General features: G+C 39.0%; 4 protein-coding genes across 4 annotated transcripts; all 4 read left to right on the top strand.

Moving 5' to 3' along the window:
* Positions 1 to 73,818: 73,818 nt before the first annotated feature.
* LOC309604064 (transcription factor SOX-17-like) lies at positions 73,819 to 76,438 on the top strand. Its single transcript, XM_082337728.1, has 2 exons — positions 73,819 to 74,166; positions 74,488 to 76,438. Exons 1-2 carry the CDS (start codon positions 73,869 to 73,871, stop codon positions 75,423 to 75,425), a joined length of 1,236 nt encoding a protein of 411 aa, XP_082193854.1. The 5' UTR covers positions 73,819 to 73,868; the 3' UTR covers positions 75,426 to 76,438.
* Positions 76,439 to 82,644: 6,206 nt separating this feature from the next.
* SOX17 (SRY-box transcription factor 17) lies at positions 82,645 to 84,571 on the top strand. The gene is made up of 2 exons (XM_082337709.1): positions 82,645 to 82,991; positions 83,313 to 84,571. The coding sequence occupies exons 1-2, from the start codon at positions 82,694 to 82,696 to the stop codon at positions 84,248 to 84,250; spliced, it is 1,236 nt and encodes a 411-aa protein (XP_082193835.1). The 5' UTR covers positions 82,645 to 82,693; the 3' UTR covers positions 84,251 to 84,571.
* A 58,792-nt stretch (positions 84,572 to 143,363) lies between these two features.
* On the top strand, positions 143,364 to 328,235 carry RP1 (RP1 axonemal microtubule associated; the record flags this gene model as incomplete). The annotated part of the gene is made up of 58 exons (XM_082316016.1): positions 143,364 to 144,002; positions 145,372 to 145,543; positions 161,489 to 161,652; positions 163,659 to 163,745; positions 166,759 to 166,891; positions 171,819 to 171,970; positions 172,555 to 172,633; positions 173,507 to 173,582; positions 175,151 to 175,227; positions 175,343 to 175,374; positions 175,515 to 175,644; positions 179,298 to 179,401; positions 182,361 to 182,534; positions 183,177 to 183,389; positions 184,494 to 184,671; positions 186,419 to 186,550; positions 192,556 to 192,758; positions 196,479 to 196,568; positions 198,684 to 198,816; positions 199,075 to 199,226; positions 202,090 to 202,244; positions 204,774 to 204,832; positions 205,151 to 205,195; positions 209,528 to 209,691; positions 223,749 to 223,974; positions 234,490 to 234,644; positions 235,542 to 235,620; positions 238,799 to 238,880; positions 241,028 to 241,083; positions 241,238 to 241,270; positions 247,217 to 247,386; positions 254,517 to 254,736; positions 256,076 to 256,230; positions 258,228 to 258,441; positions 259,810 to 260,000; positions 262,381 to 262,591; positions 270,759 to 270,910; positions 273,715 to 273,793; positions 275,390 to 275,521; positions 276,014 to 276,195; positions 277,225 to 277,311; positions 281,115 to 281,247; positions 282,601 to 282,740; positions 287,924 to 288,176; positions 293,034 to 293,275; positions 295,832 to 295,958; positions 297,606 to 297,754; positions 308,880 to 309,087; positions 310,742 to 310,801; positions 311,121 to 311,299; positions 311,839 to 312,061; positions 316,833 to 316,987; positions 317,120 to 317,195; positions 319,438 to 319,516; positions 319,732 to 320,017; positions 322,512 to 322,590; positions 325,423 to 325,498; positions 328,181 to 328,235. The coding sequence occupies 58 exons, from the start codon at positions 143,364 to 143,366 to the stop codon at positions 328,233 to 328,235; spliced, it is 8,487 nt and encodes a 2,828-aa protein (XP_082172142.1).
* A 9,351-nt stretch (positions 328,236 to 337,586) lies between these two features.
* Positions 337,587 to 568,436, top strand: XKR4 (XK related 4; the record flags this gene model as incomplete). The annotated part of the gene is made up of 3 exons (XM_082315728.1): positions 337,587 to 338,434; positions 481,575 to 481,774; positions 567,490 to 568,436. The coding sequence occupies 3 exons, from the start codon at positions 337,587 to 337,589 to the stop codon at positions 568,434 to 568,436; spliced, it is 1,995 nt and encodes a 664-aa protein (XP_082171854.1).
* Between the last annotated feature and the right edge of the window lie 8,280 nt (positions 568,437 to 576,716).

The following is a 576,716-nucleotide window of genomic DNA, read 5'->3' as shown; positions in this document are numbered from 1 at the left end:
CCTTTGGACTTCAGTACATCTTGGAGGGTCATTCTCCTGATTCATTAGGCATGTTTACAAACTGGAAAATTACACAGCTGACCATGGCATTAATTGGTCAAAACTGCACTTTGACTGGTCACTTCATCATGGTCACCTGGCATAATTCTAAGTGTAGTTGCCTCCCCTGGCAGAGCACTCAGTCAGGTCACAAAGTCGCTTTCATTGCAACTCTTCAAAGTCCTATTTTAGCAAGACAGCTCTCCAATGTGAATATGGAAACCTTCTGGTCCACCTCAGATTATCTTGAGAGATTCACTGGGACCTCTGCAAGTGAAAACTCGGATGTCTTCCTCTTGTCTATCATTTTCCTGAAAGTTTCCGAGAAGTATGGGTTCTAGAGACAGGGGACTTAGCTGTATCTGAATTAGTAAAACCAATTTCCATTGAAACCCCCTGTTTCTCTACAGGTTTTGTTCAAATAAGTAGAAAGTCAAAGCCATCTCCTTTATATACTTTGGAAAAAGCTGTATACCTAGAGCAAGCTTTAGGTAAAGACAAGGCAGGCAACTGCTAAGGCAGAAAAGTGATCATATATGCAATGTTTTCATTGATTGTACTGGCCCTGTAAAAGACCAAACTGGAAGCAGTTGCTGCTCCTCTACCCAAGAGATGCTTTCATGCCCACAGGGCAATGGCATCAAAGAGGGCCCCTTGCAGAAGCAGAATGGCTAGCCAAAATCTTCAGGACTCCTCTTGCCTGTTCTAGATGTGATCCTTCCCCCTTTCCTGCTTCCTATAACAGGAATGGTCGTGGCTTTGCCTTCTATTTCAGAGCAGCAAAATTCAGTGATTCTGAGAAATATTAAGTTGGCTCTGTATACCTACGCCTAGTATGAGAGATGCTACTTTTTACTGCTGTTTGCGGATGACAGTGCTTACAAACGTGCTTCATGAGTCATGGGATGTGTGGAAGATGATCCCAGCCCCACTGACCACATGCATCTCTCATAAATGATGAACTTGACAGGCAAAGCTAGAGAAAATCAGCAAGTTCCTACCGAGGATTATTACATTACATCCACTCACAGCAGCGGGGGCTCTGGGCCCACTGGCTTCAATTAAGTTATTGCCAGTGTACAGTGGTACAAATGGCAGACGAAACAGCCTCGGGAGAAGGAGACTCAAGCAGTGGGAATGAGGGTGTGCTATGGGAATAGGATTAGGTTTGGCCATCCTAGTGTTCGGGTTGTTTGATGAGTTTCTGTCCTCAGTATACACAGAACTTTAATGAAGCAATGTTGTAAAAAAGTTCCTTTGGCCAGGGTTTGTGTCAGGTAAGGGTGAAACTGGACAAATACATTGTGGAAGGTCATTCCTATCTGCTAGAAAGAGCAGCATGGAAGAAGGTGCGGATATGTTTGTGAGATAAGAGCGAGAAAGGAGTATTATGTGAAGGACGATTGATGTCACAATGAAAACATTTGCAGTGATGTTGTTAACAGATGTAGGAAAATGTGAATAATTTTTTTTATTGTTCTTTAATTTAAATTCCTGTTGTTTTCTTTACAGTGCCAATAATTTCTTAGCCTTCCTTGTCCTTACACTACGTGGGATTCTCACAGAAGAGGTGCTTTGTGCTACATCTCACATTTATGCTGTGGTACCTATGTTTGTTGTGTTTCTGGCAGCTTGCCAGGCATTGATAGAAAGAGGCAAGGAAACCCTTTTTGGAGGGGTGAGGGTTGGGACAAGGACTGGGGTTGGTAAGCATAGGCATGGAACATTCTTTGCTACGATTTTTTGAGAGTTTGTAAACAAAATGGGGTTCCTAATTAAAGTAACCACTAAACCGTTTAACTTGCATAACTAGAACTGACTCAATAGATTAGCCCAGGTCTCACTGACCCTGGCAGAGTGACAGGGCTTGTATTTTGTGTGGATGAAATGTTCAATAATTTCTCCAGAGCATTATGTGCAAACAGGCTTTTCTTTAACAGCAGGCATGCATGTCTTCTCCTTCCACCTTCCTGCTTATGTTATCAGTCAGCAGATCTTAGCTAGACAATGTGAGAAATCATTACTTTCTCTTCATCTTTTTGTTCCTAGATGTCAAAAAAAGGATCGGACATTTATGAAAAAAATATGATCACGTTTCTCTACAAGGGATGTAAACCTTGACATATACTACCTCTAATTTAAGGGTTTAAGTGGAAACTGTTTCTGGTGTATACGCTGGGAGCAACTGGGGTTTCTTTCACTATTATTCAAAGCATTTGGTACTCACTCCCTTTCAGCAGCAGGATTCTGGGTAGCTCCATGCCCACATCCTATGTGGCATGTTTGACATTTCAGCCACTAGTAGTCTGAATTAAACATCAGTAACTTTAAAACCTAGAAAGGGCAAGCAAAAAGTGACAGCAAATATCCACCGTGTTGCTGCTGAGCTTGGCAACCCATCTTTATCCTCTATGTTTTCTGGACTTTAGTAACAGTACATGGAGCTTGCTTTGCATTTCCATGCAAGCACCTCAAAAGCACATTGCAAGCACCTCAATGAGCACCTTTAGAACAGGAAGAATTTCTCTGTACTTTCTTCATTGATGGAGATCCAGAGACGCTATAGAAGTTCTCCAAAGCACTACATGTTCCGTTTAAGGTCTTAATTCGCTTAGCCCTGTGACTGTGCTGGTATGAGTAGGACGAATGAAAGGTCAGAAAGAAAAGGAGAGAAAGAGGACAGAAACATAAGGGCAAGCTTTTACTTCACTAACAAGTGAAGATAAAAGATGGAAGAAAAGGACAGAGACATCAATTAAGGGAAGTGATGGACTACTTGTAATAGGAAGCAATTAATGATATTTTGGGTTGTTCATTCATTGTGGTTTTATCTGTTATCTTTCTAATGTGAATTCCTAGGTTCTTTCTGTTTCACAGAAGAATTGAATGCCAGGTACTTCAGGTGCACGTGTGCTAAACTTCAAGCCTGTGAGACTGGTCTCACTGAAATCAACAGAATTCCTTGTGGTGTTTAAGATTAAGCATGAGTGCATCCTCTTTTGCAGGTAATGTAGAAGGGAAAGCTGGATGATGGATATCACACTTTTCCTATATGTCTAAGGCTTGTGGTTTAAATTGAGAGGAGGAAGATTCACTGACTGAAGAATCTTCTACTCAGTCCTCATGACATAACATGAGAAATGCCCTACAGGGTCACAGCACGGTCTGCGTCCACAGTCTGTCTTCAATGGGACAACAGGAGATGCTGTTTGGAGAAAGGCCTGCAAGCCCAGCCACATTCTGTGGTGCTCCCCTTACACTTCCCAACATCCACAGTTGTTGCAAGAAGGATGTCCGGGGGCGTGACCCTGTTGCCTTCAGAACCTGTTTATGGAGCTGTTTCTTGTGAATTTGTCTAACTCCTTTTCGAACCTGCTGCCACTGCCTGCCTCCACTGCCTCCTATGGCAGCAAATCCCCCAAGTTTACTACCTGCTGTGCAAAGAAGTATTTTACCTCCTTTAAATCCATTTTCTATTAGTTTCAATAAGTTTCCTCTCATTCTGCTGCTGCAGAACTGGTGATTAACAATTTCACCTTAGTCATATGCACCTTATCCACCATCTTCATGAAGATCTCGATCGCATCTCCCTCAGCCTTCTCCTTTTCAGCCTGAAGAGATGCAATCTATTAGGCCTAGTCTCCAGATGAATTTCATAACAGTATAGTAAGTGGATATTAATAATTATTATGGCAATGAAGGTACTGCTTAAATGTCTGTGACCCAAGCCTGCAGTCCCTCTTCTTCCAAAGGTAATATCCGGAGGTAAGAGGACTGTCTGGGCCCATTGGTTTCTGCTAGGGTTCACAGTAGCTACCAGTTCCTAAAGAGGAATTATTTTCATAGTGGTTCTCTGCTGATTTTTGCAGGTAGAGCACAGTCAGTGCAAAGACAGTGCTTTTCTGTGCTTCAAGCATGGCTTCACATTAAAAAAAATCACTTTGAAATTCTAGGTAAGGAAGTAGGCAGTTCAAAAGGAGGTGACAAAGATTTCATGCCAAATCCATAGCTGATATCACTGAGCACAGGAAACAGTCCTAGTTTCTCCAGTTTACAATAGTTGAAGGCCTTCAATATATTTGTCAGGTAGCACTGTGCTTATATGGAGTTATAAGGCTATCATTACATAGCTTATGCTCTCAGCTAGGCTAAACTACAGATCAACCAGAGAATAATTTACTGACATTAAGGTTAGTGTTGCCTTGTGTTTTGATCACACATTAAAATTCTATTAGGTCTCAACTTAAGAAACAGATTTCTCTGCCCTCTCTCTCTCTCTTCAACTGCAGGCCCCTCAAATGGTCCTGTTTTCTGCAAACAAGACAAAACAAGGAAATGAGCTATCATCCCTGCCCTTCAATGAAGCACGTCCGCTGTCCTCTTGACAGGTAAATCTTGTGAATGTGTTCACCAGGGCTGTGATGTTATTGTTCCACATTCCTCTTGTAACAGCATGTGATCACAAGTGAATCTGAGATACTTCGGAGCAGTACAATAAAGACCCTGTTTGTTTGCTGCTGTACTGTCAGAGAGAATATTTTAGCACCTGATAGTACTGCATAGATTAGGCTTGAGAGGATGTCCATTCCTAACTAAAACAATAGTAATCTACATCTTTTCTATTGATGGCTTCTCCTTGCACTCCGTACCTGATTCACTTCTAATCAAGGCGGCATTGTATTGGTGCTGCATGTATAACCAGGAAGGTGAGTGGAGTGTGGATTAGCTTTGCTTTCATCTCCTACACTTTTTAGAGGACTAGCAAGATAAATTAGGGTTAGGATGCATACTAAAGGCTTTGAAGTACTTGTTAGTAAACAGAATTTTGATGTATCGGTCCCTCACCAGAAAATGTTATGCCTTTCATTAATGTGTCTCCTGAACTAAATCTGTTGCTTCTTATTAACTAGGTATTTCTTGAGATACGGCAAAAAGTAATTTATTTCAAAGAAAGAAGAATTATCAATGTTGTTATATGCATGCAGAGACAAATGAGTTCTCTGAAATGTCACCTGGAAAATGTTTTTCAACTGTGAAATGTGTCTAGTGGCTTTTTTTTTTTTTAATGAAACTATCTATGGTTTATTTCTTAAAAACATACATAAATATGTCCATAATAGCAGCTGTTCTAGGTCAGACCAAGGTCTGCTTTAGCACAGTATCTATCCCGTTTCTGGCAGTGGCCAAGAGCAGATGGCTAAGGGGAACTATAAGAACAGGGCAAGCATCTATCTTATTTCCCTGAATGCTCTCCCAGCCTTCAAACATCTGAAGCTCTGGGATTTCCTGAGCTAGACATTGTTTCTATGTAGGTAGTAACCCTTTATGAATTTCTCTTCTTCTGGCTTTCTCAGGCTCCCCTTAAACTTGTGTAAGTGGCTTCCATCCAGAAAATCTTTGCAATTTCAACATATTTGAAGAGTTCATTGGCTCAAAAATTTGTCTGCCTTTCCCCCAGTTATATCAGATGGCTTAATAATATAAGGTCATTAAATCTCTGTGCAAACCTTGTCTGCCCCATAGCTTTACTGCTGTGATGACAGCATTGCCACTACAAATTAGACTATGTACTGAAATATCTTTCCTAATCGTATTTAAAGAAGTTGTTCATACTATCTATTTAATAGCTGGAAGAACATTCACACTATCCAGTTTTAGGCATCTAATTAAGGTGTCTTACTGGCTAGCTAATCTCCTTAGACTTGCTTTATATTCAGGGAGAGAGGTTCTGATACAGAATTATGTAAATCAGAAATGTAATGCAGTGCTCTGAATTGTCCTCTGGAGAAGCCAGCCTACTTCTGCAAAAGCAATTTATGGAGACTAGCTGAAGGACTTCAGGTTGCTTGGTGTGAATACATCCACACATGACAAGAAGATACAATGGATTGACTAAAAATGAACTATGTACTTCCCAACTGTAAATGGAGAGACAATTTTAGATAAGCAGAGGGGTCTAAACAGGAGTACGCCAAGATTGATATTATTGTGCTTATAAAACTGAAAAAGAAATTTCTGCAGAACGCAAGAGATCAAAATCTTGTCTTGATAATTGTTATGTTTAAAGCTATCACATAAAATAACACAGGGAAAAGTAAAAAAAAAAAAAAAGGATTTATAAAGAATGATCTATTTTCACTGTCTTCCCTACAGCATTCACAGATTAAGGAGGTAAGAGGAAAAGTTTACAGAGGGAATATTTTTTATTAGGACAACTAAAGAAGTTGAAAAAAACAGGCAATCTTTCAGACACACAAAACTTCCAAGAGAAATCCCTTATATGCCTCATATCTTGTTTGTTTTCTGGCTATATTAATTGGTCTGTTTATTGGCTTATTTTTAGTAGGGACACTATTTATCCCTACGGAGTTGTATGCTACTCTTTCCTTTTCTCCAGTTCATTTCTCTCTCACCTGCCTGTTTTCTAATTACCATGCCATCTCCCTAAAGCCTAGCTTTTGGCATGGGCTGGACCATGAGAAAAACCCTAAGACTGTGTTGTAAAGGAAAAAGGAAATCTACTTCATTGGAAACTTCTGAAGCTTAATAGTCCTTCTATGTCCAGAGATAATTTGTGTCTCAGGCTGAAACTGAGGTAGGTGTCTAAATTGGGGGAGTGAATCTCTTCTTTGCTACAAGGAAACTTGGAGTAGATAACTATCTGTAGATGACTAAATTTTGAAGAGATGAATCTCACCCTTGAAGAGCAGGCACCTGTCCTCAGGGACCCGAGGGGTCTATATTAGTCCTATATTTCCTTGTACCTTAGTAAAAAATTATGAAGCTAAATGCCTATTTAGCCCAAGCAGAATTAGGTATCCAAACCTGAACTTTGAAGTTTTATGGTAAATGTTGAAAATTCATCCATTAAGAAAAGTAAGTAATTTTTCTTTAGATAAAATTGGCTATTTGATAAATAGAAGTGAGGAGTACTTGACAAAACTGTCTAGCCCTTTTACAGCATATTTGAATACAGTTTTACAACTACTGGTTGTATCAAAAAGATAAATGAATTCAGTGCTGTTAAAACTGTGTCCTTTAGGGGCAGTCATATACCAACATTCCGTTTCAACAGAAATAATAGGAAATATCTGCATATGGTAGCAAGGCTTTTTGAGAAAACAGCTGCATGGAATAGATGCCAATGAATCTTGTTCAAAATAGCGTGGAGATTTCTAATTGTTATTTAGATTCTCTTCTTAGTTCATCTCTGATTAACTGATGAAATTAAACATCTATGCAGTGGGGACCAGCCTTTCTTCTTAATTTATAAAGACTACAGTTTTGAAATTAAAAACCTGAAAGTTTGGCAATTAGATAATCTTTTAGAAGTTGACATCTGCTCTTCAGAGGTAATATTGGTACATCTTTTTAAACAGAAGTAGTGTCTGTATAAGTATTTTAAGTACAATTTGAAACTCTAGGGTTTGAAAAAGCAACCAAAGTCACGGATATATTACTAAAAATTATATTCCATTTTCAGTTCATCTTGGGGGAGAGTTTTTGGTGCCACTTCTTCCTTAGTCGTTCATCCTCTTTCTCTAAATGCACTAATGATTTGAGTTCAGGGATGGTGAAGGATAATACTTTTGTACGACAGACCTGCTGGCCCGGGACAGGTATTATTAATCCCAAATTTCAAAAGATAGGAACTGCTGGTGGTGATGAATAAACAGTGAATTTAATACCAAATGTCCAGTCACACTTGCATTCAAATGAATGTGTTGCTCTAAGTTTGGACCATGGAACATTTTTCCTCAAAAGACTTAAATTCCATTAGTAACTTTTGATATATTCCGATAGTCACGTTAATTTTTACTCAAAGGAAGCTGTATACTGATCAGTATTGCTATCACTGCTAACACAGGAAGGAGACCTCAGGAAGTTAAATATATAATTTTGTATAAAGACAGTAAACTTGATTGGGCACCTTCTGAGCCTTTTGATTTTAAAACTGAAGTGCAGAACTCCACACTTCAAGTCAGACTTCTTGCTGAAGCGTGAATGTCACAAGTTTTATTCTCTTTTGGAAGCACAAGTTCATTCTGCTGTTATCCTGTGGCTGAATTGCCACCTGAGTCAGGAAAGAAATTATTTCTAGGATGGAAATATAGCTGAAGTTGTTGATAATCAAAATGTTCAGCTATTTTACCGTGGCTGGCAGCCAAGGACTAAAAGACCTCCGCAGAAAAAAAAGGAAAAAGGTAGCAAACTTACATAGCTAGAGATAAGGAGGAAGAAAGTTTCCAAAGACCTTGTAATATGCTAAGATTTGACTGTTTTCACAGAATATACTGCCCAGAATTTCCTTCCATAGACTGTAAGGCTTTTTGTCAGGTGGGGGCCAGAACCCATTTCTTTAGGAGATATTCACACAATTTACATTCAAGCACCTGCTCCAAATGGCCCTTGGAAGGAATCTATTATATAGGGAGCCTAGGGAAGCTGTCATCAACAACCTAATTCAACATCTGAAGTAGGTTACATATACATCTATAGGTCCCTGTAAACTGGGGCTGGCCTGTAGGCCTCACTATAAGATATATAATAGCAAAAAACATATCTGACCTGGAGCAAAAATTCTGATTTTGTGCAAGAGAGGAAATTCGGACATTTATTATTAAATTTTGAAAAACAAAACAAGTATTAGTCAAGTCCTTATTTTTATTTGTATTGTATAATATTGTTAAAATAAAATATAAAACTACTTGATGAAGTATCTGAACAGAAAGGCATAAAAGTTCTCATGGATCAAAGTACTTCAGTTTTTAAGAATACATTATTGACATTCTTGTTAAATGCTTCAGTATCCATAAATCTGTATATTCTGTCACAAGTGATAGAAAACTTCTAAACAACTGGTGATAAAAGTTACTGGCACATATCATTGTTATTGAACCAAAGAACACAGCATAATTCATTAAAGTTTCAGTCATTCTTCATAGAGAAATTAAATAATGCAGATAGAGTGATAATTAAATGAACAGCAAATCTCAGGGGCTTGAAAGATATCTGAACTCTGCTGCCTCCAAACAGAAGGCAACTTTAAGCTGAAAGCAATTAGGAAGGGACTTTCCCTTGGATGTGTTATTCTATAACCGGATCTTTCGGGGTTTCTTAAACTGTCTGCTCAAAATGTAATACCTGCCTTTTATGAGTACTACCATACTGGCTTAGGTAAACTATTGATTTGATTCAGTATGTCCCTACTGCAAATTAACAAATGCATTCTGTGATGCATTATCCCAATTGCTTTTGTTATACTTTGCTTTGTAGGAAAATATGGAGGAGCTAGTTGTTTTACTTTCATTAATGAAATCCTCTTACACCAGACTAAGAGCCATTGAAATACAACCTGCTCATCTTATCAACTGTTCATGTAGCATTTTGAAATGGTATTGTCAATCTTACACCTTCATATTTTTAGTGAGGTGACCTTCCTTCATACAGCAAAACCCCACATACATGGGTGTTAAGACACTGTAAAGTAAGATCCGTCAGAATAAAGAAATCCTTGTCAATCTTGTCTGAGATTCATCTAAAATAAGTTGTAGGAGGCCAGGTATTTATTGTCTTCATGACTTGCAGTCAAACATACTGAAGTGATTTTATCACATTCTTATGATTTTAATGTTTGATCTTGAATTTTTTTAAGCAAAGTTTCTAGTATGCTCCTTAGTTTTGTCTGATAGAGAATAGCGTGACTGGACTCTTTCATTGCACTACTCTTAACAGTTTCACAACTTCTGTGATGAAACAATTTCACGCAGAAAAACTAAGCCAGAACTAAAGCTTGGCTGACTAAGACATTGACATAGATATTCCAGTGAATCAAGCTGAAGAATTCATGGCCCTACATTACCCATTCTGACTCTGCGGCAGGTTACCGCTTCCCCAGTGTTAAATGGGTTATATACGTGTATCATACCTACTCCAGTACAAAATCAGCCAATTTTGTTTAAAACCATATTTGCCAACAGTTTAGGCTGGATCCTCTACTGAAATATCTGAGGCATCTGCATATATTCTGTTTCACTGGTCCTATAGCACCACTCTGGCACAAAGGCACAGCCAAACAGCAATAATATCTTGTATCAACAGTTTACTTTTGTTAAGTGCCAATGTGTTAGTGCTATGCAAGCTGCAGAACTGGTTGCTGATGTTTGAAATGCAGCCTTCGAGTATCAAGTAATAGCATCCATCTGATTACAACTGCTCCTGTAACAGAGTTTGTCTAATGAAAGTCATACAATTTAGTCACCCTGGTTGCAGTTTCTGGACTGAGATTTTTCTGTTGTTCTAACAGCTGGTGATGATATCCAGAAAAAGTAGGTAAAGATATCCTGTCTGGGAGCACTGCTAGGAGAGAGGAAATAAGACAGTCCTATGATATTTGTGTGTTTTAGTGGTATATTCACAAAATTCCTGATTTTGAACAGTTCAACTCATAAGTAGGACCTTAAAAATTATATACATTTTAGCAGAGGAAAAACTGAAGAAGTTCCAGGAAAGGCTTCCCAGAAGAGCCATGGGGGCTGGAGCCCTCACCCCCATTAGCACCGCTTACTGCAGCATGTGTCGCTGGTCGTGTGAGTTGGGAGTGGCTGCAGGACTGGGCAAACCCATCACCACTGCAGCCTCTGCCACGCCTGAAGAACCTCACAGCTTCCTAAACGTAGCTTATCTGCTCTTAATGATGTGAAAGCATTAGCTTTCAGTTATCTTTTTTTTTTTAGATAGAGCATATAGTGCTCTATTAAAATGTGCTTTTTAATGTGCCTTTTAAGAAGGAACTGTTTTTCTCCATCTATTTTAGCTCAAACTTCTATATAATGTTTCTATTCAGTGCTTTCAAATGAATAAAAATGTGTTAGTAGAAGAAACCTTTATGTTTAATTGCAGGGGGTAAGAAAAGGAGAGGGTGGAAGTCAATCTTTCCTGAAAACATAATACAGCAATAAAGGATACCCACTCTCGAGCACTGTTGGCTGCTTTATGATTTTTTTCTCAGTTCAAACAAAGCTGTATTCAAAACAAGGATAAACATATCAATGCTAATTTTATATAAGACTCTTCCTTGTATAGTAATTTCACCTATTCTATTCATATAGCAAAGAAAGAGCAGGATTTCTTTGATCTCTTCCTGCCATCTATGTTTTGCCATTTAGGCTACTACTTAATGTCTTTTGTTCTGGTATATATTTGCTAAAAGTGATAGATCATTCTGTTTATAATCTACATAACTGTCTATATTTCTGCCAGATGTCAGCTACTGTTCTTTCCTGTTAAAGTTCTCAGGAATATATCACAGTAAATAACTCAGTACCAAACAACAAAAAAAGGGATGATGTCTTGGGTTCCCATGTGAAAATCTCAGTATGAATGGGCAATATTTAAGCTTCATTCATAATTATGTACTAAGAAAATAACAAAAAGAAGGTGACTTCCATGGGGTAGGATTTCTCCCAAGATAGTCACACTGGTATCATTAGGTAGACTAGTTGGTTTTTTATACTCAGGATCCTGAGACGTGGTCCACACACCTGTCTGTTATTGCTGGTTGGAATGAAGGATGGTACTTCCATGGCTGGCTTGCTTACTTGCTTACTTACCTACTTGCTTAGACATCCCAGGAGGGTGTGACTGACAGCTGCTTTTCTGCCAAGAGATTTCAGCTGCAGCATTCATCAGCCTTCTATACTCAGTGCCATCTTATGGTACCCAAATCTCTATTTTTGTCTTATCAAACATAGAAAAGGCAGTAAACTGCCTTTCTTTTACTTAGGGTGAAACTAGGGGACGAATGACAAACAGATATTTGTGACTTCATCAAAAGGATCAAAGGAACTTTTCCAAATTAAACCATCTTCTGCTCATTTACTCTAACATTTGTTACTGTTTATCACAATATCATTCATTTCTTTTCAGCTTTTTATAAAAAAAAAAAAAAAAACAAACAAACAGGAAAAATAATCCCTTTTTCTATTACCTGTCCACCCAAGTCACAGAAATGGTGGCCCATTTCAGATGGACAGTGATTCTGTGTATCATACCCACTGATGGACATTGGACCATCAAACACGGTTCGTGTTCAACATCTGACTAAAATTAAGTCTGCTTAGAACATTAATCTCATGCAGAATGTTATGGCCTGTTTTTCCAAGTGTTTGTGACTTTCTGTGATCTGCACCAGCTGTTTACTGACTCTTAATTGAAATTTTAAGGTGTTAAGTTCAACAGCCTCACATGGCCTACCTGCCTGAAAGTCCTCCGGTGTTATATTACCACAGGTTAGTTCAACGGGGGATCCTGTACTATCAGAAAGGGAGAAGTTACCATGGCCTTTTCTGTAAGAACCTCTCAACTCAATGTGTCTTTTTCTTACCTCCATGGTTTGCAATATTCAAACATGATGGTCTTTCATATGTTGTGACAACAGTGTTTTTGAAGAGGTGTCAGAAATGTGAGTTCAGGCTGCAGACAGGAGGAGTAGTTCACGGGGTGTGTAAGAGGCTGAGAGAATTTGGTGACTCTGCTGGTGTACAGTTTCTTGTCCTCTTTTCAAAAAGTAAGGTAGTCCGAGCATCCTTGCAGAATGTTAGAGTGGTTTCTCATTGGGCATCTCACACTCCACAGTGCAGCCTTTGTCTTCGTTTGAGCGGGGAGGACAGGTAACATAGCTGACGCTATAATGATTCGTAGCGACTTCGTTTTCACTTCCTCATGGAAAGTTTGTGAATGCTGTTATTTACTTTGTTACTACAGTTAGTTTTCAGTATATCAACACCCTTGCACTTTTCTCAAGCACTGAATTTCACTTCACTTCAAAACACAAAGCAATTTGATGACAAAAGCATTCAAGTACAGATTAAGGAGCCGTTTGGCTTAGAAGTAACCAGCAGGCACAGGAGACCGGTGATACTGCCTCAGGTAGTGCACAGTGGGATGAAGAAATGCCTGGAGGAATTTTGTGGCTTCAGATCATTATCTGCTAAGTCTCCTGAAAGCTCCTTAAAATTCCAAACGAAATTCTGATGGCAAACAACATAGCCACTAAATCTTTCACCATACAGTTTTATACCCCTCATTCAGCCAACTCCAGTCTTCGAGTAGCAGGAAAGGGGATTTAATCTTCTGCAGTAAAATAGAGGAGAGTAGAAGCCACCCTGGGAATGGAAGATCATTCAGCACTTCATACTTTTTGGAAAGGCTCAGATTTATGGTCTGTGGTAGACTTAGCTTTGGTGGATTAACACCTACAGAGGTCAGCACCTGTGGCAGGGTAGCAGGAAGGAGGTGTGCCTGCACCTCGGCCTTTCTAATTCATAGTACAATACAGTGGTGCACATCAGCCTTCTCAGCAGTTTCAGATAAGATTCTATGAACTGGAATTGCTAAAGGGTGGGTACATGGTCTGGGGACAGTAATCTCTAGCGGATAGACAGGAGAGGTAAAGTGTTGTCATATCTTACATTGCCACCACTGCATCCACTACAGCACCTCTGACAGAGTCTTTAACAGGGGAATTACAATGCTTAATCCAGCTGTTCAGATTTTTAAAAATTACATTTTTTGCTGAGATTTCTTCTGGTTCTGTAAGTGAAATAAGGCATATTTTTCAAACTATTTCTGTAACAGCACACAAGAGGGAGCAGGTAAATAGTTGTATCTGGTCTGAAAATGTTTTTTACAAAAGAATTCCAATAGTTATGATTCAAAACATGAAAATCAGCTTTTGTTTGACTTTTAGGAAGGCAACAGACAAGAATGAGAACATCAGGGAAGAACCCATAGTGTTTAGTCATTGGACTAAAGAATTTATGCAATGAAACCTATTTCGCACATTTCCATTTGCATAAACTTCTTTATTAAGATATTTCTAAAGTATCCACCAAATAATTAGCATAGTATCTTTCATTTTTTACAAGAAGGTCACCTCATTTGTCTTCCAGCTTGGTCACTTGAACTTCATTTCAATGTACCATTTAAGCAGGTATACTCTGTATTATGGCACATGTTCTAGAGTACCTGTTGCTGGATGTAATCTTATGAAAAACGTCTTTCAGCTGCTACTTGGAAAGGAAAAAGGATGTGTTTGTGGACAAGACTGAGAAGAACTGTCTCTTCTTGGCAAATCAGACATAGACTAGATTTGTACAGAGTATGTCTCTGTCTGTAGCCTAGGACTCTGCTACCAGTACACAGAGAAAAGTACCTGCAGAGGGCAGGTAAAGCAGTCAGATTTAATTAAAGGAAAGAAAAATTAGGCTAAACTTGATGCCTTTGAACCTATCACTGTAAACAAAATGCCATTATTTTCATGCTATAGTAGCATTCACTTTATATAGCTGCTATGTACATGGAGAGAGTTGTATGTATCACAAATGATAGCTGGCAGAGCTTTTTAAAAGCCTTGTTAGCTCTGACTTGCAGGATTTGTGGATACACTTTCAGTTAATTTATTTTGGCCTGCTCTTAAACCGTACTTTGATGTTCAAGCAAGTGTAAAAATTCATTTTGAGCTTTAGGTGGACCAACCCAATTTTGCATTAGTTCCGATTTAATAAAAATCTCTAGATTGTGCCAGAAATTGTCCTAGATTTGCTCAAAACCTGATGTAAAATTGGGCCAGATTTTGTCAGGCTCCACTAACTCTCCCATTATGGAAATGCCACACAATAATGTTGCACAAGTTTGTTGCGAACACCAGTGACAAAGAATTACTTTTAGACAAGTGTCATGCCATGAACCAAATTCTTCTCTCTATTACTTCTGTACAAACACGGTTAAGGTAATGGAATCAGATGATTATGAAACATGTAGAACTTAGCTCTACACGTTCTCCTCCCTAGTGTGTTTAGCAACCTAAAAAGTAGTTTATAAGTTAAAGGTACCTCCCAGTCTGGTTCTTTTGCCCCAGCGGTACTTATTCAACCCAAGAGAGGTCTCACTGACCTTGGCAGCTCAGGTAGGTAATATATTTTTACAAAAGTGAACTTCTTTTCACCTTTCTCCAGCAGGAATAAGCTTTGACTCTTAAAAGGGACAAAACTATACAGTATTTGAGATGCATTTTCAGTCTTCTTGAGTACTGAATTTTTCTTTATGTTCCTATTGAACTGGTCAAGACTTTTTCTGATGAAACACATTTTTGCTTTCTAACTGAACAGAGGATGCATTCAAAGGCAAAGTGTTTCAGCCTGAGAAGGGGCTCAGAAAGGAATTTATCTTCCATGTTTTGACCAGGCATGTAGAAAAACACATTCATTCTCATTAAGAAATGCCCAGGCCTCTTCCTCCACAGGAAAGTTCAAGTTTTGCCAGAGTTTTAGTTTTATCATAAGTTCAGTTTTTGCACAGACCAAACCCATTATTTAGGGTGCTATCACAGTATTCGTAGTTCTTGCTGAATGGAGGTCTATTCACTTCACATTTCTTTTTCAGATATCAGTTTTCCCATGTTGGGTACCTCCTTCATAATATAACTATTATTTGGAGGAAAATCTCTTCATCCAAACCTTCTTGAATTTTTAGGTTTCTGATCTGGGTTCACCTTCTGAAAGTGAGATACTGCTTCAAAAAAAGCAGTTATTAGTCTGGTGTGTGCAAAACACAAGTCAGGATCTCCCACCTCCGAGGTCAAGAAAAAGGATTTGAATTAGTGAAACTTCAGAAATAACAAATTGTTGAGTTTCTTTTATTAAGGCTTCTGAGCTGTTCACATTCATATTTTTGTTCTACTCAGCAACTATGAGTTTTGAAATATTTTAAAAAATAATGATGTCTGAGATTTGGGAGCTGGGGCTTTAAAAATGCATCAAATATTGAATGTTGGCTACACTTCTGAAATAAAAAAGTCATTTAAATTCCCTCTAATCTCTTTCTGATAACTCAAAAAATAATAACTAAAATTGTTTTCCTTGTCCACCTCTTGGATCTTTTTGCTGTTCCAGTTTAATATTTCAACAATAGATATGAATTATAAAAGCAGTCTTCATATACCTCCGTTTTTTTAATATTTGCTTATTTATATTGCTGAGTGGCTCTAAGGTACTAAGATCTACATAAACATAACAAAAGAGAGCCTCTCTCTTAAAGAACGCAGTATCAAAGTATGGGAGACAAGGCAAATAAGCACTTATGTTTTATATGAACATGAGCCAGCAGTGTGCTAATGTGGCCAAGAAGGCCAATGGCGTCCTGGCCTGTATCAGAAATAGTGTGGCCAGCAGGACCAGGGAGGTGATAGTGCCCCTGTACTTGGCACTGGTGAGGCTGCACCTCGAGTACTGTGTTCAGTTTTGGGCCCCTCACTACAAGAAGGACATTGAGGTGCTAGAGCGTGTCCAGAGAAGGGCAACGAAGTTGGTGAAGGGTCTAGAGAACAAGTCCTGTGAGGAGCGGCTGAGGGAGCTGGGGTTGTTTAGCCTGGAGAAGAACGAGGCTGAGGGGAGACCTTATTGCCCTCTACAACTACCTGAAAGGAGGTTATAGCGAGGTGGGGGTCGGTCTCTTCTCCCAAGTAACAAGTGATAGGACGAGAGGAAACGGCCTTAAGCTGCGCCAGGGGAGGTTTAGACTGGATATTAGGAAAAACTTCTTCACTGAAAGGGTAGTCAGGCATTGGAACAGGCTGCCCAGGGAAGTGGTTGAGTCTCCATCCCTGGAGGTATTTAAAAGGTGGGTAGATGTGGTGCTTAGGGACATGGTTTAGCGGTGGACTTGGCAGTGCTAGGTTAATGGTTGGACTTGATGATCTTAAGGGTCTTTTCCAACCTTAACAATTCTATGATTCTATGATTCTATATGGTCAGTCATAGTTTTGGTACATCACCAATAGCCATTGTTGGCTGGCCACACTTCACAGGCATCACAGCAGGGATGATACCTCCTTTACCTTCACCACTGCATTCCAGCTTCACACTTCCCACCTCTCTATTACTTGTCTCAATGATACCTTCTATCCGTTATTTTGCTCCAATCCTTAGAACACTCTTTATTTTCAAATTAAATTTCTTTTTTAAACCCAAATACTTCTCCAAATCATTTCTCAAATTCAATGCTATCAGTGAAAATGCCAATAAGCAGCTGCTATCAAAAAAATTACCAAAACCTACCAAAATGAAGCATATGCAAGAAAATCTTCCTCTCCTATATGCTATCTGACTTGTGTTCTCGCTTTACTCAGTTGTAACCTCCTCAGAAAAAGCTATTTCCCTTCTCCTGCATTGCACTGCTTTAAAAAATAGATTGTCAGTGAACAAACAATCCAGCAGTCTATGATAATACTGCTGGATTTAATGGAAGAAGCAAATTGTCCAAAGTGTGTAGCCTCCTCAAGAAGGTTGGGACTCTGCATGGTCTTACTGAAAAGTTCAAATATTTCCATTATTTACTTTTAATGAATCTCTTACTCATGGAAAGGCTTCATTTGAGTTGCTCTAAAAGAGGCCCCAGAAAACAGGAAACTAATTACAGTCCTATAGTTGGAAAAAAAAATTTTAAAAATTACAAAAATGAAGGAGTCAGGTTGGATTTATGTTCTTTGCTTTTCTCTTCACTGCTGATGCTGCTTTTCCTGTAAAAAAAGAATTGTAATAACCAGTTTACAGCTCTTACTTTTGCTGTAGATTGGATATTGGTTGTTATTCCATAACTTACAGGAGTGCAGTTGAGCAATCCCACCAGTTAATTGGGAATGAGTTCCTCTGCACCTAGTTGGGCCCAGATCCCAAAGCATGTGCCCAAGTTTACTATTGTGAGTCATTGTATTTTTGGACAGTTTTTTGGAGCTGGTACTATTTTTGATATCCTGCTTTCATTAAAGTCAGTGGGCACCGGATTACACCTTTTATATTTTTAGACAGCCTTGTACAATAATAAATTTTTTGGCTTCCATTTAACTATATATAAAAAATAGTAGCAACAAAATTGAAGTCTCTCTATGCCTGAAAGTCATAGCACTGCTGGGATGTGGTCATATATTTTTACATTAACTGACTTTAAGGTTGCATAATTAAGTCTAGAGCTAGTGGGGAATATTTGGACAGAAAACCTTTAAAAAAAAAAATACTGATTTTTAGAATCAGAGGAACATGCAAAATCCTATGAAATTCACAGTGGGACCAAGAAAGACACTAGCCCACTCTGGGGTACTTGGTAACCCCTGAACAAGACAGTAAGAAGAATAAATGAGATCTAGGACAAATCTTAGCACTGTCTGATTCAGCATCATGATTACTGGCTCTGGTCTGGATCTATCTTCTCCTTCATAGCTGTCCTACCAGGTATCAGCTATTCTAAGATGGTCTCTTTCAGCATCAGTTGTTTTTTAGAGATAACATCTCAAAACTACCAAAGGTCAGATTGCTAGGTTCCCTCCAACCCGCCTCCCCTCCCCAATACAGGTGAACAGCAGAGTAGGAACTTCAACCTCAGTAGGTAAAATAGTGAGTGAATGAACACCCTAGCAGGCAAATGGCTCTTCTGCTGTTTGTCTTTCTCATTTTCAAAGGAAAAATGTAAAATGTCTTTATTTCATCACAGAATGGAACAGGAATAAAATGTAAATCCCCTCATTTCACAGGACAGGAAAAACACTTGTCAGCCCACTTTAGCTGGACACCCTAACCTACTTTGAAAACCTTTGGCGGTGCAATACAGAGCAACAACCCTGGTCTTTTCACTGTACGTGGCTCTTTTACAAGCCAAACTTTGTAAGAGCTTTCCCTTTCTCCTTAATGTGCTCTCTGACCTTTTTCCCATGGGGCAGTATATTGGGAAACAGGTGATGTTTGGAAACATACCAGTGCAAACTAAACCACTCGGATTCAGCTCTGGCATGATGGATCAAAACCAGTATTAAAGCCATTTCCTTTGGTGTGCCCAGGGTCAAACTGAATTGCTATAAACAAACTGGTCTGCATCCCAGAAGAAATGTTTATGCGAAATAGTACTTTCCCTGTTGCCTTCCCCTCCTTCCCTCTTCCCCTTACCAAGCTGCTAGAAGCAAAAGGCAAACACAGCAAACAAAGATTTATTTTTTTTTTTTTTCCAGTAAGTTTAAAGGGACAGTAGCTGGGATTTTGCACTTGCAGCTGTTTATCTTTGGAAAATAGCGCAGTTGTTACATAGCCTAAATACAAGAGGCTCTGCTGCTCCCTTTGCTGTTCGGTCCTCTCTCAGGCCTGATAGTGCTTCCTTCCTGACCTTTCATGGCTTCCTGCCTCCAGCCTTATCGCGGCAAAAAACTTGACACTGTACTGGCTGTGCCACTTGGAATGTATTTAAATTCTGTAAATGGAAATATCCTTACTTTTACATTTACAAACAACTATCATCTGCAGATCACTCAGTAATTTCCTACTGATTCTTATTTTTTCTTTTAGATATGTTATTTGAAATAGATAAAAGAAGAAAAAAAAGGAAAAGGGGAAAGGAAAACTCTCCTGTTTCTTTTACGCTCGCTTTTCTGCAGTTTGAGAATCCATCTCTCAGGATGCTGAAATCAACATTGCAACTTGAATAACTTTAAATTTAGCAACTTTAACAGCCTTGTGTCAGTTTAGATCAGTTGAGGAATATGTCTCCTTGACCTAAACACTTTAAAAGGAGAATACTGCAGCAGTTCAGTAGGTAAAAGAAATGAAGGTGGCGCATCAAAATCCAGTGTAATTGCACCCCCAGTGCAGCAACAGAATTCTTCACTTACAGTACTGTTTTTCCCTGATGCTTTCATAGGAACTAAAAAGTGCAATACCACAAGCCTTTACACTTCTTATGACTGTAGGGATGTCAAAAGAATGATTCTGCTGACTTAAGTTGACCAGACCCAGCTGTGCAGACTTGAATAATTATTTTAAATTAAAACACTGGATTTGTTAAAAAGAGTGTAGTCCACCTCATACTCTGCCGAATTAGCCTCAAAGCCATGTAGAACAAGTTAGCAACACCTAAGTGTAAGAATAATACATTGTTCATATATTCTTAAGGTGAAAAATGTTTTTTACAGACCTTCTCATGCATATAAAGACCATTTTATTATCATAATTTAGGGTTAGAGGAGACTATTAATTATCACTAATCCAAACTCTGGCATTCACAAGCCTTAAACATCATCAGCTTTCCATTTGATCACAATCATAAAGGATTCAGCATATCACCATGACACGTACTCCAATGGGTAAATTAGGGAAGCATTCCAACTATGTTGAGTTCCATTAGTTTCCAATCATTGGAACATCTTGTGGTTCTCCTGGTACACTAAAGCACTGTCTGCTATTGAAAGCGTGTTCCTTTTGTACATATTTGTAGCCAAAATACTTCACTGTCCCTTGGAAAAATTCAGTAGATTCCTTTTTTAGTCCCTTTCTCTGAGGCCTAGTTTCCAACCTCAAATTATTCCTGGACTTTTAAAAATTATGTCCAAATCGTGAATGTATTTTTCTGAAGTGTAATCATCAGAACTGGACATCATATTTGAATAATGATTTCCTTAATACCATACACAGAGGTGATATTACCACTTTATTCTTACATAACACTCCCTGCTTATTTGTGGATTTCTGTGTTGTCTTGGAAGCTTATATTTCAGATAAAGTAGGCTCAATTTTAAGATCCTAAATGCGGAATTAATATTCAATAAAAATTAGATCTGCAGTATTATTTTGTTAATTTAATCCAGGATTTGCAATGTTAAAGGACTAATTTCTATGTTTATCTGTATTAGGAAAAAACTGGATTGACTCCACTAAAATCAAATGTGTTAGTCTATACATGTGTTGGTTAGGTATAAATGAAAGAAGAATTTGTTCAATTAAAACTCTCCATCAACTCCTCTATGATCATCTAATTAAATGAGTGTAAATTTTAGGGGCATCTTAGAATATATCAGCATTATTTTGAATTTAAAAAATAATTAGATCTAATTGGTTTTAGAAAATTGATTGTCTTGACATCAGTCAGGCAAAAGAATCAGAAAATACTTAAAGGATGGTAGCAAGGTTAATTAAATAATTGCTTTAGACTTAACTGAATTCTTAAAAATAATTTTTATTAAATCAGTTTAATTATTTGGAAAATAAGTCTCATCAGATATTGATAACTTTTTCTTGAGCTATAGATTTGCTGAACAAAAATACCTATTATTATATTATATGTACCTCATATCATCCCACATGGAATTTTGATTTTTTTTTTTAATTATCCTTATACAAATTCTCTATAGCTCATATTCAGCTGAATAATTTTAGTTCATTAAGAGTTTTCAGTAAATTATTCTACATGGGAATCCTCCTCCTATCACGTAATTTTTTGGTCTTGGTAATTTTGAACGCTTAAGTTTGGTTACGTTGATTTTAATAAGAACTGTATGTCTGCATACACACACATATACATGTGTATGAGTGTGATTATATCCCTCTCTGCCTTCTTTTTCCATATCACTTTTTGATAGTCTTAGCTAACAAATATCTCTAGGGAAGAACTGTATTTTCCCACATTTGTAAAGGTGCTATGAGACTTGTGGATGCTATTGAAATACAAATATTATATGGTAATAAGAGACAATGAGTGGATTTATTTAACAGCCTAAGGACGGGTGCAATCTACCAGTGTGTGTGATAAAGCAGATTGAACTGGCATCTCAACCTCCCTTCAGTTGGCAAAAGAAAGAATTCCTGAGTGGGAGTTCCCCAACAAATCTTTCCTTAGCAGAAAAAGATAACAATACTTCAGAGTCATAACCTCATCCAGTTTAGGCATAGCCTCCTTCCTGATTAGTCAGTTGGAATATTGTAATCACTGACGTCATGATAATGATGAGAGAAGAGTATCTGCATTAAAATACCTAGACGAATGGTCAATCCAGAGACTGGATTCTCTAAAATCAAACCCTTCTCTAAACAATATTGATTCTTTTCACCCAATTTTGCAAATAAACTACTGACATCTTTAAAAAAAGGAACGTGCCTCTCATATCAAAGAAAAATGGTATTGAGTGGCTTAAAACCTTCCATGCGCTCTTAAGTAAGCCTATCTCTAAAGTGTCAAAGCTTGAAGTTTTCCAGGAACTCTTGCAACAGCTTGGGGGATAAGGTTAGAAAGAACAAGCACCATTTAAATGGAATCCCATTTATTTCCACACTTGGTAAGCATAATTCCTAAGTGATCCTTATTAATGCCACACACACTTTTTGACGAAAGTTTCTGGATTTTGATTTTGGTAATATAACATGAATGTGTTGCAAGGTTTGATCCAAAAAAAAAGAGGGGGAGATAACACGATAATCTTTTAAAACAATCTAAAGAGTAATATAAACTATAAAATGTATGCACTGTCTGCTCAGACTAGGTATTGAACATATCTGTCCCATCACTGTGCCCTGCTCTAGTTTCCAGTTGTCACTTTTAGCTGTGTAGTTGCATTGTGACCTCTGAATCCCAAGACTGGATATAGTATGAGAAGAGAGACTGTATGCTTGGTCCTCCTCTGGATCTGTGGCAGATGAATGGATAGAAAGGGATGAAAAATGAGGAATTTAAGTCTACCCATGCACTGGCCAAGGAAGATGAACTTGCATGTGGGCAAATATATTGTTCTTCACAGAAAAGCATTTCAATACAAGCTTAAATTAGAATGTTATGGCCTTTGTATTTTGCATGCTATGCCCCTGAAAAAGTCATGCACGGCTTTTAATGAATAGTATAAATGAGTCTTTTTGATACAGGCAATTTGTTTAATTAACAAAAAGTCACCATACTCTTCAGAGGTTATGCTGACAAAAGAACCATGTAGTTAGATTCTCTGTTCCTATCCATCCAGCTGGTTATATAGTACCCATCGCTAAAGTATCTGATAGCTGCATAGCCATTCCTGAATTTTATTTTCATTATATTCTCATGAGGCAGGGGAATAATCCCCATTTTAGAATAAACATACAATGATTCACTGACTTTCTATTGAAGGTTAGTACAATGAAGTGTCATTTTTGATAAGGCAGTATTATGAGAGACCGTGAAGCTAAACCACATTACGAGCCATGGCAGTTGCTGGTAGCTGCTGAAATTAGACTACTTTACATATCTTGCTATATGGGAGTGCTTTTAAAAAATCTGGGTCCTGTTACAGGTACTGAAGAATTCTGGAATTTGATAAACTTATCCTGTGATGTATGCTAGTATTGTATCTGCTAAAGGAGGAGTCTTTCTTGTAAGACTTTTCTTCCAAAGCAAGAATAATGGTTACAACTAAATGAGTGGTTTTGTACAAACGTCTGTGTATTAACTCATTAGACACAATAGAGTCCTATAAACCAAGGTAATTATCACATTTGCAAAAGCTAGGTAAGGCAAAAGGATTTTGAACTGCTCTAAAGAGAGCATTTCAGGTGACAGTAGCTATTTAGGACAGTTCATGTCATAGGGAATAGGACTGGAATTAATGTGGACTTTTTTCATGTCTTACTGTACTTCCCTCCAAATACTTATTAGTAGTCTTACTCTGTGCCAGAATTCCTTGAGTTTATTAATATTTCCTACACATTGTGTTTGTTTCTGTTTTTTAAAGTTATTGCCAGATTATAGCCTGTCTGTGCCTGATAGTGGTTGTGTTTGTATATGAGCACAGGGTCATCTGATAACAAATTGTAGCACTGCGCGATAAGCAATGTTTAAAATGGGTACAAGCCAGAAACCTATGGCTCCCAGTATACTTTTAGAAAGTCCCATCAACAAAAGAAAGAGTTCAAGGTATTTCGGAAAAGGTCATTGATTACAACCAACTTCATGATCGTTCTGGATGTGTTCCTTCCTGCAGAGACATAATTACATTTGTTTTACAGTAGAACTTATTTTCAGCTTTGGGCAAGGACAATTGCTTTCAAACATGATTTTGATTCACATGTCCCAGTTTAAGAAAGTTGTTAACTCTGAGTCAGTGGAGTAACAGTAATGGCCATGAGATCGTGTTTGGGCCTCTCAATTTTAAATTTATAGCATAGCTGAAAAGCAGTTACCTTGCAGAATGCTGACCTCGGGTTTTTCCAGGAACTATTTATTATACTTAGAGTATCTTCCAATACAGGGACTTTTCCCTGTCTTTTACTGCAGGCGTTCATGCATCTGCGTAATTTCCCTTTTTCGCTTTCAGCTGAAGTACAGCATTTTCTGCAAAAATCACTACAGTTGTAATCCAAGTCAGTCTGTGATCTCTTTGGGATCCTGGGAGAACTGGGTAGCCTCTTTCCTTTGCCTTCTTTTGAACTGCATTACATGTACTGGTGATAAATATTTTGAACCTAACTCACAAAGGCATATGTTGTCATATTTCCTAGGTATTACAAGTTTATACAAAAGACAAATGTTTTTCCTAAGCATGTCTTTTATCTAAAATGTGCATTTATCTGTAAGGCTGTGGTCTTACCAGCAGGTAGTGGGTGCCTCAGGCTTGTAATATTTGGGGTTACATCCTTGTTTGCGGCTAATCTGGTGTTAGCGTAATATCATGACTGTTGTCCTAGATAGGAGTGGAAGTAGTTTCCAATGTGAACTGGAGCAATATAAACCATATATCAGATGCTTTCAGAGACTTTATGCTCACTGTAAACCTTCTTGACATTAGATAAATCTTCATCTACCCTGTTACAGTGCCCGTGCATAGCCTACAAGGATTGAGGCAAAGGATGTTGACTCAATACTTCATCTGCCCCAGTTCCTCTTCGTTAATTGAAGACCTCAGTATTTTGTATTGTTCCTTCTTTTTTTTTTTTTAATCTTGTACATTAGAAGTCAATCTGTTTATTAGCAAATTTACTACTCCACTCTGAAAGAAGGTGTTGACCTGTGTTTTTGATAGTCAGTGGGGAAACCCTGTCATGCTACGGAAAGTTAGTTCATCCAGAAAGAGGACACGTTATAAGACAGAGTTCTTAGCTTTTCTTTTAAAGCGACAACAGTTTCTGCAGATATAAGTTTTTTCATCTTCCTTTTAGTTAAATTTTACTATGACTGCAGGAAAAAAAGAATTGTGATTTTATTGGGTTTCTGAATTCCCTAAAGCATGTATGAAACCTGGATAGAGGCTTTAATAACATTCTGTTTATTTAAATAACTCACAGCCACCAAATCTTTTTCAGATTTTTTTAGAAAATTATCCTTCTTTCAAGACATTGGGATGGCAAGACTGCCAACAGATTCGTGTCTGACACTGTGCTGTATTTCACGTTTAGAAATAGACCCTGCCCTGTCCCAAGTGCCATACAGTGTCACAAAAAATGTGATGCTTTTTTTTCCTGCTCTAGCTGAGTGATGACCAAAGGAATTGCCCAAATCAGAAGAAATACAGGGAGCACAACAGATGCATTCTTTCAGTAACGCAACTGGAAAGAGGGGAAAAGCCAGTAGAGGCAATGCCTGCACCTACGTCTACAGTGGCGAGCAGCCCTGGCCTCTGGTCTGAAGGGAATATTCTGTTCTCCTAACAAAGCAAAGCAAATTTCATCCTCCCAAAACAACCAGGAAGATCTACAGATATGGCATAATTCAGGGTTTATTAGAGTCAAGGGGAAGACTCACACTACCTGCAGGACAATAATAATACACAATCTACTTTGAAAGTATTAAACCACTAGTATTACACATTCATTTTTTTAACATTTATCTTGTGCATTTTGCTTATATGCTTCAGTGTTAAATTACTCCATATCAGGACCAGTTGCTACAGTTTCCTCTGCAAACTCCTTTTTTTCTTCATTTCTTTCAAAATAACGTGCCATCCTTCCAACATAAACACTGAGGGGAAATAGATGAGTGGGTACGTAATCACAAAACTATCTCAGGCAGCAGGCTTCTGAAATGTGTTAAAATCCCAATCACAAAAAGCTTTTGCTCCTGCCAGTGTCTGATGAATATCCTTGCCATTTATGCTCTCTCCTGGCCACTTCCCTTGAAATACTTGAAATATAATTAGCTTTTTTAAACATAGTTTCCTATAAAACAGCTGCAGTCAATGTGCAATTGTCCAAAAATAAGGTAATACATTACACATAATATCCAAAAGGATTTATGCTATGTTGTGCCTTTGTTAACTGAAAGCCAAGTGTGAAATAAAATAAACGTTATATCCTATCTTTTTTTTTAATTGTAGGGAAAATCTCAGGAATTTCTGTTGTTGTTTTTTCCTCCACTGAAATATTTATGACAAAAAGAAGGGCGCTGGGTGCCAAATTTTTAAGTACCTATCTTAACATGGTATTTTTATAACAAAATCGAATTAGAAACTTCCCACAAGATCAGTTTTGTATTCCAATAGTAAATTTGGAGGAATGTGTACAAAAAAAGAGGTCAAATCCCAGATTTAAGCATAAAAGTCAGGCACCTTTGACCCTTCCTGTGTATTAGTGTTCATTTTACGTCATACAACAGCATCACTTTTAATCAGACTGCACATTTTAAAGCACTGGACAGAGAAGGGAACCGTTCCTGCTCTGCTCGGTGATTTGGCAGCTGCTGCTTGCAAGCGGCAACTGGGCCTCTGGCGATGGATGGCAGCATGCAGCCCCATCCTCCCAGATTTTATTTACTTGCGAAGAGGTGATATGGCCTGGTTTATAATGGCCAAGAGGCCCAGGGTGAGCAAGATCAGTCAGTTAGTCCTGCCTGCTTTCAGTTTGGGTTGTATTTCGGAGCAGGCAGCAGGCGGCCAGGCCCAGTCCATGCCTGGAAGTGCCTCAGCGGTCATGGCTGGTCCCTCCTTCCACCCTCAGCAGCCACTGGTGGCTGGGCCACTGAAGAGCTCCTCTGAGTAGCGGCTCTCTGAAAAGGTCTGCCTTGGGGGAAAAAGAGGCAAAGAAAATGGAGGACGAAGATTGATCCCAAAGGGAAGCAATGGTGGGGTGCTGGGAAGATGAGAGCTCTGACGCTGGCCAGGAGGTGAGAGGAGAGAGTGGCCCTTGGCGCCTGCGTGCTGACAGGAAAGATTCAGTCGCTCTCCCCACGATGGAAGGTTTTTGCACATTTATGTTGTTTTTCTGGATTTGAAAGGAGTTCGCTCAGAAACAACGAGACTCTTAAGCATGATTAAGCCGGTGAGGTGCTGTGGCTGGTGCCTGTGAAGAAGAGCAGGGGAAGACCTCTGCAGAAGCTTCCAGAAGGAGATGCGCCAGGAGGGTGAGTCTGACCCGGCCATTCAGCCGTGCCCCTTTCTGCCCGCCACACCGAAAATGCGATTTCTAGGGAAGCGAGGATTTTGTTTATAGTCTCTTCTGTTGTAGCTGGGGAGAGGGGAAAAATCGTTTCATCTTTCATGTAGCCAGACACTGGCTGTCTTTCCAAGGGCGCCATGAAATTCTCTCATAGCAGCGCATCCAGCTGCTCTCCACAGGGCCTTGGTAACAAGAAAGAAGCAAGGCCAAATCCACTAAAGCCAGCTTCTAAGATGCTGAAAATCGGTGTTAAGTGGCTTCCGTATTGTTTTAGGAATATAAATATGGTTGTAAAAACATTCTTGTATAAACAGTGTGCCATAAGCATTTGGTAAAGAAAGTGGTTATCGGATATGCTCTATTAAGAAACATCTGTTGCCGATGTTTTAAATCCTGTTGGTATGTACGAATTGATGTCAGATCAGCCTCTTTGTGGTGCAGATAAATGCTCTAAAAGACACCAAAATTTTTGGTAACTTCATACATGTTCTGCTGTCAGGAAAACTTGAAGAACAGTTTTTATAATTAAGAGAGTTTCATAGCCTAAATTTTCTCATGGATTATAATGCCAGAAAGTATGATAATCTAGTTTGAACACCTATAAAACACATTGTGGGTTTTGCTGATTTGGGTATTTGTTTTAAATTATGATTTACTTCTAGATAAATATAATCATGAAAAGTTAAATCTGTGTAATTTATGTGCTGACAAGGAATTAAAAGAAATTATCAGGATGTCAAAATCGCACAAAAAAATTTTTAGAAGGTGAAAACTACGCAGGACCATCTGATTTTTTTCCTTCCACTCTCCTCTGTCACATTCTCCTTCCTGTTGCAAACTCCTTCCTCCTCCTGCGCTCTACGTTGTCTTTGCAGTTGACCCATAAAAATACTGAGCCAAGAAAAACCTTTGGATTTCTTTCTTATAAAAGCTGAAACTGTAGTCCCTAGAACAGCTTTCACTTTCTCAAGATAAATATAGATACTCTTTGATTTTTCTTATTATACCCTTTAATTTTTTATAAGGTTTCAAACTACCATTTACCATAGTTTCACTGGTTTGTGACACACGTATATCTCTACTTTTAATGTATATCAAAGGGAGTACTGTAAGGCTACAAGCTAATACGTTCCTTGAATTTCTTCTCGGAAAGGCTTTTATCTCTGTCATTTGTAGCACGTACGCTTTGTAAATAAACTGGAGTTTTCACTTCCCTGCTTTGTTATTGAAAGCTATGATTTGGAACTGGAGCCATTCTGTCCCTCTGTAAAAAGACACTTGTTTATGTGTTGTCTAGAATATTGGGGCCTGCTTGCCAGAGGATGTACAGTTGATGTGTCATCTCAGCACAGCCTATTTTGTCTGCCCTTGCCCTGTTTTAAACAGTTGAGTTGAGAAATATTTTTTTCCCACAGCAGGTTTCTGCTAGCAAAGAAAGATAACATGACTTTATGCTGCTATTCCGATCCACTGTAACTTTTTGGTTTCAGTTCTGGATTTTCTCCATAAAACTGATAGCCTCATTTGACGTTATGTCTTTCAAGACTAAAGTTATTACCTGATTGAAATTTCTGCTTATAAAGTTCATTTGATCCAAATTCTATAATATATGGTGTACTGAAAATGCATAACATCTTACTAGTTACTGGAAGCTAATAATAGCTTGGAAGTACTTTGTTTTGGTGGGAACGTCGGTTGCTTATCGGGTGACCTATAGAAAGGTGGCATTTTAGTCCTGCAGGAATATGATCACTATCTCCTTCCTACTTGAGGCTGCTTATGATTTTGGGTCTATTAATGAAATGCTGTGATAACACAGACCCTTCCTCTGAAATGACATTACTAAAGTAACACAATAAGTGAGAGGGTGCTATTTCAGGTGTAATAACTGTGTTTAATTTACCCTCTTCTGTAGGCCTGACATTCATAGCATAATTAAGGTGAAAATGAAGGTTAGGAATCTTCTTCCACTCAGCTTAGGCCTCATGTGGGCCTCAGTCTGAACCTTTAGAGAACCAGCTGCAGCGAACCATTACACAAGCCTTCAGAAGAAGGGGTCTTAGAAAATGGCATACTACCAGCACGGTAATTGCACTGACACTAATTCTGTATTAGATACCACATGCTCTTCATGGCACATAAGAATCTGAACTTTGAAAACACCTGTATGTTTTCTGTAAGCAGTGAAAAATATGTAGAGGGATTTAAAGTTAAAGATGTATTTTATCTGCCCCAAGTATTCTTCAGTAGAATTTGCAGGACAAGTCAAATCATTTGTGAATCTTCATATCGTTAGAAATGATGAGCAAAACAGCTACATCATAAGGTTCACACGAGAGTCCCAGGTGAAAACAAAAGATGATTAATTTTAAAAGTGTCTTGCTATACAGTGATTATGACCTACTAAACTGTAAACTTTTTAGAATAAAAATTCTTTATTTTGTATTTGTGCTAGTTCTCTCACTTGGCCTCTCCAGAGGTCTACTAAGTGCTGCTACCTTATGACTAGAGATAATTATTTAATAAAATCCCTGTATGATTTCACTGTTTTTCACATTTTTTTCTACCTTACTGGAAAGTGATTTTCACATTAAAGTGTTTGTTTTTCCTTCAGCAGGAGGAAAAGAAAACACCTTATAAGACCTTTGTTTTCTCTTTAAAAATACATATATAAAACCAAAACGTTTTGATGACATTTACAAATAACTATATTTCACTAAAATCACTCATGTTCAGTTGACCTGTCATTTAAAAAGCACTGCTTTCATTTTGACGTAACTTTGAAACTGGGTCTTGTGCCATGAATCAATGTTAAATCAAGAGGAGGCATATTTTAAAGTGACAGGTATAATTTCCAAACACAGCCTCATTGTTCTAAATTAAATAATTATCTGAGGACGTAACCTAGCACTCTCTAATGTGATCTTGCTTGATAAACTCTCTCAAGCTGTAAAGTCAACACCTAAGAAAAGTCCTTTTCTTAGCGCCTTAAAATGTGTTTCACTTGGAATAGGTATTGAGGAACACACTGAAAAACAAAAGACTAATTCTAACATTTCCTTGGAGAGACTGTGCTGGTAGCATTCCAAAACCAGAAGTGAAGGAGGGTTTGCTTTTCTGTAGTTGAGAGGCAAATAGTCATGAGAGAAGTGATAGCTGGCTTTTCGTGGGTCCTCTTGTGAGCACCTTTGGTTAGCTCCTCATATGAGGAGCCTCTGAGATTATTTGTTCAGATAAGTGATTTTCATGGTACAAAATCAGATATTTTACTCAAATCTATTAATCTTTCTATTTTTACAGCTTGAAACAGTAACTGTTGTCCCTGTATTTCTAAATCCATTTACCTGTATTTCTTTTATGAAACACTGATTACTGTGACAACTCCAGTCATGGCGGCTGCTATGATTAGGCAGGACACTGGTGGTCCTTAATCAGTTTTGTAGAGCTAGGAGGGGTTTTCTTTGCAGAAAAGATTTGCTGTCTCCTAAAGTACTCTCATAATTTTGCTTGAAGTTGATTCCAAGGATATCAGTTCAAGTTGCTCTTTATCAAGATTTAACCTGAGAATGCTTAGCAGGAAAAAAAGCCACACAAAAAGAAAGAAATTTGTCATGATCGGAGTTTTTTCTAAATGGGAACAGGTCTAATTGCATTCAAAGAACCTTGGTGTATTTTACAGTTTCCTCATTTGCACTGGGTAGGGCAATGTATCCTGTCCCACAGCAAGTAATTTTGCATACAGCTAGGCTAGGAGATTCTTTAATATTTTTAATTGCCTGACTTCTTTAATTTAACCTGGGAAACCATGTAAAAACTATAGAAATAAGCATCTTGTTCCAGTTGATTACTAAAAGGGATGCTTGCAATGTCAACCCCCACAAAATTCAGTGTGAATTTGTTAAGTCCCTACCTTATCTACTTTGCTTTCTTAACATTCATTATGTTTGTGACTGGTCTGAAAAGGGAGTGTTAATAGCTCAAGTACTACTTGAAGACAGTGTCCAGTGTTGCTAAGTGAGAAGAGAGACTTAGAAGACAAGTGAGAAAAGAGACTTGTCTTCTAATCCTAAAAGTGTGGGTCTGGAAAAGAACAGACTCGTCCTTAGCTAAATGGTATGTGGAACAGAAAGTAGGCATAATTAATTTCCTGTGGTGTGTTAACGTCACAAAAAGGAGTAAATGGTAAGGCTTGTATTTTTTAGCTGTAAAGAATAGACTTATATTACCAGTCTGCAGCAACCAGTATATGAAGTGGAACTGTTGTATTTGCACATATAAGATACCCTCCAAATGGGTGACAGAGTTCTAGTCCAATCTCTTCTCTTCAAACCCATCCAAAGAAGAGGAATAAATCAGTCCCACTTTTTTTTCAGTGCCTAAAGGACTTAATAGCTTATCTATCTAGATCTTTAGCATAGATTCTTGATGGTACATAATACTATACTTCAGCTTGTTACAGTGTTGTGAAAAATGTTATTAAACATTTTGACCCATATCAGTTTTTATTGGTTTAAATCCCTATTTTTTTTGCTGCTTAATTAAATAAGAGGGCTTCCATAGGTCTTGTATAACTCCATGTACAACTGAGAAAAAATATCTATTTACAGTGGAGTTATATGACAAGGAACTAGTTTCAGCAATCATTGATTCTGAGAGACTTAGGTTGAAGCAAGAAAGTCCCCAAGGGAGTATATCTTCACCAAGTACTATCCCATTTACTTCCATCATTGTATCTGCATCAGTACAGAATTTTAGGGTAGGCAGTCTGTGCTATTCAGTTTAGCCTGCTTGAAATGGGAGTAAGCTCCAGTGATGAAAAAAAGAACAAACAAAAAACCACTGGTTTTTTTCCCTGTCAAAACCAAAAAACCTAATGCTGCTCTGCTGATGGCTGAAAGCTACAGCATTAAAAAAAAAATCTGAATAGTATTACATCTTTGCCATTCCAGTTATTGTTCCATTGAGAGCCCAGACTGCTGACAGAAACTTGTGATCATTAGACATAACCTGCCAAAATTGCCTTTTTACTAAAGCAAGGTCAGAAGACTCTAGAAAGTAATTAAATTATATTTAAGTCTGACTAAACAGTACAGCCTGTGGAGCTATTTGTTTAACTGTTTTTTGTTGGTTTTTGGTGTTTTTTAGAGTAATGCTTGTGTTTTTATGTAATATAAACTCTAAGTCCCATTGACTTTCAGTGAAATTTCAATTTCATAGAATAAAATAGAATCACAGACTCATAGACTCATTTAGGTTGGAAAAGACCTTTAAAATCATCGAGTCCAACCGTTAACCTAGCACTGCCAAGTCCACCACTAAACCATGTCCCTAAGCACCACGTTTACCCATCTTTTAAATACCTCCAGGGATGGAGACTCAACCACTTCCCTGGGCAGCCTGGTCCAGTGCCTGACTGCCCTTTCAGTGAAGAAGTTTTTCCTAATATCCAGTCTAAACCTCCCCTGGCGCAGCTTGAGGCCGTTTCCTCTCGTCCTATCGCTTGTTACTTGGGAGAAGAGACCGACCCCCACCTCGCTACAACCTCCTTTCAGGTAGTTGTACAGAGCAATAAGGTCTCCCCTCAGCCTCGTTCTTCTCCAGGCTAAACAACCCCAGCTCCCTCAGCCGCTCCTCATAGGACTTGTGCTCCAGACCCTTCACCAGCTTTGTTGCCCTCCTCTGGACACGCTCCAGCACCTCAATGTCCTTCTTGTAGGGAGGGGCCCAAAGCTGAACACAGTACTCGAGGTGCAGCCTCACCAGTGCCAAGTACAGGGGCACTATCACCTCCCTGGTCCTGCTGGCCACACTATTTCTGATACAGGCCAGGATGCCATTGGCCTTCTTGGCCACCTGAGCACACTGCTGGCTCATGTTCAGGCGGCTGTCAACCAACACCCCCAGGTCCTTTTCCGCCAGACAGCTCTCCAGCCACTCCTCCCCAAGCCTGTAGCGCTGCATGGGGTTGTTGTGACCGAAGTGCAGGACCCGGCACTGAGCCTTGTTGAACCTCATACGGTTGGCCTCGGCCCATCGATCCAGCCTGGCCAGGTCCCTCTGTAGACCCTTCCTACCCTCCAGCACACCAACACTCCCCACCAACTTGGTGTCATCTGCAAACTTACTGAGGTTGCACTGAATCCCCTTCTCAATGCCTAGGACATGGCTGAAAATGGAAGGCAGATAATGAAATAACCTAGCTAGTTTTGAAAGTTAGATCACCCAAAGTTTCAAAAGTGAAATTCCCGTAAGTTTCCCATTGTCAGTGTTGTCTGCAACTCAAGAATTAGGTTCTGACACCAGAGTACCAGTCAGTGTCAAAGTACCTGTAAAGCAATTCAATTATTAGTTGATCATGGAATCACCAAAACCTTTTTCTTCATGTATTGCAGAAAGATAAAACACGGTTGTGTTGCTCTGTTTTTTTGAATGTGTGTTGCTCATGGTTTTTTTGGTATTGGAAAGGGCTTTGTGTGACTTCAGGTTAATTATAAAAATGAAAATATTTTATCACAAATTAAAAAAAGTACAGCATTGTCCTTATTGTTTTATCGTAAATAGGAAGCTAGTGTGGTATGGATCTCTTCATGCCTGCTGCTCCCAAGTGGAAAACCTTACAACCCCTTTTAGGAAGAGTTGTAGTTAAGATGCTTTTCCAAATCACCAGTTACTGAAATTTTTCTGCATTTTGGTTTTTTAAACTGCTATTCTTTTTGCATTTGGCTCAGGACCGAAAGTATTCTAAGTCTTGAAAGTCTTTTAGAAGTTCTGCTTAATTTGAGAGGCTTTTTCTTGATCAAGCAAGCAGAATCAATATATGAGATGTTTCTAAGATCCTGGAATGTAACTTTAAGAAATTACAACAGTTACAAATAGTGAGCCAAATCCCTGCCTTACACAAAATGTACCAGTGATAAATGAAGGTCTTACTGACCTAATAAAATGCTACAGATTGATATTCCTTTTGTTGAGCAGCCTGTAATTTCATTAATTTTATTGACAGTAATTATAACAAGTTGAATTTATGGTAGCCATAAAGAAAAGTTAGTCAACCACATGAAAATGTCAGCATGCTCACTTTGGTATGAGCAGGCTGAAGATTTTTTTTTGGGGTGGTGGTTGCTGATCTGTTGTCTTCTTCCTGCAGCTGTGTTTGATGGCAGTTTATAAAGGCTAGGGAATGGTGCTTTCAGTGTCCCTCTCACAGTTCTGCTTGTAAAATTGAAAATAGGTTCTCGTAGCCTTGTGACTTTGGACCTGTGGTCTTATTTTTTTCATAAAATTGTTGAGACAGTAGCTGATAGAACTGTATGACACATCAAACTATCTATCCAGCTGGATGAAAAAGCTGAGAATATAAGAAAGTAAAGTTTGAATGAGGATTTTCAGTTCTTCTTTCTGTGTGTATTAAATTAAGAATATAATGAAATCATGCATTTTTTTAGCCAGGCAAATTGCCAGTTCACTGATTTGTTGGAGACTTGCCTGTGCTGGGAATACAAGACCAGGCCTGCTTGTACTAAACATGTGCCAAAATTTCTGTATATACCTGTCCAAAAATTAGCACAGGTTGCTACTGTTGGAGGATTGTACAAACAAGTAGGGGTAATGCTACTATAAGTATCCTTGCCTAGACCGAGCAGCACCTCCTTAAAGAATACCTGTGAATATGAAAATAGCATATAGGACCATGTGCCTACTTCTTCAAAATGAGCATCTTTTCTAAATAAACATATGACCTTGTTTAGTGTAAACTGGGAGGGGAGTGTGTGTTCTCTAGGCTGAAATTAAGAAATTAAGAGCTTTGTGCCTCTTAACTAGAAATTAACTGGAGATAACAAATACAAAAATAAAAAAATAAAATTTCATAAATGTTCTGATAGAAGATTGCCTTTATTTTAGAGATGTTACTGGGTAGTAAAATATTTTCAAATTTCACCAGACCTCAGAGACAAAACTGTAATGAGCATGTCCTGAAAAAAATGTAGGCAGATACATGAAAGTTTGAAATAAACTCTGGCAGGTCAATGAAGTCAATAAAACATTATTGGTGAGAAGATTTAAAAATAAAATTTCTATAAGAAAAATACTTTTAAGGAAAAAATATTGACAATGCCATATCTTAAATATAGGAAACAAAAGGACCCACTACAGCTATGTCATGGAGCTGGTTGTGCCAATGCTCAGTTATAGGATAAGAGACATGAAAGTAATAATAAGAGAGTATGAACAGGATATCAAATTTTGGGAAACTTAAAAATCACAAAATCTTTGATCAATTTCCATACTTCCAGTACAAAACAAGCCTTTCTTGCTAATTAAGTTGGATAAATTCAGTCATTTCTTCTGTAATTAAAACTTCCATAGTGTAGCACATCTTGCTATTTCAGTTTAAATATTGGTGAGGCACAAAAAGTCTCTAAGCTTACAGCTGAATTTTAGTGTATGAGATCATTTGCCAGCAAGAGTCTCTTCCCTGGGAAGTCTTTTGGAATTTGATACAATGTAGCATATTCTACCAGTAAAATATTTGTGTTTCAGAAATGCTTTTTAATAGTTTACAGATATGCCATAAAGATATATAAGCCATAAATGAAAATCCAAGGGGGAAATCACCTAAAGAGCACTCTTTGTTATGATGGTGAAAGTCATTATAAATCCCAGAGTCCTGTCTTCCAGGCTGTTACTGATTTTGAAGCCTCAATTGAAATTGCCTGTCCGTGTACTCTTTTTCTGAATGGCAACTGTCCCTAAAGCTCCCTGATCAGCAGCACAGAAGCAGGAGATATGGTTCTTGCCTTCTTAACAGACAACAAAGTGAACCTGGCAGTGGTTGAGCTTGTTTTTCTCTGCCTTATGCTCTTAGCTTGGAGAACTGTGCTCTAGAGGAGAATTTGGGCAAAAGTATGGAGGTTATACTTGGGTCTTTCTGGAAAGACTTTTAATTTCTATTTTAACTTGATGAACAGAAGAAAAAAATTGGTTTAATGTCTCATTTCAGTAGCCGTTCTCTTCCAGCTTCACCTCTCCAGGTAAGTATGTATTAATGGTTCACTTGAAATACACCAGCCTTGCACTTTCCTTGGTGCAGTTGTACAGAGGGCTGCAACAGAGGAAGTAGTAGTATAGGCAAGTGTCAATTTAGTAACTGTTGTTTTCTAAGCTTGGTACTATCAAATCTTAATAATACTTTCCTAAAGCAGACTTCTTCCTGGTGGCCTGTCTTCACTGCTACTGCCGTTTAAGAAAATGAAATGAAATTAATAGTACTAATTGTTATTAAGTAACAGGTTATCTTTAATCCAGAGGTTTAGTGCTACGATGTAGTGCATTTGGAAATGATGAAATGTAAGCAGGAGAGAAAATTGGATTTGTACATGCATTTTTAAATTTTCTGGGAGTCCTGAGATGGCCATATTTATTCAAACATACAGCTGTTACTCCTAATCAAATAGTTATTATTAGCTGAATTTCAAAGATTTTAGAAGATGGGTATGTCACCAGTAAGGTCCATTCTGCACAAGCCTATCCTTTGAACTGTAAAAAACATCTTAAGATGAAAAACTGATTCCTATTACTTGTTTCATAAAATTAAAAAAACACATTATCCATAGCCAAAACATTAAATGTGCTGTGTGTGGTCTCCATGGGCCATTTGTATCTGAAAAATTGCATTTCTAGGCATGAACTGCAGTAAGCTGTGACTTGTTCATATACTGTGTGAAATGTTCATATACTGTGTGAAATGTGAAGTGCTACTTCATATGCATCGGCAATCTATTAGTTTTTTGTTGCCTAAGGAGTTACCCCCAGTGCACCTGAAAACAAGCTTAAAGGATGGTATGCAGTTTGTATCTGGCAAGTTATCTAATGCACATAATTCTAAATGTGAATGTTGTGAAAAAAAGAAATAGTTACCCCTGGAATCTTGTACATTTAATGTGCAAGAAGAGTAAATTGGCACTGCCACATTACAGGTGCTGTTTAGAGCAATAGAAAACTTGTAGTAGGGCCTCTAAAAGATTTCACTTAATCCTGCATTACTTTATTTCCTTACATTGTAATGCTGCAATGTCTATCAGCAAGTATGTGAGTCAGCCTCCCCCTCACCTGATTTCATTGTACAGATAAGGTATTTGAAAACCAGTTACTATTCAGTAGAAAGCAAGTGCATGTAGTATGGCTCCTATAGCTAGATACACAAAGGATATGAAAATATAGAGTGCACATTGAATGAAATCATCATCTGTTAAAAATTTGATATTGTTTATTTCAGTTTACACTAAGCAAGGATATGGTCTGTATACAGAGTTGTCTTGAATCATAGCAATAGTGTTGAAAAGCAGAAAATATGCATCCTCTAAGTGATTATTTTTGGCTTCAGCCATGCAAATATTTTTTTTCCTCACCTAAACCATCATTCAATTTTGCATGCTTGCCATTCTGCTTTATTTCCCTTGTTTCAGTTACCTTGTTATGCTTCTGTGCTATTCTTTTGATTTTTATTAAACAGGACAATTTTCCACTAAAAAATATCATCCTTCCCAAATGTGATAGGGATTATATTTTATATATATATATATATACACACTTTTACAAATTTAGCTTGTCCTTTGTATTAGTGAATCAGCACAATTGCATCTTTCATTGTATTGTGGGTTCCTTTTTCCAGGTACAGACTTCCTGGGAAGCATAGTCACCCTGCAAGCCCCACTCCATGCGCTGGCATTATTAATTCACCTGTTCCTAGAGCAGCAGCATCTTCTCTGGGACTGCTCAGTTCCACATATCTGTCACAGGGGCCCAGAGATGACCAAGTGCAATGCAGAACTGTATGTTTTTCCCCTCTGCCATCATACTACAAACCACCTCTTTTTCAGTTTCTTCCCCTCATCTCCTCTTTTATGTGAGGTCAAAAAACAGGGGAAAGGCAGTGTCATGGTCTGAGTCTCCAGGATGGCTTTTGCCACTATTCAGTCACCTCAAGGCTATGCCTCTTCTTAAGTATCTTTGATCTTTTGCAGCTGTAAGATTGCTAATAACTTGGGTTTTTTTCTGAGGAATAAGCTGTTGAGTTTTGAACAAAGATTTTCAAAAACATCTGCATTTTCAATACGGGCTGCAGTATTAAGAGAAAAAATTACCCTGCAGGTCACATATTTGAATGGGCAGAGAACTTGTAATTTTATTTTCCTGCTGGAATTTCCTTCTGGAATTTCCTTCTTGGATAACATCACAGTGATCATACTGGAATTGATCACACTTTGCACTTTCTCAGGCCACAGCCCAGGTGCCCATGCCTCCCACCTTAAGATCTTCTTAATGTTACCGTACTTAAATAGTTTGGATGGAAATTTTCCTCTGTGTTTCTGGTTCATGGGGGAGGGTGGGGGTGGGAGTGTGTGGGTTTTTTAATTTAATTGGAATATAACAAATCTTCTCAAGATGAGATTTGGAAAAACACATTCTTTAGTCATGTTGTAGTGTTTTGGTGTTTAATTAATAGTAAATTGCAATAATCTAGCAACTATATTATTTGGGACAGGGATTTGAAATTTCAGTTGTTCGGAAGGAGACAGAGAATTACCATGCCTCTATACCACTTATACTTTTCATGAGAAAAAAAAAATGGAATTTTAGATGCTTATAGTTTTCACTAAATTTTAAGCTAACATGTAGTCAGGGTCTCTGCGACTTCTGAGTGTGCCACAAAATACAGTAGCAGAGGTTAAGAAAGGCCTTTTCTGCAACTAGTCTTGAGCTACATAAGTTGGACAGAGACAGTTCTCATGTTTTTCTTCTCCTCCTTCTGGCATCCCGGAAAAAGGAAGGCAACTTAAAATGCAAAGAGCTGGAAAAAGAGATGGCATAGGATGAGGGAGACACTAATGTTGAGGGAGGGACAAAGGAAAGTTATAAAAAAAGGAATAAAATAAGAAATGTATTAAATTCTTTAGGAATAGGAGGGGAATTTGTAGCAATTGTATGCTGTGTAAAGTGAAAAGTCTACAGAATAATCAGAAAAGACTACAGTTGCTATAGCATACCACTTTCCAGAGCCTTGAAATAAATCCAGCACTGTCAAGGTTCTGCATTCTGTCCACATATGTAAGGTCAATCATTTTTCCATTCATCCTGCTCTCCTTGCTCCCATCGTAACAGTCCACAAGAGGGCTTAATAGCTTGGGCTTTCTGCTGGTGTTGCCGAACCTACTAGTGGGCAGATGTGGAAGAGGCAGTAGCACCAGAGAAAGATATGGGGCAGAGATCACTACCGAAGTGTGTGGGGATGGATGAGGAGGCAGCAGAAAGACTGGGGGGATGGAGGAGCAGAGAAGAGTGCTGACAAGAGGAGGCAACCCAGGGAGACCGTGGGAACATGCAAAAAAAGATACAATTGTGACACTGATGTCAAACTACAAACAGTTTGAGAAATATTAAAAAAATTCCTTTGATAAACTGCATCTTCTTTGTAACCACAAAACGTATTGAAGCTTTGGCTCCCTAGCTTTGCTCTGATCCCATTCTGTCATGTGCTCTATGGGGTTTTTTGTTCCTGATGAAGCGCCATGTGATCTTTGTTACTTGCAGATCTGAATATTGATTTCTGTTCAATAGCATGTTGCTTCCTGACAGGCTCGAAGCAACCAACCGCTGCAAGACATTGATCACAAAATTCCTTGCCAACCACTTTGGTCTAAAATTATCACTCAAGCTGTCACACCTGAATGCTGTAATGCTCTGAGACTCATATGGGTGAAAGGGCAGAGATGAAAGAATTCCAAATACTTATTGTTCAAATCCTTCTTGAGCTTATGATAAACATTTATTTTTACACCTGTTCTCTTACTTGACTATGACTTCTTTTTATTAAAGAACCCTCCTTCTTTCAGCATTACAGCCCTCATCTTTTGGAAAACTACCTATTTTGCTGAGTTTATTTGTTGTTGGTTTTGGTTTTTTTTTTCCTTTCTGCATGTTTTGGCAAGCTGCTCTTAACAAATTCTGTAGATGATGATAGAACAGAATCTGGTGCTCACATTCTTTTGAGTTCTATACAAATATAGTCTGCATCCTCATCAGGGCTGTGCAGTGCGTTGTAATAAAATGGCTTTTTGGAGTTGCTCCAGTAGAGATCCAAAATTTGCCAAAAACTACAAGGGTTTCACTGAAGTTTCACAAACCTGGGCTGTCTTTGCACTTAGCCTGGGCTAGGTTGTCTTTTTTGTCAGGCTATGAAAATCTTCATTTTACATAAATGAAATAGAGTGGGCAAGGAAAAGGATAATATTTTCTGACCTCCCTCTGATAGTTCAGTTTCCTTTAACTTTTATTCAAATCAAGACTAATAGTTTTAAAACGTTGATATTAAAATATTTAGCAATGTGGATCCTTGCTGAAAAGCAGTATATGAGTAGATCAATATGAAACTGCAGCCCAAAGTGCTTTCTGCAGGAGGCTGCAGAAAAACAGGCAAATAATAACGGTAATGCATTAAGTCTTAGCTAAGTAATTTGCAAGACCTGGGCTTAATTCTTTTTGATCTCAGATTAGTTAGATAGGTTCTTGACTCTACAAAGCCCATATTTTACTTTAAGTTCTTGTGCAAAGCTACTTCCCTTCAGCAAAGTATTTCTTACTATTTGAGTCACATATAAATTACTGAAACACAAGTTATTCTGCATTTATTCGAAATGGATGGTAGAACTGTAAGGCAGACCAGGAGCCTGAGCTTAGAGAAAACATTGCCACTATTGTTTAAATAGGATTCTTCCTGGACAGAAAATAGGTGCACGTGGTAAAATGCTGTATTCAGGCATTTCATTAAATTTGACTGCATTTTAATCTGTTTGGTGCCTAAGCTTGCTGCCTAATTCCTCTGACTCCTACCACTAATAGTGGTATGTGTGCAAGCCTCATGGTTGCCCTTGGATTGCAGGCTGAATTTTAGAGTTGGCACGTGTTTTTGAGATCAACAATTACATAGATATATCTCATTTTCCATCATGTAGTTTCTATCGTGTCTACATTACGTGGTAAAAGGGATCAGATAGAAACACAGAGAGGAGGACCGATGAGATAGCTTTAGGACCAGAGAGCCCGCAAAGCTACGCTGTGGGCAGCCGCCGCTGTGGTCTCTGCTTTCACAATGCAGATCAAAGTGTGATAAAGTGTGTAGGTCACGGTCATGAGTACCTGAGTGCTGACTGTTGCATGAAAGTTGATGTTCTCCGCTAGCAGCCACTGTTTGTTTTTCACTGTTGACACAGAGCTGAGATGTTGTGTCTTGTTACCAGCTCTACACGGAAAGTGCCACTACCTTACTCTGTGCATGCAAATATTTACTGGATCTTTGGACAACCAGTTGGATCAGTCCAAAGGAGACAATCGGAGAAGTGCATACAGCAGGGTTACTACAGGGTCATGTCTAGGCTGCCAGCAGGTTTTCTATATTGTCACTGCATAGAAACAATAGGTGTGACAAGGAGGAGGTTAACCCTTTGGGACTTCAGCTCTACTACAACTTTTAGAGGAATCAAGAGAAACCTGTATATTAGTTTATTGTTCTCAGTTGTTCAAAAATAGGCAATGGCTTTTTTTTATGAATTGAGCACTCATCTCCAAAAATGAGACTTTTAAGATCTGTCGAATTGACGTCCAGAATTACTCATCACTCTTTCTTTTTATGTTGACACATCACTCTTTAAGTATTTTGAATATGTTGATACGTGCAACGAAATAATTTATTTTAAATTTTTCCTCTCTTATAATGAGTCACTTTTTGATGCCCGTATTGGTTTGGCTGAGAAATGTGAGGTAGTTTCATTGCTATTATATTCTTCTAGGATATATCTAAACTGTTTTAATCAGACCAAGCTTTAAATAAGTTGTTATTTTGTTTTCCTTTGAAGCCTTTCCTTCTGAATGTAGTGTGACTTAAAAAATATGATGTGATACTAAAGTATTCTTCTCACTTTCTTGATTACAGAGCAGCTTGCAAATGTAAATCTTAGAGGTTCAAAATTCAAAAGACAAGTACAAATATTTTTTAAACATTAAATTTAAAGTTAGTGTCATTGTTTATTTTTGAGATTTGTCTCAAAAATGTGAACTGTTATTAAACTCAGCCATAACGGTTTTAATTTAGAGACTTCTGCTACTTCACAATATATGGATTATACCTCTCATGGACAAGGTCTTACTCTACACAGCCCTTCTGTAGATCCAGGTTAAGCATAGTGCCGTAAATATAAGACCACCTTTGCATATGCTGTTCAGGAACTGAAGGCTTGCTGCTGTGGTGATTTTATTTGATAAACACATAAAAATAGTGTTGCAAAAATAAAGTGAACTCCAGTTATGTTGCTAGCCAGAATTATTAGTGTATCAAATATTACTGCTATACCAATTAAATTAGTATTATTTAATAATAATAGGTTCTGTAATATATTTTTATAAAATAAGTACAGGAAGGTAATTCACTTGTTGAAATACTTGATATTTTGTGATAAAATTGTTATGAAGTACTGCATACTGTTTGAGAATGTATTTAATGCTAAGTAATGTAAAAACAAGAATAGATTTATTTAATGCTGATATAGAAACCTCTTCCTAGTGTTACACTAGTTTCCATTGATTTTAATAAATATCTGATATTTTTGAAAAGGCAAATATTGGCATTCTCACTAATTAGCTGTACCTACTGTTGTTCCATTTGCTACCTTTTCAACAGAATACTTAAGGAGATTCTTAAATCCAGCACGATGAACATTTATGTATATGTGTAAATGTATGTTTGGAAGGCATATGAGGGGTGCTCTTGGGGAAGCTGTCTGGACTGTAAAATGTTGCTTCTCTGGAACATAGGTAGCAGACACTGGCTGTGCTATATTATATTTGTTGGTTGGTGGGTTTTTTTCGCATCAGTTTTGTAAAGGGAAAACTTTTATTCAGCTTTGAATATCTTTGATTTACCATTACTGAAACATATAATTTAAAAATATGCTCAGCACAATACTTGCACTGGGACTTGCATGTTTTTTTCAGCGAATCTAACACCATCAGAGCAAATGGTGGGTGGGAACACACTGATGCCACATCCTTGAACTCTTTTGTGTGTTAAGAACAATGTCCCTTTTAAACAGAACATATATCTTAAATAAACCTGGTAGAATTAAAGCAGATAAAAATTAAAAAGATTGGAGAACTTGCCTGTTGAAATGAATCTTTTATTCTGTTTGATGGGTGGCGGTGATTGTAATTTGCCACTGTTTAAAAAGTGAGAGGAATGTAATGTGCGTTTTGGGGTAGCAAAGTATGACTTTTCCCAATAATCCTGTCATCAGCTCATTTATTGCTTGTGACTTTAAATAGTTCCCTGAGAGCCCAGTGTGAATACCACTACCAGAGTGAAGTGGAAAGAAAAAAAAAAAAAAAAAAAAAAAAAGAGGGACTCGTAAAGAAGAAGTCATAAAGTCTGGAGCTCTCGCCAGATTTCCTTTGCAAGGTGAGGTGTGACCCGGGCTGTGCGCGGAGCTGCCGGAGGGCCAGCCGCCCTCCCCGCAGAGCCCAGGGCCCGGCCTGGCTGGGGGCCAGGCAGCCAGACGCCAGGCTCTGGGCTCCCAGCGCTGGGAGAGGCCGCTCAGCCTGCTTATACAATGGTATTATCTCAGGCCAACCACCGCTGCAGAAACTCTCAATGCTTCCTGTTCTTATAGCAGCAGCACAAACTGTCCGCTTTCCAACCGCTTGCTGACACACTCACCAGCACTTGGTCGCCAGACTAGCTGTATAAATGTCTAAAGCTACTTCTTTCCTGGGATTTACAGACACTGCATGCAGTAATGTATTGTATTTTTAGTGTCTTCTGTCATGATCGACAAGATCATGAGTCACGTAGGGAAAGAGAATAAGCTTCTATTTCAGGTTCTATAACACCAGCAGAGTCTTATAGTAAAAAGAATATAAATTCTTTAATAATCTAACACTCCTGTGCAATAAGTGTCAATTTTAATTATGTGTAAAGGGAGCAGGATATTTAAAATAAATTCTTCTGTTCTATGGCTTTATTTTAATTATAGTAAGTATTTGAGAAGTTATGAAGAATCATTTAATGTGAACTGTCTTATGGGTAGGAAGGGTAGGAAACCTACTAGAAAAGAACTTTTATTTTGCACAGCATCTTTTAAAAAAAAAAGAGAACAAGTCTGATATTGTCTGTCATGCATGTTTCTGACTCCATTTTGTCTCTTGCTTTTGAGGCATGTTATGTGCCCACTGGTGATGAGGAATAATTCAGTCTCAGTTCCTGCAAGATGTTAATGAAATATTAACAACTGCCTTATGAATATTTAATAAACATTCCCATTAATTTTAATTTAGGAAATGTAATAGGTGTTTAGTATAGATGTATTTTAAAGACATAGTTGATTTAGAAAATCCAATTTATGATTGAGATAGGTAGATATATATACATATATGTGTATTGTGGTATGATAGGCCAGATTCTCAGCTTCATTTGAACTACATATGAATCTGGTAGAGTATCTTCCTGGTGGAGTGGGGGAATAGGATCTGTCAATAGTAGTTAAAAAGCTTAACTTTTTACTTTGATTTCTGTGCCGTAACGAAATCTCATTGCAGGAAGAAGGAAATATCTTTCATGCTTACTACTGCTTAGACTTAAATATTCCCTCATATAACTAAGTACAGGAATGTCCATTATGTTTAGTGAAGTGTAGAGAGAGGAGATAATTCAGGTCTTATGAAGTGCAAAATTTTTATTAAGACAGTAGCTGTAGTTTTGGTAAGGTCTATAATGCCAATGCTGGGGCTTGTGCAACAGTGAGATGTTAAAAAGATAAAAGCCACAAGTTTTAAAATGTTTGCCTTTTTTTCATAAAAAAGTCCATTATAATCATCATTCATACCAGTCAAGCCGGTGCAATCACCATAACGTGACATGGTTTTGTCTACATAGTTTGACTCAGATGGCATCATTTGGAGGAGGGCAGTTTTGTGTTAACACAGGAATGTTTACCAGATGACAAGCATCTTAATTTGACATACCAGAGAAACGGAAAGAAATTTTTCATGTAGGTGTTTCTCTATACGCTGCGTAATGTCCATTAGATTAAAAAAAAAAACAAACTGTACTTTTCTTTGCATTTTTTATCTTCAAATGAATAAATGACTGACTGACTTATATCTCAGGGAAGTTTTAATAGAATTTCAGGTGTAGAAGGTTTCCTGATAAACAGGAAAACATTGACTATTTGCCATATAGTTGTCATTTGATCACTGTCTAAATCCATAGCTCCCTTTACAGAAAGAAAGGTTGCACTGCTTTTTCTATGATCCATGGGTATGACAACCCCTCCCAGTGCTGATGCTTGTAAATAAAAATAGGATGCGGATGATGAAATCAGCTACATAGATGGGCAGTAAAACCAGTGCACATCAAGTAAAACCTAGAAAATTGAGGTCCTGCTTGCTCCTTCACTATCAGTGAAGATCCTGTGGTGTTTTATCAGAGTTAGTCCAATGTGACCTACCATACATTCCTTGCTCATCACTTTTATGAATGGGATTTTTACTAATTTCTCTACGTGTCCCGTAGTAGTTTATCAGATTTCAATGAAATTTTTTAGATTTTGAAAAGGTAACTTGCCTTTAATTTTCTGCAATCCTGTTGGCTGAATTGCTTAGAATGAATAAAGTACAGAAAAACAGTTTCTTAGCTAGATACATCTTAGTTTTGCAATGCCTTGATATGGAAATAAAGACTGTAATTTAATAACAGGGGTCTTCACATGTGCTGCTAGCTTACTTAAAAATCGTTCCTGCAGTTGGATCTGTACATGTAACCCTCCCACGTGTACAAATCTATCTGTACTTTTAGAATCATGCGCAGGCCAGTAAGATCAGATCATTCAGCTTGCTTTAAGTTAATTTTACTAATAAAAAGAAAAAAAAAAAACACCCTCATGTTCACACAAAAAGTTTATCAGGAACTTGTTTCACACATTATTACTGGTGCAAGTATAGTTTCTGCACTGTTATTTCTCCATCAGACTACTTAGTTCCCCGTTCTGAAGTGGCAATTTGAATGTTAATTTTTCTGTACGTTTCATTACAAAATGGGAAGTGTTTATAACTACCTGTATATTGGATATAAGCAAATATTTTCAGCAAAGAATTTGTCCATACAACAATTCCATGTATTTCTATTTGTTTTCTGGGAAGCGTCTAAAATAAAATTTGAAAGTTGACTGGAAAACCATTCATAAAGTCACATCCATGGCTTCTTCCAGCTCACCAGATAACACGTAACGCTTGTATGATTCTTTCCCTAGTTATAGTCTTTAAAAATGTGTGATATAAAGGATCCTCAGACTACAATATTGATGTCACTTTGAAGTGGAGAAGTAGTTCATGAACATAAGAGCTCTTATGGTTTTGTTTCTGTATTTGTACTTTAAACACGTAAGGGAAGGTAGGTAGTTTAATGACTGTATGTCTATCTGTCTGAAAAGATAATCTCAAGAATGGATGGGTATTTACTATGTTCATAGATTTATAGTTTTCCTGTCACGGTAGGGACCTCACAAGTTGGTCTGTTGGCCAGTTTCACCCAGACATGTCTGTAATGCTCATATGTGCAACACTGGTGATCATGAAATAGCTTAGCTCTTTGCTGAAGCATGCTAACTGCCAAGTCTGCTCAGATGAGTGAGAAACCATGGCGATCACTTTCTAGCTTCACTGTCTAAATGAGAGACAGAGCTTATCTCATGGGAAGCCACGAGCATTTCCCAGGTAACAAGTTACACCTAGACTTTATGACATCAGTAAAGCAGTTTGGCATCATTTTGGTTTGATTTTTTTTGTCAGTCTGAAGACTTATAATGCTTCTTTTTTTAAATGAAGACAAAGAGAGCTTTTTCACTGATCTGTGAGATTCTTCCCTCTTGAATTTCTGTCAGTGTACTTAGTAGTGTTGTGTATGCATAAGCCCAAACTGTAGTTCTCTAGATCTTTCTTGTCTTACTGCTTGATCATACGCATGACATTCTGTAAGAATAAGTACTTATATGACTGACATCCCTATTAGGATGTGTGTCAAAATCAAAACCGTATTTCCAAGGTCTATAGAGGAATATTTGTGCAGCATAAAAGGGAAGTGGTACTTATCATCTGAATAATTAATCTACATTGATCAGATTACAGAAACATGAATTAATTTAATAAAGGGCAAAAAGTTTCCTTTTGTTCCTTCTGTAGAGTCCATTTTAATATATGAATTGTATTTGTGACTATCTCCCTTTCTTCTGCTTATGTATGCCCTTAGTTCTTTCTGAAGATGGCGTGTTTGTTCATTTAAATGTACTGAAGCTTATTTTCCTGTTGCCAGTCTGGGAACTGGTAACACAGGATTAAGCCACTGCTTACCTGGAAGCTTATTTAGACTTAGTAGCTGATGTTGAACTTTGTGGGCTGTATTGACACCTGGCTTAGGCTGTTTTAAACTGATTCTTGTCTGTCAACACAAGCTAGAGTTACATTTTGGATTGTAGTGCAGATATATGTTGTGACCGCCTTTATCCCTGTATAATATTTACATACAATATTTTCTAAATATCAGTGCACTTTTAGCCATTGGTTTAAATATTTAGCTAGAAATAAAGGGGAAGCAGATCCATTAGAACTGACAGCTCCATATGATATACTAGAGCTGACCTGAGGCCTTTCAACGGTGTACGCAAACAGTTTTTGCAGCACTGGATAAACAGACTTGAGGGGGGGAAAGGAAGGGAGAGAAAAGGATTAGGAGGCATCACTGAAGACTTTGAAGCTCTAGAGTGGGAAAATCAGAGTTTCAGATGGGAAGGGTAAGGGATCAGCTAATATTTCAGAGAATGAGGATGAAGCAGTGTGTGGGAAGGTGGGTTTCAGAGGGCCGTGGAAGCTTTGGGAAGACTACAGACGGGTATAGGACTCTCCTGTTCTCATTCTGCTGAGATACAGGATCTTTACTTTTTCTAGCACTTCCTAACCTTTCCTTCCAGTCTTGTATTGGCCCTGACTTCCTAGGCTGCTGGGAAGGAAAGGAGAGAATGAATTCCTACTGTGAGGAAAAAGGAGATTTGGTAACACCAGAGGCAGAAGGATGGGAGAGGTGGAAGCATGGACTGCAGCCAACTGTAAAGCCTGTTTTCTGTCTTGCCTACAGCAGCAGACAGCAAAAAGAGTAAGTGTTTGATTCTGGAAACCATCTCTTTTGGAAGAGGTGAAATATTGCAACTCTGCTGCATAGGCAGCATAAAGTTGTCCCTGGTTCAGACAGTGGCCTCTGTTGTAGCTGTATTTGCAAGTACTTTTTAACCTTCAATCAATTGAGGTCACAGCATTCTGAAATGAGGATTTCTTTTACTCATTGTGGTTCCCAGCTGCTGTACTAATATTTTTGAATTATTACTTATATCTGCATAGTACACACTTTAATAACTATTATAAAAGTGATCAGACTTTATATCCCACCATCACGTTGTCCTTGGTACAACTGCATACAGCGTTGTGCTGCACGTTTTCACAAAGACTTCCACAGATGTGTTGAAATCGTTGCTAATTAGGATCATAACTTCTGGTTTTAAAGGAAAGGCTTGTATTATGCTGCTTAAGATAGAGATCCTCCCTTGGAACAGAATATTTTTCCAAGGGGGAGAGTAATAATTTCTACCAAATTTGTGTGGTTGTCAAAATCTTTATAGACCTGAGTATTACTCACTGCTAAAGTCAAGTCAGGAAGGGAAGTGGTCAGACTAATTACATTACTATTTTCAGTCAGTTAAGAGTTGAAAGATTTTAAGAAGAAATTCTAGGAATGATTTTTTTAAAGTTTTGGGTTAGAATTTTTTTTTTTTTTAGTATAATAATAAAAGAAAAGAATGGTTATACAGTTCTTGGGAGATTTCATAATTACAGACAATTTAGGCTGGCAATTTCATGGATGGTTTGACATTCATTAGTGAGGCCTCCTGCTTTGGTGTTAACTCCCATACCCAGGTCAAGGACAAGTGCAAAAGACACTCTTGATGTGGCTGATGAAGTCACTTTCAGATGGTTCCTGCTGCTTAACCAGTGTCTGTATCACTAAGTTATTATTATAAACACATCACTATAAATTAAGATAAGAAAGAATGAGGGAATAAAAGGAAGAGGAAATGACTGAGACCTCATGTTTCTGAAGAGGCTCCAATAAAACAATTCTCTGTGTATGATGATGGAATACTTGAAACTACTTTAAAATTCCTAGTCCAAATTTATCTCTAGTGAAAATCTGAAGTCACTAGTGTCACGTTATATGTGAATTTGACCACTAGCTTTAAACAAACCCATTCCATACCTCCACCCTTTCCTTTTAAGCATCCCTCCTTAAAATACAGTTCTTGCAAAAGGCTCATAATGTCTAGTTGCCATGAAGACATTTGTTTGCCAGTTTAATAGTTGATCACCTAAATGCAGTACATGATAAGTTTAAAAATAAACCAACATAGCACTTAGACATTGACTATAGTATTTAGTCATTTCCAGTCAACTTCCCAGTAAACCTATGTTGATTTTATGCCTTTCTTCTTTCCCTGTGCATGTAAATACAATGTGTATTGCAAAATTATTCATAGATGAACACTGAGATGATAAGTTTTTGGGGCCAGCAGTCTTGTTTTCATACAGTACAGCTTTATGAAGCACTAAATTGTAATTAGTTAAAATTATTTGAAGAATGGTAAAAAGCTGTTTAAAAACTATACAAAAACTTTAACTACAAATAGGGGATTTTTTTCTTACAAGTTCTGCAATTTTCATTTGTTTGTTAAAGCCTCAGAGCTTTTTGCATAACGTCCCAGATGGGAGTGAAGGAGCAGCTTGAAATCTTAGGCATCTTGAGAGACTCAGCTAAATGTGATACATTTGGGTACAACTTTCCTGTGCCCATGCAAAAGACAAAATCGAGGTCCTTTAGTGAAGGAACAGAGAACTGTTTTATCTGTCTAATGTTGTCCAGATAACATTAAAGCACGGATAGCTGGGTTATATGCATGGGGTTATATTGCTGAAATGCAACATGCTGGAAATTATTCATGTTAAAGGTAGATATATAATGTAGGATATTTGAAGGTCTGGGAGAAGTTGTGGATGCCCCATCCCTGGAAGTGTTCAAGGTCAGGTTGGACAGGACTCTGAGCAACCTGGTCTAGTGAAAGCTGTCCCTGCTTGTCGCAGCGGGGGTTGAACTAGATGACCTTTAAAGGCCCCTTCCAACCCAAACCACTCTATGATTCTATGATGTACAAGGACTTCCAGTACTTCCTAAATATGACTCCAAGCCATTAGTTCCATGGTCTAGATGTTTGACAAACATGTTATTTAACCAGGTACTAAATGAAAATTAATCTCTTTTACTCTGTCTGAATGTATTCTGTCATTTTAAAAATAGCCTTCCAATTGTGATTGTTCAGCATAGATTTTGAATTATTAAAGCTAGATTTTGTCTGTCTAGGTCTATAAACCTGTAGAAGCTCAAGCTACTAGCTGTTGTGATTGCCAGTTGATACGGTTGTCTACATATTGTAGTGACTGCCATTTTTAAAGTGATTGTTTTAGATACTCTTTGTTTTGTGACTGAAAACATGTAACAAAAAATTGCAGAAAGTCAAAAGATAACTCAAAACATGACTGCATATTTGGATAGGAAAATATGTATTTGGGACTATGATGTACAAGTATTAATACCTCAGTCAGAGGTGGAGAAGTGCTACATGATTTAGATTGCAAATCTATGTTTTCGTTGGATGATGAACATAGAATTTTGGTCCAAATTAATACAGAGGTAAGTCTATATAATGCAATTACACTGGGTACGCTCTTCATATCTCCTGTCTCCCAGATATTTTCAGAACTTGAAATGGAGAGCAGATGAGAGAGAAAAGGGAAAAAGTTCAGAGCTGAGGTTTTACATGCGAAATAGAACATCTTAAATATTTTATTCCATTTCTGTGGAAAAATATCTAAAAAGAGGGATGTGTGTCCTATTAGAGAGACATTTTATTCTTCTAGATGTTACCAATTTCCACCTTTGTAAAATTTGTCAGATCTTCTACGCCTTTAGTTGGGTTTTTTAGTCATTATAAGATAGTATTTTTGGATCGGTATCAGTAAGTGTCTCACTTCTGTAGTAGTTTTAATGGAAGTAAACTACAAATGTTTACATTAAAATTCACTCTGTTAGGTACCTTATGAGTTTTAAAAGAACAAAGCCTTAGAAACATGCTCAACTGCAACTTTAAATTAGTAACACCATTTGTATGTTTAACCAAATAGATACATTTTCAGGTTTGTTCTGTAGGTTGTAACTGAAACCCAAAAGCCTGTGTTTGGATAATACCTGTTATGTAATTGGTATCATAGACTTTATTTTTTGAAATCAAGAAATAATCAGAAGTTCAAAAGAATGAGTGTAAAAGAGAACAATCTGGTAGAATTAAATATATTAATCTTTTTTTAAAGATCCAGATGGAAAAATAACATTTACATAGTAATGGGCAATGTCTCTTATTTCATGCACAATATTATGGACACTTGAAATCTGGAGGGAGAACAACATTTTAGTAAAGCTTTTGCTATTAATAGTAAGTTTATCTCTTCTTACATTTCAGCTTTAAATAAGAATGTAGTAATAGGAAGTAATGAAAAACCTAACCAGCCTCTTTGAAGAGCTTGTAGAATTGAGGTGATGATGAGGCTCAGCCAGATAAGAGAATTCAGCACAAGAACGAGACAGAGATGGACAAATGCCAAGATAAAGAAAACAGTAACATTATGCAGAGATAATATATCTTTTTTTTCATAGACCTACTCTTATTCACCTTGGGATACTCCCAATTATTTTTAGGGACCTTACTCATTTCCTAGATGACAGATTAGAGACGTTACATTGTCAAGTCCTTGTGATTAATGAAAGAAAGTTATGGAAAACCCCTGTGTCCTTCTGCTTTCTTTAATCTCCTAGAATATAACTGTGATGTCTCCAGACTTCTAGTCTGAGGCCAAGAATTGTCCAGCATTTGGCATTAAATAGGTTTGTCCATCTGTTGAGTTACAGTTAAATCATTAAAGATCTTGCATTAGAAATAATTTGGAAAAGCTCATGCAGATACTGTTTGCCATTCTTAGTAAGCAAGGTGACTGCATGTTTCAACTTTCAGCTTTAAACCAGAAATTGTAATAGTCGACCTCAGGCAAAAGAATGTCATCACTAAGAATTTGCTACTGTAACAGCACCTTTGTCTTTCATGTTTTTGTTTACAGCTAGATTAAAAGATACAATTTCACTTTGTAATCAGATTACATCATCTGCACCTCAGTTTCTTCACTGGCGCTAAATGATGTTTAACAAAGGAATTGAAATCTCTGTGTTTGGAAAGTAGATTTCTGTGAAAATATGAATAAGAATCCAAAAGTGGAGTATCTTATTTTATTGAATAGATATTCAGTTTGATACAGTGATTTTGGAAGGAGTGTAGTGCTAATTAAGGAACGTCTACTGAAAACATCAGTACATTCTTAAAACAAAATCTCAGTCTGAATAAAAATTTCGCAGTGTAGGCTTTTTATATGGAAACTCCGATGCCTGCAGCATTGAATTGTGTGGCTTACTTTCAGTAGCAGTCATGCAAGCAACTCAATTAGCGTTTCGGAAGGATTTTTCTCAGTATCTCAAAGCCACCTTCAGCACACCTATCCTGCATAGGACAGATGCTGTTATTTTATGTGGTTTGTAAAGTGCTAGGCATTTTACAGAAACTTACAGAGCTGGCAGTCTCACTCACTTCAGATGTGACAAAAAAGAAAGCAGTAAACAAAAGATGTTACAGGGAAGGAAAGACAGAGGATGTGATTATAAACTGTAGTAATGCAGGAAAGCTTGATCTTGGCACTGAAGTAATCAAAATGCAAATCAAAACTCATATCTGCATGAAGATAAACTTATTTTTAAATGAAAAAGCATCTTGAGATTTAGATGAAGTCACAGTGAGTCTTTTTTTTTAAATAAAAATCCTCATTTTGACTTTTTAATTGATTACTCTCCTGTATGCAAAATGGCAGTTTAAAAAAAAAATTAAAAAGCTGCTTGACAAATGGAAGTTACATATGTTCTTCGTGAAATAACAGTCTATTAAGGGTGGTGAGGAACAGAAATGTGTAATTCAAGCAGGAGAAAGTAGCTACTTCTACTTCACCTTCCCAGTAGCCTGCTGTAATTTATCACATATGAAGTAGATCTTGCAGGATCTTTCTGCTCAGGAGTCACATTGCCATTGTGACGGTTATTTTCAATTCCTGGTGGAATTTCTTGTAAGAGCTCTTCTCCACGGAAGGCTTTGGTTCTCCTCTGTGAACGGATAGTTGAAACAGAATTTTGTTCACTCACTATTCAAAACAAAAAAAAATTACCTCCATCAAAAATGATGCAGATAAAAGATATTAACATTTTATTATTTTAATGTTTATAGATGGCCTTTCTTTCATATGAGACAATGAAAACTGACAAATTAATTTCTATTTTTCTGTTCCACATTCCTGTCAAGATATTGCATACTGTCAGAATGCTGCAGGCACTTCAGGGGAATGAGGTTTTTTGAATTATTCCGAAATAGTTTTTCTTGGCTTTGTGAAAACTCACTTTTACAGCATGTGCGTTTTCGACTAGACCTGTGGTCTGTTAAAGGTTAAGAAAAATACAGTTCCTAAAAGTATTATTTTTCCCTTTTATGGATGAGCACCAGGCTTTAAGACATCAGTGTAAATAGAGTTTCCTGTTCCAGGGAAGTTTGGCTACTGCAGGAGCCCAAAGGTCCTTTGGGAAAAGCTTGATAGGAACTATGAGTTGAATGTGACCTGAGGCTCCAGGAACCAAAGAGCCAGAACTGAGGGAAACACATTTCACAGCCCTTTTGTGCAATCTTAAGTCCCATAAGCACTTCTGGGAAAGTAAACCCTTCATCATACACACAGTATTTATTGCTAAAGGAGAAGTCATGCTAATGGCTTTCAGAAATCATTCTGTTATCTGTAGATCTGTGACTTCTTTCCTTGAAGCTTGCTGTAACTTCAAAAAAATCTGCAGATTTGCAGAAATGCTAAGCAGGAATAGGAATGATAAACAATTCTCCATGGCTGGTAGGCGTCGTGCAGGATCCAGTCCAAAATGCAGTTTTGCATTCAACGTATTTCGGAATTTTCTGAACAAAGTATACTTGAATTACTACATGAGTTCTGTCGCATTAACAATGTTAATTTATCAGAACTGTCTGTTTATTTATTCAGAAATCAGTGTTGATTCTTTTCTCCTCCTTTGCTCACCCTCTCCAATTCACAGCTGGGCAAAATTTGTGCATGTGAAGAAGGAAGGAGGAAAGCAAGCTGGGTGGGTGAGATGACTTACTGTGATGCAGAGCAGCCACCACACGTTTATGTTAATGAGGTTGCTTGTGTGAATATCACTTGACTGCATTTTTTTCTTCATCTGACCGAGTTTTAATTGGACCTCTGCCACAGATTTTCCAATGTGACATGAAGTGAATCATCTAACCTCTAACTCTGTTCTATATCATTTGAAAAGGAGTAATAATACTTAGTGTAGCTTTTTTTTTTTTTTTTTTTTTTTTTTTTTTACTGGATGTATTTTGGTAAAGAAAGGCATTATGCCCTGTCTCTGAAAGTACTGCTGTAATGCAAATGATTGAAGAACAATGTTCAGATGTTTATTTAATGTTTCCATTTGCTTTCATATTTCTGCTTGCTTTTTACTTAGCATTAGCAAAAATAACAGTTTAAAAAAATGAATTAACATTGTTGAAAAACTCAAAGGAAGTATTTTTTGAAAAAATAAAGCAGACAGATAAATTACGTTAATTGTAGGGATTGGAATGAAATAATGCATTCCTCCTTTTCTTCCAAACTATTCTTTCTTTGTGCTGCAAGAAGTTGTGCTTTGGAAGTCTGGAGAATAGCTTTCATAACTAGAAATTAATTCTGTTAGATTGCCTCAATCTGATAATGCTGAAATTAAACAAGTATCCTTTTTAATGACTTAAACTTTAAAAAGTGATGTTCTCTCTCATTCTCCAAATTTCGGGTATGCTAGGCAGTTTGTCTATAAGAGTTATTCATGTGAAGCAAAACATTGGGCGTGTGCTTTCTAAAGACCTCTGTAAATCAACAAAGCTATACATAGCACAGTCTGATGTAGTTACCAGCTGATATTTCTGCAAAGACACTCCAAATGAGAGAGGAAATTCCAAACTTCCTTATTATTCCAACATGCTGAGCTTGCTAGTCAATAAAAGTTTTCCAAGTTTTATTTAGTATATTGGTGGCATTTGGCTGGTTCCAGTGGCAGGTATCCTTTGTTTCCTTCTTTTCGTTAGCTATGAACTTTTCATTAGTGTTGCATTTCTGAAACACTCCATTTCTATTATATGAGGTATAGCAATCAAGCTATTTCCATTTAAGCATCCCAACTACATCCCCTTTTGACTAGCTAGTAGTAAAATGCAGTATTACCATTAATAGTTTCACAGAGAGTGTGCCGCTTGTGTGTATGGAATTTGGAGAGCTCTACTTTCAGGATCTTGTTTTATAAAAGAATATTGCATGTAGAAGGGGGAATTGAGCCTAAATATTGCACAGCTTTGGATTTCTCTTTTCAGCCTTTGGTACCATTCATGTCATCGTAAGTCAGTCAGCTTCTGCAAACCCAGGCAATCCAAGCTGAAAAATAATGGGAGAAGAGAAGAGAAGAGAAGAGAAGAGAAGAGAAGAGAAGAGAAGAGAAGAGAAGAGAAGAGAAGAGAAGAGAAGAGAAGAGAAGAGAAGAGAAGAGAAGAGAAGAGAAGAGAAGAGAAGAGAAGAGAAGAGAAGAGAAGAGAAGAGAAGAGACAAAAAAAAAGGAATAAGCCAGGTTGATAGGAAAGAGATGTAGTTAGTAAATAAGCATACTTTACACTATAGTGGAAAATCTGTGATGTTGGAATAACAGTGAATAAAACAAAAGCAAAATCAGAAGAGTCATGTTAGTGACTAGAATGGGCATATGTTTAAATATATGCCCATTGGCTAAAATGGGCATATATTTAAACAAAATCAGAAATATATCATCCTATTTCTAATAATATACATACAAGAAGAACAGAATTGTGGAAAAATGCTAAATAGTCCATATAGACCTGATTAGGATGTCATAGGAAAGCATCAGGCAAAGAGTGATTAATAGATAGTGGAACAGACACCCAGAGAAACATATCTAGTGAAAGGCTGTCTCTTACCTGGAAAGAAGATGCTTGTTCTAATTTTGATATTCAGCTCCCATCTCTGCTCTCTAGGGTGCAATTTTAAGCTCTGTGCTGGGGCAGGTTATCAGCCCACTGCCATAACTGTCAGCCAAGAAGATGTAACTTTTTGCATCCTTTCGTTTTTGGGGTTTTTTTTTCTGCTTAGTAGATGTGGCTTCATTTTAAAAGGTACCTTGTTTTATTTAGTGCATAAAGGGGTTAACATCACCTTGCAGTCAAATTAAGAAGTTGAGATGACAGGGTTAGGATATATGAGAACACGTGGAATGGTATTGACAGAATTTTCCTTTCAAAAGTGCGGAGACAGTTTAATTTTTCAGACATGAAAACATCCTAGAATTGTTGTGGTGGTAAAAATTAGATGTTCTGTAAGTAAGTTAGCTGTTAGATTCTTTTTGTTAAGTTATCATGAGGATCTACATATGACAGTTCATTTTCATTTCCTTTTATTTTATTCCTTCTCAGATTTACAAGCAAAAAATTCCTTTTCAATTTTGCAAGGCAGATGAGCAGTTAGTACCTTTGTGGTATGTTTTGCTGTTATTGGTATAGGTGCTCCAAAATAAACAGCTAATTTCTGAAGTTGGAAGTTTTTCAGGATTCTTTGTATGCATTGCAATCCTGGATAAAGGCATGTTTGGCTAAATCTGCTTATCTTTTACACAGATAATCTGGTTGGAATTGCTATACGGCATTGTTGCCAGGTATTTCTCAAACAAGAATCTACATATATTGTTCATAAACTCTTTGGATTAAAATTCAGTGATCTCTCTCCTAAAGAGCCTTGAAACAAGTTTTTTTATCAGAAAATCATACCAAACAATAAAGCTTGTTAAGAATTCAAGAAGGCAGCTTTTGAACATGGGGGTCCAATTTAAAGGCTGTTTTTCATAATAATGTATGTGTTAGAGTATAATATTTATTGAAGCTGAGCTGAAAGACTTCTGTGAAGAGTCTTGACTTGTCAGGTTTCATGATACTTGCAGAAAATATATACTGTTTGCATAACTATGCAACTTCTGCTACTTAAAAGGAATTTTCAAGGAACTTCTCTTTTATTAATACCCATGAGAAAATAAATCCTATGGATTTTTGCTGTTTCATTTTCACACTATTTTTTATAAGTCTGTTACCAAACATTCTACATTGTCCTTGGTCATAGGCACAACTTCTCAAGGGAAGGGGTGTTTGAGCATGACAGACTACAGAATAACACTCTCTATCTGTACCCTACTCCAGGCCACCATAGTACTCCAAGTCCTACAACTTGAGAAAAATTAGCTGTGCCCTTTAAGAACTCTCACTGTCTATTATTCTTCTACATTTCATCATCTGGGATGCTGAGCTCTCTTCATTCCTTCAAAGATGCAGTATGTGGTTCCTTATTCCCATACTGGTATAAAATAAGCAAAATTCCAGAAAGTTACTGTTTCAATGTCAATTCCATGTCTATCTATCTGTTTCAGTAACAGCTGCTGTGTATTTTGCATATTCTTCCCAGTTAAACTCATCACTGACTTGATTCCAAACACTTGAGGGCAGTAGGCTGAAATAGAATTACAAACATAAAGTCATAGGATCACAAATGTGGGATTTGGCATTAGGTTCTTTAACAAATGGAAAAAGCAGTGATTGATGCTGTGAATGTACATGCCTAAGTATAGCAGTGAGTTACTAAAACTGTGACTATTAACAGAACTTTTTTTAAAAAATCACTGTATTCTCTAGTTCTTGGAATCATTCTTGGTGTGCTCTAGGAGAGAAAAAAAAAACACAAGTCACTTTTTTTTAAGAGAACTAAAAATTCTCACTAGAAATTTCTATAGAGTAAATCAAGTTGATACCATTTCTAAATAGTCAACAACATCATCCTGAATGCCAATATATTCTTCCATTGTATTTATTCCTATGCATCCATCTTCTGAAAAATATCTGACTTTTGCTAATTTACAGTTACGTCTTCATAGGCCACTTTTTTTTCTTTGACTCTTCTAATTATGGGAAGCATGAGAAAGCCGACCTTCCCTTTCCTCACCCTCTTCATTGTACATCAGAAGCCAGTCTGCTGGAGTTCAAACAATGTCAAAGTGGAGGAAAAAAAAAAAAGAAAAAGAAAAACAATAACTGAGGCTGTCTGCCCATCCTTCCACTGTGTGAACAGGGAGGGTTTGAAACTTAGCATTTTTCATGGGATAGGATTGTACCAAGACTTAACAACTTAAAAAATAGTGTTTAGAAACCTCAGTAAAGGGAGTGATTTTGGGGGGAGACTTTTGGAAACACATCTCAGTTATGTATTACTGTACACAGAACTGGTACCAATTAAATAAATCTTTTTGTTTAAAGTACAGATATGAATGCAAACCAAGCTTTAGCTACTAATACTTAGATTCACAAGCACATTTTTAAGTTCCTACTTTAAAAGGTTGGCCAATAAAGCTGGCCATATTGTTGAGTGCTGTGAATTTCTCATGAATAGAGTTTCTGCAATGTAATTTGCTTTATTAGATAAAGTTTATATTTAATGTCTCTTGCTGTTCATCTTGGAAAGAGAGATGCACTACTTGAGTAGAAAACTGGTATTTACTTCCCAAAATTCTTAATAAAATGAAAAATAGTTTTACTGCTATTCTGCCATTTGATGATAATTGGGTTTGGGGGGGGGGAGGTATGTTTGTGGCTCAATATGATTGCATCTTTTCATTACTTTGCTGGGAAATATTTTTAAATGTTTTAAAATGTGTGTCTAAAATGATAGTTATACATTAAAGTATAAGGTAACTTCAAAGATAGCTTTAAGAAAGAAATACAGGTTTAAATTTGCTTTATCTTTGTCACAACGTTTATTTGTTGATTCTGAAGGAATTAAATTGATAAATGCAGTGCTCAGGTAGCACCCTGTGACATTTTAACCTGGGTTCAAAGCTTCTCTTGTAGTTCAGCTCCCTCAGAGAACCTTTGATGTTCTTACATTCATTCACCCCTCATTTGCTATTGTCTTAAGTATTTACCTTCTGGAGTTTATTTAGGGAAGGTATTCTAGGATGTAGCAGAATATCTTAAAACAGAACCATGGTAGGATAGGGATGCTTACAGAGATGTTAATCACCTGTGATCTGTCATGCACTTAGATATAAATTGCAAGGTCAATACTAAACATACATGATTCTGGGTTACTAAAAAGTGAGGAAGAAACTGTATGCTTCCTTGAAAGATATCTCTGTCATTTTCTTCTTGTAATGATTTTCAAACTTGAGTATTGATTTTAATTGTTTTAACTCCAACATTTAAGTTGAGTTAGAAAGAATTCCTTGAAACTGGCTTGAAAAATAAGCTTTTCAACATACACTTACTTTTTTGATCCCTTATAATTTTCAATATTATTTTTTCACAGCTTTGTGTGAGCAATTAGTAATATGTGTATGCAGAAGATTTGTTCTGTCCTGTTCACTGAAAATATTAAATAACTTATGAGGAATTTGATATCTAAAATGACTGGAACACCTGCCTTCTCTTCATCGCAAGGCTGACCCATGGGACTAATGTACTTTATGCATGAGGTTGAAAATTGAACTGTGAAGAATTAGCATAATCTGAGTGTGCAATATGAAATCAGAATTGCATAGTTATAACTTTTTCTCGAGGGGAACACTGCTAAGAGATTATTTGTTTGCACGATTCCTGGTATAAGATCTATTTATTGAATTTTATTTTAGAAATGCTTTTTTTAATTCCATGCAAGAAACATTAAGGTCAGCTTGATGAATTCACTATTTTGTTTTAGGAATCTACAGAGAGGGATTATTAAATATTGTTGAGGGCTGAGTGTTACACGGGACATGATTTGCTTTCTCTGCAGTTTCTGAGTAGCGATTCCTAAATTAACAAAGTTGTACTATGAAATTAAAATGGTAAACCAAGGATTTAAGTATGGAATGAAGAAAACTGAGCAAGTTAGTTTTAAAGTCAAAGCTAACTATTAGCATAATTTTTCATTAAAGTTTAGAACACTAAGGATAGAAGGAGCTTCAGGGGCTGACTAGTCTGCCTCCTCACAGGTTGCCCAGAGAGGTTGTGGAGTCTCCATCCATGGAGATATTAAAAAACCTTTTGGACATGGTCCTGGGCAACTGGCTCTAGGTGGCCCTCCTTGAGCAGGAGGGTTGGACCAGATGGCCTCCAGAGGTCCTGTCCAGCTTCAACTGTTCTGTAATTCTGTGACCCGATGCAGGATTAGCTGTAGGTGTGCCATTCTTAACAGGTGTTTGTCAGCCTGATTTTAAAACATATTTGTTCTCTATTTATAAAAACTGGAGGGTTTTGTATTCTCTATAGGCAAGATATTCCAACACTTCACTGTTTTTACCTTCTTTAGACTATTTTTCTTATCATTAAACTAAATTTTCCATAATGCCGTTAAAGTATGTAATGATTTTCTATCCTATCATCTCTGGATACTAATCCATACTGCACCAACCGTCTAGGAACATGAAGACTGTTATCTTGTCTCCTCTTCCTTGAGGAGAAAGGAAAGGTTGCTTCACAGGCTGCAGAGAACATACATATCTACATAGCCTAGTGTGATGGGTTTTTTCTCTTCTTTTCCTCTTAGCAGCATGACATTGTTGACTGGTGTTTAAACTGGCATCTACAATTACCCCCCAAATCTTTTTCTTTAGTACTGCTTCTTGCTTTTAAGTTCCTCATCTTTAACATAGATTATTACTACCTCACTAAAATACCTTGCATTTGTCCATGTTGAATTTTATCCTGTTGTGTTTAGGCCATTTCTGTAATTTTCAAGATAATTTTCATTACAGTCTTGTTCTTGAAATTCCTTTATGCCCCTCCTCACTTGCTGGAAGTTTGCAAGTTTAATAAATGTATACCCTCTTCTATCAGTCTGCTTGGTTAAAAGTTTATTTTTACTACTGGTCGATCCATATAAAACTCCAGTGTATTTATCCTTCCATTTTGATAGTGAACCATTGATAAGCAATCTCTGATTTTCGTTTTATAAAGAAAATACTTATGAAAAAATTACTGTGGAAATTCTTATCTATATAAGTTTTACTACAAGAAAAAAGGTATCTCTGAAACGTAGTGCAAGCAGCATATCTATCTCTAATGACTACACATATTTATAGAGGACCTTATCCTGAAGGACTCAAAATTTCTATGCAAATTATATATAAGAGAATCCTTATCACAAAAATGTAGTTGTTGTCTGGGGGGGGATGTATAGCTGTAGTTTAATAATTCACAAATGGCACTACCCAGAGTTTAAAAATGCAAAATAAAAAAATTCAGCTTTTTTTCCTGAGGGGCTCTTCCTACTTATTTTTAATAAACTATCTCAAATCCCTAAGCTAAGAGCCTGAAATTAGGCAGTATGAAATCACTATGTAAACAAAGCTATAGAGAGTCAAAAGAAATTATCCGCTTTGGAATTTGACCTATACTTAGTCAGCAGTATCAATACCTTTATTTTTATAAAAAGGGAAAAATGTTTTCTTATCAAATGGCCAGGGTTTTTTGTATTATCCAGATTTGAGTGTTTGCATATATAAATTAATTTTTCAAGATTTCTTAATTCATTTTTCCTAATAGTTTTGTATCTTGTATATTTTAGCATCAAACAATTTATAAAAGAAATAATTATATCTGATTCATTCACTTATTTATTACTAGATTAACTATAAAAACTCATTTAACTATTATTTGCTAGTTTGCTTTTCTTGTAGTCAGAGATGTTGGTACTCATTTAAAATCAAACTTCAGCTTGTCTTTGCGCTTTTTGTAGTGAAAATAATAAAAAAAAAATCAGGTACACTAATATTGGTTATGTAGTCATGTGCACTATACAATAAGTGCTGATTTATATACAGATACAGCCATTTTTGTTCTATCTGTATGATTTCCCACTTTAAAGCTTTCTAGGATCAATATGGAAAAAGGTAGTTAAGCTTAGAAGAAAGGAGAGTTAAACTGCAGTTCCAGAATAGCTCACAGAATGCACAGTAGAAGTTTAAATTTGGCTTGGGTTACTCACTACTGATTTTCTTTTGGACCATTGATTCACCCTTTTCCCAATTGACTGTAATCAGTCTGTTATTGCTAATCCCTGACTGGTCATCCTACCAAAGGCGAATCTGCTAAAGACTCCTAATGATGTTCTGATTCCCCCAGAGTTTGAGCAGGAACGTGGGAGAAAGGGAGTCTGAGACCAGTATCTTTAGGTTCAGCATGGAACTGCACTTAAAACTGGAGAGGGGAAAGGGAAAGGCACATGATCCACGGCCTTTTTCTGCTCTGCTGCAACTTCAGACAGATTAGTTAGAACATCTGTTTGTCCTGAGTTCCCAAAGGTCCAAAACAGTGTTAGTAATATTAACATATCTTTGTAAAGCATTTATTGGATGAAAAATAGCATATAAATGCTGTTTGTAATGAGTGGTATAAAAAAGCTGGGTTTGGAAAAAGTATGAATTCTTTTTTTCAGAATGTACTCAATTGCAAGGTAAGAGCAGTAAGCAGAGGCCTGGTAAACATGACTTTTAATTGATCTAGTGTTGCAGTTACATAGGAACTCTCAAGGAGTGCTATATCCCCTTACTGTCTTGATTTAGTTCTTGATAAAATAGCTGTTCAAAATAATGTCCAGTTTAGCTTGTGATAAAGGGGTGAAGCTGCAGCTACTTCTGTGATCTTGATCGACTTCTCAGTTCTTATCTTCAGAGCCTTCTGAAACAGTAGTTCTCAGCTTCTTCCTTCCTGGAGCACTCCTCTATTTAGACACGCAGTTATTCCATGGAACTGGGGTCTGGTCAGAGCTCCTCCTCTTAGATTGACCCAAAAAGGTGGCTGAACACTTCAGATTGAGAACTTTGTTTTTTTAATAATTTGTTGCTGTGGAATTTATACAATTTATTTTGAATTGTTTGCTTTCTAGAAAATTTTCTTAATGCTATTAACATTGCATCCAGCCCTTCTTCTAAGATTCAAGCTGGTTAACCATTTTTAAATTATTTTTAACAGAGCAGTGGATAATAATTGGTTCTTGAAAGAAAACTTTCCCTAGTGAATGTATCATGCTTGTAAAGTAACTAAGATAGATTTATTGATTCTGGCTAGAAATTTAAAACATAACCTTGAACGCTTTGTGATCTTCCCAGTGATATGTCCAAATTACTTCTGCTGCCATGTATTGTATTTAATTCACATTATTATTTAAATTATTTCTGTAAAAATATATTTAACTAAGTTATTTACTAAGTTATATCACTGAAATTTACAGAGCTGAAAAAGTAATTTATTCACAATATTTGCTATCAAATTCTGTTATACAGATATGTCTTTCTACTTACCTCTTATTTCAGTATTGCAGGATAGATTTTGACCTACACCTATATAAACAGTGACCGTAATGTATGGCTATTCTGTGGATGAAATCACATTAAATATATGTGAACCTATAAACTCTTCTTATGTGGGTAAAGCTGAATAATAATCTGTGCTTTGAAAAAGTGGCCAATAATCAGCACTCCCTAATCTTTATAATAACATTTTTTTAATCCTAAGTATGCATCTTAGGCAACTATATACTTCAGTATTGCATGTTATTTAAAGTTTTCGTAAGCAGTGCCATTGTGGCTGTCTAATCACTCACTGCTGCAACACTATTAATTTTTAGTTGTAGTACTATAAGAAGAGAGGAATGTCATGTACCTCTTCTCATCACTATGGTTTTAATCCAATAAACTCAACCTGTGCAAGTACACATGCAGCAAGGTAGGAAAGTATTTCTGCAACGGCTGTGCAAGTAATCTTCTACTTCTCTTTGGGACAGCATCTGAACACATATCACAATCTACTAATTTTCAAATACAGATTTCTTAAATTTCTATTTTATTGAAAGTCTCTAGCAAAGGAAAAAATATCTTTGAGTATTTTTTTTCTTCAAATAAGAAAATGATAATGCATGTTAACTAACCACTTGCAAATAACTATGAGCAGCAGTGGTTGGTTTTGTTTAAGGAAATTTTGAAATGTGAAATATGAAATTTCAGGCTGAGCCAATGGCATAAAAGGCTGTGGTTTATAAACACATGCATAATATCAGTAAGCATGCTATCAAGTGTTCTGTAACTTAACTAACTGTTTAGTGGAAAAAATACCTATTGAGTATTTCACCAGTTTGTGTGCTTAACAGTAAGAGCTCTCCTGAGACATAAACATACACTCTGTGTGCATCTGGCAAAGGGATTCCCCAGATTCCATACTCAAGCCTATATGTAATTTAGTAACTGAATAACTTTATCTTATCTTCTTGTTTCAATTTCAGATGAATTCTGTGCTCCTGTAAAGTGAAGTTCTGATAGGCTAGTGTCTGGCCAGTGCTGTGTTAAGGTTCAGTATCTGGTTAGGGAAAGTTGATGGACCAGCGAGTCCCCATTAATATAGAACCCTTCCAAAGACATATATCCAGCCTTAGTTCTGTAATCATACATTTAAATAAAAATGAGTTGGCTGTATTTCAGAATGTTTCTGAAGCTACAGACTGCAAATAAAATCCTAAGAATTAGTTTGAAATAATTCGTACAATTATTAATTACCAACTTATGTACAACTGTTACTTACGCAGATCAAATCTTTGTTGCTTGGATTTTGCTATCGAATTCGAATGACAAGTAGCAAAAAATGTGTGACTGCGCTGTTGCAAACCTGAAAAGGAGATTTAAAAATCTGCCCCTTCCAACAAAAACTGATTGCACCAGTAGATTTGCTTTTTATGGAAAGGAGATAATCCATGCGGCTTGATTTTTACTTACCAGTAGTGTAGGTCTGTGCTGTGGCATCTACTGACTGCTGGCTATGAGTATGTGCAAAAAGAAAAATGCTGAGGAAAGGTATTAATTGGTAATTAAGAAACAAGCATGTGAAGAACAAAGACGACACTAAAAGCAAAAGCACTAACTTAATATATTTCATGATATTGATGGAAAAAAAGGACAGATACCAGGAGGTATGCAACTGTAGGTAATCTTTTAGTGCCAGAAACGCATGCTTACTGATGTAACTACATCTTCAACTAGCAAGGTTTTCCTGTTTAGATAGGCAGCAGGGTAGTTTTACTGCTAAATAGATCTTGTGTTTAGCTGACCTAAGATTAAAAAAAAAAAAAAAAACAACACAAAAACCAAACCAAACAAACAAACAAAACCCCCAACTTTTGCAGCTCTGTCGGGTTCTGAAAGCTGCCGAGAAACCTCTATATTACACCCTGTTCCAAACGTTGATCGTGCACACACAGTTTGGCCCTGGAAGGAGCTGCAGGTCCTTCCTGAACTGGACACGTTCTAGTGTTAAGCTATGAGCTCAGACTTTTTTCTGTGCTTAGCTGCAATGCATGTTAGGTTACTAAAGATTTTCAGTTGGACTTTAAAGAATAAATGAGAATTACTAATACATTAGAAGGCTAGTTCTTCCCCTTGAGGCAAGATAAAGTGAGAAGAGTCTTGCTTTTAAAAGTTTTTATTTTGCTATTGAAAAAGTAATCCTTTTCTTTCAAGAACCTGGCTTAAAGTATTCAATGGCAAGATATGACAAATATAGGCTAACAAACAGTAAAGAGAAGGCTACCTAGGACAATATAAAAAGTTTACATCTGTCAGTGAGATGCTGCAGATATATTTCCTTCAGAAATGTTCCATTTGAAAGGCAAATGTAGCTTCTTCTTCATTAGAGTACCTTTTGTGCTGCAGAAAGTATTAATCAAGCAGCTACAGAATCCTTTACAGCTCTGTACTTCCCTGTTCACGGTATGTCGGTGTGGCTCCCTTAGCTGGCAGCGGCTCCTCCCAGCAGCTGCAGAGTTTTTAGACGGGTAGTTGTGAGGTCCCAGCAGGTAGCAGGTTGGTGGTACTACAGATGTTGGCTTTTGGGGAAAATGGGCTCCCTCTGGTGAGCGGTTGAGTGGTTGTCAACTGAACTACCTAGGTGTTTTGGTTTGTCTTAGTTCAGATTTTATTTTTAAATGGACTACCGCAGCACTTGAGCACCCACATGCACTGGCATATAAAGTGTTGCTAGCAACTGTCAACACTCGTTGTCTTTATTTCCTGAAATGGCAGAGGTCTTGCAGTAGTGAATCTTGCAATTTTTCGCTAACTGGGAGGGAAGGCTAGGAGAGTGACTGCTGGAAACATGCCTATGGAAAGTTAGGTGTTACAGTTGTGTAAGATAATGTTGGTGTGCTTCAGTTCTGACTCTGGCCTTAGTAAATCACCAGTGTAGTTGGTTAATATTTCTTAGGCATTTTCCAGTTTATCCTGTGCTGAGCAACTTACCACCTTTACTTTTTGCAGGATGCTGGTCTGAACCAAAAAAGCACGAATATGCTTTGCTTTTGTAGCAAGTATATTTCTACACATGTAAACCTGGAAACTAAAGCTCTGTAGTCACCTTGCTTCATTAATTCAAACCTCTCTGGGCTTTAATGGTAGAAGGCAGTCAACATAGTATATCTAGGTACTACATAAACTGTCTCCTAAAGAAGATTTGGCTGAATTTTTAAAAGCTGAAAATGTCACTAAATTTATCATTGAAGCGAGGTTACTAAATTGAATGTTCTCACAACATTTACATCTAAGCCCCGTTAAACAGGCATCCTATCTTAATGGGACTGGTAAACTGGAGATAGCTGGGTAGAAATTGTCTTAGATCTTGCAGGTTGTTTGCAGTAGGAGTGAGGATCTCTAGTTCTTGATCTAGCTACAGAGTAGGTTTATTGAAATTCCTGGGTCTTTTTTTTTTTTTTTAAGTTTTCAGTTCTGTGTGATAACTGCTCTCTCATCCTTTCAGTAAATACCCTTCAAAGGGTGTTGTGAAGATAAAAAGGTGATGTTAAGGGGACAAAGGAGAAGGAAAGGAGACTTTCGGTTCTTAGGCTTTATTCAAACAGAAATAGGCCACGCAAGTAAAACAGGTGTGAGTGCTGAATTGCAGGCTAGGTAATTCTAAACATATTCAAGCCCAAGTAATAACGGCTGTATCAAAAAAAAAAAAAAACTGTATTGCTCAATTTAGCTTGGAGTTTTTTGCAGCTTAGTTGTATTTTTTTATTTAAAGTTGCTAGCCGTGTCGGGCATGATTCCATGAGGGGATGAGTTCCCTTCTCTCTCACTGCTCAGTGGAAGTCAAACGTGTTCAGAACATTGAATACTAATGGATTCTAGGCAGAGAAATTGTAGACTTCATTGTGCCCTGTAAAGCAAGCAGATGTCTGCCACTGAAAGTGCTGCAAGTTTGGTAAGTAGTGTTAGAAACATGATCAGATTGACTGCTTTGGATCAGGAAGATGTGCAGGTGTCTTTTTCTTATCACCTACGACTTTATATGATGTTTCAATGGAACATTATTGGAATCTTAATATTAAAATAACAAAATGATATTAAAATAATTACTTTGAAAATTAAGATTTTATTTGTGTATTAAGAGTAATCAAGGAACACAAATATCAGAAAACCGAATACTTGCAGCTATCAAGAAATGAAACTAAATTCATTTCCTGAACCTTCTAACTGCCTAATTTTTTTTCTTTTTGGAGTTCATTTATCTGGGTAAATGTCAGATGTCAAAAGTAGTGCACTTAATCACTGAATGTAATTGCAAAGATACAATGAAAATCTAGACCATTTCCCCTGGGCAAATTTTAAAATTACAACCTTAAACAATTTGATACTTTGATTTGCAAAAACAGCATCAAATTTTGTATTTGTATGTCTTGGTTATAAAGAATGCCCTTTTTGGTCATGTAAGAACAGATATTTTTTAACAACATTACCACTGCATCTAATATCAGGGAAGGAAAGGACAGCATTGACTTTTTTCCTGAAAAATAAATGTCTCATATTGTCTACCTTGGAAAAAGGTTTTATTCAGCTTTAGTGTTGTTGAGGGTTTAAATCCATTCTTAATTGCTGTCTGATCTTACTTTTTCATCACTGCTGATTCATCAGAACTGCAGATAGCATGCTGTTGACGTTTGGATTTAGTCATTATCATGTAACAATTTTGTTAGTATCACTAACATACTTCTGCTAAACTACTAGCATGGGATTATTTCCATATGCTAAAATCCCAGATCATCTCTTCTGTGACCATAAGCAATTGGCATGATGGAACAGTAACTGCCCAGGTCCAGGCCCAGCTGCTTTCTCATTTGTATCATGTCATAATTTTATTCTGGCTAAAGACAAAGAACTTTACACTTTGAAATTACTGTGAAATATTGCTGCCTCCTAAAGAAAGCAATATACAAATATACACTGCAAGACTACAGTAGCATAATGTGTGGTAGTATAGCCCACCTTCTAGAGAATATCTTATTACATTCATTTTTCTCGCCTTAATAGGGATAGTATGGGAGCTGAATGATGCCAAAGAAGAAATTTTTTTCACTCCTGTGTAACTGGGATCAGCTTTTTAATCGTACAGTTACATGACTTGCATCGAGCATGTCAGAATAAATCTTACATGAGCACAAGTTTGCAGTAGCTCCGCTGACATAAAACCAGCATAAATACAGAGGCTAGGCCAAATTGTTTAGTTCAGTTCAGATCCCTGATCTTTTGGAGTGGCTCCAGCATTGTACAAAGCATTCTTTTTTTTTTTTTTTTTTTTTTAAAATGGCTCGTATGTACTTAAGTATGAAAACTAACAGGATTTCTGTTCTTGGAAATTCAAGTGTAGGGGAGTTCTGCCTGGCCCCAGCTATTGTACTGCTTCGTGGTCCTGTGCAGCTCAGCCTCAAACCGAGGGGCACCGAAACCATAATGAAGCTGGGAACTCCTTATGTAATCAAGCTGCTCTCAATTTATTTTACAGAGAAAAACGCAGCAGGGCTGTGATCTTAGTCTCATGAATTAGTTTTTATATTAGAGTAGATAAATTTATCAATATAATGGGTGATGAGCCTTGGATCTAGATTACTGTGTTTTTTGAGGGAAGTGCCATTTCTAGGCTTCCTTTCAAGGTCATTTAAACTGAGCAGCATTTGCCATTGACTTTACTGGAATTTGTTTGGGTCCACGTATTATCTGTCTGGAATAGATATTCCAGAAGTACCCAGCACTCGTGTCAGTTAAACATGTCGTTTCCCCTTGATTCCCATACATTTGATTTATGTCTTCAGAGCGGGGTAGGGAAGGCGTTACAGCCGCATGAAAGCCAAGCCCAAGCGGTCCCGTCGGCGGCAGAGTTAACTCCTTCCTGGGGGAAGGCCGGGTGCCGGCTCTCCCCCGCACCTCAGGTCCTCCGCAGAGCGCCGCGGCCGAGCGGGAACGCGAGGGGCAGGGCGCGGGGCGGCGGCGGGCCGCGGGGAGCCCACTCGTGTCCGCCGGCAGGCGAAAGCGCTCTTACCTCGGAGCGGGAGTCGCGCACGTCCCTCTCCCCGCGCCGGACGCCCTTCAGTCCCAAAATGCGGGGACGCCGTTGCTTAACACACGCCGAAGCAGCCGCGCACAGATGCGGGCAGCTCAGTGTGCGGGGCCGTGCCGTTCCCCCGGCCCATTGCCTGCGCCCCGCAGCTGCCGAGCCCCGGGCGATGGTCCGCGTTTCCACTGAGGCGGCTCCGCTCCGGGTGCTGCCTGCAGTCATGAGAAGCGAGATTTCTGCGGGTTTGGGTGTTTGTGCGCGTTTGCTAGAGAGCAATTTCCAGATTAAATTGACGAATTTAGGCAGGAGAACCAGTAACTTTTGAAATGTTGGGGACTATTACTTTGCTGTAAAGTAGTTAACGTTGCTTCGGTAGTTATAGAGTTTCTGAAAGGGACATTTTTAATTTTTCGGGTTTTGATTTTTTTCCTTTCAATAGTGGGTGATACCCGACGAGGGCCGCTCTGATCCACGCGCTTTCCTAATGCAAAGTCCCGAAAAGTCTTCATTCCGGGAGATTTATTGCACTATGCAGCGTTGTCGGGCTGGGCTGCTTTCATTTAGTGGTTTTGAACTGCTTTACAGCGGCAAAGCGTGTTGCCTTTAAATACACGTTAAAAAAAAAAAAAAAAAAAAAAAAAAAAAAAGGCTCTTGTCTTGAGAAACTGCTCGATTCGCAGGAAACCCTCCGGATGTTTGCTGCTTTTCATGTGGCATTTGTGGTCGGCTCTGATAACGCTGGGAGCACCACTTCCAACACCGCATTCTGTAATGGACCTGAAATAGAAACACATCTCTCGCCGGAGGATTCCCGCTCCGCGCCCCCGCGCTGGGTACCGGCGGGTTTAAAAGGTCAATAAATCAGAAGGATGAACTCTCGGCGGCATTGTTAGGTTGGGAAAGTTAACGAATGACCCCAGGAGTCGTGCGACCACGAAGGTTTCAGGAGCGCCAGAAGCAGCTCTTTACTAAGCGCTTCAGGGGAGTGAGGTGTAAGCAGGGAGCGCAACTTGAGTCGGAATCAGTGCTGTGCGCTGTGCTTTAAAGTTACGGTTCAAAAATATCCCAACAATCAAAACAGAAAACGAGAAAAGCGGTGAGATAATCTATTTATAACACCAGGGGTACTGAAAGGGTCACAAACTGCCAGCATTTTCTGTACAAACCGGGGAGCTTTTACTTTCTCGGCTTAGATTCAAAACACACCTTTCTGTCTTTGATCCCAGATCAATGAGCTGTAGAAACAGTTTGCACAAATCTCCCAAACAAAGTCAGCGGCAGTTTGCTTAGTTTATTACCTCATGTTCATTATACAGAAAAACATTTTCTTTTCTGCTGGAAGTGACAGCCCCAAAATTGCCGTAAAGTGTATTTGTACGCGGTCCCTCGCTGAACTTTTTCAGTGCAAGCCCTTGGGGGATCTGTTCCCTTGGCTCACGAAAAAGTTTCTGCTAAATAGAGTAAAAGGGACGGTTTGGCGTTTTAACAAGATCAGCGGGTAAAAAAGGTAACACTCTCCTCTGCGCGTTAAACTCCTAGGCGGTCAGTTTTGTCCGAGCCAGTAATACGGCTTGAGCTGGGAACTGATCTGGAAGTCGCTGGAAAGGCACCGACTTCGTTACGGCAGAGCATTGTTGCCTTCTCGATTTTTGTTTTCCTTGGAAGTTATCTCGCCTTCTCCCCTCAGCTGACTATTCTGTTCTCTGCAGGGAAAAATACGCACTTTCCTCCTGCATGAGTTTGCTTCAGACGCGATTCGGATTCTGTTGAATTCGGGGTTTTCTCTGGGTGTCGGCCACGCTCCGGTGCGTGACCTGTCCTCGGGCGGCTGGCCTAGGATTAAGGGCTCTGAGTCCCAGCACGTCGGGTCGGGAAATGTCACAACCGCAGCCACGAAACTGAAGTCACTGGCACACCAGCCTCAAAACCGTACGCCCTGAGGCAGCGCCCCAAAGGCGTTGGGCTTAAACCGATTGAAAAAGCACTTAATTCCTAACGAGCGCTCCTGGTTATTACCCCCAGCTCTGTGATGACGGTCGGCTTTGCAAGCGGAGTATGTCCCGCTGAACTTCTTTTACACTCAATTTTAAATGCATTATACTTTTGCAAGAATGGTGTTATTATATACTAGTATGAGATCAATTTACACATACATACGTGTAGGAACGTTGTTTTTGCCTCCGCTGCTTTTTGCAGCACCTGATGTAAGGAAGAAAAGCAGAGCTGTTGGAATGGCAGTCTCGTCGTGTTGGACTAGCGCGTCTGTTTGAACGGGGGAAAAAAAGATCTAAAAGCTTCTCTTTGCTTGGTTTTAGGCAGCTACTAGTTTTTTGGCAGTGGTTTCGACTCCTCGCAACGGGGATAAATACAGGATACCATTAGTCTCGCAATATATCGCTTGTTTATAATCTCTAACAACCAGAGGGGAACAGAAAGCAGGAATGCAGCGGTGCCTCGAGAATGATCCTGCGGTGCTCGTCCTGGGCGGCTGCCGCTCGCCGCTGCCTTTCTCTGTTTCTTAGGCTACCTAGTGGCTGCCAGGTGTAAAGGAGCAGCAGGTTTTACATTGCACGACACGGGAAAGTCAATGCTAGAATAAGTTAATGGTGATGCGTCAGTCATTTAATTTCAGCGAGGATTCTTAGGATATTGGTTTATTTGATCGAAGTGGCTACCCAAACAAAGGTGTCCTTAACCAAATAAACCTCTTTGATCTTCAGTTTAAAGCTCAGCCGTTTCTCAAATAAGCATTGATGCATTTAATAGCACCACATAACAATGCAAATATTAATCAGAGCGCCCGTGAAAACGCCGTATTTTACATTAGTTAGTATGCCAAAGAAGAACAGAAATGGTAGCGAGATAGAATTTGTGTTTATTCTGAAGTGACAGACTTTTTACAAACACCTTTTTGTATTTACAGTTAATTTACTCAGGAAAATCAGAGAAATCCTGAACAAGGCAATGCAACAAGCAATGCGTCCTGCAGAGCTCAACTTAAATAATAAGTCGACGTACGCTACATACAATAAGTATTCGTGCTTTTGGATACTGAATAACTTTATTACGCAGCATGAAAAAGTGGGATAGAATATATTTCATAGGCTTCGCTGTGGATGCAGTATCCTGCTGTCCCACGCAGTTGACATCCTTCATGGGCTTACGAGGCAGAACACGCTAGGCCAGCACTAGCAGGTCGGAAGCTGACGTGTGGGATGCAGGTGATGACTTGGCTTATGCTTCCCGAGTGACTTCCCAAGTCTGCCTACAAAAGAAGCACCTTGTCTCTCTCCCCGTGTGCTACGGGGCATCTAGGTACGGATGGAAATAATCCGTCCCTTCCACCTCTTTCGTGCCCCCTCTGGACAGGGTTGCCCGTTTCTGGCCGGGCGGGTGACGGGTGGGTGTTTGCCTGATGGCGGGACGGCAGCGCACGGCCCCGGTGGGCCGGTCTCTGCTGCCGTTGCGGGGAGCGGGGCTGAAGTCCGAGGGTTACGATGCGCTGTGGGTTCCCCCGAACGACCCCCCCGGTCCCTCGGTGGGGGGCGGCAGCGCTGCCCGCGGCGGGCCCCGCGCCCCGCTCAGGTGCCGGGCGGAGCCCCGGGGCCGCCCCGCGCCCCAGCGGGAGCCGCCGCCACCGTCCGGCGGCGCGCCCGCCCCCGCGGCCCCATTGGCCGCGGCGCAGCTCAAATAGGGCCGGGCGGCGGCGGCCGGCAGCGGCGAGCGGGGCCCGAGCGCCGAGCCCGTGGCGCGGCCCCGCCGGAGCCGTCGGCCCGAGATGAGCAGCCCCGATGCGGGCTACGCCAGCAGCGACGACCAGGCGCAGGGGCGGCGCTCGCTGCCCACCATGATGCCGGCCGTGGGCCCCTGCCCGTGGGCAGAGTCGCTGAGCCCGCTGGGCGAGGCGAAGGCGAAGGGCGAGGCGGCGCCGTCGGGGGCGGCGGGCGGCCGGAGCAAGAGCGAGGCGCGGATCCGGCGGCCCATGAACGCCTTCATGGTGTGGGCGAAGGACGAGCGCAAGCGGCTGGCGCAGCAGAACCCGGACCTGCACAACGCCGAGCTCAGCAAGATGCTGGGTGAGCGCGGGGGGGCCCGGTGGGTGGCGGGGGCCCCGGGGCCCCGGCGGGCGGGGGGTCGCAGGGCCCGGGGGGTGCCAGGGTCCCGGCGGGCGGGTCGGCGAGAGCGAGGGGCCCGGGCGGGCCTGGGGGCCCGGGCTGCGGGCGGGGGCCGGGGGGACCCGTGAGCTGGCGGGCCCGGGGTCCCGGCGTGCCCGGGGCGCCGGCGGGCGGGTCCGAGGGCGAGGAGCCCGCGGCCGGGCGGGGCTCGGGGCCGGGCTGCGGGCGGCGGCGTCGGGGCCCGCCGGTGGGCGTGCGGTCTGACGGTGCCGGTGGGCGCAGGTAAATCGTGGAAGGCGCTGTCGCTGGCGGAGAAGCGCCCGTTCGTGGAGGAGGCGGAGCGGCTGCGGGTGCAGCACATGCAGGACCACCCCAACTACAAGTACCGGCCGCGGCGGCGGAAGCAGGTGAAGCGCCTGAAGCGGGTGGAGAGCGGCTTCCTGCAGCACGGCCTGGCGGAGGCGGCGGGGCCCGGGCTGGGCGGCGAGGCCGGCGGCGGCGGCGGCGGCAGGATGTGCGTGGAGGGCCTGGGCCTGCCCTACGGCGAGCAGGGCTACGCGGCGGCGGGCGCGGGCCACTACCGGGACTGTCCGCCGCTGGGCGCCGGCTTCGAGGGCTACGGGCTGCCGACGCCGGACCCGTCGCCGCTGGACGCGGCGGAGAGCGAGGCGCCCTTCTTGGCGGCGGGGCTGCAGGAGGAGTGCGCGCTGGTGCCCTACGGCTACGCCCCGCACCCGGCGGCCGAGTACCCGGCGGCGGCGGCGGCGGGCGAGAGCCCGGCGGGGGCCGCGCTGCGGCGGCACCTGCCGCCCGGCGAGGCGCTGGGGCCGGGCGGCTCGCTGCAGGGGCTGCTGGGCTGCCCGGCGCCGCTGCACGCCTACTACGGGCAGGCGTGCCAGCCGCCGGGCCCGGGGCGCGGCCCGCCGCTGCCGCCGGCGCTGCCGCTGCCGCCGGGGGCGGTGGGGCAGCCGTCGCCGCCGCCCGAGGCGGCGCCGTGCCGGGAGGCGCTGGAGCACTTGCCGCCGGAGGAGCTGCTGGGCGAGGTGGACCGCAGCGAGTTCGAGCAGTACCTGCGCTTCGCCTGCAAGCCCGAGCTGGGGCTGCCCTTCGCGGGCCACGACGCGGCGGGGCTGCCGGCGCCCGAGGGCGCGGGGCCCGTCTCCTCGGCCGTGTCGGACGCCAGCAGCGCCGTCTACTACTGCGGCTACCCCGACGTGTGAGGGACTCGCTCGGGGGCGCGCCACGGACTGGCAGGGAGGCGCCCGGCCCCCCTCCTATTTATGTAATTTATTTGAATCTTGAGAACTGACAGGGTATCCGTGACCTGCTCGAGGTTTAAAAGGCGACGCGCCATCTCGCTGTCCAGGTGGTGCAGGTCTTACCATCGCTGTCCGACAGTGACATGTAAAACTGTTCCTGCTGTGGAATCGTGATATTAGTTACACACGTGGAATACAATTTCTGGGGTCTCGTTAGAGATCCATATGCTTTTGTAATGTTGTACAGAGTGCTGGTTTTTATATGTTGGATTTGTACAGAATAATTTTGCACTTTTACAAATAAAGGGAAAATAATAAAACTGCTCGCTAATATCCCCTCAAAGAGATGTCATCGTCCTGGGTAATTATTACTGCTTTTTAAACTACTTTCACTAATTTCCCTTGCACTAAGCATTGGGTCCTGTCACCCTTTCTGTAGACATAGTCTACTACTCTTCTACTCTTGCTCAAATTAGAAACAAAACTTGAAGCGTTCAGAAACTGTCTACTCCAGCTGTTCTTTATTTTTTTTTTTACTTTATTGGTGGTTGATTAATATGACTGAATTAAAAAAAAACCAAACAAACACAGAACCAAACGCGGGCGACCTATTTTACGTTTGAACTGTAAAAGAAATATAGGAAAGCTCGTACCTTAGTACATCAGGGTTTTGTTGGTGTGTTTTTAATGTAATCGCGGACACCTTGGATGCCATTAAGAATCGCGCCTTGCTGAAATGGGCGGATTAGCGCTGGTGAAAGCACCTCCCCGGGGAAGATGTCTTTGTATCCCAGTAGCTGCCCTTGCTGCGGCAGGGAAGGGGGCGGCAGCGGGGGATAGCAGATCTCCGCTGCGGAGAACGAGAGCAGTGAATCAGCGTTCAAAGTAGGTGAAAAATTTCAACACGAGCCTCTAAAGGGGGAGGCCGGGCAGGAGCAGCCCGGTCCGGCAGCCAGCCGCGGCGGCACCTTCAGCCGCACGGCAAAGGACCGTGCCTTTTCCTTGCTGAAGAGATGCCTTAGACTATGTCATGGCGACTATAGACAGATACATCTTTGTGATTGACAACTATCTGCTCTGCAGTCCAACTTCCTTGGAAAAAAGGCGTTTTCATTTAGATGGTAGGACTGAGTCCAGACGTGGGGTGAGACTGATAAATTCATTATATTTATTACTTAAATCGGGGGGAGGGGGCAACAGTCATCTGGGTCGTTGCTTCCTAAGATAAAGCTGTGGAACTGAGCCCTGGGGAGGAGGGGACAGAGGCCGAAGTGGCAGACTTGCCCACTGATTAACCTGTCTTCCATGAGGACGGGAAATTAAATTGGGTGCATTTTCAAGTTACATTTAAAGAGGCTTACGTTTGTACCAGCAAAAGGTAAAATAGCATACACAGGCCCAGATGCAAGCTGCCTCGGTCAGTGAGTGTCGAGAATAGCCTCGTTGGCAAAAATTGACTATGTAATTGCATACTATTAGTGTGTCTTGAATTAAAATGCATCCAAACCCTGAGTATTCTGCAAAGTAGTCTACCCTCTAGTTTCTTAATCTTCCCATTTTACTTTTCAAACAGTCTTCAATTCTCTGAGGTATACCTAAAATACCCACCCTGCCACTCTCTTCACTCTTCTTCCATGTGTACACAAGAAAAATGAGGTATTCCTGAATGAGGTGGTACCTCGGGACATTAGATGTCTTCTTGATACTTTAATTCGGAAAAATTTATAATGTGTTCCTAAGCACAGATACATAAACCCAGTAAAGAATTGTGCATGAGAAATGATGGTTTTGTACTGGTTGAGTTTTCCTTTCATCATACAGTTTTAACCTACAGGATTTAATTAAATTCATTTTGCCCTTTTCGCACACGTTCATGGCTTTCTGGAGGAAAATCACTGTAGTTGTTTTTGGAAATAAATCATTATTATGCTTTTGATAAGTTTGGCCACCATTTCTTGTCATTTTTCAGTTAGGTGTGGGTTTTGCTCCCCTCCTCTCTCCTTCACTCCAACTTGTCGGACAGCTGAGAGCTGAAGTGAACTGGAAACTGTAAGCGGGTTCATGATGAAGGTTGAAAACCTCTTACTGATTTTTTATAATACCAGAAGTGACTGCCAACAAATTGTATTAAATAAATATATAGGTTTGGGGAAAAGGGTTGGCCAGCATAGCAGTCCTGGGTGCCAAACAGTGTGTGGTGCTAATGTATAGGCAGGTCTTACAACAACCCTTTGCACTGAGCTTTTACAGACTCAAATCTAAGGAGCATTATTTTCCTGTATGTATCCAGATGTGTAGCTTTTTTTTTTCCCCTTCCTGTGAGAAGAACTGTCTGAATCTTCTTTAGCTTGTCTAAAATGTGGCAGGTTCATGCACTGCCAATATACTTGGAGCAAAGTTTTCCGAAGCTCTGTCCAAGCCCTATGTTCCGTAGAGCATGTCTTGACTTGTCCGATTCTGAATGATAGACACCCAAATCTGCCCTACAGGGTAGGGTACTTTCCTCACGGCCCATGAGGGCCCATGACAATCGGGTATTAAAAGAAGGACCCCAAACTGATTAATTATCTTTTGCGAGTGTTTTCCAGGGTACGGTTCTGGCGGTCAGGCGGTGGACGCGGTTGCTCCCTGCCTCGGGAGGCTGTGAGGAGGCTGCAAGCGGTTGCCACAGGCCGAGCTGCCTCGGGGCCTTTTCGCGCTGCCGAGCTCTTCACGCGGCGTCGGGCTCTGCCACTGCCACCCCTGTCCCGGCACTGCACCCAGGGCAGTCCGCTCCCTGGAAACTGCATCTGCTCTTCCCTTAGCCCTTCTGGTTTGCTCCTCGCTTCACCAAAAAAGGCAGGGTGACATCTTTAAACGCCTCTCTAACCTTGCCAAAACATCCGCTCTCTGGTTAACCAACAGCATCAGCTGGGCAGCACCTTCAGGCCCTTTCCCACAGGGAGGTGAGTGCTCTGTGCAGCTCCCTCAGGCCACTTGTGCCCAAGAGGTATTCAGCTCTTCTTTTCTTGTCCCTTTCTTACGAGTTTGTCAGGTTGCAAGAGGTCCATAGTCAGATTTCGATTTTTCCTAACACAGCCAAGCTCCTTAGGTGGCTGTCACACTGCAATAGGAGGAGTTTTCTTCCTTCTTCCTTTTTTTTTTTTTTGTGTGTGCGTGTGTGTGTGTGCTCTCTATTCCTTAGGTAAATCGGTAGAACAGTATGTAGGCCTAGTCTGACAAAAAGAGGCTTCAGACAAAGGTGCTGAATTAAAACCAGCTCAAGGTTTGTCTATACAGGGCAGGTGTCAGGGAGAAGTCAGGAACGGAGAATAAAAACACGCTCGCTAGTGGAGAGTAGCTGGGACTGGAAATGTCAGGAGGCAGTGGTCTTGTGCTCTGAAAAAACAACCTTAACTTAGCGGCTTTCTGTCTGTTTCTGGTAGCTGTATGCTTTTCGCATTAGAAAAAGAGTAATCTGTAGAAGATGTTAGCAGCAATTTCTCCTTGCTGCAGAATTTCTCCTTGTAGACAATTTTTATTTATTTACGTGGCAACTGTACTCTTGTTTTGGAATAAATACCTCTCCCGTCTCCATCACTGTTCACATTGCCCATGAAGGACATAAATAAACCCCTGCTTTTGGCACACACGGGAAGGCATACTGAAAACCGCAGCCAGCCACACCAGAGTGGGCCATGACACCGGTGCAGACAGCACGGGGACACCTAGCACGGGCGACGGCGACAGCGACAGGGCGTTTGCAACCTTGTGACGCGCCTAAACAAAAGCAACACGGGGCCGCAGCGGCTGGGCAGGCCAGAGGGGGCTGCCTCGGGTCCCCGGCGTTAGGACAACCGAGGGATTGCCGTCCTTCCCCTCCCGGGACCCCTCGTCCGTGTCCCCCCTGGCTCTGCCTGCGGCTCGGCGGGCCCCGCTGTCCGAGAGCCCGCTGCGAGGCCGGGGCCCCGCCGCCGTCCTCCGGGCTTTGCTGTGCCTTGCGACCCGCTGCCAAATGCGGCTGCAGTTGCCCAACGATTCAAATAGGACAGAAAACCAGTGCAACTATCTCATCTCCTCGGGTTCTTTACTTAGATATTAGTGTGCATCAGGGCCTGACAGTGGCTAACTCCCTCTGTATTGCTGCACTGAGTAGCTTGTGTTATGGAGAGGTCTGTAAATTCCAGTACTTACATACCCACATAAGCTTAAGTTTAAACAGAGAATTCATGTGTGGACTAATTAAATGCCTGCAAGAGCAGAGCTCGATCGCCCTGCTTCAGCTTCCCGTCTACAAAACGAGGACAGTTTCTTTCACCTTCTGTGTGTTTGCACAGAGGCTCTTAAATACGGCAACTGTCTCTGCATGTAACGCAGGGCATGGACCAGTCGAGGCTTCTCGCAGACTGCTACTTTGATACTTTAAGTGTACGTGTTTCACCCTGAACGATTTACTCGGGAGCTCACTGGAGGTCCGTGGCATAAAGAGATTTCAACTAAGATGTGAATCCCGGCCCGGAGCAAGAGCAGCTATGTAATTTTCCTCGCCCGTCTTGTGGCAGCTGAGTGACTTCTCTCCAGTTTGGATGCTGCTGAATTTATCCTCGGTTTTATTCATTGGGCTGGAGAAAAAACCCAAAGCCCACACCTTCTGAAGGAAAAACCCCAAACTGGTTGTCAGCGGGAATGAGCAGTTTCTACCTTGTAAACCGACAGGTTACGAAGGCGTTGGCACTGGTGTAGGGAAGGGGTGAGTTACTTGTTTCCCCTGCCTGCTCCGAGCGCGGCGCGGAGCCACCCGGGCCCCGCGGCTGTCGGCACCGGGGATCTGTTCTCACTCCGGATTGCCGGGTCCCATCGGCACTTGTGGCATCCCAGGACTGAAGACTGGGTGGAATTCCATGTTTGCAACATATTACTTGTGAAACTCGTTTCAAAGCCACACTTGCTTGGAGGAGTAGGTGATTTATTTGCCGCCTCTCCTAGTGTCCTTTCTTTATGCTGCCGAATCTCTGTTTTTGGCGCTGGGCAATCATTAGTGCTCAGGGGAGCTGCTGATGGCGATGATGATGAGTCGAGCGGCTTTATGCGACGAGCCCTATGAACTCACGCTGCCCAGTTTTTACGTGTTGTGAATGAATTGCGTGACGTGACGCCAGCTCGCCGGCCGCTGCTTTGACCCGCCCGGCTATGGTTTGACCCGGCTGACCCGTTTCGGGTCTGCCGAAGAAAACCCGCAGCATGCCCGTGAGACGGCGTGTCCCCCCCGCAAACAGTCGGCGCCCGCCTCTCCAGCGAGCTGCGGGCCGGGACAGCGGGCGCCAGGTCCCAGGATAACCGGGCCGCGTCGGAAGGCGCAGCCTGCGGGTGGGGGATCCACGGGGCGACCCGCCGCCGCCAGCGCTCGCCCGGCGGCAGGGCCCCGCGGTGGCCCCTCTGTCCCGCCGCCCAGCAGCGCGAACGGCGGGCAGCGGGGCGGGCACGAAGGGGTGAAATCCGAGGACGGGGCCGCCGCGGAGGCGGCCGAGGAGAGCAGCGGTGCGGCTGCGGGCTCGGAAAGAAACGCGGGGTTACAGGACAGGTCCTGCCCGCCCCCCCCCCGCCCCTGTCCTGCAGGATGGCAAATTTTTCCCTAAAAATCGACTCCCAGTTGCAGCAGGGAACGGGGCGTATTTCTATACTGGGGAAATTTAAAATACGTGTCTAAAGAATACAAGTGATGATTTTTATGTGCATGTGTGTGTGTGTGTTAAAAACTGGAGCGGAGAAGCTATTCTTTCCTGCAGTTTAAGGGGTTTTAATGTAAATACATTCACCTCATTTCTGTCCGAACGGATTTCTGTCAAACTTACGTGGACATCATTATCATCATTATCGTTAAATGGCCGCTGGATCGTTCCTCGGCCCCTTCCCAGCCTGCAGGCGTTTATATTCGCTTTCCCGCGCTCCCAGTCCCACAGCGCAGGTGGAAGACGGGGGACTGAGCAACTCCCGTCAGCGCTGCTCCGCGTTAAGAGCTACACCAGAGTATTTGGTCGCGACTTCAAGCGAAACACGAACACAGAGGCACCGGGCAAGAAATCGTAAGATACTTTAAAAACTTGCCGTGTGGGTCGGCGGAGGGAAGGCGGGGGGTTCCCCGGGGGCAGCGAGCCGCGGGGGGTGCTCCCGCCGCCGCCGCCCGCCCGGAGCCGCCGCCCCGCCCCGGCGGCAGCTCCGCCCGCGGCCCCGCCGCGCACCCGGCGGGGGGAAACGCGCCCCATCGGAGGGAAAAAAGGCGTTATCCTTACCGGCCGGCAAGCTTAATTAATGAGGGCACGATTCAGTCAGTATTGCCCCCCCCCGTAACTGCACAGCCTTTTTATTTAAATAAGAAGCTGTAATTTCACGTAGAAAGGCACGGATGACTTGGGCTTGGGCAGTTGCTCTGCATAACAAAATGGTCCGACACATACACTCCAGGCCGTGCCAAGGGTGCAGATCGCTCGGCTGCTCGTTTACGGGCAAACTTGTTACGCATTCGCCCTGCATGAAATATGGAACGAGTACAATACGTTCCGTGGTACGCAATGAAATATAGATGGGCTTATTGGTACGACTGAAAATACGATCAAATACTAGAAAGCTTAAAATGGGAGAATTGTTACAGCTGATGAGCACGTCCCATTTATCAGGACCACGCTCACAGTGACAGCAGTCGGACAGTAATTACAATAAATCGCAAAAAGCCCAAAAGAGCTTTTTAGGAAAAAAACACAGTATTGTCTTCACAGCCTTTCTCAATACTTCGATGAAATTCCGAGGGTCGGCTTCATTTTGAACACGCCGTGACCTAATGCAACCAACTTGCCAAGGCGGCAGCGCGAAGGGCGGAGGGCAGGAGGCTCCCGCGGAGCGGCGGCGGTGGCAGCCAGGTGGGACGGAGGAGCCCCTCCCGGGCGCGGAGCCGCGCCGCGGCGGCTGGGAGCGCGGAGGCACCGAAGCGCCTCCGCGCCCTCACCGCGGGGCACCGGCTGCGGGGGGAGCGGGGGCGGCTCGGGCCCCGCGCCCCGCTCAGGTGCCGGGCGGAGCCCCGGGGCCGCCCCGCGCCCCAGCGGGAGCCGCCGCCACCGTCCGGCGGCGCGCCCGCCCCCGCGGCCCCATTGGCCGCGGCGCAGCTCAAATAGGGCCGGGCGGCGGCGGCCGGCAGCGGCGAGCGGGGCCCGAGCGCCGAGCCCGTGGCGCGGCCCCGCCGGAGCCGTCGGCCCGAGATGAGCAGCCCCGATGCGGGCTACGCCAGCAGCGACGACCAGGCGCAGGGGCGGCGCTCGCTGCCCACCATGATGCCGGCCGTGGGCCCCTGCCCGTGGGCAGAGTCGCTGAGCCCGCTGGGCGAGGCGAAGGCGAAGGGCGAGGCGGCGCCGTCGGGGGCGGCGGGCGGCCGGAGCAAGAGCGAGGCGCGGATCCGGCGGCCCATGAACGCCTTCATGGTGTGGGCGAAGGACGAGCGCAAGCGGCTGGCGCAGCAGAACCCGGACCTGCACAACGCCGAGCTCAGCAAGATGCTGGGTGAGCGCGGGGGGGCCCGGTGGGTGGCGGGGGCCCCGGGGCCCCGGCGGGCGGGGGGTCGCAGGGCCCGGGGGGTGCCAGGGTCCCGGCGGGCGGGTCGGCGAGAGCGAGGGGCCCGGGCGGGCCTGGGGGCCCGGGCTGCGGGCGGGGGCCGGGGGGACCCGTGAGCTGGCGGGCCCGGGGTCCCGGCGTGCCCGGGGCGCCGGCGGGCGGGTCCGAGGGCGAGGAGCCCGCGGCCGGGCGGGGCTCGGGGCCGGGCTGCGGGCGGCGGCGTCGGGGCCCGCCGGTGGGCGTGCGGTCTGACGGTGCCGGTGGGCGCAGGTAAATCGTGGAAGGCGCTGTCGCTGGCGGAGAAGCGCCCGTTCGTGGAGGAGGCGGAGCGGCTGCGGGTGCAGCACATGCAGGACCACCCCAACTACAAGTACCGGCCGCGGCGGCGGAAGCAGGTGAAGCGCCTGAAGCGGGTGGAGAGCGGCTTCCTGCAGCACGGCCTGGCGGAGGCGGCGGGGCCCGGGCTGGGCGGCGAGGCCGGCGGCGGCGGCGGCGGCAGGATGTGCGTGGAGGGCCTGGGCCTGCCCTACGGCGAGCAGGGCTACGCGGCGGCGGGCGCGGGCCACTACCGGGACTGTCCGCCGCTGGGCGCCGGCTTCGAGGGCTACGGGCTGCCGACGCCGGACCCGTCGCCGCTGGACGCGGCGGAGAGCGAGGCGCCCTTCTTGGCGGCGGGGCTGCAGGAGGAGTGCGCGCTGGTGCCCTACGGCTACGCCCCGCACCCGGCGGCCGAGTACCCGGCGGCGGCGGCGGCGGGCGAGAGCCCGGCGGGGGCCGCGCTGCGGCGGCACCTGCCGCCCGGCGAGGCGCTGGGGCCGGGCGGCTCGCTGCAGGGGCTGCTGGGCTGCCCGGCGCCGCTGCACGCCTACTACGGGCAGGCGTGCCAGCCGCCGGGCCCGGGGCGCGGCCCGCCGCTGCCGCCGGCGCTGCCGCTGCCGCCGGGGGCGGTGGGGCAGCCGTCGCCGCCGCCCGAGGCGGCGCCGTGCCGGGAGGCGCTGGAGCACTTGCCGCCGGAGGAGCTGCTGGGCGAGGTGGACCGCAGCGAGTTCGAGCAGTACCTGCGCTTCGCCTGCAAGCCCGAGCTGGGGCTGCCCTTCGCGGGCCACGACGCGGCGGGGCTGCCGGCGCCCGAGGGCGCGGGGCCCGTCTCCTCGGCCGTGTCGGACGCCAGCAGCGCCGTCTACTACTGCGGCTACCCCGACGTGTGAGGGACTCGCTCGGGGGCGCGCCACGGACTGGCAGGGAGGCGCCCGGCCCCCCTCCTATTTATGTAATTTATTTGAATCTTATCGGGAGAGTGTCTCAAACCCAGTCTGGGCGGAATATGCACATTAAAAGCATGGTTCAAACTGGTTTTCGACTGGTGTGCCAGCATGTTTACATCTTTTTTACGTCCATGCCCAAAGTGATCGTTATTCTTGCAACTTGAGCACCGTTATTTGTTTGCCCAGAGCACGTTTTTATTAGCTGTTTTTAACTATATTTATCCTTTTTTTTGTACTTCAGGAAAATAAATTTATGTACAGCTGTTTCTGTCATTCTTCTTGGTCATACGGTCCTTTAGGGAGACCAATCTAAAGTTAAATCAGTCATGCCCTAAGGTGGAGTAAAGCAAATGCAGATACAGTGTGACACCTTCTTTCACCATGACAATGGCTCTGAAAGGGTCTCCAGGACCAAAGAAGTTTGTTCCCAGGTGTGGCTGTTTTTCTGTTACACAGCTGAATGGCTAGGTCAGTGCTGCTGTCTCTTGGAGTACAGAATGTGTGACTGTACTTAACTGTGGTTTTTGTAGATTTTTTTTCTGGTTTGTACATGCCAACTGGAATTTGCAGTTGTCATTAATGCATTGGGAAAAAAGCTCCTCCCTGAAACTATAGTCTCTATAACAAAAGAAGCTAGCTAAGTTTGAGATACTAATTTTACAGTGTGCCTTGAAGCCCATTGGATTTGGATACTTGTAGATGTGAAAGTGATTTTGCTTTACATAGTGATTTCTGTTTGAACGCAATGATTCCCAAATAGCGTTGGTACTGTATTTACAAATTCTTTCTGCCACCTACCTTCAAGTATGTTTAGGCCATTTTGTGTCCTGGGGTTCAGGCTTATATCAGTAAGGAGAAAAAACAAATTAGCCCAAATGCTCATCTCGGTTGCTCTCATTCGACTGCCAGTATCAATTAACCAGTTTTTTTAGCATGTTCAGCTGTACTGCTCTGTGACATTTCTGCCAGTGCAAGAGTACAACTACATCTCATTCTCATCATAACACTGTCAGGTAAACATAAAGCTAACAACTAAATGGAAAATCTGAGATGACTTTAGTTGCAGGCATTTAGTTGCAATCTGTACCACATTCAACATCACCAAATATAATACTCAGGCATTTGGGCTGTTTACCAGAGGTGGGCACTAATTTAGGAACAGGAACATAACTTAATTGCTGTATCGGTTCAAGCATAAGACAAATACTTCTGTACTTTCTCAGTTACGTGTAGTGTGGTTAACAGCTTCCCGTGTGTGCCCTGGGTACCCAGCTGGTTTGTGTGGCTGCCTGGTTCTTTGTTGGGTGGCTGGGGCTTGCCTGTGCAGCACCTACTTTTGACACTGATGTCAAAGTGTGGGTGGTGTGGACTGAAGTATGATTCCTCGCCCTGATTAATTGTTGGTTTCCTGGAGCTGCTGCATGAGGAGTTTATGGGCTGGTAAGTGGTGGACATGTCAATCTCGTGGTTCTGGCTGTCCTGCTCAACTCAGGTTATTGGAGCACGTTTCTGGAACTCTTAACGGGACTGTGTTTTCCTCTGTTGTGATAAATCAAAGGTCATCGTACGTCCAAGGCCACTAGTATGGTAAGTTGGAAATCAGGGTGTGGATGCTCTTAAATATTTTAATCACATATATCAAATAATTTTATTAGATTTTATCACTTATTTTATTCCTGAGACCTGTTCTACAGAGGCCCCATTGCTTTGATTAGTTTCCGTATTAATATAGCGAGAGTGATATTGTTCCCTTTGCAGATATTCTTAAAACCAATGATTTACTTATTGAAAATCTTTCTTAAATGAATATGGATTTTCAGATAAGGGAAATATATTAATTGTCTTAGCAACCAATACATTTATGGCTGTATGCAGAATGATTGCTACATCAATGTATATTGATAAATAGATTTTAAATTCTGGGTTACAGATTGCAGTATAAAGTGAGGAAGTCTAGGATAGTTAGTGGAGTAAAAACAATTTAACTATGGCAGCATAGTCCTAAATAATGGCTAATTTATACTTCTTGTCGGGTAAGTTATGAATAAGCACCTTGGCTTACCCCAATGATTTTAGAACATATTTAATTAAAACGGTACATGATTGTGTAGAGACGGGATTTCTCCTGGGGTGTCTTACGGCCCATGGAAGATCTTGCAACTGAAAAACAGGTAAGTACATTGTAGCATACTCTCATTATTTCTTTTATCTTTTGTATTTTTTGAGATTAAATGTAGTTCTAGGCTGTCTGTCTCAGATTTAATTAAAGCGTGAACATAACATATATATCTCTACAATTTGAAAGTGTCACAGCTGTTAGAATGTTAATGACGTAAGTTTCAGACTTTTCAGAAAAAGAAACTGAAACACCCGAAGGTTATGGTATATGTCACCTGACACAGGTAAAACTGAAGCTCTAATTATGGTCTCATGAGTCCTTTAGTAAAAAGAATCTCAAAATGAAGAGCAGCAGGAAAAATACAGACCACTTTAATGCATGTGTAGAAATGCCATTGGAGACATCAATAAATTTAAAACACCGATTGTCCTGAAACTTGATGCAGTCTCCAGGAATTTCACGATGAAATAAATTTTAAGTTTCTGTTTCCAGCTGTTTTCAGACTATTTCAGAACACTTCTTATAGGAATGTATTTCACCTATAGTGAAATAGTAATGAGCAAAGTAAAAAAGTTTGAGCTGCTGAGGCTCTTTTGTTATGGATATCTCCTCTCATTATTAAATAATTAATTTATATATCATAGCTGTACTGTGATACAAAATAATTCTGTGTACCTGACATTGAAAAATGCTGAAGTAAGGTTTTAGAAACAAAGTTCTTCATTAAAATAAAATCTTACCATGTAGTTGTTTAATGTAGGGTTCTAGCATCATCTGTGTTTTTAATAAGCAACAGTTCCGAGAAAATCAACTTCTATCCTTTTCCTTCAGAGAGAAAACTTGTTTCATGGAGTATTCCGTGGAGCTGTCAGGGGAATATAGTTATTGTTCACCTTGAGGGTGGCTGCTGCATCTACCCATAGAGAATATATTTAGGTACCAGTGAGTCTTGGGTTCTTTCCAAGGCATTGTGGAATTACTTTACAGTGTCTGATTTACTTTAAAGCTTCTTGTTATTGCTGTTCAGAAACAAAATTTGCCCTGCACACATCCTGTTTAAAACAAAAATTTGTCCCCTGTTGAACAAAGATAAAGAATATTAGAATATGTTTTTGTGGCTAAAGGTTGTGTTCAAATTAACTGGAAAGGTAACCCAAAATTTGTGAATTCATGGACTTGGATCAATTGGTACAATACAAATTCTGGTTTCAAATGCACAGATTAGTGTTACTTACTGGAGAACAGTCTAAGGTATAGTCAGGTTATGTAGTCTCGATTTTGTTTTATGCTTTGATTATTTTAATGAAAAGTACCATTTCTGTAAGTTACTGTGAGCTAGACTATGTATATTTCCTTGATTACATGCATATTCTTTCAAGATGTCAGTGTATGATCATTTTTCTCATTTAAAATCAACAGTGAAAACAGTGAGTCGTTTCCGTGGGCGAAGGGAAGCAGATTTGGCATCAGATGAATGCAATATGTATCAATTTTTCATAATTTTGAACTGGGTATGATGTCTGAAAGTGTAGCGTTACAAAAATACTCACTAATATTGATGTAAGAACCTTGATTCACAGTGTCCTGGGCTTGCTTTAAAAAGAATGGGCTTAATTCACCATTGATTAGGAATTACAGGTTAAACCTGTAGAGAGCTATTTAATGCATGGAAAATTTGTTAGAATTTGTCAAGATACAAGTGCTATCGCTTCTATTCTCAGCCAAAATTTCCTATGTTGTTTCACTACAAATATTCTTGGAAAGCAGAAGGAGAAACCCACATGCAAAGCTGAGGCAAAAAAGAGAAGATCTATTCTGCTATTCCTGAATAGTTCACGGCAATGTCTCAGGGAATAACCTGCTGTTTTATACCTGCTCATGTATAGCCTGGAAATCCCCACAGATCATGTGAAAAATAACAAGGCTGTTATTTTATTGCCATAAGTTGAAGTGCCTGAAAAAGATCTTCTACTCCTTCAGCCTTTTCTTAGTGTCCTGCAAGGAGTCTCAGAGAGACAGGTGTGTTTCATCCACGTGAGAGGAGTCTGATTTCCAATTACAGCACCTAAAGCATTCCTTGCGAACTTCCCAGCAAGTGTAGCATCACCTATACTCTGTGTCATTAGTGTGGGGGATAGCTACCTCAATCCAGATGGGTTCGTTGTACTGAGTGGGTGGGCATATTTATGTAAGTAAGCTTATGTAGTAACTTACAGTCTGTCCAGTTTAGTCTGTTCTGTAGTCCTTTACAGTCTGTCCTGGTTGGAAGAGGTAGAGAAATAAGCTTTGTCTTTCATAACTCACAAAAATTTCATCCAGATGAATTTAATCTCAGGACAGAAAATTTTCCAAACAGCCTGTCCCTCAGTGAAACACTGTCTTTAGAAATTTGAGAGCCTTGACGAGATGGAAAGTAAAAGATCTAAAAAAAAAAATCTGCATCAAGGAGATCAAGCTCAGAGCACCACTGCTAAAAGAGGAAAACTCTCAGTTTGAAAATCCTGTGTCAGAGCTGTGTCACCTTAAGTGACAAATCCGAGGTCGTAGTTCCACAAACTTTTTCATGGTGACAAAACCAATAACACCGATCCAAGTTAAATTATTAGTTTCTGGGTTTAGCCCAGTTTTGCTGTGAGAGTAGTGTTCATGGAACCGTAGCTGGAGCAACTTGTCTGCTTTGAGTTTATATCAGCACTGGGAGCTTCGTTTGTGGCTCATGGCAGACGTGCAAGTGCCTAACGCTTCAGGTGGCATCTGAGTTGTAGCTTTCAGCACCTCATTGTTGACTAAACCATCAGAGAAGCAGCTAAGGGCCATTGAGGGTTGGGGTCTATGCAGCACTTCTCTCTGTTTATAATCCCAGTATAGCAAAACTGCAGCACTTTAAAACTTTTTCTAGGACGACAATTGCTAATTTGGCTTCAAAGTTTGCTCCTCTTAAAAACATAGAGCAGCGTTCACAACTCATCTATCGTATCTTTTTCGTAACAAGAAAAATCAAATATGCAAAATGAAGCCTGAGTAAATGCTTTCCCTCAATAAGCTTCACGCTGAGGATGTAGTTAGGTTGATGCAAACAGCCATGCTGCCTGCCGTCGGGGGAAGTCTCGCCAGGGAACATGACCGCTAGATGGCTGAGAAAGGATAAATAACACTTGATAACAATTTGTGGTAGCACAATCTTCATTTCTATACTTCATGAAAAAAATTGCAATGTCTTGTATGTAATCTATGTTTAGAAGCAGCGGGCAAATTGCTTGTATTTATAGATAATTTTCTAGTTTTAGCAGAATTTGAAAAATCCAATGTGACAGACAACTGAAACTCTTTAGGGGTAAATTAGACATGAATATTCTTTCATTCCTAACAACCTCAATGCTTCTGCCAGTCAGGATGAGCTATTTGGATTGACTCAGTATACATAAAGTAATTCAGAATGACTACTTACTGCTATCAAAATATACGTCCTGTTAGTAGTTGAGTCAATATGGGCTTACTGCTGTAGAGAAGCCGCCTCCTGCAGTAACACAACATAGCATGTTCACGCTTGTTCTGTTGCCTGACAACCTTGACATAATTGTGCTATTTCCTCTATTTGTGTAACAGTCCCTGGCTACAACACACATCCTTGGGCAAGAATTTTCATTTTACTGTTCCCAAATGGCCTTCATATAATTTGCTGTGCGTGCATGACCTGGGTATTGCAGAAATAACTACACAAATCCTAAACTTTAGCAGGGCAGCTAGCTGCCCTTCATAATCCAGAATCAATTTGTTTATTGTACTTTAGTTTGGATTTACATAATACCATAGCTTTTCACTTTACATGAAACTATAATACTACTGCTAAGAATTTATTTTACATAGGAAAAGCATTGGCTGCTTTTAGTCTCCTTTGGTTGTGATCTGCTGATGGCAAGTGTGGCTGGCAGTGCATCTAAGATTAGAATTTTCCCTTAAGTGAAATACTAGTAATTCCCAGGATTCCTTCTGCAGTGTGACCTATGCTGTTCCCCACCTCTGCAGCCTGGCAACTAAGCAGTCTCCTCTTCCTTGGGGAAAGATTTGATCCCTTCACTGCTCTGTTTCCTGCATTACTCACTTTTCCATTCAATGCCTTCAGAAAATATTGCCAGTTGCTCTTGGTAGTGACAAGCAATCTGCCTTTCATTTTGGTTTTCAACTATCATAACAAGATTATTGCTCATCTCTGTAACAGTGGTGCTGCCATTAATGACATTCCTTTTTGGGTTAGAGTCTGAAACATGATGTTGATGACCTGTAACCACAATAAATACATTTTCATTAAGTTATTAGAGAACCTTTTTAAATTACCAGATCTTTTTCAGTCAATGTGAACATTTTTGTATTTTACTGAAGTTAGAAATCTGAAAGAAAAGCCAACAGACTTTTCATTATGATCTCCTGTCACATGTAAAATTCTATTCCTGTTTCATAGAGAGAAGCTTAACAAACTGACTTTATAGACAAATACGTATTGTGGTATGTACTAATCTTCTCAGATGCTTTTTCACACTTCTGATCTAATCAAGAATGTTATAATATTCTATTCACTTTTATTCATGGCTTAGAGAATCTTTACTTCTGCTAAGGACAAAGTAACTGAACATTGCAAAAAAAGAACAGAATTTTTAAACATTTTGTAGCTAGGTGACAGTAAGATTGCCTTTAACTTTGTTTTTGAATTTACATCAGCAATAATGCCATAGCATATCCCTGAGTTTTGGAAAAGTTTGTAATCCTTCTTGTGTGCTATGTTCTCATCTGCAGCCTGAGAAATATTCTCTCAAGGTTTTCAATGTATTCTTCGTCAATGGATTTTGTGACCCAAATACCTTCCAAATAATGCTATACTTGCCTAAACTTCAGGGTCTGATGCCATTTGAGATGTCCTAGGGGTATTTAGGACAATAACACAAGACTGGCAGATATGACATAGGACCTGTTGAAGACCTGCATCCTTGTGGAGCAGCACCTTGGCTGAGAGCAGGGTCTTGGTTGGAATGTGTGATTGCTCATACAGTATAAACAGCTCCTTTTGGAGCTGAATTTATCGTAGACCTGAAGTGTTCTTAAGTTGACACCTGGAAGTGAATCTCAGCATCTGAGCTAAGTAAAAACCCATTTCTGATGCTACCTCTTCAGCAGTCTCAAGTGTTATGTGAAATTACTCCAGTTTGTAGATTGTCTGGAAATACTCCAAGCTTCCCTTTGTGCCAAGTGATGAATAACAATAACACTGTTGTGATGTCTCATATAAACAAACCACATTAACTTGACTCTTCATACTTCCTAAATTAGAACTACAGTAATATCCAGGAATTACAGATATTTTCCAATATCTGTAACCTCCATGAGTTCTCATGATTTACTTTAAAGCAAGAGAAACTAACTGATTTCCAAAGTTTACTGCCGTTATCCTTGATAACAGGAAGGTAAACAGTGTCAGTTTTAACTATGACTGTCGCAGCTTGGAAAGATCATTTGTCAAACAAGTTTTCCCTCCTCTTACAGCATGAGCAAGGAGATCATCCTCTGAAACACTGCGCTGTATTTATAGCATCTTAAATACAAACCACTGAGGAAGGACAACTAATGGAAAAAATAACAGTAATCAGGAACTGAGGGGAAAATGATTCAAGTGGGAAGGTAATTGGCTTTTGTCTGTACTAGGCCTTTAAATCAATAGTTTTATACTGCTAGGTGTAGTAAAATTTTCAAAAGTGGTAAATATACAATCTCCAATTTTCTAAAAATAATGATGTTGGAACTGGTGGAAACCGATGGTGGAAAATCTAAAATTCGGAGGTAACTTAGTGAGATTAATCATGAGAGAAACATTCTGTTTCACAATCCTGAGGAAGATTCCCTGGAATGAAAAAGGACAAACAATATTTTTCTTAAGCAAAGCCTGACCTGGAGGGTTGCAAATCATTTGGCCTAACTTTGATAACCGGAAAGATATTAAAACAAACAGTTAACACTATTGCAAGTAGTGAGAGGATAAAGAAACTAAAGAAAGCAAACAGATTTTTCAGGAACAAATGTTGTCAATTCAACGTGATTTCCTACATTAGCAGAGTAAGTAGTTAAGTGTTTTAGGGAAAAGCAGTAGATAAAGCTTGATGATAGTAGAACTTTTGATGTTGTGTCGTGGTTTAACCCGGCAGACAGCTAAACACCACACAGCCATTCGCTCATTCCCCCCCAGTGGGACGGGGGAGAGAATCAGGGAAAAAGGTAAAACTCGTGGGTTGAGATAAAGATGGTTTAGTAGGACAGAAAAGGAAAGAAAAATAATAATGATAAAAGAATATACAAAACAAGTGATGCACAATGCAATTGCTCACCACCCGCTGACCAATGCCCAGCCAGTTCCTGAGCAGCAGCCACGCCACCCCCGCCCTGGCCAACCCCCCCAGTTTTTTTGTTCAGCATGACGCCATACAGTATGGCATAGCCCCTTGGCCAGTCTGGGTCAGCTGTCCTGGCTGTGCTCCTTTCCAGCTTCTTGTGCACCTGGCAGAGTGTGGGAAGCTGAAAAGTCCTTGACTTAGTGCAAGCACTGCTCAGCAACAACTAAAACATCAGTGTGTTATCAACATTATTCTCATCCTAAATCCAAAACACAGCACTACACCAGCTACTAGGAAGAAAATTAACTCTATGCCAGCCAAAACTGGGACACCACCCAATTGTGGTAGCAGTGACGCTGGCCCTTGGTATGATGAGGATGGTGAAGAAATGGGCTACAGTAAAAAAATGCCTATTGTTGAGACGTTAGGTTGTTGCAACGGACAACAGGACTCACTTCCGAAACAAGGTCATAGACACCTGGGTCAAAGAGCATGGCATTGAGTGGGTGTATCATATCCCCTGTCACGCACCAGCCTCTGGGAAAATCAAAGGATACAATCCTCAGACTGTTAAAGACTACATTGAGAGCAAGGAGTGCTGGGACGTTCAAATACTGGGACACACATTTAGCAAAAGCTACCTGGTTAGTCAACACTAGGGGATCTGCCAATCGAGCTGGCCCTGCCCAGCCAAAACTTTTCCGTACTGTAGAAGGGGATAAAGTCTCTGCAGTGCACATAAAAAACATGCTGGGGAAGACAATTACTTTCTCTTAAATTGAGGAGATGTGGTCCAGATTAAATCACAGTTAAGAATAGTTATCAGTGCCATCACATATAAATTGAAAAGTTATTGTAGATGGAATCCTTATACAGGCCCATTTCTTTATTTTGTAGTTCTAATAATGAGTCAGATGAATATAGACTATACTTAACAAAATTTCTGGATTTTATCAACCTGGGAAGGGCTGCAAGCATTATAAAGGAGAAAACTAGAAGTTAAAATTAGCCTGGTAATTTGGAGAAATAGCCTGAGATCAACAAGAAGAAATTCAATTAAGAAAAGCACAAGTAATAAATGCGCAAATATAAAGAAAAAAATAACTGACTTTATGAATGCTGTTAAAAGAGACAAGGGGAGGAATCTTAAGGCAACAGTGGCATGTGAACCAAGCCACTTATCTAACACAATACTGGGTGTAATGAATGATTCAGTTAGAACAGTTTGAGCAGTTGCTGTTCCTTAGTAGGGAGTTACTGCACCTCAGCTGAGACATAATAACTGACTGCAGTTACATTCCTAGTCCCCTGCAGTGTAAAATAAAATATATCACCTTAATCTCTTTCTTTTCTCATCACATTCCTAATGACCTGGGTCAACAAAGCTGCTGTGAAAAAAAACAGAGGTCATCTTGGCAAGCATGAAGAAGAACACGTGTGACACCCTAGAGTTAATTATTTCACTATATGAGGTAGCTATGAGACCTCAGGTGAGTACTGCTTCTATGTTTGCACACCACACTTGAAGAAAGATAGAGGTAAGCTAGGGGTGGGGACAGAGGTTTGAAAGCATGATTTATGAGTAGAGATTGAAGCCTCAATGTCTGCTCACAAATGAAAGGATGGTGATCAGCTGTTCTTGGCCACAAGGCAAAACTATTTATCACAATTTATTTCCCCTCAACATAAATAAAGTACCATTAAAAAGCACTTTAGTAGCATTTTCAATGCAAATGGAATTGTACTAGAGGTAAGAAATTGCTTTCACGATATAAAATATGGTAAGTGTGAACAAACTGTTTCGGAGATTGTCATAACATGCATTTTGGTATTTTCCTTTATGAACAAAACAGCATGAAGTTCTCAAAATGTGTTAACAGGGTGTGACAGAAGAGCTGCCCTCTCGTTTCTTGAGTTGGATCCCAGCAGTGAGGGAACGGTTAGCAACAGACTGTGCAGGAAACAGACAGAACTAGGTGCAGCACCTAACCCCCCAGGGAGATCCTACCCGTTGTCTCCTCACAGGCATTCCCCCTCACCCAGCTGTACTGCAAAGGACTCCACCATCTCCTTTTTCACTTCCTCCTCTAAATTAATCCCAGGTACTCAGCCCTTGCCCCTCCCCCCCCCCCCCAATCTTCCACATTTCATCCATCAGTAACTTTCAGTAACCTCACACACTCTTCCCCATCCTGAGAACATCTATACAGGAGCAGGCACCTACCCTTGGCAGTGGTAGAGAATGTACTGTGTCGTTCATGAGGTGATGTGTAGTTTCATGGATATTAGTTTATTAAATAGTTCACATAGTATTTCACAGGGACCGCCACGTGCTGCTGAATCACCATCATCTGTTACTACAACATATGCTCCATATGACTCCATTTCATAATAATATTGTCATTTTTATTAATATTTTTATATTAATATTTTCATTAATGTGAAGACTGATACATTCAGGGCCACACCTTGTCCTTAGAGCGTACCCGAACACACCAATCTGTGTAACATGCAGTCAGAAAGCTAGGTCAGAAAGCTAGGAAAGTGAAAATTTTTCTAAAGCAAATATCAGACTCTGAATTTACATTTGATCTTGTATAGCCAGTGGGAAATTGTCCGAACAAAATTGGCTTGGATTTTATATTTTACTCATATAACGTGACTAATTGTTTTAAGATTATCATCTGCATTGTGGTAGAGGACAACCAGATCACAGCCCCACACTAGATACTATATAATCAAACACAATATAAATGTTCCGCCACCTCAGAAAGATTGTAGTTAAGAGACCAGCCATAACAGGTAACAAGAATAAGTCTGTAGACGAAAGTCAGAGGTTTAAGTGAAGGGGCAATAATACTCAATTCATACCTAGTTAAGAGGAGTTATGGTATTTGGAAACATTTAGGGAGCAAAACTAAGTATCACAAGAGTCCAGTTTTCTGCATGCATTACAGTGGAAAGGAGTGTGTATGTATGTGTATAAAAATATAAAAAAAAATCACCTTTCATATTTTTTTCCACTGCAGCCTACCTGGAAAATTTATTGGATTTAGTGCGTACTAAACGAAGTACTTGGTACCTCTGTTAGCTGTCAGTCTCTTGTAGAGAGTTCCTTAATAGCAAAGTGCTAGCTGTTGAACAAAGGGCATGTCCTTAGAATTATAGAATTGTTTAGGTTGGAAAAGACCTTTAAAATCATTGAGTCCAACCATTAACCTAGCACTGCCAAGTCCACCGCTAAACCATGTCCCTAAGCACCACATCTACCCGTCTTTTAAATACCTTCGGGGATGGGGACTCAACCACTTCCCTGGGCAGCCTGGTCCAGTGCCTGACTGCCCTTTTGGTGAAGAAGTTTTTCCTAATATCCAACCTAAACCTCCCCTGGTGCAGCTTGAGGCCGTTTCCTCTCATCCTATCACTCGTTACTAGGGAGAAGAGACCAACCCCCACCTCGCTACAACCTCCTTTCAGGTAGTTGTAGAGAGCAATAAGGTCTCCCCTCAGCCTCCTCTTCTCCAGACTAAACAACCCCAGCTCCCTCAGCCGCTCCTCACAGGACTTGTTCTCTAGACCCTTCACCAACTTCGTTGCCCTTTTCTGGACACGCTCCAGCACCTCGATGTCCTTCTTGTAGTGAGGGGCCGAAAACTGAACACAGTATTTGAGGTGTGGCCTCACCAGTGCCGAGTACAGGGGGATGATCACTTCACTCGTCCTGCTGGCCTCACTATTTCTTGTTGTTATAGGACCACTGCCATAGCAGTTCTTTATAAAGAAAAATAATTAGTGAATTGCATAGAAAAATACGATGGTCCTAGAACTGTTTTCCACTGGTGATAAAGCCTGCCCATTGTGGATGTTTTTCTTGATTCTACCCCCATGTCTCTGTGAATTTTTCCATAGTCATGCCTTGTGAATAGATTGAGAAACAGCAATGACTTATGGTAAGTCATTCATTGTAGTATATATTAGAGCCAGAGACACTGACCTTGTCTGATAACTCTAGCCATGAATCATAATTATTGTTGTAGGTGAATGTTCAGGCAGCAGTCAGTGGAAATCAAATGGCTGTGTAGTATTTTGTGACATGAGAAATGGAACATGGAAAAGCTGGACTTGGGCTGTGCAAACTCTTCCCAGTTCCTCAAGGTAATTGTATTGCCATGAACATGGCTAATCCTAAAAGCACACACACACCTGATAACCTACATGCACCTCAGACTAGGAAAGAGGATCTCACTTAATTGGTGAGAAAATAGAAGAAAATGTTGTTGGCTTGCCTCAAGATTTACTGGTTGTTTTCACAAATAAAAGCTTTGTAATTGTTGATTTTAACCTTTCACATGGACAGGTTATCATGTTATGTTCCTATACTAACTTTACTTAAATACATTGCAGTAGGGAGCAAATCTCTAAATCAAACATGGTAGTTGATTCACGTTAGAAAAACCAACAATGTAATCAAGTATCTGACATAGCCAGTCGCAATGGAATATTTAAATCTGGAGGCAGTGTAACTCAGGAGTACATTTTCTTAAGAGTACTCCAAACATTTTAGATTGGATTAATTTAGTTGTTTTCATCGTAAATGCATTTGCAGAAAAGTTGATGATATCACGTAAAGTTTTATTTAATGCAAATTTCTTTAGTTGGAAACCTGACTTTATAATACTTGACTCCTTCTTTCATTTACAAAACAAAGCTATTTTCTGATTTTGTTTCTTGATTGTTTTATTTTTTAAAAAAAAACAGCATTAGGGTATTTTCTGGAAATTACTTTTTTTTTCCACAATTCATGAGTAACAGACTTCTTGATTCTTCCTACTAGACAGATTCACTGAAAACTAACCTTCAAGTTAAAGCTTATTAATAAGAAATCTGAAAATAAAGTTCCTATTAATTTTAAAATACTCTTAGCTGCATTTATGCCATATATATGTGGAAATTATTTTGTCTGATTAATTTTTCTCAAAAATGAACACTTAGTCTCCTGAAAGTAAGGCATTAAATTGATACAAATAGGCTAACAACTGCCAGTGAGTTTTGAAAGCTTTGGTCTATGTATAACTGTTCTCACATAGACACACACACACAATACCTTATCTTTAAAGGGCTTTATAATGCTTATGGGAGTGTAACTCTGAATTTAACAAAATTAATTTTGTATTGTTTGAAATACAGTAAATGCAAATGCTTGTCTTGTAGTATGCCTTCATTTATTTTCTTTTATCTGTACAGCCAACTTTCTGTAATGATTTTCATTTGGAGAGTGGCCACCTATGGTGGCTGTTTATCCTGATGTGTACGCCCATGGGTAGGCAGCTTCAGCCTGTAATCCAAACAGAAATATTCATTTAAACAAACCCAAGTCTGCTGATCCTATCTCAGCAGGTGTAAATTAAGAAACTTGCGGAGCTGATGATAGCTTAGGGGCTCACAAGCTCCAGAGCTAAAATACTTGGCAAGATTGTATTAGGGGACTATTCTAATTAACAAAGGACATGCTAATCCAAAATAAGGGTGTAATTGCTGACAAATTATATTTAACTGGTTTAAAAACATGTTTCAAGATAACCTATATAACATAGAAAATAGGATGCTGACAATGCAGCAAATAGAAAACCTAGGATCACTGCAGAACCTTTTAATTAGTAGAGCTGCTACTTTTACCTTAAAGAAGAGATGAGGAAATTTGTGCAGAAAATGAGTATAGGGCCACTGGGAGGAGGGACAGTCAAAAAGCCTATTAGTTCAGCATGTATGGATCAAGTATCATGATTCTGAAGTTCATAAAGTTTGTCTTCCATCTCTGCCAGACATCCTATTCTTGTATTCAGAAACCTCCCAAGTTAAAAGCAGAAGTCAACTTAGCATTGAAAAACTATTGCTTAAGAAGACGCATTTTCAGAATGCTGCAGCATTTTTTAGATAGACAAAATATTTCATTTGGTGTTATTAGCAGAAGTCCAAAATGAAAAGTTAAATAATGTAATCCTTCTTAAAATAAAAGATACTCCTGTGAGAAACTGCTGACAGGTGGGATAGTGTAGAATAATGCAGTAGGGAAAAGGTTTCTTTGTTTGTTTCATTCTTTATATCTTTTCTCTGTACATGCAGATTTTGGCAGATTTTGGGACTGTGGGCTATAAATCATAAAAAAAATTATGGGCTGAAGTGGGCTGAAGTCAGTCTAGCTATGTTTATTTTACATGTCTGAGAAGACAGAAATTGCCAGGAACAGAAAGCCAGGAATTTTCTCAAAATGTACATACTATCTCCTTTTTCTGTGCTTTGTCTGCAGTGTATATCCTTTTTAGTAGAATAGTTTATGTATTGTAGATAATAAATGGAAACACTGTAATGCAGCTGAACAGTTATTTTGTGTAGCGGCAATTATTTTTACTGACACAGATACTTCCATCCCATTTGCAGACATACACATAAACACAGACATATATATTTTCTTTCTATGCTTTGCAAGCCCTTTCCCCAATACTAGATTGATGTCTGCCTTTAACAGTATTACTGTGTTCAAAATAGAAAGTTTTTCAGTAAGTTAACTACTCTGGATTTTATCTTCAGCGGCATTTCTTCCTTTAGGTTTGAGTTCGGCACGGTTGTTAAGCAAGTTAAAGCCTGCTGCTTGTCTGTAAAGCACTGCCTTCAGGAGGAATTTTTCTGTGAAGACTTGCTAACTGATGCCTTCAAAGTCAAATTGGGCTCCCAAATAAAGACCTTCAATATAATGGACGGCTAATGTGAAAGAGAAGGAGCAAATGTGCAGCTGGAGAATATTTAGGTGTTCCAGACTGTTCTGGTGGGTTGTGGGGAAACCCCACGCTCCTTATTGAACTGGTGTTTGAGGCCATGGATTCAGTAGATTTGCAAGTGTTGAGCTGAGTGGCTCATGCGTCATTGTAAGTCTGAAGTAGGACTTGCTGCTGCTCCACATCTTTTTGTCCAAGTTGGGAGTAAGAGAAGGTTTCCACTGCATAATTTGGCTGATACCTACATTACACATTGTGGGGCTCACTAGAAATCCTGTTGCTGATTAGTGCCTAAATGAACTAGCTCAGGGAGTTAAGTACAGTCTTGGCACAGTATCTCCATGTGGACTAATGTAACCCATTTCTCTCTGCTGCTGCTCTCAACTCAAGATTGCTCCTACAGACTTAGGTCCCATATCTCCACACTATGTTGCCTGCAGAAGGACAAGCTATGCTTTGTTTTCAGAATCACTCTGTCTTATCAGGATATAAGGAGTGTGGTACTACATACAGCATGTCTCCTGGAGACGGCTGATGTGCTATGGAAAGGGAGGAGGCAAAGACCTTCCGTTTATGGCTGCTTTGGTGACAATGCTGCCATGCATTGCATTTACATTGAGTCAGATGGCAATGTACAAAACTAATAGTTAACAAGTTCTTAATGATTAAAAAGTGGTACTTCATAGAAGATAATTTCATTGATTCAATTGTGTTATTAATAATAATAGAATGAGAGGGGATTGACATCACTTGCTGACTTCATGTAAATATGTTTTTTAAAAGCATGTTGAAAACATAGAAGCACAGGTGGGTGTTTGCAGGGCTGGGGTGCGGAGCCTGAACAAACACGGATTCTTCATTTCCTGGCATACCTTCTTGGGAAAAGATCTGTGGGAAATGGGGAATTTGCTGCCCATCTTTATCTGGGGGGAAGAACTGTTCTACAAGAAAGTTTTTCTGGTCAACGCTTGCCTATTCTGTTACAGAGCTGTTTTTTTATAGTGTTAATAAAACAAGGTACAGTGAGAAAATACTCAGATTCCCTGCAATTTAATTTAGCACAAAATGCCAAAAAAGTTTAGGTTTCAGGCTTCTGCTAGGCCACCTGTCTTGGTTTCCTAGCCTTCTGGCCTCTGTCTGCCCTGTAGATGACAGATTAGCTGTGAACATCCTCTATAAAAGGAAATAGTGTTCTATAAAATTCACACCAGGGTTTCCAATTTAGTATCAGAGTCAGGACATCCTAAAATAAAATTTGTTTCAAAAATAGGTCGGGGGGGTGTCAGGGTTAAAAGCAAACAATCTACTGATGTCAGTTTGTTCTGTGAGAAAATATGCATGGAAAAGGGGTTTAGTGTCTTGTTCAGGTGCAGTAGCTTTTTGCTGATGGGGAGTAAAGCAAAGCAAAACAATAATAGCATGTTCCGTGAATCGAGTGTGATAAAGAAGAGTTCCTATATAGCAAAACAGGAAGTTTAAAAAAGGCCAAACAATTGATCTTTGAGGACAGGAATGATATTTTAATTTTAACCTTTTTGTTTTGGCTTTAATTTAGGATTTACAAAGTGATGCAAATCATTGCCAGTAAATAGCATTTTAATGCCTTCAGTGCACATATGTTGATATATTAAGAGATATGAAAATATTTTAGATATTTAATTTTCTTTCTGCAAATGAAATACTGAGAGTTTTAGCTACCTGAGGTGTGTAAATCAGGATGTTTATTTGTTTAAACTACTCATTATCTTCCCAATATGTTTTTCCTTTGAGTCGTACAGCAAAACCTTTACCTAAGTTTTCCCAAGAATTTTATCCCAAGGACTTTTTTCCCTTCCTTTGTTAAAAAATGTGTCTTTCGGAAGTATTATTTTCTAGATCTTGTCTATGGTTGAGGATGGTTTGTTTGGGAAGTGTAAGCAAAACCAATCAACTGTCTGACATTGTCAGTAGTCTTTGGTCAAAAATTGAACTGTACCTCGACAGAGATCTTATCTAGGCATTTGCATCTTGAATCCATTTATTTTTACAAATATCATTACTGTTTGTCTATTTTAATAAAACAGGCCAACATTATGTAATTGATAGTTAGATATAATACAATGTGATATTGTTAATCTAATCATAATTTTAAAACTGTCTTGTAGTGAAAATATTACAGAATTGAATAATACATGATCCAATGTATTAATGTTTTATATAAGTGCACTAATTTTTTGTTCATATTACTGCAATATTCAGAAGAAGCCTACAGTCTTAGATATTTACTATTCAATATTGGAAAAAATGGTTTTAACTAACAGGTAAGTACTGTCATTATTAACAGTTATATTCTACCTCTTCTGAATTTTTGGCTTTGACTTCCAGCCATTGGGTCTTGCTGTATCTTTGCTGCTAGCCTGAAAAATGTTGTGGTGCCAGTGTTTTCCATCTGGGTACTTAAAGAATGTGATCAAATCATTGCTTCAGCTTTTCTCTGTTAAGCTGAAAAGATTGAGTCTCTGGAGTCCTGCACCATCAAGCCTCTGAATCATTCCTGTACTCGTCTTTCATGCCATTGTGGCTGATCAATGTTCTTTTCAACACATTAACTTGAAAACAGGTTATGCTTTTCAAAAGGAGATGCAGCACTGGCAAACACAGAGATAATGGAACTTCTGCAGTCCTATTTTCTGCTCCTGCTTCATATTGCTCTTTTCAAACATCCCAGAATCACAGTAGCCCCTCTGGGCACAAAATTCCCTAAAAATCCATGTCCATTTGATGATCCTTTTCAGTGTTTCTGATTACCAGAGCAGAAGTCATTGTCTTTGTTCCTATGCATGACTTTACATTTGCTTATCTTAAAATGCATTGGGATTGCTTGCATCCAAGTTACCATGTGATCTTGATTGCTCTGTATCAGTGAACTCTACCCTTTCTGTTATTTGCCTTTTCCCTAGCCTTCACATCTTCTGTAATGACTTTGTTTTCTTCCAGAAGTGTTAAGTTGGAGGAGATAAGAACTGATCCTATGGAATCCCATTAAAAACACAGCTTATGTCCAGATACTGTGTGGCTGTGTTAGTCCAGTGCTGAGCAGCATCCTGCTTATAAGCACGTGCCACCGCTTTTGGATGTGAATTACAAAGCCAGCCTGGCCTTTGGCTGGTCAGCACGGAGTATGGGTGGAGCAGGTATGAAAGTGCCTTCATGTGATGATCCAAATATGTTGCACTGACACTATTTGTTATTATCAGCCAGACTTGCAATGCCATCAAAAAATCTATCAAACCAGTTGCCATGATCTAATGTAAACACACACAAATTAACGTGTAACTACCATTCTTAGCATTTTTATTGACTGAGTCCTGCTGCAGGCACTGTTTTATTTTATCCAGGATTTTTAAGAGGTTGGCAGGCCCTATAGTTATCCCAATTATATTTGTTAATAGTGACACAGGCTGTCTTTCTTTCACTGTCCTCAATCTTTCGCAGCATTCTCTGACCTGAAAATTGTGAAGTATTCTTCAGAGTTCCTCTGCTGCTTGTTTTTCTGACTTACGGTCCCGACCTGTTGATCAAAAAATATCCAACTTTAGTAAGCTTTTTATAGAAGCCTCCTTTGTAACCACTGAAATAAAATAGAATTTCATCAACCTTATGGTATGACTGCATCTGATTATCTGTGCATAAAACAGGTTAATGAACTATTCATTGTACGTTTCTGCTGTGTTCACATTATCACTAAGGATTTATAGTAATGCCATTACATTGCCTTTATTCTTAGTTTACTTAAAAATCATTCTCAGTCTTTTCTTATCGCAGTTCATTTATTGCTGGTTTTTATGATTGTCATTAGTTTTCTTCTATGTAATTTTATTTACTTTTAAAATTATTTGTCTCTCAGATTGTGGCTTCTTGAGCAACTGGCTCATTTCCAAATTATTATGCTTTTTAAAAAATATTTTCTTGCAACTAGTTTCACTAAACTATGTTTAGCTTTGTGAAACTGACCCTTTAAAGTAACTGATACATATATGCATCTCTATATGCATGTGCATGCACATGTGTACATATGAATGCAGATGACCACTTTGTGGTGCCTTTGGCAACATAAAATATGAGGTCTCCAACCAGCTTCATCTGTATCTTTTGTTTGGTCTTTAATTTCTGAACATAAATTTCGTAACACTGAGCCCAGTTTATATTATCGCTAAGGGCAGTGTAATGAGTATAATTTTTCTGTGCCAAAAATTCTCAAATTTCTGTCATCAAGACCTAGAAACTACAAAGCCCATATTATGGCTCAGCTCTCATTATTGGTAATGCCTGCTAATCCCATTTAAGATCTCTGAACACTCCCACAAGATTTTGTAACCCATCTTTTCCTAACTTTAGTTGCAATTTCACAACCTTCCCCCCTCTTGATGATGTGTAGGTTTTAGAGAAGACTGGATAACACCAAAGGAGACCTGCAGCCTCTTTGCATCCTTGATTGGCCCAAGGCTTAGGCAATACCTCAGGGAAGAATGCTGCTCCCAAAGGAAGCTACATAATAAAAAAAAACCTAGTCAAGCTTTGAAAGAACCAAGTGAACTTTAGCAAAGATCATGTTCCTGTTTCTTTGCATCAGTAGATAACACCCTGTAGTTTGGTACAGAGCTGTACACTGCTGAAAGGCTTTTTCATGTCTTCTTGAGATCCAGGCTCAGGAACATGTGGTATTGCAGGCACAGCAGTATGGCTCACCTACCCGGGAGCGGCCGCGGAGCCGTCCTCCCTCCAGGCGGACCAGGGAGTAAAAAGCCCTCAGTGCTCAGCCTGGCATCCAGTCTGAATCTTCTTGAGCACGTGGGGATCTGACAGTTGCTCAGCTGGTTTAGGATCGCAGAATACATGATGTTCTGATTTAACCAACCACCTGAGCCAGACAAAGAAGACAAAGAGGGAAATCTCTCTACTTGCTTTATTAGGGCAGTTATCAATTCAGGCCAGCACAAAAGGCAGAAGACCTGTAGTATTTCCATTTCAAGTAATGCAAGTCCTTTGTAAAAGCACAAATAAAGAGACCTTGTAGTAACAGTTTATTAAAAGAGGAATGTTGGGAAAGTACAAGAGGGCCTCCTCGGCGACAAATGCTTGACCTCTTTGTATCCTTTTAATCAGATGGCTGCATTTTCACCTTTATTTATTTACTTAATGCACTTAGGCAAGAACAAGGGAACCTTGATGTTGCCTTTTTTTTTCTTTTTGGTCATTGTGTAGCTCACAGATATTTGTTGCATCTGTTTCCTGCTAAGGAAGCTTAGTGCTGCCTTTTGTCCAGCAGGTGGAAGACTTGCTGCAGTATGTATAGCTCACCAGCAGTCTATATATAAACATTTTTAAAAGAATCCAGGGTTTTTAAGCCATCATGGCAAGCAGATGTTATTAAATAGGCAGTTTTTAATTAATACATTGTTTGCAATGACTTTGTTAGTCAAGGAAATATAACAGTAGAGTAAAAAAAAGGCAATCTCTGCACTAAAAAATTTAAAACCTGAATTCAGTAACTGAACCTGGGAGATGCCACTGGGGTAAAGCCCAGCACTATAAATAGCTGTATGAGGCCTGTTGCGTTTTGTTCTATATTGGTACTATCATCATAGCCGTAGAAAGTAAATCCCCTTGAGTTCAAGGAATACACTTTCCCAACGCACTGCATTTGGGAGATTTAGAAAGACTTTCTTGAAGTTCAGTGGGACAGCAGTATTAGTATTAATGTTTACCTTTTTTCATCAGGGAAAATATATTTGAAAACATTAGAGAGAGCTCAGTCGAGATCAAGTAGAGAAGGCTGTAGGACTTACTGTGACTTACGTGCTACCGAGCAGACAAGACACTGCTTCTGAGCCCATGACTATTACCCAACCTGCTGTGACATGTTGCTCATCTTAGAAATGCTCTAGAATCCATCTAGAGATGTCTGGTACTGGCAGAAAGAGATGTTAGTAGTTGCTTTTAATAAATCATTGATCTGTGTGAAGAAATTTATCTGTATGAAGTGGCTAAGAGTTACTTTAAATAATTTGTAATATATATTGTACATATTAAAGTTAGGGAATGTATGAAGAGGTGAAATAAGATCTGAAGTGATTTTTTTGGCTATGTACCTGTTAAACATCTTTATGTGATTGGTATGAACTAAAGGAAAAGATTGTAAAGGGATGTTTTATGGATATAGTGATGTTAAAACTCTGTTTTAGGTATACAGCTATTTTGACAAATTAAGCCTTAGCAGTTATACAAACAGATTAGTCTTCACCATATGTAACCAGTGAAAAAATGAAATTTAGTACATTTCTGTACTGAGGGAAAGAAAATCTTGTCTGTGTTATTATCCTGTGTCTTTGAAGAGCATGAACAGATCGATGAATGAAATCCTGGGACAGCCACACAGTCGTCTTTTCAACCTTCACACTGCCACTGTAGGACTTAAGAGTTCTTTGTCCTGCTGCCTCCATCAGTCTACTATTTCTAAACAAAGTTGATATTTTTTTTTAATCCCACAGCTCTCAATACCAGCTCACTTCATGCCTCTGCCTGTTGAAAAGCAGAACTTCCTTGCTATCTCTCACTTGCCATTGGAGTGGTCAAGCATTGGGCTTGGTCATCTCAGGAAAGCCCTTGGTGCTGTGCAGAGTACTGGAATGAGAACCAAAAAATAATGAAGTTAATGGACTTAATAATGTATGTATACTTTGGAGTACCAGGAATATGCTAAAAGTTGTGATCTTTGGTTTCAGAGCTCAATAGTATTTCAATGACTCAGTGACTTAGAACAAATAATCGGAGACAGCAACATCTTTTTCATGTGACAGTTAGGATATGATTATTTGGGAGATGAGGATGGTTGGGCTGATTTCAAGTGGGCTAATGAATACTACAGACGAACAGGATTTGGGGTAACAATGACATGGTGAGACTTCTGAAAGGCCCTTTTTGAGAAAGAGGGAGACAAAGATGACTTATTTCCGTTAGAGTGATGAACTTGGCTAAAATTGTAGGACTAGCTCTGGCAAAGGGTAGGGTGTGAAATTCTGTCATGACTCAAGCAAATACACTTGTTTGCCAAGCCTGATTGTTTTTATCAAAGGTCTGCAGACATCACTCCTGAGGAAATTCAGAAGTAAGATTAATGAGTTTCCCTACTGAATGACATGGCTGCAAGCTAGATGGTTTTTCAGCTTACTCTAGTTGTACAAAAGTCTGATGTAACAATTCAGTGGCTGTGTGCCTAAAACTATTATCACTCTTGTGCTACTGTTTGCTTGCCAAAAAAATCAGATTTTGATCCTTTAGATTTTGCTGTCTGGGGTAGCAAAAATGGTGAAACCGTATGTGCAATAGGAAAAGAAGCCTCTTACAAGTAGACTACTAAAGAGATGCTCCTAGCACTTACTACGGTTCATGATGTAAATGTTGGGTCTGTGGTAAATACATAATGTTCTTCATTCAGGTGAATTACTGCTGATTTTTAAACATAGTCTCTGACTTGAAAAGCTTGTTCTTTCTTGGTAGCTGTTTGCAACGTGACGATGTACTAGGGCTGAGCAAGCTGTTGTGCTTGGGCAGGCCCACTGCTAGCAGGGTCTCATGGCTGTGAGACTGAGTGCGCAAGAAGGCTGAATGGCTCTCATAGGATTGAGTAGTGCCTCTGCTAGTTTTGTTGCAAAAAGGGAGAGTTTGAAAGTCCTAACGGAAGGCATTAATGGAAGAAACTTTCTGCTTGCTACCTCTGATGGAAGCTAGTCAGATGTGATTTAGGTGATTTATAACGTTTGTATACAGACAGAAGTGTGCAACTATTGCACATAACTGTACTGAAGTAATATATATGCTTTTTGTCTTTTAATAAACAAAACAATGGGAAACTCTTAGCTATTTCATTTAACTTCATCACAGCTGAACTGTTCTGTGAGGTGGAAGATACTGCATAGGCAAAACCCAAAGCCTTTGTGGTACTTGCTTGTGGAAGTTTTGTGGACTAATCTACAGCTATGGAAGATCTTTGTTTCAGAGAAAAGGTTTCTTTTCAGCAGCAGTGAGCGAGGATCCCAGCTCTGCCCTTTCTTAGATGAATAAGCCTAGTCTTGTGCCAGACTCATGAGAATCACTTAGTAGGATTCTACAGTGGGAACATATTTTTTCATTTACTTGTCTTGGCATAAAGCTCTAAGGATGCATGACTGATATCTGTGATACAGATTTCAGCTGAAGAGGAAGAAGAAAGCATTCAGATGGGCATTTTTGTCCAACTACATATTTTCTCTGAAGGAAAGAGTGATTTATGAAGGAGAAGCACTTATTCTGACAACAGGAAGGTCCCCCCCTTAAAGCAGTAGTAATAGTGTGTTGTTCTGCTAACAATTAAGATGAATGCTTGCTCTGTGCCTGCTCTATGCTCCAGTCATCGGTTGGATTGAAGGGTGGCATCGACAGACCTGTAAGGAATTTTGTGTTGTTTTAAGCGCTGGGTTCCACTGTGGCACTGAGTCAAGTATCCTGATGGAGCTTAGTGTCTTCTGGACTATTTGACCTGTTTTAAAAATTGAGGTGGGAGGATAACCCCCCCCCCCAAGTTAGCGTAGGGAGCAGCAGAGTGTTTGGAAACATTTTTTTCTGAATTCTGTGTCCTGCGTTCTCTCTTTGCTGCTCTTAAACTACTTTTTAGTATACTCTGCTGCTTATATCATCAATATATCATCAATAAAATGAAAGAAAAGGGACATTTTGGATTCATTGTTTCAATATGTGTTGCTTATGCTAGTTTTGCCACTGTACATGCCACTGTATGGCATCTTATTGATCCCACTACTTACTCAAAAAAAGGTGATACGTAGGATCTTTACTACTTAGAGTATAGAACCTCAGCATATTATAGGGGTGATGCTAATATTAATTTTATAGTCTTTATAAATCTGCAAGTAACTTTGTAATGAGAGACATTCTAAAGCCATATAAAACATGTCTGGTCTTATGCAACTTGAAATCATGAATCTAAATATTTTTGATTTGGGTGTAATCCTCTTTTAGAAGCAGATCTCTCTCACAGTTCTGGAAGTCTGTGCCGTATGGGCCTGTCTTAATTTTTCTCTTTATACTTTCATTGTGGTGTAGCAGAACCTTCAAAGCATAATTAACACATTTATTTTTGGCAGCGTACTTTTGCAGGACTGTAGAAACAGTCTGTCTTGTATAGCTGCCTACACTGCAGAGTGAGCCAGAAAACTTTTTAAATAAACAAAAAACAACTGTACAGTTTAACAGAATATACGTAAAGATTAACTACCATTGTAGTCAAATAGCCTTCCTTCTCATGTTACTCTGTCTTCATCTTTCTCACACTTGAAATACCCACAGCGACAGAGATTTGAGATATAGCATCTGCCTGGCGATAATGTTGCTCTGCTTGTGTACTCAGTGTTGGCTTTCATGGCATTTGCACAACTGAGACTATTATGCCATTCATTGATTTTAAGTAGATAAATAGTGCCGTAGCTGTCTCAGTAGATTGAAGAGGTTGTTTAATTGCTTATGAGTGTCAGGGTGTGGCACGGGCTGGTGGCTCTCCAGGGCTGGGGCATCTGGAGCTACAGGGTGTCCCCAGGCTGTCCCCATCCCACCACCCTGGCCAGGAGCGGGGCAGCCAGGGGCACTGGGGCAGCCCCAGCCCCAGGGCATCGGCACCTCCCTGGGGAGGGGATGGGCTGAGGTCCGGCAGGGCAGGGCTATGGGGAACTGGAGACCCTCCCTGCTGCAGCGTCGCTGGGGCGGGGGCTGACGGCCCCAGGGGGCTGAGATGGGGTCCTGGGACCTCGGCAGGGTGGGGGTCCTGGGTGAAGCTGGTCAGGGCCAGTGAGCCCTGTTAGTGCTATCAAAGCCCCAACACTGAATGGCTTGGCAATACTTGCTTCTTCATATTTTTTAAGTTTCTTGCTGTTGTAGTTCTCAGGATAGACCTTGTTAAAAAGACATGGGAAGAATTAGATTTAGAAATCAGCTTCAAAACCATCTGGCAGTTTTGGAATATGGAAAAACACAGAGCAGCTCACTACATTTTTGGTAAAAAACACAGGTTTCTTCTGGAGGAAAACAGCTACTGTATGAGACTTGCACCTTGATTGCAAGAGATAATTTGAAAGGTGTTAAAAGTGCCACTGACTTTGTTATCTTTTGTCATTCTATAATTCACTCCTGCAAACAGGTATGACTTCATATGGTATTTACTAGAGTGCAGGGTATCAACGGGATGACTTGCTACACCAGTTGCTAAATGGGAAGTGCTTGAGGGCTGAAGCCTAGCAGGGGGATGAGAATCTCCATTTATGTACATCCTTGAGCTTTTAACTGCTAAACTGTTGCAACTGTGCTTGAAAATCTTCTCTTTGCTTGAAATTAATAAATACAAAGCCAGTGAATTTATTTCGAATATCAGTTGACTCTAATTTGAGGCAGCAGACATTAATGCTTCAAGAATACCTTTTGCAAGGCCTAACTAGAAGTTCACAGAAAAATATCTGAAGGAATATTTTTGTTAAAGAATTTTGGTTAATTGAAATGGAAGCATTCTCTAAAATAATGGAATTTCATTGGAAGTCTGGCAAAAAGTATTTGTGTCGAGTGCTTGTCCATATGTATGTTCAAACTGGGCACAATCTCTTTATAGATTTTGAGCCCAGTTTCTTGTGCCACCACACTACTCAGGGTTTGCACACACTGACTAAAGGGAAATGTGCACTGTACACTTCCTCTAGATTCTTATTTGTAGGAGTTGTCCCACTCTTAAGTAGGAGTTGTCTCTTGGCATAGTAAATTGACCTGGTGCACCAATAGACTTATCCAAATAACTTATCTTTTACCTTAACACCACATTTTACTTATTTTATTCTATCATTATTTTACTTTCATTCCTATTTTTTCATTGCATTGTGTTGATGTTTACCTCATTGCATCAATAGTGAAGAATAGGGAAAGAGTCATTTGTTTTCTGGCAACATGGGATGTTTTCTTCCTTTTTTCCTTCAATTATTTATGTTTTATTTCTATTTTGTTTTGTTATGACTTTTTCTAAAGATGACTTTAAGATGTGTTTGCTATGTGATAAGCCCATATAGAGAGGCCACAAGAGATATTTCTAGAAACAATTCATGCCACCACACTATGCTATACGACACAGGATGCACTGCAAAGATTGCTGCTGCTTTGAGCTTTTACTGGAAACAAGCTTTGATGGGGTGGTACCTTGTTATAGGTGCTGGATATAAACTTTTCTTTGGAAATGGCGTCCTACATAGGGGTAGACCTCTCCAGACTTCACTTTTGTTAGGGCATGTGTGTTACACTGTTTTAATTGGTTAGTGTCAACAGGTGGAGGAGGACCTCAAGGGGTTCTGCAGTTTCCTCGCATGAATGCAGGGTCATTCCTGGCAGAGTTCATCTGACTTGCAGCTAGAATACTGTGTCCATTTTTGGGACCCCAATACAAGAAAGACAACAATAAACTAGTGTGTGTTCAGTGGAGGGCCACAAAGGTGGCCAGGGGACCAGTTTCACATGACTCCATTGGGGAAGCGTGTTTAAGGAGGAAAGGTCTGAATGCTGAGTTTTCTGTAGCACAGCACAAATGTTCAGCCCTCCGACAGAGCAAAGTGACTTATTTCCTGTGCCGACTACGTGACCCGTGAGATTCTGCCCTTACTGTAGCTCTGGGACTCAGGTACGTGAAACTGCACTTTAAATTTAGGATAGGACTTGGCTCAGTGAAGATTACACTCCTCCCCCTACCCACTGGTAGGACCATTTCCATTACAGGACTCTAAGACCATTAAGGGATTTTTGCATTTATGGTGTCGTTATAGCTGGTGTAAAAGGTAGAAGTTAGAAATATGTGCCTTGATGCCACGGGAGATGAAAAGCTCTCTTTCACCTCCGGGTGGCACTGCTTAAAAACGCTTCTGTTTTTCTTTAAGGCTCTTCGTAGAAACTGTCCATCACGCGTTTCACAACTACAGTAGTTTGCATCGTCGAGCACAACAGATAAACTGGTAAATAAGGAAAGCAGAGCCTTCTTGTGAAAGCTTCTGATCACAAACCATAGATACAGAGCTCCAGGATTTTTTCACTTTGTGTCCATTTTCCATATCCTACAATTTCATCTTGCTGTTTTTCTGAACATGTATTATTAGTATTCTGATTGTTTTTCTGCATGCTACTTGATAAAGGTTTTCCTACAGTTTTTACATGCACTATTTATATGAAGTTATCCTTAGCTGGTGATAAACAGTAGAGGGGGAATCAGAACAGGAGATACAACTTGAATCATTTACCTATCCCAAGGGAGATGCTGTGATATACGTTGTTACATATATCAAGTATTATTCCCTTCCACTAGCAGGGAAAGTCCAGAATTGCCATCTCCAAGCTTCTTTAAAGTCATAATTCAGCATTTGAAAATCATGATATTAAAAAGAAGGATTTCTGGGTTTAAATTTATTTGCATCTGGGTTGTGAGTTGTCAGGGCACTTCCAGACTAGTCTCCTCAGAACTGTCTTCGTGATGAAGATGAGTGGAAATGTAGTTATTCTTAATGAAGCTGCGACTCTCACTTGTCAGATTTTATGGAAGACGCCACAGGCTATGAAAATCACAAGAAAATGGAGACAACTGGTGGTGTTGCCTAGACACAGGCTGTACACACACTGTCTCCTATTACACCTTGCCTTCCATAACCCCATCTCAACAGCAGGTCCTCTCTTTAAACAGAAGAAAAGTTTGGGGCAGATGCAGACTTTTGGTGTTCCCTAGATTCTGCAGTCATTTACTTAGGTTGGGTAGAGGCTACTTTATTCCCGCATTTGAAATAGTCTGTTACTAGTCCATTGATGGAATGCAGAAGTAGGATGTGGGAGGAGATCTGAAGAGGATCAGAAATACAGTGGGGGAAGGAGGAATCCTTGCTCTATTTAAAAATAAAATCTTATGAGCAGAGCCTGCTAGCTATCATCCTACTTATTTATTTTAATGGTAGATCACTGTTAGTTTTGGAACTCTTTTAAAAAAAAATTCATATAGTTTAGATATATTTTCTGCTTCTCTGAATTTTTCCTTGTCTTCTGGTGCTGGGAAGAAGACCCACAAAGAACATTGAAAAGAGAAGCAAAAATACCTCAGGATTTGGCCAGGATATATGCTTTGGTATTTTGCTTTTCAAAACCAGTTTCTATTTCAGACAAGAAGTTGTTCATCTACACACTGAAATATGAATATATTATGTGGTGTATTTTAGGCATTATATTATGCCCTGATTCATCAGAGCATTCCTCCGTTTTCACGTAACTGCAGCAATTTAAATGAAACAATATCCTTAACTACAGTGCTTCTCAGTAAGGTTCTCAATAATACCTTATTGCATCTGTCATGTAATTCAAAATGAGTAATATAACATAGCATTTTATTACATAATTTGATAATTTGCATAGATTGTTTGGCCTGGGTGTAGAATTTGGAACTGTTTCTAAACTCTCCTAAATCTGGTCTTGGATTTCCATGGTTCCTGAACCTTCAGCAAATCATATATTCTTGAAATAGCAAAGTCCTTTACCTGATATCTAACTTAAGCAAATAAATTGGTACCATTGTGGTCAGGGGAATACAACGTTTCTCTCAGTCACTGTACCCTCAAATACTTGGCCTCTCTGGTGCATTAATCTCTGCCTTTTTCTGCATTTAATACATCTAATACAATTTCTCATGAAAATGCTATAAAGGTTCATTAACTAATGTTTGTGCAATGTTTTGCATGCTGTCTTTGCTAGTGTAATTGATCTATCTCATTAAAAATTAACATCAGATTCTAAGAGGTGCCAAACTCTTTATGATACCCATAAGCTGTTCTGTGAGTATTGGAGGTGCAGAATAAGATCTTAAATAAACTATGTTTTTAAAAGCTTAAATCAAATATTTCTCTACAGTGTTGAACTGTATTGCGAAAGAAAATGTTTGTACAAGGGCAAGTTTACAGTACAGAAGACACGTGTTACAGACTATCAGTCATTTACACACCACTCAAAGATTAACAACTGAAACTATGATAACGGAGCAATGAGTCTGTTGCTTAAGTGTTTGATAATGTGTTTGCTGTTGCTATAGGTACTATAGAAAATGATACTAAACTAACATCAACATTTGCTTTCAGCTAGAGCAATAGTGTCTGGAACACACTGTCGCTGGGATATGTGTGAGCGGAAAGAAGCAGTATTCATCACTTAAATACCGTCTATGTAACTTTGATTTTTCTCTCACATATTACAGCACTTCAAAGACCTTGGCAGCTATTAGGTTGCTTTCCAGAGGGTCAGGTAATAACTCTTTCACTTTTTTTCCTGTTGATTCTTTCTATAGAGTAATAATATATCGGGATGAATTTATATTCTGATTACACTGCAGCATATTATATTTGGGGGGGGGGGGTTGGAAGAGTTTGGCCGAAAATATTTGTTTGTAACAGTTTGATAAATGTTAAATTTGTTAGGGTATTCATTGTTCTACCTGACATTTTCTCTGTCAACCAACTCTGTACCAGTATTTTTAAATTTGCCTAGGCACATTAATCACATTACCTCATCTCTTTTTTCTTACTGGTTAATTCCATCTCCACAGGATCAGAGGCTTTGCAGCTTTCTTTGAGTTCAGTGACAGTCTCTTTTTTTTTAAAAAAGACTACTTTTATTTACATGCTTAACCTTGAGTGCCTGTATTTGAAAAATTTTGTGTTAGTGATTATGAATACACCTTCAAAATAGATCAGATTAAGAAATGTCACTTAAAAAAGTTACAGGGCATGCTTGGGAGTAGCACAGTCTGTTAGAGCATAAAATTGAGGAAAATATATAAATGAGAAAGAACAGTTTTATATTTTCCTTTGTAACTGTCAACTGCAGTCCTACCTACTCTTCCTTTGCATTTTTAATCAAGATAAAATACTTTGCCCTTGTGAAAACTATTTTTTCAGAGTTGTCATTTTCAACACTTGCACAGCTCAAATGAAACTAAATTTAAATTGCAGAGACTAAATTGAGTTTAAATTGCAGAGAATTTGATTTAAAATTTTTGAAAAATCCTACAAACCACACTGGGACATAGACAAACCAAAACCATTGGCTGACTTATGTGGCCTATCTTGTAAATTTTCTCCCATGTTTTACTGAGTTAATGAAAAGGATAGTTTCTTATACTTATGGTGCCAGAAGTGAACCTGAGCACATTAATTGTCTATTTTATTCTCTTTTTTCCTGCTACATAATGCTATTGGCTCTTGGCTGAATGTGGGAGGTACATTATCAAGCAGTGGTAGTTATCTGTCAGTGCTGCTATATATTTATAATATTATAAATTCAGGTTCATGGATTTTTCCAGCCTGGCAAAATATATTAAGAGTATTCCGTTCAAAATCCATGAGAACGACACTAGGGTATTGTTGAGTGGCCAGATACATCTTGAAAAACAGACACTAAAGCCGCTTCTTTTTTTCTAGAAAAAAAAACCTGGCTGGAAGATGTGCAGCAAAATGCTCCATCTCTGTGTGTCCTAAACTCTAATTCTGGAAGATTGCACCTGTGGCTGTGCTCCTCCTCTAGGAATAGGAGTGACAAAATACAAAAGCTGTGACTCTGTGTAATTAGTGGAGGAAAAACCTTGAAGCTCTTGAGGTGCCAGATATTTGCTTTAGAAACTTCTCAATTAGGACATTATGATTAGCATGCTGTATTAGCTGGCCTTTACCACTGATTTCCAGTGGTCTGCTTCAGGTGTTCTGTACTAGCCAGCAGCAGTTATATTCTTTCCATTGGAATTTATTCATATAGTTTTTTAAATTACACAATTCTTGCTTTACCAACTGTTCACAGCTTTCTCACAGCACATGCTGATACACCATCCTTGTCTACACAGGAAAACCGTAATGTTATAAACAGTATAAAAAGTAACACTGAACTGCAGTTGTATGTGTCTGTGTACAGCAAAGCCTACATACTACCAATGAAATCAGGGTCTTACTGTGCTGGACACCCTATGAACAACTTGTTGAACATGGTTTCTGTCTCAGCACCCACAGTCTAAATGTAGATAGACAAAGTGTGATGAAGGGATAGAAGCTTTTTATCTGCCATACCCTCTAGATCCCATTTTTCAGTCTAAGTGACATGGTTTAGAAACATTAAACCACACAGAACCATAAGGATTAAGGTAGCAAAGGAGACTAGAAGATCATCTAATTGGGTAGGTGGAAGCTCTTCAGGCAGCTTCTCTGTTTTACAGTGCATGATGTCAGTTTACCTTAAATCAACAAGGTATCAACTTAAGACTAAAACATACAGTGGTTTCATAAGATGACAGACATGTTTGATTGAAGGAGTTGCTCTTGTGTAAAGAAATAAATTTTGTTGATTTTCATATGGCTAAATTGTTGCAATAAGTTCTTGTATACAAGCCTACAAAGTGCTGGGCTGGGAAAACTGTGCTTTTCCTTACATTTGGACTTGTGTTCTGATCATTTTTATGTAGAGATACTTGTGTTTTGTTATCCCTATTGCCAGAGAACAAAGACAAAAGATCATGCTCAGATGAGACGATCACTGAACTCTCCTTTGGCGCCAGTAAATTAAAATGGAAACCAATACACAAATGATCTAAACTTCTTATATTGCTTTTGACTGACAGAGACCTTACTTGAGGTTTGTTTGAGAGTAAAACTCAAATTTCTTTTTTAGAAAATATGAAATTATTTGTGCCAAACAGGACAAAATCCAGCAAGAAAAGCCATGAATCACTCCAGAATAGGCAATAGTGAACATATTTTACTGGGATGTGGGATAGTATGGACCTGCCTTATTGCAGAAGTGAACTCAGCAGTACATTCTTTCTGATTTTGCTCCAGATATGCTACGCAGACATAGATTTGGAGCTGGCATACGTCTCAAAGCTGAGTGTGTAAACACAGCAAGTTTATGTTTACCTTTAAAGACAAACCCAACAAACAATTCTGGAGATGCCAAATTCTCCCATGAGGTTCCTAGATGCCTAACTTGGGACTGCAGAGGCAGTGGCTAAGTGGATTTAACTCTTACTGATATGCTTAAGAGGAAAATATGTTCTTATGTTCTACTTCTGTTGATTGTGCCTAGGGATGATTGCTAATACTAGGGGGAACGACACAGCTCTATCCATGTTTATAGTGCTGAAGTTCTATTAACTAACCTAATGGTAACAAAACACACACTCTCAACTTTTGTTATCTTATTTCCTATGATGTAAACAATTTTATTTGCACATCAAAGAGCAAGTGGCTTGTTTGTACAGTGATAACCCTTTAAAAAATATCTTAATGAGCCCCTCCTTCATGAAGTGAATGTTCAATGCATTTACTGTTTGTGCCATGGCAATACATGTTTTCTGTTTCTTTGTATGTATTCTACTGCCTTGGTATCACTTGTGTCAGGAGAACATGCAAAATAAATAGTATCCTTAGAAACTGTAAACCAAACACGGGAACACAATTGATGCCATATAGCTTGTGACTGCATTTTGTGTTCTGAAATGTGATAAAGATCACCTGGGAACGACTTGTCAAGTCATAGTTGTACAATATTCAGTGACACAAATTGCCATCCATGAGATTTTACCTGAATGAGGAAATAGCACAGAAATTGGTTCCTTGTTGTTGTGCAAGGAACCAAGCATGTTGTAACAATAGAACTATGACTAAAAATAGATCATATAAGAACTGTAAGACTGCGCTCTGTTTTCTTGTTTTCATCATGAAATACTTCAAAGAGTAAATACTTGTAAAATTTCATTCTCTTTCTCTCTAACATGAACCTTTTGTGTGGACAGTTCAAACAGATAAACCAAACTAGGCAAAACTTGAGGACACATGAAAGAAGTACTTTCTGATGGTTTAAAAGCAGTTGGTAAAATAGAACGTATTTCCCAAAAAACTGAAGGTGTGCTCTGCAGCTTTATTGTGGACACTTGAATTAGAGTATAGCTGTCCTGCTTTCAGCTGGAATAGAGTTAATTTTCTTCCTAGTAGCTGGTATAGTGCTGTGTTTTGGATTTAGGATAAGAATAATGTTCCTAACACACTGGTGTTTTAGTTGTTGCTAAGTAGTGCTTACACTAAGTCAAGGACTTTTCAGCTTCTCATGCTCTACTGACTGAGAAGGCTGGAGATGCACAAGAAGCTGGGAGGGGGCACAGCCAGGACAGCTGACCCAAACTGGCCAAAGGGCTATTCTATACCGTATGACATCATGCTCGGTATATAAACTGGGTGAAAGCTGCCAGGAGGCTTGGGAACTGGGTGGGCATTGGTCAGCAGGTGGTGAGCAATTGCATTGTGCATAATTTGCTTTGTCTATTCTATTATTATTATTATTATTATTATTATTATTATTATTATTATTATAGAATCATTAAGATTGGAAAAGACCCTTAAGATCATTGGGTCCAACCATTAACCTAGCACTGCCAAGTCCACCACTAAACCATGTCCTCAAGCACCACATCTATCCGTTCTTTAAATACCTCCAGGGATGGAGACTCAACCTCTTCCCTGGGCAGCCTGTTCCAATGCTTGACCACCCTTTCGGTGAAGAAGTTGTTCCTAATATCCAACCTAAACTTCCCCTGGTGCAGCTTGAGGCCATTCCCTCTCATCCTATCACTTGTTACTAGGGAGAAGAGACCGACCCCCACCTCGCTACAACCTCCTTTCAGGTAGCTGTAGAGAGCAATAAGGTCTCCCCTCAGCCTTCTCTTTTCCAAACTAAACAACCCCAGCTCCCTCAGCCGCTCCTTGTAAGACTTGTTCTCTAGACCCTTCATCAACTTCGTTGCCTTCTTTGGACATGCTCCAGCACCTCGATGTCCTTCTTGTAGTGAGGGGCCCAAAATTGAACACAATACTTGAGGTGTGGCCTCAAATAATATTATTATAATCATTATTAATAATATGATATTATTATTATATCATAACTATAATATTATTATTACAATAATATTATTTGTATATTGTAAAGTAATATTACTACTACTACTACTATTATTTTATTTTATTTCAGTTATTAAACTGTTTTTATCTCAACCGATGAGTTTTCTCACTTTTACTCTTCCAATTCTCTCCCCTATCCCAGTGGGCGGGGAGTGAGTGAGAGGCTGTGTGGTGTTCAGTTGCTGGCTGGGGTTAAACCACAACAGTAGTGTTATTAAAAATTTTATCTTCATAATTCCCTTCTCTGTGTCTGTCCTGCTCTGCTGAATTGTGCCGGCCATAATCCTCCAGATTTCATGAAAGTGACAAATTTAGTGGCATATTTCAAGAGTTATTTTCTGGTCCATTTAATCTGTACATTCTTCACTGTATTGGAGAGTAATAGGTGGTCTGTGCAACACTTTGTGCTGGTTTAGTAGAGGGAAAGGGATGACCAAAAGGAATGAGAGAGAAAAGTCAAATCAAATAAAATAAAGTCAATCAGGAATGATGTTGAGAGTTAATTGTTGTTTGCCGTAACTAGGTGTCCTGGTTTCAGCTGGGATAGAGTTAGTTTTCTTCTTAGTAGCTGGTAGAGAGCTGTGTTTTGGATTTAGGATGAGAATAATGTTGGTAACACACTGATGTTTTGGTTCTTGCTGAGCAGAGTTTACACCAGTCAAGGACTTTTCAGCTTCTCATGCTCTGCCAGGTGCATTAGAAGCTGGGAGGGAGCATAGCTAGGACAGCTGACCCAGACTGGCCCAAGGGCTATTCCATACCATATGACGTCATGCTCAGTATATAAGCTGGGGGAAGAAGAAGGAAGGGGGGGACATTGGGCGTGATAGCGTTTGTCTTCCCAAGTAACCGTTACGCGTGATGGAGCCCTGCTTTCCTGAGGATGGCTGAACGCCTGCCTGCCAACGGGAAGTAGTGAATGAATTCCTTGCTTTGCTTTGCTTGTGCGTGTGGCTTTTGCTGTACCTATTAAACTGTCTTAATCTCAACCCATGAGTTTTCTCACTTTTACTCTTCCAATTCTCTCCCCCATCCCATTGTGGGGGAGCGAGCGAGCGGCTGTGTGGGGCTTAGTTGCTGGCTGGGGTTAAACCACGACACTAGGCCAATGTAGTTTTCAGGCAGTAAATTTGAAAGGAAAAGGTTGTTTTTTCCCACAAAGCTTGAAAATGTGAAAACCTTTGCCATAAGCTGTCATGGATGATCAAAAGTATAAACAGACAAAGGGAGGAATAAGGAAAAGCTAATGGAGAAAACATTCATCAGCAGCTGTTGAACTTTATGTTCTGTAAGCAACCTCAGACGCCAGATGCCACTCAGTCAGGGAATTTGGCAAGTTTGATGGGCCAGAGAAAGTATCTATAGATGGCCTTCCTCCCTAAGACTCTGCTGCTGGCCATGGTCAGAGATTCCCACTAAGCTGATGTTTGGTCTGGCTTAGCCCCAGAGTTCTTAAGTTCAAAGATTTTTTCATCACAAAGATGAAAACCTTGCTTTTGCCATCCTGGTATAAGAGGATAGTAGTGCATAACATGGGTATTGTAGCTGTGAAGATCCAACTCAGTCGTGGTATTTTATCATGCTGACTTAAAGCAACCTCTCTTTCCTCCACCCCCCGGTTTTGTTGCTGACAGATGACCCAACAGGATTGTTTTATTCTTTCCACATACCCGACAACTCTGCTGCTGAAGGATTTCTGAAGACTATATGTCAAGGTAGAGCTGTCTAAGAGATGATACTTTCTACCCAAAATTGTTAGGGTGAGCTCTTTAAGACACAACACTTTAGCAGCAGCTTTTCAGAGTAACACTCTATGAAAGCAGCACTTTCTGCATAATTGCTGTTCTGTCTGTGCCTCCTCTGCCCCTTTGCCAAAGCACACTCTGCTGTGTTTCATGTCATCATCTCTCGTTGGGATACATTTCTTTAGTAGATTGTAGGTACTTCAGTGTTGGGCCTTATCTTTCTAAATGCCACAAAAATGTCGTGAATATCTTCTGTGCTTCAATAACAACATAGTTATCAGGAGTACAAAAATTAACGGGAAACAATCTAACTGAAAAGATTAAAGACAATGCAATAACATAAGAAAATATTTTCCTCCCACAATTTCTTCACCTACCACCTGCAGCTGAAACCAGCAAGTCCCAATGATTTACATTTGCCAATCAGTAAAAATGTTGTACTTTTCCTAACTGTTCGAATATGCAGGCCCACTCATCTTAAAAATAGTTCAGCTTTGAGTTTGTCTTTTTGTTCCTTTGACAGCTTTCCCTTACAAAGCAGTATTCTTCTCAATGCAAGGATGCTTTGGTCCCATTCTAAATGAGTATCTACTGTGTGTCTTTTGTTAGTCTCTTCAGTCAGCAAATGTCCTATTGTTACATAGTGATCTAGGCCCCCAAATTCATAGAGTACATTTTGACAAATTCAGAACAAAACTTGTGTTTTGTTCTAGTAGAAGAGCCAGTGTAATATGTTCAACGTTATATTTGCACTTTATTCTAAAGTATATTTTGACCTCAGGTCTCTGCAGGGAGGTGCTGAGGGCTTTATTCAAACAATATACTTTGCTGTTCAAATCAGGTACCTAAATTTATTTTAAATCTCAAAATTTAGAGGAAGAAAAGGTTGAAGTAAGAACCAAGAGCTAAAAAAAGATAATTTTACAAAGCTTTAGAAATGAAATGTATTTTTTTCATTCTGATCAGCTTAAGTTGCAATTATTTTCTAAATAATAGTTTTATCAGCCTCTCAATCCCCCAAACAGGGGATTCTCTAGTGCATTGTAGACTCGTAGATAAAAGCATTTTATAATTTTTTGCATTGTTTAAGATATTGCACTTCTAGAGCACCACTCCAGGTACTACTTTAGTAAACAGAATATACTGTTTACTAACTGTGTTATTTTCTCCCACTTAACAACTTCACTTGTCTGGTTTAAGAAACTTGCTTAATCAGTTTGTTGTATATAGTTAGGCAGATCAGAAATCTAGATATTTCTCCTTAGTTTTGTGTTTCTGAATGATATTGGCTCTTGCTTACCATTTACATAATTTTGATTTTGAATTTTGAAAATGTTTATGAATTTGCATTTTGGCATTTTTATGAAAATATTTAAGAAAGAAATGGTGTAGAACTTAATTTATTTCTTAAAGTTGTTAAAAATTTTTTAGTTTTTTACTTTTGAATTTTTTCTGCAATTAGAAATCATGCAAATACTGCTATCGATAAACAGACGGAAGGCATGTTTTACAGGAAGCCTGAACAGAGTAACAGCTAGAAAAGTTTGGGCAGAGGAGAAAGAATGTCGTAAGGCCACAGTTGAGAGCTGCTACATAAACAACTCGTGCCAAGTTTGATAGTAGCTGAAGGTGTTCAACATTGCACATGATCTGTCTGCCTAAACTTTAGGCTTTGATCTTGTTAACCACTTAAGCGTTTGCCTCCCTTTAATTTTGACTTCAGACGGGCCAGGCTACAAACATAAAACAACCAGGAATTTAAGTACTTTATTTCACTGAGTCTTTCAGTCAGATATATAATGTATTATAATAGAAGTTGAACTATTCAGATGGTAGGAGTTCTTATATCAACATTGGGCATAATTCTACCTGTTTTGGTAATTTACAGCTCTACATTTATTACCATGTTGGCCCAGAAGATTGAATAGGATTAGTTTGTGGATAAAACCCCAGGTAACTGAAGCTGAAGCAGAGCAAGATGGACATGATACTGGTGAACAGGAGATACTGAGCTCTTGCCCATGATGCAGTCTTCTTTGGGTGAAAGATACACTTTCGTCACCTACCCTTTAAGTTTGTAGTTGAGGACTTCTCCTGTATTCCTTGCTGATTCTAGATGTCTTTTGTTTTGGTGGACTGTGGCCTGAATGTTGGTCTGTCTGTAGGTATGTGATAAACCTAGACATCATTTCTTACGAAAGTGGCATGGAGTCCTTTGGAGACCTCCTCAGCAGCACCTTGTGTTGTGAACATGCCAGCTTGTCTTCTACTGGCTTCCCATAGAATTTTGAATCAGATTATCTAAAAGACACTTGATGGCCTGGACTTAGACCATCTTAAATATAGATTAAAACAGTAACATCCTTCATCTGGAAAAAGGAACCCTCTAAAAAAAGACTGGAATTATGCTGGAAATAACATTTTTTTTAGACCTAGCTCAAATATGTGAATAGAACAGCTTCCACCTTTCTCACTTTCTATCTTCCAAGGAGAACATTTCAGTAGAAAAGGCACAGTTTTTCAGGAGGAGAAAGCTTGTTTTTCCATTCCAGAATTTACTAACAATTTGTAGTGTTGTATATAAAACAAAAGCCTGTTTTAAAGCTTGCCATAAAGCAAGAGCCTGCATCATGCATACTTCTGCCTTTGGGAAGAGGAAAACAACATGTGACATGGGAAAATCAAAGTATTCATTGCAATACTGGGTAATGTACATACACTATAATTACAAATGCAGTTTCACACCTTTGATACAATGGAAAAGTATTCACATAACCATTACATTTTGGACTGAAGGAAATTTAAGGGATTTTGATCAGTCTTGACTATCTTACTCAGACACAGCAAATTCCAGTTTTTGTAATAACTGGGTTAAAACTTAATGGAAAGTTTTTGTCTGTGTAATTTTTTTGCACGTAAAATGACCACTAGTGTTTCACTTCTGTAGAAATCCCAGAACATTAGATTTACTTTATTACATCCTTCTCTTGATGAATGAGAAATGTAAAGTGTATTTCCAGCTTCACTTTTAGGTAGACATAAGGTTTTGCTTGAAGTAAGTCTTACCTACTAATAGGCAAACTTTAGACAAACCAAAATATATTTTGTGGTTTAGGTTGTGACATTAAACTGTTGGCCTCTCCACCATGGCAAAATTTAAAGAAATAAGACTGTGACCATTTCATAACAAGTGAGGGTGCCCACTAAGCCAGATGGTTTACCCGTGTTCAGATAAATCAGTCATCAGGTTTTTTCGAAATGGCATGACATATAGCAGCTTAGATGATGCATACTCTTTGCTTTCCAATTAGTCCTTCCAAAACTAACAGAACCAGGATTTGATTGTTCATTAGCCTTGTTGTGTGAGCTGCTCAGGCATCAGCTTTTAAAGGCTGGGACTGGAGTTATTTCAGTGAGAAATGAGAATCAAATTGTTGTGAGAGTTGCCTGCACACTGTTTAATAATGGCGTGAAAATAACAACAAGGGTAGAGGAAAAATAATTAATTAATTTATTCAGATTCAGACACAGCCTTTGTGGTCACGGCTTTGCTGCTGTTCTCAAATTGAGCTCTGGGGTCCTTAATTTCCAACAGCTGCTATACAAACTCATATCTCATGACAAAGCCTATCCTTGTCTTTCTTTTGCAGGGTTAAAGACTGTGAGTGCGTGCGTGTTAGACATCTAATGCTTTTAATTGGTGATTTTGTGTGCTAAAACCCCCAGGCAATAAAATGTAAAACAAATGCTGCTGCCATTTGTACCTTTGTTTACTTGCTGTGTGATTATGGATTACAAGGAATTTTAGAAAGGATTATTTGGACTTCTGGAAATGGGCTAGTCATTAAACAAGTTTCTTTCTCTGATAGGCCAATGCCTGTGTTAAAAACCTTTGCTTCCAAAACCTCTGTTCAGTGTCAGCCTGTGGAAAGATGTTGTCAATAGGTAACGCCAGCGGCAATGGAGAGGAAGAATCTCTCCTCCTCCTATTCCTAAGGCAGCTCTCGCTCTTTGGCTGTTTCTGTGGCCCCGACACCTTGACCCTCATCTGACACATTTGCACTAGAAAAGGACATATGAAAATGTGATTCCACCTCTAGACTGTTACCTGGATGTGGATGAACAAGTGAATGCCTTAAAGCAGAGCTCTCTGCTGTGCTGGTGTGATTACTTCAATTTTTTTTTTCTCTCCCAGGTACTTTTTGCAATAAAATTATACCAGTTGGCTTGCCAAGAACTTTTCTTTTCTGTAGCCTAAGGGGGTAAAAACCCTGGGAACAAAGTTTACTCTGCTGTAGTAGATATTTTGTATGTGAAATATATGTTTCCAAATCTAAAGGTAGAAGGAAAAAAGTAAAAGAAAAAACAATTCCTGGTACAAGAAAGACATGGATGTCCTGGAGTGAGTCCAGTAAAGGGTCACTAAGATGATTAAGGGATTGGAGCATCTGACATGCAAAGAGAAGCTGAGAGCTGGGATTGTTTAGCCTTGAGAAAAGTCAGGGGGATGTTGTCAGTGCGTATAAATAGCTGATGGGAGGGGGGTGAAGAACACAGAGCCAGACTATTCTCAGTGGTATCTAGTGAAACAAGAGGCAATGGCCACAAATTGAAATACAGGAAATTCCACTGGAACATAAGAAAAATCTTTTTTACTGTGAGGGTAGTGAAACACTGGCACAGGTTGCTCAGAGATTGTTGTGTCCCATCCTTGGGAATATTCAAAAGCCGTCTGGACATGGTTCCAGGCAACCTGCTCTGGCTGACCCTGCTCTGAGCAGTGGGTTGGACTAGGCGATCTCCAGAAGCACTTTCCAACATCAGCTGCTCTGTGATTCCAAGCCAAAACCCTTACAAACTATGTCTTAGTCTGTTTATAATGATCTGAAGGGACAGTAATATCTGCTTGTTCCTATGTCTCAAGAGGCACTCGTTACAAATAAATTAATATTTGATGGACAGACAATTTAGCCTGGATATTAAAGGACTAACTGGCACTTGCTTTCTTTGTTGTAAAAGAGAACAATATTCTTTATTCCATATGTATAATTCAGTGCATTTGACTGTATCCTCTAACCTAATTTTTCATCTATTTTGGAGTAATGAAAGACTATAACTGCCTTTAAAATGCAGGAATTTGAACAGCATTCATCATAGTTGAGAAAGGGGTCTGCACTGGGACCTTGGGTACTAGAGAACTGGAATATTTCCAGAAGCTTGTGGGATCTGTGTTTGTGCTATGATGTTCACATGTAGAATCATAAATATATTTGCAGCTTTACCATATGAGTTTCTAAAGTCATCATCTAAAGTGTAACTATCAACTTAATCTGAACACATGCAAAAAGTGTATATTTCTTCCTTTTTTTGCCTGGCTCAAAAAACACCATGGTCATTCATGTGAAATAAGGAAATAGTTGCTTGCATTTATATGTAGTTAAAGAATAATGTTACCAATTACTTCTGAAAATTGAGCTGCAGTTCTAGGTTTGTATCACACAAGTATTAATTCTCTTGAAGCTAACATTCCTTTACAGACCGAGTCAGAGTGAAAGCCATATGAAAAATGTTGAAGTCTGCAAATGAATGCACTGAGGAGTGATTTATCTCAGCAGGGAGGGAGCTAATGTTTTTCCAGTTTTTGTCTGGAAATTGATGGGTTCATTTCATAGATAAGGCTCTGGCATCAAAGGCAAACTGAAATGAAGTGCTGTGAAAGGCTTATGGGTGGGGACAATATTAGTCAGTACTAGCACAGGAGCAAATTTTGTCATCAGTTATAAATATCTTGATGAAATTAAGTGATATGAACAATTTTATATGACATTTCAAAAGTACCCCTTTACAGCTGTTCTGTCAGCCTGATATTAAAAATACGAGCAAATATAGAATCAGAAATGGCTGTGAAATAAGACTTATCAGATTTATGTGTTTTGAGGTGTGTCTTTGCCAGAGGTGGGGGCTGAGATGATAGAAAATATGCCTGAGCATCGCACAACCTAGAACATTTGGTAATAGAATGTATCCCAAAAATATTACAAATTTTATGTTTTAACAAGCCAGTCTCACTCTTAGATGTTAACAGAGAGGTATTGGAAGCATTACGCCAAATTCACCATTGGTGTAATTTAATTTACTCAAATCTCTCCTTTTTATAAAGAAACAGCAGAAAATTGGAGGAGAAACAAAATGGGCTTCTTGTCTTTATACACATTTTACATCAGCATTTCTTTTTGCTGAAATTAATTCACTTCAGTTTTGCCTCCCTAGAACAGACAGGGTTGCTCCCTCATGTCACAGATCTCTTAGGTATCTTTTCTGTCTATATGAGGCAGCTTGTTTTGATATAACCCTTTCTTTTGTGAATAATTAGTTATGCTATAGGAGTTTCTACTTTAGGATACTAATAATGAGACAAAAGCCCAGGAAATACAATGCTACTACTTCATCAGAAACTTTGGTACAAAGATTTTTTTCTCTGTATTTGACCATTGACCTCACACTAGGATCCTCATCTGAGTAGAATTTATTGTTCTTATTGCACATCTTCTCAAAGAAAATATAGTGGCTGAATTCGATTCTTAGATGGATACATATTTGTTATGCAGTGACTTCATGTGAACTTAAACTCAATTTTCTTTAAAGAGGAAAAGTTGCCTTTTTTAATTGAAATGTATTGGTTAATTACTGACGTTGTGAAGAGGAAAAGATTGAAGCAGTGATTTGACATTTATTTTGTTTGTATAAAAAAGATATTACTGTTTGCCAGCATGAAAATATTAATCTGTCTTTCAGCAATGTGCAGTAAGCATTTCGTAGAAGTATTTTTAATACCGAGTAACGTTTGTTGGCTTTCTTTTGAGCATCTCTATTACTATAAGTATGCACTTTTAAAGTCATGTTTTAGTTTTTTATGCATCAGCAATATTGAATTGCTTGTAAACATTAACTGAATGGCATGGTTATAACATCACAGAAAGATCCACTTGATCTTCTGATGGCGCAATTTGCTACAAGTCCCCGGGCATTAGGAGAGTAACGCTGTTGGCTGGCATGTGGCAGTCTCCCAGTTACTCAATTTTTATTTTCTAGTTTTAGATGTTATGAAAAACAGCATTTTCTTTTTAAGATATGATCATAATGCTGACTGTCCTGTTAAATTCTAAACATGGCCTTTTCCCATCATGCAAGCATTTTTGAGATTTCAGGGTTTTTTTCTCATTTTCAGTGAAGCCATATTTAAAAATGCAAAAGAGGGAAAAAAGGAAATGGGGAACCAACCAAGAAGAAAAAGCTGTGATCAGTTTGAAATATTTCATTTAAATGATTTGATATGTTGTTTTGATTGGGATCTTCTCTTATTTTACCATTTTAAACATATGGTAAGTTTCTAAAAGAAAAGTGACTTCAAACCAAAGAACTGAAATTTCATTTAGAAAATATAAGAATAAGATATTTGACAGCTTTATTTTTTTTTTTTTTTTGAGCATTTCAAGTTCCAAAATGCACTGAACAGTGCATTTCCCCTGAATGGTTTCACTTCAGACAACTTTGAGCTCCAATTTTGTGGCCTAAGGTTATAAACCCTTGGTCACGCTATTAGCTCCATTTACTTGAATGGGATTACTCAGCCGAAGGACACAGTTTATGTCAGTTTGTGGATCGGTTGCCTGAAATCCACTGGTATCAAGGGAAATATCTCTATGACTAAAGACTTACTATCATAAGAGTGAGGATTTTAGCTCTGAATCCTTTGAAGATAACTAAGGCAAAAAGTATTTTCAGCCTCATTTGTCTCTTATCTACATCTGCTGCTACCAGGCATTGTGTTTAAAAAAGGAGTATTTATGAGGCAGTAGTTATCATGAAACACCTTGATTTTCGGCTAGATGAATTGCACAAGCAAGGAGCTGCAGTTTCTGAATTCAGGGATCTGTGTTTCTCCTAGGGAGCTACAGTGGGTTAGCCTCAGCTAAGGGCCAAATGCCCACCCAGCCGCTCACCCACTCCCCTCCTCAGGGGGCAGGAGGAGAAAATAGGATGAGAAAGCTCGTGGGTTGAGATAAAGTCAGAGAAATTGCATACTGATTAGTGTTGTGGGTAAAACAGTCCTGACTTGGGGAAAATGAATTTAATTTATTGCCAATGAAAATAGATTCAGGTAGCAAGAAATAAAGACAAACAGTAAAACAACACCTTTCCTCTCCCAGGCTCAACTTCACTCCTTCACTCCAGACTCCTCCACCCACCCCCGAGCAGTGCAGTGAGGGATGGCGGGGGTACAGCCAGTCCATAACAGATCCTCTCAGCCTCTCCTTCCATCTGATACTTTTCCTCTGCTCCAGTGTGGGTCCTTCCATGAACTGCAGTCCTACAGGAAAAAAAACTGCTCTGGCATGAGGTCTCCCCAGGCCACAGTTCAGATCTCTGCTCCAGTGTGGGCTCTTCCAGTGGCAGCAGGGGAGTCTCTGCTCCAGCACCTGGAGTGTCTCCTCCCACCTGCTTCTCTCACCTTGGTGCTAATACTGCTGTTTCTCACTCTCCTTTTCCTCTTCCTTCTTCCCTTGCCTGTCCAGCATCTGTGCCCTTTCTTAAATACGTGATCACAGATGTGCCACGCATGGCTGATGGGCTCAGCTGTGTCCTGTGGTGAGTCTGTTGGAGCCAGCTGGAATCAGCTGTGTCCTGCATGGGGCAGCCTCAGCCTCCCCCCACTCCTCCCTGTATCCCCCTGCTACCAAAACCTTGACACCAACACCCAATGCATGAGCTTGTCTGTCTGCGACCCTGACAATAGTGCTTTTAAAAATAAATCAGGGAATATACCTTTGTTACATGCCATAATGTAGTCTAAGACTGCTGTGGAAGTAACAAATCTTTGAACTTTAGAGCATATAAAAGCCCTTCCATTATCTAATAACATTTATTTATTTATTTGTTTGTTTGTTTGTTTATAGTATAAATATATATATATATGTATAAAGTTTCATCCCTTTAAAAGATTTTATTATTAACTATTAAACATGCTTTTTGAAAGCAGAAGATTAATTATGAGTCATCATTATCCCTTCCATGATTCCATTCTCCAACTTTGAGGTTTGCACTTCTGTTCTCACTTAAAGTGATCACTAAAACATTTATATCATGATATGTCTTACATATTTGCATAGCGTATGTAATGTGATTGGGAGCACATGCAATACAGAACGAAACTGAATTATTGAAGACAGATAAAAGATAAAATAAATCAGTTCAACTAAGCTCTGATGTATTTAAAATTAAGAAAATGCACAACTGCACTGGGGAAGGGTAAGTAATAGTGGTAAAATTTCAAGCAGAATGATACGAATTAAGGGCCAGAGGGTACTGATAAAAGAGAAAACTAGTAGGAAAGTTTAAAAATTAAACCGTGACTTTATTTGAAAAACGGGGGAAAAAGATCTCCCTTTTTTCTTCCAAAGAAATATAAAAAATTTCTCACTTGATCTTCAAAGTTTATAAATATTAATCCAAAAATAGGCTGACCTGACAGACCTTCAATTTTCAGAAAGCATACGCCAAGTAAGAGGAATAAACCCTGGAATCTGGCTAGCATACGAATATACCATTGCTACAAGTATTTCTGACTATGGCATGTAGCATGCAGATCTATATTTGTGCAGACATTTATGCTAAACCTATGTGTAATTGTTTTTCTGAATAAGGAAGGACTTAACCACATATTTAATTAATTTCCTAAATTGATAGTATGCGTAATGGCATCTTCATTTCCTTAATGTAAGTTTCGTGGTGTTGCAATATGATCTCAATTTAGTTATTGCTAGGATATTCAGCACAAACGAATATACGTTTATCTCTCGGTGAATATACTTCCTTCTTTCAATGGATATACTACTTCTCTCTCTTTCTCGATATGTAAATATATATATTTATTAAAAAAAATTAAAAATATAAAGTCAAATAAACTTATAAAAAATAAATGGTTTATGATACAGCAGGTTGTAAGAATGTGGGGGAATGACTGTGAGTTATTTTAAAACCAGTATATAGGTAATATTTGGAAAGGCAACAAAGAGAAACTTCAGATGACTATGAGAAGGACATTGTAGCTGAGCTGCATTCACAACAGCTTGGTCTCCCAGAGAAAGCGAGGAATCCATCACGAGGTTCACCTGAAAACAGTCTAAACAAAACTATCTATCTGGATTCTGCTGTAAGGAATAATTCTGAAGTGACTAAAATGCGCATCATTCTCAGGAATAACGCTTTTCACTTCTAACTTGCAGGAATATACTTCTCGTCGTACTTTTTTATGCCAGGATGTGTGTGCAGGGGTGTGTGCGTGCACATGTGTGGAGGCGGCTTGGGTACGGTTCTTGTTTAGCACATTAGTTTGCCAAGCTGGTATAAATGTTTCTCACAAATGAAAACCAGCCTATTTTGGATCAGCTCCTTTTATAGAATACAAACATGTTGCTATTAATTAGTACTTCCTCATCTTATCTTCTTGCCTCTGCAGCTATTTTAAGTTACATCTTGATAGGGAGCTTTTTTTCAGTTGCAAACAAGTGTGTTGTTATTTATTGCAGTATAAACAAATCCAAGTATGTTAGAAATTATCACTCAATTTAAATTTTTACTTTGACAAAAGTCTATGAAAACTTGTAATTTAAGGAATATTAACGGCAATAAAAAGAAAGAAATATCTAAATGAAAATTTGTTTTTTAGGCCTGAAATGGGGCCACACAAAAAGTACTTTTCACCCGCATTCCCTACAGTGTTTCTGAAGGATAAAAGTTAAGGATTGGTATCCAGAAAACATTCTGAACAAAGCCTATTACATTGTCTTTTTCTCCGTAGTTCAACAAGGCAAAAGAGTAACTCGGTTCAGTTTGAGATTATATATCTTACAAAAATGATGCAATGACTACAATATCCTCTGATATCATCATAAGTGGATGTACGACGTGGCATAACACATACTGTGTTTTTCAAGGAGGAAGTCTAATTCTCAAAAGCAAAAATAAACCTAAAATAGCATTAAACCAATAAGACAGTCTAATTGCTTAGAGACAGTTTGCGTGACCAGATTATAGTGTGTCACTTCTTTTTAGATCAGTCTCTTCTAAGTAAACAGACATCCTTCAGCATCTGAGTATTTCCCTGTGGCGGTCTGCTAAGAAAAACATGAGAGGAGATCTATCCGACATCACTCTTTCCGCTAGCTGTTCCCCGTGATTTATTTGAAGTCCCAAGGATTGCTTTTCCGCCGAGACAGAGCAGCAGAGCCCGCGCGCCTGCCCGCTTGCTCCGTGCAGTGGGTCTATTGTTCTGTCACAGCTCCTGAGAGATTGCCGTGGGTTGACCTTGGCTGGTGACCTTATCAGAGGTGATTTTGCAAATGCTGGTTCATTTCAGTAACATTCAAATAACTTTTTGCAAGTTGCTTTTTGCTTCACATGTTCAAAGTGAAAGCCACGAGGATTATGATTCCAAGTCGAGGTTGCTCTGGAGGGGGTTTTGTATTTCTGCGTTATTTTTTCATTCTCTAAGGCCTTGTGCTGTCTTTTGCACCTCTGAAGGCAGAGATGGCTGTGCCTGCAAAAAGAGGGAGCCGACTGCTGTTCTTCAGAAGAATAGTGAATGTGCCATTAGGGTCTTATGGAAGCATGGCGAATATTGATTATAAAGCATACCTTCTTTGTCAGTATAACGCAAACCTGTATGTCATCATTGTCACAAGGTTCCAAGGTGTTCATCTGAATAGATCTCTCCAGTTTAACATCCCTTTAGACAATGTTAGATCTACATAAGAATACTACTTTCCTTCATTATGGTCTGAAAATCTGAGCATTTTTTCTTAATCAGTGTTTGAAATTGTCAAGAAGAAGTTAAGGGACAATAACACAAAAAATTAACTCATTAAAAATTGTCATTAGAAAATCACTTGAAAATAGATATTTTTCAATACTCAGTGTAGTGAAGATAAGAGCATGAATGCATTTCACAAAATAGCACAATATAATGCAGCTGTATCCTGAAGGGGAGTGGAGCATCTGAGCATACGTCCTTTCCAGATGCAGTCATGTTCCCCGGGCACTTTACAGCAAGTATGAGCTAGATGCCTGATACAGGCATTGCTGATGCAGTGTAACAGTCCTCCTCATCCGGGAAGTAAAGCAGAAAGAGTAGAAATACATTCGGGTAAAATTCCTGGGTCTGCTCATGCTGTATTACGCAAGAGGAAAAAGGAGCATGGGTGGTTGGCTGCAGAGCTGAAGTGAGATGAATACAATGTGCAAAAGCAGAGACTATATATTTTCAAAATCTAAAATAAGTAAAAATACAAATTGAAACACTTCAATATTATGGAAAACAGTTTTTTGGTTGGTTCAAAATTAATTGTAGATTTTTTTTATTTTCAGTTTATGAATTTTCTGAGATTTTTGACTCCCTGACAACATTTATAAAGGGAAAATGCCAAAACCTAACAGTTGATGGGACAGAAAAGGATTTTTTTGTTTATCTCAAGTGAAAGATAATAGTAGTAAGAGGGAGGAAGCTTAAAAATGCATCAGCTTTCTACTGTAATGGAGCAGCAGGAGCAGAAACATTGTAAAACTGTATTGACAGCCAGGCCTCCTCCATGACACTGTCCTCGCCTTAGTTTTTAATGGTAGGTGATATGTTGCCTATCTTTGGCTGGGGCTGCACGGCTAGAAGGCGCGTCCCCTGGGTGGTGGATAGGGGATCCCTCTCCGGAGGGTGCACCGGATAAAATTGAAGAAGGTGCCGCGAACCAACACAGCCTAAGGGAAGGCCACCCTGACAGAAAAACCACTGGCCCTCCAAGTCATGGGGGTTGGGCAGGAGGCCAACTACCTCCTCCCGGAAAAAAAAAAAAAAAAAGTTGCAGAAACGACGAGCATCAGAAATGATGGAGAAAATCGGTAACGAAGTGAGAAGGAGGAGATGGAGCTGGATCGGTCGTGTCCTGAGGGGGAAACCGACGGAAGACTGCGCTGTGGCCCTTGGCTCCAGAGCACGCAGCCGCGGACCGATCGAAGTGGAAGAACAATGTTTGCGCCTTGTGTGCCTCCTGGCACTGAGAGAATTCAGATTCAGATTCAGATTCACATATGTTGCCTTCTAAGTTAGCTCATCTGCTCTTTGTTGGCTTTGTGATGTTATTTCACTGGAGAATGACCACAAGGATCACTCTGGGGATCAGTCTGATCAAGTGGGGAAATGAACAGATCCTTTCCATTACAAATTGCATGTACTGGATTGTATCTGTGTCAAGCACATAGTAAATGATTTGACTAAAGGAACTTAAGAGATAGAAAAAAAATATTACTGGGTCACTTACACTATAGCTTTGCCAATGTATGCTTTCCTTTTAAAAAAAAAATAAAATTTTAATACTTTATCTAGTCTAATTTCAGTGCCTCACATAATGAAACTTTGAAGTACTCTTCTTATTTTTTTACTGATAGAACTGCTTGAAGACAGTAGTGATAGTTTTTACAATTCTGTCTGTGGTCATGTATTTAACTCACGGACTTCCTACTTACAAATATTTTTATTGCTTTTGGTAATTTAATTATAACTTGATTAAGAATGAATAACATCAATAAAATATTTTTATTAAATAAAAATAAACACATCATCTTACTATCAAAAGTTCAATTAAAATGAAGTAGTACCATTTTGTTTATGTATGATTTTTAATCAGTATTACTGTGTGTAGAAAAATTTGTGTTGACAACATCTGAGACTTCATTTAGGTAGAGGAAAAGACTGATAGATGGAAATTTGGTGGTGACAACCTAATATGGTTTGATTATTTTTGAAGGAGGTGGACATTGCCTTTCTATTTTTTTATTGACTATATGCCCAAAACCCATTATCCATCTAGTGTCACTTTTTAGTACTATTTGAGGTTAGAAACTGGCACTATGCCACAAATACTGTGCAGAAATACAGGCTGGATGTCTTCATAGAAAAAAAAATTCATGAATCTAATTGGCTTAAAATTCAGTGTATGTATAAAGTCAGTCCTTTGGTAAAATACCAGCCCTGCATATGAAGTAGTATGCATTCAGCTCCATTTTTTACGTCTAGTACTGCAAGTATGACAGTCAAATATATTTCAGCAGTACCTGTATTTTCTCAGATCTTCTTGCTTGCACCTACAGTTAACATAACTGAGTAAGCTAGGCTCGTACTGAGGAATCAGGCACAGAGATGCAACACTGGAGGTGGTCAGCTTGTTTCCTCAGGTTTGAGTTGGCTTCAAACTTAGCTCCTGAATCCTGGGCAGATGCAGGCCCTTTAGATCGGGGTCCGTATTTTATACTGTTTCTGTGTCTGTCAAAGAAATGGGTGTCTAAACCCTCAGGGCATCCTCAGGTTTGAGTTGGCTTCAAATCTTGGCCCTGAATCCTGGGCAGATGCAGGCCCTTTAGATCAGGGTCCATATTTGACACTATTTCTGTGTTTGTCAAAGAAATGGGTGTCTAAACCCAGGCTTAAAGTTAAGTATGTCTCACCACTGGGCATTTGTAGCTACGAAGTCTGTTGTGGAATTAGATGTTGTAGGCAGATCAGTCTTTTCTTACACAAAACCTAGATAGGAGGAGGAGGAGTGTTGAGCTAGTTCACTGCCTTGAAAACTAAGATATCTATCTGAGGACTTAATTCGTTGCTCTAAATCAGGCAGTGAACTGGACCTCTGGAGTGGTAAGAGAGCTCTTTAATTACTGGCCAGAGGAATGGAGGACAGCAACAGCTTGCTGCCTGGGCTGTAAGAGAGGATGGTCAGGTTTCTTCAGGCAAGATGGGCAAAGCAGTGGCGAGCTGTGCATTGCACCAAAGCTAAGACATTAAGCAGCTTAGTGTTGTCAGAGCTGGAATGGTTGTACACGTGCCCAGCAGCAAAGCTGTACTGTTAGCAATTTAGGAGCCTCAGGAGTCTGGGCACCTGGAGAGTAGGCAGCAGATCAGAGCAAGTGTTTGAAGATGTAAATTTTGATCAAAGGCTTTAAAGTGTTTGTAGGAGGCAAAGCTGTATAATATGTCTAAGCCTTGTCTTTTTCCCTTCTTGGCCTCAATTTATGAACTCACTGTCTCTAAAAACAGCCTCTGAACTCCATCAAGGAAGACCCCAGCAAAGGATTTTATGATGATGTCCTCCAGGAGGAACCAAAAGATCTGTCCCACAAAGTCACTTATGCTGCTGGATCTTCATGAGGTTTCTTTAGTTTATGCTTCACAATGTCTCTATGAAATAGGAAAGTTGGCAAGGTCATTGCACAGAATTTCAGATAGACAAACTGAGGCACATAGGGTTAAATTTCAAGGTAAACTGATAACAGCTTGGCCAGGGAACTCATGTGCTGCCTGCTTAATCCTTTTCTTTGACTGTGCTCTTTGGGAGATGCAAAGAATTATAGTTATGTATTAACAGATTGGTAAGAAATACAAGGAAGTTTAAAGAGTATAAGAAAAGAATGTGTGACAACCTTAGCTGTCTTAATGAGTGAAATTTTCAGTAAAACATTAAGGTCCACATAGGAGTTTTCTAACCAATACAGGAAGAAGTCAATCTAATAAGCTGACAGCACCAATTAGATCTGCAGTTAGTTGTAACATAACTGTCTTTTACAAATCATTGTGTGTTAAGGTCAGCACAAGTGGGTGCATTATTAATTTCAAGAAAGGGCTGGGAGGGTCATGAAGGCAAATATTCAAGGGAGAAAAGAAGTTTTTGAAATGTTGTCGCAGAAGAAAACTAAGGATAGGGAAAAATTTCTAGTCACTCTTTTTCCAGTTTAAAGAATTCAAGATGTTCTGTAAGCATTCACATATCACTGCAGTGAATTATACAGATGTAACACAAGCAAAGCAAAATGTAGTGGCTCTTTTTCCAGATGCCCATACTCAGAAAAAATGAAAATATGTCTGACTCTTCCCTTCAGCTAGTATATCTTACAGAACGGAGGGTAAGTGTACATGGTTAAATATACCTGAGGCAAGAAAATAAGGAAACCTAAGCTGAGAATGATTATGTATTTAACTCTTAGACAAGCCGTGCACTCTAGAATGAAATTCTAACCCATTTAAAGATGATGGGTCAATTTGCACTTCTGCCAGGCCAGAAATTTCCCATAGGAATCTGTGTTCTGAACACAAACAGGCATTCAGATTTAAGTTAAATTTAGTGGTAGTCAAAAACCAGGACAGCTCAAACAGGAGTTTTGCAGTCCATCTAACCATCCAGGCAGAGCTCTCTTAAAAGCAGGGCTCTGGTTTGGTTTTGTTTTCCTCCCCAGAGGCATACTTTTTCTTTTTTCTCATTCTGCATCCCCAGCTGTTGGTTATCAAATCTATGTTGGAGAATTTAATGCATAAAAGTCTGTGGGGATTAACTTGATAAGAAGTTCATGTATATCAAACACTAAAATGCTGTTGTAATTCAATGGCTCAAAATCTTATCAGTAGTAACATATTAATAGTGGCACATTTTTTGGAAGGCTTTACTGGAAAGGATGTAAACAGGCTGGGCACACCGAAGGGAACTTGACCCAGGTCTCTGCTTCTAATGTGATAATTTCCTTTTTAGCTTGATAGCAGTTTCCTAGTTCCATACTTTACTGAGCAGTTCAATTAAAAAAAAAAAGCAGAGGTATAAGAGGTTGAAGGGACTTGGAAATATAAGGCACATTATCAGCATTTTCTTGGGGCACGAGGTCAACTGTAATAGTTTAACTGATGTAGCAACTGCCTGTTTTAAAGAAGTGACTCACGCTTGAATGATAAAAATACTCAAGTGTTAACTGCTGTTCCATATGGCTCTGACTTAAACAAAGGGTGTCATTCAAGGGCCATAGGATTGCCAGGCAGGGAGGGCCACATCGCACACGATTCTGACCCTGCTCTGACTCAGGATAATGCTGCAGAAAAGGCTGCTTATGCTTCTCAACCTGGGATGCTGGTTATCTGCTAAGGAAAAAAGAATATATCAGCAAACAGGATAATGTAATTGCTAACATATTTTTTCTTTCTTGGGCATCAGTTTCCTGGATATGATGCTGATCTTGAGAAACACTGAAGACTCATAGAATGAGGTGGAAAGCATTGGGTTATATTTAGGTGCTTGTAGCATTTCATCAGTTCAGTTACTAAAGTGAAGTCCATAGAAAAGGAGGAGTGATTAATCAAAACCAGAAAGTGTAATGATAAAAATATTTTTTACAATTATTTTGGTGCTGTACTTTTCTTGGCTGATACAAAGAATTTTGGAGTCCGTTAGAAACTTTCTCTTGACTTTGAGAACTTCCACTTGAGCTTTGGTTCAGCCCAAGGACTTCAGGCCAACTATTTGCTTAGGGTGCTTGACCTAGGCCTTTTGCCATATAGAATGGCGTTGCAGGCTAACTGCAGGCACTGGACCTTCAACTGGCCATCTCTATACCACTGTCTTCCTAGAGGACACCCTTTGGAATTGAAAGGAAAACTGCCACTGGTGCCTGTGGTCATTAGAGTAGATCCTTTGTACTTATCTGTCACTGCCTTCACAAAGAGCCAAATATGCGCTTTTCTCTTTTCTTTTCAGTGAAAGTCAAGAACTGAAGGTAGTGACTGCCTCACAGTGATATGGTCATAATTTCAGTTATTGACCAGTCAATAACACTTACAAAAAAATAAGACCAAGAGGGATATCGAGTACAGGTTAGAAGTAATGTTTAGTATCAGAACTGAGAACTGAAGATGTTCTGGAGATAAACAGGCATGTAATTTAAAAGTGAGAATGACAGCAACCCAGCAAATTGTAATCCTGCTTGCAATTACAATTTTAATCACTGATATGTTTTCTCATGTGGCCTGATTTTGCCTTCATAAATTTTCTGGGCTAATTTTGTATTCTCCAATTTTTCTTTGCAGATAGTTTATATAAAATGAGCAACTGTTCTCCAAATATTAATGCTAAATTCTTATCACATCATTTTAGTAGTTCCATGGATGTCAGTCAAGCTGCCCACATGAATGGATGAGAAGTGGTTTTGTGTCAGTATTGATTGATATAGAACTGAGATAATTTTTTGTGGCTTGTTATCTTTAAGTCTGAATTAAACGTAATTCTTATTGATGCTATTTTTACTATAAAATTGATGATTTCTTCTACCTTTTCAGAATATATGGAGTGTTTGTAGTACAAAAAGGAATGCTGTGAAGCTTTTAAGTTACATATGTCTGGAAAGAAGCTTTGTAAGCCTTTTGAACTCTTAGAGAATTAAGGGGCATTCACACTGTCAAATGATGACACTTGTTTATCATATTCACCAGGTCTCAGAAGTAATATCTCTTGGGTCTCAAATTCTAGTGGTACACAGAAGCTACTGATGGATTAGCTAGTTATCGAAAGTGGCTTTGCATGCACTGGAAAGCTAATGAGGGTAGCAATGATATTTTAAATCCTGAACTTAAAAGAAAACCAACTGTATAAAAATTCCTGTATAAGTGATTAAGTTATAAGACATCAGAATAACACATAGAATTTGCACTTGTTCATCTTCTGAACAAGGGTAAACAACAGAATACTGACTGGAATAGAAGCAGTACATTAGCTAAGATAGATTAAGGACCTAAAGAATTATATTAATATAAAATTCAAGAAAGTAATATTTATAGCAAAATATCCATGTAAGATTATAATATAATGTTTGTGCTTATGCACTTTATGAATGTGGAACTGAAGCGGTATTTTAAAGCTTCCATAAACATTGAATTCTCTGCTAAGGAAAATAGTTAAAAACTCATTATGGCATGCAGTGGTTGGGTCTACTGGGCAGTGTTTTTGTTACTGTTCTACACAGCTAGTTTTGAGAGCTTGCTGTAATCCTGATTAAGCAAAGAAGCTCTAAATCAGATTATACATCTGGTAGCAGTTAAATGGAACAGTTACCATCTGGGGACATAGCATTTCCACTGTAAAAAGAAAAAAAGCACATTCTGTGATATAATTAAGCTACAGTTAGACGTAATCCTCCTGTCTCTTCATAAACTATATTCACACATTTATATTCAAACATTTATAACTGTTGCATTGCCCTTCTTCCAACATGTTGACATGAAGAATGCCTCATGGATGACAAAACTCCTTCAGACTGTCATGTTTTATTAAGCGTTATGAAAGAAACTGTGGAACTATTTTCATTGTGGTATCTGAATAGAGAAAATATGGGAGAATCGTTAGCACAAAGAGCATCATATTGACCAAATGATTGAACAAAAGCAAGAATTAATGCCAGGAGATAGATAATAAATAGCCTCAGAAGGTGAGTGGTAGAAGCTCCATATTAACATACTTAAAATTTATATGACTACAGAATTTAGTTTGGAGGATAACCCTACACTAATAAGAAGACAGATTAGATGACCTATGTTTAACACCCACATTTTTATTTTATGTGGTTCTGTGAGTCTCTTGAGCAATGTAAGTAAACAGAAAATTGTATAAATGCAATATTTAAAAGGTAAATAGAGTTTAAAAATAATATAAGAAGACTTGCTGAATGAGATGTTAGACACTCTGCTCTGAACAATGGCTACCTGAGGTGAACCTGGTCTGGTGATTAACATGAGCTGAGATTAAGCAAATGGATTATAATGTTTTTTCTAGCTGAGTGCACTTGGAATAAGACTAAGGATATTCATGTTGTACGGCATAGACAATCACATGTACAACTTATAAATCTCTGAAAACAAGCTAACTACTATTTTATTTACATAGGATGTGACTGTGGGTAAGTATGATGAAATTATATACAATATTTACCAGCTATATGGCATTAGACATATTCTAATATATTTAGAACAAAGTATTCCACTTAGTGTCTTTATAAAATTTAGCAGCTTTGTGCATAAACTTTGAATGAGTGGTGGCGTTTATGAGAATGCAGGCAAAGGGATTCAATTCTGAATTCTGTTTGGTTTTCTTGCAGAATAAAATTCTTAACATTGGAATTGCCAAAATATCTTACTAGACATTCTGTATCATGTAATAGCAGCTATTTCTTAATTTTAGAATAAAATCATGTAAGTATGAAAATCGCTACTATGTTTAAGATGACATGAAGCTATTACAGTGTGATCACCTATAGTATAAAACAGTAACTTCTACAATATGTTGATTATTCACTTGTTGAAATGTTTATTTGTAAGATGCAATTATAAGGTATCTGAAAGATGCATAAACAATTTCCACTATTAAAATTAATACTAGAAAGTATTCATACATGGTGTGCTATGCAACCATCAGCTCTTTCATACATGATGTACTATGCAACTTTCAGCTCTCTGCCAAAACTGTTTTATCATTCATTTTATGTTTTGCTAAGGAAAACTCCTTTTTTCTTAGTTACTTTTGTGAATTAAAATTATTTCATGTTTATAATGAAAATTGTCTTTTTTTCTTTATATGTGTATTCTCTCTTTGTTTGTTTTGGATTTCGTTACTTCCAGTGTCAAGACTCAGTCTTATAATTATCTTTATGTAAAATATTTCTCTTCCAAATGTTGATGCTTACATAACAATGTTTTACACAAGTACTAATACCCAGAACAACTTCTGAGAGACTAATTCAAAAGCAGTTATTATCAGTAGTCTCATGAGAAAATCCACCTATTTTATCTCTTGTAAGAGTGAATAATCATACAGTTAGATGAAATTCCACTCCATTTTCATGAAGGGTGAGAAGTCATAGTATAGCATAGCTGAGGAGCTGTGTTCATTTCTGTCTCTGGCCATTATTGGTGATGACTTAACAGTTTTCTCCCCTTCCCCAGAGATCCTGGACTGGATTCTATTAGCGAGCTCAAGTCTTCTCGGCCGGTTAAATGGGGTAACACGACATTCAGTTCACTCAAGAACTTTACTACTGTCACTACTGCTTTCATTGGAGTAGAACATTCACTCTGCAAAGAGAGTGGGAAAGTAATGAAAGCAATGAAAATGCCCTCATGGATTTCTTCTAAGAATATCAGTACAAACAGAATTACACATGAAGCATGAAATGGCTGGTTCAAATTGTGTCCCTAGTCTTAACTCACCTGTCAATCTCTCAGTTTAGAAGTGTAATGAAAATTTAGGCAGCTAGTGAACAGATGTGTCAAAAAAGATGAGCAACTACAGCTCTCAGTGATTTCAGTTGGAGTTCCTCCCTACCACAGAAAGTGAGCCATTTCACTAGCCATCATGGACTGAGTTGTATAAGTTGCTGCAGCCAAGCTTGAAAATTTCTTCCTGCATATTCCTTAATTAAATACTTACAGGGTTTTTTTATTTTTTTTTTAATTTTTAAAATTTTTATTTGTTTTTATTTTTTTTAATTTAAAATGGAATTGTGATGACCTAAATCAATTTTCTACATCATTCTAGTGCAGACCTGTTCAGTTATTTTTCAGTTTTAGCACTTAGAATGAGTACAATTTACAACATAAATAATGTATTAAAAGGAGACATTTCTTCCTGTCCTCTGATCATTGTTCAAAATAACAAACATTTAAAAAGTTATTAACCCTTAGTGAAGGCAAATCACCCAAGCTGAAAACAGTGCATTATTTATTGGAAAAGCTGTAAGAACACAGTAAGATAAAATCTTGTCAAATCTGACTTCATTTGAACCTTGACTGTCTTGAAAAATAGCAGCATTTTCTTATCAGTTTCAGAACTGATGTATGTAGTAGTAAAATAGTCAAAATACTGTTTTCTGTAGCTTCATTAACAAAAATATGTAGTAGCAAGAGATTGTTGCATTAGTCAACATTGCAGCTACATCAAGGTGACATTGTCCAAGAATTTAATTTATATTATTTTGATGACAAACATATTCCCTGAGACTGCTATACAGCTTTTCAGTAAAACTCTGCTAATACTGCTTCCTTGAGGCTGATTAGTTGACTAGCCATTTTTACCCTGTGTTCCAGTCAAAGCAAGCCAATCATTAAGATAAAGCAATTTTATTCATTTAAAGGGTTGTCATTACAGTAGCTGTATGTAGATTGGATTCAAATGGAAAGATCGTAGTGAGAGTGCTCTATTTTCATGCATGAAGTCTACTGATATAGCTGCCAGAAATAATCTGTTTTTTAAAAGACCAGTATTTAAATGTTTCAATTTAAAGGCTACTTCTACTGAAGAATACCTGCAATTTTTGTGTCTTTATAAAGGATTTAAAGACTTCTCTTACTAAAAAAAGCCTTATTTGATCAGTAATTTTTCCCACAGTATAAATGCAAATAATGTAGTGGTTTATGTATCATGAACTATAAAAATTATAATAGAAAAGCAAATGATCTGTCAATTTATGATGCAACTGAACTCTAAAACATGTTTTAGATCTTATTCTGGTATAGTTTACAGTGTAGTAAATCAGGAGCCTTTTCTCTGACTCCAGTGGATTTGACCTGGTATAAAACTAGCGTATGAGGTCAGAATGAATTGTATTGTCTTTCAGTTTTATTATTTTGGACTGAATATGGCTCATGCCTAGGCACAAATTGCTCCCTAATAATACGGATTTTGCTAATATCTTAAATATGAAATGTTGTCATTAGCTTCATCCTCAAGAAAGAAAACATCTAATTATCATTCTGGACTGACAAAGTACCTTCTTCTAAGGAAAGGTTTCTTGTACAAAAATGATAAGAGATTTGAAATTACATAGGGGAGTTTGGGGAATATTTGCAAGTAGAGCTATGCTAACTTAATCCACCAGTACTGGAGTCTTTGTGGAATTTGGAGATAGCAGCTTGGATCCATTTAAATCCAATGATTTTTGGCACAGCTTGGTGCTGTTGGTTTCTTATAAATTCTCTTTCTTGCGCCTTTCAAAATGAAGACCACATTATTACCGGTCATAAGAAAAGTTTTACATCATCTCCTCTTTCTTCCAGGTTGCTGTCAAAATGAGTGAAACACCTTCAACTAGTTACTCGGTGAACCACCCAAACTCCTCAGAGAGTGAACAGAGTTTATCCGCGCGCCATTTCAATGTTACTGAACCTGTTGTGGCAAAACGGATCTGTTTCTATAAAAGTGGAGATCCTCAGTTTAATGGGATCAAAATGGTCATTAATAACCGGTCTTACAAAACATTTGATGCCTTGCTGGATAGTTTATCTAAACGGGTCCCATTACCTTTTGGAGTAAGGAATATTAGTACACCAAAAGGGAGACACAACATCACCAATTTGGAGGATCTTGAAGATGGAAAATCTTATATTTGCTCCCATCAGAGGAAAATGAAGCCCATCAACCTGGAACAGGCTAGCAAAAAGCCGCTGCCCTGGCAGATCAGTAGGCCTGTCAGTGCTCGTCGTCGAGCTGTGCAATTAGCAAGGGAGAATGAAGATGGATTTGGCCATCGAGAAAGCAAAATAACAACTCCCAAAAAGATGCTTGTTTTCAAAAATGGGGATGTAAGACTCAGGCGCACCATAGTTCTGGGAAAGAAAAATACACAAACCTTTGAGGCCTTTCTGGATTATATGAGTGAGTTAATGCAGTATCCAGTCGTGAAACTGTATACCACTGATGGCAGAAAGGTGAGAATGAAGATGAGTACAGACAATTTTTCTATGATTGCTTCTAGATTATTTTTAATTACAAAGGTGATTTTATCAATTATAAGCTTGGGACACTGGCCTGGTGTAAGATCTGATGTGCTGAATTTCAGCTGTTTCCTTTCTATGCCTTTTCCCCTTCAGAAAGGCTACTAGCTTGCAGGAAATATACTGGAATCTTGTGATCAGAGAGAAGTAAGTGAGGACATTTTACTTTAAGTCATCATGAAAAAACACTTTTCTTTTTCTTACTCAGGCCTCTTTCAGGCATGCTTTCCATTCTATATTTTTACCTATTTACACAGAAATTTCCTTTCGTCTTAATGCTGTTTACCTGAGTTTTTTAATGTTTTAAAAACACAATAAATAGCATCTAATAGCCACACATATTTTATCATTACACAAATGCAGAGTGGTTTGCCATAAATGACTTAGATCTATGAGACCTGATTGTCTATTACAGTTTTCAAACCATGGACCAGGTTCTGTACCTCTAAACCCAGATGATGCAGCAGTAATAATCCTGATTTGCATCTCACACGTTGTTTTATATAATTTTATCTCTTAGTTTTTTATCCATGTTGTGTTTAACCAGAGAAAAGCACTTGTGATTATACCTAACAGGTATCTAGAAAGAGAATTCCATGGAGAGCTCCAAGAGTTCAAGAGAAATCTTGCATTTACCCTCCATTTGGTGAAATTCTGTATTAGATTGGGAAACTGTCCATATCACTTATAAGTCAGTGAAGTGCAGTTTGTAAGCCTTGTCTTGCAATATATTTTGGAACACAAATTCAAAACTGCTAGACAAGGCTCTGAGCACCTTGATCCAGTCAGACCTGCTTTGAGCAGAGGGTTAGACTACGTGACCTCCAGAGGTCTTTTCCAATGTATATTGTTCTGTGATTCTGTCCTATTCCTCTGTGGCAGTACAGGTCAAGTACTTGTGCTGTATTCTGAATTTCCCCTTTCTTCCTCCAAATATGTGTTCGTATGTATACCTACCACCAAACGCATATTCTTATTTCATGAACAGTAACTGTGCAACAATGAAACAAAATTACATATGCAAACACTTAAATTATAAGAAAATTTTGATCTGGATCCAAGGTGCTTCTTGAAGTCTTTTTTTAATATATTTATATAACAAGACATACCCTTACAGAGATAAGAATTGCCTTATAGGAATTGAAAAATTAATTCCGTGCTGTGATACATATTTAATAGCCTGCTGCAAACTAATGTAGAGACTAAGAAGTGAAGATATTAAAGCATGAAAGGGATAAATCTCTTGCATTATTTTTGTGGTTACTAAGGCAGAGAATTTAATGTTACTTTTTTCTTTTTCCAGGTTCCTAATCTTCAGGCCCTGATATTGTGCTCTGGAGCTGTAGTCGCAGCAGGGAGAGAGCCTTTTAAACGAAGCAATTATGATTCTCTTGGGTATTCACAGCCTGCGAAATTGCTTGGAATTGCAAATCGTGTGTACCCAAAAGCAAATGCCAAGTCAGAAAGTGAAAATAGTAAGTTCTTTGAATTAATTTGTATTTTATTAATTGGTTTATCTCTCTCAGCATAAGACATAAACCATGACAATCTTACTAGGATCAAGGATATTCAAAAAGGCCAGCTGAAATTGTTTATAACTGCTCTGACTCCTCTATAAGCATAAGAAAGATCAAAGTGTTAATGTTCTTTTCAAAATGTAAGTTTCTGCTAAGTACTCAGCTAGTATGCATGTATTCTTTCAAACAAACTTATTTAGAACATGGATGCAAATCTCTAAGTATATTTTATTTTAATGCACTTGATTGTCATTGCTATTAATTTTTTGGTGTCACAGTTAATAATGGCAGTAATAAAAGAGAAACAACAGGCTACTTCAGGCTCTTAACTGACTGAATTTCTTGAGCAAAACGTTTGTGCAGTTTTCAGAACTCACCTTAGCAAGTGAAGGTTTGACTTGCCATTGTCATGACTTTCACTTTTTCCCATGTTCCATGCTCCACATAAACAGGAAAAACATTATAGCACCCATCCACTCACAAATTCACCCTGTTTTTGAAGCTGCTTTTGTCTAAACAGAGTGTCATCCTTTCCTATATCCTCATGGCTGTGATATATGTTTTTTTGCATAAGTTTGGGAAAAGATACAGAAATATGTACTTTCCCTTTGATTACTCATGGAGTTATGCCACTGACAAGGTCAGTAAGAGTGTGAAGTGGCCAGCGGATGATCAAGAACATGAACATTTTCTGTTGGAGAGAAGCCAGGCTGGCTGAATAGCCTGAGGTTGAGGGGAACAAAATGCTGCAGTACCAGAGCTGTAGGTCGTGTGGGAATCCTCGGCATTAGAGCATCCTGTAGGTCAGAGGTACTGTCTAGGGGGAAACTTGTTTAATCCAGAGGTACCTTGCACTCTTGACATGGCTGCATGCTGTACTGGAGAGCCCAGGGAACACTGTAATTGTTTCTGTACTGAGATTTTCCACGGTAATCTTGACTGTGTCATGGAGCATATTAACACATAAGACACTTGGCTCCCATTTACTTCAAGGAGTTTCTTCCACATCCCTCTCAGTTTATTATGTCCCTACCAAACTATTCATTTTAGTTTTTCTCAGCCTTCATGTTCTTTGACTTGCACAGCTTGAGAGCTGTTTGCAGAGCATAACTAATGAGTCAAGAGAGAATGAATAGTAACATTTTGAGAATGAAAGTTCTGCAGAAACAAAAAATCCTACCCAAATTTTTCTTTGAGCCAGAGACTGAGACTTGCAATGGCAGAAAATGTGAGTAGCTGAGAATCTGATAAGCTCCCTCTTCTAATCCTTAGTTAACAGCAATTACAGAAAGAGAGAGAAAAAACAAACCTCTTTTTGTCTTTAACCTGAGAAATTCAAAAGTGTCCTGTGTGGGAGACATCACTGACGATGTGAGAGCCTGAAAAATCAAATTTCAGGCACTTTGTTCCAATTCTATTTCCTGAGACGGAGAAGGTGAGATTTTTACTTTGGGAAGCATAAGGTCTGGTCTGTGTTAGAGGAGTTAGTACAAGCTTTTGCTTCTGATTCAGTTCATGGTAAAGCATATGCCTGGGAAACTTGCAAGACACTCTGCCTGATATAGACACATACCTATAATAGTAATATGTTAACTGTGAAAGTCTTGATATGAGACCATTTGTGACTCACTTGAGCAAAAAAAAATGCTTAAACTCAAGCAATGAAGATAAGTTAATATTACATGTGTTAAAATACCTTTCTGCAAGTGAAACCTTTCTATTAAACGGTAGCTCCTATATATTTAGGTATCAGTAGCAGTTGAGGATGTCTTCATGTGGGTGTACATGCACTGTTTCCCTTGCACATGCAGGACTTCTTGGAAGAGAGCAAAACTTTATTTTTATCTCATGTTCTTTTATCTCTCACCTCTTCAGTGACAACTGTTAGAGAGAGATGAGATTTTTTTTTAAAAGCCAAGTTATTACAGAGTAATCAAAACATATTTTAGGAATATTTAATGTGTATGCAAACACATATTGGGCCATACTCAAAATTCATTGAAGTCTGGAAGTATTCTCATTGGCTTTACTGAGTTTTGTGCCATCGTCTACAGTACTGTAACATAAAATGTATCTTAGAATGTCATGATTTTAATTCAGATTTTATAGGAAGTTCAAGTGCTTCAATGTTTACTTCTCTATAGAAGGTCAGTCCAGGGGACTGGATCTGAACCCTTTATTCACGTGTCAGTGACACTACTCACAGTACTTACTCATATGCTGTAGATTGTTGGATTAAGCCCAGGGAGATATGTGTTCACCTTGCCTGACACATTTTAGCACTAACTGTAAGAACTAATCGGAAATGATATATTAATGATTGTTAAGGCATGAAGAAGAAGTAAAGTTGGTAGCTTGAAGCCCAAACAAGCGAGGGCCTGTGAATCTCTTGAAAGGTTCAAGGCAACCTTAGCTCCTAAGTAAGTATAAAATGGGAACATTTAGTACTTTTTTAGGCTTTGGAGCTTCAAATAAACTATAGCTCTGGCATTAGAAAGAACCTATTGCAAAATAAAATTAAGTGGAAAAGTAGTTAAATGCTTGATTCTTTATTAAAAATTGGTTATATTTCTTTCTCTAACAACTTCTTAAAATGAACAGCAAGATTAGCCATGTTTTTCTCTTTGCTTTCTAATACTCTGGTAAAATAAACACACTTCATTAGCTTCTTTTGTACTAATTTTTCTCCTTTCTTCTCTCTTCCTTTGCTGCCTGTCTGCTGTCTCAACATCTGGATCCTTATGCATGATATTTGTCTGCTCTACTTTCCACCTACTGAATGAATTTGGGTTCTTTCAATGTGTTATTGGTAGCAAGAGCTGAAATGGGCTCTAGCTCAAGATCTCGGATATTCTCAGTTTCTTCTGATAAAGGGTCCAGCAATGAAAACAACTCAAATTATAACAACTCAGGTTCTTCCTATGTTCCTGACAGTCATAATGGTATAGGAGGAAATCAGTCAGTTACCGGTGAAGACTTATCTGTGGCACCATATGAAGATGACATTGAGAAATCTGTTCAGCTTAATCAAGATGGCAGCATCACAGTGGAAATGAAGGTTCGATTCAAAATTAAAGAGGAAGAAACCATTAAATGGACAACCACTGTAAGTCGTGCTGGCCTTTTTGATGACAAAAATAACACCATTTGCAACTCTGCAATGTGTGCAGAAGACTGCTTATCCAATGTAAATGTATCAGAATGTATAAAATCAAAAGATGCTCCATTTTTGAAGAGCTGCAATAAAGAAGAGGGAGACTCATTACAGCAATTCAATGCAGAAGTGTCAGACAAAGAATCAGATTCCGATTTTAAAACTGCTGGTTGTAATATCTGTAAGAAGAATAATTCTGCAGATCTACCTGAGGATGATATCAGGCCTCACTTTTATAGGCCTCCCACCCCTGGGCCAAGGCGTGTTAGACAAAAGAAAGCAGTAGTTGAAAGTGTCACATTGGTATCTGAGAAAGAGGTTCAGGAGAAGACAATAGGACAGTTTTCCTACAGTGAGGAAATACAGAATGGAGAAAATAAATCTGAGTATTGCATGGTAACTCATTCAAGCAGAAAAAAATCAAGTGTCAGTAATCCAAAGTTTAGTGAGATGAGTGACAATGATTTATTGAAGCTTTCTTCAGAGAATATAAAAGAAGAAATGCTTTTTAAAATAAGCCACAAAAATAATAATTCAATAGAAACCACAGATAGGAAGACATTAGAAGTGCCTGGTGAGGATGAATTGGCACAGAATATATTAGAGAAATCAGTTGTGGAACAAGGTACATATAATAGTTTAGTATCAACCTGCAAAGCTAACATCAGTGGTTTCATACCATCACCAAAAATTTACCAGGCAGTTAGGCCAAGTTCAGCAGACCACATCCATGAGTCATGTGATATTAAACAAATAAAAAGATCACTGAGTTCTTTCATTAGATATTCAGAATTATGTCAGTCAAAAAAAGAAACAAAATACAAAGCTGCTGATTTATTGCCGCTTTCTCAAGATTCAGTGCATTCAGCCTGTCCCGGACATAGCCAGATGAAGATGATGGTACCTCCATGTAGTAAAGCTCCTACTGAGAGCCTAAATCCGACAACTGGATTCTTTCCTACTATTAATTCAGGTGAGAATCAAATCACTGTCAGGACTGAATCTGTGATGGCAACACATCTCATTGATGACAGTCAATCTGCGTCTTCCCTCACCAAAAAGAAGAAGAAGAAGAGAAAATCATCTAACGTTCTAGAACAAGGTACATATGATAATCAAAAAGATAAAGAAATTTCAGGGATAATTAAAAGTGAGGGAATGCATATCACAAGCAAAACCACACAAGATTCCACAACAGACGCTATGGATAATTATTCTGAAATGCCTCAGAAAAAAGAAATGGAATTTTTTGTAAAAACCAATGATGGGTCTGTCAATTCAGAAAAAAGCATACGTCCTGAAGATGAGTTCTATCACGAGGATTCAGTGGAACAAAATGGATTATCATCTAATAAAAAAATGAGAAGTAATAATAAGTTGGCCAAGGTAAAATTGAAGTCAGGCAAAAAAAATAGTATTGTTTCATCTGCAAAGAGTGAAGATGGTCTAATGACAGTTGATTCAAACAATCAATCTGAACACAGTCAGGATGCACTGAGTACTGAGAAACAAGGCACACATCTTACAATCAATTCTTTTGAACAGACACCTAACTCATCAGTGGTTTCAAAGCCATTGTCAGAAGTGCCAAAGAATCTTATCTTTGAAAAAGAAAAGGAAAAGAATATTTTGGAAAATTTGTCATCAAAGAAAGAGAAAAAGCAAAAGCGGATGCAGAAAAATCTAAGTAAAGGTGCAAGTAAGTTAAATATGTCAGAGAGAGCCATTACACTAGAGGCTCTAAAACAGGAGGATTTTCAAAAGGAAGCTGTTGAGCATTCACTTGAAAACTATGTCCAAACTTGGCTGAAAAACTTGTTACCAAATTCTGTCTTACCTCCTATAAATAAAAGAGACAGCAATGTAGAGAATAGCAATGTCTGTCATTTTCCTAAAGAAAATACTGATACTTGTATAGATAAAGAAACAATGCTTATCACAAATAAAGTGCATGTGACTGGAAAAAATCATCTGGTTGAACACAATCTAACAAAAAAAACATTAAAGCCTATTTGTGATTTGGGAACTTTAGAAGAATCAGCCAAGGATTCACATGAAAAACAAACTGACTCTTTGATTCATGCTAATACAACTATAGTAGAAGAAGCCAAGTATTCATTACAGTCAGAATTTCATCATGATGGTAAGCTACACTTGTTTCATGAAGCACATGACAATGATAAAAAGATGTCAGAAGTTGATATTCAAGATACCAACCTGTGTCGAAGAAAAAAATCTGAAGTTGCTGTTCAAGTTGATTGTGCAATTGTCAATGAGAAAATGGGAATTGATGTTCAGAATAATTGCATGTCTAGCATGTTGCTGCATGAACTACAATCAACTTTGCTTGGTGTCCAGAAAGAACATAGTGGATGCATAGGAAAAGTTTGCAGCCTTTCAGATCTTTCTCTTTCCACTTTTGGTTCTTCCTCCAATGTCCTCCTAGCTTGGCTGCTTTTACTGAATCTGAGAGAGAGTTTGATTGGGACAATCAAAGACGATATGCAAAAGACTACCTGTAGCTGTTCTGAAATATTTACACAGTTACAATTTCTGAAACAAACTACAGTCATAGAAAAAGTTGATGAACTGAAGGCTGCCTTCTCACATTTTCAGCAATCATCAGAAAATAACTTACTACACTTTGGGAGGGAACTCAAAAAGCAGGACTCCACACATTGCCATGAGAATATGCCCATATCTGAAATTCATAACGGTATACATTTGCATGAAAACGAAAAATCAGTTGAGCCTTGTATTCCAAGGGACAGTGTAAATTCTGAAGAAGTTCTGAAATTGACTGGTGAATTAGAAAGCTGTTTTGATATACAGAAAGGTTTTTGTAGAGAAACACAGACTTTAGACTTGAGTGCTCCCAAAACACAGCTAGATGGTCAATATGCCAATATTCATTCAAATACCCGTAGCCTTGCATCAGCTATAGAGCCACCTGAAAGAACTGAAGAAATGCCTGATAACCTATATAAAAAATCTCAAGATAAAACCACTGATACATCATTCACTCATGAAGAATCAGAAACTTCAGCAGAACCTAACTCGACAGTTCATAGTGTAACTTCTAATGATAAAAATTGTATTTTAGATCAGGATACTTCTGAGTTAGAAGGTGAAAAAGATATTACACATGTTACTACTGATAAAAGTGAAGATGAGAAAGTTGATCGAAAGTCAGCAGGTAATGGCAAAAAAACAAATAACCAAATTAAACTAGCTGCTGAAACCTCTGTAGAATATAATAACGAGGATTATTCTGTACCGGAAGACAAGGAAGATGCAGAAACTTCTGACAAAACCTCTGAGAGGTCATCTACAGTCTCTCCATTATCATTTTGTTATGAATCAAAGCAAATTACAGAATGTGATATGAGTGAAGGAGAACAGAAATTGCAAGTAGAAGAACTGGAGAATAAAATGTGTTCAGACACTTCTCAATTAAAAAAATGCTTAAAAAGTCCTGCTACTTCAGACTGGTCAGATTACAGACCAGACACTGAAGAAAGTGATTATAACTTTAGAGCATCCAGTGATTTGACTAATGAAAGTGGGGAGGAAGCAGTACTTGAAAAACATTATAATACTGGCTATGTAAAAAGAACTATTGAACGACTTTATGGCAAGACGGAAGCTTCATTTAAGCCTGACTTTCACAAAGGATTTCCTTATATGTCGAAAGTATTTCAAAAGGATACTGAAGAATTCCACTCTGCAGTGGTGGAAAAAACCATTTATTTTTCTCAAGAACCTAGGTCTTTTTCTGCAGAGAAATTGTCACATTCTTCACTACCATCACAAGAATTTCCAGTAAACATAAACAAAGATGACACTATATCGAGAAGAGAAAGTACTTCTTTACCAACACCACAACCTACTCTTAACAGAGAAGAGACAAGTTATACTAATGACCGTTCAGGGGAATCTCCAAAGCAACATTGTCAACCTAGCATACGAGCTAATGAAGATGAAGGAATACTGATAGATAAAGGCAAATGGCTTCTCAAAGAGAATCATTTGATAAGAAGATCACCACCTGAACAGACTGGAATGTATGATAATTTAGATACAACATCAACAGACACAGTCCTTGATACCAACAGTGAAGATGTTCCATACTCACACTTTGGCAATCTGAATCAGTACGCAGTCCTCAATGAAATCTCTTCTTCAGAACTTGAGGACATGGCTAAACCCTCTGAAAATTTTTGCAACTACTTCAATATACCTCATAATAGTGATTCAGACCCCTTTCAGGATGACTTAAGTACAAAAAGCAAACCTCACCACAATGTTAAGAGCACTTCCCTTCCTGCAGCAAACAAAGAAAAGATTAAACCATCAGTCATGGTAGGTTCTACGTCCACACATCTTTCCACACAGGCTGATACCAATTTTTCAGCCTTTACATCGGTAGAATTTAGATTGCCTGATAACAAGGTGCATCCATTGGAACAGCCTTTAAATAATGAACCCATACAGTCTCAGCCAACTGATGTTAGCAATGCTAACAGAAGTGCTCTTCAGGAAGAAGATTCTCTGGATAAACTCCACGCTATATGTGGCCAACATTGTCCAATACTGATGGTGACAGTAACACCAATTAATGAGGAACAGAGAGGATATGCCTACCAAAAGGCATCTGATATTGAGAACCAGCTGGGTCCATGTTTGCTGGCAAAAAAGAGCGAACATTTACAATGGTCAGACGATGATTTAATAACAGATGAAAATAATCATGTGACTCTGAAGAATAACTGTATCAATAAGATTGCCAATAATATTTTTAATAGGTTTTATGCTAATAACACCTTAGATTTTATTAGTAACTTTGGAATACTTGCATCTTCAACTCTGAAAGACACAATCAGTGTAGGGAAGTTACATGTTATAGAGGATCTGAATGTAAAACCCGTGGAAGTCAGTAACTGTCAAAATAATGTACCCAAACACATACCCAGTGATCTTGTGATAGACACAAATAGTGAGCTATCCAATAGAAAGCCAAAAATATGCCAAACCCTAAGAATAAGCCTAACTCATATTGTTGGAGAAAAATTTTCTCCCATGTTGGCAGATCCAGCAGAAACCTGTCATTCTGAAACATTTCTGAAGTGTGACACTTCTTTAAATAACATTGAACATAATGGCTCTGAAAATCTGAAAAATGAAAACGCCTTTCCTACAGAAGAAGAAGAAGAAGAGGAAGAAGTTTGTTTTTGTAAAATGGACAATGGAAACAGTAAAGATGAGAAAGACTTGTAATAGAGATCTTGGAATTTCTATAACATTAGATCAGTGAAAACATCTGCAGAAAAAAAAAAATCACAAAATAAACTGCTGAATGCCACACCCATTGAAACTCCCAATGTGAATACAGCCCAGACCTAGATAAATATAAATCACAATTGTATATCATTGCTGAAAAACAGATAATGGCTTAGATTTTTATGGGAACCAACACAGGAAGAAAAGCTGTTCTTCTAAGTCTATGATTTCTTGGTTAAAAAACACTTTTTCCCTGAAATGTTATCTGTTCAGAGATATTCAGTTATATACCAACCATCTCATTTGTAGAGAAACAACTGCTTCTTGTTAGAACAGAGAACTGAAATTTGAAATACCTGCCTGAGTTCTAAGATAAGATTCCTGTATTTCATGACATTTGAGAAAGGGTTTGAGAATTGTCTTTCAGTAGAAATGCTTCTTCCAGAACAAAATCAACTGATATGTTTAATTTGAAATGAAAAGTAGGAAATACTATTCAGATGCTGTAATAGAACGAAAGTAGGAAACAGAAGTCATGTTAATTTTATATAGATTAGCATTACCAAGTTGCTATTTCAATTTTTTAAGGCCAACTTCAGAATATTTATGTGAGTAAAGAGATCTTTCAGTCTGTATATAGGATCATCCACACTCCAAATGACGTTTGCCTCTTCTACCCAGAGGATACTAGAAAAGGAGCGTATTTATTGCCACTGGGATTCCAGAGCAACTGAGAAGGGAGACTGTGTGTCAATGGACTGCAGCACCGCTTACCCTTACAAATTGTTCTACATACACTGCAAGTTTTAGTTGTGTTTTCTTCTTTAACCTCTGTACTTTAAAGATGGCCCATGTCTTTTTTGTTTGTTATTTTTTTTTTGTAAATATGTTGCATTATGAGAATCCAAGGCATATGTAATATGTTTCAGGATCTTTCAATCTGTTATTAGAATTATTTTGGATACTGTTTACAGCATTTTTTAATATTATGTGCATATAGTAAGCAATTATATATGGTTTACAATTTTCAGTAAATGATTTTAAATATAAAATTGGAAAATGTATATTGTGATTAGGCAGAGTATTTCAGTTTTTTTGGTTAGATTTTAATGCCTAACACTGCATAGTACCTTGCTTCAATGTTAATGAAGTCAGAGATATACCTGAAGAAGGAGGGTGCTATTCTTGTGTTAGAGAATGAGAATTTGACCATTCTGTACTCTTGGAGGCTATGTCTAGACTAACTGTCATGTACACATTGCGATAAGCTCTGGATCAGGATCCTTTGCTTATCCAGACTGGGGACCTAATTAAAGGCTGACACAAATCCCTTTTGGGCCAGAGGCTTTGGTTGCCTCCCTGTGGGACAGAAGGCACGTGGAGGGGAAGTAGAAATTAGATCTGGAGCAAAAGGGGTTTGCAGTACAGCTAGGAAACCAAGAAGCACTCTTCAGTTCTTTTTAGGAGTCCAGTGGCAGATATATTTCCCCATAAATAACTGTTAAGTTTCTGTTGTTTGAAGCAGTGTATTCTATGTAATAAACTAACATTACAACTCTAAAGTAACATATATCATCTAATATATTTCACTAAATAGCCGTGTGTTATTTCCTATGCTGGCCTTGTTTCTGGTGTTGTTTCCTCCGTCTCCACATTCTTTGGCGTCCTCCTTCGCATGTGTTAGAACTGCTCCAAGTGAAGAATCTCAATGGTATTTTTTCATCCTTTTACATGTCAATACAGAAATAAAACCTATGTTTGGAAAATGAATCTCAAAATTACTAGAATCCAATTAAATGCCACATAACATTCTGAGTACCAGGCTTCTATGCTGTAAATAATGTCTAAATGTTAGATAGGCAAATTAACAGCTATATATATGTCTCCATCCCTTGCAGTCTTTCTGCTGGATTCACGGCACCCTGTGCTGCTTTCACGGCACCTTAACTTTTTCAGATCAAGGTTCAAGAACCTTTAATCAGATGCTTATTATAGGGTCACTGAGCAAACTAAGCACTCAAAAGGTGAGAGATGAGGTACTGCCTGAGGTTACAATTAGCAGAGACTACAGCAAGTGGTGAAATGATTGTTATATTAACTGGAAGACTTGCTTCTGATTTCAGTATGTTAACTGAAAGAGAAGGAATAAAATGGTCACCTCAGAGCAGGACAAAATGTTGACAGTGAGATGTACCATACCATCATAGGAATTATATATTCATTAATGGTTCAGGGAAGGTATAGAATATTAAGTGGCTGAGGTATGCAGATAAAAGAAAATTGCTTTAATTAGATAAGATTGGAGAAGGCTGAATAAAGAACCTCAAAATGCTGGTGACTAGAGCAACATACTGATTGACAGAAGGAAAAACACCATGAGCAGTGATATGAACTACTTTATATAGGTAGTTTAGTTCTGCAAATTAACTGCAAAAGGCATGGAGTCTTTCTGAATAAGTCAGGATAAAATATGCTTGGAAGTGACAAGTGTATTAAATAATGTGTACAGAACAGGATAGAAAACAATTCAGCAGGCATTCAAGGACTTTACATAGATTATGCCATTCTTCTAGAAAGAATTAAGTTTTTGTCTTGCCATGATTAAAAATGAAACAGCCAACATAACATATAGATCACAGTACCAGGAAGTTTTAGTTTATCTAGTTTAGTCCCCTGCAGAAAGAAACCACACAATTAGGTAAGTAATTCGATTTAATTACTAAATCTCATTTTAAAACTTGTTATCTATAGTCATTACAGCTTCCACTGGAGGGATGTTCTAGAGCTTGAGTCCTTCTTCTGATGTCTGTCTTAACCGTTTTGTAATTTCTATCCTAAGCTTAGTCACGGTTAGTTTATATACATGTGTCCCAAAGCCATCATTGTCATTTACTTAGATATGTCTTCTTAGATATGACATTCTCTCCACTTTTTCTCCTACATAAACATTTTCTCCATTTTCTCTAATCATCATGGTTGTTTTTCTCAGGACTTTTTCTAGTTTCAATAAATCTTTTTTTGAATATGGTTACCAGAACTTTATGCAGTATTTAAAAGATTGTCTCTCTGAACTCTGGAACACTGACAGTAAAACTTCTCTACTTAGAAATCTCTCTCCTGGTGCATCTTACAGTCACATCAATGACTCACTCCTCTGTTTTTTTAAGTGATAAATTCCCTGTTCATTGCATTAAGTTTTGTAGTATTTTTGAAATGCATTTCCTTGCATTTTATGCTGTTATCTATTATCCCTTCTCTAATACTCTGGATTTTCTGATCCTCTTATACTTTGACAATTCTTAGTGACTGTGTTACAGAAATTACTACTTGATGCAGTATATTGATGAAAATATGAAATCCAGATAAATTCCAAAACTGATGCCTGAGAAACTTACTAGTATCCCTATAAATTAATACTTCTAATTTCTGCACTAATGTATAATTTCCCATTTATGTAATTATTTTGTTACTCTACAGTCTTGCACTAATCCACTTCTCCATTTTAGCTACTAATTTCTCATCTAATGCTTGGATAGATTAGAGCTACTGTAATTTCCTTGTCTACAAAGATGAATTCTCCTCATCATGGAGGAGATCGGGTACTTTAACAATGCAAGTCTGGATACCTTGTGCCATGTATCTGCAGTAAACTGATGCTGGTAATCTTTTTTTTCTGTTTAGCTGTATATATCTGGAGATAACTGTCCATTCGTTTAAAAATTGTTCAAACATTACCTATTATTGCTTTGGTGTAAGATACATGGGTTTTAGTCTCCCAGTGCACTCTTCATCCCATTCTGATTTTCCATTTCACATTTGCCATTCTATAGCCCATTCTTGTCAACAGTGCTGACATTTCCCAATCACTGTATGACACCATTCTTAATAAAAAAAAAAGAAAAAAGGGCAGTTTTCACTTTATTGTAAAGGCATACTTAGTTTGTGTTCTCAAATTCAGCACATAGCGTACATAGTCCTTCTTTGTTTATTCTCTTTTAATGTGTATGGTTAAATAACCTTTTTACTAGTTTGTTTTATTTTCCGTTGCTATACCTTGCTCTTCAGTTCAATTGACTTTGTTAATCTCTTCCCTTAGTTTTGAAAATTTGTTATTTTTAAATCAAAGGCATTCTGGACTAATTTTACTGTCAACCGGTGTAAATATTGAGGGATTTAAAAAAAATATTAACCATACAAAAGTCTTATTCAATAACATTCAAGACTAGCATTTCATCTAAATATGGTATTTTATGTTTTTTTTTTTCTTTTTTTTCTTTCAGCAATATCTCATAACTAAATTTGCAAACAGATGTCATTGCCAGCGCATGACAGGCTTATATACAAACCAGTTATATAGTAGAGAATTTATTGGGTATCTTTGCTACCCTTGACCTGAATAAAATAGTCAAACAGGTCTTTTACTGAATTGTAGTGAATATTCACATATGGGTAGAAGTGAAGACTGGAAACTATTCACTGGAAAGGCTCCAAGAGACTGAAAACAGTGTATTGGAGAAGAAGCCATTGCACACAGTGATCTATAGTAATCACTACTATTTCTAGTGTGATATATAGAAAGCTGGATGACATGGTTTTGCATATGTAAAAGTGTATATAACATAAAAACTAATGAGAAATGACTGATTTCTCAGAAGTGTTGGGCTTCTCAATTTGAGTGCATAGAAGCAATACTTTGGAATCATTTATTGGTTTTCATTTCTGAAATGCATAAAGCATATTTCTCTTTACTTCTAAGGATGTCAGAAGAAAGCAAGACCACTTAATTTTTTAATTTATCACTATTAAACAAGTTACTTGACTTTTATAGCACTGATGTTACCAAATATCATTAGTCTAACTACCTTGTTAATCTACTGTGAGAATTAGGGGAACAATTTAATGCAATTTTCTTACTCTAATAAACTAAAGTAAGACAAGAGGTTAGGTACACATACGTAGAGTGATTTAAATGTTGTATATGTATGCTAGTTTCTCAGTTATAAGTGAGCTCAACATGGAGGATTATATGGTCACCTGGCATCAGTCATGGCTCACAGAAAGTTGGAGCAGACACTGCTTTGGATAGTGTAAAGAACCCCCTTTGTAACAGGAACAGCAAGCTAACTTCAGCTGTGGAAAAAGCAGATTACAACAACTTTTGAGAAGGGTCACTCTGCTCTGTTGTTGGAAAATGTGATTCTGCCAGTTACTTCTCCTCCTCAGGTCACACAGTTGTTATTTTTTCCCTGTTCTTTCAGTTTAATGTGTTCAGGCTATGACAATTCTTGTGATGATGAAGTTTAATCTGTGGGTAAGAGTAGCTGTTTGGCAATTTATTATTTAATAATGACAATATAATTAGTTAGGAAGCATTGGTACTATAGCTGCACATTCACAGTAGTTTCAGAAAAGTGCTGCTTTAAGAGTCTCTCTTTAAAATTGAGTAGTGGTGTATACTCCGAATTTCTCATGATAATAATATGTTTTAGATGCCTGCTCTTAAACAATATAACTTCTCTCAGATTCTGTCTTTTAAAATTTTCACACTTTCTACTCAGGTCATGGACCTACAAGCATTTTTCAAACAAATAAGTAAATCTCAGAACACTTCTGTGGAATTTCAAGGTCCTGAGGTTTGTCCTCAAAGATGAACCAAGCATTAAGTTAATGTCTCCCTGTCTCTCCCCTCAAAGTATGGGGGAGAATATATATTTTAATAGATACTTATTCTACAATACTGCATTTCCCAAGGAACGCGTGTTTTACACACAAAGCACAATGGCCACACAGAAGTAAAAATTTCCTCAATAGGTATAGCCCAATGGTTATAGCAAGACACAAACAAGACTTATAGATTCTACCATCAGGTCTCATTAATATGTTAGATTTCATAATGTGCCTTTACTGTACCTTGTTTTCTGCCTTTTATTAAAAGCAGTATTAATTATTCAAACAGAACTGCTAAGTGGTATGGAGGACATGCATTCTCAACTCATTATTTCCTAGATACAAAGACACTGACATACACCATGACTAGGTCAGCCTAATTATCACTTTCTTAAATATCTTTTCTTTTTGGACATGGCTAAACATCAGCAAGTAAAAATATTAATCCTATCTTACTTTTTCCAGAATGCCACAGAAAACTAAATGCAAATTCCTCAAACCATTGGTTTCACTAGTCCTCAAATAATATTCTGCTGCAGCATAATTTTGTGTATGTATCATGATCAACATCCACTGACTCCTTTAAGAAAATGCCCATGGCTAGCACTGAAAATACTGAGTGACACTCAAAACAAAAGTGGTTTCACTGAACCTCACAACAGAACTGCAGGATAGCTTATTGTCTGGGGTTTAAGACGCACAGATCTATTTTAAGTATCTCAAATAGTCAATAAACACAAAATTCATCATATCATGATGAGTTCACTCATCATTGCTATATTATTTCTTAGTGTTTTAGCCAGAGCAGACAGGATCAAAGATACTGTGATGGAGGGAAAAGTCAGTAATACAGGTAAAATGTGTAGCATAGATGAATCATTAGATGATAGGGGACTTCTGTAGTCAGTAAGGCCCTGTATTGCAGCTGCTGTACTTTAAAGAAAGTTTTTAAAGTTTCTTTTAAGAAACAGTGATATTAATCAGTGGTGCAAAACAGTCTTAGCAAGCTTGGGAGGTGCTTAAATGTATACCATTTGAGATGGGTATCAGATAATTAGAAAGATTGGGAGTGAGGGCATTTTCTTAATATTCCTTCCTGTTATCAGCTATCCCTCAGTGATACGATTTCCCTTAATTCCATGCCATTGATACTCAGCTTTCACTAAACCAAAATCCATATACTTGGTCTTGATGATTATGAATTTTAACCATGGAAAGAGTATTGGTGTCTCAGGGTATAATGCCAACACTGCAATGCAAGAATATGTTGGTAATCCTTCAGTGGATTCCAAAGAAGCTGTTACATCTGTGTAGCCCATCACACCTTTGGAGAGATACAGATCCTTTCTTAAAGTGGTCTCTTTCAGCAGAGTTGATTTGCTTTGAGAGACCCTAATGCTTGAAGTGATGAGTTTGTAATTCCAGAGCTAGCTTTCTGAGAGCCTGCATGTCATTACGCAGCACTGCATTGGGCAGAGCTGATATATCCTAAATAAACAGAAAGTCATATTTAATACAATTTAATATAGTATTTCAAAACTGTGTTTGAAAAGTGATCTACATTCATGCAAATTTGACTTTGTCATATGGCACCTTCAGAGTAAAAGATGTGAATGCAACCTGACATTTATTGATTTTCGCGTGCCCAACATAGCAAACTCAATATTTGCCTGCTGTAATTTTGTGAAATATATTTCTGTATTCATTGACATGATATTATTTAGAATTTTGATTACTGAAATGCATTTTGCTTAAGAATTTTGAGTTTAAGTAATTCAGTGAGTCTTTTTATCTTTTGATAGCTAGGAAATGGAAAGTATCAGTCCTCACCAGTGATATGCCATCTGCAGGAACAAGCTCAAAGGTTTATATTACATTGTATGGGGATCACAGCAGTTCAGGGCCTATTTTTCTTGATGGAGAGGAGGGAAAATTATTTCAGAGAGGCAATGAAGACATCTTCACAGTAAGTAATATATATTCATTGTGTTGCCCTCTTGTATCTTGCCAGATTGCATGACACTTCAAAATCTATGTGACGAAAAAGTCAGGTTTTTGTATGGTACACATATCTGGAAACAAGAAATAGGACTTAAATGTAGAACTAAATTTAGTATCCTTTCCCACTCGCCTATCCAAAGCTGATTTGATCCAACATATTTCTTGTCTGTTTAAGAACTACTGGTTAATTTACATAGTGCCTAAGAAAATACCAAGAAATATAGGACAACAGATCCTTGTTTAGTTTTTAAATTTGAAACGGGGCTACAACATTAAATATGAAATGAGGAACTGAAGAATTAGGGTATGGAGTAAATTTTTAACTTTGTTAGATACCTGCTGCTTTATTGGAATAATGGCAAATTTTATACCTGTAATAAAGTCTGTCTATCTGAAGCTCCTTCTGCTCCCAGTTACACCAGCAAATTTCTCCCCCATCAGTCTTGTGGCATGGTTATTTAAGTGAGCCAGAATAGGTCTCTTATCAAGAGCTGAGTGTGTATATGGGATTGTCAGTGGGTGTCTCTAGCAGATGCCAGATATAGGGCCATATAACAAAGAGGTGCTTCCGTTGTTAGTATCCAGCATAACAAGTCCCCTTCTGAGAAAAGGTATTTAATGACGGCACTGATGAAGAGCTCGCCTTTTTCACAATAGTCTTGTAGCTGCTTGGGATGTAGGAAATACAGTTCTTAGCCCTCTTCAGCCTGATGGAATTTCTCAGAAGAGTCCAGCACCTCTGACAGCACCCCACTCTCCTCCTGTGATGTCAAAAGACCCCAGATACAAGCTTGAAAGGAGTGGATAAAATAAGTAACCAGGTGCCTGACAGATAAAAATACCCTCTTCACAATAGACGTTGTTGGCCCTGTTTCCTGCTGCCATTATTGCAATTAATTTCACCTCCAATGACTTTTAAATGCAAAATATGGAGGCAGTCCCTCGTTTGGGACCTAGGACTCCCCTCTTAGGTGAGTATCCATAGCACTGAATACAACTAAGGAGTGCCTACTCTGAAACGTATAGAAAGAGAAAAGCTTCTCTGCTTGTGCTGTGCGCTAGGTCTCAGTTAACTCTGGTCTGTCCTCGCTGCTCTGTCCCTTTATTGCTTATAACACTGAGTTTAGGGAAGTTCATGATATAGGGAACTCATTTCACACTCAGCTCTACACTGTAAATGAAAACAAGAAAATGAATTCTACAGAAAACAGCAGAAGGACACCAAATCCAGCCTACATAATAAGAAAAAAAAGGATAGAGCAAGGAGAGAAGACACTCATGGTGTATTTCCAGTTCCTTGAAGATAAGCTTTCTATTTCTACACTTATGTTCATAACTGGTTGTTTGAATAACCTGCACACAAAGTTATTCCCTCAGCACCCTTTTATCTGTACTGGACACACTCATCCAGCCTGCCCAAGAGCTAATCTTTCAAATACAGCTTTTTAAGTTGATTTAATTGAAATGATTTGTAAAAGGAAACACCAAAGCTGAACACAATTGTTTCCAAAATTGTAAGGCATACCCTCCTGGAGGGGTAGGGAGAAACTCAGAGGTATATGGGAGGTGCTTGGGAGACCAAAATAATTTTGTAGCAGGTCAGTGGTATAGATGCTAAACTAAGCCAGGTTTTAGGGTCAAGACACTTTTGCTTTTTAGTCATACATACAGTCTGTATTCATCTCCCACTGAGGACTATTTTCAGTGGGGAACAAAATAGCTACAGCAGCATCCTGAAACCATTTAAATGGGGTTGGCAGGACAACAGATTTTTTAAGGGTTGTCCTTTAAAAGAGTCAAGCTTCTAATGATTATCCAGAGAAAAATATTTTGGAAATGCTTGTTTAAATATCAGAATATTTCATTCCTCTAAACAAAAATGTCACCTGACAGTTACTAAATGAATTTCTGTTGCATGTTTTTTCCTTTTAAAAAATGTTGTGTGTTTCATCAGTTGTGTTTCTTTTACAGGTTAATACTGGAAACATAGGACATCTCTACAAAATACGCATAGGACATACGAATGCAGGAAATTCCCCTGCCTGGCACTGTGAAGAGGTAACAGCAGTGAGAAAGAATTTTATCTTTCCCAAAGCAGTCACTATGACAGTGGATTCAAAACATGAGTCAAAAAAAAATCCTGGGATAAGTATATTACCCTCATCAAACATTTGCAGCTTCATTTAAGAGATTATTTATAAAGGAGTGTTTTTGTGTGGAATTAAAGGCAGTTTATGATAGTATGTCCTGGCTGTTTGTTTGCAGTTTAGTGAGAGCTGTACGTTATGTTTCTTTTAAAATGTGTGGCTGGGCAGCAAGAAAGACTGCCTCAGTTGACTGCTGTAGTCTGAGTCTTCTGCAGTCTTTGTATGCTACAGAGTGTCTAGAGTTTGCTGAAACCCAGAAAGTCATTGAACTCATCTAGCCAAGTCCTCTTCAAACCTGTGGCTGATGCTGGGTCCTTATGCACAACACCAGAGCTACATTGCAAATTTTTCTAGTTCTGTGTCTCTGAGGAGAAAAAGACAATAACCGGTTATTTTCCCTCCTTATTTAAAAAAGATCTTGATGCACGTAAAGCAAAGATAATAAAGCAAAGAGAATCAGCTAGTTCTGTTTCAAGCTTCAGTCATGAAGCATAGTATATGGGTTTCTGGACTGGGAATGAAAGGATCTGGCTTTTATCCTTAACATCGGTGATGTACCATGTGTGCCAATGATATGCTATGCATGCCTGAAACACTTCCCTCTTTGTACCAGCATTTCTTGTCCTTCAGTTAAGAGACAGCAGTTTATGAAGGGCTTTAGAAACTGCTGGTAAACTTGTTATAATCATACTTCAGGATAAACCTAGATCTATCTAATGCAAAGTGTCAACTGAAATTAAATATTCACTGATCAATGTTCAAACTCTGTGGCTATTTGATGCTTTAACTAGTTGTTTTCATCTGGGACTGAGACTCAGAAAGAAGACTAAGTAAGGTCTGGGCAGTGTTAACTGAAGTTTAGGCAAGATCCTGTGAGTTCATACCTCTAGCCAATGCATGTCTACATTGAAATACTGTATCACAGGTAGTATCACTCTGTTTAAGAGGTTTCACGCTAGAATTATAGGCATTATATCTCTTTCAGGTGAAGATTGCCTGATTATAAAGCCTAGGTATTTGTTTCCCATCTGTGCTGTGTTTTCAGGAATGCTGGAGTCAGAATATCGTTTATGATTTTTTTTTCTTCTGTTCCTTGCTATTTTTCCTTTCATAAATGGGTGTGTAAGCAGTGAAAGGGTAGAAAATACCTCATAGCTTGGTCGTGTGAGACAGAGGGACAGGTTACCAGCAATTTCTAAAGTGTATCTATCTGACTTGAGAAACTAGAAGACAACAGCGGGTTTTCTCTTATAGAAAAGGTTCATTGGTATGCTTAATCTTGGTATTAGAAGTTCAAGTTATCATAAAATCTGACTCAACAAATGGACTTTTGAGGGTTTGTTGTACACCATCCTCTGTGAATAGAGGCTGCGCTGCCTGCTTTGTGTAAGACACCCATTTAAATTGAGAGATTGAAGAAGTCTGACCTAAAAAGGGAAGAAAAAAAGAGAAGTTATTATTTCCTTTGTCACTTCCCAGCTAGGATATATTAATTGAAATCAACAGTAAAATTTATAAGAAGGGTTCAACACTTCAGTGTGTTCCATTGATTATTGGCTTATGAATTTTAATTGTCTCCTTACCAAATTGCGGTCAATCAGGCACAGTTTTTAGGGAGTGTGTCAACAGCCAGGGTTAGGTCATTCCCTCTTTGCAACTTTGGGCAGAAAGTCAAAGAAAAGAAATACATTCAACCAAACACACTCTACAAGTAACCTGGCATTTTGTATGGTAGAGAGCCAAAGAAGTATAGCCACTAATTTCTAGACTTCGTAGAAGAGAAACAACCTACAGCGGGCTCATCAGACCTTAACATCATTGTTCCTTGGGAAACCTACATTTTTCTGGAAGATCTGAAATTAAGAGAGAGTGTTTTACAACTGCACAGCTTTTCTGGTAGTTAGGCATGCTAGTCTGCCATCAATATCCCATGGTTTCTGTGTCTGTCTCTGTACTGAGATGGTATCAGGCCTGAAAATGTCCACAAAGGTGCTGCTTCACTAATCCAAGCTCCTTTTTCAAGATCCATCAGTAGATGTTGACAGGCTGAGATGTGCCAGGTTTTTCATACAAGATGAAACTCTTTCTTTAAAGTTTAGTATTCAAGAAGTAAAAGAGATAAAAATGTTTCCAGTAATTCTGAATTTGTTCAATATTTGAATTAAGGAGATCAGATTCCGCAAAGCACAAAGCAGGAGTGAAACTACAGGTAGAAGTGCCTTTGCTTCTCTTTGATGATCCAAAATCTAGTGTAGCTACTAGTATAAATTAGCATAATCAGGGACTATTCTAATACACAGCAGCCTCTGATGTGCTTGCTTAAGGAATACTTTGAAGTACAAAATAACTAGACCTCCTTCCTTTCTTCAGCTGGTGTGCATATGGACCTTCTGCTGCTATATGCTGGAAGTTGGGCATGGAAGAAAATTGTGTGGGGCAGACTGGTGTCGAGGCTAGCACTTTCATGGTTTATTTATGTCACAAGCAGTGTTGAAGAATCAAAAGCTGTTCCTTTAATGTCTGCTCTGATACGAAAATAAGTTAAAGGAATAGAACTGCAAGCATTGCCAAGCTTGCCGGTGAGAACCTCCGCGTTTGGTAAGCCGTGCCACCTAGTGCCAGCCCACGTGGATATACCAGCTGGAACAACATAGCTGTATTTTGTGGGACTGCGCCTGAGCTGATAGACCCTGTTTCTTGGCTGCACTTGAGTTACTCTGCCCTACACTTTCGAATCTGACTGAGTGAAAAGTCAGATTGGGGACAGTTGTATCCAGGCAGCAGACATGCCCCAAACCCATGGTTTTGCGATTGTGCTACGGTGCTCTACCTGCACAGATTTCAACAGCATCCCACACATTTCATATTCTGTTCTATCTGGACTGAGATCAGCAATTTAAATTGCAATTCTTGGTGCTGTTTAGGTGCAGTTGCTGAACCTTTTCTCAGGGGAGCAGTTTTCTTTCCCTGCACATCGATGGCTGGCCTGGGACCAGGCTGATGGGGAAATATCTGTGGAGCTTCCTGTTTTACAGCAGGGGCAACCTATTCTTCCAGGTAAGCACACCACCACATCAGCTAAGTCAGGCCACAGACTGATGCCGATAGAGGTGAGTTCATTTTTTTTCATCAGGCCCTCTATTAATTTTTGGCTGCTACAACACTTTTTCTGTGTTGTTTTCCTGTGGTTACTGGGCACACTCAGGTAAAAGGTTAAGAATCACTGAAAAGAAGATGGGAGGGTCTTTAATGCTTTGAATTTCACAGGTCCTTCAAAAAGTCTTCTTCTTTGGTAAGATTTTCAGCATTTATATTTGCTTTAAAATAAAGGCAATATAAAGACACCGCACATACGGGTAACTACCATGAAGCCGTCACACATGAATCAGATCACAAACTCTATTTTCAATAACTGAGGATTATAACTCCAGTATGACCATTGTAGCTGCTTTTTTAGCTTTTTTTTTGTAAGTAAGTGGCTGAGACAGGCTTCCAGAATACTTTTAATTTCTGGATGTGGAACAAAACTTTAACAATATTTCAGAAGGCTATAAGCATTAAAAGCTTCATTATTCACATAAAGATTGTATTGTAATTCTAAAGGTGAATGATTCCAAACAGTGCAAAAATTATTGGGTGTTGCTGCTGTTATACTGTTTTAATGTCCTGTTCTACCACACCATCCCTGTCACCCATGCAGGATGTTGTTGCTATACGGTCTCTCTGCTTCAGCAATGGGAAGGGGGTGGAAAGTCTGTGCTTGCTCTTCCCTTCTCTCCAAATGGCACTGTTCTTTTCTGGCCTAAGGAAAGTACAAGGGCATAACAAGATCGTTGTATGCTAGGAGAGATGTGGGTGAGGGAGCAAGAATGCTGGGGCAGACTCCTATCCTGTAGGGTGCGATGGTAGACGGGTAGAAGTCTTAACACCACTGGTATTACTTGTGCTGGAACCTTTACTAGAGTAAGATCCACCTGGAACAGATTTCACACCCTCCTCTCTTCCCTTCCCCAAAAAATCATATGAACTGCAGCAGACAAGATTAATGGGATGAAAGAAACTTCCATTCAAAGTTGTCTGAAAACTACAGAATCCCTTTTTCAGAATGTTTAATACTATGGCAATGCTTCGTGGTATGCTTATAGTACTTTGTGTTGATCTTGCAAAATTGAAATGGTAACAGACATTGCAATGGTAACAGCTGTTGTGGCTGCAGGCTAGAGGAAGAGGATATAAATGAAATTGAGAGGCAGAAGTCCAGAAATGGCCCATGGATGTGGGGAAGCATACCATGGGACAGTCACTCTCATAATAAAGAGCTGGGTGGCCTGGAGCTGTATTTATGCCTAGCTACGATGCCTGAGCATTGAGATTAAGAGCTTGAAAAGAAGAGCAGAAAAACAGGTTTGTGTCTTTAAGAGAAAAAGAATAGCAGGAGAGATTTCCTCCAGTGATGTAGTTAGCAGCTGTAAATGGCTTATAAAATGCTGTAGAGAGAGGTTGGCCAGCCCCAACCACAATGATTTTTGATCTTGAGTGGTTATGATCTTCATACCCTTGAGGGTATGAAAAGCTTCAGAGGCAGTCAGCCTGCTTCCTCATAGGTTTGGTCTCTTTGGTCAGGAGACTTTAAAATTATTAGTGTAGGGGAGCATAAAAGCACATTGGTATAAAAACCAAACACCTTCCCCCCACCCCCCCTTAAATAAATGTTAAACATATTATATTGAATATGCTCTGATCCCCTGCTTGCAGTATCTGTTGTTCCCCAAATGTTCTCTTGCTTAATATTCAGGGACACTGACCTTACCCGCCTTCTAATTTTCAGGCTCTTCTTTCTGAGTAGGTTGTTTCCTTGTTTCTGAGATAAAGATACAATGAAAGATTTTTATTATCAAGTAATCTTGGTACATTGTAAAGTACATCAGCACACTTAAACCATCCTCTCAATCTGCATTTTGTAGTTAACAATTTCTCCCTCACACAAGAGAGGAGGAAAAGAACTTCTGTGCATTTCTGCCAGCCTTGGTATAAGAGAGGTCATGCTGAAGGCTTTGGAGAAGGCAGTTTCATCTCTAACTTAGTAATTGAAAGACAGCTTCTGTGTCTTTTTGCCAATATTATATTTCTGCATGACACAGTGAAAAGAGAACACAGCTTTTAACTTCAGAGAGGATAGTTTGATAACAGAACAGCAAAGAGGTCTGGAATCAATCTGAAAGAGAGATGATGAGAGGCACTTTAAAACCAATTTCTGAATAAAAAGAGGCTGAAACACTTTCTGATTTAACAGCCTTTTTTATTCAAAGGAAAAACATCTGAATTAAACTGTTAAGAAGTATTACATAGAGACTTTGTGGCTCTAATGCTGGGGGACTGAGCACCATTCGTTTGACTTTTTATCCTCAACCATCCTACTTTTGTCCCCTTCTGCTCATATTTTATGATGCAATCTTTAATTATATGATGATGAACTACTTGCTGGGGATAAATCAGAGTTACACAGTGTTTGGTGGCTGGTGGACCTTTGCTTTTCTTCTTGCAGAAACTGGAAAGTAGATAGTTAATGAAGGAGGGAATTGTAGGAATAGAGAGGATTGTTGTAGTCTTAGACATGGGATGGTTGCTCTGGAGAAATCAATTCTCTGCCTCTGCCATGGTCTGTTCATGGGGTACCTGTTCATGTGGGTGCTGTAAAGAAAAATTTGGGGAATAGATCCAGTGGTGATACGATAAATGATGTGGGTAAAATACAGTATTAATTAATGGTTCCTAAATAAAAACTATTTTGAATACTGAGACAGGTGTACTCTGGGAAAAAATAGTACATGACTATGCTGCTAAATAAAGACTGTCAAAAGCTTCTGTGCCTTAATCGTGGCTGGCTTTTGTCCAAATAATAATAGCTGATCTGAAAAAAGATGTGTGTTTTACCTCCTTGTTCAATCTCTCATAATTCATAGGCATAAGAGAAAGAACTAAATTTTGCAAATGATCTTAACCCTTACACTTTCTAATTTCAGAATGATGTGTTTACAAATGTAATGTTCCACACTTATAGACAAAAATAGATGTAAAGAATACCGTTCCTTCTCTTAATGTCTGTTCTGCACACTTTTCCATGGAATATCTAAAGGAAAGAATCACAGAATCATAGAATATTTCAAGTTGGAAGGGACCCATAAGGGTCACCAAGTCCCACTCAGTGCTCCTTGCAGGACTACCTAAAACTAAACCATGAGACTAAGAGCATCATCCAGATGCTCCTTGAACTCTGACAGGCTTGGTGCTGTGAGCGCTGCCCTGAGGAGCCTGTTCCAGTGACTGACCAACCTCTCAGTGCAGAACCTTTTCCTAATGTCCAACCCGAACTTCCCCTGATGCAGCTTCATTCCATTAGGAGAGTCACCATTTCCTAGCATAAAAGCTGTAAGCATTAAAATACTCATAAATACTTATAAAGCTGGGATGATCCCTAGGCTTATGAGAGGTAGAGAGAAGCATAAAAAATTGTGAAAATTGCTTGAATTTTTAAGTTAGCTATTTTAAGACTCTCTGCTGGATTTATTAATAGCATATGTCTATGGTACAATACTTCAGAGGAGTTTAGAGGTACCCAGTCATCATCTCAAAATGGGTTAGGTCTGATGCTAGAAGCAAACTAGCACTAGCATTCTGTGTGGGCACATTAAAATAGCCTGTGCAGAGTGCTTACTGTTTTAGCTAGATTGTTACCATTATTCAAACTAAGTTCTTTAAAGACAGCTTATATAGTAACCTGCACACAAATGCCATTTAAATAAAAGTGAAATAATCATAAAAAAATAAGCATCAAGGGAAAAGTTGTGAACATTGAATGGCCATTTAGCACAATTGCAGATATGGATTGATCGTGAATAAATTTTCACTGCTTATTAAAAGAAGGTGTTTATCCATCAGAAGAGTGAGCTGTGGGAGCAACCTCCTTCAGAGGATTACAGTCAAACTTCATAACGTGTTTCAAGTGGAAACTGATAATTGAATTGTGATAACGTTGGTATTTTTCTGGACCAAATGGTCCAGAAACTCTTTTCTACTTGAAAGACAGAGAATCACAAGGACACCTACCTCTGGAAGAAGAGCTTGTGTGCCAGAAAATTAGGTTTTCTCTCCTCCTTTTGTTTTCTCTGTACCTCACTTGGTCTAACAAAATGTTATTATTCTATGTTGGCATAAACTTTGCCTTTCCCATATTTCTACTGGAGGTTATAATTGTCTGTTTTTATAGGGTTCCTACATCTGGATTTTAATGACCACAGTTTTCTATTGATACATATTTTTATCTATCATAGTATTTATTCCAATTTCATTGGATTTTGACTGAAATTTAATTTTATTTGCATTATCCATTTTGATTAAATAACCGATTTATTGAATTTAAGTCCTAGATTTTTCCTCCCAAATTTACAATCTTTAAAGAATTTCTATATGGAATGTAATAGAGGATGTCTGTCCTATCCTATTGCATGAATCAGTAAAATAATAAAACTATGCAGCATTCCGAGGTCCTAGAAAACCAGTACTATGGTGCTAGATTTTTGCTTGTTTGGTTAACGAGTGCATTCAAAACATTAATGGCTCATGTCACTTTCTATAGTTTTGATCTCACCACTTATGGTGAGGCTAATCTTGGATTTATGTTATTTACTTTTCAGCTTTATGATGATTTCAAACGATGCTGCAGGACAAAGACATACTATTGTGCATTTAGAGTTCAATTCTGTTTGCATTCCCCATAGTGACAGTCTGGGATAAAAAGCATAAATGTAACACCAAAGCAAGTTTGTACATTATTTTATTAATATTGAATAGGAATTTTAAGGTTTTATATTCTAACTCTTCTTGATGCAGATGTATTTGGACTCTACAGGCACATTCACAGCTAGATGTTATTGTAACTATAATAGTGTTTGTGGTATGAAAGGTTGTAATCTTTTATTGTCAGTGACTGTCTATGAAGTGCATGTGACAACAGGAGAACTGTGGAATGCTGGAACTGAGGCTGATGTCTATATTTCTGTCTATGGAGAAAGAGGTGATACAGGATCAAGACAGCTGCTCAGGTCACAGAAACTCAAGAAATTTTTAAAAGGACAAGTAAGTGAAAGCAGGGCATTTTCTGATATGTTTGGCTGGCTTTTCTGTCTCAGGTGGGTGGTTATCCCAGGCCAGGTGCAATTAGAAAAGAGGTAATTACTGCATTCCAATGTTTCCCCAAAATTCCATAATTAAGCCAAAAATACTTTCTAAAGGTATACCAGTGTTTTTGGAAGACAGAAATAGGTAAGCTGTGTACTTTTGTTTTTAATTCTTCCAAAAATTTGATTTTATAAGTGAAGAGAAAATGAAACTTTACATTTTATATCTGCATTTCTAATGTTGAAACCTGCTGTAATTTGTAATTGTTTAGCTAATTAAGCTTTCAGCAGGTTTCTCTTTTCTGACTCTGATTCCATTCATTTGAATGGAACTACTCTCATTAGTAAAGTGATCAGGCTTACTTGCTTCTTTTATTTCAGGAAATGTGTCCCTCTTGGTTTGTTCTCACCTTATCATTAGCTGATATTTTAAAGGATGATCTTGAAAGAAGAGTTCTATGGGTTTAGGTGTATTTGGGATTCCACAGCTGGAGAATGCTCTGCTTTTTTAGATTTTACTGAAATTTTGTTGATTGATTACAGACTGACATCTTTGCTGTTGAAGCTGTGCACCTTGGACATTTGTACAAGATTGTTATAGGACACAATGGTCTTGGATCAGGTCAGAAATCTCTCTATATAGTCACTGAATATTGCCTGCAAAGTTATTAACTTTTTCTTTGAAATACAATAAATTTCTAAAACTGAATGTATGAAAACATTTTAGAAGTGAAAGACAAAGGCTTCTAAGGAAACTGTTCAAGTGACACAGTTACCTTATTGTATCATAACAAATTTCAAATATTTTGTGTTCACTTTCACTATACTCTGAACTATTATGTTAAGGATACCATCTGCTGCTGTTCTGTCATTTTTGGCCAATCCCTATGGAAAAAACTGTGAAGAGAGGGAGTGTCTGCATAATAAGACATTGAATACGTCTTGTGCTGTCTGTCTTATAGATAAAATGGGCTATTATAATTTTAGGTTGATTAGTATTATCGGTTACACTGTAAAGATGCAGTTGGAGATTTTGGCTACACTATCTTGTCATTAGACACCCAATTAATGGTGAAACTCAAACTGCTTGCAGTCACAAGACCTGTTTTTCAAACTCTTGAGCCTAAATATTGTAAAACATAGCAACTTATTTTGAGCCATGATAAGCTGTTCTCTAATCTTGTTGATATTTTGATTGGCAAAACAAATACTTCTCATACAATGAGAGGTTAAAAGAGGCGGAGATGTGCAGCACTAAGGGCCATGACAGCCAGGGAGGGACCTAGCAGCTTGCAGGCCCATGAGCAAGCTCTACAGTACCTAGAGGATGTACTGTCTTCTCTCCAGCCGTCACAGCAGCCGTGACTCTAGCAACCTGCCAGTGGAGCTGCAGATTTTGCAGTTCCAGTGGAAGAGAGAAAGCCATAGGAAGTCAGACTTCATTAAATCTGCGTCTCATGAACTTTTTTTTTTTTTTTTTTTAATTTATTCTAAGGAAATGGCTGGTTTCTGGACAAAGTTGTAATCAAGGATCCTGTAACAGATTTGGATTATACTTTTCTTTGTCACAGGTTGGTGGTGTTTCATTTTGGTTAGATTTTTAATACATTTGTAATTACTTATAGTTTTTCTTCCGAAATGTCCTGTCAAGGGAAATATGTGTTTCCTAAAAAGTGAGCTGAAATGGTCTGATTCTTTTTACAGCTCTCTGAGTTGTACCTGCCCCAAACCTGTGGTGCATTTGAGCTAATGAAAAAGCAATAACAAGTTCTGCCTGGGAACTTGCCATTCTTGCACCTTGCAACCTAGTCAAGACGTACTTTTTTGACACGTTCCCCATATCCAACGCGTTGGATCTGACACAAGCAGGTCCATCCATCCTTCCATGTCATGTGATGCAAGGCTTTTCAGGAGAGTGCGATGCTGTCTCTCTAGCAGACTGATCCTACTTTACTAAAGTTAGTATGGAGATTAACTTGGGGTTCAATGAGCTCAGGATCAGACTTTAAGATCTTGTTAAATGGCTATCACAAACACAGCCACCTGACCACATCTCTTTTTCTCATTTGCCCTGCAGCCTGTCACTGAGCTGCAACGTAATTTGAAGCAAACCTGACTTCCCTGCCTTTTCCTCTGCAGATGCTGCTGCTCTGAATCTTCTGTTCTATAGCTCATTTCTAATTTTATCTACACCTGATTAATTCTCAACACCTTACAGAAAAATTATAATTGATAAAGATCAGTGCAAATATTAGGAATGGTAAAGTCCAGTCACGTATGAATCTAGCTGCAGCTTGCCAGTGGCACCTCAATTCTATTTCCTCCTCTCACTTCTCTGAGTGAATAAATAACTGCCTGAGACAGCTCTGAGTGAGTGATGTGCACACTGAAACTGATTTATGTGTGAGTAAGGGCTTTCTGCCTATCAGATACAGCACCTCGTCTTTGCCTGACCTCATTTTGATTCTATATTCTAGATGAGATGAACTGCTATGAAGAGATCTATAATGCTAGCTTCATACATAATTTAGGGAGAGTTCAAATCCATTTCAGGCAGAAAAATACAGGGTATGTGCTAGTTATTGTTAGAGCCCAACACTGGGCTTGCTGATCTTGCTCCCACAGTGTGTGAATCCTTTTGACTCAAATGGAGTTAGACTTAACTTATGTAAGTAGATGTGAAGCAGGTACAATGGCATTACAAAGGTATAGTTCAGACATGGTAAAATTGTTGCCTGTGTTGGATTTGCCTGCCTGTGTAGAGATTTTTAGGGCATGGAACAATTTGCATCCTGCTGCAGCCTTCTTGCAGACAGCAAGAGCAAACATTATGACCACTGCACCTTTTGTTATTGATCTGGGATCAACATGAGTTCTCTGATTTGTAATAATTGGCTTAGGCCCTTATACCTCAGTCCAGGAAAGCATTTCTTTATAAATTTCATCAAGAACAGACAAACAAAACCATTTTTGCCAAAGTCAATCTCTTTTCACTAAAGCTGGATTTTTGTATTGCTGCTTGCTAGCCTTGAGACTTCAATAAATAGAACAGGAAGTATCAGTATGCAAATGCCATGTATACAGTATTGTGGGAGTTGCCAATCAAGGTTATATCACTGAAATGGGTTCTGGTTTATAGGTGGCTGGACCAGGGGCAGGATGATGGCAATATTGCTAGGGAACTGACTGTGACAGATGCCAGCACGTTTCCAGGAAGTAAGTGAAAATCGGTGGGGAGGAGAACCCAGCCTCACTGCAACTGTGTCAAATGGAATGAGGATGCTCTGTTATTATTTTTTATATATTAATTACATGGGTTTTATCTGTACAGGACAAGAGCTGGAACTCAAGAGAGAAGAAACTGTAAGAATGTACCTTTTTATTTTTATTTAAACCATTCAAATTATGCTTTGAGTGAAATCAGGTCAGTTGTTCTCATGTATGTCAAATTCCTGTGTATCATCTTCTCATAAATCTTTTCTGCTTGTTGTTTACAAAACTAGTGGGCTGCTGAAAAGTGGAAATTTCAGGAAGGCAATACACTTCAGTTTTACAACACGCTCACCCGTGGCTTCATTTGCCTCGGTCCAGATAGCAGAGTTGATGCTCTTGGTGACAAGAAAAACAAATATGGTAAAGTATTTTTCAGGTGAATGTATGCATAAAAGATACGAGAAAGGGCGACTTTATAGTTCACTGCTATCTCATATAGTGATTCCTCTAATAAATATGAGTAGATAATTATAATAAACATTTTCCTTACTTAAAATATTTACATGTATTAATGGCTATAAGAACTCAGAAATTATATGCTTGGTTTACATATAAAGCACAAAAAAAATTCTCATGTTATCTCATCACTGGCTTTCGCTTACCAAATAGAAACTTCATCTGCAGTTTAATGCTGCCATTGAACTGCCATGGCAAGGACAGCTAGTCTTTTGTAACTAGATCCATCTAAGCTAACAAGTTAAATTTCCAGGTATAGTTCATTAATAGGGAGTGTGTGTATGTATATATAAAATTAATTTTGTTCCATCCACCCTTTTGCAATCCATACTTTTGCAAATGAGTCTTTCTGAAGATTGCAAACACACCAGTGTTGATTGTGAGTTAAAAAATAATAATCTATCCAAGGTGAGAATGCGCTGTGACTAATAAGCATGTGTAGTTCCCGTAACACAGTTTGCAATAAAATAAGTGAACAAAATATACCTGGAGTGAACAAGTATTTTGTTAGAGAATTATTACTTCTATCCCTCTGTTTGTTTCAATTTCATAAGCAAAAACAAAGATTAATTACATGCAACTTCCAGTTTTAAACTATAGTAGCAAAAGCTATATCTGGATTGATGCAAATTCAAAGGACAAATCAGTCTTAAAAAACAAACAAACAAACAAACAACAACAACAACAACAACAAAAAAAACCCACAAAAAAAACCCCAGAATTTTCTAATTGGCAAGCAAAGGAACTGAAGAAAATAATTTGAAAGGGTAAGACTTTTTGGGCATACTTTTTTTTCTGTCAACAGGGAAGGAAATTTCCTCTAGCAATCAGAAAGAATTTGAATATTTGTATATTAGGAAAAACTTCTTCACCGAAAGGGCAGTCAGGCACTGGAACAGGCTGCCCAGGGCAGTGGTTGAGTCCCCATCCCTGGAGGTATTTAAAAGTCAGGTAGATGTGGTGCTCAGGGACATGGGTTAGTGATGGACTTGGCAGTGTTGGTTTATAGTTGGACTCGATGATCTTAAAGGTCTTTTCCAACCTAAATGATTCTATGATTCCATGATTCTATCCTTGTCATTGATTTTAATAGCACTCTTTCAGTTCTTCCTCTTTGCCAGCTTCCATCCTGCTGTGTTACTAACACTTAACTACAACATGTATCATATTAGGCACACATATTTTTGTTATCTTTGTAGCAATGGAGCTGCTCAGCCTTTCTGGCATATTCCCAGGGACCTTACACACATCTTTTTCGAAGTGATAGAACAGAATCTTTCAGGACGCACCAAAGAGTGCATGGAGAGCAGTGCAATCAATACACCTAGCATAGCCTATAAAGGCACCTTAGAAAATCTGCACCAGAAGACTCAAATGTATAATATGGGAGATCAGTAATATTATAAACATTGAAAGTGGGTGTTACTCTGTTTTACTAACCTATTCTTATTAGTTAGCAGTCTTGGTCTTTGAGTTCAAAGTATTTGGTGACTCAAACACTGATTAACTCAAATCTCCTACCTGCAGCTTTAGGATTTGCAAGTGTCTTAAATGTCTGAAAACAGTTACACAGCATGGTAGTGTCCTTCCTCCAAGGAGATCCATTTGGGATCACAAACTGTGAATTACTTGGTGACAGACCAAACTACCTGCTTGTAGGAATTTGGTCTTTAATCTGGACTGATGCAGTAAGCACATCTTTGCTGCTTTTGAATGCTCTGTCTTCAGTTGATGGATTGTATGTGATTCGATTTAGACACATCAGATCATTTAGACAACTCAGAGTTCAGAATCTTCTAACATGCAGAATTCAAATTCACACTGCAGACTGTTTCCCGATTTTCATCCAGATGCACTTACTTTTCTATAAATTAGTGCATTTCTAATGGTATTTTTCTGACATAAACCTGTGACATTTTTATTGCATTCTGTACCTTTTTGGCACATTTTTACATGCTAGATGTGAAATTCATGTAAGTGTTACCTCCACAATTTTAAATGAGTATGCGTATAATTGTGAAAGGACCAATTCTGATGCACAGCTACTAAATATCAGTAGTTAAAGATTACAAATATAATTAAATATATTAGAAAGAAAGATCAAAACAAAATTGGTATAAACTGTTAATTTAGATTAGAAGTCAGAAAAATGAGTAATGTGATCTGCAGCCTCCCAAGGATTTAGTAATACTTAGGAATTAAACTGGTAATCAAGGAGTTTGATTTTTCTGAACAATATGATAAAGTTGCCTTGATATCAGAAGAACAGTTAGTGACACAGGAATAACCATGTATTCTTTTTTTGTAGTTCAGAGTACAGAGCAAACACAGGTACAAAATGAATGCAGACACCGATCACGCAACTCTTCTGCCTTCAGAACAATATCTTTCTCCCTTAACTTCTTTCAGATTTGTTTGTTTTACTTATATGTACAGTAATTTACAAAGCATCTAGAATAGTCATGTGCAACAGAAGTCCACAAGTGCTGACTTGGAACTGTTGTTTAAGTTTTCATTTAGAGGCCCCACTTCCTTGCGTGTACTTTGGAATAAAGTCCTCTGACATAAATTATTTACCTATCTTTTCTAATAGAAAACTGCATTTCAGATATTGGTAGAACTGTTTATTTGTCTTCAGCAGATCTAAAGCAATATAATTCAAAGGCCATCAGAGTGGTGATGGCAAACTATATTAGATGATGATTTGGTCTAGGGTTTTTTAATTTCTCAGGAAGCTTTATCTGTATCTGAAAGCAGAGACCCATTGTGACAGTTATGTGTCCTCCCTATCTTGCCCCAAGGAATAGAAGCCCTATCTGTATTTTATTATTTATGGCATCATCCCGAAGGGCACAATGATCCTTGGCTGTATAATTCTCATGGTCCCGATGACACCCTGAAAATCTTACGTTATGGACACCACAGAAGTCCTCCAGAGATAGCTGCACCTTGCAAATGGGCAACATAATGTACTGGTACAACAGTTGTTTAAAAAATCAGCTGTTGTTGCTGGGAACAATAAAAATGGCACTACTTCAGCTTTCACAGGATTTTGTAGCTATAAGAGGTAATTGTTTGGAAAATTGGCCAGATTTAAAATTTTAGAAGCCATGAGCTATGCTGCAAGATTTGCTTTACAAATTCTAATATAGATACAGAAAAAATGAATTATCTTTTCCTACCTGAGAGCTTTATGTTCCCTACACGATCTGTTATTTATCATGTAAATTCACTGCTATAGCCCAGTTCATTATGCTGGAGTCCTCAGCTCCTTTTTATGGATTTTTTTAAAAACATATATGCTGATCAAAAGAAATTTGTTCCTTATCATTAGCTCTCAGGGTTTTTCTTCTCCAGGCAATGAAGTAGACAGTAGTCTCTAGATGCCCTTTCCTGAAGGAATGAGGGGATTCATTGATCAGAGAAGTCAAACTGTTGAGTTAAACACTTGATTAATTCTTTTCCCTTGAAAATGACAAATCATTGATTGTAATTAAATGCAAATATGAATTAATATACTCTCATACATCTAACTTTTTTTTTCATTTAACTCTTAGGTATTTTTAATGTAAATGTCAAAGGGAGAAATATATGTGTATTCAGCAGTCATCAGATGCCACGTCTTGCTCTTGCTCTTGTCAGTGGCCATGTAATTGGAAAGGTAGGAAATGCTGTTACTGATTTCTGCTTCATAATTACATTTCATTGTCTGATTAAAAATAACGCTGGTTTTAATCTGTCTAATAATTGTGCTTCCAGTCAGATAAAGAGCTAAGAATTGCAGAACTGAACCCAGGAAATTGCCAATGAATAGGCAAATTTAGACATAGGGCTTTGTCTGTTTTCTCACAGTTTACTTTTTACACTTTGGTAGGATTTTTTAATAGACTAAATGATTTGATGCAAGAATACTAGGCCATTCCAAGCTGTGATTTGTATTGGCTTGCCACATGCTGACTAGTTGCCCTCATATCTTGTTGACACACCTGAAGGATGGGATGCCATCCAGAGGGACCTGGACAAGCTGGAGAAGTGGTCCCATGTGAACCTCATGAGGTTGAACAAGGCCAAGTGAACAAGTGAGGTTGAACAAGTCCTGCACCTGAGTTGGGGCAACCCCTGTATCAATACAGGCTGGAGGATGAAGGGATTGAGAGCAGCCCTGTGGAGAAGGACTTGGGGGTCCTGGTGGATGAAAAGCTGGACATGAGCTGGCAATGTGCGCTCGCAGCCCAGAAAGCCAACCGTATCCTGGCTGCATCAAAAGAAGTCTGACCAGCAGGTCGAGGGAGGTGATTCTGCCCCTCTGCTCTGCTCTGCTCTGGTGAGACCCCACCTGGAGTACTGCATCCAGCTCTGGGGTCCTCAGCACAGGAAAAACATGGACCTGTTGGATTGGGTCCAGAGGAGGGCCACAAAAATGATCAGAGGGATGGAACACCTCTCCTATGAGGAAGGGCTGAAAGAGCTGGGGTTGTTCAGTCTGGAGAAGAGAAGGCTCTTCTCTGTGGCCTTTCAATACTTAAAGGGGGCTTATAAGAAAGATGGGGACAAACTTTTTAGTAGGGCCTGTGGTGATAGGACAAGGGATAATGGTTTTAAACTAAAAGCTTTAAACTAAAAACTTTTAAACTATTTAGACTAGATAGAAGAAACTTTAAACTTTATAGTTTAGAAGATAGAAGAAGCTTTAAACTAAAAACTTTTAAACTATTTAGACTAGATAGAAGAAAGATAGAAGAAATTTTTTATGATGAAGGTGGTGAAACACTGGAACAGGTTGCCCAGAGAGGTGGTACATGCCCCATCCCTGCAAACATTCAAGAACAGGGTGGATGGGGCTTTGAGCAACCTGCTCTGGTTGAAGATGTCCCTGTTGATTGCAGGGGGGTTGGACTAGATGACCTATAAAGGTCCTTTCCAACCCAAACCTTTCTATGATTCTGTGATTCTGCGATTTCCTTTTTTTGGATAAGTATAAATTCTAAGGATTGATTTTAAATGCCCATTTTTCCTTTGTGTCTGTTTCTAAGTAACATGCCTGTCTTAAGCCAGCTGAAATATTCCAGATTTGTTTTGATTCATTTTGATTTGTTTCATCCCATCTTCAAAGTCTTACTATTGCCTTTCTTTCTCAGCACTTGCAGTATACAAGTAGGCAAATTAGAAATCAGTTCTTTCTGATGAAACTCTTCTACTGATGAGAGAAGATGCTGTTTCCCTTTCACTTTTTTGAGTGCTTCTCCTTATTTATCCAGTGAATAATTTCATAGTAAAAGCTGGTCCCATTCCTCTTTTACATGATGTGCATTGGCATTAGTGGGAGTAACGTACTCTCAGTAAAGTTAGATTTCTCAATGGGGATAGCGTCAGGCTGCCAGGGAAACTGTCAGACCTTGCAGGACTTCCTAGTGTTCATGTTCATTAGTGTAATTCTGATACAGAGAACCCCTTGCAGGCTGTCACATTGCAGTATATTTTACTACAGAGAGGTTATTAACTGAGTACTTAAATTTGAACTTTCTATTTTCTGCTTTGCTCCTGACATGCTTTACGAGTTTGAGCAATCTATAGAAAATCTGGATCTCAATTTTCTTATTTTTAGTTGTGCAAGATGTTCCTTTTCCCAGGGAATGTGAAAAATGCTGTCATTTGATACTTTTGGGGATCTTCGGAATGAAGATAGGTAAATGTAAAACAAAATGGCAATACAAAAATTGCAATTGACCTTACAATACATACTTAATTATACTTTCAGGACATGTCAGCTCACTTGTTTCACAACCACTTCTAAAATCCATACAATTTTTCCTTTACTTCTAGAAGTAGATTGAATTGATAGGCATTTCTTTTTGAGTATGAAGCTTTTTCTTCAGAAGCTAGTGCCTTGGAAATGAAAATTTTCCCTGGAAATATTGATTCTTTGACATCTTAAAAATGCTGAAAAAAAGTTAGAGGATGTAAGCCAAAAGTCTTTTAAATTATTGGGCTGATTATTAGCATTTTACATTTATTAAAATCGTAGTTTTATTTAAATATGAGAATGATGATGGAGTTGATAAAATATTTAAATATGTATTTTGTATATTGTGTCTTTTATACAACAGGATCACACAGTCTGCAAACCTGAACAGGCAAGCATGGATAGTGTGTTGCTGTACTCTTTCATGTAAAACTTTTGACTCCTTAAGTGTTTCCTGTGAGAACAGTATCAGTAAATGAGGAGAAACACTGAGGCAAATGAAGGAGGGCTGGTGGCAAAGAGTTGCTGTAGTTCACCTCCTGTCTATGTCAATTTTATATTCCATCCTTTGCCGCGCTTGTAGGCTGAGGCTCTAACTCTCTCTCTGATTGAGGCACCCAGGTATCTTTCGTGTTATCCTCAGATCTGTGTCATCTTAAGATGAACTCTTTCTGTGCTTTGAAATTCCAGAGTTCACAATTTTAGGACTTTGGTATCAGGACTGCAAATCTGAAAAATACAATGACATTTTCATAGTAGACTGGTAATGTTGTGGAAACTTGAACAACACAGAAACCATATTGTGATACTCTCTGTTCTGGATTTTGCCATATCTGGTAGTTCATATAATTTATCATTCCTACTTTGCTTTTGTTAGAGTAAAGACAAGACTTGCTGTGAGCTCCGTGTTCACCTTCAACCAAATGGTTGTGCCATTCTTGAGTCGGCCAGGAACCCAGGTCACACTGTTATGTTCAATCTTCAAGGCAAAGTAGCTGATGAAACAACAGGATATGCTGGACTTTCCAAAGAATTTGTTGTGCATGTCAAGGTAAGGTGGGCAGAGGAAAAATAAGAAGACTTTTCTGAAATTTACTGTTATAAAGCAGATTGTATCTAATCAAATGCCAGAGGCTTGCAAGCTAAAAGAGTGATCCTCTTCCACCAGGTGGAGCTAAACTACAGCTTAACAGGTAGGCGGCACTTGAGAAGTTTTCCTTTACTGCTCCCCTGGGGCGAGCAATGCGGACACTGCAGCTGGTATATGCAAATAGGGTGGGCTGTTACACAGAAAAGATGCGTCTCTAAACTTTTTAGTCAACCTTCGAAAAGTAGGAAGGTAGGTGCATACAGGAGAGCTGCATGGGAAATTACTTAATTTGAAAAGAGAACAAGTACCTTATCTTGCCATGCTCCTTGTGCTCTGGATGTTGTGCTGCCCTGCTGAACAATAAAAAGCAGGGAAGCTGCGGAGTAGGGAGGGATTCCCGCTATCCAGGCTAGCATCTGCACAGAAAGCAGCAAATATTCAAAGGCTGGATGTATACTTGAATTACTTATTAATTTATATTTTATACATGGAAATGCATGAATAAGTGCTTAAAATAAATCAGTATGAACAATATAAATGTCAAAGTTTAATATGGAGAAAAGCTGTTCTATTCACAGAGGACTTCTTGTCTCTGATCTGAAGGGTGTGTTTCACCATGGTGCCATCATTCTGCTCAACACAAGTCTCTGCCAGGCTCTGTCCCTTAGACCTGATGGGAGCTGCAGCGGAGCAGGTCATCAGCAGCGGGAATCCTACTGGAAGGTGCATAAAATCGGCTCTGGAGTCTGCATGTTTGAAAGCGTGAGAAACCCAAGAATGTATCTGAAGATCAAAGATGATCAGTGTAATGGAACAGTAAGCAGTTCTTTTTTGTATTTCCATCTGCAGATAATTTGAGTAAATCGTCAGTGATAGCAGAGATTATTTTTTTACTTGCTTGGATAAAAATGGGATAAAACATTGTTGAGATTTAAAACTTTTCAGATCTTTTCCTTCATTTGCCCAAGGAAAGACAGAAAAATATAGCAAGAGAAGCTGTCATGTATATTTGGTACTTGATTGAAAGGATCTGATTATATTTTTAAACTGTTGAGAACGTGGACGTAGTTAAAATTTATTTGTTGCTAGATACCTGATGACTCTCTGTCAAGATTCTATTGTGCTAATTTGATTTTTATTAAACGACCACACTTATACTGGTGTGAGTTTGGACGATGTTGAAGTCATGTTGGCATCTGAGCTTTTACAAATGATTCTGTTTTGTCTGGAGCAAAGAACTTGATTTTTTTTCTTCATCAGGCAACCACGTAGAGTTTATTCTTGAAATACCTCACCAGTAGCCTGCATATTTAGTAATAAAACTAGGCTTGGGGGACGGTTGAAAGATTCTGATTTTTGGACCTATAATATTCTCCACCTCCTAGGAGTTTCTGTTGCAGATTTACATTTGAGAGCAAAAAAGAGAATGAGACATTAGTATTTGCTTATTAGACTCAGTGTTTACTAATCCTATGTCTGTTTGCTGATATGAACTCATACAATTGTTTTGAATGTGGCAAAGCACAAACATTCAGGGTTTTAAAGTGGTATTGAGTCTAAATAAATTGATGATAAAACCCGCTAATGGATAATTAAGATGTAAGTTGATTAAGTGGGAAACTCTTTTGAATATATCCTAGACTTTGCCTAAATCCTAACAGAAATCGCAATGCTTTTGTATGCGATCTTTCACTTACTCAAATTATGTGATCAGTCTTCCTGTTCACAAAGGAATAAGCAAGGCCAAGATGTGTGTGTGTGTGTGTGTGTGTGTGTAATAATGTAGGACATTGTGAAGAACCTGAAGTTAATCTGAAATATTATTAGAAGTTAGCAATACTTAAGTATTAAGAAACATCCAACTTGCCTAGCTATGTCAATTTAATTGTTGAATTCACATTTCTGTTTTCAATTTCCTAGGGCACAGGTGATGAATACTGTCACTTTAAAATTGAGAAGAATTTGGAAACTGGGTCTGTAAGTCTAGAATCAGTGCGAAATAAAGGGATATATGTTGGTCTCCTGCCAGATGGCCAGACTAAGCCAGTCATTAACACTGGAGAGAGAAACATTTTTTTCTACCCACAGGTCATCAAATGTATGTAATTTCTTAATATTCTACAGTTTGCTTTAGTGATTACTGTTTCTGAATGACAAATTCAAAGCAAAAGTGTAAAAGCTAGGTTGACACCATTTCCTGTGTTGTGTTTCAGTGATTTTAAAGGTGAAAAGTTCATTGTGCCCACACTTAATTTCTCCTATGTAGCTAGTTAATTTTTCTTCGTTCCTGTCTTTATAACAAAAAATGATGCAGAAGAAATCTATTTTTTTTACTGAACAAATCAATATACTAAATAATAATAAATAATATACTAAACAAAAATAATAAATAATAAACTTTTGAGCATAAGAATTGAAACAGGTGACAAGTTAGAGATGGAGTTGACTTCCTGGGTCTATTCTCTGTTCTGGCCACAGATTATGGAAGCCTGGGAGGAGTTGTCTTGCTGTTAGCTATACCATGCTCTTTCCTGATTTTATAGGGAAAGTAGTAGACTTTAGAGAGGACCTGCTTGGCAGTGTTCAATTTCTTTTTTAATGGTGCAAAATACATTGGACTTCCCCCACTAGTATATTGATTATGTGATTCTTCTGTCCCGTAGTCAGATTTGAGAGCTATTGCAGTCAGAAAGCTCCCTCACTAGGGAGCTGACCTGTTCTAGTCAACTAGCCAGGACTCAGAAATTAGCTCTCCTCAGCACTCTCTGGATCACCGTCACTGGATTGTCTGCTTGTCTCTTCTCCTTCAGGAGAATGAAGTTTTTAGTTTAGTGAACAACTGGTTACCAAACATAGCCAGCTGACTTGGATTATAACTGCAGAAAACAGTGGAATTACAGTACTTGTATTCTTATCTGGTGGACATAGTCACAGAGATCAAGAAATGAAACATCTCATGAAAATACTAAACTGGACATTAGTTCAAAATTGAGAATCCAGTCAGATTTTTGCCAGACACAAGCAGAACAAGGTCATCTTGAATGCTTTGACCAGCAAAGGGAAAATATCAAAACATACAACCAGTCTTATTATTAATTGTTCTATATATGTTGTGACCCAGACATACATAAGCGTTATGAAAGTCACTGTAATGGCATCCCAACCATTCAGTCCCTACTTGCTACAAGGTGACAAGAATATTTCAGTCACTGCATCCTTGTAGAAATAAGGAAAGTATTTTCCTTTTGTTACTTTTTGGAAAAGCAGGGTTTTCAATGGAAATTCTCAACAAAGCAGGGCTTACTGATGCCATTAAAATAAGGCTAAATGTTACTTCGTTATAGGCTTGAGTTCTCCTGAATCCTTGCTACTCAGTGAAAGGAAGATAAAAAAGGAGCTAATATTTTCTATGAGAGCAACCAAGATTGTCTGTTTGCCACTTCATATTACCAGAAATGGCCTCTAGCAGTTTTCATTTCAGCATTCCCACTCTTAAGAAAGAAAACATCAGGGAGGTGGAGAAGCTTATCTTGGGCAAAACTGCATTTTAACAAGTCATTTTATTCATACATCACTGTTAAATTGTTACTTAGATTTTCAAAGTAGTAAATGGACTTTTATTGGTATGCCAGATTTTTTCCACTTTTTGTGGCATGCTGCTAACAATAAAAGCTAATAATAGCTAGTGGCTGTGCAATACACAGAGAAAAGATTTTCGTGTCCACTGTGTTGAACAGTTGTGAGATCTGTTCTTAGTGTTTGTCACTGAACATATGGGAAGCTTCTGAGCAAGAAAAAGCAAATGATTTGTAGCTAATGACAGAATTTACACTTCATTGTTGTAGTTGGCCGGGAAGAGCCTATGGGAACATCTGCAGCACCCAATCAAGAGAAAAAAGATTTCAAAGAATCTCAGCTCCAACCAGCAAAAGCCCAGAAGCCAGTATCTCAAAACCTTTCAACTTTTCTACCCTCAAGTAAGCAACAATTTACAAACTAGTTGTGATATAGCATTGTGTTATGTCTGCCCTCCATGCACCTTTGCAGTGACTTACCTCAGTTGCAACATAAAACATATTACCAGTTATTGTTTTTTAAAATGGCATTGGAATGTGGTTTATTGATAAGGCAACAGTCAGCATGTAACTGTTGAATAATTTCACATTACCTTTTTTTTTTTTTTTTATTGAAAGAACTAGCCATCTATCATAGGGACTATTTCTGTGGAAATTAAGAGATTGATATGATACAGAGCCCCATCCAAAGCTCACTGAAAGTGATGGAATATTTCTCATTTATGCTCCCTTTCACACTAATGTTTTCTGCTTTATGATTCACTGGGGGAAACAGTAAGGTTTTGGTGCACTGCATGCTAGCTTTAGATCTATGTTTAGGCAGGTAGGAATAAATAAACAATGTTCTGGTCATGCTTCTGGAGTGATAGTCTACCAGATGTGTTTTACTAGAATAAACAACCACTACAAAAGTTGCATAAATGGTCTAAGACAATGATTTCCCCAACTCAAAAATTTTACAAGAATATTCAGCATCCTAGTAACCAAAGAAGGTGTGACTAAGGAACTAAACAAAACAAGGAATGATACATCTCTTAAGGAGTGGGGATGATCATGTTTGCTTCCTGTCTCTCTTTTATTTCAATGTACCCAAGGACCCTGTCTGCACAGCCTGAATCTTGTCACATTGCCATGAAAAGCAGATGGGATAAATGGAAACTACTGAGCTCCACACAGCACATTGAGGCACATTCACATGGTGGAAAAATATCTGTTACCTTGAGAGAGCTTTAAAGACAAGATTATATTAGAGCTTCCATTATGGGAGACGTGCTTAGTTAGCTAGAGGTAGTCCCAAAGGCATTCATGTAGCAAATAATTCAGGTGGCTTGCTGATTTGGTTTTGAGCTTGGTCCTCAGACTGCTATTTCAAAGTGTACATGAAAAGTCTGGCAATGTGAACAAGACAGCAAATATGTCATGCTTTTCACAGGGCATAATGTGAAGTATCAGGAAAGATTTAAAATAAATTCAGCTGAACCAAAGTATCCTGGTTAAATTCAAAACAGATTTTTTTCAATGTGGATTATTATTAATTACTGTTAATTTTTTCTGTCAGTGTTGTTTCCATTCTTAGCTCAAAACACCCACTTTCCATTTCTAATCTGTCAGACTTCATGTTGTATCATTGTGTCACAAAGCCTTCCCAAAGTGTTATGGGTTGTCAGCAACTGGTGAGATACGCTGTATTTGAAACCCATGGCAACAATACACAAGCCATCAAACCTGTTTTCAAAAAAGCTGGATGTTTTTAGGGTTGGATACAAAGGATCCTTTTATAGAAGCAATATCTGCTGTGAAATTGGTTACATAGAGTCTATAGCACTTTGTAAGAAGTATTTCTGACATTCATGAATGTGGAGTCTGCTTATACAAAAAGAATAAAAATATCAAAGTTACTCTGCCCTTCAAAGAAAATGCTCATTTTTAGTAAGATATTTTCATTTAGAATACTTTAAAGGTAACTGACTTTTGACATGTAGAGGTGAGTTTTAATTTTTACAATGATATTCATTAAATACTCATTTGCTTTTTTCACTCCCAGTTAACATTTGGAAAAGGGTGATGTTTGTATTGAGTACACAATCCAGCAGTACGCTTAGCATCCAAACTCAGAGCAGATTAACCCTTAGGCTGACCAGGCCATCTTTTTTATGTCTGTGTCTGCTAACTAGTACTTGTGTTTTGGTTGTTGTTTTCATAAATAATAATTAATTTAGCATTAATTAGACTGAAAACTGTGCTACAGCAGTTGGGGCTTCTCCTGTTGCAGTGCGAGTTCTCTGTTCCTCAAGAAACATCTTTCACTGTACAAGGATGGTGGCAGGTCCCAGCTTCTACTTAACAGCTCACAGGATGGAGATATTAAAGTGAGTGTCAAAGACAAGTCAGATAACATGCATGCAAGACACCACGTTACAGACTCAAGACCAATCAAATGTGCTGCCCAAAACAGAAGGGAAATAATATATATATGGTTAGAGGACCACAAAGTCGAGGGATAAAGGAGATGAAGCAGAAGACACTAAAAACTCAAACCAAAAATTGTGAGGTTTTTTTAAACCCCTTGTTACTCTTCCATTACCAGTTGCAAAAGCAAGACAAAATCAACAGTCTTGCTGAAAATATAGACTTGTGTCATATTATGTATCAACTAGAGAGCATGCAAGAACCTTACGGGATTTCCCAAATGACTTGGTACTGGGGATTTCCTCTTTGCTTGTTCCTTGTGTTTCTCAAATCATGTTTAAATTTCAATGGCGAAAACATGCCTCTGTGTACCAGTGAAAGCAAGGGGAGAGATGTCATTAGCTTCCATGACAAAAACCCAGCCTGTGACATTGAGAACATCTTTGTGGTTTGGTATTAACAAACTGTATCTCTGAGAAATTATTTCTATACCCTCCATGTTCCTTTCCTGTATGTCTGGAATACTGTTAGTTACTATTAATTTTTAATATATTTTATTTACAAGAGAAAATAAGATACAAATAAAATCTGATCTAATTTCCATTTGCTTTAAATTGGAAATGATGATACAAAAAGGTGTAATAGAAATGCATCAACTTTATTGTCCAAGCCTCTGCTCTAGGGATTAATTTTTCTGATGGTTCATTTCAAAAGTGTCACTCAATCATATGATCTTCTGGGACAATATAATTTTTTTTTTTGCTTTAGATTTAGGATAAGTAAATTAAAAAACAGAGTTATTTTTATGAACCTGTGCAAAGGATTGTGACTTCATCATTCTTATGCAGGCCCATCAGAATGAATTTTTGTCGCAATAGATTTACAGCATGGTGTCATGAAGTGCGTAAACTCTCATGACTAATGCAGGGTAACCATCAAATCCTCTTTCCAGACTAGAATATTTTTAGCCTGTAGCAAATCAATGCCACTGATTTCCATTTGTAAGAAGAGCCAGTAAATTATGAGGCAAAAAGCATTCCAAGCCTGTGAATTGCTTGTGCATTATAATTGTTTTCAAGAGGTAGTAGTCTGAGGTTGCAGTACCTGCTTTGGGTAGCAATAGCCCGAGTATGGAATTCTTGTGCTGAGCATACAGAGCAGCCTGGGATTCCTTATGCTTCTTGAATACCTTTGCATTTCGTGAAAATTTTCATCTCTTTGCTGTAAGAAAGATGTGGTTTTAGATAACTGGAAGGAACTCTAGCTTTCAGAGTTACAGGAGAGGAGCTAGGTAACTACAGTTACAGAAAGTTCTGTTCTCAAAAGTCAAATTCTCAACAATATTTATTATACCAAAGCAACTATTTGCTATAGTTCTTTCAGTCACTGAAAGACACGTGTAATTAAGTTTTTATTCAGGTAAACAAGATGTTTGCCTTTTGCTTTATTTTTGGTGTGTGGTTTTCTTTTTTCTTTCTGAATAACTTGCTCTCAGTCATGATGAAGAATGCAATAAAACCAGCAATTATTATGGCACTGTTGCCTATTTCTAAGTTACTATAACCATTCCAAAGTCATACTGCTACTGTTAGAAGCACTGCTGTAAAAGTCATACTACTACAGTTCTGAATTTCTTAAAAATTGATTAACCAAATTTTAGAGTCTTTACCAGGGCTGAAATTTCCCCTGATCCCAGAAGTTAGGCCTTATTTATTATAGAACTTTCTACTGGATCCTAATTCCTTTGCAATTTCTTGTGCAATTATTTCACATCGGTTAAGAGTTCAATGCTAGTGGATCATAACTCAGGTTTGGGGCTTTACTTACCATGTTGATTTAACCTATAGGACAATCTGATGATCCAAGCAGCTATATAATTCCTTTTGAGTGCAACTTTTAAGAAGAAAAAACATTTATTTAATATCATAAAAGTGACATTTGAGGAAATTTAAAGGGAAGGTCAGGACCATGTCTCAGTATTGAATGGATCCTTCTTCACTTACACAATTTGCTTCAGTGATGTTTCAGCAGGATGTGGAATTTGTTGCTTATAAAAGTTTATCAAGAAGCAAGTCTCAAGGATTCAGAACTGTTTTTCACTTTGTCCTCAAACTTATATTTTAACGCTAGCAAAAAAGCACAGCCAGATAAATTTTGCAAATTTCTGTCATTGGTATTGTTTTATTTTGTTTGGTATTTGTACTGGGCTTGGCTGGGATGGACTTAATTTTCTTCATAGCAGTCTGTCTGGTGCTGTGTTTTAGCCTGGTGACCAAAGCAGTGTTGATAACACACCAATGTTTCAGCTGTTGCTGAGCAGTGCTTGCGCAGCACCGAGTCCATCTGTTTCTCACTCTTCTCTCCCAGTGAGTAGGTGGGGAGGACAATGGGAAGATGCTGGGAGGGGACACAAGCCGGGACAGCTGACCCCAGCTGACCAAAGAGATACTCCATACCATATATTGTCATGCTCAGCAATAAAATTGGAGAGGAGTTTTTCCAAAGTAGTCATCCCTTGGGGACTAGCTGGGCATCATTCTGCTTGTGGTGAGCGATTGCTTTTGCATCACTTGTTTTTCTGTTTGGTTTGGGCTTTTTTTTCCAGGTTGTGGGTTTTCTTTTTCTTTTTTTCCTTTGAGGTAAAGGCAGTTTAATAAGTGAAGGGAAAAACTCCATCCCAGAGAAACCCAGTACAGTATTAATCAAGCAAATAAAAAAGCAAAGGGCTCTGATAGCAAGGTGTGTAGGGCAGCAGTAACATACATAGTGATGCATTGGGAATTCTTCAACAAATCCATATCAGTGGCTATTTATGAATTCTGCAAAATTGTAAGTGAATTCCATTACATGTTTGGAGACTCTGGCCTCCAAAAGCTTGGTTCATAGAAAGCTACTTAATGGATGAAGAATGAGCTGGGGGATACAAAAGAAAATTAATCTGCAGCACAGATAATATTCGTTATGGTTAGCATATTAAAAAGTCTCTTTGCAGTCGCATGAAGAGGCCTCATGAAGAGCAGTTTGGGAACCCCTGCAGAACACAGTATATAGACAATGTGTTGGTTCATCTTTTCAAATTTAGGGTTTATATCTGCCTCTTGTGTCAGAACTGATTATAAATTCTTGGTCAGTGGTCTCATTATGGAAAAGTAGTGTTCCAGACATCTGATGTTTGTAAACTCCCTTTTGATTAGAATACTCAAAACTAAATTCCTTCGTCCCCAGAGAGTCTATTTGTTCATATCTCATGTGCAGAGGTGCCATTTGACATCTTTGCATATGTATATATTTTTTCTCTTAAGGGTAGATGAAAGATCACTAGGTGCTATTCTAAAGTGAAATATGTTTTCCAAAATTATATTTGCTCAGCCATTAAAGCTGTGGAATTTATTCATAAAGTGGTACTGTGCTGCTATTGTCTCATTCATGCAGAACCTACTTAGCCCAAAAGCTGCACTGTATGCATAAGTATGGTTGAGCAAGGATATATTGTGCTCTTTTTTGAGTATTTTACAGTATTTAATTAATATTTAACTTGAAGAAAGTTAATTTCCTGAATAACTTTTTTCATTTGAAATGAAAATTGTCTCTATTCTCAGATGTGATTCTGCTAATAATGTCCCAACACAAGGCATTAGAGGAGTATTTACAAGTAATTCTACTTATTTCTAAATGTCAGGCTAAGGGACCAGAAATGTCAATTTAATCGCCGTAGTTCTGCCTCGTAGCATCCTTACTCTACAGCAGAAGAATATAAAGAATATATGATGATAGTGCATGTGAGAGATACTTGTTCTTTTCCAGTTGATTCTTGTAGCTCAACTAATCAGTACATTTTGGTCTAGACAAGAAACAAATCAATCTTTTCAGACTATCTCATATGTCATAAAAAAATACAATCCTCTCTCTGATATGGTCTCCTTATGTGCTGAAGTTACAACAGCAACTGGCAGTTTCATGTCGATTTTCATCTCCCACTAATGTTCTGTATTTCACAGAGGAAATGAGAAATCCCCAAGGTGGTGAGTGTCCTCTTCCTTCAGATGATGAATGGAAAGTGTCGATGCTGACAGGAAATGCAGGAACTAAAGAAAATGTCATTCTCTCGATATATGGAGACAGAGGAGTAGCTGGACCAATAACTCTTGGCAAGGACAACAGAAAGCAGCTGTTTCTTCCCAGGCAGGAGGATGAATTTCAGGTAGCTAATGAAGGCTAAGAACATTATTTTAATGTGTACCTTTCCAAAGGTTATTCTGTCATATGAAAACAAAAAATGTTTTTCTCCCATGTTTACTGCATACAATAAATCTCTATCTAATCTTCATGAATTCTGCATTAAATCAGCTTGGTGCATATAGTTAGCAACAGAGGAAATGCTCTTTCTTTTAACACCCTGTCCCTCATATAGTAGCCCAAATGGGACAACTTCAGGAGTAAATTGATTTCTTTAAGGTAATTGATTTGAAACTAGCTTTAGAAACTATCTACTCCTAAACAAACTATGTCTGATGTAAGACTTGTATATAATTTAGGGATCTCTAGTAATGAACTCTTCATGCATACAGTTTTCAAAGCATACTATAAAATGTATACTGTGGATCTGGTTCAGTTAAGGAAGAAAACCCTTTTTTCAGCTGCCATATTATAAATAGCTGAAATGCCAGAAGTTTTACCTATGGAATTACTGAGAGCCCAATAAAACCTATATGCTATCATGTCCTGAAAACAAAAAAGAGTTCTGCTATTATTTAAGAATAACCCCACCTCTATTGTAATAGGGAAATTATGTCTAGGTAGTATGAGAGGAAATTACCAGAGTGGCAAAAACTTCTGTTTTGCTTAAATATTTCTGTCTGAGATGCATGTAACACATTGCTGTCTTCAGCAAAATGAAGAAGTTACATTTTTCACATTTTGTGCAATTTTTTTTCCTGCACTCATCAAAACAAGATTGTTACTGTCGATGATATTAATAATAATACTCTCTATGAATAGGGCACAGGCAGGAAGATAACCAACTGTAATGTTCATTTTCTAAGCATGTAGGCTATATATTATGATCCATGGGGAATCCTGTTCTCCTAACTAGTGAATAATTTATAAGCAATGTTGGGTAATGGCATGTTTGCAATGTTAATCCATACATTCTTAAGAGATGGACCGATTTTTCTTCTCTAAAATAGATATTGCCCATTATGGCTGTGTGCTGTGGATATTGATCTTGTGAGAGAGCAGAATCTTTCTCTCAGCACCTGGGGCTACTACTATGATTCTTTACATCACGCTGACACTATTGCTTTCAGGCATGAAACGGCAAGTGTCACCAAAGTGCTTTTCACTCTTTAGTCTGCAGTAGATAAATCCACAAAGAAAAAGCCTATGAGTAAGAGCTCTTTCTTCTTTTTTTCCCTTTAAACTTTATCCTGTACTTGTTTAACAGGATAAGTCTTGAAATGAGGATAGGAATGCAAGACTTTAAAAAAAAATTACATCGTTTTATCATTTACATTTTTGAGTGTGATATGGTTACACTGATATTTTCTAGAGCAGAAGATAACAAATTTTATTTTTTAAAGTAATCAACTTAATTATAGCTCTGGCCAGGAGTTGTAGGAAGAAAACAACTTCTCAAAGCCTGTAATAATCAGGCAATTTGGAGTCAGTTTTCTTTAACCTTTCACTTTATCAGCAGTATGCACAACTATGAAAAATTCGAGTAGATCTATCTTGAGAAATGAAAACCATTCATATGTGGCCTTCCCTCTCTTACCTTACCCATGTGAGTAGTCATTGTCTGTTTAATCCTTTCTAAGACTGTGCATGAGAAAAATCAAGAAGGATACCAGAGGGTTTCTTCTAGGAGACCCCTGCTTGTTTTAGGCAGAAGTCACTCTTTGCCGTCTGACAAGGTTCTGTACATGTATGTTTTGTATTGATATATGAAATGATCATGTAACTTTTTTTTTTTAACCAAAAGCCTAAACAGCTATTCATTAGAATAAACAGACAACATGACAGCACTGTGTATTCAGTGAACACCAGCTCTGTGAATGAGAAGACGGTATCTCATATTACTTGAGAAGTGGGTTGGTTTGTTTGTGAAATGTGGGAAATGACAATAGTTGTTTTTTCAGTCAAGCTGTGTACATGCCCTTACTTTACTACTGCTTTAATCCTTAAGTCTCCAGGTTACCTCTAGCAAGACTACTTAGAGAGAGAGATATTATGCAACATATGCAAAAATATCAGAATCTGACTCCACAGAACAAAGCTATTTTCTTAAGCCAATGGAAAAGACAGGAACCATATTGTCACATTAGTGTTGCAAGCCTGGAGTTAACATTTATTTTGTTAATGAAATTCAGGTCAATGTAACAACTATACCAATATAAATACAGGTGTGAATTCCTCAGATTCTTTCTTAAACAACCATTGTGATTTACTGAGTGCATTTCAATGTTAGGAAAATCAAGGGTAAAAGTTGTTTGCTTCTAGAAATCTTTGTCTAAACCATGGTAACACCGTGACTATAAGATAGAAGTTTATTATACAAAAGCACAAAGAGACAGCTAAACGCCGATATAGGAACTGAGGCAATTCTGACCTCTGAAAAGAGAAGAGGGCTTTTTATTAATTAAGGCAGAAAATGAGTGGATAATATACTAGTAGGTGTTTCTAAGAGAATGAAAAGAAAATAATTTTTGTACAGTGTAAATAGCTTTTTTGGATGTAAATGATGGAGTGGAATAGGCTGCTATCAACCTTTTATTAATAGAATTATTTGAGAAATAATATAATGCACTTACTTTTCCTTTCCTAGCAGTACATTAGAAATGATCTAAAATTATTTATGCTCGCTTTAAATAATGGTTAAACTTCAAATGAACCCCAGATAAGTGGGATAGGATAGGGCTGCATAGAGTAGATTTCATAAGTAAGAGCACGTATAATGCTTGAAAGTGCAAAGAAAGTGCAAATGAATGCAAATCATAGTCAGAAAGCGAAGACAGTATTGGTGATTTTTAAAGTTTTGCAGATGTTCTGCCATCTTTTGAGAGCTTATTCTTTAACCTTCGCAAAAGATTTATATCCTTCACTTTGACTTAGGGTTTATGATCATGTTGCTGTGCTGCACTATGAAAGATATGTGACCTGTGGTTTAGTGGTTTTAATTTTGTATTCAACATTTCTCTCATGAACATCCCTCACCAACTTTTTTTACTTTTCGAACTTTGAAGAGTTCAAGTATCTGCCAAATCATTTCCCTGGCAAGCATTGTGATTTCACTAGGCTATAATCTGGTCAAACTGGGGCTCAGACAGAAATCTGCTTAGAGAAAACAGAAGCAGTCTCTTCTGGATCCTATAACCCAAAATCTGCCAATCAAATGTTTTGTGTGCTGTTCCTGTATACTCAGATACTACAGTGGTTCAGAGAAATCTGGAACAAATTGCAAAGACAAAGATGCAGGTTTATGTATTTTTTTTTCCACATGTGATGTAGCTATATTTTTTCCAGAAATACAGCCCAAATTGAATGAATGGCAAAATGTAGTGATACAGGGCAAATGGGGTTTGTGCATAAATGAGAACTGGATTTTTGAGTTATTTCACATGTGATGACTGAAAATACAGGAAGGAAAATGTTTAGGGTTCTTTTTTTTGCAAGATGTCCTGAAGGCTGTAACAGTCTTACGCATAGAATTCATAGGCCTGTGCTTGCCATTAGGATGCTGCTTCTTCTGTATGTGCGGGAGACTGGGACTGAAATGTCTTTTAATCATTAATTGGATACAGTGTTAGTTTGCAAGGCATGGCATTGCTTAATCAGCATGCAGCCTCTACTGCACAAGTTTAAAGTGTAGGTTATATATATTTTTGTCTGTAGTTATATGTTGTATTGTTCTGGCTTTATTCAGGTTAAAATAAAAAGCATTGGGAATATCTACAAGATAAGAATTGAACTTGATGAATTACTGAATGAACAATCAGAGTGGAACTTACAAAGGGTGAGATTTTTTTATGGTGATTTTTTTTTTCTGCTTTAATAATTTTTATATGAACTAAAAGCCCATCTTTTCATGAAGCCACAGCTTCATAAATCAAAAAATGCTGATTGTCATATGTTCTTGTTGCTTTGTCTTCTTAGGTTGCTTTAGAGATGACAAAAGCACTGATACAGTCCATCTCCTGAGAGCTGGAAATATGTAGCATTATTTTGCAATTATTCCTAATTCATGTAGGTCATAGATACCAATTTTAGTGTATTGATGGGTTCTACTTAGTTTTGAAAGCTCGCCTGTACTCTTCAGTGCGTGGTAGGGAGATTCTAGCTATAAATTCCAGCTACGAAAAATTGAAAATGATGGAGCAACAGTGAGCCCATGACAAATACATGCGAAGAACAAAAAAAAATTTGCTTAAGATTAGGCTAGTCCTAATTGGCCCAAACATAGCTCACAATTACGACCATTTTCAGGGAAAAAGAAACTGCTGGTTTTTTCAATTTGATGAATGAATTCCTCTTTTCTGCTTCTGTTTTAACTCTGTTTTTCTCATGATATTTAGGGATGTTCACCAGATTAATTTCATACTAAATCTTGCTAACACTGAGTCCCATGTAAGATTTATTTCAGAATTGCACATAAGTGTTTGTCTTTTGTTTCTTATTTTTGAATCTGTAAAAGGCACAAGCTTATCCTTTGGCCTTTAATTTATCTTAAGATAATTTAATTTATCTTCTGATTTAGACAACCAGAATTACACAATAATAACAGCTTTCGACATTAACCCAAAGGCCTTAACTCTAACTGTAGCAAAACTGAATGTAAGTATCCATATTTCAGTTGCTCAAATAGTTGCAGGAATCCTACTTTCCATCCTGGTGGTTACAAAATTTCTTTTTTAACATTTTGGTCCAAATTTCATAGGGTAACCCTGGGATTTCAAATATTTCTTCTCACAGAAACAAATAAATCAGGTTGAAAGCTGTGTTTTTCTGACAAAGCAGTTAATATCTGCGATTGTTATGAATCAGCAGGGGGAGCTCTGCCAATAAACATTAGAGATTAAGAATCACTGCTGCAAAAGTATTTCATGTTAGAATAAATACATTCTTTGGTGTTAAAATAAATGTTTATTTTACTTAAAATAATATTTTATTGGAAAAGTGAGATAAAGGCATATATTGTCCTGATTTCCTAAGTGTTAGAATTTGAACGTGAATACTTGCTTTCATAATTTTGTTTGCAAGGCTTATGCATGCTATATGCACATTCAAAACACAACTGCAGAAAGACAATTTTTTTGGCACTGATTTCCTTTTGCTAGTGAAGGCCTATGGAAAAAAACGGTAGTAAGCGTTGTTATAATTCAAGACCAAGAAAAACTGCTCCCATAAAAGAGAGGGAAGACTGCTTTAATTATAGGAAACAAGTAAGACGGATATAAGGTACAGTGGCTTGAGAATTTGAATTCTAACTATCTTCAGAGGAATAAATAGAGGGTGATGGTACCCAGGTTGTCTTTTGGTCTGCTGTAGAAGAACCAAATATAATGCAAATTGATTTAAAATTTTGACATATCCTCTCCTTGCCAAAGTTCAGAAGGATATAGATGATGAGTTTCATCCTGTTTTCATTTTAATATAAAAATGTGTCAATCTTTCCACATTTTCCAAAAGCTCAGCCTCTCTCATCTAACCTCACTTACCAGAAAATTTTCAGTCTTCAGTACTCCAGACAGTGTTACATGGAGGTGTTTCACTGACAGAAATTAGAATTAGTGATGTTTCTTATGGCAAAAAAGGAAATTTCAGTTACAGATTTGTTTGTTCCAAGAATAAGATAATTTTAAAGTCTGAGGCGTATTCAAAGAATAGAGGCTCGCAGTTTCAGCTGCAATACCACGGGTGCAAATAAAGATCCTCTCTAGTGAGAAGTCAAGTTGTAAAGTAGTGGCCAAAATAAAAATTTTTCATACTGCAATTTCGTATGTCGTATTTACTGATCATGTTATTGTTTTCTGAGATAGAAGAAAAGATATAGAAAAATATGTTTTGCTGTTGAGAAGCAAAGCACTGTAAAGAGTGAACTGAGTCATAGTTGGAATTGCTTCTTCTCTAGGTGACACTGCAACATCTAAAGAGCAAGAAAACACTGAATTTTCCAGCAAACACATGGTTGTCAAAGAATAGCAATGGAAGAGATTTTCTCTGTGAACTTCCAGTAGTGGAAGCTGGAAAACCTATCTATCCAAGTATGTGTGTACTTCAGTTGCACAGTTACGTATATATCAGTTACCCGGTTTTCAGTATTAATGTAATCTGAATTCTATTCCATTTGCTGTATATTCATAAATGTGGTCTTAGCAATCTTAAAAGCAGTTAGACTGATTTCTGGAGAATATGTTCCAGCAAATTAATTGCAAATCAAACTTGCTAGCATTGTTTCCATTAAGCTAGAGTGGTGGGTAAAATGAATTGTGATTACACATGTATTTTCTTCTTTTTGGAAGTTGTTTTATACCATGTTTATGTCTACACTGGTGACATGGAGCAAGCTGATACAGATTCTGCAGTTTATCTGTGTATCTATGGAAAAAGAGGAGACTCTGGTCTGAGACTTCTACATAAATCTGGTATACCAGTGACATTTCAGAGAGGAATGGTAAGTCTGAGAAACAATTTGCTTAGCCATATAAATATAACTAAGTAACTTTTACTGGTCTTAACAGGTTCCTAACAAAAAAGATCACAGAGATTTAGAAAAATCATTTTTAAGAACTAAGGAAAATAATTTTGTACTAATCCAGGAATAACTAGAATGAGTGAAAACACATGTAGGAAAAGGGGAAGAAAAATTATATGAAGAACCCCTCTAGGATGATGAGAAGAGCTGCCTGTGAATATAAAACATATTCTGTCAAGGTTCAATGAGTACAGCTGATTCCAAAGGACTGCACAGAAATCGTTCCATGATTTCACATCTTAGTAGGACTGTTTGTTATGTATTTCTTTTAATGTATAATAGTATAATATTGTGATTAATGCAGGGCAGATTTAAATTCATTTTTCTTTCAATTACCTCTGATCTCCTCCATAAGTAAAATATACATCATCCTGGTTTTCTGCAGTAGTGTATGGTTGAATTTCAGGAACTACTGAATTTAATTTTAGCTCTTCCACTAGCTTTCTTATGACCTTCTATTAAGCCTGTTTCTTCCTTTGTGAGCTATTGAGAATTAACACTTGTATGTCTAAAAAATGGTATCAAGCTGTTAGTGGAATACTTAATTACAAAATAAAAAGCAGTATCTAAAATGCTAAGCATAAAAATAACCCACTGGGAAACTTCAGAGGTATCTATACCATTTTAAAATATATATTTTATACCATTACTGATGTATTAGATATGAAGTTCTATTCCAATTGAAATTCAGAATTTAAGTGGAGTTTTCTAGGGGAATTATTCTAGCCAGACTGACAGTAAATTCAGCGTATTAGTTATACGGGGGCGAAGGTGGGTGGCTCAAAGTGCACTTTGTTATGGAAATGGGTGAACGAGACAGTGGATTGTAAAGAGCGGCAGAGCAGGGCCTGGGATATATCATTTTATGACAGAGGCAGCTGAGTGCTGACTTGAACAAGTTCATTTAATCCCTGCCACAGATATGCTACATGATATTGGGCAAGTCACTTAACGTAAAGCTTCCCTGAGTGACCATTTTTTGTATGCTTCTGTTTTGCTTCCTAACCAATTCAACTTTTCTGAGCAACCATAGCTGTAACTGAGGTTTGTTCAAAGAGAATTCTGCTCTGGACATAGTAAGCTCTTTGAAATGCTAAATATGCCAATAAATTAACCCCTCTGTTTTTCAGTTGAGCACCCAAACTACTTTGCATCTTGATAGCTGTTGTGGCTTAACCCCAGTTGGCAACTGAGCACCACACAGCCGCTTGCTCACCCTCCCCGCACCCCTGTAGTGGGATGGGGGAGAGAATTGGAAAAAAAAGTAAAACCCGTGGATTGAGATAAAGACAGTTTAATAGGACAGCAGAGGAAGAGAAAATAATAATAATAATAGTAATAGTAGTAGTAGTAATAATAATAATAATAATAAAAGAATATACAAAACAAGTGATGCACAATACAAATGCTCACCACCTGCTGACGGATGCCCATCCCATCCCTGAGCAGCGGTCGCCGCCCTGGCCAACTGCCCCCAGTTTATATACTGAGCATGACAGCATAGGGTATGGCATAGCCCTTTGGCCAGTCTGGGTCAGCTGTCCTGGCTGTGCCCCCTCCCAGTTTCTTGTGCCCCTGGCAGGGCATGGGAAGCTGAAAAGTCCTTGACCAGTGTAAGCACTACTCAGCAACAACTAAAACATCAGTGTGTTATCAACGTTATTCTCATCCTAAATCCAAAACATAGCACTACACCAGCTACTAGGAAGAAAATTAACTCTATCCCAGCCAAAACCAGAACAACAGCTTTTGGCAATAATCTCTGTACTTTAACTATATAGATAAAATGAAATATTACACAGGCCTTTTGAAAAATAGATTTCAGCATTTGCAGAAAACTGAGGTACTATGGAAAAAGTGCAAAAGTGAAGTCACTGGGGAAATCAGTTCTGCTTCACTGAACTGTCTCAATGGTTGTGGTAAATAATGCATAGAGTTATCAAGATAATGAAGATAAAAAGAAGTATTAAAAAGCCGTAGTCCTGCCTGTGCACAATTTGAGGCAGGGATCCTTCAGAGAGAATAGCTTGTGATCATATATTACATATACACAAGGGAGAACTGAAGTTGCACAGGCAGTCTCAATTCTGCCATTTGCTAAAGACTGAGAACTTTACAGATATGAATTTTCCAGTGTATTTCTTTCCTTCATTTTCCTTTTACTGAGAAGTGTGACCTAGACCATTGCATTTAGAGAGAGAAAGCTATATGGTTTTTACTGTGACAGAAAATTACCGATCTGAACCTTTCACCTGATCAGCTTCATGCTCCTATGAAAACAAACTTTGCCAACTGAAAACTCAAGCCTAAATGAATAACAAGGGCAAAGTGGCATGTCAGACTTCAGTCTTTTCCAGCAGAATAAAGTGTAGAGGAGGTGAGACCAATAAGAGAAAAGGATGAGAAAGTGTGTATTTTAAATAAATATCAACACAGGAAATAATAACTTTAACTCGCTCTTACTTGGAGAAGAACAATTGTAAATGGTGAGGTGTTGAAACAATAGCGAAGGGTTGCGTGCAGTGTTTTGGATGATGGCTGAAAACCCAGTTTATTTGGGATTATTACTGCAGTCTGCTTTTAGTTGTGTTTTCTCATTTACTCTGACACATAATCAAAAGACATTTAACTTTTCAGATCCAAACACTTTGAATACAGTCCAGCTGCCATTAAAAAAGGGGAATCTTTGTACATTGTGAGAGTTAATCAGGCTTTTAAAATACTTCAACTTTCAGACTGACTTAGTGGTGGCAAATTGAGGAGTGCTGTCTTTGTCTTCTAGGTCAATGCTTTTGAAGTGGAAGCTGTGTCTCTCGGAAAACTGCAGAAGGTGCTGTTGCGCTGTGAGGCTAATGCCAGGTCCCAGTATTGGTACTGTGATAAAATCATTGTCAGAGAAGCTGAGAACAACTCGGAGTATGTTTTCAATTGTGAAAGGTAATTCTTAACAGCAACATTCTTAAATATTCTTAAATATGTATCACTAACAGTATCATGTCAACCAATGTACTAGATATGAATTTTCCAGGGAAAGACAATTTGGGATTATTTTGCAGTTTGATAAAATCCACAAAATGTGTTCTTGTAGAACAGATTGCTTGAGTTAATATGCTGTATGGTCCATAGAAAAGGTTAAATGCTTATGTTGTGGCTGTGTCACTAGATTGCATAGTGCAACCTTATCATACAAGGATCAGTGGTATAAGTGTGACTTACCTATTCAGGAAGGAAAGATAAAGCACACAAAAAGGCTCTAAATTAAGTGTATTTCTAAATGGGGAAGAAAACAGATTTGCCATCCAGAAGTAGCATTCACTCTCTTTATGAACAACTGTATTGCCGGAGAGACAAACATGATGCCCAAAAGTCAGAATTATTTTGTGGCTGTTCCATCTAAGTTATTAAACGAGCATCTTAAAAGTCAATTGATAAATGTTGCAGTTAGCATATTTGGAAAAATATTATGGTAATCCCACATTTGGAGTTTCCAGTTTTGCAGTCTATCCCATGGCTATGTGCATCATTCAAGTAAGATGAAGGAATGTAGAGAAACAATGTGACCATGTGACAAGGCACTAGAATTAATAATGTTTAATTAATAATATATAATTAGTAATATTTAATAAACACAGGATGCCTAGTTATTTTGTCTGTATCTTTATGAATTTGTTACATAACCTTGAACGTCATCTTATAACTCTTGGTGTCACGTCCTCAAAAACAGGGATAAAGATGCTCTGTCACCTTGATAAAACTCTCTAAAATTGAGATCTTTCTTCAATCAGTAACATGTTTTTAAATAGTACTATAAGATTGAGGATTTCTCTGGAATAGATTTGGATGCAGACCAGCTGTTGTCGCTAGCTGCGGTTGCTACCTTTCTAAAAAAATATAGGTAAAATTTCCTAACGGAAGTTCTACAGAGAAATCAGGCCAGCTGCCTACCTCAATCATGAAAAATCAACTCTGTGTCATAGCAGTCCTCCAGTGGGTAACACGGCTTAGGGATGATGCATGTCAGAGCAACACAGCTTAGAAATGGAGCATGTCAGGGCATTTTGCTGTATTAATTCTGTGATAATTAACACCAGATGTTGATCAGCAAAAATTATTCACTGACAGACACTGTCAAGAAGAAACAGAGATTTTTTTTTTTTTTTTTTTTTTTTTTTCCATTCCTAACTTTTCTACAAGGAAACACTGTCACAGAAAAATGGTTAAAATAGGTCAGTGGTGAGGGTCAGCGGTAGTTTCCATGTTGGCCAAAGTGTAGAGCTGAAACACTGTGCTCTATTCAAGGAGGGGGGAAGTTTTTGCTCTTCAGAAATCTCTCTAATTTATTAATCTTCAGCCTCACAGCTTTATTTCGTATTGATATTTTATGATCCAGGGCATGAACAAAATGCTGTATTTTTTCTCATTTAGCCAAGGAAACATCAGCATTTTATCTGACTTAAAAATATGGTATTAGTTTCTGAATATCCAACAGCTCTCACTGGATTTCAATTATACAGTATTTGTTAGTTATAGACTGATACTTTTTAGCATTTTTGCATAAGATACCTGTGTGGTCAGGTTATAGCAGAAGTGATATAAATAAGTAGTTATCTAGTAAGACAAAATTTATTTCTTAGGGACTAGTTCTTATGTGAATTGGCCTGATAATGTTTTCAAGACAGAAAATAAGGAACCCTCAAAAGCTGCTCTGGACTCATCCTGCCCAGCTTATACTGAATTCCCAACAGGCTTCATAGGAGACTGAATGGTTTAGGTCATTCCTGGAGAGTCCATGGAAGTGGACTGAGTAAATAAAAACTAACAGCCCAGAAGCTTGCTGATTTTTTTTTTTGCCTGTATAAAACCAGCTGATTTTTCTACCAAGCAGGAGGAAGTTGGTAATCCATGTTCTGAATGAAAAAGTGTCAAAATTATCCATAGCCTAGAGTAACATGACTAAGAAACCTAACCAATGTTTGCCTTAATTTGTATTTTTTCAGACTCATCTCTCTGTCCTCAATTTAGGAGGAGGAATTCCTCAATGTAGGAGAAATAAGGAAGAGCAGTATTTGGTTCCATCTTTGTTTTTAACACTGAACTTACTTTGATTTTAAGAAATAGTGCAATAGATACACACAAATGATACTTAGCACTCAATCCATAGTACTGAAAAAAATGTCCTGTGCCATATTTTTCTGTTTAGCTATACAAATAAGTACAGTCATGCCACATGGGTCTCTTAATCTGACACAGGTGTATTTTACACTTACACAGCTCTTACGTTTGCACAAATAAAATTCTTTGTTGGGTCAAATAATTTCTACTTTAACATCTATCAAATACTAATATTTTAGTATTTTGCTGTTATACGTATTCAATATGAAAATAAGATGTGGATCATGCAGTTATATGGTAATATGGTGGAGAAAAAATTGATTCCTACCTGCTTGCTTTCTTTCTTATTCTTAGGTGGCTTCCATTTATGTCCCAAGGTATAATTCATTCAGAAATTGAGCTGTACCCTCAAGGTAAGGTTTATTGTAACTTTATGGAAGTAAGATCAGTAATTTGTAACTTTTTCCTCTGAAGAAATCTCAGCTGAATTTACACTTTGAATATCAGAGTTAACCATTTTGCAGCTTCTTTTGTTAGATTTCTGAGAGAATACACTTTGTATTGCATTGTATAATGGGTATAGGTGATAGTGAGAAAGTAATGAGGGAATGAAGAGAAGGAAAGTTTTCTTGTATTGGCTAGAATCACAGAATGTCTTTTTCATTTCTTCTTTCAAACATTTTCTTTAATGTTAAAAGATAGATCCTTTATTAACTGCTTTTTTTTGGCAGAATTTCAAATAAATCAATGGCTGAAAATGCAAGAAGCAGCACATGGTAAATGCTGCTGTAGTCTTCTGTCTTTAATGAAGATTGTTTCTGTTTCAGAACTAATTGCTTTACATATTTGTTGCCATTTGTATTTATTTTAAAACATTAATTACAGCACACTATTTGAACATTTTAATAAACTCTGAACTTCACATTTTAATTTAAACAATAAATCACTTTGTTTATGCTTTCTTTTCATTCTGTCATTTTTCTTTCCATAATGTTAATTTTCTCTCTATTTGTTTGAAAATTCGTATTTTTCTAGTACTTATTGGTGATCTATCTTAATTTCAGTTTTTTATAGTTAACATTTTAAATGATGATTCTTTCTCCTGGGCTATATATAGTTTTGTTCTCACCATTAGTTTTTAATTTTCTGTTTTACCTGTGATTTCATATTTGTTCAGCTTGACTTTTCTGTCCTTGTAACCAGCCCAGATTAAATTACATTCCTTAATAACACATAAGATTTTCTCAGCTGTTAGAAGTGCTTCATGCTGTATGTTGTACAATAATTTAGAATCTGTTGGGAGAAAGTATGAAAATGTTTATTCATAATTTACTATATCAATCAAGATATCCACAAAGACCCGAATACCTTGTCTTAAATAGTGTCCCTATGGCACATAGTTAATGATAAAATTTGTGCCTAGTTATTTTATAAATTATATTCAAATCCCACTCTATTATAAGTTTTATTTTGAATCACAAGTATCTTTGCCCTTCTTCCTTTTTATGCCTTTTTCAGAAGGCATTAATTTTCTATCTATCTGTTCATCACTCTTTGTGCCTTAGCTGTTCTGCACGCCTCGCTTCCACAAGGCCTGCACCTAGAGATCCTCCTTTACATAGTTCAAATCAGTCTGCTTAGTCCTTTCTGCACCTACAGCTGGATCTCTACGCTGTGTCATTTAAGCTGTGCTTGTCTGGTTATACGGTAAAAGTTGCAGCAGATAAAAATTGCCCCATAAGCCTAACAAAAGATGACAAAGAGCAGGAGTAAACTAAGTATATATCCAACTGGCTTATCTTCAGTGGAGATGGGCTTGGTCTTGCAGTGAATATTTTGGTCACAGCACTCCCACCCTGACCCCGTGAGAGAGACATCTTTGTGCTGTCCAGAAGAGCTGGTCAGCTTTGTCACTGACAAAACTTACCCTCTGTCAAAACAGATCTGTTTCACGGAAATGCAAGGTGGATTTGTTGCAAATGTCTCAGAGTTAAGTATCCAAAAACATACTCACCAAGTAACCTCTTGTTTGGGGCACTTGCTGAAATATGTAACAGCAGGAAAGAGACTTGAAGTTGTGTATCCCACCCCTACAGGGACTCCCCCAATTCCTGGTTGAGTAGTTGATCTGAGATTTTTGTTCACTTACTTTTTTCCCACGAGCTTTTTAAAATATCTAATTTTCAATCTATATCATTTTTTTTTTTTTTTGTAAAGCAGAATTCTTTTTCTGGGAAGTAGAACTTTCTAGTCTATTACATTGGTTTTAATATTCTAGAAAACAAAAAAAAAAAAAGAGAGAAATTCTCTAGAAAGTCACCTGTGGTAAGGTACCACTTTCTGTTGTCCCCAGGGATGTACTTGGTGTCAGGTTGTACCTTTCCTCCATGTATGCTAAATGAAAGTCACCTCATTACACATTTTTCTGTATTCTTTGCTCCTCAATGTGTATCCCTCTTCAGTCATTAAGGAACTATTGGTATTCTACCTCATCAGAACAAACCCCAGTTTTTTATGCCAAAGAGAATGAGAATTATGTGTTTGTAATACTTTTCAGTTTCCAGTTTCTATTTGGAAGCTTGCAGGAATGCAATGAGGATTTCTGGCATCAAAGAGATTAGAAATTTTAGGATTCTTCTATACCCACATTGTCCTTCAAACATAAAGTCCCATCTGTTTCCAGAAAAAGAAAAAGCCTCAAAGTCAATATAAAGGAGTGCAAACCAAAGCCCTTTTTTATTATGTTTTTGGGGAAGTTTGATTCCGTTTTTTACCTTGAGAGTTGTACTTGTGTGCAAAACAGTTTACTGGTACTACACTTGTCCTTTGGAGGCAGGAGTTGAGCTAGCTAGAATATAGTCTCAAGAGTACCAGCTGCATTGTTTCGAAACTGCATTGCTTAACAAAAGAGCGACTTGGAGAGAATAATGGAATAGAAAAGGCCACCAAAAACACTTGAGGCACAATAAATCAGACAATGAACAAGTCCAAAAGAAAATACATTTTGCCTGCTTTAAAATGAATATTTGTTTCTGAATGACACTTGAATTCTTAGGAGGAGTAGTGGATCATATTTTACCCTTTGTCTGCACCATTCTTCATAAGCACTTGTAAATTGAATTGTCCTTATTTTCCAGCCAAATGGCCCAAAGGAACTTTGTCTCTAAGGAATTAATATTATATTGTTTGAAAACAGAAAAGGATGACTTTTTTGGTAAATGAGCTCTTCTATGGGGCAGAGACCCCCTGCCTTATGCTCTTTGTTTCCACCTTCAGTGTATAGAGGCTTTCCAACCCTGCTAATTGATGCTGATCCTTTTGTAGTCTGGTGCTATGGCTCTTTTCTCAAGAAAGTGGGTCTATAGAGAAAGCTGTGAAGATGCAAATATTCAAAGGCACAAAAGGGTTTCTTACAAGCTGGAGTCTGACAATTTTTAGTGGAAATTGGATGGTTCACTTCCTTTCTAGAATCATAGAATGGTTTGGGTTGGAAGAGATCTTTAAAGATCATCTAGTCCACCCCCCTGCCATGGACAGGGACATCTTTCACTAGATCAGCTTGCTCAAAGCCCCATCCAGCCTAACCTTGAACACTTCCAGTGGCAGAACATCCACAACATCTCTGGGTAACCTGTTCCACTGTCTTTCCACCCTTATCGTAAAAAATGTCTTCCTTATGTCCTATGTAAATCTACCCTCTTTCAGTTTAAAATCATTTCCCCTTGTCCTGTCAGTACAGGCCTTGGTAAAAAGTCTTTGCCTTTCTTATAAGCCCTCTTATATATTGAAAGGCTGTAATAAGGTCTCCCTGGAACCTTCTTTTCTCCAGGCTGAAAAACAACCTTTCTTCACAGGAGAGATGTTCCAGCCCTCTGATCATTTTCATGGCCCTCCTCTGGACCTGCTCTAAGAGGGCCATGTCTTTCTTGTGTTGGGGTCCCCAGAACTGGGTGCAGTACTCCAGGGGGGATCTCACCAGAGCGGAGTACGGGGGGAGAATTACCTCCCTCAACCTGCTGGCCAGGTTTGATTGATCAGACTAAATGAGCTCTTGTATTTATGTGTATTTAAAAATCTACCACCTTCCAAAAGCAGGTGTCAGGTAGACCTCAAAAATTTGGAAAACAGGAGATCAAACTTCCTGCTCCAGTTTAGTCTTTGTGGGGCAAATTACTGAGGGATAATGGGGCTGGCCCAAGATAAATACTTCTGTCAGACAACAGATTTAATTAATGCAGCCATTACCAGACAGCTTTCTATTAAAAAAAACTGCATTGTACACCGTGGCATTTATTTATAAGATGACTGTGGGCTGGTATTTCGCTTGTTGGTTGCCTTGCACAGAATGAATTTAAGTCACTAAGTGGAACTTGTTTCATACAGGTAAAAGCTGCAGTCAGAAGAGGGGTGGAGAGTGTGCGATCCCAACTTTTCAGATGTAGAAATGCATTTTCCAATTATGAATTGTTCTTTTTTTAAATAAGATTTATATTAAGCTGCTTTTAGATATTTAAATAACTTGTCCCTGCATTGTATGGGAGCAGAGATGACATTTTGTATCAGGGAAGCTTTATATAAAATGATTTTCTAAAGAGTCCCTGTCTAGTGTCAGAATTTTCTCCAAAATCTTTTTTTTCATGTTAATCTCAATGTCACGCCTCCATCCAGGCAGACAGAGCTCTTGTTAATGTGTCACATCAACATAAAATGAGAGGAAATTTTACTTAAGTGGGATGCTTTGATACTTTTTCCTGTTTCATTTCTTGATTATACGTGTTGTCATAATCCAAATTCTGGAGGTTGGGCTTTTTCCATGATGACCCACAGGGTTATCGCTAGAAATCTCACTAGGCTCTGTGTTCGTATTTCCAGCTTTAGTACACTGCAAACCTCCTAAATCTTTAAAGTAGCACAACTTGCCTAAGATGAGTTTGAATGATGTAGTATTTAGCCAATCTTCTGTTGCCTCTCCCAGCATCATTACTTTTTAGGTGCATAGTAGTTACAGTCCCTGGGCTAAACAATGTTTTTATTTATATCTTTCAAGTAACTTGCTACATATCAGTAACAGTTATAAAAGCATTTTGGTTTTATTTTTTACTTTACAGAAGGAGACTGGAAGATTACTGTAGTCACTGGGGATTTTGAAACAGCTGGCACAACAGCAACAGTATCCCTTTACGCTTATGGAGAAAACAAAGCTTCTGGTCCTATTATTTTGGGATCTGGGAAACACCAGCTGTTTAATCCCAATAGTGAAGATACATTTAAGGTATAGTATGGCTGTTATACAAACACTGGAGAATTCAAAGCATATGCAAAATGACTTTTCTCAAAACTGGATAATAGTGGTAATAAAAAGGACTCAAAGCAGTATGTAAGGATCATTAAGTTCTGAGGGAGTGGCTGACTTTTATGATAGTAAGATTTGAATGAGAAAATGTATTCAGAACTGCATCAAGCAGACATGGCTCTCAGAATCTGCTTCATAACTGCATCTGCTTGATGTGCTAGTTTTAACTAGATGTTGGTCATTTGCAGAGGTAGAAAAAACTTTCTTTGCCTGTTCTTTGTGTTGATATACTAAGATAGTCCTGGCTATGGCTTGTGTTACTTATCCATCTCTGGAAGTGTCCACTGTAAATTCTTCCATGGGTTTCCTCAGATTTCCACTGAAGCACACTGTTGTGCAAACCTTTCCTTGGAGAAAGTAAGAAGGAAAGGGGGGGATGGCTAGGGACTAGGGTCAAATCACACTGAGTAGGTTAACTCAGGTGACTTAGACTAGTGATGTCCTACTTCTCCAAGTAAATGGTGAGATTTCTCTCTTCTTCAGAGAAACCTCTGAGAGGTGCTTCAGAAACATGACATTTCCCAGGGCTTCTCCAAGTTCCTATAATTCCTACAATTTCCTCCAGTTCCTATAGTTCTTCAGGACTGTACCTGTTGCAGTTGTTAAATCTGCCATATGTCATTTAGGTTGAAATAATTTATGCATAATAAACAGATGATGGGGAATCAGTGACAGACAGGACAGGAAGTTTCGCTGATTTTTTCAATTTTTGTTTTCCAGTTTGAAGTAGAAATATGTAAGTTCTTGCAGAGGCAAGTCAATGGTGGTGTTTCCCTTACATTTATTTAAGTTGAAAGTAACTTGCTAAAGTTTGCAGATAATGCTGGTTTAAGATTATCTCATATCAATACAGGAAGGTGAAATCAGTGTTTATCTGAAGACTAAATGTAAGTGTTCCTTTTCAAATCATTCTGGCTAGATGATCATCTTGGATATTTATTCAGCTGGTTAATGCTGTCTGACAGCAAGTTCTTACTCATTTATTCAGTTCATTGACCGAAGTACCAAGAACATTTTTTTGTTTTCTTTCTCTTTGGAAGGAACAGTATGTTTCTCAAAGCATCGTTTTTATCCTCCCAGCATCAAAGCAAGACCTGATACCTGGTCTGGGAGCTCTGATGATCTGTTGCTATCCACACTAGCTATCCACACCAGGTTTAGGTCTTCCACTCTGTACGTAGATCTTTGTGCCTGATGTTTTTCTTTGGTGATATACCACTGAAAGCCTGGAAGAGGGTTGGAGGCTAGGCACAGCACTTTGGTGCAGTTTAAGTGTGATGAATCTGGACTGAGGAGTACAACTTAAACCTTTTACAAAATCTAATTGTGTAATCAAACTTTTAAATTTGTGTGTAATGAGACCTTTAAACTTCAGAGGTTCCTGAGGAGGCTTCTCCCTGAATTCCAACCACACCATCAAAGCTTCAAGGCTGACCAGATTACTGTCCATCCATTATTTCTCAAAACCACTTGCTGAACTTTCAGTCAGTGCTGATCAATGGGGAGAGAAAGAAAAGAACAGATAAAGTAATTTTGCTTCATTTTCCCACGTTTTTTTTCCCCTTAATGTCTCAATTTAATAAGGTAGCTGAGTTGTTTGTTAATCCAAAAGAAAGGTGTGTTCTCCAAATATTTCAGTACTTTGTAACTCTGCAGTTTTCCAACATTAAGAGCACCGCGTAATAGCAACAGTATTGCTAAAAACTGTGGACTTGCAGGAAAAATTGGATAGCCCCTATTGCTTTTTATTAGACTAGTTTAATTTGTTAAGTACATTGGAGAAAATCTTGACTAAACGGTCCTTGATTTGCAGCCTTTGTGTAGAAATGTGCTGCATATTTGAAGGCTACTTAAATTCCAGGTAACCCCCTTTTTTTAAGAAAGTGTTAACTGATGCAGGGAGCTGCAAGAGTTCAGGGTAATATAATGGAAAAAATAAAACACAATAATGTCCCACAAAAACAATCACACTACCATCTCATTTCAAAATCCCTTTGGTTACAGGTATAATCATAAGAAATTACAGAGAAGTGGCCCACAAAAAGAGAATGAGACAAAACTGTGCTGTATTATCTTAATAAAAATCAAGAATAGTAGTCTGATAGAAAGTAGTTAACTGCATAGTAACTTGGATACCTAAAAGTAAATGAAGAATATTCAGTAATGTTAAAAATAATAAAAGAAGTTATTAAAACTTGAGTAAATCAAATGGTGCTCCTGTGTATACTCCTGAGATTTTGTTGCTCAGCTAGAACTTGATTTTGATGTTGCTTGCATTGCTGCATACAGCCGATGTAACTTCATTAACTTTGGCTTTCTCTGATTAAGATTTGTGTAAATTAGATTAAAAACTGGTTGACCTCCAATGTAACACAGGTAGAATGTAACCTCGGAGATTTCCATATGATGGTAGCACATGAAATTCACTGAAGGTAATTTACAGTTGTTGTGTGATGGGGAGAGTTCTTGTTTCTGAATGGAGTCTTGGGTTCTAGGTTCTCACAAGATAGTTGTGTGTAAACTGCACTATATTTGCCCTTGTGGCTCAGCAATTTTTCCTACCAGATGGGAAAGTCAGGGATGAACAATATGGGAATGGGAAAGAAAAGGAATTTAAATTTGGTGGATTTCCCTTTCTGCTCTGTAATTGTTCCTGCGTGTTCAAAGAAACTACTTCTAGGCTATGGTTTTCTGCTTCTGTTACTATTCAGGCACAGTGTTTAGAGCATAATTTTTCTGTTGAGAGTCATTCCTCCTCCAATGGAGGGATATCAATCTACCATAAGTTACAGCTTTCATCACAACTGTGATCTGTTTCCTGCGTTTTCCTCTGGTGCCATCACAGTCCCTGAGTATTTCTCAGTATTTCAAAACTACTGATTTTGTCAGTATGTTGAGCTGCTCAAGACACTGAAGCTTTAATTATACTGTAAATTATATTCTCCAGAGCCCTGTATTCTGCATCATCATTCTTTGAAACATAGTGAATTATCTTTTATGAGTGTACACACTGTTTGATAAAGAAATTCTTTTTATAAGTATTCTTTTAATGTTTGGTCATGCCAAATATTCCCTTCTGTGTCAAAGACAACTAAGCAGAAGACTGTAAGCCTATTATCTTCCTTAAGAGCCAGCTACAATCTCTCAATTTTTATTACTTCAATACAGAATAATTCCACACCTTTGGGTACAAGTTCTGCTCTTCTAGTAATAATTAAGTCAGTAAAAGCACTGACTGGTTCAGTAGATCTGCTTTCAAAATATTGTATGCTAGCCTTAGTGAGAGTGGCAGGACCTAGCACCTCCGTAACAAGAATTCTTCCATGCTTTGCTTTGTGAGTTTGCTTCATTATCAGCTCTGCAATCTCTTTAGGGCAGTGTTGGTCTTACTGATCTCAACACGTTGTCAAGTTTATCTTAAATAACACTATATTAAGCTACTAAGAGTGCTGGATTTTTTTCTAAGAAATCTTCAAAATCTTCACTTTAACCTTATGTTAAATTTTGTAGTTGGTGGCTGTCTTTGTAAAGAAGATAGCTCTTCTATGTTTGCAAACATGGGACATGGAGTATGCATAATATTTTAGGAGAATTGGAGACTGGAATGCATCTCCGGTGTGAATTTTGCTGCATGAGTCCATTTCTCTAACTTGTAAAGCTGGTGCCATATCCAGTTACACCATTTAAAGTTTCTTTATCTGTATAAATAGTCCTTTAAACACTGCCATAATCTATCAGGGCAAAATGCCAGAAAGTAATATAGGTAGATGAAAAGCAGGGCTCCTACTAATACTTGCAGAGACACTTGATCATAAAACTTAATAAATAGTGTTCCTGTGATGAAATTGTTACAGTGTTAAAACCAGCCTTTTTCTTCCCAGTTGCATGTACCTTGTTTGTAAAGAACTGTGTTCATTGAGTGTGGCTTATGCTGTATTGCATCACGTGGAGGTGTTAGAAGTTTATGTGATGTTTTTCATTTTGGATTTGTCCTGTTTAAATAAAATTACCAGTCATTTTAAATAATCTATGCATTAATAATTGACACTCCTTACTTTAGAATCAGCCTTACAGACTGTAAGAATCTGTCATTTTTGAATGCATGTCTTTCATTCTTGTACCCTGGATCCATATTCATTCTTTCATCAGTAAAAACTGAGATCTCTAAAGTAAAATGAAAAGCAGTGGGGAGAAACCCAAATGTTATAAAAATAGGTTGAAACAAATCCATTTTCATGCTTTTCCTCCCATTGTTAAAATAAAAGAGCCTGTAATGAGCTCAGTGAGAATTCTTCCCAAGTGGGAAGATTGCAAAAGTGACCGCAAGCACTAATGTAGCTATCCACTCTCTTAACCATGGGACTGCCAATGCCTAAAAGCTAGGCATAGCTTGTGTCCTGCTATTTTCCAGCTCTCCCTGTTTGCCATAACAGCCATTTAGGACCAGAAACAGTTGAATAAAACTTAGAGAGACCCAGGCTTTAGTCAGATATGCTTAAGGCAGCATAAAACAGTCATACTGCTGGCTTTAACTCCACTTGAAACTGTCCGTCTCTCTACGAAATGTATGTGATAACAACATGAACCTCATTCCTTACTGAGATAAAAGGGAGAAGTATGTGAAACAATCTCCATCAGCTACAGGCTGTGCATGAAGCAAAATTTAGCTTGTTCCAAGAAAACAACATAGAAGGATCATAAAGAGCTCACAAACAATCTTGGAGAAAAACACAATTTATCTCATCTTCAAGAAATGAGAGTGAGTGAATATGGTGCTACTTGTTCAGTGATTTTGCAGTATGGAGTACTGCAGCATGGAGTGTATATATATGTATATATTTTTTCCCTTTTAAAGTAGTTTCGTGAGAGAACTTTATGCACACAATTTCAGGTTTAATCTTTCAGCCATATATCTGTAAAACTTCTTTTTTTTTTTTCTACTTGATGGCAACACATCCAAGATAAATACATATTAAACCTCCCTGTCTGTCTTGAGTCACTTCTCTCTCTGGGGTTACATTGTCTGTTTAGCCCCCCGGTAGGCTTCAGGCGGTTGTTTCTGAAATTTTGTGACACTAGTTTCCTTTGTTAAAGGTCTCCCTGTTAAGAGCTCCCCCACCTTCCCATGTCAAGTGCCCAAATCCAGTTTCTGCCTTTACTAATCCATGCTCTTGCCTTGCCTTCCCCTCAGCCTTTTCTAATCTATTCACATTCTTATGCTTCCCATCATCTCAGTATCTTAGCACTTTTCAGAAGTGAGTCATATGACTAATGTGTGACTTATTCTCTCACTCTTGCTCTTTTAAAATATTTTTTTTTTGTTTGGGCTTTGTACAACTCTATAAAGAGAACAGATACTTTATACTGTACAGGCCTTATGCTAAACAAGATGAGATCAATTTATCTTGCATTGAAACAGAAGATGATAAAGTGATAAAGTTTCTGATGGCCCTTACTTTATATGGCCAGGTCTTTGGCAGCCCTTTAATAGTTCTATCTTCTGCAAAAATTATTTTCACTGCTTTACAGGGATTTCTTAATGCTAGTGATGTTGAATCTGGCTCTCACCCTAGAGATAATTATGTCAATAAGGTGATGCCATTGCACTGAGTGCTACAGAATTACAGAGTAGTTGAGGTTAGAAGGGATCACTGAAGATTTCCTAGTCCAGCCCCTTGCTCAAAGCAGGGCCAGGTAGAGTAGGTTGCTTAGGACATTGTCCAGTCAGGTTCTGAATATCTCCCACTCTACCACCTCTCTGGGTAATCTGTTCCAACATTTGACCACCCACCCATTTTTTTTTTGCATATATTTAAGTGGAATTTATGGTATTTCAACTTGTGCCCATTGCCTCTTGACTGGTTATTGGATACCACTGAGATGAGTCTGGCTCTGTCTTCTTTAGCCCCTCTCATCAGGTATTTATACACATTGATAAGATCCTTCCCTGAGCCTTCTCCTCTCCAGACTGAACAGTCCCAGCTCTCTCAGATTTTCTCATGTGAGAGATGTCCAGTCCCTTAATCATATTCATGGACTTTCACTGGATTTTTTTCCAGTATGTCCATGTCTCTCGTATTGGGGAGACCAGAATTGTACACAGCACTCTTGATGTGTCTCATTGGGGCTGAGTAGAGGGAAATAATCACCTCCCTTGATCTGCTGGCAACATTCTTCCTACAGCAGGGCAGAAGGCTGTTGACCTTCTTTATGTCAGGAAGACATTAAGAAAATCCTTTAGTCCCTAGGAAGGCAATGCAGAAAGTCGAAGTCTGATGTGCTCATAGTAACCTACATTGTTGACAGAAGACACTGTTAGATGTAATTTTTTTTTTTCAGAGCTGATGGCTTCATGCCTGAGTGATAAATACTGCTGTAAATCCTCCAGGAGATGACAGACATATATTGTAGAGGCTGGTTCATAGTCTGTCAGAGTATTACAGAATCAACAGTCAAAAGGAGGGTAAATCAGAGATCTAGTCCTACTCCTAGGTTATGAACAGAGGTGACTGCTCTGTAGCTTTTCTTAAATGAATCTTCATGTGTCTTCAGACTCTTTGAAGCACTATTATGTGCCCACCAGCATAATCTTTCTTATCATGCATCACTTCTTCATGCATAAGGTGCACTTGTCCAACCACAGCATCATTCTGTTATCATGATGTGCATTCATGTGATGAAGGTTAAGTAAAGCTTAAGTTTTCTTGCATGGCCTGGCGTTTGTTGAGCTTTCTTACAGCTAATGCTAGGCTGTATTCCAGTTAACATCCTCTCGTAGGCAGTGTTTTAACTCCCCCACCAAAGCACTGTGGAAAGTTTCAAATCCAGTAAAATGCTCCTGGTCTAACTTGGAAAAGTGCAGATCACTCAGAAAAACCTCAGATACGTAAGTGGCTACATTGTCCTAACATGGGAGTTTTGTGCTTACTTTGAAGAACTGACACCCTGATACTGTAAATACTTGGTGTCGGCATAATTTAACTAACCACAGTGAAAGAAAAGTTCTTCCAGAACTTTAATGTTATTCTTAAAACATTTTCCCACTTCTTGTACTTCAGGGTGGAAAAAACAACCTGTCTGTTAGTACCATTAGTTTAGCAGGTAACAACAATGTGACATTTCCTTTCTCTAATTAACCTGACAACACATAATTGGCATCCATTTTAGTGAATAGTAGCACATTGTTAGCCTGTGTAGGAAGGTCAAGTGCGTATTGATATGGGACTAGCTACAGGATGAAAAGAGCTTGAGTGGACTGGAAAATAAAGTGTTTAACTGTCACTGTGCAATGGGCAGTACTTGTTTACCCAGCTTATTTTTGTGACCAAAGCAAGTATGAAGTGGGAAAAAATAGCACTGATTTTTTTGTGGCCTTTCATCCTACTCCTTACATGTCTATATCCACCTTTTTCATAAGACTGTTAAGTTTATGTGTGAGTACCTGTGATATATTCTAGTTCTTGAGTTAGTGTGTAACTGTGCCAAGTTTGTTGGCCACAATTAACAAATTGGCTGAATTCAGACATCTGGAAAATGCAAGTACCATGGGTGGACCCTGGGTACTTTACTGGTACATTAGTTATGATATTTTTGGCAATGTTTACCAGCTGCATCCTCATAATTTAAAAATATCTTCTACGTCCAAAGATTTTTCCATTATATGCAGATGTCGTAGAAGTTAAACTAATGCAGTCAATGATTTCTCTTTCTTTTGGAAAGAGAAATCCAGCCGCTGCACATAACTTCCCTGAAATTCTTTTAATGAGGTGGCCTTACATGAAATTAATAACTGTCTGTCAAGCATAGCCTCTAGTGGTTGTGTTAGACATTGGGATTTTGGTGTAGCTGCTTCTGAAGTGTTGACTTATCCAAATGACTGTCATGCTATCCTGAGTTTATTTCAAAGAGATTGCAGGATACTTTCTCTGCAACAGGAATACAGTGACTTTATTTTGCTTATTCCAGTATATAAAAGAGAAATGGCGTCATTACCTATATTCTTTATGTCCTGAAGTATCTTTCCATTGAACAGTCTTTTGTTAAGCCAAGGAACTCTTACTTCACTTTTCACTTAGTTAAACATCTTAAGTACATGAAAATAGGTCATACTGACTCCACTCAAAATATCATAGGTGTGCTAGGGACTGAAAAGAGTATTTGCATAGCTCCTTTAGAAATGGAATTAAAATTTAGTCCTTTCATCCTCTTTAGGAAGAACTTCTTGCTGATAAACCTGGATTTCAATTTATGCTTAGAAACAAATTGTAAAATATGAGCTTTGTTAAGCTTCAATTTCAAAAAGTAAGGCCAAGTTTTCTAATGCATGGTTTAATGAAAATGTTCCCATTGACTTTGGTAAGAAGAGAATTTAGTCCTATGCTTGTACAAAAAAAATAAATAGTAGTGATGAGCAAAGTATATAGTTGTATTGATTAGGCTAATCTTGTTGAACTGCTTGCAAACATTTAGAATATGAGTGTGGCTGAGGCAAAGCTACCTCTGTTTGAAAGTGGTGGACAGTTTTATCAATAATACGTATTGGTACTGATACTATAAAATATAAGCAGTGTCGATATTATTGCCTGTAACAATGAAGAAAAATACTACAAAGAGAATAGAATTCCTACTATCATTGTAGTCACAATGATATTATTAAGGTTAATAAGTGCTGACAGTCTCTCACATAAGCAGGGTCTGTATGAGGTCCATCCCTTTTAGAGCTTATCACAGAATTTGGCGCAAATTGGTTGATGCATCAGAAGGAGTTTTACAGTCAACCAACAAATGAACTCTAAATGATGATTCAAGTGTTTTGTAGAACTTTTTGCTGGGAAGAGCGTGAGGTTGGCATTTGTCAGAAGACCTCTCTAATAGGCAATCCCTAAGAAGTTCAGTATATCCGATGTTTGTGATATGTAGATTCCTTTACCTCAATGAGATATCTGTGTTTCCATGCCCTTGTTTGTTACCTCTGCAGGAGCTTAGGTCTTATGTTCTATACATGGCAGATGTAACCCACATCAGAAAGGCAGTTTCATACCCCCAAACTGTTTTCTCTTAAATTTTATGACTCTCAATTTCCATCCACATCCAAACTCTACCTTATCACGCTGAAGCATTTACAGGGAGAAAGGAACTTTGCAAACCAATTTTTAATCTTTTTAGTAAACAGACATTTGAACCTTCGCAATGATTTGATCATGTGCTTTGGTTAAGGATTAGATGTCTGCTGATTTTGTCAACGCTCTGTTGCAGAGGCCAGCAAAGATTAGCCTCAAGCTGCTGTTTTTGCTGTGACACTGCTGTTCAGTGCTCAGCAGCAGCAGTGTGCCTTGAGAAGCAGGACTGGCCAGTTTGAGGGACTATTGTGCTAACTCAGGTGTACGGTTGCTCGGACTCCAGCAAGTTTGTTGAGGGCAGTGCAGACCTATCTCAAAATACATCAGTCTTCTATCTCTGTGTGTTCTTGTTGTTTAGGAAGTTTGGGTACCTGCAACATTCAATTATAGTGTAGTGGAGGAATGTCTTCGTTATATTGACCACGTTCTTCAATAGATTTACAACATATTTGTTGAGCAGCTTGTTGCTATTCCTCCCTTATTCTGCCTGCACAACTTCCACTAGTGGCAACAAAAATTGCATGACTATATGAGAAACTAGGTAACTGTAAGTGAGATCACATTATCCTTGAGCAAAAACACTAGTTTTACAAAGTTAGCTAGCAGAATTACAATTGATAATTTTTGATCTGTGAACCAAGTTATGGAAAAATAGCAACTAACCCAAAATCAACAGAAAATTTTTGAAAAAAATACAGAAGTTTGGACTTGTGTCTTCTTCTGAGGATCTCAAAATTTATGAAGAGAGCTTTGCAATGTCCCCATGAGAGACATGTGTTGTCCTTGTTGTATAGTTGAGAAAGTGAAGCAAAGAGGGCTTGTGAGTTATGAAATGTTTCTCAGGAAGCCTAAAGCAGATCCAGGAACAGAATCTAGTTGTCTGATGTCCAGAGTGCTGCTTTAGTCCTGGGACCCATCCTTTCTTCTTTGCATGGCCATTTATTGCAGTTCTGACAGAAACCCCGTTTCCATGTGAAATGGAATGTCACTTTTGCAGCTGTGGTGCCAGAATATAGAACAGTTAGACTAAGGTTTTTGTAAGCATGTTGTTTAGGAGGGCAACAAAGTCAACTTTACAACTTTTTACAGAATGTTGTGTCTGCGAAAGTAGATTTATAAATGCCAGGTTCTGTTCAAGTCATGCAGAAGTTCAAAGCAATTTAGTCAATACTGAAAAATTAAGGAGCAACCTCAAGATACAGTGTTTATGTTGGCAAAAGAATATCGTTAGCTCTACTGTGAGAGTATTTTCATCTGCATTTCACTGCAAGAGCAAAATTTGACATACATTTGACAGGATTCCGATTGGAAAAAAGTAATGTGTTCAATACCACTGAGAGACCAATGTGATGTCTGATCTGACAGCAAGACGAATTGTTCCAAGGCCCAAAACTACAAGAGGAGCTGAAACTAAATTTTTAATTGTATTATATGTCTTCCAGAACATCATATACAGTTGATTTGCTCTCTGCCATTGACATTTTTGCTGTAATTTTCACCCAAGAATAAACATGATTTTTTTTCCCCCAAGAACACCTATAAACAATTAGTCAGAAACAGAAGTATTATTAAGCATGTTATTAGCTTGGCAATGTTCTGTGTTGTTACTTATTTTTGAGACCTTTCAGTCTCAGAAATATGCCATTACTTATATGTCCTGCACAGCTCACCATTCCAAAAAACTCATAATTTGTGAGTCTAGTAGACAGGGACGCTTTATACTCTTCCTCCCTGTAGTCTCTAGCAAGAAAATACATTTGACTTGACACTTTTGACAAATTCCCACTTAGCACATGGGCATAACTTCCTTAATTTTGTTATATTGTGTCCTCTTTTAGAGTGTAAATGTTAGGACTGGATAGGAAGTATAGAATGACAGAAATGCAGGAATGTTTAGAGATGCTAAACAGCACTTTAGTGAATCTAATTGAGCTGCTTGCAACTAGGAGCATCTCCTGGAGAAACCTAATGGTCTGGACAGAGCTTTCTGTTCTGTACTGATTTTTTTTGAAACTCCATTTGGTTAGGTTTGATGGATTGCTGTGCTGCTTATCCAGTAACAGGAAGTCCCTGCATGGTGATATGGTGATGAATGGGTTTCATCATTTCCCTCTCCTTCTTTTTCAAATTGCTTCTTTTTTTTTTTTTTTTTTTAATCCTTTCTTTTTTGGTCAGCTATCCTACCTCTGCTTATTTTTGTGAGCTCTTCTCTCCAGTTGTACCAGTGGTCTGCCAAACATCAGCTACAATGTGGCCAGCAGGTCAAGGGAGGTGATTCTGCCCCTCTGCTCTGCTCTGGTGAGACCCCACCTGGAGTACTGCATCCAGCTCTGGGGTCCTCAGCACAGGAAAGAGATGGACCTGTTGGAGCGGGTCCAGAGGAGGGCCACAAAAATGATCAGAGGGATGGAGCACCTCTCCTATGAAGACAGGCTGAAAGAGTTGGGGTTACACAGCCTGGAGATGAGAAGGGTCCAGGGAGACCTTATTATGGCCTTTCAATACTTAAAGGGGCTTATAAGAAAGATGGGAACAGACTTTTTAGCAGGGCCTATTGCGACAGGACAAGGGGTAGTGGCTTTAAAGTAAAAGAGGGTAGATTCAGACTAGATATAAGGAAGAGATGTTTTATGACGAGGGTGGTGAAACGCTGGAACAGGTTTCCCAGTGAGGTGGTAGATGCCCCATCCCTGCAAACATTCAAGGTCAGGTTGGACAGGGCTCTGAGCAACCTGCTCTAGTTGAAGATGTCCCTGCTCATTGGAGGGGGGATGGACTAGACGCCCTTTAAAGGACCCTTCCAACCCAAACTATTCTATGATTCTATGATACAATGTTGAAACTCTTTGCAGGTTCACCTGGAAACATATCTCCCATCTTAGACTTCCTTCTGAAAAAAATGCACTTTAGCATAATATGATAAATAAAATTAACATAATTAAGAAAGTTATGGCTTCGCTTTTCAGCCAACTCATGTGATACACACTATAGATATGTAGGATTTTTTTTATCAATAATGTTTCAGTTTGCTTCACAGCCAAATGACTGATTAGATGCTTCAGAAGACAAAGGAGGCTCTTCAACAGTTTTCTGGTCCTGACTGAGACTCATGGTAATGAATACTGTATGCAAAGATGGCTGTGACACTCCTCTTTCAATAGGAGTTACGCCAGAATTTAATCATGGGCATGAGGTCACCAGGTTTCAATGTTTTATTTACTAACTTGCCCTTTAGCACTTCTGCACCTCAGATAGCAGCCAGTGCCTAGATCTCAGGGGAACACCACCTTTATTTTTCACCATAAAGGGTGAGAGTTCTCATGTATTGTCATATTTATTTGCAAGGCAACCTTAGCAGTCACTTGCCCACTGCAGAGGTCTCTGCTTTGTAGCTGAGTGACAGGGTTATTATGGCAACTTATCCTGTGTTCTGGCTACATTTGTGGTTAGTTTCAGAGAGGTTTTTATCTGCTACTGCAGTTCTGCTGTGATTATTAACAGCATATTTTTGATGTACATGTTTTTATTGCATTAATGTTATAACTATACCTTCAGTTAGCACCTCTTACTTTAACATACTGTTTTAATATAGGAAAACCTACTATTTTGGCCATGTGTGACTCTATTCAGACTTTATACCACTAGCATATGTTTCATGATACCATCCCAAGAGACTGAGTTGTACCAGGCTTGCCTCAAGGGTGCAAGGAAATGGTGAGGGCTGCAAGACTCTCTTCTATGATGGTCCTCATGACGAAGAAGTGTTTTACACCAGCCTGCGTCATTGCCTAGGAAAACATTTCAACAAAACAGTGAAAGGAATACGTCACTAGTGTCTCTGATATTTCCCAGCTCCACAGAGAAAAGGAGCATTACCTTGTAGTCTTCCTTAGCAAAAAAACGTTGAAGGGGAAACTCTCACTCTGGGGCAGACTTATTAATATTACCTTCCAGAACAGAGGCAATGGACCTTCAAACACAAATCTTAGTTCATTCTTTTTGGTGATTCAGACTACTGGGGCAATCTCGGTATTAATTGTTTGTCAATCCGTTTTTTGTTTGCTTGCTTTTTGTTTTGATGCTAAATTGTACAAAAATGGTATAATGGTAAAAGAAGCAACTATTTTTTGTTCTTTTTTTCTCTATGATTTTTTTTCCCAATAGCTTTCAAACACATCACTGAAGATGAAAGTGGTTAACCCTGCTATTGTGCTTAGGTTCCTGCCGTCAGCATTGCTCAAAAAACTTCTGCAGCCCAAAACAAGGTGGCTCTTATTTCAGGTCTGCAGTATTCAATGTGGCATAGTCATATTTTATTGTTTAAATCTGCTGCAGTGTGTCAGTGTCAGCACAGTTAACCCTGACATCAATGTACGTAAAAATAGAAGACAAAGAGAAAAGTGGCCATAGCAGACTAATAAGTGGTAGGAATAGTTACTAAGGCTCTGCTGATGGTAACTGTATGGACTGCAAAATATATTATTTCATGCAGCAATGATGGAAGGTACTTCTGCTTGTTAAAGTATTTGTCTGGAAACAGAGATTTACATTATAACACTACAAACTGGATTCTGTCAAGAGACCTAAAACCAGATGGAATTGTTTGAGCCCTTTAGTTGCTTTAAATAATACGGTACTGAAGTCAATAAAATTATACTTGCAGACTACTCCATATGCTTTTGCTTGATTGCTCTGGGATTCATTGTATATTAAGGCTTCATTTTCTAAAAATAATACCATTACTCTAGGTTACGTTAGCTGCACATCTAGCTTGCATGCCCAGTACAAAAAAGATTGCTAAAAGACAACATTATAATTTGTTATTAAAATCTGGGATTTTTTTTTTTGTCATTACAGATTAATCTCGGAGGTCTTGGGCAGCTATATAAAATCCGCATTGGCCACGACAATGCTGGGAATGATCCCAGCTGGTACCTGGAGGAAGTCAGACTTGAAAGAGTAGTCCCTCTTTCTGATGGAGAGATTTGTCTCCCCATAGGATGCTGGCTTGCAGAAGACAAGGGTGAAGGTGACACGTGGAGAGAAGTGGCAATAAGAAACCCCACAAAGGAGCTTTTGCCATGTACGTGCTCAGTATTTTAGATCATGTGTTCACTAGCCATATCCTGTGAGTATATGACAGCTTTTCATGTTTCTTCCAGGGCAGACTGCCCAAACACCAGCGTAACCATGAAACAATCCTTTCCAGATACTTTCTAGTTCCACAGAAAAGGGAAGTGATCATTTTACCCCACTCCTTTCCTCCCCAAAATCAGAATAATAGCTGTGGCCAAGGCATCTTACCCCTATAAAATTCTCAATCTCTCAGAGCGCCCCTAAATCACTGGCAAATACTGCTCTTTAGAGCAAGACATCAGGCAGGAAATCAAGGCATATCAAGGTGTGTAATGTCATGTGACATTCAGTTCCTTTTAGCCAGTTCGATATGAGCCTTTCTTGTGCTGCATAAAATATTCTTTACCAGAAATCCATGATCTGAATCATTACACACGTGTTTTCCAAATCAGACTCAAGTCACAGCTATTCACATAGAAATTGTTAGCTGCAGGGTGGCACTTTGGTACTTCAAAGTTTACCACAGCTTTGACGCAATTTGTTCTCTTCAAGTGAAGCGGGAAATAGCCCATCATATAAAGTTAATATTTAAAAAGTCCTGCACCTCTATGAAGGAATAGGGAGCCAGTATAATCATTTAGCACAATGAGGTTTTTTTATAGAATTCTCTTTAAGTTAATAGAATGACAATGATGCAGCTGATGATAGACAATACTGTCTGACAGTGGTAGGTCTCATATAGATAGGTGCTATCATTCAGGCAAACTGTATTCAAAATGAAGGAGTGAATATTGCAATGAAACAGTGATTCAACACACAAAAGGGTCATCATGCACTTACTGACAATCAAATGATTTCAGAAGAAAATATCGAACAAGTGAAAAACCTCAACTCAAAAGAATATAATTCTCTGAAAAAAACATTAAGACTGGTGATGTGTGAATGTTTTTGATGGGTGTTAAGGCCAAGGGACACCACTGATCTCCATTACAGAGGCCAGAAGATGCTGAGAAATACATATGTGCCAGCTCACATTTCCCCTCTGCTCTTTTTTTTTTTTAATTATTCTACAGAGTATTTAGTGACTTCAATAAAAGATTTCAGAAACTGGGACTAATCAGGATGAACCAGGCCCTGTGATCATTAACATATACCACAGTACCATATGCCGCTTCTTACAGTGACATAAGTATCATATACTGGTGCAAGAGAAAAACAGTGCAGAAGCCAATTATGTTGTATGAACAATTAATTCAACATCAATAAGTCAAATCTGCATTATGCAGTCTGAAATACCCATTCATAGAAAAGTACTAATATTCTGGTAGGTGCATTCAATTTATACACTTGTATGTGAAAAAATCAAGTCAGTTCTATCAAAGGCTGGGAATATGTTTAAAACAGCACGTTTATTTACTTTTCAATCATTATATTACTGTGTCTTTCCTTGCTTTTGCAGGAACATTATTAAAATATATGTCTAAGTTTGTAAGAAAAGACACAGAAAGGATTTGGAAATTTCCTGAAATTGTGAGTTTTACAAATTAATTATTGATTTTAGGCACATTTAAATTGAACATCAATATAAACTCAGCAAGGCCTCCCAAGGATTTCCTATTTAGTTTCTCAAGAACAAGCGAATGAAACACTATCCATTTGCATTTCCCATTTAAAAGTTAATTGTTTACAAGTACTGGACAAACCACATCAAGACACTTTCTCCAGCAGAACAAACGATGTACTACTTACTACTTAATGATAATCTGATATGATTTAGTAATTTGTATCCTGTACTTTCAATTCAATCTGGTATCTTTTAGTGGTATTAAATTTGCTTAACTATAAAAGTGATGTGCTGGAAACTTTAAACAAAATGAACAAATATAAACTAATCTCAGAAGGCACTGTTTTTTTAATTGCTGTTCTTTAACACTTACTTTATTGCTCAACTTCTCTCTTAGAAGAAAGGGTATTTTTTTCCTTATCTTTTTTCTCCCTTTCTCCAGCCAAATGCTACTATGCACTGAATAGGGACCCAAAACCTTGGAGCTGATTTTTGATTTCCTGTCTTTCTTTTTTCTAGCTTCTCTTTTTCAAATCCTGTTATTTCCTGATTCTGTCAGTTTTTCTTTACCTTCCTCTCTGAAATTCCTTCTTTTCCATCCAAATTTCTCACCTTGGTAACCCCCCTTAGTTTTTCTGACTGTCCCTCAGCCACTTCAAAAAGCTGACACTAATCTGGTCTCCTACTCCAAGTGATGCTTTCAGTTCTTTCTCAATCTCTCCATCACACCAGTCTCAACTTCCATACATAACTGAGATTTCTTATGCCTCCAATGTATGTCTGCCTTTGTCTTTCCTTCTTTTCTTATTTTTTCCCCATTTCCAAGGCTTCTAGGTCTGTGGCTCCTTTTTCTCTTCCTATTCCATCTTCTCTTTTGCTTTTCCAGCTCTGGAGATTTAAAAACTTCACCTGATCTGTCTTTGAAGTTGTCCCTGAATTGAGCATGCTGTTGAACCTGATGATCCCTGGAGGTCTGCTCCAACCTGTTTTTTCCTGTGGTTCTTCTACCCAGTCTCACTTTTTTCTGGCAGTTCCAGATATTTTTACTTTACCAAACTTTACAAGTATTGGATTGTTTATTTGTTGCTGTTTTGATTTGGTTTCATCCCCTAGTTACGTTGTGATGCACAAAATCAAAGAAAAATTGTTCAACTATTTTCTAAGCGATAGGTATTGGAAATTAGTGATCATGTCCTGAACTGGATAAATCTTAAGTGTCACCCAATGAAAATAAGACAGAAGCTTTATTCTGAATGCTTTTGACTTAGCTTGATAACATCATGACAACACAGGAGTGTTAGGGGAACCAGACCAGATCTGGCAGCTCAATGCAGGGAGGCTGCTGCAGCTTCATGGCCCCAGGTCCAGCCAGCAGCGAGGCTAAGCATGTGTTCCCAGTCAGCACACACAGAGAGGACACATGTATATACCACATATATATACATGTATACATGGCCAGCTGCACAGATAACCCAGACACACAGAGCAGTCGCAGAAACACAGACAGTACCAGCAGCCTCATCCCCTTCCACTCTCTGGCTGAGTAGGATGGAGTTCCACTAGTGGGAATATATATGTGTATGCATATGTACAAGTGTACCCAGCTGTACAGCAGCTGGGCTCACACACTCCATCTGCTTAGCAGCTGCCCCTGGATCCCAGTCTCCCCAGTTGCTGGCACCTGGGCATATGAGCCCCTGAGGCTGCAGCCCCGCTCCAGCTGCTGGTACAGACCATCTCACACACACACACGCATGCACACACAGATCTGTCTCGCCCTTAGAGACACATACACCTCAGCAGGTCTCACCCCCAGAGACACCCATACCCCATGGTGTCTCTGGCATCTGGCCTGGACTCCCCTGGTCCCTCCAACAGTCAAATGCTCATGTGGTCTCCCCCTTAGAGACACAGACCACTGATCCCTGGTCCCACACCAGTCACTGACACTCAACTTCACTCCCTCCAGTCTCTCCAGTTGCTGTCATGCAGGACCCCAACTGGGTCCTAGTCCAGTTGCTGGCACTCAGACCCCATACCCACACATGCATACACACACAGACAACAGAGAGTCCTTCACCCAGGAAAAGTTAGAAAGCAAATTAATAAGAAGCTGTGACAGACTGCACTGATCAAGTACAGGACACAGCCAGACAACCATACTAACCAGCAAACTGTTAATTGTGTCCAGCCCTTTTGATCCCCTGATCCCTCTATTTTCCCACACTTGTTCCTCCCCAGATCACCTAGATTGATCTCTTCCCCTGCCTTTGGTTCCTCCCCTAAACATCCCGTAATAAGTCCTGTGCAATCCGGTAATGCTCTTCCTCTCTGTCCCATATTGTGTTCCACAGCCCTAGGCAGCAAACCCCAGCAGTCCAATAGATACTCTAGAATTGACTCATCGTGATGGGTTTCATGCCTGGACACTGGGACTGAGACTCTCCTGGGACAGCCCTTGCAAGGGCCAGGAAAGGGTGTCCCTTTCTTTGAGTCCTTGATATGCGTTCCCTCCTGTCCTTGTGCCCCTGTGCTTGTGGAGATGCTGATGGCTCCTGTGATGGGTCTGGGAGAAGCCAGAGCAAGGTGTTATTTGGGCTCCCCCTGCCAATGCCTGTCTATGCTCCTTTGCGAGTGCACAAAAGACCTTTCTCACACAAGCTAACATGGATTGTCTTCAGATATGGCTGAAGTTTTGATCTAAAGGGGTACATGATACAAGAAGCGTTGAATTTTCTTACTGTTCTGTTTAGGTGAACATAAACTTCAAATGAGAATATAAATGGTGAATTCTGCCCTGTTCTTGTTCACATAATTGAAGGAATAACTGTACTAATTTGAGATAAAAGACAAATATTGAGGCTGAGGCAGGAAAAATTCCAGCTCAAAAGAATTAGATTTCTTTTCCACTTGGAGTCATGTGCAGGCAAATACAGAAAGGTTAGTATGTGCCCTCTGACAGAAATAGTGCAACAGATGACCAAAGCAAATAGTAATGACTCAAGCATTATCTCTACAAAATTTGCATCCCTGTTTAATCACTCAGGAGGCACCAGCTACTTAGGTAAATAGTCAAGCTTCTTTTTCCTATTGTAAAATTGATTAGTAAGTGTGTTTTTTCAAAGCTGATCATTTTCTTACATGTTATGAAGAATATTCCCATATATTTTTTAGAATATTGCTCCAAATAGCAGGAGTAAATGGAAGTGGAGATTAGAAAGCCTGAAAACTGTAATTCTAATTGAAATGTCTTCACCTGATAGTGTTTTTGTATTTATGTCTTCTAAATAATATATGCACCACTTCTGAGGAAGATAGTACCTCTCAACCACTATCAGCCATTAAGGAATTGTTCCCTTTTAGCTTTAACGCTGCACCAATCTGTATCTTTACCCTTCTGTCATGGCAAAATGCCAAACACTATTTGCGTGAACTGGGTAGTAAATACCAAATGCTAAAACCACGTGACAGAGATTCAGTCTTGCTGTTTTAACAAATCAAGCCAAAATGACCATTTCATTCAAGTGGGCACGTCATGTGGAAAAAAGGCAGAACCTGGAGCAGTACTGTGTAATACTGTTCTAATATTTTGGATCGCTACCATTAAGGGAGGACTGAATAGAAACAGTTTGACAATTTTAATGTTGTATATCATGTCTCTAGGTTTTGTGTTCTTTGGCCAATTTTTCCGTTTACACTACCGGCCTGATGGGAGTGGATTTGCGCAGTGAAGCGGTTGGTGCTAAGGGTCCAATGTCCTCATTATGTGCGTTTAGGGGGAAGTTACTCTGGGCTTGTTCTAGTCTGTTCCTACAGACTGACTGCCAATTTGTGGCAAGATCATCGTTGTGTTCCTGGAACATATCCTCTGGTTTAGTTTCATCCAAAAAGAATTGTGTTTTTTGCCCTAACCGCTCTGTGCTGCAAACCAGAAATAAGTAAGGAGGCCAACCAGGGGATTCATTTTCTTGATTCAAACTAATGCGCTATTGTAGGCACACCAGTGTCATTAGGCTCAGGCAGCTGTAATGCAGAGGAAGCTTATCTAATGTACTTTGAGTAATAAGTGATAAGTATATTTATCTTTAATTCATCTGCTCTTAACTAGAATTCTAAAATAACGACTGCACTTTTCTTTTAGTAGAATTACTTTGAAGACAACTGACAATGGGTCAGCAGTTTATACTAAGTCAGCAGAAAAAGACCAATATTTCTGCAGTGAAAACTTTTATTTTCTTATTCTCACCAATAAATTCTTCTTTAATGCTATTAGGATTATTTTCTTCTTCTCCCAAAACATACCAAAATATTAACTTAGTCTTCAATGCAAAGCAACCTGTGATGCTTGCTTACTGTTTATATTTTCCAAAGGAAAATGTCATAAGTCACTGACTTCTGTACATTAGTCCTTCATAAGGAAATGAGAATTATATACTGTGCTTGCAGATTGGGGCCAAACTAGCCCTTACCATTAGTCAATGATCAGGAATATACCAACCTTCTCTATTGGAAACCCTGATTCAGGTGCCCAGAAGAAGAAGTCTGGAAAAAAGGATTCTCTAACTTGCATTGTGTTGCCCTCAGTACGCCCTTAGGTTACCTTTTCTTCATAACCAGAGAAACAAAACGTCTTTTCTTACTTCCCCTTTATTCCAGGTAGTTCATGTTCTCATGTAATCAATAGATGCCAGAAGCTGGAGCTGTGACTTAAAAAAAAACACCTGAAGTCTCATGATAGCATCTCAAGAGGTAGCAGTAGTAGCATTTTTATGGATGGAGCAAGTATAAATTTGGTACTTGTACACTTGACTGCTCAGTGACTCCTGTAGTATTTGTGATACTTTTCATATGCCATTTTTTTAACATAGTCATTGTACTGCTTTAATGTCTGTCTTTCATGGAGCCTTTTAGAAGCTCCCTACCTCTGCCTGAAAACATTTTACCTCCCTTTTTTCAACTGTTTCGTCCACGCATCCATGTTCCAGAGTTTTCTGTTTGATTATAGAGCTTATCTAAAGTTACTCTGCTAGCAATTTGAAGATTTCAATCACTTATTTTCTGAAAGGTCATTTTCTTTTCTGGTGAGTGCTAGCTGAGATTTTTTTCCTGCTGTTTTGTATTAATTAATCCTCTTATATCCTTTATCAAGGTTATTGTATTTTTCAAGATATTTCTTCTATTACTTTGATGTGCCCCACATTAGATGGATGGCTAGATGCAAGTCAAACAGGTCCCTCATAATGCTGAAACAAGATTCCTTGACTTCTGTTCAATGATTTGTTTTATAAAATCTTTTCAACTTTTTCTTTCTTTTTTTTTTTTTTTGCCTATGTGCCTACCTCTCTGCTTTGTCACCCCAGTTTTCAGCTGGTGTAGTTTCACTAGATCAGTGTATAGTAAAATGAAACTGCTGCTACAGAATAGAGGATCGGGCCATAGAGTTCCAATTCTCAGAGTTTTGGGGTGGCTTTTTCTTACTGCAGTGAAGCAGGTCTCCATTTCAGATATGGCAGCAGTGGGGGCCTTAGAGTAGGTCAGTTTCTCAAAGGAAATTAAACCAGAGCCACAGAGGCTGAACATATTTTCTAGGGTCTTTTTATTTTACTCTATACACAAAAAACTGTGTTTTGTGAACAATAAATAGAAAGCTACAAACCGGCAAATTTCACACATGGTGAGCTTTGCTGTGTCAGCAGTACATTCGTTCTCCAGATTTGGTTGTGTCTGTCCCCTGTGCTTATCAAACTCCTGGTGCACCTTGTCTTATCTGTTACAGAGTGGCACCATCCTTCTTGTCCTTGTGTTTAAGCAATCTCTAGCTCAGGAGCCATTAACACTAGCACCTTTTGTAGCTGTTCTGCAATCTAGAGGAACTGCTTGACAAAGGTTGAAGAAATTGCATCCACTTAAGCTGGTCTGTGCCCAGGTTTCCATTTGTACAGAAAAGGCTTAACCTCCACAATCTATTTAATGAATGTTTATATGAATGTCCAAGCATTTCTCCATAGTGGCATGTTCTAAGTAGGCATGTACAGTGTGTTTTGGAGAATACTTTCGATGGCTAATTTTTTGTATATTTCCTATAAAATGCATTGTACAGTATACTCAAGTTAAGAGAAATGAACATTCCATTTATTATCCTAATATAGCAGCCCATATTGTTAATTTGTACAAAAATTTAAAGCACAAACTGGTCTTTTTGTTAAGAAGGTTCCTTTATAAATAATGCAGATTGTGTAGCCTAAATAAATGCGAGACCTAACATCTTCCAGATGGTGAGAGATGTATAGACACAAGGAGCTATGGAAAATATTTTCCAGTTCTTTACATTTCAACATGTGCATGTTTTCTACTTCAGACTGATTTATTTAGGCTTGTAGCAATAGAAAGCTGTATTTGATTAGATCATTACCATCTCTCTGGTTACCACAGAGATGCACAGTGTTACAAAAGGAACTGTCATTTATTTATCTGGTAATATCTTTGTGTTGTGTTACAATTATCTCTTATTCTGTTCTGGTGTGTCCTGTACTTAATTCATTTGCTTTGGTCTCCCTCCAGAAATGAACTTGTTGGTATTTTCTTCTTGTAATCATTTATTGTTAAAGGGCTTCTTAAAAAAAAAAGGCTTGAATATGCTTTAAAATTGTGCTTATAGTTACTTAAACTTTGTAGTTTTGATCACGGAAATTACTTGTAGGTGTAAGTAATACAGATACCAATCTTTGTATATAAACAGTCATAATATAAACAGTCTATACCTTTCCTTAGCTCCCACAGATGTTTTGCTTTTTCAAAACTGGGAATGTAAGTAAGAATGTAAAAGCGTGGAGAAGATTTCATGTTGATACGTCCCTGCTTTTACTAATCCCCAGTGCACTGCTCCATGGGTAGCCCAGCCCTATTATTCCAATGGTTGGTCACAGATGAATATAGTTGTTAGGTTTTCTTTTGGAAATGTGACCTCTCTCCTTCTACGCTCTGAAAGAATTTGCCTCTTCATGATCAGTGTGGCTCTTCGCTTTGTTGCATGTTTCCTTTTATAGTTTGCTGTCACCCCTTATCCTCTGTCCTTCAAACAGTTTCTTGTTTGTCTTACATTCTCCTGTTGCTAATCTGCACGCAGCTATGATTATACTAAGAGTTATGATATAAAATGTCATTTGGATATATAGCTTAATTATACTAATTATCAGATCCATTTATCTTTGTTACTTGCCATCCATATCTACCATTTGTTTTAACATGACAATTTTATGTTAAAAACCTTGAAAGGAGTTTTTATAAGGGTCTGCCAAATTTTTGAAGGTGTGTGTGTATTACTGAGATTAATTTTATGTCACGGGCTAAGTGTTGGTACACTAACACATGGATGTGAGAGCTGCAGTGAATGCTTGGAGTTACAGAAAACAATAAAATTTCTCAGGGGATGCCACTCCTATTTTGAGCCACAGTTGTAATAGTGATAAAGAGTTGGAGATTGTTTTTGCCAGTTTAGGAGAACTTTATACAGACTAAAAAAATATTCTAATTTGGTTAAGCATACAGTCTATCCATCAACATTTCCTTCCTAACTTTCAATATATGCAGGGCTATTTTTTTCCCTTAAGTATTTGCAGTATTATTTTACTGCTTGTTTAACTTTTCCACTGGGAATCAGAAATAGCTATTCTTCAATGACAGTGGATGATATGAGGTTTGAGTTTTATAAGCTGCCTCGGGGTCCAGTGAATTAAAAATTTAAGTGTATGTCAGGTTCTAGTAGCCACTTAGTGGTATAAGAGTAATAGTATTTTAATTAGCTTTTGTAGAATATTGCCCAGTTTCAAGCATTTTGTTACGATTTTCTGTTTTCATCTTAGTTCCTTCTTAAAAGTAGTGTTTAATTGTGTTTGTTAGGGCTTCTGCTATCTTTCTTCACTCCCAAGAACTATTAAAATTACCCATTAGTGAAACAGTAATCTCCTTTGTCATCTACTACATAGCAGCAGAAATGGCCAGCTGTGATTAGACTAGAAACACTGCATGGAAAAATTGCCATTAAGGTCTAAACATGAAAACTTTTTTTAAAAGTTGTAATAAGAAAAATTGAAATGAAGTCTAATAGTATGTGATTACTGCAAATAGTTTTTTTTAAAAGAAGTTTGCATATCTGGATAATTATAAAGATAATATTAGTGTGGTGCAAAATATTTTAATACAGTAACCTTGAATTATATTCCAGAATTTATTGAAGGTAAGTGTATATTTTTTGTGTATAAGACTTTGGTCTAGACTAGAAGGGGAGGCATTAAAAAGTTGTAAGTATATTTTAACTGAGAGCTGTTTTTAAAAGTGTTACGATCCACTAGTGATAAATGTTGAAACCTTCAAAAACAAGTTGAGTGTACACTTTTTATAGATGAGGGAGCCCATTCATCTGCTTGCCTGCAATTGTCTGTGAGGTGAAAATCTAAAAACCCTAGGATTCATGATTGCTGATCTCCTTTTAAGATGAAATGAAGGTTAGCCACCCAGAAAATTCTGTTTTGCTCAAATCTGGAGGTTGAATATGCCTTCGTACCAGTGAAATATAGCTATTTGAGACTGTGACTAGGCACTGTTAGGTGGTCTCCAGATAACTTGCCAAGAAAGATTTTGCAAGTTAGGTCCTGAAATTGTGAATACTCAACAGGCAGTGAGAGAAGAAAATGGAGCACTAGGAAACACTTGCTTGATGGGCTGCTTTGCTGAGCAATGCATAGCTATACTCAGCATAATGCATTTTTTTAGGCTTGCTATTTTCATACTTTTGTGCAGAGAATTACAAGATTTGAACCTGGAAGTGACAAATGCATGGATAGCTGTTGCTACTTCCAAACTTGAAAGTCAGTACAGTCTTCTGGCAAAATTTTGATGAGAAAGCTTTTGAATCATATGCAAAATACAAGGATAATCTCAAGCTTTTTCTTCTTCTAGTGTTGGTGTATGAGGTCCATGTATACACGGGTGCTAAACTTGGTGCTGAAACAGATTCTAATGTTTATATCAACCTCATTGGGACAAGAGGAGATGCTGGCAAAAGGAAGCTCCATAGATCTAAGAATAATAATGTAAAATTTCGACATGGACAGGTGAAGTAAAAACAATGCTACTTCTGATCAAGAAGAGTAAATTGTGGCTAACAAACGGTTTCTTAAACAAGTGTAAATATCTTTTTATTTACAAGTTTTATTCAAGCAGTTTGCCTTTTTCTCATATATTTCCTTTATTCAAAATTACTTACAGAATTACATCATATGAATAATGTTTATCTGCTGGATCAAACTTTTACTGAGAGCATTGCATAGCAGAATTTAGAATCATAGAATCATAGGGTTGTTAAGGTTGGAAAAGAGCCTTAAGATCATCGAGTCCAACCGTTAACCTAGCACTGCCAAGTCTACCACTAAACCATGTCCTTAAGCACCACATCTACCCGTCTGTTAAATACCTCCAGGGATGGGGGCTCAACCACTTCCCTGGGTAGCCTGTTCCACTGCCTGACTGCCCTTTCGGTGAAGAAGTTTTTCCTAATATCCAACCTAAACCTCCCCTGAATTTGAGTACTCTTCGTTATTTATATTGCACATATAGATAAAATGGTAGCAATAACGTTTTTCTTCTTCTGAACAGATCACTGTGAATTTTAGAATCAAGCTCTAAATCCTTATTCCCAAGTATGTTTTCCAGTCTTGGTGAGGCAGATAGGGCTAGAAAATGTACAGAGATGACCAAATAATTCTTTGCAACTGATCCTTGTGTCACACCAAGGGAATTGAGTGCTGTCTCTGTGGAGTAATTCTAAAGTGTTTACTCACCTTAGAAAGCTTTAAAAGATCTTCATTGACTGACCAGAACCAATATGTCACCTATATTCATTTTGAAAAAAAAAAAAAAAGAGAGAAAAAATAAACTATTCTATACTGTTACAGTCAAAGCAATAGCTTAGTGTTCAAGACCTTTACTATTTTCCTTGTGTGGTTCCACAGATGGATATTTTCTGCATAAAGGCTGTCTCACTGGGAGACTTGGAGAAAGTTCTGATTAGCCATGATGGAGCTGGTCCAGGTAGGATTTAATTTCCTAGAGACCAGTCTGTTTTCAAGTCCTTTTTAAACACAATGCACTTTATTTATATTGCATCCTTCATACAAAATGTGACAGAAGGTCTTGCAGTGATAAAAAGTATTCCTGCAGACTGGCCGCTGCGATGGAATGGTGAAAAACAGTGGTAATGGACAGCAAAAACGACGTAAGTTTAATGTCACATATTGTCATTCCACTCTTTGTTTTCAAGTTTATTTATAAGAAAGCACTATTTATTTGCATATAGAAAACTCATGAAAGGGTTGCTTACACAGATAAAACAATCCTTCATTAGATAAAGAGTGAAGACTGGCCAGAATAGAATTAAAGATATTCAACACCTGCTTTACTACCAAACAATTTTTGAGTAGCTGTAGCATAATGTACTTACTGCTCTGGGCAACGATAGAAGATTTGGTTATTTATTTAATCTGTGCAAGTCGATGTGGCGCTGCTCCAGTAAGTGACATTGCATTCAGCTTGTAGGTTTTTCAGAAAAAAAGAGATAATTTTTGATGAGACAAATTTTTGATACAAGCCCTTGAGGTGTGCATCTCTGGAATGATGTAAATGAAGAGAAAGCTAGCATTTAAAAGCACTGCAGATGTAAATACTGCAGATAGGTTTGCAGATTAGTGGCTATGAAGAAGCCAAATGAAGAGAAGGATTTTTAAAGCAGTTCAGGGCCACACTGATACTAGATGAGAAAAGCACTTTTACCCTACTCTGTTCTGAAATGTCCTCAAGCAACACCCGTGTTGCTGTCTGTACTGTCTAAGGCTCTGAGCAGACTTGTGACTTACAGAAGTAGGCTGCTTAGTGCAGCCTTGGTATGGGAAGTAAACTTGATTCTTGTATCTTTGTAGTTCTCTAGAGTTTCCTGCCTTCAGCGATATGGATGATTGCATATATGAGAGTTTCATATCCTAGTAGGCCAAGACATAACACAGAAGGCAATGTGGTGGAGCCTACCTTTACTCTGTCTCCCAGGACACCATACCATGCTCTCTTCCCTCATTTCGCCTTTAACAGGCAGCATAACCATATCACAGGATCAGCATTACAAATCTGCAACCAGACTCAGCTATCTTCAGCTGCTCTTTGACAATGTAGTTCAAAATCTGTGCTTTTGAAGAATTATCTAAACAGGATAATGGATTGAGTTCTGTGTATAACAAAATTTATGCCTCCATAATTAAGATGATTGTTCATTGTACTCAGCACAGACAGATCTTACAGACCTCTTTTGAAATGTATCCAAAACTATCCCCAGATAAGCCTGGCCTGAGGTGACCAGGGGATTTGAGGGCTGGAAAAGGATGGTGAGTCAGGAGAGAGGCCATCTAGAGACTCAGTCTTTTGGGGGTTGAGAGGAAGGAAAGAGGGTTCCTTTAGAGGTGAGGCTGCCCTTTTTTCTAATCATATAATTTGACTGAGGGATGGGGCAGAAGGTCTGTGGTCTTGATTTGGAGACTGTCTTGAAAGGATCATGGAACATATGCTTTCTTTGGGGCTCCTAGACTGCAGGGCATAGATCTTCTCCCACAGCCACTGTGAATGAGGAAAGAAAAGGAATTTTGTCCTAGTCAGCAGGGTTTTGGCATTGGTCAGGTGTGAGTCACTAGATGATGTGTCTTGTCTGCTGAAAGAACTTTCTTCTTCATAGAAACCTTACATAAATACCTGTACATTTACACAAGCAGCGCCTTTCATCTTTTTTGGCCTGTTTCAAAGTGACCTGCCTGATTGCTGGTGAATCTTGGCCAGGCTAGTAGTCTCCTTCCAATGAAAGAGCATCTGAGGTATAGGAGGGTGACAGAAGCAGCTTGCAAGTGTCCTAATGTGCCCTGGGCCTGAAGTCTTGAAGGGGAAATGCCATCCTGCTCCATGCACTGCCTGGGCAAGCCCTCCCTATTGGGACAGAGACTGCTGCCTTCTAGGGACTTCCAGACTCAAATGTAGCCAGGGAGGCAGAGCATGAGAATAAATAGGGCAGTTGTGTGCTTCTGATCAAAACATCCCTCATGCTGTTTTTGCTACAATGTGCTGATAAATAGTGGTATGAGTCAGGCAAAACCTCGTAAGCAATATGACAAGTTGCGAGTGGTGCAGACACAGTGAGAACAGGATATTTGAAAAGGACTTCGCAGGAGAACTGTAGCAGTCACTAGGATGGTTATTGGAAGTGATCTAAGACATCAGCATGGATGTGGCAGTGGTTACTGCTGTTTGGGAGAGGATGAATTCAGTAGCTTGACAGAAGTGAGGCTGCACAGCTCAGTGCCCACCGGTCCCACTAGGAGCAAGGCTGAGTATGTGTTCCCAGTAGGCACACACACAAACACATTTATAAAACACGTGTATGCACATGGCCAGCCACACAGATCAACACAGACAGGAACTTAGCACTCACACAAACACAAACAGCACCAATGTCCTTATCCTGTTACCCTCTCTAGCTGATCAGAATGACAGTCTATCAATGGCAAATATATACATATATATATATGGATGTATAAGTATATATATACACACATATATATATGGATGTGTAAGTCCTCCAGTAGCTGGCCTTAGGCACTCAGTCTATCCAGTCGCTGGCCCTGTGTCCTTGGATCCTCAGTTTTCCCAGTTACTGGCACCTAGACATACAAAGCCTCTCCAAGGCTGCAGCCCCACTCTATTTGCAAATGAGAACAGTAGTCTTAGTGATTTGTTAATGAATACTCTTATATATGCAATAACAACTTTAATCACAGAGGACCAAAATTTCCAGCTTTCACACAGATCTGTTAACTGCTAAACAGATTTGTCCCAACATACTTGTGCTTTATCACAAGGAATCAGAAGATGTAGGCCAGGATGTGGATGGTGTTGGCAGTTCACAGATGTACTCATATACTTGTCTCCAAGGAAAAAAACCCACCCTGCTTAAAATTAAAACAGAGCAAGGCAGAGAAGAATTAACATTGTACCTCTTGCGAGAGACACAGAATAATAAAGCTTTCATTCTGTTAATGTATCTTATCTATTTAGCTGAGCTCTGTCTTAATATGACCTGTGTTTCTGCTACAAAAAGATAATCTGGGCTTTTTTCTTTAAGTTTATTTAAAAAAAAGTACATTATTTCACATGATAAACTTTTGTCATTTCAATACAGGCAATGGATGGTTCCTGGATAAGATTGTCATCAAACATAAAGAAGGAAAGGAAGCTCAGGAGGTTGTATTTCCTTGTAATAGGTATGCCATTCATGGAGAAAAAGGATTTGTTACACTGCCAGCAACCTAAGGAAAAAATTGCAGAACAGGCATGTGCACATAGCCTAGATATATGAGCAATGCCCAAGTTTTTCAACATACAAGAGACGCAAAATTTTGCCATTGAAGACAAAGAACAAAGTTGCTGTATTGGTATAGGAGGGAGTCACAGCTTAATACCCCAAACTAAATTTTGCATAGGAGAAAAGGTGCATTGATCTTTCTTTTATCTAAATTATACAGAGACCACATGAAAATAAATAAGCTTTCATTTCTCAATCTTTTAAAAAGTACTACGTGTAAAGATCTAGCTGTACTGATTTTGGTCAGTTTCTCTTTCTCAGTCACCAAAAACCTTATATACATCCTGGAGATCTTTGGAAAGATGTTTAACTCTTCTCTTAAAGGAGAGGTACAATATTTCCTTTCATTTAGTACATCTCTACTTGTCTGTCTTACTAGGTCTAGAATTTTGCTGCCATGGGCAAAATTGGAAAATGCTCGACTTTCTCAGTTCTAACAATTACTAAACAGCCTATTTTTCCAAATTTTTTTATTACCTTAGGCAACTGCAACCTGAACTTTCAGCAGTCATTGAGTTGAATCATATGGCTATAACAGAAAAAAACCCATAAAATAAGTCAATAGACGGAAGTAAGGATTTGTGTGTATATTTAATACAATAGAAATAATAGAAATAATTTGAAGAATTGTAATTTAGATCCAGCTAATTATATTCTGTAGTATGTGGTTTCTGGAATTTATGAGCTTGGGTTACATGGCTGAAATAGTTTCCATGTTATTTTGGGAACTGTGCCTTAAAGTCTTGAAATTCTTTAGAGGTGCGGTAAAGACAGCACTCCTCCTATAGGAATCCTACCTGTTTACAAAAAAACAAGGTTTCAGTTTGCAAGATTCCTGGAAATGACTAGCTAAGAACGATTTACTCCTCTCAGAACTACTCTTCCGATGATCAGGTTCTTGGTTTAGTTTTCCTTTTTGGCTATTAGGCTTTTTAATTTCTTTGGTGTGTGTTAAAGATGGTTATTGGAAGAGTAGATGAATGAGACAATTGTTTCTTTAATTACACGATTTTATGAGACTTCTCAAAAGGGAAGGGTACTTAATGAAGACACTTGGGCTCTCTATAAAAATGCCTTGTCAAAAAAAATTATTAAGCTCTGAGAAAAATATTAGATACATTATGTATAGAAGTAGAGGAGTCCTGTCATTGTTTGCCTGCAGTGTAATTGTGCTGCCAATGTGTCAAAGTTTACGTTCTATTTTTAGAAACTGCTAGTGATCTTTTTTTTCTTAGGAGGGAATGAGGAGAAAGCTCACAGAAGTTAATCAAGCTATTTATTGCAACAATAGTTGAAATACAGTGGAGTTTAGACTTCAAGTATATGAGATTTATTCATAGACTTTTGTTATATACAATAAATGAAATATATTATGGACTCTTGAGTTTAAACAAATGCAACATCAACACGGAGCAAATAGAACAGAAGTTGATAGTGAGCACATATTTATTTATTTTTAAATAAGTGAGCTTGTTAAAGGCTGTAAAGTGTTATTATATCAGCAAGGGGGATCAACTGAAGGAGTATAGATATGTGTTTGTAGTGAGATGGTATTGCAGGAAAGATCCTTAAATTCATCAGTACAAAAGAAAAGGAAACTAAAAAGAGAAGTTCAGTTCATTGCTGCAGATCTGCAGAAGCTTTAGAAACTTCCAGACTTGCGGGGGTTATATATAATTTTAAGTACAATGAATGTAACTATCTACTGCAGGTTATATACCCCCCCCCCCCAAATGTACAGTGGAGTCTCTGATTCTGTAAACAGTGTTTCATATAATGTATTTCATATAGTACTGTAGTACTTCATATAGCTACCATGAAAATTCCTATTTGACTGGAGCAGAGTGAGCCAAATTCTTCTAATAAGAATAAGGCCAACTCTGATGAATGTATAAAAGAAAATTTGATCTAGGAAGTAGTTTCAAGGCATAATTTGATAAAAAAGTATAAAAAAAATACTGTAGGAGAGAGAAGGTAACTGTCAGATTACTTGCAATATACTGACAATTGTTATTAATCTTATTATTTTTGTTTTTGCAATGAAAGATGGCTAGATGAATATCAAGGTGATGGGAAAACTGAGTGGGAGCTAACTGCCAATAGTAAGTATTTTGTTAAAGAAAATTTGTGTTATAAAATATAGTATATACTTAATGCCTAGTTATTACTGAAGAATCCTCCTGAATAAGACCATAACTTAAGAAGAAAAGTGATAATAAAGCTTGTTCACATTTTTTTTCCCTCTTCATATTTTAGAGGATGGCAATTCAAAGAAGGCATTCCTTAAAGGTAAGAGTTGTTTTCTACACCATTGTTTTTGCTGTTTGAATTTAATCTGCAAATCAGTGTTAAGTGACAAGTATGTGAGCAAGTGACCTCATCATATATGTAAACTATCAGCTGTGAGAGAAAATGAAGACGAATTGGCTGGCAGAGGTCAACAGAAAGGACTAGGCCTTTATAGGTAATTGAGAAAAACATGCTGCTCATAAACCATTTCTGATTTTCTTCGTATTTCTACTATTCTGTCCTGAAATCAGCCAGGAATTCCTCTGAGAAAAGATTCAAGTGTTATTTTGTTTATCCCAATGTCACTGTCATTTAATACATGGGAACAGGTCCCCTAGCAAACATCATCAAGTTGAAAAATGTGTTGTGAAGTGTCAGTGGAAGCATTTTCAGGTCAAAATCCATCAGGGTATTCCTGAAGTAGCCAGAAATAATGCAGGCTTAAACTCCAAATCTGCTAGTGAAGCTAAATGTAGTATATGCATTCAGTTGACTAAATCTGCTTGAATTAGTAAAAAGATTTTAATAAAAAACTACCCACCCAGCTCTCTATTTTTATACCTACAAAGACAGCCCCATCACTGTAATACACTAGCACCTCCCAACTGTATAAAATTTGAGATACATCTCTGTGTTTCTCCCTAACCAGAAAACAGACTGACAAAGGTATCTTTATGAACACTTAACTGTAAATGTGTATTGTGTGTAACTGTGTCTGGGAACTGTATGGGAGAAACTCAAGTGAAAAAAGTAACATCTACATTTGACTCTGGAAACAGTGACTTGCCTTCTGTAGGATGAGTCCCGATCTCTGGATCTAATTCCAGTTTCAGTGAAAATTAAATAATTTGCATACAATCAAACAGTTTAGCCAACAGCTTTATTGTTCCATGGCATCATAACTTTGACAAGAGGAGACTGATTAACTCAGGCAAGTGAAGGCTTTCCCACAGAGAAATTTGATTTTCACAAGAGTGACTTGGAATTGGATTCTGCATTCTGCTAAGTGCACAGTTCAGAGATGCAGCCATAATATCTATTTCACCTTATGTTCAGAAAATAGACTATATTTTACTACTAATCTAAGTTTTTTTTCCAGTGCAGCTTCATTCTTTATTGTGCTATAATAAGCAGGCACAGATGCACAGACTGCTGAGAGCCTGTGCATGTCAAGAGCGGTTAGACGCCATATATTGATTATGAGGAGAAAGGAGTGGCTTATTCTTAATCAGTTTGTGAAATGTCACACTGTCAAGATGTCCAGGAGGACCCAAAGAGTGTGAGCTGATTTCTTAGGTTGAGATCAGACGTTCTGACTAATGAAGATATAAAGGAAAAGAACATTTTTAGGAACTATTCTGCCAATTAGCTATGCATCAGCTTAGCTTGAATCGTTCTTTAGCCATCTTGTCTTTACCCGAGGGCTCAGTCCAGTGAGGAACTGAGATAGGTGAGAGATCATGCTTTTATACCTTATGTAAAAAAGATGATGAGCAGGACTGATCTCAGGATTGTTCACAGTTTAATTTGTGGTGTTGTACTGGTTATCTCATAGACCTTGCATGTGAAAAGATTGAGCTTTATAGGAGGGTAACAATCACAAGAGGTTTGGAAAGGTGTCTTGTACTCAGTTCTGTGTCAATCCATCATGACACAGTACCAGGGTTAGAGCTGATAAGAGAAAATTCCAGAGATGCAGAGTCTTGGAAGAAAAAGTAATTGCCTTAAATTCTCCCGGCAGCTGTAGCAGTGAAGATTTCACATGGTAGAGCAGATAGTAGCGATAAGCAGTCCCACTCACAGTGGAAGCGAAAACTTTCCATATAAATATTTCCATTTACTGAATAAGAGGAAAGCAGCAGTACTGATGTTAGGGAGCCAATGTTTTATGCATTCCTGTGGTCATATTCTATATGAGCTGCACTCTGCAAGTGGGCTTCAGGGAAAGTCATAAAAAGTTGATTGGCATAATTCAGTGGTGTTTAGTGATTATCAGAATAAGATCAATGTGCCTAGGTAAGGTATATTACAAAGGTTACAAAACCAAGCAGTAAGTCACTCTGAAGGTCAGAAATCTTGTTCTCTTTAGATAAAGCTAGTAAGATGTTCAACCACCTAGCCAGAAAGAGAGTTTAAAAGCCATCATTGCTAAGCAGGTTACTTGAGGGTTCTCAGTCCTTCTTCAGCCAGGTTGGCATTATGCCAGCTTTAATGAAGTGTAAATCCCAGATCCCTGTGAACACTGCTGATGGCTATGGATTCTGCCAAAATGCAGCATGCCCGTATCAAGTTTTCCCAGCAGCTTTTGTACATCTGTAGATTACAGAGAGGCTCTGGCAAATCAAGCATAAGAACAGATTTATTTGTATTCTCTTGATTCCACCTCGTATGTTTGATGCAAGAGAAAAAGACGAAAGGGTTTGCCTTGGTAGGGAAGGTGGATAGCTGCTCTCAGCTCTCAAATGACAAGTTGTTTTGAGGGAGAATGGAACTTTACATCACTCTCTAAATGTTTCCTACATTGCAGGGAAATTTTACTACTTTCTCCTTCTATTTTCTCTTTTCTTTTCCTGCCTCAAAATAGATGAAGTATCGTAATAGCACATAAAATATTTTCTCTCAAAGCAAGGAGACAAGACATAGTGTATTCCAATGTTGTCCACACTGCAGTCAGTTAAAAGGAGCTGGGATCCTGTAACGTGGTTCCTGTAGGGTGCTCTGTGGTACTGTGGACCTTTGTGGGCGGTGCATAAGATACGGTTCAAAATGGATGAACAGAGTTCAGTTAATAGATATTTCTAGGTTGGCTCTCATGTTGTGCAAGGTTGTTGGTATTAAGGCATGCAGAAAATTAATAAGAAAAGAGAAAATATGCAGTAAATTCTCCCATTACTTCCTTTGTTTTTATATTATTCCCTACCTTGCCAGTATTTGCTAATGGGGTAAGAATAATCACAGAATTCTCAAATTGTAAATGGGTTGGTCCTGCTTCTAAAAAGCTATGACAGTATATATTGCCAGGTGGAGGCTGAATTTCCTAAGAAAATAAAATAAGCAGACTGACTGCTCTGCCTCAAGGCAACACAAATTTCTACAATCTCTGGGAAGTAAGCAACCTGCTCCTACAGCTAGCAAAGTGTGAATGCCATTCTAGGTCTTAAGACCAAAAACGAGCAGAGTAAAAAAACTAAAATAATATATTGTAAAAACAATGGTGGCAATCCTCTAAAAACATATAAATTGTTCATATTTTAAAAACAGATAAAAAGCCTTCTTTTTTTCAGTTTTCTGAATTATATTACAAAATGTTGACTTTATGTTTTACCTTGCCCAGTTTGCTATGTGCAGGAGTCATTGCAGGTTTGATTTTCACAGTTTTGCTGCAAGCATCATTCAGGTTCCAAACCAGTGGTTAAAAGACTTTCTGGAAGGAAAAGGGCCCCTGCTTCTAACATATCTCTGGATACATCCCTGTAATGTGAAATCAGATCCTTGGTTGTATTATTTTAGAACAGAAAGAATTCTGAGATTTTTTTTCACAGAAGTCTGTTTCCCCCCCACCATTCATTTTAGCAGTCATCATACTCGTGTCTCAAAAAAAATGGCAATAGCTTTATTAATAAGCTAAAAGTACAATAATGCATGAACACACTAGTCACTCTGAAAGGAAGTTAATGCAGTTCAGTAGTATCAGGGGAAAGGTCTCTTTTTTAAGGTGGCCACGCATATGAAATACAGAAGATGACCTACTCAAGCCCAGCTATCTGATTTTCAGAACTTACTGAGGACTTCAGAATATCTTGAAAAGAGATATAGAAATCACTGAACGCAATAGGTATTTGGCATCAGTCTCCTGTCTGGTGTAGCCATCCTTACCACATAGGCATCTAAGTGAACATAATATTAGACAAAATATTTTTTTCTTATTCTGGCATGAACAGGTTAAATGAATGTGCTGAACTGACAGAAAATGCAGTCAGTCTGGGTTAACTCAGTTACCAAATTGTAGAAGCATTAAAAGTAAATGTAGGAGAACAAACAGGCACAGATGCTGAGGCCTTAAATCTGTTAACCACTGATTTATTTCCTGGAACACTCCCAACCGGTGTCTTAGCCTTTCTTCTGAAATAATAATTAAAAACACAATCATGGATATTAATTAAAATATATCACCTTGCCTGAAATACCTTCTCTAAACATGCTGCCTCTTTGAGCAAGGAACAGGCAGTTATGCATCTGTGCTTTCTCTTAACTTGGGGCTTGCTCTCTCCTGAAGCAGAGGGATATTACAGAGAGAAAAAAAAAACTCACCTGGGAAACACAGTGATGCAAAATTATCTTAATTTCCCCTCTGCTGTGTTCCTGGGACAGCCTTCAAAATGGGGCACTGTTGGAGAGGATAAGAGGTTTAGGGCTATGTTGGGAGTCTTTGTAAAAATTTGAATCTGCTCATAAACCCTCGGAGTGTTCAGGAACAGCAGAAGCTCAAATGATGCTTGATTTCACCAAGTGAAGGTACCCTGAAGGGTACCACATGCCAACCTGGCACAAGGAGATAAAATTCAAGGCTGGCACATATATCAAACAACAAAAGTTCCTCATTAGACAAAGTGTGGATCCTCCACGTACTACATCTGACTCATTTCTGGAAATGACCTCAAAAGAGAGTTCAGATGGAAGGATCCTTTCAGCTCGTGTGTTACTCAGCAGACTGACTGTGAGATGCGTATTTGCCTGCTGTTTTGTAGCTGAGCCCAGAAGAGTGAGGGAACAGTCAGATGTAATGCAGAAAAAGCTTCTATAACAAGGAAGAAACCAGAATTAGCTGAAGAAAACAATGTGAAAAAGAGGGGAAAAATCATAAATCAAGAAAAACAGATCAGGTTTTCACCCAATCTCCATCTCCAAGCAGGTGGAGGAAAACGAAAGGTATGAAAAAAGTGCATAGCACTGTAATAAAAAGAATCACATCCAATTTATTTCTGAATTAAACTATTCTAAATTTGTTTTATCAGCACATTGCATTGTAGGCTTACACAAAATCATGAAATAGTTCTCCTTTATATTAATCCGATTAGCAAATTATATTATCACAGTACTGGTCACGGTCTAAACATAGGCTTTTGATTTCCTTCCACTGTTAAGTTCCCTTTGCCGTGCAGGATCAAGTGTCTTTTCTAGAAATAATTCATTTGAATTCAGGGGAATATTCACATTCAAGCAGTTAAGTAACTTTCTAAGCGATACCGTCCATCTAAAACAGTATTTTTTCCACACCTGGAATGGTTTTCTGTAGCTTCGTGGTTGCATTCTGGACTTCAAATGTTATAAGTACAGGTCACCTACCAAAAAGAATCTCTGAAAGGCCCAAGCCATGAGCTGAGGTCAGTGCAAACACTTATTTGGAATTCCCTAAATTTTGGACTCAACCCTAATGAATATGATCTGAACTGACAAAGGAGCAGACTGAACATGACAAATTAGGTTAGAAAAATCTGAGAAAATAGGTTTAAGTTTCATTGTTTAACTAGTTGTGTATTAGCCAGCAGTTGTTACAAATGGATCACATACAGGTCTTTTAAAATGTTAGTTTTTGTTTTTCATGTTACATATGAACACTTTAAGAACGGAAATTTAATAAATTAATTACTGCAATTAAAGCAACTATTTTGTTATAAAGAATGCAAAAACCTCACCAAATATTCCTTTTCCTGTTTCCTTGGTGTTAATTTCTGCTTGCATATCCACTTCAACAGTTGTCTTATGTTTATCAAGTCTTATTTGTTATAATTATCTTCAAGAGAAGGAATGTCTATTGTTTGTCTATTTTTACAAAATGTGATGTAAGTTCATAGTAATCTTTACATTCTTTGTTGGGATAATTACAAAAACATCCATTACTCTCTGCCATTGATACTAAAAATGTGACATTTTTATTTTGTTTAGCACAACAGTGGAGAGCGCAGGTTAAAACAGATGGAGATTCTCCAGAGCCACAAGAGTGTAAAAGGACTGTTGTGATTTATGGCTCAAAGGGCAAAAGTGATGAGCTTCTGCTTTCTCCACAAACCCCAGGATATGTGTGCTTTCTACCCAGAGCAACAGACGAATTCATTGTAAGTCATAAATATACAGTACTACACAGAGCTTATCATGACATTCCTCTCTAGCCAAAAGATATATATATATAGATATAGATGTAGATATAGATATGGAATATTAGTTTGGTTGGTCCAAATGATGTATGTATTTACAAAGATGGAGTGATACAACTTTAGATCTTGGGTCATCTTTTGCTGGTAGTCCTGTTCTACTACAGACAGCTGCAGTGTTCTCTTTGAATTTTCAGTGCCTTCAACTGTATGTATCATGGAGAAAAATGGTCCCTTTTGTGTAATTTATTGCATTCAACAGCTCGTCTTGCATCTTTTCTAATTCTCTAAAGATTCCTGAGTTGCAGTTTATACAAAAGGCAATATACAACTATTTGAGAATGCAGAAGTTGAAGGATTGGACAATATTCCCAGAAGACATAAGTGGGCTTTTCTTTCCTTTATTTCGGTCTCCGTAAAGCAGTCTCCACTCTCCCCCAAAATAGTTCTGTCTCTCAGGCCAGCAGGCAGAGGATTTTTCTGGATAATCGTAAATCACAGGAGAATGCATTCACTCATATCAGTGTGATGAACCCTGAAGCAATAGCATATACATGGTCAGTATTACAATCAACCCTAACACAGTCATGACTACTTGTACACCTGACACGCATCCTGCTGCTTTGAGAGGATTCATCTGAGGCATCTTTTTAATGTTCAGATTCTGTCCTGACTTTCTAGGCTAAGTCACTGCAAATTCTGTTGATTGGCATGAAGTGCAGCTTCTAGCCAGTGAGATGAGAGAAATAGCTTGCAATTCAAGGCAGTTTTGTAAAGCTCAGAAATACTTTTCAATGGCTGCAATAAACATTCTGAAAACAATGGCAAAACTACATTTAGAAAATGTTGTCAAAGCTTCATCATAATGACATGATCCAGGCTGAATTTTTAATTTAAATAACAAGCTAAAGCAATTTAGGAACTTTACAGGGAGTAAATGAAAAGATAAATGGCACTTGTTAAAGACAAGAAAGCAGCTGCTTTATCAGAAAACAGGCAGGAAACACACTGAGCAACAAAAGGAGCTTCCTAAGCCATCGACATAAACTGAAGAGGTCAACAGAGGCAGAATCTATGCATGGAGCAACCACACCAGCTGGCTGAATTTTGGCAAGCGTCATTCCATAAAGCAGACCTCTGCTACATCCAACTTGTAATTTCCCAAACATCATGTATTCCTGGTTAAGATTGCCTAATTTCAGTGACTGAGCATCATGCTAGGAGAAATTAGTGTTCTCATGTGTCAGTCATGGTTGTCCCTCATAGTCTGCTATCCTAGGTACCATAGTACCATATCCATCATACTGGGCTTCCACTCCAATGGCTTTCTAAATGTTTGTTCATATTTTGGATTGGCTTTGGGTTAGTGCTTATATTTTCCCCTTAGCTATTTGTGTCCCTGTTTTTGTTGCTTCGTATGAAGAAGTTAATACTATTTGAGCATTGCTTACTGTGCATGAAACTTTCTCTTTGCCACATTGCTTACAGCATTTTACAGTTTTAGTGGCATTCTAAGGAAATCAGAATAGTGGGTCTGATATAAAGAGCATGTTGGGATTCACAAATATCTCCATAAATACCTTCATATCTTCTCTAGTTGGTTCAGCTAATAAATCCAGTTTCTTTTTACTCTCCCTTTCTTTGTTCTTACTAAGGCTATTCAGAAGAATGCAGCAGCTTTGCTCATGTTCTCCCACTGTAGCAGCAGGCTGGAGGCATGAGCATGATATCACAAGGAGGACAAGCTGTGAATTCAGCTTTCCAACAAGCAGGAGTAAATGAACTTTTAAACTCGCCCAAGATCCTGGTCCTAGACAAATGTCCTTTGTCATATAGTGCAGTAAAAAGAACAACAGGTTATGTGCTGTAAGCAGTTCGCATATTGTTTTGAAATAGCAAGCTTAATTTTGATCTCAGAGATACATTTATTACACACTGAGGACAGGAAGGCATGTGAATTCCTGATTTTCCAGGTGCTCTCACACAAATATATGCACAGATGTGTATCGTATTCAGAATGATTATTTGACCCAAAATGTTTCTGACCAACTCCTATGAAAGAACAGATGTAGTTTAATTGCATGTAGCAAGTGTAAAGAATAAATTGTTAAAAGAGATAAAATAGCAGTATGCTATCAGGTACAGTTGTTGGGTTTCAGTGGTCTCAGGCATTTGTAGTACAGTGGATGAGCTGTTTAAATAAGAATAAATTTAATTAGAACGCCTTAGTTCTAATAAATAAATTGAGAAATAGATGAATGTGTCAATGTTATTGAATCTGCTTGGAGTCCTGGCATGCTGTCTCCAATGAACAAACACACTGAAAAATAACTGGGAAAACGAAAGCAAACTGACAGTGCAGTAGTAGAATTTTTTTCCTTGATATTCCCATGATGATAGGAATCAATTGTTGATCTCATGTGGAATGAGTAAATTTGTAAATTATATATCTCTTTCTCCCAGTCGTCAATGTTTCTTGGTTACTTACAGAGTAAGCTTGTCAGAGCATGTCTTTGGAGAGTCCTAGTGTATCATGCACATTCTATTATCCAGAGAATCAAAAAATGCAAAGATACATCAACTGACAGATCATGGGATTGGGATCCCTAAAACTGCTCTCCAAAGCGCTAGCACAGGTAGTACGAAATGTGCAACAAAACTCTGCAAGTAGGACTGTTCATAAACACACAACAAATATGGAATGTATTTTGTGTTAAGGACTATGAGGGTGACAGAAAGTTTTAAATCACATAATGCAATACTCCATGTGTTTTCCACAGTCCAAAATGATGCTCCAAACAACAAGCAGCAGGATTTCTGGAGTTCCTGACAGAAAGCTGTTCAGCTGAATTTTAGGATACTTTGAACACACCCTTTTAACTAGAATCATTTATGCACCTTTTTTTTTTTCCCAACAGGGAAGTGATAAAGAATTTAATTTAAATGTGCACCCAAAAAGTAAATTTTACAAAGCTTTAATTACGTTAGGCATGATGTCTTTGGAGAAGCCCTGTGTGAGTCAAAAAGGAAAAGATTTAAAATATTGTGAAATCTCTAATCATCTTCATCAGTTACGTGTCTCTGAGAGCTTCAAAACCCCAGTGGCTTTGCCAGAGCATCCTCTTGATTATAAGAGCTATGCTCCTTCAATCATGTAATGGAAAAAATATTGTGTTGTTTAGTATATGACAAATCACATCTATCTCAGCTCAGATTTCAAGTACTGAATATTGCATAAAACTGTTCAGAAGAAATAAATGTGGAAAATATAATCATGAATAAAAAACAAGGTAAAGCGTCCTCTTGCAAACATTCTGCAAACTTAAAACCTGAATATTCCCTGGATATATACTTTGTGATGGATTATTTGTCTGTCTCTGCTTTGAAGGTCATGTGACATCAATTAATAGGCATTGATGGAGGGAAAAACCAATTATAGGATCAAAGATAGGATATCGTATTGCAAAGGGAAACTGATCGTATTAAATTGCTCAGAAAAGGATTGCAAGAATGATGTAATGGCAATGCTCTGTTAGAATGATGGAGCTGAACAGAAAGGCTAATAATGGTCAGAACTGGGGGGGGGGGGGGGGGAACAAACCCATGAAAAGGAGACAAATATCTAACACACTCAGCTGAAAATGGTGGTGTTCAATTCCACGGATCATAGACAGTATGATTGCTAGTGCTTCCTGGTTCAAAGGCAGTCATGGAATTAATTGAAATTGTGATTCTAGAAACAAAAAGGAAAATAGTGGCTTTTAAATAGTCTGTCCTGTATTCTGAAATTATTTTCCTATATATCTCGTGTGCATTTCCTACAAGGATTATAACACGTCTTTATGACAATTCAGAAGCCCAGAGAATTGCAAATCTGGGTAGCAGAAGACAAAGTAAAATGTGAGGTACAGCTTGCCCTGTCGTATAAAAATAACCAAGTTCTGTAATGTTGCAACTCCAAACCAGGGAGCTTTATGGAATAAGTCGTGCACGGCATTTAGAGTAGCTGTGTGATACAGTCATGAGGTCCATCTACAAGAAAGAAAATCTTCAGGCAGTAATTCTACAAGTCAGTAGTCTGGTTCTGAAAGAGAAGAAGCAATGATTTTTCTGCCTGTGAAGGAACTGTAGTTTAGATGGGTGAGAACCTGTGTGCTCTCCTCTGAATGAACCCAATTAATTCCTGTTAAGTTTAATAAGAGACGAATGCATATTTTAGGAGCATTAGACCACAATCTACCACAGCTAATGATATCCTTTGCAGCATACACAGCTTGAATGATAAAATCTTGACATGAAATTCTGCCCACCTCTTTCCCTTTTCATGGCACAATGGTGGAGACCAAGTCAGGAATCTGTAAGGATGTGGCAGATCCAAGAGGCATAAACCCCCTTACATGTGCGTCATAGTCTGGGACAGCCTTAAGTTCTGTATGCACAGTGGCATACAAACTGGCAGGTCAGGCTAGGCTTAGAGAGAGGACATGTCTGGTGCCCTCTTCTTCATGTGCAAACCTACTGCTGTGTGGCTGTTGTGGGTACTGTGGAGTTACAGTTCAGGAGCTGAGAGATTCCCTGCAACCTCAGGGCTGTTATACAGACAGTGGGAAGGATTTATTTCTTGGTCCTTAAAGAACAATGCCTTGAATCTTGAAATTTTGTAGGAGTGGCATGGCAACCACTTATAACACTTACCTGAAGAAATTCAGACTGGAAGGGATCTTTTAAGTCATCAAGTGCAATTCCTTCCTACCATAGGCCTCTTTTCGTAAGTTCTACATTGTAAGATCTTGCCAAGGGGATAGAGTGCACCCTCAGTAAGTTTGCAGATGACACCAAGTTGGGTGGGAGTGTTGGTGTGCTGGAGGGTAGGAAGGCTCTACAGAGGGATCTGGACAGGCTGGGTCGATGGGCTGAGGCCAACTGTATGAGGTTCAACAAGGCTCAGTGCTGGGTCCTGCGCTTCGGTCACGGCAACCCCAGGCAACGCTACAGGCTTGGGGAGGAGTGGCTGGAGAGCTGCCTGGCAGAAAAGGACCAGGCGGTGCTGGTCAACAGCCTGCTGAATATGAGCTGGCAGTGTGCCCAGGTGGCCAAGAAGGCCAATAGCATTCTGGTTTGTATCAGAAGTGTGGCCAGCAGGACCAGGGAGGTGATCGTCCCCCCGTACTCGGCATTGGTGAGGCCACACCTCGAGTACTGTGTTCAGTTTTGGGCCCCTCGCTACATGAAGGACATTGAGGTGCTGAAGTGTGACCAAAGAAGGGCAGTGAAGCTGTTGAAGGGTCTAGAGCACAAGTCCTACGAGGAGCGGCTGAGGGAGCTGGGGTTGTTTAGCCTGGAGAAGAGGAGGCTGAGGGGAGACCTTATTGCTCTCTACAACTACCTGAAAGGAGGTTGTAGTGAGGTGGGTGTTGGTCTCTTCTGCCAAGTAACAAGCGATAGGACAAAAGGAAATGGCCTCAATTAGTGTCAGGGGAGGTTTAGTTTGGATATTAGGAAAAATTTCTTCACTGAAAGGGTAATCAGGCACTGGAACAGGCTGCCCAGGAAGTGGTTGAGTCCCCATCCCTGGAGGTATTTAAGACATGTATATGTGATGTTTAGGGACATGGTTTAGCGGTGGACTTGGCAGTGCTAGGTTAATGGTTGGACTTGAAAAGGTCTTTTCCAACCTAAACGATTCAATGATTCTATGATAAACACCTCAACCTCCTGCAAAACGATTTTGGCAGGTTGCTTTTTTTTTCAATTAACTGTTCCTCTTCATACTCTGATGTTTTACTATTCCTTGTCTGCATAACAGTTATTAATGAGGGTGGCCAACTCTCTCCCAAAATGACAAAACTGTGCTTTTATATGGTTCCTCCCAAATAAGAAGAATAAGAATAAGAATAAGAGGTAGCTGATACTTCCCTACATGTATGTGTCCACTGTGCAAAGGCACATGAGCTAGCTTTAAGCAAGCTAGGTCAGCAGTGAAGGGCTGTTAAGTGGAGAGCTCTGTTGAGAAGCAGAATAAATTAATCTATTAGGAGCTCTGTACTCTGTCTGAGGAGCCAGTCTGCTGGTGATACTGCTGGTCCCAGAGCATGACCGTGTAAGACTAACTCCAGTTTCTTACTGTGATGCTACTGGGTGCACAAAGGATTTACTTCCTGGCAACAGTCACCAAAGCTTATGTTGCGACTGGTCTGGAAAAAAAAAGGCAATATGAGAGAAGAACAAGGCCGCTGGCAACATTTTCTGTTTTGATCGTTCTTGAAAAGAAAATTGTTACCTTTTCAAAATAATAGTTCTGTCTTGTTTCACTTGAAAATCACTTCCCCACCTGTCTTTCTTGCAGTTGCCCAGTGAAAGGCTGCAGCACTCCACTTCCTGGTGCAGTGGGTAATGTCATGCAGCTCATTAGCACTTGATGCACTTTGATCATCCCAGTTCCCACAGCCCTAGGTTGGATGGTTTAACCAGATCTGACAGAAGCCCACAATCAGCAACCGGATATTGAATTTACCATATGTAGTATGGGAACGAGGCTGTGTTCTACAGAGTTATTTCTTTAACATTCATGATTTACTTTTATGCAGAAATATCCCTTCTCTTTTCCAAAGAATTGTTTATAAAGTAATTTCATGTTCTAAATCCAATCATTTTGCAAGTGAGAATTTAGTTAAAACTTCCTAGGCTTATGGTAATTATCATTAATTTTAATACCTCACTTGACTGCTTGTATCAGAGCCTTGAATTGTAACTTAATGCTCCCTTATCCAATAGGGTTAAAGCTTTACATGTTACCTTTTGTCTAAAGAGCTTAAATGCACAGGTGTTTCTAATTTTAACCTTGACTCACCCTAACAGTAAAGTACCATGCTCACAAAACTAATAAAGGAACAGAGGAAAATAAGGCAGACAATCTCACCCATGATCACACCATGAAAAAGAGAAGGAATGATTCCCTCATCACACTTATCCCAGCCTCCGATTCAGCTTTTGCATTAGTTAATGTTAAGTTTAGGAATTCTACACTCTTTGGGAAAATCTCTGTAAGTGAGGCAGCCCTGACAGTATGCTCTTCCCCATGATATTTCTTGCAGGTTGAGACTGGAGATCTGGGAGATGTATACAAGATTCGGGTCAGCTGTGATGATGTGCCAGGCTTTGAGGGCTGGCATTTGAAGTCTTTTCACTTAGAAGACCTACATACAAAAAAAGAACTGAACTTTGACTGTAAGTGCTGGCTCGCTCTTAACAGAGAAGACAAGGAGCTGGTGAAAGAATTCCCTGCAGTTAATGAGGATGAGAAAACTTTACCAGGTAAAAACAGTGAGAAGATATAAACAATGTAAACTAACTTCTTAGAAAAGAAATCAATGATGTCACAGATATAATACAGCACTTTGTCTGAATTTGGTATCTTCAGCGACTCTATTGCAACTGTCTTCATATATGCACTGTGAAAATGCTGACCACTTAAGAAATTTTAATTTTCCAGTTAAGTCACATATTGGGTTTCACAGTTGCTAAATCTTCTGCATGATTGCAAGTGGGCAAAACTGAACAATGTGATTATAGTTTTTAAAGATAAAGCACATGTTCAAAACCATGGAAATGATTTGTAGGAAACTTACTATTGAATTACATAGAGTATAATAGCTTTAGTTACTAACATGAGTATCAGAAGTAATTCTCATTGCACAAAAAAGTTTATTTGTTTTTCCCTAAGGACTATTTTTTGACATGCTGAGAGTTTTAGAGTATATTCAGAGATGCACTTGGAATGTCAAGACCTATAGAAGTACATTTGTTCAGAAAAGTTCGCAGTTACACATGAGATAAAAGTAATTAGAGACATGACTGCTTTTCAAAACTAAAGTTCCAGAAGTTCTGGTCCCTGAATACCTCAAACCTGTTCACAGCCTTAAAAGAAACTATAGCATTACATTAGTTAAATCTTAGCAGGACTGTACATTAAAAATGACATTTGAAAAATTTTGGTTATTCTTTTTGTATGTATGTATGAGTATGAATACATATGCAATATAATAATCTTTCTCAGAAGAAAATCCAACCTGACTGTGTAGAAGTGCATTTATACAGGAGCACTACAGAGGCAAAAAGTTTGTAGTTCCTGTCATGCACCTTAAACTAATAAGTGCCTTTTGTAAATTTTTATACTTATATGTCATGTCATGCATCCAGATGCTATGCTACATGTCTCTGCTATTCGGATTTGCATAAACTTTACTTAATGTCTTATTCTTTGACCTGTGATAGTTATTATCTACTGCAAAGATAATTCAGTTTCTAACAGTCCCTGAACAAACTCAGATGAGGTTTTATTTTCCAGATCTTGCACAGTATAATAGAATTGGGAAGAATTAGTAGCTCTAGGCTGCATAAGTGTATATTGTCCAAGTCCAATTTCCTTCAAATTTCTATTGAAATTAATGGAAAGTCTTCACTGAGCTTAGCGTGAAGAGATCAGATCCATAAAGAGTATCCTGACTATTTCAGTACTGTGTAGCAGATTTTTTGGTAGCTACAAAAATAAAAACAAGCAGTAGTCTTACTAAATACTCTGTGTTGCTGTTTTCTTTTAAGTACCTCTTGTATTTAATCAGATTTATTTAAACTTTTTTTTTCTTTTTTACAGTCTGTAAGTATGTTGTCTCTGTACATATTGGTGACCGCTGGGGAGCAGAAACTTTTGCAAATGTTTATATCACTCTCTATGGCAAAAGAGGGGACACAGGTGTGAGGAAACTTCATACATCTTTAGCAAAAGGAAGAAAATTTCAAAGGAATAAGGTAATGACATAAAAAATGCTGTCTTACATGTGCAGGGGTTAGTACTGCCTTAAGCATCAATGCCTGCTCAGAATACATCTTGCTACAGATGGGCAAGAATTTGGAAACAGAGTTTATCCTCCAGATATTCACAGTAGACCAGTGCCAGTGTTATTTCCTTACTGTACAAGAACATCCGCGCATGATAATAAAGGCTCGACATGAGCACATAGAGAGCAGGTTGCTGGGGAGAACCTTTGTGATCATGCTTCTTACTCTTTTTGTTCCAAATATAGGACAGCACAGGTAGCAAAGAATTAAAAATTAGTGATTCGAAATAAGTTACAGAAATTGCTGTGAGACTTTTGCAATCAATGATGTTTCTGTAACCACAGTCCCACATGAAACACTAACTCAATGTCTAGTCAGTAAGTTTAGACAAGAGACAAAAATCCCACTTAGAGAAGAGAATGCACACAAGAGCAGTGTTTCTACATGACCAATAACAATAAAATTCTTCTCTTGTGTATTAGGCTTTCCTATGAGAGGTTCACTCACTGAACACTAAAGTTTGAAAAAGCTCACTACCAAGATGTACATGTCAAGAAGAGTCTTAGATTTCTGTGAAATTATTTCATTAGACAATTACCACAGCACTTAGCAGGGTATAAGTGGAATCAGTAACAAACTGAGAGAATTTCTAAATTTCATTTCTGCGTATATCTCAGGGCTATGCCTATATACAGAATGTACTCTACAATAATTATTTTAATTTACCTTCATGCACAAATTTATTTCCTAAAGTGTCTTAATTAAAAAATTTAATGATTTCTGCTTACAGTCTGGTTGTTGGGTCCTGACTATTGTTAGAAAAAAAAAATCAATATTTTTGTCATATGAAAGTACTTTTAATACTAGTAGCAGAAAATCTACTTCTCCAATATTTTTATTTAAAAAGTATCAGGGACAACACATAGGACTTTGGCAAGTACTACATTTTTTAGAGATCGGTTTGCTAATATCTTCTTTTTTAATTGTCCTGACATCTGGTTTAGTAAGATTAATGTTTTATTGGGATCATGGTGTTAATTATAATCCTAGGCATTGCTGTTTAAACTCCAGTTGTTCAGAACCTTGTCGACCTTTATAAGCTACCATCAGGTCCATCTGGCCCTAGGCTGGGCCACATACAGAACACCTGGCTTTCTTACCAAATAAGCAAGAATTTAGTAGGGCATATAATTTCTTTCTTTGCATTTCACGTTTTTCCTTATCTTGTTGTTTTTGTTGTCCCTGTTCTCATCCACTGATGCCTGTGTTTTCTTCTCTTTTTTTCTTACTCAGCCTTCTCCATTCTGCTTCCTTTCCCATCTCTCATCTTTTGCTCAAATTGTTCTCTACCTTCATCTTAACTTCCTCCCTTCTATTGCTTACTCTTTTCTCCATTTGCTGTTCCCATAATAATTTTCATTTTGCAAGAAAAACAAAAAGAGAGGCTTTTCTGATTATTGGAGAAGAATTTAGAAGCTATCTTGGAGTAAACACACTCTTTTTAGATTTCTAACTTTTCTTTAGGACTATTACTATAAATCTAGGTTTGTATGATAAATTTTAGAAACTAGAACTAGACTATTACTATATATCTAGGTTTGTATGATAAATTTTAGAAACTATAAGTACTCCGAAAGATAGAAATTTGATTGGAAGCAAAATCTTGTCATAACTGTTTGACTGTCAGAACGTTGAGGTATATGCATTTTATTGTAATATGAAATGATCCATATTGTCCAGAGGTCAAATGAAGTTACAATGCATCATTAATGATGAATGTGGGATTCAGCGTCAGGTATAATCAGTGTGTGCTTTCTTAGATTCAGAGGGGAGATGTTATGTTAAATATTACAAAAAAACAGACACAAATTTTAAATCCTCAGCTGAATTCAGGACTACATTTTCCCTGAAGTTCAAGCATATTCGGGTCCAAACTCTGTTCTATTAAGTATTTCCCTTTTCTGCAGGTGGATTCATTTTTGGTAGAAGCTGTTTCTCTGAGTCATTTGCAAAAAGTGGTCATAGGACATGATGGAGAAGGCTACGGCGCTGGGATGTACCTCAAGATGGTAACAGTAAAGGAATCACAAAACTCAGACGAAGAATGGGTCTTCCCATGGTGGAACTGGCTTGATACTCATCTAGGGTTATGTGAGACTGTTTGTGAGATTGTGACAGTTGGTAAGCTCTTCTGCAAAACTGGCCTGCCTGTTTTTATATATATATTTCTTTCTTTCTTTCTTTTTTTTTTTTTTTTTTAATTTGGCTACAGCTCTTTCAGATCTCTATAATATCTTTCTTTTATTGAAAATGTGAATTTTCAGATTCATCTTACTATTATAGCAAAACCACATCTGGTAAGGTCAAAGTTAATAAAATTCCATCCTGTCAACATGTTGTGTATGGAACAGTCACCTTCCAAATTAAATTTAGGACATTGCAATGAGAGATTTAAAGCAGTTTGAGATGTGTACCTTATGGGAATAAATAGCTTAAGTTTTATGCACTACGTTCAGGTTGCTTAGGATCTCATTTGAAATCCAGAGAAAAGTTAGTTTAGTGAAATGGGTCTAGTCTTTACCTGTGGTATTATCCACAGGACTAAGCAGCAGTTGTGGTATGCTCAGTTTCTGCTCATTTCAAGCCTACTATGCCACAAGGTGTGCAAATCTAAACCTGGATGTATTTGACAAAAGGACACTTACAGAAGGACCTTTGGTCATTTAGAACGAGTAGAAAAGATTCCTTCCTTCAATCCTGTGAAAACAATTCCATGTAAGGTAAATGAGCTACAAAAATTTGCCCAGAGGGAGTAAGACAGCTTAAAAACATAAGGTGCCCATGACAGATATACAAGTATTCAGTTGCATGTTTTTCTGAGTTGTAGAAAGTACATTTTACTGAGCTGTTCCTTTCCATTAAATCATTTTCATTTCCTACAGAATAGTTAAAACGGAATGAAAATTAAGGATAACAGCAATTAATGAAGAAAAAGAGAGGGAGATAGTAATATTGATCTTCTTCTGAAGATCTGGCAAATATTTTTGTGTGTTTAGTATAGGTTTACCTGTCAGCCTTGCACTATTATAGCACGTTATATTGCTAGGTAAGATCTAGTTACAAGTGGAGTTCATTGGTATTATTCATTTTGCATTAGGTGCCTACTTGCTACAGATGGCTAGTGCTTCTAAATGATAAAGTGTTTTTAGTAACATTGATTGCTTTTTTAAGAACAATTAATTAGACCTCTAAAAGGTGACTGAATGTTCTCTTAGTAATTACTTCTAAACATGACAAGGAAAATACCTTAGCATCAAGAAAATACCTCTGAAACTAAATTTTAAACACAGAAAGAACATTAGGCTGTTAAATTCTTGGCAAAAAATATAATAAAAGTATTGATGTGTTATTCTTGGTGAACTGTTGCTATAGATACAACATAACCTGCAAATAGAGCTTGTTTGTGTACCGTAAAGGCTACGATCCTGTTATATTATGCCATTCTCTCATGCTGTCATCTTTCCTCCTTCTCTTTGATCATTTTTAAAGGTAGAAGATTGATTTCTAGTCCTAAACTGCCTGAAATCAACATGAAGTCATTAGGTCTCTGGATAATGGACATCACTGGATCTGACTTGAGCAACGAAGAGGATCCAATATGCCTTTCTTTTATTTTCTACGGCAACCTGAGTCGCAAAAAGTTGCCACTTCAAGTTACAGGAAAAGCAATTCAGATCAAAGTACTTCAACCTTTCGCTATTGAAAGAAAAGCCTAAGAATCATGTAGCTGATAACCCACTTAATTCTGAGATAAATAGTTTCTTTAAACTAAACTACCAAATTGATTTTTAAGTCCTCTGTGTAGTTTGGCACAGGTCATCATTTTTGTTTGTAGGTATTAACACTGTCACTTGAACAATGGTTTTTGAATGAGCAGATTCTCCCAAAGTCTCATACTGAGAATGCTTAAATGAGCGAATTGGTCCCTTGGTGCACATCACAGTATATACCGCACTGCAGGTACTGATTTACAGGTTTTGTTGATCTCACAAAAGTAAGTAATTTGTAAACATACAATATACCATGGGATACTATAGAGCTTTCAGGGCCGATGATGGAGAAGGAAGAATCATAAATGAGATGAAACTTACAGAAAGTTCATTTTTCTCTTTCATGTAATTTATTCATACCTGCCACCATGTTTCCCTGTGCTAACTGCCCTTTCTTGCATGGTTTCTCTCTTTTTTTTGTTTTTTGCCTGTCATTATCACTTTCTTTTTCCTCTTGATCAGCTCCTTTTTACCCACAAGTTTTCTCCTTTATTCAGTTCTTCTGCCCTTCCATCGTTTGTCTTCACTTCCTCCTATTATCCATTAACTGAAATATTAACAAGCATCGGAGGTCCACTCTCACTGAACTATAGACTGCTTCTTTTCCCAATGCTTTTGCTTCTCTCTTGTAGCTATAATTCCTTCCCAATGCCAACACTGTGTTACTCTTATGCTTTTCTGGTTTTGCTCTCCATGAAAGACCAGTTCAGTAGAATTTGGAACTGACCTGAAGGTAAACGTTGCAGACACCTCCTCTAGCTCAGGAGATCCCTGAGCCACAAAGTGCTGGAAGTTAGGATAATATTCAAAGGAAGTGTGACTACTTCGTCTCCTGTTCTTGTACTGCTTGTTCCATTCTTCTGTTGTCTTTTGTGGGTTTTGAGGAAATGGTTGATCCCTGTGAAAAAACCGGAATGTTTAACCTTGATTGGTTCCTCGGCCTTTGTTTTAACGTTGATCAGTTCATCCTGCAGCTGCAGAAACAAATGTAAGGCAGGACTGAAGGAATGGGAGCAAGTGGGCAGACAGGCAAGTGGGAACTTCACCAGCCAGCTTTCAATCAGAGAAATATGTCCATGAAGCCACATCCTGAAAGATGTTTCTTCAGGATTGACTGCTGGAACTGTGGAAGCAGGTAGCAAGAGAAAATCAGGAATAAAAAAAAGGGGGTGAAGAGAGCCCTGGCAAAAAAGCCCAAAGAGTGAGTGAAAATATGTTACTTTTCATTTTGGGGTTCATCAGAAAGCAGCCTTGGAGTTGTGAATGAAGAAACTGTTTCCTGGTTCTCCTTCCTACTAGTCAGGTAAATTGAAGTTTATGATTGAGCTAAAGAAATAATTGGCTGTTTTTTGATGTTCCTCTTCTCTTTAACGAAAGAGGACCTAAGCAGACTAGCCTAGGCCACAAACATGATCCAAAATGAGGAGTACCCAGAAGGTTTTCCCAAGTTATTTCCAAGAACCTCTGATAAATGTAAAGAAATCATATGAAACTACAAGTGCCCTGTCAGAAGAAAGGCTGAAGTCACATCTCATGCATTTCTACTAGCTAGGCAATATTTGAAATGAAAGAGCAGGGGAAAGAATATGAGGAGTAGAGAATAGGAAGAGGAAAAGACAACTTCTGTTTTCTCCCTTCTTTTTCCCTTACAGGGAAAAATTATTGGTTTAAAAACAATAATTATAGTTATCCAAGGCCTCCTCTACGTTAACTTACTCAAGCAACGGTACATCATAGAGATGCTGTACTATGCCCAGTAAACTAGAAGATTTTTTTCTCAGGCATGAATGCAAGAAAAGGAAGATTTTAATGGACAGCTTCTATATGAAAACATTATGTAGGGTGAAGATGGAGGATCTCTTGGATGTTTCCTCAAAATCGGATTAATTCTCCTTCAAATTTATAGTTAATTGCACCATTTTTATATTACAAGTTGTAAGAAATATTTCTAATAGTGTGCAAAATTTTTAGGATTGACTAAAGCTTCTGTTCTGATTCCTACTGAATCAGTGTAATATATATGAACGCTGTACTTTGTTCTGTGTACAAATTTCAGAAATGACTGCCATCACTGGTTCCCTGATATCAAACCTCAAGCATTCCATCCCGTCATTCACATTACTAAATCAATTTTGTATTGATTAGAAAGGGGAAAAATAGTAGCAGTTATAAATCTGCCCCAATTCTTTAACTACTGAAGTTTGTTCAATTGTTGCATACAGCTGTCAACTACATTTGATCTGGCACAATTAGAATGAGATCCATTAATCTTCTCTTTTTCCTCACACAGGATGAACTGGCAGATATTGGCTCAATATACAAAGTTCAGGTAACTGGCCCACATAGCAAGCTAAAACAGCCGTGGCACTTAGATTTACTGCATATGAAGCACACAGGCACAAAGGAAGAGATGTATTTAGCTTTTGACTGCTGGTTCAACCCTAATGAAGACAAATGTGTAGAACTGCCAGCTCTCTATGCAGATCAGGAGCCTTTGCCTGGTAAGCTAAGTCCTTTTTTGTTACTGGGGTCAGGATCTGTCACTGAAATACCAGTATATCTTTTGGGCCTAAAATACTGTGTGAGGATTTCCACAAGAATTTGATATTAAGAAATATGATAGTTTTGCACATGCATTTATCACAAAAGAAAGCTGAGAAAACAGAAATCATTGGTATCAGGATTATGACAGATGCTATAACTGCTGACACCAAACATAGGATTTGGCTTCTTTCATGTTAGATGATGTTCCAGTTTTAGCTCTTGATTTTTTATTATCTCTTCAAATTAACGCTATGTCAGCTGAAGATGTGTACAAAATATCATCTACTGTGTGATATTACCTGAATGTATTCACTGAGAAATGTATGTGACCTAGAAACATAGTAAATTTTTTAAGAATGAAAGAATTGCAAAGACCCCCCCACAAAACAGAGATAGATTTTTTTAAAATGTGTTACAACTAGCCAACAGAGAGATATCCAAGAATTTCAGTTGCACTAGTGTTTTATTGATGTTGATGAGGAATTTATAGCACAGCAAGTAATGTTCCACAAAAATATATACTCAGTTGCATGTTTCTCTGCTGTTAGTAAGACATGTAAGTTGTATGATGCCAGAGAGAGAATGAAGTGATTTCTCCCAGCCCCCCAGGAATATAGAGAGGAACAACAAATTGCATACAGATAGCTTGATCACTAGCTATTTAAGAACAGACTTCCCATCTGTCCAGCTCATTAGAATAAAGAGGATTGATGGGGATAGTAAAGATCATATATTGAAGCTTTTAGTGACAGTTAAGAGGTTTATTGCTAGAAGCTATAGTACAAAGAATGTTCTGCTTAAACAGAAACTAATAGAAAAAGACGGAAGTGGCCCAGAAAAAGGAATAAAATATTCCATGTGAACTTTTGCACATATTCTCTAAGGAGATTTTCCTAAATATTTCATCCCATTTAAAGTTGAAACTTGAACAAATAAAACGCTGAAAACCTTTTAAATTTCTGGTTTTGTGTGGGTTTGCATAATTTTAAACAATTAGTAGCCTTGTATTCATTTACTGAAAAAAATTTATTGTTTTAGGATTTTGATCTGTCAGATTCAAAATAACATTGGATGTTGGAAGTAATATATGCAGGGTGTACAGTGCTGAATATAGTAAATCTAGAGCTTGTTAAAAAGCCCTATTTCCCCAATTTATCTATGAATGATTGGGGAAAACTGTAAGTATTGGTAATTATTTTCAGAACTCAAAATTTTTAAATGCTTGACTACACATAAAAACTCCAGAAATTCAAACAAAAAAAAATTTCTAGAGTGCACTCCTCAAAGCCTCTATTATGCTAAGAACCAAATGGAGATATTCTCAGACAACATTATCTTGATTTGTAAAGCAATTCAGTTTTGAGGTATATTAGAAAGTTAATGTGTTTTTCTTGGAAAATTTACAGGAAAAAGATGTGTATATACTCTCCCTCAAAAATTATTGCATAGATGGGTAGTATCCACTAACCTAGGAATTTTCTTACAAACCATGTTGCGGTGATCTACAACTGGAAGTGTTAATATCAGTTTTATTCTTCGTAGCTCCAATACTAATTCAGTCTAAAATTTCTGTTAGCTTCTTCCTTGTATTCCAGTTTGATTACTAGAGAAAAAAAAAAATCATTTTTATGTGTTTGCTCTCATTATTTCTTTGAAAGAGACATCCATTTATGGAGATGTCTTTAATGAATGTCTTGATAGAATAAATTACAATAAAGACAAAAGAACAATTTTGAACTATATCAGTCGTTGCTATCCCCAGACAAAGCAAACAACAGATATATAACTTTATAGGAAACAAAGTAAATGCTAACAACTAAGCATCCAAATAAACAATAACCTTTATCAGTAATGTCAGTTGTGTGGTTGTAATGAAGGCTGTACTAATATAATTACTTCTATTCTAAACTAAGTGATTCCATGAGATTTAGCAAGGCAAAAATACATATCTATGCTAATTTGGAATCTTCAGGAAAATTGCAATTCCTTTGTTAAAAGCAGTGGCCACTCACAATTTGTTCCTGCATCTACAAACACATTTGTTCCATGTTTTTTCACCTCTTTCTGAGCTCTAATGTAACCTCTGTCCATGTCTCCTGCATATCCCACCTCATCTGTTGGGGCATGAGGATGATTTTTCATGCCCAAGAAATCCCATCACGTTTATCAGCTATCATTGAATCTATTCATAATAATTAAAAACAAACAAATGAAAAAAAATAAGCAAAATTTAAATGTGAATGTCTGAAATTGCTTTTTCTTCTATCTGTAGAAATATTTCTTCTTAAATGTGAGTGCCAAGTCCGGACTATAGGTAACTCCCCAGATACAATATTATTAAAACAACAAGGTCAAACGATTCTATTGCATAATTTCATTAGGTTCTGTGGGATTATCTCAGAGCTGAATTTGTATTCTGGATATTAGTAGTATCACAAAAGAAAATTTTTTTAATTTCTTTTCTTTAGTCTGTCCATCCTAGTGTTTATATGCACATTATTTTAGTTTATCTGTATCATGGGCCGAATTATTTATCATGCACATTTTTGGACTTCAGATTAAAAGGCATTGATTAAATTTTTTTAATGAATTCTGTGATAATTCTGTGATAATTTTGTGCAGGACATTGATGTGCATATTAACACACTGGGACAAAGGCATTGCACACAATAATGATTAACATTTTAGAAATTCTTGCTGTTAGATTCCATATTTCTTGGTGATTTCTAGACAATTTCTTGATGATTTTTAGAATACCATTATTTGTGGCTGCAGTTGAAGGCATGCACCAGGAGTTATATAGCGATAGGAGCTGTTTGAAGCTACAGTAAGAACTTTGCAATACGTAGCTGCCAAAGTAACTATTGAAGATCAGCATTACCTTCTCTTTACTAAAGGATTTTTAACACCAGTTGTGAACTGGCCTCTTCTGGCTGACATTAGGCTCCAGTGACACAAATAAAGTGTTTTTGTCTGGAGTCTACTGACATCCTGCTCCTCCTCCCTGCCTCAGTCAAGTTGGTTAACATAAGAACTTGAAGGGTTTAAGTGCTTAACGTCTATAGTAAGAAACAACTGTATTAATAAACATATTGATCTTTATTAAAAATCACCCAACTTTATGTTTTTATAGTTAATAGATAAAGTATAACATTTCCACTGCTTTGTTAATCACAAATAAATCATTATTATGTAGTAGTGTACCATGATGTGTTCAAGCATGGAGAAGTAGTTGCTCACTACATGATAGTTAACCCTTCCAGATATAATTCAGTTCAGAAGTTCATATTTAACAAATAATTCCTTTTTCATTAAAGTTAATGGTAAGTATCATGTTATCTTCCAAATGAAAGTAGTTTAGAGATGCTTCAGCTAATGTAGTCTTTTGACTTATTAGGGTTATTAGCTGAGGCATGGAATCAAACTGGCATGAAACAGACTGGCTTAGGCGCAGAGTTGGTGAAGTGAATCATGCTGTTCTGCTTACATTTACTGATTCAAATTTGTGCTCACTCAGGCATCTTTCTACCACACTCTGTTGTGTAGGTTAGGTGAACTCTGTACTTTTGACTAGATTAATAAAATCAGATATTCAACTGGCATAAACTGATTTGCTCCACTGTCTTGAGCATATCAGCTGTGTGGCTGTATCAACTGAGGATCTTGTCCCGAACCTTTAATTTCACAGAAAGGGGGATTTTAATTTTTTGGGACTTATGTGATAAGTTAGCAAGGTTAGGCATCAAATTTAGTTTTCCACATGTTTTTGCCATAGAACCAAATGAACATTTAAAAAATATCCCTGCCTACTCTACTCATCTTTGATTCTTAGTTGCCTAACATTCATTTAAAAACAGAACTGATTCAATGGGGAATTATGACAATAATCTCTGGAATATCCATTCCCCCTATTGCCTTTTTCTATTTATTTTACTATTTTGTAGAGTAGAAATTTTGCAGAAGCCTATGAAAAAAGCAGTCCCTGTCAGCTATATTCAACAGCTCTGAAATAGAGCAACCTACCCTACTCCATTTGCATTCTCATCCCTACCATCTTATCTTTCCATGGAGAACCTGACAATCTACAGAGGAAAGCAGTAACAGAAAAGGTCTTGAGAGCTCCAACAGGAGAAGAGGAGTTCATTTGATAGTTCATTTCCTCCCTGACAGCTTTTCTTACTGTTTCCCCCGCCGCTGGAAAAATTACCTGCATTGCCTGATTTCATTACAAAGCTAAAATCACAATGGTGTAAAAGTTTTAACTATACCTCTGACAGTCAGAAAGAATGTGATTGTATCATGTAAACTGTTCGCCCTTGAAAGGCTATTGAGAGTTCTGTCGGCAAATGTTACTGAATTATCATAATAAATTATATCTGTATACATAGTACATAGTAAATTCAATAACAAGAAAAAAAAGGCAAATTCAAAGCAACACCTTCTGGCTTATCTTTAATTCATGGGTTATTTTCCCCTTTTTTAATGAGCATTAGGTGATCACTTTCAGTTTCACACTATATTAGCTTATATCTAAACCAGAGCTTTTATAAATAGGATTGAGAAGAGACAAAGAATGGCAAGGTTGAATAGAACATCTTATTTTAGTAGATTTTTGTTGTTGGGGTATGTTTTTCATCTGGTAGTGAGAATGGTCCCAAACTCACCCTAAGAACTTTTACCCTATTTCCCAGCATCTCTTTTGTGTTATGCCTGCCTTCGTAGGGGTTACTTTGTATATTTTTGTTTCACTTCTATAGTGGAAGTCCTTTCTCTGATCCAAAACCTTTAAAAAGTAATGGGAAATACTTGCTGTGACTACACTAAGCTTTAAATTATGCATCGATAGATTCAGCAGATTCAGCTGAAAATACTGACTCAGCAAAAACATTAGATATGTTTCTAATTTTCAGTGTGTATCTCATTTGAATACTACTTGTGTGATTAGAGCTAAGCTCGTGATTAAGTATATCAATGATTCTGGACAAAAGCAGTAAAGATAATTGTGAGTGCTGTGATTTCTAATCCATCCTACATGAGTGATCAAATCTGTGGACCAAACTCTTCTGATCTTATTCACACAAGTAGCCTTTTGATGTCAATGAATCTGCTTATATGACCCAGGTATACAGACAAGGCAACACTCTAGATGAATGACACACAGTCTTACCTTCATATCCTAACTCCTCTAAAAGCAAAAATGTCGTTGGCTAAATGCCAAAGAGCCACCTGGACAGCTCATCTACTTTCGACTATCTGGATCTGCAGCAAGAGCAAGTCTGTGTCGCTACACTGACTTTAATGCAGCTATGTTGTCTTTCACCTGGCAGTGTATATTTGACTGCCTCGAAAAAATGAATGAGATACTTTAGGGCCCCAGTCTAGGGAAACTCTTGGTTTACTTCTTATCATCAAACTTGAGCAATGCTGTCAATTACAAGTACTTTCCCAGCTCTTGGTTTAAATGATTTAAAAAAAAAAAAAATCCCAGGGGAAGTCCCTGAAGTAAAGTAAATAGTGCTGCAGTGAAATAAAGTTACTTTTCAGAAAACAAGTTTTCTCAGATGTCATCCCTCTGTAGTAGAAGATGAAGAGAAACAAAGACATTCCAGAAGTTTATTGCAATGAGCACACCTTTATTAGCAGCCTGATATAGCCCTTCTTATTTAATGAATCCCTTTCGGTATTAATTTTTAAATCAGTATGCAAACCCTCCCTTTAGGACCCTTGTTCCAGTGATGTGACCTTTTTATTTTAGACATATAAAGAAATAGCTATATAAGATGTCAAAATATTTGAATTCAGGCCTCTTATTATAACACTTAATATGAATAGCATCAATTTGTGAAAAGAGCTGTAAGAAAAATTTAAAAATAAATATCCTCAGAACACTTTTTTTTTTCCTCCCTGTTTTCCTATCACCTACGCATGAAAATAAATGACAGCCTTAGCTTCTGGATTCTAGCAATCATTCTCAAACCTACCAGAAATTTCTCATAATTATATCTTTTTAAAGGATGTACAGTTTGGCTAAATTGGGCCGTTTCTATGTTGGAATAAATTTGATTCAAGAAGCAAACTGTACTGAAAATATCAGATGTTTCCAAGATCTATACTCAGATATTTGTGTATGCTGTGATGTATTTTAGACTGAAATATGTATTTCAGACTTGAATAACGTGTATTTCAGTGCTGTCTGGCTGTATCGTTAATTGTGAGACTGAAAGTGCTTCTTAGTTGCTCTAAATGGTTTAAAGCACCATTTCTCTTCTTTGCACACACGTGTTTCCTGGGAAAGTGGACATTGTACAGCCAGCCAGGTCCCTGGTAGGAATAAGTGGCAGAGTGAGGCTGGAAGACTTTCTCCAGCACATAACTGTCACGTAGTCTAGATGTTGTCTATATCTGCTTCACTGCGCCAGTGATGAAGGCTGTGGGAGCTGGGGCTGAATAGTTTGAAGTAGTCAAAGATAGCTCAGTACCTGTAAAATGTTGGATTTTAAGGGTGCTCATTCCTTAAAAAAAAAATTAGTCTTGAAGCTTCTGACAAAAAACTTCAAGATATAATACATGCATTCTTGAATATATTCTTGGTACGTGTGCATTGTTATTACTCACATCCCAAATATGACTTTGCATTTTACAGTGGATAAAAATGGTTTCCTCCTTCTGAAAAATATTAGAAAGCTGCGTTTTACAAACCTGTGTTGCTACAAGATAATAGCTTTTTTTCTTAGGCCGAAGTAATGATGCTTGTGGTTGGAAGCAGGGGAACAGTAAGACCATCTAAGTTTAGACTCCTAACTTTTAGTGTCTATCCCCAGAATATATGGGAACCCATCGTAAATGTTTGCTACTGCACTTGCCTTTCCCTGCTGACTACGTAAGGATCATATTCCTAATATAGCTACCAAAGTTAGATTCGTGAAGTGACAGCACCAGCATTATACAAATGAGCACAGATTTATTATTGTAATCTGAGTAAGAGCAGACTTACAACACTAGGGGGGGAAAAAACAACCCCTCAAAAAACCTCCTTCTTTTTCATGGGCTCCTTGTTAAATTGATGCAAATAACTGTGAATGTTGACATTGTAACCTGCTTCTGTTTAAGTGTTTCCTTGTTTCCATGATAAACTCCGGGGCTGAAATAGGTAATTTAAAAAATGAACATAGGAGTTTTCCATGAAGTTTCTTCAGAATTAATGCAATCTGGTCTCATCTGCATCACTCCCCTGTATATTGTGTCACAAAGAGGCAAGGAAGCAGAAGCTCCACATAGTGGCCACAGGTGTCTCTTCTAATCACTGTACTATGACCACAGCTGAGAAAATCAGGAATGTTTTCCTTTAAACTCGAATTTCACTTAGCTGATCTGTATTTCTGCGTTATTATAGAGTACATGAGAGGTTCTTTAGAGACTGATACAAAATATGAAGAGGTTTTTCTATTTGTGTATTAAAGCTGATGAAAGAATTTTTAATTCATTATTTCTGTTTCACATTAACATGTTTTAACTTCAAGAACATTGTAATAGTATTATGGTCTGACTAGTGAGAAAGCTTGATAGTCCTGATGTGTTCATTCATTGGGAGATAATTATATGAGTTTAAAGCTTGAGACAATCAGGTCCCAGCTTTCTTCTAAGCCACTTTATAAGTGTAAGCTCCCATTTCATTTCAAGGAGAAAATGATACACACAGAGGGAAGGAAGGAACAAAGAAATATGAGTAAATAGTCTTAGAGGACAGAATTTAGACTTTCCAAAGAGCATGTGAACATGAAGTACTTAGAAAGGGATTCCATACCTTAGGGGGAGGGGCAGTACATAGGAGATCCTGTGCCCCAAGCAGCGGCCAGTAGGGCTGATTTTCTGGGATTGGTGTCAGAGCAGAACAAATCTGTATTTTGCAGGTTGCTAAACAGGGAGTTACGCAGCAAGAATGTGTTTTGGTTACGTATGCCACCAGGACTGAAGAGACCTGTGCTCCCTGTTGTGTGGCACAGTATGGGATTCAGATGCAATTTGCAATGGTTTCTACCAGGGTACATAATGCAGATTTTGTGCAAGAAGACAATGAGCATTTTCTCCTGCTTTTTGTTTTGTATGTGTGTTTTTTTTCTGCAGTTGTGGAATATGCAATCCATTTACACACGGGAGACTTGAAGAAAGCAGACGCCACTGGTGAGGCCTATCTTTGTATACAAGGAGAAAAGAGTGACTCAGGGAAACGATGGCTTAACTCAAGAAACAGCCTGATCACTTTTGCTAGAGGGCAGGTAAAACAAGGAGGAAAAATGTAACTGAATCTTTGAATGTCTTTTTGTTAAAACCTGTGTTTACATAAAACCTTTCATGGACAGAATATCAAAAATACCAGTGTTTAATATTCCATATAGACATAATTTTCTCTTATAACTAAGAGGTGATTGTCTCCATAGGTAATGTTGCTTTTAAGCATCATCAGCATTGCGCAATAGTGATACAGTTAAGTTGATGAAGTAATTTTGAGTTGGACTAAATATACTCTAAAAGTTCTATTTTAATATTCCAGAATTTTAAGGCCAGGGAGGTATCAGTGCCTTGTTAAAATATGCCTGATGATTGATAGAACTGCTAACTTTTCTGTATGATATCTTGCCTTTGTACCTACTTTAGACCATGACCTTTTCTTGTTAACTTTCCTGAACACTAATGTCAGTGTTCCAAACAGAGTTTTATTTTTTCACGTTTCCAATTCTTCCACCCACTTATTGCTTTTAAACATGGTAAACATATTCTTGCTTTTTGAGGCTTAAATGGCTTTTCCTAGAAGAGTAATTCCTGGAGTAGTTATTGGCATAAGAACAAAGTAACTAAAACAAATCTCAGATCAAAAGGAAATATCTATTTCTGATCAAAAGGAAATGTCCAGCTGATACTTCATGAGACCCTGCTGTTTGCTCTGAGTTTAGGTTTGGAAGATTTTTTAATTTTTATTTTAAGGAAATCATAAAATTATTGCAAAGTACATAAGAATCTTCTTTTTGGGAGGGCAGGAAGGAGTATTTCAGTGTTGTCAGCCAACCCAGATTAGTTTGTTCTCTGGTGTAGAAATCTAGAGAAATCTGCTTGCAGTACTTATCATTTATTCTTTAAACATGCCTCTGTTTATTTTATCTGCTTTTCTTTTCAATTCTAAAGATTCTAGAAGACATAATGTTTTTTGTAAGAAAATCAAACTAAATCTTTGTTAGTCATTATGTCCTCTGTATTCCTGTGTTTTCTTTCTTCATTGTGGAAGAGAATATGTGTGCCCAATGCCATGTTCATCAAGAACTGATCAAACTGCTAGCTCAGACTTCACAAACTAAGTCTGAAAATAATAATGACAGGATAGTAGGGCTCATCTGGCTTTAAAAAGTAATGTAGGAAATTTTATAGATTAATTTTTTTGGTGATATAGATAATAGTTATTTATAATATGTCTTAAAGATAATACCTTAGAGAAATCTGAACAGCAAGACTGCTTGCTACAATGGATAAGGTATCAGTACAGACTGAAAGAGGGACTGATTCCTGTTCCTTTCAAAAAACTGAACTGTCCTGAGCTTTTTTTTTTTATTCTTCATTTTTTAAGAATGTATGTTAAATTTTCTTTAAGCATAAAACTCGTAGAGAAAAATATGTGAACAATAAAATTGACTTCTGTGAATACTCACTCCAGTGGAAATATAACTCATCTGCAAATTCACAAGGATTTTTTCTGCATAGTCCAGATTCTGTGTCACCTTTTGAATGAATCTGCTCAGGAGGCTAAATCCTTCATCTGAAACTCTAGATGGCTTTTCTATATCCTGGGCAATAGCACCCCAATCTTCTTTTTATAGAAAAGATTTTGAGTAACAACTGGTTGAGAATTCATTCTCTCACAGTTTTCTTTACTCCAACGTGCCCTCAAATGCCTAATTCTCTGTTCTTAGTCTTTGCTCTTTTTTTCTAGATGACTCTTGTGATCAGTGTGTTTCTCACAGGTAGCATGAATTTTTGTATGTCATTGTACCTGGCAGCAATGGAAACAATACAGGGTTTTTATTGTTTGTTTTCAATCCCCCAAATTGGTCCCCAACTTTTGTCTTCAAATTGCATTTTTCAACCCAGCCTTTCCAAGAAAACTGCTTCTGTCTACAACAGGATAGCTCATGAAGTCACAAGAAATAAGAGAGTCTTACTCGTGGAGATTTTATTCCATGGCTGGTTTCCCAAAAGAGTAGACAAATCCATTCATGAATAGTATGTTTCCAAACCTCCTTTCTTCAAGCCCAGTTCAAAAAAAACGACAAGTACACACTTTAAGCAATGTGTGTCACCAGTGCCAGTGTGCATACTTATGTGAGCTTTGCCACAAAGAAGGACAAAATTCTGCACAAAGAAGGAGACAAACATGTATATGCACGCAGGTGAATATACTACGGAGATTTACAGCAGGGAAAAAAGGGAAGATTCTGTGAGGTCTATTCATCATGCAAGTCTGTTGTATGTGGAAAATTTGACCTCTTATAGAAATGGCTTCCATGAAAATTCCTTATCCCAATAGCACAGTGGTTGAAGCCTTCCCAGATACTATTCACTTCATTCCCATTTACCTGCCTAATTCCCACTAAATTGATTGTGAATTTTAATGAAAATGAAATTGCTCCACATTTTCAGAATTATTAGACACTTATTGTTTATCAGTTTCATCGGGAGTTAGGTTCTGGATCGAAGTAACTTTCAATACAAGTTTGGTTATTTCAGTCCCTGAAGGTACTAGAAATGAGCACTTTATTGCTAGTGTGTGTATCTGATGTTTCCAAAATTACTTCTTATTAAATACATCAGCATTTTGAAATTCATAATATTAACTGGATCAGAAAATATCAGTTATAGCATGTGATGTTTAATTATGAACTTAAAGACAATGGAATGGAAGAAACAAGATAAATTTGCTTCCATTGAGATACAAAACAATGACCAGACATGCAAGGCTAAACTGATAAATATTCAAAAGCACATTCATATTAACTTTAACTAAAACATAATTTTGATTATTTTCATATTGCAGGTGGATGTTTTTAAAATCAAAGCAGTATACCTTGGCAAGTTGGATCAAGTTCTTGTTGGATTTAAGAGTCTAAAAAAAGGTCAGCAATTTTTTCAGTTAATGTGTTATAATAATAATGTAGATTATCGGATTTAGGAGATCCTAGAACTTCAGAAATATCTTAAATTTAAGATTAAAAATCACAAGTGATTTTAGAAAAGTTCTAGAAAATTTGAAATTGCTCTCCATTTTCTGCTGTTCATTATTTCTGTTGGACTATACACATCAAGTATCCAGTTTGGTTTTACTAAAATGTGCAAAGGATTCCTAGGAAATATCATGACAATGTAAAATTATATGTGAAACTTTTCTCCGTAAAAGTTACTATGTATTTATGAGTACAGTCAACAAAGCTTTTGTTTTTCAGGAAATAATATGACATCATGCTTTTGCAATTTTTGACATTTTTTTTCTTCCTCTCTATTTTTAGATGATGGACATTTTCATTTTAAAAGAGGGGTTTTTTTAGGACTAAATGCTTCTAGGTAAAGATAAGAACAGAAAATAAGTTCATCAGATTCAGAGGTGGAACATGGAAGAAAGGCTATTCTGGCCTCATAGCTTTTTTTCCTTCAAACCCATGAGAAATATATTCTTTTTTAAGGGATTCTGCATACATGAGGTTGAGTAGCAGATAAAAAGGCTGCACTTCCTGCAGCATTTTTTCTTGTCCTCCTTCTGACTTCACAGCAGGTGTTGGAGTTAAAGAAAGTTCCTTGCGTCTTAAAAAAAAAATAGCAACAGCAAGGAGCATCATGAATTAATATTTTCTTCAATACTTTGGCTACAATTTTGGCGCATTGTTTTTTAGAGGCAACAGAACAGAGATTCTAGAGATATCCTACATCTGCAGATAATACTGATAATGGAGATAAGATTGTTCCAAAGCATGATAAGTGGAGTCTCTTGTTCTTTTATCTTTATGAAAAAAACAAGACTATAAGATGACTTTGTAGATTAAATTCAGACTCAGAAAACTGTTTTGGGGACTGTTTCCCATATATTTCCTAGACGGTAACGTTAAAATGAATGATCCAACTTTCACTGACATCACCAAGACTTGGAGTATAACAAAGTTTACCAAGACTCAGAGGTCTGAGTCTTCAAACACTTTGTTTCCAGAGAATCAACATGATGGTGTCAATCAAGAAAAAACCTTCAGCTGAAGTTTGTGCCTTATTAGATAGCGCAGAATCTCACCAGAAAGAAAGTTGTGTGTTAAGTGGATTTTGTGATGGCTAATGTGGTAGAAATCCTGATCCTTTTTGCTTTAAGACATTGATAATATAATTTCCTATGGGGGACTTCTTGTGTCTAGAGATATTATACAGAAGCCTTTCCATCCTTTGTGACACTGATAGATCATTAAATCAAACCTATCCCTATGCTAAATTTCACAGAAGCTGTAAAAACTTTAATACTTCTTCACTTCGTTGAATATTTTAGAGTGTAGGGGAACGGACAGAAACACGTATACACACAGCCAATATATTTTCAGAAGCCTTATCTCCTTAAGAAGTTCAGCAAAAGAAAACATTTTATTGATTTTCTAAAACAGAAACTGATGACTGCATACACAGAACATTTTGTTGCTTAAAAAGTATAGTTTAATAATGTTCTGTTTATTTTCAATCAGATGAGTGGTTCTTGGAAAAAATTGTTATAAAAGAAGTCCTCTACCCTTTTTCTGCACATGTTTTTATTCACAATGACTGGATCAATAAATGCTCCAAGAAAGATTTTGTAGAAGTGGCAATTCCGCTCAAAGGTAATACAGCAGAAATGTCCTTCATTTGCATGAATCACTACTGCATGGCAGTGCAGAACAGAGCCAGTACAAGGCTACTTCACAATGTGGGCAGAACCGAGCATTGGTACCCCAATGGTGAGGGACAGGAGCCTGGACCAAGGTGAATCATGCCTTTTGTAAACAAGGAGGAAGAAATTATGCCTGGGATGGAGAAGATGGAAATGGCAGCATTAAAAGAGTCTCCTCTGGCAGCATGTATCCTGGCCTTGGAACAATACAGAGAAGATAGGCATGGCCCCTGCACAAGTGTGACATGGGTTGATGAAGCAGCTGGCCTGGTTTTCTACACCTCCACAGGGCTAAAATGAGTAATGGGGGTTTTGTGGCTTTGTTGCCTGAGTTGCCTGTGCTATATCCAGCACTACCAGGCAATGTAAACTTGTATCTTTTGGCTTATACTGCCTTATAACTTAGTCACAGGCTCTGAATATATGTTTGTTTTCATTGCAGAAACATCTGTGACACCTCTTCTCACAAAAAATTTTGATACTAAAAGCAGAGGACGATGGCAAACATGGGTGCACTGTACACAAGTACCAGAAGATGTTCCTGACATTCAAGTTGTTGTATTTGGAAGAAAAGGGAAATCCCCTGCACAGAAAGTTCAGAATCTGAATGATAATCCATTTTTGGTCGGTTTCTTTTTTATTTCACACAAATCTTACCAAATAGTTTCAGTAAAGTAAGAGTTGTGGCCAACATATGTGAAGTTGTGTGGAATAATTTTTTGTTTGTCAGAGTTAATGTTTATACCTCCATGTCTTAAATAAACAGCACTTGGAGAACTTCTCACATGTGGGCTAATACATATCACTTATGAAAGCTCTCTTGAGCAAATGCCAACTTTGACATGAAAAGCCTCATTAACTTTGAATTAAGACTAGTAGGCCTTAACAGTAAGGCAACAAATAATGAAGTTATTCCATACTTCCTTTACGTTCTATTTCTCAAACCTCAACTAATCTGTTTTCACTACTTAGAAGCTGTGTCTGTCTACAATGAACTTGGGCCTGGACAAATATCAATTCTGTAGTTTGCACATGAAGTTAATGGCAACTTCTGAACAGGTGTGTGAACCTGGGTCACCTGCTTCAAAAGGTTTTTATTCTTAAACATGGAAAAAAAAGTCATGCCTTTGGAAAAAGGCAATATAAACATCATTGCTTAACTGCTGCAAGATGAAAAGCTACAAGCAGCAGTGTATGATATGACATGGAAACCAGCCATCCTTTCTTTTGAGCAGTAGAATAACTGAGAACAGAACCGATAGCCAGGGCTAAAAATCATCTTGAGGTCAAAATTTCAGTTCAAGTTTGAGAATAAAGATGTGATGGAGAGGAGGTAAATAAGAAAGTGAAGAGAAAAGAAGAGTAATATGAATTTGGCTTGGAAATACAGAATCAGTCATGCATTTCCTTGCTTTTCATATGTTGGCCTAGGCTCTGCAGTTCTCCCAGTTAAAAATAAACATAAATTATGATACAAATGTGAGTACAAATTAACTTGCAATCTCAATGGGACTTCCTCACCCTAACATCAATGTCCTTGACTAGTATTTTTACCTATTTTATTTATCTTTTTACCTGGGCTTAAAGTACGTAATCCAAATTGTTACATACAACGTATAGTTAATTTTTTTTCTTTATTTTTCTAACAAACAGTTGACTGTTGGTGATATTGGAGATATAACAAAAGTTTCTTTTGTGTTATCTGGTCCATGCTTGGGAAGAGGAATTAAACTTCATAAGGTATTCCAAATATACTACGTACAAACTTGTAATATTCTTCATAATATCAGTAAATATCTTTTGTTGAGAGACAGATTTTAGCTTCGCTTTGCACCACACTAGCAAGGCCAGGCCTCTTTTGGCTCAGTTACCAAGTATCTACAGATGATTGCCTACAGCTTCCAGATCTCTCTGTGGGCAGATCTACCTTGTTTGTGCCTGCTGAAATGCATATAGGTATTCACTGATGTGCATACCCATTCTGCATAGCTCATCATGACATGGAAGGAAGTGTTTTCTGCTGATGTTAGGAAATGTTAATCTCTGCATGGAAATACTGACAGTCTCCTGACACAGAACAACCTACTTGTGGAAACCAATTAAGCTGATACTTTAGTATTTATTCATTGCAACATGGTCATCAGTGAGCCTTAAACGTCTAATTGTAGTTTAATATGTACTTAAGATCTCTCATAAAAAGGGATGGAGAAATGATTTAATGTTGTCAACCTTATGATTCAACCAGATTTTAAATGTATACCTTTCCCCAGGGTGAGTAGGAAGATGATTGAATAGAAAGGTGTTGGGCCTGATAATACTTGGGCTTTGGGGAAATACTTAAGCTTGAAGGTTAATGCAAAGAAAAATTGTGTCAATGAGCTCTGCCTGTAGGCAAGGGCCCAAAAAGCATTGTGGACATAGCATTGAATTATTCTGAAGTTAGTAAAAGAACGTTTTTCTGAACTGGACCGCACAGTACCTTAACCCTACTATCGATTTAAAAGGTCAAAGGGTGATTCCCTAGATGAATAAACAGTCCAGAAACTGTTCTAATGGGCAATGCTAGAGACAGCTTTATTCCGGGCTAAAATCTGAATGGTTTTATGGTACTCAAAGGAATATTAAGTCTGAGTTTATGAGCTCCTCTGAGGATAGAGGAGTTTATCCTGTTCATATTTTCTCCCCAAATTTGTTCTTTGTCAGCTAATTTTGTAGTCTCAGTTTAGGCTACAAGAATGGAAAGAATAGGTAAGCAAAACTAATTTCTCATTTTAAATATGCATTTCCAGGCCATTGATAAAACATTTCAAAAATATGTTGGCGTTACCCTCACTATATCCATTGTGTCATCATGCAATATACAATTTTAGCCTCCAGAACTGGTGGCTCAAAACGTGGCAGGAAATTCATAAATGTAGTCATTTGCTTTCTGCTTTCTTTTCAAAGACAACTCTCAGCAAATGCCTAAGTGATTTTTGTTCAAACTTTTAAATTATTAAAATTAAGTTATTTGATAATTGGTTTATTGGTAGCTATAAATTGTTACAATCTACAAGAAGTCAACAGGTTGCTATAGACCTGTGTACTCTCTTCTACTGGTACACTTACAACCCACAACATAAGCCACAATAACATATACTGCTTGTGCCAGTAATATGCTTATAACATCCGTTACTCATTTATTAGTCTGTTTATAAATTATTTATACATGGAAGCATAATCTAAAATGTAACAAGTCGGTTTCACTTTAATAGGACTCTTACAGTGCTGTAAAAAATAGAGATGCTGTTTAGAAATAGAAAGACTACAGGAGGCAGTCAGTATGTGTAAGCTCCCTATGAATCAGTGGTCAAACCCAGCCTCAATGGAAAAGAATTCCCTTCCTTGCTTTCTCCTTAAGTAAAAGCAGTAATAGCCAAAGTTTCAGAAATTTCACAAAAACACAGATTACAGATAAAACTGCAAAGGCTAAAAAGAAGATAAAATCCCTACATTCCTTCTGCTACTCTCTGTTTTCTGTATTCTGGTGTTTACAGCAACTTCAGAGCACCAGAGCTTTTCCTGTAATCTCCTACGTTTTTCTGCACACTTCTGTAGAAAAAGATACAACCTTAGCTAAAATTAATGTCTTTTTTTGTAACATTTGAAGATTTATTTACTCTAGAATGAATAGCCTTTTCTTGCTCAAAAGTAGAGTTTCTGACTCTTTCCAAAATAAAATGCAAAATCATTTTTACTTTCATACAGAATATAAAAACGTTAAATGATTTGGAGGTAAAGTTCACACTTTGATGTAATCTTACAACTAACAGGAATTTGCCAGGTACATTTTATTTTAAGGCCAAAGTCTGCATAAATTTACACATCTCATTTTTATGAGTCCAGTTTCTGCAGGTCATCTGCCTGCATATGCAGGTAACCCTTAGTCCAATTTTAATAAGGATAGAAGTTTGTGATGCTTATTGATATTTAGTTAGGGATGTTTATATTGATAGAAGTTAGGGAGGATATTTTTGTATCAGAAGAAGTTAGACAGTTAGTGTGAGAAAATTTAGTTATTGCAAGTGCAAAAAATGGGTACACAACTGGCTTCAATTTTATATATATAAAGAAAATTTTACATATATATAATTTTAAAATTTTTATATATATATATAATTTATATATATATAAAATTTTATATATATAAAGAAAAACACTGTTTAGTCACGTAATTAATGGTTTACTTCTGGAAATGGTCATGGGGAATTGTTTAATTTCATCTGGCAGCTTTGTGCCTGATCTTGTGAAGCACTGGGCACAAAGCATAAGCAGTAATGGAAAATGTTCAGTAATTACATTTCTGGGAACTCAAGGGCAAGATAGTCTGACAAAATTTTTAACAGTGGAACTGTCAAATTCCTAATAATTTCAATTATATAATTCAATTATACAAATATTTATGCATTTCAAAGCTTGCACTTGAAGTCTATGTAAGGAAATCTGTACTCAGGATTTCCAAACAGTGGTATGTGCATCCTGTACAATGAGCCACAAAATTCTGTTGCTGCTGCTGGTGTCAGTAGTGGTAATAAGTCACCACAGTAACTTTGGGAATCCCTGCTTGAGAATTTCAATTACTTAATATCTTGATGAAATTAAGTTTTTGTTTCATTTTGGTTTGTTTTTAATGTCTTGGATATAATATTTCTATACAAAGAGATTCTAAAGGCTGAAGAAACCATTTCTGCAAACTTGTAGTCCTTAGCTAGGTATCAAGTTCAATCCTGCATATAATAGTTACCAGAAATGTTTCTGCATATGCTTGATAGTTTGTCATTCTGTATTTTATAATCTGACCTAGGATAAAGTTCACAATATCTGAGTTGCCCTCCTGTAAATCTGATCTCCGTATTGACTGTCTCAGTAGCTAGGATAGGTGAGCTCCCAAGGCTGTGCTTCCTCAGTTGGTTTGGAGGTTCTAAGTTCACAAATTTGGAACTTAATTTGTTCAGTCTCCACTGAGTATTTAAAGTCAGGTAGAATGAAGCTAGACCTAAGCTTGCATCTTCTATTGGAATTAATTCTTCAAATAACATTTCCACAGGGAGTCCCAAAGTCCACTGGACACCTAATTTCTGCCAATTTTGAAAATCCTAGCTGAGATATAGCAAGTCGTATTTAAACAAATAAAAAGCAGCAAAACAAATGTTTTTGCAAAATGAGCATATGCTATTAAGATTGATGTAACTGCATTCATTTGACATTCTGAAATTGCAAGTATATACAGGTCAATTTAATCTGTATCCTTCATTGGCTTCCTACAAACGGGTCCTGTGCCTGTGTTGATATGCAATGAAGAATACACCTATGAACATCAGGCTGCAGAATCAGCGACTTGCAGTAACTACTGTAGCTCTTGTTATGCAGAATCAGGTAAAAATAACTTTTATAAAGTGTGTGCAGGTGTCAACAATAAGAAGAAATGTCAGTTTCTGTTGGGATGGAAATAAGAAATGAAATAATTCGGATAAATGAATTTCTTCTTCTGATTCTTCCTGCAGCTTCGGCTAAAAGACCTGGACACTAAACAAGAGTTAGGCTTTCACACTGAAGTCCAATGTCTGTTTGGAGAAGATGGATCTGAGACTGTGACAGAGCTAGCAGTGGTCAGGCCAGACAAGCCACCACTCAGGGGTATGCTGCTGAACTAAAAAATAAATACATGAGCAAATGCACACATACCCACACACAAAATTGTGAACTGCCTAATGGGATGAACACATCAAGCAAGATTTCAAAGCTTTTTGTATATATTAAAAAACACTCAAAATTATTTTTAAAGATTCTTTCAATATACCTGTGTAAACCATGCAAAGTCTTTAATAATGTGTATTCAATCATTTTTTCTGTTTTAAAACAACTGACATGTATTGTTTTCACTAGGCTAATTACAAATTTGCAAGTCTGAAAAATGTGCAAAGCCCAATTAGTATATTTCTGTTGAAATTTTCAAAAACCAACTGATTTACACTCAGTGAGGAACTAAATCACAGATTTAAAAAGGCATGTGCAAAGTCATAATGGCATGAAGAAAAGGAAATACAATCTTTTTTGAGCTTTTCTTCAAGTTCCATTTCTACCCCAGAAGCTCTTTTTCATTTCACCATTGTATTTAAAATATAACATATTCCTTTGTTCTGATTACATTTTATAAAATATTTAGAAAAGAATTCTCATTCATTATACTCTGTGAACAAAAGTCTTAGTTAAAATATTTAAAACTTTTTGCATTTAATATCTAACTGAAGGCTAGACTGCAAATGGAAATATATCTTAACAGTCTGTTATAACATTTAATTCTTGACAGAGCTTACAGAACCCATAAAAAAAATCCTCTGTCATGCTACCTCAAGGAATATGTACTATATAACTCATCAGCCAAAAGTCATGGCAAGCCATCCTTTGTGGTGAAGAATAACAACAACAATGCATATCTGTATAAATAGCTGAGTGATTTCTCCCGAACATATTAATTGATATCGGCCATAATTATTAAAATGCCAGACTAAAACAGAATTCAGCTGATCCAGAACAAAAAGTGGATTTCATCTGTTATATCTGTGTTTTTTCTTTGGTAAAATTTGTTAGCGTTGATAAACCCCAGCTCAATTTAAGACCTTTAATTCCTACAAGAATTCAAGGCTTTTTACAAAGCCTGATAAAATCAGTGTGATTCTTTCAGCTGATTTCAGTGACCACTGGATAAGACTCCAGAACTACAACATTTTCTTTTTCTGTAATGTAAGCATGGATTGTTGCATTAATTCATAAAGGACATTTCATCTCTAATGCTGTACTGTGCTGTTGTGAGGTAGTGAGCAATCTATATGAAACTCAGACAGAACATTAATGTCAATTACTATAACTTCATTCCTTGGTCTTGAAATTAATCTTTTACCTAAAATAAATTCGTTTATAATGTTTGGTAATTACATTGCTAAATAGTCTGATTTGGTAATGTCTTGTGTCACTGATTTTTCATGACAGAAGTTCTTTACTCAATCAGTGTTCATACGGGAACATTGCCTGCATCAGGGACTGATGCAGATGTATTTATCACAGTATTTGGAGAGCAAGGAGATTCCTGCAAAAGGAGACTAAGACATTCAAATTTTGAAAGAGGACAGGTTAGTACTGAGTTATTTTCTTTACATATTTGCTTAATGATGTGTTTTATTTTATTACTTTCTTCCAATACCATAATTCTTTTCAATTATCAAATACAAGCATTGATATTACACCGTGGTAACCTGTGGAAAAGATGTGTTGCTTACTAAGTATAGACATTTTACCTGAATTGGGATTACGGTTTAAGAATATTTCAAGTACCAATAAATTTAAAACCAACAAACCATCAGTAACTGTTCTTAGAAACTGGAATTGAACCCAACAACATATAAAATGCCATGGCCTACTTTTCAGTTATTTGTGAAGCTGATATAGAAATATCAGGGCTATTTCCTGTGACTGCTCCTTTAAAATCTCCTTTTTTAAAAAAATCTGTCCAGATATAGTTTAACGAGAGGTTTTAAATGTGTTAGCTACTATATGTTAATTAATCCGTTTATATATAGAACTACAAACAGGTAAAGCTGCTTGTAAACATACTGTGACTGCTCAAGATAAATTCCTAGGAGACATTTTCTGGTCAGCCTTTGCTGATTACTGTATTAATGATTATATCTACACAACTTGTTCACACATACCCTGGACTCAGCCCAGGTATGACTAGATAGGATTTAAAGAGACTTTTCAATTGATCACTGTATAATAAAGCAGGATCCTCTATACTTATTTCATACAATTTCTTAAGACCTCTCATGGCTGAGATGCCATAACTTTCCTAGGCAACCTGTTCCACGGCTTTGCTAGCCTTGTCCTTAGACAATTCTTCCTTCATTTCCTTCATAATGTCAAAATATTTTCTCGAGCATAGAAACATAGAAACCAGCCATGTCATCCTTGTATTCCATAGTCATAGATAATTTTTCTTCTATGAATTTGTGTAAACTCTTTTTATTTATGTGAAGAGTATCCACAGCCTCCTGTGGTAGTATGGACGGCACTTCAGCTGCAACCTGTGTAAAACTTCCACATACTAGTTTCACCTGATTTCCCTTCTTTTACCGGAAGATACAGTGAATTTTTTTTTCTGTGTCACCCACTCTTTGGTATTCTTGATTTTATAGACCTCTATCCTCTGCACACTTGTTTTGTCACTGGATTGTTCATTGTTCCTTGTGTAGAAGAACATCTCTTTAATCATCCTGCTTACACTTTCCTATATCTTTTTCTGACTCTTTGGTAATACATTTTCAGCCTCTTTAAAAATTTGCCATCATCTCCTCTGCTTCTCTTTTTTTCTTCTTTGTCAGAGTTCTGTTGGCTCAGCTCTAGGTACCATCTTCAGACAACTGTTGCTCTAAATGGAGTGTGTGATATAGTGTATAGAACACTCACAGGCAGGAGGCCTACATTCATTTCTAAGCTCAGCCACTGGTTTACTTGATCTGAATATATCTTTTTACCTTCCTTGTGTCCATTTCCCACTGTAAAATGAAGATAACCAACAGTTTAGGCAAGAATGAAAAGAGGTAAACATATATGTTTCAATGAAGTTTAATTCCCTTTTTATTTACTACTGAGGAAAATTAAATACATCTTTTAAAAATATGCTTAACCTCTCCTTTTCATAACAATAACCTAGTTCTAGATTCATAACAGTATTTAGTGTCCTGGTATCTAGTGAAATTGCTATACATTGGGAGATATTTAGTAATTTGGCTGCAGTCTTCACACCCAAAGTATTTAGGCATGTTTTTCTTTCCTTTTCTTATAGTGTCTTGCAACCTATTTTTTTTTTTTTAAAAAAAGATGTCATTGTTTGCAGAATCCTGCTGCCTTAGTCCAAACTGTGCTGTTAAAATATAGGAAGAGGTTTGTGATGTTGATTGACTGGATGATATTATTAAAAATACAGGTTAATTCTTGGCATTTTTGAGGGCAAATGTTTATAGGCAATTAGAAGAGTTAATAAAAGACATAAAGGTACAAAGTTTGTGACATAACCCGGAGAAGAGGTCTAAAAAGAAATAATTTACATGGCACTTTCAAGCTAGATGTTAATATAGGGTCAGTGACACAGCTCTTAGCGTTAAAGAAATCAGAGCCACTATACTGAGCAATAGAGAAGAGTGCTGAGTGTCTTCCCAAGCAGATCTTTTGGTTTAGGTGAGCTATTTTTGTACTGTGGACAGTGAAAGTTTTCTTTGGCTCAGCTATTTTGTGTATTCATGTTCTTCATTGTGCAATAGGTTCTTGGGAAAGGGTTGAGCAGGGAGATGGCAAAGTGTTCTGATGATACTAAGTTATTTAAGGTAATAAATATGAAAGTTGGTGGCAGAGATTGCAGAAGGACCTCACGCAGAGTGACTGGGTAATAAAATGGCAGATGAAATTCATTGTAGCTAAATGAAAAGCAGTGGCTGTGAGGGGGGGGAAACCCCTTAAAATTGCATGCAAAATGATGGGCTCTGAATAGCTTTTACCCATAGGTAAGTGACCTTGGCATTAGGATAGCTCTGTAATGATGTCAGCCCAGTGCTCAGTAGAGGCAAAGCCAAATGAAAACAGAACAGATCAAATGTTTAGGAATTATTAGAAAAAGGAAAAAACCCAGCCACCCCAAAGTAGAAAATACAGTCATACCTCCAGGTAAGTTCTCTAGTGCAGATGCATAATAGATGCTGTGTTTTGTTCTGATTCACTTGTCTTAAGAAGTGCAAGAAGAATGTCAAGTGATATGAAATATCTTCTGTACAAGGAACAACTAAGCAAACAAGTACTGTTTGGCCTGGAAAAGGGATGACGAAAGGAAGGGAGAGGGAGATAAATATAAAATGGCATAGAGAAAATGAGTAATTTGACTTTCTCAGGAAATACAAGGGCTGAAGAGCATTAAATGAAACCTGCAGGTGGCAGATTCAAAACAAAAGGAGGTGGCTTTTTACACAGTGCATAATTAATCCATTTTACTTTCTTGCACAAGATGTTGCAGATGGTACGATGCATGTTGGTGCAAAAAGCCGTTGCACATTGTCATGGAAGGCAACTTTCCACGGAGGGCTGTTAACTGCAAAGACACAATCTCTGGCTCAGGAAATCTCTGAACCACAAATTGCTAAAGCCTGAGAGACTTTATATTCAAGAAGCATCTCTATATATTTGCCCCATTTTTCAACTCTTCCCTAGAAATCTGTTATTGGTAGCTCTTGGCAACAGGATATTGGACTAGATGGATCTGTGGTCTGACATACTGCTACCAGTCTTACATTCTTGTTACATAGAGGTAGATTAATAAAAAAGTTGGAATGAGGTTTTAGTGAGAGTATCTAAGAATAGAAGGTGAAAAGAAGGGATGTAAAGGGCAAGCTGTCTTGAGAGACAAGATTACGTCAGCAATATCCCTGGAAAATATGGAATGGACAGGCAAAGAAAACAAAGTTAAGGAAACTCGAGATATGAAAAAAAGGATCTCTCTTGACTGATAAAGGACTGGAATATAAGGAAAAGCTAGGAAGACAGAAAATTGCAGCAAAGCATAAGAAAAGAGAATGCAGTTGATTTAATTACCGCAGATAGTAAGGCTGGTTTATATTTATTTGAGTAATTGTATGTCTAACTTTTTCACCAGTTTAATGGGTTACATAAGTGGGGAATGCAATTTTGCCTAGCTAACACTTTATGTAAAGCAAGACAATTTAAATAAAATCCTTTTGGCTTTCATTAATTACACTTCCAGTAGTGTGTTTAATGCAGTTCCGAATGTCTTTATACTGAGGGGGAAAAAAGAAATGTAGTGACATCAACCAAAAGTACATTCTTGCTAATGCTGAGGGAGTAGGCAATTTAATGTATTATTATGAGAATTCATTGGTAACAATGGGTGATTATGACCACTGTTGTCTAATGACTGTTAATTATTATCACAAAGAATGAGACTAATGATAGGTCCCTTTTTCAGATGGAGTTAGCTGTGAAGGAACATGAATATTAGCAATACAGGCTATTTCCTCTAAGTCAAGGGTCATGTAGACTGACAAGAAAATTATATTTGGCTCAGAACTACAAAGAATAAAATTAAAAAGCAATGAGTGCTCCCAAAAAGTTATTTACAAGATGTTCCTCACAGATAGATCTTATTTTGGGCTACATATGCATTACACAAAGGGGTATAACTTGCCATGGTAACTGTTTGGGGACATTGTGGATATAACAAGGTAAGAACCCTGGAAGTCCTAAGGCTGTGACAGGAATAATAACTCTGATGTTTTCTTTTTCTGAGCACATTGTAGAGAATAGTCCAACACAGACAGGAGAATGGACCAGATGACATAATTCTTTCTAAAAATCATCTCTCCCTTTGTTGCTTTCTGGTCCCCATGCTTTTTCCTGCCTGGTGGCAAATTGGTTGGCAACAAATAAAAATTATAGCGTCTGTTTCTACTATCCATCTGGGTTTTTTTTAATGTCACCCACACACATGCCCATGTATCTACCCACCCACTCATATTATCTCTTGCATGGAACACATTCATTCTCTTGCTCACATAATTTATTCATCCCAACATGCACTAGTGCAGTTGCCATTTAGCTTTTGTTTACTGGTAGCCGTAGCAATATTTAAACAGATGTCTATTTACATCCGAAGAGCACATCAATTCTTGCCTGTATGCGTGCACAGCCTTAGTTATAGTTTCTAATGTCAGTATCTTCCTTTGTTTGCATAGTCATCAACAGTGTCAGTATTTCTCTTCAGAGTTGAATAATACGACGTTTCCCATTTGAAAAATAGGATGTCCTATCATATAAAAGACTTTGAAATGTTTAAAAATAAAATGCCTTATCTAAACCAAAGTTCAATTTACTAGGCCTATCCTGATATTGGAAGCACTCCCTTTGTTTCAGTTATGAGGGATTTGTTGAACTTCAATTTTCAAGAGACTTCTGTAAGTAAATTAATGATCAGAGGTTTCTTTCTACCCAAAATAGCAGAATGTTTTTCATAATAAAGCCTGGGATGCAGTGATCATGAACAGGGAAAAATGTGCATATTCAAGGATCCACATATTTTCTGAACAGGATCTCCAGATATGACTGTCAGCCTATAATATCTTTCTTTACTATCAGAAAGGGAAAGATACTTCAGCATTGACAGGAATCTGTCTTTCCAAATGTAATCTTCTTAAAGACGGATGATAAAATACATGGTTTAATCAGTTTGCTATTCATTTTGTCTTTACCTTCTCAGGTTTGTATCTCTGAAATGAGAGCAGTAGACCTTGGACAGTTAAACAAAGTTCTTGTTGAGCACCATAATGTGGGTTACGGAGCTGGATGGTACCTGGACAAAATTGTCATCCATGAATCGGGCAAGACTGACAGCCAATATGCATTTCTTTGCCAGCAATGGTTAGACAGTGGAGTTGGTGATGCACAGATGGAACGAATGCTGAAACTTCTTGGAAAAGTCAGGAATGGGATGTTAACAGGAAAGATTTATGGTAAGGTCCAAAATCATCAAAGCTTCTTCCAGCTTTTGTTTTAATTGTAATTAATTTAATTTTGGGGGTTATTTTTAAGACTAAAATCAAAATACAGAAATAATATAGCTTAAATGTGAGTTACATCTCTCACACAAGTTGTCTCTCCGAACACTTTCCAGAGCTGGTAAATACAATTATAATGTTCAGGGAAGAAAGACAAGAGCAGAAGGGAGATATTAAGTGATGGAGGCAATGAAGGAACTATGTTTTTAGTTGAGGCTAGAAAAAAGCTGAAGCAGAAAGAGGTAGGTTGTTCCATATGGCAGTCAATGCAGAGCAGAAGGCTCCTGCAACAGTAATGAAATCACAAGAAGAGATACAAAAACTCTTTTAGCAGAATGAGATTTTCCCGTATGTTCATATATTTGCAGAAAGCATTTGCTTTTATTTGCAGTTTTCTTTTTTACTTACATCAATGGCACAAGTTCTTGCAAACAGTTAGTTGACCTGAACCAAGTATCTTATTCAACTTGTTTAATGAAAAAAAGACCAAAATTCAGACACAGCTTAGACACTGGAAACATTATAAGTCTTTTATGCTTTGCCAGGGTACCGGATTTCTTAGCTCTCTCACATGTCTTTTTTGAAGAGGTGTAAAATGTTGGTTTGGGTCCATTTATGAAATCTGAATCAGAACTGGTAGACCAAACTATGTAAATTTTAACTAATCTGAAGGTGTGAATTTGCATTCTATATCAGCAGTTTTGTAAACTGATCTTTATTAATTTCTATGCTCATGGATATTTCATTTTACGGTCAGAGGGGTTTATATTGTACATAGTTGCAGACACAGTTAGTAGTGTGTATCTTCATATTTAGCTTCCTGTACTTAGTCCACTAGTGAATATCTTATATTATCTAAAGAAACAGAAAAATAATGTCGCTGAGACAACAGAAGGACAGAATACCATGGAAATATAAGCATAAGATGAGCAGCTAGAGTAGTGACAATTTCAGAATAAGAAATAGCTGTATTGAACCACTGCAAGTATTCCAGGTCTCTAAAGAAGTCGATTCCATAGGTGCCCTACATAGTCCACAGAGCGAGGCAGGTGTCTCCTGAGGGTAATTCAGAGCAGAAGTCCAAGGCTGGTCAGTCTGTCGCATCTTTCTTCACTGATAATAGGAAAAGTGAGAGAAATCTTGCATCCTTGTTTATGCACCTTAATTTGTGTCTGAACGTAGCTATGTAAAAACATTTTCCTTCCTCTGTTTCACGCACACACACATTCTCAAAAATCTAAGTGCAGACTTGCTAATATTTTCCAGTCTATGATTATTAATACTCAGCTTTGTATCTATTGAAAATCAGTTCTGGTCTGAGTGAGCAAAGAACCTATAAGGAATGGAGAAATAAAAGACTGATCAGCAAAGAGTGCTATACTTTAGAGGTCAGAAAGTATATGGATACAATGGGACTTACTAAATGTCAAGTTGAGCCAGATTTTATAAAAGAATTAAAACAAATAGTAAAGGTTCTTCAACCATTTACTTATAAAAAGAACCTGGAAAGATGTGTAACTATGCAGGAACAATAGAGTGTAGACTGAAAGTGATGTAGGTAAAATCCCCAAACAAATAGAATACTTTATCTCTGTTTTCATTAAGGAACCATGATGTTGGCAAGGGAAGCAAAAACAAAATTGCTAATGGGAATGAAGTTATTGGAAATCACCAAATCTGAAACGCAAACAGAATTTCGAGTTTCATGTAGTCAGTGACAACCAAAGGAGTTGTTAGCCCCAAATATTGAAGGCATTGGGAAATGAAATGACACATCTAGTAGCAAGGATTTCAAATAATTTTATGAAGACAAAAGGTATGACTTGAAAATAGCAAAGGTAATACCTCCATCTAAAAAACAGAAAGCATATTGTAGGTGACTATAGACCTAGTAATCAATCATATGCAAACATTTATAACACACTTTGAAGAAAAGGATAGTTAAGATAATAGAGGTAAATAGGAAGTGAAAAGGAATGCATCATGACTTTACTAAAGACAGGTTGTAAAACAAAGTTGATACTCTTTAGAAATATTTTCCAGTAAGAGAAATGTAATGGCATCTAATCTGTCTAAATTTCAGTACTGAATTTTATTTACTTTATGGGAAATTATTAGGTAATAATAAGAGAGTGGAAAGTAGTAGTAAAAAGAAGAATTGTAAAGAGCTGGAGAAAAGAGAATGAATATGCTGATGGAATCTGTTGGTGCTACAAAGCTGAGAGTACTATCAGGAGATGAAGAGGTTGTGTGATAAACTTTGAGAACTAGAGGAAAGCAATGGAACTGAACTCTGTAGCACAAAGCTTGAATACAATTAGGCATAAACCCAACTAAATATTTGAGCTCTTAATTCTGGTACAGGTTCCTAATTTCCGATGATTTTTTGGGGAAATCAGGAACTAAGTAGTAGCTAAGAGTAAAAAACTGTATTGGATCTGTATCCCCATGTCTTGTAATGAGTTCTGTCTGCTACAAGAATGCATCAGCAGGATATGACTAGGAGAAATACCTGGGTTTGCTATATGATTGCAGGATAAATTTTTAGACAGTAATCTGACATGGTGGTGAGTAAAGTAATTGTGACCCCACAATATATGTAGGCATTATCAGTGCAGATAGAAAAGAATTAATGCCACTACAGAGAAACCGTGATATTTCACTGGGAATGAGGTGTGCAATTGTGGTCACCTCTGTCCAGAAGAACTGGTTCAAGCTGGAATAGCTGTAAAGAAGACATGATGACTGGGAATATGGCAAATCTTTGTTGGGAAAGGGTATTGAAAAAACTTGACATATTCAGACTAGCAAATTAAATGCTCAAAATGAACACTGTTGTGATCTATCAAATTAATGGTGGCTTAGACATCAAGGAGGGAAAAAGAGTTATTTAAGCTAACGAACAAAGTTGTCATAAAAATAAATGGGTTTCAGCAGTCCATTAATGCCATTCTGTGAAAATTAGAAGATTTCTGAGAAAGAAAGAATGAATTTTTATCATAGCTCTCTTTTAGACTTAACTAAAGAGAAGGAAAGAAGCTTAATGTAGCTGCTTTTAAATTAGATCTTGAAAAATTTATCAGAGATTATACAATATAGTTAGCATGTAATAGCAGTGTATGGTACTGTATGATCCAACAGAGAGAGTCTTTCTGTTCAGTCTTCCTAAGCAGCTATACATTGATAGTTTAAAGGCTTAATATTTCAGTACTAAAGGGCTAAAAAATCTTGGATTATGTCACAGGGGATATGCTAAATTTTCATTTGACTTCCATTTTTTCTTGGATGTCATTGGTTTCATTTATATTTAATGTTCATAGACATGAAAATGGTAGCTATTTATGATTATCCATAAAGTTATAACATCTGAAGTTATTTTAGTTGATTTTAAAGACGGTGAGTACTAACGTTTTACCTTCACCAAGTCCTGAATTTATGACACGGATCCTCACCTGATCTAAAGTAATAAAGCTTTATTTGCATTGGTTTATAGTAGGAGATAAAGATTTGCCTGCTGTGGTTAGGAAGCTGGACTTTACAGGACTATGGACATAAACTCAGAAAGTCACTGTTTCCATTACTTAAAGTAAAATACTCTGTTTTACAAAATAGCTATTTGAAATTATTAAACCCCTACTTTGCCTCACTTTGCTTAAACAGAGCTAAGTTATCTTAATGAAAAAATGGTCATGCTCAATTCTGCACCAGCCTAGGCGACCAAAGCCTCTCTGTAGGAGTCATGATTTTTTAAAATGGAAAACATGGATTTGAGAGCCCTGAATTTTCCATATGTTCTATTAACATGAATTAAAATGTTAACGCTAGCTAAATCAGTAGGATTTTTTTTGATGGATACAAGTTTCTGATCCTGAAAACTGTCTTGTTGATTGGAGGTTTAACTTAATATCTGTTAAGTATAGAGTTACAGAAGTTACTTAGGAGCTTACCTGGTATCAGTCTGCAGTCCTTATCAGCCTTCAGGTGATGGCCAATTCATCTAGAATGTTTAAGAGACTAAGTGCTTCAAACCAGACCTTTAGTTTGAACATGAGCTACTATTGTTTTTTGGTATAATTTTGCAATTTTTTTTTTGAAGTAAAACTGCTGGTTTTGAGTGTTTTCTTTGTCCTTAAAGTAGGCAAATCTATGTGCTGTTATATAGAACTATTTTTAATCTCTCAGCAAACATCACTTCTTCACAGAAGAAATGGATAAGGTTTTGTACTTTGCTGGCATGATAATTGTGGTGATCTGTAATAAAAATATCACATTTCAAGCTCTGAACCAGTTTATCTCATCATCATCTTGTTATAGAATATATGTAGCAAATTTTAGCATTCTAGTTTAAGTAGCTCCTCAAAAAGTTAAAGTGAAAAAATACCCTCCCCTGACCAAAGGCAAACCTGGTAACCAGTACTATCTAGCAGAAAATATACTGCTTTTGAGTGGTGATTAGTAAGAAAAAAAAATTAAAATCATCAGAGGAAACATTTATGAGGGGAAAAAATCAACATATCAACATGGCTCTTCATAAGTTTCTAATATGGAATTGGCAGTCTTATCTGCATAGTGCTACTGGACTGGCCCATCTCCAAAGGGTCAGCTATCACTACAGAAGGGCTGGTGTCCAAATCTGCTTCTCACTAAATCAATGATAATGAGTGAACCTGTTACATGCCAATATTTTAGCTCAGTGCAAGGGTGGGAATGGGTTGCTACTCACTCACTAACTCAGCACATTACAAATTGCTGTATTATTTTGGATATTCAGCAAACCCATTAATTTTTTTTTCTACTGTTTTATTTCAACAGGGACTTGGGATGTCCTTGTCACAACTAGTGATATTTCTCCTAGTTCCATGAATCCTAAAATGTCTCTAACTGTATGTGGTGAAAAAGGTACCTGTACTTCAGTCATATTCCCCAAAGGATCCCTTAAAAAAAAACAGATTTATGAGACTTCAATTGAACTAAATAAGAAATTCAATACTATATTCAAAGTTCGCCTAGAAACTGAAGAAGCTGGAGAAGGAGAGACTTGGCATTGCCGTGAGGTAAAAAAAAAACACCTAAAGTAATTACTTATTGTGTCTTTATTGTAAAATTAATCTTTTTTTCATATTCTATGGTTATTGCTTCCAGTTTCCAGTTCTGTCTAAAATAACATAATTTTTAATTTACAAAAATAAGTGCATCTGATAACAACACTTGTATAGTGATAACTTCAGAGACTGCTCAAAACAGTTACTAGGATAGCTATGGATAACAAAAATCTTGTAAACTTAGATGGATTTCTGGAGGGCATATATACAGATGTGCCATCATCTATAGCATATCCAGTAGTGTCTTTTCAGAACTGTGCTCACTGGCATACATTGCAGTATTTACATAACTCCAAATTGGCTGTTACATGTTGTAGACCCAGTGATCCAAGGCAAATAATTAAGCCAGACACTAGAAATGCCTTTTGATGAAAATATCTGCCTTTTAAGTTGGCATGTGAAAAAAAGAAGTGAATAGCAAAAGTGACAATCTTTCTTCTGATGCCCAAGATGCTGAAGCTAAAATCTGACATTTCACTGAAATTGCTGTGGCACTTCACTATACAAAAAATTTCTTCATCCTCTTATGCTGCCAAAATAAAAAGAAGTCTAAGGGAAAGAATCATCTTGTTTCAAATTGCAGACACATTTTTGTCCATTAATGTTTGTATTTTATTCTCATTAAAAACTGGAGAAAAAAAATAATTTTCCTGTCCAATACGTGATGTTAGTGAGCTGAACCCCCTCACATTTAAATGGTAGGCAGGTTGTTAATTTCATCTTTGTAGCCAGAGGAAATAGTCATCGAACAAATCTATTGATAAAATTAAGACTGCTTCTTGGATATTGTAGGAAACAGTGGATCACAGTAAAAATTTCAGAACGGAAACTTGGCAGTTGAAAATAGTGACATCTATTAGCCTGTTTTACTTCATTAGCTCAGAACAATGACTCAAAGCTGAGTTAGAAAAAAGTCAACATCATTTATATAAGTAAGGAAAAGATGCACATTTACATTAGGTAGGATTAGAAAGAGAAAGAAAATATAAATCTCCCTGCTTTGGGGTATATGTATAATATTGGGGTTTTAGGAAGACATTCCCTCTGTTATTCCATGGATTCCATAGCAGGACTGACTGAATCCTTGTATGGAATAACTAGGTTGGTGTAAGAGGTTGTAGATAATATCTGTTATTAAAGACAAGTTAGCAATTTATTTACACCGCTGGTTAGAATCAAGATGGTAATTTCTATGCTATTTTATTTTGATTTTACAAGATTGTACCTCATAGAGAGTCTGAGATTTTCCCCCTTCTATCACAAGTAAATGCAGGTGCAGTTGGTTGAATTACATATTTAGATTCAGAATTCACTTTTATAACCATAACTGCAAAATAATTCTCTTGATGTTTTTGAGGAAATTGGAATCATTATAAAATAATGTCCAGAACAAAATTAATTAAGGTATGCTTTATTTCTGAAGCATGTAATAGCTAACATCTTTAATCTTGTTTCTTTCACTTCTTGAAGAAATAAAGCACAGTAAATGAAATCTGATTTTCAGGAAACTGTTCAGGAATGTAGATGTTAGTATGAAAGGGAAATTGTATTAACATCATACATTATACTGCATTTTAAAAAATCTTTTCAATGTGTCTGTCATAATGAAAAATAATAGGAGTCTTTTGAAGACAAAATAATGCTACCATCTCCCAGTGACAACTGCTAACCAAAGACAGTTGAGCTTACAGGGTTAAGGGTTTGGTCATTTTAGTGAGTTAGGTCATGAGGAAATGTGTGAGTGAATTCTCTGTGCCCTTTGCAAAGCAGGGTTACTTCCTGCAACATATTTTCATATATGTTGTCTGATCTAGCTTTAAATAGTTTAGAAAATGGCACTTTATCTCTTAGTGTAGCTGGTAGTACCATAGACTAAGGCACCTCATTATTAAAATAAGAAGTTTTCTTATAGTAAGACTAAGCTACTTAGCTCAGGATCACCCTTTTATTACTTTATATACAGAATTTCATACAGATTAAAAATATTTAGTAACATACTCTATATACTTATATGAAATGTATGTACAGATACATAGATACATATGCCATGAAACATTCTTAATTTCTATTTTTCAGTTTTTCCCAGAAACACTTCATTTTCTTTCTCCCATTACTTAGAATGAGAAAACATTCTGCACTGAAGAATGTTGTGGCATATTGACATTTCTCACAAGCTGAAATGGGCATATCAACATTTCTTTTTCTTCCATATGCTGGATGAATAGGTTACATAAAGGAACCTTTTTGAACCATTCCAAATATTTTTTTCCCTTACAGCAGTCTCTACAGCAATAATGTTGACAACATTTTGATTATTTTTAATTGGGAAAGATATCTATTCCTTCTTTTCTAAAAGCCTGCTTTCAAAAACATTTTAGAAAAATTTATTTCCTCTTCTTTTTTAATATTGAGATGATGTGTCATAGATGTTTAATAGCATGTCTTTTGCTATAGTTTCCATTAGAGTACAACAGATGCTGAAGGGATTTCTTTTTGCTCTTTGCTAAGGTAAAGCTTCAACACAGAGAAAGTAAAAATGTTCTAGAATTTCCATTTTGTCGCAACTTTGCAGATGAAGAGGGAGGAAGAGTGGCTGAGCTTCCAGTTCTCACAGCTGGCTCTCCTTTTCCAGAAGGTTTGTCACAAATGAGAAACACTGGAAAAGATTCGGTCAGTGATGATGGCTAAGATTTTCAGAGCAGTCCAAAGGATTTAGCAGATACTTTCTACTCATTTTAGCTAGTGATGCATGGCTAGGTCAAATCCACTCCAGTGTTTTAAAAAAAAAAATCTCAGTCCCTGTAACTGAGCACTGTGCATTCAAGTCTGATTGGTACCAGTTTGTGACACATAAAAGAGCAAGCATACAGCACTGAAAATATTAAAAATGTTTTGAACAGTTTTCAGAGTTCAGCTTTTTCTCAGTAATATGATTTTGGTTCTCTCCCAGAGGAAACAAAGGCAATTCAGAGGAAATAACTCTCGTACTGTCATTTCAGATAAGAAGGAGATCCATGGCCCCTCACAACAGAAGCTCATCTGTTTGTGTTCCTAGAATTTCAGCCATTCTTCTTCTGTGACCCAGCAGTTATATCTCATGAAACTCCATGCGAGTTGTGCCTTGATTACCTCAAGACTAGATTTTTTTAGTTTGTTTTGTGTTTCTTAGGAGTTTTTATAACCAAAGTTGGTGAAGAATGGAAGAGCTCTTGTCTTAAATGGATGTTCTACCATGAGAATATCCCAGTCTCCTCTAAGTGTTTCTGAGGAGTTAAGGGTTTAGATCAATAGACCAAGTAATCTGTGTATTCCTTGTCTTTTCCACTGTGCTTTCAAAGCTAGTCTCAAAAAAAGCAATTGGGCAGAAGCTTCTTGAATATGAATTTGAGAAGAGTACCACTGGGGTATTCCCTGGGAAGGCTCTTTGTCTTTTAAATACTTTTTTTTTTTTTTTCCTGGAAGAGCACAGACATTTAAATCTTTAAAAATGCTGCTCGTCTTTCTGAGGAGCATTTAACATGAGGGCAGATACTGTTTTCTTTACCTTCTCCCCATATTTTTTTCTCTTTTGCAATTGAAAGTTTTGGGGATGTGGCTTCTTTCTTATTTTGGGGGCCAGATCACCAGCCTGTTATGCATTTCTCTGGGAGTACAAACAGGTACTTAACATAAACAGTCATCCAAGAAATGCTCAGCTGAAGAGTTGAAAGTAAGATGACATGTCAGAGAACACACAACGTTCCTGGAAATCCTCTGTTGAGACCAATAACTGCAACTGGTAGAGTGCAGAGCAGCCAGCCACTGACTGGACCATGATCCAGAGGAAATATAAAAGTTGTTGTCTTTCTGACAAAGTTCAGGTTCATTTGAACTCCACGAGGCTCAGAGCAGAGATATGCTTTTCAAGTAATTCAGTATGACCCATAGCCTAGGAACTGTTTCATAGGAGTGTTACATATTTAAATGCATGCAAGTGTGTGGTAGAGTATTATTTACACGTTTTTATAACAATTTGTGATGTGTTTATTTTTCTTTCATTTTGTCTTCTGCCTGTGTTTCAAGCCCACTCACAAACTATTCAGCTTATTATTCCTTATAATAGTGGTTCTTAAATTTTAATTACAATGCTTCTATGTGCTTTTCTAAGCATTATAATATAGTTTGGCCTTTTGATCACTCTGGGCAGGACCGAAAATGAAAATATAATAGTAGTAATTTATTAAATAACATATTTTCTAACTGATTAAGCTTTGGTAAACATTTGATCTCTTTTTCTCAACAGTGAAAAGCTATGTTCTCTATATCACTACGGGAGCATCCCCTGGGTCAGGAACAGATGCAGATGTGTATGTCATGCTGCAAGGGCTTTGGGGAGATACTGGCAGAAGAAAATTAATCAGAAAAGGAGATGATAATTTCACTAAAGGAAAGGTATAATTTCTGCATGATATTTTGCACTTTTATAATCCAGTCCAATTCATGTGGACTTAATGAGAGTAGGATGGAGTCTATGAAGTCCAGTTTGCAATGCTCCGTGATTCTAAGTGCATGTGTATGTGAATATCTAGATCCATCTTATGTGGAAAATACTGATGCTTATGCAGCTGATGGTAACAATACTGATAAAGTAATAAAGTGACTATATCAAGTGCTTTTAGCTTCAATTCTGCAAATATTGAAGGTCTTCAGTGACATGCCAGTGGTTTTCTTGTATGTTTGCTTAACCACAGAGTTATAAACATACTCTGTGTCCTTTAATACCTCTTTTCTTCCCATGCCATTCTTCAGGCTAAGGCTCCTTTCCCTGGCTTTTGCCTTTCCACTGGCAGTCTACCCCTCAGTCTGGCTCTTGGTCTCTCTCCAGACAGTCAGCCGCTACCCTCCATAGTTTTCTTAGGTCTAGCAAGAGAGTCATTCATTCACTGTGCAGGAGTGAGTCTCGCAGCTCATAAATGTAGACCAGTCAAAGACCAGCATAGCTGCCAGAGATGCATTTGCCTGTAGCATTGTCAGTATGAACAGAAATTAGAGGGAATTTAGTTACTGAATGTGCTGCAGAAACCTGGGCAGATTTACAGCAAAATGCATGTCTTTGACGTAAAACTTAGTCCCTGTTGGAAGCTCTGGATAGAGGGAGTGAAATTTTCAGCTAAAAAGGTCACTAGAAGTTTTAAACATGGAATAAACAAAGTGTTTGTATTTTCTGCAGATCTTTATATGAAAACAAATTTGAAGATTAAAACAATTTAATAAAGATTCTGAAACAAAAATCTGTTACAGAAAATTTGAGTTGGAATAGTTAAAGTTTAGGAAAAGAAACACCAGTGTCTCACAACCAGAAATGCTGAGCATATTTTACATTAGGCAGTGCTACCTGTCAATCTTATAGTGTGCGCACTCTTCTACCTTTCTGAAATCCCAGTGAATACTGTGATTATCGTGTTCTAACCTGTTTCTCTTTTGGAAATATCATGCAGTAAATGATTTCCTTCTGCTGGTGTTGGCTGCCCAATGATTGAGAGTTTCTCTAAGGAAGGAAGCTTGCAAATCAGCTTGGATTGATAACCAAAGCAGAGGCATGATATGCGGGATTAGGAGGAGCTCAGCTCCTAACTACCCCTAGCCTCATTATTTCAGTGGGAGTTCAAGACTGTCATTATCTTACTGGATTTTACCTACTTGAAATGCTTATTCATAAGAAAAATTAGAGTGTTTAAATCTTTATTTTTAAGGGACTAAATACTTGTGGATGAGGGTACTCAGTTTTGATAAAGGCACATTTGTTTTCCCTAATGTTGAAATTCAGATTATGGTTTATTGATAAGCTGATTTAATTAGATTTTAGAGCTGCAGTTCTTTTGTCCTCATGGAGTAAAGGCAGTTTAATGTAAATTTTACTGGATTTCTTCTTAAATCATAATAACACAAGTGAGCAATCTGATTTCTAGACTGGTAGTTTTTAATGAAGAAGTACCAGGGGTATCCAGAAATGTTGCCTAAGAGAACAGAAATGAACTACAACAATTCATAACCTGAAGGGTGTTTTCATAGTATTTGCGTCTATTTCATTGTGGCACAGAATTTTTCTGTTTTACAGAGTAAAAGGCAGAGCTGGCATGTATCCATCTCTTCATTACTTATTTGACATTTTATAGCAGCAGTGTGTGAATGTAACACAGTATCCATATATTTCTAAAAGCAGATATCAGCATAGGAATATTTTAGGGCCCTAAAAAGAAACTGCTTGTAGGTAAGTAATAGAGAAACACAGAAAAGTCTTGATTTGCTCCTTGTTCAGTGAAAATAAACTAAAGGTATTTGGTTAATTGACAAAGTGTAAATTGATTTTGCAAGCAAGACTCCTTCCTTTGCAGCAACATTTTGTTCATGACATGTTTTGGAAATTTCCCAATGTTTTCTTCCCTTTATAAGTAATCTCCAAAAAGGCTCTCAAGTGTAGAATGTCTCTTTCTATATCAGCCCAATCACATATTGTGCCGAGCACCCCTGCAGTCAGAGAGTCTGGACTTGGTGGTTTAGAGGATTTTGGAGTATAACAGACAGAATTTGCATTCTGAATCTTAACAGTTGTTCTGACATTTTAAAATGTGCTTTTCCTTGCAATAATTTTTCCCCTGACTATACAGTAACAGCTAGTGAACTGGAACGGTGTTTCTGTTAGAAATCACATCAAAATGTGATGTTAGTCTCACGGAATGTCAGGGCTGCTACAAACAACAGTTTAGCAATGCAGAAATACATAGAAATGTTTAAATATTCAGGGGGTTTTGCGGTGGAGTGGAGATATGGTTCTCTCATTTAGCAGGTCTTCTACTTACATGAGCTGAATTACAACATAGTAAAAGACTGAACTAGCTTCTTATATCTGAAAAGTTGCTTTGTGTCTTTCAAAAGTCCTCACACCTGTGAAACCATCAGAGAACTGGTAGAAAAAATAATGTGCATGATATTATTAATTCATCAGTGAGATCCCTGTAGCTCACCCCATGTCTGAGAGAGCAGCACTCTCAGCTGAGTTTCTGGTGCTCTACTCAGACAAATGAGTGTGAGGACTAGTGCTGCAAGAACCGTATTCTTTCCAATTGCTATGACATCGATGCCTTATTTGATGTTCTCCTAAAAACTGTAAGAATAGACAAAGCAATCTCAGCGTGCTTCTTCATGCAGTTCATCTTTCATGAAATCCTAATAGTATTTATTCATACTTAATGAGTAAGTCAGTTTCAATCTGATAAATGTTACCTGCCACAAAAACTTTTTTGAACCAAGTATATTCAGTGCAGACATTCTGTAAAAAGCAGGGCCCAGTTGTGTGAAATCCTTACGGTACCTCCATATTGCTTCTGGCACCCAACATTTTTCAGCGAATTAAATTCTTTGTGCTTCTTCATATGGTCGTTGATAGACTTGCTGTATGCTCTGTCATACGGCTGTGAGTTACCCATAAATTTCCTCTTTGCGAATGTGGGTTTTTTCAGATCCGTTCCATCAAAGCCAGTAAACTACACTGAATATGTTATGACGGATATTTAAGTATTTTAATTTCTGTATGACGAAAGTGGCCAGTATTTTAAGTACTCTAAGTTACTGAAGCAGTAAAATCTCATTGAATTTTTACTTCATTCTATTAGTTGTTGAAAAGCTATATCCTTTATCCTGCCCTATATTTAGACATCAACGGTTCAGGTTGGTACCATGGTAACTGCAGCACATACAAAAATTGTCAGTGAGAGGTGACTGTTGGTGTTTGGTTTCAGTGCTCGCTTGCAGATTAAGCATTGGCAATTTTAAAAATTACTTCACATGTGCCAAAATACACTAAAAAGGGCCAGAATGTAGGACAGGGTACTGTGCCCACTAGTAGGAAGTCAGTATTTTTCTGCAGCATCCACATCACATCACGTCTAGAACACTACTATTTTGTAACTGCAGAAAAACCGTCTCTTATGGAAAGCATATCTGACATAATGATTAAATAATTGCAAAATGCCATTGATCCAAATGTATTAATCACAGTGGTAGGCTGCTAGCCAAGTTATTGTAGTACAGAAGTGAACAGTAAAGTGGTCTGCTCATTGAGCAGAAGGATTATTCAGATGGAAACTAGGAAAATATGGAATACGATCATAGTGAAGGAAAGACTGGTGGAGGTTGTCAGAAACTCTGAGGAGAAAAAAGGAATGAAAGAATATAACTACAGCTTTATATAACCCTAGAAGACAGTGGCAAATTTCTGAGACGTGCAGTTCTCAGTGATTTTTGTTGCCAAAAATTAAAAATTGGACAAAATCAATTAACACTAAAATTAAGTACTTGAGGGGGCTTTCTGTCTATATAGAGCTCAAAAACAACTTACATCAATTACATTTCTAAAGCTAAAATACATCTCACTTAGCTTTAGTTGCCTGTAATGTACACATTTGTTCTAACGTGATAGTTTGAGCTTCTTCTGCAGAAAGGGAGTGAACTAGATGCTTCCAGGAGGTGGTTACCTTCTCTCTTTATTTGGACATTTATCTTAAAAGGAAATTAATTATCCTCAGAGAGTGCCTGCGGCTTTCTCAAGATTTTACAGGGAAAGTAACCAATTGTCTGACTATAGACTTCTTTTAGACAGGCAGAGTTGGGTGAATGAATTCTATGTCACATTTATATCAGTTTTTTAATAAACAAGATAATTTTAAACTAAAATATAGCTGACTTTATTAGCTCGATTTATCAAAAATTTTAAAATAGTTATGGCAATCCAAGTCTGCATTTTTCAGTAAATAAAATATTCAACCATTTTCCTCAGTGCAGCAAGAACTCAATTAGCTTCAATTCAAGTTAAATAGTTTAGAAAATACATCTAACTCAGAATGAATGGCTTCCAGTGATGAAGTGCTCATCTAGTTGGAAAGTTGTTTCAAATCTTAAATATCCTTCTTTTTTAAAAAATAATTCACACTGTTTTCTGTCTAAGTTTGTCAAACTTTAACTTCTAGGAACTGGATTTTGTCACGCTTTTGACTGTTAGCCTAGATAGTGCTCTCACACCAAATTTCTGCTGCCTTTGACAGTATTTATGACAATAAGCAATTCGGTATGCCTTTGACACGTTAAAGAGATTAGGCTGCTTGATTCACTGGAAGGCAGGCTTTCCAGTGATTTATTAACTCTCACATATCTTTTCAGAGTCCCATAACTAGCAATTGTTTGTTCGTCATCTCTAAAATCTGGTTTTCTTCCAATTAACTCATGAAAACATTAAAGTGCATAAGTTTATTAACTGGCGTCACTACCATGAAATGTGCTTGAAAATCTTCTCCATTTACAGCTGAACTTGGAGACTTACCAGTTAGACATTTCATTGTCCCATCATCAGCCAGGTTGACCCCACTGAAGAATCATTTGAATATTGGATTATGGTGTCTTTATCAAAATATCATACAATCATATGCATTCTAAAGTTGAAGAAAATTACATCCATCGTATTTTCTTTGCCTATTAAACCAGATCTCAAACTTGGACTGTTATTAAACCAGTCCAACAATCAGGCTGCATCAGATGGGTTTGAATTTGTCCAAATTGATGTCTGTCTTTGGGTTTGTTTGGTTTGGTGTTTGCTTGTTTTTTTTTTAATTTCTATTGTGTAATATAATGTGTTTTTATAGATTTGGATGTGGCAGATGATATTGGTCGCTGTAGCAGTCCTTCTGCATTTTATTAAATGCATTTTACTTGAAGTCTGATTGAAATGTCTTTTACGAGTGAGTTGAATGGTCATAGCTGCTGATTATTATAATGTACCACTATTCTTTCTTATTCCTGTTGCTGTTCTATGCATACAAATCCTGTTTCAAAAAGATTCTGTTCCAGTTATACTAAGCAAATTAACATAAGGTCAGTTCAGGGCAAATATTATTTGTTTTTTTTTTACTGCCCCTATTCTTTCATTTATTTTTCACTAATCTTGTTGAAGATGGATGAACCATGATAATTGTAGGTTATCAGAAACCTCTAATTATGCATTCACTGTAATTTAAATTAATTTAATTTTTTTCACGTAAAGATAAAGTTTTTCAATGAATTTCTGTATGAGAAGTTAACATAAAACAAAAACATGCTTGCAAAAATATGTGAATTTAGGATGAAGTTCGGGGTTGGCTTTTTCAGATGCATGGAAAATCCTATTTTTAAAGAAACATTTGCACAGAACACAGATTACAAGATGCTGAGGTCACAGGCAGATGCACTGAGCTGGGCGAAGACAGTACTGCTACCAGCGCTTGTCATCGCTGCTGCTTGCCACCCAATATTTCCACCCCTTAAGTCTGCTGGCACAGTGACATTCACTCTGTCCAAATGTTTATTTAGTTTAAGCAATTAATATTGTTAATAATTTGGGCTTTTCCACTTGGTCTATCTTGATAATATTTGGCTGGAGAGAAGCTGATTGTGTGGTTATGCTGGCACAGCTAAAAAGGTGATAATCTCCATCTAAGAGAAGGTAGTGATGTGACAAGCATTTGGACAGGGTGGGGGACTTCAGTTCAGCACAACTGGAAGAGCCCATGGGATCACAGTCTGAAGGGTGATGTCTCAGCAAAAGTTATTTTTCTCATTTGTCTCCTTCTACAGGAATGTTCAGACACTGTTTCTGATTTGGGCTCAGTGTTAGAGGGGCCTTTATTTTGCCTCCCAGTGCTAGCTAAAACTCTTTTGTCTTCAGCGGAGTTTCTCCAGATTAACAAGTGAGATCAAAATAATCAGGCAGCAAATCAATAAGTTTGCTAAGCTTAATAGAAAAGGTCCTTTATCTAGACACTCTAACTGCTTTTCCAATAAAAGCCTATTAAAATGATAGCAACATTAGCAGTATGGGAAATCATTTGTGCATACAGGTTGATGAAATTAAGCATATGGTGTGTCTTGACTTGCCATTTTCAGTTCTGCTGGGAATACCGTCATTAACCAACCATCAAGTCTCAATACTGAACCTATAAAATGATTGGCATTTATAAAGGTAAATATTGCATAGCGACTGTTCAAATACTTCTTCTGTTACAAGAGCTATTGCAACTGCTACAGACAGTGATATGTTGCCAGCGCTGCAACTGAAGAGTACTGAAATAAAGTCAAACTGGGTTGTAGATTCAAAGGAAATGCTCAGAACATGGGTCCCAGAGTAAAAAGAAGCATTTGAAGAAAATCTGAAAAGGAGTTAACAAAAATTAAACTTTAAATAGTCTGAAAGGGTCGCTGGAATGATTGTTTTTAAGGAATGTTGACGTGCTTGTTTTCTTAGCCAAGAAAAATGAAAAGTAGCAATTCTGGTTTTGCTAGGGAAGCTCTTCTGGGTCACAGAGGATGTACGGCTCTCACATTGTCAGTCGCAGCTGCTCGGTCTTGGAGTATATCTTTCTTTCTCCAGATAGTGTTAGTTAAGAAAATTTAGTGGGCTGTACATACACACAAATTGTTTTAATACTATTCTGAGAAAATTCAATATAAGTTCTGCTGAATTAGACAAAATGTATTATTATCAATATGGCTTTTCTCCATTCAAACCTAATTTACTTGTAGTAACTAAAAAACAATTAACATTTTTCCCTAAGGGAAAATGAAAAAGAAAAGTTTTCTATTCTGTAGGTTTACCTATCTTGTGTATGTTTTCTCCCTCTCTCTTTCTCTTTATGCAGAAGAATTAAGCCCCCAGTAACTTTAAAAGGTCCTCATTTGTAAATCAGATAAGAGGTAGAGTATCATGTGGCATACAAGACCTGTCAATAACTCAAATATTCCTATGTTTAATGACTAATCCATGGTCTGAAATGAATCCACAAAAATATTAGCTAAATTATTAATAATGATTCAATTTCTTAAAATTATAATGAAATACATGTCATAATCTGTGTGTTTGCAGACAGCTTGCAGGGAGAAAAGTGGATTAAATTTGGTAAATAGTCTCCAGCAAATTGTTCATCTAGCTCTAACAATTATAGTTGCTGCTCTTTCTCTGTTCTTTTTTGTCCTCTTGACTACAATAAAGCTCATTACACCACATCATAGATTTTCAAATGTACACATAAAGAGAAAATGTAATCTTCTCTGTGAAGTGAGTTGTGCTGGTTTTGGCTGGGAGAGAGTTAATTTTCTTCATAGCAGCTAGTATGGGGCTATGTTTTGGATTTGTGCTGAAAACAGTGTTGATAATACAGGGATGTTTTAGTTACTGCTGAGCAGTGCTTACACAGAGTCAAGGCCTTTTCTGCTTCTCACCCCACCCCACCAGTGAGCTGGCTGGGGGTGCACAAGAAGCTGGGAGGGGACACAGCCAGGACCTCTGACCCCAACTGACCACAGGACTATTCCATACCATATGACATCATGCTCAGTATATAAACTGGGGGAGAAGAAGGAAGGGGAGGACATTAGCAGCGATGGTGTTTGTCTTCCCAAGTAACCATTATGTATGATGGAGCCCTGCTTTCCTGGAGATGGCTGAACACCCGCCTGCCGATGGGAAGTAGTGAATGAATTCCTTGTTTTGCTTTGCTTGCGTGCAAGGCTTTTGCTTTACCTATTAAACTGTCTTTATCACAGCCCATGAGTTTTCTCACTTTTACCCTTCCAATTCTCTCCCCCCTCCCACCAGGGGGAAAGTGAGCGAGCAGCTGTGTGGTGCTTAGTTGCCAGCTGGGGTTAAACCATGACATGAGTTTACCCCAGTTATCACAATTCCCAGTCAATAGTTTTTCAGCTTGCAGTTTATTAGATGGTTGAACCGTCTGCAAATGTGACCACAGATTTCTGAGATTTTACATGGACTAAAATGGGCTTGTTAAAATTGCACATCCACAAATGATGTAGTGTGTCTAAGGCAAACGAAACATCAAAGTTTTCACAAATTTTTATTCAGCCAAAAGGTACCTATTTTCAGAGGAAAAAGAATTTGGAAAACCTTTCGTGCATTGCCTATACATACAAACTTGCTGTTACCTGTGGCTGGATTATCCAGATTATCAGTAACCCATAGTATGTTCTGCACCTGAGTTATTAATTGCTTTCAGAAACATTGCCACTAGGAAGAATGATGTACAAATACTTCTGCTGATGTTGTGTGAAGTTTTTCTAGTTTAATAAAGTTTATTAACTGTCAGGCTTAGTGGAAGTCAAACCCAGCTATCCTTCTTCTGGAGACAGCACAATTCTAGAAGTCTGCAGAACGTTGTCTGTATTTTTCCTTTATTCCTAACTCTCTCTCCTTTCCAAAAGTGCTTCACTGACAACAGATTTTTTGGAGATGCTGATGATAGTGTCACTAAATTAGTCATCCTCTGGAAAACTCTTTTCTCTTAAAAAGAAATCTATTCTAACCAGTATTCTAATCTGACAAAAGCTTCCTTATATGTTTGCAATAAAATAAATCATACATTAATATAAACATAACCATTTGCAAGAACAAGCAGTAGTTTTTAAGATAAATTTTCATGTTTTGGGAACTTAAAATATTTATTTGCCAACAGAGACAGGGGTCTGTATGTTTCTTACTTGAATTTATCTGTGTTTTTCACCCATCTTCTTGCCCTGTGTGTTTTTAATACATTTTATTTAATAGGTGTAACAAGTCATTCTATTTTATTCAAGCATGATGCTATAACTTTACCAATCCAATCAAAGATAGAATAAAGCAGTGATCAAACTCATATCCCAATTAAGGTAAATTAAGAGTTCAGATTAATGGTATTCAGTCTCAAATTAGTCCAATAGATAATAAAATATAATTGTGGTGTTGACATTAAACATTACTTTTTTGACTTAACTATGGAAAATGTGAAGAGGAGCCTCTTTCCCTGCAGTCCTGCACTCCATCTAGAATTTCGGCCCTTCCAATGTACTTGCTCTGCTGCCAAAGGACATCATTATCCTGAGAACCTTCATTTCCATCTTTTGCTTTTGCCAGTCTAAATTCACTAAGCAGCTGATAACCTTGACTCATCATAACGAAGTATAGCTATTCAAGTGCCTCTTTAACATTTTTTCCTTAAAATCATTGTCAGCTTGCTGTTCATGTTTTCCCCTTTCACACGATAACATAGGGGTGACAGTGCAGGTGTGATGGTTAGATGATGCACTATAGTAGTTTTTGAATAACACTACCTTTCAGTCTAGAAGAAGTCATGCAGTAATTCAATGACAGGTTGGTGGTTATGTTTAGGAAACTGTTAAAGGTGTAGTTCACAAACACACACATTCATATGTACATATATCAATGAAAAATGAGAAAGAAAAGTTAAAGGTAACCCACCAAGACCAGAGCTGAAAAAAAAAGTTTGAAATTTTTCTGTTCCCGGAGATTCTTTTTTTTAAAAGTAGGTGGTCATATATTATCTGCAATTTCGACCTCAATATGTTAATTCACGGTGGGTTTCGTTAAATTGCAAGCTGGTTAGGCTGGTCTTGTTGGTGACACAAATCTTTCATCAGTTCTCCACTTGGACATCCTGCCCAGGGAAGACACAGACCTGTGGCTGATGGAGCAAGAGAACGGCTTTTCTGTTTCATCTCTGCATAATCCTTTGAATCAGGATTGTTGGCCTCTTGCTCTGGCTAAGCAACTTCAGGGTGGGTTAGGTTGAGAAGACTTCTCAGGACTCAAGTGTTCTTGATCATTATTGCAATCCAGTCTGCTCAAAAAAGTTTTTATATCTCTAAATCATACCAGAAATTCCATCACAAATAACACTAGATTTTACCAGTTATCAACCCTAACAGAAATGAGATGATAATTCATAAACCTATAAAGCAAAACAGGTGGCAGGTCTCTATGCCAAGAAATTAATCTCTGTTTTCCAGCTGAGGAAGTAGGTGTAAGACCCACAAAAAGCCAAAATCACATATTGTGAAAATGTTTAGTGTCTGACAACTCACCATTTTCTTTAGGGATCTTACTTCAGTGTTCTCAACATTTTAAAAATATTGTGGACTTTTTAACTGACAGAGAATAGTTGAACTAATTTAAACTTATAACTTTATCTAATATTTTCCCTTAAATTCAATTAATCTTATTAAAACTAATCCTGCAAGTATTAATTCAAATCTGGGACCAAGTTTGTTATTCTTTCCTAAGAGAATAAAACACCATTCTGTGATGTTCAGTGCTACCCTTCTCATTCCCTGGATTTTGTCCCTCAAAAGGGAGCCCTGGGGGTCTATTGTGTTGAGAGTAAGAGATATGTAAAATGATATCCCTGTAAATCATTAAATGTGAAATTTGGGAAGGAAAATCTCTCAGGAAGTTAGCATGAACAACTGATTGATCTGTGTGGGGGAACTGAAGTGTTTTAGCAGTAAATTGCAGAACCACAAGGGAATCATTCTTAATGCAGGACTTTAGCATCTTTAAACTTGTCATCTCTGGTTCTGTTGATATTTATTGAATTAGTGAAAAAAAAAATCCTGATTTTCCTCTCACTTTCATATTTCAAAATACACTATTAATTTAGTTTGATTATTCTGTTTCCATATATCTTTTCATTTCTGAATTTTTCAGGTGGATGTTTTTCAAGTGGAAGCAGTAGATGTTGGGACTCTGCAAGGGATGGTGGTTGAAAAAGGGAAAGGCTCTGACTGGTTTCTGGAGAAGATTATTGTGAAAGAGTCAGCAGCTGCAGGGACAGAAACATTGTTTATGGCTCAAACATGGCTAAAAGACAGGCGCGATGGAAAAAGATCTGCCTCAGTAACTCTGAATGCCACAGGTCAATATTATCTTCAAACTATCATTTGCTAAGAAATTAGTTCCAAACTGCAGAATGCAGCTATGTGATTTGTTTCTACAAACAAGTTATGGTTTAAAATATTCCAGTAGACCATTGTCATTACATAGGGAATTAGTGTGTCTGAACACTGTTGGGTTTTAGTGCTATTTAATGACCACTATTTGCCAGAGGATAATTTCTGCTTTGTTACTCCAGATTTACAGTGGCATAAATGGCAACAAATTTGGCCTATTCTCTTTACAAATTGCTGCCTTTCCAAGTCTTACTTCTACTTTGCCACTTGCAAACAATTTTTTAAGCTTCGAATACTTCTGCCAGCTACTTGACAGGCAGAGTAAAAGTGAGGTATATAGTAGGGCAAACTATGTTTAAGCAGTAGAGAAAATGGCTCCATCGTATTCAAGAAGCCTGTTTTACGTTATCTATGCCACACAGTTTGGATAGCTTTTGCCAGAAACTGGACATACTTTTGGCTGACACTGTGTGGGTAATCAGTCCACAGAGGGGCAGTTTTGACCCCACTGCCTGTGACTGCACTGTTTGTCAAGAAGGGAATGTGCATCCTCCCTCCCTGTGCCTTGGTTTCACTACAAACACAATCTGGTGTGCAAGCCACGAGGGAGCCACAGCACAGCCCAACCAGATCACTAGGCAACCAAAGCCCAGTATGTACCTTTAAGACTGATATATTTCTTATGATTCTGCCCCTAAAAGAACTAAATAGACTGTATAGATGAGTCCTTAGATTACAGAAGATATCCTAGTTCTTTTCCTCCTAACTGCCAGGGCATCTCTGCTGGCCATAGCAGCATTGGCATGATGGTGCTTGTCCAGCAATAGCCTATTGAGACTGAGTAGAATTCCAGTGCAATCCATTTCCTCTGCTTTATCATCTCTAACTTTTGATCATTTGAAACCCGGAAAGAAAAGGAGGAAGCTGTTCTTGTGCAAAAGCAAATAATTTCAGCTTTGTTTTAGAGTGTTTGTTGGGAGTTTTCTGAATAAAATATAGGGATATTTAGTGTATTTAAGGTTACATAACATGGTTTTATTCAATTTAAAAAAAAAAAAAGTTTCTGTTTCTACCAGAATGCATTGATTTGGTAGAAGGAGAAAGTGTTCTTGTGAGTTTTTTATACAATAATTGGTAAATCCAAACTTGGTTGTGATCTCAAAAGAAGGCTTTCCATCTTTGGTTCAGCCCTCTATCTAATGTTTACAAGTAGTTTTGGTCTATATCAAATCCCACTGAAATCAATGGGAGCTGATATCAGTGGGAGGAACATCAGCCCCTAAAATGGGCATTAAAAACATCCAATTAGTCCTGATTCATCTAGAGTATAAATGGTATAAATGAAACAGAAATGCTTTAAAATGAAAAATACTTGAATCTTCATGTTACAACCATTTCATAGTAAAGAGCTAGCTCTAAAGTCAGTTCATTAAATAGGATGATATGTAGGAGATGACGCCTAAGTAGAAAATCACATTGTACACTTCCTAGTTAAATCTTTAATCTAAATGATATAATACTTAGTCAATTGCCTCACTAAAGATGAATACAGGCATTTATTATCATTTAGACACTGTTCTACAAAAGTATTAATTTGTTCTTCAATCTTTTTTTAATTAGAAATTCAGGAGAGGAGGAGCACTTCTGCCTGGCCTTTAGGAAAAGAGCAAATGAATTCAGGTACAGGTTCTGCCGTTACATCGACTGTTTTATTCATCAATTCTGAAATAATAATGTGAGAATATTTTCATCACAATACATCATTTCACTTACTAGTACTGACAATATTTTCCCCTTTGTAATAGGAAGAAATGGTAATATACTTAGGGAGCTGATCAGCACCCAAATGAAGTGCTTATATATTAATGCTCCCCATGTAAACTAAGACATGTCTTAGGAATTTTATCTATCATCTCAGCTACCTTGGTTAACATATGAAAACAGAAACAGCTTTAATCTGTTTTTTTTTCTTTTTATTTTCCTTACTCTATTTGTTCAGAAGGCAGATGGAGGATTTATTTCACAAAACATCAAGAAGAAACAAAAACAGACTTTGAAAAGTTGTCAGAAAATATATCCAAGTTGGTTATGGTTTTTTATGGAAGCAATGGCAAGTCAAATCCGGTTTCCATGGAAAACAAAGTGGAACATCAGGCTGAGAACCAAATAACATATGATGTAAAATAATATATAGATTTGTCTATACTTAAATTTTCTTTGAGTTTCCTTTTAAAGAGAAATAATCATGTAGTGCTGTAAATATTGCAGATATTATTGTTCAAATATTCAAGAAAAGCAGAACTGAAATTTTCACAGATTTCAATTTTAATTTTTGTCTTTCTCAAGTTCTTGATGATCAAGCATATTCCCTTTTTTTTGTCAACAAATAGGCATAGTTAATAATGCATATCAATTTAAATGGCATTAACATTAAGTATTCACATTTAGAACTCAGTGCAGTATGTAATTTCAGTTTGATAGAATAATTACAATGAATGCCCTTAGAGCATAAAGCTAATATTTCCGTAAGTGCTTGCAGTCAACCTGGTCCTGCTGCCTTTGAACTGAATGGGACTTCTAGCACCAAAACTGATGTAAATGGGGCTAGGTCTGTTCTGACCTTTTTAGAGAAAACTTCCTCTCTTCCTGTAGATTAGCTACACATATATCTATATATCTCTGTTTGGATGCTAACTCATTGCTTTGTTGCTTCCTAGATACATTTGCCATCTGATTTGGGAATGCTTTATAAAGTGAGACTTGGTCTCCAGAGTTTGGAAAACAGCATATCCCAGTTGTATCTTCGTCACTTTAAAGTGCAGAACACATCAACCCTGGATACCTTTAGTCTCACCATAAATAAAACACTTCCTCTTTCTCTTAATGGAGACAGATGGATTGAATTCCCTGTAGAGTGGCCATTAAAAGAAGCACTTTCTGGTAGGTATAAATCTACTTTGAAGCAGTAGAGTGGTCCAGGAGGTTAACATGTCCTAATATTACAATTGAAACCTTTATCAAAACAGAAAATGTTATTGTCTTTATTTAATGATTCATAAAGTCTGGATAAGAATTTAAAATGTATGAAAGAAAATACTATTCACTCAGTTTAATTTCTGTACCATAAAGTGGCAAATGCAATATTCATTTGATTGCATAGAACCATTATTATATGCTACAAAGAACAGTTTATAAGAAATATCCCTTTCTTGCAATATTGTAATATTTCTGCTCTCCTTTGTTTAGTCCTCAGCTGCTCATATTACTGACATTAACAACATGATTTTTTTATAGCTCATTTACTATTAAGAGATTTTTTTTGTTTGCACATTCCAAAGATTCTCAGTAAATAACAGCTCAAAACTACATATAAGCATCAGCTTTATTACCTTTATACACTCCAAATATTTATGCCTGTTAAAATTAGCTCAACAATTGTCTTACATGTCACCTTTGTTAAGCAAAACAAAAGAAACCCTTTCACCTAAAATCCACCCTATCTTCCATATTCTTCTAATGTGATGCTTACTGAATGCCACCACATGACAGAACAATTCTAAAATTTAACAAACAGACAAAATAATGATACTTAATATTCAAATTGTTTGTTCCTGAGGTTTATGCAGAAAACAAATGAATTACCTGTGTAAAGAATAAGTCAGTTCATCCAAAGTCAGCTGAAGTAGGTGTTAAATGAACTACCCCAATACACTTTGGATTGGAAATTTTGGCCCAGTTTCAGTGAGGTGTTTGCATGTGTCTAAATGTAAGCATGCAAGTAATCTCAGTAGAATTAACAGGGGTTGAGGTTTTCTTTTGCATATTTTGGCTCTGTCACTTACCTCTTGGCTGAAAAAATCACTTCCCCACTCTTTTTTCTTTTTTTTTTTTTTTTGTAATATTTCCTTCTTTGTAAAATATTTTGACATCAAGAGACAAAAAAATCACAAAAAAAAAAAAAGAATATGTATTTTATTACCTATGTGTTTAGGTAAAAGAACAAACAAACAAAATAGCTCATCTCTGTTGCATTTATTTCTTTCTACATCACTTCAGAAGTCTTCAAGGAGGGATTTGTAACCACAGTGAAGGAAAAACCTAGGACAGTGAAAAAACATATTCCCCCCCAAAGCTTGGCCATTTTATGTCCAAGAGACCTTTAAGCAGCTCCACAGCAGGTGGCACACGTGGAGTTCAAAGTGATCCTTTACACACAAACTTACTTGCAATCTATTGTGCAAAACAGATCTGCTTTTCTGTCAGCTTTCTAAATCTAATTTATTTTCTCCTTGCTTTTCTTTTTTCTCAGCTAAAAGCAAACCCAGTATTGTGTTAATTGGAATGGAAAGCAGCTGATCATAATCACCTTAACCAGAAGCTGTGTTCTGTTAAATTTCAGATATAGCTCTGTTGTTCATAAAGTGCCTTAGTATTTAATCTCTTAGTTATCTTTTCCTTTTTTTATTTTGTACTTGGGATTGTGATGAAGCATATGCTAATGGCTAATTGAAACCATCAAAACACAGTTGATAAAATACAGCGCAGACCCTTGAGATCTGGCTGTGCACACATGTGCCTTTGGGTATATTAATGGGGAGAGGCCTCCAGCTGAGTATATACATAAATAGTTTCTCTTCACTGTACCTTCCTTTGAGATGCTTACACCTCAGGGATCCCCAGGGATGAAACGGTGCTCGCTCTCTCACATACAGGGCTGTACAGATGGTGAATTTTGCACTACTGTAGCTTTTAAGTGAAAGGTGAAATAAAAATGTATTTGCTACCTTCAAATAGCTGATTATTTCCACAAAGTTAACATAGAATCATAATTCACACTGAGACTATGAAATCATTAGAATTTTGTAAAATTAATGGAGCTGTGACATTCATATATGTTATCCTTATTGTACGTAACTTCTTTTCAGAGATTTCTTTCATCTTTCCCCTCTCCAATCTATTCAGTACACTACAGAGATAAAAGCTTACTTGCCCACCTTTGCCCTGTGATGGCCTGATCCCACTACCTGGACAAAGATCACCGTTTAAGCATTTTAGCTCTCTTCCCTTGCCTACATTACTCTCCTTCAATTGCCCTTCTTTGTACAATGTACTCTGCCAGTTCTATCCACTGTATAATCTGATCCAAAGTTCATTCAACTCAGTCTCTAGTTGACTACAGTGTGTCAGGGCCATGATAAGAAAATAGATCTTACTTGCCTTGGCCAGACTCACCTGGAACCTCTGGCCACAATGGGCATAGGATGTCCATATGACCACGCATGAGCTATGTCAGATGTACATCTGTCTCTAGTCCTCTCTCTGACCCTGTTTTCTGGATGGCCTTTGGACCTATGTTGTAGCCTTATTTTCAGTCCTGTCTCTGGCCCTTTCTCCTGCTGCTCCTGTCCGAACCACCCAGATGGATTCCAGATCTTTTTCATTGTTTGCTGCATCTGGGACTGTTGGCAGCTCTGCCTGCCACATGCAGATGCTGCAGGACAGCTACCTGGGCAGTGAGGGCATTGCCTGCACTGGCGTCATGCTCAGCTCCTGTCTTGTCCACCCTCATGGGGCAAGCCCACTCTTGCTCTCTGACACAGTGATCCAAGAAATAAGCCTTCCAAGTGCAATCCTTTCACACTTGCTTTGGGCTGGTCCAGCCTTACTTCTCGAGTTTCAGATCCGGGAGACTGTGGCAAAACAGAAGTCAAGTAAAATAAAAAGAGAACACTTAGAAAATCAGAGTTATATACAAAAATAGCACTGCACAGGTTTCTTTGTTCTGTGTTGTAACCCACTGTTGTGGTTTAACCCCAGCTAGCAGCTAAGCACCACACAGCCACTCGCTCACTCCGTCCCCCCCCAGTGGAATGGGGGAGAGAATCGGAAAGTTGAAAGTCAGAAAACTCATGCGTTGAGATAAGAACAGTTTAATAATTGAAGTAAAATAAAATAGTAGTAGTAGTAGTAGTAATAATATAATAATACAATAATAATATACAAAGCAAGTGATACACAATACAATTGCTCACCACCCGCCAACTGATGCCCAGCTCGTTCCCAAGCAGCGATTGCTGCCCCCCAGCCAACTCCCCCCAGCTTATATACTGAGCATGACGCCATACGGTATGGAATAGCCCTTTGGCCAGTCTGGGGCAGCTGTTCTGGCTGTGCCCCCTCCCAGCTTCTTGTGCACTGGGCAGAGCATGGGAAGCTAAAAAGTCCTTGACTGGTGTAAGCACTACTTAGCAACAACTAAAACATCAGTGTATTATCAACATTATTCTCATATTAAATCCAAGACACAGCACTATACCAGCTACTAGGAAGAAAAAATCAACTCTATCCCAGCTGAAACCAGGGCACCCACTCACTACATTGCATCCCTAACCAAATATGTTGTTTCCTCTCCTGATTCTTCATCTTGGTTGTAACATCACCCACCATATTCCATACAGTCCTTGTATTTAATCTTTTTCTTCCCATGTTGACTTTTTGTTCCTTAGGCAGCATCAATTTTTGATTTCCATTTTAAATTTAGCTGTATCCTCTACGGCTTAGGCTTTTAGTAAGTTTTACCTTTCTAAGTAAAACTAAATACCTTTTGGCACTATGGATTTCTTTCCATGCACCTGCTCAACCACAGTAGGCATGCAACAAGGGGCTGTTCTCTCTCTCCTGTTGCTAATGCTGGGGAAACAGGCAAGGCCCACAGAACAGAGCTGGTTCTTGTACTGATCTCAGTATTTTCGATGATCATTAGATCTGAAAGCTGATAATAATAGCTTGTTATCTGCTTTACCTGGACTTTGTCTTCTTAACTTCCAAAGGATGCAGGTAGTCTGTTTACACATGCAGTCTTGTATGGGATAAGTGTCTGACTGATCTAAGCTCTGAGCCACATTCTACAGAAGTCTGCTGCAAGGTCAGGATTCTTCCCCTTCTACTAGAGTGTCTACAGGAATAAAAAGGAGATGATAGGTAGATGATTAAAAGAGGTAAATATTCAGAACTGTCACATCATTTGGTTTTATGAGTAAAATGTAAATGAATATAAATAGATGCTCTGTGTATGCGTTTACTTTTAAAGGTGTTCAGGTGTTGTCATCCTGTCTTCAATTAAATAACTATAACCATTGCATAAATCACAAACAGCACAAATTCATAGGTGACAACTTCAGCTGAGATAGACTTGTCTTCCTGAGCTCCCTCTGTAGTCAGTGGATGTGCTTCATCGTAGTGAAGTTCAAAGCAGCAACTTATGTGCTCTGAATAACATGCAAGGAGTTCTCTCTCCATCTCTTAAATGATGAAGGCTGAAGGACTTGTCTCCCTAGCTAAAGTTGGTCTTTGTAAAGATCCCAAAAGTGATTTATGAGTCTGAGACTTATTAGGATTTTATCTGTTAGGCATTCGCCATTAAAAAGAAAAAGGCAACTGACTGTGGTAATTTTTCCATAATATGCTAGTTACAAACAGCATAAAGTATAGGCATGTTTTTCTCTAATTTAAAGTAAAGTTGTCAGCATCACCAGTGTTTATAGTTACAGGACAAAATTAAGGGAAAATTGAAAAAAAAAAAAGAATTTTACTATCATTTTCAAGTGTTTGAATATTTAATTACATCTGACTGCACATTGCTATGTTGTCAAATACCTGTGCAAGGTTGTGGCACAGTCCTAACAAGATTTCTTTCTGCTTGATATTGCAGTGGTTACATATCATCTAACAGTATTTTCTAGCAATATTTTGAGTGAAAGAAATTTAGTGCATATGACTGCGTGTATATATGGTACTCATGGTGACACAGGGGACAGATCCCTTCTCCGGTCATTGCAGAATGTCCAGCAGGGAGAGGACAACGAGGTACTCTGTCTTAAAGTACTTTAAATTTTATCCTTTAATCCATTCTTGTACTTCTTATATATTATTTTCCGATCTTGCTATATAATTAAGTAATATGGTTTAAGATTTTAATACTGAATAATTTTATTTTAGTCATTTCTAGTTATCGTGGATGCTGTTGAATTGGGAGAACTGGACAAAGTTGTTCTTTTGATCAGCAGTAAAACAGGTAAAGTACTTTTACTGCTCTCTAAAAGTGATGTGAATCACACAGCTAGCCTCCTGTTAAAGGCAAAGAAATCACTGCCAGATTTAAATCCTGATTAATTTCTTTGGCTATTTTTGCTATCAGGTCATATTTTATAAAGCAAAATCCTACATTTTGACGCATTAAAATCCTTGGATCTAAAGGCTATATCATTATTGCATCAAGAAAGTAAAATATTCCTTCCATATGAGAAAGAAAAACAGAAAATTAAGATGAATAATTATATTCTGCTATTAGTACGTGATCTATTAATAAGTGATCTAGGAGAATAATTATAACTCATGTAAGAAACCAGTATTGTTTAATTGTCCTTCTGTGATTCAGTTATTTTCACTGTTTTCCCCACCTGTTCTGTTTTCTCCCTGTGACACTCGGAAGGGGATTTTATCCCTATTAGGCAATCAGTTCTGTCACTGAATTTCATCAAAATTGTCATAACTTTAACATCTCTTTGCCTCATCTGTAGGATGCTATCACACTACTAAGGAATATTCAAAGAATTAGTTGTAAAGTTTTTTGAAGTCCTTTAATGAAATTTGCTATGTAATTGCAAATCGTTACTTACTATGTGTTACATAGTAAACAGCTGACCATTTTCAGACAGTTTTCCAGGAAAACAAGGGTTCTGTGTTTGCACTTTATCTCTGTCTTTTTTGTTTGCCCATCTGTTGGCTCCTCATAAGAACCTTTTAGACTCACCACCCAATTTCAACCAAATCTGTAAAATGTGTATAGACATCAAAGACATTTGGGCAGTAAGCATGTACGTACCAGTTAGCTGGTCAACACATCGTGTGCCACAGCACGGGCTGCCTCGGCTGCTGGGGGCTTCAGAGGGGCACAGCGTGGAGCTGCAGTTACTACCGAGGGGAAGGGAAGGAGAGAGACAGCCCTGCCATGCTGCTGTTGGGAGCAAGGCGTATAGCTCACTACTTTGTTTCCCATGGCTTCAGTTGTGCAAGTTAACTATAGCTATCTGTCTGACTGTCAGTCCCTGAATACGGCAACTGCGTGTTGTCAAAGGGCACCACAGAGAGCACGACAGGCAAGATTTTTCCAGTCAGGTTTGAAAGCACAAGTCACAAAGCAGGGACTTCGGGGCTTATTGCCTCCGTGTGTGTTATGAAGAGAGGATTGGGCAGATGTATAATACGTTTCTTCCAAAGGAGTTACTTAGGTGATAAAGCACTTTAGATGAGTAAGGGTGTCCATTTGTATCTAGACTTGTTTGGACTGAGAGTAGTTTGGACCAAGACTTTGAACCGAAAATCGCCGAACACAAAAGCTCTTTAGTGTATAAAGTCAGATGTACCTTGCAGGACTGGTCAGCCCAGGCAGAGTGTTACTCCAATGCATTTATGCTTCTTCCAGTATCAGAGCAGGTTTTTAAGATCAGGTGGTTTGAAATCCCTTCCTGAATCTTCTGACTCTCTCATGCACTGTCAAGGCAGGTCATGAGTGCAACACAATGTCCTGGATTCTTCCCCAGGAGCCTGAGCCTATTAACTTAGACTCCTATTGACATAATTAAAGGGACTTGGACAGTAGTAGAAGACATTGGGATGCAGTTTGCTGAACAGGGATGAAGGGACAAATAATAGAAGAGAAGGGAAAATGAGTAGTCTTCATGACTAACTAGTGGCAAGAGATCCAGGGCAGTGTTATAGACAGTATGTAGCTGAAGCCCCCAGCAGAAAATTCAGAAGGAAGTGTAAGTCAGAGAGCAATATTTCTCAAACAGCAGAGGTATACAGTAAGTTGCTGAACTTCCTTCACACCTGCCATCTCATGAGATCATCTTTGTGCTGCATGTGGAATGGAGCTCTAACCCTCTTGTCAACCAGTCACTGAGGAGGAAGCACCTGATACGTATTTCTGCTCTTCCTCCTCAAACGTGCCTGCCTGAGTCACACTGAATCTTTGCATGCCTGTCCAAGGACAGTGAGGACAACACTCCTTTGCTTCATTAAGACAAAGGAAATGCTTACTCCTAAATTTCTAAGTTGAGGTTTCAAATAGGAACAAAATAAGCAATGTTATGATGATTCCAGGATTTTCAAGTCAATTGTTGGTATTCATAAATGAATTAATAAATGATGTTTTAATACAGTAGGAATGACACCACTATATCAACAACAGACTCTACCTAATTCCTTGACATGCAGTACAACATTTTCACTATAATTTATTTCCTTCTTTGTAGACTGCAAACTGGACATTAAAAAATTGCATTTGAAAGAAGCTGTAAAGGAGCATCCTATCTATGTATTTGAAGTGAATGAGTAAGTACATTATGTAAAGCTAGTCATTTTTTAGTCATTTTACAGTATAATAGTTGAAAGCACTGAGCAGGCATTGAATTAAAATTACTGTCACAGAGTGGTTCAGTCAATGGGTATTTTTAAAATAAGTCCATCTTTAACTGTCCCACATAAATTCATAGGATTTTTTTGATTTAACATATGATTTACTTACCATATGTGGTTTTGTTTTTCAGAGCATTTTCTGTGGATGCAAATAAGTCAGAAATACAAAGAGAAATCCCAGTATCTTTTGTTATTAGAGGAGACAAACAAAAGAATGACATAGATAACAACTTACATAAAGAAGGAAGTCAAGCAAGAAATCTGACAGAGTATACTATTAAAGTGTACACAGGTGACAAAAGGGGAGCAGGGACTGACGCCAATGTGCATATTATTTTATTTGGGAATGAGGACAAATCTGAGATATTTCAACTCTCTCAGTCACTGGAGCACCAAAATCCCTTTGAAAGAGGAAAGGTCAGTACATAGATTTTATAAGATGTGTCTATTTCTGGACTGGGAAAGCAAACTTTAAATCTATGCAAGATCTTTATGAAACTTCAGGCATTTATCCTGTTTTCCACATCACTAGATGAGATATAGTCTCAGCTGTATCTGTGTTTCACCTTTTCACCACAGTCACCAAGGGACATTGTGCTTCTATTATATCTAGCTGACTCTGTTGCTCTTCTGTCTCTTAGTTCCAAACACATCATCATATTGCATCCACTCATCTGCCCAGGCATGCATTTCCTTGATCTGAAATGCACAACATGCATTGCCTGTACATGTGCATGTACGTGCAATATCCCTTGCTGTTGCACAAACTTTTGACTATTGTGCTTGAGAATACATCAGTCTCTTACATCCCATCATTTTACTTTGCCATGGAAACTGATGCTGTGAGCCTCACTGAATGTATAAGCCTATAACCAGATAAAATGGAACCATGCACATCAACCTGATTCTGATATCCATCATGCTTTAGGCTATTCAGAGACCCCTAGTTCAGATACAGATATTTGCATAAGAATGCTGATTCTCTGCATGATGTCCTAGTACCTCAGCAGAATGCTCTCCTATTTTAATAAACATATTACTCTGGCAAAGGAATTGCTCCATTTGCTCACCACCTGTGCAATGGAATATAATGATGGTTACCCTTATGTAGCAAGAAATAAATATATTTTCCATATCTTTCTCCTGTGGATTTCTTGAAAGGTAATGACTGAATAATTAAAACTTCAGTTAAAATATCTTCCTTATGAGATCTACCTCATTATCTCCAGCAGTACTAAACATCTTGTTACTTGCAGTTGGTCCGAGTTTCTTCAGCCAGGATGCCTATGAATATCTTCTAAAAAGATCTTTACCCCGTATTGTCTTCCATACTGAGGAGGTTAATAAACCTAGTCACCTACAGGGACAGGGAGCAAGTAACACTTTTGCCTAGTGTTACACAAGAGGTACCATCGCTCTTCAAAAAAGAAGAGTAGATATATAGAAATCCTGGTAGCAATCCAGCTAAGTCAATGGGTAGTCAGTGATGCCAAATGTCTGATGAAAATAGGATCTCATTTTTAAAAAAATCTGTAACATGAAACAAGCTTCAATATCTTCATTGATGATCTGGATGCACCCTCAGTAAGTTTGCAGATGACACCAAGTTGGGTGGAAGTGTCGATCTGCTGGAGGATAGGAAGGCCCTGCAGAGGGACCTGGACAGGCTGGATCAATGAGCCGGGGCCAACTGTATGAGATTCAACAAGGCTCAGTGCCGGGTCCTGCACTTGGGTCACAACAACCCCATGCAATGCTACAGGCTTGGGGAGGAGTGGCTGAGACCTGCCCAGCGGAAAAGGACCTGGGGGTATTGGTTGACAGTCGCCTGAACATGAGCCAGCAGTGTGCTCAGGTGGCCAAGAGGGCCAATGGCATCCTGGCTTGTATCAGGAATAGTGTGGCCAGCAGGACCAGGGAGGTGATAGTGCCCCTGCACTCAGCACTGGTGAGGCTGCACGTCGAGTACTGTGTTCAGTTTTGGGCCCCTCCCTACAAGAAGGACATGGAGGTGCTGGAGCGTGTCCAAAGAAGGGCAACAAAGTTGGTGAACGGTCTAGAGAACAAGTCCTACGAGGAGCAGCTGAGGGAACTGGGGTTGTTTAGTTTGGAGAAGAGAAGGCTGAGAGGTGACCTTAGTGCTCTGTACAACTACCTAAAAGGAGGTTGTAGCGAGGTGGGGGTCAGTCTCTTCTCCCAAGTAACAAGCGATAGGACAAGAGGAAATGGCCTCAAGTTGCACCAGAGGAAGTTTACACTGGATATTAGGAAAAATTTCTTCCCTGAAAGGGCAGTCAGGCACTGGAACAGGCTGCCCATGGAAGTGGTTGAGTCCCCATCCCTGGAGGTATTTAAAAGATGGGTAGACGTGGTGCTTGAGAACATGGTTTAGTGGTGGACTTTGAAGTGATAGGTTAACAGTTGGACTCGATGATCTTAAGGGTCTTTTCTAACCTTAACGATTCTATGATTCTATGATTCTAAGGTAATATTTTAAATTAAAATATATAATATTTGAGAGAGATAATGGTACATGTAGTAAAAGCCTTAATCTTTTATGTTCTTGAACGTATATTTATGTATCATATACTGAAAACATTTTAGAAGTCTATATCAGTTGAGAACTCATAAGAGAGCAAAAATATTTTTCTGGTATATGAAAGTCAGGAAAGAGGTAGGGATTGTCCTACTGTAAGTTGAAAAGTGAATCTTTCATGTTTAAACTGAGACCTATTAGGAGAGGACCTATACCACAGATCTTTAGTAAGGAAAATAAACCACATCGGGTGTCAGCCACCTATTTTGAATTGGTATTATTACATTTGAATTAGTCTCAGAAGTGACCTAAACAAATGTATAAGTTTCCAGACATTGGTACATTATTTTTAATAACTGTATTTTAATATTAAAGGTTGACACATTCAAGATTAAGACAAAAAAATTAGGAAGCCTACATTCAATTGAAATTGGTCACGATGGGAAAGGATTTGGTGAGTATACGGCATGTGTTCAATAGCCTTGTAAAAATCTGCTTAAAGATCTGCCTGACATTTGCAAAGGTTTTTGAAGTCATGCTACCGCTACAGCTAGCTAATACAAATCTGTATACAAATGAGGTCAGTTTGACTGCTCTTGCTTACAGCCCCTCTGTGTCTGTCACATTTCCCTTGACTTTACCTCGATTTTTTTTTCTAACAACAGAGATCTAGTTAGCATAAACCTCTGAAGATTTTATCCTTCAAACATTGCTCAGCCAAAACTCCTATTAGATGTCTTAAATAACATAGGATTGAATTTTCAAACTGCAGGCTAAACTTTCCATGCTTTGAACATTATCTAGGAAATGCTTGGGCAAGTTTGGGACTCTGGTCAAAGCATGCTGTAGCTCCCTCTGACACACATACGGTTTTTCTTCTTGTGAAAGCTAAACTATGAGGAGAACACTAGTGTGCACCAGGTCTTGCCCTGATTTAAGTTAGGATGTGGCTGCAGTACATACTCACCATGACGATGGAAACTATTTCTATGTACAGTGTATTACACATAATCTCCAAAACCTGAATTTTACAAAAAAATAAGATGGGAGACTAGGGCATATAATATTTTGAGCTTACATTTACTGTTGCTAAAAAAACCTAGAGATATACAAATATATAAACGGAATTTGCAGGCAATGTACAGCTTGAGTCAGAAAGGTCTGACTGTATTGAGATATTCTAGTGAGGTGAATTTTGCTTAACCTATCTGAAAGAAATAGATTTCAGTTTAATAAAACCTGATTTATCTAAATGTGTGAGCCACTATAAGGTGGCAAGGGTTTATAATATCTAGGATGAGCCAAGCAAAATTCTGCAAATAGGAATTCCTATTTAGGCAAAAGTTGAACAGTTTTTTTTCTAACTATTCAGTCATGTTGTACGTATGATAGTATTGAAAACTCAAAAAGAAAAAACACCAAACCTATTGAAATACCTATAATAAATAAAATCCTCCTGCTGACTTTCATCTCATTCGTGTTAGCTGCTGTAGATGCACACAATTCAACTTAGAACCGATCTGGGAAGGGAACTCCACACCGGCCGACTTTTAGCACTCTGAGTGTTGCACAGAAGTCTGCAGGGAAAATACAGACTGAACTTGTATTTCCTTGGTTGCAAACTGTCAACAACATGATTATTTTTCCTCTCTGTGTCCTGATCAACATCACATAGCTGTTAATACTGCCTTCCTAGCACAGCTGGTGTGTGTGTTAATTCGTCTTACATCCATGACTACCTTCCCCTAAATTTTTCTCTGAAATTATCTACAAGTGTCTTTTGTCACATCAGCTGTAATCCTCACAAGCATCCTCAAATGTAACACCTCTTTGAAATGTTTCATCTGTTTGCTAATCTTTCCTAGCTGCCTCTAGATTTCTCCATACCTGGAGATTTCAGTGAGGTCTGTTGGAGTTTTGTCAATAAAGGATAAAGCATTAGATTTTAAACTTTTCAAGAGAGCAAATGTGCCTTTATATTCGTTTGTAAAGTGCCGTGTAAATTTGAGAGACTGTAAATTTTTATTGCTGATAAGCTTGACTCTGAATTACAAAGATTTCATGAAAGGTCATATATTCCAAGTAGAGTCTATGATATATTAAACCATTCACAAGATTTCATTAAAGGAGTTCCAAAAGTACTTCACAATATCAATAAATGACTCTTGTGAATTGAAGATGAAAAATGTAGACACCTTTATGGCCTAGTTATACTAGCTAATTGTTTGAAAATGTCCATGAAAAGTGAGAAACATCACTATGCCTTTACGTTTTATCTAAATTGTTACAATTTGCAAATATTTTTATATTATATTTTTATCCTACTTACAAATACTTTTATTGGTTTTAGCCTACTTAGTACTTTGTCCAAATATTTGAAAACCAAAATAATTTGTTAGAATATAGTATTTTATCTCTAGGACATGCAAAGAATACGAAAAGGTTTTCAGCAGCTAGCAGTATGATCCTAATTAGTTTTTAAATGTTGTCATTAAGTATTTGCATTGGCAAACACAACGAAAGATGCCAGCGCAAACGTTATATTTCTATAATAAAGTTTTATTTTAAAAATCTTCATATTTTAATATTATATGAAATAAAATTCTGTAGCACAATAATGAAGGTATTTTTCACACAGCAAAATAGGAGATTATAGCAGATATTAAATACATTCTTAAGTCTAAAACAGATATGAACGTTGGCCTAAACAGAAATGCTATTCTGAATCACTACTGCTGAAGACATATGGATAGGAGCAGCATTCAGATTCACCACTCGGTTTATAGAAATATAAATATATTAATTAGAAAGCAGTAATAGAATTTCTCTTTTCCTATTGTTTAAGGGCTTGGGTTATCATTAAAGAAATTACATATATTGATGAAGTCTATCTGTTTTTATTGTTTGGTGGACACTGAAAATCAAAGCCCACCAGGGTGTACTTCAGAGTACCAAAAAGGGCAAAATGGGATTTCAAGAATTTATTCAATATTACCATGCACTCTGTTTCATTTGTCTTACTGCCTGTTCTGTTCAATGTGGAAAAATGAGTTAAGTTGTAATAGAAGTCTTCCTTTATATTTTCTGTCAAAACATCAAAGACCTTCTCTGTGAAACTGAGAGAAGTTGGTAGTAATTTGAATTATCTACATTCAGTTTTATTATTGATATTGAACACATTTGGAAGTACTGAACCACACAGGGTTTGGAAATGAAATCAGAAACCTTTCTTATGCTTTATTTGTGTTTTGGCTATATTAAATTTGCTCTTTTTTTCCTTCTACAGCAAGTGGCTGGTTTCTGGAAAAAGTAGAAATCACAGATGCATCTAGGAATTCAGTGTATTGCTTCAATTGTAACAGGTCAGTAGAACAGTTCGTCATCACCCTGTAGGTGCTGTTTTCTTTTTAACAAGAATTAGTAGTAGTCTTTTTAGTCTCTCAGTTGTTTCTCTTCTGGTTTCCTAAAACAGTAACAATTTTTTAACCATGCTGTGTTCCTATCAGTCCATCCCCAGCAACATTTGAACCCTTTGGCCAATTTCAAACTAATTTGTCAGAAGAATATTTAGAGGAAGACACTATATTTTCCAAGTTATTAAACATGGATGGCTGTAGGAGGGAGAGTCACAGTTTAGTGCCTTTTCCAAAAGAAGATATCATACGCCATTTTCAAGAGATAGAAGCTGTCTGGTGAACCATTACACAAGTATTAGTGCATATGTAGCTCTGACAAACATATGGGCATGCAAACAGGCATGGGAGGGAATCAGAAATATGGGATGGTGGGAGGATGGTAGAATATGGCAGTATAGATACAAATCTGGAGAAAAAGTAGTGGTTTTTATTTTATTGTGCAAAAGCAACATTAAAATCCTTCTGTTTCAACGTCTGCTTGGTATGGGTCTAAGATATATTCAGCAAATGGGGTAAAGGTAAAAGAAACTTTTTTACAATGTAATATAAGAGGATAATGATCTAAACTCAGACATTTATTTGGATAAAGAGGTGCTGGAGTAAAGGGCTTCTAATGTACAAAACGAAGATCCACTTCCGTCTGTATCAAACTTAAGCAAACCACCTTCAGAAGTTGGAAATGAAATTGAAAGGTATATTTGGAGTGACTGTTCACTACAGTAGACAGTTTACAGCTTAAAGCATTTCAGAGTAAACAACGGAAGGAAACACATTCATGTCTTTCTAAGTGTAAAATAGGTTTTTAATGCATCTGGAGAACAGACAAGTGTGAAAACTTGCAAGTTCCCTATATCTAGAAAGAGGAATATTGCCTGGTGGTCTGAAAACAGAAATGGTAGCCAAGAATATTTAATTTTATCCTTCCCTTAAATGTTCCTGTAAGCTTGACAATTCATGGAAGACAAATCCCAATCTTGAATGCAAAAAAGCAATATTTTTTTAGTTCTTGGATAGTCAGTTGGACTCTACAGTCTAAGGCATGAGAATGTGTAGCTGTTACCAAACTCAACAACATTAAACTTCTTCCAACAACATTAAACTTCCCTTCATTAAACTTCTTCCAAACACATGCTCAGGTGCTATCTAATCTTCTAGATACCTAAATTTAGGTTAGTGGCCATGAGCAAAAGTCCTTAGACCACAATATCACTCACGTGCGCAACACAATCCATGATGGGATTTTCAGTTGATGTCACTCCATCTCTTTTGCTTGTAAGAGTTCTCAGACGACACCAGTCAGAGGAAGATTCTTGAAAAAGATAGCTTGCAACAAACATTTTTCCCAGAATTTTTTTTTTCCATTTTTATTTAAAGTCTTATGGTAAAAACACAAAGGTATGTAAGGGACCCATTTGGAGCAAGAACTTGAATCACATCATTGATGTCAGGGAGTGACTGACACAGATTGATTCTACAGGCTGCTGACTAGGACATTTAACTGGGACCCTGGTGGGTTAGACTCATGTCCTTACCTTAATATATACCTACTTAGTCAAAATAGAAAAATTTCAGTAGAAGAGATTAGGAGGGCCATCCCAGAGTACTCAGTGACCCAGAGGCTATGTAAGTTCACGTCCCTGTTCCAGCTCAGACATGGAGCTTCTCACCTCATAGCCTACTGCATAAATGGGGAATGGGTTCATTCTCTCACGAAGACAAGACTCCTCTGATACAAATGCTGTCTCTAAAAGGTACTAATTACTGAGAAACCTGAAAGGAGGTGGGCATCCTTTAATAACTAATTTAAAAGCCTGTTGTCTAGCTTACACGTGACACCTTTCCTTGGCTCTGGGACTTCCATGAGCAATTTTATCTGCCAAGATTAGGTGTGTTTCAGCCTGGAATTGTTTAGCTTCAGCCATATCTCCCAGCTGTTCAATGGTGCAACTTCAGATGTGAGCTACATTAATGCTATACTGGCTGTGAATCCCTCCCATACTAGCTCCTTAGTAGACATCACAGTAGTCTGTCATAAGCCTTGCAAAAGTGTTAAAAGCTTTTTAACTCTCTTTGGAAATTAATATCATTGCCTCCATGGTTCCAGTTAACATCAATCTACCTAAGCTTTGGACTCAGGCCTATTTCCCATAGAGTTAATAGTAAAACCTCCATAGGCTCTTACAGAGCAGGGATCAGGCCCACCATACAACTCAGTATTTTGTTAGCCAACAAGGAGATATGAGAAATAAACAGTCCCTTGAATGGAATACATGGACAATAACTTGCTATCGCAGAACAGGTTTCCTTACTCCAAATTATCCTGATTTTATGCCGCTCAATGAAACAATCTACTTGCCACCTATATGACCAGCAAATAAAATGAATGTATATTTCATAAATATATTTATAAAGTTAATTATACTTCTAAATTACACATATATGGATACTAAAAAAAAAAAAAAAAAAAAAAATCACTATTTTCTTCAGGTTGGTTACTGCTTCTGTATAAACCAATGTAAAAACTCTCCTAGACATCCAAAAGTGCAGAAGCAGGCTCTCATGATTTGTCTGTTTGTTCAGCTTTATATGTACTGTAACCCTGACAGGTTTTTATGTTTTTCCCTTAAGGTGGCTTGCTGAGGATGAAAGTGATGGCCACACTGTAGTGCAACTTTATCCATAGCTACTTGCTTTCTGATTCTTTCTGAGTGTGTTGCTTCTCCAAAGTCATGCTGATTTGATTTACTTGTATTTTATAGTTCTGAAGGTATTGTAATTACTGTGAAGGAATGTCAAAACAATGCATTAAAAACATCACAGTAAATTAAACATGTCTAATGTGAACACTGCATTCCAATCCTATTAGAGATGCTTGAAAACTTTGCATGACTGAAATTTAGAAAACAGAAATGTAAATCTGTAACATGGCTCTGTGGACTTGATCTGAAGATTCATAATGGCAGACGTATGTAGTAACATACTCAAAACATTTTTGTTTCAGTAATAATTTGTGAGTAAGTTAAATTTAGCTCTTTGGTCAAATCTGTCAATATTTATTAATTTGATAAATCTGTTTCAATTTAAATGTTTATTAAAATTTAGATTTTCTCAGAATCATTTTCCAAACAAGCTGCACAACTCTTCAGCCATATATATATTGCATCTTTTTTCTATAAGACCATAACAGAGGGTAATAAAGAATTTGTTATTCAGGAGTTCACCCTGTGTCAGTAGGCCTCCCACTGACATTTGATTGTAAAATCTTGTAGCTGAGCCAGAACCTCAGCTGAGAACCTTTAGATTCAAAGAGTCTCTTAAGAGAGGCTGTTATCAGTAACATTGCAATAGCCTACTGGCAGGCTTAGGCAGCTCCCTGCTCAGCTTGATGACTTTTGCAGTGCCCATTCTTAGCCACCTAACTGACTTTCCAGTGCTATATGTGTGAATGCCTTTACTTCAAAAAAAAAAAAAAAAAAAAAAAAAACAATTCTTTTTGAAAATGCACAATAAATAGAAACGTATTTAGCTATAAATGCACAAATTAATATTTGATTTGGTAAGCTTTGACATTGCCAGAATTGACTCAGAAAGGGTTTAGGATACAGATGAGTCTGAAATGAAATAATGGGTTGCACACCACCTGAAGTTTCATGTGTGTGATCAGAATACAAATATGGTATACAAGCTACATAGGTCATCCCTCTGTTTAATGAAAGGCTCCACCTTTAATATCTCCAAAGTTTAAAATCTATATGAAGATCTGAATTTTAGACCTGTTTCACCCTCAAGGAGCTACTATATTCTGTAGCAGCAATGTACTTTCTATAATTATAAGAATTAAATGAGTTTCTAATCTGTGCTGATGAAACATTGTCTGGCTGCCTTTTTCATATGTTTAATGCTTATTTACTCACATTATTCTGTGAAATAAGGAATATTGCCCAATATCTGCATGGGTGATGAGATTTCAGTTGCTACTTTGACACAAAAAAATAATAAACACATCCAATGGGTCTTGGCAGGTAATTTCATTTTTATCTACCTTATACCTCATCAAAGGGAGGGCTAATGTAAGGTGTGGATGTGATCAGAGTGAGCAATGGAACAGAGTCAGTTCCTCTAAAAGTGCTCTTTTTGCTCACACTGCTGCCACGCACACTGGAATGGATTTGAAATTGTATCCCCAGAGCGCACAGTTCACTTACTTAGTATCAGTATTCATTACACTGAATCACTTCGTTGTGATCTATTATGTGATTTGTTTCATTATTATGTCTTTCATTAATAGTTTGTAATACTAGCTCTCTTTGATGCCATTTCTGATTTATCAAGTGTAAATAATGCCTTCCTAATCTGTTTTTCATTACTAACAGTGAACACCCTCCTCCAGCAGCTGCCTTCCGTATTTGAAAACTATTTTCTCTACTTATACAGTGTACAAATCAGGTTTTGGATTCGCTTCCCTGGATCCAGAGCCATGGAAACACCTCAACCCTTTCACTAACAGGACCACCACAGCAGAGGGCTTCATTTCAAGTGCATCATGGTGCTTGCAGCACATATTACCAGGGGATTACACTTTGATAAGAAAACCTGAAATACCTTAAGAACCCCCTCCTCAGGTCTTGCTTGGAAGACGTGCCAGTTAGCATATTTAGCTTGTGACTGGTGCCAAACCCTAACTTGCCTCTTCCACATGGTATACAGTGATGTCTGCTGTGTTTGGCACAGAAGTCACTTAATCTCTGTCCCTTGCAAGTGGGACAATTTTTGCCAAAATTGCTAGCCAAAGACAGAGAGATTACAGAGGTGCCACCTCGCATGCACTCTGCTGGTGCTGCACAGCAAGGTTGCTGCCTTGCTTTTTTGTTCCCAGCACCCTGCCCTGCCTATGGAGAGCCTGGGCAGATATTGGCACCACTGATGCCTCCACAGGGAACAGAGATACAGCATAGAAAAGAGACTGCCTGCGTCAACAAGAAACCCAGGCATTTGGCATTCGTGGGAGCGTTGGAAGGAGCAGTGAGATAACTCAATCAGCTGGAGGAGGCAAGGCTGTAGTGGAGAGAAGGGTTTGACTTCTGCTGCCTCTCCCTGCTGCATCCTGTCCTTGAAGATCTGTGTGGGAGGACAGTGGCTAGAGGATTTTGCCATTATTATTATGATTATTATTATTATTGTTATTGTCATTATATTATACTGAAGCAAGAGCATTTAATTTTGCACTGCAGAGAAAGCCTCGAGCTGGAGCTGGGTGCTAAAATATAGACCCTGAAGACCATAACATAGACTCTTAGATATAACAGAGTCTGAAAATGTCCATTAAGGGTCCAGTATTACTTAACTCTCTCTTTTTTCCTTATCGACTTCTCCTGATGTGCTTCTATATATATTATTAGGTTGATCTAGGTGACTTGTTTCTGTCCATTTAAGCCCTCAAGTGTCTCCGTTTCTTTTGCTGATGATGTTAAGGGTTTGAAAAAATATAACCATGTTCTGACTGGCTCATTGGACCCTTTAACATTCTCCCAGCAACTCCAAGTACTGCCTTGCTGAAACTTATCATAGAAAGGAAAAGATTCCCTCCTCTTCAGTACATACGAGCAGTTATATTGCATCTATCCATCGTGTAGTTTGTCAGTTGTGAAAACAGAATGAGAATAAGAAAAAAGAAAGTACCAAGTGCTCCTTTGAGTTCCTTTAGAAGTCTTGGATGAATACCATCTAGTCCTGCGGGGTTTTAGTATTTATAAATGTGTTTGCAAATATAAACATCCTCTGTTCACACATCAATTTAAAATGCTCCCTTGGACTTCTTCTCCATGAAGAAAAGCAGTAGTCTGGAAAAGTCCATAAACACCTCTGTACTGAGCAGTGCAAAGCAGTGCCATAACTTTCTGTGCTGTGGCTGAATCTTTGTTCCACAATTCTTCTGCTCGGCTTGAAATAATTTTAAGTAGGTGAAGCAAAAAGGGGAAAGAAAATGGGACTTTTCATTTTCTTCTTCAAACTTTTGAAAAGTCTTAATTACATCTTAAATACAGTGTCATGGGGCATGTGAACGTCCCCTCAGGCATTCCATAAAAGCTTTCCCCATTTATCATAAAATGTGATGTGCTTGGTTGTTGGTTGGCTTCTGCATGCACAATGGCAGTGAAAGGGTTGTCAGCACTGTACGAAGCCTGGCTGCAAGCTCGCTTCCTGTGACGTCTTCCCGTATGTCTATGTCTTCTGCTGTCATTCGTTATGTATTTATGTCTATCTTTGATTATATTTTTAAATACATACTCTGAAGCAACATGAAAGGTAACTGACATCTGTTTCTAAATAATAAATGTAAATTTAAGAAATCCTGATTTAAATCTTTCAAAAATTCTAAGAAATCATTTCTTCTTTCATACATAATATTAAAGTCAGTATGCTGTCATTAAGGTGGGGCTGTTCTCAATCATTCTGGCTGCATAAATCTGGATTTTTTTTTATTTATTTATCTATTTATTTATTTAAAGTGTACTGTTGAATGTGTCTACATATTTCTAATGTTTAGACATTCTGGAAATACAATACAAGAAGCTACAGCCCCAATTCAGCATGAAATACAAGTATGTGCCTAAAATGTAAGTATATGCCTAAAACATAAATATATGCCTAAACCATAAATATATGCCTAAACCATAAATATATAAACAGTCCCACTAGGTTTGATCTATAGGCTACTTAAAGTTAGGTGTGCACCTAAGAGCCCTGCTACATTGAATCTCTTCCTTTCCAGATCTCACCTGGTGGGTGCGCACGTGTTGGCATTTTCACACGAACCTTCACATGCTACAGAAAAGAGATTAGGCGTACAAAACACACATATCAGTATCAGGATGTTATAAAGTAATTTCTGAAGCTAGGGAACATTCCAGAGTATTCTTTGTAATTGTAAAAGTAGGCTAACATATGGAGATACTTGATTCATGCTTCTTTTCTCAATTTTAAAGGCAAGTTTATAGTTCCAAAATGTTTCTGTGTGAATCTACGTGTAGATTTATAAATAAAATAATCTCAACCTGAAGCAAGCAAGCAATAGCTGTTTATACTTGATATGTTTTAAAATATATAGTATTTTAATATTAATTTTCTAAATAGTTTAGCAATTTACCAATGTATTTCTGATTTGTGCTTATGTTAATTTGCTGAAATAGTGGCTTCATTGAAAGGACATGCCTTTCGGAGCATACAGCAGCATGTGCCTGCTGTGAAGGAAGGTATTTGGGCAAAAACGCAATTAAGTACATTAGTGCATAAACATTAAAAATTCTATATTACAATGTCCACTGACACCTGTGTGTGTGTAACTTAAACACGAATCTATTGAAAACATCTAAAACTTGTGAACATTTTGTAGAATAATTCTCCCTTGCTGCTTCTAAAGAAATTGATTGCACGCGCATGTGTGTCTGATGGCACTGTTCTAACATGGAACACTAGAGTGTCAGATGTATGGAAGACACAGTAGTGAGACTATGTCAGAGTGAATGAGAAAACAGATATTCTTCAGACTCTCCATCAGGTCACCCCAGCATGCACAGCAAGACAGAGGGAAGCACAGTGCAGGAAAAGGCATTGGGTGCCTTCGAGAGAGAAATAAAACGTGTATCAGAAGGCAGTTAGAAAAAAAGGGGAAGGAAAGAAGGAGGAAAGGAAGCAAATCTGCTAGCAGATTCACCAGATCTTCTGGAAGAAGTCACCAGAGAACTTATGGCTTAGGACTTCATTTATTTCTAAGGGGGGCTGCCCAGGAGCTCTGCTTGGCAGAAGGGACCAGCCTGTGGCAAGTCCTGCCAGGACAGCAGGGTTCTGCACAGCACCTTCGTGATGCAGAACTGCTCCCCAGAGGACTGAGCATGGTAAGAAAGGCAGGCTTTTGTGCCAAAATACTGCCATAGGGTGTCAAATCCAGGTACAGTGAACTCAATATAATGCTGTTACTCTTAACTGTATTAACTTAACTGTATTTTGATAGGGCTGTCTATAATACATAGCTAAAGAAGACTGGGAAAAACATCATGGTTAGGAACCTGAAGAAATAAAAGATGCTTTAGAGGAAAGATAAGAGGATTGGAACCCAGAAGCATATTTCCTGGACATTTAGGTTTGAGTTGATAACAGTCTGCAATGACAAAACAGAAAGACACACACAAAAAAGTATCCCTAAAGTAGACAAAGGTGGTTTGATTTGTAAGGGGGGAAAAAGGAAACAACAGTTGCAATTCAGAACAAAGCAAAAGCAGTACTTGTGATACCCATAAAAATATTTTCTTTAAAGAAAGGTGGAGAAAAAGGAAGGCAAGAATAAAATCTCCTTCAGAGAAAAAGTAGCTTTACATGAGAAATGAATGTGTCTGCACTTGGTTTATGAAATATGTATTGATATCTGTGATCACATTTTTGCCCTTCAATTATATTTTGTAATTAATAATTTCTGAGGTTTAGTAACAACATTGGCTTGCTGAATGCATGCTGGTGTGTACACCGTGTGTATACAAACTCTTCTGGCCCTGATACAGCTCCACAGAAGCTATGCCAGTGTAACAAAGAGGAAATTCGGTTCTGTTTCTTGGAAGCAATTTCTTCAGCACTTACATATTATTTGGGATGCTTTCCATTTATTATCTTTTAAGTGAGAAAACAAAACAGAAGACATTCCCCTGGAAGTATCAAACAGCCTTAAATTTAAGTTTAAATGTTCATCTACTGCACTGCCTTCATTTAACAGACAGCTATTGTTAACATGAAAAGCAGTGGGAAAAAGTATTATTCCCCTCATAAATGCAACAGCAGCTGAATCCAAGAAGAAAAAACCAAACCAACCAAACAAAAGAAACAAAAAAGGAGAGAAGAGATGAGAGGAGACAAAACAGAAAAATATAGGGAAGAAAGTGTAAAACTTTCCCCATCACAACAAAATATCTGGCAAACTGAACGCTTTTCAGATTTACAGGTCTGATCTAAAGCCCGCTGTGGTGAGCTGGAGTCTTCGTGGGCAATGGATCAATCCCTTTGGTCAAATTCTGCCTCCAAGTGAAGTGGCTGAGGGTAAATATACCAGAATATTTGTCCCACATCTGGGGCAGGGAGGGGGGGATGTAGGGACACTTGGCTCCAGCAGTTCCCTCCTCCAAGCTGGCTAGCGGTGGGGTAGCCCTAAGCAGGCTGCCATGACCTCTGAAGACAATGTACAGCTAGACTCACACCATTTCTGTTCTTAAATATCTACTGCATTGCTCAGAGGCACCTTCTGCGCTTTTAGTATGTTGGATCTTGATCTCCTCCATTTTATTCCCTACATCCTGAATCTGATGCCTTCGAGTTACTCTCTTACCCCAGCTCAAGCAGTTTAGGTTACGATTTCGACTCCAGGAGCACGGTTGTTCCCCCCACCACCACTTGCGTATCACACTATAACCTCTATTATCAATTTGTAGCATCATTTAGACCTGTATATGTCAAACAGATTCAATTAAAGTAACTCAAAGTGCACACTGAACCATTTTATTAAAGATGTAACTATAAATAGAATAACACTAGAAACTTGTTGGTATATATAAACCACCAACTTGCAGCTAAATTAGCTTTATTATTAAGCACCTTTTCTGCTGACAAGGTAATCTTAAGTGAATATATTGTATTATATATAGGTGCTGACTGAATTATTAAAAGATACCTTGAGAAAGAAGCAATTTGCATTAAAAGTCTAAGGCAATAAAGATCATATGGGTTGTAATGAGAACAAAATTAATACGGGGTTACAAAAGGAATAGAAATAAAAGTACAGCTATAGCACTGTAACAGAGATTGCAGAGCAAATGTGTATTATTTAAGAACCATTATGTGATGATGTAATTAAAGACTCTTGTAATGTGTGGTAACATGCAAAATAACAAGCCAAATTAGTTTTATGTGCGCTCTTCACCTTTCGAAGTTTGATTTTTGTGTGCTTAGCACTCTTTGAATAACACAGTAATGCACGCTCTAGTCTTTTCTTGAAATCTGGGGTATATATCAGTAAAAGTTAATTTCCAAAAGGCAACTTTATACTTACCATGTACATATAAGAGTTAAAAGGCAGATTTTTCAGCTGTCCATATGACTTCTTCTCTTTAATTAATGAAGTTGAAGGGGCTATATTTAGTCACGTATCTTAACGTAACAGTGCCCTATCACAGTCTCACTGGCATTCCTATTAAGATATTCCAGCAACGTGGTTGAACCATCTCGCTGCTCTATTTTAAGGAGGGAGAGGGCATGCTTATAAAATATTCCAGAGGTAAAAAAAAAAAAAAAAAAAGGTCGAAGAGGTCAATCAGTTGCTCATCCTGTAGGTTTTGGAGATGGAGGAGGACAGAGCGGGCAGAAGGGCCAAGGGTGGGTGGCGAACGGCCCTCGCCACCCGCACCCCGAGCCCTGCGCCCGGCAGCTGGGCTTCCCGGCCCGGGTAACTCCCGGGTGACTCCCGGGGGCAGGAGGCTGGTGGCCCTGGGGGACCGGGGAGCCACCCTACACCTGCGTCCCCCGCCGGGCTCCGAGGGCGGCGGCTCCTGGCCGGGGCTCCTCGCCGGGGAGCGGCCGCCGGCTCCGCCCGGGAGGGCTCCCCCCGGCCTCGGCCGCTCGCCGCCGGGGTGGACACCCGCAGGCGGGGCCACCTCTGCCACCGAAATACCCGGGTGGGCTTGGAGGAGCGGCCGCGCTCCGGGGGCAGCCGGAGCCGCGGGGAAAGGGGCGGTGAGAGGCATCGTGAGTTCGCCCCGTGAATTTTATGCATAAAATGCGATTTCTCCGGGTGGCGGAGTAAAACGGTGTCTCCTCGCCTTCCCCCAGACGCCTCTAACAGCGCGTGAGTCACGGCGCAATTCGAGCACGGCACCTCTCAGCCGCCTGTCACAAAGTTTGGGGAACTACGGGCAGGGTTCCGGGCGGGACGGCCGGGGCGGTGTCCGCCCGCCCCGAGGGGGCCGGGCCGGGCCGGAGGGTTCAGCGCAGCTACGGGGGTGCCGGCCCGGCGGCTCCTACCCTGCATCCTACCGGCATCACCACCGGTCCCGGCCCCCCCTCACCGCGCTGGGGCGGCGGCGGCTCCCTCCGGCCCGAGGATCCCCGCTCGCAGCGAGAAGCCCGTCCGCACCCGCCCGCGTCCCGCCGCTCCACGCCCCCGCCGGCGGGGCAGGCTCACCCCCAGCGGCGCCGAGGACACCGGGGCGGGGGGCGGCAGCGGAGCCGGCGGCAGCGCCGCGCCCCTCCCGCTCCCTTAGCCCCGGCCCCGGGGGGCGCCGGCCGCACCCCGCCTCTCCCCGCCGCCCCGCTCCCTCGCCCCGCGGAGCGGCCGCCGCCTCCCCGCCGCCGCCGCGCCCACCCCCCCAGCCCGGGCAGCCGAGCCACCGCCTCCCCCCGCCGCCGCAGGGCCGCGCTCCCGCACCCCCGGGGCCGCGCCGGGCCCTTCCCTCCCGGCGGCCGAGCGCCCCCTTCCCCGCCCCTGCGCCAGTGCCGGTGCCGGTGCCGGGCGGGGGGCGGCGGCAGCGAGGGAAGAGGGATGAGGTCATCCTCTTTCCCGGCGTCAGTCAGCTGGGTGGTGGCGGCGGCGGGTGCGGGCGGAGGCGGGCGGGGAGGCGGGGGCGGGATGCGCTGCTCCGGGCAGCGCTGCCCTGCCTGCTCCCGGCTCGGGCAGAGAGCGGCGGCGGCGGCCCCGGCACCGCCGGCCCCCGCGGAGGCGGCGGAGGCGGCGGCGGCGGCGGGGCGGGCGGGCTGAGCGCGGCTCCCCGCAGGCAGGCGGCGCTGCGGGCGCGGCCGCCGCGGAGGAGCCGCCCGCGGGCGCGCAGCCCGGCGCGGAGCGGGGAGAGGGGACGAGGGGAGCGGCGGGTCCGCGGCGGCTGCGGCGGCGGAGGGCGGGAGGCAGGAGGCAGGAGGCGGAGGAGGAGGAGCAGGGGGAGGCGCGGGATAAAGGAGCGCTCGCTGCTCCCGCTTGCTCTCCGGCGGGGCTGAGGGAGGCATCATGGCCGCGAAGTCGGACGGGCGGCGGAAGATGAAGAAGGGCGGCGAGGTGGCTTTCACGCCGCTGCAGAACTCCGAGCACTCGGGCTCCGTGCAGGCGCTGGCCCCGGGGCTGCCCGCCGGCGCCGGGCCGGGCGGCGGCAGCGACGACGACGAGGCGCCCGGGGGCGGGTGCTGCAGCGGCGGCGGGGACGGCTCGGGCGGCGGCTCCCGCTGCTGCTGCTGCTGCTGCTGCGGCGGCGGCAGAGGAGGAGACGGCGGCGGGGGCGGCGGCGGGGGCTCCCGGGGCTCGGGCGGGGGCTCGTCCTCCTTGTGCCTGCGGCTGGGCAGGGAGCAGCGGCGCTACTCGCTGTGGGACTGCCTCTGGATCCTGGCCGCCCTGGCCGTGTACTTCGCGGACGTGGGCACCGACATCTGGCTGGCGGTCGACTACTACCTGCGGGGCCAGCGCTGGTGGTTCGGGCTCACCCTCTTCTTCGTCCTGCTGGGCTCCCTCTCCGTGCAGGTCTTCAGCTTCCGCTGGTTCGCGCACGACTTCAGCACCGAGGACGGCGCCGCCGCCGCCGCCGCCGCCGGGCACTGCCCCGCCGCCGAGAGCAAGCTGCTGGTGAGCAGCGGCTCGGCGGCCGCGGACATCGACGCCGCTCGCCCCTGCACTCCGCAGCGGCAGGCGTCCACCGCCAGCAAGAGCAACGCCACCAACAGCAGCAGCAACAGCAGCAGCAACGCCGCCGGCAGCGGCGGCCCCGCCGGTCCCCGCGCCGGGGGCGGCAGGTCGGCGTCCTGCGCCTTCTGCATCTGGCTCCTGCAGTCGCTCGTCCACATCCTGCAGCTCGGGCAGGTCTGGAGGTGAGGAGCCGGGTGGGGGCGGCGCGGGGGACGGGGAGGGCTCCCCTCGCCGCGGGGGAGGGAGCCCGGCCGCCGGCGGGACGGCGAGCGGCCGCCCGTCCCCCTCGGGGTCCCGCCTCGGGACAGCGCGCCCCGGCCCGCCGGGCCGTGAGGGGGCTCGGGGGCGGCCGGGGCCCCGCGGGGCCGGGGGTGGCCGCGGGCGCGGGGTGTCCCGCCCCGTCGAGGGGAGCCCCGCCGGGTCCCGGAGCGCCCGGTGCCGCTCGGGCGGCCGCCGCCCCGGGAGGCGCCCGGCTGGCGGCAGGTGCCCGAAGCGCCCTGGGAAACCCGCGCCGGGGGCTAAGCAGAAAAAGGGAACAGGCGGGGGAAACGGGGAATATCCCGGTAATGTGGTGCGTCTCCCGCTCTCCGCACATGTGGCCGGGACAGCGTTGCCGCCAGCAGGGAACTTCGCAGGCGGCGAAGAGTTTCTTTCCAGAAACGGTTCATGCGCACCCCGTTGCTCTGTTTTGATATTTATACGTAAATATGCCGCGTGCAGTCCGCTGGTGCTATGCTGTGCGTTTTCCATACGCGTGCTTAGTAAAGGAATGTCTTTTCTAAATCAAACTTTGAGTAGCTGCTCTCAGAAACACTCGCAAGCGACGTAATGTGCATTACGGAAAGGGTGTGCTGAAGTAGGTTGTGGAAGGCACTCACTGCAAAGGCAGATGACATCATAGTTTGCAAAAGTAATGTTTTCCTTTATTTTAAGCACATTTCCAGGAAAGATTTATACGGAGGCCAAATGCCCTGCAAATACATTTAGTGCTGCCTGAAAAGTGCAGAGTTCTGAATACATAGTGTATAAGGAGTTAAAGTTTCCACATAAAATCGTGGCAGATGGGTGCTGTGTTGAAGAAGATCATCCAGTGGGGCAGTGCACTAAAGCAACAGCTGAAAATACTTTGAGGGTTTCTTGTCTGATGGGTGGAAAGGACTTCTCTCATGTTTCTGTTCTGGAAACACTAGTTTTTCACAATTATTTCATTAGAGAGTTTAATTTGTTGCTACTCTAAACTCCCAACTCTGGTGTTTTTAATCTCTGTCCCACCCTTTTGGGCAGGGACTGTCTTTTGCTCTGTAGTAGTGCAGTATCCAGTACAGCTCAGTTCTGCTCGTGGCCTTTAAGCATCAAGGAATCCAAGTGCTGCCAGATAATAGACCGAAGATCTTGGGATGCCATAACTAAGTGTCTTTCACTTTCCAGATTCTTTGGTTTATTATAACAAATGCAATTTTTTAAACTTGTGAAACTTAATTCCAAGTTACAGGTGTGCTCGATATTAACTATGACACAACTTCAGAGGGAAGCAGCATTTTGAACAAAAAGCGATGCTTTGTTCTGGATCTTGTATGTTTGTATGTTCCTCTATGCTCTACCTCCATGACTGAACCCAAGTTAAATCTGGGATTTTCTGAATGAGATGGTTTTATGTAATATTTAGAGACAGAAGCGTAGGTACAGTGGCTCTATTGTACATAGAAATTCACGTTGATACTCATCCATATAGAAGATAAGCAGTGTGCATTGTGCTGAGAGACAGAGAAGAGAGTTTTACAAAGTCTGGTGTCGTGGCTCTGTATTGGAAAACACAAAGAGCAGGGCTTTGGGTGGAGCAGGGTGCGATCCGATATGGTACAGCGCTTCTGTCAGCTGAGGTGGCTGGGATTTAGAGCTCTCCAGCAGCTCGCTTTTTGATGAAGCACAATCTCTTTTAACATAAGATTTGCTCCTTGCAAGAGCACCTAGTCCTCTATATTTAAAGCTGGCTCAGCCTCTTTTGATCATATGTAGCTTTTCTTCATGTTTTATGAGCAGTAGCGTAAGACTACTAGAAAATTAAATTGATGAGGAGTGTTAGGACATTATTTATATTTTAGCCTGTTACACTTTTTTTTTCCCAGTGAAACAGAGCCATAGAATTGTTTGTCTGTGAGTAACTTAGTAGTATTTATTTGCAGTTTTCCGCAACTGTACAAATGATATGGTCAGTTGTATGCAGTCTTGCGTATCAACACTTCATAATTGATTGAAGTGACTTCATTTTAATTCCTTAGGTATATTCCTCATAAGGGAGAGCCTTTGGAGTCATCTAAAACTAAAAATCGGCAGCAAACAATATCCCATCAACCCCTGGAGTCAGAACTAACACTTTCTGTGGAAAATAATTGTGATTTTCTGGAAAATGGAGCACTTGCAATTCGTAGTCCAAGACTTCTGCTCCGCAGTGTGACATCTGCATTGGCCTGAGCAAACAGCTCCTGAGCATTTAGGCTGAAGGATGATCTAAAGTGTTTTCCAGTTGCACGTGTTGGGAGACTAACTCCTTCTTTGACACAGCTAAAGAGACCGTGCCAGCTGTGTTACCACCACAAGTGCACCGTCCCCACAGCTGACAAAACCCGTGTTACCCTTTATTTTGTGCCACTATCCCTGTGTTTTCTCTCCCCTTTCAGTTTTTCCTTCTCTTTTTCTTTTGGCCCTGGTTAAAGCTCTCCTATGCCTATATTTATGTTTTCTGTTACTTATTGTATTGAATCCTGCACAAACAAAAGGTATAGTAATATTTCTGCCATTTCTCTGTCAACAAGGAGCCCTAGGTATGAGAACGGAGGTTTTGGTGTTTGGTAGTTTTGCATATGGGCAAGGCTACCAAGGTACGAGAAGAGAGGTTTGCTTGCGCCTTGTTCTCAATATACTGAGACTGGTGCTTATTCTGCTTTCATTTGGCATTTGCTGTCCTCTGTCTCCTCTTAAAGTGTTGAACTGGTTCTTGAGGTCTTTCGTTTCCCTTTATTTGTCACATTGCCAAAGGTTTTGGGGGAATTGTGTCAATGGCTTATTTAAGGAAGCCATCCTGAGGAACTGGGGGTATAACTGGCAATCCCAGTATTCCTGGATTAAAAAAAAAAAAAAAAAAAAGAGTTTAAAAATGTGGTCTTAGTGATTAGTTCTGTCAGGATGATTTTTAACAATTCCAAAGCTTTTCCTTGTCTTACATTTGAGATTAATTTTTGTTTACAAATATATTGAAAGCCAGATCATTGAAAATGATTATGTGTTAATTTTAACTAAAATGTGCTAATGGGAAATGAATGAGGTCTTTAATGTGGCATGGAACAATGCTGCAAATAGGCAATCTAAAATTACGAAAACGATTTTTTCCTAGAGTGTGAAGAAGAGGAGCTGCAGGAGCAGCTAAGCTGCCAATCAGCTCTGAATAAAAATGTATCTTTTTTTTTTCTTTTGAAATGGGTATAACTTTTTTTCTCCACAAATTTTAGAAGACCGAATTCTTCCATTTTGAAGAATAAGCATATAAATATTTTTTTTCAGGGGGTTGGATGTTCACAGACTGCCTGATAATGCTCTTCCTCAGTTGAAATACCAGTGAAGTCTCTGAGGAGTTGCTTGCCACAGCTGAGTGCGGATACTAGGCCTTTGTTGGCAGCTAATTTCATATTAAAATATGATCACTGATGGGATTCTACCTTCAGAGAGAGATACAGATACGTTTCCTTATCCATACTTCCAGCGTGTTCTGCTTTTTACCAATATATGGGCATGGAAGCCACACTATGGAGCCCTGTTCTCCCATGTAGGTGCTGTGAGAGACACGGCTTTTTATTAGCAGACGCTGGGGAGTACAAGGGGGATGTAATGCACGGGGTCTTTGTATTCCATTGAAAGGAAAAAAAGGCAAATGGATGCTTTAATTTATAGTCTGTAAGGACTATGTACAGGTATATGGGCCAGCAGGATTCAGATAAACTATTGCCCTTTGAGCCTGGCATAAAAGTATGTAACCACTGCCCTCGAGCAGCCCTTTGATTCACTACGCTTCCCAGGCTTAGCCCTGGCTTTCAGATTTCGCAGTGGATAGCAGGACTTGGTGACTGGATGTAAGAGATAATAGGGCTCACTTGGTATCTGTGGAGCTCGTTCATTTCCTTCAAAACTTTTTCTCTGGACGAGATTCCTTTGGGCTGACAGGACAGGAGAGCCATGCTCCTGAAGCTGGGTAAAGGGGTCCTGAGAGCCAGCCTTGGGGGGAGCATGGGCTGTGGGAAGGTGGGTGAGCAAGAGGAGGAGACTGGAGGACTTGACAGCCCCCATTTTGTGGTGTCTGGAAAGCAAGAAGTAACTCCCCAGGACAACTGTTGTGCCTTGCAGGGGAATGGTGTGAGCAGGCTGCCTTGGTGCTCGGAGTGCTTGGAGGTTCCCATGGTGGCTGTCATTTTGTCTGAAAGGCTGCAGTCAAAGTGCCTGAAAGGGAACTGTCAAGTTTCCGTAGCCAACAAGGCCAGAGGAAGGGTGAATCATTGGAAAGCAGAGGACTGGAATTACCCTTTAAAATTATTTCTGGGTAGCTGAGATGATAGTGAGATGATTAAGTGTATCCCTCTCAACAGAGTGAGGGGTTTTGTCTGAGATTTGCTAGCTGTGTGGGAACCCTCCTACAGGAGGAGGAGGAGATGCCAGGTTAATCGCTGGCCCTTCCAGGTGGCACTTGTCTGGGGCAGGTATCTGTTTCCAGGTATCTGGTATCCTGAGATATCTGGAACCAGGTATCTGGTTCCCTGAGAAGTGATGCTATGATTTAGCTATATCTGTTTATGTGTAATACTAAGAAATCATTATCTTCCTTCTCCTCCCTGGTTCTTATTTGGAAAAAAAGAAGTTGGAGGAGGGTTGTAGAGGTGATGCTGGATTCTGGAAGCAGTGCGAGTTGCAGTCTCTATGGTGCCCTGTGGAAGCATTTTTCACAGGACTGGATCATCCACCAAAGAAATTTCATTGCCTGCGTTCATAGCTTCACCTCTGCAATCAGTTGATGCTCTTGCAATTTCAAAAAAAAAGAAAAAAAAAGGGAAATGGCACCTGCACTGTGTATGGGAAGTCCTTACAACTTCCTAGGGTGCTCACTATTAAGCATGACTGGGGCCCTAAGCTGGGACTGTTAGCAAGGTAGTTGAAATTAAAAGCATCACCAGTCTTTAAATCAGCTCAACTCCATCCTTAAATAGGTTCATTTGCTTTCACACTTTTGCGCTGCATAGTAGTTTTGACACTTTTGTTCAGTAGTAGTGTAGGAGTTCAGTGTAGTTAGGTGGTCAATAATTCCAGCTGCCATTGGACTTCACACTGAGATGTGATAATATCTCAATCTGACACCAGTTTTTCTCACTGTTTTGAAATCTGTCAGATAATTTGTCATATTGAGTCCAAATTTATGAGTCATAGCTGTTTCCTAGACAAGATTATTGCATATCCTCCCCATCTGTCTTTTAGTGTAGCGAAATGTTACTACTCAGCAATACCATATTTCTTTTATTGAGTTACTGCAGTGCTTGAGCTAAAGTCCTACTGGCTAACTGTTTTGCTTGCTGTGTCTTTAGGACTCAGGAAAGGTGACAGATTGTCAGAAATAGGAATTAAAGTTTTCATTTTTTTCCCCTCAGAAAGCAGGATTGGAAGGGGCAGCCCATCCTGTAGGTGGCTTAACTACATTTAAACTTTTGCAAATACACTCAGAAGAATAAATATTCAATTTTTTTTCTTCTTTTTTTCTGCAGACAGTGATATGCAGATGAAGGCTGTGCCTTTCATAATTTTTTTTGAAACACAAAAGTGAATCTTTACTATGTTCTTAAAAATCTCTTACAAGTCTGCATACAAATCAGATTTGGTATTCAGTTTATTCTAATAACCCAAGCTACATGTAAAAGATGCTGATGTACTTTAGAAGAAAGATACTGTACTTTAATAATTAACAAGGGTTCTCTCTATAGAGAATATTTATCAGTTACGTAAGTGTTCAGATTTTCAAAGTACTGCTTAACACTAACATTTCTGATTGCTCAATTGGCTTAGTAGGAGAGCTAATATTTTATACACAGAATGCTTTCTAGAAACTGATATATGGGAAGAATTTATATTTGCCTTTTTCCAAAACAGTGGACAATCTATAAGAGTTTAAAGGTTTGTGTTTCAGAGGATTTCGCATCCCCCATGTATAGCTATTATGCCAGAGTTTTCTGATGCCATGCTGCAATGACTATACGTACATACCATGAATTCAAAAAAATGTTTCACGTTATATTATTTGTTTCTAGATGTTGTCATCTTGCAGAAGGTGCTTGCAACCAGATGAGTTTTTCTGGCTAAAATTTCCGTGTTACTTACTTCAGGGAAAGTATTTAGTGCTGAAAGGTCAGTTTGCATGTCCAAATCTCCTGCGGGAAAGCAAGAAAGTGTAACATCACAGCATGATCTATAGCTTCAGTTATCCTGCTCCATATCTTCAGGTTATTTACATCAGAGTTTACCTTATCCGGAGGAGTACGCTCTCTGTCAGCTGGCTTAGTCCTTAATATTTGTCCATAAGGACTGGCTGGGCTACAAAGATAAAAAAGTTTTAGTAAAATTAAAATGAAATCAATTCCTATGTCACTTATAACAGTATTAGCTCGTTCTGCCATCTCTCTGTTCCAATTAAATAGCTTTTAATACACAGCAGATTAATCACAATAGTGACCTACGGTTTCAGTAAACAGGTTGTTTGGGAGGAATTTATCAGGCACAGACAAAATCAATAGCTCTTTTGCTTGCATTTCAAGGTACAGTAGAAATTTGTGGTTGCTAAAGTATGTTTACAAAGTGGTGCCACTTTTGTCCCTTTTAGCACAGCTGTCAGTTGTGTACACCGTGTCAAGTAGACATATAGGAGTGGAAGTGGCAAACAGGCTATAAAAAGAACTGTTTTGATTTGTTTGATTTTTAAAATGAAAGGAGGCTGATACAAAAGAGAACATGAGGGAGAATTGAGGGAACGTATAGAAGGAAGCAGGTTATGAAAAGGCGCAGGAATACCAGTTAATCCTTGTACGCGGTGTGTGTAAAACTCCAGTTTATTTCCCTTCAGCCACTGATCAAAGAGAGATTATTTGAATAATTTTCTAAGTGACTGCTTGAGAGACTGGAGAAGGAGGCAGGAAAAAAGGAGAGTTGTATGTCTGGGCAAACTCACAGCGAAAATGTTAGATACACAGAGAAAATGTTAGATAAACTCTGCAGTGAGTAGTCATCTGAACGACGATAAATACAAATGTGTGGTATCAGTTTGACATCGGTTTATAGGGGAGGGAGCACTCTTAAGTATGTTTTCATAAATTTTAGAATTAAAAAATAACAGGTCTTGGATATATATTTTTCCAAGAGATTTTACTTGAATTTCCTGACAACCATAACCTGAATTATCATCTCCTTGTGGTCTCTGATTGCTGAAGTGGTTTCTTATCACTGTCGCTGTCATTCTGTTTCCCTCCCCGAACGACTGAAATGGGCAATAATGTATTTTTTCCCCCAAGATAAAATAATTGCTGTACTATGTTATTATTTCCATTACTTTTTCTTTGACAACATGCTTGTGCTGTTCAGTATGTTCATGGTATAAGATTTGTATGGCGAGCCGTATAAATCTTTTTGATTGGCAGGGATAATCAGTGGGGGTGGTTAAGGCTATCAGTTACAAATGATTTGATACCATGAGTTGGAGCAAATGGAGCGAGACTGTTTTGTGGGCTGTTTTCAAAGGAAGTTTGGCAGCCATTGATGTGACAACAAAAGTAACTTCTTGTTCTTCTAAAATTGGAAGGTGTGACTTAGGCAAGACTAATGTACCAAGGACCAGTACCAGCTGCTTCAGAGGAAGATGCAGATGTTGTAGTATGAATAAAAAGTGAATTAACCTACAGATGGAAGAACAGTTTTCCTTATCTCTATCAGCTGCTATAAATCAGATTGATTTCTGCCCTTAGGAATGAAGGTTAGTGGTGCCACAGTTTTCGACATCACTCACTTTAATGGGATGTTTTCATGTAAACATCTGATCTATTCTAGAATCCTGCCACCTTCTTTGAGTGGTGTTTTTCCATGTGTGGTGCATAGGATCAGTAGATCAGTTCCAGCAGGTCCAAGGAAAGTACCTTGCAATATCAAGCCCTAGACTGCGGTTCTCTATAGAGGGATCTATACATGCGGAGAAAACAACAAAAAGCCACCGTGCTGATACTTTCATGGTTTAATAGTGGCTAGTGTGGAACGATAAGCTTTGTCATTATCAATGTGTAGTCTTTTTTATCTTAAAGAGGGGTGTGGGTGGAGTTGTGTCTCTTCTTATTTTTCTTCAACCCTAATCTTTATATGCTCACTTTATATGGAAATTTTTCTGTGAGCCAGATCTAAAATAGGACTTAGCTCCACAAAGCAGAATTTAGATGTTCTTCAGGCATATAGACCTGAAAATATGATCTAGAAAATTGACTCAACAGCCTTGTTAGGAAGTTTCTTGAGGAACTTAAACATAACAGACCATAATGTTCAACTTGAAAGTGTCCTAGAGGCTTGTATTTCTGTGTTTTGGCTGTGTCCAGAACCTCCCCAGCACACACAGCCTGAGTTCCTGTTTCTCATTTAAGCCCATTGCAAACCAGAAGCTAGGCTGGAGCAGCACCAAAATCCCACAGTGGATCTAGTTGGCCAGCATTGTTTAAACCTGCTTTATGAGCTATGATGAGCTTAGATCCCCGACAAGTATTACTGAATCTGCTTTGTTTTTACAGTACTGGAGAAATGTCCCTTGTGATTATTTGCTTAGGTTTTAGGAGATCCAAGTCCACTGCCCTTTCCAGCTGTGAGGGCTCAGATCCTGTGTCCCAGAGTCCTTTCTGCACTGAGGCTGAGGTGAGACTGGATGGGGACATTTACTGTCCTTCCTGCTGGAGCTATGTCATCATGCTGACAGAAATGTTATGTTCATGAGGCCAGAGAGGAAGACCTAATACTTAGGGCCCTCAAATGGGACCAAATACAGATTTCCATGTCTTTCTTTATTACTGTTTAATTAGATTTTGTTGCCCACCTTTTAACCTTCTCTCTCTCTTATTCTAAAAGTACACCATCAGTATTTCTATTTACAAACATTCATCCTTCATGTATAGTATAACCACAAAGAGGACCAAATCTACATGGAAATGCCTGCTTAGCTTATGGGAGTGGCTCTAGGATTGGTTTATTCATTTTTTAATCAACATTTCTCTGTCATATGTAGTCAACCTTAGGAAAAAAGAAAGAGGAAAGGCATTTTTGATGTGTCACTCAGTAGCTGTTTCACCTTTTCCCTCTGCTGTCTTGTGCAAAAGTAAATTAGATGATAGAAATTTAAAAAACACTTGAGTTCCCGGTTCTTGCTCTGAGTTGATTTCCTGATAACATTTTTGTAGTTGATGTTTATCAATGTAAGTGGCACAGTTTTGTGGCTGAAATAAAACCCCAGGAAATCTTTATCTTCATGTCCCAACTTCTTGTCTCCCTAATCACCACAAGGTCCACAGCAAGTGGAGCCCAAGTTCTCAGTATGCATTATTTTGGTTGCCTTTTTTTATCTGTCTGAGTTTCAGAAATGAAGAACTACATCTGCCTTTTACTGTCAGTGGAGTGGGGCTTATTACCATTTTAATTTTTTTCTTAAAAGGGGAAGGAGATTTAAAATGGCTCAACGTGGACAGTCAAAAGCGGTGCATACTTGTGAAAATGTTATCCTTTAGTTATTTAGTACGTATGTGCAGTTTAGCTGTTATATGGATATTATGAAGCTTAATTTTTGCAAAATATTTTAAGATACTCAGATGGATAAGATACTCAGATGGAAAATGATCTAGGTGGAAACAATTAAAAGCAAATGATCATTTCAATGTGCCTGTCAAAACATGTTTTAAGTTAAACACGTTGAAAACATTAACATCTCTCCATAATGGACATCACTGGGACGTTAAAGCAAAATTTTAATATTTTAAGGTTTTCTTTCCTCAAGAGTTTATGTTTACTATGCCCATAATATGCCGCACAGCTTAAAAAGTTCTGTCCTTCACCTTGTTTCGTTCATCTACTCTGTTTTGCTGCTTTAAGCTAGCTCTTCACCTCCTCTCTTGTGCTGTTTTCCTTATCTGTTAGTTTGCTTTGTAAACTGGATCCAACACGCTATGAAAAAAAATGTCCTGGATAACAAGGGTTAGAAATTTTTTAAAATGTAGTGGAGGTGCTAGAATCAACCTCAGCCCGAAGCTTCCAAGCACTGGACGTTTCAGCTTCAAAAGCAGTGACATGTATGGCTGAGAGCAGACAAATGAACTGAGTGTAGAACATTTCCAGTAGTAATGGTGGAACCTACATTCGACACAGAATTATTGGAAAAAGCACAAGTGTAAACAGAGTTCATAGTATATTAAACAAAGATGTTCTGTAAGTAAAGACTGGGCAATTAAAGAAGATTTGCCCAAGTGAAGCCAAATACAGTGTAGAGGATAATTAATGTGGCTGAGACAACTCAATAATAACGGCTTTGAACTTTTACAATAGTGCATTAATGCATGTGTCAGAAGGAGGCATTGCATTTACAGTCAACAACCATTTGCTAGGAATTTTTACCACACAGGTTAATTAAGAACTCATGATAACAGAGTCTGAAAATTACCTTACTGAGCTAAGAGCTGTGTTTGGTACTTAAGTATGCCATTCATTATTTTTCCTGTACCTAAAAAATAAAATTTTGGAGATGTATGTTTTTCTATAACCTGTCTTCATTCTGTTAGTGTCACTTCTGTGGCAGAGCTAATCCATTAATGATCCAATTGACTTGAATTAATTAATTAATGGGTGTGTTGCCTGCATGGCTGGATTAAATCAAGAGGGCTGCTGAGAAAACTAGCAAAGGGTTCAAAACAAGCCACCCCACCATCAGTCCCTAAGTTTGTCTCTGAAGAGGCTGGCTCAGCCCTTTGTAGAGCCTACTGGTGGTTTTGGATAAGCAGAGCATAAAAGGCCAGGAGCTGAGAAGGCTTTAGTTGAAATGGACCTGTTCCCTTGCCAGGTAGGACCTGTTACTCAGATGCTGCTAGATGGACTGAGAGCTTGAGAATTTGGGCTTGTTTTGTGAGTTTGTGGGGGTTTTATACTTATCAGTGCAAAATTATAGCCCTTCTAGAGCGAAAATACTGTCTCATGACCATCCTGTGTTTTGGGCCATGGGAGGTTCTTCGTGTGGGACTTACCTCAGATAGCCCACAGCAGATTTTTAATCTTTGTGTCTCCTTTCCTCTTCCAGTGAAATGTATTAACGGTTTTCAGCCTCACCTATGATGGTAAGGTGGTAAGCTGTTTAGGAGAAGGGTTTCTTTCCATTACTTTAAAAACTTTCTAGCACAACAGGAGGTAGATATTATGTGGAGGTTTTGGGATACGTCTGTAGTACAAGTAATGAGGAGTTGCTGCTACTTGTGGTTTAAGAGCGTGTTCAAAACGGAGTGGTGTTTTTGAGCAGGTGCCTTTCCTAACTCATCTCAAAGTCAGTTCCAGAGCTGGGCTCAGTCCTACACTGCCCATCTCTTTATTACACAGTATGTGGATTCTCACAAGGGAGTCAACCCCTTCTGTGGTAAGAGCCAAAGCTTTTTTACAGGGCTAACGCCTTTTAATAGGACAGGTACCAGATTTGTGATATATTCCGCTGCTGCAGAATTCATATTAATAAATTGTTCAATGTGATTTGCGATGTTTTTCAAATGAGAGATTTCTATAACAAAAAATGAAATTATGCATCCATACCTTTCTATTTGTTAAATATCAGGTACTCTGATTGACTTTCTTTATGTGCCTCAAGTATTGGATGGGAAGAACATTTTGAAAAATGTTGACTGTTGGCTGAATTAAGTATATTTCAGTAATGACATAAAAATGTTGCTAATGGATACTCTAAGTAAGAAACAGAAGTGTATTACAAGAAAAAGTATAATATTTCATTTTTTAATATAATGCTATGTCTTAAAGAATTTTAGATTTCCATAAAATGATTCATTGGGCTTTGAAACAATTGGGGTTTAAATTATCAACTTGTATTAACACAGGATGTTCTCAATACCTCAGCAAAACCTATATCCCTAATTTTTAATTTTATACCAGCACCTAAGGAGGAAAGATGGCCAGTAGCTTTATTTGACAGCTAGCATTAATATAGGAGTCCAACTTAAAAGGACACTGTTCATAACCATCATCATAAAAACCTTACAAGTATTCTTTTGAAGTTCACTTATGAATTCAGTTTGACTGTGTTAATGACTGGTACTGATTTTTTGAGCTTGAGCTTTATTAGTGCAAATACTTATGGAAGGTGTATTTTAAGCCTGAGTGCCAGAATATTAATCAAAACCTTAATTACATATTCAGTAGAAATATTCACAATTCATATGGGTCTTACTTAATTTCATTACTCATCCAATCAAGGATCAGAAGCAATGACATATGATTTAAATAGCAAATTGTTTTGGATATTTCTAATTAGCAGACACAAAGGATTGGTTATTAAAGAAATTAACTTCGGCACCTTGAAAACTGAAGAATAACCTTGAAATAAGAATAAACTCAACATTCAAATCTGTTCACAGAAAACTTACAGAAAGATTTGATCCATGTCTAGTGTATATAAACTATTTGCAAATAAATAAACAATAGAAATATGATAGATATATGTCTTCTAATGGCATGCCATAAATCATTCTTTGGAGAATTCTTCATGAATAGCAACCTTAATAGTTGTGGGGAAGGAGAAAGGAAGGCACAAGGATTATTTACGTTCACTCAAGTAATTGTTTTGGGTTCAAATATTGCAGCTGTCACTCAAGAGTGCACTTTATTACGAGAATACCTCTTTGACCAAATAAACTCTAATTTGGTCATAATGCAGAATGTGTCACACTGGATTTATCTTATTATGTGGGAGTCGGCTGCTGCTTCATCTGTATTTTCACTTCCCGATACTCAAAAACCTGTGAAGATTCTTGTTGAGGGGGCAAGGGTTTGAAAAATGTCTGAGAACTTGAAGGACCAGTGGGAGAACTGGGTCCTTCTCCCCATTCCTACTGTCACTCCATGCTCAGTTAAGTGTCTTTCATCTCCACTACAACCCAAATCTCTTTGATTCTGTTATGTACCACCCTTGATGCCAGACGAAGGCTACTCTGCAGCTCCCTTGAAACTGCATTTCTATGAGCAGTATTGGATTCTAGAGGCAAGGAAGCACAAAGCCATGGGAATAGTCTAGGACTCCTATTGATTGCCATCGCTGAATGTGCATGTAGCTGTGATTTGTTGCAAGCAATTTCCTGACACAGGCTGTCCCACATCTTATTATTTTTTAGGTGAACATCATTTTAGCATATAGACTTCACAAAGAGAAGAAATGCATGAAGGAGTCAGGTAAAATCTGGGAGCCGTCAGTCATGGAAGTATCTTTTTTAATTTCCTTTTTCTCTTGGCAACTATTTTTATCATATTCAAGCATTAGCTCTGAGAGAGAAATAATGTTCACTTCAAAAGCCACTTCCTCCTCAATAAATAATTCAGAGCCATAGATTGTTCATGAGGAAATATCAACACACTAGTAGTAATTTAATATACCGAGCAATCGCACTCACTTTAGCCTACATATGATTTAAATAGAATATGACAGTTTAGGGTCTTCATTTGCCCCATGGCATGTTGGGATCAAACTTGGCAAGTGATTGCAGTGTTCTTGTGTCTTCTGAAGAAGTGAATGAAAGTTGCATAATTCAGAGAGGATTTCTTAATTACATGCTAAATCAGAGTTTGCCTGCTTGTGTTCTGAATCCAAATTGTTGCCCAGGACCAGCTTTAGAGCATGTCAATATTTTCTGTCCTTTGTTAACTAGCATCTCACAATTGTGTCTCTTCTCTCAACCTGTCGAACTATTATGTTGAAGCACAGTTTCAGTATATTAGTTACCTTTGCTTTATCCTGTGGGTGTACTTTATCCTGTGCCTACCCTTCCTGAGCTGTCTGACCCATGGGATCCATATGCTGAGGGCAACCTGCTTTCTGGAAATTTCACCTTCTTTACTTTTTGAAACAGCCTCTCTCTCTATTGTGCCCCCCCCCCCCCCCATTAGGCCAACCCTCTATACCACAGAGTGTTAGCTACTGGTTGTGCTGGGAAGGTTTGTGTTTCTTTCTGTCTTAAATAGTTATGGTTAAAAACAGACAAATTCCTTCTCACTCTAATGCTCTTGCCCTAGCGGTAGGAAAATGCAGAGCTGCAAATACATCTATGGCATAGGTATTGTGTGCTACTAGAACAAGGCTACAGATCTGTCATACATGAACTCAGGTTAGGACTTCTCTTCCACTACATCACTTTTTGTGGGGTGGCTCAGCTGTATTTGGGCTGGTCTGTGCTTGGTGCATCACAAATATGGCATAAACTTTCTTCTGTTTTGGCTCTACACAAACAAAATTAGTTTAAACACTGAATAAGAATAAGCACTCCCATGAAGGATTATGGCTATCATCAATTAAACCATAGCAACTTATCTCTGGTTTGCATCCATGGAAGTGGGTTTGCATTGAAAATAAGGGATGCCTACAATCAAGAGATGTTAAGTGCAATGCAAAACTTTATGCATTTGTCCTTTGCATCCTCTAGGGTCTGTATCTTCTAGCAAGCCTATGGTTAGGAAGCCTTCCAACCATAACAGTGTTTATACCAAAGATATATAATGAAATCATACATAGGGACATGTAATTGCCTTGGTCATAAGATGCAGCCCAGGGAAAAGGAGCAGATTGAGATTGAGGAGATTTTCTCCATGAAAAGAGCAGACTGAGATTGAGGAGTAACATGTTTTTCTGTGTTCTTGGGAAGGAAATAATTGCCCTCCCTACCTCTATAGCATTCTCCAATTCATCTGGCTGATAAGGGGAAAAGACAGCCAGGGCTTGTCTCATGATCTGTTTGGCTACAGAGAAGGCTGTAGCTGAGTAACTTTTTCTCCAAAGTTCCAGTATAATCTGAATAGACCTAGGAAGGGTTTAAGGGGAGCCATCCCTTCTTCATATAAAGCCATGCTTACCTGAGGAACCATAATGCCACAAGATTTGGCTCATTACTGTGAATGTAATGCTGGCCTTGTTACTTAACTTCCTGGTTAACCTGATATTTCAGCAGGACTACGCCAGAGATTTTCAGTTTGGAAACAGTCTGCTGATCATATGGCATGCATGTAGAAGCAAGGTACATTAGGTCAGCGGCAGATGTGTTTCTGATTTGATTTAAAATGTCTTGGATGTTTGGAAATTTCCTTTATGTTCCAGTGGGATAAAAGAGTGGATGCATGATGGAGCAATGGTGATCAGCACATAACTCATAATGCTACAAGGGATGTGTCTGGAAGCACCAGGCATTATTGTGCAGCTGGATGAAAGAGATCATAGAGTCATAGAATGTCCTGAGTTGAAAGGGACCCATAAGGATCATCGAGTCCAACTCCTGTCCCTGCATAGGACAACCCCCAAATTCATACCATGTATCTGAGGACATTGTCCAAATGCTTCTTAAATGTTGTCAGGCTTGGTGCTGTGACTACCTCCCAGGGGAGCCTGTTCCAGTGCTCCACCACCTTCTGGGTGAAGAACCTTTTCCTAATATCCAACCTAAACCTCCTGTGGCGTATCTTCCTGCTGTTCCCTGGGGTTTTATCATTGGTCGTCAGGGAGAAGAGATCAGCGCCTGTCCCTCCTCTTCCTCTTGTGAGGAAGCTGTAGACCGGTATGAGGTCTCTCCTCAGTTTCCTCTTCTCCAGGATGAACAGACCAAGTAATTTTAGCTGCTCCTCATATGGCTTCCCCTCTAAACCCTTTACCCTCTTTGTGACTCTCCTCTGGGCACTTTTAAAAAAAAAAAAAAAAAAAAAATTTTTTTTCTAAAGGTCTGTAAAGGTGGTTTCCCTGGGCTAGCACTGGGCTTCTGTAATGGATTTCTGGAGTCCTGTTGTGAGAAGAGAAGTGTAGACATTCCAGAAATCTGTGGAAATGTTATCATCGTGGGGGATTTTAACTACTTAAATGGATATTGCAGAACACGGCCTATTAGTAATCATCGTAGATGTTTTCATGTGGTAGCTGACAGTCTTCATCAAGTAGCTAATGTATCAATAAGATGTTAGTGTTCTGTTTTTTATGGGGATGTTTTGGAATTTTTAGAATTTCTTAGTAAGCAATGAGGACACTATGGAAGGCTGATAACACCAAATAACCTTCAACAGAGTGATCACATATCTTCCTTTTATGCTTCTTGAGGAAATAAAAAAGTTCCTAAGTGTTTTTTTGTTGTTATTGTTTTGTTTTTTTTTCCCCAAAAGAGCAAAATTTCATAACTGAGGGAAATGGCTAGTAGGAGAAACTTGCAGATATCAATATATAAAGAAATTCTGAGTTTCTTTAACATTAATGATGCCAGCACCACCAGGAATCTGAACATCATAAAACAGAAAAAACTGTAGGGTGTGGCTCTAAAATAAAGTGTATATATGCAACACCATTAGGAATATGCGAGAGACACCTTCCCCTCTTGCAACCTTTCCTTCCCAGTTGTCTGATCAGCACTAAGTTTCAGAGGTCAAGAGGTTTGGAGATAAAGTAAGAATTTCCAAAGCCAAGCTGAGCTGGGCTTTACAGAAGAAATAACAAATAGCAAAACACTCTTCAGCTACATAATAGAGACAGAAAAAAGAAGAAAGAGAGCTGCTATCTTGTGAGGGTGGATATTAAAGATAATCTAGATATGGCTTGGTGCTTTCCCTCATTTTTCAGTAAAGATGATTATGTTAGCATGGTGGCAAAGGGAAGACAGATAATGTACATGATGGTATTAAAATAGAAATAACCACAGCTGCAGTGAAAGCAACAGTAAATGAGTTTATAGTTGTAAAATCAAAGGGAATTAATAATTTCCATTCCAGAATACTGAAAGAACTGGTGAATTACATCTACACTTTGAATCTGTTAAGATAGAGATGGTACCATAGGACTGGAGAACAGCTGCATATTTAGGAAGCTGAGAAATACAAATATTCAGCAACTACAGATCTATGAGTATGTGAAGCTTTAAGTGTCCTTTCCTTTAAAAACTTTTTTGAAGACATACAGTTAAAGGGGGGAATGGAATAAAGTGTAACAGAATTTACTAAAGATTGGTACTGCCAGACTGGCCTGGGAACTTTCTCAGTACTGTCTTGACTTTTATAGATGAATGCAATGTGGTGTGCCTACTCTGTCTGGCAGGGGAAAAATTTTGATGCACCCTGGAAGCTTTCAGCAGAGCTGGACGAGAAGGGGATTGGCAAGGGGCTGTAGAGTAGGAGAAGAACTAACTCACTAGTTGGTGCGTTTAAGTACAGCCCACACAGCTGAATTACGAGAGGGGCACTGTGTGGCCATGTCTTCACTGAGTGACCCAAAGCTCGTGGTGCAATGTGTGAGAGCTTACATTCCTCTTAGCGTCTTCCTTCTCCTCCTCCCATCCAGGAGACTTATGTTTAAATCACTGCATTGACATTTTGCCAGACTTTCCAACCTATAGCTCCTTTCGTTTTCAAAATTCTGAATTTTGTATCAGATAGAAGTTTGCATTTCACAGTCTAGTCTGAGCATATTGGGATTTTGTTTATTCTCCAGGCATGATCTCAACAGATAAAAAAAAATTGCTGGTAGAAATACAGTCAAAACAAATTGAGGCTTTCTATATTTTGATTTTGCTCCACAGGGATGTATTGTCACATGCTATGAAATCAGAGGACTTAAAAACTTCATAGTCAATGATTTAAGCTTCCGCTAAATATCTTCTCAAATAGGATTCAAGCTTGTGTATCTGTGGCATACCCCGAGACCACAGTTAAATTAGAGCTCTCCATATGTTGCAGCATGCCAGAAGATTTTGCTTAAACTTTGCTATGATAATATATATGTAGGACCAAGATTTTTCAAAAAAATCCTTAGTACAGTCCTTAGTTTAGGTACGTAATCTTGGTGAGAGATTACTGGCTGCTCAACAGCCATGAGCATTCAGGCATTTAGTTAGGTGTCTGCAAAGTGACAGAGGAAACTAACTGTATAGCTGAAGATTGTGACTAACTTTATATCATTTACATCCAAAGTGTAGAGATAAACTACTCCAAACAAAAATTAGCCTGGATATTTTACTTGACCATGTGCCTGCTTGGAGTTTTTAGGGTAACAGTAAAAGGACTTTTGTCAGTTCCTGCAAATTGAGGTGGTTGTGGGCTTTGTGTGTGTAGTAGTTTGTAGTATCCTTAAATCAAAATGTAAAAATAACATCATGTTACTGTGGAAATGGCTTTAATTTTTATACTTTGAAACATTTTTACCTACTGCTGCAGAATGAGCACAACAGCCAGAGAATGAGACTAATTGAGAGACTGAACAGTATTGCTTCACTGAGCCAGATTATATATTCCTTGTCCAAAATTGTAATGACACAGGTATATGTCAAGTAGTGTTGAAGAGCTTGCTTTGAGCTGTGTTCAGTAATGTTTGTTGGTTGGTTCGTACTAGAGTTTTTCTAACCTCACGTGTGGAGGTGTCCCTTTTCCCTGGTGTTACATAAATCTAGGCACTTCAGAAATTGAGTTAGCCTGAAGAAGAAAATTTGATGTTTTGGACTGAGTCTGGAATGCGTTCCCTCTCATGCAGAGTACCACAGCCCTAACTGGTTAAGTAGTACTTAACTTAGTGTTAAACCAGTTTAAAGTACAAGAGGTAACAGGGCACTGCATGCTGGTCCACAGGCAGAGGCACACCTGCCTTAGGATCCACGTGAAGTCCCCACAGGTTTAATAATGTGTCTGACTCCTTTAATCACCCTACTGACTCCAGTTCAGCAATTCACAAAGTAAGTAGTATCTTACTCATCCTGAGGAAAAAAAAAAAAAAAAAAAAATCAGGCCATTAGGTTGTATTTTAAGTTTGCTAATAATAGTTGCAAAAGGGATTACTCAATCACTGTGAGCAGTGGCACTTTTTTTTTTTTTCCCAAAGAGTTGGGATTTTTGTTTGGTGAGTATTGCTTCAGCAGCTCTCAGTGAGGAAATGTATACAGAGCCCTGGTCCTGCAAACACCACATCACCTGTGTTAAGTACATGTACAAGCAGCTGAAGAAGCAGGGCCGGAGCTTACTAAGCTCAAACAAATGAATAAGTGAGCCTGGGAAATAAATTATTAAATAAATCAAATATTAACTGTGTGTAATATGGAAAAATAATTTTGGGCTTACATTGCTGCTTTTTTTTTGTTGTTTCTTTGCTTTTAAAGGTAACTACCATTCATTCAGGTACAACAAAATGTTAGCCCAAAAGATTGTTCAATTTCAGCTGCAGATTTGGACTCATGAGTACACATGAGGCACCTTGGATGGCAGATTAGTTTGCACTGCTAAAGCATCCAGAGTGGTATATTCTGCTGATATTCTGTATTTGCCTACTTCTTGATCTTAAAACTAACTTAAAATTTTTTAGAACTCAGCAAAAATGATTCTGATTGTGCTTTATGCTAGTGAAATTTTTGCTGAAAAACAGGACACATTTCAATAGTGAGATTAGCTAGACTGTGAAATATTACCCTTCAGGGAAGTTGATGGAGACCAGTTGCATGGATCATTTAAATGCAATTAGAAAAAGCAGCAGAGGATGGAGCCAGGCAATTTTCCCCTCCCCCCTTTGCTTCCTCCCCAGATAAGTTTGAAAAATGTCATTTGGGGGAAATAATAACAGATTCAGGTTGCATTTAGCAAGTAGTTTTGGCTGAAAAGGGGCAAATTTGAAGACAATTTATTCCAGTAATTTTGTGAAAATGCCTGCATGTTTGGGAAAGAAGTTTAATGCTAAAAATGTGACTTGTCATTTTGAAATTTGGTGCTTTCACTTATGAATTGGCTCATATGTGTTCCACGTTGATGCAAAAAATAAAAATGTAATGATATTTTTCTTTTCCTGCTTCTGTCTTTCCCCAAGATCAGATTTTAATTGACCTAAACCTCTTTTTTTTTTTCCCCTTCTCATTGAACCAAAGAATCTTATTATTTGCACAGTTCTAGAAAATAGACTGAGAAGTCAGTTTCAGGCTGATAGAAGGACAGACTTCATGTCTTTTCCTGTGAAGTCTCTTTCATTTAAAGTCTGTGATTTACAGGTTGAGTTGGCTGCCTCAGTTTAAGTGATGCCTTTAGTAGCTTTCGAGTTTGATTTTTCTGAAAATCTAGTGATGTGTATCAATGACTTCAGTTTCAATATGAGGTACTCTTTCTCAGGCCCTCTCAAAATCAGGGTCTAAGTAGCTCAAATTTGGTGCTTAAAGCTGAAGCAGTTCTAAATAGGAGTAGGGTAAAGACTAAGAGGATCTTTAGTGGTTCATAAGTCTTAGATTGCTTTTCTGAACAAGGGTGAATTTTACCCACTGAGCCCTGGAAAGTTGCCTCCTCTGTAACTTCCACTGTATGCATGTCAAATTCTCTGGCAGATGGGGAAGAACTGAAACCAGTGAGGCTTCATAAAAATAAGAGGTTTGGGGCTACTAGGATTAACACTGGCAATATTTAGCAATCTATAGCAAAGCAACAGTTTTATAATTCAGTATACGTAACTTCATTAATCATGTTTCTTTCTTAAATGGTGATCAAAAAATAAATGTGGGCTTAGAAATGAAAGTTGTCTGCGAAAGCTTGGGTTTGCCTAGTTACTTCAGAAAGGTGGTGTTTTTCCCCCTCTGTTGCTGTCTGTCATTAATTAGGGAAGTGGAGATGGATGTGTAGAATTAGGTTGCACATAATCTCATCTGAATATTTAATCATAAATGATTAAGATGAAGATTTATAACACAGATTTTGACATTCTGGCTGATACAGCAAGGTTAATAGAGCTATATTCTCCCCAGTTACGGATTGTCTGGGAAAGCAGGAAAGACAATAGTGTCTACAGACATTAGAGGGCAATAAGATCTCCAAGAATGTTCTTTCACTTCTTTATTTTTAGAAAAACTTGTGCCGATAGTCTGATGTAACATTAAAAGATCCATGAAAGAAAATGTAAACAAAAAAAACAAAACTGAAAGGAAAAATATTTTCCAATAAAACATACAGCAGTGGATTCCTATAGAAAAATAAAAGCAGATCTACTTTATTTGAAAAATCTGGGATGGTATTTGATGGAATAAACAGCTAATGTGATATGGTATGACCAAGGTCAGAAATTGTCCTATGCTGTCTAGTTGTCCCTTTTTGGATTAGAGACTATGGAGTTGCATGTTACACCCACTCTGTAGAGTATAAGACCATTGATACCACCAGGACTACATGAGCTGGATATGGTGACATGCATTAGCTATAGAAATAAGTGGAAAGTTTATTAGGAAGTACAGTAGTACTACAGTTATTAGTACAATATATTATCTCATAATCTCCCAAACAAAGAACGATTGATGCCACTGAATGCCAGTCTGAAAGACTTCAATTATCATTAGATAATTCTTGATTTGCTGGAAGAAGAACTGAGATACTGAAAAAGATGCCCAAAAAGAAAAAAATCTATGGTGGAAATTGAGTATCTACATCAGTTCAGCTGCTGTCTCAGCCTGGAAATGTTCAAACTCTATGGGCATTATAGGTTAGACTATGCATTTATGTAGGTGAAAAAAGGACTGCTTCTGACATGTAGAAACATCTCAGCATTAATATAGCTGGTCAAGTTGTGCTCTGTGTCAACCCTACCTCTGCCTGGGATCTAAAAATTAAGAAGTGTTCTGTGCATCTGTTGTGAGGATGCACCGAGACAGACAGTCTCCAAGGTTGCCAATGAATATTTCTGGGATCAAAATCTCTGAAATTATTAGCTTGGGTATTGTGCTGTTTTCAGGCCCTGTGCTAGCGCACCCACACTGTGCCACCTGGCTTTGTGCAAGTGTAGTACCTGCTACAGGTCACCCTGTGATTGTCTCTTTTCTCCCTACTCACAGTAGAGCTTAGGATAGGGTACTCACTAGTACTCAGCATTGGCCAAAGTATATTGTCATTCAAGTCAATGAAAATTTTTACCAGGGCCTTTAAAAAGAGAGTTAGGAGATTGACGTTTCTAAAACATCTATGGTATGGGAATTCACAAAGACTGAATTTATCCTAGGAAACCTAATCTTGCATTCAGCTTAAAGGAGGGAGTCTCCCCCAGGAGGGGAGTTGACAGCAGAAGACTGGTTATAGCTGCTTGGTGCTTTGAATTATTGCCCTGGAAGAGCCCATCTCCTCTGCTGCCCGTAGGAGGAACCGGAGCCTGGGAAGAAGTCAGCCACTGTAAATATCTCCCCAAGTGGCTTCCCCTCCTGTGCTCCTTGCTTTTATCTTTATAGCCCTGGGCTGTTGTTGCTGCCCCTTTCTTGCATCCTCTGATATTCCCTGTGCCTACCCCTATTATTGTTCTTTGCTGTTACTGGATTTCAGGTGGGAGCACTACCTTTCCTGTTCACAAATGCCTCCCCTATAACATTGACCCACCTCTGGTGGCCATATCTGTTTGCCTATGAAATTTATCACACAATTTGTGTCAAGGATAGAAGGATAACTGTTCTGCACTACAGGTAGCTGTCCTTTTTGGTTTTGTAGGGGGTGGAGAGGATTTGTTTTACCAGGCTTCACAACTTCTAGTGGTAAATGAACTATTTAAGCCTTTTTGTAAAAGCCATTGTTCTCTTTCTGTAAAGTCAAAAGAATTGACGTATCTCATTAGTCTGTTAAACAGTACAAAGATAAATGCTTTATATATAAGAATGAATACAGATGATGATACAATTTAATTGGTAGACTTCATAAATATAAACTCCAGTTTCTGTGAAGGGCTTTTCCTTCTATAATTTCTCACAAGTTTGGTTTTTTTTTAATTTATTTCATAGGTAATCATAGTATTTTAAATAGATTAATACTCGTGTTAAGTGGTCATAGATGAAAACTGTCAATCTACACTAAGACATGGATATTGCCTGTGATTTGTTAAGCAAAAATGTATTTAACTCCTATTTGCATTTCTTTCTTAAACAGTTGGAGATTTTGATAGAATAAGGTTTTTAATGACTTTGTAAACAAGATATGAGATGATTGAATTCTCACAGGCAAGTGGTGAGTTGTGATCACTGTTTCTAACTGGCTAAAAATTAATTATGAAGCTAATCCATGCTAAAATGTTTGAGGTCTCTTTCTGTATTGTTGTTCAGCTGGATAGTTATTTACCAGTGCAAAATGAAACTTGGTACACAAACAAAATCCTGTTATTTTTTACTCAAGTATATATAGGTGTACGTAAAGCAGAAAAATGTGTTGTCAGCTCCCACCTTATTTGAAATTCAGCCCTTCTCAGCAAATTTTGTTCCCTTATGTATTTGTTTCATTTACCTTCTGAGTCTTGTCTTAGAATATGTTTCTGCAGGTAATTACACTAAGTAGCCCCATTAGAAAGCCTGCTGAGCAGGTCTGGACCTTTAACCTGTAAACCTTCTCAGGCAGAGACCATAACTAAAGTGCTTATAAAATTCGTATCTTGGCAATGATGGCTAATATGCCTGGAATTGGAAAATAATAGCAGTAGCTAATGAGGGGATTTTCAGGAAATTAACACAATCATAGAATCATAGAATTGTTTGGGTTGGAAGGGACCTTAAAGATAATCTAGTTCCAACCCCCCTGCTGTCAGCAAGGACACCTTCCACTAGACCACGTTTCTCAAAGCCCCATCCAACCTGGCCTTGAACACTTCCAGGGATGGGGCATCCACAACTTCTCTGGGCAACCTGTTCCAGTGCCTCACCACCCTCACGGTGAAGAATTTCTTCCTTATATCTCATCTAAATCTACCCTCTTTCAGTTTAAAGACATTACCCCTTGTCCTATCACTACATGCCCTTGTAAAAAGTCCCTCTCCAGCTTTCTTGTCGGCCCCCTTCAGGTACTGGCAGGCTGCTATAAGGTCTCCCCGGAGCCTTCTCCAGGCTGAACAACCCCAACTCTCTTGGCCTGTTTTCATAGGAGAGGTGCTCCAGCCCTCTGATCATCTTTGTGGCCCTCCTTTGGACTCGCTCCAACAGGTCCATGTCTTCCTTATGTTGGGGGCCCCAGAGCTGAATGCAGTACTCCAGGTGGGGCCTCACGAGAGCGGAGTAGATGGGGACAATCACCTCCCTTGACCTGCTGGCCACGCTTCTTTTGATACAGCCCAGGATACAGTTGGCTTTCTGGGCTGCAAGCACACATTGGCAGGTCATGTTGAGCATCTCACCAACCAAAACCCCCAAGTCCTCCTCAGGGCTGCTCTCAATCCATTCTCTGCCCAGCCTGGTGATTGCCCCAACCCATGTGCAGGATCTTGCACTTGGCCTTGTTGAACTTCATGAGGTTTGCATGGGCCCACGTCTCCAGCCTGTCAAGGTCACTCTGGATGGCATCCCTTCCCTCCAGCTTGTCAACCGCACCACACAGCTTGGTGTCATCAGCAAACTTGCTGAGGGTGCATTCAATCCCACTGTCTGTGTTGCTGACAAAGATGTTCAACAGCGCCAGTCCCAATACTGATCCCTGAGGAATGCTACTTATCACTGGTCTCTACTTGGACATTGAGCCATTGACCGCAACTCTTTGAGTGCGACCATCCAGCCAATTCCTTATCCACTGAGTGGTCCATCTATCAAATCCACATGTCTCCCATTTGGAGACAAGGATGTCATGCGGAACAGTGTCAAATGCTTTGCCCTAGTCCAGGTAGATGATGTCAGTTGCTCTTCCCTTATCCACCAACACTAACCGCATCGTAGGAGGCCACCAAATTTGTCAGGCACAATTTGCCCTTAGTGAAGCCATGTTGACTGTCACCAATCACCTCCTTATTTTCCATGTGCCTTAACATAGTTTCCAGGAGGATCTGCTCCATGATCTTGCCAGGCACAGAGGTGAGGCTGACTGGCCTGTAGTTCCCCAGGTCTTCCTTTTTCCCTTTTTAAAAATGGGTGTTATGTTTCTCCTTTTCCAGTCAGTGGGAATCAAGTAGGCCATCTCAGCCCTGATGAGAGAGATGCCAGCTTTTTTAGTCAGAGCGTCCTTTTGCATGGGAAGTATGTGAGGTCTGATGAAGGGACAGCGTATCCTAATGATTGGCTGCTTTTCCCAGCTGTATCAGCAGGACTAAGAAAAGATGTTTCCCCTTCCTACAAGCCTTCTCCCCTTTTATCCTGAAGCCATCATGCCTACAACAGCACTACCAAATTACAGTCTAAAAGAGATTTGTGAAGGGTGCTTGGGAGTGAGTTAACAGCAATGAACTGATGACCTGTAACATAACCCAGGGCTGAAGGTACTGAAGATAGGCAGAGGTGAATGGTAAATGTGTTAAGATATGATCCATGTAGCAGTCCTCCCTATGCCATTCCTGAAGGGGAGGTATAGTAAATCCAGATGACAGATATGCCTTTTTGTATGCACACTACTTCATTCATAAGGGAAAAGTAAACACTTCTTTTTTTTTTTTTTTTTTTTGTCTGGTGAGTTTGCAAAACTGCAGACAAGTGACAGTGTTAGTTGGTAAAAAATAAGTAAATTGTTCATCTGTGTTGCCAATATTAGAAAAGCAGATGTGATAGATTTTCCTAACAGAACTCTTCCTTCATATGCTGAAGTCAGGAAGAGCATAATTATAAGTTAACTAAAAATAAGAGCCAGTTTTCTTATTGACAGCTGTCAGTAAATATCAGTACAGCAAAAAATATTCGACCATACCATGTACTTCCAAAATTGCTAACTGCTAAATTTGCTGAGACTGGTCATGGCGCTGTTGGGTTTTTTTTGTTTTTTTTTTTTTTTTGCTGCTAAGAAGTGATACTAATGATTACATTTCCATTTTGAAGCGATTTTTATTGCAGTACTTAGAAAATATGAAAAAATCTTTACTGGTATTATTTGCAGGAAAATTAATTTTTTTCAAAGCCATTCTACTAAATGGAGTAGAATTGCCTAATAGCTTTTGATTAAAATGGTCTTTTTTTTATTTCTGCATCCTTTAAATATCTTCTGCCAGTGCTTTACTGCATTACTTCAACTTTACTGCTGTCAGTGCAAAATTTCTCTTTAAGGGACACTTGAATTCTGCCAATAGGCAATACCCTTTCTGTTCTAGACAGCGATGTAGATAATATTTCCTTTTTTAAGGGATAATTCTATCCAGAAAAAATCCCCACAACAAGGTCTTGCAGAAAGGCAGTTTTCTAACATCTTATTCATAAGCATATGTATTCCTACAAACACACACAAACCTTCCCTTCTGCATGCTATTGGATGGACGTAAGAGATGGCATAAGGATTTGTGCATAGACCTACAAATTATAATATTAGCCATGTCCAGATACAGCCCTTCCCACTAATTCTGCAGGCACCTTTCTGGTGCTTTGCAACGACTCAATTTCAGGCACTGTTAGAAATGCCGTCGCTTTTATACTTGGACCAATTCATTACTGGTATGAATTTTGACCTAGTCATAACTTGAGGCCTAGCGGCAGCTTCCCAGCAGTAATAGCGAAGAAGGCAAGAACTGCTTAATAACTGTATATCACTTCAGTTAATGAAATGGAAATTGAGAAGTCTCAGTATGAACCTTATTGATCCTGTCCGACGTATATGAGGAGGGATGGTATGCATGTTTGTAGTCCCAGTGTGGTGTGCACCACGGCTTTTGGGACCATCAAGCTGAGCAACACCTGCCATGGATAACCTGTCTTTTCTCCTGCCATTTGGTATGAACACTCACTAGGGCCTGCCTTAAATTAGAAATAAACTCTTTGGAAGATCGCCTCTGCTGGTGGCTTGCTGGAGAGCTCTCTGCGACCTGCATGTTCACGAGGCTCTCTGAATACCTCCATCATGAAGAATTTTCAAAGCATTTACTTTAAGTCAACAGGATCACTCATTTCAGACCGTAATGGCATTGCAGTGTTGCTACTGTTGAGCTCTGCCTTGCAGGGCCTTTGTGGAGGCAGGTGGGGAGCCTGAACCTCCAACAGCATAGTGAAAAATGACCAGACGTGTCAAATGAAGTAAACAGTCAAGAATATGGGGGTGAGGAAAAATCAGTTAAATCTTATCTAGCTCTGCTAGTAGTACGGGTTACTATTGATGACAATAATAAATACATTAATTTCACTTGAATTTAATTCTAGTTTTTAAATATAGCATTTAGATGAAAAAGTTTATCAAATGACTACTTTTGTTTTAACTCATCAAGCTTAAGACTTCAGAAATGATAGAAAGAAATCTAATGAGGATAGCTTTCTATCCTGAAGTTTTAATTGCATCGCTGGCCCATATTTTATTTTTTAAATGAAAAATTCTCATCTTCTGAAGATTCTGGCCCAAGTCCAGCATCGGAGCTATTGTGTACCGGAACCCTCCAAAAAGGTAATCCAAATTAAATAGAAGTGTGAATCCACAGTGGATTAATTAAAGGACATTAAACTCTCATGTGGATACTCTGAATCAGAATTAAGTGTCTTGATTCAATTTAACTTAATTTCCAGAGTAAATTAGTTAATTAAGTGTGCTGTAACTTTGAATGAAGGTGTCTACACGGAGGTTTAATATGCTTTGACTAATCCACTTTAAAAATTAATTCAGATTAACTTTCTTGAGTGACCCTTGTACTGGCAAACCCTCGGTAACTTGATAAAAAGTTGAAATGAGCAATGCTGAAAGGCTAGTGCTCAAAAAAGAAGACTGTAACTGTGGCTTGTAGCTCAGACTTGATTTTTGTCTTGGAATTTTGTACAATCAAGAAGCAGCTTTATTTCTTGGGCCAGAAATTGTTCTTCATGAATAAAATTTGTTCTGTCAAAGAAAGGGAAAAATAGTCGTTCATCCTTAAAAATGAAGTGCATGTGATGGTGCAGTTGGTATTGCCACAGGAGGTTGCTATATATGATACATTTTTGAACACCAGAGCAGGGAGGTCCCAAGTATTTCTGGTATTACAAAACCAGAACAGAATAACAGCATTTCTCAAATGGTGAAGTCCAGTTAACATTTTTTTATTTGGAAAAAAATCATAGACCGCTGTGGACCTATTCCACTATTGATTATAAGCTGGAAGGGAATCATTGAGATGAGGATGTGAAGGGGAGAGTATTGCCCTAGTATACGGAAAAAGCAAATTAATCAGTAGCTTTACGTGACCAAATAATGTGAGTTAAGAACGGTTACAGTACTGGCGGTCGGGGGTGGAGAAGAGAAGGTGAATGTGGCTTGGTATCTGCACAGCAATGGAGAGGCGAATGGCGAGGAAGAGGGAAGTGAAGAAGCACAGGTATTTCTTTTGATGGTGAGGATTCCTGTGAAAAAACTGGGCGCTGTCCCACCTTAGCCTGGGCCATGGGTCTCCTGAATGAGCTATGAAGCATTAGCTGGACCTGGCAGGGCTGAAGCTGGAGTGCAAGAGATGAAAAGTGACAAACCTAACCTGTGCCTATAAGAAGTTCCCTGAGCCATCATTTTCATCTGTCCCATGCTTCCTGGCACCACTGTGACATTTTGGACTGGTTGACTGTCTCAGCTAAAGGCATGGAGATGTTTCCTCTTCCTTCAGTTGATTATAAAGAACAACATACAAGGAGGAGCCAGTTTGGTGCCATATAAGACCAAAGTACTACCAAGCAAAGAGCAGAAGGGCATACGTCCCTTTTAGATGAGATGGGAAAAATATCAGGAAAGCAGGGTAAGGACTGAGCTGCTGTCTTGCAGAAGTAGTGCTTCCTCCATTGACCTGGGGACTAACATATTTATCTTGGTCACCTTTTTTTCTTGATTGATATTTTATTATAATTTTTGTGGTAAGTAATTTGTGGACTCTTTTAAAGACTTCAGGACTCAGTGCTTTGTAATGGTAATGTGATAAAAAGAAGCTACAGAGCTGAGACAATATCAAATGCACGCTTTAATTATACTTTGAATATTTGTCCTTATATTTATCCACTTTTGTTATACTGTGTCCATTGCAAGAGCCTTTAAGACCAAATATCAGCCTTCAAGCACTTACAAAAATTATAGCAGCTACTGCTAGTAAAAGGGAGAAACAGGTGCATAAGAAAATGAGATTTTAAATGCCTGCTTTAATTTTACTGCAAGAATAAGCTCTGGAAACAAAGCCCTGATTGGAAAAGTGCAGAGAATCAAAAACAAGTTGCATGAGTGTCTTCACTACATCTTTTAATTATGAGGAAATTTTGCCACATTTTCGTTCTGTATTATTATAAGAGCACAATTTTCATGCCTTTCATATTCTAAAAACTCCAGAATGACATACACATTTATTTCTAGTATTAAATTGTGCTGCTAAAGCACATTCTGTTTGGCATGACGTCCTTTCAGTTTAATTTTCTCAAAAAATCCGTTTCATCTTTTCAGAATATAAATGGCATACCATTGACCCTTCAACTTCCTGCTATTCCCTCCTGTCTTCAGTGCTCAGATGACTAAGTTGGGAACGTGTTCAAGTGGTGGCATCTGGCTCTTTGGGGAGCTCTGTGAGCAATTATGTTGGCAGCTTTACAGATGGCTCTTCATGCATTGTGGGGTGAATCTGAGCTTTTATCTTTTAGATATCTCTGATTTGGAAGAACTTGCATGCTGGTAAATAACTGCACTCTTCCCTTCTTGAGCACCCGTTCAAGGCTAAACTAAATGCTGCTGCATTAAAAGCTCATTGCTTTATGAACCAGACACAAACAAAAACCATACAAGTGGTCATCTACAAAGTTGTTTTTAGAGGCTTGGATACATGAATAGCATCCTCCTCAAAGACTCTGCTCTTTGTCTTCCAGATTACAGACACTGTCTTCTTAGCCAAGTGTTTTCCAACTGGAAATTTAAGTGCTAATCCTTGAAAGAGAAACTGTTAACTCTTTAAAGAGAGTGTTTCCTTAGTTTATAGTATCCTTTAAATACTAGTTGATTCAGATATGTGTGGAGGATCTTAAAACCTGGATGCTTTGGGGTGTTTTCTTTTTTTTACTATGTGTATCTCTTAGATATATTTAGAATAATCAGAAGGCCTTCTCAAAAAATTGTATCTTCTCAGAAAACAGTCAGTTATTACTGAAGTAGAATGTGCGCACAGGCTGGAGATCAGAGAGCACTGATGCGTGCAAGTGTGAAAGCTTCTAGACGCTACATCTTTGGGTTTTTCGACTCAAGACAAATGAAAGTGTGGAGACCAAACAATTCGTTTTTATTTTCAGAGCACATCTGACTTGATCTCAAGCAATTTACTTAATTTCTTTTGGGGACATAGAGGTATGTGTAGGTAGATATGAATAAGTCTTGAAAATTTGTCAGTATGGGTAACAGAATTAGCTTGAGCATCTAAATGACATCAAAGTCCAAAATGAGATGAAAGTCTTTAAGTGAAGATATCTCATTTCATCCCCTTCCTTACCTGAATTCAGAGTAACAGCAGAGGACAGCAGATTCACATGTGAAAATGGCATGAGTGCACCCAAGACAAGGATTTGTATGTAAAATCTGTGTACAGGGCAGAGGGGCAGTCCAGTCCAGAGCTTTTTACTTGGAGCCTGTGAAGGAAATTGCTGGTAGGGTTAGTCTGCTGATCTGCCTACCTTCTGTCTGTCTAGAAGGGATGCTTTTAAGCAAGCAAGAGGATGCAAAAGAAATCTGGACACTGATTCTTTACATTAGTGATTCCTACAGAGAATGGATTAATAGATAACGTCTTGTCCTGAAAAAACTTGTCCTGGGTCACAGAAAAACATTTGGTAGGTGCATTACTGCCAGAATTACGCGTTGCCCGTTGGGGTCTGAGCTGCTGAATGCTGAGTGAGCTCGGTGAAATCAAGAGGGTTTTTTTTGCAGGGACCAATTTTTGTAGTTGCACAGCTCCCCCTGGAGCAACATGAGGACCTGGGACCTGGCAATGAGGGAGAGACGCTCCCAGAAATGCTGAGAAAAGGCTTGAGGTATATGATGTAATCTGTAAAACCCTGGCATCGGGACACTGTGTTGTTTGAGAAAGTTCTCTAGAATTTTCACTGTGATTAAAACTGCTTGATTATAATCTTTGATTAGAAAACGGTTTATAATGTGTTCTTATTCCTGGAATGCTTCATAAAGAAGTTTTACACAGCATTTCTAGCAAGATGGATTTTGAGCAAATACACCATATCTGCGTTGTTATGCATTCATAATCTTTTTTAATACTTAGAAATAGCAACTTCTGACTAATCTGTTTCCAGTTGTAAGACCATAATATACTCATTTAAAAGATTAGTTGCTATTTTGTAAGGATACCTAAAGTAAAATGTGAATCAGCTTACAGGACTTAGCAGAAAGACAGAATTTTCATATATCCTATAGAAGACTGAGTTACAATCTCTGAGGATCCTGTGTTCACAGTCCGAGTCACAGCCAAGAGACAATAAAAATTATTAATGAACTGTGGCGATCCTATGACTTCCATGTGTCTTAGCTGATTTGATTATTGAACTGTACCTGGTTTTAAAGAGTTAACTTCTGCCTGAGACAACTGGCACACAGAGGAATACGGCAATGACCTTAGACAACCCTTCTGCTGGCGTTTAAGAAACAAAGTAGGAAGGTAGCTAATTTTGAAGATGATCATTACTCTGCATTCCTGCTCCCTGGGGGAGGGAGATGAACAAAACTGGCCAGACTCAGAAGGGCCAGACAGGAGCCTCAGGGAGAACACTGAAGTTAGGGAAGATAAGATGTAACCTGGCTTTTGTGTCAGTGTTTTCTCCAGTTGCTTTTTCCTATGTTTTCTGAAGAAGCTGTTCTGAGTTACTGTATTTATCATCCAGCCATATCTCCAGAGATGTCCCTTGCAGATGTCAAACTCATTAGTACCTTCTGAAAAATAAGGCTGCTGTACAGTGAAGACATCTAACTGATGAACCCAGGAGGTTCTTTTGTGTTTAGGTGCACAGCCTTGGAACTCTTCCTAATATTGTCTTGTCATGAAACCTGTGTATATACCCCTTGTGTCTCAGAAGGAACCGGGGTATATAAGTAAAAAGAGAGCTAGGGTACACATCAGCAGATCATTTGATTTTGACAAGAGAAGCCAAGGCTTCAGAGCATTGTGCTGTGCATTAGAAGCAGTTTGGTGCTCTAGCTCAGTGGTCTCCGAAGCAGGGTGTACGCACACCAGGGGGTGCATGTGCAAGACAACCCATTGGAGTGTGGGAAGAAAATATTTTTTCTACCATTAATAAATAAAATAATATTTTAAAAATAGTGTTTATTTCCTCTATATCTCATTCTTTTCAATTTCTATTTTTGTGTATGCTTTACAATATACATAATATATTAGTACAGTAGTATGTGAATATAATTCATAAATACATAAAATTTATTTTGCTGAAAACGTTTTTACTGATAGGCATGCACAGTCAAAAAGGTTTGGAGACCGCTGCTCTAGCTGATTTCTCGGGTGGAGGAATATTGGGCCCTTCTGCAGGGCCAGAGAAGGTAGAACTCTGAGACAGTTGCCTTAGGAAGATACTCTCTGAAAATTCAAATGTGCAGTCTCTCTGCTGTAGATCTGCCAAGAACGTGTAAGTCATGTCTAAGGGTAGCATGTGACTGGGGAAAGATTTAGAAGAGGGGCAATTTCCAACAGCGTGGAATAATCTTTGTTTGCACAATGTTTAACTACTTCTTGGTAAAAGGTAATTAAACTCTCATTATGATAATTTAAAAATTACTGCATTTAATCAGAAACAATGAATTACTGACTAAAGGGACCTAAGTACAAGAATTCATCCTCTTAAGCAGATAAGTTTCCTGATGGAAACTCAATTTCAAATTTATAGTAGCGAAAACCAACAAACAATGATTTTGAGATATTTTGCTGCTGATGCTAAGTATTATTCAAAAGAATTATAAATATACAGTTCTTTTTTTTTTTTTAAGGATTTCCTAGGTGGATGAAGTCCCCTCTTATGTATTGAATAGGGCAGAAGCATGACCAGTTTCATGCAGTTGTATCAGTAGAAAATAATAGTATGAAAGACAAATGGGAAATGAAGTAAGTGTCTAGCATGAATCAGTAGGATCAATTTCGCAAAGCATGTCTCTGAACTTAGTTTAGGAAACAGTATAAGTGCCATGAAAATTCTTAAAATTACAAATAATGTATTATTGGTTTAAGTATTTCAGGTTCTGAACGCCTGCTTCTGTGCTGCTCCTTGGCTAGCACTGGAAAATGCCCAATAAAAACTCTCTGTGCCCCTAGGTCTTACGATCTACCTATGAAAAGGAGAAAACCAGTGGAATATTCACTTCTCATCTTCCTCTTGGTTTTTTAATCTACATTGTTGACAAATTGAAATACTTATAGCTTATATATTAAACATGGACTGACAGTAATACACCAAAGTCTACCACAATGTATGAATATAAAGACAACCAGGATCAAAGCCTATAAACAATCATTTCTAAACTCTCGCCCTAGTCAGCTCAGCTCAGAGAAGAGATGCTATAGCCTGCAGCATGCCCTAGGTTTGGCAGAACTGGGTCTGTTGACCTGATAGAGTGAAAGCCAGGACCACACAGGAAGAAAGTCCTGAGGGCACAGCTTATAGAAGTGCATGCTTTTGGCTTATGCCTTTCAGGTGCTCAGCTGACACTGCATCATTTGGAGAAGTCACTTCTCTGGTTATTTAGGGCCAAAACTGTTTTGTATCAATTTCCATATTTTACTACTTGTACATGCTATAGTACAAAATTCGCATTCTACATTGTCCTGGCCTCTTATTAGTTTCCAGACATATATATGAGGGTACCTGTGTAATATGCATGATATAGGCAAGCCCATGCTTTACTAGCTTTTGTTTCTAAAAGACTTTGAGGCATAATGCATTAGTTGTTTTGTCTGCAGAGTCATGGCATGAAGAGTTAAAATAAGTTACTTGCTGCTGCTTTGTTTTTAAATTAAGTGAGCAGTCATGTTAAAAGGGTTCTAGGAAATTAACAGCATCTCTTACTCTGCTTGTTGTAAGAACAATGTAATTGTATAGAGGATGACCGCAAGTGATATATGTATATAGTTATGCATTCCATTGTGTAACTTTTAAACAGTTTTGGGAGAAGTAAAGAAGCCTGTGTGGTAAATACAGAGCACACAAGCAAAACTGCCACTAGCAATATTTGATGGACTCCAACTGCAAAGCACTTTCAGTAGTCACTATCTGCTGTCAGCACTGCTGCACCCCAGCTTGAGCCACGTTATTCTCCTTTGGAGAGTTGAGTCAATGATGCTTCTCCCAGACCCCTCACGTGGCAAATCCCTTCCTGCCCCTTCTCATGCTGTCTGTCCTTTGCTGACATGGCCCTTTAACTGGCTTTCTGTGCTTGTCCACCACAGAGGGAGAATACACACAACCCTGTAGTCCTTTGCTGGTTTAGGCAACAGCACATAGTGTCCAGGTAATAATAAAATTAAATAACTCCAATTAAATCATAAGATATTTTTTTTTCCTCAAAGGCATATATTGAACTTGTCTTCTGTACCCTAAGATTAACAAAACTCTAATCCAGAACTAATCCACATAATACATGATGGAGAGGTAAGTAGAAAATGTGTACAGCAGTTGTGGCTTGGAAATGGAATCATTAACTGTGCTGGCATTCCTGCAGTATTGCCAACTTGATCTTTAGGTGATCTCATTGGCTTAAAAATTGTGAAATTTTAATGTAATGAATTTCAGAATTTGTTTCTTTCTATTTGATGGCTTTGTAAGATCAAGGAGAACAATCACTTCAAGATTTTTCCTAAGCATATGGCTCAGAATTGTATTAGTTTTTAAAGATGTATTATTTTTATGTAATCTCATTATACCAGCCTTAGGGAAAATACCAATTATTGTGTGATTTGCATGAGTTGGCAACACTGAAACAGTAGCGTGGTATGGTGCAGTGTATCACATGCTAATATCGCAGCACTGAGGTGACTAATCTGCTGTGTTAATTCTCTCTTCTGTGGGGGATAGCGTGAGAAACCCCTTCCTTGACAATGACAATCTCACTGCTGACCCTTTAAGTATCTTAAATTTTCTTGAAAGCTCACAGAGAATAATATGACACTATTTTCTGTTATCTATTGTGGATCTGATGAGAAGTGATGAAAAGAACAGATATACAGCACACAAAAGAAAACGCACAGGTTAATGCTGCTTTTGGATTACATCATGTTTTACACATTACCACTCTTTACAGAAGTCTTTCTAGCAATCTTTTAAAGATGACATTCATACCTCTCAAAATAGGCATCACAATGTATCTTTCTTTACCAGCTGTTAAAACTCATGAGTAATGAGTTAAAATTCATTTTGCATGTTCATTTAGTGTTTCAATTGGCAAGTTGAAGGTTTTTATGGTTTTAGAATATGCTGTGACTTATTGTCTTTATGGGTTTATTGCCCAAGATTTAGCCTGAGTAAAACACTGGCATGCAAGAGACCAAATTCTGATGTCACTTACTCTCTCGTAAAGTCAAGGTAGCTTTGCTGATTTTAATTACTAATACTGCAGGTTTACACTGAGATCATGTCCACATTCAGAAAGCTTTCCTGATTAAAGCTAAACTGAGAGGGCAAATTATGATTTGTTTAATTAATAGTCTGTAGTTCAAAAGACTATAATTCAGAATGAGATCTCCAAGAAGACTCATCTTTGAGCTGGGTTCCCAGTCCACTCAGTGGAAACATTTATGTAAACTACTGTGAGACTAGAGTTCAGGGCCTTTGGAAACCCCTGTTGGGTTTGTGTTAGTATTAAAGCTTTTGAAATAAAAGCTTTCAATGCCTGGGTATTTTCAAGGCAGTGTAAGGGCACATGAGACATTCTGAAGGTGGGTATAATGCAAAATTGTACCTTGTAATCATGAGGTTATTGATCCTGAAACAATAAAATTTGCCTATATTGTCATTTATTAGACATGCTACTATTGGCATGTTTATAATTTTATTTCAATATTTAGTTCACAGAAGTATTCAGGGGCTCTGTCAAGATAAGGGAAAGAGAAGACCAATAACTGTCTTCCAAATGGCTATTTTAAGACAAAAAGTAATCGCTTGTCCTCAGTGGCTGAGAGGGCCAAGAAATCTTTAAATTAGGGTGACTATTAGGAAAGACTTCCTGTGTGGAAGGAGGAGGGAGTGGCTGAGTGGGTAAGATTGCTTTGTCCAAGAAGCGGTGCGTCTCCTTCATGGTGGTGGTATTTTGTGGTAGGGAAGGGGAACAGGAGCTAGAACGTTAGGTGAACATTTGTTGAGGTGTGTGATCTTGGAAGATCCCCACAGTTCTACTGTGAAATAATCACAGTATTCTGGTAAGAAGGACTAGGAAAACATCTTATTCCAGCCAGCTACTACAGCAAAATATTTATGACAAAATAATGTATGTACTCCTGCAGTCTCTTTTCAGCTGAAGGAACAGTGATGCTGAATGCATTTAATCTGGAATCAGAATGCTAATTATTAAAAAAAGAAGTCTTCTGAATATTGGGATAATGACAGTTCTAGGGGTATATTAATGAATCTGTGTGAAGGAAGACAGGGCTGGAAAATGGCTAATCGAAGCACAAGCTATTTTAAAGTGATTCCAATTTTATCTCATGACCTTCACGAAAAATATGCAATATCTGTATCAGTAAATACTCTGCTTTTTTTTTTTTTTTGCTTGCTTAGCTCTTCTAAAAATATTTCCTTCTTTATACTCAGGAAATAGAGAATACATAACACTTTGGACTAAATAGGGGTCAAAATACATTTCTTATCATTACCTGTATTTGCAGAGCTCTGCCAGTGGTTGAAACCAGCCAATGATTTTCAACAAGAGTAGATTTAGGGTAACTTTAAAAATCATAGAATGGTTTGGGTTGGAAGGGACCTTTAAAGATCATCTAGTTCCAACCCTCCTGCCATGGTCAGGGACATCTTTCACTAGATGAGGTTGCTCAAAGCCCTATCCAACCTGTTCATGTACTGTTCAGAGATGATAAAAATAAGCGGGGAAAAAAGCCCTACATAATGTCTGTTAGCATAATTTCCAAACATCCCAAATAAACATTTAAATATATTAGAAATTTAGTCTTATTTTATGAGTTTTAAAGCCCAGATTCATCATCATCTCCTAATTGGTGGGATACTGTATAATGCCCCTTGTTGTTCTCAGTGTTGTCTGGGGACGGAACAGCAGTGTGTTTAAGACGTAAGCTGTCATTTTTCTCCCAATATAGGATGTAATGGTAGTACAATAAAACTAATAATGGTTTGACAGCTTTTGCATTCTTCTGTTGTATTCTTATTTGTTTCTGTTAGTCGCACAAATGCTCTGATTGATGAATTAAATCCTAACTATAGCACTTCGTGAATCCAAAGAGAAATGGTGATCTTCTGGAGCCATGGAGACCCTTTATCTGTACTGAAAACCATAGTTGGAGTCTGTGAGGTTGGATTATGCTCATAGTTAAAGGTTTTGGTGTCTTTATGGGATACATGACAGGAAGATAAAATATCAAACGTTCACCGTTACAGATAGATGTTGGCAACATTAAGGCTTGCATTGCCACCTCCTCACAGATTCACAAAAGCTGTACCCCATGCAAAGTTTTGTATTCTCCTTAGTGTAACAGTTTGTGTCAGATGAAATGATAGAGCTCTCTGTGCAGAACTTCCTAGCTCATGGGCATTTGTTCTGTGTATCACTGAATTCCATCAGCTCCTGGTCAATTCAGAAGAAGGTTAAAGTACTCAGCACCTTAACAGAAATTCTCAGTTCCTGATGGAATTGAGTCTTGGGTTTTGTGGTTTTTTTTTGGTTCGTTGTGTTTTGGTTGTTTGGTTTTTTTTTTTTTGTTTGTTTGTTTGTTGTTGTTTTTGTTTTAATATGGGAATCCCTGTTTTTGTTAGTTCTGCTTTGAGTTTTGAAAGTGGACTTGCTCTTGCTTTGACTATTTGGGTTCAACTCCATCAAATTTCTGATACTTTTGGCATTCCATGGACAGCCACAGAGTCAGTCACAGAGCACAAGTAACAGTCAGGAGGTCCTTGGCTGCTATGGGAGGGGAAGGAAGGAATACAACAACAGGGAGATCAAATAATCCCAATTTGCTTTTTTCTGTCACGGAAAGTCAGCTAACAGCTACAAAAGGGAAAAAAGATCTGTTGCATTAGGTTGCAGTGTATATATTATCCTCCATTCTGTTATGTGGTTATTTTTTAATAAACTTTGTTAGGCAACATGTCTCAAAACAACTTTGATCCAAAATGCTGTTTTGGTAAAAGCTGGAACATTTTCTCAACCTGTTTGTTTAAAAAAAAAAAAAAAATTCTTAGGGATTTTTTTATGAAGTCCAGCATGAAATTCTTGTTCAAGAGCAGGAAAGGCTAGTAGGAGTAATAGCACAGTGATCCAGATTCACTTTGTCGATCTGTGTTCAACAGTCTGGCTTGAGTTAGACACAGAAAGGGTTTATATACATTTCCTCAATACAATAGAGAACTGAGCAGAGTATAGGCATGAATCTGGGTCTCCCTCATAGTCATACCGTAGAATAAATCTCTCAATTTTTTTTTTTTCTTCATTGGAGCTCTCTTGCTTCATATAGATAAATGCTTATAATGCTGGGAAAAGTAAAGCAGATTCTAGAAGTGGTGGGAAGATCTTATGTGCTTATTTCTGGCCCAAAGAAATATTAGCTCGTTAGTATGAAATCAAATGGTTCCAATAAGAGTGACTAGGAGAGGTTTATTTGGTATTGACTCAAGCTCCATGGATACCCTTAGCCACTTAATTATCCTCTGTGCCTTCTCCCTTTTTCTGTCCTCCCTTGCCCAGCTTTTATTTAGCAAGTTTTGATTGTGTATCAGTGTGGAATAAATGATTCCTGAAACCTTGCATTTTTATGGACTTGTTTTCCACACAGTTTTGGATTTTAAGATAACAATGAAAACGTGCATGTGTTCTTGTGTATTTTTACAGAATCACAATAAAAATAGTACTAAGCTTATTTCAGAGTTCATCCCTTTAATGTCTAAGCTGGTTTTGCTAAGGCTCACTTCTAAGACACTTCTATTTTATAATTAATTCTAATATAGTACTGTATATTTTTATAACACCTGCTGTCTCTAAGATATTTATCTAATTCACAGAAAGTAACAATTTTAGCCTTATCCCTTTGAGGTAAGTAATAACAAATATTTTCTTGTATAACTTCCTTTTTTTTTCACTGGAAGGCTGAGAAAAAAGGTATCTATCCTCAAAGTCTTCACTTTCTTTGATTTCACAGTGGTTTGGTTCCATGATTTTCTTCTAGGCACTGCACAGCAGGGTCTTGGACTTTTAGGGTCATAAACTGGAATAAAATTCAAGATCTTTTTTACCAGAAACCACAGGCACTTATCACTTGAAATCAAATAGAATTTCCATTAATGTGTAATAAAAGTTTTCTTTTAGACTGAATACTAGAGGGCAGTGTAGCTGAAGCAAACTCTGAAATTTTATTAACATGGGAATCAAAACATGCAGTAGCCTATACTCATGGACAAAGCAGAATAAACAGCAACCTATAGTGGATCTGCATAGTGGGGCTTATTTAAGAGCCAAGGAGAGCAGAGCTTTTACCCTACCTGATTAGCCTGCACACTCGCTGGTCGTTCTCCCCTCGGTGTTACACTCCCTAGGTCTTGACTTTCCCACAGAGGGGTCACTGCTGCCCTGGCAGAAAGTCATGTTGGTTCATACTGTGTCGCTGCTCACAGTCACCTGTCTCAAGTGTCACCAGCCAAGGTCCCTGAGCATCCCCCAGCATCCATCTCCTTGAAGCAATCTGATCTCTGGTATCTTCCCTGACTTCTAGGGTCTCTCCTCCAGCCAAGATCTTCACCTTCTTCTCAGGCCCCCCTTTTTCTTTCGGAGACCACCTCTTCTGTTCAACAACCTTTCTTTCTGGCAGCAGCAGTTTTCTCCAGAACCCAAACCCCCAGTTTCCCAGTCTAAATAGTCTCTGTGCAGAAGCACGACGCATGATCGGCCTCCTAATTGGTGACTCGGTCTTATGTCTCCTTATTAATAGGAGGATTCAGGACATGCCACTTTTGTTTAGCCCAGGTGTTACTGAAATTTTCTCCTAGCTCCAGTTGCAGCTAGCAAGTAGCAGGCTTCTGCTTGAGGACTTGGAAGTTCAGTTTCGGACATTCATCCCCCCAATTACACCCAATTATCAGCTGCCTCTTAACATTCACAGTTCAAGCTATTTTTTTCACCTGCAACACCCATTTAAATTGGGTAAACCAGGGAATGTCTAGCATTACAGATTTCAGGATCCCCCTTGCTATTTCCACCCTAACTATTCTCCTAGCTATAATGTTCTTAAACCAAATTGAATTTATATCTGTGGAGACTGCTTGCACCAGGATTTCTTATCTGTAAACAATCTGTTGTTGCTTTCTTTTTTTCTTCATCTCAGCTTGTTAGAGATTACAACAGAATTTGAGTTTTTTGTATTCTCGTGGGTGTGTTCCCAAAGCAGCCTTTACATCCAATGCTTCTCTCTGCTCTGCACACCTTTTTTTTTTTTATCTCAGCATTTAGCTGTGTTAAACTACCTTTTCTGGTCTGAGAAATGATTGATACTCTTGGGTGAATTTTAATTGCACTGTACGAGGATAGGATCATGTGATTCCCATTAACATTTATGGGAGTCATATAATTAAATCCCTGTGCACCACAATGAAAATTTACCCTTCTATCTCCTTCCTTTTGTTGGGCAGTTGTATGCCATGTAGTTGGAGTAGTTAGAACGTGTTAAAAGAAATGCAGAAATACACTCCCTTCTTTCTTCTTTTCTTCCCCTTCCCCCCCCACCAGAAATTGCCCCTTTTTAAGGGGAAAAATTCTTAGGAAATTCTCCCTTGTCAGCACTGAACATGCCAGAGTCAGGATGTGAGTTATGAGTGTAGAAGGCTATATCTTGCAGTTGTCTGATGCTGTCATACTTCCAAGACTTGTAAAACTTGGATGTTCTCCCAGCAGCTGCCACATAGTGCCACAAATGACAGATTAAGTTTAATTTAATGGCCCTAAATAATGGAAGGAGGTCAAGGTTTTCACTTTATTTTGGTTGTTGGTTTGAAGCCACCCAGGTTGACAGTAGCCAGAATCATTACTATATGATGGATTTGCAATTGCTTATGAAATGAACCCAATGTTCTTAATAGAGTTCCAGGTGGACAGGTGTCCACATGGCAATTAGTGGTGAAGGAATTATTAGTGCTGTTGCAAAGAAGCCAGAGATGAAAAAAAGCATTGGGGCTAGACAGACCTCTGACCCAAGGTCATGATTGCTCATGGTCAATGGTGAAAGCAAAATTCTGGTATTGTAAAGAGAGTTTTAGTGTCATTGCATATGCTACCCAGATATTATGGCTAACTTGGATTCTTTTGCTAGTGCAATTACAAGCTTTCAAGAGACAGTCACCTTTTTATTTATATGCTGCAAAGACGGTGGGTGAATAGCCTTTATTTCCTTCTCATTATAAAAATGAAACTGGTCTCACTGTGATTTCTCCACTTCTCATTAGCTAATTGCACACTGTACTGTGGCAAAGGAAACAGTTTTGTCCATTGCAAGAGGAATATTCCTATTTCTCATCTACAAAACTATAACTCGTCTTCTGATTCAGATAAGCAATGTCTTACCAGTCATCTGCTATTAAATGCTGAGTCATTTGATTGCTGTTTCTTCAGTCTTGCTGACTCCAGCGATGCTTCAGCTCTTTGCTTCCTGGTCAAAACAAAGACCTGAAGCAGAAGTGGCAGCAGCAAGTTAAATATTGTGAATGCATTTTTAATTTAGAAAAGCCCTCACTAAGAACAAGTTTTTACATGTTTCTAAGTCAAAACAAGCTTCAGGGAATTCAGATGCGTCTTTTATTTCCACCTGGTTGCTCAAGTCTTTTCATATCTTTTTGTATATATGTGCATGCGTGTGTATGTATGTTTGTGCTTGTACATATATGTTCATACATATGGATGTATATATATTTAGTTTAATACTTTTTATTTCAGTGTTGACTGAAGTGGTTGTTGTATAAGTTAGGGTCCACATTAAAAAATCTGTGCATATTATAAAAAAAATAATCTTTAGGACTTAATTCCAAAAGTGCGCTTATGTTGATTTGCTTAGACAGTACCAACATAAGGCAAGCTGGATCTTGGTCTCTTGAAAATGCAGTTCATAATTTTTAAAGGTTATAGAGATTTGCCTTTGCTTTGCCAATTAAGACTGGAAGTTTGGTTTATGTAAACTGCATACAGATTGTATACCTTGATATGACACTGGAAAAATCTATATGGGCAAAATGTTCTAACCTTATTACATTTTTATGAATCTGACTTAACATTTTGAAGCAATGCAGTGTAAAAACTAGGCTAATGCTGAAGAAAGCTTTCCTAGAGTGTGATAAAAACAAAATGCAAATTCCTGAGTGAATACTTAAAAGAAACCTGAAAATGCTATTAGCAAGCAGATTTGCTTGCTGATTCCACATACATAAATGTAAAAGGTCACGTAAATAATTTTTATTGTTTAAGTTACTTCATGCAATCTCTTTCAAGTCCCAACAAAATATTTATTGTCCTTATAAGATGTCCCGTTTTCCCTGTGTGTTACTGTAGCTATCACTAGTTCTTGTAATGAACAGGTGTGTATTAAAAGTCCTCCTTCCAGTACACAGGAACATCATTATCTGTCTCTACTTTCTGTTGATTTTCTGTGTTAAATCTTAATTCATTTTTAAGACTTAGATTTTTATATTTTAAACAATGCCAATGAACATTATTTGCTCAAGATTTTGACCAACTAGTAGGAATCATACTTCAAATACAGGTATTAAAATATTCTGGTTCTTCAGTAGAGGGCTAGTACGTATTATAGCAATTACTATTATTTCATACAAAAAGCAAGTCTTGCCTTATGGTCCTCTAATGACAGTTTTATAATGATTTGGTCATTTTTCAGTCTCTAATTCAGTAAGTGCTGCAAACTGCCCATCTGAATTGAACTCTAAATAAATGAGCCTTTACCAGCTCAACAGTGGTGAGTGACTTTTACTCAGTGCTGTGTTTAGTCAGTTGATTCACACACACAAATCTTAAATTTTGGTCTTAAGTGATAGTAAGTAAATAATACTTACCATTTTTTTCTTTTGAATCAGTCTCCCATTATACCAAGTGTATATATTGTGTAAACTTTTTTAATGTGTATTCTCTTATATAATATTTCAACTTGAGCTTTTACTGAAAGTAGAAACAACTGTCAAAGCCTGTTTTCAAAAACCTCAGACCTAAATTTTTGAGTCAGTTAATGATTTCAGTGCACTTAATCCAGCTGGTCACAGAAAAATCAACGTACTAATCATTAGTCATTTTAGTTGAAACTTCCTCTTTAGCCAGTCTTCATCATCTACTTTTAATAAACCATAGTTTATTAAACTAGGGTTTAGTGAGCTAATGGTCATTAATATAAAAAGCAGTATTTGCTTTTATTTTGCAAGTATTGCTGCTGTAAAATATTTTGATTAAGTCTCTGGCTGGAGAAGGCTTTTACTGTGAAAAGCATTGAATCTTCACCCTTCAGGATTTCCTTTGCAGCATGCTGGAAACTAATACTCTTCTTTTCTCCTAATGGACCAAAATGTGTGTGCTATTAACATAGTGGGCTCAAAAAAATACTTGTAGTTATGCCTTCCATTAACACCTTCACTGAACACAGGTCAGCCGTGATTATATTCTTGCTAACAGAGGGAGACACTTTTTTGATGATATCTTCACACTTAAGTAGTTATCTTTTTTCCCATGTAATAAGGCATTGCATAGTGTGACTTCGGTTCCCAGAGTCTGGCTTCTGACAGGAATCTGTTCCTATTTGCGGTGTGAGGAGATGGATGAGATGGAAAATGCCCGGTGGCTCTGAAGGTATGTTCTGTAAACTCATGGACTTGTTAGAGCACACAGACAAGGTAGATAGTTTTTGCTGATTCACTTCTGTGTGAAGATGTCTTCTACAATAATGCTGCCTTTGTTTTTTGCTTGAAAAAAGATGTAAGAATGAGCATAAGCATAAAATGTGATGAAGATGAATTAATAGACTTGCTACTTGCGATGCTGCCAGAACTCATCTGCTTACAGTACTGAAATAAATTTATGTTACTACAATTTGTGCTAGCATGGAAGGACTGATTTAACTATAAGGGAGTGTGTTGAATTCTGTTCTAGCTGAAGTAGGATGAACAGCTTTCTTAACTACAGATACACGTAGCTACTCTGCATTACAGTGTTGAGGTGCTTGAGCTAAATTAACTAGCTAAGATACAAAAAAAAAAATCCAACAACAAAAAAAAACCCACAAAAATGCCCATGCATGCACAATGAAAGACAATTTACTTTTCTTCTTGGATAGCTTACTTCAGGCAAAGTGAATTTGGCTATGCTGAGCTCTATGCTATTATCCCTAGCTAGCTTGGTACCCAAGCCACTTCATTCACAGCCAGCCTGGGCATCTTAAGACTATCTTGCAGATTGCAGTGTGTCCAGATAAAACAGGGAACCAGAAAACACCAAATTCAACTTTCCAAACCTAGACTAACTTATGAGGGCCAGCACTTTTCCCATGTCAGCTTCCACAGAAGTAATTTGGAGACACCCTATAACTTAATGCAGTTGTCTTCCCTGATTAAAAAATTAAAAAGTTATGATAATGCATATCTTTAACAAAAGAAGTGACCATTACAAGGACTGAGATGTTCAATATATTGTATGGCAATACATTGGTTATTTAGTTCAAAAAGGAAGGGAAAAATGAATATTGTGTGCACCAGAAGAGAAGGTGCTTTATTTAACACTCTGGTAACATGATAGTCATCTGCTGAGCCCCCAAACTACCAGTTAGCTCACTTTCAATTTGGCCACAGGAAGAAGAGGAACATCCAAATGAGCCTGGCAAATGCGTTTCACATTGCTTCTGTGCTAGATATTTAGCAATTCTTTAGAAATGCTCAAAATTAGTGTTTTTAAAAGAAAGAGATATTCATCATTTGCTTTGTCCAACAGAGGTCGAGGACTGCACCAGATTTACTTTCTCCACTGGGCATTATGCCTGACTTCTTAAAACAAAACACCCTTCCAGTCCCCAGTAAACAAAAATACTGCCACAGTAGCCCCCTCCTTTGGCCCCAGACCTTGAGTTTCCTCTTTTCTTTCACATGGCAGGTAGTATTTGGATTCCTAATATTAGAAATTCATTCAGTTGATGCAAAACCAGTCAAGGTGGCTTCCTTATGATCTGTTCTGAACTCCTTTCAGAAGGAGAGATCTGCGTCATGTGTGAGGGAAAGCTGAAAACAAACATTTTGTTGGAGCATGACTGGGAGGAGAGATGGGCTGCTGTTTTGAGAGCTTACAGAAATCTGTAAGAGCAAACCGTAGAATACTTCAGGTTAATCTGTTTCAGGGTTTAGTCCATGATACAGGCTAGAACAGTATGAAGTAAAACTTCCCATGGAAGAGGAGGAGATAAAAGCAACTGTGTCCTGTAAATGGTTTTATTTCTCTTTTACTGCTAGATAACCACTTAAGCTCTCTGAGTTGATGAAGATAGTAGATAAGGAGCAGTTGGGGTCAACATAGCTTCAAGGAAACCTTAAGACGGGCGCTGTCTTTGTATTTACATATGCTAAATTTAACAATAACAAAACATTATCATATACAACATTGGCTTACATTATACTTTTTAAGCACTTCAAGAAACATGGATTGGTTTCCAAACATGTGATGAATATCTCTCTAAGGTGACTGATACCTGCGTAATAACTATTTCACTCCTGCACTGAAAGAAAAAAAAAAAAGTGATCTGGGGCTGTGTGTAACTCCAAACTCTGACATTGCTTTCTGCCAGTGGAGCAGGCCAGCCGTGTCTTTTGTGACTTTTATTAGCACAAATGAAGTTAACTGAAAGGTTTGATTTCTGTAAAGCAGTGTGTGCATATTTAGTAACACAAATGATTTAGAGCTATTGTTAAATCCCCTGAAGCATGCAAATTTTTGTTAAGCTTGATTAGTATTTGTTAGTTCCATATGTTCAAAATCTTTCCATTTTAGGCCGTCTGTTGTTCAGTAAGGAATTAATTTCCAACTTAACCTTTCTGTCTACAGTGTGTCCTTTACAGGTACAGTCCTACAACAAGATATTATCAGTGATTGTTAGAGATAGTAAATTGTACTATGCATATTAAAATACAGACTCATTTTCAAGATTATGGGCCACAAAGCTAATGGTCTTTACTTCAATAAAAAGTAGCTCTGTGCCATCTATACATATATTTTAAGTAATATTCCTGTGCTTTCATAAATTACATCTGGAGGACTGAGTTGTCATTTAAGAACTCTCAGTGTCTATGGGCAGCAATTTCTCTCTCTTAGCGAAAAGCTTTTCTTAAAGCTCCAGTTATGTGAGATGTACAGCTTAGCAGACTTTTGCTTTGAATTTTAGCCCTTGCGGTTGCAGACGATATCTCCAAAAACAAACTTGAAAGGAGTATAGAAGAAAACAGAAAATTAAAACCATTTATCTAAACTTCATCTGTGCACATACAGACCTAGGCTCACTATTGCTGAGCATCTGCAGTTAGCCACGTTTGTTAGCAAAATTACTGGTAATTTTAAGAACTCAGGTCCTGTTGAACAAGGGGCTTTGCATCTCTGCTTGTCCCTGTGTAGAATCCAGGTCTGTACATTGCTGGAGAAGGCAGGTAATCTAGTATCCAGTCTTGTAGTCATTTACAATAAATATGTAGTTCAGGAATTTGGGCATTACCATCTGCTAACTAGCTAACTATGATTAGCGGCTCTGGAAAGAAGCTTCTTATCATAAGGTATGAAGAGTTAAAAGTTAAGCCCTGTTTTATTATTAGCCTGTCCATTGATAGCAAGGGTCTGTATCAGTTCATTCTGTGCAATAGGATTATCATTCCACTGGCCAACACTGAGAGCAGACCTAGGTTTTTTTGGCTATAGGCTTAATAAAAACAATGGAGAATTAATAGTGGGTTACAATACTGTTGTTTGCATTTTTGTTGTAATTAATAACATTGGATAAACTTTTCTGTGTGTTGGACCAATAAATTTTTAATTTTTTTTTCAACAGAAATTTTCTTATTCAGTCCGCAGTTGCAAAATGATTTAACTGAAAGGTCAGAACAGCAATTGCCAGATTTGCATGAACTTATAAATGTCAGAGGTAGGTCCAGTCTGGGCTGCTATTTGAAGTTATTTTGTATGGGATTTTTGGTGTTAAATATCTCCATTTTTCACACACAAGGGGTCTTGGGTTGATTGGTTTCCTTGGTAACAGCTCTTTGCTCTGATTGCATAAGCACACTGGAGTGGTGCAGAACAGACTACTACAGAAACACACTGGAATTAGTCTGATGTAATGGGATGTTGTTTGAGCTGTTACCGAGTACTTAATTCCATTATCCTTTACGTTATTCCCATTAATACTGCATTGTAGTGAAATAACAAGTAGCTTACTTAAGACTAGTTAAATTTTCTTTAACAAGTTAGCTTGTTGGCTTCTGAAAGAAAATTTTTAAATGAAGGAAAATAACCTAACAAAACTCTGAATAAAATGTACTGTCATGATTGGTGCAGAAGAACACTTAATTCTTGGTGAGTTAGCTTGCAAGATAAAAATATTTGTACAGCTTAAATTTATGTTGATGAATTGTCTCAGTCATCCTTTCTTCTTAGTCCATGGAAGAGTTCCCTTGGGTATTTTTACCAAATTCTCTATGTCAGTCTCTAATTTTCAGAATGTGTGTATTTTAATAGGAATTACATTATTCTGGAAATTATGATTAAATCTAAAATAGCAGAGTTATTTCAGTCAAGTGAGATATAAACAGAGCAGTGGAATTTTTGAAATGGGTAAAAAAGGACATTAGCTGCAAAAATTAGAAGAAATTGCATGCACGTGTTGTCAACTGCCACGTGCCAGGTTGCTGCCCTGCTGCACTGGAGGCTTTTTAAGTTTTCTGGAGTCTTGGGAAGCTGCTTAGGCACAGTCCCCAGCATCACCCCTGTGCTGAAATGAAAGTATCTGTGATCAGTCCTAGGATCTCTGGCTGTGGAAATCTGTAAGGCTGTGCCTGCATTAGCTAGCATGGCAGTGCAAGAGGAGCCAATCTCAGGAGTGAAACATTGCTGTAGTCTTCACGTCCATGCTGCCAGCATTTCCCTTGTTCCTCTCTGGAGTAGCTCACTAACAATTCAACTGGATTAGGTGCACCCTGCGGTACAGCTTTGGGGTTTTTTACATCCAAACGAAATCTGGTTGCATGCCCTGAGACCTCTTTATGATCACCAGATAAATGTGCCTCCTTAAAGCAAATGGGAACAGCTGGGAGGTTCGCTTTAGAAACATGCTCCTGATCAAAGCCAAAACCCCTAAGGAAGGACACCCTAAACATCCTCCAGAGCTCCAGTGATGTGGTCATTTTTATGTTCATATATCAGCTGGTCACAGGACATCTGAAAGCTGAACTGACCAGAAAGAAAACCTTTGGGTGGGGAGAAAGGGAATCCTCTCTAACTGATAAAAGGAGTGTATACATTTGAACAAAGCAGCAGATCCTTATGTCTTTTCCTTAACATATTTTCTTCACCTCTTTTTGAGTGTGGCTAGTATTAGTGAGAGTCATGCCTGGGATCTCTGACTGGTCCCCTTGCTATTCCCTTTTGAGTCATAGGACACTGTCTTATTCATCTGTGTAGCCAATTTACCTCATCTGTGGTCTGATAATTACAGTAGACACTTGTGTAAAGGCAGCAGAGCTGTCGTCTTTTCTTTTTCCTGTGACATTGAGAATCTCAGTTCCTTTCAAGTCGTTCATGCTTTGAGGCCTCTGAAACCCAGCAATGCGTCTGGTCTTTGTTTTGCTTTTGAGGAAATTCCATGCCTCCTAGCCTGTTTCCTTCAGAGAAGCTCACCAAGGGGGATTTTCTGAGGTATCTTATTATTCTAAGGTGTTTCCACTTAAATAGGTCTTCCTAGCAAGGGACTTTCCCTTATTCTTGTCTAGAGAGAGACATCACACAACCTTGGTCAATTCTATCTATCCAGAAGTATTCAGTGAACCGGCAATTTCATTAACACAGACAGGATCTGTGAGCAATACACAGGCAGGCATACCACACCTGTCATCTAGATGATCCTGAAAATCACTGAGGTTAAATACTGCAAATGCTACTTTGAGTGAACTTCAGAGATTCAGACAGAATATTATCAATATATAGGATAACGACAGCATATATAATAGCACATGCTAGAAGCTCTCTCAGCACTTGAGTTTATTCAGAAAGTTTATTTGCAACTTTAAACATTTCTCCAGAACCATGTCCTTGTTGCAGATGTTGGAATAAGGTGGTTTTTACTGTGGCTGAGTTTTGTGACCCGGTTTATGAAATAGCCCATAAACAGCCGTACTGGCACAACTCAGCAGATGACAAACTGTAGCATAAGGGCAAGAAATGAGCTGCGGGTAGAGAGAACCCCTTTAACTGCTTTCATGCTGAGAAAGGAAATGTGGAAAAGCCGATGTTGAAAAGAAATGTTGATTTCCATATAAGACCAATATGTAGGAGCAAGGCAAGGGACTAAGACTGGCTGTCTACTTACATATATATATATAAAAAATATAAAAGACAATGCACCAAAATTTTTCAAGGATTATCAATAACTGTCTTTCTTAATTTATTACAACTTAAAAAAACTTCTATTGTGCAATGACACTAAAAACCTAAGAATGTTACAGTATATTGTGAATATTTTGAAGGCATATAATACACTGTTTAAAATAAACAAAAAGTAGTGAACATTAAAAACCAATTAATAGTAAATTCCTTTTCCACACATTTTATACAGTATTTTTAATGCTCTATAAGCTAATTAGAGAGTATCACAAAGTAAACACTGTTAAAAATTAGTTCCTTTACTTAAAAATGACTAAAAATTACAGGGCTCCTGCTTTAACTGCTCAAGGTAATTTGATTTACATAGTATTTTGTTAGGAAAACTTTTGCATTGTCACTTAGGCATTTTGGAACGGTCCTCTCAAAGCTAGTGCAATTATGTTTTGTGATTCCAGCTCAGGCTGTGTGGTATTCAGTAGTTTTTTATTTTTCCAGAGGTGCTTTCTCTTTGGGTGAGTGTAGACTTAAGACCGCTGAGACTTTAGTCAAAGCTGAGTACTGGTTCTCTACCTCAGTGCACAGTTCATTTTGTTGGTTTAGCCTGAACTTTCTTGAGCAGAGACTCTTCCACTGTGTATTCATACAGGGACTGTCTTGAGAGAGCCTTGGTTTTGGTTGGTATTTCTTGGTGATGATGTGATACAAGTAAATAATGACATTGTACCAGACATGACAAAGGGTGGGAAAAGTTGACCTTGAAAAGTACTCACAGATGATAAACTGTATTCAGAATTCACAAATGTCCAGCTTACAAATATTATTATTGTTTATTGTTTAAGGTGATGCAGCACCTGATGGAAAAAGTAATTTGTGGGTAGGTCACAGCTCAGTCAGAAGATTTATCTTCTTAACTTTTGATGAATATCAATTTTGTTGGAAAAATCAAATGACAGTTAAAACATTTTACAGCCAATCCTTTCCATGTCACCCATTCTCACATCAGGCTGATCCTCCTGCTTAGACCAATACAAATCCAAAGCAGCAACAAGTCAGCGGACTTATATCTACTTGAAACTTGTGACTGAGAGAGAGGATTTAGCCTATCTATGCCAGCAGAGGATTGGGAGTCTTAAGCTGCCCACAAGCCATCCACGATACAGTTGTGCTGTTGAAAGGCAGATGGCTTATACAGCACGCCATAACTCTGCCTTTTCTTGCCCTGTCAAGTGCAGGGTAGACACAGGCATTGAAGCTGTAAAGGCTGCAGCTCAGTCATTTTCTACACTGTCCAGGCAGAACAGGCAGGTGAAATGTGTTCTTCTTCTGGATTTCTCTTCTTTCTCAGTTATCAAATTTTACATCTAAGTTCCCAGCATGTAGGGTAGGACTTTATTTCTTTCTGTCCCTAAGGGAGTTTAAGTAGGTTGAAAGATGTTGTATATAATTTTCCTGGTTATTTTTAATTTTTGTTTGTAACAACTTTGTAAAAATAAAGATTAACAATAGGGAGTGAGATCAAAGTTGATGGCTTGTGGAAAGTTTATAGGTACTCAGAGTTAGGAAGGGAAAGAATGGATAACCCACAGGAGGAATGGGGTTAGTTGCTGCAGTGGTGAACACTGCAACTTCACTGTGTCTTTCCTTTTGCATAAGTTAACTGTACTGCATAAAATACAGCCTCTTCAGAGGCAACACCAAGGTTTCTCTGAAGGATCCTGAAGGGATTAAGTAGCCTATTCAGTCATCTTGATGTTAGAAAAAAATATAAAGGCATAAAGGATATAAAAGTAAATTGCACAGTTTAGCTGTTAGACGTACTTAAAGATTGGAAAAAGTTATGTCTGTAGCAGTGAAAGGGACCTGAAGAATTATTTGTCAAGTCCCTTCTAAAACTAGCAAGGTCAGCTATAAGGACTGTATTATTTGTCACAAACTGCTGAAAAAAAATCTGTTATTTATGGATCTGAAATATGACTTTGTACAATGTTCCTAAATGAAAAATTTCATCAATAGTATCACATTAGTTAATACAGCATGTAAATAAGAACAAAGATATTTGACCAAATACCATTGTACCTTGATGAAAAAATGTAATACTGTCTTTAGTTCATAAACACCATATGCTTCCATTGATGGTTCAACAGGAATAGGTTTTAACTCTTCAAAATAATACCTTTGCCCTTAAAATCTCTGTCGATACTAAAAGTTGACTGTTGAAATTAAATAGAATGCCATTATAGCTGCTGTCACTCTGACTTTGATATCAACTTTGGTCATTTTATAATTAAAAGTTTTACCTTATGGAGTATGTGCAAACTACTAAATGCAGCTGTGTTGTCTAACCATCTTCAAAGAAATTTCTCATTGTAGGATTCTTTAAAATAAAAATATTTCAGTAAACCTTTGCCATTCTTGTTTTACGTATACTAGCATAAACAAGCTCTGATGATAAAGCAAGGAAAGTTTCATAATTCTGTTAATGTATACATTATCAGTATTTATGTGTTATTGTGGTGGGTTGATGTTGGCTGGCTGCCAGGTGCCCACCAAGCCACTCTCTCATTCCCCCTCCTCAGTGGGACAGGGGCAGAAAATAAGATGAAAAACTCGTGTGCCGAGATAAAGGCAATTTAATGAAGAAAAGCGAAGGCCATGCACAGAAGCAAAGCAAAGCAAAAAGATTTCTTCTCAACTTCCCATCAGCAGGTGATGTCCAGCCACTTCCTGGGAAGTGGGGTCTCAGTACATGTAGCAGTTGCTTCAGAAGACAAACACCTTAATAACGAATGCCCTTCCTCCTCCTCTTTTCTCTTAGCTCTTATTGCTGAGCAGAGCGTCATATGGTATGGACCCCTTGGTCAGTTGGGGTCAGCTGTCCTGACTATGTCCCCTCTCAATCTCTTGCCCACCCCCAGCCTACTGGCCTTTTAATGGGGAGTGGTTGGAGAGACAGCCTTGATGCTGTGCAAGCACTGCTCAGCGGTGTTCTCAACACCATTTTAGCTTCAACTACAAAGCATGGCCCTATGACGACTGCTGTGGGGAAGGTTAACTCCATCCCAGCCAGACCCACTACAGTTATACTAAGCTGAGCTCCAGTTTGCCTGCTGTAGCCAGGCTGGCTCTGCAGTGTAAATAAGTGATTTTGTGGTTAAAGAACTGAGTGGTACAAAAAAATATAGATTGGGATAAATTCCCATATCTGCTCCTATAAAACCTCCAGCCATCCCCTCTGCTCTTATTACTAAAGAGTAGGGGCAATATCCCCTTTCCTGGGCTTCAATTACCAGATTAGATGATAAACTGTGTAGCACAGGAGCTGACTTTTGGTATGTCTGTACACGCAGTGAGGCACTATAGGGTGCTACCCCTCATTTAGGGCACCTCTGCCCTATTATAGTGACATGAGTCTTCATTCATGCAATTAACTATATTAAAACCATCATTTACAATTCTGAATAAAGTGGTTGAATAAAATATTGATTAAGAATGTGGCATTTTTACAGGTTTAATCTACATATTGACTTTTTCTTGCCCTTTTGCCGCATCCCATCCTTTGTCCCTCAGCTTCCTTGGATGAACCATATTGGTTTCTGGAGATTTAACTTAATAAATACAGTCCACTGGCAAATACAGCTTTGCAGCTACAACAATTTTTAAGCTATTTTTTCTGTAATTTTTACGTTCAGACTTGCATGCAGTTTCAAGCCAACTCTTGTAACTACAAAAGGATAGAATTTGGTTTCTAGAAAGTAGCATATATATTGTTATTCAAAGTCTGCTACATTTGTTGATCTTTACAACTGTTTTTTAAAGTCCTTTTTTTAATCTTTTATATCAAAGGCCTAGATACCTAGAAGTTAAGGCACAATAAACTTTGTTATACCTGCCTAGTGTCAGTAGAGCTTTTTAAAAGACTTTCATCCACTAAAAGGAAAGAAATAGCCCTTTTCTTATTAAATATAGAATAAAAGTGATAGCGGTCTGAGGTTAATTTCATGATTTTGTGGGGCTTTTGGCATAAGAAAATGAAGGGATTCTAAAATATAAGGAGGAGAACAAAAACACTTCTACATTATTTGTCCTCTTGCCTTTAAAGAAATCTCTAATGTTTTTTAAAAAAATGATTTGAAGGGAGTAGGAGGAATTAAAAAACCCGCAGATTTCAAAGCTAGTGTAGTTATAGAACCACATGAGACATTTCAGTGTTGACAGTAATCAGAAAGAATTGTCTTTAATGCTGTTTTCAAGGATATCAGAAAAAATGCTTTTCTGTGAGGGAAGAATATAATTTGGTAAAACATGCTGGTAATATAAATTCTTTCCATGAATATTGTTAAAAGCAGATTACAATATGCAACTGAAAATTAGCATTTATCTTCGCTCTGAATTGGCAGAGAGGGGTAAGGACAGCTGAGGCTGCTAACCAAACAGGAATGCAATTGTGGCTCCCGAACTTTTGCAACTTTGAGTAGGGTGCATCAGAAAAGCGGTCCTCCCCAAAGAGGCACTTGTTCCACCATTAGACCAATAATGCAGGTATATTTCCATAAAGAGAAAATGTCTTTTTTAGACTTATGAGTTTGGTTGGTTTTTTTTTTAAATAAAGACCATGTATAGTTTAGGGATCATCTACAGAATGAACTCATGCCATTTGTCTCTCCTACTCATGACCATGGAGTCAAACCAATAATTTTGGCTTGCACAGGAGATACTGGAAAGAACATCTGGGCCCTGTATTCAGATTGTTTTACTACTTCTTGCTATGCCTCTTCTCCTTGCTTCATTCAGCATGCACATGACCCTCCATCTCTTCAGGAAGTATACAGAGGTCACAAGGGACCTATCCGGCATGTAACAAAAATTTAAAAATTACCAAAAATTCTGACAAGATTTGGTGACTATAGGATGTCTCAGGCTCTCCCGTGAGATGTAGAAGAAATTAAATTTTATTCTTTAGAAAAACAAAGATCTTTCCTGTATAATTATTGCACATGCCTAACATCTCAAACATTTCTTGAGATGAGAATTCTTTGACATTCAGCACTGATGGTATTTGCTAGAAATGCTGTGATTAGTTTAATTCCTAAACCTTATTGTAGTTTTTAAATACCCCACTGCAGTGCATTTTTATTGATGTGATTGATCAGGGCACTTGTTTTATTGTTATTGATCTTTAATATCTAGATTGTAAGATTTTTCTTCAGAAGTACATCTTACCCAATGTAATGTGTAGTGGTGAACAAACTGTCAGCTCAACATATGACAACCGGTGTCAATAAAGGTGAATTTTACAAGGTATTTCCATCTTATCCTGAAAGCTGACAAGCATAAGACCAAAGGTCTGTATTCAGCAGTGTATCTATCTGAACTCTGTGTGTGCCATATTTCATAGCTGTGCAGCAAAGATGGTTGCACCCTCTCTGTGGGTGTTGAACAGTGACTGTCTTGTCCCAAAAGTAAGTTAGAAAAATGTGTCTCATTTCTCGTCCTACTGCCTCTGCAATGCAGAGGTGTCTCAGCCATGACCCAGCTCCTTCTGTTATTCTTAATAACAATATAAAGGTCTGAGAAAGAAGAGCTCTTGTGATTGTTTTGTGTTGATTCAGGATTTGTACAACTCAAAGGAACTTTCTAGTTGGGGTAGCTTTTGGGCTGGTTTGTGCTACTGGTCCACCCAGTGCAAGGAAGACTTTTGAGGGAAGGAGATACTGTCTGCAGGCCTCTGGGTTCATCCTCCAAATATTCCGTTGTCCAAATATGGAACAGTTATATTATGAAAGGTACACAAAACCTTCCGCTCCTGGTCATAAAGGTTGCAATATAACCTTGTAGTTAATCTGCTGCCAATTTTCGTATCTGGCACAGCAGAAAGAGGTGGAGAAAAAACCATATTTTTGTGGCTTTACATTTTTTAAAAACTATTGTACTATATTGTCAGCAGTGTTTACTTTTCTAATGAATGATAATGAACCTCCATGTGGCTGCTCTTTGGGTTCTTTCATGATGCTACTGTGGTTTCACAGCACTGTATAACTAAGCACTACACAACACTGTGGAACCACAGTAGTGCAGAAGTATCGTGGGCACCCACTTATTCAGAAGAATTTGTGAGGTCCTGCTCTTAATTGTGTAGTGCTTAGTTATACAGTGCTGTAATGGTGATTAGGTAACTGCTGAGGCAGGATTTTCATGGTTATTCGGTGACATTTTAATAGAAAATTACCATTATTCGAAGACACATTTACAAGTTTGAGTTGTGTTGGTCCCGAGTGAGATAACAGTGCTTTCTCCTGCTTGTGCCTGGTTCTGTGGTTTGCCCATACAACGGCAGGCTTAAACACTTCTATCTTGACTTAATGATTTTTTTTTTTACGTCTTCTTTGCTATGACTCCAGAAGTTATGGCTTTCTGGATCCTAATTATTAATTCACTGGTGACCAGAAAGAGTACTTGTAATGCAGGAGGTGGAAATGAGCTTGTAAACCCCTTCACAGAGTGGCAGTGCTGGAGAGGTACACATCAGGTTTCCTCATCTCCTCTTCATATTCTGCACACAATGCCTCTGCCTCTTGCATTTCACAAGTTTAGGGGCTTTCTGCTGAAATAGTAGTAACCTTGGGAATCTGAAGTGGATTTTAAATAATTAACTGGTCAGTTTAAGTGATTTTTTTTTTTTGGTATTGACCTTAATAAAGAATCTGCCAAGGAAGTAAATAGGGCTTCACTGTGTTGATCCCGTGCCATTACACAAACTTTTTATGGACTGATTAAAAGATATAAGGATAAATTTATCACTAGTATAGTAGATGCAACTCCACAGCGTACCCATTCAAACTGAAGATAAGTATTGTTTCTAGTTCCTTCTCTGAGGTGCATTATATTTTTTTTTCTTTTGTCTGATATATAGGATTGGCACATAAAGGATAAAAACTTTTTTGATAAAATCTAATATTTTTTTAAAAAAAGTGGAAAATTCTTTGGAAAAGTATCAACAGACGCTGTTCGAAAAAGTTATGCTGAACTTGCAGTTTATTCTTAGTTATGGAATGCCTTTAATAATTTTTCGAGAAATCAAATTCTTGAGTTTTTACTTCAGGAGCTGGATTTGGGTAGGGAATGGATTTCAGGAAGAAAGGCATAGAGAGGATATGAGTACAAATAAATAGGAAGCATTTCCATACTATCTACAGCTCTGTTTCTTTACTCTATATGTTGTTGCCAGGAACTTTGCCCAGTTAAAGTTTATTTTATTAAATAGCTGTTGACCATCCCTTAAATGAAGTGGACGTGAAAATTTTGCCTGTTAGGTCTAGCGCCATTCTTATTAAATTTGCATGCTAAATAATGCCACAGAAAACATGTCAACGTTTCCTAGTTAGCAGCAAAGGATGATCAATGGTTCTATGATAATTAGTATAGTTGACAGTCAATCAAAGTGATAAAAATAAAAAGCTCTGATCAAAAGACCTTTTCTTCTGTGCATTGTAAATTAGCATAAACATTGCCATCCCTTCATAATGCCAGTAAACCAGCAAATATTGCCTTGGCATAAAAAGAATTCTTATACAGTTGAAGGGCAATGGAATTTTATCCGCTGCAATATTTGTCTTTTTTTCCTGATTCCTTTCATTTAGATGATAAAACAATTTTTGAAATCAACAACAACTTGTTCTTGAGCAGGGGCAGGGGGGTTGTATTGCGTATTTTTAATGGCTGGGATTGGCAGAAGAAGGTGTGTAAAGTGGTTGAACAATCATGTATAAACCAACCAAAATTAGTGAGGTCTTAGGATCTGAATGACTATGCCAAGAGAGAAAATAGGGTAACTTAAGAAATCTGTAATTGTATCAGGAAAATAAACCCCTAACATCCCACAATGAAGTGTGGTAACCTGCAGTTCCTGAAATGCTTGCTACTCCCTTCTGTCCCTGATCTCTGGGAAGCTGTGGGCGTGGAGCTTTGACAGATGCCACAGGCAACGCATTTTTACCTTGTCACCATCTCTGTTTTTAATGTAGCACCTGTGACTTTCATTTATTTAACTTTACTGCCATTAGTGGGATGACTCATGATATTTGTAAGTACTCACATGATTGAGCCCTACTATCTAACAATAATTTTGTTCTGTGTAACAATAATAAAGAACAATATTGAAGACAAAACCTTGTTATAAGATCCACCTTAGCATAGATCTTACTTTTAAGAGTCAGGGGATGGATCTTTTATGAACAGTCCTCATTTATAACATTTATCCCTCTAAGGATTAGAGTTAGGCACTCAAGAGCTATGAATATTAAGCATGGTGAAAGATTTGTTTTTCTTGACCTCTATTAATATTCAGTGCATTCCAGCCTATAACTAAAGTTCTGCAATGCACAGATAGATACACAGGTGTTTCAAGAATAATCCCCTCTTTTATATAACAAAGTATTTGTTTCCCTTTCGCCACAATTATTATTATTGATCGCGTATCACATGAGCTACTAAACATTGAAATAGCTTCACCTTTCTCCCTTCCAACTCTTGTATCCATTACATGTTGTGGTTTGTTTGTTTTTTTAATAAAAGAACCTATGCTCCACTGTTGGTATTTGGTACTTGAAAGTTGACCTTAACAATGTAAGGCATCAGTTACGAGTGAAGTTAAGTGAGAAAACAGGGCCATGCCCTGGAAAATTGCCATTTACTAACTACATACTTTGCAGTATTTTCACTTGGGGGGGCATGGAGCTACACAAGCAATAATAATTTTTGAAAAATGATTTTTTTTTTTTTTTTTTTAAATTGGAAGTAATGTGGTTGGGTATGGTCAGGTTTTGATTTAATCTGTTTGCTTCTTTTTGCTAATGATCAATTTACCATGATTGGTTTTGTGCTTGGAAGCCGATGTGTAACTGAGTAGATAATGAACAAGGGGCATTCAGGTAAGCTAGAAAAACATATGAAGCAAGATATTTCTTTTAATGAATACACTGCATGCTTTGAACTTTTATGCCAATGAATGTATGGTCAGTGCAGAGCCTATAAGTTCTATAGTTCTATATGTCATTGTAGTCAGTTGGCGTCATGCCTGAAAAATGTGAAAATGGTTTACAAAGCAGAGCAGAAACCATTTCATCCTCTGAACATGATTTCAGAAGTGTAATTTACCAGCAATTAAAACCCCCCAAAATGTAAACTGAATTACTCTTCTCTTGGGATTCCTACCACCATTTAATTTGTGTTTGTTTTATCCTTTGGCATTTTATCTTCTAATAAGCCTTCAAGGGAGAATGGAGTATTAGCTTTCTATTTAAAGGAAAGGACAAATAGATGCAGAGTAAGTACACTCTAATGGCCAAAATTATTCAAGATTTTTGGCTTCAGCAGCATGCAAATAGACATCTGCATTTACTGGGTTGGAAAGGTTTGTTTGTTTTACAAAAGCATTTGCAAGAGATTTATTTACAGGTAATAATATTTATTTACTATCTCTTCTCCATTTGAGTAGAAACAAATTTCCTTAGGTTATTTATTTGTGGAACACCAGCTGTGTCACTGTATTTCTGATTCAACATTCAGTATTTCTGTATTCACATACTTTGAATATTTCTCTAATGGAGAAGCTGACATTAAATTTAAATCCTTCTAGTTGTTCATTTATCAGCTCTCCCATGTGTGACCCACACAGTTTATTGACTTGGCCAGCTGGTAGTGAAAAGTGAATAACGAAAATACTACCAAAAAGCACCACTAAAAACCAGGTAAAAACAGAATGGTCTTTCTAAGAGTCTCTTGCCAATTTCTGAATGAACTCATCTCTGAATTGGCTTTCCATTCTTCTAGCCTGACTTCTGATTATAAAATTAGAGAAAAACGCTTTCAGAAAGGTTATTTTTGTCATAGAATCATAGAATCGTAGAATACCAGGTTGGAAGGGACCTCAAGATCATTTGTTCCAACCTTTCTAGGCAAGAGCACAGTTTTATTTTATATGCCTTTTTTTTTTTTCACCAAGACACTTCAATGTATGTAGAAATACACTAGAGGAGCACAGCCTCAACTTGAAAGTGTTTGCAGTGTGATTAGTTTAGAAGGATTTACACTTTCTTGTACATTCTTTATGCTTTTGTTGTCTTCAGGTCTGCTTTTTTTACCTGAGATTCCCTGAGAATATTCTGCTATCTTGTGTTACAAACTGTCATCTCTTTAGAGACATTTTCTGAAGGGAAGACTTGGAAGACTGCAGACAACCCATTAAAGCCCCCAGCCTGCAAATATTCATTTGGCAACCACCTATCAGTTGCTCTGTTTGTCTTCCAATAGTAGGGTAAAGCATTTACATAAATGTGTGCTCAGTTGGGGTTTCCAGCCTGAACTCCCTTTGACACACTCCATGCTGATGGAGTCTGACTTTAGAGCCCTGTTCATTAAGTCTAGCTGATGGTCTAGGGTATGGAGTACTTGTCGGCCCCAAATACGTTTTGAATGAAGGAGGTTGCTAGTAGGTTGGTGCTCTACAAACGTACGTACTTTTAAATGAGCATATAAAGCTCACATGCTATAAATTCCTTCTGCTTTTGTGGCGTATATGTAAGAACCCTTACAGCATGGTTCCTGCACAGCCACATGATATCCAGGGGTGTATGGGCCAGGCTCAGTGTGCACCTCCTATCCAGATGGAGGGAGCAAATCTTCCACCCCACCAACATCCAGGAGTTTGCCCTGGGCATGTGAATGGGAGTAGACTTGCACTGATGGACTGGCTAAGTTTGAGCTTGAGGTCTTGCTTGGGTTGTGGTCAAAATACAACCAGAATTAATTCTCTGTGCCTGTGAGGAAATTTACACAAAATAGTGCCTATTTATCGCTCATTCATTCTGCTTATGTTGTAAGGGGCTAATATGGCCATTTACGGCCTAGAATGACAAAAATATTCTGCCCATACAGAACAGCTTTTGCGTGCGTTTGCCCCAAGTGACTGCAGGATTTCCCTGATATTGCTTAATGCATATTTCTCAATAGAGGAACAAAACTAATTGCTGAGACCTTTGTGTCCTAGGGGATGTGTCATGGCTAGAGAAAAATATTCTTCACAGCCATTACCTTCTCATAGTTATTTCTTGCCAGACCCTCAAGGATAAGCTGCCAGTGCCCATATACAACAGATTATATAAGATCATCATTTTCCACTCCATATAAGATGTTACTCTGAAAGCTATATTCTGATATTAAATAAAAATACTTTGTACTATGTTAAGTCTTTCATCCAAAGACACGAAAGTGCTCTCCAGTGTTGTTATTCATGTTTAAAAGAAGATTAAAATGAGCCATGCAAGGGTGAGGTGATTTGCCCAAGGTTACAGGGAGTCAGCAGTGGTTATCCCAGACTCAGACCCCCTCCTGAAGTATAAGCGAAAATGTTGGGTGTTTCGGTCATGCAATTTAATGCAGAGAAAAGCCTCCCTACTCATGTGTAGCACTAACATGGCAGGAGGATTCAGAGAGAGCCTACATGTCATTAGCCCAGGTCATATTACAAGGTAGGGCTTTAATAAGTGACTGTGATGTAAATCCAGTAGACAAGTTCAAATCTTCTTGTTGGACATAAGTATAGCTAGGTTTTACAGAATACAAAGTACTACTAGGTGTAGAGCCAGGCAAAATTTTTTTCAGTGGGTCATTTGCCAAAACCTGCAGATTGGGGCTAGGTGAAACTCTTTGCTAATTGAGGCTAAAATGTTTTGTGCAATTCACAGTAACTTCTTTTATTTTGAGTGGTACTGTCCTCCCCTCAAACACTCATCTGAGGTTTATTACTGGGCTTTCCATACTCACCCGATGTTTTAGATCACCAAACCCAAAAGAAAGACCTATTATTCTTAGTATAACAGCTCAGAAAAAAGACAACAAAAATTTTACTTAGAAGTGACAAAAACTAAATTGTAGTACATTTTTGACAGATAACTAGTATTACTATGTACATGGACTGTACATGATGTAAACAGGTTTATAATGTTTAGATGTATACTTTGTGCCCCTCATCTTTGCAATATTGCTGATGTGGTGCAATAATACCTGTGTAAGCAAAGATAAAGAATTCTTGTGGGCACTGGATAGCAGCTTGGAAGATTGTAATTGCCAAGAGCTTTCCACAGTCTTTTTTCTTCTCAGCGTATCTCCCCCTCCCATTTCCACTTATTGCCTGAAACTGAGCAGAACTGACCCCAAAACCGCTTCCCTGCTCTTCTTTTGCTGGCAAGGAGCTTGCCTGCTCCCTCACCTAGCCCAGGAAATTGCCACAGCCCTCACCAGCAATGATAGCTGGCAGAGCCACAGTAATCCTGCACTATGACCTTCCATCTTCCCCTAGGTTTCGGGAAACGAGGCTAGCAGTGAGACCTCAGTTTGGCAAGGTTATGCTTTTGACTCTGCTGCAACCCCTCTCCCCAGGCTGGCATCCTGCTCAGAAGGGAGCCATCCTCCTCTTATCACATATAGTTGTGTCCATGTGCATTAGCTGACTTACCTGAATAGCTGTCTGGACAATTTACAGTGACTTTGGGTTTGAGAAATGTATGCCACATGGCACGCTAATCTACCGTATTAATGTGAGTGATAAATTAGGGTTTCAGTCTCACTCTGCTGGCTGAAAAAAGACCTTTCTTGTGCACTAGGTGCACTATACCTAGTCTTTCAGGGAAGCTCCATTTACAAGATTTTCATAATTCTGAGCTTTTTAGGGCAGTAAAATTCTAAGCAAGACCTCTGCAAACCTTTTTCACCAGCCACCATAAATGTCCTAAATTTCAGGATAATCCATCAATTTTATTATGAGGGAGTAATCTTTTAATATCAGAATAGCTACAGAACACATAGAGGTACTTCTGCAGAAGCAAATAAACAAACAAAACAAAACTTCTTTTTGATATTAAAGAGTAGCTCCTGGCATCCACACAGATATTTTCTACAACATAGTACCTTTAGTCATGGCAAATACCAAGGCTAGATCAACAGAGGGACTTGAATGTTTGTTATTGCTTTAGAAACGTTAATTGCAGCATTTAGACACTATTGAGATCAGTTAAAACTTGCTGAGCTACTGCTTAACTTACATCAGGTAACTAAAACATTGGCATTCCTGCCATTGAGGCTAACTATCCTCCTTCCTAAGATGCTGGCCTTGACTCGTCTGACCTTTTGGAAGATTGTCTGTGCACCCATTTGCAACTTGTGCTTTTCATTGTGCAAAAGAGGTGTTAAAAAGTAATATTCTTACTGAAGAACCTGACTGGTATGGAAATAAATATCTGTAGTATGTTTGCAGAATAGTTATACCTAGGACAGAGAAAGACAACTTTTTAAAACCACATGATGATATTGCTTAGTAGTAACTAGCTTAAGTTACTTTTTAATACTCTCACTACCACTGCAGTCTTCATCAGTGTCCTTGGCCTAGCAAGCAGTATAGAAGGTAATCACAAATATCGACAAAAGCACAATTGCATGAGCCTAGCAAAACCTATGCCTGCTGTTACCCTGGTCATTTCATTCCTGTTTTTAACCCTGATGGTCTAGCACATGCTGATGTGTTCATGGCAGCCTTCATGGACTTCAGGAATACTAGTATTTTGCTTTTCTTCTCTTCCCATTTTCCATTTATGGCTTTGTTTTTTCAGACCAATTCAGGTCAAGAATTACCATGTAGTGTATGTAGAGGATAGCCCAGGTACTAGAAGAAGCACAGCTGTGCAAGCTGTAAGTTTGTTAGGATATCATAGTGTCATGCTAATGCAACTAGAGTGCACAGACTTGGATCAGGTTTAGACCATTTAGCTTTAGTTTGGTACCTCTGTGTGGTGCTGCGTTGTTTTACTCTGCCTTTCCAATGTCCATCTGAATAGCATAGAATAGCATGTCTATCTGATGTGATTGTAATGCATAGCAAGAAGTTGACCTAGCATACGTTGAGCAGGTATGATTTGTAGGGTTTTTTTTTAAATGTGGTGGAAGGCAAGATGGAAGCAAAATTACTTTTTAAATGAATAGAACTTCAAGCAAGAAATAATAGCTATATTATTCTGTGTAACACTGTACCTATGATACAGTGCTTTGACCAAGAGCTTGCTGTATAGAAGCCCAGTCCTGAAAACTGTACTGAGGAAGGTGCTTAACGGTGGTTACACATATTAGGGATGGACTGTACATAGATCTCACCGTGAATGATGGTATATTGGATATCATGCATTTTATTTCTACGTTTTTCACTAGTAAGAAAGGACAGTGATCTATTGCATATTGATATAATGTGGTTTTACAAGCCGATAGTTACTACTATACACTGCAGTGCATTAGCAGTATACAGGAATAAACCATGAGGCATATGTCAGTTAGAATATTTCTTGCATTACAGATTTGAATGCCTTTAACGTTTGTCTGTTAGAAGTTACCTAAGTATTCTCGAAAAATCTAATCCCTGAAGGTGAGGTGAAAAGAGCTTTCTGTTAGACGTCATTCAGCTAGAGTTGCAGAATGAAGGGTGACAGCATCATGTGAGAGCCATTCACCCGAACTGTCATTTTACATTTCCAGGAGGAAAAAGATTTAAACATTCAGTTTATATATACGATTGTTTCCTTATCTTTTTTCTCTTCTCTCTTGACCCTTCTGGAATATATTTTCTCCACTGTTTCTTTGGGGCAAAGCCTTTGCACCCTGTAGGTTTTCTGTCGGGGAGCCTGGCTTGCACTCATGACCTGGCTGAGTGGACCGTGGAATGTGGCCCAGACAAGGTAAAAGTCTGAATCCTTCCTAAATAACAGCCATTCTCCACAAGTGCAATGCCAGTTACTGAAACAGAATTACTGCAGATCTGTACCAAAATGTGTGTTGGAAAGAAAATTGATCTGAAAATTACTGTGCCAGCTTACCTATTAGAATAAAACAAATGATGTTAAATCTGTTGGCGTGTGTCTTACATCTTGCTCCTCTCTCTGTAGCCTGCGGAGAGAGCTGCAATTCAGATTGCAGAGAGAATGCAAATTCAGAATCTGCTGAGTTATAGTTTTGCTTATTTCTTCCCACAAAGCACGTTCACCTGGCTGGTGGTGGTGATGATGCCCCTCTTTGGGCATTTAATAGTTCATTATTTGGAGCAGCAGCAGCACGTACTTCTTTTGAGAGTGTGAGCTGGGGAGTGGGTCCAGAAAAAGTAGCTCTTATCCCTTTCCTACCCGTGCCACCCTCTCCACTATGTACATCTCTCTACATCTGTTTTATTAGTGAAGTAGTCATTCTATACCAAGGTTAAACACCTAGGACACTATATGTACCCTCTCTGGTATTCAGCTGTGACATACATTGTGATACAGCTGCTGTGAACCCCTCCCCACCATGCAGATGTACTGAGCTTACATGATGTGACATGGGGCTGATTTAGGGGGTTTTTATGAAGAATGTTTAAAAAATGTCTTTTAGCATCCCACTTCTCAAGTTCTGCGCAATTAAAAAAAGAAATATACTTGCCAGCAGCCTATATTACAAAGAAAAATGATAATAGCATTCAGTCTGTGTAATAGCTTGTAAAATGAAAGCTGCAGATTACATTTTAGTCACTGGGGGGTTCTAAATTAACTGCTTTGACCAAACTAGGAAATTCTGAGTTAAGCCTGAAAATTTATTCTAAGAGTCAGATCTTATCCCTGACCAAAAGTAAGATTAATCTGCACAGCCTTTCAGTTTAGTATTGGAGCCCTTCTTTTGTGCATGTGTTGTTTGCTTTTCTTCAAAATAAAGTCTGGGACTACTAATGTGCAGGTTATGTCCATACATAAAAATCCTAAGCTGAATGCCATGTGTCTTTTTCCTAATTTGAGTTAATAAGCACATCAGGAAGCATAGGCTGAAATTTGAGGTAGGACAGTTGCCTGCTTGTTAGCCTAACTGCCCTGTGGAGTGGACACCAGCTAATTCCACTCCATTACTGGTAGTTTTCTGTTTTCTTCCTGCGACTCCGTGGATGTTTAGGAAGGAGAGGCAAGTTGTTCTGCAGGTCAGTTGAAAATAATTCAGAGAGCTTACCAAAAATCTCAACATCCCTCAGGAACGAAGGGCTCATAGTGCGATATAGTTATACTATGAGAAAAGTACATTTACCCCAATTAACTTTTCACTGGTGAAACGCTTTTGCGTATATTGTACTGTACATTCAGTGGTATCAGAGAGGCCAACAGAATCAATATTAGAAATAGAACCTGCAGTTGTAACCATTTTGTTTTATATGTATGATGTATATTTGGGTGCTGGAGCATATGAGGTATAAAGAGAGAAGAGAAGAAGAAGAGAAGAAGGGGGAATCTAATTTCTGACTTTAGCTACCCCATGGCAGAGAACAGACTTGGAGGTGTGCAGTGAAAGAATGAGAAGCAATGGACACAAGTTGCAACCAGGCATAAGGAACAAGTTCTTCACCTTAAAGGCAGTCAAACATGAGGGCAGGTTACACAGAGAGCTTGTGGGGTCTCCATTCTTGCGGACATTCAAAATGTGACTGGAGAAGGCTCTGAGCAACTTGATACAACTTCAAAGTTGGCCCCATGTAGAACGAAATCACCTCCATTAGGCCTTTCCTACTGGCGTTATCCTACGGTTCCATGATTTTGATTTTTCTTCTTAAATGGATTTCTGAATTTCAGCAGATACCTTAATTTATCTCCCATTCAACATGCAAGACCTGTACGTGGAAATGTGCACCTGGCTGTGCTCGTGCATGGTTCATGTGTGCAAGGTCATTTGATGGAGAGGGGCCATGTTAGGCTGTAGCAGAGGAAAATCTGGATTCTCCTGGGGTTTCTTTGAGCACAGAGCCCTGCCAGTTCGCGCTCTGCTGCACTTAGCACATTGTCACACCTCTCCCCTGAAACATGGCAGGACCTACCTGCCAGGCGCATGCAGCTCTGGAAGACATGGGTTATGGAGCATGAAATGCACTGGAGAGTTGTGTCCAGCATGCAGGGTGCTTTGATGAACCAAGGGAGAATTAGGTACTAGTACTAGGTAGTAGGCTCAAATCATGGAGTCATGCTTAGCGTGCCAGGCTGAGGCAAACACTCCCCTCAATAGCTGGTACCATAGTGGGAAACAGGAGACTGGAGAAGGAGCAGGAGTCTCATGCTGAATGGAGATTGCATAAGACTTGGCAGGTTTGCTCTGGCTGTGTTTCACATGGAATTATGTTACTTTCAGTTGATCCCAAATATTTAGTTCACTCACTGAGTTCACTCTGGAGCAGCTCCACAGTCTCTTTCAATGAAGAGTGACATGCTGCAGAGTAAGTGCTTACCTCCAGTTACCCTGGTTAAGACATTTAGAAGAACTCTGCAGGCACAGAAAAGACAAAGTTTGCAAAGAACTTCAGCTTCCATTAGGCACACAAGTGGCCATTTTTTTCAGGAAAATTTATATTGATGTTTGGTGTCCATCATGGATTTCTTTTCTGCTAAAGTCACCTCTCAATGTAGTCCCTCTGGAAAGTTAGCTCCAAATGTTCTTACGTTTCACCAGCAATTTGAGAGGTGGAGAGGTTCCACATAGGTATATTTTATTTCTTTACTCACACAGATCCCACTTCATTTTTTAATTAATTTTTTAATGCCTTGGAGTTCATTAGGAGTAGCAATTGCACATCAAAGAACAGAGTGTCCCCTTGGTTTTCTGAAGTCGAAACTAGTAGCAATCTAATCTCAGAATGTATTTGTACTAAATTCAGGTATTAGCCATGTCACTGCATTGTATTTTCTGTATTGTGTTTGAAAATAAATTAAATGATCCAACATGATATCTGAACCTGAAAAAAAAGACTATAATAGTCTTCAGATTAGACAAGTACTTTCAAAAAGGATTTAACATCTATTTGACAGAGAGAATGCTATAGTTTTACAAATCCACGTGCAATTCTCTTTTGTGAAGGCAATCCACTGTTTTACCAAGCTTTTAAAAATTGTAAATATGTTTTCTAACAATCATACTGTTGTTATATTTTGAGCAGTCTCATGTATGTCTGAGTATAGATAATCTGAAAACACGCACAAGTGTTTTTTAGCTTCTTGCCTATAAATTACATGCTTTTTCTGGTTCTTGGTCACCTGTTCCATGGCAATCAGTCAGTATCAAAGAATAAATATAAATGTTTTGCAATAATGTACTGTAGTTCTCTTGCATTAAAAAAAATCTTTTCACTTTGTCCATCTTCAAATATTTGGAAGAAAATTTTAGTTTAATTTGGCTGTCAGACTGTTATTTCATTATATATCTAAACCAGATATGAAAATCATATATTTTGTTATTTTTAGTTAAAATAATAGCTTTTTTCATGGGATTCTTTGTTCTACATTAGATTGTAAACTCCTTGGGGTGGGAACTGTCTTTAATAATGTCACAAAAAAGTTCTAATGGGAATTTGGGGGTACTGTTTACAATTGCAACAATTAAATAATGTCTGTGTTGTTTAAATGGGACTCAGACTGGTGATGGTGTCTTTTTTGTGCTTTTTAAAATTATCTTTTCTTCATCAGTCTGCTCTGTGTATTCAGAATTAAATTGCAGATCCTTCCTTTTAATAAAAAGAGTCATTCTTTTAGAAACCTTTTACCCTTTCAGTGATACTGATAGTGATGATGCCTTGCAGGCTAACGAGAACATTGGTCTGTCTTGTGTCACTGGCAGAGTTATTTAATGAAGTTGTGAATGTCAAAATCTTGCTGATAAATGATCATGAGGAACACAGCTTGCTTTTCAAACTCCAGACTTTATTTGCAGGACTAATAATAAAAGCTGTCTCTTAGAATACGATATTCTTCATCTGTGATCGCTGAGAAACAACAAACATGGGCAAGAGGTGTCTGTAAAGCAGGCCTCTTCTAAAAGACACTGCATGTTTTTAGGTAGAAATTTGACAGGGCATTCATCACTGCTTTAGGAGGTCTAAGAAGATTTCTGCTAGGGATGAGTGAAAAGAGTACAATTTGGACATTGAAGTCAAAGACCTTGCTATTTGGATAGTATCTTTAATACTGTACTCCCTGTCATTTTTGAAGAGCATTCTTAATCACCCTTCTTTCTTTCCTGCTGGTATATCTTGCCAGAGAAACCAAAGAAATCACTTTTCTCCTGTGCTTCACTGTCTCCAAGACTAAAGAGTTAACAATACCAATACTGAAAAGTGCTTTGAGATTTATGAATAAAAGGCTCTAGAGCAAGGTTATGTTTATTAATAAATCACAACAGTCAACAAAAGGGAAGTTGGTGTAATTGGTGGGGAAGCAAAATAATCCATAATTTTATATGTAATTGGTCTCGTAATTCAGCAACCTATCCCCAAAAATCTGTGATAGCCTGTTACTACTTGGATTTTTGATCTTATTCACAGATGGGCAAAGATCCTGGCACTGGTGGGAAACCGAGTATCCTGTTTCTATAATGGACAAACATATAATTCCCTTTTTCTTCTGAATATTAGCTGATGTGTTCTGCATATCTCCACCTTTAAAGAAGGCTAAAATAGCCACTGGCTAATTTTGCTACCTTTATTTACAGTGACAGACTTTGCTACCTTTATTTACAGTGACAAACTCTTAAAATATATATTGCTCCTGAAATAACGGCTCCTGCTTAAAAAATGTGCTTCATCTGTTTACAAAAAATGTACTGCAGTCTATAGAATCATGCAAAGACATAATCTGAGTCTTGAAAGCAGTTGTTTCTGCAGTAACCCCCTAGAAAATGGGCTATATTAGCCACTCGGAGTAGCTCTCCTCTCAGGCATTTTAACCAATGTAGTATGCCATGTTAATGTTGTTATGCTGCTTCTGGTATCTGACTAAGTCCATTTAGGATGAGCTTGTATATCCATCTACAGCGCTACATTTTCATTTTACCTCGTGAAGTTTGATCTTAGCTGGTGTTTCTTTAAACAGTGTATTACCTATATACCTCCTGATCTGCAAAGCTGTTGCTGATTTCTGGGTGAAACCAGGAGCTGTGTTGACTGCGTTTTCAGATAGTGTTGATGTTCTTTAGGTGGGAGTTTAGAGCACTGGATTACTAGCAATGGCCTTTGATTTTAGAATGCTTTTGCTTCTTAGTTAATAGATCTTCAGGGTGCTGGTGGTCTTCAAGGTATGCAGGCTCTTTGCTTTATCATCTTGTTTCTGAGGAAGGCTTCAGGACAGTTTGTAGAAAATAGAAAAACAGAAAATTGTGAGTAGGGTTTCTTTTTAGTCGTCTCCTTTATAATATTTATAATGATGCATTGTTCATAGTGCTAAAATTATGCTTCTCACATGTTAAAATATGAATGCTTTGCTGCTTGTAATCTAGGTGCCATTCTTTATGGTTCTGTTTTGTGCTTCTCTCACATACTGGAATGATAAGATCCTCCCCAAGAATGAGTGCAGTCAAGCCATTGGTGTCTGTCTCGCTCCAACAATAAACAATAATAACAGCTAATGTTTGTCATTCTGACAACAGACTTTTTATCTCACTATTTTGTCCTTAAAGATAAAACTTTATTTATATACTGGAGAGCAATTTTGTTTTAGCAATATGGCTGAAGGATTAGATGATAGAATTAAAGTTACTTATAAACAAAAATCAGGCCAAAATACAAGATGCTTGATACACCAGTTAAGTTAGTGGATTACCCCTCATTCAGTTCTGTTAGCAGTGTTATGTGCCAATGATATTTTATTCATGAAAATATCTTGGTTTATACTTTGTTCATAGTTTCATGCTAGAGGATTTGACCAGTGAAGTTTTCAGAAAACAGCGTGTCTTTTTCACAGAGGGAAAATTAGGCCTTGAACATTTCATTTGCCAACTAAAGGAGCTTCTATATACTGTTCCAAAAAGGCTGCTGTTTTTTAAAAAAAAAAAACAAACACTAGTTAATTAAACTTCACAGGATGATGTGTGTTCATCTGAGAATTTATTTCGGGAGCTGTAGAATGCATTTCCATATTTAAAAGGAGCATTTATCTGTGATATTACTAAGCTTCCTAATTTGCCCTTGCCATCTTGGGTAGTACCTAACAGAACAGAAAAAAAGGAATATTATTTGGCGATGCAACACCATGAGAATTTTCTGGCATTCAGTATTGTCTGACACTGTAAAACTTTTTGTTTTATATATTCAGAGAAGGGTGATAACAGAATTTTGGAAACCCCTTCTCAGCATGCAGTACAGAATATAGATAAGCCTAAATGCACACTTCTTAGTTTATTGGAATATTAATTTGAATTTTTCTGATTCGTCTCTAGACTATGAATGTATGAACTGAAGTTGAGCTGCTTTTGATAGTGAACTGCCCAACTCTTAAGTGCCTATTCAGATATTCTTCATCTCTCCTGGGTTCTTGTGAGACTTTTTTCCCTGAAATCCCATGTTTTGCCTTCAGTTTGATGCATATTTCTTTTGCATTACTCTTCAGAAATGAGTATTCTATTTCATCTGTTCATCCATAAGAGATCGGTAGCTCTTTCTAGCTCTTCCTCTCTAAAATTTAGGAAACTCGACCTAAATAATCCAGGTATCTAAAATTCTTCCACTGAGGAAATTAATCTCATGAATGCATGATTCGTTTAAAGGAGACACCTATCCAATACTCTGTATTTTAAAAGCTAGCTATATAAGAACAGTAATGGAGGTAAATACTTTTAATGTCTATGATACTTTTATTGGAAGATTTCAGTGTGCAAGAGAGAAAGAACTGAAATTTCAAGAAACCAAAATTCTTTCCTCGTTGCTAGTGGGAGACTGCCACTTTGTTATGAGCCTTGCTACTTGCTTTACTTTTGATGGCGTCAGAAAGCATTGGCTGATTTTAGGAGATGTTGTGTTTTAACCTGGCAGGCAGCTAAACACCACACAGCCGTTCACTGACTCCTTGCCCTGAGTGGGATGGGGGAGAAAATCTGGGAAAAAGAAGTAAGATTCGTGGGTTGCGATAAAGACAGTTTAAGAAGACAGAAAAGGAAGGAGTAATAATAATGATGATGATGATGATAATGATAAAAGAATATACAAAATAAGTGATGGACAATGCAATTGCTCACCACCCGCCAACTGATGCCCAGCTAGTTCCCGAGCAGTGGCCCCTGGCCAGCTTTCCAACAGTTTCTCTACTGAGCATGACATCATATGGCATGGAGTAGCCCTTTGGCCAGTCTGGGTCAGCTGTCCTGACTGTGCCCCCTCCCAGCTTCTTGTGCATCTCCAGCCCTCTCAGTCGGTAGAACATGAGAAGCTGAAAAGTCCTTGACTTAGTGTAAGCACTACTTAGCAACAACTAAAACATCAATGTGTTAGCAACATTATTCTTATCCTAAATCCAAAACACAGCACTATACCAGCTACTAGGAAGAAAATTAACTCTATCCCAGACAAAAGCAGGACAGTAGAACTGTCAGTTTTGGTAGGAAAACATCCTAAAGTCATAGACTGAGTCATCTATTGGCTATTCTCAAATTAATGTCAGAGAGAAACTGTTTCCTGTGAATTCCTGTGAAACATTCCTGTGAATGCTTTAGCTAATTTAGTATTAAACAAAATTGAAAGCTTCTGAATAATTCTGTTGGAAGATTAATTCAAGACCTAGCAGAATTTGTTATAACAAAGAAAACTTGTGATTCCAAAATTCTTTAAAGGTGAATCAAATTTTGCCATTCATATTGACTGGCTATGTTTACTCAAAGAGCCAACCCTGACTTCCTCTCCTTTCAGACAGTATTTCAGAGAGCACTTTTTGATTTTGAGTCAAGAGGCGATGGTGTTTCCCAGACTATATTTAACCAATACTGAGGCACAATAGAAGGATGTGCAACTTACCTAAAATTGCTGTCTTTTAGGTGAGATGACAAAACCATTGAGATTTCAGTTGGAAAAATTCCTGTGACACTGATCACATTGAATAAATGTATCATCTGTTGTTTTTCAGGCAATATTGGTTATTTTCTGCTTGCCTATAATTTTTTGTAGAGTACGAGCTGGAGGAGGTATTCTTTTTCTGAATAGTTAATGGGTGCTAGTGAATCATCTCATTATACTGAATAAAGTAATCTGTTTCTGTACAAGTTTGCAAAATATACTGCGATAGCACCATCTAACTAATTCTTGTGGTCCAATAGATCATTTTATTAACTGTATTCTACAAGCAGTGTTTCTTTGTAAAGCACATGTTGCCTGGTTAAAGGAGGATTCTCCTTGGATTCTGTTTGGATTGCACAAAAGGGAAAAGTATTTAGGGGGGCTGGTTTTGAATTTGGCAACTGTATTCCACTGTGTGCCCTTTTACTTGAGGTATTTTAATAGGTACCTTATTAATGAATCATACTTTTAAAAAGATAATTTTTAGAAGTAGTACGTGTAAATTAGATTTTCTGTATTATACATAGGGACAGGAAGGACCAGTTTTCCCTTATGTGGCTGATGCTGTTAAAAGTCCCTGGAGTTACAGCAGTGCAAAACTGACCCACCTCTAATTCCACTGGCAAATGAAGATATGAGTCAGAACAGCCAGTAGATGTCAGTAAACACAAATCTGAATGAGAGAGGTCTGAAAATATTCTGCCTTTTTGGGGGTTTGGCTCTTCAGTATTGAAGTGTGATTTACATGGGTGGTAAAAGACGATCAAGTGTCTCCTAAAGGACTTGATTATTGTATTTTTTGTGTGTTGGAAGGGTATGTGATAAGCCTTTTCTTTTTACTTTCTCTTTTTTGAAGTATCTTTCCACGGGTAGAGGGAGAAATATTCAATCTGTGCCTGCAAATTCAATTTAGCAGCTGGGCAAGATTACTTGATTCCAGTGCTTGACTTCAGTGGCAACCCATAGAGAGCATGACTGGGAATGGGGAAGAGGAACTGCAGCAGTAATTCCCAGGAGCTTACCCCTGCGCAAGTCTGCACTGCTTTGCTCAGTCCTTGCCTTCCCTCTACAGACAGAAGACAACTGAGGAAACCATTATAGCCTATGTCACTTTGAGGCACTGATACGAGTTATAGGAAGATTTGGCTCTGAAACTGTTTCTTTTCACGCTGAGCACTGACAGAGTTTAAGATCAGTTTTAACACTGGTACCGTTCAAAATTGTTGTGTTCAGAGAGTCCACGCGCTAATGCTTTTCCAGTTGCAGAGAATGAACATCATCATCAGGTCTTCTGCTAATAAGAGCATTTTAATGACTCTGATTATGACAAAAGTACTTTTCAAAAGGTTTTAAAGAACAGCTGAAGGTTGCAGCATGGTAATGCACCTGTAGTACTTCTACCACATGCTATTAATACACTAGGATAACTGTTGAATTAATTAATAATGGATTCAGGCCCTTCACATGAGGAGACAGGATAGGCACTCTTTTAAATGGACCCATCAGAGAAAGTAATGGTGTACCTCTCTTTTATATAACATTCACGTGTTTCGAGCAGGAACTGTGCTGGGAGGGGGCAGTCCTAGGGTCTTTACCCTCGGTTCTGTGAAATCTCTGTGGATTCATTTAGTAGTCTCAGCCTCAATAAGAAAAGGGTGATTTTCAACCTCTTTTAACTTGGTGGTTGCAGCACACTCTTAGCTTTGAAATGCCTCATGCTGGAAGAAGAAAATTGGATGCCTCACATATCTGTGTGATTCTAATCACGAAGATGTTACCTTACAGACTGGCCTCAGCTGAGTATAAAACACAGCTCTGTTTTAAAATATAATTTAAAATACTCCCTTATTTGAAAAAGGAGGGTTTTCTTGGGTTGGTTTTTGGGGCGGGGGCAGTTCTTCTTAGGCAGAGAACGAGGCTTTCTGTCTTTGGTGGCCCTAGATCCTTGTCTGTAGCACTGAGTCAGCTTCTTTAGCTTAGTAGAGAAACGGGATGTCCGATACATCTCTGTGCTAAGCATTTCTGGTGAGCAAACTCTGGGCACTTCATTGTTTAAATGCGTTGGGTTTTTGAATAACTGTGCTGAGATGTTTTGCCTTGTATTATGCACTGCATGTGAAACCTGTATGCTTAATACAGATTTCTGAATCCTACATTTCTGTATTGACTATTGAGTGGGGGGGTTACTGAACAACGATGTGTGATTGAGGCCTTTGCACAGTGGACTAGCTGCTATCAACTGTCGATGGATTTCTCCTGTGATGCTAATAGAAGCCATCCATCTATATGTGTGTGTTAAATGGCAATGGGAAACACAGGGAGAACACTATTTTTTGTTATTACTGTTGCTGCTTACAGCCTTTAAGAAGGCTATTTTAACTGTACTTTAGAAGTGCTTCAGTCACTTTCTGTAAAAGAAGAATGAAATAATTTTTTTTACGTGACTTTTGAAGGACTTCACTTCTGGTGTGTGCCTCTCTCACCTCTGTGCTCCACCTCAACTATCTTGGTCCCATTTTTCATACCTGCGAGTAAATTACAGCAAGTCAGAAGTAATTTATTCAAACCAGAACATTATTTTGCTGCTTGCTTAAGGGTCAGCAAAGCAAATGGTAAAAAGCAAGAAAGCTTCAAAGCACATCTTTGCTCTCACATGAACCTTAATCTTTTCTCCCAAGCTTTGGGAAATGCTGTTCAGCTCAGCTACTTTCACGACCAACCCACAAACCACAGATGTTGTGATTTTTCCTTTTCAGAACTCTCTCAGGCTTCTGGTGATAGCCCCATTCATCTTCATTGCCAGCCTTTCTTTTTTCTCTGCCTGCTTCCAAACGGGAGGAATGGAAAAAAAAGTATATGCTAGGGTGGATGTAGTCAAGTAGCAATATTCTCCGATTAATAGCTCCAGGCACCGTTCAATGAAAAGACTTTATCTCTGGTTTTGTTCAGTTTCCCGATACCTTCATCCATGTCAGCCTCCTGTGCTTTAAAACTATTGGACCGTGTAAACTGAGGTGCATATGATGTATTTTTCATGTATAATGTAAATATTTAAGTGATACAAGTATTGTTTTCCTTTCTCCATACTGCATTTGTCTTCTCCTTGTCTCTCTTACTCATTGATTTGTTGTGATAGAACTCATGCACTTTCCATATATTTAAGTTAATATATGGTTCCAAAGATTTAAGCTATATAAGAAAAAGTCTATTTTTGGTCTATCAAGGTTTACCATGAGAGAAACTCCTGGCCTTAGGTTTTCCCATAAGTGTCAGTAGCCATACTAGAATTGAAACATGTAGATGTTGACTTACTGTTATGTAAATACGAAGACAATTCTTTTTCCTCTGCTTCTAAATTTTGGTTCATCTTAAAAGGAAACAAAACCAGTAAAAAAATTATTACCCTTGTGTACATGTATATGGATTTTATATTTACATTGTGTCTTTTACCTGTAATTTTCCAACAATCTGGTAAAAAAGAAAGTGCCAGCAACTTCACAACAAATTTTGTAAGGAGAAATGAAATACAGACTGCAAATTGAACCCGTGTAAATGAATACCATGTCAGGTAGAATTGTGTTGGATCAACTGCACTGCTGTGAGGGAGCTGAATGCAATGCAAATGTCTATATTGCTTCTGTATTACTTACTGCTAGTCAGATGGAAACATGTATTATTGGGTGCAATATGTCGTGAAGTTGGAATGAATGAACCTGGGACAAGGGCTGTCCATTAGAGTTGCTGAAGAGAGTGAGAAGTAGATAGCAGTCTAAAATGATTGAATGGTGTGTGATTACATGGCAGTGAAGAAGTGTCCAAGAAGATTGCATTTCAGTCCGGGAAGGTCTGAAGTAATGTTGAAGCATGAAAAACAACTACAGTGTACTAAACACAGTGAACGTAGTAGAAACTAAATTCACAACAATGCTTTATAATTATATACATAATTAAACCAGAAAACTAGCTAGTTGTGTTTGAAAAAATAAGTGTAGCTGAAGATTTGAAAGAGGCAAGTTAAAAGTATACCTATCAGTTTCTGAGTTTCTGAGTACAGGCTTTTTATTTCTATTCTTTTTTTTATTTTTCCTAAAACTGATATTATAATGACAGCACTGCAAATGGAAAAAAAATTCTCTGCCTTTTGTTCAGACATGAGGAAGCTGAAATCACTTCAGTATTTCAGCAAAATGCAACCTTTCTTCAAACATGTGAACATATCATATACATTTTGCAACTGTTCCAAAGAAGTCAGCTTTAAGATGTATTTCTCACAAATCCATTGTTTTGACCATTATTCAACCCAAAGTAGTACCTTCTTTTAGATTTCAGCTGCTTGCATTTTTCGCACTTGTTGCACAAGCTGTTTTCCCATTGAGACAACGAGGTACACAAAAAAGCAAGACATCTTTGCTGCTAACAGAGAGACACAGTGAAAATGAATTTTGTTCTCATGGCATATTTGTCCTGAGGGAGATAGGACCACACTCCAGAAGTAATCAGGATTTTTTAATGAGGCAAGTTAAAATGTGAATAAAAGCTCCAGCCTCTTATTCAAGCACGGAAGATTCTATTATCCTTTTATTCTCTGCGGGGTGCCCCGTTTATGCGAGCGAGTCTTTATTGCAAGAAGTCGGCAGTGGAACGTGACCCAGCCAGCCTCCCTCATGAGAGGGAATGCAGCCATGGGTTGTTCTCTGAAGATGCAGCTGGAGGATGTACCTCAAGATCTTCACCAAAAGCTGCAAAATGATCTTGCCCTCTGCTGTGAGGCAGAGGTTAGCTTAGATGGAATAAGATAAATGACTGAAGCCTGTCCAGGCTTGAACAGAAAGGTTACAGAAACATGCTTAAGCCAATTTTCCCTGAATCATACCACCTTTGCTGCAGGGTTTGAGTTGTGGAGCTAGCAGAAATATGCATAATGACACGATGGAGACCTGCCTCAGAAAGAGGGCCCTTCCTGACAGAGGTGTTGATGCTCCGCTACATGCTGAACCCTCTATATGAGACATAAACAGAAATATATTTTTCTCCTTCAACAGCCCAAGCTGTGTCTGAATATAGTGCTTGTTCATGGGCCTCTCTCTACTCACTCAGCACCTACATCTTTCAGGCACACACATCTTCCTCCTGTGAATGCTGAGGGTTAGTCTTAACCTCAGAAAACCTTCCAAGAACCTGTTCATGTCATTTTATGTTTCTATCCATGTGCTGCCTAATAGTATTCCAGAGTCCCAAATTTATGTGGTTGGGTCTTTAACTAGTCTATGGAAAAAAATAATATGCTGGAAGTCCTAACCACCATGGTGGGTGAGTACCCACAATCCAATTATTATTTATATGCTTAATATATTAATATTGCAGCAGACTTAAAGAATTTAGTAAAATGCTGTCCCTATCTTCTTCATAACAACTGTCTTCATATGTGCATTAGTATTTACATGTCCTTTCTTGTCCATAGTCCATGTTGCACCAACGTAAGTCTTCCAGTTTTTCCTCATAACGCTGTGTTTCCAAACACCTGATCTGACCATTTCTGCTGCTGTCTTCTGGACTCTCCCTAAATTGCCTGTCACTGTCTTACTATGATTTGGGCAACAACGGACATGGTATTCCAGCTGTGTCAGCACTGAGTAAGCACACCAGAAGGTTTACTTCTGGATGCATATGTGCAACACAATCATGCTGTTGGTCCCTGTTTGTTCATAATCTGCTGTTGTTCCTGGTCCTATTGCTGTCTAGCGTGCAGTTACTCATTTATTGGTATACTTGGGGTTTTTTGCCCAAGCATGCTTGTAATTGAAGTATGTATGAATTTCCCAGGATTGAATTTGGGCTATTCCTTGAAATTCCCAGTCTCATTGAGTTCTGATCCTTCCTTTGGAATATCCTCAATTCTTGCCCTTCCTGTTCCATCATCCATTGGAAAAGCTTGATGGGTCTCAGGAGAAAACACACAGAGCTCTTTTTGGATGACCAGTTCATTTTGACCAAAAGGCATTTTTAAGAAGTCTTTGAGTGAGCTTTTTTCAAGCAGAAAGGTGGCCTTTTATGGGGATTTCATCTAGACCATGTTTTCTAAGCCTATGGGAATATCATACAGCATTTCTTACATTATGGGTTGCTTTATATAAAGCTAACCTTAATGACATACTTAAGGGTGGAATTTATGTTTAGGAGATAGAGAATTCAGTTGTATTTTGGGGAGTTAGCAAAAAATGCTCAGAGTGCTGCAGTACTAAGCCACAAATTGAATGTTCTATTTAAATCTTTCTGCAACAAATCTCCTGTAACCCAGACCCACGTCATTCCTATTCCAAACCTTGTCAGAGTCTGATTCACTCAAAAATTTGAAAACTTTTTTTTATTTTTTTTGGAAGTCGAGAGAGGCTTCAGTCATTTTACATTTATTTTCTTCTATAAGTATTTTAGGCAGTCAGTGAAGCAAGCGCTGTTGTGGTGCTGGCTATACTGAAATAGAAAAATACTGAATGCTGAAGTGTCCCCAAATCTACTTTCTTGAATGTATAGAAAACAGTGAAACTTCTGGGAAGTCAATGTTTTGAATAAAAAATGAACTGAAAAAAAAATTAAAGTGTATCTAAAAACATATGTGAATTTTTTTGTCTTGTTTTGGTTTTTATGAGGTGACTGTCATCGATCGCAGCACAGCATTTTCAGTAAATCCTTCTGTCAGTGAGGTCTGTGTGGCACAACAGAAGAATTTAGATGTAATTTATAAATAAATGCAGCATTCAGCTGACAAAAGCACCAGGTAGACTAGCAAATTGGCTGGAATTCCTGGATTCAGATCTCCTGATGAGGTAATGCTTTTCAGTTCGACAATCTATGCTGCAGAAGTTACAGTTTTGCTTTCAGTGTATGCAGAGCTTTAGCTTTAATGTTTGCAGAATATTCTTACACTTGTCTTTTAAAACAGTGCTTTAATATTTTTTTGGTCCAATCCTGCTTCAGCCAGTTTTACTGGGACTTGAAACTCAAATGTTTTCAGATTTTGAGAAATATTTTCTATCAAAGGGCACAATGATACATTCAGAAAGTTCATTCATGGTTACATGCATCATTCATGGGTTTTATTCATATATAATCTCCTATTTGTTTTGAAAGCTTAGTCCCAAAATATTCCATTGTGTAGAAAATTCCCCAGAGCACATTCCTTTTACAAGTAATACCGTCTTTTATAGGTCGCTTCTAATTTGGACACTTCACTGAACACAGCTGCCACAATTAGAGTCAAATTTGTGATTTTCTCCATTGTATGATACCAGTGTGAATGATACATAAACACAGCTGGCCTGAATGCAGATTTTTTCACATGATGATGCCTAGCAGCAGTTCTCTGAGGCACTGACCCACAGAGGCCAAATTAAAAATCAAATTAAGCATCATAAATGCAACTTCATTACTATTCACACTTTGAAAATCATGAACAAATACGATTTATATAAGAAAATTGACCGAATGTCCCTGACTGAAGAAGTACACAGGTCAATGGAAGGTTCCATCATACCACAAGACATTTAGGCATAAAACTGTCCCCAGCTCCTGCCGATGTAAGAATTCTTTCAAAGGAGCATTGTACCTAAAAGGGTGATACTGAAAGGTAGGCTCCTTTCCCATATGTATAAAAATACTAATTTTCATTAAAATGACTGAAAGTTTTGTTAAAATTGTACTAAAGTTATTTATCTGTGCAGATACAAGACTCTGCAGCAACCAGCAGGAGCTGCATATTCCTAGAACTTAGTGTCAACAAATATTATGTCTTTCCGAAATTTTAACAGGGTTTTGAGTGTGTTTGGAATAAAAGTACTGTCCCATCAAAACTGGTGGTAGGGGAAAAGATGATGAGGAGAGGGCAATGAAAGTTGAGAAGGATTTGGGAAGAGCCTGACTGTGAAAAACAGATTCAGACAGAGAGATGGATCTGGCAAACGAGGGGAAGGACTAACTGGACAAAGATGCAGAGGATGACCTGACAGTGGAGGAATGTGGGTGGAAAAAGAAGGGATTGAGGTAAAAGAAGAAAAAGTACATGAGAATGGCTAGACAAAAAAAGCTAAATTCAGGATAAGTTGTTTGAGGAGGAGAGACTGGGAAAGCTTGAAGCCTGGGCCTGTGGTGTGGATCAAAGGGATAGTGAGGAATCAAGAGTAAGAAAGATAGCAGTGGAGCAAAAGGACTCAAACAGTGATGCTGGAGGAGCACATTACCAATGCCTTCCAAATTTCTGACAGTGAGCGAGGGAGAGGGAGTGAATCTAGACTATGCAGTAGTGGAGCTCGTTTTTCTGTAAAACACCTTTTAATCTGCTGTGAAATTTAAGTTTCTGAATGGCACAAGGCAGCTCAGAAAGAGAGTTGCAGGCTCAAGGCAGTTAAATTTTGCTTTCTGAACCTCAATTCCATACCTGCCGTAAGTTTTATATAAGAATACTAGATAAATCTTTTAAACCAGGCCTCCACAAATGGGCACTGATTGCATGTGTTCTTTTTCTGAGTGCTCAGCCGAATTCGTTAACTCCTGGTTTATGCCTGCTCAAAGTGGAAACTTTATACCTGAATTTCCAAATGATGCAGCTCCTCACGTGCCAAATAGAAGCAGTTATAACACTCTCTCAGTCAGAGAAGCGTTCAGAAAATAAATCAGTTGATATATGTGAACCGTTTGAGTATCAGAGTGATGAGCACTGCTGAAAAGCCCAGGAGGACGCTAATTCTGTTACTGGAGCAAGGTTGGGCAGCAGGCAGTAAATACAGCAGCGCAGGACCACATATCGACCCTGGAAGAGGAAACAAAAGAGAAACAGAATCTTTTCCAGCTGATTTTTAGCAGAGCACTCTTCCTTCCTATGAACTGAATACAGCAGTGGTCCTGAGGGGAAAAACAGTGTGTGAATGTGTAATTACAAGACTGTATCATAATGTGTGTACCCAAAGGGACTGGATTAATTTTGCACAGGCAACCTTTCTTCTGACATTGCCTAACTCTGAAATGCATGATTAGTGACTGTATGCAGGAGCAGAGGGACTGCTCTTTTGGTAGTTCTCCTGTGTTTAAAAAAACACCCAATAACAGCTCTCCAGCATTAACTGTATTTTATATGCAATAACATCCCTGATCATTTTCAGTCCTGGAGTTTTAGGTTAGTTTGTTTGTTTTACTAAGACCGTAATATTTGTGTTTTATGTAGGATTGTATTAATTATTTCAGGAACCCGAACTTCAGGTTAAACAGATATTTAGCACATGACTAGCAATATATGTAGGACAACTCTGAGTGATGCAACAATTTTCTTGATAGTCTTCAGGGCCAGGCAGAATAAAATTGCTTGTTTAATATTCAGATCTGCTATGAGATATTCTTCACAGTCCTCTCTCAAATGACTCCTCGAGCTTGTTTAGAGACCCAGGCTGCTTGGGGGTGGGAGGAGGCGTTTCTATTTCTCTTTCTTCTGAGGCTGTGGTACTCTGTGAGGTGACTGTGTCGAGCGATGGGTATCCTCATTAGGGGAGACTGAGTGTGAGGCTCCCACAGCAGAGCCTGTTTCTCTTCTGGCCTCTTTGTGTCCATGGCTCTCTGCACCGAGATGCTCCATGGCTCTTTCCCAGTCAGTAGTGCCAATGCAGGAAGACCTGCAAGAAGGTCACTTGAGGACTGAGAACATCCAAGTGACTAAAAGTGGGTTTTAATTTATATGACTATCATAGTGTGCTAGCCCTTGCTTAAAATTCCTGCTGACCCACCACAGAGATTGGTGTAGGGTTTGGTTTTGGTTTTGGTTCCCCCCCCCCCCCCCCCCATATGGATCCTATATAGCAGCAGTGTTATCCTTGCCTGGTATCCTCATCCTCACCACCTCACCATCATACTACGGTGATCCACTGAGTTCAGTACAATATGTCATTCTTTTATAGCTACACTTGAATTTTGGGCCAAACATTAAGCAAGAAAATGAAGATTCAAGAACACCAGAGTATTTCATGAATCCACCTTGGTTTTGCAGAGTTGTTCCTCTAGGAGAAGAAGCTTTTTTTTTCCTTTCAATTTAGAATTAATTATAAAGACTTTTCAATTTTTATCAATGCAGTGTTTTTAAAAAGCAATTTAAGTCCAAGTTGATGTATTTGTTTTAAAGTCAAGCTCACGAATAAGTGGGGAATTTTTAGCTTCCAATTTCAGTCATTGTGAATTTTTTTCATTTTCAAGATAAACACTGAGCAGCTCCAGCAAGCAGAGTTACAGAGTAACTGTATAGCGACTGTAGTTCACAGTACTATTTACTTTTTCTTACCAGAATAAAAAGTGATGTGCTAGGGCTGTCTTCCCGTTTTCTAGTATTTATAGCTTGGAGTCCTCCATTATGAGAACAACTTGCCTTAGATTACCAGAATGTCTGACTGTTTCATAGTCTTATCATAATGTCCCTTCATTTGGTCTAGCTGCTATAAGATCATGTTTCTTAAGAGCAGATTCGGCCAGAAAAGGAGAGCGCCAGCAGGGGTTTGTGACATGCCTACATAAACATTACAGCTGCTGTAACCCACGGAGGGACATACAGTCTTTTTCCATTTTGGGGGACTATAAGATCACGCAGTACAGTATGTATCTAATGGACTACCTTTGAAATGCCTTGTGAAGAAGATGCTAAAATTTGTAAAATTTCAAGATAGGGATGGAGAGTAGCTCTGTAGTATCAAACGTGCTTCTGTGTTTTTCATCGTATCCAGCCTTTGTCTAGACTTGCCACAATCTGATTTCTTTTGCATGCATTTATATTTGGTTCAGTAGATTTTTATGGAAAGAAACATTTAATATTCTGTTTAAAAAATAGTGCTTTCTGACTCTCTTATTTTAGAAAAATATTTCATATTCTTCTGATCAGTGGCATTTCAGCATTTAAATTTATTGATGGTAACTCTTTGTAAGATAGGAAAGCTTTATTGTGTCCTCTTAGGGATAGCAATGAAAGCAAAATGACATGATGGCAGTCAGGCTTGAAAACTGAAGCAGAATAGGCTGCCTGAAATATGTAGCAATCCAAAGTTGTGACTTAAATCTGAATTCACTTTAGTGGTATAACATTGCCAAGCAAGATCATATACTTAAATGATAAAAGCAAATTTGACTACAGTCTCATCTATTTTGTGATGTGCTGACTACAGGTCTGTTTCAGATATTTGATGGCTGGAATAAAGAGAAGGTCTCCTTCTATCATGAATAAATGTTTCAATTTTCCCAGGATAATCTTTCCAGCATGCTTCTGAAAAAAACACTTTCCCATGAGATTCTCCTGAAAGCTATGCAGTCTTCCTAATGGTTGTACCTTCTTCTTTCTTTCTTTCTTTCTTTCTTTCTTTCTTTCTTTCTTTCTTTCTTTCTTTCTTTCTTCCTTCCTTCCTTCCTTCCTTCCTTCCTTCCTTCCTTCCTTCCTTCCTTCCTTCCTTCCTTCCTTTCATTCTTTCTCTCTTTCTCTCTCTCTTTCTCTCTTTCTTTCTCTTTCTTTCTTTCTTTCTTTCTTTCTCTCTTTCTCTCTTTCTTTCTTTCTTGAAAACTAATGGTCATGAAACAGAAAACTTGGCTCCAAAATAAAGCAGGGTTGTGATTCCAGTTGGGCTGCTTGTACAGAGAAGCCATCAACACAAAATTTAGACTTGAAAGAATTTGGCTTTTAAAATGGGCTAGAAGTTGTGTTTATGGTTATCTTTGACAACAAAATTTTATGGGAACGTAGACATAGTCACTTTACATCAGATCTCATGTTAAGAAAGTCTGATTAATTCTCAGACACTATCTAGGGCAATCTGTTTCAGAAAAAGGATGTCAGAATCCAGTGTGAAGGTGATCCAAAGTGAAGACTGTTTGTAGTTTCCTTCTGACTGATAGGAGTTTGACTTAAATCTGGAAATTTAAGAATCAATGCTGCTGCCAAAAATTGCAACGTAATAGTTCAGATTCTGTTGTCTGTATAAATGTTTTTCTTTGGCTCTTATATTCCTAATTCATGGGGAAATTAATTCAATAGTGTCATTGCACAGCATGTCAAAAAAGCATTTTCATATAACTGTTTTGAATATTCAGTGATATTATTTTTTCTGTTTCACTGGGTACCCTTTCACTTCATATTTACAATTGCTAACTCCTGTTTTCACTCTACCTTTTATTCTACCTGCATTGTTTTGTATATTTGTATTCTGCTTTACTTTCATGAATATGAATTGAAAAGAATTGAAAAATGGGTCATTCCAAAACTATTTTGCTTAATTTACTAATTTTTGCAAAACAGTGGTTCTTTATTGTACAGTAACTGAGAGCAGTAGTTACCAAAGCATGGAAGGCCTGGGCTTAAATCCCTCTTCTTGTGGGAGGATTTCAGCCCATATCTTTTGCCTTTTGAAGAGAATGCCTTAACCACCAGCCTGCACAACATGCTGGGAAAAGCTTGTCTGAGTCTTCTTGGAAATTGTTCCCTACCTCAACATGATATGCACTGAGAGGGAAGGAAGAGTGTAAGATCTGAATTCTTCTGTTTGTATCAATAGCAAAAATTGAGGAATGAACCGAGATTATAGGTCCTTACCTGTTTCTCAAGACTTGTGAATGTAGCCCTTTGTTCTGCAGGCAAAGCAAAACATCAATTACTTACATGTTCTCTACTAGTATCATTCCCATTTCTTTTACTAAGCTGACAGGATCAGTATTTTCCAATTATACTCATGGACAGGAGTTTTTTTCTTTTCTGCAAAGTATTCTTATTTCTTTTCCTTGAGCATCTCCATTAGTTCAGCAATATTCTCTTTGAAAGGAGTAACAAGTTCTGCGTGCAATATCGCAGGTGAGACTGACAGAGTTATAGGGCAAACTGCGTTTCTGATCTCTTAAAAGCATGTACCGCTTATGTATGAAGCTTGTTGTCTTAATTTCCTTGGGGTGGGTTCATAGACTGAAAGAAATTCGAGCTCAGATCTTCAGTGGCTTGTGTAGCAAAGATGTTTAAATTAGCAGGTTTGTCACTTGATAACTTGATTTTGTGTTTGTGAGTCTTCTGTTTCGGGAGGTGGGATCAACAGTAAATACAATGTGCCTTTGTAAAGGAAAGCATTGTTTGGTTTAATGAGTGTAAGCAAGGCATAATATCACAGATTTTTGCAAGAACGATAGACCTTCATGTATAGATCTGGTATATTCCCCTGTCCTTCTACGCTATAAAAGCTTAACTGCTCAAGAGGTCTGTCTCAGGCAGTAGGATAACCAGTATCTGGTCTTCATAGAAAAAATTTTTCATTAATTTTTATCCTTTTGATATACAAGCTTCTAACCATGGCAAACATGCTCTGTAGCATAACTAGAAGAGTGGGAGCAAGTTATTCGTGTTTGATAGCTCTGGAGTCTCTTAACCCTTAAAAACGTGTCAGCTTATTTTATATAGAGTTTACATCAGATCTCAGCTGACTACTGTTAATTTAAGCAAATATATATATGCATATGGAGTCAGAAACTTGGCTCCTGGTGAAGCTTGTCGCTGTGAACTGTTACAATACCTTTATGGACTGCAATTTGGAGTATTCATTGCTACTTCTTGTTTTAAGGACATGAAAAAGTGAGGCTATGATCCAGTCTGCCTAAATCCTGCGTACAATGGAATTAGAATGCTTTAAACCCTGCTGAATCCTAGACACTGATCCAGCCTGCTTACTTAGTAAGGCTATTAAATCCATCAGGCATTGGAATTCATTAGATGCCTCCCATGTAGCCTGAGTGTTCCCTAGGCACTAACATTTTGTCAGTCTGTATGCACAGAAGAGCCATTCTTTCTGGGGAATTGAGTGCCAAAAGGTATATCGCAATCTAAGAGGAGGCAGAAAGGTACCTGAACCAAGAAGCCCCAAATTATTAGACTGTGTGATGTCTCTGTCTGGCTTCACCTTATATGAGGACAGTACTGGAGGGGGAAAGGGATGGGATCTAAGTTTCTGACCCTGGTGATAAGCAATATGACAAGGACATGGTTTAATGTGAAATGTGTAAATAAATAAGTCCTCTCACAACTGAATGTTTTAACTAATAAGCTGGACTTGAGCTCTTGCAGCGTTTGCTCCCCTTCAATGTGCTGGACACAGTGACATGGTGTCTAAAGAGCTCTCGGTAGACTATTCACTGTGCCACTCTCCTGAGACATGACCTCAGCTCTGATCAGGCTGAAGATAGCCTGGCATCTAGATCTTCCACTTCTTTCACACATTTTTATTGCCAACAGTTCTGTGAAGTGCCACTGCTCTGTGGACTAAGTGAATGGAGCCGTCCAAAATTTTCCTTTAGGTTCCTGTGATCTCAGTAAAAAAGATGAACCCCTCATTTAAGGAGACTGGATTGATGTTTTCTGGAAATGCCTGAATTCCATATATTGGCAGGAAAAAAGGAGAAATATGTAAGCTAGGAAGGCTAGATATACTTTTGCAAGTCTTCAAAGGTACCTGAATCTCTCCATTGACTTGTAGAGAAGCTGGGCAAACTAAACTGCCTTCCCTCGCCAAACACGTAAAACTGAGGTGATGCAATATCTAAATTTGAGCAAACTGGATAATACCCTGAAAAACAATGTTCTGTGGCCAGATGGTTGAATGAAAATGGCATGAGTCTCCTGCGGTATGAATATTGCGAATGGCAAAATTTCATGTTACCCTTGCCAAGGAGAAATTTTGTATAATGAACCTTATTGCTGGAGGGAGGAGTCACATGTACAACCTTTTCTCAGACTCTACATGAACTCCTTCGTCCAGAAGGTGCAACAGCCTACTTATTCCTTCTGCCCTGTTGTTAATGTACTGTTCTGTCTGAGCAATACAGCTTGAGAGCAAATTGTTTTGATGGATCCAGATTCATTTCTATATTTTACCATCACTAATTTATCATGATGTTCAGGGACAAAGAGCAGCAGATCTGTATCTGACACGTTTTGATATATCACATCACCTCCACAAGCCAATGGTTTTGTTTTGAATATTATTCCTAAATAACTGCTAACTTAAGGTATAGAGAAGTACTTGCTTAGAAGCATGAACTACTCACAGATGAGTACTCCTGAATTTTTAGGAGGGGTTGAGGAAGGAGGAGTAGTTGTGTGTGTTTGGGAGGTGGGGGGAGTGTTTTGTTTTTCTCCACTAAGTGTCAAATTTGTGCTTCCTGTTTTAAGGAACTGGACAAATCAATGAGATTGAATTGTATGAACCATATTCCATTTGACCTATTAGAAAAATCCCATGTGGACTTCATAAGATGCTTTTTCACAGAGGAAGGTTTGTTGAAAGCATACCGTCACTTACTGAATGGAGCCTGTTCCGATTCCTTTGGAGTCCTTGGATATTTGCAACGGTCACCAAATGCACTGTCTTGAGTTGAGCTCACAGATGCTGCTTTACTTTTGTTCAAATCATATTTAAATTATTAAATATGGTGATCCTCCACACGCCGAGGACAAGCTTGGTCCTTCCTGTTCTCAGGTCCCTTGGAGATGAGTGACAGATGTTTCTTTTATCTTCAGTTGTTATGTGCTGTTAAAAATATTTAACTTTTTTGTCCAGAGTTATCTGAATAGTAGTTGCCCTTCCGCACAAGTACTTATATATTTTGAGTTTATCCTGTTTCTTCAAACTGAGATTCCAACCTGTGAGCACATTAATGTAATCGCTTTTTATCCTAGCTCCATATAACAATATTTTTTATTTCTAAGAAGGGAGCTGCAAATTAATTATGATTTACAATACATAATAACCTTTAACACTTAAAAAATCATTATACTGAGGATCTTTTTTAATCAGAAAAAAAGATAGGACTACTGCTAATCTGTGTATACCTTTCATTTTGGGGGCTGATTACTCTAACCTTTAACAGAGAGTTCCTGTATCTTCTTTGAGGTTTGGCCTTGGCATGGTAGTATGGAGAAGCCATACAGAAACCTTAACTTTTAGGACATATCATTCCTATTTTTACACTTTTTCCTTTTAATGGTGGATATTAACACAAGGGTTTTACTACTGTATTTTCAAGGCACTTAATAGTTCTGGTATAAAATATTTGACATCCCTATTTGCTCCTGACCATTTGTTAATGTAAGATTTGGCAGGTTATGTAGCCTGAGACTGAACTTTATGCCTCGTAAAGATTTTAATGTCTTTTCATGGCGGTGGAATTAACTTCTGATTATTGGTTACAATAATCATTTGTCTAGACACTTAAAAAGAAAAGAATGTTTTGCTGCTTTTTTGACTTTTTGTATAAAGTACTGATGATGTTGCTATGAACCTTGAAGTCATTCTCTGCATGATTTCATTTGATCCTTAACCTTTGATTTATTATATAAACCAAATGGACTGTCAGAGAGGGATTATGTAAAAAGTTCATGGAATAGCCAAGTCACCTGTTCTCTGCAGGCTTCTCAGATCTGGTCAAGAGCTTTTCCAACAAAACTCTGCTATTGAGGGTTAGGAGGAGGGACAGGGAGGGCAGTTTGCTGAAACCCAGTGTTTTGAAAAAATGTGTAAGTTGATGATCATCTAAGCCCACAAACGGGCTTCCACTGCATCTGGGCCTGGTTTCTTCCTCATACTTTGCCTGGAAGAAGCCCTTCCCATCACTTCTCAGGTCGTCTGCTCAGAGGCGGCCTGGGAACAAGGACTACTCCACGCCTGCAAGCTGCCTGAGGGTTTTGCCAGCCCTGACAATACCTGGATAGTGTCTGGGAATTAGGGCTGTGGTGAAGCCCCTAGGACTGTGTCATGCACACCCAGGCTGCATGGTGCTGGATCAGGAGGCAGTATAAATGTGTTAAATAAGACAGACTACGTAATATGTAATTTAGGCCAGCTTCATTGCCTTAGGTCATGCTGGCTGCAGAAGGACAGGTGATGTTAGTCTGCTAAAATGTTGATTTCTGTACATTTTTTGACCAGGATGAATGTTGTTTCATGTGCTTCATTTTTTTTTTTTTAATCTGGGATTATCAGGACCTGCAATGTCAAATTTGCAGGATTTATTGTTTACAGCATTTCATAACTTGGGTGTCTTTTTTTTTAATCTTAATTTGGAAAAATCTGACTAACATGTATAGTTCTTTCTCCCTCCTCTGATATGCATTTGAGAAAGCATCCCTACCCAGAAACATCTATCTTTCCAATTTGAAATGAAACTCTTCTTAAATATTGACTTTACCAACAGTATGGGAATTGTGAGTTCTGAACATCTCTATTGATGATGTTGATCAAATTAATTTATTTTAGGGATGCCATGTCACTGGTTTTAAATGACTAAGTGCCTTCTTGGAAGAAGAAGCAGTTACTGTTCTGTGATAGTCCGAGAAATTCAAGGTGGGTTTTTTTAATTTTCTTTATTTAATATAGTATAGCCATCCTGTGGTAGAATTACAGAGACATGGCTCCAGCTGTGCTACTCAGCTTCTGTAAGCAGAATTAAAATTGCATATAAATGGTTTAATTGCCCTTCAGTTTGTAATATTGCAAACTCAAGCTGTGACTAATTTTTTTTTTTTTTAATCTATAAATATAGGACCAGGATTTGTTAATGTTTTATGCATAGCCATTCTTATTTGTGCTGTGGGCAGTAAGATAAGGTATGTAACTCAAAAGACCTACTTTTGCTAGATATAGCTCTACAGACCTGGTACTTGACATTATTTTCATACCTAGGGTGACTCACTAGATTTTGATTAATGTTTTAAAAGAAGCCAATGCTCATTAAATAGAGAGTAGCTGTTATCAACAGCTACTATAAATGAACCCTAATGGGGGTTATTGAATTTCATTTTACATATCAGCAACAGCTGGTCCGTTCAGAGAGTTCCCATTCAGCTTCTTACAGTCCCAGGAACTTGAATTTTCTTTTAATATGATGACTGAGGGGTCCAATCTCAAATTGTTGATAGGAGTAGAGGCCTCCTGGCACCACTGGGGAAACTACTAGAGGCGTGTAAAATCAGGGATAATAAAATATGACAGCATCTTGTATCATATCATTGAACGGACTGTTTTTATTTTGTATTCACAAAAGCTTCTCCCATGAGATGAAAAGGTGCAATCAGGCTCATCCTTTATAGAGGGAGGAGTTTGGCCCTTCTGTGAAGCAACACACCCTAGATCAAAGAGATAATATTTTTCTAGTCTTAGGTGGAAGACATTTTAGTTATTGTTACAAAGAAATAGTGTGTGCATGGCCATACTTACATGTTTATTTTGACAGGAAATTATGTTGTCTGCTATTCTAATTTCATTTTCTCCTGAAGGGAAAGAAGGAGACAACGATCTACCTTTTTTCTCTTTTAGTGTTCACTTAAAGTTGAATGTGTATTCAACTGTGGAACTTCATATTGCTGTATCAGCAAAAACCTGTTCAAAGTCTGTGAAACTATGAATTTCTGTCATTCCATAGCCCAGAAGATATTATTATTCATTTAGCATAATGGATAGATTGTGATTGCTTATGCTAAATAACCTAGACATCAGCCAAATACTATCACAGAGTTAACAAAATGGTGTAGCGAGCGTAATATACTGCTTCTATAATGGAAAAGCATATGCTTTTCAGCTTTATAGCTAGATGAGGGAAGCACATTTAGTTCATCCTATCCTGTTTGGGGGCTGAGATAAAAGTGTATGCATTTTTCGTGGAAAGAGGCAAACACCTGAGCAAATTATAGCAATGTAGCAATTGGGGTTTTCTCTCTACAGTTCAATAGTGACCCTATGGACTAAACAAACTCCTCTCAGCAAATCATACCTTTTGCATACAGTACTGTTATAGTTTTCACCTCCATATCTGCAATAACATATAGAGTAGTAGCATACTCCTGTGAGGGCCCTATTGAAATGAGTCAGATGGCTGTTAAAATAAAGGACTCTTCCACAGGAATATAGCTGCTGTTATTAATAATATGATTTGCAGTTGCAGACTATGGTTCATGCATGTCATGGTCATGTATGTCTAAAGAATGACAGCAGAATGTGAATTCAGTTTAGTCAGACCTTTAGTGCTGTCTTATTTTGATGAGTCTAGGTTGACTTTTTCCCTTTTTTTTTCTTTCTTCTTTTTCTTTCTTTTTTTCTTCCTCTTTTTGTTGTGCTTTCAGAAACAAGGCATTACAGGTGAGGGTTTTTTAAAGATAAAACTACTAACAGCGTCTCCGTGCTAGTCCTGTGTGTAATTTAGTAGCTTAGAAAAGACTCTAAAGTACATGCAGCATTAACTTTACTTCTTATTCTAAATCACCACTCAGAATGGATAGGCTTCTTATCCTTAAAACTATATCTCTCTGCAGAATCCTAAGATCATAAAAGGAATAAAACCATGAGAAACTGATTATGCTTAAGAGGGCACCATCATTCTACGTTCTTGTAGGTAATTTTAAAACCTCTGTCACACTGCAAGAGGCAAACTTGTGCTGTGCTTCTCTCAATCGCTGTATTTATGCAAAAACTCTGCAATGCAAATCATCTCCAGTGCTTTCAGTGAGGAGACTGTAACTCCCAGTAAGTGATTCCCTGCAAAAAGCACTGCTAAAGTGGACTGATCAGAAGTTTTTTTTATTCCAAATGTTATAAGGGCTCTTTGGATATAGTCCAGTTTGAGGTGAACACAATACTGTCATCATCATTTTGCACTCTATATAATGTTCATCCCATTTGTGTTTATGATGGAAAATTAACAGATAAAATCAAAGATCTGTTGCATGTTTATTTCACAGATGCATACACAGAGATTATTTTATATTGTAAACCACCCAGGAACAGGTGTTTTCTGATCTTGACACAAAGTCAAGTTTGATGGCACTAGATTAGCAAAGGAGATAAAAAGAAATAAAATGAGTGATAAGTATCATTCTTGTTCATTTTCATCTGAAGATGTTTCCCATGCTAATGTGCTGCTGGCTTAAACAGAAGTGCCAGATAGCGTTAGGACAATTCAGTTATCAGACTCTTTGAGAAGCCTGATTTTGCCTTCTAAAATAGGAACCATACAAAGTGCAAGATTTCTCTCTATTTGTTGACTGGCCCTCTCTGCAGATCTTCTTGTGTCTACTTGCATTCATAGGACTTTCCTAAAACTGTTAATTTAACAAGCTTAATCTAGACTGGGTACCAACTCTCAACCTTCAGGTAATGAAATGCTTCCTGGCACGACATTAGCCTTTGTTATATGTAAGGGTATTGCTGAGATGCAGCCCCTTGCTGGACAGGCCCAGGCAGTGCAATCGCCCTGAAGAGCAAAGTTCTTCATATGGTGCAAATGTACTCCTTCCTGATCATGTACACTTCCACATTACTAGAAGCACATAATATTTCATAAATTGAGAACCCCTGATTATGCATAAGACTTAAATTTGGGGTTTGGATTCGGTGACAGTCAATGACAGCTTGCTGGGTTTGGGAGACTCTGTGGTATTTTTAAGGATCTCCTAACAATGTAAGCACTTCTGCAAAGTGCTTGCACCTTACTGTACAAGAGATTTCTATTTTAAATGACCATAAGGAAAAGGATATCCGTGAAAACATACTTCTTAAAGGCACTGTCGTACATACCTAACTTGTCAGAGTGCATTGATTGCTAGTAGTGAGGCTCACAGCACATGCTAGAGCAAGCTGATTGTAGAAATAAATCGCTTGATCTTTGCAAACTCCCATTTCAAGCTGACTGCCATCTCCTTATGCATTATATCTGGAACATCTTGCATTTTTCCAGAAGCAGTAGTATTTCAGGATCAAATTAACTGGCAAATATAGTACATAATTATGTTGTAAAAGTAGTCTTGATTAAAAAGTGACCAGATGAGATTAAAAATCTCTAGTGAAGGAAACAGCAGGACACCACGATTATAAAGGCAGAAAAGAACAGATGCCTCAGTTCAATTTGCCTTTGAGTGCAAATACTGAGTTTGGGTCCTCATGGCTGAATAAAGCTTCTTCCTACACATATGACACAGCAGTTGTTGACTGTGTCTGAGTACCATGTGCAGGAAATGTCTGATAAAACAAAGTTTCATCCTGAAGTGCTCGTTCCTGGGGGCAGAATTCTCTGATTCAGAATGTGCTGTGTTTGATGAAATCTTCTGCAAAACCAAAGCAGAGTTCAAAAGAGGAGCATCTATTTCCCTGACGGCATCAGCAGTGAGTCTGATGGAAAAGTCACTTTCACCAAGCAGCTGCAAGGCTCAGGGGGATTCTGGTTCTCTGGAAATATTGGAAACATTTGCATTTAGTCCCATTTTGACCAAAATGCGACTCAATAACAACAGAAAAAAAAATTCCTTTTCTGCCATCAGGGAGTCCTATTTGTCAATCATCAGCTCTGTCTGTATCTCATGTGCTGGAGATGACAGTCTTCCCATGTACAGAGGTTTGGCTGCAGGGAGTTCCCAAAGAGGAACTGGGCTCAGCATTAGGCTTGCCTCTGAGGTCTAACCTGTGCCACCTCCTGTTAAATGTAAAAGACCTGCTTCTTTCTTTAAGGCTTTTTCTTGTGGAGTGAGCAGTGGCTAGCGAATGGAAAGCTTTGACTGATGCAGTAATAGAAACCAGAGTTGGTAGGAAACAGATATTTCAAATCTGTGCATAATTCCAACATTTGGAGCGTAGGTTGGTGGCAGATTTGTGCTAATGTGAAATGGAAAGAAACCCCAAATTTCAGTTTCTCATAAAACACACATTCCTTTCTCTTCTCATTGATTGTCTCCAACATAAGCGCTGATGGTTTTGGCTTTTTATTAATGCAATATACTATATAAAATTTTAAAATAATGTCAGCTGTAGGCACCTAATTAGTATTAAAACTTAATAGCTTAAAAAGCATGAATCAAGTACTAACAAAATTTCACTTTTGATTTTCTTCCATTGAAAAGCAACTTGTCAGTCAACATAATTCCACAAAAGAGATATAGTTTTGATAGTTGCATTTGTAAAGGAAAACTGTATTGCCTTATCATAGCAAGTACTTTCTTGGCAGTTAAGAGCCAGCTTTCCAAGTGTTCTATTCCTAAAAGCGATATTACTTGTTGTTTAGTTTTGTATTATTTGGCCAAGGCTTCTGTTTAATATGCCCAGTGTTTGATTTAATTAAGATATAAAAAATCTAAATAAATATATTTATGGGTATACATTGTCAAGGAATTGAAAGTTGGCAGGAGTATTAACAAGCCCTGTCACTGCTACCAGGTAGCAAATAATTAATATCTCCTTCATGTGAATAATGCCTGTGAAAATGCATCAGTTTGCATTGTCACTTTGAATCTTCCTGCTACTGCTTTAACAAGCATTTGTGTACCAGAGGTGTCTATGTAAAGGTGTAGGTTATGGGTGTGGTAAGCATACACAGGAAAAAGTAATTGTAATGCAATCACTAACAGGGAGAAAGCTAAAAAAGCTGGACTACCACTAGTAGTGCAGAACCTGAGGAGCAAAGAGTTCCTACTCCCTTTTTAAAACATGACGGAGCTGAGAGAAGGAAGGATGCGGAGCACCACGTGGAAGCGCAAATAAAAAGTAACTTGAGGGAATAAACAAGAAATTCTTGATGAGATGGCAGTAGGGTGGGGACACCACTTCCTTCCTGAGAAGGACCAAAAGGACTGCAGTTGGAGAGGATGCATCAGAGATGGTGGAAGACAGTACACACCCTGAAATGGGAAAGCAGTCTACTACAGTGTTCGATGCTCATACTATAGTATGATGCTATGTTACTCTTTAAAATCCCTTCCTCTGACAAAGCAAATGACCCATTTCTATCTGGCAGAGGATGAAAAATAGAATCCATAATGACAGAAGTGTGTCCTAGGAGTTCTTCGGTTCTTAAGCATACATGGTGCCCTGCCCTTCAATGCATAAGTTCTGTGCCTGGTACCAGCTTTTATCTTACTCAGCACGAGCTCTCTTTCTACGGCTCCAGGGGTAGAAATGCCCAAATAGAACAATGCTGAATAGTACTCAACTTTTCTAAGACAAGTGCCAAATACACATTTATACTAAGGACTCTATCACAGCCTGACAGAGACAAGTTCATTAGTATGTAGCGGAATGCACTCCCCCAATCTTTGAATTTTTTTTTTCTGCTGTCTAAAAGAACTTAGCACTTCGTTTTCTCATCACTGCAGTAGTATTCTCTGATTTAATTAGATGATTGCCAACTATTCTAAAGTAGTAAAGACTTTCTAACAGCTAGCCTGACAAAATTTCTTCCAAGTTACAAACTTCCATGATTTGTCCAGGGTTGAACGTCAATGAAGACCAAAGCACAGTGATAATTTAGCCCTACATAGTAATGTTTCCCTGGCTGGGGTCCTCCACTGCTGTGACAGCTTTCTGCTCTTCCCACCCACCACGTAGAAGTTTTCACTAGCTGGTGCGTAATCACCTTCAGATCTATTTCTGTGCGGTCTCTGATCACTTAGTGCAACACCAGACAGATGCCTGCTCAGGTTTTGCAGGCAGCATGGTCGCAGTACACGGGCACCAGCTAATAAGCCCTTGCTCTCAGGCAGATTCATTACCCTGGGGGCAGCACCAGAGCAACACAGCAGCAGAGCAAGATCTCTTGGTGCTGTTCCTCCCTTCTGCCTTTCTCCCCAGGAGAGCAGTGCAGAGAGAGGGAAGTGTTAGAGATAAAACAGAGGGGGAAAACTCATCCTGCCGGGAGCAAACACACTTAGGCCTGCCAACTAAAAAAAAAAAAACTAACAAAAAATCACAGGAAAAAAAAGAAAGCAACGAAGTGCAGGGTAGATTTGTTTGAGGTAGTTTGAATGCTGCAGGTGACTGTACTGAGTCACGTAGCCAGACCTAGAGGCATTTGGGATGTCTGTGTGTGCTCAGGTGCAGATCTCTTGCCTCCAGGGGAGGTCTTTGACCTGAAAGTGCGCAGGGAGCCTTGGTGTTGCCATGTTAGAAGGCAGCTGTGCTGGACTCCTCACAAACATTTGGACTACAGTTTCTAAATGCCACCTTTTAAGTCTTCTCTTTCAAGTCTGCTTTGTAAGTATTTCACCAAATATTTGTTCCAGCTTTTCAGGAAGTGTGTCAGCCTTGCCTTCTTCCCTTGCCCCTTCCTCAACTTCCAAGCAATGAAGTTTTACCCATGCAACTGTTCAAAAGCATTGTTTCAAAGTCATATGCCTGAATAGAAGCAGGGCTTTTGTTTAACACTGGCACAGGTGAAGATCTTGCACCACAATACAGACTGAAATAAAAATGAGTGTGTGATTTGTTTGGCCAGTGCAGTCATACTGCACAGTTCAGATATCAAATACGGCAAATAATTTTATGATTAATCCACAGAAGACAAAAAATGCATCAAATACATTTGAATTCTAAATTGAAGGGAATTACAATCTGCTTGCTGATATTTTGCAAGGTAAACATGGGGCTAAATTGTTCCCTAAAATTATTCACTCCCTCATAATCACAGTCAAGAAGAGCCCTTCCTTGAGAAGAATACGTGCAAGAACAGCATTAATCTTAAGGAAGGGCTGAATCACTGAACCTGTAAACCAGAGCAGTAGACTCGGGTGATGGAAGGCAGCCACTGTTCTTTGGCACTGAAGTGCTTCCAGATTGCATCAAATTATCAAAATGCTGCAGAGGGCTGGGAGGGTGGCAGTGACCCTCAAGCCTTTCGACATGCAAAGTTCCAAAGCTTCTGGTATTTCTTATGATCTTTTACTGATTTTCCCTTACCCACCACACAGGAGAAAAAAAAAAAAACGAAGAAAAAAAAATGTCAGGATAGGTTACGTGCTTTACCTTCATGATAAATTTAATTTTGTATTCCTCCTTCCCTTCCAGTTTCTGTTACCCAATATTTACTGCTCATCACTCATTTTTCATTAAATATCTTTTATGCTAAAACTAGATTAGTGGTAGGAACATCTATGCATGAATATTTTGTCAAATTGGAAATTGCTGACTGCAGCTCTCAGAGTAGATCAGAGTTCATTACTAAATTAGGCTGCCCTGATTACAGTTTTACTTTGTGGTGGTTTTTGCATCTGTACTAGATATGGGGATAGCCTAGGTGCCACCCATTTATATTTTCACACTGCATATAGGGCCTCAGCGTGTGTTACATTCAATTGCATGTATCCATCTGGGCATCTATGTGCACATTCATTGCATATCTCCTTGCAGGTTCCCAAAGTCCGTATTTAGTGGTATCTAACCATTACGCCACTCTCCATTGCAACAACTTATCCTTGTTGGCTTGTGTGATCTCGGATTTTCAATCCTGTGCACAATCTTGTGCACAGCCTGCGCACAGCCCCCCATATCATGCCCAGGAGGAATTTCAAGGAAAGGTTTGCAGAAAATGGCCAGCTGAGTGGGAAGCCCTGTAAATTAGTCAGCAGTGAAATGAGAGAGGCGTGTATAAGAGAGGGAGGATCTCAGTACCTGAGGCTGTGAGAACAGCTGGCAGGCCAAGGTGAATGTCCCATCTCTGTCTTCACATCTTGTCATCAAGCATCAATAACTGCTGGAACTGAGCATCTAAGTCAGATCAAGTATTTAAGTAGCCTGTGCTGTCTTGTCAAACTAGTTCAGTTTCACGCTCCCTCTTAGCTCTTTGCATTTATTTGCCTGTACTCCCTTCTCTGCTTTGGGTGGCAAGCTGCCTGCCCCTCACCCCAGCTGTGTCATACCTAATGCAGGAGGTTAAGTGTATTTGGTACCCTTGGGACATGTCCGCAGGACCAGGGGCTGCTGTGGAAAAATGTGTTCCCTCATCTGAACCAGGATCCCCTTCCAAGTCTGACTGGTTCTGCGTGTCTCAGGACACAAGGGAGGGCTACAGGAGCTGCAATTTAAGTGGCTTTTCAGCTGATCAGTGGTAGAAACATAAGTGTCCAGGGGCCCAGACCTAGAAGTACTGGAAGCTGGACAGCAGGTGGGTGACACCTGAAGATGTCAGTGGCATGTCCTTGGCAGACATCAGAACCTGGATACCAGGTTGCACTGGCTGTGTACATACTCTTAAAGAAGCAAGGACAAAGCACCGGCATGTGATTGCCATTACCATTAGCCTCATCCTTGGCACAGCTTTGGCATGGGCCAGCTATCACTCCCACAGCAGATCAGAGATAGGCATGGGCATGACTGGTCACTAGCGCATTCCCAATGGACATTTGACCTATAGGTAGGGTCTTGGGCCACATTATATATAGTTATAGCAACAGGTTCTCTGGAATGAAACAAGGAAATGCTTCTAGACCTCCCAGTCCTTCAGCCTGATCGCTCAGCCATGCTCTCACACTGTGCAGTGATGATACAGAGCTGACTGTAATGAGATGACCGTGCAGTGTCTTTGATTTTCTCCTATGAATACCTCTTCCTGGAATATTGGCCTGACTGAAGCTTCTAACAGAGTGGAAACACATGAGTCACTATGTTGTTTAGCTGGGTCAATAGATAATGGGTTCCCCTGTTTAGCAATTATATTATTGAAGAGGCTTTTGGTTATAGATTTTTCTCAGACCTATGGTTTCCGTGAAAATATAGTAATGAAGAACATCTTCTTCAAAAGAAAGTATTTTTCCCTGTTAGACTGTAACAAGCAGGAAGGAACAGGTCAAAAAAGTAAAGTCGAAATATCTATCGTTTTGCCTAAATCTACCATTTTTCTCATAGAGTTAAGTAGCTTTGGCTTAGCTTAATCCTGAGTGACCTTTCAAGGTCTCCTGAACCTGAGCTTTTAACTGCTTTTTGGACTTGTATTGGAGGAGCACCTACCAAAAAATTGTCAGGGTTTCAATTACCACAATACTCATGCCACCAATCTAGCTGCGTGATACTGAAAATAAGTTCTGAGAAGTCATCATCTTGATTTTCAGAGAATTAGCTGTTCAGGCTAGCTGAAGACATCATTAATTTTCGGATTGTACAGAGAAAAGCTGCATTTAGCTCTCAATTTTTCTTTAAATATCCACGCAATAACTCCCAACCATATAGCAATGTGAATTTTTGTGTATTACATGCACTAAAACATTCATAAACTCAAAAGGTATAGGTATACTCCATCATCACTTTTGTCTCTCGGCAGGGCTTGCTTTATTTTATTTTCATTTGTTGTTACTTGACTTTCCATGCAACCTTTTCTAATTCTCACCTCCCTCTTCATGAACTAAATAGTCCCACTGCTGAAGTTAGTCTGCTCATACTGAGTGTAATTTTCAGCAGAAGTTCTCCCGGCCCTTTTGAGGTTTGTGTGCTCTCTGAGCCAACTGCTGGGCCAGAAGGCAGGTGCAGGGATGCTGGGAAGCAGTCTACAGTGCTTCCCATAGGAGCGTCCCAGGAGCATCATGCCAGTCTCCAAAGGTTGCCTGTAGGGCACGACTAGGCTGCAATCTTGCGCTATAGTAATCAAATGTTACCCAGCAGCCGTCCTGCCAGGCATACCATTTATTAATCACAGGCTATATCTCCCAAACTGGAGCCACACTGGAGCTATTTTCAAGCCACATATGGCTCAGCAATTTCAGCTTGGTGATTCTGAAGTAAGTGAGACACATTGCATAAGCCATGTACACTAACACGTGTGGGAGGAATTGTGAAATGGTGCATACATTAAATTTTGTTGTATTAGAGTGGTGCCTATGGTGAAATCTTGCCTGAGAATTTCTGATACTACAGGGTCTCCTGAATCTAGGTTTTGGATGCTAGATACTGCTTCATGCTAACAGTTCAAATAAAAGTTTACCTGTTTTATAAACTTAAAGCAGTATTTCCATTTTCTTGCCTATAGGATGGTTTTCCAGTTAGACAAACTGTTTTTTTTCTTTCAAACTCTGATCAAGATTTCAGTGACTAAAATTACGACAAAGCTTCCCAGAAATTGATACATCTGTTTAAGATTCAGATTTTTGCCTATAAATAGAATAAAGGACGACATTGAACATGATGAAGAGTGCACATATCGTCACATATTTAACATGGTAATGGTGCTGCAAATGGATGATTGAGGATCAGCAACATGAATCATTTAGAAATATGTTCTCAATTCTATGAATATTCTTATGGGCTCTTATAAAGTCAGTGCCAATTAACAAGGGCACCTGGGCTCCTGCATAAATGTGTTTGTAGGTATCTAGGACAAGAGCATTCTTCAAGTTAAATCTTCCTCCTTTAATGACGCCCTAAATGAGTCCCAGATTAGGAGATAAGCTGCTCCTTGTGGATAGCTACACTGAGAAAGTATCTGCTATGACTTCTAGTAGTAAATCTGACTGACCAACCATGGGCGTCTGATTTACTTCCTGATCTATTTACGAGCGCTGGACCCTTTGACTCTAGATGCAGCTGAGGGAACTCAGCCACTGTGAACATCAAGCTTAAATTAATACAGACGGTCTGAGCCTCACATGAGAAGGCTGAGTTTGTGTGTTCAGTCTCTGAAAATACCTGACTCCATTCAGATCTCTTTACACTATGTGTAGAGAGGTATGGGGAAACAAAGTATGTGTGCACTCTGCATAGAAATTTTAGGTTTTATTTCTTCTCAGAAAATATTTATATGTCTGCCTGGGAGGCTAAGCCCAAAATTCCTCTATGATTAAATAGTAAGAGCTCCTGTCGGCAAAGTTGTCAGATGTGTGTTAATATATGGTGCTCTGGTGGAGTTATTTAGGCTTTGCTACTTACTAAACTGTAAAGGATTTGTTTCTTAGTGGTCAGATGTCATCTTTGATCCAGTGAGATTTAGCTTAAAGACCTTTTCCTCTGTTCTTTGGCAAGCAATCAAATCCAGCTTTCTTTCATAGTCTTCTGAGAAACATATCAAGATTATCAGGATTTCTAGTACCTCACATTGTTTCACTGTATTTATTGAACCCCATAGATTCCAACTTGTTCTGCAAAAATATATGACCTGGAAATTCATGTTGCAAGTAAGAAAAAGTCAAATCAATTTAAACTAAAGTATATATATTTTGGCAATTAGGCAGCATTCCCTGCTAACGTGCCTGTGGAAATTTTCCAAGGTTCTGCTTCTTGATCAAAAGAGCTGAATGTATTACATGGGATGGGATATGGTTTACAGTGCTACTTTTCTCAGAGATTTGGAAGAAGACCTCAAAATGCCATGCCTTTTCCTCTCCTATCTTGTCTCTTGATGCAGTCTTGCACTACCCCATAATGTGTTTTGGTTTTCTTAAGGCACAGTGGAAAGTGGTGCGGTCTGTGGCCAATATATTTGACCTTATTAGCTCTACAGTACTTGAGTCTCCTCCTACCCAGGAATACTCCAGCGAGATCATCCAATTCCCCTTCTGCTCGCTGCCCTTCTGAAAGGGTTCAAATTCAAGGTCTCCATTTTAGCACATTTTAAGCAGCAGGTTTAGTTTCCAAATGCTTTTTCCCTTGTGGAGGCTTGTCCTTTTACACTCTGATGTTTCACCTTCTGATATTAGAGGTGTAAACTATAAATGGCCTGAATGTTTTGACTGTCCTTCTGTAGGCCAAAATGTGATTGGAATTTATTAAAATGACTTATTCTGTTCTTCCTGGAGGCCTTTGGAAAACATGGCTGGGAGCTTGGCAAAGGGATTTGATCCAAAAGGCAGAATGTAAAGGAAACAGAGAAGTCTCTGTGGCTGTATGGAAACACACTGATTATCCCTCTGTCTATTCAGCAAAATCATTACATTATGTGTAATAGGGTTGGAAACACATTCATTGCCTTTACAGAGTCCACAGAATCCTCTCTTGTGACCCATAAGTAGAAGGTGATGGGTCCAACTACAGGAAAAGTGTAGAAACTAGTGTAGAAAGCCAGTGTATTTTCTTGGCCGACATTATGTTTCTAGCTAATGAATGACTTAAAATTGTTAGGCGCTGTAGCAAAGCCTATTTACAGCTCTATTGATTTTTGTTATCATGAGTGCCATTATTGCCTTCCCTAGCCTTAGATGAATGATCAGTAACTTAATAAATGAAAGCAGTGTACATTCATGTTCAGAAAAGGAAGCAAGCTAGTGCAAGATGTATGACCACTGACAATTAAAATAAAGATTTTAAACATTTATTATTAAAAAAATATATCCAGTTTGTGAGCCCCAGCTGTTGATGTGGATTTTGTAATTCAGTTAAGCAGCAGACAATAAAAACTGGTGTAAATAAATGAGGCAGGAGAGATCAGATGATACAAGCCTAGACTGGGGTGTCAGAGACCTGGGGTTTATCTCTAGCTCTGCCGGCCATTTGATCTGATGCCAGGCTGTTCGAATCTTTTTCTCTTTCCACTTTTTGTCTGCCCTTTTGGAGCATAGTTTTCTTATTATGGTTTTGAAAGAGTGATGAAATGGATCCCAGTTTCTGTCAGCATCAGTGGATGTTAAAACAATACAGAATTAAAACCCCACACCTATTACTCAAATTCATCTTGCAACACTAGATGAAGACTGAAAGGTAGAGTTCTACTACAATGAATAAATACATATTACATATGGCAACCCCTCTAATTAAGGTGGTGCAATGTTCCTTAAATGTTTCCATTGAATCAGTTATAAAAGGACTTGTCAGGAAGCTGATTCTCCCATCTGCAAAATGTTTCAGGACTGCAGTATTTCTTTCATTTAGTGTTAGCATTGCACTGGTTTTCCAAAGGCATCCCCCCACAATGTTATCCAAATGTGTGTATCTGCCTTCCATCTGAGATGAGCCAATAGTGCTCTGGTTAGAGACAGAGCTCCTTTTGAAGCTAACTCCTTAAGATGAGATTTTCTTGGTCTTACCTTCTGTCCAAATGAAAATTTTATTTGTAAAACACAGGTTAAAAAAAAACAAAAAACAAACTGTTTCTGAGAAGAAGAATGTAGGGAAAAAACCAAAATTAATAATTCTAAACCATAGAAATAACATGATCAGAAAATAGTTACTGTAGATTAGAAATTAATTGTTTAATTCTGAGTATAAAATATATTTACGTGATTGTTTATGTTTGGTTAATTGCTAAGTTTGCAGATTAGGAAAATTATATCCAATAAGATGTAGGGAATGAGGATAATTTATGTTGTGCCAATGTACCTGGAAAATCACGTACAATCAACTTAGAGCATTTCTTGTCCTGAATTGGCATGTTTCCTCCATGAAGTGACAAGCAAATAATAGTCTTTAAGATGGCCACATAGGAAACACTTTTATCTCTTTTTTTTTCTCGTTCCTGCTGTGGAATACTTTATTTCAAAGAAGTCTTACAATGGACCTTGCACATTTTGGGGCTAACTTTGGCTGTGGAGTGTAGAACCTGTTAACACTTCTCCGCTCAGTCATTCGAACCTGTGGGAAGCACAGTCACAGATTCTTCTTTCCAGGCCACACAGCATATTTCATTCCAGGTGCCTCCAGCTGGTCATGAAATCCTAAAAGGAGATGGAGACTTCAATGCTACGCTTTCCAAAATGATTTTTAAGTTTGTGCATCCACATATGACAAGGACTGATAGAAGTAAGCAACCAAAAATACTTAATGTATCTTTCAGGAACATGCATGGGATAGATTTCTTGGATTCACAGTTGGATTTGGCAACTTTTCAGTTTTTAATTTATTTCAATTAGTGAAGCCCTTTTTCTCCTCCAGCCTTCATAAAAGGGTAGTATTTATCCTTACATTTTTCTGTATGAGAAGCCAGAGCCAGGAGAGCCATCTTGCCCACAATGACACAGCAAATGCAAAGCTAAGACTCAGCCCCAAGCCTGCCTCCATTCCATAGGAGGTTGTACCTATTAAAATATGGGTTAACTAATGTTGCTGAAACAACAGTGTTATCCATGACTAAATAGCAGAGTAGGAGTGTGGAAAATGAAGGTCCAGCATAACCATGCAATATAAGGCACTAAGTCCCCACGCAGATGATGTGCTTTTTTAAAACTGAGTTGTAGGCAGGTCTTCTGTCAGTAAAGCACGTGCTTATGGTTATGTGGTGCAGTACATTCGGGTGCTTGTGAACAGTCACACTCAGAAATGCCTGTTGGCTTCTTCCAAAAAGTGCAGTGTTCTGAATAATCCCAGCACACGAAGTACCATCAAGATATAACATAAAATTGTGTCAGCTTCGGGCACAAGTACACAGCATCAAAAATGCCCTGTGAATAGGCAATACTTGATCACAAAATGGTGTCAGCAATTAAGACAGACTGTTGTCCTCTTTTCTTCCTTCCAAGCTGATTGAAAGGGAAAAGATAAAAAAAACATTTTGAAAGGCATGGGAATCCAGCATTAAACTCAGGCTGCCTTGCGTTACCACTTCCAGGCCAGCTTTACCCAGGTAAAACTTTTGAATGCAGGTTGACAGAAGAGCTCTGGGGAAAGAAAAAAAGCTAAATCAGGAAAATGTATGGGAAGATCAATGCTTTAGTTCTCCAGAAGGCTTTGTTTAGTATTTTGCTGAAGAGGACAAGTCTTTGTTTTAGTGTCTCCCTTGCATGTTGTAATATAACTATTGCTTGTAAATGTTCTTTGCCACCAATTCCGATCCTAGGAAATATGTCCAACACTATGTTATTGCTGTCTAGGCTATTTTACTAAAAGATCATGCACAAAAATTTGCACTGGGTGCTAGGATGTGATAAAATCAATTCCCAGTTATGGATAACAAATAGTATAGGAGGATGCTTATAGCACTTTTTTATAGAAACCATTAAGTCAGATATTTACTCAGTTTCTCATTGGAGGCTATTCAGAATTGCACTGACTCACAAATGGATTATGCAATAAAGTATGGGATAGTATAAAAACAAGAAAATGGTAGATGGAACTGAGACAAAACTGTACCTTTGTGCTTTTGGGAGCAATAGGGTTTGGGGGTTTTGAGGTCTTTTGTGTCCGTTCCTTCTTGGAATTTCAAAAGATTTAAGGTGGGTCTGGGAAAATTGTGAAGTTCTTACAGTCAACTTACTTAACAAAAAAAAAAAAAAGAATAACTGGTACATATGTCAATGAATGCCTAAAATGGTCTCTGTAATTAGCTATTGCTTGCCAAGGGCAATCAGTCTGCAGGTTATTGATTTCTGAGCTCTCTGGAGAGAGGCTGTGCCCCAAGCACTGTTGTTGCAGTAAGAGACACTCTGGGAACTTGTGGACTGCCTGGGAATCTGCTCTGACCTGCTGCTTCTGAACATCACTGACTGCCTCTTCCTTCCTCCTCTTGGCTCCTTTTCTTGCCTTCTGCAGGCCTTAAGATAGGTCCCGTTGCTGCCTACCTTTGCTTATCCTGGCTCTGCTCCTTTTTTGGGATCTTCTTTACCATTTGAACTTCTCTGAAGAGCAGGTTTTGGCCTGATTCCTGACTGTGTTCCTCAGTTTGGTTTATATATTGTGCTTATGGACCCCAACAGCCTCTCTTTTCTCATTGAGACAGTCCCTCCTTTTCCCCAGATCCACCCTAAACTTATTAATCTTTCTGCATTTTTTTCCCGACTTGTTCATCTGCAGCTGGGACAGTATCACCAACCTAATACTTCAGCAGGTGTCAAGCCAGGCAGGCTGTGGGTTTCTCCATCTCCTGCTGCACAGAAGGTGCATCAGTACGACATGAGAGTGCATAGTCTGATTACAGCACAGCTAGTTCGAAACAGTAATACAGTTAACACTTCTTTTCCCATATATGGTACTCAAACCTCCACCCAGTAGCAGAAATCAGATGGCAGTGGTAGTGTGACGGAAGATTGTTTCAGTTTGCTACGACTTCCATGTTGCATTAGTACAAAATGTTGACTGACAATTCTGCCTCATTTCCTGAGATGCCTGTAAACACGGACCTGGCATGCAGTTTTATATTTGAAGATGTTCCCATGAACGTTGCTTACAGGAAGATGCCATCAGCATATTCATGGTGGAAAGGAGGTTATGTATGATCTGTGTCTGTATTAGCTTTCTGAATGACTCTGCACTTCTGCTTAGATCTCTTTTGGCTGTTACATGTAGTTCGCACACTTCATGCTCCAAACCAGAAGTAGGCAAAGTCCCAAGGAAGTACTTATGCTTTTGTTCCAGTAAAGTAACCTGCATACTTTTTAGGGTTTATAGACTGCGAATATGAAACCTAAAAGGCTGCCAAAGATGCTAGGGAAGGTTGAGTCTGTAAATATAATGTAAATCTACTTTTTAAAAAGAGTAACAGAAGCAAAACTGGAAATCACAAAAGTGGTGTGAGTAAAAGTAGGTATTTCCCCTGTGCATTAGAGGGGGCCTTATAGACACTCGGGAGAATCTGCCTAATGATACTTTCTTTCCTCTCTAAGTAGAAGAATTTATAGGGTAGTATTTTTAAAAAAATCAATGTTATTCTAACCTCATTGACCAGCAATATAGTGTATTCTGCACTTTGTGCATGGATTCTGATATAACATTCCTACTGGATGTTATAAAAACATACCTGAGGGAAGTGTCTGGACTTTGCTTGTGATACACTTTTTTCTTATTCACTTTAGAAGCACTGGAAACGTTTGATTTGAACAGGTTGATGATGATCAGAGTTAACTAGCTGAACACTTGTAATGGAGACTTGTCGCCAGGTGAGCACTTAACACCCTCACAGTGCCCTAGCGCTGCACAAACTGGTAACGATCCTAAAGTAATTGCTCTTGGCTGTATTCTCCATTCCTGGCTCCTGATGAAGGGACACCCCTTTCCCCAGCGGCGAGTGTGCTGCAGCAGCAGCACCTGCCTGCTCCTCCTCCTCCTGCCTCTGCCCCCCAGTTCCTGCTGCGGCTGTTGGCTGTAGGGTGACGTGGACCACGGACTTCATTTTTGTTACCTGCACCCTGATCCCCTTTGCTGGGCGGCTGACCATGGCAGCGGCAGGGAGGCTGTGGGGAAGCGAATGGCACATCCCACCCTAGAGAGGTGCTAACGAGGAAAAACTGCTTTTACCGGCAAAAACAACGCTGCTGCCAAATAGCTGGCTGCAGTTTATGAATACTAGGGCAGAAAGTCTTGCTCTGTGTGAGAAGGTAAGATTAGGCTCTAATTAAATAACTGCAAGGGAATCATTGCAGTAGTCAATGTGCAATACCCACGAGAGGAGAAATCAAGTTAGAATGGAAAGGTTTTATTGAGGCAACTGAGACCATATCTGACATGCTACTTAGACTGATCCTGCTATGCAGGAGCCAGAGAAATTAGTTTTAACATGAGCAGCATTGTGGGATAGGGTGCAGGACTGGCTGAAACTTCTGCCTCGTCTTTTCTAGTAGATTGCCCTATTTGAAAATGCCACAGTAATTGAAATTACAACGAAATGAGTCCTTATCATGGACAAACTAAATATTCAGGGACATGCAGATTGTGATTCAGTAGATTGGTGGGTAGGGCATTCAGCTGGGAGTTGGACACATGTGTTTGAGCTTTTGCTCCAGGAAACATTTATATCCTTGATATAAAACTAAATCTTTGGATCTTATATTTTGCAAGGAAAAAACTTTCCAGCTGGTCCAAGCTGATAATTTCTTTTTATTTTTTTTTCAATACATAGCATAAAAAACATTAATATGTACTGCCCTAACTGCATATGTCAGCCTTTGATTTTAGATCACAGCGGATCTTGTTAACATTGTCAGTCCATTTCACGTCCTGAAGCAAGGTTCAGAAAATGAAAAGAAAACCTTTCAATAAAATAAATTTTGAAAAATATGAAATTGCAAAACAAATCTTGAGTTTCTGAAAGCTTTCAGAACTAAAATTATAAAATGTTTGCAATTTTTTTTTTCAAGATACATTTAAGAAAACCTGTATGCAAAAGTGGTATTTTTAACCTTAAAAATTCAATTTAAAGTGGGCAGCAGGTACTTATGTTCTATTTACTGCTCTAAAAGGCAGTAACAAAACCCAGTGAAGAATTTTAATTTTTAAATTAGTATTATTAAAAAGGGAAGTCGCATCAATGAGCTTGTTATACTTGTCGAATTGGTCTCGGCTGGGTATGTGTGAGACAATCCACTCAGAGCAGCCTCAGCGTGATCAGACCTCACCCCATGGTGCCGGTGGCAGTGCCCTGTAGCTGGGTTGTTGCAGGGAGGAAGCCTCTTTTGTTGCTACACATGATCACGGTCCATGCCATGCAGCTTTTCTAATAGGGCAGCTGCTTGAGTTGCATTGAATCTCTCTAATAAATCAGTGAATGAAGGAAATGTTTACACCATTATCTATTTAACTGGTGTCATTTAGTTTTCCCCTAGACTTCTAAATGAAATGTTATTAAAATTAATGCAATTAATTTATCTTCCAGCCATTTAAAATTAGCTGCTTACCTAAAGAGTATAGGAATATAAGTGCTCTTTAATGAGAGTGTGGCTCAGGGTTTCATTTGGACTTAAATCAAGTCAAGAGTGCAATTAGAGCACTGATAACAAAGTATGCGTTCCTCAGAAACTAAGAGAAGGCTTTTGGTGTCCTCCTTCTGTTCACATCAACAACCTGGGCCCTCTTAAAGCTCCCCTTGTATGGCCTGTATCTTCTCAGGTCGTATCTGTACAGGTCTGGGTATGCTAGCTTTGATGCCATTGCTGTGCTAAACTGGCTCTTGAGGCTATTATTCGGGAGGTGTAGTGTCAGAATGTAGTTTCATGGATGATACAGGCATATCGGGTTCTTGTACCATTTGCACTGCTGTCATGTTGCCTCATGCTGGATGAACTGTGTTCCTCATGTCAATCACAATCATCATTGTGGTCTACAGCTTCTTCACAAGGGAAGGAGGAGGGGCAGGTACTGATCTCTTCTTCCCGATGACCAATGATAGGACCTGAGGGAATGACAGGAAGATACGCCACAGGAGGTTTAGGTTGGATATAGGAAAAGGTTCTTCACCCAGAGGGTGGTGGAGCATTGGAACAAGCTCCCCCGGGAGGTAGTCATGGCGCCAAGCCTGACAACATTCAAGAAGCATTTGGACAACGCCCTCGGACATATGGTGTGATTTTTGGGGTTGTCCTATGCAGGGACAGGAGCTGGACTCGATGATCCTTGTGGGTCCCTTCCAACTCAGGATATTCTATGATTCTATGTTAATGACGAGGCACTGTGACAGCTGCTGTTTGTAAAAATAATATGAGACCTGAGTTCAATGTGAGTTCAGTGTCTGTACTTATACACTAGGAGAAAACAGTTCCCTGGAGGAAAAACTGGAGGCCTCTCGGCTAATTGCTAGGTGATACTCTTTTTACCTTCTGTTGTTCAGGAGATCAGACTAGGTCAGGAGAGTGGTGTCTTCAGGTCGTAAAATATATGTCTGTAGCCAGGCTAATGAGTAATCAGTGGCTTTTATGGAGTGGTAAATTCTAAGTTTTATTTTTAAATTATGATATCACTAGGTTTAAAGTGTGATGGAAGTGGGATCCATTAAATATATGAATTAAGGTGCAGGTAGAAATGGTACAAGGCGTATCATAATAAGCAGAAGTCCTCCTGCCACCAGTTGGTGTGTACAAGTGCTAGCAGACTGCTGCAAATTCCACCTTGTTCACAGGCATGCAGTGTGTCAGGGAAAAGAGAGGTTGGTTCTGGTGACTCTCGACAAAGGCAAAGAGGCCCCTATCACGTCTGGAGGCAGAGGAGAGATTAAGGGCACAGACTGAATGCTCCTGAGGGAAAAACTGAAGCAAAACAAGCCCAGAGGGATGGTGAGAATGGGTGAGCTTGCTGATGCTCCCCTGTTGCTATAGCCATCCCTTTGTGCTCAGGATGTTCAGACAGTACATGATGTGTGGAGGGAAGTCATCAGACTAAGATGTGCATGTACCCAAAATCCCATTGCCTTCCTGGAAACCGTGCAAAGAGAAAGATGGCAGGTTTTGTTTTATTTAGACACTGTAATGATTTGTTCTTTGAAATGCATGTGTAAATTTTGAGTGACTTTAATTATTTTAAAGATGGGCATGACTATGCATGACTCAGTTTTGCAGTGCTTCAGAGCGGAAGTTTTCCTTTGTCTTAAAGATACTATCAATGCCTGTTATGTTGCCAGTGAGGTGCTGTAACTTAAGTCAGAAATAGAATATGATTAAGCTATGGTGAGGCTAGGCAGGGGAGAGAGAAATCAGCCTTCATCTACAGCAGTTCCCAAATTGCCATGAGACTCTTGGTTATGCAACAATTGAATTGTCTGAGATTTCATCTATAAAGTGCAGCCTAGTCGTTATGTTTTAAGAAAACTCTTGCATCCGCTTTATTTATTCTTTGATATTTATTCTTGAATCACTGAAATGGTTGGCAGTAGGGAACAGACAATTAAAGGGAGAATTGCACTACTAAACACTGGGTAGTGATTACTCATTCCAGTAAAAAGATTTTTTTTCCCTGATACATTTGTATTAGACGGTACAAATACATTTAACTTTTAGAAGAGTATCACAGCTGAACAGTACATTTCCAAGATGTTCTGTGAAATTAATCTTTCTCTCAAAACTGTTTACAGTTTTATAGGTGAACTGTGAACCATCATCTCTGAATCTGTTCATAAACTGCTGTAGGCACTTACTCCAATACCTCTCAAATGCCTCATATTTTGAGGGTTGTTGCTCATTTTATCTCTAAAGTTGCTCATGTTCCACCAAATCTAGTATCCCTTTAGTAACCCTTAAGTATCCCCCTAGTATCCCAAGTATCTTCTCTGTTATTGAAAACTTCACACCATAATTAAAAGATGTCAAAGTTCATGTGGAAGAAGCTATTTATACAGAAGATACGAATTCTCCAGCTTTCATTGCTTCCTGCACTCTGCTTTATGTCACACAGTGCCTAAACCGTGGGAGGCATCTGTTCAGTGCTGTGCCCTGCAGCCTTAACCCCCGGTCATACAGACCTGCCAGGGCACAGGGTGACTGTCCCCAGCCCACCCACGTCCTCCGCCATGGGCTGACATGCAGCCAAGGTGCATAGCCAGAGCCGGGAGATGGAAAGCGCTCCTGGGCTCAGAGTTCAGCGGGACCTATGATGTCCTAGATTAAATTTTTTGACGTGAGATTTTAATACTTGTCACTACAGATTTCTGTCTGAAGTTAAGTGCTTTTCCCAGTGTCTACTGCTGTCATTTTATTTTTAGCATGTGCACAACTGGCCAAACCAAACCATGACAATCCTGGCAACATTCAGTGTGTTTAGAGGCTCCCTGGCCAGCAGATAATCCCCCGTGCAGTTAATCATAACGTGCACCTGGCCACATAGCCGACACAGATTGTCCTGAAAGCCCAGCTGTGGGTGCTGGCTACACAATGGCCATGGCCAGCAGCAATTTAGGAGGGACCAGAGGTAATGCAGTCTATCAAAATCTGTTAGTTGAATGATAGGCTTTCAACACAGAAGCAGATTGGGACCCATTCTGTCAGCTGGCAAGATGCTACTGTGCCACTAAGAAATTATGGCATAGCTAAGCTGACCATCTAGGATCCTGGGATTTAAGACGAAGTGGAAGGAGAGAGGAGGGCAAGAAAGCTACAATAGGAAGTTGGGGGTGTGTTGGTCCTCGAGCTGAAAAATCTTCATGTTGAATGTGCAGCAGAGTGATATTGCTCAGTGGTGACATCATGGAGTCAGGATTTGGGTCACACAGTATCTGAGCAGCATGGTTGCACACAACTGCACCTTAAGCATAACACAAGCAGAACATGACTGGTGTTGTGGTGGCAAATAGCAGACGAGGCAAATATCAGAAGGGTGCTAATGTTAGATCCCTCAGCAGATGAGTAAACTTGACATTTGAAGTATTTCTCATCTTGTTTTTGGCAGACAGTTTTATCAGGTGGTCATAGAAAGTCAGCTTTATCAAGGCAAATGCCGAGATGCATGGTCTGTGGACTGTGAACCAGCTGTTGGCCTGACAGGGAAGCAGTCATACACCAAGTGTGAGTGGGAAGATGATTTAAAAGGGAAAAGCAGACATAACTGATTTAAAAGCATTTAGCAGAGCAAGCACCGTTTATGGTTATATGGGATACAGCTGCTAAGTCAGCATCAAAGAGGCAATAAGTTCTCAATGACTGAGAACAGGGACCTAAAAATGAGTGCCTGAGCAGAGATCATCAGCTTAAAAAAAAATATAGAGGAGTTTCAGGTGAATCAGGGAGGTAAAAATTACAAACAGAAGGTGCTGAAGAAGATGACTGAGCTGAAATTTATAAGAACGAGCTTTGTGGACTAGTGCACTTGAAAACAGCAGTGTGTAAAACTTTCCGCAGTGTAGCGAGCAATGTGGGAATATTCTAGAGTTTCCCGAGCAGATTGCTGGGCCTCACCAACTTACCTGGCACGGGCATTTACTCTCCAAAGTTGCATTCGTAGCTCAGGTTCCTACCCTCAAGAGAGAAATTGCAGGAATGTAGGTTCAGTGCTTATGCATCCGGTGTTGGCAGTGAAGGTGGAATGGAGAGCAACTAGCAAACTTGCTACCCAGCCTTTCTTAGCAATCATTAAAGTGTCAGTTCTCACTATTTTTTTTGTAGCTGCAAGCAGGAACGTTACTGCTAATTTTCAGCTCCCTGCTAACACTTAAATTAAGACTCTAGAGAGACTTGGTTGGGTTTTTTAGCGCCTGAGTAGTCATTTGACAACTTGCGAAGTAGCAGATGAGTACTGGTGAGGTTGAGAAGTAGGTGTTGTCCAAGGGTAAATATGTGTGGCAAGGAGGCAGGGAAGATTCACAACAAAAATAGGCTGTACTGACCTGGGAATGAGGATACTTGAAATAGAATTGCTGCAGGCAAGCCTGTTCTCAGACTATAAAGACCAAAACAAGCTCCCTTGCCTCGCTGATGTGCTTGGAAGACCTTAAGATGACCTTGGAAGAGTAGTATGCTTGAAAAACAAGAGTCTAGGCTGGGGACTTACAAGCCAGAATAGGGTTCAAACCTAGGATTTTAACCTGGCATAACATGCAGCACCAGTGCCACAATGGTAAGAGTCAGATGGAGGAAAACAGGTCTTTAGCTGTTCCAAGTAGCTGTTTGACCATGAATTATCAGCGTGAGGAGATCACACGTGTTTGTGCCCATGCTGAAAGCTGTCCTGTTGCACTGTTAAAACATTCTCTTATTATGGGAAAGAAAGATTTGCTGAACCCGATGTTCCAAGAGCTGTGGTAAGCAACAAGCAGTGACACAGGCTGGTGGTGCCAGGAAGCTAGCTAATTTCTGCATGGTTTTTAATATTAAGATCGTCCACTGATACTGCAGCTTCACACACACAAATTTCAGTGAACTTTGGATAAAGTCATAAATGAGGTGACAGATGATCAGAACTTTGCAAGTTGGGTCAAATAATGTGATAAATTTGCATATGGTTGATAAATTTGCATATGTTTATTCACTGTTACATGGTAGTTTTATATTATTTTTTAAAATTTACTCTAACAGACACATATTTTGATCTTATTGAAAACCACAATGAAAATCCACAGTGTAAATTTGTGTAAACAGTTTAAAATATTGAGAAACTCATTAAATAAAGGCTGATCCAAATAAGTGATACTAACAGCTCTGTATATAACTGTACAGATGTTATTAAGAATTTCTAAATCAGAAGCCAAAAAAGTGATCTGTGTGTAAATCTAGAGATTTCCACTGCTTTTCTAAAAATTTGAGATTTAAAAAAATATTAACTATGTAAATGAAGGAGTCCTCAGAAAAGTAGCACAGGGGTTTCTGCAGTCTGGAATTTTAAAATTTATCCAACATGGAGAACTTGAGTCAGTATTGCCTTGTCTTGGGCAGAGAGGAACATCATTTTAGTACTCTTTTATGACATTTACATAATGCAAAATGTGAAACATTGAACTAAAAGGCATAGCTCATTTTATTTCAAGTGAAGACCTAGATCATTTAATCATTACTGCCTGCCAAAATAATTTATAAATTACTAAGCAGTTTCTGACAGGGAATGATATTTTTTTTAAAAAAGGCGTATTTTGAATTATTGTAAGCTGTTTCCATTTTATTCCTTTTCTAAATGAAGCTGCACTTACTTACCCCAAAGCTAAACATAGGCTTTGAGCTCAAACATTTAAGAGCACTGGGGAGAAACTTAGGGTAATATCGTATATTTCTGTAATCTGTAATGCATGACTTCAGTGTTTCTTGGCTCATCCCTGTGTGTTAAAAATAGAAGCACTGTTCTAAAGCAAGTTGGTTTATAAATTTGACTCAAATACCCACTTGGCACCCTGTTTTCCTGGTGATGATTGTGTGGAATATAGTCCCCTTTGGCCTCTTTTGCAGCTCCGAATGCTCCCTTGCAGGGCTAGTGTGACAGCTGCAAAAACAGATGCCAAACTCTGTATGATACCGTATTTTTCTGTGTATAATCCTTAAGTAGTTTGTGTTAAACAAAGCGACTCTGCCGCTGCACACCCAGGCCGTTTCCTCTGTGATTTAGCAGTAAAAGAAAGTTATTTACGTGTATGGGTGATACGATAGGAAGTTCACCGCTTTACTCTTAATACCTCTGTTTCTAACATTGCAGCAGGTGCTTTCTCTTCCCCAGTAAACTCCTGTCTCTGCTTCTCATTTGTTTGGATTATAAAAATATGTCCCAGTACTTCACTGGTACTTAGCTGGTTTATAACTGGCTTATTGGAAGTACAGGTGATTGATATACACAAAATATTATTTATATTACGATCCTCAGTTGGCTCTCTGAAAGTGTCTCTATAAGCGGCATTTCCGAATGTATAGGCACTTCAGAGCTGAAGTGGGGTCAGCTGGGTGTACATACCATGTGAGAATCATTTCTGCTTACTTTGTTTTATACCATAGGTTTTTTTTTCTCACTGTAGTCAGTAAAGTATTTAGGAGATACCCATTAGCATAAATAGGAGTTACATAGCAGTGTATCACAGTTAAGCTGTGCTTACTGAGGCTTTTATATCTACAGCACTTAAAGCATCACTTTTTTTATGCTACTTTTTTCCAAAGTATAAAAGTGATTATTATTTCTATGTATTGTTATTTAAGCCTGTTTTTTCAAAGAAAAGAAAAGTTTTTCCTATTAACTCACCATTTTCAGCAGCTGTTTGCAGACTAAATATTTCCAGGCTTTTTTCTTCTTAAAACATCAATTGGAACAGTGTTCCTAAGCTTTTCAGGTTGGCAAAGTCTTAATCAATTTTTTATGATTTCTTTCCACTTACTGTAAATGTAAGAAGAATATATCCATAGTAACAAGAAGGCTATGTAAGCTTGTGTTCATGTGTCTGTTTGGAGAGGTTAACAGATTATTTGACCTTGAATGGCTAGGGTATGTGTGTAGAATTGGAAAACAGCATTCTCTTTGCTTTATAATATAATAAAATTTACAGTACTTCACGTCACCCTGATTTCGTTTTACTGTCCTTCTGTGTTTGTACCCTTTGGTTCAGAAACAGTGCCCTAAATCCTTATTAAAGTATCCTTTCTATCAAATTGTACTTGAATGCCGAGGGACAAATCACATTGAGCATAAAGGAGGTAAAACGAAGAACAGTTTGGATTTAGACATTTCGCAATGTTCTTGGCAAGATGTCTTACTGAGTAATGCTTTAAAGGCATAGCTCTGCATGCTTTCAAAATCATATTCACTACCCAATGAGAAGGATGAAACTCTGAATTCTACTGAGAGGTTACTGCAGAAGAGAGAGATTGAAGATATGCTTACTCTTTGTGTTTTAGGGCAGATGTCAATGCATAACTAGAGAGGGAGAAAATCATACATCCATATTGGTCCCTTGCTTAGACCTACATGATGAGATTTAAGGAAAGATAAGTTTGTTAGTTCAATTCCAAGCCCAAGGTTATATGGTCATGGCCTCTTTTTTTCTGCCTTGGAGTATGGGCAAAATAAGCTGATGTCTGCTTGCAGCATAGGCAGAAAAAAGCTTACATCTGTCCACGGAGTGTGCAAGCTGAACATGTTCACAAAAATCTACCAACCTGTTGAGGCACACTGGGTGAAGCACATCTCATGGTTTCCGTGTCAGTGAAAGCAGCCATGCTGCTTGGCTGTAGCTCTCGACTGAATTACAGCATCCTTTATACCTGAAAGCAGCTGTACAGATCTCTAGGTCTAAAGTCAGGAATCTCCTTTAGCTCAGGTTTGCAGTGTGGCTGCTGAGACATATTGTGCTTTATTTGAACATCACAGCTTACTCCAAGGATCTCCATGAACACAGCATAGCCACTAAGACCTTTTCTACATAACCTGTGTGTCAAAATTCTTGGCATTATTCACATATGTGTTTAGCCCCGTTGCAGCCACTGAATGTACCTTTTCAATCCTCAGCTTCTGCATTTGTAAAACAGTATTAATGATATGTATCCACTTCAGAGGCCAAAGTACAAATTCCTAATGCTACATTTATGCAAAGTATTATTAAGAAGACCATCTGGCAAAGGACAGATTCTGGCTTGCAGCCCTTTGTTCTTTCATCTAGCTATTCTGTTACTATATTTTAATATCTCTGAGTTCCAGACAGGTCTGCAAGCCCAGCAAACCTTTTAACACCTCTGAAAGCTTGGGATAAACTAAAGAATTCACAGCAACTCTTGCAGCACACAGGGGAAACAAGGAACAAGAATCCCAAATTCTCTGAAATAGCAGAGATTTTGTTCCTGCTATCCCCAATTATTCCCCACAGGAGTGGATGACAGTTCATGGATCATTGAGCCTGGTTCCGGCAAACACAGCCAACCATGTAATAGATGTAATAGTCCAGAAGAGACCAGAGAAAAAGCCAGCCTGTGTCTGCTACGCCAGCCGCCACAAAATGCTTTCCATCCCAGCATTCCTGTACATAAGGTAAAAATCTCCCAGAATTACAGAGTGTTACATGAAGAGAGTTTAACACAAATGTCCTGCATCCCCACAACACTATGGGCTTTGCAAAAGTGCCGTGCCATTCCTGGGAAGTAGGCTGTGACCGTGGTACAGAGGGAGACAGGTTCTTCCACCCTCGCTGCCTCTCAAGAGATAATGGTCCACAGGCTGACTTTTACTTCTTCCTCAAATCTGGTCAAAAGTGTTTTACCTCTAAACACACAGACAAGTCAGAAAACACAGGAAAGTGAGAGTTTTCTCAGCTCTACCAGGTAACCTGCACTTCCTGCCCCAAACCCCAGCATCCTGCCTCGACTCCAGCCATGTCTTCAAAGGATGATTGCCTGCATCCAGCAGAGAGGGGAAGAGAGTGCAGCTCCTTCTCCCTTAGTTCCTGCAGTCAAAGCCCTGAGTCAGAGGAAGGCAAGTCTGAAGTGTAATTTCAAAGCAGCTTGATTATGACTTTGCATTAGTGCCTGTCATAGAAGATGATGCATATACTCCTACTGTAACACTTGTTTTTGCAAGTGAGAACTAGGCATAATAGGAGATGAGATGTTAAAAAATGGAGCAGTAGAATAAACTGAAATTAGGTAGTGGGCCTGGCCACTGTTCATGCAGGAATTGCAGGAATGTTTGAGAAGGAAGTGGCTGAGCTGCTGATAAAAACATAGCTTCATGCTAGAGTCAATTACTTCCCTACAGCCCTGGAGTGTAACAAATACTACACTTCTCTTAAAAAAAATTATTAGGGGTGACCTGAGGAACATAAAGCACTGGCCTTAAATTAGGATCAGGAACATGAGTTGAAAAAAGCTAGCTAGTGCCTATAAAACATTAAACTAAGCATGATACAATAGATGCAAGTCAATCAGGCTTCTGTGAAGAAAAAAAATCTAATCTTACTAATCTCATGGAATTTAAATCTGTCATTAAAATAGCAGAAAGCATTTTGTCAGCCAGTTCTTTATCTAGACTTTTGAAAAGACTTTGCCAAAAGTCTCTAACAGGATGCCATGTCTGGCATTTGTCATAGTAGGAGGCTGTCTAGGGCAGGAGGCCATTTGGAGCAACAAATGACTTTTTGCCTATGGTAAAAAGACAGCTGAGATCAACTGTTCCAGTAAAAGGTGCCTTCCTTTGCAGTTCTGCTCCCGCTGCTTTTCCCAGCCCATGGCAGGGTGTGAGGCACAAGACAATGGCTGGGGAATGCTGCACAGGAGAACGGTGCAAGACTCCTTCAGCATCAGGCTGGAGTCTGAAGAGAGATGTCAGCTCTCTGAGTAGGACGAGGGTAAGTATTCCCGGCGGGTAAGCAACAAGGAGCACTCAGAGAGGGCATGCTGAGAAGGAGCCAAAAGAAGCCCTTCACATACCTGCGTGAAACGTCAGTGGTCTTTCCTAGCATCCATGTGTCCTGTAACACAAATTAGCCTTTTCCTGATTTCATTCCTCCCCACAGACCTTCAAAACCCCACTGACTCTTTTCAGGCTTCTTAGGAACCAGCTCTGCCATCACAATGCTACTGCACCAGGAAAGAAGACAAATTCAGCTGTGTCTCTGTGATCTTGGTATGGCTTTGTCAGAGATATTTAAGGAAATTAAGCATTCAGGGTAGGCAGGCCCAAAATAAAACAGACTACAAACTGACTGAGGGAAACAAAGAGGAGCTATAGATTGCTTGTGGTCAGTATGGAAGTAGGTTAATTACCAGCTTTCTCCAGGGCATCGTACAAAGACTGATGATCCACGTGTGCATTAATGACCTAAGAGTCAAATGACGTGTGGTAAGATCTGAGAAGAACTAAGTGTTAAATTAATCCCAAACAAAAAAAGACAGTGAAACTCTGTCTTCTTTTTTAGTTTAACTAAGGTCGACACCAAAAGTAAGAAAAATGGAACTAATATGTAGTGTAGTGTTTCCTGCATGAATATATTAGTCTATCTTAAATCCATACCAAACATCATAATGGCTTCTCAAATGAGATCATCTTGGTATACATTGCAAAGACAGTGGAAGCAGCTGTTAGCTTAAAAGACCCTGTTCCTCATTTTCAAGATGCTGAAAATCTTGTTTTACCGATGGAGAGTTAAAGTTGGAAGGAAATCTGAAAAGCTGTACAAAGTCGGCATGTGTGAGCAGCTGTCTGTAGAGACAAGCTGGCATAGAAAGCCCAGCAGAGCTGGGCCTTTTTGTTCCATAAATGTGAAAAATTAAATATGCACACAATATGGTTTTGATGTTCTCCTCCTGAAAAACTTGTTTCCATGGGTTTTCTAAATAACTTCATTGAAGGGATGATCTTCAGTCTTTGTCTCCCACTCTCACTGTCCCAGAGGGAGCAGGAAAAAAAAATCTTGAGCCTATTGCACTCAAGTGTGCATCAAGATGATCACAAATGCTCTGCAGAAGGCTACAACCTGGGTCTGAGTGTTTTCACTTTGGGTAAAGGCATAACAACATGAAGACTAAAACCCTGGCAAGGTTCACTGTAAGACAGGGGACAGTAATGAGGTTCAGTTGGTTGGTTAAATACAGCACTTAATTGGAAGATTTGTGGCAGCTGAAATTCATCACAGACTTGTGGAAAATAATGTGTTTTGGAAGAGAAAATTGTACCAGCTCACTCAAGTGTGCGAGTTCTTCACTTTTTTAGCAAATGATGTCCTCATTAGCCACCACAGAAGCTTCTGAAGTTTATTTGCAAAGTACTTCAACCTTCAAGATTCAGCACAAGTCAAGAAAACTGAGTTGCCTGAATGGGTGGATTTTACTCTGAAGTAGGAAGGGTTTGTCATTGGATTGTGGTCAAGGCAGACAGATTAGGCAGTCTAACCAGCACGACAGTCCTTGGTGTATGCTCTGTGTGCAACAGCTGGGCACTCTAGCAGTTTAAATATTTGTATCATACAAAGAAATGAAACAAGAAACCAAAATGCACGTCAGTGGAATGAAATACTCATGCTCATAATTCCAGAACAAACAATATTTTAATAAAATTTGGTTCAGTTATAATTATTCTCACACAAGTTTTCTATCTATCTGGAACATGCAGCGCAAATGAAACTTCTGACAAAAAAATAAAACACCAGCAAGCTAATAAAACTATCTGAGCATCTTTAAAAGTACTTTTCCTGAGGAAAAGCACCTAAAAGTGTAGTCTAGAAGGAATTAAAGAACTTGGTGAATAAATTTGTGAATCTGAATTGTAAAGCAAACTGATGGTGCCACTAAGATCTGAACACACAGAAAAGCATACGTGACATGGACAAGTGCAAAAACCAGCAGGACTTCTCATGCTCTTCCTGTAAATAAACAATGGAAAATCAACCCTGATACGTTTTTTCCCCCACACAAGCTAGAATAGTTTAACTACTGCCGTAGAACTGAAGGCAATAGTTGAAAATATGAACTTGACATTTTAAATAGAAAAGGCAGCTGCCAAACACATCCCTTTACTGTATTTTCTTGCTTGCAGGTGAAGTGTGTAAGCTCCAGGGTTATACCAGAACAAAATAGAGGTACACTAGTTCAAACAATATTTTTATTACTGCTACCTGAATTTTCAGTCGGGCTCTGTATTGCTTGGAGGAGGTTGAGGAGTGCAAGGGAACGCTATTCCAGTAATGCCCTTAATCCACTGCCTTTATAGGTGAAATATTTCAGTTATAAACTGAAAAATACAAAATTGAAGTTGGTCCTTTGAATGATCCATTTAGATTCTTTATATCCATCTAACCTATTGACGGCAATAGACGTTTATGTGGACTGGAAGACTAATCAGATGCATTATGAGGAAGTCACATTATTGTAATCGTATTTGAATGAAAATTCAGGATATTCATAGTGGTTACACACTAGGAATACATACATTAAAAGGTCACAGATTGATTCCCCATTGAGATATAAAGATCCTGGATGTATGCTAATGATTGTCAAAATAGAACTTTTGTTTAATTTGGGCTTAGTAATGTCATCTTAGGACCTGGTGATACAGAAAGTATGAAGAAGAGGAGAAGGCAAACTTGCAGTCATGAGAAATAATTCAGTAGTATAAAAATAAGTGTAAAATAAGAGAGAAGTTTTGGATCTGGGATGTAATTCTACTTTCACCCTGCTTTATGCAAGGGTAGGTCAAATACTGGTGTAATTGCACTGATATGTGTGGAACTGCTACTGGTTTATCTTTGTATAGTAAAGTGGGACAGTGAGATTTTTGGCCTATTAGTTTGCATATAGATACCTGTATCCAGATTTTACAAATAAAAGCACTTGAGTAAAAATTATTTAAAGGAGATACTGAGCTTCTATAGCTCCTGATGATTTCAGTTTAAGGCCACTTTACCTCTGAAAGGCAGCAGCAGCCATACAGTGCATTAATACATCGTAACTTCAGGGTACAGCCCCAGTTTGGGTCTGGTTTATATGGCCTGGAGAAACCTATGCTAAGGAGGAAAAGCGAGGACTATGGGGACGTAGCTCCTTCAAACCCCTGACAAATCTACCCTGTATTACATGTATGTAGTTGAATTCATTTTCATAAGTGATTGCATTTTAGAAAAGCCTTGCTCTTTTTGGTTCTGTACCTTTATTGCATGTGATTTTAAGAAAGGTTTTAATAAAATATAGAAATTAAAGAGCAAGAAAAGTACTGCATTCGGGGAAAAGTGTGGGGATTTGCCTATCCAAATTAATGAATCAGTTTTAAATAAGCCTTTTTAATATACAGAGGAACCTATATATTTTCTGAGTCTGTTCACTCCAAAATGCACAGTATCAAGTGTTGAACCATCCTGTCCCCATCTACGGCAGATGTTGTAATTTAACTATCAAGAGTCCTAGATTACCACTATAATTGCTTTCAGTGGTTCTGTTAATGCACAGTCATTCTTGAAAGGTACACAACTACAGGATTTTTTGTATCCTTTAAAATGGAGGGCTGGAGAGTTTCTGTATATTGTTATGCTGCTATAATTATACTGTATGTAGCTACATTCCTTATGGGAAAAAGCTGTAAAAAGAAAAGCCATTTTTCAAGATTTCATTACGTTTAAGACATGCAGTGACAAATTATTTAGTTCATGCATGCTGCAGTGCTCAAGTCAGTCTACCCTTGTCTGCTTCTCAGTTTAAGCTTTGCAAGACTAATTTTTCAGGCTCTTTCCTATTTGTTGGGATCTCAAAGAGGGTGTAATTGATTACAATTTTACAAGACTTTTAAAGGGCATGGTATTTTATTATATATTTTATATATTTTAATATATTATTATATATTTTAAAGGGCAGGTAGCTTTGCTACCTGTTTTCGATGACCATGTCATAGCATCAAGTATTAACACAAAATTGCAAAAGCCACAGAGAATATTTGTGTATGTTTGTACTTGTGTGTATATGTGTATGCGTGTGTATATAGAGTGTTATTTTCTATATGTTGTGTATATTTAAAACCACAACAGGTCTGCTATCACAACTTGAATATTCAAATTACTATTGGAGGAAAGAATATCTAAATGTTTGAAATCTGTCCAATAGCTACGTAGCTCTGATTTTAGAACTGTAGCCTATAATCCTCTCTAAGACTATTATGTCAGTTCTGTGTCCTATTCCCGAGTTTTGCTAAGAAGTGGAATGAGTATTGTGATATGTATATAACAAACAGGTTTTTTTTAACCTATAAGTCATTGCCAAAGCATAAAAAGATGTTCAGCAGGATACAATCTCTGGGTCCAAGCTGAACTAATCCTTTTTGAATACATAGGACTTTTTTCAGTATGTGCGTTAACAATTGATTTTATTGGGAAGAGGCCAAATTTGTTTGCTGCAGCCAAGGACTATGGTGGTTTTGGATGAATGAAATGAAAGCATGCATAAAGGAAGTCCTATACCGTTCATAGCTAATGAATTTCTCTGGTGCAAATTCAATATTAAGTGCAGATTACAGCTGCAATGGTTCTTGGGGGAATTCAGGAGGACATTGCATCTTATGGGGGATGCTAATTTAAAAGAACGGCTGGCCAGGATGCATTTAATAACTATTGGAAACTGTGATGTAAAAGAGGAGACCAGGGAAAATATAGTGCCTGATGTGATACAGATGGAGGGTAGCAGTCCTCATTAGGAAGTACCTGGGATTGCCATGACTTTTTTGGAATGGACACAGTGCTATTATTTCCTGAAATGTGAGAGAAATCATGCAATTTTGATTTATAACAAGTATCTACTGTGAAGCAATTATTTTCCTGGTCAAAATTGAATTGGTAGTGGCCTTACTTGATCTAGCCATTTTAGAAGAACTGGAATCAGTGCTCTGCTAACTCATTAATTTAACAGAGTAGAAAATGAGGCTTAAAAAGAGTTTAAAATGGAGGAACGAGGTTGTAAAAGTCCCCAGTCATTTCTTCTTTGCTACTAAAACAATATATTGTCTCATTTAACATGTAATTGTATTTGTGTGCATAACTTTAGCATTCTGCAAGTGTGTTCATATGTGTATTTGTGTATAAGGTAACCTTGTATGTGTGAGACAGAGAAGCATTTTAAGCCCTAAAAAGAAATAAACTTTTCCTGTTACTTACTTTGAATATTTCCTCTTTTAAAAATGCAAGGTTTTCCTTTGCCATTCTAGATGCTTCGAGATGGCTGGTGTTTTGGGGAAAGAGTGGGAGGGAAAAGAGTTTTGGGAGGAGGGGCTGGTGTTGACAACTTGTTAATGAAATTTCTACTTTAAAACACATTGAGGATTTCTGCGAGATAATCTTCTGAAGAAAAAAATTTCCCTTAACATGACATTTTAAATATAATTTCTTTCACTTATATAGCACCTGCCATCCCAGGGAGCTAGTATTTTGCAGGTCTTAATTTAATTAGCCTCCAAATATACCTACAATGTTATTGAACAGTACCATTCCCATATACAGATGATGAGAGATGTGCAAGGAGATAAAGCTACTGTATTGCATTGGAATTAATGGCCTGTCTTTTGTTGCCTTTGACACAGGAGAATACTTAGGACGAAATACTGAGGAGGTATCTGAAATTTCGTATGCTTTTGGTTACCTACTGGATGCTGAAAATCAGCTCCTGGTTCTTGGTAATTGTCTTAAACCTACAGAAGTCATAATAGGGCCAGCCTGCAGTCTGGTGGGCAGAGCACTGTGCAGGGAGTGCATGGGCTTCCTGCATGTTCCCACCAGGCTGCCGGGAGTCAAGCCCCAGTCTCACATCTCTTGGGAGGTACTGAGCCAGAAGGCCACAGGAAAGATTTGCAATAACAGCACACTCTGCTCTTGATCACCAAAAGGTGGTTGGGCCAAGGGGGCCCAACCAAGAACAGGGGACGAAGGGGCGCTTTGTGTGCAGGAGCGACTGAGGTTATAGCCATGATTGAGTCCATATCAGAGTGGTAGGCATGTAAATTTTGGTACATCTCATGGACAAGAGCAGGGAGGAGACACCAAGCCATTCAGTGGGGCCCATGTGGTGGTAGCTCTGGACATATTACCATAATTCTGGCGTTCCTCGTGGATGAAACTGGAGATACCACCGGATGTTTGTTCCTCAGAGGAGTAGTCAAGATTTTCATCATGCTTCTTGGCTGTGGGTGCCTAAATTGAGTTGCATTCAACTCTATGTGCACATGTGGTTTTGTGGATCTGTGTCTTGTCTTTTGTACTGTATGTTGCTAGCCTATCTCCACTTAAGTGATTCTGCAAGCTTATATGAGATATACTGAATAAGAATTAAGACTGAGTTTTCCTCACTCCTGGTGCTAATAATTTAGAGCATTTCCTCCCTCTTGGTTGACATGTTTCCCCTCATCACCAGAATACGGTTCAAATCAAGCCAAGAAGATAGAGATGGATGAAACCCCACAGGTTTGCCTTGAAAGAGCAGTTTCAAATGTGAAAAGCTTAAGAGGAGCTTAGTCAAATTCCTCAGTCCATTAAAATTAATTTGGAGGTCTCAAGAGGATCACTCTTCTTTACGACTTCTGGCACTCCCTGTGCCTAGTTAAGGTCCACCCGTTGCAAACATGGGCCAGATTCCCAGAGTGCTGAAATTTGTTTCATCGGCTTCCAGGCCTGTCTCATATATTGAAGTCCAAGAGTGTGAAAAAAACAATGTTGAAAGTCAGTTAAATGAAGGGATTTGGACTGGCTCATTCAGGGGATTTTTTTGTTGTTGTTTATTTACTTATTTGTTTGGTTTTCATTTTGAATTACAAAGACCAGGTTCACTTCTTTTTAATCCACTCTTCTTTTAGACAAAGTGGTCAAAGACTAGCTATGGCAATTTAATGCTAAGCGCCGGATTCACCCCTGCAAGGGAATGATGTGTAGCAGACGCAAGTACAGCTGGACAGGGGATTGTAGCACGGGGAAGGTACCATGGATGCTATTCAGCCCAGGGAAGTAGCACACGAACCTGGGGACCGTGGGGGGAACTGCATCCTGCAAGATGGGCTGGCACAAGAAGAAACCTGCGGCTTGTTCTTAGGCTTTGGCAGAACTCCCTGGATTTACCATTTCGGTAGATTTAGCTGGGACAGCTGCTATCGATGTTGCCTCGGTTCTTTGCCTTCATTTCCCTTGAACGGTTTTGTTGAATCTCGATCTGCAGCTGGGAAAAAAAGTTAGTTCACAAGCCTGCAGACTCCTTTAGAGCATCCGGCAGATGTATAATAATATCGTATAGTGTGTGAGTGCACATATATGGGATATGTGTGCATGTATATATGTGTATGCATGTATATAAAATCCTCAGCCCGTCCCATTTTATTGATCTGACCCAATATTTAAAGGAAGCTAGAGATCTTGGTCCTGGTGATTTCAGTAAGAGTTGGGCCTCTGCCAATGCTTTCTGGGAAGTGGTACGTTTCAGCGTTCTGTGAAGATGTAGCTATAATGTGCTTCTAACTTAAGGTAATCTGGAGACAGGTTTAATCAGATACACATTAGTGAATGGAATGCACTTTCCAAATAATGAAATTCTGGTTGGACCACTCAGTGGAAGATAAGAAAATCACAGCAGATGCTACTGAAGCAAAGGTGGGAGTTGAGGGCAGAGACTGCCAAGAAACAGTAAATGTATTTTGCAGAAAATCCACTGATTTTTTGTCAGTGTCTTTCTTTGCGTGCCATCTCTCTGCAACTAATTTTCCCCTAGGAAGTTGTAAGGTCACATTGACCTGTATGTTCAAACCATGCGGTCAGGAAGGAAAAAAAAGAGATAAAAACACATTTGTGAAAATACTTAAATAGTCAGTACAAAAGGAAACCCTTGGCACAGGAACAGGTTTTCTGCAGACTTTTTCAAACTTAATTTCAAAAGCAAATTAAAAGAGTGAATGATGATCTTTATCTTGACCTAGGCTTTCAGTGCTTCACAAGTATATCATGCCAGTCTGCAGTTTCGTTTAGAACATGCACAATAAGGAAGAAAGAATCACAGGTCCTTAGAGACAGCGTTGATCATTAACGTATTTTACAAGGAAAATAAGTATTCTTCTGCAGAGATTCTTTTTGGTCTTTTTGCTTTCATGTCCATCCTGACAAGGACAAGACAGAAAAGCAGAATGTACGAAGAAAACCATTCAGAAATATACCTCAATACCAGAATGTTTTTCTCTTCCTTTCAAGTAATTTATAATACAAAACAAGAGCTTTAACTCTTCAGTTTAAAAAAAATAAAAATAAAATTGCACTGCATTGCATTCAACAATGCACAGAGAGATTTTTATTGCCATTATGTGCCTGGTATAAGTTAGTTAATAAACAGACAGGATTCTCTGGAGTACAGTTAGCTATATTTGACTATCATGCCAGTTGAAATGCATTTAGATACCTGCATTTCAAATGTCAGTAAAAGGTAGGGGGTTTCTAATTAGAAAAAGAATCAAAGTGTTCCCTGGGGAAATATGGCCAGGCAAAACTGCATCCTTGGAACCACTGAGGTCTTTCCGATAAATGAAGCTGCCCTGCCATGGCAGTGGGACTCCCTCCAAGTGCTGGGTGATGTGGTCCTGCCTTTGTCTGCCCATGGCTTCCTATTCTCTTGCCTCTCCCTGTGCTTCTGGTGTTCTGTGATCCTCACGGAGCCATTCCAGCATGCTAAGATGACAGAAAACTAACCAAAATTAAATGAGAAAAACAGGGGTAGTTCTTGACCTGCATGACATGTTGAAACAGCTCAGCACAGATTCAGCTGTGTGCAGGAGCTGGCACGAAGGAGGGAGTGGGTTTGCACAGCCAGGATTCGTGGAGGGTGGGCGTCAACAGATAGATTGATGCAGGCTTCCACATAGCCATGGCTTTAATTGCTTTTTTGAAATGGCCTTCAAAACACAGGGTCAAATTTGTCGTGTATCTCTGTAGGTGTAAATTGCAGACACAAGTAAATGTGAGCACAGAAATGGAGGACAGTAGCAGGAAACCTTTCAGATCATTATAATTGTCTTGCATGAAGAGATGCTTTGAGAGAGCAAAGAAATGCTGCCAGAAGCAAACATGTCAAAGCCCTTAGAAAAACAATAGAATCAAACACCCTTGGAACTGAGACAATCATCTTAAAAAGGTGCTTCACTTCCTTCGAGTATTTTTTTCAGAGACCAGTTCTCAAACTTAATTAGCATTCCTAAGACATAAAAGACCTTCACTGACATGGAAAATGGTAGAAGATATGTAGAAAGCAAATGCGTTACCTTAGCTACCTGTTTGGGGTGACATTTTAAATACGGAAAATAAAGCTGGCAGAATTATAGTGACCTTTCAGCCTGAACAAATAAAATAACATCTGCCAAATCTAAATGGCTGCCTCTAGCTGTAGGAAATGATATGCATCTTTGAACACTAATACATAGGTCTTTGGTAGAGCTGGCTTTAGTAGTAATCCCTCCTAGACCTAAAAAATTTATTTACCAGCAGAGCATGGAAGGCTGAAAATTCCAGGAATATGGTGCAAGTGCCAAGGGACACATAGGGACCAGCCGTGGCCATGGGTGTGGGAAAGTCGTCTCCATAGTCTTCCACCCTCTTAACCTGTCACGAGTCCCAAGTCCCTCATTTTCTTTGGAGCACCCAGAAGGAGCTCTTTAGTTTATCCCTGTCTATTTGCTTTACCCCTCCTATATGTGCACATATCTGTGTACAGAAGCAGTCTTCCCAGTTATTTTCCCTCTTTCTGAATTTCATCTTGAAACTGAGGGCATATATGTGGCCTGGGAGCCAGAAGCAATCAGACAGATTGTTGTTAGAAAGGAAACTGGTATGTCTAAAAAGGGAGAGCTTCTCTTTATAATATTCTCCACAGAGAAAAAAAAAACTGCAAAAATTACTTTTTCCTGCTTCCCCAAACTCTTCTAGCTTCTGGTCTCAGCTGTACCAGCAGAGAGAGCAAGTTCTTAATTGTGCTCTTGAAAAGCTGAGAAGAGCATTTCATATTTTTTATTACATACTTTTTCAGGCACACTTGCATCTCTATCCACCTTCACCTCAAATACTCCTTAAATTCAGAGCTGCCACACATGTGGAAAACCCAGTTCTGCACTTGGGTGACTGAGATCTACAGAAGAAGGAAATGCCATGGGGACACTGGTGTTTTACCTAGCTAACATAGAAGGCATGCAGGCCCCATGAATTGCAGCCATGATTAGCCAAAAATACTGAATTTCTTAATGGTTTCCAAAGGTTAAAGGAAGTTCATGCAATTTGCCGACTGCATTAATATAAATGGTTTTCAATTTAAGCAAATAATGCCAAACAGCCTTATAATTATTATTATTAACAGTAGTAGTATTATTAGCATTACATATAACTTCAGTTGCACTTAGGATTTTGAGAGCATTTTTATTTGCGAGGCCAAGAATCAGGCTTGTAGCAGGGAACATTTCGGAGGTGGGGGTGTCAGTCTGAACAAGGAATTCCAGCTCTGGCATCTGCCATATGTCTGAGGGATTTTTGATGGCAGGGACGGATAGTTAAAGAGCTATCTGCTTGCTATACAGATGCTAGAATTACATTTTTTTTTATATTTAATTTACTTGTAAGCTTTCATCTTTTTCACCAAAGCTGTACCTATAAACCTAACCATAAATTCTGCCATACTGATCTCTTCTTAGTTTTAGTATTAACCTTCCACAATGAAAGGACTGGCCTGGTAGGTGAGGAGAGAGCAGTGGATATTGTCTACCTAGACTTCAGCAGGGCTTTTGACACTGTCTCCCATAAGATCCTCATAGAGAAGCTGATGAAGTATGGCCTGGAGAAGCACTCAGTGAGGTGGGCTGAGAACTGGCTGAACAGCTGAGCTCAGAGGATTGATACAGTGGCATGAAGTCTAGTTGGAGGCTAGTAACTAAGCCATGTACCCCAGGGGTCAGTGCTGGCTCTGATCCTGTTTAACATCTTGAGAGATGCTATGTCCATGATCTGGATGATGGGGCAGAGTGTACCCTCAGCAAACTTGCTAATGTCACAAACCTGGGAGGAATGGCTGATAGGCCAGAGGGTTGTGCTGCCATCCAGAGGGACCTCGACAGGCTGGAGAAATGGGATGACAGCAACCTCACAAAGTTCAACAAGGAGAGTGCAAAGTCCTGCACCTGGGGAGGAAAAACCCCCTGCACCAGTTTACGCTGGGGGCTGCCCAGCTGGAAAGCAGCTTGGCAGAAAAGGACCTGGGTGTCTCGGTGGCCACCAAGTTGAACATCAGCCAGAAATGTGCCCTTGCAGCAAAGAAGGCTGATGGTGACCTGGGCTGCATTAAGAGGAGCACTGCTGGCAGGTTGAGGGAGGTGATCCTGCCCCTCTACTCAGCACTGGTGAGGCCACACCTGGAGTGCTGTGTCCTGTTCTGGGCTGTCCCGTACAACAGAGATGTAGAGCTACTGGAGGGAGTCCAGCAAAGGGCCGCAAAGATGATTAAGAGACTGGAGCACCTCTCCTATGAGGAGAGGCTGAGAGAGCTGGGACTGTTTAGCATAGAGAAGAGATGGTTCAGGGGGGATCTTGTTAATGTATATAAATTCCTGAAAGGAGGGTGCAAAGAGGACGGAGCCAGGCTCTTTTTAGTGGTGCCCAGTGACAGAACTAGAGGCAATGGGCACAAACAGAAACACAGGAGGGCCCCTCTGAACATCAGGAAACACTATTTTACTGTGAGGGTGACCAAGCACTGGCACAGGTTTCCCAGAGAAGTTGTGCAAGCTCCCTTCTTAGAGATATTCAAAAGCTGTCTGGACATGCTCTTGAGTAATGGCTCTAGGCAATGGCCCTACTTGATCATGGGGGTTGGACCAGATGACCTCCAGAGATCCCTTCCAACCCCAGCCATTCTGTCATTCTGTGATTAAGATTGCAATGGAAGGGCGAAGCAGATCACACTAAGTTTGCCAGTCTCAATGAGCATACCACAGCTGAAGCAGGGTTTGTAGATACCCTTCAGAGCTCTTTTAACCTGCAGTGTGTTTACGGCAACCAGTGCTGGGGAATGGTTCCTGCCCAGGTGCTAAAGGGGTAGTGCTGGATGCTGTGTGGGGAGCAAGTCTTCCCTCCACAAGTCCCAAATGAGCCTTCCAGCTCTGGCATTTCCCCCCTCACCCTGGTGAGAACCAGATGGCCCTGTGGCTCCTAGCAACCCCCTGTCCAGTTTTACCCTCTTGAAAGCACTCCTGTGCTACATCAGGCTCTTAATTATACTGATTTTCAGGGTGACTTAGGTGGCAATTAATTCAAACTTGATACTTAAAGTGTTGCTCTTTATTTATACATGTATGTACAACAGTTTGGGACTTACCTGCACCCCCATTCTGTGTTTGCTTAGTTATATATAGTTGTAGCATTTCAACAGTATGGTCTCCCAAGTTTTACAAGCCTTTTACCAGATGTTATAACCTTCTCTACTGGAATAAGATGCCTATACTGCAGGGGAATACATACTCATCTGTATGCAAATATGATTGTGTTTTGTGATGCGAAAATTTACTGATCTTACACCCAACTAAAAATAGTAGTAAAAAAGTGTTCATAGGCCAAACCTTAGCTAACCCTTTTCAAACCTTTGGGTGGAGACTAATTCAGTGTTACTGGCTTATCTCAGTTTACCTTAAACCGGCTTTTAATCGATCCTAAACCAAAGCAAGCCTCCTGTAAGTCAAGAGTTTAAATGCTTCAATCAACCATTATAAATTCATAATTTCAATTACATGTATGTAACTGCCCCTGTAGACTAACTCATACTGATCATACAGATTTTTCTGAAATAATTATTTTCTTAAATAGACCTTTCATTGGAGTTGCTCCCCCTGCACATGAATGAATCTTTCCTGTGCTAGTAGGTAACACGTAATACATGTATAAGGCTCTGACATCCCGGACTATTTTGTGCTGCCCCTTTCAATGGCCATTGTGTTCATCTGCCCCTTAGACTGTCCTTCTCAAAATACAGTATAAAAGAGACTGATGTGGTCAGATCTCTTTTCTCTTGTTTGTCCAGGGAACTCCTGCCACAGCAAAAAATCTTTCTTCATTCTTGTTGCATGCCTGTGTTATCTCTGCCTTCTTTTCTGAAAAACTTTACAAACAAAATGGCTGTTGAATTCACAGTCAGTCTCAGCATTTGTTATAAATTCATGCCCTTTGATACAAGCTATTCCTTGAAGCATTTGTTCTCATAGGCATTTTACTATCCTTCAGTGCTTCTTGGGTTTTGAGCTGTATTTTAAGATGGAACTAATACTGGAATTGAGAATTCCACTTGGACTAAAAACTGTAGATCTCTAATGACCACAGTTTGCTTTCAAGTCCTAAATGTAATTGCTGTCTTGCCAGCTCATGTTATTTTCTCCTTTGGTTTGTGTGTTGCTGCCAGCATGTCATCTCTTATATTCCTTCATCTTTTTCTATAATATATTGATAAGGAGGCAAACTGGGAGGTCTGTAAATTGGCAAAATTCCCACTAAATTCCTCAAGGTCTTTTTCTCACTGACACCCTTTGGATTTGGCCTATGGGAACTGATAAAAGGCTGAAATGAAAATGCTGCCGTTTGCCCTAGAGCTTTTCCCCTAGGCAAAACCCAAGTCAGAAACTTTATTCCAAAGATTTCTGAATACTACATTTGCAAAGCACACAGATATAGTGCACAATGCGGTGTTCAGCTTGGTATTCAGGACCGTTTCTTTGTGAGATGCTGTTCGGTACTACTAATATTATTAGCTGGCAAATTTGTTTTTGAATTGAATCTTATATAAAATTCTTCAAGCAGGCAACATTTAAAGCACATTCTCCATTAGTCAGGACCACTTATAAGCAGCGATGGGAAGTTAGCCTGAATTCCTGTTAAATAATGCCGACAGCCATTTGAATATCACATAAAGATCACATGAGCACTGTCTGTCCATATCTTAATGAGTGACTAATCCCACATTGCCTCCTGAATGCTTATAGATTGCTCCATTCAAACAATGAGCATTCAACTTATTAGGAGCTTTATATCGGAGGATTAGCTAATAGCTTTTCCTGAGTACTTCAAAAGAAGAAGCTGAAGCATAGACTGCTGTATAAATAGAATGAATAAAAAGTTATTTACAGCGTAGATATTTCCAAACAGAATTCTCAGTTGTGTGTTTTCTCTGAGCTAGAAAGAGCAGGCAGGTCCTATAAAAGCTCTTATAAGCAATTTGGAAGGTTTTTTGGAGGAAGGCAGGGGAAAGTTGGCAATAGTTCATTTTTACTGGTTAGTGGAGGCAGCTAGCTCCTGCTGTTCCACAGTGTGAGATTACGTGCTAGGCCCCCAGAGTGACACAACCCAGATTCATCCTGGCACACACCGGTGGTCATGAAAGATGTGTATATGGAAGGAAACACATTCTGTTTTGTCTGTGAGGATAAAATACAGTCTCTACCCTAGCCATTCTGATTCTCTAGTATTTGTACTACTGTTGCTTCTCTTGACTTTTGCCAAAGCTACTGCAGACATCTCCTCTGCTCTAAAAATGCAATTTTTTCCTTCCCTGGACTAAGGAAATCACAACTGCCTGCTCTTGTTCTGTGGAAGTTGACACTGGAAAGCTGCCTATTCTGCAGGCAGATTTATCTACTTAATTTATCAAAGAAAGACATCAGAGAAAGTAACAAACATGGGTTCTTGTGAATAATGGCACGAAGGTGTTCCCTTTTACAGATGGTGAATTTGACCACGAGTTTGTGAGCTCACCACTGAAGGGTTCCCTAACGAAGCTGGCCAAGAAGTGGCACAGGAATGTTCCAGGGTATTTACCCTGCTGGCTGCTCTGGCACTCCACCTCCGTGTTGAACCCTCCCTTGTGGACTGTTCAGATCGATAAATAGTCCATATTCCTCTGGAAATGGTCTGAGAGATGGATGCTGGGAGAAACTCGGCTCCCCTGGAGGGGCCTGAGCATCTCCCTGTGTGCAGCGTGAATAATAAACACTGGTACCCAGGAGAAGAGCCTGTCTCCAGACTGCAAAGTCTCCAGCTGTGGGACCCTGGTTTTCAGAGTGTGCCGTTGTACGCTCTGCTCCTGTGGAAACTAACATGGGGTAGGAAGGCAAAGGGTTCTTGATGCCTTATCCTCGTTATATCCTTATGTGATGATGGGATGCTGCCCAGCTGCTTCTCCAGAGAGCTGGGAAATAGACCTGGTACCCCAAGCTGAGAAGAAGCCAGAGGCACTGTTCTCCAGCTGTGGCCACTTCCTAACTCTGTAAGTGGTCCTTTCTTCAAGTGCAGTCAAATAGGTGGTCGGGAGACAGGTGTATCTTCCTTGCCAGTCTCACAAGGGGAGTCTCAGGACCATTTCCAAGGGCTATCATCATAAATCTGTCATAGCTGGGAAGGAACAGGGAAACAATTCAGCTCTTTCTGCATCTCCGGGGGCTGGTGAAGTGAGGATGCCTATGATAATGATTATATTCCTGTGACAGATGCATGGTACAGACCCTTGGCCATGACTAATTGCCTTTCCAGGGAATGCCTAAAGCTCCCTGGGGGGTTCTGTGCTTTTCTGCTCCCTGATTCTTCTTGATATCTCCAGACTGAGACACAGAGGCAAACCAGGATTCAGTTCCCAGGGTGCTTTGGGATGACTAACAGGCTTAGAAGCAAATGAAAATATGACATGGGGAGGAAGGGAGAAGAGGAGAAAGAAATTCAGTGTAAACCACTATTGGTTGGAGATCTCAACTCTTGTTGATAGGACAGAGACAGGCTTCCACTTGGGCACCCCCAAAAGCATGTAAGCCTGCAGGAAGAAAACCAAAAGGAGACAGTCACACAGAAGACTGAATCAGGATTTTAATTTAGCTTTTTGGAGTGCCCTGGCATTTATCAATAAAGCCATGTTTTCCTAAGTGTCAGTTGAGTGTTGTTGCTTTAGGAAGCCTGTATGGACCCTTCCAACACATCAGGAAAGCCCTCAGCTTCTCAGAGGACGCAGAGCAGGGTGGATCTCTGCTCTCTTGGGAAGCTGCTCGCCCTCAGGGGTCTGGTCTCACACGGCCATCACTTCCAGGGCTGCAGCCTCGAGGATACATAAGAGATTCCAGTGTTTCCCACAGGTGGAAACCAAGGGGCCTCTGAGGCCCCAGGTGATTTCATCAGCTTTTGATGAAGCAGTGGCTGTGGTTGAAAAGCACACAGGTGTGCGGTGCCATACAGGAAATGAGTGCACAGTTAAACTTTTTAGTTTTGCTGCCGAAAATGCCTAAATGGCCTTGTTCCCTGATTGAAACAGGAAAGACAGCTGTTATGCAGCACCAGTGGCAATGCCTGCTGAAGAAACTCTGAGGTACAAAGCTACAGACAGCTGCAGCACGCTATGAATACTTTTTTTATTTTCATTTCACTTCATTCTCCTTTTTAATTCTAGCCCATAGTTGATAGTGCAAAAATGCACTAATGTTTACTCCTGAGAAGTATCGGGGCAGCATCTTGAGGAGCTGCGGCCAATGGCTGTATCACACCCCATGACAAGGTTAAGCCATCCCTGTCACTGTCAGTGACACCATCAGCTGCCTGCCTGATGGGTCCGCGGCCACCGAGCTCCGTCTGCCCCTGGGCCCCAGCGCTACAGAGGGAAAAGCTGACATGAGGACGGGCACCACAGGCATGGCAGGGACAGCCTGGCAGCACAGGGAGTCACAGGCCAGTCGGGATGCCACAGAGCCGCCGGGCTGACGGGGAGCCCTGGGAGGCGAGCACGTACTCGGAATACCCCAGTTTTGAAAAGAGAAACATGGAAATGATTAAACTAAATGGCAAACTTGTAGGAGTACTTCTGTCCTATGTGGCAGCACGTGGCAGGCATGGTGTGGGGGTATCACCTGGCTGTGTGCACAGGCAGGGCGTTTGCTGCCCATCTTACCAGAACCTGCAGGGTGCAGAGAAAAGGAAAGGATGGCAAAACACTGTAAAGCTGGAGGGACGCTAGCACGGGACAGCCCAGCATCCATGCCATTCAATGCAAGCATGCAAGCTGCACCTCTCTTCCAGTACAAGCAGATTTGTTTCCTGGAGGGGGCCTTTGCCTCAGGCAGGGTTGAATCCAACTGTAGCCTGAGCAGTGGGGCTGAGCAGCCATACCCCAGAGGTGAGGGGGGTTAGTAGGGGAGCAGGGGGCACCAGGGTTTTCTTTAGGCCACCCTGCCCTCTCCTTGTCTCCTTTTCCTGGCCATGTCAGGAAAGGAAGGAAAGTGCTGGGGATGAATGGTTACATTTGGGGAATTCAGACAGCAGCTAAATTCAGATGGCCGTTAAAATTTAGATGACCATAAAATGCTGCTGTAATATGACTTGTGGCCATTTGGAAGGATCACCCAGTTGTGGAAGATGCTGGGGAATGCTTTATAGGTCATGATGAAACAGATGTAATAATTTTGTTTATGCCCATAAAGTGTCTTGCTTTCTATTAAAGGAAGTAAAGGAGATATTTCTCTGATATCTTAAATACTGCAAGGGAAAATTAAATACAATAAGTTGGGTTTTGTTTTTTATCTTTGTAACGGAGGTATATTCTGGAAATAAGTCTTTTAACATCTCTTATGATGAAATATTTCCCAGTGGGATCTGTCCTCACATGGATCTCATCTTAGTGACACAGATGAGGATGCTACACTCATAATTTAAAGTAAATTAAGCCCAGACTTTTGACTGCTGGTAAATTGCCAGAACCGTGCTTGGTTGGACCAGCTTTGGTCACTGCTGTGCTACAGAATGCATTTCAGTTTCCTTTTGCACATTAAACCTTAATGCTCCCATCAAAAAATAATTTGATTGGAAAATTAAAAATTGGCTGCTTTTTCCTTCCTAGAAAAAGGAGTTAAATCTGAAGGGATTTGTCCGTTTCTTCAGAACAAAGAGAATAAGCGTTGGCACATACTGATAAGAAAGTAAGTATTCCTGCTAAAGGAATTTTTTTTTTTTAAGTATTCAGGAATACCTAATAAAAAGGCACATATAAGAAGCAAAATAGAACAATCTGTTGTTATTTAACACAGCAAATACTGTTGAGATACAAATACAGTTAAGTTTTCTCTGGTAACTAAGCAACAGAAGAAAATACCACTTATCTGAATTGCTGTTTATTCTACTGTTTTTGAGCTCTGCAGTAGTGATTTTTATTCTCCACACCTCAAACACAGAAAGAACAACTGTTTATGGTATGGCTAAATTGTTTAATGTACTGTTTGATACAGGGGCAAATTAGGCATCAGAATAAATTTCTAGGACTGCTACAACTAGCCATTAATGACTTTTGATCTTCTCGCAAATGTTTCAGTAGATTATGTAACATAAGCAAATGTCCTCTACTGACTTAGGCAATTGTAATAAATATGGACTACATGAGGCATGAAATCAGAACATTTTCATTTTTCCAGAGAATGCAAATGGTCTCTCATTCATGTGTATCATCCTAAGGACTTTTTAGATTAAGCACATGGTAGCAATGTAGTCTTTGACACTTCTAAACGGAAGACTTTTATCTAGAGCTGTGCTTATTACCATCAGATGGATGGTTTCATTAAGGTGAAAATCTGTAGCAAGAAGTGCTCAGAGCCATAGTCGGACTGGACTTCCATATGGCTCTGTGCTTGCGTATGCACATACTTGTGCGCACTGTCTAAATGAAAAGCAACTGAACAAAACTCTTCCTAATCTCCAAAATCTCAGTTTGTAGCTAAAGATCTGCAGTAAATTGTGGGGCTGGAAGAAAGGAAGTAAGGGCAAATGGCAGACTTTGGGATGGGAAGCCCAGAGGAGCTCAGAAGACTGAAAGACATTGATTGAGCCAAACCATGTGCAGCAAGAACAGTTCAGTCCCGCACACATGCGAACAACAAGTCCACCAGCAATCAGGTTTTGGTTTCTCTGTTCCACTTTTTATAAGCCTTAGCTGTCTGTACTAAAAAGAATAGTGTCTGCGAAGCACAATGGAGCAGCTTCTGAAATCATTTCGTGGAGAGAAGTAATGGGCATAAATGACACCCAGCTACTATGAAGTAAACTGGGTAAAAACCCAAGCTCTGCTAAATCACTGCCAAAAGCCTCTTCAGTTTCAGTGATACCAGGATATTCACCGAAGGCCTTTTATAAAAGAATAGATAACTGTAGTCAGGTTGGAAACCTTTGGCCCAGATGCCAGTGGCATCTCAACTTTCTCTTCCAGAATATCTGACTCTGAGGAATTGCCTACTGTTTGGAAAGTATTTTGGGGGCCTTGTCGCCTACCTTGTACTGGAGCAAGAGCTGAAGAGAAGGTTTTTTATCCACAAATTCAAGACAGAATATCACATTCCTAAGAATAAGGGTGAAAGGAATGACATTATTCTGCACACAAGAAAATGGAAACTCATCCCCATCATGGGCTTATGAAATCTCACCTGGGTTTGAGTTTGCTGAGTAAAAGCTATACCTTGCTCCTGCAGGAAGGTATTAGGTTGGTCAGCTGCCAGTTCCTGGGGAATGAACCCTGTGAGATTATTTACATTGATCCCAGTTAATCAATTAATGTTTGTAAAGAGCTTTAAACTTGAAAAGCACTCCTATAAATATTCAGTATTATCATGTAATTACACTGCCACATCTCAATTAAATGCACAATTGGCTGTGCTTTAATCATGTAATTGATGTGTCACCAGAAATATTTAAAATGTAGGTATCTCAGTCTATGCTGACCATCCTCAAGACTGGTATGTAAACCTGGAGCAAAATTTGATTTTTGGAAACACTGGAGACCCACTGTCTGATCAGAATGAATGTCTCTTTCCCTAGAACAGAAATACTTTTTTTCCACAACTACAAATATAGGTAATTTTTTGCTTCTATTTGTCTTGCATCTTGAACACTTCTTGTGGGCAGCGCAAGGACTAACCTGCTTTTCCATTTGTTTTTTACTTTACTGCCTTCCCTCATTAATATAATGGAAAAAGAATGTCACTTGTGATCTTGTCTCAGATTCATATCCTTCAGGGTTATGCTTTATCAATGGTCTGTATACTGTGCTGTGTGATGTACTGAAATAAATTAAAACAATTAAATGCTGAAGCATTCTCCACTTCCTCCAGAGGGTAAAAAAGACATTAAGCCTCAAATAACAATATGTATGTTGCTCTCTGATTATCAGCGATATAGGAATTATTGCTTCCTACTCCATTGTCTTCATTCTGAATAGTAAGCTTGTTTACATCAGCGCTGACATCCCAAGCAGTGGTCTGGCTTGAAAAAAAAAGAGTAATTTTAAAATAATAAGGTTTGATATCGCTTTTTCATAGTATATTTTATAGTCTTCTAACTGTAAAATCTTTAGGAAACTCAGTTACTTCTAAGCTTTTCTCCACAAACAGATGAGAGCTATGAAATTGTGGATTGGGGGGGGAATGGAGTTTTTAATTTGTTTTTTACTTTTTTAATGAAATCAGAAACTTTAATGGACTATCTTGATTTATTAGATGAAGTAGTTACTTTACTAGATGGCAATATTGTTACCGTACCTCCCATTCCTCCTTTTTCTCCTTTCTTCCTCTGGTGCTCTACCTCTCACTTCTTCACTCCTTGTCATTTCTTTTCATGTCAATTAAATGCTCTTTGGGGAAATGGATAGGCAGTTTTTGTATATTGGTACAGCACCTGCACAAGACTGTAGTTGAGGCCTCTGGATGCAATCACAACCAAAATAATAACATTCACATCTGCTTTTTCAGATTCATTGGCATCAGTTTACCCTACAATGAACCTAAGATATTTTCCAATGCAGAGCTGTTATTACTTCTTCCTATATCTATCTGGAATAACTGTATATAAGAGCCACAACCTGGACTCACAGAAAAATGTGAGTTTCTACCAAACCAATACCAGAAGACCAAAATATAAAAACTCTTCAGGGCAGGAACTACCTCTGAGTGTGTCTGTGTAGCATTTGCTGACAATAGGACTCCAGTGAGGGTGTCTAAGATGCAATTACATAATGCATATATATATATAAAATGGAATGTGTCATTACTGCAGTGTTAAGCTATATTTGGAAACCACAACAAGAAAAGCACCTTCTCCCATTTTTTTTTTCTTCTTTCGATTTCACTATGGGAAAAAAATGTCTTTGATATATGAAGCATTTTATGAGACCATCTTTTTATTTTAATAACTGCTAATTTGCACACCTAACATCAATTGCTGGTGCAATTAATTGTGGATGCAAATGAGAATGTTTAGCTGTCTAGTCACCTGATTGTGCCTATAAATCAGTGACAGTAATTACGTGTGTAAATGCTCGTTTCAGCCTGCAATTAATTTGGCCAAAATTGATAGGACAGAAAAAAATACCACCCTAGGCTGAAATTTGGTCCCCAGTGTGTAAAAAGAGAAAGTATCTTCCTCCTCTGCCTCTTGTGTCTAAATTGCAGAGAGCTAAGTAGACAAAGAGCAATGATTCCCCAGTCCCCAATAACTCACTGCCACTGTTTCACAATAAAGTGCAATGGGAGAGGAAATATTTCCATAAGGGTTCATTAATCACAACATATTTGCCATGCACAACCACTCTGCAGAGCAGGTAAAGAACCCTAGGGGACGTTGCCTGGCACAGCATGTCATTTTCATAAATAGGGAAAGTATTTTTTGCACAAATGCTGTAGAACTGAAGTTGCAGATGGCTCCACTGGCAGAGCTAGAGCCTCCTGGCACAACCCTCGGCAGCCAAAGCTACTTTAGGAATTTATAGCAAGGGTTAGTGATATCTCAAAAGAAGGATGCTGAAGATGCTGTCTGCCCCCCCCTGCGTGCAGTATTCCCAGGTGTGCCCCTTGGGAGGACACGTGAGGCAAGCCAAACAAACCCCATCCGAAACTGCAGAAGGAAATCCAAGTCTTACCGGTCCCTGTTGTGCTGCAGCACACTAATGCGAGGTCTAGGAACAATTAAACTGATTGTGACTGAGAACCTGGGGGTCCAACGGACCCCATTAGCAGAACTGCGCAGCAAAAGATGCTTTTCCAGCTCAGTGGCTTCTTTCAGATCTGGGCAGCAGGCCATTTCACTTTACCTAACCCTGAGGACACCGGAGACCCCCTGTTATCCCATCATACTCTGACCCATCTAGACCTGCTCGGTGTTTTGCACGAGAGGTAGGGTTGCTGTCTTGTTTACTGTACCTCTGTGGTCTCAGTCTCTGAGTGGTTCATTGCTGCTTCATTCCCACATGGGACTTTGATAAAATTCAAAGCCACCTGGTGTGATTTTAATTTAAATGTGAATTTAATGTGTTTTCCTTTTATATTGCTATGATGTGCATTGTCAAGAGAAATGCTGCAGGCTCAGATCTGGCCTCTCGGCTGTTTTTCTGTGCTACTCCCTAGTTTTGTTTGATGCATGTTCCTGAGTAAAGCTGTTGCTCTGCAGTGGCGGGTGCGTTGGGTACAAGAGTTTACTGGGTACAAGCACAGTGGTCATTCTTCAAGGGGGCAGCTGAGGCTTGGGCTGTTTGCCAGTCAGAGGCCAAAAATCTTCTCATCAGCAGAAGATACCTCCAGAGTTACAACTGAACAGAGGAGGGATGAAAGGTTGCATGCAACCTATATAAAAAAAGGTTCCACAATTCACCATGTTCCACCAGTTATGAAAAGGGTTTTAAGACAAGGGCTTGTGAAAAGGAGGAGAAATACTAAAATGTTTTATCTTAACCAATTAAAACAATTCATATTGGAAGTGGTTAAAATTTACTAAAATTTTTCTCATTAGAAAATATAATCTCACAAAAAAAAAAAAAAAGTGCTGTGAAAACGTATGAAAAAGATCATAAGGATATGCTTTCAGGACCAGTACATGAAAGATACAGCGAGAAAAAGAGAAGCAGAGATCCATATCAGTTAGTAGCCCAACAGGGCACTCCGGTAGGATGCAAGACACCCTGATGCAAGACAATATCTTAATCTTCAGAATTTTTCATTAAGTGAGACTTTTTTTTCAGCCAGCCTTAATTAGTTTTGAACTAAATTTGTAGGAGCAGGGTGGGAGCCTAGGATTTCTGACACAGAGTACCAGAGAGCAGATCAGAATAATAGAGCAGATCAAAGGCCACCCAGGGTGGTCATTGCGCTGTGACACGGCTGCGTCACGGCAGACGGCTGCAGGCTCTGCAAGGGTCATGAAAACATTATGGCAGCCAGGTGGCTTGGCCATCAGAAGACATCCCTTGCTTTCTAAAACCACTCATTGCTTCTGAACCCACTGAAATCTATTTAATTGGCTGGTCACCAGGTGTTTTTCCCCCCTGCTTGCACAGGCCACCAGAGCTGACACCTGCATTCTGACCGTTACTTCTTGCATCTGCTGGTTACTACTGCCAGCAGCAGCCGCCTGTTGGGCTCCTGGCTCCTGCTTCTTCTTACTGTTGCTGCTGCACGGGAGCTATCGTAGTGAGTCACTTCTAATCACCAAGGGAACCCACAGCCAGATCTCCGCTCCTCCTAAAATAGGAACTCACAGCTACATCTTCTCTCATCCTAAAATAGCCAAACTATGAGAAAAAGCACTATATATTTGGCAGCATCTGAAATATGATATTCAATGCATTAGAGGGTTGGAAAAGCAAGGCGATGAGCTCGGCCATAGCAGGGCCCCAGGCTAGGACCACCCCAGGCTTGCAGTGCAGGTGGTCTTCCAAGCCCACATAGAGTCATGCAAAAAGGAGATCGTTTCTTTGCAGGTTCTGAGTAGAGACCATTGCAGAATCAGCTTTTATCCCCCCCTTATTTGAAAAAACTCTGAGGGAGGCCATATAATCAACACATCCCTCTTATATTTCAATTCAGAAAACTAGGTCCTTGAAAGGAATACTATTTAACAAATAAGACAATGCTAAGCTTTTAAAATGGTTTTATGAAGGCAAGGCTTGTCTTCAGTTTAGTTTACTCATCACATCAATTATTACAAATTGCAATACAATAATCCTTTTAAATAAATGTTCATTATTTTGAAGTACATTGAAAAAATGTCAGTTATTTTCAAGCAGAAGTGTTACCTGTAAAATATCATTCTGCACTTCTGTAACCTCTCTCTTTTATTTCTAGGTATTTCCACACAATATACTTGGGTATCCGGAGTCGACGGAGTGGAGAGAATGACAGATGGAGGTTTTACTGGAAAATGGTGTATGAGTATGCAGATGTGAGTATGCTGCATTTGCTAGCCACGTTTCTGGAAAGTGCACCACAGCTGGTCCTGCAGCTCTGTATTGTTGTACAGACTCGTACACTTCAGGCTCTCCAAGGTAGGGGTTCATTTAATCTATTTGTTTTTTATCATTTTAGGAAGATGTAATTTCTATACATACATATTTATCCTTCTTTCAAACTGCTGTGTGCCTTGTACTCCTGGCATAAGAGCAGATCTTGCCTGCTAGCTGCTATTAAGCTGTTAACAATGACTCTGTCAAGAAAGCCTGTGTTGGAGTCTTTTAGCCTTTCTTATTGGCCCTGGGTTGTGGGTAGGATTTATAATGTTTTGCTTGCTGCATGTCCTTGTAATAGAAGAGCTCTTCTGATTATCCACTGGGCCAATGTGAAAATTGCATCAATCAAACTATTGCTCTTCTCCCTATGCTTCTTTCCGTAAATGTTCAAAACCCTCCAAACTGCAGTAATGAGGTTCATATGGTATTATGCAAAACAGAAAACAGCACAGCAGAAAACAGCTATTCTGTGAAGAAAATGCCAGTGTCTATGGAATACATGTCCATCAGTTCTTGGCCATGTTTATCTGAAATAATACAAGTCATCTCCTGAGCCCTACAACAATACTCATTCCTTCAAGCTCTGGGTTTCCTTCTAAGGTTGATGTTTTCAGCAAGCATGATTACTTCTTTAAAATGGTAAATGCATGCATATGTCCTGCCGTAGGGTTATGTCAGTCAGTGATACAGATATAAGAATATCTCCTCCTCTACTGCTTTTTTGGTGCTACTTTTGGCTACCTGACAGCTTTCCTTTTGTATTGCACCGTTGTTTTGCCTTATGGCTGCACCTGGGCAGAAATTATTAGTAAGGGAATGACGTGAATGAGAACTTGGGATCCAGAAGGTGACACAAACATCATGAGGTGGTGAGGAGTGAAGGGAGGAGGAGGAGCGGAGGGACAGAGGGAGGAAGGAAATGCAGCATTTTTGCCATTTGTTTTTAAGAAACAACTCAAGTGCTTGCCACTGTACAAGATAAAACTGTGACAGCACCTTGCTCCAAGAAGCTCTGGGTCTAGTTAGCTTATTATGAGTAACATGCAGTGAGACTGAGTGGGTGAAAAAGGACTGGGAACAAAGCGGGTAACTGTGTGAAGACCTTGATCCTGGGCAGTTTCCTGTGGATAAATCAGAGGCTTTTCATTTACCTCCCCTTTGAACTGACGTCTAACAACAGCTGCCCTGCCTCCTGTGGTTTTTGGGTTTGCTTCTTTAGATCTAAAACTCTGTCACCTTAAGGGGAAAAGAAAGCCAAAGTTTCTATTTTAATTAGTTGGTGCTCTGTACAAGGAAGGTTGCCTAAGCACTTCCTAGAGCTATTTCTCAAAATGATGCTGCCCCACACTAACCAGTCCAAACTATTATAATTCAGGAGAAGGTCTTATCACTTCAAGAAGCTTTGTCCCCCCAGAAAAAGAGACTGCAGAGAGAGACTTAGGAGAAGAACATAGCCAGAATACTGTATGGTCAGCTGTAGTTTAGCTATCTTCATAAACTATTAATACAGAAGGCGTCTCACCCTCATTTTAGTGCAATAACAGATCTGTCTATGAGAAACCTGGCTGGTGAGTAGGCACTGAGCCTGTGATGTACTCTGCAAGTGGTTGTTAATTAGAGAAAACCTAAAATGCTTCAATTTAAAAGGCAAAGATGGTTCCTGAAGCCTGCAATCAGCTCTGTGAAATCTATGTATCAGAAACCAGAAAGGAATAAAACTATAATTATGGATTTCAGCTGAGAAGGCTGAAAATATTTACTTATCCTCTCTTCCCCCATTTTCTTCCATCGTCCAAGGAGAAAAGGCTCCATTTAAAAAAAAAAAAAAAAACTAAGAAAATTAAACAAGGTTGTAGCATTTTCTTAAACAGTAGTACCATTATATTCTCCTGATGAAAGCTAATATGTTTTAGTACATTGCCAGCTGTGAAAATCCTTTTTCTGTTCTCTCTGCTTTTTTAAAGAAATGTTAAGGATAATGCGTTGCACTATAGGATGGTAGATTTGCTGTGAGGCTGCATAAGGAGAGCATAATTTCTCTCAGTGGTATCATGCTACAACTGGGTGTTTTAAAAGGCCTAACCATAAGGTATATGCTTCAGCTAGCTGTCCGCTCACTGAGCCTGTTATAGAGATTTCTAACATGGATCAATAAACAGTGCTTGATTGATTTTCTTTGTTTAGAGAATGCTACTTGGTTTTTATTATTGTTCTTTAAGTTCTCTATCCCGCAGGACAAAGTTATCATGACAACTGATAAGTGCCATCGCTGGTCCGTGTTCTTATATTTCCATCACAAACCACAAATTTGGCATGGGAAGTCAGTGATACTGGAAATGTCTTGGTCTATAAGCAGAGTATTTCTAATATCAAGCCATTAATGACCACAAGAAAAATTGTTAAATATTTTATTTATGAAACTGTATATTTTCCATTCCAAATGCACCGAAGTAGCATCATTCCCAACAGGAGAATGCTGTCAGTGTGACTGAAGATTCCCCATTTTGTAATGGGTGTTGGCTAGGTGTGGATTATTTCTTATTTCAGTCCTTAAGCACTGCTAATCAAGGTAAGAAATACATAGAGGCATGTACCTACGTCCTTATGAAGATCAAAAAAAATATTGTGCAATGTGTGCAAAACCTTCCCTTTCAGTCTTTCATACATTGCAGTGAGGGCCACTTCAAAAGCCCAGAGGATGCACCACAAGGATCCTTTAGGACTTGCCTGGGGTCCCCAAGCATGAATTAAAAAACTGCAATGTAAACTTTTAGCAAGCATTGTGCACCACTGTACCGTGACTGCTGCAGCAGAACGTTGCTTATGCGGGAGTCCATAGACAGTCATTATGGAGTGGCATCTCTCTTCTGTGTTGGCACCCAGAGAAATCTAAGTATTGATAAAACAGTATCTAAATTATCTAAAAATCTGATTCTTCTTTAAGATTTCATCAAAATTGGCACAACTAGAGGCAATGATGTTTCTTATTCTGCATACAACCAGCAGACAGGTCCCTCCCAGAGTGGAAGGAGTGAAACGGTTTATGGGGGAAGCTGATGATTTCTCAGTGCTAATTCCTCAAGAAGACAACTTCAGTATGATGCTGGACTAAGCCAGAGCTGTGCTAACCCCCCTATTACCTCCACCTTTTCCAGCCTGGTGGTTCCTTTGAGTTTGAGGAATTATCTACTCTCTAGAAGACAGATGTGCCTTGAAAATAAGTAATTCCTCAATCTTTTCCTCATGGGAGTCTGTTTCCCTTCCTTTCTCTTCATGTGCTCTGAGCACAGCACTCCCACAGCAACTTCTCTGCTGAGCCAGCTGCACCTCCAAACTCTATTGCTTTTGTTTGGTTTTTTTTTTTTCCTCCTCTCTCTTAGTTACTTTGTCGAAAAGTCATCTCCTAAGCAGCTTCATGGTGAGAGTCACTAGCTTCACCAGTCCTGTTCTAGGTGGGAACTGTATGAGGAATGGGGCAGCTCTGCATGTCGGGGGAGCAATGGCGGAAAGTCCACTGAAATAACTGATGCTCATCCTGCATCCATCTGTTTGCATAAGGGCATATACGTGGACAGAAGTGTCTGAACCGTCTGCAGGTGAGCTAGTTCAGCTACCAGAAACAGTCTAACAGCAATAGCCTGGAGGCCAGGGTGGGCTAACTGATCTCAGTGCCAGCCTACGTACGCCAACGGCCTGAAACTCCTTGTGGACCTGGGCCCTTCGCCCTGTGTTTTCAGTTCTGCTCTGAGGGCTGGGCAACCAGGTCCTGTACTGGATCTACCTCTGAGTCACAGGGAACCGAAATACCAGAGTTAAAAGTGTTTGGATTATTGGATTACCCCAATAAATCCAGAAGGCTGCAAGTAGTACCCTCCTCCCTTCAAGCCATTTAGTAAATAAGCAGTATTTTCACAGTCTTTGCTATAAAAACACTTCCACAATAAACTGCCATAGACTAAGTATTAGGCAGATTTGCTGGCACAGTAAGATCAGTCTAAAGGCTATAAGACTCTTCCTTGGTGTCGTGGTTTAACCCAAGCCAGCAACTAAGCACCACACAGCCGCTCGCTCGCTCCCCCACAATGGGATGGGGGAGAGAATCGGGAGAGTAAAAGTGAGAAAACTCATGGGTTGAGATAAAGACAGTTTAATGGGTAACGCAAAAGCTGCGCACACAAGCAAAGCAAAACAAGGAATTCATTCACTACTTCCCATCGGCAGGCAGGTGTTCAGCCATCCCCAGGAAAACGAGGCTCCATCACGCGTAACGGTTACTTGGGAAGACAAATGCCATCACGCCGAACGTCCCCCCCTTCCTTCTTCTCCCCCAGTTTATATACTGAGCATGACGTCATATGGTATGGCATAGCCCTTTGGCCAGTCTGGGGCAGCTGTCCTGGCTGTGCCCCCTCCCAATGTCCTGTGCACCTGGCAGAGCAAGAAAAGCTGAAAAGTCCTTGACTGGTGTAAGCACTACTCAGCAACAACCAAAACATCAATGTGTTAGCAACATTATTCTCATTCTAAATCCAAACCACAGCGCTATACCAGCTACTAGGAAGAAAATTAACTCTATCCCAGCTGAAACCGGGACGCTTGGTTGGGTCTCTGGACATCCAGCATAATGGTCACATCTCAATACCTTTGCTCTGCTGGCTCAACAGGTCTTAGGACTGACAAAGTGATAGACAGACCTGGACTGGCAAATTGGCTCAGAGGGGTTATTCCACAATAATTTGAAGTCAACCTACCTGCAAGGTTGCCCTTGAAAATCTTTGATTTAATCATGGAAAGTCCTGCCAGCACCTCACCCAAGCTGCATGTTCCCGTCGTGTCACTGGCATTCCTGTGGCTGCACACTGGGTCCCTTGGACACTTTTATTTTCCCCTTTACTAACTTGGTTGAGTCTCAGCAGGATCCAGCTGGACTCTGTGGGGCCGAGGGGTGTCACACGACTGGTACTGCCAGCCCTGGGGAGGCAGGGGGGGCACAGCATCAGGTGGGTAGGGAAGGTCAGGGCTGTCCCTTTCTGTGGCACCTTGTTTTGGAATCACACCTGCAGACTGGCAGTCATCCCTTGGCACTCTCCTACTTCCTTCAATTTTCCCACTACGCCATTTGATTTTAGAAAGACTTCCCATCTTAAAATTAGTAAAAACTAGCAAGCAAAAAATCCTGCTGATCATCAAATTGGAAAGAGACTCCTATGCGTTAACATACAGTTACTGTCATCTTACTCAAAGGCATGGTATTCTAGCTGCTCCTAGATGAGCAGATAGACAAGATTACTCCCTGGATTTACCACAGGTTTCATTATTTATGCTGTATTAATTAACACATTGTTTAAATTATAGATTAGCTTCTCATTCCTGTTTACTGCATATTATGCTGGCTAGTCGGCACTTGACATTTTTTCCTTCATCAGCCCCTGGGGGGTTTGTTCTGGCTTCTCCATACAGTACTATTAATCAAAGTCTCTATCAAAGTTTAATCAAAGTCTAATCAAAGTTTGTATCATATAAAGCTGCAGTTCTTAATATAGACTGACAGTACAGCAGAAGCAAAATGAGAAGTTCAGAACAATTTCTAAATTCATCAAGTTTCATTGAAGTCACCACACTCCTATAGAGCTGCTGGATTCTGCTGAAACTGCATTTCCATGAAATCTCCCTGGCCAACCATTTTCCCATTTTCTACCAGCTCTGTTGGAAACTCCTACACTGTTCATCTGCTGACACTGCAGCCAGCGTACAAAGTTCACAGTGCCACCAAGCATTGCTCTCTAGTCCTGCTACCCCAAACAAATTGCTGCTCCTGCCTGAGCTGAACAAGAAGTTCAGAGACTCGCTAGCAGTTTATGACATGGCTGATAGGCCCTAACTTCATCTGGCAGAAGGAAATTATATCTTAGCTAGCTCATTAAAAAATCCTCTGGCAAAGCTCATCCTCGTGCATCAGGAATTCAAACTCTTTTCATATCAGCGCAATAAACTGAAATTAATTTAAGAAGTCTATGATTTTTTTGTGAGGACAACGCTATGCTTTTACATGGCTCTTCTTTTTTTGTGACCTTCACAGCAATTTTGGATTGCTCTGTAAAGTGCTGCCTACATTTGCAGTGCTCTTTAAATAAAAAAAAATTCTGATGTAAAATCTTATACAATTCAATGTATATTTGTATGGAAATAAGGTGCAGCACTTGAGTTCTGGGCAAGGTGCCACTGCTTTTCTCTGTGCTGTCAAGGTTCTGCACCACTGCAGTCCAGTGCCCAGCCTTTCCAGAGAGAAAGAAAAGCAGAGCAAGCAATAGTCACAGATTCTGCCTGCAACTCGGCAAAACAGATTTTCAGTGACAAGGATGAGCAAATATGATATACTATGGAGTAAATGTGTCTTCTGCAAATGACTTTTAAACTGATCTGTAGGCCCCTTTGCAAATCTTAAAATGTTATCTTGCACTCATTAGGATAGAGCCATCGCATTAGCACACCCTTGTTTCTGATAGGAGAGGAGAGGACTTCCTGAAGGCGATCAGGTCATATAATCCATTCCATAACCTGATTACAATCTTAAAACTAGTTATACCCCTTGTATCTAATATACCAGTTGGAGGTTTAATTCTCTGATTGATAGGAACCTGCTGCTGCTGTCCTGCCTTTTTAATTTCATCAGCAGTCTGTCCCTATTTATTCTTGTGCCATCCCTGTTTTTACACTTGTTCCCTAAGGAAATGATGTTCATGTGATTATATAGTCCATTTCTGTCCTTCAGTCCTGACTTTTAAGAACTTCTTATCCATTGCACTATTTCAATCAAATACAAAAGAACCGCCAACATCTCAAAGATAATTATGTTTCTTTAAATGTTGTGAAAAATACGGCCAAGTCAGAGGAAAAAAAAAGACAAATGAGAGCTTCCACTAAAGGAAAAAGCAGGCAGACTTCAACCGTTATTCTTTTTGTTAGGCACCAGCCACCAGCCAGTCCAAATATGCATCCTTCCAGACAAGGCATTGCACTGCTCTCCCCTGCCCAGTGGGACTATTGTGATAGACAGATGGGATTAGGGAATAAGAGACACTTTGATGGGAAAGTAAGAGTCATTCCTCCTGGTGCTCATTCTCTCATCTCATGAGACATTCTGCATTCTCTTGATTATCTTCATAGACCTTACCTTCATCAGTTCCAGTCTGAATTAATCTTTGGTGAATATGGATGACCAAGACTGTACAGAGTACTCCAGGTTACATTTCTCCAGAGCTGTCATATTTCTCATGGCAATATCTCACTGGGTATGATCTAGGATTGTAATTCCCTGTTGACTCAGGCATTGCACTGATTAATCCTAGTTATTTCATGATCCTTTAAAACAAACAGGCTCTTCTGGTGTCATGTCACTCTGACGAGGCTTCAATTACATTAAAAAAATTTATTAGCAACTAAATGCATGTAATGAAATTTCATCTCATTTCTACTTTTTCAGCCTGCAAGATACTCCTGATTTTTCCACATATCGCTCTCCTTTTCTACATTGATAACATCTCCCAAAACTTTATTAGTATATTACTTTTTAAAACCAAGGTCATTAAGAGAAATATTCAGAAAAGACTGGTTCCAAGGGTAATCAGCACTGAAAAAAGTAATAGTAATCCTACTCCAGCCCAAGAGTTTTTCAATAGCATTTCAACATAATCCTGCAGTATCTTTCTTTAACTAGTTCCTATACCTGCCTTAGCTATCTTCTACTAATCCCCGTTTTCTCAAACTTCACCAATACTTTCCCATTAGCATGGTAATCACCATTCTGCCAAAGTTTTGATAGATTAGATCTGCCACATTTTATTTGTTGAGAAAGGTGTTATAAAAGCAAGATATCAAGTTAGCCTAGACTCTGTGGCTCTCTTATGATCTACTTTTTTGCACATATCCCTGTGTTCAGTTTTGAGCACCTCACGACAAGAAAGACATTGAGGTGCTGGAGCATGTCCAAAGAAGGGCAACAAAGCTGGCAAAGGGTCTGGAGAGCAATTCTTACGAGGAGCGGTTGAGGGAACTGGGGTTGTTTATCCTGGAGAAAAGGACGCTCAGGGGAGACCTTACCGAGGTTGTAGAGAGGTGGTTGTCGGTCTCTTCTGCCAAGTAACAAGAGACAGGACAAGAGGAAACGGCCTCAAGCTGCGCCAGGGGAAGTTTAGACTGGATATTAGGAAAAATTTCTTCACTGAAAGGGTAGTCAGGCACTGGAACAGGCTGCCCAGGGAAGTGGTTAGGGACATGTTTTAGTGGTGGACTTGGCAGTGTTACGTTAATGGTTGGACTTGATGATCTTGGAGGTCTTTTCCAACCTAAAAGATTCAATGATTCTATGATCTGTTATTTTTCATCTTCTTTTATGTTTACCTTCATTTTTAATTAGCTTTTGCTTTAAAAGTTGCTCTAAAGCTTTGTATTGTATTGAAGCCTCCATTGTAGGCCTGTTTTAGCCAGGTACTTGTGAAATGCACCAGATGATTGCCTCTTTCCAGTCACATGGCACCAGTTCTGAGTGGAGAGACTTATTTAAGATGCTTCTCACCAGCAGCAGGATTTCGCACACCAGCTTTTTTTGAATCCTGAAACAGAAGTTTTTCTGGTTGCACTGGATGAAAACAAGAAGCTTCGAGTTTTGCTTCCATCTACAGTAATGCAGATTTCCTTTCTCTTCTCGTGTCCTATCAGCTGGCTCTGTCTTTGAGCTCTTGTTTCAAGACCCCTTCTTGAAAACTGACCTATAAGGCACAGCCTTTATTGCTGATCATCCATTTTCCCATTTCCATCTAGGCACCATTTCTGAGGTGGGTTTGCATACAGCTAGGTTTTGAGGCTATTTCCTGAAGTTTTTTGCTTTGCAGGGTTTAAAAGGTCCAGAAATTCTTCTGTGTTCTGCCTTAAAGAAAATCCAAGTCTCCTCCACAGAGAAGTCCCCAAACAATTAATTTCTACTGCCTTCACTCATGCCTTTAAAATTCTGATAGACAGACTTACTAACAACAGATCTATTTTTGTTTATCCCTCCATTTTATTTAAACTAAACCAACATTCATGTGATCTAATGCTATTTTTTACAATTAGCTGTCCTATAACAACCTCAGTACTTTCCATAACTAAGTTTAGAAAGAAGCCTCTCTGCTTTCTGTCAGAAAATCTGTCAGTTGTCACACGCCAGAATATCTGGGCTGCCTTCAGTAGCATTTGTCCTCCAGTCTATATCTGAGAAATCGGAGTCTGCCATAATGAGACAACTCTCGGCAGAATTTCTCCCTGTAATAATGGTTTGAACATATCTACCCATATCCAAATTTAACTCTGGAATTCTACAGCAGACTCTAACAGCTACCCACTATTTTTCCCCAAAGTAATTTTGTATGCAAACAGAATGTTTTATCGGGGATCCCTTTCTGAAACATCAGTCTGTCGTTCCATTCACACACACTGCGTTTACCATTATTTCCATCTTTTCTGAATACCAGGTCCCTTTCAGTACCTGTGTCCAGGGAGTGATTACAAGTCCATGGTGTTTCCGTAACCCTCCAGTTCTCTTTGTAACCCTATAGGGCTTTCTGGCCTGCACCCATGACTTTATTTCCTGTGTTTCCAGATGTCCTGTCCCTGTCCATTCAGCTATCTATAGGTATGATACATCAATACAACTTGTAAATGTAAAAGAGGCAATGTATGCAATGTGGCAGGTATTGTCAGGAAGATAAAGAGTTGGCAGAGTGATGGTGGTCTTTCTTAGCACATCCCTAACAAACCCAGTGTACAGGACCTCAACCTCTGAAAGTCAACCAGAGAAGATATTAGTGAGCATTTTTCTTCTTTCTAAGTGCAGTAAAAAAACCTAATTCCTCTAGCAACATCAGGAACAAGAGTGGAACTGCCTCCACCATTTTTTCCCAAATAATATGTTCTGGTGACTCTCTTTTTTACTGAATTTGTGCTGGTATCTTTGTCCTTGTTTAGTGCCTATTAACTGGTCATAAAAAGACCACAGGATCACATAGCACTATATAGACATATCAATATGAGTTTGTGATATGATGCAAAAAATAACATTTGGCCACTCATTGCCCATTTTTTGCCACTCATTAAATCACAGGAAACATGAATATACTATGCAGGTCATTCTGAGTGAATGGCAGTAAGGCTTCGTAACATACCAGCATGAAATCTGCATATGTCATTTTAATAGAAAAAAGTCATTAAAAACAGCATTAGGAAGATGTAGTATACATTTTACCACTCCTCTTTTTGTCTTCTTTCTTCTGGCCACATTAGGTATCCTAGCTACATTTGCAGATACAGATGTCTCCAGTCAAGCTTCAAAATCCTATTGAAAGGCCTCAATAAATCAGCTGATTACCAAAGATATTAGATGGGTGCCTCCTTCACTAAATTTTGAAAAATCCTGTCATATATTTACATATGTGAGCCCAACTTCAGGCACATATTTTGTAATACCTTAACAGTATTATGCCAGTCTGAAAGGAAAGAATTATAAGTGTTTTTATAAACCTTGGTTTGCATATGAATACGATTTCAAGATTGGTTTCTCAAGGCTTTTTGATGCAGCTTGTCCCAGTACCAAGATGATAATCTCACCTGTGGGTGGCATTTCCAACTCATACAGATTGAGAGAGATAATTTCTTAACTTGTCACAGAATCAAAGAATAAGTTAGGTTGGAGGGTCTTTAGGAGATCGTCTAGTCCAAACCCTCCTTGAAGCAGGGCCATGTTCAAAGATAGATCAGGTTCCTCAAGGCCATGTCTCTAAGTTTTGTGTACTTATGTGGATGGACATCCCACAGCTTCTCTGGGTGAAGTGCTCACCACACTGGTGAAAATTTCTTCTCTTACAACAAATCAGAACTTCCCTTGCTGTGATTTATGACTGTTGCCTCTTGTCCTTTCGCTGTGCACCTCTAAGAAAAGTTTATATCTGAGGTTTCTCTATAATTCCCCTTTAGATAGGAAAAAATGGCAATTAGATCTCTCCCCTTGCTTCACACCCCTCTCCACCAGCCCTCTCTCCAGGCTACACAAACCCAGCTCGTACACTGTCTGCTCCAGCCCCCAACCATCTCTGCAGCCCTCCACCAGCCTCGCTTCAGTTTGTCAAAGTCTTTCCTGTACTGAGGGCCCAAAATGATATGGACACGCAAGAGTTTTCCTTTGCCTTTGTAAGTCTTTTTGTGGCTCCTCTCAGCCTGCTGAGATCCCTCTGCAGGGCAGCCCTGCCCTCCAGCCCATCAGCTGCTCCCCTTTGATGGGTCCAGGCTTTAAGATCTTTATGAGCCTGGAGGTATTGTGAAGAGAAATTCCTTACTGTTGGGGGGAATGGCAAAGAAAAAAAAAATTACTTTCAGGTTATCTACAGGTTTTTAAATTGAATCGTGGTTCCACAAAGCTGCTAATATATACGTAGTGGTAAAGACAGCCTGAGACACAAAGTAGTGCATTTAGTTTCTGTGAGCGTGATATATTGCCTACACACTGATTTTATCTGTTGGGGAATGTCAGAAAGTTAGTGGCATATCCTTCTGCTCCCTTTTTGTTGTGCTAAAAGCACATTTGCCAAAGAACAAATTCCTAGTTTCATTTTGGGTTACTGTGTTTTCTATGACGGGTACTTTTGTTCAGGGGTGGGAAAAAAGCAATGCATGCTTGGCACAGAAAAAGCTTTCTTGTGTCTAATATAGCAGTGAGAAATTTCAGTCGTGATTTTGTCTTACCCAAAGACTGCACAATACTGGAAAGATAAGAATTAATGTGAATTTTTCCTCATGCAGTGGCCTTTAAAGCTTCAGTCAGGGAGCCAATGTACACATATAACTTTACTACAAATATACAGATCTGCAATTTTCTCAGACATTTTCTTTGTTAGTGCATGATATATCCCTTCCCTTATTCATCTTGCACCTTTTAGCCTATCTACAAAATTACTTTTTTTGCCAAAATTTACCAGAAAAGTAATCCTTTCTGTTGAGAGTGATTTTAGCTGGAAGTTGCAGGTCAGAGTGGGACTGCATGTTTTAAAACGTCTTGCATGAAGTTCAAGTTTAGTTGTATACAGGATATACTGCAGAAAATGAAATCACCTATGGATATCAGTGTCTACAAATTATTTTATAAGGATTAGTATTTTTCTGTTGTGCATACACTAGGTGACTATCGAACTGCAAACATAAACAAACCCCATTGCATTCTTGCTTTGTGCTCAGAGTTTTGCAAGTATCAATGAATAGCCAGTGCCACAGTGAGACAAACAAAAGGCCCGGTCCGGCACAGGAGGGCCACCCCTGTGGGCGCCTTCTCACTGGAGTCAGTGAAACTGCTTTCATGAATAAAGACTATCCACTGGGCTGTGGTTTACAGGACCATTGTTTTACAAAAAGGTATTAAATAGCTCTCTTTTGTGTTAGGCTTGACATTCTACCTAACCTAAATGAGGATACAAACATATTAAACGTATTTTATTAGTTTTTGGTTTCCCTAACTAAATTATAATGAAAACAAATTTCAAATCCTTTTTTTTTTTTCCCCCGTGGGTGTTATTTCTCATAGTGTGTCAGTTAATAAAGTCGTAAACTATACTCTGTTCTCTGTATATAATGAATACAATTTAAAAACAAATCATTAATGGTTTTTGTGTTACAGATGAAGAGAGAATTTCTAGGTTTAGTTTTGATTGGGGCATTTAGTGTACCGTTTGTGTATGAGTGGCCAGTGTGCTCTTGGGAGCTAAATAGCCTGGGCAGGAAGAATCTCATGATATGAAGCTACTGAATCACTATTGATCCCAGTCTATTACATTTAATAGACACTGCATCTGCATGCTCTTTCCCACCCTGTGGACATTTCAAGGTGCAGAGGAATTCTTCCATTCTCACATAATTGAGTCCAAAGCGTGAACTGAATCCTCTCTCGGTGTGGCTTTCCTGGCACAGCCACAAATAGTCCTCCCTGTCACCCTCCAGCAGCCACGTGGGACTGTCACAGGGTTTTGCAGGAGCTCTGGCAGCGGCACCCTCCTGGTGCACCCACCCAGTGTCACCAGGAGGACCCAGCAACCCTGTGGTGGGGTCAGAGAGTGGCTGAGGGACTGATGGGGAGCATCCTGCAGGTGCTGGGCACTGGGGCCACAGGGCTTTTGGGACTCACGTGTAGCAGAGATCTGCAGCATCAAGTCCCTTCTGCCAGCTGCTGTATTGCTCTGAGCAAGGCTGCTGCCGTGTCCCCGGTGGTGGGGACAACCGAATGACTCACGAAAAACCTCCTGATTCGCTGCAGTTTTCAGTCTGTGAAATTAAATAAACTAACCCCCATCTCAGCTTACTGTTTTATGTTGTGCTAAAATCTGCAGTAGCTCAGGGGCTGCTTCGTGAGCCGTGCTGTCATCCCCGTCACAGGGGCAAGCGAACGACGGGGTGTACCCCTCCTTCAGCCATCTGCTGCCACCCCTGCGTCAAAGCCCTCAGAAACCTTATGCAACTTCAGGCTGTTTTCAGGTTTTAACGAGTGCCTTTGGTGCTCTCATATCCTCTTTCTTGCTCTGTGGAAAAATGTATTGAGTGGTTCATTATCACTGGAAAGACGGATAGATAGGAAAGAGCTGTTCGTGCACCGTCTAGTTAAATTGGATCTTTCCCAGGTCTCTCGTGCCACAGAAAGGCGTTCAGAGCTCATTTTGAACTCCTAGCTCAGTCACTCTTGGTAATGAAGCTTAATAAGTAAGATGCCCCAAAGCCATAAAAAATTGAGCTCTGGTGATCTTCTTGATCCTGACCCTAAGTGGCATGGTAGCATTTACTCTCTGGGTGCTCATAGCAGCTTGTCATCCTTATTACTTATATATAGCACAAAACATAACTGCCTTCCTAAGTAACTGGGCTCTTTGCTGGTTTTGCTCAGCAGAAGGCAGAAAACATGCAACGTGAGTCCAAGGCAACAGTAAAATAAAAATGGCTTCCCGTGTCTTTTCGTCAGACCCACGGTAGTCCCAGCAGATCTAATAGGCACACCATGAGACCAGGACTCTCATCTAGAGGTTTTTAATCAGGTATTTTCACCTGCAAGCACAATAGACACTAAAATGGCAGTAAAAAGTGATTCTTCTAGGTGATGAATATTTTATATCTTTTTTTTCAGCATTTCCTTTAAAAAGCATGATTTTACTTTCCACTCCTATGGAGTCAGTTTTGTTTTAAAGAGCTATCTCAGAAATGCCTGAAAATTTCTTGAATGGTGATTCAGCAGGAAAGAAATGGGGTTACAATCATCTCCTCAAGAAAAAATCCAAAGATGTTTTCTGGTTTTGATGGTTGGTTTTTTTTTTTCAGACTTTGAATTTCACTTCCTTGATAATGAGGGTAGCAGCAAAACTGGGAAAACAAGTTGGAAAGAGTGCGTGATGTAGCCATACATCTGGCTGACTCATTCCCCACACCTGCTCTGGGGTGGTTCACTTTCAGCTACTTCAGTGGCATTCCTTGAGATGTAGAGCGATGCAAGCAAGGGCAGAATCAGGCCTTTGGCTTCTCAGCAGCAGCAGCACATCGTGTGGCAGCAGCCTTTGGAGCCAGATGGGTTTTCTGAGCAGAGCATAATGGATTGCAATTGAATTGATATTTTAAGCTAACAAATGTTTAGATCGGAGAGGCTCACAACACAGACGCTTACAATACAGGGTTGATTGCAGCATGACAGAAGCAGCTAAATGCTGTAATGGGGAAGGTGGTGTCAGCATTTCACTTCTAAATTTCGATTCTCAATGACTTCAAGCAGCTGTAAAAATTCACTTTTAACTGAGGCTTGAACAAGGACATGGGCCAAGAACCAGAGCAATCTAAAAAGGGATCCCAGTTCATCTCTGTATGAAAGGCTTCCCAGTATGAAAAAGCTTAAATGTAAGAGGGTAGCAAAATCTGCTTCCCCACAGATAGGGTCCTGAGTTTGTTTCTGAAGCTGAGATGCAAGTGAGTCAATGAGAATGAACAGAGCTTTGAAAAAAGCTCTTCTGAAAAGATCAGCTGGATAAAATGTGCAGAGCTGCAAGTGATCTCTAGGAAAGCACATCAGCCATTCTTCACCTAACATGAAAGCTAAAGGACTAGTAAATTGAATGGTGGCAAAGCCAAAATTTTGTATTGAGAAAGCACTCTCTTTAAACCATTAGCCTGTATAAGGTATCCCTTTGTCATAAAGTATCACAGAGGCCAAGCAACCAGTAAGGGTGACCAAGGAGTGAAGAACCTTAATAATAATAATAATCAGAATTCTAACAGCAAATGCTTACAATCCAGCCATTCTGGAGGTATCTACATGCTTGTATCTATCAGAGTTCTGTTTCCTGAGGTAGAAAAAGCCCTTTTCTTCATGGCAGGATATTCCTGAACTGTTTATTGTAGAATTTCTTACACCTTTCAGTGAAGTGTCTTGCACTGGTTGTTATCAGCAACACAAATGAAATAGCCAGCCTGCAAGTCCAGTGCAGCTGACTTGTCTTATGTTCATCTCTTACTACACTTGGGGAACTCTTCTGCATTATGGGCTTTTTTTCTCCTAGTCAAGGTTTCATCAGTAGGGAACAGGCACCAAGACCCAAGTCTTTCAGATTATACATTCAGAAGTATTTAAACTGTCTCTGCAGAACAAATTAGGAAGATCAGACACTTAAAAATATCTCTTGTTTTGACAGTCTTGATATCTGTACACACTGTGAACCAATTTCCAGATTTGATGCTAACTAGATAGAGAGTTCTTTATGCAGCCTTAAAACAGAAGAGGCAGATCACTGCATATAGAGAAGTTAAAAGTAAAATTGAAAGGTATTGTAGAAGATGGTTAGACAAATATCTTAACACCAGTAATTTGTAGAACAAAGTGCTCAACTAAGAGAGAATTCCAGTTAAGAGACTTTCACACATTTTTCTACATATGAGCCATACCTGCCATGAAATAAAATAGCCCTGCTGGCAAGACTATGGAAAGATGGTTCTCAGATACCAAATTCCTGGTCTCAAAAACTGTATAGAAAACTTTGCCAAATGTCTCCACTGCCAAGTCTGGAAGGAGAGAAGATAAAGATCTGAAGTCTGAGGAAAGCTGGAATATAATGAAGAGAACACCAGACTTTTAGATCAAGTCTTCGGGGTGCTATTTTCGTTTCTTCCTGTAACGCACCAATAAGCTGTTACTTTGACAAACACTTTAAAAATCAGGTATCTAAAGTTAGGATAAGGAATCCATAGTTACGCACATAAATGGGTAATCTGCTTTTCAAATGGATAAGCGTTTGTAACTTAAAAAAAGTTTGCAGTTATGTGTTTGTAAATATGTTATGGCTACAGAGGAATTGTCTAAATACCGGTTGACCCAAATGACAGCTTGCCCCATTAAAAAACTGAAATCATATAATGTTGAAAGCCATGAAAATATTTGTGAGTCTTTTTATGATATCTTGTGAAATCATTAATATCTTGTAGTCTTGTGACTGACAATCCAGTCACAAGATATTTTGCAACTTACAATGCTCTCTTGACTCCATTAACAAGCGCCATAAAATCATTACTGGATTTTGACTATATATATTTCTTTAAAAAACAGGGTTGTCTGGAACACAATTAGATTTTCTTTAATTTTTGCTCTTTTATTGAATTATCTCATGCCTGTCAGAATGTGAACTTACTTATAACTGGGGTCTACATTTTTGCTGCCCAATAAGATGGCCAAGAGGAACAAAATCTTTCCTTGAGGATAGTATTAATTATCTAACTAATATTTAGGTTTTGATTGCTTCCCTCATATGGACACAAAAACATACGTACAAATTCATTAGCACCTCACCGGTGAGTGCTAAAATGTTTATTAGTTTTTCGCAGTGACTATTTGATGCTGGTTCCAGTTAGGCACTACCGCCCAAACATTCATTCTCTGGCTTATTAATCCACAGTGACAAATCCTATTACCTCCTCCTTCCTGTCCTTCCCTCCATTCCCCCTCCCAAACACACTTTTCCCTCCCTGTCGTTTGCAGAAGGTGCTGGTTTTAAAGACAGTGTCATAAATTTTGAAGAAAAGGGAGGTGATGCTTTCAACCAGTATTTCTGTTGTCAAAACCAGATGCTTTAGCTGCTCAGTGTCTTTGTATACAATCATTAAAATATGTTCAGCCCTCTAAAGCCATTGCAAAGGCTGTAATGGTACAACTCTCCGTGTGTTTTTATCATGGCCTCACCCAATAGTTAAAGAAATGTCAGGTGTCGCATGAGAAGGGATGTATTTGGGTCGCCAAAATCACTCTCCTGCAATGAAACAAAGAAACTAATGAAACAATACCAAGCTACAAAACGCAAAACAATAATCAACAAAAATGAGCAATACATCTTCTAACTGTGTCAAAAGTGAGGCAAGAACAGGCAAACTGCCCAGAGTGGTTCATGTATTTACGTGTGGAGGGACTCAGGGCTGAGATTACAGATTTCTAGGCAAACAGACACTAAATCTGTGTTGTTCTCCAGCTGGGGCACAAGAAACGTGCCCACGTCTCCTCACTCAGGACTGAGATTTCACCCTGCGTGTGGACGTCCTAAAAGCTATATAGGTTTGGCAGAAGTCTGCATCTCTGCTAACATTTCCTTTAAACAATTGCAAGGAAAAAGAAGTAAAAAAAGCAGTAGTTCGGTGCATGATCATAAATTGCTCTAGCCTTTGTGTTTCCATGTCCCAGTAAGTTTCAGGGTTTCAGCAGGGAATGCAAATTAAAACTGACTGCAACAGTTGGCTCTAGATTTTGTTGTCAGGAAGCAGTATTCATTTTCTTCAGTGCCTGGTTTCTGTTGCCTTTCTGCTTAAGAGAAAAAGAACAAAAAGAGGTAAGGAGGCAGATTGAGAGAGCATGGCATAAAAGCTAAAATATGCTAAAATTATACCTTCATGCTGCCATGACTTGCTATAACCCAAGGATACTGAAAAGCTAGATCTAAAATAGCAGAAATGTGCTGTTCTGAGAGGGGAAGAAAGAGGCACATGGATAAAGGTAGTGGTGAGCAGAGTGCAAGCACATAACTAACCCACCAAACTTTAACTTACATTTTAATTCTCAACCCGATGCAAGCTTCACTCAAAACCATTGTGAGACAGTGTGGGACTGAGTCCTTCTGCAACATTATGCTGAAGAAAACCACACGATCTGTACCTTTTGTTGCAGACAAGATGGCTTTCTAGAACAATTGTAACACTGGCACTGTGAGCGGTATCCAGCCCTTGCAGCAGCCTGCAGAAGCATGGCCTTCACCCCTGCTTAGCATTGCCCATGGGAGTCCCATCCACGCAGGTCATCTCCAGCTGACCCCCGGTGTAACTCGTGTTGTAAGACCTGCAGGTATTGCAGGCAGGCTCTCCTACTGTCTATGTCAGTGGCAATACTCCTGTGAGCCTCGATGAGCACGCCAAGCGGATCTGTGTCCTGCAGGACAGCCAGCCTCGCATTGCTCAGGAGCAGGCTGCTCCCCCACCGCGCTGGGGCTGTTTGAGCAAGCCCTGGGGTACTGGGCCCCCGGCATGGGCATCTGACACTGGGGAGCGCACAAGGGAATTCTACAGGGATTTCACACTAGCGGTTCGGGTTCGGCTTTGGTTCTTGATAAACAATGGTTTGCTCTGGTTTTGGCTCAGGTTTGGGTTCAGTTCGGCTCAGTGATTTTGAGCTATGCTTCTCAGACATCATCCACTGTCACAGGGTTACTGTGAGGATTATTTTAGATGGATTCTGGTGGAATACGCCAGTGCTCTCAAACGTCATTGATCATCTGGCTCAGGTTCTTCTTCTGACTGTATATTAAATGAGCTGACATTTGTTTTGGCTTGTTTTGTTTTCTGCCAGAATCCAAGCTATCTCTAATGAGCTTGTTTTAGCAATGTTCTGCTTTCTGCTGTCTGCTTGTGTGGGGGCTTGGTTTTCCATTGGTTTCAGTGGGCTTTTGATCCACACCTTCTTATAGATACTGCTCTGAATATCCAATTCTTCTTGTCATCAGTGGGAGTTTTATGCAAGAACATGAATAGTTAGGTTAACAAGAGAGAAAAACTGGCTTAAACTAGATATTCCTCAGCCAGTTGTAGAGGACAAGTTTGCCTGAAGTCAGCATTACACCAAATGGAGAGATGTCAACTGTCTGTATATGCTCCCTAGATTCTCATGTGAAGAAATCATTGGAAGCTGCTCAAAAAGCTGACAAGTTTTTTTGTATTTTTTTTTAATTGGGAACATCAAGTGTCAACAATATCCTGCTTACACAATACTGATACAATTTATGGCCCAGTACTGTAATCTCTACCATCAACTGCCATGGGAGCTGCCTGAACAATGAGTCTTTATTATGTGTGGAGCATTTCATACCATCTGTGTCCCAGAACACTTAACAGAGTTAGATAAAGCAGTCTCAGTAAATAACAGCAGAGAATAAATAAATTTAAAAGGTTTAGGCAAAGGAAAGCAGAAATAATTCAAACTCTTAGTCAGACATGCAACACAGAGCGTGGCAGTAAATGATGCCATGTATTTCTTTTGAAAATACCAAGAAATTAGAACAGGGTTTTTTTTTTCTCCATTTGCCCTCTGAAATACTGATGCTACTGCTCAAGAAAGCCAAAGAGAATTAGTGTCATAAACAAGCAGCCTGGAGTCTAACAGAGGCAGCCACGCAGAGTGTGAAGCGTTCATTTCAAGAAACCATCGAGTCCTGGTATAACAAGATAGTTAAGCCAGTCCATGTGATTAGAGTTATTCAGCTGTGGAAATCTGTGCATGTATTTAAATACCTTGCTGAATTGTGAAGATGATACTAAGGAAACTGCAGGTTAAGGGTGGAATTAATCTCACTGAACTATAGTTCTGTTTAAAAGTTAGATGTCCTGTTTAAGCTACTTTTATAGCCAATTAAGAGAGAGAGGCACCTGAAGGACGTTCTTTCTTTCTTGAGGGACATCTAACATAGGTGAGATGACTTACCCCAGAGATATGCTCACTCCTCTCCATGGACTAGAAATGGAGCCTAGGTAATTAATTTAGTTTCAATGTCTGTCTTTAAAATGGCTAAAATCAAGGGAGATGGACACACATTTGCTTTTTCTACATCTTTCACTGCAAGATAGCTGCTTGAAAAATTTGTGGAGAGAGCTTTCACATGGCTCCATGCACATGCCAGGAGTTTACATTGCTTTAGAATCTGGGAAATCTTGAATTCCTCCACCACAAAAACTTTTCCTGCATTATCAGCCAGGACTAAGCCAGAAGTTAGTTTAGAATGAAAATAGGATGCTGCATTTAAAAACTTATGGTTGAACTCATGGCAGTTGTGTGTCAAACCTGCAGCAATGAGAGACACTGCAAATGTTCGTGACTTAATACTGCTACAGGTCATACAGTGAGTTACAATATCTAGGCTGCCCTCAAAAATGATAGAGTGCTGCTCTCCAAGGACGGAACAGCTTGTTCCACCTGCCACAAGATCAGCCTTGCAGCCTTGTACAGAAAATGCTCCAATATGATACTTTGGGAGTATCTTCGTACAACTGGGTTGTCTAATTCATACTGGCAGACACAATCTGAATTCAGTGAATCAGAAGATACATGAGCTTTCATCAGCCAGATAGTTTGAGCAGACCAACACAGGCACCACCAGCGTCCGTCAGCTGCTTCAGAGAACTGGTGGGGTAAAGGAGGTAAGTACAGAGGCCAGCTAAAACCGCTTGATTGCAAGTGCCTGTATTGCAAACACTTTATCAAAGGGGAATGCATAAGGAAACTGGTTTTCCAGGGATGGAATATGAAATATCTAGCCCATTCACAGAGCCTGGTTTAACAGGCAGACATGACGTGCAGATCTTGCGCTACATTTTACAATTCTTGTTCTAATAATTATAAATGCCTCCTGTATACTGAAGACATATCTTCACTGTCTCGAAGATCTTAATGACGATTGAATAACAAAATGCAAACATTATACTTTGTCAGCATAAACAAAACAATAATTATATGCAAGGTCCTACAGGCATTGCTTATTTGTACTAATAATTCCTGCTTTGCAATCAAGCTGTACAAGATGCCAAGTTAATTATTTTAAACACTTTTCACCACTTGGCACTTGTTTTGGACTGCAAGTGGGGAAGCGAGGAGAGGAACAAAGGGCAGGGAAATGGAAATTCCTTCACCATCAAATAATTGAGGCATATGACAGAAGAGGATTTAGGAGGAAAAAGCCCCAAGGAGATTTTTGGAGGTTTCACTAGTTTGTTTAATGGTGTACCATCCAAAAATGAAATGTCTGAAAAGCTGGAGGCTGAACAGCATAAGATAGACGGTGCACACAGAAACATTGCAATGTTAACTGCTGGAAGAAGCATAAATTATGTATTTCCTACGTGTCTCTATAGGCCTTGTAACCTTTTTTGCCCCTTAGGGTGCTCGTTATCTGCAGGAGCAATTAACAGATAGTATCTAGCAGCCAGCATGATTTCTTACCTTTAGAGTGATTTCAAATCAAATAAGAAGGAGGCTAATAGAGCCAAGGAGGTCTGAGCTGTGAAGTTGTTTCTGAAGTATATTGGATAGAAGTAATCAGTAAATTGAAGGTACATGGTGCCAGGAAGCCTGGATTATGTCTAGCTAGTTTTGCTTGCTGAATCTTTTATGTTTCGGATAGATACTGTTGTTACTGTGAGAGATTATGCAAGTGACAAAAATAATGGGAAAACCCTTCATTAAGTAATTCTGAAAGCAGAGGCCTAACTTCCCGTACTTCAGCAACTTCAAGCTGATTAATCAAAAGATCTGATTTTTCAACTATCAAGAATAAATTAAAGACAAAGGAGGAAAAAAGTACACTTAAGACTGGTCTTTGAAAAAGAAGTTCTGATGACTAGCAGTCTGCTTCATTCCCCAAACTGAGTGGAAAATTTTCAACATTTAAGACTTATGAATAGCTTAGAAAAAATAACTGATGAAGTGCAAACTACACAATTCTAAGATAAAATTTGTATGAAACTAATTATTTCAAGTCTTCAAAAAATCTAAATTAAATGTTTCTTATCTGAAAGAGCTGATTGTTGAATACGAATCAGTCCTATGTTATGATACCTCTAGAGCTGTCCTATTGCAAAATGGAAATCCATGAAAATGTTTAATATACAGACCCTGTCGCTGTCCTGCATGCTCCTCTAGTACTAGATGTGATGCACCATCATTCTTTTTTAGTGGTAACATGCTTTATTTTCAGTTCTTTCCTAATGCATGAAAATCATACCCAAGTCTACCACCTTATATTCACTGAAATACATTATAAAAGCCACGTAAGTTAAAAACAAACAAACAAACAAAAAATACTACATTTCTGGTTTAAGAAAAAAAAACTTTAAAATATATGCCAAAATATTTAATACTGCTGTATCCCTTTAGCCCATCCAAGCCGCCAGTACCTAATACCACCTTCTTATCTTTTCATCATGAGTGTATATTGAGTCTGGAAATGGGATTTGTGTAGATTCTTACACCATACAGACCTGCTGATTTCATTGAGGATCCAGGTGGAGTCGGGGATCTGGCTCCCACTACAAAATTGAAGTTTTAAGTCTCAAGTTCTTGGGACTGAGGATATTTTTCTCCTGTAAACTACGAAGTCTTGAACATTTGAAAAACAATTGCTTGCAGAAAACCTTGATTTTATAATAGTTTCATGATGATTTGTTAATGAACTACATAATTCAAAACTTTCTATTGTATTATGTTAAAAATAAGCAATAATTACTGTAACTATTAGTGTCAGGTTTTTTAAATAATCTAATTGCATCTAAATACATTGGGAATAGTATAAAAAACTTACAGGGAAAAATCTTGGAGTCATTCAGTTCACCTGAAGTTTATTATTGCTCACATTGTGGCCAGGATTTCACTCCCAGGAGAAGCAAAACCAGATAAGAAATGAGACTGGATGGGTAGGAACATGATTTTATTTTTCTCAAAATTATAAATATAGCTATTGAGCCTAAAAAGTACGTTCAAATTATGATAAAAAATGCAATTTCATCTTGCATGTAGAAACACTAGTAGATTTATTTTTTTTTTTAATGTTTAAAATTATACCTAGATTTCAGATGCAGAAAATTAAAAGATGCTATTGAGCTTGTAAGGAGGGGATATATTTTGGCTGACACAGCAGAGGCAGGCTGGTTAGCATTTAGGACAACAAAGTCAATCATCTGACTTTGGATATTGCTATCCTCCTCTACAGGAGTTAGGGAAAGTAGATCAGGAAAGAGGGCAGTCAGAAGGTCACACCTTTGATCTTGGAGGATTTCAATTACTCAGGTATTGATTAGGATGACAGTTATACAAAAGCTGTAGAGAGGAACACATTTGTAAAGGTTGACCAGGATTGCTTTCTTTAGCCATTTGTTGAGGTGACTGCATAATGAGAGCTTATTTAAAAACTCGTCTTAACAGATGGACAGCTCTGATAAATAAGCAGAGTTCAGCAAACAGTGAGGCCTTTCTAGGATCTGCTAAAATCTGTCTTGTGATGAGGAAGCACGACGCTGTTTCCCTGTCACAACTGCGACTACTCCTTCCAGAAAATCCCTGTCAACTCACTTGTGAGAAATGACCATACACCTTCCAAAGATCTTTTGTTCCTCCTACGTTAGCTCAGAATATGTCTCTACCCTGACTAAACTCCTTAAAAAGTCAGATTTAAATCACAGACATAGTATCAACACGGGCTCACAAAGACACATGTATCTGCACATGTGTGTATGTAAATACTAAGTCATCATCCTAATATTAGAAGTTTTCTTGGGACCGATGCTTTATATTCCTTCAAAAGAAGACCCATAATTAGGTGGAACATCCTCAAAAATTACAATAAGGGCAGCTACATTACCTGTGCAGTATGGATTTAAAAACATCTTTTCATAGTCTTTGCCAAATAGGTCAATTGAAATAAAATCTTAGTCAGAATATGATCCGCCTCTACTACTGAACTGTTTACTCATCGTACGCAGAGAGCGCTTCTTAGTTATCACAACATAGGTTTTTCCAGGAGTTTCATTAAGCTGAGGACTGCTTCTAGGCCAAGGATCCCAGGTCACATTTGCAATTAATCCCATATATTTTTCTAATGCTTGAACGGTGTACTAATTTATTATTCATCTGAGGGTTTAATGCTACCTTCAGATATCCAGGCTTAAAGCTTCACTAATACAGCAGGTTTATTTCTTCACTTTTGAGAAGTGGAATGTGAAAAGGCTGGTATTGCCTCTAGCACCACTGTTTACTTAGCATCCCCGTGCCCTGTTTTAACCAAAGGTGATTCCTCTGCAATTAAAATGGAATTTCATCTATTTCCAGCCTGTCTTTCACGCGGCTTCTCTGACACGATCTGTAATGAGCAGTTTGTGTCCAGCTGGCTCAGTCGTGCGTGGAATCAAGAAATTCCAGCCTCTCCCCATTACATCAGGGATGCTGCTGTCTGTCGGCTGCTGCCTCTGCATGTTCAGTCTGGGAGGGAAATTTCTGCAGAGGCTAGAACAAGGTCTCCGTGACAGGCCAGATCTATTCCGAGGAATTCTGAGAGATGCAAAGTATTTGTGAGCGCAAGGATCTCCTAAAATACATTGGTATAACTCTGCTGTACAATTCAAAATTAAGGCAAGTGAGCTGTGAAGCGTGATTTGCCGCTCCTACAGGCCACGCAGGCTTTGAGGTGAGGGAAATCACCAGCCCCCACATGCCTGCTGGAAGAAACAGCCCAGAAAAATCCTTCTGGGTGCTTTATTCACTGTAGAGAGGGGGAACAGGACTATTCGGCTGGCAGATCCCATTTTTCTTCCGCTGTCAAAACGTGCGGAAAATCCTTCACAGCTTGCTCGGGCTTCCTTCAGACGCACCCGACGAGAGAGCAGGCGCGGAGGGGCCGGGTGCCGGGCCGCCGCCGCGCCGCAGCGCGGGCTCGCAGCGCCATCTAGCGAGGGCCCGCCTCGCAGCCGCCCCAGCAGCGCCCCGCCGGCCGCCGCCGCCCCTCGCTGCCGGCCCGGGCGGGTCCGCCCTCCCTCCCGCAGCCCCAGCCCCCGCTTCCCCAGCTGTAAGCATCCCGCAGGGGCCTTGTGAGGGAGCTGCCCTCAGAGGGAAGGGCGCTTTGGTTGAAGCTGCTGCGGGGTGGTGGCCCAGGTCCTCGCTGGGCAGTTGTCCGCTGGAGTTACGCAGCTGCTGAGCGCAGCTGTGGCTGTTGGAAGAGCGTGAAGGAGGGAGAGAAGGAGAGGATGGCTCTAGCAGTTCAAAGCATAGACTTTAACGTTTTAAGCACCTACTTGAAAGGGATGCTGGGGAACATTAGGCTTGTTCTTGCAGGAGAGACTTGGAAGCGCTCTGCTGGCTTTCCTCGGAATGGCTGGGGGTTGAATAGATGCCACTGGGCATATCATCTAGAGTTTATGAAGCTAAAAAAAAAAAAGGGAATTCAGGTCAAACTTTGTCCTTCACATCTCTAATAGTAAATATACTACCAGAAACCCAAAGAACAGATAGGTGAAGGGGAAGCTGAACGCAACGGGATGCAGAGAAGAATGAGCAGGAGGCTATAGCAAAGGAGTAGTCATGTAGGCTTGCAGCGGCTGGGCTGCTTTGCTCATCCCCGCTGGCTTCTTTAGCTTTCCTGCTGGGGCTGCTAATACATGGTGTGCATATAATACAGTTCCAAACTGCTAAAAGAAAGCATAGCAAGGCAGATTTGTTATATTGCTTGGAAAAAGAACAACTCTACACATAATAAATAGTCAGTGCATCAAAATTCATACCTGGTTTTTTTTTTGGAAAAGATATGCACATGTTTATTACCAGCTTTAAATTCTTTATAATATCAAATGTAGCTACATCCAATCCCAGAGGGACTCCCCTGCAGAAAAAGGGAAGTATATTACATCAGTATTTCATTACACAGTCCACTGATCACAAAACACATCCACTCTAGGTTTACCCCAGAGTCCCTACCAAACACACTGCTCACTCGGAACAAGTGCAAGCTCCAGAGTCTCAGAAAAGGGAGTTTAAACCACAGTCTTTCATTGTAGCATCTTGTCCCCGTAGGTAATTAACAGACTTCACAAAGCTCTGATTAAAGTTGTCTTTTTTTTTTTTTTTTTTCTTTTAATCTTGCCCTGTCAGCTAATGGTCTGGATACTGCAAAAATGAAAATGCATTCACTGAGTTAATGATTTTGTGGACTGAGATTCAGTATGTCCTGTATTTTCTGTCTTCCCTAATAACTATCTCAGGAACCAGCTGGTGTCTGCCATGTTTACACGTTTTGGAATATAGGAACCTCCAGCTTCCATATAACAAGCTGAGAGTAAGTGGTCTAGGAGCACACTGGCAGGGTATCCCCTCAGCCCCAGACGTGCCATCTGGCCTATTTAAACTTCTTTATATTCCCTTTATGATGTTAATATGGGGAAAAGGAGATGGGGGTGCAAGAGTCAAGCGAGTTAACTACTTTGAAAATGCCCATTTAATTCATCAAGGCGCTGGTTCCTGAAATGGGTAGATATGGGGAAAAAAAAGATGGTTTTATGCTTCCAAATATGACAGATTTAGTAAGTTAAGAGATCATGATGTCTACGGTAATGGACAGCTGGAGTGACATATAAAGTCTGTTCTCTGCATCCTGCGCAAAGTAGGTATGAAATATGATTAAAACAAAATGGTGTTTTCTAAATACCCACTTTACACAGCCATAAACCACTTCAAGAGGAGCAAAGCAATGAGAAATCAAGCTCCCAGTGATGAAGAGAGCAGTGGTATGCAGGAACACTACACTATTCAGCAACAAAAAGTGGTTACAGTACAATGCAAATTGTTCACTTTAAAATTCAAGTTGCCTGCTCTTGCTCCTGGTTGCATAACAAACCCAAACTCAAATACTGATTGCTTTCCAGACTCAAGCACTGTTCAGCTAAAAGATCACTATTGTTCAGACTTTTCCAGGAAATTTGGAGTAGTTTGTGTTGTTAAATCAAAATTCTAGTTTCCTGGTTTGATTCAAACTGTGTGAATTCAGAACAGAACAGAGCATTTGTGTCAAATAAGTTAATACATGAAAGCATCCTGTTTTCTTCTTACAAATGGTCTACTACAGCTACAATTTCAACAGTGTCTCTTTCATGATATCTTGTCTTTTGAAGCTGAAATTCGAAGTGTGACTTTGAGAACATAAAGATGAGAAATTGGAATCAGAGTATGTACCATAACAGTCTTTATAGGAAACTACCAGAAAGCTGAAGAGCATGTAAGCAAGCAGGGTTCTGCCAAGGTACATATAGGAATATATAGAAATTATTGTAAGTATGTCTTTACTTCTCCTTAATTAGTATTTTTCATTGAGATGATAGTTTTTATAAGTACTTGTCAAGCTTGCCAAATTGTGCTATGTGCCATCCCTACATATACTGAATGCAATAACTCATAGCGAGTTAAAACATATGGAGGACAAAGTAGAAACATAAAAAAATGGAAAGGGCAGATAAACAGTCTGTTTGCTACCACTGAATATAATAAACAGTTTCATAGGTTGCCAGCTGCCTTGCCTATTGCATGGAGATGAGATTTGAGGAAGAATGAAAAAGAGGATAGTTTTGTTCTAAATTCAGGTATTTTATTGAAGTTCTTGCTGTGAGTGAAAGAGACTGGAAAGACTACAGAAGAGCACCAAGAAGATGTGGGCTGATGGACAATGAGGAGCTGTATTTTTGGGAAAGCAGAGGCAGAGAGAGGAATGGAAGAGAGTAGACGAGATAATCGTGCTGACAGTTATGAGGAGGAATGTGACAGGTCTTGTCCTCAACAACATGGTAAGTTCATTGGGGTAGGGAGCAGATTATTTTGGGTTTGCAGTTAGTATAAGTAATAATTACACTGGCTTTCCTGAAAAAGACTCCAAGCCATATTACCGTCTGCTGTCTTTTCTGGTGGCTAGAGTGGGCTAGCACTGCAGACCCCTTGACCACGGCTTAATAGGATCTGGATAAAGGAACAAAGGGAAGAGCCACTTAGAGACTTAACACTGCGAGAGCTGAAGAGGTCCATGCAAGATCAAGTGCTCTGGAGTGCCTCCCCCTGTGGCATGAGCACTAGCACGAGGGCAGCTCTCCCAGATTTACATTTATTTATTCAACCTCAACATCCTTAGATTTCCCTTAGTCATGCCTTGGTAACATAAACACTTTTGCTTTTGTAAGCAAAGCTTAAGACATCATCCCAATCCAGACAGACACCTGTGAACCAGAAGCTGTTTGTTGCTACATTACAGCTGCATCACAACTGTGAAGCTAGTTCTGCAATATTCACTTAACTGGCAGCATGGCTTTGTAGCAAGCATCCATCCTTCTCTTTGTGTTCCTCATTTTCCCTTTGTGCTACTTGTGTGGGTATCATGGTTTAAGGCAGCTGTAAGCCTAACAGAAGGCACTCCTCTGCACCTCCTTTGTGGAAGCCCTGCTGCCCTGCATACAGGAGGGAAGATGGACCGGGAAATGCCCCATGACATGTCATCTACCTAAAATAGTGGGCGAGGATGCATCACCCTGGCCACTTCACAACAGATACACATCCTGGTGCCCTCTGTCCCCTTTCACTGGGCTGCCTATTAAAATTGTACAGGACGGCGCTGGTGGTATGAAGAAGACAAGCTGGGAGTATTTCTGTGCACTAAACATGGACGGAACAGGGGTGCATCACTGATGGTGTGTGAGGTGAAATGCCAGATGACTGGGGCAAGCTTAGAAAAGGCAGAAGCAGCAGGGTGACTGTGTTTGAACGTGATATGCAAAGCATTGAGAAGCTGCAGGTCATGTTCAGGGATAAGAAAACCAGAGTCTGAAACAGGAACATGTATGGACTGGAATCATCCATGTAGAGAGTCAGAAATTCATCCATGGGGAGAAAGTCAGAAAATGTGATTGCTAAATCAAGAAATGGATAAAACAATACCAAATTATTTGTTTTTGAGATCCAGGGTCTGGCAGGTATCTATCAACAGAAAACAACAGCAAGACTTATTCATGGCTGGAAAGTAGGAGATGAATGGGACAGAAGCATTAAAGATTAGCCTTAAGCTGTCATGGTGACAGTAAAGCAAAGGACAGAAGAGGATTTAGGAGGAAGAAAACCCTAAGGAGGTTTTTGAAGGCTTTGCACAATATAGTGGTGAGCCTTCCAAGCTGAAAGGTCTGAAAAGCTGGAGGCTGATCAGAGGAAAACAGACTGTGCGCACAAGAAAGATTTGTTTAGTACATCAAGTGGTACAGCTATTCAGCTGCAGCTGACCCAGCTCTGTTGGGACCAGACACCACCTTACAAAGACAACACAAAATACATCTGGACACTGACAGGAGACTGGAGCGCTGCTGGCCAAAGAGCTTCATTTCATTCCTTGTATCCAGGCACAAGCCAGCTACACTGAAACACTGGATCTACCATCTACAAGGTGGTAGCAGATCCCTACTGATACCAGTCACGCAGATAGAGTTCAAACACCTCCTGAGGAGTGGAAAGAAATGGCTGAACACAAGTCAGGCCAAGAGGGGGATTTTGCCATTTCTGGTGGTTGTTGCTACGATGTATTGCACATGTTACAGCACACCATCAAGGAGAGGAAGAAAAGGTCCAGAACTGAGCAGAGGAACGTCAAATCCAGCTACACAGGAGCATGCATGAACCTCTTACAGGTTTTGTAGATCTATGTTTGTAGATTTGTGCGCCTTGGATAGCTGGCTTCCCAGACTGGGAATTCTCCTTCCCAAGATGGTTAGGAGAAGAAACAAACAGCAGATCACAAAATCACAGACTGGATGAGGGCGGAAGAGACCTCTGGGGATCATCTGGTCAAACCCCCTTATTGAAAGCAGGGCCATCACCTGGAGCCTGTTGCTCTGGACCATGTCCAGTCAGGTTTTTAATATCTCCAAGTATGGAGACTCCACAGCCTCTTTGGGCAAACTGTTCCCATGTTCAATGGCCCTCACAGTAAAAAAAAGTGGGGGTTTGTGTTCAGAGGGAACCTCCTGTATTTCAGTTTGTGCCCACTGACTCTTGTCCTGCCACTGGGCATCACTGAGAAGAGTCTGGCTCCACTTTCTTTACACCCTCCCTTCAGGTGTTTATATACATTAATAAGATCCCCCCTGAGCCTTCTATTTATCAAAATCCTTTATGCAGAAAGGTTTTATGAGGTATAAAATCTATGAGGTTGCCATAAGTCTGCATAAATTCTTCATAAAAGGGCCAGAGAGTGGGGATAGGGAAGAATGTTAGGTTAGAAGAGGGGAGAAGAAGAGATCTTTGCTAAGACACACCTTGCTCCTGCACCTCTGAGCAGCAAATGGAGAGAGCAGGATAGGAGGAGGTAGGAGTCTCCCTCTGCAAGAGAGGAAACTCTGCTTACTTCTCTGGCTGTGGGATCTGCCTTTGCAAAGCATGCTTCAGTAATACTTCCCGCTCTCTTCAACAACAGCATATTCATGCTCCAGCCCAATGGCCCCTAAGAGACGGAGGCTGGTTTTGGTAACACTGTGGGTAGAGAGCAGGGGGACTGCTGGGCCAGTACTGGGTGAGCAGGTGCCCCAGCAGCTCATCTCCCCTGAGCCTGTACCCAGTGCCACCACCAGGACTTTGCATGTTAGGGAGGGGAAGTTCTCCGTTGAAGGGCACATCCAAAAGAAAGCATTGTATTAAAAAGAACTTCTGTGCAGGTGACCGTCATGAATTAATTTCATAGTTAATTTTGGCATTAAAAAAGGAAGCTTCAGAAGACTACTGTTATAATGGCTATTATGCAATGTATGTGCAATGTGGCATTTCTTTACATTTTTTCCATGCAATTTTTCCTGAATTGAAAAATGGAGCATGGGTTCCTATGCTGCTACAGCTTGTTTAAGAAAAAAATCACAGGTCATAACTATCTTACATTGCAGTAACATAGAAAATTATTTTCCTTTTCTAAAGGTTTTTTAGCTTTCCTAATCCACTGTCTGAGACATGGTTTGCAGATGATGCCTGTTTGTTCTCCCACGTCATGGACAACCACAGCGTCCTGGATTGGGGCAGCACTCCAGTCTGGTTCCAGAAATCATTACTGGAACAGGACTTTAGAAGCAGAAAATAATATTAATAGAATTGCTGTAGATTAAAGACATAATTGAGCAAAAGGTATCGTATGTACAAACTTAATTTCACTAAGATTATTAAAAGATAAAGACACTATGTCCAGTCCAATAAATACGCTCATTCTGAGAAGTAACATTTTCAGATAAGGAAGGACATTCATTTTCTCTGCTTTATACCTGAGTCTTTCTAGCAAGTAGCAACTGGAGTGAAAATTTATCTCTGCCTTTAGATATCCAAGGTTTTTAATCTGTTGAAAAAAATTATTTCAGATGGGTCACTGCAAGATTTTTCTATGCGGTCATCGAAATAAGTTGGCTATGTTGATTAGTGTTACTATAATAAAGGTATAAGGGTGGTTAGGAAATGTAGGTTTTCTGCGGTGTATGCTTATTTTAAATTTTGGGATATAACTGAAGACAACTTTGGTTAAAGGTATATTACAATATTAAAATTTGCAATCAAGCTGGCCATTAAATAATTTTTCTATTTATTTTTCCTTTCTATTAACAAAATAATATTTTAAATATCTATTTTATGTGTTTCTATGCATGACAGAAAAATATGCATAACAAATTCCTTCCACTTTGGTAAAAGTTTTACAAGGCTGGGATAAAATCATAGTGTAGTGGGTTGACCCTGGCCAGCAGCCAAGCACCCACACAGCCACTTGCTCACTCCTCCTCCCTCCTCCAGGAGGACAGGGGAGAGACTAGGAGGAGCAAAAGCAAGAAAACTCCTGACAGTTGAGATAAAGATAGGTTAATAAGGGAAGAAGGAGAAAAAAAATATATTTTAGTGATGCAAAGGCAATCACTCACCAGCTTCCACAAGTAGATCGATGCGCAGCCTGTCTCCAAGCAATGGCCATCTTGGAAGCCCACATCCCCTTCTTTCTTCCTCTACCACAGTTTTTGTTGCTGAGCATCACGTTATATGGTATGGACTGTCCCTTTGGCCAGTTCAGGTCAGCTGTCCTGGCTGTGTCCCCTTCCAGCTTCTTGCTCACTCCCAGCTTGCTCGCTGCGGGAGGGAAGAAGGGGAGCAGAATAGGAAAAAGCCTTGGTGCAGTGCAAGCACTGCTCAGCAATAGCCAACGCATCGGTGTATTATCAACACTGTTATAGCCACAGATCCAGAACACAACGACATATGGGCTGATACGAAGAAAGTTAACTCCATCCCAACCAGAGCCAGTACTCCCCCTTTTACTGATCTGAGAATCTGTTTTAGTGATCTGATAACTGCGTCACTCATTGATGAATGATGTTTTTGGACCATGCCACAGTCACACACGCTGCTCACTGATAGTAGCAGGCTACTGAGATGAGCAGTTGGATCCTTCTTTCTGCTTTCACTAGTGCCAAAGTAAGGTGTTAAGGAAGAGTGTGTTACTTCCAAAAAAATCATGAGATTGGCTTACAAATCATAAGGGTTTTTTAATGGCATTGATTTTACTCATCTTGTTGTAATTTCACTTTTAGAGTGAAGCTGACAACTTCAACTTTGTCTATGGTCATCTCAGGTTCAAACTTCAACAATAAGTAAACCCCTATGCCTGTAAGTGGCTTCCCTGTCCTTTGCTTAGGTGGAGATCTGCCTTGCTATCTTACTGCATCCCACAGCAATTAGCCTGTACAGAAAGGTGTCCAAATAATGCTTTTTCCTGCTTCTCCACTGGTCCTGACTTCTGTGGTCCTCCACATCTGTTTGTGACCTGTATTTCCCTCTTCTTTTGTCAGTTGGGCACATTCTCCATATGTGTACCTATATCGATATCTCTATGTAGCCAAGTACATGAAACAGGACCAGGGTGTGGTGAACGCTGGTACACAGTGCCCCCCCAAGCCACCAGTACTCTCCCAGGCAATGGCTAGGCTACTCGGGGAATTAGCACAGACCCAGGGTCTGCTTCCAGAGGGCAGTTTGGATGAGACTGCCCTGCTTGTCTGGGTTTGGGGTCTTGGGGAGATGGAGCAGAAAAAAGATTATAACTATAGGGATGCAAGTGAAGTTGCCCTCAGGGCCAGACAACAGCTCCTGGCCCATTTTATTCACCAGTCTAGGTATTTTCCTGCAAGTGTCAAGGTTTCTTCCGCTACTTCTTACTGCCTTATAGCCACCACCATTCTCACTGTCCATTTTCTGCCTCCTTTACATCATCCAGTCCCATCTTCTCTACAGTTATTTGTGTAACCCCCAAATAAATCTTCTCTAAGGCCCTTCTGTCTCCCTGGAAACGGTGGGAAGTGATGCTCATTTTACTAGGGCAGCAGCATGCGCAGTCAGCAGTGCCCGCATCTTACCTCCTCTGAGCAAGGACTACTCTGAAAATGGGAAATTTTGCAAGACTGAAATAGAAATATTGTTTCACACTAAAAGTGGGCAGATTAAACTACATATCACGATAAAACCAGAGGAGCTGGCCACACTGCTAATCGGGGGCATTTGCCAGCAAGTGCCTATAGGTGAGGTGGCAGCTCATCTCGTCACCCTGGTACCCTGAGAAGTGCCTCATGAGAGGGAAGTCCGGGATGCGACATCCCTTCACACCCCCATGCTGTGAACTGTCACCTTGCTCTGGTGACACCTGTGTTGGATAGCTGTGTGCTAGAGGGAAAATATGCGAGAACGGCAACAGGCAGGTTCATATTGACACAAGCAGGTGCTGTGATGGATCACCAGGAAGCTGACCCCAAGTTTCCGTGGGGAACAATGACACTGAAGTGACATTTAATCCCTGGGACAGGATTAAATAGGGGGAGGGGGACAAGGGTGCAGTGGTGCCGGAGGCCAGGAGAGGAAGTCTGAGCCCAGGAGAAGGAAAAGGAGCTGGGAAAAATCCTCCTCACCTGCTTCCTTGGTGGTGGGATTGATGGGGCACATGGTGGGGGGACAACAGAGCCGGAGTCAGGTCATTCCCGCAGGGAAAGAGCCTGCCTGTGTGTGACCTTGCACCCTTGCCTACCAGCCAGGTCGGCAGGCTCCTGCCTCTCGCCTAAAACCAGAAACATTGGATAAGGGGATTTTCAGTGGTATCATCAGCCAGGCAGCAGTAAGTGGGTTTTACACTCAGGCTATTAATTACTGTGACCGTTTTGTTCTGTGAACATCAGGTATGTTGTATTTGAGTGCATGCATGCAAAACTGTGTGTATATGTCTTCTGAAATTGTTTAATCTATAAATAGTTTATATATACATATGTATATACACGTGATTAATTATACTAGTGACTAAATAAATCTATTTTTATCCAATCCTGTGATTCACCAGACATGTGCCTTCAGTTTCCTGCTGACATACACAGCTGTAATCAAAATGTCATACACTCTTTTCCCACCTTTATAATGTGAAAATGGTGCAGGCGATGGGCATATGTAATTTTTAAACTGCATTTCTTTAGTTCTGTGTACTTTGGCTACGAAATAATGCTTAAAAACTTCCTGACTTCAAAATAGTATGCATGGTGTGGTAACTTTTGAAAGAATCAGACTAAGATTAACCAAATCAGGCCCCGAGGAACAGTGATTTCTTCATTTGTTTTCCATTTGTCGCTGAACTGGCCTCAGTGGGTACATTTTTAAGTGTTTACATTAAGTTGAGGCCAGAGTCTGCTTTTGAAAATTCTAATCTGGTTTTCAAAATAAGTAGCGTACTTTTGTCAAATTTATTTCAAGCCTTGAAATGTTCATGCACTGATCTCTGAAATTATTTTCTCTTCTTTACTCCTCCTACCATTCTCCTTCTTGAACCCTGAGATAATATCTAGAAAGGTTCCTCCCTCTTTTTTCCTGATATCGACATGCAAGTGCCTTTGAAATTATGAACAGATTAAAAATCAGTTTTACTGGTGCCTGGGTGAGGGTAGAAGAGGGTTAATCAAAGAGAAAAGAGTCCTAGGACCAATCTGAGAAATAACTGCAACGGGTTTTTAATCATCTTCATCTTGTCCTGCCATAGATCCCTCGCAAGACAGCCATCACCTGAGTGCCACAAGGCATTTCCTAACAACTGTCATAACACCACCATCATCAATAACGAGTTTGACCTTGCTTCAGTCACCCTTGTGATGGTGCTGTGGGTTTGTTGTCAGTGGCTCTGACCTGGCTGCGAGCGGGTGCTAGGAGGGAGCTCGGCACGGGGTATCTGCTGGAGCCCCCGCCGCCTCTCGGACAGGCCCCCGCTGTTGACCAGGCTGGAAGGAGCTGGTCTAAACCTGGCTGGGATGTTTTAGTAGTGTAGTTAAAACATAAAATTATACTGCTTTGTTTTGAGAGACTAGGAATCATGATACTTAGTACCACATTTTACATTTATTCTTTCTGAATGGCCCGAGTCAAAATCAGATCTATTCCCTGGAAACTGGGAAATCAGGTGCCAAGATGTGGAGGAAAATTCACCTTTCAGATGTGCCCACCCCTTCTAAACAGAGGCAATAGCTCTCAGCTGAAGAGTGGGTGCACAAAACCAGTTTGGGATGCTCCTGGCCTTCGTAGTAGCCAGGTGAGGTTAGTGTGGGGCACAGAAGCATTTGTGCCCAGTCACATAAGGTAGGTTTTCTCATTTCTCCTTTTATGTACCTTAAGCTGAGGAGGAATATATTGCATCAAGCTGGACGTCAGCCTCAGAGCAATGCCTCGCTACTGGATTTCCCAGGGTTTTTATGACTTTGGTTATTCTTTTTTGCTCTCCAGGAATGACAAATATTCCCCATCCTGCATCCTCCCCTCACACAGCAGACACGAGGATCAGCTGGATGAAACTCCTGTCTTTTGGTAGCATCTGACCCACATTGCAGGCTTATGTTGGGTCATTTTTGAAAAGTAGTGACAGCAAAGTTTCTAGGAGGCTGATGTACTTAGGATTTTTCCTTAACTCCGTTTTTGTTTAATCTCAGTTTCGTTGTCTACTGTGTTCTATAGGGCAAACCTCAAAAAAAAAAACCCTTGTCATTTGCCCAGAAGGGGCATTCTCAGTTGAAAACACGTATTAAATATTCTGTGATTATGATGAATTGTGGAGCTGAGAGCAGACAAGTGTGCACATAATGTTTCCATTATATTGTCCTCTTTAAATTAAAGCTTGATGAGAATCAATGTCAGTGTCCTTGCCCTTGCAAGAAGAAAGGCAATACTTCACCCAGAAGTATGAAAGTAGTCGATACTTCTAAATGGGAAAAGTTAGAGATGGAGTATGTATGTATGAAATACTAAACCTAAGGCAAAGGCACGTCGTGCCCACCCACTGTCTGAACATGGAGAAAGATGTGATATTTCACCCCTGTTACTTTATTGAAAGGATGTAAGAGACTTTCATGGGAAGGCAAGCTGAACCAGCTCCAAAAATGACAGAGAATGAGCAAAGTATATCTGCAGCAGAAAGGAAAACCAAGAAAGAGATAATTACATGAAGTTATCTTTCTCCATTAAATTAAACTTTCTTTTTTTTTTTTTTTCTTGATTGACTAATCTCTGCAATTTGCCAGATTTTGAGCTGGTATTTTTTAATACCACAATGTAATGATATCTGTTCCTCTAAATATGTCTATTTAAAAAATTCTGCCAAGTAGATTTGAATCTTCTTTTAATGCAAATACTTTACTTCCAGCTGGATACAGAAATATCTGTACATGCTGTTATGTTTCACTTGAAAATACATTCTTTAAATTAATTTGCTTAGGCTTGGAGAAAATGTAGAAAAGTAAATCTCAGATTTCTTTCTTTATTGTTATGAATGTTCCAATTGCTCTGTTAAGTTGAAAAAATCAAGTTATGAATGTTTTAAACTCCCAATGAGTTATGGCATCTTAAAAAGAAGTTATGACAGTTCAAATTAATTAAATAAAAACAGCAATAGTTATTCCTATGGTGATGCGCAAAGTAAAAGTTGCTGTATCTATTCTGGAAGGAAGTTCAAAGGCATTTTGCAAAAGCCTAGCAAAAAAGTATCATAAAGCTGTTCCATGATGCAGTTTCCATCCTATTGAGCAATACAGTATTTTGAGTGCATTTTTTCATGGATTTGCTTTAGGAGATGCAGTGAACCATGTGATAAACTTTCCACATTTTGTTATACCAAACACAAGTTTGTCTCCAGAAAGTATTCTAGACAGGTCAAGCTGGACTGTGTAGGACCTGGCGTGACTGTTAATATTAATCTTTGCTTTTCATATTTTAATTTTTCTAATACAACTTGGAAATTATGGCCATAACTTTAAAGCCATTTTGCATTTATATTCCGTGATAATCCATGGAATTAGACATTGAAACAGAGGTTATTTAGTTCATACACATAATCAGATAACAGGTTCTAATACTCCCGTGTGATCTCTCCCTCTCCCCTTATCTCTCCTCTTGCTATGCTTTCTTTTTTATTTAATTTTTCTGTTTTCCTTCCTGTCTTCCTTCTTTGTCATCTTTTACTTCTGCTTTCTATGTCTCTCCTCTCCCTTCCTATACTCCTTCCTCTTTCCACCTTCATATTTTTTCTCTTTTATATTCATTTCCATTTCCATTGTTCTTTATTGTCCTTCTGCATTCTTCATGGTGTTCCTTTACTTCCCCTGCTTGCTTTCTTGCTCTCCCTTTCATAGAATCATAGAATCATTAGGGTTGGAAAGGACCTCTGAGATCATCGAGTCCAACCTGTAGATCATCGAGTCCAACAAGGCTAAATTTTGACAGGAGAGTCAGGTGGATATCAGCATCTTTCACAGTGGCTCCATTCCAATAGCAAATACTGCCTACAAGGGTGAACACTGATATCCACGTTTGTACACAGATACCATGTTAAGGAATAACACTGGTACTAAGGTAGATTGCAGTTGGTGGTTCACAAGCAGATAAGAAAACAGCTTCTCTGACCCAGTAACCTTCTAATTTAGCAGTAAAAGATTATGAAAGATAAGCTTAGAAAGGCACAGGACACACTGCCCTTAATATGTGGGTTTTCTTTGTGGTTCCATCACAGATTTAACATGCGATCCTGGGCAAGCCATTCAATCTCAGTGCATCTGTTTCTTCATCTGAAAAGGTGAGGATCACGCATGCCTGCCTTACCAAATAGTGTGAAAGGAACATCGGTAATCCACGTCTCAATCTTTATGGGAGGGTCCATTAGAATTGTGAGGTATTGATATTTATTTTTCTCTTAAATCCAGCATTTTATCCATCTCTTGAAGTGCAATGCAAACAAGCACAAGAGGCCAATTATTTTCTAATATACCCAAGATAGTCCTATGCATGCATTGTACTGCAATCACTCAGTGCCAGTGTGTCTGTAGAGGTCAGCTTCATTGACTGTTTGATTTCTGATAATCAGTGCTGCATAATCTGAACCTCTCCATACCCTTATGATCAATTCTAGCCTTCTAACAGCTTCTTAAAGATTTAGCTCTATGCACTGTTGAGACAGCTAAGAAATGTATGAAATACAGTAAAAAAATGCTCTGTACAGAGTAACTTTTGCTTTGGGTAAACCTCTCAAGAAGTGATATCTTTGCATACTCACACACATAAATACGCAAAAATATAGAATATATAGAGACAGAGGGATAAACAGCAGCTTTGGTAATGAAGTTGTGTTGCTTATCCAGTAGTTGTTCATGTATAGAGTGTGATACCACAGTATTCCTTTTTCATGTGTTTTTAAGGGCTGAAAGCAATGTGTTTCATTTGCTGACATAATATGTCCCAACTGCTTGGTCCTGGGGATAAATAGCACACTTTCATCTATGTTTGGTCCGTAGCAGAGCCAGTTCAAGCATTTCCTGACTCTGGTGTGAATCACAGAGTCACTGGAGTTGGAAGGGACCTCTGCTCGAGGCAGGAGCAGCGGTGTGGTCACACCAGGCTGCTCAGGGCTTTATCCAGCCAGGTTTTGAAAATTTCTGAAGATGGGGACTGTACAACCACTCTGGGCAGCCTGTGCCACTGCCTCACTGTCCTCATGGGGAAAAAGGGGTTTTGTTATGTTCAGTTTGAACCTGCCTTGTTTCAACTTAAGCCCATTGCCTTCATCCTCCCACCTTACACCTCCATCTTATTGATGACCTCCTTGTAGGTTCTCCAGGCTGAACAAGCCCTGGTCCTGCAGCATCTCCTCACAGGGCAAGTGCTCCATCCCCTGACCATCTCAGTGACCTGCTGAACTCACTCCAGTTGATCAATGCATTTCTTACATTGGGGGCCCAAAACTGGATGCAGCCTGTAAATGTGGCCTAATGAGTGCTGCATAAAACGGGATCATCAGTTCCCTCAATCTACAGGCTCTGCTGCTAATGATACCACTCAGGGTGCCATTCCACCAGGGCACATGGGACTGATCTGCCACTTGCTGTCTGCCATGGCCCCCAGGGCCTCTTCATTGGAGCTGCTCCTCCACCAGTCCTTCCCCAGCCTGCATTGCTGCCAGCCATTCTTCCTTGCCAGGGGCAGGACTATTCTGTTCTTACTGAATTTCATAAGTTTCCTGTTAGCCCGTTCCTCCAGCATGCTCAGGTCCCTCTGGATCGCAGCCCTGTCTTTGAGCATATTGACTGATGCCCCCAGGCTGGTGTCATCTGCACATCTGATGAGTGTGCAATGTCACTTCCTTCAGGTTATTGATAAAGATGTAAAGGTCCCAGGACAGACCCCTGTGGTGCTCTGCTTCTCACCAGCCTTCAGGTAGGGTGCAACCCCTTAACCACCCTCTGACCCCAACCATCCAACCAATTTCTTTACCCACCCGGTTTTCCACCCCTCCAGACTATAACATCCCAACTTGAATACAAGAATACTGTTGCAGACAGAGCCGAAAGCCTTGCTGGAGTCAAAGTAAATGTCATCCATTGGTCTCCTTTGCCCAGTGCTCTCGCCATTTTAGCATAGGAGGCAACTAAGTTGGTCAGGTATGATTTACCCTTGGTCAATCTGTGCTGGCTGTTCCCAGTCACTTTCTTCCCTGTGTTCCCAGGAATGTGCTCCAAGAGCAGTCACTCCACAATTTTATGTAAAAAACCTCACTCTGTGTTTGTGCAGAACTGATTCTGCTGAACAATAACCTGGCCAGAAATAGTTTTGGTTTTGGCTAGGTGACATCTGTGATCCAGTTTGCTACAGAGCCATGCTTTCACATGTGCCATGACAACAGTGAGGGAGGTGTGGAGGTGGGAACCAGTTTGGGGCAGGAGGGTGGTAACTACTTAAACCAGTTTAAGTGGCACCACTGTTGAATACACTAAATGTTGAAACTTGAAATCCCTTAAACCACACGCAAATGCATATGAAGCTTGCTTGTCTGTGACCTTGTAAAAGTTTTCTGCAGTTTCCTAGACAAAGTAGTTGCATATTCAAGGGGAAAATGACATACTTGCAGCAAATAATTTGTCCCTTGCCTGTTTAGTGCATGCAGTTACAGTAAACAGAGTAGGATTTGCATTTTCTTACTCTCTTGGTCCATGTCATACTCTGCCTTCATTTGGTAGGTTGTAGTCTCTTCTCAAGTGAAAATGGTATGTAAACAGACAAAGTTTGGAAGAAAAAGGTATTAGAGCTTTTAAAATATTTGTCCAGAGTAAAAAAAGAAGTCCACAGCACAGCTGTGAAATCTGTGCAAATTTCCCACATCCTAGTTCAAGTGCCTTAATGATTACACTTTTTTATAACTACAAAAAAAAGTGTTCTACCTCAATAAAAGCCAAAACAAACAAAAAACCCGACTACGATTTGTTTTATAAACCAAATTAAAATTTAAAAGCTAAGGAATTAAAATTAAAAAGAGCAAAAGATCTGCTATGTTTACTTTATGCTTCTAAAGTGTATTTACAACTTATTTTGTGTTTATAAGAAGCAATGACTTAGGAGTGCATTTGGCCATTCTTTTAATTTGAGTAAACATTTCAGCAACCTTTTATTTGCATAACATTTACTTCAGATCTCTTTCTTTTGAAAGTGCCAAGTGAATACTGTTAGCATACGGGTTGACAGAGCCGATGAGGATCCCAGTTCCAAGAATGGCATGGCCACTTTTCTAAGTAAATTGCAAATAATAATGTAACCATGATGCTGTAAGGATATAAGTGAAGTTGTTCTAATAAAAGGTATTGTTTCTCCCTACAATCTTATCCTAAAGTAAATTGTTTTCTTTAAAGAAGTAACAGGTTTTACAGCACTGGCTAAAAATCCTAAGTATAAAGGAGATGAAGGCAGAGGTTACAAAAGAATAGTGGACAAAAGGCAGTGCATCACTTTCTCTTTAAGCCGTAGTAGAGAAATCCCAGTGCCCCACGTGCCTTTTTATGCATCATAAACTGCAAAATGCATTTGATACATTTAAGTGGTACATTTGAGTTCACTCTGCTAGTCTATGTGAACTCTGTGTGAAGAAATCAAGTGAGTGTGCTCAGATCATAGACTCAGTACCAGCCCACTTTAATCCCTGATAACAATTCTGTTTGAGTAAGTCCCATTGAACCATTCTTGTTATGTGATAACGCTCTATTGCATTACCCAAACCCTTTATGGTACACATGCTTCCAGCTCATCTGTTAACAAACCAGTCAAGTCACTAGTTTCAACAGCTTTGACGTCACCTCCAGGCTGCACCCCTACAGGTCTGAACTTGTTCTTTCTTTCAGCAATGCCTGGGTGCCTCCCAGAGTGGGGGTGGTTGTAATCATGCATCCCCACCCCCATTGTACCGCTTGCAGTTTCTTCTTCTTGCACTTTTATATAAGAGCAGAAGTGTGAAAGTGCTAGAGCAGTGGGAGATGATACTTTCCAGTTCAGAGTAATAGTGACACGTTTGCTAACAAATGCACGTTTGGCACCTGCACTCTTTTTGCATGCTCCTGCTCAATGCTGTTTTCTATTCCTGATCCCTGCCCCATAATTCACTAGGTTCTGTTGTTAAATGATGGTTCCCATGTGTTGTTTTATCAAGAAAATTAAATTCAACTTTCTAAATTATAACGTGTAAGGCATTCAATGCCTTAAATAACTTTTGTAATCTCTCTCTCTGTAGATCAGACCCTTTTTTGTTGCATGTTTCTATACATCAGTCATTGCTGAGCAGAAGTGTTAAAAAAAAGAAACGAGTAATTAATATTAAGTGGTCTATACAGAAAAGTAGTGGAGGTTCTGTCATAGGAACATGAGGCACTGCATTTGATGAAACTAAAGGTTCTGCTAGACCAATAATTTATTTCTGACAGTGGCCAGTAGGAGAGATACTTAGGGAAAATGTGTAGGAAATATTGCTCCCTCCTCTCAGCAGGTTCTTTTCTGTGTTGCACAACAGGAGTATGAGAACCAGCGATCATAAATTGAAACAGGAGATGTTGTGACTGTATATAAGCGGAAAAAAAATTTCAGCAAGAAGAGAATAAATCATGGAACAGGTTGTCCAGAGAGGTTGTGAACCCTCCCTCCTTGGAGATTTTCAAAAGCCCTGAAGAGCCTGGCTTGCATTCAGTGTTGATCTTGCTTTGAGCAGGAGTTTGACTAGGTGACCCAGGTCCCTCCAACCTCAGTGATTCATTGATTGTAGAAACCCTATAGGAGTAATTGTCCCTTCTGCAATCAGAGAGCTATCACATCCCTGAGCAGTTCTCACCCTGATTGCATGTGTCTAAATCTGTTCTTCATGAAATGAACAGCTGCAGTTTTGTCTGTTCTAAAGGCAACAGTATTTAGAGTATAATTTCATAGAATTTTATTCTGTCTGAGGCCATGATTATTTTTATTCAAACATTGGCTCAAATGCCCCCCTTAGATGCATGGATTGGCAGCTGTAGCTATGAAAAAGAAATCAGGGACATTTGCAGTACACCTTCTTCTGTGGAAATAAGTGTTCTTGATAAAAAAAGTTTTAATTATGGCCCCATGGGGCAATTCTTTTGAGTATATCTGAGATGCATTTTATGAGATGCATCTGCTACAGGTATCTGCCCTGCTTTCTACAATAATAATGCAACATCCCTCTCTTTATGATATGAACATCTGGTAGTTACATCCTCTTTATATCTTTAGCCACATCTGTATGGACTTTAGTAACAATTAGAGTATTACTAAGTATTAAGTATTACTAAGTTCATTGCACATTCAAAATAATCTACAAACAGTTTGAGCTTTTTTAATTGGTGTGATGCTTCGAATTCTAGAGCAAACTAGAAATTAACCCTGCAGATTGGTGCCTTGGCAGTTACAGCTAGGACCAAAAGTCCTACTCTGAAAAAATATATGTGCCCCATCCAGTAGTTCTGGCAAGGCTAAAGCAGAGCACAATTAATTAGCATGTAAGCACAGGATCTTGTGAATCTCCATTCCAGTGGAAACAACTTGAAAACATTTTTTTTTGTGCAGGGACTAATTTAACAAAAGGATTCTGTTAGTGTATTGATTTCAGACTCAGTGAGTGAAGATGTGCATTTTTGCCTATTGTTTCTGAAAATAATCCACAAAGCTAAGGGAATACAATGCCTGTCAGATCTCAAGGGATATGAGCCCATTGCCAAGCCAGGCATACATGCAGTTTTTTGTACAACTTGACTTGAGATGACTAAACTAAAAGATTTCCTGTCATGTTTGATGAACGGGATGCAAAAATCATTTGTCCTTTACGATGTCCTAGGAGGCAAAGAAGAAATTTCAGAGACTGTCCAACATGGCTTTGATGAGAAAGTAATTAAAGTCACTGACTGAGCTGTCCACATGTTTGAGTCAGATAACAATGTAATTGACTGTAATGGTCCCTCTGCTGAAGGACGGTAATCAGAAGATAGATGTGACTGAAACCAAATTTTCTAAGGGAAATTTTATTGACATTTCCAGCTAGTAGTAATAAGTCAAAAAATTAATTTTACTATACGCAAGAGTTAAGTAGGCTATGCTATGCTGATTTTTGAAGAGAAAAAGAGAACATAATTCAACGTCTAGATTATTTTCTTTTTTTTCGTGATAATAACCTGCTATTCATAGTTTACAGTTACTATTATCGTCTCCTTCGTCTTGCAGTGGTTATCACATGTGCACCACGTATGCACCTCAGCAGCTCTACCAACAGCAATGGACTTTGGCAGTACTGCTGATGGGCTCAGCCTACATCACAGCCTCTTCGCAGCATACAGTAGTTTTAGGAGCTCATCTCCTCCCTCTCCAAGATAGTTAGAAACTAATTTTAACTACAGATAATTTTGTAATTTGCAGGCAAAGAAGTCAGTTTGACATACTCCTCTTAGCCTGATTCAATTAATTTTAAATGCTTTGGCAGCTTTTCTCCATGCTGCTGTTAAAAGAATTGTAGATAATGACACGACTCACAGCTGATCTCAGTCCTTCCTCTAAAGGAAGAAAATAGCAACCCCTACAAAAACCACAGCCAACTTCATACTTTTTGGTCATCATGCAGCTTGCATTGCTTCTTTTCTTCCCCCAGTTTTTTGTCAATTCAAGCTCACATGGTTATTGTGGAATGTAAAGTAACCAAGCATACATATTCTGATTTTTTAACTGTGTTAGGTTTTCTGGGTATGCTTAGAAACAACTAACATTTTCCACTTCTTAGCTCAATTTTTACAAGATTTGATGCTCTAAGTTACGTTGTGAAGTTCCTTCACTGTAGCCCATAGATAGTCCATTTGCTTCTGCAAAAAATTGTGCCAGAGGTGCCAGGGTGACACAGTCTGAGTCTAACCATAAGCCATTACTCTTGTTTTGCTTTACTGCAGTTTCATGCAGCTGTCATTTGTGACCAACCAGTTTAAGCTGTGCAAAGTTGAACACAATACCTAAGCACCGTACCAGCCTTTACCCAAATGGTCCTTGAGCCTCTAACAAACCTGCAAAGCATGCTGCTGTTTCAGCTTGTGCATCATCTAAGTAGTTGATGACTCTTGTCTCAGTCTTCAAGCACCTCTAAAAAACGGCTAGCACTGCTGGGGAAGGAAAGGTTATTTCTTCCTTTTCTTCCCTCCCTCTCCCTCTGGGAGAAACATCTAGTTTTGCCTGTGAAACTCAATGCCTGTTGGCGTACAATAGTCATAGTTCTCTGCCAGCCAGCAGTGTGTCAGTCCTAGGGAAGTTTTAGCTCCTTACTTAGTCAGAAGAGCACCGAGAGACCTTTCTATGAACCAAGATTTAGCCCTAAATTTCAGGTGCACAATTCTCATAATTGCTGAAGTAAGACACTAGTGTCGCTTTTAAGAATATCCTGAATTTGCATTACTGGCAGTAAAAGCAGCACAACCTTAACTTGCACATTAAGTAGATTGGATTTGAAAGAAACAAACCCTACCCCATACTTTTCTTGCAATATTGTTCTTCCAGTAGCTTTTCAGCAAAGAACCATGCTTAAGGCATCATTTTTAAAGGAATCCACAGCCAGCCTTTAATTTTCATGTAGACTAATCATTTGCACAGCTAAGCAGTAGAAAGGCACCCACAACTTTTTATGTTTATTAGATGATGCTGATAGCTTCTGGGCTCATAAACTGATCATTCAAATTCAGCCTGTAACCACAAGGTAAGTTTCAAAGCAACCTGTTTATTCCTGTCCCCTCTTGAAGCTGACCACTTGCACTTGTGCTGGTGTAGCTACTTATGGCATTGCCTTCTAAACTGGATAACTTAAGTGATCAAAGTTTTTAAACTCGTGTTTTTCTCAAAGGCTTTCTTAATAATATGGATGTTTCTGAAAATGAGGTGAAGTTTAAGGCATATGGGGGAGAGGGGAGAGAAAGAAGATAGATAAAAACTTTTTAAGCCGGTGTTGCTACTGGGGACAAAGTATGTGGGTCCAGACCTTCAGCCATTAAAAGCACAGGCTTGGAAAATAGAAACCAATTAAAGAAAAAATTTAAAATTCCTCCCTGGCACTCCATGTGTTATTGGTCAGTTCTTTGTACATGAGTTTATTGATCCTTCAAATCTATATTTCTCCTTTAGACTCTAGTTCAGCAAAATCCTTAAACAAGTAATTGGCTTTAAGCATTGGAATGCTTTTATCAAAGCTCATTATAAATAAAATTCACCTCAACTTCAAGTATTTTCCTAAATTTGGGTGTATTTGATTGTTTGAAGTTAAGCATTCATCTAGGCATTCAGCTGAATCTAGGACCTCTTAATTGTTATAAAACCCCTGCTAAGGAATATATAGCTGATAAATGTCTTTAAACACATCTCATGGAAGGAAAGATCTTATTTTTTCTTGTATGAATGGCATTTTTTGAGATAGCTGTTCAGAAACTTTAGTCCTGCTAAAGCAGACTGTGTACATCTTTCAGGTAATGGTGACCTCTGACCACTGAAGTGAAATAGCTGAAGCCCCGGAAGATGCTTCACACTGAGATCCAGAGACAGCAACACACTAATTCTTTTCAAAGCATTTTTCTATTTAGTATTTGCTCAAAGTAAAAAAGCAAAAGCAATTGTTACCTAAAATTCATTTCTAGGGCCAGTATTACAAGGCACTTAACACCAATGTAAAGTCATATTACTGATGAAATGGTCCGTCCTCCCACCCTCTTCTTGGCAGACTTTTCCTACCTTTCCATTGTCTAGTGGTAGGACATCAGAGGACATCCTGCTGAAACTAACCCTATGCACAAACAAAATGTATTAGTTTCAACCAGATCATCTTGCCAAACCACTAACTGCAGAGCTGCACAAGTGCTGCTGCTGGCACAAGGGATGTGCAGGAGTCAACAGGATGGAGCAGGAGCCTGAGAGCCCTGTGGAGAAGAGGAGAGGTGGACTGGGAGACCTCACCCCTGTTTTCCTGGAGGAGAAACTCGCAGTCTCCACTCAAAAAGCCTTATTGAATCAGAAAGCTGCTAGTTAAATTGGAGGTTCACTTAGAGAAGGTCAAACATAAAAGTACACCGAGAATGCTTGAATGTGCCTGAATGAATGAAACGAAATGCCTATGTCTTAGAAATTGTTTGGTCAATTTTACTGTCATGAAAAAACAAAAAGAAGGTATTCAATCTTGAGCAACAGCTCTTTACAGGATCAGGATGGGAACTTGTTTTATGCTTCTGAGATCTAGACTGGGCAGAGGAGATGCTGAGATAAAATCAAATCATTGCTTGTATTACATTTTTTCCTCTAGTCTTTTCTCACAAGAAAAAATGGTTTTGAATGCAAAACTCATATACATAATTTACAGTGTGAGCTATTCGTTAACAAAAAGCAAGCTTTTACTGGTAAAGCCTGTTGGAAATTGAGCTGAAAGTATGTATTTTTATGCTGTTTGAAGACTAACCGGAGGTCTGGTCTGAATAGGAGTCTGTCTTTATCTTAGTCTTAATGGGTAATGATTTAGTTTCACTGAGCTTAGATGTTCAAAATCTGAATCCAAATGTTTTACTGTGTTCCCTTTTTACTTTATTCCCACTTTGAGTGGCCTGAATCAGCTAGGGAATAGAATAGTGCGGAGTTAAGCATAATAGCTTAGAAATGTCTAATTTTCAGTGTAGTCTCAGCCTCTGAGTCACTGCAAGACCTTGTGCTAGTTTCCTAACCTCCGTCCTACCTTGTTTGCACCTCAGGTAAAATTAAGACAGTAAATTTCCTTACCAAAACCTGCACGGTGCATTCATCTCAGTAGTGACCGAGCAACTGAGCATAGTTCACAGAGGCTCAGCAAGGATTACGTATTTTGTATGGCACTTTGAAGATAAAAATTATTTGTTAGGTTGTAAGGCACAACGTAGGTGTCTTGCTCCAAATAATCAGTTCACCCAAACAAAAAGAAAAAACTTCCGAACCAGCCATGTTGCCCTTGGTGCTCTGCAAACTCTTGGTGCTTGCTGTCCTGACTGCACAGACCTATCAGTCTCATCTGGTTGCAAATACCAGTTTCTTCAAAGTCCCTAAGCCCAGGAGGTTTTGTAACTCAGCTCTTTCCTCAGCATTTCCAACTGGTTCAGCTAGCATGCAGGCAGTTAGGGATCGCTCCTTAAGCATCCATCTCACCTCATTTCATGCCTCACCTGAGCCAAGAGCAAGGCACTCATCTCAGCACTGGGGATTGCACTACAACACGCAGCATCATTGGGGCTGAGTCTTTGGTGACAGAGGGTGAAGTTATCAATATAGTGTGAGCTTTGTTTTCTAACCAGTTTCTAACAGACCTAATTTCCTTCTTTGAAAGGATGGTGCCCTCCCTAGCCTAACTGCTTTTCATCTTACATCTGCACAGCAGCCCTCAATGTTTTAGGCAATAGCGTGAGCTTTGCAGTCTTTTTTTTTTGCCTGCCAGCTGAGGTGGTGGCTAATGGAAATGATTGTCCAGCGGCTTCTTCAAATTGAAATATTATTTACAGTTTCAGGTACAGAGCAAACAGAGGGAGAATAGACCCTACTTAAACCATGGTCTGTATAAGCTTCTACATCAGGCAAGTCACCTGCTTCACTGTGCTTGGAGAAGCAAATGCTGTCACAAACTGTCCCTCTCTCTCAGAGAAGACAATGTTGCTGCTGTTGCAGGAACCCTCCCCAGATTTTTAGGAGTTTCTCTGGCTATTTAAGACTTTAAAGCTCTGGCATAAGTCATGGGTCTCCCAGACTTGACAGTGTATCCATGACAGTGTCTTCACCTGTTTCATTTTAGGAATGGACTCTCTATATTTGCTTTTCATCCACAGTAACTATGCCTAGCTTCTTCTTATTACCTCCATTTTACATTCAGGGAAGATGATTTCAGCTAACTAAAGTGAATATCCCATCTTCATCCAGCACAAAGCCTAAATCCCAGGGCCCCTAATTCCTGTGTCAGCAATGTCTACAGTACCTAGAATATCTCTAAGGTCTGAAATTTTATATTGCATTTCACTCAAATACCATTAGCTGGAATCCTAGTGAGATGCAAGAAAAATTGAAAGTGGTCCAGAGCTGGACTATTCTGTTGCTTAAGTAGTCATGATACTAAAGAAAGGTGAGAGGAACCTTAGAAGAATTAGAGATGTGTATTGAGAGATGCCTAAGCCCTTTGGGCCATATAGTCCAGTACAAAGCACCTCAGGCCTAGATTTACCGAGTCACTGAAGCATGATTTTTCTATAGCCCTACAGTAATCCCTAGAGCTATAGATTTGGAGCTGCTTTATTTAAAATGTGTCTTTAAAGAAAGTCTGTAATAATGATACTAGTCTATGAAGCAAATTTCAGTTACAAGGCTAAAATCACCACCAGTCTTTCCCTCTGTTTCTTCATGGCTGCTTAATGTATTGCTAGATTGGGAGAATAACAGAACTGATGGTTATATGGGCATGCTATGATTTTTTTTCCTTAGATAACTCTCTCTGCTTTAGTTTTACCGACCATGAAAATCCATGTTCAGTGAGTTTAAAATTCAGATCTGAAGTGTCTTTCTGTCCACTCTTCTTTTTTCATCCTATGTTAAATGTCAGCATGCTACTGTCTTTTGGAGATCCTTATCTTTTTTTTTTTAAAGGCCTTTGTACCCTTGAATACTTGGGAGTATTAATAAGCTCCTTGTTCATTCTTAAAGATGGCATTTTTAAGAGGAGTACAAGATGAGGGGAAGGGGAAGGGGAAGACAAAGGGGAAGGGGAAGGGGAAGGGGAGGAAAGACCTTTTGACATCAGGAGGCCACCAGTAATCTTTCTAATGTGGTAGCCTGATAAAAGTAATCATAGAATAAGAATTTCTCAGGCTGTGCAAAGTATCAAGAAATCAATATGTGAAATGTATTTAGATGTGCAGATGACTGTTACCCTAAAACAAATGTAAATGACATAGCCTTAGATGGGTAACTTGTTGGCATAAATGAATTCTTCACTTAAGCTTTTATCAGAAACTCTTAATATCTGTGATGACCCTTATGTGACTGCAAACTGTTGAGTCTGTTTGTAAAAAGCCTGGTTAATCACAGTATTATCAGCACTATCAAAGCAGCTCTTAGAACTGAGTCTGACATTCCTTTTAAAAATGCATTAGAGAGATTGAATGGTACCTTTGAATGATGTAACTTTTGTTTAGCAATTTTGAGCATTCCACCTGGTTGTATAAGTCCTCCTAAGAGCTGCAATGGCAGTGATGAATTAATTCATGACACGCTTATCTGATCCACTCTCAACAGATGCATTTGAACTGTTTCACATTCATGCAGTGCATAGGTAGTGCACTACCTAACTGTATTTACATCACCAGGGTCTGAGAAAATCAAGGCAGCTCCTCTTGTTGCCTTTCCTGAGCCAAGAAAAGGCTTTCCTGTGCAATCCACAGTGGGCACAGGAGGAAAGAGGACTAGTCAGTGCATGCACACAAGCACAGTAAACTGGCTGATCTTTATGGTATTTTGATTGAACTCAAGTGTAATACCTGTTTCTACCTATTTAATACATGACCTCAATATAAGACCTTGCTATTAAAGGGGCTTTCTGGTGCTGGATGAAGGTCCAAAGGGTTATGCCAGCCACTCAGTGCATTGCCCCAGTATGACAGTGGCCTGCAGAAAACTGGACGAGGATGTGGGCAAGACAAGGGAAGACAACGTTGAGTTGTCTTCTGTTTCTGGCAAAGGGAAAATACCTGTTGTGGTTTAACCCCAGTCAGCAACTAAGCACCACAGAGCTGCTCGCTCACCCTCCCCCCACCCTCGCAGTGGGATGGGGGAGAGAATTGGAAAAAAAAAAGTAAAACTCGTCGTTTGAGATAAAGACAGTTTAATAGGACAGCAGGGGCAGAGAAGAGAATAATTATAATCATAATAAAAGAATATACAAAACAGGTGATGCACAATGCAATTGCTCACCACCCACTGATCGACACCCAGCCCGTCCCCAAGCAGCGATCACTGCCCATCAGCCAACTCCCCGCGGTTTATATACTGGGCATGACGCCATACAGTATGGAATAGCCCCTTGGCCAGTCTGGGGCAGCTGTCCTGGCTGTGCCCCCTCCCAGCTTCTTGTGCCCCTGGCAGAGCATGGGAAGCTGAAAAGTCCTTGACCAGTGTAAGCACTACTTAGCAACAACTAAAACATCAGTGTGTTATCAAGGTTATTCTCATACTAAATCCAAAGCACAGCACTATACCAGCTACTAGGAAGAAAATTAACTCTATCCCAGCCAAAACCAGGACAGTATCCACCCGTTATTCTATACCATATATGTCATGTCCAGGTCCTACACTTTCCAATACATTCCAATTAATCACCACTACTTTTCCTATCTTGATATATACACACAGATATCATTCCCTTAGTCTATGGGCCATCCCTATAAAATGTTCGTTGAGTTCATTCAGCCCATGACTTTGGGGTCCGTCTGTCATCACAGTCTTTCAGGGCAGGAGAGATGGTGTGCAGTGTTGGACTGTTGCATGCTGAAGCCAGTTCTGGTTCCATTACTGCTACACTTTGCTCGGTTTCATCAAAGTTCATTCTTCATTACTCTAGGTGATCCTTACTGTAATACCATTTATATGGCATATAGCCACCATAAAAGTGAGAACATACAGTATTATACAGCAATTAGAATAATACAATTCAGTTCATTGGCTATTCTCACCCAAAATCTAATCCCCTTGAGGTACACATTGGACTTCCCCATCCTGCTGTATCACCCACCAAGTGCACCCAGGTCCTTGAGCAAAAGCAATCCCACACATGGGTTTGCCTTTGCCCGGGGCAGGAATAACCCAGACTGTCTTCCCCACCATATTTATAGGATGCAGAGTGAAGTCCCAGTTGTTGAAGAGGTGGCAGTCACTGACCTGCTCCTCCACCTGGATGCTCACAAGTCCATGGGGCCAGACAGGATCCACCCGAGGATACTGAGGGAGCTGGCAGAGGAGCTGGCCAAGCCACTCTCCATCATTTATCAGCAATCCTGGTCAACCGGGGAGGTCCCAGATGACTGGAAGTTAGCAAATGTGATGCCCCTCTACAAGAAGGGTCGGAAGGAGGATCTGGGGAACTACAGGCCTGTCAGCCTGACCTCAGTGCTGGGGAAGGTCATGGAACAAATCATCTTGAGTGCCATTATGCAGCAAGTGCGGGACAACTGGGGGATCAGGCTCAGCCAGCATGGGCTTATGAAAGGGAGGTCCTGTTTCACTAACCTGGTCTCCTCCTATGACAAGGTGACCCGCTTAGTGGATGAGGGGAAGGCTGTGGATGTTGTCTACTTGGACTTTAGTAAGGCCTTTGACACTGTCTCCCACAGCATTCTCCTGGAGAAGCTGGCTGCTCACAGCTTGGATAAGTGCCTTCTACGTTGGGTTAAAAACTGGCTGGACGGACGAGCCCAGAGAGCGGTGGTGAATGGAGTCAAATCCAGTTGGCAGCCGGTCACGAGTGGTGTTCCCCAGGGCTCCGTGTTGGGGCCGGTCCTGTTCAACATCTTCATTGATGATCTGGATGAGGGGATTGAGTGCACCCTCGGCAAGTTTGCAGATGACACCGAGTTGGGTGGAAGTGTCGATCTGCTGGAGGATAGGAAGGCCCTGCAGAGGGACCTGGACAGGCTGGATCGTTGGGCCGGGGCCAACTGTATGAGATTCAACAAGGCTCAGTACTGGGTCCTGCACTTCGGTCACAACAACCCCATGCAACGCTACAGGCTTGGGGAAGAGTGGCTGGAGAGGTGCCTGGCAGAAAAGGACCTGGGGGTGTTGGTTGACAGCCGCCTGAACATGAGCCAGCAGTGTGCTGAGGTGGCCAAGAGGGCCAATGGCATCCTGGCTTGTATCAAGAATAGTGTGGCCAGCAGGACCAGGGAGGTGATAGTGCCCCTGCACTCGGCACTGGTGAGGCCGCACCTGGAATGCTGTGTTCAGTTTTGGGCCCCTCACTACAAGAAGGACATGGAGGTGCTGGAGTGTGTCCAGAGAAGGGCAACGAAGTTGGTGAAGGGTCTAGAGCACAAGTCTTATGAGGAGAGGCTGAGGGAACTGGCGTTGTTTAGCCTGGAGAAGAGGAGGCTGAGGGGAGACCTTATTGCTCTCTACAACTACCTGAAAGGAGGTTGTAGCGAGGTGGGGGTCGGTCTCTTCTCCCTAGTAACAAGCGATAGGACAAGAGGAAACAGCCTCAAGCTGCGCCAGGGGAAGTTTAGGTTGGATATTAGGAAAAACTTCTTCACCAAAAGGGTGGTCAAGCATTGGACCAGGCTGCCCAGGGAAGTGGTTGAGTCTCCATCCCTGGAGGTATTTAAAGAACGGATAGATGTGGTGCTCGAGGACATGGTATAGTGATGGACTTGGCAGTGCTAGGTTAACGGTTGGACTCGATGATCTTAAGGGTCTTTTCCAACCGTAATGATTCTATGATTCTATGATATTTTTTATGTGCACTGCAGGGACTTTATCGCCTTCTTTGACTGGGCAGGGCCAGCTCGATTGGCAGATCCACTAGTGTTGTCTAACCAGCTGGCTTCTGCTAAATGTGTGTCCCAATGTTTGAACATCCCAGCACCCGTTGCTTTCAGGGTAGTCTTTAACAGTCCACTGTATCGTTCCATTTCCCCAGATGCTGGTGCATGATAAGGGATGTGATACACCCACTCGGTGCCATGCTCTTTGGCCCAGGTGACTATGAGGTTGTTTTGGAAATGAGTCCCGTTGTCTGACTCAGTTCTTTCTGGGGTGCCATGTAGCCATAGGACTTGCTTTTCAAGGCCCAGGATAGAGTTCCGGGTGGTGGCATGGGGCACGGGATATGTTCCCAGCCATCCGGTGGTTGCTTCCACCATGGTGAGCACGTGCTGCTTGCCTTGGTGGATTTGTGGGAGTGTGATACAACCAATCTGCCAGGCCTTCTCATATTTATATTTCAGCCATTGTCCTCTATACCAGAGAGGCTTTAACTACTTGGCTTGCTTGATTGCAGAGCATGTTTCACATTCATGGATAACCTGTGCCATGTCACACATTCAAGGATAACAGGGTGGCCCGTGGTGTATACCCTCTATATCCTCTCTCTTGAGCAGAATAACGCTGACTCCTAATAGCTGAGATACTGGTCCGTACAGATGGAGGGTAGGACCTATCCTCTTCAACTTTCTGGACCTTCTGGGGCAGTTTCTCCACAGCCAAGACAAGGGATGAAGAGAGACTTTCTTCATATTCCCGGAGCTGGCCAGCAACTTCATCCACCGTTGGTTCCTCTTCATATTTCCAGGCAAGTAGTGCCAGTGAGTTGGCATATGACGCTTGTACGCTCCATACAAACTTGCACCACATGGGCTGTGTGCACCAGGCTTCATCTGGATCTTTTGATAACTGCTCATTATTCAGGTCACCATAAGTCACCTCCAGCACGGCTAATTCCCTCAGGTACTGGATACTGCTCTCCATGGTGGTCCATTTCCCTGGGCAATAGATAACATCTTCCTTGAAGGGATACCTTTCCTTCACACCTGACAGTAGATGCCTCCAGAGGCTGAGGGCTTGTGCGCCTTTTCCAATTTCTTTGTCAATGCCCCCTTCCCTACAAAGGGATCCCAGCTGCTTGGCGTCCCTACCCTCTAATTCCAGGCTACTGGCCCCGATATCCCAGCATTGGAGCAGCCAGGTGACAGTGTGCTCGCCTGGATGACAACTGAAATCTTTTCACATATCTCACAGCTCACTCAAGGATAGGGATTGGGTGGTTTCCATCTCATTTATGAATTCTTCCTCTTCCTCCTCCTCTCCTCACGATGGCCCTGCTTTTTCATCATCCCTTTCTAAATGAGCTGACTTTCATTTCCAATATTTCTTCTTGTGTATAGGGGTGACCACTACCGGCATGGGTTGGTTCTCTTGTTCAGCTGCAGTGCCCATCCCCAGGGTTTGAGTAGCCACAATGCCTGTTGCGGGGGTTGGAGTAACCGCAATGCCTGTCACTGGGGTTTGAGTAGCCACAGTATTCTTAAATAGTTGTTTAACCCTAAGCAAGACCTGACACACATTCAGGAGACATAGCAATAGGAACATGCTGGTTTGAACATCCCAAAGACATTCAAAATTCTCAAGAGCTATTGTAATTAGCCTGGAGAAGAAGGGGAAGATGGAGCAGGTTGTCTCCCACACAGGTTGGCTCTCCGAGGAGAAAAAGTAAAAAGTGTAATTATTAATAATTTCTGATAGATGGCTCCCAAAATACAGTGGTTACAGCAATGCTGAGTACAAATACAAGATTGATCTCATGACCAATAATTTTATCATACCATAAGCCAGTGTTACACAGTACAGCAAAGCAACAACCTTAATCCATCTCCCAGAGGTGATAAACAGCACATACTGATAAACAGTATATATGGCAAGTAAGGTGTTACATAACACAACTCTGAGAGCAAATACAACTCTGAGAGTAAAATCAACATTGTGACCAGCAATTACTAAACTAATATAATGAATGCTTATAACAAATTTGTTTTAACACACTCTGGTCAGAACTATCATTATCTCAACCCTTCAAGCCCCACGTTGGGTACAAAAAAGGACTGTCATGGTTTAACCCCGGTCAGCAACTAAGCACCACGCAGCTGCTTGTTCACCCTCCCCACTCCCTATACCAGCTACTAAGAAGAAAATTAACTCCATCCCAGCTGAAACCAGGACAATGCCACAGTTAGTAATCAAGTATTCATCAGGTTTATGAGCCAAAATCATGCTGTGTGTCCACTGTACCTCTAACTACTTCTATAAATCAATTGTAGTTGTAGCTGGGCTTTCCAGAAGAGCCTGAAGACACTTGTTTGAAGTTACACTGAATAATATTATAACCACATAATGTGAGCAGAACCTTTTAATATATATGGAGAAATATCATGCTTACATTTCAAATATTTTTTCTACTAAATTTTCATAAGTTAAGAAAAGCCCTCTTGAAGTCTCTTTATAGACTCATATTTCAGCTTAATTGAAATACTTGGATAAAAGTGAGACCAAAACTTTAGCATCAAGGCATTCAAGTAGAATATCTTACTTTTCATAGCACCTTTAAACTGATTCTAGATCTGACCTAGTCTCGCCCTCCATAGCTTATAAAATCCTCAGAGGCAAGTAAGAAAAAGATGTAATCTCTAAGTAGGCTGTGAACGAATCATCTCCAATAAAATTTCTTTGTAATTATGTCAGCTTACACTGGCAAACATAAGTAATATTATTAATATTTATATTTCTTATTTAATTGGAAAATGTCAGTATTCTTACATAAAGACAAAAGGTCCTGAAAGCCTTTGCAATAGAAGTATATCAGTCTAAGGTATTAACTGGTTTTGGTTAAGACTTGGATCAATAATACGTTGTGCATCCCATTAGGAAGTATGTAGCAGGTCTTGTTGCACTTGTGCCTAGTTTCTTGCAGTGCTACCTAGCAAATCTGCACTTTTTAGCTCAGGCCGTAGTATGTTTATTTTTTTTAGCTGTAGAGGTCCCCAATTTAATCTTCCAAGTTTTAGGCAGCATGGATATCCTTATGGCAGTATCAAAAGACTTCAGTTACATAGGGCTTCCATGATAGATATTACATAAAACTTTACCATTATAAAATGCACAGCTTAGACTTACTTCAGAAACTATACCCAACATAAAAATGTAAACAGGATCCATGCACAAACCCAGCAGAAAAACCGTAGGTGAATTCTTTCTAATTCTGCTCACTAAAAAGCAAAAATTACTTTTCAGGCTCTAGGGTCTCTCACTGAATATACCTTACCACTGATATGCCTGCCAACTAATAAAAAGGAGCTGTTGGTTTAAGCATACTTTTTTCAGACCCTGATGCCTGTCTGATAGCCAGGATCTAAATCAAACAGAGCTTTGTGCCTTGGGCTGTGCCTGTGTAAACTTTACTGTTTAATTAAGCAACTGTACCAGAGATCATCCACATCATGTAAATGCTGTATTACTTCTTTTAAATGCTTACCTGGTAGCCAAAGACCACTTGGGGGTTTGTGAATAACAGAAACAACGGAATTAGAAATTCAACAGCCATTAATGAGGAATCTTAAAGTTATTGCATGCTTAGTTACCCTTTGCATTTAACTCTTCTTATCTAAGGAGCCATATGGCTGTTAAAATTTGCCAGGACTACAAGACTATATTAACGCAGAACACAAAAAAAATAATACGAGCTGCGACTGTAGTGTTTTTTTTTTTTTTCACAAATATATTTTTGATGCTTTTAGATGGGACAACCCTGGGATGAATATCAGCTCCAATTTCCATTTAGTATTCCCAGTGAATAATGTTTACAATCAAGATACACTGTAATGCTTCTGCTACCAAGCTGTATGTTGTATTTTGGGCAACCAGAGGCAGAGTTTTCTCTGAGATGATGCTTTTTTTTCTGTAATCTAGTTAATTCAGAAAATCCCAAATTCACTGGCCATGAAGCAGCACTACAAGATTTATCTGTTTATCAAAGTCATATTGTTGGCGAATGATTACAATGGCAAATGGAAACAGTTTTTCTATCGCTATTGCTTCAGTAGTAGGCAGTACAATGTTATCTTGAACATTTCTACAACTCATTACCATCTTTTGTTCTTCCTCATAGACTTGCAGATGAATAGTGAGAGGAAATACCATGTGCATCGGCAGTTCACAACATCAAGAATGGTTTCTTCACTGACAAACTGACTTAGAAGACTGCTCTGAGTGGTCATTAGCTAGGCTTTCCATATTTAGTTATTTTGTAGATTAGGTATCTCAGATCTATACTGTCCTAAAAACAGTACTGGAAAGACACCAGTGACTGAATCAACTTTTGAGTATATCAATGTACGTTCTAGAATGTCTTTCACCTACCAGACTGTGAAGACCATGTACCCATGGTTGTTGGAGAGTATCAGTGCTTCTCCTGAAAGGGAATGGATTAAGCTGTTCAGCTTTGCACAAAAGCTCTTGACACTTCATGGTGAAAATCTTGACTCTTCTCTGAATTGCTCTTCCTCCACTTTTTTATGGAGGTTTTTTGAGAGGAGTTGCCAGGGTAATTTTGGCTCTTGGTTTTCATCAGCTTCTCTGACTGGAATCTGAATGTGAAAAAGAAGCTGCATGACTGTTCACCCATTCCTGGCAGCAGAAGGAACAAGTTACAAACTCTGATTCTTCTAGATCTGTGAGAAGCTGTGAACTATTATTATGAAAGAGACATTTCAGGTCCTAACAAGGCAGGTGTTATGGTCCTTACATTGTTCTGGTTTTGTCCTCTGGCAGGACTTAATGACTAGCTGTGGGTAATTGTTCTCCTGTCATGAGGTCTATTTAATATGGGTTACGAGTAGCTGTGATGTACTCCCAGCTGTGTGGTGTTCTGTAGGAGGGATGTATGAATCAATCCAGACTGAAAGGTGATAAATGGAGAAAAGCTGGCAGAGATAGCAAGGGATCATACTGATATTAGCAAACAAGGATGGCATGATTTGTTTCACAGGTGAATATACTGGCCTCCTTCTGCTCTGGCTACCTATAACCAAGGGCAATTTATTTTGCTTTTAGGTGACCACTTAAGTGGAATCTCTTGCTGTCATTGCAAAGTTCAGTCTCTCACCTTCTTGCACACTACACAGCCAGCATGGATGCCAAAATAACTCAGGAAACAAGACTTTTCCATGTTCTGTCTTTCTAGTAACAAACCAGAACAACAGCTGTTATCACTTCTAAGCTGAGTAATTTGGTGCAACCCATTTCTTACTGTTGCAGCTGGTCTTGCTGAAGCACTGCAACTCCATTGACATGAGTAGGTGCATTCAGCCAAATACTCTTCATGATGAACTTTGAGCTCTAGACTGTGTCTCCTACATGATCTATTAAGGCCTTTATTAGTTATCTTAAAACTCTCTGGAAAGCTCATCTTTAGCGTAAGGTATTTATAGACAGAGCTAGGTGTAGTGCTTAGGATTTTATTTAATTTCTTATTTGTCAGAGCATTTATTGGAGGGCAGGATTAGATTGATTGTGAAATTAAATTACATGAAAATACCCAGACCATGGGGCAGAAACTTATTTGTGCTATGCATCTAAATAATGCAATAATTAATAATTCCTCATAATAAAGCCATGAATCCTACATATGTTTTTGATATAAACATGTCCTATCAACTGACTGAAAGATATATTTATGACCCATGAATCAGAGTTGGCCTGGCCATCAACCACTGGCAAACAAGGAAGCAGAACAAAAGTAACCTTTCTACAAGATACCTTTAGTGAAATTATATTGAAATGTGTTGGGACTTGTCTGATAAAGAATCTAAGCCTGCCTTAGTACAAAGGCTCCGATTGCCACACTTGGTCACGATAAAGAAAGAGAAATCTTCCACTACCTCATCTAGTATGTCATTCAGGCAGTGCAAGTAGATCAGAAACATGCCATTTCCTCTGCTGAAGAACTGTATTTCTTTATAAGAATAAAATTGATGTGTTGAGCAAGTGGCTGCCATAACTCAGGTGAGCATTGTATTCTATTCAAATAGCAAACCATTCAGACTCCATACAATGGAAATTAATAACATAGATTCTTCCAGGTTGAGGGTTCTTTTTTTTTCCTAAGTTACAGACAAGGCTTACTGAGATAAAGTATTTTTATCTCATTACATAAGTTCATTACTATGTGCTGTAATATATTCTCTGTACATATTTCCAGCTGGTAGTGTATACTACAGTGTACATTGCTCTTCGTGCAGAACGTCACTTGTGATGAAGTTCTATGAAACAATGCAAGAATGGCACAAGCTGGCATTCATTGCCAAGAAAACAGTGACAGTTTCAGTCCGTATGACACATACATACATAGCACCTCTGCGAGCCCGTGGGGAAATTTCCAATACAACCCATAGAAATACATGCATGGAACTGCTACAGGAAAATAAAAATTGGTTGCATGGGCCCTAATGCTCAAGGACATGTCACCAGTACTTTCCAAAGCCAATTGGAACTGCTGGTTCAGAATATAATACCGTAACAGCTCTGGGGCCAACACTTTAAAAAAATTGCCTAAATGCCAAAATTGATTCTAGGACAGTTGTCCAAGTAAGCAGCATTTAGGGACTTGGAGGGCGGCAGGTCCTGTACACATTCTGTTGACTTCACTATGTTCTTCAGCTAATTCAACATAATCATTCCTCTTACAAGCAGATTTCATTTCTCCGTTCTTATTTTCTGAAGGGAGCAGGAAAAGATAATCTAATAATAAAAGAAGTTCAGGTAAGCAGGCTTAATAGCTTCTTTTTGGTTTCCATGCAAGCCTGTTGCAAAGGTACGTGTTCAAATTATGTGTTTCTTTTTAACTGTTTTCTTAACTTCTTTGATTCTTCCGGTAAATGACATCAGCAGGCCTGACAGCTCAAACTTCATTGGCTCATAAACAGAGATATTGAGCAATACTGAGCAACTGGTATGTTGCAGGGTTCCATTTTATCATTTTATTTCTTGTGTCTATAAGAAATACATGAGGGTCTACTGACTTAAATAGACCTGATTCTCTTCTAGTATCTTCCCTCATCAAGAGGATGTGTATGATGTATTAGTGCACGCTGTGAGAATTGTACAGACTCAGAAACTGAGAATAAAGTAAGAAAAATGTCACATTAAAGCTTCTGCTGCTCCTGCCAGAAGTTCAGTTCGGATGAGTTGGAAGGTAGCTTGCTCTTGTTTGAGGCTGATATTTTGTTCTCCAGAATCTCAGTTTAGTTATTTCTAAAGTTCCTAATCCCTGTAGTTATGAAGTAAATTAAAACAACTCCAGATCAAGAAAGTGATGTGTGCCTGTGTTTGCGGAAAGTCTGAATAAATGATGTTGAGCACTGTGAAATATCTCCTTTGTGTCAATGTGTTGTCAGGTATTTAGTGGCAGTTATTGAGCTGAGACCACTCTGTTAACTATTTCAGTGCTTACTACAGTGTATAAAAATGAAGATTAGGAAATACATAGAAAAAAGTATTATATATGCAGACATTTCGTTTTGGTCCCACCCTTAGGGAGTTTACTGAAAAGCTGTATCATTTTCTCCCTCATCTTTCTGACTGGAACAGCCCACTATGCAGCAGGAAAAACCTAGCGTTGGCTTTTGTCTACCCTCCACCAGGGATGAGTCAATCCTCCAGTGCCTGATTCAGCTCTGCAGTTGCTTCTTTGTCCTAGTGGCAGCTCTTCTTCTCTTCTCTGGAGGATAAAAGTAGATGTGTTATTACACTGAAGACATTGAACACACATGGGCCATGTTTTCAGCCTTTTCTGAAAACTGAAAGCTAAAATTATGTATATGTCAAATATGAATTTGTGAGTGCAATGAGGAGCGACCAGTGGTTTGCAATTTCTTTTGGTACAAGGTCTGATGACTAAGAAGGGAAGTTAGCAGATGGTAGGTTCAGAATGAATAAACAGATGTGGCTTTTCATAGAGGGTGTATTTAAGGTGTGGAGCTCCTTGCTAGAGGATGTTCTGGGTGGTAAATGTTACACAAGGCCAAAGAGAAGCTGGAAGTGGTCATGGAAGAGAACTGAAGGTAGCTGAAACATAAATCCACATTTTGGAAAAGAGGAGAGTATGGCTGTCCTGTTTGTGTATTTTTCCCTAGGTGACTCATCTGGGCCATTGCCAGAGATACAAGGCTCCATGCACCTTTGCCTGAGCCAGTGTGGCAGCTCCTCTCTTCTTAATCGTTATTCATTGGTATTTATGTATGAGAGAATTTTTTTCTTTTGCTTTGCTATTAATAAAAAATAATGAGTCATCACCACTATTCTTTGCAGGTAATCAGGTACTTTAAAAAGACTTGATCAAAGTGGGAAATTGTCACGAGATGGTGTCTGTGTCTGTTGAATCAGCCACCTAAATATTATAGGGTTTCTTATACTTCTATCAACTAAGTAAGCAAACATTCACTCCTGCAGGACTCCTCAATGCTTATCACCTCTCAACAGCAAGGCCTAGGTTTCCATCACCCTAATTCCCCTGCCTAAAGGGTGGTATGGACTCCTGCAGAAATTACATCAGCCATCTGAAACTTATCCTAACCTGTCAGGACCATTATTTTTGAGGATGCTCCCTCAACACCATCATGGAGTCAGTCACGCTCACATAAAGCTGGGTGAGCCGGCATAGCCTGCCAGAAGGATTAGGCAAAGGGTGGGAGGACATGGATACACAGGGAAATGGTGGTGCAGAGCTGCACAGCCTCAGTCATATCCTGCAACATAGGACCTGAAAAGAAGACACTAGAAATGATTTAGCTTCACGGGTAAGCCTCCATCCGCCTGTATGTAATTAGCTGGTTATTCTGTTTTGGCCTGCACAAGGGAGAACATCTTTCTTTTGAATTTACTTTCTCTTTTAGTAACCCTTAAGGACAACATTTTCTTTCAAGGCTTCTTTTTGACAAGACTTTTTTATTTTTAGACTGTTTACAAAAATACTCTACAAGGAAAAAAAGTGTGTAGATTTGAACATGAGTGAATGGCTTTTCCTTAGTTTTTTTTTTATCAATGTCTTTAATGATCAGATACTATCGCTATTGCATTTCTATATAACAAGCAAGCTGAACAGTCTGGTTTTGTAGAGAGTTAACATGCCATGGACAGGATGTTTGCCCCTCTGCATTGTACTTTTGTGACCATCACAACACATTTATGTGAAAAAGAATATTGCATATTCTCAAGCATATTGTCATTAAGGACAGCTTCTGGTATCCTTACAATGATCCTGAGTAGTGCTGCTACTGCGGGAACAGGACAATGCTATCTAGCATGAATAAGGATATATAAACACTGCCCTACAGCTTTTTCTCTTTCATTCACTGGAGATTAACAAAGCCATGTATTTTCACCTTGGACTACATGTGACTGATATTATCAGTTATACCATATCTGCTGGGTGAGTTTTTTTCATTCATTTTATTCTTATCTTTTTGTCTTCATGGAATATGCTTTCTGAAATATCAGGGCACTGCATGCATTTGAAGATTTATTGATGGGCTTAAGGGAAAAAGTATGATGTTTTCTGTAAAATATTTTTGACCCTGGAATTATCTGCTCTTCTTAGGAAGAGAAAATAGAGCCATGTAGAAAAGGAAGGACCTGACACATGGGAAATGGATTAATCTTGCAGCTTTTCCCAAAGATCATTCTGTTGGTTTGGACAGTTGCAGTTTCACAGAACTTAAGGTCCAACTTTCTGTATATCACTATCCGCTGAGTTTTACCTAGATACCTAATACTAAGCACAAAGACTTGAGTCAGATTGCATTTCATTTCTAAAAATACCTAACCTGGCTACATGGAGAGAATGAGATGAACTGATGGTTCATCAGTGCCTGAAATATCAAAGACACCGCTTAAATAAGCTACATTTCTTAAAGGAGTCTATGTATGTCTCAGTTTTTAATTTAGAAAATGAGAATAGCGACATAATAATACCTTGGGTGTTTGAGGTTCAGCCATAACTATTGAGGAGACTTTAATTGAGAGGGTTGTTTGAGAGGCTTTATTAGCTGGAAGAGGAGTGCATCACAAACTGGATTTACTGACACTCAGCTCATATTTGCTTAGGAGATTGTCTCAGGACAGATGAGTGTGAGACATGTTTATTTTAAGTCTGCACTAAATTAGACCTTGAAAATCTTTTGGAGATTTTTTTGCAGACTTGTCTAGGGCAACTGTGCTAGATGCCTTATATTTTTTAACTAATACTGTATTTAAAATATATTTATAATAAATATATTTACATAATATATAATATAAATAATTGATTACTTAGAATAAATATTCATGATCTCAGGCATACAACTCACTCAGGATTAAGTCAGTTGTGAGCCTATTCACAGTCTTAACATCCATATCATTGACCTTCCTACAATACCCTGCAGATTTTCCATCCTAGGATTTTAAGTTGTAAATTTTCATCCAAAGCAGCTGTCTTCTTTCCTGACATACCCATAGCTCTTCCTCTCTGGTGTTGTCTGCAGCCAGTTGGCATCCACAAGATGTCAGAGCACATCACGGCTGAGGAGGGTTAACCTTTCAAAACTGTTTACCTCCATATGTGACCAGTTTTTGCAGCACTGCAGTATTGTGGCACAACCTCTAAGTATAGCCTTTAGATGTGTTTCTAGGAACACTGACTTATAAGTAAATACAGTTGACAGTCTGCTGATCAAAAGCCTATATTTACCACAGAGAAGCTGACACCGTGTCATGTAGGATTTGACAATTACCCTTGAAAATTCCTGAAGTATGTTTGACATTTTTTGATTTTTTCCTGAGTAAAAAGAAAATGTTTTAAAAAAGAAACTTATGGCACAGTGTTCCTTTGGATTGCAGAAGATAATCACAAACAGTAAGCGGGCAATAATAATTTCATCTCTGTCAGAACCATGGGTAGGATTTTTAAATGTTTTCTGGGTTTGCCATTTCATGTTTCAGCTGGCTGTACATTAGTGAAGCAGTTTGATATATTACTGCCTCTTCTGTTCCTCTGTATTCAGTTAATTCAGATTAAAAGCTGACCATGTCTACTTGGTTTTTTGTATGTCTTTGCCAGTAATATATCTGGTCAGATGGGGGATTGTGCTATGTTTTGAGCAAAATGATCCTGGGAGGATATGCCAGAATGATACCTACAGTGCAGTTTGAATACACAGTGAATAACTCCCTCTTTGCATTGGCCTGGATTTCATGGTAGGTGGTTCTACCTGTCTCTGCCTATGGCTAGTTAGCATGCAGCACTTGTGCACTTGGTGGCAAGTAGAGCAAATTCTTGTGTGACTGTGCTCAGGTCTTCAGTAGTTGGAAAGGGTCCTTACATCCATTCATACTCACTTTACAGGGTTTAGTGAAAACCATGGACTGCTGCAAGGAATTAGCAATTTGTCAAAGGACCCTTGCTCTAGAAATATATTGGCCTCTGGACAACAATGTGTTCTCCCTCCTAGAAGGTTGTTCAAATGGTGTTCAAATGGTGCTTTTACCTTATCTTGGATTTTTCATTTATTTCTGTTGTTGTTTAAGTAGGAGCTTCAGCAAAGAGGAGAAGCAAGTCCATGGGTGCATGACTGACCAAAGGCAGAAGAGGATATGAGAGTATCTTAGCTAGATAGAGCCTCTTTGTCTGCCCCTGGAAACAGCAGAGCAAGGCTGAACATTTAAAAGTTAGCAGAAGAAAACTACTGTTGAAAACACAGTTCAGGTCTTGGGGAAAGTGTAATTTTCCCAGACAGGCAGTGAATATGTCCTCAGCAAGGGACCAGGTCAATGTGCCCTCAGGTTACATTTCCAAAACTATTTAGTCTTCACAGTTCAAAAACTGTAGTCAGTCTTTGGCAGGAAATGCTTGAGACACTGAATCCGTTTTTGTCTCTGCGCAAGCCACAGCAGCATCTGCTTCTAAAGAAGTGCCAGTTGCTAATTGTGAAGTGGTATAAAGCAGGGGTAGAAATTAGTGTTACATTAGGACATTTTTGCTAGATGCTAGCCTTAGAACAATAATTATATTTTAAGGCCCAGTTATGAGATTTATGGTAAAAACAATGAAAAAATTAGAAGCACCTAAATCCTAGGTAAATAAGGCATTTAGGATATGCCAGTTAGACTTTTCTAGAAAATATCAACCCTGATATTAGCGGCAACCATCTGCCCACCCTTAATCAGACCAAGCGATGTAAGATAGCCTTTTCTACTTGCTTCATACAGTGAGCTGCACAAGTCCTTCATACTTGTAGTGCAGAGCTCTTCCAGAAAGTGTAAAGACTTGGATATCAAGAAGAAAGCACTGTGAGGTTGATAGTTCTGGACATCCTAAGCCTGAGATCTGCATAATTGTGTAATCCCTGACTACACTGCAAGAGGAGGAGGAGTGACTGGTGATGGTCAGTGTTATACTCTGAAGTTTAAAAGAGCTTTCCAAATTGAATCAGAACTGGCACTGAGGATTCAGTGTAAGTGTTTATTCTGAGCTGTAGTAGGGGTCTTATGGCAAACTTATTTTTAAACGTAGAGATCTTGGCCCATAGGATTTCATGCGAAGTGCTTTCATGTCTGATTCCCACTGATATCAAGGGGGTTAAGTACCTAAATACTGACAAAGATCCAAGTTTAAGTTACTTTTGAAACTGCAACCAGGACTTTTCACAAATTTCAACTAAACTCTTTCTTATGATGGATTTAACATGACTCAAATCCTGCTGTGTTATGTGCTGCCTTTGCACCTTGTCATACCATCGGTCACCATTCAGCAAACAAAAGTAAATGGTTTTACCCCTAAGGTGAAAAGTTGGCAAGTACCGTCAGCACAAGAAAGAGAACTGTATTAAGAAACAGATCTTTGTGTTCCTTTGCAGTACCCTTTTCCTCCCATGTGACTGTGCCTGTACTGAAAGCAGTTCTGGAGAGCCTTATTTTTCCTCATAGAAAGAATCACGGGTGATTTCTAGTTGCTTACAACCCATTAAACCTTTGCCTCACTTTCTTTCCTCCCTCCCTCACCCTCTTCTCTCTCAAACATTTAGCTTAGGTGGTTTTCTGAGGCTTTGATGCTTTGTAAGTGAGGGAAGAGCCTTGCATTGCTTGGCAGGCTGACCTATTTCACAAGCACAGGCAATCACTCCCACCACAGAGCAGCCCTTAATTCACAGCCAGGGACTGCAGGAGAGCTCTCCAGTGTGCAACGATGCTCTGGAAGGCGAGTAGCCGTTCCCTCCCATGCAAAGAGCATGGCCCCGGGAAAGGCGATGTGGCCGCACTCCTCCAAAGCTCATCAGCTGAATCAATAGTCCTTAAAAACTGTTGGCAGCAAAGGCAAATGACGGCCACCTTCAAGCTGCTTTAATTTATACCGGGTTACCGTATTGGCAAACTCCCTCCTTCCACTCTCCAGCTGCTCTGAGGGCTGAGGACTTCTATGTCCTGTGACAAATATGTGTGATTATTTAAGCATTTGTCCTCAGGGGTGCAAAGGGTGCTTTGATTAATCTCATCCCAGGAAACAAAAAATGAGCAAGCTAATTATATTAACAATTTATTTAATTAATTGGCATTTTAGCCAAGGTATGTGGTGTTTGCCTTTTGGGGTGTAAAGACATCCTGTGCTGTGCTGTGCTGTGGATGCCTGCTGCCTGCAGCCCACCTGGATTGGCATCCCGTTTTTCCTCAGTTCTGTTGTCATGCATGCCTTACAAAGTCATTTATTATACAAATTGGCTACTTCAATTCCTTTTTCTGGATGGTATTTGCATTTTTAAAATGCATTGTGTGGTGTTCGCTTATTAGTCAGTTTTCTTTAGCTGTCACTCAAAATGACTGCATGACTTGATTCCCTGCTGGTTAAAAAAAATTTAACAGAGAAGCTGCCAGTCAAGTTTACCAAACAGTCCAACAATAGAGAAACTGTAAGCCCAGAATATTCTCCAGTTTCTGTAATTATACACTGTGCAGAGTAATAATTGTATGATAGGCTGGCATTCATTATGTGAGCTTAAGTGCTCACATTGTAGACTTCTATTTTGAGGACATCATTGTTACCATGCAGTAATAGGTTGGTGATATCTAGTGTACATTAGCTTTTATAGAGTTAGGGAAATTTGTTAATATGCTACTTACAAATATGCCAATAAAATTGCCGCTTGATTTCTGTTCTAAAAATGGAAAAAACTTTTTTTAAAGACAAGTAGCAAATCTTTGTCTCCATTCATCTTGAATATTTCAGAAAATACGGCTTTAAGCCAATATCTTTATTTAGCCTGCGCTGCTATTAAATTGCTATTTAAACAGGAGAGTATACACCCTATGGCAACAAGTACAGAAGTACCAGATGTGACTGTGCTGGAATGTGCCATTGGCCAGAAATAATAAATTCAAGTCACAGTGTTTGATTGAATAATTGTGCTAAGTATATCAGAGAAGACATTTTCAAAAGGCTCATAAGGATTTAGAGAACCAAATTCCGTTAATGATCCATAGAATTTGTGCTCATAAATACCAGGTCCTCAAGTCCCTTTCAGATGAGGAAAACTATTGAAATTTTACACTTCTGTAAAACTAATCTAAGAAGAATTAGTTCATCTAACAGTAATTGCCAGTGAATTAGCATGAAACCCGTTAGAAGTTTGTTTGCACAAATGTGAAGTTTTGAATAAATCTGTCACCGCTGTGATGATCTTGTGAATGGCATGTAAAGTTGGAAAAGCTCAAGAAAATTTCTCTCTTACTCACCCGAAGGCGTGCCAGTGTTTGTGGCAGGCATTCTCAGCATGCTCAAAAGACAGTGGTTAAACACTTCCTCGGGTGAGCACAGGCACAGAACGTCACCTGCAGTTGTAAGAAGATAAACTAAGTACTTCTTGATCTGGGAGGTAGAAAGCTGGTAAGTTGATAAGATGGTTTTATTTATATAGCTCTTGAGAACAGCTAATCGTGGTTGTTCTGGATTGTAATTGTTCTAGCCACATGCTCGTAAGAAGGAAACCCCTGTCGCTGCCCAGTATTGTTGAAGGTTAATGTGAAAACATTTTCTCCTTGTTGCTTTGAGCTATTTTCAAAGCCCAGTTGCTTTTGGTAGATTGAGTGGAACTCAACTGGCTTCCCAAATATACAAGTTGTTTATCTTTTTGGTAACCTGAACACTTAGGAAATAAATTTCCAGAGATACAACTCTATGCTGATAAACTAGTTTTTGCAGTGCGGGCACAGATTGTAATGCTGGCTCATGGACAAGGGTGCTCGAGTCCACTGATAAGCACAGTACCAATGCAGACAGCTAATTTGTTGTTTGAGTTTGGCCAAGGAGTCTGCTGCAAAGTGGTACTGAGGTGCCACTGAAGGCATGTTCTTTGTGGCTAGGGGAATAGACTGTGCTTTAAAACTCCTGGGTTCCTCCTCTTGAAAAGGCTTTGTACGGTGATATTTCAGGCAAATCATTCCGTTCCTCTTTCCCTGGTTCATCCGTTGGGAAAATGGATGTCATACCGACATTCTTCATGAGCTGTTTTAAGAATAATGTAATGACTGTAGAGAATATGAAAATATTTTGAGAAAAGGTGTTAGATCTGCAAAGCATTGTTAAAATGTCCCATTCACAGGAATAGGCACATTCTGGGAGCTAATACGTTGCTCAGCTTGAAGAGCTTAGAGGAATACAATGGAGCTATAAGGGGAAATTTTGTTACCTTTTCAGCACTGATAAAGGACAGGAAATCTTATACTGGGGACAGAAATAATGTGTTTTACTAACTGAATATTGGCAGACAATGTCTTTTGCACGAACATCACTCACATTTCCTATAAGCCTTTGAGATATGCAGTTTATGAACTCCTGCAATTGCACTGAGAATAGGGTGTATTGAGATCATGCCTATAACTTTATCTATTTTAATGTTAAATTATGAATTTAGGGAACTAGATACTCTGTGAATAGCGTAAATTATTTTAATGCGGACAGAAATACAATGTGACAGCAAATAATTACAAACATATTCCTGCATTCTATGGAACTTTACCTTGATTACTTGACTATTGTATTCAGGTTTTTCTCACCTCATTATGAGAAAGAGAGGTAATAAAAATGAATAGAGGCACAGGGCAGGGGTTATTCTGATGACATAATTCAGCAAGTAGCGGTAGTCGGAACAGAAGAAAGTGAACTGAAATGCCCTAGATAATGAGGGCTGCTTTGGAAAAAGTAAGAAGCAGTGAATACCCTTGCTCGCTTGGTAGTTGCTCACACAAGCAGACCTTTGTCTTCAGTACGACATTTCATATTAAAATACGAAGTAATTAATAAATCTAACACTTTCTTTAAAATTAACAAGAATATTAATTTCCTATGGAATTCATTGCTGTAGGAGAATCTTTTTTTTAAAAAAGCACCCCAGTTGTTTAAGAGGATTTTGAAAGAACTGGCTGTTTAAGGAAAGCAGAAGAGCTGACTTGGGGGGAAGGCCTGAAGAACAACAAATAGGTACAACCTGTCTGTGACTACATACAGGCTGGACACCAGAGCAGTGAGTTGCTGGGACAGCCTGCAGCTGAGAGAAGTGAGCACGAGATGGCAGCTGTCTAGGTTTTATGGTGGACCACCACACTTTCCTGTACCAGACAGCTATGGTCTCAATGCCCCAGTCATCAAGGGGTTGTATCTAAAAGCAGAGGCCTGGGCACCTTGTCCCAGTGCTGGGACAGCCATGGGGATTGTGGAGACATCAGGTGAGATGGGCATGGGGAGGAAGGAGGCAGGGCTGGGGGTTCAGAGCACCTCTACAGAAAACAAATATAGCAGCTGGGAAACCTGTGGAAAAGCAAGAAATATGAGGGGCATTGGGAAAGTAGTTTGAAAACCTTGCAGATGAGGTGACAAAGAGGAAAGGGAAGTGTCTCAGGGAACACGTGGGAGGCAGGTGATGCTGAAGACTTTTAGGAGCAGAAACACTGGAAGGAAAAGATGAAGAACCGAGATGAGATGTTTAAGCTATGGCAGTTATTTTGCGAAAGGACAAGGAAGCATTGAGTATCTGAAAAAGCATAAATTGACTCACACTCTTGCACCTCGATAGATCTTACTTTTCAAAAACAGAATAAGGAGAATCTAAGTAAGTTTGTGCTCATATATTGTTCTAATCCTAAACAAAACAAAGTCTCTCTGTCACCTGCCTCCCAAATCAGGTTAAGATGAAAGAAAATAATAATATTAATAATTTAAGTATACTAGGTTATTGCAAGAGTGTTGCATTTATTCCTAAGCTAGTATCAATGTCCATAATGTGTTGTTCCAAAACAGTCAGGAATACTAACAGAAAAATGTTAAATTCATTAGGGTATAACTAGGCCATAAAGTGCTTAGAGTTCAAATTAAATACTAATATCTCAAAATATAGCTTATTTTGGTAACCTGACATTAAAACTTGTAGAGACAATCTACATGCGTACCGAATGGATTTCTGATTAGTGTGAAATATTTTTTTCCTACCAATGCCTTAGTGTTTGGGGAAAGTTATTTTGCATTTGCTCTAATAAGAACTGCAATTATAAAAAAAGCTTTTGCTTATTTACTTCATCTCTTTGTGGAAGATCATTTACTCAAATAGATCATGACAGTTTTTTTTGCTATAATGGGGAATGTGAACTCTTTGAAGCGTATTTCCATATTACCTTTCAAATCTTGAAATGTGATTTTTTTTGTCATGCTATTGGTTTTGATTCTTTGTTTGTTAGTGTATTTGTGGCATGGCTCAGAGAGCTCTCTATGAACCCTGTTTTCTAAGGAATGGCTATGTTTGTAATTGACTGAGAGGGACAAGTTACCTAAATGTGGTAGTAGCAGGGATAAGCTTTTTTTTCTGCAGGCTGAATGAAGAGTCATTCACTGTTGTACATCGAAACAACTACCGAAGTTGAAGGGAAATAGCATATTCCTCACCACCCCCCCCAATCGTGGGCACGTGCTCTGTCCTGTTTCCTCTTCAAACCAGCATGGACCAGATTAAGGTCATCTCCAGTTAAGGTGGATCAGAGTGGAGGCATTTTGTTGGTGTGGTGTATTCACCCATGGGCTTAGAGCTGCTGCTTCTGAGCTTTTATCAGTTGTTGCTACTGCTCCTGCTGTTGGGAAAAGACTGGATTTTTGTATCAAAATGTTTAGTGTTGTTAGGTTACTAGTGTAGATTGAATGCTTTGTTATTGTTATTCTGTTTGCAAAAATGTGCCAGTGATGGGAATTGATAACTTCTTGATCATCTTCAGTGTCAGAGAAATACCGTGCTAATCTGCTGTCACACCATATCAACAAACCAATAAATCAAATAAATATTAGGTATGCAGCTGACTGCCATTTTCCCCTTTGTGTCTGCAGAGAACCTGATTTAAAGTCACACTGCTGTAAAACTAATACCCTTTTTTTTTGCTCTTTGAGGTAGGTGCTCAGTAATCTCTAAAACATAATCTGAGTCTTTGAGTTCCAGTTACGGGGCCATCATTGTGTTCTATTTCCAGCCTGAACTATACTGTTTCCAGCTTGGAGGACCCTGTTGTAGATGTCTACAGACATGGAAACATTAATTTTTAACAAAATATTGGAGAAGCAGGTGAATTCCAGAAAAGCAGAATGCCTATTAATATAATTTCATAGGTTCTTCAAGTAGCAAAAATAATGAAGCCTTATTTCCTACTGGCTTCTTTCTATCCCTGCTGTAGGAATAAATACATAATGTCCTCATAGCCTTTTCACACAGTGAGGCTACTCCTACCTTGTCCTTAACCATTCCCATCAGAATATCTCCAGTTTTTCCTCAGATCCCCTGGATTGCTACACTGTACTGTTCACTCCCTGCCTTGTTCCCAGTTCTCTCTCATGACTCTGGGTTTGGATGGGTAAGAGGCAATATCTGCTGGGGTTAGCTCAAAGTTATATCTACATGGATTTGCCAGCTGCCAGGAACATATTTATTCACTTACTAATTGGTCCCTGGCTCTTGGAATAAAAATGCCTGAAGGCAAAAACTGCCTGAAATTCAGGCATAAAAATGCCTGAAGTCTGCTTTCCTTTCAGTGGGAACACTTCTTTGGACCCTTCTTTAGCTGCTGTTTTGCCTGAACTTTACAGAACTTCGTATCTTTGAGACATATATTTCTGCGTCAAGTTCTGTTGAAATCACTTGATCATTCTTAAAAATTATCATGGAGCAGACTGATGTGCAGATGCGTAAAGAAACAAGTCTTAAAATGATAAAAGATAAGGTGCACAGAGCTAAAAAATAAGTATAGATTAGTCTGACATTAATTCAGTATAATAGAAAGGTTAACTGCGTACTCAGCTAACAAAGAATTAGAGTCTAGATAGCAGAATTCTGCGAACAATTGTTTCATAAAGGTGAGGTCTTGTTACCCAGACCTGTTATTGACAAGCTTATAAGTTAAAATGATGACAGAAACTATAATGAGTACAGTGGGTTTTTTTTTTTTAAGTTCATGGGACTTAAAATCATATGAGATCTGGAAGTAGAAGTGAGTAGAGCTCACATTAAATGAACTAAAAGCTGTCTTCTAGATGGATATGAAAATTAGGAAAGAATGAGTGAGGAAATGCTTAGCAGCACCTACCAAACACTTGTCCTTGCTCTCATCTTTTTTGATAGAGTTATGAATGATGATCTATAATATTTGCTGGCTGGGTTTCCAGTGACTGGTTAAGTTTCCCCAGGCTTTGCACAGAGATGTGCAGGTAGTTAATAGTGTGTAGGACAGGTTACCATCACAGGTTGATCTGAATCATTTGGTCAAAATTATCACATCCAACTAATTATGTTTTAATACAGAAAAGTGTATTTGGGAATCGAAACAGAGACTACACCTATAGAATGGGAAAATCTCTGTCTCAAAAAAACAGTAATTCAGAAGGTGGCACAGCAGTCAGCAGAGAGAAGAGGTTTTTTGTGGGATCTCAGTGTCAAGTTGTGGCTTCAAGCCTTATTTTGACCCATGGCTGTAGAAGGAAGATATGCAGTAGACACATACTGCTGTGAACACCACCAGTAAGACCACTGTTAAAAGCCTGTGTCCTATTCTGTGACTCACACCTCCTGGAGGATGGAGCTACTGAGGAAAATTCAAAGGAGGGGAACAAAACGGTCCCAGAGCCCATCAATCAACCATTTGGATATAAGACTGTAAGGGACTGATCAGCCCAGAATATCGGGGAAAGGTTGAAGAAATAATTCGATCGTGCTCTATGGGTACTTGTACATGAAAAAAACGTTTGATAGCAGGAGCCAGGGAAGCTTTTTCAATCTTCTAGACAAGCACCAGAAATTGAAATTAGATTAATGTAATCTTGCCATGAGGTGCAGTTTTTTGGCACCAACCACATATAAATATTGAAAAAGCTTTTCAGAGGAAATGTTGAGTCATTATTTTTCTTGGAGTCTTCAAATTGTGCCAGTTTATCTGTCTGTGTGTAGTATATAAATCTAAACATACTGTACTTATAAAGTGTAGACAGATACATAATATTTACCTATGTATATCATGTGGATATATTCTAGATATATCAGAGATAGGTAGAGATACAGTTGTAGATCTTCCTTACTGATAAGGAATGGCTTTATAACTAATATTGAAGACAAAGATATAAACATGACATCTAAAATAATCCAAAGCTGGGCATGAGGTAGAACCAGAATTAATCTCCAGACTTCCCAGAATATGCTGAATATTCTTCAAATAGGTTAGTTAGACTTTGCTTCAATTTACGTTATCTGCACAGTAGGTGAAAATATGGATTTTCTTTTGGGAGGGGGGAGAGGAGGTTAGTGATTGCTTTTCCACTAACAGAAACATAAGTCTATTTAATGAATTATTGTGAAAATGTCTTTGAAGTTTTTCAGACTGAAAGAAACAGAACAAAGAATGAGAACTGTAATATTTCAGTTTGATCCAGAGGAAACTTAAATAGCATCATGTACCAGACAAAGCTAACAGCTCCAGTTTTCCCTCTGCTAAGAGGGATTGCACAAATGCTAAATCAATTTCCTTTTCAGAGTGATACTAATTGCCTTTTGTCCCTGAGCACCGTATCAGGCATTATCCTCAGCATCTCTTCAGAGCTGAAAAGCTTAGAGAAGCTTAAAAGGCAAACACAGAAAAATGCTATATATATAAAATATTTCTTAGACAAATTGTGTCAAATAAGGTACTAACTTCAGAATGACTTTAATGTGCAAGTAGGAGAAATATCAGTTGCTTAATGAGGCTGAAATTTATCCCCTTTCAGAAAGCCAATATGAGCCTATGAACCACTGAAAGCCAATCCTAAACTTATGGCTTAAGGAGATTGAAAGGGAGTAATGGCCCCACGCTATCTTTCTGCATGGAGTCAGTGTTTTGTTGCCAGTGACCTGGTCCCATGCTATTGATTTGTAATAAGACTTAGTATAAGGTATTTGGGATATTTTTCATGCCAAAACATGTCTTGGCTTCTAGTCTTCCGTGTGTTGGATGCTGGCCACTGCTAGTGCAATATCCAAAAAATAAAATAAATCTCTGGTGTATTTGAAATATTGATTTAGCCCTTCCTCTTCCAAATCCCCAACAGACATTTCTAGAGCTAGTGTGATACTGCTATGTGTGTTTTATGATATTCAGTATCTCTTGAAAAAAATACTTAGAAGAAATAGTTTGGATCTGCCAGATACTATTTCTGATATGTTCCACCATATTGCAGCCAGTATGGTCATTTCAGGCTGTTTTGCTTGTGGGATGCTTGTGGAAAACAGCAGCTTGGTTAATAATAAGAATGTATATCTTTCACCAGCTCATTTCAGGCTTAGGAAAATTGCCTTCAGGTATTTAAAATTTGTTTTAAAGTTGCTTTGTCCATGCTTTTGATATTTCTATGGATATTTATTTAGCCACACAGATGATTAAGAGTTCATGTCTCCTTCACTTCTAGCGTTTAGTCTTTACATAACTGGACACACGTATGTTCTATTAATTTAAAAACAACTACTTGGAAATACAACTAACCATCAAGTCTTCTTTGTAGATCATACCCTGATCTCTATAGTATCATTGCATATTGAGAAGAAAAAACAGACATAGAAAAACTATTACTGTAGTAACTTTCCAGTCCTCCCAGGTATTAGGTGCATTCTGCTCCCACATCATCTATCTAAATCTCAGGAAATTATGTGGCAGCTTTGATATTCTCAGACATCCATTCTTTGAGGTGTCCGGTGCCTTATAGGGTCTTAGCAGGTAGCAGGACACATTTCAGAGGAAGGAGGGTTTACAGAAGTTTGAGGTATGTTTCCATGTATCCCTGTGCAAGGAAGTCTTTTTCTTGAATAGTCCTGGAAGGAGGAGATACAGCCTGGCCGCTGAAGCCTGAAAGTTGCATTTTAATGACCACATGTATGGTTTGTGCATGCAAAAATATATTGCAGTGAGATCATCGGTTATGGTGGGTTGGCCTTGGATTGCAGCCAGACGCCCACCTAGCTGCTCACTTACTCCCCCTCTTCAACAGCAGAGGGGCAGAAAATAGGGTGAAAAACTATGTAGGTTGGGGCAAAGACAGGGAGATTCCTTACCAATTGCCATCATGGGCAAAACAGACTCGACTTGTGGAAAATTAATTTAATTTATTGCCAGTTAATATAGATGTGGATAGTGAGAAACAAAGACCAATTAAAACCACACCTTCCCCCCTGCATCTTCATTTTACCAGCCTCAACTTCACTCCTTCATTCCTGACCCTTCTGCCTCCTCCCCCTGAGTGGCATGGGGTGATGGGGAATGGGGGGTTGCGGTCAGTCCATAACACTTTGTCTCTCCTGCTCCTTCCTCCTCACGCTTTTCCTCTGCTCCAGCATGGGGTCCCTCCCACGGGATACAGTTCCTTCAGGATAAACCTGCTCCAGTGTGGGCTTTCCACAGGCTGCAGTTTCCTTCACAAAATATCCGCGGGCTGCAAGGTGGATATCTGCTCCACCGTGGTCCTTCACAGGCTGCAGGGAAATACCTGCTCCAGCATGGTCCTCTCCCACGGGCGCCTGGAGCACCTCCTCCTCCTCCTTCTTCTCTCACCCTGGTGCTTATACTGCTGTTCTCCCTTTCTTCTTCCCCCCACTCCTCTGCCTATCGGGCATTTTTGCCCTTTCTTAAATCTGTTTTCCCAGAGGCACTGCCATCTTGGCTGACGGGCTCAACTGTGTCCTGCAGTGGCTCAGTTGGAGCTGGCTGGAACCAGCTGGAACCGGCTGGAACTGGCTGTGTCCAGCTGTGTCCGGCGCCGGGCAGCCCCTGACCTCTCCTCACGGAGGCCGCCCTGCATGTCCGCCTGCCTGCTGCCTTTAGAAAACAGTTTTATGCAGAATTGATAAGGAAACCAATACTGTTTCTAGCACCACCATGTTTTCCCTTTAACGGATTAGTTTCCAAATCATGTACTGTTTTATTTCTGGCTTTGGTATTGTTGCTTTGAGAGCTGTTATTCTGAAGTTTTACTTTCCTGCCAACTTCTGATGTACGGGCTCAGTGCATACCCGCAGCGGCCCCGAGCCAGCCGCCAGGGTCTGGCAGGCCACTGCCCTGTGAACTGGGAAGGACAGCATACAGACCTTGGGACGGGTGACCACAGTGACTATGGGAAAGAAACAAATACTAATACTAATTTTCTCCCTATTCATGCTCGTACACTGCTGTCGACTAAGTACAATGTCTTTTTAAAAAAAAAATTTGCATATTCCTAAAGAAAAAATATATTTTGTTTTCATAAAATACTGAAATAATCTAAATGGCATTTACTGTGTACATTTTTTTTTTTTCACTTGATGAATATTTTCCCAAAGTGTTTCCAATAAAAGAATTCCAGTTGATCTTGTTAGCAGCCGTGGAGTGAAAATCTGTGTGGCTGGTTCCTCCGAATCAGTGTAATATACCATGAGAAACTTTGTCCAGAAGTTGCATAAGCAAGAGCATATAAAAGCTTAACAGAAAAATAAAGGTAAAATCACAGAAATGTGGATTCACAGAAAGGCGTTTCCTCAAAACTTATGTTTTAACAGGATTTTTTATGTGTCTAGTAGACTACATCTTTTTCTCTTTCTCCTGTTGGGCAGCAGGGAGAAGTGCTACTGCTTCTGCCATTGACTTTATGGAAGGTGTCCATATGTGCAGTGCATTGAACCAAGCAGTGCAGGTGGAGCCTTCTCCCATAGATGGTGCCCTGTCTTTAGCTTAGCTTTATGTTACCATGATGTTGTTTCTCCTCAAGAGGTAATGGCAGGGGTTTTGTTCTGCTTGGAGTTGCTGCAGTCTCCAGATAATCCCTTGATTACTATAAGCTACTTGCAGCAGCCTCAAGACATCAAAAGCACTTTTTGCCAAAAAGAAATGTACAAATCATGGAAATGAGCCTGGAGTCAGTGAGCGTGTTTATGCTGCACATACTTTACTGGAATATAAAGATACCAAATTACCTAACAGGCATGGAGTCTAGCTGTGAAAGTACAGAAGTCTAAGCTTAGCTTCCTAACAGGAGAAATGATCTCATGCTGTCTTGCTAAGCCTGACAGCATACAGACTGCATGACATATATGAGTATCTGATGGTTGTCACTGCCTGTGAAGGACTGAACTTGATTAATAGCTAATAAGGACTCCTGAATTGTAATTTATAAATATAACACATCTTTAGTAGAACAAGAAACTAACAAATACTAGGAAAATGTACTTGTGAGGGAGGAGAAGAGATCACCGGGATGCTCACTCAGCTAGTAACTGGCCTTAGCTAGCATATTCTGACTGCGACTTCAGTTCAAGTATCTTAAAGGGTCAGTTACTTTTACAGATTGATGAGAAGGTAGCAGAGCTTTTGGTTGTTGTGACCCAAAACCCTTTCATCATTAGCTGTCTGTGGAGAAAGAGAGGCCTGAATTACTGTCTCTTGAAAGACAGGAGAGGTCCAACTTTCATGGTTCTTGTGGTCCCTGCATGCTAACTTGGCTTTCTTTATCTGTAGTAGATTTTATTCATAGTTTCCAAAAGAACTCCTGAGATACTAACAAGAAAATTTGGGTAAAAGACTTAATTTGGATTTGGGGGAGAGGCAAAGGGAAACCGTTCTTGATGTTAGCTTGAAATAAAATTATGATCATCATTCAGCTGTAGACCTGTTTAAAGCTATGATGACCAGGATTGCTGCTCAGCAGAAACATCTCAACAGTATGTCTAACAGATTTGCTAAGGTGGATATGACATTGAGTGCAGCAAGAGGCAAATCATTAGGCAGGTGTCTGGTACGGACTCTAGAATCTGCTAAAGGTATGTACAATAAGCCAAACTTTTGTCAGTTGACTTTGGTCCTCTACACAGAGTCCAAACCACCACTGGAAAAAAATTTAGCAGTAGGTAAAATGAGTAAGGTTGAAAGTAACATTTAATGTATATAATGTTTCTAGACTTCCAGGGCAAAGGTCCGTTGTGGAGAGCCAAATTAAAGAAACAGCTGGAAGTTGTCTCACCAGAAGTATCTATAGAAAGCAGCTGAAAGTAATCATGGGAGAAATTGTTCCTATGTATGCTAGCATGTTCTCTAAGCATTATGTAACACTTAGGAGAAGTAATATCAGGCATAAATATGACTTACATTTCAACAAGGAAGAGCTCCTGTCATCCCTTATGCTGCATTACCCCACCCCAGTATGCAGCGGGAGAAAGTTAAGCCAAATGTTGGCAGATGAGCTGATGAAGCCGTCTATATTGCCTTGAATATCCCCAGTTGTGAATGCAGCCTGTGGCAAACACTGGAAATATGAACTACTAGAAATGCGTCCTCAGACACTATCACTCCCATGTTTCTGGGTAACGAACACTCTAAGCAAAACTACACAAGTGGAATATTTCAGTAAGGTGTCTTTTCTATCTGGGCACAATCAGATCTAGTGGCCCCTAAGAAAGAAGAAAAAAGTCCCTTTCTGACCTCAAGCAGCTTGTTTCAATTGCATAGAAAGCCTTCGACTATGATTTAGGACAGCTAATGTAAGACAAACTTGCTGATGTGGGAAAGTGGTAGGTATCTTGGCAACATGCTTATGGAGAATGACCCTGGACAGCAAGGCCACAAGCCTTGGAGTACAGAAAGATATGTTAAGATCAGTGTACAGCATATTTTAGGGGTTGGACCTGGCTGCAGACATTAAGTTAGCAGTGCTTCCCTCTTCTGAAAAAAGAACCGTGCCAGCAAAGACTGTGTCAGCAAGGATCCTTGTACATGAAATGGCCCTGACTATGAAAACTGATGACAGACGCTTAAGGCTGTAAGGACAGATTCCAGTATGGATACTTCATTACAGTGCTACAGCTTACCCCGGCAGGCTACATCTGCAGTCATCGAGGAAGGAAATAACCCAGGTGAGGGCAAGAGTTCATGTTGTTATCCCTTTAGATAATAGGAAAGCATAGAAAAGTAAGCTTCATCTTTAGGTTTCCTCTCACAGCACTGGCCAGGGAATGAGACCCATGGGCATGAAACACATACTGAGAACCTGGGGACACAGTCCCTGATGCAATCAAAAGCTGCCCCTGAAGCATGCAAAGCGTCCTGTGTATTAAACCACGTGTGGAAGCACAGTATATATACCATGTTGTACACTGCCATACTAGTGTATGGGAATAAAGGAATTAGTGCAGAAACCCATAGACTATTGTCAAGCTGCCTGCAAGGCCTCCCCGTGAACATCAAGCTTGTGGCTATACTTGCAGAGCTGTATGGCAGAAGCTGTGTGAATATAGCAAGCCATTTTCTGAAGCTGGAGGAATGCAGTCATGATATACTGTTTCCTACAGGGTTAAGGCCTTAAGGAGGACTATGAATGTTAGAGATCCTTGGCTTTGGTTCAGAGAAGCACCTGGAAGCTTGGATACATATAATGTCACTTCTCCAGCTGGGTAGGAAGCTCATAAAAATAGTCTTTCTTAAAAAATATTTCATGGTCCCAGATCCCAGGCAATGTTGTCATGCCCAAATGTCCTGCTGTGTTTGGCATTCCTGCTTTTACATGAATTTACTCCTGGAAATTATGAGATTAGTACAATTTTTAAAAAGAGACAGAAGCCTTGGCAGGAGTTTGATTTCTGAAATCAGGTTGAATGTCAAGGAGCACTTTCTCTGATCAGTTCATTAATTTGTAGGATTTTCAGCTGAACTGAGGTGTTTTGTACTTATTTTATATAGGATTTATGGACTGATATGATTAGAAAAGAAGTAGTTTATGGACCTGAATATGCCTTTCCTCTCTCAAGTACAAATCAGGAGTAAGATAAAATTGGTGTGAGAATGAGACCCATATTTTTTTCAGTTACACCTCAGTCTAAAGATTATATTGTGGGAGTGGGAGAAAAATACAAACTAGCAAATCATATATGCTGCTTAGACATTGAATTGCTTTCCTCAAAGTTAAATAAATTGTGCACATTTGGGAGAACGACCATGCAAAGGTAGAGATGTCAGCAGGATACAATTAAGTTGTGAATTGCCAAGCAGAGATATAATATGGAAAACCCTTACCTGTTGTGAGCAATTCTGTTTGGATTACTGATGACATTTCAGTCAGATTTCTTACAAATACAGTTGAGGAGAACCTCATTGGCTGTCCTGTAGCTGTTTGAGCTTGCTTCCCTGAAATAATATTACATTTGTGAACGTATCCATCTCTGTATACATTCTATTTTCCCTCATATATGTTTGCTTTCACTTGTGAAAGTCATGTTCCTGTTTTTTTATGTTGTCTTTAATGAGCTGTAGCTCGTTGCATTACGTATTATATTTAAAGTACCAGTACAGACATGCCACGCTCTATGAAATGCAAGAACATCTCTTATATATGGAGAAATGAATCATTTCCAGGGAAGGAAGTTAAAATTGTAATTCAATCAAGGCAATTCTGTTCTTTGTGTTCAGACAGGAAGTGCACTATCTTAAGGACATCTGAATCTCATCTGTAATTACAAAGTTGTCATTCCTCTATACAAATAATATAATTAAGTAATGCAAATTGCTAACAGAATAAAAGAGGTTAAATTGTCTTTTTCACTCAAAACAGATTCTAATTAGTTCCTGCCAGAAAGTTGTCCTGATACAATGCATTATTGGCTAGTCTCACTATTGAGGTCATTGTCGATGGGCTAAGCTACAAAGGCTGTAGGTGGGTAGGTACACTCCCGACTAATTGCTATTCAGAGTTTTTCAGGTGTCCATTTTAGAAACAAACAAAAGCATCCTTTGCCTGATGCAATATGTGAAGTGATCTTTTTCCTGTGCAAAGCCTGCATTTCTTTACTCTTCAGGACAGAACTTTAGAGACCGAATCATCAGACTGCAGAAAAAATTTGAAGGTTTACCTTTAGAAAAGGAAGAAAGAGGAATATGCTTTCATGTTTCCTAAGGCCATTTTACAGAATTCCTGCTTTCCTGGACTTTTAACAGTCTGTAACAGATGAACATATAGTTTCTTGAGTATATATTCACTGAGAATGGCTAGTTAATCTTAATTTCCAAGATCAAGACCCCAAATACAAGACTCTGATATACAAGGCTGTCAAATACACCAGAAAGCTGCTGCGGCGCCCGAAGAGTCAGCGCGGAGGCTGCAGCTGAGCAAGCGGGAAAGCTGGTGCTTGTTCTTCATGAACAGTGGCTCCACAGATCACGGTCCAATCTTTTCTGTTCATTTCTGAAAGGCAAATAAGCCTTCCTGACTGCAGAAGTTAAACCACCTGCACTGTTACAATTTGTTTTCCATAAGGTCTACAGGACATTCTGTTCTTTTTTCCTGGTGCTGTGTTAATGCCTTTAAAGTTTTGTTTTGCTAGTAACAGAAATTTATTTTAGTTCTTCTTTTGAAATACAGATAAAGAGGTTTCTATGAACACATACTCAGCAAATGCATTGTTATGTTCTAATTAATGAATTATCCATTCAGTGCTACAATAATTCACTTTATCTCTAACCATTCCCAGTGAATTATTTATATAGTGACGTTTGTTTATTAGCAAACTGCCATTTGCATCACTTTTACATTATTGCTCTCATTATTAATTATACTTTTAATAATTCTTTAGTGCTTGGTCTCATCAGTAAAGAAAAATGGATAGTGCCCATGAAGCGTTTAGCTCTATCTTAATTCTATATCCCTAACACCATTGCCAATAGCACAAGAGTAGATACATAGACTTTAACTGGCAGTTCTTCCCTTTTGTACATTTCCTTGTCTCCAATATATGCCAGTACCCCTGAGTTTGTTCTGTAAAAGCAAAGGATGTTTCCGTATTAATGACTATTTAAATAAAAGAATTACATTGCTATTGTACTTGTTTCTTTCTGTCCCAGACAATGACTATGAATTAATTAGCATTACAACATTGGAAATTCCTATGAATTTTAACATTTTATTTGGAACAGCCTGTGTGCATTACTGAATGATTTTACACCTCCTAATGCAAAACTGATGATATCTCTACAAACCTCTAGGGGAGTGTGTGAGGTCATTAAAGTTAAATTTGCAAAGAAAATACATGGATTTCTCTCTCACATTATTCCTTCCTGTGCTGATAATGCTATTTTTGAGCTCTTGCTCAGAGTGGCTCATTTGTATTGAAAGATTCTCTTATCCTTTATCCTGTTCATCTACCTTTCCAAACTTTTCATTTCATAAGGGAAATGAACTGTGTTTTTTTCAATACTTAAAATATTCTTACAGGAAAACGAGAACATAGGTTTTCAGCTGTTAGCATTGTCTCCAGAGATAATGGTCACTGAAAGGCAGCCCAGAGTGAAAAGCAAATATACATGTCAGAAATGAAAATAACAATTTATACCACGTCTCCTTCCTGTCTTCATCGCTGATAGTTTGTTCCCTCCGTGAAGGATTCCAGAAGTAACGTTGGTGTTTTGGCATCCAGGCATCTGCATGGGAAGAAAAATGATGAAATCTTATTAAAAATTCTCCCTGGAATCCTAAGTTTGTTCTATATTCTGCTGATTGTTTATGATTATTTTTGTTTTTAAAACAAAGGGGTTTTAAATTCATGGGAGCTCACAACATAATTAGCACCCTGCCAGTGACTGAGGGAGAAACACTGGCAAACACAGTCCCTCCGGAAAGCAATGAATCCCTCCGTACTACTTACTGAGCAAAATCTTAGTGTGTTAAGCCAGGTGGATTGCTTAAATAGATCTTTTTTACTTCAGAATCAGGTATTATATCCATAGCCTAGATTTTTCTGTTTTAAGAGATACTTTTTTTTTTTTCAAAAATGAATAGCAACGTGTATTTAGGCTTAAATTTACCACTCTGTATTAACAAAATTTGCATAAAACTTATAATATTTAAGTAATATACTCTTGATGGTTAGGTTCTAAAGAAAGCTATTGAACAGGGAAGAAAAATACTGTCTATGCATCCAGAACCAAAGGTTGTTGAAATGATTAAACAGCTTTTAACAGCAGACAGAAGAAAGGTTTACTTCATTTCAGTTTGATTTACTTCAATAACTAGTTCAAAGTTAAGGAACTGCTTAGAAATAGAGTAAGCTGAAGCATCATTATATTTAAATGGCCTATGAATAAATTCTCAGTCTGGGATGCTGAGACTTATGAATTCATTCATTAACTGTATATAAAATTTGCTTTGGTAATAAACCAGTTTTAATTATAAAATGTTTGATACATTTTTCCTCTGTATACAACATATTTATTGCAATTTTATTTAAATAATAAATACACTTAAAAGGCTGGGGTTTTGCATTTCAATTGAATTCCCATTTCCATCCAAAGCATCTTGATATGAGTCGTAAGTAAATAAAAATTAATCTTCTAGTAAAGAAGAATTATCATTCATTTCTAACAGAATGCTATGTAAGTGTTAAGCATTTGAATAATTATGCTGAACTATATCACTTCTTAAATGGGAACGTAAGGGATTTTTCTGATAGTGTATGGAGGTAACAGATTAGTTTAGAAACTAGATTCAGTTGCAAAGCAACTTTTTTTTTTAAGTTTACCTACCAACAACAATCAAACCCGCTGGAGGGCAAAAGAATAATACACAGTCAAAATAAGCATAAAAAGGTTTTTTTAAAAAATTTGTTTTATGGTTTTCATATTTTCAAGTAAATAGGAATTCACCAAAAAAGTTTGAAAATCTCATGAGAAATAATTTTATATTGAATTCTTCATGTGAAAAATATTTGACAGGTTTTCCAGAAATATTATATTTCAGGGCCTTATAAATAGGCAGTTCTGTGATATACAGGAGACAGAATGGCTATATGAACATAAAGTCATAACTCCCTACTTTAGGAGCATCTGTACTCAGAATTTTAATTCAGTAGAAAATTCCAACATTTCTAAAATTAATTTAATTTCCAACTGGAAGAAAATAAAGTTTTGACATTTACTGCTTATTAAAATTCTGTTTAAAAGTGGTGGAAATATCAAAATGGGCGATATTTTTCCCCCAGCAAGAGTAAGGCAGTTAGTTTAAACTGTGATGTTACAAGAGTTACATTAATTTATTTTAAAAATGTAGATTTATGCTTACATTGTTAATGATTTAGTTTATATGTATATGATGCTGGTATTTTAATTAGAAAGACTCAGTTTCTTTATATTAGGCTCCTTTAATGACTTATCAAAATTGGAAAATTCATATTCTTTCTTTAAAACAATAACCACAGTGGGTCCTATTAAATCACACAGCTGACAGAGACATTTATTCCCAGCTTGCTCAAAGTTGTGAATTAATGATTTTTTTTCAACATAGAACTGCAGAACTGCTAGAGAAGCATTTCAGAGTGTAGTTTGCTAACCACTCTTTTTCGTGTGCATCCAACATGCCAGCATGCCTATAAGGGGAATGAAATCTCAGCAGTAGAGGTCCATTTCTCAGTGCTGGCTGAGCTAAAAAGAAGTAAGAGATTGTATTATGTGACTGGTGAAGAGCACATTTAAAGCAGCAAGGATCTCACCGGTTTCAGCGAAGTGCTGATATACTAATTATGCCTTAACTGTATCTCCTGTTTCCTCCTAGGTCTTACTGCTGCAGCATCTCTTGTATCCCTGGCTTGGGCTTTGGCTTCCTACCAAAAGGCCCTTCGTGACTCCCGTGATGACAAGAAACCCATCAGTTATATGGCTGTTATAATCCAGTTTTGCTGGCATTTCTTCACAATTGCAGCAAGGGTTATTACTTTTGCTCTGTTTGCCTCGGTTTTCCAGCTGTACTTTGGGATCTTCATCGTGCTGCACTGGTGCATCATGACCTTCTGGATCGTCCACTGCGAGACAGAGTTTTGCATCACTAAATGGGAGGAGATAGTTTTCGACATGGTTGTTGGGATAATCTATATCTTCAGCTGGTTCAATGTCAAGGAAGGAAGGACACGCTGTAGGCTTTTCATTTACTATTTTGTGATCCTTTTAGAAAACACCGCCTTGAGTGCTCTCTGGTATCTGTACAAGGCCCCACCAATCTCTGATGCATTTGCCATACCAGCACTGTGTGTAGTGTTCAGCAGCTTTTTAACAGGCATTGTTTTTATGCTAATGTACTATGCCTTCTTTCACCCCAACGGACCAAGGTTTGGGCAGTCACCAAGCTGTGCTTGTGAGGACCCTGCCGCTGCCTTCACCCTACCCCCAGAAGTGGCAACAAACACTCTACGGTCCATCTCCAACAACCGGAGTGTCACGAGCGAGCGGGATCAAAAATTCGGGGAGAGGGATGGGTGTGTGCCTGTGTTTCAGGTGAGACCCACCGCACCGTCCACACCTTCATCCCGGCCACCAAGGATTGAGGAGTCTGTCATTAAAATCGATCTGTTCAGGAACAGGTACCCAGCGTGGGAGAGACACGTGTTGGACAGGAGCCTGAGGAAGGCGATCTTAGCGTTTGAATGTTCCCCTGCTCCTCCACGGCTACAGTATAAAGATGATGCCCTTATCCAGGAGCGCTTGGAATATGAAACCACGTTGTAAACAAAACAAAAACACAGCTTGAAGAAGCTGCGACGTTACAGTCCAAATTAAGGGTTGACAGTAGGGCTGTAGGAATAACTAAACTGCGTACTACAAGTAGAGCAGCAAGCTGTAGTGTTCTTAGTCTGGCTATCATCATGATTATCATTTGATCCACTGTGTGCAGTCTGTCTGCAGGACACTGATACAGCAGCATCGCCTGAAAGCCTCAAAAAACCCCAAACCCTGACCCACACATACAGATCAGTTACTTCAGCCGGGGAAATTCACCCACGACTCCTTGCTGCTATGAAACTCTGACTGCACAGTACTTACAATCAAACCAACAGGAAGGCTCTGACCAGAGCTTTCAACTTTAGCCAGTAGTGCATTTTATTTTAGAAATGAATGATTGATATTTGCAGAATCAATGGCAAAAACAAACAAAAAAAAACTTTTCAAAGATAACAAAACTGTAGCACTCAATGTTGCTGTTATGAAAACTGTTTTCTGGGGAAAAAATAGGAGCATAGTAGTCTTCAACACTCCCATAAATCAACCATTCAGGTTAGAATAGGTTTGCAAAATAGTTCTTAATTAAAAAGATACACCATCATGTTTGTAAGGCTGTCAATGGAAAATAAACTAAATTCTGATTAATTGGGTCATAAACACTAATACTACCAGAACTGTTTGTTTTCTGTGGAATTTCAAAGTCTTTTTAAATGCAATTTAAGTTCTTTGTGTTATTTTCAACAGAAATCCTATGCAGCTCACTTCTGGTTTTCAGGAGAAATAAGGAGCTCTAGCACGTAGTGATGTAAATTAAATGATAATCATGATTCAGTGTTCAATTTGCAAAAAAAAATATATATATATGTAAAAGAACAGGGAAGTATAGTTTTCGTATTCTAAACTTTTTGGAGGACCCCATTCAGATATTTCGGAAGAAACTACGAGGAGATGAACACACTGAAACTTCTCTGTTTCAGGACTGAGAATGCATGATTCAGTGTGTGAATGTATGCAGGGGTGACAAGAGACTGTGACATGCCATACCCTTCTAGTGCCAAACATTGTATAACTGCAAGGTTGATATTGCCTGAGGGACAGATAACGAGTGGCACGAGCCCTATCAGAACAAAAAGCAGGAAAGACCAATCAAGTTCTCAACCTGTAGAGACAGCTCTGATTTTTCCCACCCAAGGTGAAAGTGATGTCTTTTAAAGGCTTTCAGCCACCTCTTAGTAAGTATATTCACCGAAGTATAATATAAGCAAGTTATGAGGACGACCCTCTTCTGCCTGTTCAAGACTTGTGTCCAGATACGTCTAAAAATTACGTTGAATCTCTTGTAATAGAGTGCTTTTGCTGCGAGCTTTTGGGTTTTAAATACCTCCCTAAATCTAGTCAATGGTATCCTCCTTTGTGTTAAAAGTATCCCCTGATGGTGCTTTCAGATGCATTAAAGGTGCAAGTCAAAATTTGATAGTATTTTTTTTAAAGCTGGTGCAGAGTGAAAAACTCATGAATTATTTCAATATTTTTGTAAAGTAAAAATATGGTATAAAAAGGTTACTTTTTATAAACCTCAAATCTTTTAATACATTTCATTCTCTTTATAGCTTAGATTTTAAGAATTGGTCCATGAATTTTATCAACTGGCTTCTGCAGGTTGATATAAACCTGGTTTTCACACATTATGGATTTGTTTTGCAGTGTAATGCCATATGAAAGCCTACATGGGTACTTTTAGAATACTCTATAAACCGCGGATCCTGCTTCAAATGTAAGTGGCTTGTAAAGACACCAAGCGATTCCATAAGAAACAATTTGCTATAACTATTTCCATCCATTTTAGGAGAGCGAAGCAGAACTGAAGAGTTACTGTTGTAAATGGCATTGTCAGGATGGAGAAGACCTGATGATTGATATAGTAACCTTCACTGTCAGGTATATCCAGTGTAGTCACTGCTGTACATGCTGCTGGGTAAATGTCAGTCTTTCCTGTTATTAATATTTGTACTATGAAATGGCCAAGGTTACACAGCCTATGTTTATTTGTATGCGTTCAATTAGCCATTTTTAATGTTGACTTTTTTTATTAGTGAAATGTTCGATACCTGTTGTTCTTTGCTGGGGCAAGTTCCTCAAAACAAAACATCTGTGGAAGTGCAGGAATCTGCAAGTCAGAGGGAACTTTACACAGATCAGAAAACACCCGTGCTTCAAGGGTGTCTTAGGTATTTTCAAATTAAGCAGTGGCCAACTGCCTCTATAATAATTTTTTAAATAAAATAATTCTTTGATAGTCCAAACCTGAAGCCTTGTACAAAGTGATTGCCCTTCCTTCCATGGAGATATAGCTGATTATTCAGAGAAAAACACTCATATTTTGGCAGAAAATATACCACTGCAAGAACTGCTAAAAAAAGATTTTGGGAGCAAGTCCTTTCTCCTCTCAAATTCAGTAGAGCCTTCACTCCAGAATCAAACGCTAACTCGCACAAGGAAAGTACTGTTTTTCTTTACAAACAAGGCAAATGGTAAGCTTTGTAATCAAAGATGTGAGGGTTTGTTTTGCAAACAGTTCAATGTGTTTGCTGCTTCTTTAACGACTCAGAAATTTTAGCATGAGTGAGGCACAGCGGGCAGCACTCTTGAGCCCTTTGGTCAGGGCTTACAGGATTGAAGAAACGTTGCTTTGTACAGAATTTAAAGGGCTACGGTCTGGAGCAGTGCTTGCATTGCAAGGTTTCTGAAGAAGGTTTGGGGTGAGTTTGTTTGATTTGCTCTTGTTTGGTTTTGGAAGGAAGGACACAAAGGCATTATTTATCCATGTGGTTTTTAATATCTAGCATTTACTTTCTTTACTCTCCCAGCATTTTTCATTTTTTTTAATAATGTTTTTAAATTTATCTTAAGCAAACTACTGCAGGGTCTGAGTGCACAGCGCCATATGTGGCAGTACGTATATACAGCTTGTCTTCAGAATTTAATCTGGCTGTTTGAGGAAGGGGGAGAAGTCATTTTATACCGAGTCAAAATTTGCTCTCCAAAATCTTGCTCTGTTATGCTTGTAATGTCAGTGATACTTGCACTGAGAACAGGATGGCCACTGAAATCTTAACGCTCAGATGACTACATGGACAGTTTCTTAATTTGCTTTGCTGTGAACAGTCGCATTAAAAGCTGTAAGAATTTTTTATAGAAGTTGTCAAGATTAAACATAGTCCACGCTGAAATCCCATGATGGCCTTACAGACAGTTAATAATCAATATGCACTATTCTTTTTACCACAGACAGTTTTAAGATCTATTAATAACGTTCAATTAAGACAGCAATAGCAAAAAAAAAGAATTGTAAAAAAATTTAACTTCTGCTTTTGAAATAATGAAAAAATCAGGTCTTTTAAATTTCATTCCAGAATAACACGGAAATGAAAAAGTTCATAATTATATGCTGGTAAAGAAAAGCAATCACATCTCTTTGTTAGAAGTAAGAGTCATGTAAGCATTGTTCTAATGAATCAAACAAATTTGCCATCAGATTTAACAGTAACTTATCTGGTTAAAGACTTGGTCCTAAAATTTTGAGAGTTGTGGATTTGTATGTTATAGAAAAGACAGTTTAAGTAGTATTCACTACTCTAATTAGATAAAGGAGAGGTAATGCATACCCATGTTCATTCAGAAAACATAAAAGAAAATGTATGATAAACCTTTTGTCTTATTTTAAAAGAAATTTGATCTATAAAAAGATAATCTTTTTTTAAAAAATGAATTATTTGAAAATATGTGCAATACTTTTTTCATGCAGATTTAATAATGAAAAACCTCGTTTCCACTTCTGTTTATGTCAGTTTAAACATGCTTCCTGTGCTAGAACAATGTGTCTGTGCTTGGGTTACATGGGCTTGGTGGCATATAAACACTATTTTCATTGGCAAATCAACAAATTTTCTATTAATTAATTTCTATAACATTTGAGAAAGTTTTCATTCCAAAATTAAATGCTAGGCCTCGGCTGCCTGATTTTGTAAACTTTAAAGCAGAGGAGGTAAATTAAAATTTTATTGGAGCTGCAATTTTTAATATGTGGTGAATAGCTATATAACCCAAATTTGTTTAAAATATATGATAGTCTAGCCAATATATCATTATCTCCCCAAAAGAGCAATTCATGAGTGGTACTAAAAGTATGAGTGCTGCTTTATTTGGAAAGGGACTCCCAATCACACAATATATTCATTTGCTTTTTATTGGCCAGCAAATATTCACAACTAGCCTGGTGGTTTTTTTAGAACCCAAATTAAACAATTTTGAAGTGTTTGTGATTTGATCATACAACTCCTTAAGAGCCTTAAAAGTGGCGGTGTACTGAGATTTTGTTGGCTCTGCCAGTGATTCAGCTCCCAAAGCCACTGCCCTTTCTCCGCTCCATCTCTGAAATCGGGCAATCTGGAGTGACTGAGATGCTGTGATTTACTTTGCACCCCCTGCACTGCCTGCACAATGCCAAGGAAAAGACTTCAGCAGATTGCTGGGGTCCTACTGCTGCCTCTCCTGCTCCTGTGCATGGTGGGAAGCAGAGTAAATTGCATTTGTGCATCCATCTAAACAAGCTTATTTAGGTTGAGTCCCTACAAGAGGTGCGTGATGAAAATAATCACAACACATGTCCATGAATTTACAAGCCCAACACTGTAATTACTAATTCTGTAGTATAACAATGCAGAATGTGGGAAGAATTGTCTTAATACACAATAAGCCATTTAATTTTGCTAATTGTAGCAATTAGGCTAGCTCACATGAAGCCCATGCTCTCAGCAGAAAGCCAAATGGAGTAAGTGGCAAACAGCCACTTATATACCAGAGACATTACATTATTAAACCCTCCCTTGGTTGTTTACAGAACTATGTCTTTGCATTATGGCATTGAATCCATTCCTCTTTATTCTGATAAAACAGATAAAATGCAAAATGAGAACAGATTCTTTTAAATCTGGGAATTAAAAAACCTACAAGAGATTACTGCAATTCACATATAGTGATTTTTTGAAACAAATTCCATCATCATTTTCACTTGGCTGCAAATTGCCGAGTGATCTGCTTCTGAGATGACTTCTCACGTCTGGTATGAGCAGATTTCATTACAGGAAAGACGGAGATGACCTTCTAAAGCCTTGCTCACGCAAGGCTAGGGGAATAGCGTCACTGATCTACAGATCATTTGCAAAGCTTTTTTAACATGTGAAGGGTCCCCTGGGACCATTTGTTTTACCATAGTGACCTCACTGCAGGTGTTTGGTGGGATTTCTTCACAGTTACACTGGTACGAATATGAGAAAATCAGGCTCCTGGCCTTGAGTGAGTAACTGCATGAATTCAGACCATGGTAGTGAGTCTTCACTTCCTAGCTCCTAACTGAAGTCAGCTGGAGATCTGCTTCATATCAAAGAGCCTGAATATCATTTGGCTCAAGCTGAAATACATGCTCTAAACTGAGTGCTAACTCAGAATGAATCAGGACATTTCTTCTTCTTTCCTTTTTAGTTCAAACATTTAAGAATATACCCATTTTGACCGAATTGCCATTTTGTGATCCTTTCAAGGAGACTTTGAAAAATGTCCCTGAAACCAGTTATTTCCAGTGATCCTTACACAAGCCAATTGCTGACCAGCACATTCATTAAAAGGAACTTTTTCTAAACATGTAAGCTTGGCTCCTGTACTTACATTTTGTTCTGAATGCTTAGCATCTAATTCTTATCCAGAGGATCTTATATGCCCATTAGTAAGCCGTCTGCCTACTCTGAGTCCTGGAGCAAAGAGGACAGATGTGCAAGATGCAGGGGGAAAAAGTCCTCTTCAGCACATTTATGGAGTGATTTACATGAGCTAGAGAGGTAAGAGAGAAGCTTGTATATAATTACAACAGAGTTATAGATACTGTATTCATTGATAGAGATTTACAAGAAATTGTGAGATAAGTGGCCCACTAATAGAAAGATCAAATCTAAACTTCTGCATGCAAGGCACTGTAAAATAAAAACAGCCAAGAAACTTCAAAGTGTAACCAACAATCTCGTTTCCAGGAATGGTTGGGATAAACTTAAAAATGTAATGGATTTGTCAATGTAACTAGATGCTACATTCATAGAAACAAAGACATGACTGCTATGGATACAATCTGTAGATTTCAGCCTCTTATTTCAGATATCTTTGGAAGCAATTGCTTCTGGATCTTACTTCTGGGAATGCTCTAGACCTAAGCTTTTATACACTAGCTTTTCTACACAAGATCTGTTCTGCTGTAGGAAAGTCCACATCCTTTCAACAAAGCGTTGAGTTTGGGCTTTTTTTGCACCGAACTAAACCTCACAGAAGCATTTCTAGTGTGAAATAGGTGTGTCCACTCAGCCATCTAGTGTGTAAAAGGTACCGCAAAACAGAAGTTCACCGATAAGTGATTTCCTCAAGGTAAAAAAGTTGCTAGTTGAACGTCTGGAAGAGCCTTCAGAGAGGTAATATAGTGCTAAGGCAAGATATAAGCTGTGTTTGGGTGCTACAAGCCCACGCAGGGCAAGGCCTGGGCATAGTCCAGCACTCTCTCCCCACCTCATGCACCAAAGAGCCTACAGAGAGGAAAACCACGTGCATGGGCTGGACAAAAGTCACAACACACGGGGACCAGGTACCTGGCATGCTCTGGCACACATGCAGAGGTCAGCGCAGGCACATCAGAGTCCTCAGGCTAATACTGTGATCCTCCAAACTGCACTAACCAGGAGCTCCTGAACTTTTTATGCTATACGTTCAAGCACCTAAAATTTGGCTCCTGGACTTGGTCAGAAACACCTTGGTCTTCACAGCACAGAGTAGCTCAGCTCCTATCTCCCACCTAAGCCTGCCAGGATCCCCTGAGCAGGTATTCTTCTGCCCATCTTACCTGAAGGACTCAGGTCCTCTGGGGTGCTATCAGATGGAGCTTTGCACAGAAATACCCATGACTGCTTTGCCAGCAGTAGACTTGTGGTAAGCAGAGACCAAGGGGAGAGCCAGGCTCACTTATCTCTTCAGCTAGCAATGATTCATATCTCTAGCTACTATCTCTCAGGGGAAGGCTGTAGGGCTGCACGCTACTGAGGAGAAGGGCATGCTCCCTCCCTCTTATTTTGAGGCTGTTCTTTCTCTTTGTGCAAAACTGAAAGGTTACCCTGTGCAATGTAGACATACTTCTAGTATTCTGATGTATTTGGTCCCCTTAGTGCTGAGGACTCTGAAGTTCTTGCACACGTCCAGTGCCACTGCCTGCGTCCAGCCAAGTAATATCTACAATAAAAAATCGCGGCAGATGCAAAATCACTCTGCTCACCTTCCAACCTGACCAAAAGCTGTATGAACATGGTTAGCACTGTGACTAAGCCTGAATCTCTACACGCTGCCTTGAATCAGGTCTATTAATGCACTGTGTGCTACTCTGGCCACGTTCACCTGGTTTCTCATCAGACCTCAGGCAGACTTTGTGTGTGCACCAGAGATACACCATGTAGCTTATCCATAGTTCCCTGAGCCCGTGGTGCACTCCCTTTGCGATCCTAGTTTTTTTGCTGAACAAAGATCAGTTTGGGCTGAGCAAAGGGAAACAGGCTCTCTGCTGTCTAGTGAAGCATGTGGAGCAGACGTGGTTTCTCTGGATGGTACGTTTGAACCACAGTTGTGTGCAAATTGCCCAGGTTATGGTGAATGCAAGAAGTTCAGTGCCCACATATTGGAGCATACTATAAAGAGTAGTCTTTGTGAAAGTGTTTGTTATTCTCACAATAAAAATAAGAGGATCATGACTCATACTTGGGAGCAAATTTACAGTGTCAAGAGAATTTATATATATATACATATATATATGTATGTGTGTGCGTGTATACACATGACAATGAGTCCTGAAATTATATTAGGATTCAATCTTATAGTTTATTTAAATTCTAAGCCTAAAAAAAAGGCATCAGGAGCATCATCATCAAGGGTAATCAAGTGATAACTGCAAAAAGAAAAGAACATTGTCGGAAAACACATTCCAGTCATTACTGGAGACAGCTTTGCAATGTATTATGCCAGTACTTAAATGAAAAGTTGTGGAGGAAATATGTCTAATGCTACATTTCATCATCTTAAATATTTTGGTAAAAGAACAGAATGGGGAAAAAAAGATTTGTACAAAATAAACAAGGATTTCTCACCTTTAGGAATCAATCAAGGAAAAAAAAATACAGGCAAATGGCAAAGGGACCAGTTAAACCT

The sequence above is a fragment of the Platalea leucorodia genome (genome assembly GCF_965183815.1).
Source record: "Platalea leucorodia genome assembly, chromosome: 1".
NCBI lineage: Eukaryota > Metazoa > Chordata > Aves > Pelecaniformes > Threskiornithidae > Platalea > Platalea leucorodia.
The sequence above is the reverse complement of the archived record's forward strand: the minus strand, read 5'-3'. Positions and strand labels throughout refer to the sequence as shown.

Bases quoted from the DNA above. Each gene is read 5' to 3' on its own strand.
- SOX17 (XM_082337709.1), top strand. From the start codon at position 82,694: ATGAGCAGCCCCGATGCGGGCTACGCCAGCAGCGACGACCAGGCGCAG. The intron at 82,992-83,312 runs GTGAGCGCGGGG...CGGTGGGCGCAG, and splicing joins CGAGCTCAGCAAGATGCTGG to GTAAATCGTGGAAGGCGCTG.
- LOC309604064 (XM_082337728.1), top strand. From the start codon at position 73,869: ATGAGCAGCCCCGATGCGGGCTACGCCAGCAGCGACGACCAGGCGCAG. The intron at 74,167-74,487 runs GTGAGCGCGGGG...CGGTGGGCGCAG, and splicing joins CGAGCTCAGCAAGATGCTGG to GTAAATCGTGGAAGGCGCTG.